This window comes from Tympanuchus pallidicinctus, unplaced genomic scaffold (assembly GCF_026119805.1).
Source record: "Tympanuchus pallidicinctus isolate F22 unplaced genomic scaffold, pur_lepc_1.0 scaffold3, whole genome shotgun sequence".
Classification (NCBI taxonomy): domain Eukaryota; kingdom Metazoa; phylum Chordata; class Aves; order Galliformes; family Phasianidae; genus Tympanuchus; species Tympanuchus pallidicinctus.
In genome coordinates, this window is record NW_026294747.1 from 102,443,419 (window position 1) to 103,020,134 (window position 576,716).

Genomic DNA, 576,716 nt, shown 5'->3' on the forward strand with positions numbered 1-576,716 from the left:
ACTTATCAAACCCTCTTTTCTCTATCTGACTAATCTTTTTTGGTCTCATTCAAAGTCTATATGTTATCCTTGCTATTTTTTCTGGCCCAGATGGTGAGCCAGTATTTGGAACACAACCAATACTTACTACTAAGACAAGCAGCCTTTGGGTAGGAGAGATGACTGCATGACAGCTTTGCACATGAATGCACGTGCAAATGTTCTGTGTCTCTGAATGCAAGAGAATTGTTTATTTTTTTTAGTATTTCATACTTCTTTTACTAGTCAGAGTGGTACTGCAAGAGCAATCCTGGCTCCCCCATCCAAGTCACAATAAGTAGGACACATCTCAGAACTTTGAGGAAGAAACAAAAAAGTCTAATAAGAGAAAAAGGGAGCAATCAAAAGACAACAAGTGAAAGAAATAGGATGCTACAGGGAAACACTAGGGAAAAGTATATAGAATGGTAAAAAAAGAGAGAAGTTATAAAAATGAGAACAATCTTCTACTTTGAAGAAATAGTCAGACTTTGGGCCATCTTGCTGAATTATTACTTCAAGCCATATGAAAGTTTGGCATCACAGACTACGGAAAGCAGGTTCTGACAGCCCTCCATGGATTTACATACCTGCTAAAGTAAATGAGAAATGAAAAGAAAGAAAAAGTAAAAAAAAAAATGGAGAGAGGAGAGCAGAGGAGAGCAGAGGAGAGCAGAGGAGAGCAGAGGAGAGCAGAGGCCTTCAAACATCATTTAGTCGAACTGCCTGACCACCTTACGGATAACCGAAAGTTAAAGCATATTATTGAGGGACAATAATATGCCTCTTGAACAGTGGCAGGCATGGGGCTTCAACCACCTTGCTAGGAGGTGTGTTCCATTTGACTGCTTTCATGGTGAACTGGGTAGAAACCTTGCATACTTGATTTCAGATCTAACAATTTTAAGAGTGCACTCTCAACATTCTTGAATATCTCTGAATTTCAAGTAACTCTGCCCTTCCAAGAGAAATATATGCAGAACAGTATGAGTGTGTGGCATCTAAATGCTTTGAAATACCTGGTCTCCAAATACTTACATGCCCCTTTGCTATGATAGGGCTCATAATTGGATAGATATTGCAATACCTTCAAATAACTAATTATAGATACATAGTTGTCTGAACCCTGTCAAGCCCTGATAGATTCCAGAGCCCTAAAGCAGGCACCACACTTTAAAATAATAGGTAGTCATGTAATGATATTTCCTGTTTGTTTGCTTTGCTTTCTCCTCCTAAATCTCCTGCACTGTTAAGATCTTCATTTCTACCTCCATCTTTGTTTTCTCTTCTCTGTTTTATATTAACTTGTCCACTTTCTTCTTCTTCTGTTGTTCTACTCTTGACTTTACAGTGTAACAAAGAAAACAAAATATAGGTGGAAAAAAGAAACATTGCAATTTGATTTAACTTCTTGTATGTCTCATGCTATTTTGTACATGCAACCTTAGCTTACGACTGACGTTTCACTTGAGAAATATTAGTTTTATTTTGGAAAGAGAAAGTAGTTTTCTAGTACACGTGGTTTTTGGGAAAATATTATCTGAGTGTACCCTGAAGGCTAGGAAACCAAAGGCAAATAAAAAGAACCTCAAATTGATTATTTTTAAGTCAGAAGGCAAATAAAAAGGAAGTCCAAATTGATTATTTTTAAGCTACCCTCATCACGTATGATTTTGGAACACTTAAGGTTGGCAATACTGCAACATGGATCAGGAGCGGTATTTGCCAAAAAATCAGTCTGAGCTTTCTCCCTGTTTGCTTCTTTTCGTACCTGGTAGCAGTGCAGGATTTTTCAGGACAGGCTGTTAAAATACACTGTCTGCAAACTAGCAAAGCAGGAGTGTGCATTCTGAAAACAGGCAAAATAGAGAACAGGGGCATTTCCTGACTGCCATGCTCCCTCTTGTCTTCAATCCTGGATGAGGATGAGCTTTGAGTCTGGCTCCAAAACAGCCTCAATTCTCTGTCTCATTCCTTGGACTGATGTACTAAACCTTAAAGCTTCCTCGTGCATCCTCTTATGATCAGAGGTACCAATTAGTTATACACATCAGTGGCATTTTGACAACACAGGCAGGCTGCAAGTATTATTTGTCCTCAGACTATTAGAGGTGAAAAGGGCAAATGCAAAGCCATAGCATCATCCTCCTATTTTGGGATGGGGGTCAGTTTCCTCTGCTTTGTTTTCCTCTGCTTTTAATAGCCTTAACTATGCCTGAGAAACATCTCAGCTTTAATAAGCAGCTTTCCAAACTTGACCAGAACTTCAATGGTGGCTTGTAAAGGACAATTGTCAACAGCTTCATAGTTTTTTATTTCATTAGGAGAAGGAGCAGAAGTAACAAGACATTATACAAGTGGGATTGTGCTCCCTGTTCTCAGATGTTTCCTTCTATTTGTGTAGCTAAGATGTCTGTAACCCTGGTAAGTACCACACTATTTCCAGTCAGATTAACACAAGTTGTTCTGGAAATTCCATGGCAAGCTCCTCTCTATGCAGCTATTACTTTATTTTTCAATCATTTTTAGGCTTGATGCCATCAATTCCACTCAGATATAAAGCCTGGAAATCAGAATATGTAGAATTCATAAAGGAAATATCATACAAAGAAGAAAAGCAGTTATTTACAACTGTAGCAGTGGGGCTTTTCCAAGAATTTCTAAATCTGCGTATTCCTTTGCCCACGATGTTCAGCTTCTGCGGTGGACAGTTTGACAGATCTGAATTGGAATGACATTCAACACATAAGAAACAGAAACAAGTGCAGAAATCTTGGCAGCACTGCTGCTGGCTCCTTGCTGGTGGCACAGATATTGAGATTAATCAGCATTATAGCTCAGGACACAGTGAGTTAGGACCAATTGCTGACAGGGAGCCATGGAAGGGATTTGGCAATCCCTATGCAAACTGAACTTACCACAGAGGGTTTTGCGGGTGTCTTGCAGAGATGCACACTGCTATGAATGCATATATGAGGAAGCTGAACATTTCCAAACTCCCAGCAACGCTAGGAGAACACAGATCCAAGTTTACCTTTCCATGAGGGCATCACACTTTCTCTGCATTACTACCAGTCTGTTCCTCAGCTATGTGCAGACACAGCTGTCTCCTTCCTGAACCTTCTTGCCATTTGGAAGCTCTTGTGTTGCTGTATAAATAGGGACAAAAGCTTGAAGCTTATTCTAGCACTTGCATGAACCGCACAGGAAGATAAGGTGCTTAAAATCAGTAGTAATATCCTAGGCTGAATGGTGCATTTAGGAGCTGGCAGAACCTGGCTTTCAAAGCAGCATCTTTTTGAGGGTCAGAGGGTCTTATAGATACAGCCAAACTGTTAGAAAAATTCCTGACTATAGCACTCATTTGTCCAGTTCATAAATCTGTCTCTCCGTTCTTCAAAGTGCCAAAAGCTATCTAGCCAGACATCCAGCTTTTACAAGACAGTCTAACAAGCTGTCTGGCTCGATTAGTTGAACTCTGATGGTGCTCCAGATTTTCAGTCAGCAGACCACTTTATAAGTAAAATATCTACTCACAGACCCCGTTCCCTTCCGGTACTGGTAGCTTAATCTACTATGTATTAGCTTTAATATGTGTTTTGGTTTTTTTTTTCAGTGAACCACAAGAAAGAGCCTTGCAGTCCATCCACACACCGCAGTTTCAGATCCTTGATTCTTCAGCCTTTATTGGCCTTCTTTGCTGTAAATGGTGTCAGTGATATTTTCTATGGTCTGGTTATGCATAACATGATGTGAAAAAAAAGCTGCATACTTGGTATGACTGAGAAATTCTGAGTACAAAAGTACTCTTTGGGATTTCTTCAGCCTGAGCTCACCCTGTTCTTGGATAATCCTGTAACAGACTGTTCTCTATGATCACAGATATAAATGGCCCCACAGAAGCTGGAGTACTTGACTATATTACCAAGATACACTGCACACAGTTATAATTAATTGCTGTTTCCATTATAACTTGTATTTTAAAGCTGTTATGGTGCAGTTAAACAGCAGCAGTCCTTGTAAAAGCAATGTTAAGGCTTTTGATCAATAAAGAGTAAACTAACTCTAGAATTCTACTAGAATTACAGATTTGTTGTGATGCCACTTCCTAAAAATGGAAATGCTTAAGAAAGAAACCTTGTTTGAAACCAATTCTTCAAGATCTACTCTTGGCATGTATACAAAGGGATTCTCTTTCTTGGCAGAGTAGCTTTCACCTTCCCATGTTTCTATCACTGCTAAAAGCTTCAGCGATGGTCCCACAAGTGCTCCAGAGAACCTGGCTGCTTTGGTGATGAAGCACAATTCTCACTGGTGATGCAGGCATTAGAAACACAGCCACACAGGCAACGTTTTAAGGAACAAAATCCACCTCAAAAACAAAAACCAAGAGACTGAAAATGAATTATTCTCTATTATTTCACATACTCTTTTCTTCTTCTGAAGGACTATTATCCTTCCTCCTATAGTTCTTCCATAAGTGCACACAGTTCTGTCCATCTCTTAAGCGTGGAGTCCGTTATGTTTGCACTCTCTTATAGCGTTGTCTGTGCAAAGCTCATTCAATTACCTTCTAGCCTGTGACTGAAAACTGATAGAATCCTGAGTCATGAAAAATGAAGAAAAAATGGTAAATACACTATGGGAATGTAATGCTACTAAAGCTCTTGTGTTTTAGAAACTTAATACGTTTTGGCAGGGAAATTCAGTACAACCATAGTGATTCATTTTTCTCTGTTTAGTTTTTGGAATTTGACTAAACTCTAGCAGTACTGCATGAATCCAAATAAGATGCTACTTCTGTTTACAATCTTATTACATGACTAACTAATTCTGCATAAAACTTTGGCTAAATATGTAGAGCACAACATAAAACTCATCCTATATACAGCAACTAACAGAGGAGAAAAACTATTTTAAAACTAGGTGCACCTATTTAACACATTTTAGAGCAGGCCTTATTTTCACGAGCTTTATAACTTAATATGCTGTTTTTATGAGAGATAATCATCAGGATTACATGGAAAGATGTTAGCAGAGTGGCACATATTGTGAAATAATTCTCAAAATACCAATCAGTATTCTCAATTATGCTTTCTATTTGATTGTTAAAAGCCAATTCTGTTGACCCAGCAGTATACACTTGTTTTTGCAGCCACTGTTGCTGCTTAGTAATGTCTTGGGAAATCCTACACCTTTTAAACTTTATGCAAATCATCTAAAAGGAGCCAGCTTTAACACTCAGGTCGAATTAGAAAATAGGAAAATACACAAAGTAAGTAGTTTAAGGACAAAGTTGTCTCTAGCTAAAATGAAGCGTGAAGTCCTAGTGACATTATGAAAACACCAAAATGTACATTAAAATTCCTAAACATCGCTGCTATTCACAACAAGCCAATGAAAACATTTGTTATTTCTGTGTTTAAAAGTGAGTCTATAAGTTAGGAAAATGATGTCAGTGTAAAAGAATTCCAAACTAATTTTATCTGATTGGCAAGTGAATTCAAGTACTGAGATATTAAATAAATATTTGACAGCACCATTCCATAGTATAATTTATTTCACATATGCACTAAATTAAAACAAAACGTTTAAACATTTTTCTAAACTGCTAGCAATTTCCAGGCAAACCACAAAGTGAGATGATGGCGATGGTTGCTATTGTGTAACGGTGGAGAACCTTCTCATTCTTCCAAAGGTCATAAAGAGTTTTGAACAAATAATCAAAACCACAAGGCAAAGAAAAGTATGGCAGTTCGGTTTGAACTTGTTATGACAGAGAATTAAAATTTATTCCACTGAGCACTTCTGCTAGTGGAGGAAGAGGAAACAACGCTAAATGGCTGGTGTTGTATCTGTATCAGGAAAGACTACTGTGATCATTAAAGAGCCCAGTTTTTCTTGGATCTGGGAAAATTCATTCCATGTGACAAGCCTGTTAAGATAGTATTTGAATCTGTGATGTGTCTCAATGACTGGTGATGAAATATGTTCGTTACATAATGACCAATAGGTATCAACAGAGGATGACACACAGGGAGACACTAAGCCATGCTGAGAAGGACTTCGGGGTTCTGGTTAACGGAATACTTAATATGAGCCAGCAGTGTGAGCTTGCAACCCAGAAGGCCAATGGTATCCTGGGTTCCATCAGACAGGGGGCAACCAGCAGGGCAAGGGAGGCGATGGTGTCCCTCTGCTCTGCCCTCATGAGGCCCCAGCTGGAATACTGCATCCAAGACTCAGGCCTCCAACACAGGAAGGATGTGGGGCTTCTGGAGGAGGATCATGAAAATGATCCAGGGGCTGGAGCACCTCTCCTATGAAGACAGACTGAGCAAACTGGGCCTGTTCTGCCTGGAAAAGAGAAGGCTAAGGGGAGACATCATAGCGGACTTCCAATATTTGAAGACAGTTTATAAATGGGAAGGAAATCAACTTTTTATGAGATTAGATAGGATAGTGATAGGGGAAATGGTATTAAACTAAAGGAAGGGAGATTTAGACCAGATGTCAGGGGAAAGTTTTTTTTACTGAGGGAGTGGTGAGGTGCTGTAACAGGGTGCTCAGAGAGGATGGGTGATGTCCCATCCGTAGAGGTGTTTAAGGCCAACCTGGATGGGGCCCTGGGAAATTTGGTCTAATACTCAGTCTAGTGGTTGGTAACCCTGTGTGTGACAGGTGAGTTGGAACTTGATGATCCTTGAGGTTCCTTCCAACCTAATCCACTTTATGATTCTATGAATCTATGATTCTATGACAAGAGGCATATAAGAACTTTTAGATATGTTGCACAAACAGATCTAGAGCTCAAGAAATCCTTTAGAAGGGAACTGGAATTCTGTGTACCATTTTTTACTGCATGCTGCAAAGGGACTGTTTTTGTATTTACATAGTTTTGGAGGAGATAAATCTAATTCAGTGGCTCCTACCAAAGTAGAGCTTCTGTGCTAGAAAACCTGCGCTATTCAAGATTCAAGCAAAGAAGGAAGAGTTTCACACTATCCCAAGGATACAGTGGAACATTTTTCATACTATAATTATGGGAACAGAAAATCGAGCTAGTTTCAACTTGGTTGAAATGCTAGGGTCAAAGAACTGAAATTCCTTCAGATTGAAAGACTATTAATATAGAATTTTGATTAGAATCCCCACAGAGACAATGCATAGCTGCAAAAAAGTTCAGCTAGTTTATATTCCAGAAGATTTATAAAGAGTCAAGTTCATAACTAATGAAGAAAAAAATATAGATAGTACTTATCTCAAACAAAAGCTTTTCCTAGCATACCATATGCCTTTAAAATACTACAATACTCTTAAAAGATTTAGATATCAAATGCAAAACAAAAAGTACACAATAGCAGTTACACTTACAAAACAAGAATCAAAATATCTGTTCTTTTTTTCTCCTCCATTACAGAAAGAGCTGCAGTCATATTTAACAAAGTCCCAAAGAAGCAAAATGGAAATGAAAGCTCAATTTGATTTATGTAGTGAGATCAAATTCGGAATGATATTTTCCAGGTTTTTTTTATAGTACAGTTTATGTTTCCCCCTTCAGATTCTTCCTCAGCTTACAGAAGCCTGGAGCATCTATTGATTATTCTACAAGTCACAGAACCTTAAACAACATGACATTAGAATACTTGAGCTATGGAAAGGAAAAAAAAAATCAAACAGAGAGTTTTGGAGGTTCTACATTAATCTTCACTCTTGAACTAACAATTCATATGTGAATATACACACTCTAATCTTCTTGACGTACTTGCCATTCTGCACACAGGGTTCTTTTCTCTCTAAACAGTGTTAACACAGAAAAATGCATTTGTTGTGAAGCTTCATTCTAAAACAATACAGACTCTGTATAGTACTTTGGCATTGTTAGGGATGAAAAGCATTACATGCACGTAAGCTATGTTATTACAAAAGAAAACAACAAGAACAACAAAAAAAACAATTAGGGAGATTAGAAAGTGTGAAAGAGAAGGAAAATACGGGTTTTGAAAGAGTATGGTGGTGCTGGGAAGTAAACATTTCATCTTCCCAGGCTTACAGTGCCACATAATTGCCACTGTGAAATAGCTGCTCATTTTATTGATCATTGAAAAATAAATTATTTGTGTACATGGATGTTCTGCTGTACTTTGGAATTAGCTGCACTCCGTGGCTATTGAAACACAAGCAATGACATGTTTTCCAACAACATGCAGAAAGGGCCACAAGGTTGACACCAAAATCAGTACTTAATTATCTACCATCTTTCTTTCCAAAGGTCTCAATATCTTCTTTGGAAATTTCTCCTATTTTAAAACTTTATGTTTAACTGTACATGGACAGATGTTACAAACAGAATCTTTTATAGGTAAGCATTGGGCACAGATTGGACACATCTATTGGATTTCTGTTTGTGTAAAGCTATCTGAATGACATGAATTCTGGTAAAAAGTTTAGTAAAAAAGTTTCAACCCTCTATAAGAAAATGTCATGTATTTTTTCAAGCTACAGGAAAATTTTTTCATTTGTATGTCAGTGAATACGAACACATGGCATGGAGCTGTGGCTTCCCCGAATGAGTACAATTGTTTTTTTAATAAAACAACATTGCTCAAGTATGCACCATTAAGCAGCTACTGTGCTGCTAATCTATTATCCCAAATTACGTCAGATTACTTTGGTAAAATTCAACTAGAACATATTAGAGCTACCTTTATTTCTGCTTGTACTTGGTTTGAGTTGAAATGTGACATATCCTGATGTCAGACTAGTTTAAGTACAAGTTCAGAGCTGATGATGTCTAACACTTTTAGTTGAGGCTAAAAAAAAAAAAAAAAAAAAAAAAAAAAAAGAAAAAAGTAGTCACTCTTCCCATATTCTACCAAAATAAATTACCATTTTCAAAATATTATTGAAAAATACACTTCCAGTAGTGTATAATATATATAATATAATATATAATAATATATTATAATTAAAGTATAAATTTATTATATATAATAAATAAAGTATATATCATTATATTATATATATATATAATATATTATCATTATATATTATATTATCATTGTATATATTATAATATTATATATATTATATAATATATAATAATATAATATATATATAATAATATATAATAAAGTGCATAAAATCCAGTAGGATTTTAACATTGGACGTAAATACAATTGAACTTCTTGCCCTGATCTTTAATTACATTAACTTTCTTCCAGCTCTAGTTCCCTCATCACCTCCTGTCATGACCCTAGTGCAGCGTTACGTTGCCCATCAAACTGGACTAAGTTTTTCTTCTGGGCTTGTAGTGAACGTAGGCTTCAATTCTGCTGATCTGTATGGTGCCTGGAGAATTGTTTTGTTTTGAAATGAGGTTGGTTTACCACTTTCTGTTGTAAATGCCATTCTACAGTGCAAACACATACATTGATTTGGCTTATTCATGTCTTTCAGCTCCCTGGTATTACGTTCTAGAAAATTTTACCACAGAACCACTGCAACAAGCATATTCCACGCATCCAAGTCTTAATCCTGTACAAATATCATGCAGACATCTTGCTTCTCAGTATCATTTTCATTAACTTGCCTTTCTGAGAATAAATTCCCTCTGTTTTATCCACCTGCCGGACACTAGGGACCATCAGGCTCCAGAACCATGTAATCAAAAGAGCTAACGTTGAATGAAAGAGCTAAAACAAGAACCAAGAGGCACTAGTAGAATACCATTAATCAAGGATTCCTTAATGCATCTATTTGGAGACCCATTGCTCACAGTTCCTCTCAAGCACACATCAAGAAAGGTGCTGGAAGAATGGCAAAGTGCAAGCTGTCACTTCAGTTCAGTCATGTTGAGAGAGCTGTGGAACTTGAGGGCTTCGGCTCAGTTTCCACATGGGAAAGCTCAGTAAAAACAGTCCTGCTTGAAAGAGCGAGACCTGGCACCTAATGTTCATATTATCCATGGACTGCACTTACATTTCCTTTAGTGACAAATGATGGCTTTTTTAGGAACATCCCAGAGTATTTGTTTGCCTTCTGTGTACCAGTGGTAAACAGACAGCAGCTGTGCAAGTGAACACCTCTCCCCACTCAAAGTATACTTAAACTGCATTAGCACAGAACATAAAGTGTTCACATTCTTCCAAGGAAATTATAAGCCATACCATATCTTGACCCACTGAGCTATGTGGCAACTTCCAATAGACTTGAAATCAGGAAATTGCTCCTAGATAAACTGAAACATTGGTCCCATTCTCTAGCCATGGAAGATTCGCACTACTTAGGGTACACGGTATGTATATTTAATTCTGGGGAGTCTATTCCCATAAAGAAATTCTCCAGAAAATCACAACAGCACCAGAATACCTGTACCAAAGAAGTATGGAATGCAGTGGATAACCTCTAGAAAAGCATACATAGCTATATAATCAATGAACATACAGACATTACGAAATATACCAGAGAATTTGGCTAAGCAGTTATTATACCAAAAGAGAATAGATAAAATGCTTACCTGTATCCTGTAAAACACCAAAGGAGAGGATCTCCAGAAGACATCCTTCCTACCTTCAGTCAGCTCTTAAATGGGTCTAGGAGAGGTGCAGCCAGGCTCCACTCCTTCCATCACACAGCTGAATTGCCTTCTCCTGTGCTCCTGTGGCTGACTCAGTGCTCACCTCAGGTGGTCAATCAGAGGCTCAGGCTGTGATTCAGCAGTTCCCATACAATAGTTCTACAGATAGTCTGTAGAAATCTCTAGGGATTGCTTGGTTGTTTTCTGCATCATTAGAAGAAAAAAAAAATTAGAAGTGAAAGTCACAGTATGAATTCTTGAACTAATTTCACTGATGTCTGTAAAATTACAGTGGAGATTAATTTAGTTCTGTGCCAAGGAAAGACATTCAAAATGAAGTTATGGATTTGTGTTTTTTTGCCTGATTTTGTTTTTCTGGTGATGAAAAGACACAAAAATACATTTTGTGTGGACCTACAAATGGTCTTAATAACATATTCAATCTGAAATAAATAAAATTCACCTTTCATAACTTTTAATGCCTGTCACTAGTATGCTTATTACAACAGATAATTGTAGAGTTGTCATGAGGATTTTGTCACCATTTATTGTAAGCCAAAATAAAATTTATTTTTAAATCTAATGTATTCAACATTTAAAATATATTTCCTTCATAAAAATACAGAGATTATGGAAATTCTTTAGAAATACGGTCTTGGCTTTGTTTTTGCATGTTTTTCTATGTTATTGCACACTTTTCTGGATATGTTACGGTATTTCCAATCAGCCATTAGTAATAGGTTTAGCAGTTGTTTCAACCTCTCTTAAAATGTTGTTGTTCTCATTTTTATTCCATAGAAGGCAATTTAGGCATCCATCTGCAAACACTTGCTATTTGAAGCAATGCCTGCCATCATTAATAGTCCTTGTGAAATCACAGAAGCAAGTACTTTACCTAGTAATGGGAGTCTGGAGGATTGGAGCTTAGGTTGCAAATGTTCATTTAATTTTGGGAGGACATTCAAGCAACCCATGTTTCACACTACAAGTGCATACCACGTTCTGTAACTCCTGGTTTCTATTTCTGTCACTGCCTCTGACCAGCTGTATGTCCTTGAACATGCGCCATGCTCTCACTATGCTTCAATTTACCTAGATTTAGAACAGAAATAAAAACTGTCCCTAGGCATTTGAGAGCATAATGCCTCACTGGGTAATCTGAGAACTAACTGTGCCAATGACAAAAGTACACTGAGGTCTTCAGTAGAAATGCACCCTTCTGAAAAGTCCGTGAACATCAAAATTTTCACAAGGGATTTATTCTCCATTTCCAAGAGGGCATCACATCTGTAACTCCCACTTATCGTTTCTGTAGCATCAATATTTTGAGGTCCCACTCAACAGCCCATGAAACTAAAGGATGTTCTGGTAGCATTAATATTTGTACTTCATTTTGTCCAGATAACTGTGCTTATTTCAGGAATTTCAGGTTCCTCATATGGTCAATAGGGGACAGGTGGATACCTTACTTCTCACAGGGAATCCAAAGGGAATCTGTTCTACTCTAAGCAGATAATTTAAATGCATAAAACTCACTTGGATCCAAAACTGTGCACTGAAACAACTGAATACAAACAATACAAAAGCCTCATGCATCCAGTTCAAAATGGTAATTTGGAAAGATATAATCTCTGAAAGGATCAGTGAGTCTAAACCAATCAGAAAAACACATAAAGTAAGTATCTATGCTATCTCCTCCCTACTGTGTTCTAACTTTTTATTGGCAAGCTAGATAAGAAGGAAAGTCTCTTAAGTCTTATTCAAAGCCCAGTATTTCACAATGTTTGCTTTTTCAAACAATCAAACAGATTTTTTTACATTTAAGAAACCATAAATAAGAAATATACGATAACGGAAATGTCAGAGACATAAACTATCTGTGGTGTTAAAGCAAAAGCATGTATTCCAAATTTAGAGAAGTCAGACATACTGCCAAATCATTTGGTCACAATCATTTTCATTTCCCATTTGAAATTCTAGTATTGACATTCTCTCCTGTCTTTATCCAACCAAACACCATTCAAGTTTCTGCCTGATGAGACAACACAGATGCAATGATTTTTAGCTTACCTGGACAAAAACTAACTACATTAAAAGGGTTTTATTTCAACATTTTCAAACTAACATCGTTAGAGAATTTCAGGATAAAACGTACAGTGCAAAATGGCCTCGTCAATGGGCTGTCAAACAGTTTCAACTTAAACTATGTCTACTAAATTTTAGTAATAATTTCAGTGCACCAATGTGAAAATCTTTGGCGGATACATTTATGCAAATAAATATACACATTCTCCAAAAATGTAAAGTTCAGCTAAAAATCTTTGCAAAATATTTTGAAGAATTCACATTCACATCTGCTAGTGTGGGGCTTCCAAATACCTGTAAATTAAAAAGAAAAAAATAAGAAGCACAGCAGCACAGGCTGTGAGCAAAGGATTTTATCACACTTTGTAAAGGGTATCCTATTCCATCGATCAAATGAAACAAATGAGAAGTAATTTAAAGAAATTTTAAACAGTAGCTTTCTTTGGTGTTTATGACACAGGTTGACTTATTGACTCAGACTAAAACAACACTACAATTGCAAACTTCAGTTTTACTTTTAGTTGCAATCACACAAATTTTACTTCAGCTACTTTTAATTCCTCTAACTGTGACTTCAATTTCTGAATACAGCTCTAAGCCAAAATATACTAGGCTACTGGGGAAGCCAGACCTGGTCAAATAGTTACCAGCAGTCTGTACCACATGAAAAGCTAGTCTGTATCTGTGCAGTGTTGACAGATACATGAAACAGCAGATAAGCTTTTGTTCCATGTCCTTGTCAGGAATCTAAGTCAACTTTCCAAACTTTTGTCAGACTAGTTTTCTCAAACAAATATCTTCTAATGGCAAATGTGATTGACATTTCAACACTTCTTCAAGTATAAATTAAATTAAAAGCACCTACGCAGAGGTTCTTCTGTCAAAACTGTATGGCAAATGAAAATGTGCTCTGAAATTCTTTAAATGTACCAGATTAGAAGAAGCATATATGCAGAAAATTCTGGATTTGCATATGGAGAAATTTCTATACCAGCTCTCAGATTTCATGCTTGCTGAACTACTTTAGTAAATGAAGATAATCAGCCACAGTATGCTCGTATAGGACAGGTGCCATGGCTTATCAAGGTCTCACATACAGATAACAACTATCAAGCAGTATTATCTGAGTGACTGCGGTAAAGTTCGAAGTCTGTCATATCTGGCTGAATCTTTGTTTTTTGTTTGTATAAAGTAATTAACTGCCACTTTAAAAGCAGAGTTTAAAAGCAACTCTCTCAATTTTTCCGAGATAATGGGAACATAAAAGAAGGACCAATGTTGACCTCTCAAAACTGAAGAAAAAAAAGAAAAGATGCTGAGAATGCACTATAAAGAAGTTGCCACACACACTCTCTTTGGCTGAAAATGATGTCTGATGACTCTCAGAAGACAACGCAATGATCATCTACTGCACTCTCCATTTTGTCAACATCTCCCTGACAACCAGGACACAAAACTAGTTACAGCACTTCAAAAGTAGTCTCACAAATGCTGTAGCTGGTACAATCACATCCCTCAACCTCTCTTGTTAATGCAATTTTTGTTGTCACACGCGTTCAGTTCACTATACACTAGAATGCCCATGTGCTCTCCTACAGAGCTGCTTTCTAGCCAGCCAGCCTCCAGCCTTGTAATCATGGATGTTACCACATCCCAGATGTATGACTTTCCATTTGCCTTTGCTAAAAGGCCTGAGATTCCTGTCAGCCCATTTCCACAGCTCGCAGAGTTCCCTCCGAATGGCTGCCCTACTTGACAGCATGTTATCTGCTCCTCACAATCCAGGAATGAAATGGTTGAGGATGCACTATGTCACTATGCCAGGATGCTATGAGAAACTGTGTAGAAGGCTGCACTTAAGAAAATGTCTTGACAATGTTCTTCCCCCCATCCATAGTCATTTCAACCTAAAAGACAGTCACAATGGTCAGAGTTCATCTGCTGAAAGTTTCATGTCACCTTACTGTATCCTCATGTGGCACTTTCCATGAGGACTTCTTCCGTAAGTTTTCCAAGGACTAAGGAGAGTCTGTGGTTCCCTGGACCTTTCTGCCCTTTGAAGTTGAGTGTGACATTTTCCTTTTTCCAGTTTTCAGGGACCCCCGTGACCTTACAAAGATGATAGAGAGGCCTCACAAAGACATGCTCACCTCTTTCAGTTTTTCACCTCTAGTGAACGCTCAGAACGCTCTCTAGTTCTGAGCATTTGTGTATGCACAGTTTACTTAAATAATCACCAGCTCAGCAGTCCCCTACTTTTAATGTTTTGTACACATAAAATGCTGTACACAACCCACCTACTCCTTCAAACAAATTGAACTTAAGTAAAAGCGATCTGCCACTCCTGATAAGATATTCAGGATATCACTGTGAGTAGCTCCCAATTACTTGACAATTCTCTCCCTCATTGACAGCTCCATACAATCTGAGCGCTGCTCAAGTCCCTCTCAGGAAAGAAAAGCATAGAGGTATTAGTTTGATTCTACCTGAGTGGGTAGTCAATCCTACCACCACTACCCAAATGGCAGTCAGTCCTGGTATACTCAACTAAAGATCTGCTTGTTTCCCTCTGATTTCCTAAGTAGAAAAGATCTTGACAGCAGATTTACTACCGTTAACATTTTGCTGAGAGGAGCTAGCATACCAACAAATTGTCTGAGTAGGGCAGGATATTCCCAACCTACTAGTAGCATCAAAGCAACTTCTAAAGAGACAGCAGTACCATGAAGTATAAATCATGGTACAGAGCTGGCATGTGCTGGAGCTTTGCTCAGGGAAGGAAAACAATTTGGGAAGTCTCAGTGTATGAGTCTTGATGCACGTGAAAGGCTATGTCAGACATTAAAACATGACCTTTTTATGCTTCAGTGTGAACATGCACAGCACATCAGAAAAGCATCCCCCATGATGAAACATGATATCCCCCCCAACCATTTTTACTTGTAATGACAATTAGTAGATATGGAGCTTCTTGTTGCAGTCATTTAACTGAAGAAAAGCTGAGCTTCAGATCAAGTTAGTAGTTTCAAAAGTTAACCACTTACTGCCATTTTCCTTCACACTTGTAGTCAAAGACCTTCACAGCTGAGTTGTGTTAACAAGATCCTAAGTGAGCTCTTCAACAGTCTCAGCACAAATACCAGCCTTGGGTGTGCTGTGGAAGCAAGAGTTGTAACAAATAGCCAGGAACTGCTGCATCCGTAATATGTGGTGCCTGGCCTCTAGGACCTACTCTCATTTGACTTGCATAAAAGGAGATAGGAAGAAAAGAAGGAAAAGTGAGACAAGACAAGTAATTACTTTGTTTCAATCCAAGTTCCTACAGCTAGTGAGGCAAATTTCTGGAAAAAAATTCTACACAAATTTATAAGCTTGAGCCCACTGCTAAGAATACCAAGCCAGTTCTAGACTCGAAGGCAATCAAACGACCACTGTAGAGGAAACTACTGCATGGCAAGTTTTCTCCTGCACTCCAAATATTCAGTAACTGCAGCCTGGCAAGGTTGGGAAACAATATGCTTGGGGAAATTTTCAGTGGTTAGGGACTGAAGTTAGGGAAAGAATGAATGAAATGGCTGGAATCCAGAAATAAAACTCAGGCTGCAACACTGGGCTTCTCAGTTGTTGCAGCTAGAATCTGAAAGTCCCTTCTGGGCTGCAGAACCTAACAGCATAGACGCCTCAAAGCTGTTGTTTAGGAAGAGCACGGCCTCCAGAATGAAGCCCCTCTGCTTTAAACACTTACACTCTCTGCAAACTAACCCACCCTCTTATAGTTGACATTTGTTCATTTCCCATGGCAAGTACTTAAATCATTTTTCACTTATTTTAAGTTTGGTTAAAAAAAAAAAAAAAAAAAAAAATTAAGTAAGAAAAGAACTGGGTCAGCATTTAATGAGAGTCCAGAACGATTAGGAGGAACTTAAGGCAGCCAAGTTAAAGTTGAGCTGCTGAATACAGTTTTGTAAGAAAGTAAAATACATCAGTAATAGATAGTTAACCAGTCTTTCTAGAATGACCAGTGTAAGGCATTAGCTAAAAACCTGATCATTTCAGAAAAATGATAAAATGAGAGTTGGATGAAAATTTTCAAATGAAGTTTTTTCCATCAACAGCACTGCAGTGCATCGGTTGAAAACAAGACACTAATTGTGGATATATTCTCTTCACACTTCAAATGGGGATGCTGAGACATTCCACAGATGGCAAATGGAGAAGACAGACCAAGATGTATGCACATTTGTGAAGTCTCCTTCCCAACTAATTGCTTGTCTGTCAGAATTGAAGCCTGACTAAAGGGTTGGGTTTTTTTGGGTAAGCTTTTCTTGGATTGAATTTTCAAGTTATATCACAATGCAATTCAAAAAGAAAAAAATAGTCCAGAAAGTCAGTAGGTGCAGCACTATATCATCATTAGTTGGTCTGGATCCAAAGATAAAAGATTTCAGTCTCTCAAATCCTGAGCACATTCACAGGTGGCAAATACATAACTGCTTTTTCTTTCTTGAGGGAAGAAACAAGGAGTTTTTTCTCCTACAGCCTTTTAATACATAAAATATTGGTTCAAATCTATTCTGTAATGTTCCATTCCTTCCCACAGTTTTTGATCAAATGAGAACTGATGTTGGGCCATGGAAAGCCTGCTCCACATTTGTCTCTCATCTTGCTTCAAAGAGATCCCTATTGGGCCAGTTGTTCAGAACTCCATTGAAACAAATGCAGTCATTATTCTGCAAGGTCTCTTGTTTTTGTAAAAGATGATCTCTTTTTTCTTCAGGTTGTTGCAACTCTAAGTGATTCTGGCTCCTTAAATTGCTTTCGCTTTATGGTAGTGATAAGAAAATCTATCACTATTTTTATGAGAGTCCAGAAATTCACATTGAACTAAAAATCATGCAACAATCATTTTTTATTTTATTTTATTTTTTTTATGTGAAGCAGTACGACTCAGGAACTGCTAGCCTAGGCCTCCTGCAATTCAGCTGAACGTGTCCGAATTGTTTATACATATTTCACATTTCTGAGGCTTTCTTCCCTGCTATACAAACCAGATCAGCTGTACATATGAACCAGGTTATTCTCTGAAATCTGGAGAGCGAGACAGTAGGTCCAGAGAAGTGCCAACAAATGGTATGTGTACACACCAACTATTTCTCTGTGGGTTCTGAGAAAGGGCACTTTCCTAAGAAAACATATTTTGCTGTTAATCAAACCAGAATGTCTCATTTCTTCAAGGAATGAAGGCAGCTCGTTCCAAACAGCAAATCTGTGTTTTTCTACAATGGCCGCTTCTGTCTCCTGCAAGCCTGGAGGTCGCACCAACAGAAAGCAACGCCTGCTGGAATAGGCAAAACTCAGGAGCAGAACCCATCTATCTCCTCGGTGTTGTATGCGGTATTGTGACTGCTGAACAGATGTAACCTGTAAGCGCTACTGACAATACTGTCCTTGCCTTTCAGCGTGGTTTTATGCTGTGTTCACAAGAGCGACTGACAGCGCGCGTTACTTTAAAGAGCTTGGCTTCCTGATAGGAGAGCTGCAAATCCCAATCTGAGGCTGGAGGAGCAGCCCACCGGTGGGACACCATAGCTCGGGAACGGAGGGGGTTGCACTGGAGCCGCGGGAGAGCCCGTGCAAGGACCCGAGACCGGCTGAGGACAGGCCCACCCACAGCCGCCATCTCGCCGTCCCCTGAGGCGGCCACCTGGGGCGGGAAGGAGGAGACGCCAAGCTGGGAATGAGAGGGGGGGGGGTGGGAGGCGGTGCGGCGCGAGGCCCCACCGCGCAGGGGCGGTGCCGGTCACGTGGGTTCGGCGGCGGCCCCGCCCCGGCTCCGGCGGAGGCAGCGGCGGCGGTGCGCGCGCGCAGCCCTTGCACCTGGCGCCGTCCTCGGGGCTCCGCGTCGCCAGGACAACCGGCCTCGCCGCCGCGCCTCTGCCATGGTGAGCCCGCCGCAAGGCCCTCGGCCCCGGGGCGGCGCGCAGTGCCTCAGAGGCTCGGCCCGGACGCTACGGGCCCAGGGCGGGGAGCGGCGGCGCGGCAGGGCGGTGCGGAGCTGCCAGGGCGTGGCGGGCTGTGTGCGTGTGTGTGTATGCGTGCGGGCTGGGCTGGCGGTGCTGTGTGTGTGTGTGTATGCGTGAGGAGCAGCGCTGTGTGGGGGCACTTCCACAGGCGTGCAGCGCTGGGTGTGGCCGCGGCTGTGTGCGCGCTGCACATACGTGTGCGGTCCGCCGTGCGCGCCGAACGGCCGCGGGTCGTGCACATAAACATGCGTGGCGGTGGATCGATGCGTATGCGCAGGTGGATTTATAACCACAACAGAGCTGCGGTGCGTATGCGGTGGGCGTGGGGTCGGGCGCGTTGCCGTGTGGAGGAGGCGGGAGAGCGGCGGAGCGCCTCTGTGCGGGGCTGCGGGGCGAGGGGAGCTGCGTGCAGCAGGTGGCGGGGAGCCGGGAGCGGCCTGCCGGGCTCGGGAACGGTGCCGGCGTTAGCCCCGGCTTCGGGTTCAACTTCGGCGACCGCCGCCCGATCGCTTCGCAGCGGCGGCTGTGTACGGGGAAGGCTGCCAGGCTTTCGCGCATGGGGCGATGCGGTGTTTCAAGGCAGAAGGTTGGTTTGATGTGTATGAGGCAGCTGTGGGTGTCCTGCTTGGGATGGAGTGCCAAGCCCTATGGAGGGAAGCGGGATGCTCCTCTGTGGCAGCGTAAGTTAAATTTCTCTATTGCATTTGCACAAATAATGCTCCTTCTGTCCCTTCCCCATGTATTTTGAACCTGAGCAAAACAACCTTGAGAGGCGAAACGTGAGGAGGAATGATAATATGGGTAGCCAGCACTCGCAGTGCACCTCTCTGTAGTGCTGTGTACTTACAGTAGACAGACTTGATCAGCAGAGGATACAGAAAATATATGTTGCTACAAGGGATAGCAAACACCAGTGAGTGTGGCTGTAGGCGGTGTGGTGTTGGTGACATGGTTGTGATGTGACTTGATGACATCCCGCTCTGCATTGGCTTTCCTTCATGCATGCTATGGGGCTTCTCTGATGTGGAAGATCTGAAAAGCCAGCTTAATAAAAACAGATTTATTCCATGTTGCAGGTATGGAAACAAAAAGAATAAAATATTTGATGAGGTGTTTTACGATATAAGTAAACACTTTACCTCAACTCTGAGGAAGATGAAAAAGGGATTCATTTTGACCAGATAACACGAGACATTTCAATATAGGCAATACTGGTGTTTCTACAAATCAGAAAGACCATTGGCTTATTGCTTGCTTATTTTGACAGTAGACTGCAATAGAACACTGATTTAGCGATCTCTGTTAAAATTAGAGACTGTGTGGGGTTAGCAGATGTGGAAAGTTGAAACTGAAGTCAAATTTTGACTGAAGCATAGCAACTATTTTTAGGTTAATGGAGTAAAGTAGTACTAATCTTGGCACTGTGACAGTATTGATCTGAGCGCCAGCAGAAGGCTATACATTAACAGTACTTCATCTGTTTTGTCAATTAGAAGCTAGAATAACAGCATCAATGTCATTATAAATTACCAACTTGTCTAATGGTTCTGGTAATATTTCTCGTAAATCAGAAACGCACTTGAAAGGGATATGCTAAGTATGACAAAACCATATTAAATTGTGCAATCAAAGAGTTCTCGCTCTGAGTTCAAACAGTAGCCTGGAGCTAAGTTCAGACAGTAATCACAACACTCATTTGCATTCTTTCTAATAACCTTTTCAGGAAGGTAATCGGTATACTCCATACAATTTATTTTTGTTTGGTTTATGTTCTAGCATGCTTAAAAAAAAAAAAAAGATAGAACCTCTGATCCTTCTTGAGCAAGATATATTGAGCAACTTGATTTGGACGTGGCAGGGTTGGAGTCCAGTCTTCTGTCTGAGCTTCTGTAAAACAGCTTTCCCACTGGAACTTCATAGTATGTGGTGGGAAACCTTAATTCCTTGTAAAACTTCAGAGGTGAACACAAACAGTGATTTCTTGAGTTTTTAAGAATGCAGCTCTTAGATTCATCACTTCAAAGTCAGTATGCACTGTTACAATGGAAAAGATTAGATTACTTTTCTAAGGGATAGAACTCAGAGCACTCTCCTATCTCCTCTGTCAAATCCATGTTTATTTTTCAGGATCAAGAAATTACTTGTCTGTTTCTGTTGACATTTAAACTCATTCTTGAGCTTGAACATATTTTTTACTGATGGTTTGTTGAAGATCAAATTTTTCTCAGAATGATTTTTCTAAAAATACACCATGCTATGAATATCTGAAAAATCTGAGTATAATGTTATTGCCCAAGACTGCATGGAACCAAGTGGATTATTTTTGAAGCAAAATTAATTTTGATCACAAAGTCCCTGTGAATGATGCTGTGGTGGAATCTGCTCTAGGATCAGTTTCAGTATTTTTGATTAGAGTTACAAAATTACCTGAATGGTCAAGGAAAAATGGTCTCAGCTATTTTGAACTTACATTGCTACTTTCATTTGAGACTTCAGTGCTTAAGGAGGGATTTGTCAGTTATTATCTAACCTGCTCAAGAAAAGCAAGTCCAGAATCTATAAACTGCATGATTTTCCCATTTCCTTCACTGTCCTGTCAACACTCTTCAGTCTCTTGAGTGATTCCATCTGGGTTGTTACCTTCACCCTGGGGAAGCTATTGTATTTATGGAAGAGGAGGGCTGGAACTGGGAGTGTGCCCCTTCCTGTACTTGCCCATTTATGATTACTTACAACCACAAACTGCTGCTGTGTGGCCTACAAGGAAGGGCATAATGGCAGCAGCAAGATGTCAAGCATCAAAATATGGGCTGTGATTGACAATGTACTTTGTCCTAGTGTCCTTCTGTCCTCTCCTTCAGAGATGAGATACTAAAGTCTGTTTTCATTAGTTTGATTACTTTGAACTGGTTATTGAATATGTTCTCTAAACTGAAATCAATAAGGAGACGAGACATCAAGTCGTTATAAATGTGAAACTCTACCAGCATGTCATGCTCTTCTGTCATCAGAAGTTGAAATTGAGGTCAGAGCTTCACTGAGGAACAGCATTTCCAAATCATGACTTGATGTAGTTATTACCTGGATGTTAACAGCCGTAACATCTGTGAATGTATAGTTCTGAAAATGGTCTCTAATCTACTTCTGAAGCAAAATTATCAAGGTTGTTTATTTCCAAAGAAATTCAAGAGCTGTAAGCTTTGGCACATAGTAGAGACTCAGTGAGTGTCCAGCTTCTCCTCTGAAGTTCAGATGCCTTCCTTCCCTGTAACAGTTTAAAGTGTTTTGGAAATGCTACTCTAATGCTGTTTCCTGTGAAGTCAGTTGTAATCCCACATGTGATCTTGGAGAGGTACATAATTTTGTCTCTTGCCACTGAAAACTGCTATTAATTGCACATTATATATGTGTGCAGTAGCAACACATCTTGTGTCATTTTTATTTTCTGGATCATGCTCTGGGGAGATTGTCTGGTGGAGGTTTGCTCTTCATAATAAAAATTTCACACTCGGTGCTAAGAAAAACATCAATTCTGACATAGTGTTTATGATGCAGATCAAGCACTGCTTTAAAGCAGCTTTGTAGAAGCTTTAGAGTCATTTCTATGATTAATTACATCTTCTAATATAATTTTGAAGAACAGTTATGCTTGTGGAAAAAAAGCAGTATTCAAAATTGCTCTCAAAGGTGTTTAGAGATTCTGCTTCAGCCATACAAACAGGGCTTAAGCCATAATTACATTTACAGTGTGAGCTGGTGTCACTAGAAATATTTGACATATTGGAAAGATTTGGCCTTCCAGACCAAGACCAATGGAGGACTGTATCAATCCAAAGAAGAGTGGTGTAAATTAGAGAAACCAACCTGCAGAAGAATTTCTGGGTTTGTACGCTTGCTCTCCATTGCACTGCAGTCAGTTTAGTGTTAGTTTGTAGGTTAAAATACTGGAGACTAGGAATAAAACTAGTCATATGTATGGCACTAAAAACAACTACGGGCTGACATGATGATTCAGAGCAGGAATTTTGAAAGATGAACTCCTAAGGGCTTTGATGAACCTGTGATTGGATTAAATCTGGATGGCTGAAACAGAAAGGCTGTCTACAGCCAAATACTGTTGTATTTAAGCAAATAGGTAACAGCTTTTCTCACACTATTTTCCAAAAACGTGTCACAGTATGAATGTCTACAATGTTTATTGCAGCATGATTCTATAGAGTGTGTGAAAACAAGAGACTATTTTTGCCACAAGATGAATTTTAGTATGATTGCGCAGTCCCTGTGAATGATGCATTTAATTCCTTTCAGTCTTTCTGCTTAGAGACTCAGAGTTACTTGAATATTCAAATAATCATAGAATTGCTCAGGTTGGAAAAGGTACCTTTCGCCAGTGCTTTGTCCTTGGAACTTGGCAAAGTGCATTTGAATTGGTTTAATGCTGGAGAAGGATTTGTTGCTCTCCTGCTCAAGAAGAAAGCGCTGAAAGATACAGAACCTGAAAGATCATCCAGCTTTGTAATGGGCTACAGTCAATGCAACTGTTTGTCTGTCTACTTACTTTCCTTCACAGATCTGTTGCCCTTGAAACCTGCAAAGCAGACTATCTGGGTTTCCCTACAGTCTGTTGTACAATCAAATCTGAAGACTACATCAGTTGAAGGCTCCATTTTTCAAAGGAATAACCTATGAATGCTTCATTATATACTGTTTGTGCTTGGAAATCTATTATCTTAAAGAGAAGTAATGAAAAAGAAAGCAAAATACAGCCCTTAAAATATTTTATAGAACGGGGAAAAGACCAAACAAACAAAAAACCAACAAACCCAGCACCAGCAACAAAACATACAAACTACCTGAAGAAAATATTTGCTGGGCATAGTTTTATCATCAGCAAATATGCAGACATTACAACTATGAAATAAACAAGAGAGTTTGGCTAAGCAGATTATTATACCAAAAAGAGAATAGATAGAGTACTTACCCTTGTCCTGGGCTCACTGTAAAGCTCCAAAGGAGGAATCTTCAGAAGAGATCCTTCCCACCAGCAGTCAGCTCTTAAATGGGTCTAGGAGAGGTGCAGCCAGGCTCCACCCCTTCCATCACACAGCTGAATCGCCTTCACCTGTGCTCCATGGCTGACTCAGTGCTCGCCTCAGGTGGTCAATCAGAGGCTCAGGCCGTGATTCAGCAGTTCCCATACATACATGTACTTTGTGTTTCTTCTGCCATCTTTGGTAGTGGTTCGAACAAGGCACTTCAGAAGAAAAAGGATGAACTAATGGATCATAATCTGAACAGAGAGTTAATTGTTTCCCGGTGTTGCTCCTGTCTCTAAGTGTCTGAAATTGAAGACTTGTATCATGGGAGAAGCAAAACTTGGAAATATTTTGTTTTTCCAAATAGTAATGCAAAACCTGTTTCTGTTGGTTAGGTATAGGGCTTAATCATGAAGACTACAAAACACCAGTTACACAATAGAGAGTATTGACAAAAAGCTATCTTTCAACTGAATTTTAGACTTGCATTTAGTGAGGTCAATCTGATTCTACCAACCATCAGATTTCCCCTTTGTTATTCTTAACAAATTAGTGTAGGAGCTACCACACTCAAGTTAGCTGAGGACAGCCTGCATCCTCAGAAATATTGGCCATGATACAGGAAAAAATTCTGCATCTTTGAGAGTTCGTTCTGTGCCTCTTTGATTTGTCTCAGAATTTACAATGAAATAACCATTTGAAGAAATGTCACAGCACTTTAAATAACGGTGGTGGTGAGACAGCAGATTGTGCTAGTCTGCTTAGTACGTGGGGCTAATTCAGAGGATTGCTCTCTCTTTGGTGACTTTCCAGGAGAAAAGGCAGGTCTTGCTTAAAGAGATAGTCAGCTCAACTGACAAGTTTGGGTAACCTACTTATTAAGCCTTAATAATTACTGCACACGATCAGATTAAGCCATACTCTTAAAAATGCTTGATAGTTCCAAATGCATTTGGCTGGAAGCAGCTACTATTCTGAAGACTGTGCAGGAAAGGGTGCTGTCAGCTGCTTGGTTAACTGAGAAGAAGCTGGGGAGCACAAGGCAGCAGTCAGGGCGACCTCAGGCACCTCCTGCTCCCTGCAACAAGGCATCTGAGTTGGGGTGGCCGAAGGCTTTGAGGTGGAGTTGTGGCTGCAGAGATGAGCGCTGACCTTCATCTGCTACTCAGTGGGTACAGGGCCTTGCAAGAGCCAGGGTGGTGCTCTCCAGTAAAATGTCAGTGATGTGCTCTGAATGCCAGCGCTGGTGAAATGAGAATGATGGCTTTGCTGGAAGAAAACCAAGCAGTAAAGCGGGTAGTGTGGCTAGCTGCATCTGCCTGATGAGTTTTATTATGTTGGACAGAGCTTGCTTGGGGAAACTTTGAAAGGAGTATGGCCCTTATGGGCAGCCCTGGGACAGTGATAAGCACTGGGTAAGGGCACAGAGATTCCTGGCTGTGCTTTATCTTAATCTGTGAAGATGAGTTGTAATTATTCATAGGATCAACAGAAAAGGCTTTCATATGAGGTGTTGTTTTTCATCAGGACATTTGTCACACTTCTGGAAGAGGAAAGATTCAGTCGGCATCTGGCAGTGAGGAGGAAGCTGAGGGCCTGCAGAAGACAGTGTGCTGTGCTCTGGGGAGAGTGGTTAGCTGCCATGGTAAGCAGCATGGCTGGGGTGTAAAAGTGTGTAGAGTCAAAGCTGGAGGCAAAGCACAGCTGGAGCATGGCAGGAAACAGTATTGAAGTAAAAGGCTGCCGGTCTGACTCTGCTGTAGGTGGCAGTAGTTTGAGATGGCATTGCCTTTTGTGTTGCTCTTTTTTGTGTCCTTGACTGTACAGAAAGCTTTACCATGGGTTCTGTTGTCTTTGGTATCACCTATTTCAGTCCTGATAGCAATGCTTATCCATTCTGCCGTCTAACACTGCTTTGTTGCCTAGATACAATTACATTTTGCTACTTAAGTGGTGTTAAATGATTCTCCTTGTCTGCCTTACTCTAGTGCATTAATTGTACATTTCCTGAGGAAGCACCAAATAGCAGCTATTCTCTGACTATTAGGAAATAGCTTGTAGAGTAACGTGAGATAAACCTAAATTGCTTATCAAGTATAACCGTTTTCACTTCTGTTCCTCCTTCATTTTTCTCATGTAGCTAAATGAAAAAAACTTTTTAGCACACCACTGATGACATTAGAGCTCTCATAAGCTGCTCTGGCTTTCTTTCTGCTATAGCAAAAGGTAGTTTCAGTTTTATGGTGAAGGCAAAATTGTATGGGCAACAAATGGGAACAGTTCCAATGAGGAGGAAAGATGTGCTGCAGGTTGGTGGGATTTGCACTGGGGTGCAAAAATCTGCACATAGGAGGAACTGGGTAAAACCTCAGTTGTCTTTTGCAAGGATTTTCTTTTAAAACATCTTATGGTGTCTCTTACTGCATAAATAGTACTAAAATGCTGTTCTTACAAGTGGAAACCTGAAAGACATGATGCTTTTAACATATGGAAATGTTCACAACTTAACTAGTATGTCTGCTGTGTCAACAGTAGGGGAAGGGAAATTAATGGATTTAATTCTAAACTACTGTGTCCTTTGGTGACAGTGACCCACCCTTGGGTTTTATTACTGGTTTGTTAAATAATTCAATCTTGTTGTCCATCCGTCTTCTCTTTTTACTGATTTTTCTTTGGAGTCTCAGTCATCTTCTCTCCCAAACCTGTGTTTACTCAAAAATGCTTGCTTTAGCATTCTAATGAGCAAAGTTGTTTTTGAGAACCTCCTTTTTAAGAGTTGGCATGTTGAAAATCCTCATTTATTCTGATTTCAGTGGAAATTAAATACATAAATATCTCTGTGGAACTAAGCCATAATGGCTGAGCTGCTAACAAAATGGTTTCATCTGCTAAAGAAATAGTCCTTTATTGAAGAGTCGATTAAATCACAACTGAAAATGCATCCCTTAAAAAACAAAACAAAACAAAAAACTTTCAACAGAATTAATAGCATGACTGTCTTTTGATGTTGAAAATATTAGTCACGTGGAATTTCTGAATTATTTAGATAAACATGATAAACCAGAATGAATATTCCTTTGTTTGTTCATGGAAAAAATTACATTTTTGATCATCACAGAATCACAGAATGGTCAGGGTTGGGAGGGACCTCAAGGATCATGAATCTCCAACCCCCTGCCACATGCAGGGCCACCAATCTCCCCATTTAATATCAGACCAGGTTGCCCAGGGCCCCATCCAACCTGGCCCTGAACACCTCCAGGGACGGGGCATCCACAGCCTCTCTGGTTGTGTTCCAGCACCTCACCACTCTCTTGGTAAAGAACTTCCCCCTGACATCCAACCTAAATCTACCCTCCCTCAACTTAAAAACCATTTCCCCTTGTCCTGCTATTATCCACCGTTTCAAAGAGTTGGCTCCCCTCTTGTTTTAGGCTGCCTTTAGGTACTGAAAGGCTGCAATGAGGTCACCCCACAGCCTTCTTTTCTCCAGGCTGAACAAGCCCAGCTCCGTCAGCCTTTCTTCATAGGGGAGGTGCTCCAGTCCCCTGATCATCTTTGTGGCTCCTCTGGACCCTCTCCAACAGCTCCCTGTCTTTCTTGTACTGGGGGCTCCAGACCTGGACACAGTACTGCAGATGGGGCCTCACAAGAGCAGAGTAGAGGGGACAATCACCTCCCTGTCCCTGCTGGCCACCGCTTTTCTGATGGAGCCCAGGATACTATTTGCCTTCCATGCCCAAGTGCAAAACTCTGCACTTTGCTGTGTTGAACCTCATCAGGTTCACCCGAGCCCACCTTTCAAGCCTGTCGAGGTCCCTCTGAATGGCATCCCTTCCTTCTACCGTGCCAACTGCACCACTCAGCTTGGTGGCGTCAGCAAACTTGCTGAGGGTGCACTCGATTCCATCATCGATGTCCCAAGACAGACCCCTGGGGGACGCCGCTTGTTACCGGCCTCCACCTGGACATGGAGCCACTGATGACCACCCTCTGTCTGCGGCCTTTCAACCAGTTTCTCATCCATCAAGTGGCTCACCCATCAAATCCACACCCCTCCAATTTGGAGATAAGGATGTGGTGAGGGACCATGTCAAAGGCCTTGCCCTAGTCCAGGTAAATGACATCGGTCACCTTTCCCTTGTCCACTGATGCCATCACTCCATCATAGAAGGCCACCAGATTGGTCAAGCATGACCTTCCCCTGGTGAAGCCGTGCTGGCTGTCTTGGGCCACGCACTCATTCCTCATGTGATCAAGCATGTGATCAAGTATGTTATCCAAGAAACAGGTTCCTCATACCACAGTTCCTTGCCAGCGGGGTACAAAATCGTGTGTGTGCAATCCCACCAAAAAGAGATTGCTTCAACTCAATAATTCTGGTGTAAACAGGAGAGCTTTATCACTGTTAGACCACAAGAGAATAACACGTGGATGCTTTTAATGCTAACAAGCTAAGTGTGATGTATGGGGAAGTTATTTTCTGGGACTGGTGGTAATCATTACATTTCATAATGTGGAAGAGGAAACAAAAGATGAGATCATTCTTTCTGGATTTGATCTATTTGCACAATGTGTATATATGCTCTATTTATATGCAGTGAAGCAATAAAAAGAAAAAAAGGAGTTCCAGAAGAAGCCAATGGAGTATCCTCTGAGTGCTGGAGAGGAACCTCCCCAGCTCAGAAGACGTGTCGGTACAACCTTCAAGCTGGATGACAACCTGCTCCCTACTGAGGAGAGGATCCTGCTTTGCAGGAATTGGAGAGCAATTTTATTTTTATTTTTTTTAGCGTAAGCAACTATCAGGTCTTCTTAAGGAAGTACTCATTTTCTAGCGCACTGTAACCAGTCTTTTATGTACAGAGATGCTATAATGGAAGATCAGGATTGTGAGAAACGGTCCAAGATTGTGCAATTAGTTGTCAGAAAGAAGATGAGGTGAAGCACTGTTACAGGGTTCCGTTGTGGGTTTGTGTTGTTTCCCTAACTCCTTTCAGCACATAGACATTTTTTGTATCGCCTGTGCTTACTGGAAATTCAGAGCTGGTTTTAGAGCAGCATTCTGTTGCAGATGTTCAGTGTCACCTCTTGTCTTTCATTCTTCACTGATTCGCCTATTATATTTCAAAGTTTTGTACAGTTAAAAGCACACTTTTCTGGGGTCTTACATACCCTGTTGCTAATGCAGTCAAACTTGCAATCAAGTGCAAAAGCAAGGAAAGAAGAAATAGTCCTTCTACATCCACAATTATTTTGTAATATTACTGCATACAGGTATTTGAAGGGCATGTCATTGTCCATCATAAAATCACAAGGTTGGAAACAACCTGTAAGATCATCCGGTCCAACCATCTCATCACCATTGCCACCACGAGCACTAAACCACATCTCACAGCTCCTCACCTGGACACCTCTTGAACACTGCCAGGGACGGTGACTCCACCACCTCCCTGGGCAGCCATTCCAGTGCCTGACCACTCTGAGAGAAAAAGTTTCAGTGAGAGAAAAAGTTGTCAGTGCTTTCTAACTATAAGGAAAAATAGATTTGTCAAGGTTATTAAATATTTTCACAGCATTTGATGAACACTTCCTTGGCAGGTTTTCTCTATTTTTTTCAAATAGAGAGGTAGCAAAGTCACGGTTTAAAAATTTAGTAGGCAGTATTGTTTACCTCAGAGAGGTGATACATGCACGTATGGTAATTACTTCAGTAGCAAATTCTGTGATAAATGGCAGTTTCAGATCATCAGGAAATCTTCAAAGAAATACATTGTCTCCTCTGCACATTCTCTTTTGATTCCAGTTGCATGCTGTCAAATTCGCGTTACGTAGTTTCGTCTAAAAGACACCAACGTCTTATCCTGTATCTGCTCTTCATTTGGCCAAAATCTAGCACTGAAGAGCCAATAGACGGCACCGTCTTCTGACTTGCAAATGCATTATCATTCTAGAAGCTAATCTGCTTATTTAAATATCTAATTCTATGAAAACAATACTTGATGGTGTGGTAACTGTAGCCAGCGCATACATGAACATGTAGAAGTGTATGAGAGAAAACAGCTTTGAATCTGTTTGTGGCCTCATCTGCAACTTCTGTTAGAGGCACGGTACTTGGTGTTGCTTACTTCCTAAAAGGAGGAGTAAAAGCTGCTGTTTAAAATTTTTTTTCAGTTTAATTTGGATTCCTAAATGCAAACATACAGGTCATACTTAGTTCATTTATTTAACATAGTCTGCCATTCCAACTTTAAATTCTAACTATATCTTATGTAAACAAAGATTATAGGTCTTTTTCCCATAAGAGTTGCCAGGAGTATGGTTCAGTTGTAGGTTTAGATTTTCAGCTTTCCCACAAGAGGAAAATACTAAGCATTCTCAAAAATCTGTGCTATGATTTGTAATGATTTTGCTTTTTAATGCAGAAGTTAAATTCCTGGCCCAGGCATTAGACAAAGTGACCAGAGAAGAAGCGTTACTGAACCTGGTGCTCACCAACCCTCATTAAAGAGATTAAGCTTGGAGGCATTCTGGGCAGCAGTGACTGTGCCCTTGTACAGTCTGTGATCTGGAGGAAGCTGGACCTGGCAAAATGCAGTTAGGACGCTGAATTTCAGGACCGTGAACTTCAGGCTGCTGAAGGAATTGCTGGATGAAGTCCCCTGGGAAGTTGTCTTTAGAGATAAAGGAGCAGAGCTGGCAGCTAATTAAGGATACCTTTTTGAGAGCATAAGAGCTCTGTCCATTTGTATAGGAAAAAAAGCAGAGGAGGCAGGAAACTGGCATGGCTGAGCTGATTGAACTGGGAGTTAAGGACACACACAGACAGTGGAAGCAGGGACATGTGGCCTGGGAAGAATACAGGAATGCCCTCCAGATATGCAGAGATGGGATTGTGAAAGCCAAGGCGCAGATAGAACTGCCCTTGATGGGGGATGGGAAGATTAACAAGGGATTCTACATGTACATTGTTCAGAAGAGACAACCCAAAAGAGTGTACCCCCTCTGATAAATAAGAAGGGAAAACTGGCTACAGCAGGCATGGAGAAGGGAGTGGTGCGGTGAGTTCTTTGCTTCTGTCAGCCAAGCTTCTCATGTCTCTTGTGTCTCTGAACTTCTAGGTGGGGCCTGAGGGGGCAAAATCCCTCCCACTGTAAGAGAAGAGTAAGTCTGAGACTGATTTGTGAGACTGGATGTTTATAAATCTGTGGGGCCTGATGATGTGTATGCCAGGTCTTGAGGGAGCTGGCTGATGTGTTTGCCAAGCTGCTATCCATTATATTTGAAAAGTCTTGGCTATCAGCATAGTCCCTGGTGACTGGAAAAAAGAGAAACTTTGCTTCAATTTTTAAGAAAGGGAGAAAGAAATGAAGAACTACAGACCAGTGAGCCTGGGAAGGTCATGGAACAGATCCTCCTGGAAAGCATGTTAAGGCACGTGGGAGACAAGGAGGTGATCCAAGACAGCCAGCATGGCTTCACCAAGGACAGATTGTGCCTGACCAATCTGATGGCCTTCTGCAATGAGTGACAGCATCGGTGAGCAAAGGAAGGGCAACTGGTGTCATCTACACGAACTTCTGCAAGGCCTTTGACATGGTTCTACACTACATCCTTATCTGTAAATTGGAGAGAGATGGCTTGGAAGGTCAGACTGTTGGGTGAGGAATTAGTTGGAAGGTTGCAGCCAGAGGGTTGTGATCAGTACATAAAAGAAGCTTATGCTGCAAATATCAGCTTGAGCATGCATTGTATCTGTTTTTATTAGATAGTAATTTGCTCATAGCTCATTAACTTAATAACATAGTGAGCATATGTGCTTGTTACTGTATATCTGGCAGTCTCCAGCTTAAAGAGAGGAAGGATAATAATAGATTTTGTTCTGGCAAAAGGATAAACTGCTTGTAAACTAGTAAGAGTCTGCAGAGTAGCTATATTTTGAAACATATTTATGCATATAAATGGAAAGTACAGTTTAGATGCATATCAAAGCTTTTGAGGAAGCATCTACAACTGTAGGGTGATGAAGTTGAAAGAGGATTTGTAGTGGTCTGTGGTACTGAATCTTTGGATACTGGACCAGAATTATGAGATCTAAGTTCACTTGTCTGTTTTACCACAGACCTTGTGTGTGCTCTTGGAGGTAACTTCCTTTTTTGACTTATTTTTTAACTGTAATGCACAAGAATATTACCACCATCACCTTGGTGATTTTGAGCTCTGTGAGGATGGTGTGTATCCATTTTCAAAGTGATGCAACAGTAACTACAACTAAGTCTTTGTTTTGACTGTTTCTCTAAAGAGAAGAAATCCTAGTGTGTACTGTTCTCATGCTATGACCTACAAGCTGTGAGTAACAGGTAATATTAAATGGTGAATGTGCACATAAATCCATAAATTATCAATTTCAGTGCTCGGAAGCAGTCAACTAGTTCTGAGACCAGTGATGTATGTGGTGTATTTCAACATAAAGGGTGAAAATACAGATAGCAGTGGGTATTAGATGTAGGGCAGATCAGTGCAAACCTGTGGTCAGCTGTGTGGAACTGCTAAAGCAAATAGTGTGTCTTCTGAGAAGGAGTTAGGGTTATACTTTTGGAGTACAAACGCACATGATTTGAGATTTGAGTCTATGGTAACTGTATTGTTCCATTTGCACGAAAAGGAAGCTTAATTAAACTTGTTGGTCCTGTTGAAATTTAGCTTTATTATTCTTAGATGTGTGGATAGCCTGTTTGTTGTGCAAAAAGGTGGGTGCAAAAAGTGGCTTTTGTTGTGATATCAGAACTGAGAAACAGTGGTGTACAATTAGATCTGAAATCTTCCTTGCACATACTGGAAGAGAAGGAAGGTTCTTCATGGCAGCTAGAAGGAAATCCCAGCTTTCTCATCTTGTAATCTTGATGGTGGAACTGAATGTTTTCTTGGGAGATGCATCAGTAGTAGGAAATTCTGGGTGAGAGGCACTTTGGTTTATTCTTGTAGCATTTCTTGAAATGTCATATACTCTTGCTGCCATACTACTATGGCAGCAAGTTCTTTAAATCAAGATGTTAGTATAGTTTCTCAATTGTCATGTACTTGTGCCAAAGAGTTTAGAACTGCATGGAACACACAGTATAAAACATGTCCACTTTCTGTAATGGAATGGTCCTAAAACGTGCCAATAGTGCATGTTTATATGTGTCTTTCTATGGCAGAATCCTTTATTGCTACCTATAATACTTCTTTTTGGGATGTGTTTCTTTCTGTTTGATGATTACATAGTGGCTCCATAGGTTTTGTGCAGTTAAATTTTAGCACTAAGAAAGAGCAAGTGTATGTGTGGCTGCATCATGTGTACTGAAATGATTTATAGGGTTACCAAATAATATGTTGAAAACTTGCATTAATGGTAATTAAAAAGAGTTAATCACCTACAGAGAAGGTGAAAAGAGGTGTCTCTAAAGGCAGTTTTTCTTGTTGTTCTTTTTAAATAATTTTTTTCTTTCTGTTTCCAGGTTTTCTCAAATAATGATGAAGCCCTTATTAACAAAAAATTGCCCAAAGAACTTCTGTTAAGGTAATTCAAGATAATATATTACGAAGTAAAAATGTTAGGATAATTTACTGCTTGTGTGGCTTACAAACCACAACATGCTATTCATTCTTGAAATAAATGACAGCATGTCTGTTAGATTTTGGGATTTGTGAACCTGTTTTCTTTTGGTTGCTCTTGAGTTGTTTTAATCTGTTCAAATTACATTATACTATGGATGACGTAATTTAATAGTGATGTTTTTGTTGCATATTAGAAAAAGTGAAATAATGTCCACATCTTTAGTATATATAGCCAACTCTTTTCTGTACTGCATGGTGTTTGTCCGTCTGAACAGTGTATGATCCCTCTCTAATGTAATTCCCTATAATAGTTACTCACTCTTCTTGTTACAAACTTTGTTATAACAAACAAATATAACTTCAAAGCTTTCAAAAATGCACTGCAGTGAAAAGCACTGCCAGTCACCCTTATTGTCAGTCTGTGTTATACGTGGCAGAACCAAGAACAGGATTTTACTTGCTGTAATCATTTGGCCAGCCATTCCTTTGCTACTGTGTGAGTAGATCACGTTAGCGACAACATCAAGATCAGTAAATTTAGCCCATAGTTGAGGTACAGATGGATGTCTTCACATGAAAGCAACCTTGAACAAATTGAGCAAGTGCAAACTGCAAAATATGGAGGTACTGCTTCACTGAATGTGACTACGTGAGAGGTGGAACTGAATCTGCTCAGCAGTGTCTTCTCTACCTGCCTATAGTTTTCATTACAGTCCACTCTTAGTGCAGAAAGAAATGTTTGCATATAATGGTGCAATTACAGTTCTTAGTGATGGTGTTATTAAAACTGAGCTGATTTATTAATACACTAAAGAGGAGCATGTACATTATTGCTTCCTGTCTGATTTGATGTTGGATATCTGTAGCAATGATGTGTTGCATTCTTATTTATTCAGAATGTGTTTCTAGAAGGTTATTCCTTCTTGTAGTGTCTGTACTATCACAATGTTCACTTGGTGATGTTAAAGCAACAGCCTTTTGTTAAAGGAATTGGATTTTTGGAAGATTTCCATTTTGTTCCAAAGTACCAGTTCTGTGTGGTGCTGAAATTGTAAATTAGCCTTGTAGAACTGTTTGGAAAATGTAAGTAAATGAACCAAATAATAACCTAAACACAAATTCTAATAACACTGCTTCTTGCACTCATGCCATATTTCTGAATCTGAAGCAGTTCTTTTCTAGCAGTAGGACTGTTTTCTATGGCAATAACTGTGATTTCCACTGTTACTGGTGTTAAGCATCCTATCAACATAGTTCATCAGAATTTGTTGATGTACTTTAGAAAATGAGATAGCAAACAAGTTTTATTCTGAAACAACGTAGTAATTACATGGTGTGCCTTAGCTTTCTTTGTGGGACTGTCTTAACGTCAGTGTCTAAAGAAAGGCTTATCTGTGGGGAATTTGTTTTATGCTTGAAAACGTAAATGCTTTTGTAAGCCTGAGCTTAAATGTCTTTCAAAACCTAAAACCATTTATGTTGCAACATGTTTTAAAAGTAATGTGACAGAACAGGTTCAGTATTGCTGTGCTGAGTGTAATTAACATCCTAATTTTTGTCATATTAACTATGCAGTCTACCCTTAAATTAAGCAGAGTAAATCAGTTGCAGTGGAAACATTTTGCTTTCAGCACAGGAGATGAATAGTAAATGTGAAGTGTCATCAAATGCATGTAGCTTTTCTCTTGCTTACATCACAGTGAAACTATTGGAAAATTCTTCAGCTTTGTTTTAAATATTAAAAAAAGCACTAAAACTTGACACGTGCAAAAAGGTGGTTAATATCTGGATACAAATGGTAAAGCAGAGTGTTGCAAGGGTTGGTCTTATTCTCGTTTGCATTGAGTATTTAAGTAGTTTGACTGTAAAAAGCTAGCCAATATTTTCATTAATGTTGAGAAACATTTTTGTGTTGGCAGGCTTAAGGGATACTACCACTCTTTAAAACGTACTCATTTATTTCAGTGATCATGTACTCTGAGGTTAAAGTAAGCACCTGTGCTAGCTTTCCATGCTAGAAGATTTGATACAAGAATGGCAGCTTCAGAAGCTGAATTGTAAAACAAGGCAATGATTATATAAGCAATTTTTGTTATTGTGGAAGTATTGAAGGACCTGTAAACGTAAGCTGTGGGGAAAAACAAGTACTATTCATGCATATGTAAAAGCATGTATCTGCTTATCTTGTTTTCTTTAACTTTTACTTTATTTTGAAAAATTGTCCCAGGAGATTATAATGGTTTTGGCTTTTTGTGGGCTTTTTTTATTCCTGTTTGTTATTCCTGCATTTATTCCAGCTACTCAAGAAATGAAAATTGGCTATGTTGTCAGCAGTAGAGATGTTTACTTTTGGTCACTAGAACCATTTCCTTCATGCCAACGAACTTCTGATGTTTGTGAATTGTACCTTAAATGTAGAAGCTATGACTTCTGCTATAAACGGTACTTGAAGGGTTCACGTGCTTGAATAACAGGTCTCAGTCATCAGACTTCAAATTTAAGCATTCAGTCAGATACAAAAGAAGAAAAGTTTTGGGACCCAAGTTAGGAGAGGAACTCAGTAGTTGTCCTCCAGCAGCACCTGTCCTTGTAAATAAGAATAAGGTATTATGCATTTTCATGCTTCTTTTGTTTATATTACTCCATGGTGCTTTTTGTTGGTGTTTTTCTCAATAACACAGCAGTCTTCCTGATTTTGAAACTTCCCACCTAATTTGAGCAAAACTGTAACTTTCAAAACCGTGTTTAGCCATTTTTTCTTCCCCAGCTTTTTTCCCTCATTCATAGCACACATTAAACCACTGGCTGGCACACAGCTCCTAAGAAGATCAATGTGAGATCTTTTCCATATTCCAAAGGGAGTTCATTGACCGCCAGCCAGGCTGTTGATCAAGTCTTGTTTTCTTGGATGTAGCAGAAGCTCTTTTCTGAATTCGAGGTAAATCACTGAAAGATTTTGAAGTCAGTTCACACTTGAGACTAATTGGAAGGTTTTCTAACGAAAGCGGATTAATCTGACAGTTGCAACTTGTATCTTCAGTGTTTACTTGAGATTAGGTGTGCTACCATGAGAATCATGAGGGTACAGAGAAAACGAAATGACTATTTTATTAATGGACAAAGCATGTTAAATAGAATTAACACTGGTGTTGTGATATTATTAATCAATGGCTGATAAGTCCATAAAACTTTTCTAAAATGCTTACTAAGACATAGTCTTAATTATTAAAATTCTATTGTTTTCCAGGCTGAAGATCAAACTATGTAATCACTTCCCTGACAGCTCTATCTTGTCCCATGCCCAGTTCACTCTGATCATTTGTTTGCTTTTCTAATCATGTCTTTGTGGTTAAGGACCACTGGAAATGGGTATGTGACTCCACAGGCTGAGTCTGGATTTAGATGTGCTGTTCCCAGTCTTACTGTTCTTCCTCGCTTACTATCAACTTTAGTCTCCATATTTATGGTTAATAAATATATTGCCCTTATCTTTATATAGTGGAGTTCCCTATATTGGGAAGTTTGTAAGAGGTACTGACCACTCAAAAATGATTGCTCGTATCAAACAAGTTTGGTCATTTGTAACTGGAGGAGGTAGTTGCCAGTTTCTATTTAATGTTTAAGTTAAGTGATTTGGGTTTGTTCATAAACAAGTGCAAGAATAATCTTAAAATTGGATGTTTGGAACAGAATTGTTTGAAATGAAATTTCTTCTTAAAATGCAAGAGGCTGTAAGAACACAAACTGAAAACTGTATGAGTGCCTTTATGTATGGTACTAATGCAGAAGAGGAGATTTGGGAATGGAAAATTCACTTTGCCAAGATAGTGAGTAAAATTCAGGCATTATGAAAAGGAAATACTTTGTTTAAGGTTTGTGCTTGACCAACTGGGACTTCCTTACAAATGTACTGCTTCAGCATTACTTGATTCAGTATGAATAGTATCACTTGGTTACAAACATGCTTGTTGCAATGGATTAGTGATATTGGAACAAATAAAAGCAGTGAGCATTTAAAGCAGGAGTAACAGCTAAAGAGGATGTAATGGTGACATACACAACTCAGGATCATGCTTTACCAGCTGTTTGTTTCATTTTGTTGTTTTTTTTTTAATATGTATACTCTTAAGCCTCTCTTTAGAATCTGCTGTTTAACTTATCAAGATCTAATTCCATTTGGAGCTGTATTTTCCTTGAAGTTGAAGCCTTGTTTAAACTCACTCTTGATTAACGAATTACCAAAGCCAAAAGTTTAGAAGTATCAGTGATACAACAGTCATTTCATTCATATTTAATTTTCTTCATCCCTCCCTGAAATTATTGTTCCTCATTTCTATACTAAAATTACAATCAAAGAACAATTCAGAAGAAAATCCTAACAAAAATACCCACAATATATTATTTTCATGTGTTTTGTTATTCATGCCAAAGTTTGAATACTTGGTATTGTTATTTATACTGTGTTGTTTTGTGTTTGTTGGGTTGGGTTTTTTGTCAGTAACTTTCAAAGTATTTACAGAAGAGATGAACTTTCTCAACCATGCCTTCCTCACACAGACACAAGCGTCAGGATAAGAATTCATTGGAAAAAGTCTTACTCCTGACCAGTAACATAGCTCCAGGTGTGATTAAGGCAAGGCTCATCCTAGTCCAAAGACTAACTTTTCCATAACCATTATAGCTGTAAGGATCAAGGTGTATGAAACATCCCCAGGTTGCATAGCACCAGTGCATCACATATTTGTTTGTTTTCCATGTCTGTCGAGCTTTGAGCCCACAGAGTGGGTGCGTTTAGTTTTGGTTGTTTGGTGCCCAGGCTGTGTAATCCCTTCTCTCCTGGGAAAAGATGCTCAGTAGGATAGTTGGAATGGTCTGCAGGTTGCATTGGAACTGTGGGCTGCTAGGTAAACTACTCTTAAATATTCATTAGGCTATTTTTATTTAGTAATGTGCTATAGTTGCCAAATTTTACTTCATGAAATCACTTTATAAAAATAAAATTCTTATTCATGAAATTGGCTAGCTGAGGTTAGAAGCAAACTCTGGAGATTGCCTAGTCCAACCCACTGCTGAAAACAGGGTCAGCTACACCAGGCATTTCCTGGCATTGCCCATTTGAGTTTTGACTGCCTACAGGTAAAGGGGCTTCATAACCACTCTAGTTTGGTGTTGGGAAACACCTATTTTCCTATTGTTGGGCCCTGCTGGGGAGAATCTATTGTCCTTACTTCCTTCAGATATTTTAACTTGCTGGTGTATCCTCAAAGCCTCCTGCTTGGAGGTGTGTTCAAAATGGTGCTCAACAGGATCCCCATGTCCTTTTGTGCAAAGCTGCTTTGTATGTGATTGGCTCAGCCTGTATGGGTGCCTTATGTGTTCCTCCCTGGGTTGCATCTTTCTGTCTCAAAGAAGTTCTGTTGTCATTATCGTGTCCATTTCATGTCCTGATGGATTCTGTAGATAAAACTTTGATAGAAATTTAATGAAACAGGGCAGTCATGTGAGCTGCAGCATGTGAATTTTAGAAACTGCAGAACGTTGCATCTCATCCACCCCTTCTAAGAAATGATTAAACTGGACATTCCACTAGGCTTTTAAAGGCTAGAAGTCTGGAGCATTCCCCCCTCTGCGAGTATTCCAATTTTAGGAAGGCTCACTTTTTGGAAAACATTACATAAACTGTTTCATGGGTTTAAATTTCCCTGAGTACGTCCTATATGTATTTTATGTTCAAGTCTGCAACTTGACTTCTAAAAGGTCACAAAAACGAGACTTTTAAAGTTGCATTTATGTCTGTAATATCCAAGTGACTGTTCGTCAAAGATACACAAAGTTGCATTCCTGTGATATCTTCTGTATTTCATTTGCAGACCGAAGTTACTGAATGATTTGTATAATGCAGTTTATTAATTTCATCACTGACATAAGTTAAACAGACCTGTCCCTCCTTGATTCGATCAATGCAGACTTTGCTTAGGATACTAAGAGATTGAAGTACCAAGAATACTGCAGTTGTTACATATGATAATGCTTTAAGTAAAATCTTTTTAAATGGAGTGAGTGAAGTGATCCCCTTGGCTTGTAAGTAGTGTATAGACTATAAAAAATTAAATGCTGTCGTATAGCTATAAAATGAATCCAGCAAAGCTGATTATTTGTTGGAAAAGCAGAGTTCAGTTTAAACTGAGAATAGATGTTAGGCATCGTGCAGACAGCCTGTTCTTTGGCAATTGCTGATACTTGTGTAGGTATTGTGTAGCAATAACTGAGCAAAAGCAAAGGTTTGGCATGTGAAGAAGTGCTTTTTGGTGCCAGGTTTGTAAATGAAAGACTTGCTGTTCAGATTAGCTGAGAAAGGCGTTGTAGTCCATGTAGTTTGCAAGTGGTGATTGTGGGGTACAAGTTACTGGAAAATTTCAGTGTGTTTCACAGTTTCTAGCGTAAGTGCTTTACTTCAGGAGATAGCACATCTCTAGTGAAAAAGGATTTATTTTAATAATTGACTTGAAAGTGAAACAGTAGATAATGCAGTTGATTTCTGCTTTGAGTGGAAGTTCATGACATGCTGCTGAAAACAAATCTGATAGAAATAAGCTAAGGTGCTTTAAAAAAAAAAAAAGGCTCCTTAAGTTTTTAATATGTCTCTCCATTTATGTTTCCAATGCATATATATTATGGGCTTTTACTGAATAAGGTATTACTGGAATTTGCAGTGTAGCACGTCCCTACCTAAAAATTTATTAATGCAGGCTTCTACTTGCTGTGAGTATGACCATTCAGTTGATCTGTGTTTTTTTAGCTGCTTTTATTTTACTGCAGCCTTTGTACAGTGCTACTGAACTGCAGTTGTTGGTGAGGTGTCTCATACCATAGGAGGGCATTTGGTAAGATAGGGAAAAGAAGGGTGAAGCTAAATCCTCCACATATAAATATTTATAATGGTGTTTGGTATTTATTGAATATGTCATTTTAGGGAAAGACAAGATGGTATTCTGTGATGGTGGCAAGACTGCAACTGTATGCATTCAAACATGATTAGTAATAAACTCAAAGAACAGCAGATGCTCTGCAAAAGCTTGTTCCCTATTTGATCAGATTGGCTAGGGCCTTAAAGAGATGAGAGAGAAGCAGTTTGACTCTTGGACAGTTTTGTTTCTCATTCTGTAAGTTGTAGTGTTTGGATTTTGAGAAATAGCTGTTTCTGTGGTTCCACAGGAAAGGAAACAATAGAAGTGACATCAGCCATTTCTGCTTTTGGAAAGACACGGTTCTGTTTATAGCACATGGGAGTAATGAAGTATGTATGGAAATATATGGGAGGTGACCAGAAAACACAGCCTCCTTTTCAATATGGAGAGGAAAAACTTGATGTAGACTTGTTTAATAGAAAATAGAAAGAAAGGAATATAATTAACAGTTGTTGTGATTTTGTGGATGAATTGGTTAGACAGTATCACTCTGAGATTAAACAATCAGTTGGCTCTACCAACCCAAATTACAAGCGTCTACAAATGCATTTGAGTTTAACATTTGGCATTTTGATTTTAAAATGAGCCCTGTGCAGTATATCAGTACACATTGAAAGGATTCACATTTGGCTAACATTTGTAGTAACTGGCTGGTAGACCCAAATGCTTTTTTTTTGCTACTCCATGTTTTGGAAATCACTCTTAAAGAAGTCACTGGAGGTTAAGAGTTACAGATGACACAAAAATGAATGTGAGGAAAAGGCACTCCCAAGGAAGTATGAATGACATTGAATAGTGGTACGTTCAAACAAGATTAATTTTACAGTTTAATTTTGCAGGGATATAGAACTAAGGAGTGTCCCATTTCACTCTCACATCGAGTGCTGTGGTCGGGGATGTGTCATCGTAGTAGAGGATGTGAGAGTGAGATGTACAAGATACTGTAAGTTCCTTGTCTGATTCTCTGTCAAAAAGGCTCTGAAAATGGGAGCAGTAAAATAATGCTTTGTGTCTGTGTACAGCTTTGTTGGAACTAATAAACTTTTTAACGCTACATTTGCTTTAGATGTCTGTCTTTGAAGAAACATACTGGAAAAGAACGGGCAGAGAAAATGAGATTTAAAGAACTGAAATAAAAAGAATTGGAGGTGACATGATAAGTGATTTTAAAACTCCATAAGGAGAAAGTACTAACTGCGAAAGCACTCTTTAATTTGGTGAAGAAAAGTAGAGGAAAGCATAAAGCTGAAAGTCAGACATTCACCTTGGAAATAAGGCAAATATTATAACAGCGTGATTAGCCAGTGGAACAAACTATCAGAGAAGGTGGTGATTTTCCATCCCTTGAAGGCTTTCAAATCAAGAATATTCATTTTCTGGAATTCAGGCTTAAGCCAAATACAAGTTTACCTTAATGGAGTTGGGGAACTGGGAGCTTGTGCAAGTCTTTGTGCCTCTGGCATAAATGTCATGCATACTTCAGGTGCTGTTAGCATTGAAAGATCTCCAAGGCCAAGCTTATGAGGCATTTATGTGTCCAGAGTGGTGTATGCCCTGGCAGGAAGAGGCTTGAAGAACTCTGATTATGGGTAAGCAGATTATCTTCCTTGGGTGCAATGCAGGATAACTAAGGAAAAATTAATGACCTTGGGTACGGGAAGTGAGTATGGATTATCCTAAACTTTACTGTGAATCCGTTAACTAGTTACATTTCCAGTTTCCTTAACTAATCTGTGCCAAAGACTTAAGTGGAAATGAATCTGGCTGCTGGCTGCATTAGCTTCCACCTACATAATTATGGTCATAGAGGACAGATGTGCTGTACAACCATCAGCTGGCCTACATGGTAATTTTTTCCACATTTTAAAATCACAAGTGCCTGCTAACATAGCCCTTCACCATAAGTGCCAGACAACATCAGTGTTGCCATCTCTGTCTCAGTTCTGTGGCTGGATTTTAAAGCCTTTAAAATGCTATTGTCTTGTGTCCTGTTGGGTAGTTTTCCTAACTGGTATGGACGTGCTAGGAGTTCTGTGGGGCTGAAAGTTTGCATGTAAGACTATACTATAGAGGGGAAAAAAGGAGAACAGTGTGGAAATTTTGAAACAAGTTGGCAAAACGAGTCTTAGCAATTATAAAATAATTTACTAGTAATTCTTATTTATGCTGTTATTAACTGAATAATAATGATTCTGAATTTGCTGAATCCTAGTGTTGTTTAAATTACCTATTTTGAGGAGGGCAGTTTCAGGCACATTTCAATACTGTTTCTTTTTTAGAACAAAAATAAGTGTAGAAGTGTCTAGAATTTTACACTTACTAAAATAGTTCTCCTTTTAACTTAAATAATCACTTCTATTTTTTTTTTTACTTTGATAAAAAGTCACTTCATAGGGAATGGAGCAAAAATAAATACATCTGTTCCATATTTGGTTTCAGTCTACTTTTTCAACAGAAATCATGCATCAACATTAATCTTGTAACAGTAATAAATAGTCAAACATGAAGACAAGCTGCTAGACAACTCAGTAGATGAGATATATAAAATACCTTTTCTTCAGCATCTTCAATTCCTTCTGTTATTTCTTACTTCCAGCAGAACTTGCATCACTTCCAAAGCATGCTGTGTGCTTTCTTTAGGCAAGAATATGGAGTCACGAGATGGTTTGTCACAGTCCTTCTTGTCTTCATTAGAAACAATTTCAAGATGTCTTTTGTGCTTCAGCTTCTGTAAACTTAAGATAACCATGTCTGTTATACTGCTGATGTTTACTCCTTGGCGTTAATATTTGATATAAGATGGAATTGTTATTATTACTGTTCAGTTCTTTGATGACTGAAAATGTCAAGTGGTAGTTTATATGTGAATTATAGAAACATCTTTCGTTCTCTGCAAAAGAAAAGGATTTTGGAATGGGATCTGTATTTTACGCTTAAGCTAGTGTATTTTATTTCCTGAGAACATCCTTTGAAATGGCTCTGTTGTTGCTTGAAAATGGTATTTTGCAAAAATTTGTTTTGACAATGAAACTTTTATTTTAGAAAACTATTAAAAGTTGCCAGTCGTGAAGAATCAATTCAGTGTTTGAAAGAGTAATGCTAGATTTTGAATTGTAATCTTTCTTGCTTCTTGTAAAGTGAATTAAAATAATACACTGACGATGTAAGAGTTGCTAGGTATTGTGACATAGCCTTTTGGAAATCTGAGTCACCATGCTTTGTGTTAGCACTTAGATTCTTGAACTTACGTTTATCAGTGTGTTATTTCCCTTCTCTATGTTCAGTGCTAGCTGATCTTGAGTCAGCATTGTCCCAGGTGGCCGGGAAGGCCAACGCTGTGCTTGCTTATATCAGAAGTAGCGTGGCTAGTGGGACTATGGAAGTGATTGTTCTACTGTATTTGGCACTGGTGAAGCCACGCTTAGAGTGCTGTGTTCAGTTTTAAGTCCCTCATTACAAGAAGGACATCAAGGCCCTGGAGCGTGTCCAGAGAAGGGCAACAAAGCTGTTGAAGGGTCTGGAGCTCAAGTCTTAAAATGAGTGGCTGAGGGAACTGAGATTGCTTAGTCTGGAGAAGAGGAGGTTCAGGGGAGACCTCAACACTCTCCAAAACTACCTGAAAGGAAGTTGCAGCAAGGTGGGGATTGGTTTCTTCTCCCTGGTAAGTAAGGCACTGACTTCAAGTTGCACTAGGGGAGGTTCAGGTTGGATATTAGGAAACATTTCTTCTGCAGAAGACTGATACAGTATTGGAAAGGCTGCCCAGGGAGATGGCAGAGGCACCATCCCTGGGGGCTTTCAAGAAACATGTAGGTGTGACATTTAAGGACGTGGTTAGTGGGCATAGTGATGATGTGTCGGAAGTTGGAACTTGATGATCTTGAAGGTCATGTCCAATCTTAATGATTATGACAACACCATCCTGCTAATAATAATAGTTTAACCTAATAGTTTTACTCTGTAAATAGCGAGCAGCCCAAGAGCCCTTGAGGATTTAATCCTCTTAATGAGGCCGCGTATGACTTCCCCAGTTCTTTCTAAATATTTGTGAAGTGTGAATGACTATGTCTCAGAATGAAATACGTGGAATAATTATTGGAAGTGATGTGTTGGAATATACCTCCCTTGAGAAAAGCCTTGAAGAAACCTCTGCTGTGGAATGCAGTGAATATGCAAAGTCTGTTTGCATATGTCTGTTCCATGACAGTTCACTAAGCAACACAAGACAAGGAAACATCAGCTTGTTAACAGCACCAGGGAGCTCAGTATGCTGACTCTTAAGAGAGAGAGCACAAAAGTGAAGTGTAAAACTCCACAACCAGGCTGTGTGTCAGAATTGCAGAGATGGGAACTTGGTGGTACTGTGGAACTGGTAAACTGTACAGTAGCCATTCACAGCAGCTTTTCAGTCTTTGTTTGCACCAATTGCAACAAAGCTACATATGATTATAATCACTCAAGTTCCACCCCAAAGAAGGAAAATAGCATTAAAGTGGCCTTAAAGATCAAGTGTTTGGGGAAGATACAATTGCAGACAAAGCAGGAGAATACCTCTGGCTTGTGGGACCTGTTGACAGGCTGAGCTTCTCTTCCTCCCCTAGGAGCATCGAATGGCTGGGATTTACATACTCAGTTATACAAAGTGCTTCCCTCAGGAAACTTAAAAATCTCTATAGAGAGTTATTCTATAATGTAACGCATTTGCAGTCAGCTTATTATTCATATTAATGATACTCACACATGCTCTGCAGACAATGTATTTATCACTGACCTTAAAAGCATCTCTCCTCTGTTACTCCAATAAAGAATACAGTTCACAAAGCTAGTCATAAGAGTTCTCAGTGGATATGAACAAGTTCTTTAAGGTTGGGAGTCCATTCAAGCACAGCTGGACCCACAGCACCAAACTGAGTATTAACTCTTCAGTGCAAAAACCAGACTCTTAAATCCTCACCTATAGTTGCAAATGTTATTTCTTTAACTGTATCACAATTAAAGGTATATAGATCAGTTTCTCTGAATTATAAGCAATAAAGTATTTTGTTATTCATACGTGTTTGGGAAATAAAGCAGGGAAAATTTAAAATAGATTTTGTTGAAATTGATCCTGTTATGTAGATGTTGGCTGTCTCAACATGATGGGTATGGGGTTACTCCTTCACTCTGAATAACTGAAATAGAATGCTTTTGTTTAATTTAAATTTGTTGTTGTCTAACAGGTGATTTCTTCCATAGAAATATGTAAACAGGGAATTCATAAGTTAGTTTGAATTAATAATGAAAATGTTCTTATTGTTTTTCCTTCTAGAATATTTTCTTTCTTGGACATAGTTACTTTGTGTCGATGTGCACAAGTTTCCAAGGTATGTGTTTCTATTGTTGTTGTTGTTCTTTGGGAAGCTCTAAATTGTTTGCAAATCATGGGCTTTCAGATGGTCTTCCTGTTTAAAAAATAAGAATATCAAGTATTTCTCTCAACATCTTAAAACAAAAAAACTGTTGTTCCAGTTTTGTGTTCAGATATGCTAAATTAGTTGCTATGGACTGGATTTCTTTTTAAAGGCTATGGAAAAGATATCCAGTAGTGTGTGCTCTATATCTGGAGAAGGGATTAAACCCATTTTGGCATAGTGGCATTTGCTTTTTATTAAACACGTGGCTGTATAACAGTATTTGTCAGACACATTCTGCTTAAAATTCCATGTAGCTCAGTTAACGTGCACCACGTGTCTTAAGTACATCCATCATTTGCTTGCCAAATACAAAAGGTGTTAAGTAAATGGACTACCAGTAGAGAAGAAATGCACACAGAAGGTAATAGAGAAAGCATGCCAAGTAAGCTTTTATGTTTAGCTAATCTTACTTTTATTTTGAATTAACATGAAAAGCATTCTGCTACTACATGAAATATGTGGTGAAGTGTTTTCTTCTACAACATGAATGAACTTTCCACATCATTCTTCATTCTTGTAACGCAGAAGAAGCCTTTCTTTCTTCCTTTTATTTGTTTTAATCTATAATTGTGTAACTACTAAATTCCCAGACCTGTATTATTCTAGCTTGCAGCTTCAATAAGTTCTGAGCTAACTAACATCAGGATTTGTAAGAACTTTAAGTCAAAGCCTAGAACACATCTGAAGAAAAACAAGGCAAATTAATAAATCCTTGTTTTGTTTTCTCTCAGAACTATGTCAGTTGGATGCAATATTCTTTATTCCTGTTTTTCTGAGTATGTTCTTGTTTTTCTACCTTTTTACTTTGTTTTGCTTTGAGGGACTGCTCTAACAATGAAGAAGCAATTATCAAGTGTGTATGTAAACTCAGCACATGGAAAGGCCTGATCCCAACAGTGGAAAGTCAGCAATGTTCTGAAAGGCTTATTTTCCTCACAGAGTAACTTGTGAGGTTGAGGAACTATGGTTTTCTTGGAAGGAGTCTTATGTGCATTTGCTTTTCTCTCCATATATATCTAGTTAAATCATGCTATGTATGTGTTTTGCATTTCATTTCTTGCTTTTATACATTTTATAGGTATAAGACTCTGAAATGTAATCCACTTAGGAGAGTTGAGGTTAATTTAAACAAGTGTTCTGGTTTTAACTAGTTAATATTTTGTTACTAATATCTGCTATTACATTTGTTTTTTAAAGAGTGCTACCCAAATTTGTATTTGAGAGTTTGTTGTATTGGAATTGCTGAGAGGAAAACAAAAGGGAGCAGGCATTGGAGATGTATAACTCTTATTTGTTTCCTGTAGGCATGGAATGTTTTAGCTCTGGATGGAAGCAATTGGCAAAGAATAGACCTTTTTAACTTTCAGACAGATATAGAGGTTAGTGTCCTTGTTTGTTTCATTCCTCTGGTGATGCTTAAGTACCTCATAGATTCTCTGAGTTCACATTTTAAAGACTAAAGCTCAGGATAATAAAGCAGTAAAGGAGTGAATGGTCAACTCTGTGTTTGGCTTTTTTTTTTTTTTTTTAAAACACTGATGATGTTTTTTTGAGTTTTGCTTGGAAGCAATGTATCAGATACTTGGCATATATTGTATATACGCAGAGTTCAACAAATTCAGAACTGATCATTTCCAGAAAACAAAGGTATGAGCAGTGTCTCTGAACTGAATGAGATGCTCACAGTTACTGATGGCCTTGTAGGAAGATTCTGTTGCTTGTCTCTGGTCTCTGTGAGAGTGCCATCTAGTGCTAGAAGCTCTCTGAGTGCTTGTCTTCAGACATAAACTGAAACAACAAAATGGTAAAAATCTTCCCTTACTTCCCTGACTTGGCCTGGATTTGCTGTGCTGTGGACCTTTGTACATTTCATCAATGCTTCTTTCCTGTGGCTTGAGTGAAAAGAAATTACTGAGATGTAGGTTCATGCAGATTAAAATCCTTTTCAGCAAATGTATAATCAATGAATATAAAGATATTAGAATTATGAAATAAACAAGAGAGTTTGGCTAAGCAGATCATAATAACAAAAGAGAATAGATAGAAAGCTTACCTGTATCCTGGGCTCACTGCAAAACTCTAGAGGAGAGAACTCCAGAAGAGACCCTTCCCCACTGGCAATCAGCCCTTAAATGGGTCTAGGAGAGGTGCAGCCAGGCTCCACTCCTTCCATCACACAGCTGAATCGCCTTCACCTGTGCTCCATGGCTGACTCAGTGCTCGCCTCAGGTGGTCAACCAGAGGCTCAGGCTGTGATTCAGCAGTTCCCATACAACATATAGTGAAGCAATTAGGGCAGTCTTATGTTCCATAAGAAAAAAAAAAACAAACATGTGCATACACGTTATCATAGATGTGCATAAAAAAATAAATTATGATATTGCAAAATGAAGACTAAAACCCATGGGAAATACAGTTCCTTAATATAAATTAAATTCATTCATTATTTGTATTTGGTAATTGAAATGAAGCTTAGAATACAATAATGAATTTGCTTCTGAATTTTTGTGCTAAAGTTTTAACTGCATAAGTAAAATCCAGATGGGGGTCATTTGGTATATTTTGCAAACCCTATTTCAAAGAATTCCTGAAGCTTTACAGTAACAAAGAGTAAAATTCCTCACTGTTTTCTTAAAATTTTATTTCCAGCTCCTCTGCTATACAGATATTAAATATGAGTATCTGGCAGAGGTAGGAGAAAGATTTTTGGAATCTGTAAGTGTTTTAAGATGTTTTGGGGCTCTAATGTCATCTTTTTCACTTGCCTTTAAAAAAAATACAAACTTGTGTTTCTCATTTGCTAAGAAATAAAAAGTGAAGCCCACCAGACTGGTGGCTTTTCTCTTGGCCAGCTTTTTTCTGGAGTCTTTTTGCTATGTTTATGCTGAATTTGTCTTTATTGTACCTAATGGCATTGTCCTTTCAGATGTATTTCTGGCCTGGTATAAAGGAGAGTGAATGAAATTAAGTTATGATCCTATTTTTCTGTAAGCTTTTGAGACATTTGATTACCTCAGTATATTGTATTTAAGTACATTTGTAATACAAATTCTTAAAATTTATTTGTAACTTAAACCAATGATTACTGCATGAATTAGTTTTGAATGAGTTATGCGTTCACTTTCAGTATTAAAGACCTGTTTTAGCATCATAGAATCACAAGGTTAGAAAGGACCTTCAAGATCATCTAGTCCAATCTAGAGCTGTCCTCCTGTCACCATTGCTACCACAGACTACTAAACCATATCTTACAGTGTGTTTTGTTTTGCTTTAAGCTGTTTTAGTAATGTGGGTTTTTTTGTCAGACTCCAGGACAGGTGCATATGGCAGCTTTTTAAAAGCTCCATTAGTTGTTGTACTGTTTGATGATGTTTCACATAACGTCAAGCAGTACTTGATCTGAAACTGTCGGATAATGGAAAGTCATGTTTTGTGGTATATTTTTCCCTTTTTGAAGTCTTGGATGATGTAGAACAAGCCAAGAAAAATGTATTTCTGTACCATAAAGGAATTTTTTTTCCTTCCACAAAGTTGTGTGAAAATCTTCCTAAAGTTAAATGAACCTTAGGATTTGTGGGTCTGTGGTACCAAATACAAGCTGAAGTAGTTTGAAGAACTAGTTTTTGAGTGACACTATCTTATTCAAATACCTGAACACATTTTAATGTACTTGTCCTTTTTAATACACTGTTTTGGTGGGCTTTTAACATGCTTCAATTAATAAATGGATATGAGAAACCGTATGTCATTATTTATTTCAATTTGCTTTGAATAATTAGATTTTGGATCCCCCCCCTCCATTATTGAGCCTCCATTATATGTAACTTGTTGAGAAGACTTTATCCTTAAAGTAAAGGTACATGCCCTCTTGTGAGAAATAGTTCTGAGTGATTGGAGAACTCTAAAAAACCATGTAATTTCATGAAGTGTGTAATGATCTTTGGTTTGTTTTGATGTAAATGTGTTTGAGAGAGGAGGTGACCAGTTACCTACTGACTTAACAAACAAGTGCTGATAAAAATGTTTTCATCGAGAGTTCAGTATTGCAGGAGAATAACAAAATACAAGAAATGTCTTTACTGATGCTGTGAAAATGCCACCACTGCATATAGAGAAGAAATAAAAATAAAAATTCACTGCTCTATAATTTTGTAAGTTTCTATATGTAAAATAAAAGAGAAGAAGATAGAAGGTTCTGTTGGGTATGTAGTGGTCCTGTTTGTTAGATGATCAGTGTTGATTTATTTTTACTTTTATCTTTCTAAACGTAGACACCGTATGATGTCTAGTCAGTTGTTGCAGTGCTTTTTGGTCTGTCATCTTATTCTGACTGTCAAAAAAATTAAAAGAAGGGTGCATATTATGTACCACAATTTAAATAACATATTTTCAATAGTGCTACACTTTGAGCTTAGAATACTAGAAGTACTGTACCATTCTGCTTGCTCCTATTACATAGCAAAATGCTTTCAAGATGTAAATAAATAGAATTTTATAGCAAGTGGGGTCAATTAGGAAGTTTTGTTTGTAAACTGTGCTACACAGTGTGAAAAGTATCATTTCTAAATGGTAGGAACAGACATGCAAATAAATACAACTTTGAAAGCTAGCAGGTAGTCTCTGGCAAATCTTCTGGATGCGGTTGAAGTACTCGAGTACTGTGTCCAGGTCTGGGGCCTCCAGATGTGGAGCTGTTGGAGAGGGTCCAGAGCAGGGCCATGAACATGAGCAGAGGGCTGGAGCACCTTCCCTTCGGGGACAGGCTTAGGGAACTGGGCTTGTTCAGCCTGGAGAAGAGAAAGCTGTCTGGAGATCTCATTGCAGCCTTCTGTTTATAAAGGGGTTTATAAACAGGAGAGGAATCAACTTCTTATGAGGGTAGACAGTGATGGGATAAGGGGGAATTGTTTTAAGCTCAAGGAGAGAAGATTTGGATTGTATGTCAGAGGGAAGTTCTTTAATGTGAAACTGGTGAGGTGCTGGAACAGCTGCCCAGAGAGGCTGTGGATGCCCTCTCCCTGGAGGTGTTCAAGGCCAGGTTGGATGGGACCCTGGGCAACGTGGTCTAGTACCTAAACTGGAGGTTGATGGCCTTGCCTGTGGCAGGAGGATTGAAAGTTCATGATCCTTGAGGTCCCATCCAACCCAAGCCATTCTGTAAAACAAGACTTACGAGAGGCTGTAGCTCAGTGTAGTGTCACGCTATCCTAAACATGTATCTGTGGATAATGTAACCTTGTGTGCTGGAGTAACAACCAGTCCTTGAGGAACAGGATGCCTCCTGTTCTGCTTCTGGGCAGTTCTGCAGACTTCTTGCAAAATTGACAGCAATCTTAATGGGTAAGGTATTGCTGAGGCAAAAAATTGAGCTACATATGGTAGACTCAGAAAGAGAACTAAAGATTGAAGTGAACAGCACTTCTCTCATCAGGTAACTCTTTTTCTTAAAGTAGAAAAGGAATTTCAAAGAGATACGTTTCTGTTGGGATTTTTAAGTTGCTAAGAATGTTATGTCAGAATAAAACTCAACAAAATCTTCCTTTTATTTGGTTTAAGGGTCGTGTTGTGGAAAATATATCGAAAAGGTGCGGTGGGTTCCTGAGACAACTTAGTCTGAGAGGATGTCACGTTGTTGGAGACTCCTCCTTAAAGTAAGTAAAGTCCTAGGCTAAGACATTGCTTTTGTTCCAAATATTAGGAAATAAGTAATTATTGGTAGATCTGTTTGGATTTTATGTACCTTCTGATGGTCAAAATGGGACACTTAAGTAAGTACTAAGTACCGTAGCAGTGACTAAATGAGCCATCAGTTTGAGAATAAAATATAGCTAATTTTTTTTTTTTTTTTCCCTTAGAAATGAATTAAAATTTTTCTTTTCTCTCACTTTTCAAGCATTTTAAATGTTTTCAGGTTTATACTTTGGCAAGCTGCCGATATAATTTCATCAGGATCAGTAGCCAGATTATAATTCATCTTTTTTAGACATGAGAGTGGTCCCAGCAATGGGAGAAAAACTAAAGACTGGTGCCTGCCAAATTGGGAAGGGTATGGGATTCTCTTCTTTCTGTGATGTAAAATAAAGAACAAACAGGCAACACAAGCATCTTAGGGAAGCTGGCCCTTCTTTATGCAGTATATAAATTGAATGGTGCAGCTTGTTCTCACAAGAAACTTTGAATCCCTGTAAGCTTTTTCTATATTCAGACTGATTATCCAGATTCCTCTGTGGGTGTTTCTTTGTTGATTTAACCCACAGATCTTACCTCCAGCTGAAGGGCCCCTGTTTGACAAGTCCTTGAGGACTCAGAATACTGGGAGCCAAGCTCAGGATACAACTTCTTGGCAGCTGTTGCTCTTTCCTCACTGTCGCAGCAGACTGGGCTAGGTGATGTTCAGTCTGACTTAGTGTGGCTGCTTTTTTGTGGAAGATAAAAGCATAAAGATTTGAGTTAAACAGTGGCATTTTTTTAGTGCCTCGTGACCTCTTTCTAAAACTCGTGAGCAAGTCTAATTCATTGAATTTGCTTCAGAGCAAATTCATGAGCATTTCTGGTGCGTAGTCTGAGGCAGAGTGTTTCTCCCTGTAGAAGTTTAAAGGCTTTTTTTTTTCTTAAAAACAAAACAAAAAAAAAACAGAAAGAAAACCAGCCAATGACAAAACCATGTAAAGTATTGGTGACATAACTGAGATAGGAAATACTGAGATTTGGAATGGGACCCTGATTAGCTGTGGGCCATAAATTTGGTTAAAAAACAAAACAAAACAAAACAACTAGAAATGTTATGTTGACCCGTTCTAAACAATCTTTTTTCTGTTTTCTCAGTCTTCCTAGATTTGTCTTACACATTGCTAAAAATCTAGAATCTAATCCAGTATTAAAATTATAGGTGTGTTATTGTATCTGTGGAATTAATTCTTCACATCCATTTTGCTAATACAAGAAAAGGATACTCCTGACAGAGTTGTGGTCCTCTGAATCCAGCTGCTAGTTAAATAATAAATTGCTTTAGTAACCCAGGCAGGCATCCTGACTTCAGACCCAGAGGTTTCCTTGTAGGCCAGGCCCAGGAGTCCTTGCAGGACATCTCCCTAACTGCTCCATGGGGTTTTGCCACCTTCAAACAGTGTTGTCTCCTCAGAGGAAAGTGTGTGTTACCATTTCCTTTCCAGATGACTGGCAACTGCTCTTATAGAAAAAGAAATAGCCTCAACCATAGTTAACTTTCTGCAGCATCCCTGCAAGATTCCGGAGCATACATGTAGATGACCCTTGTGTCCTCAGTAGGGAAAGTCTGGAAATAGAAGAGAAGGGGAAGGCATATTTGGAGAGGGGCTCAAACTGAGGGATAGATAGGAAAGAAATAAGAAAGGTATAAGGAGGAAAGATGACAGTAAGCAGAAAATTTTGCTCTTCACCCACCTTCCCCTTAACTTTAATATTCAGTTTAGGCTCATGAGTACTAATCAGAACTCTAAGGCTAGGGGACTGCAGTGAGTAGAACCAGTACATACATGTTGATTCAGGTACTAATGGTGTCTGAGAAGAGGACTGGGGTTGTGATGTATTTGAATGGCAGTATATTTAGTAAAGACATATTTAGAGTAATTTAGCAGTTGAGCGTGCAGCCTGTGTGCATCAATGGGTCGGTGGGGCTAGTTGTGCCAACAGGAAATTGGGCAGGGTTAGCAGAGACAGCTGCTGGGCTGTTGGCACTATGCACAAGTGCATCTGTAATAACTGGTGTAGGTGGCTGTGTCTGAGGCATTTACAAGCAGGTGGTATTGCAATTAACCACTGAATGGCAAACGTGTGAGCTTTAAAAGTTTCAAAACATTAAGATGAGTCTTATCAGGACCCTTTCAGTATTTCTGGGAGTGATATGAATTATCCATTTTTTCCTTCTTCTGCATCCGTATTTCATTTAAAAACAGGCAGAAATCAAAGTAGGCTTTGGCTGTGCAGGTGCTGAATGTTCGTGGCATCTGTGCACAGACACATCCCTGCTTGAATCTCACAGGCTGTTAATGCAAGTTATTACAGAGCATAGTGTCTTTTCAAGTGATTTGAAGAGTGTCTCGATTGCAAATTTCACTCCAGTATGTGAATTTTGGAATAGCTGTTTTAAGTATTCAAGTGGAAACTATCACCAGTCTAACTGCTGCTGATTCTGTTGTTTTTTTTTCCATTGTTTTCAGTCCACACAGGAGAGCCAGGAAGCTGTTACCAGCTGAGTGTGTAGTCGGATCTGTTAACCACTGCAGGCCTCCAGACAAAAATGTTTTTGTGTGTTTCCTCCACCCCTGCCAATAAAATCCATGCAGTTGGAGGAAACGCGGGCATAAAAACAGTGTTCTGAAATGCAGTGCAGCTGTAAACATTACTCTGAAAAGATGAAAAGAAAGTTGATGCTTTTTTTTTTTTTTTCTGGGTAATTAGTTTAATGATATATACAGGCTTTTAGTGGTGTAATAGCTGTAATCATCTTTAGCGTGCATACCCAGTGGTGCACACAGATGCATTTTAATTTTTAAAATAATAAATAACTAATTTAGAGCCCGCAGGGCTTTCCCTTAGTAGTCCAAGTAGACTAGATCCCACTTCTGTGTTGTGCAAGGCATGTTCTTTCTGTTTGATGTGGGAGTGAGTTCCTTAATGGTACCTACAAAAGCTTCAGTAATGAAATGTGTAACAACTCTTCCCAGCACCTTAACTGTGCTTAGGAAGTATCTGATGTGCCATTTCAACCTTTGTATTCATTCCTTTAATGATTTCAGTTAAGGCATTTGAAGCAAATCAGTTCTGCTTAATGGCAGAAATAAACACCTTTCTCAAGTGGTATTTGAGGGAGGAACAACACTTAGTTTCTGGAGTTACCCAAGACAGAGCCTTGAGTAGCAAAATAAAAAGTCAATCACTGGAACAGATGTTCTACTGTATGGCTTGAAGATGGAGTTTTTTGGCTGAGATGAGGAGTTACAGGACAGAGCGCACTCTAGTGACTGAATCATAACTTCTGGCATTGTAGTAATTCTCCAGCTTTTTGTTGGTTTTAGGACCTTTGCACAGAACTGTAGAAACATCGAACACTTAAATTTGAACGGGTGCACAAAAATCACTGACAGGTAAGTCGAAGGTTTTTTCTGTTTGATGGTGAAATTTGGAAAAAGAAGTAGCTGAAGGTATTTTTAGTGTGTCTGCTGTTTTGCAGCACGTGTTACAGTCTTAGCAGATTCTGTTCCAAGCTGAAACATCTGGATCTGACATCTTGTGTAGCCATCACAAACAGCTCTTTGAAAGGTTTAAGGTAAGAAGATGTAGTGTTTTGTGTTAAAGAAAAGAATTTAAAGAACTGTTCAATATATAATAAAGTTTTAAGACAAAACCACAGTGCTGAACCTTAATACTGTGCATCAGCACTGGCTGTATCTTATATCTAGAACTTCTTGGGTGTAGACAATGATGTTTGTGTGTGGTCTTTTCTCTTGACTTTTCTGTGGAGGCCTGGCACGGTCTGCTGGCTATCATTAATTTCTAACAGTGTGTTTAATTTGGGTTTCCCACTGTTATGACTATTTGAAGGCTGGATTTAACTTTATGTATTTTTCTAATTCTCCCAGTGAGGGTTGCAGAAATCTGGAACATTTGAATCTTTCCTGGTGTGATCAGATTACGAAGGATGGTATTGAAGCACTGGTGAAAGGGTGTAGTGGACTAAAAGCTCTATTTCTTAGAGGTTGCACACAGGTACATAACTGCTTGGGTGATCCTTTAGGAATAAAATTTTTCTTTTGACTTTTTGAAATCCATGAATTTAAAAAGTGTATTGTTTTTGTTGTAGTCTTTTGTTCAGTATTACAAGATATATACATTGCTTCAGTTTGCTTATAATTTCTTGTTTCTTTTCCTTTGTCCAATTTAATTGCTGATACAGTTAGAAGATGAAGCATTGAAACACATTCAAAATCACTGTCATGAGCTTGCAATCCTGAACTTGCAGTCCTGCACAGTAAGTATTTGGTACTTCAAAAGATACATTCTCTAGGAATCTTAGACCATTTCCAAATGCTAATGAATGACACACTTAAATAATTCTAATAGTATATGTCTGCAGTTTAGTTAATTTTGTGTATAATAGATATCTTGTGGAGCATGCTGGCAGTTCCACAGCCAAGTGTGGATTTATAATGGGTTTTCTCATCATTCTGTCTTTTGACTGTAGCAAGCTCCTGAGTAAGAATTAACTGCATGCATTCAACTCTCATGAATTGTGTGTACTAAGACATGCAGTGTCACAGATGTAATTCTTGTTCTCCCATCTGTTAAGGTCAAACGTTTTGATCCATTCATAATGTTAAGATTTCTAATTGAGCAGAAGCCATATTGTGGGCTACATAATGGAGAGTAGAAATCTATTGGCATCATACTGGGAAATGATTCAGAACCATCTAAATAGCAGAAGGACATGCTTTTTTCAACAGCAATGGAAGATGACCTTCATTTCTGACGAAATAAAGGGGAATCATTCATGTTTATTAAATTGTACTTACAGTACATACAATTTAGGTTTGCTGTATTACATCTGCTTTGTTTTATTTCTGATTTAACTTTTTGGGAGCGAGATAGATCTTGTAGGCTTGAAATGTAGTTAAATCACTGCTCAGCTATAAATAATCTTTAGAAAAGTTTGAAATAAATTGAGTATTAGGGCCTTTGTCAAGCACCTTCAAATAATTAAAATGTTAGATTTTTTCCTTTTGGAAAGTTGCTTACAGTTTTATTGCTGGAACATGCCATAAAATCTGCATGAGTTCAAGCACCGAAACGTTTCCTCAGTTTATGCTTCATAGGACTATTTTTTGTTTGCTATATTTGTTGTCACATAGATGACAATCATAGGGATTTGGAAGGACCTCAGGATGTCATCCAGTCCAATCATGCTAAAGCAGATTCCCCATAGGAGGTAACACAGAACAGTGTCCAGTTGGGTTTTGAATGTCTCCAGAGAAGGAGATTTCACAGCCTCCCTGAGCAGCCTGTTCAGTTCTCTGTAACCCTCCCAGTAAGTTTTTCTTCGTGTTCATATGGGAGTTCCCATGTTCCAGTTTGTGCTCGTTGTCCCTTATCCTGTTGCTGGGCACCAACAAAAGGAGCCTGGCCTGTCTTGACACCTACCCTGCAGATATTTATAATCATTATTAAGATGACCCGTCAGCCTTCTCTTCTCCAGGCTGAGCAGCCCCAGGTCTTCCAGCCTTTCCTCTAAAGTAAGTTGCTCCATGCTCTTTGTCATCTTTGTGACCCTCTACTGGACTCTCACTACAAATTCCCCATCTTTTTGGAACTGAGGAGCTCAGACCTGGACACAGTACTCCAGATGTGGCCCCCCCAGGGCAGAGTTGTGAATCACCTCCCTTGACACACTGTTCTTAATGCACCATTGGCCTCCTTGGCACAGGCTCACTGCTGGCTCATGGCCAAGCTGCTGTACACCAGGTCACCCAGATCCTTCTCTGCACAGCTTCTTTTCAGCAGGTCAGCCCCTCGCCTGTACTGATGTGTCTGGTTGTTCCTCCCCAGGTGAGGATCCTACATATTAAAAATACGTATAAATAGACAAGCCTCAAAAATCACAAGTGAAAAAAATTGTCCCTTTGAATTTTTGAGTTGCTAGCATGTATGTCCTACTTATTTGGGTGTGCTTTGAAGCCGATTTCAGCAAGTATGTTCTGCTTGCTGGGCTTGGAAGTGTGCTTCCAGAAGCAGCCAAGCTCTTCGTGATTAAAGGGCTCCCACTGATTTTACATAGTAGGTCTCCCTGTACTTCATATGATCCATACTTCAATTCTAGCAGCTTTGTTTTATAGACCTCTTGAAATGACAGGCAAAGTCCAGTAGCTGCAAAGTGAACTGACACTACCTCTGGAAACTGCATCTATAAGGTCCCATTTCTGGAATGTAGAAGCTGGGGACTTGCAGGCATTTCTGGCCACTTTTCTTTCTTAAGAGGGATTGAAATAACAGTCTCAGTATATTCCTGTATGTAACTTAAAGTTTTTGCTCCATCTCCAGCAGCAGCGTAAGGTTCTGCATGGTCCCTACCTATGAAGTAGATTGTTTACTCAATAATTATGTCATGAATGTATCTCAAAGGAAACAAAAAATACCATATTCTGGGAGAATCAAAGCCAAAAAATAGTTGGTTTATATTGGACTATTAATAATGAGTATTATTAATCAAAACTTATCTTTGTAGCTGATGCAAGTTTTTCTGGACCCACAATGAGAAGAAATCTAATTTTCTGTCTTCATTTGAGAGAAAAGTTTGCAAATTTAAACTACTGATACTGAAATGTTTGGGGGGAGGAACATAAGGTGATAACCTTTTGTGCTCAACTGCAGTTTCCCATCCTGTTTACATCACCTTAAAAGGTGATGTTTGTGGTAGTGATTCGAGCAAATATGCTATAGTAGTGTTAGCATACCTAGGTGGGAGGCCTATGAAAGAAGTGTGTACTTTTAATTTGAAATATGGTAGAGGACCTTGTTACTGTTGCAAGAATAATCTTAGTCCAGGAGATAAGACTTGCCTCAGCATGAAGGATTAGCTGTTCAGCAGAAAAATTAAGTTCTTGGAATAGGAACGAGTGGAGGAAGGAACACTTTTTCCAAAACAGATTACCTGTAAATAAACAAATATTTGCACATGCATCCAAGAATGTAGTTCCTGTTGCTGTTTTATGCACAGCTGTGTTGAGACTACCTGGGATTGCTGCCTTTTTCAGAGTTTGTTGTCTTTATCTTCCAGATTGAGAAAGGCTTCTTATTTTTTTTCAGTCTGCCAACTATGGAAGAGTTTTGAGAAATGGAAAAACTCCATTCTTTGAGTCTTAAGTGTAGATGAATGATTTCTACTGTTGAGTGTAAAATAGATTTTGTAGTTGTGGTTCTCCTGCTGTTGAACAGGAGTGAGATGTTTCACATAATGGCAACTACATTTAGGAAAAAAAAAAAGTGTTATATGAAAACTGTAAAGCAAATGCAAATTAAAAGAGAAACAAGAAGAAAGAAGTCTGCTTCTGTTCTTGAGATGGCATTTGAACAGTAGTCTGTGTTTGGAAAAATGCAGAGAGAAGGAAGAATCATCTATGTTGATTTTATTCTCAACATTGCCAGTAAGTTATCCTAATGGCATTTTTGATTGAAAGTTTACAGGCTGTCCATGGTTATATACAGGGTGACAAAAAGTCCAGAAATATGACTAGATTTTCATTCCTGTCAGACAACTGAATAACAGAGCAATTTCAACTTCTTCTGTGTTGCAGCAAATTTCAGATGAAGGTATTGTAAAAATCTGTAGAGGATGCCATAGACTTCAGTCACTGTGTGTTTCGGGCTGTTGCAACCTTACAGATGCTTCTCTCACAGCACTTGGTCTAAACTGCCCAAGGCTGAAGTGAGTATCTCATGAGCATGTTGTGTGTGTGTCCTGTTGTTACTGACCTGGTCTATCAGCTTCACTTCTTCAGATACCAGCTGATATGCATGAGTTTGGTTTAGCTCTGCATTACCTCTACAGTGAAATTAGTTAGAGGTATCAGCTGAATCTAAACTAAAAGGCTGGTCCTCAGTGCAGCTATAGAAGAAATACAGTCTATCATATACAGGAAAAAAAAGAATAAACATATGACAAATAAACATGTAGATTCTGTAAGTTCAGTTCTTCAGCTGAACATTATGAACCAAGTGAGAAAAAGATAAGGCCTACTACTTTTTTTGTAAGGTGAAAGTGTCTGTAGTTGTGGTATATCTTGTGATATTTTTGGTTTTATGCAATCATTCATATTGCAAAAGATAGGTAAGTTACACCTGAATATTATATGTACAGTGTATAATCAATAAATGTACAGATGCTATAGTTATGAAATATACCAGAGAATTTGGCTATGCAGTTATTATACCAAAACAGAACAGACAGAATGCTTACCTGTATCCTGGACTCGCTATGAAACTCCAAAGGAAGGATCACCAAAGAAGATCCTTCCCCACTGGCAGTCAGCTCTTAAATGGGTCTAGGAGAGGTGCAGCCAGGCTCCAGCCCTTCCATCACACAGCTGAATTGCCTTCACCTGTGCTCCATGGCTGACTCAGTGCTCGCCTCAGGTGGCCATCAGAGGTTCTTCAGGCCGTGATTCAGCAGTTCCCATACAGTACAGATTTTGTTATATATGCATTCTTACCATGCTTTGTAGTGCCTTGTGGCAGTCTTGATCTCTGATGTGGAGTACATTAGTGTCTGAGAGCACTGAGGGATGCATTTTGGGTAATAAAGGAGCAGGAGCTGGTTCTTCTCCAACTTTCTTAGTGCTTTTTATTGCAAGTGTAAGAATCTAACATACTCTGAGAGCAGCGAGTTACAACATGGGTATTGGTTTTATCTCCATCTTTGCACGTTCTTGGATCTTCCAGTGGGATGGCAGAAGCTGGTGTGCAGTGTGCTGGTGTGCAGTGTTCCTATCGCTTGTTGAGTGACAAAAGAGCTTTTGTTACTTCAGAAAACCTTTCCTTGAGACAGCTGAGGCGTGATGATCTCCCTGACGTTACCGTTCATAATTACAAGAGCTTCTCCTTGGGGCCAAGTTATCTTTTGACACACTCAGCTGTGTCCCTTAAGAAAGCCGTGCTGTTATTGAAAGACTTTTCATTTCTCCAGTTCTCTCAAATTCCCAGCTCAATTCCTAGCTCATTTATTTATGGGAAATAAAAGCCTGAAGCACTATTAATTGCACAGATCTTTCCAGGGGAAGCACAAGCGTAGCAAGAATTGTTTTCCTCTAGAAAATAATATCTTCGTAACTAGAAATAGTCACTCCTGTTGGGAAGCCTGCCTTCATTATGAAAGCTGCTGGTCCTCGGCTGTGCCACGAGGGGGAAGGCGGCCACTGTGAAGCAGAACAGCAGAAAGAACATTTCAGCCTTTGCAGTGATACTGCGGAGGAGTGTGTGATGGAAGGACAGGTGGTACAGATGGTTTTACAAATTGGGTTGAAAGGGAAGAGGAAATGTAATTGCAGACTTCTTGGGCTGAGTGCACACCCTCTTTCAGGAAGAGCCTGACAGTCTTCTGCTTTCTTATCCCCTGCTTCTCTAATCTTCAGAACTTTTCAACCAGATGTGCTCCAAGTAGAGTCTTCACTGCTGTGTGAAGATGTCATTATTCTCACCCTTTAATGTTGGAAGTGTAATGTGGTTGAGGTCTCAACTAAATGTGGAAAGGAGGAAGAAGGGTAACAAACACGGCGTGAACCTTTATCTATCTGTTTTGTGATTTTGTGGGTTTGTTGGTTTTCTTTGTTTGCTTTTTCCTTTTGTCTTCCTTTGTCCTAAATGGCATCCTAGGTGATTCTCAGATTAGCTGACAGTGTTATTTTCTCTTAAGTGGTGGTGGTGTAGTTTCTTGGTTTTTGTTCTGGGCTTTGAGGGGTTAAGCTCTTCATCCTCTAGTAGGTTGCTGTACAGTGCTTTGCACACAGGCTCTGATACTGAGTGGTGTCTCAGTTTGGTGGCTTCCCAGCTTTGTGCATTTAAATGACAGGAATTTTAGATAGGATCTTTACCTGTGTTTTCTTAACTCAGGATATATTCTCCCACACGGTTCTTCTGATAACTCTTGAGAAAACTCACTGAAGAGGTTAATATTGCCTGTAATTATGTACACTGTTTTTCACTAAATGTTGAGAAGGTTTGAGGATTGCACTTGATCCTGTTCTCTGTCTATTAGAATCTTCTGATGAGCTGGATCCAGAGTCTGCCCAGTGCTTTTTAATTGCCAATCAGTGTGAAAAATAGGCATGTGCCTTTGCTGTTAAGAGCTTTTGAGTTGCATACAACAGACCTCTATCTCAAATACACTTGCTTTCCCCTGAATTAATGTTTTGCTTTACCATTTCCAACTTTTTCAGGATTTTGGAAGCTGCAAGATGTTCACAGCTCACAGATGCTGGTTTTACCCTTTTAGCACGGGTAAGGGTCATTTCAGAAAGTTAGAGCTCACCTTGTTTTCATTGCTGCTGAGCAGCTGTGAGTTGATGTTGTCCTGCTGGGAAGGAATATGAGAAAGAAAAATCAATTAAAGAGTCCATTGGAGGGCGGGGACAGGATTAAGATTTATTTTATTGCTGGACTCCACTTAGAGTTTAAATCTATTTTGCTAATAGATTCCTTCTTGTTTTGTTTTTTTTTTTTTTCTTCTGTATTTTTAGTATGTTTAAATTGAATTTATTCTGCTTAGCAGAAGTCTAACATTGTTACACATTCCAGCCAACTTTACCTTATAAAGATGCTAAATACCCTTGTCATATGTGCATCCAAAAATACCATCATATAGTAGGTTATTCTGAGCACCCCTGGAAGCTTCAAAATGCTTTCAGCCATATGCTACAAACTATGAGCACTCATGCCATGATTCGTGCTGTGGAAAGGTAAGCATGTTGACTGTACCAAGTGCCTGAAGTTACACTTGTGTGCTTGCTGCTTTAGGAAACCTGAACGCAAACGTAGTGTAAGCAGGATTAATTTACACTACTGGCATTTAGCGTGAATGAAAGTATTTCCAGTCACAGTGGTTAAACAGAGTGATTTTCTAATCATTCACCACTGCAGCCTGGAGCTTTCAGTAGTCTTCAGGCCTGCCTCTGAGAGCTGCAATTAAATGGTACCCTCCTGTGACTGCTGCTAACAAGGGCTGGGCTTGGTCTGAGCAGCGTGGCACTGCGTGTTCTGCTGTGAGGTCACAGGGTGACATCATTTTCTTGAAATTAGTCATGATCAGGTAACAAAAGCACTTAAAATCACAGAATTGCTCAGGTTGGAAAAGACCTTAAAGATCATCAAGTCCAACCACAACCTAACCATACTGCCCACACTCTAACAGCCCTGCACTAAATCACGTCCCTGAGCACCGCATCAGACAGATCTTAAATGTATTCAGGGATGGTGACTCAACTACCTCCCTGGGGAGCCCATTCCAATGCTTAACAACCCTTTCTGTAAAGAAGTTTTTCCTGATACCCAACCTAAACCTCCTCTGGCACATTTCCCCTTGTCCTGTCACCAGTGAGAAGAGAGCAGGGTCACTAAGAATATTGGGAAAATTGCTTCAATTATCACCTAAGAAAAAAGAAGCAATCAATGTGAAGTGCAGCTTTCTCCCAGCCTTAAAGTAGACTCTGTTTTAGTTTTTTCGGATAGCAAAACAAATTGTTTTTAAGGCTTCATGCTAAAACTTCAGTGGTAAAGAGAGATGTTTCAGAGGCAGTGATGTCTTTCGGATTACTTTGATGGAGGTTGATGAATGCAGAAATTGAATTCATCTGCGTGCTGAGGAGGTATCTTGAATACAAAGGCTGTAAATGCCATTGGTACGAATCCTGCCAAGAGGGGAATGCTGAAAGCAGGGGTGGCTGAGTGCTGATGACAAACAAATCTTGCAGGGCAAAGAGGGCGAACATCATCGATTAAGAGAAAAGGCTGAGAATGTGAAGGTTTTGAGAGGGAGATGTATTGCTTTTGGTTTTTTACATTTTTTAACTTTTGTTCTTTGGTGGTGGTCAAATAATTGAAGGGATTTAGCTCAGTTTCTTCTTGAAGGTTGTGCTTTCCCACATTACTGGACTCGTGCATTATCTTACATCTATATATTGTTTTATTTCATCTTAGCTGTTTTTGTATATTTTAGAACTGCCACGAGCTGGAGAAGATGGACTTGGAAGAATGTGTTTTGGTGAGATTTCATTTTCAAAAGTACAGAGCATGCAGTGTGGGAATGCAGTGCCAGTAACAGCATAGAATCACAGAATCGTAGGGCTTGGAAAGGGACCTCTGGGGATCATTGGGTCCCTCCTGCTGAAGGAGGTTCCCTACAGGAGGTTACAGAGGGAGGCATCCAGGCGAGTTCTGCATGTCTCCTGCATGGAGAAAGACACTCCACAACCTCTGTGGTCAGCCCATTCCAGAACCATCAGCACTTTGAATTAAAGTTGCTGCAGTGTTTTGGGTTGGTTTTGACTGGGAAGAGAAGTGGGAGGGTAAGTGCTGTGTTATTGACAGTAAATAAAAGTGGAAAATTCTGTACAAGGAAATACGTTGTGAGTAACAGCTGATTGGGTGTTTGCCAGAGAAGTGTATGGTGGAGGAGAAAAACAGCTTGAATCTGTTAAAGGAAGGGATATCTTCCTTGATTGGTGCCCCCACATGCACACACCTCACCGCTGTTGGCAGCTTACTGTTGTTTGTTGCTTTTTTTTACTTCTAGATAACTGACAGCACCTTGATACAACTTTCTATACACTGTCCTAAACTACAAGCATTGGTAAGTGTAACTTCTGTTTGTGAGCTTCAACACCTGATATATAACAGTTGCAACATCTCTGTGACATAAAGTACAATTGTCCACTCTTCAGCTACAAAAATTTCCTGGAGTAGAAGAGTATTTTGGCAATGCTGTCAAAAAAAAAAAAAAGTTAGTAATAACCAGAAGGTTTACATTTTATGGTTAATGTCCTTCATATGTGATTCCTCAATTGAAATAAAACTTTTTGTGGGAAATTTGCAGTACCTAGATGCTTCATAGTTACCCTTGTGTGTTCAGTAATGGTTTCCTTGGGGTGCGGACACTTGAAGTTGTAGACTGAAGCAAGTCAAATACTGAATAAACAACAGCAAAGAAATCACTATGTGAAGATAAATCCAAATCCTCTTCTGTAATCAGTTTTGCATGCATGCAGCTTTTCCCAAGGACTTAAATTGCAGAAGGTTTTTTTTGACCTTTCCAAAGAGATCGGGGAGGACTGGGGTGCCGTCAGCAGGGCACTGCTCACAGTTCTGCACAGCACTGTTTGTAGGGAGTGGTGGGTTACATCTTCCTGAACATCAGAACAATTTCAGGTGATGGGAGTTTGGCTGTCCTCTGGTCAAAGTACCCCATAATAATTAATTCCTTGAATGCCCTTAGAGCAGGGCTTCTCTGTTCAGGGCCGGTTGTCCATTAAGTGTAGATCTGTTGTGTGTTACTTGGGATGTACCTGTGAGAACATGTGTCTTTATAATCTGCTCTTAGATGGGATTAAAGGAGGGCTTGCTGCTTCATTAAGTGAATTGATTTTTCCAGCTCAGTGTTACTAAGGCAGCAGCGTGGGGAGAGATGGCTTTTAAAGGAGAGCCTTATTCAGTATTTGTTGCTGATGGGTTTGATTTTTCCTTGCTCACTGTCCCACTTCATTTCTGTTCCATTGTTCTTAACATTAAGCCAAATCAAGGTTATCAGGAGATGGGGGTCACTTACATGATCTGTGATTCTGTGATGGATATGTTCTTGTGTTGTAATCCCAGCTATCAGCAGCACTGGCAGGAGATCTTTTGCACCAGTTCTGCCAGCGCTTTACCAGAGAGATCATAGAAATGAGTAACATTCAGGTATTTTTCCTAACCTGCTGCTGTTTGCTAACACCAACTGAGCACCTTCCTCTCTTTGTCAGCCCACAGATGGGACGTGTGGCAGTGGTGTATCCATGCACATAAAGGACAGCTTTATAGGGGAGTCAGAAGAGCTTACTTTTCCTCTGATGTGTGTATCCTGTGTGTAGCAATGATGCGTACTCAAACCTGTGAATGAACAGGGTGGTGATCACAGGGAAAGCAAGCAGATGGCAGATAACCTACATGAAGTAATCCTGATACTTTAGATTTGAAATCATGTATTATCAAGTAAACTGTTGTCTGGCTGTGGTTTAGCATACATCCCGGTGTACTCGCAGTTTAAACAGGTATTTTGAAGTTGAAGACAACTTTGAATTTGTTTCTCGGTGTTCAGAGGCTTAGACCATGGAAATAAGGGAAAGCACTGTTACATTGCAACCAACTGTTACGTCTTCACTAATGTTTTTTTAGTTACTGGACTTGAGAAGTAATTTCCAGTGGATCTGCTTGAAGTTGGTGCACTCAGATTAGTAGACACTGACTGTGAAGCACTCATGGGTAGACTCAGAGAGGAAGACAGTTGAATTCTTTAGCTCTGTTTATCATAATGTTTCTTACTGGCACAGTATATTCATGCCATATTTGATTTATACGCAATCTTTAGAATGTGTTGATTTATTTATTTTTTTTTAATGGCTGTATCTCCTTATTCTAAAGATTTCAAGCAAAAACATGTGGAAATTCCACGTTCCTAACACTTTTTAACAGGTACATGAAGTCAGTTTTGCATATTTGTTTTACAGAGTCTCTGAACTCGGCTGTACATCTTGTATTGCTCTTTCAGCACCAAATATGGTGTCTCAGGAAAGCTGAATTTTATAAGCTGCTTACTTACTGGGATGGAAAACTCTTAATTAGCCATCAGGCTGCTGCTGTGCCAACAGCTCCTGTCCTTCCTCGAAACAGCAGGACTGTTAGAAATGTTCTTTAACCCTGCAGTTGCTGACTGTTTCCAGACTGTGAGCCAGATCAAATGCTCAAGGTTTCCTACATAGAAGTGAATATAGAAGAAACTTAATTACTTAAAGAGCTAATAGACTCACAGAATGTAAGCATGAGAGAAAATGCTTTTTGATAGGGACAAACTTACTATCTCTGTTACTTTTTGGAGACAGCATGCAGCAGTTGTGGCGTTGCTCAGTCACTGCTGGCAGCTCAACTTGGTGAGTGAGTAAAATGGAATCAGCCAGAGGTGAGGGAAAGAGGACAGCTGCAGAGAGCCATCTCTCATCCTCCTTTCTGGCTACTGGCTCACCCTTCCCCTTTGCAGATCTATATAAACTCGGTCCTAGTGGCATATATTGAAACTGTCTCTATTACAGTAGCTGTGAAAGTCACTCCTCATGTGTTCTTGATCATCCTTTAAAGTCTCCTGCTTCTGGCACCCTGGATGTGCTGTTGGGACCTTTTGGTGACCGAGGTATGCAGCAATGGATTGCCACTCATTAGGAGCTGAAGGTGTTGGGGAGTTGGCCAGTGATGCACCTAATTGGGCTCTTAAGCTCTACTACTTACTTGGAAGCCAAGTTAAAAATTAAGTACAGCCCTTCTTCTGTTAACTGAACTGCTTCTTTTGTTACGGTTCTGGGTTTAAACTTCATATTCTTTGCAACTTTAACCACTGGAGTGAGAGACGCTGAAGACAACTGCTGGTGGCTGGAAGATTGACTCATTTAGAATTGTTGATATTGTTTACCTCTCTGTTTCAGAGCTTATCTCACTGTGAATTGATCACTGATGATGGGATTCTTCATCTGAGCAACAGCACGTGTGGTCACGAGCGGCTGCAAGTACTGGAGCTTGATAACTGCCTGCTCATCACTGACGTGACCCTGGAACACCTGGAGAACTGCCACAACCTGGAGAGAATTGAGCTGTATGACTGCCAGCAAGTCACACGGGCTGGAATCAAAAGAATCCGAGTAGGTGCTGTGTGGGCCTGTTCTGGAGGGAGCACCCACCTCACTGATTCCTCTTGTGATTGTGGGAGTAGACCTGTAGGTGTCCCGGGCAAGGGAGGGCAGGGAACCAGCGCCTGAGCTCGTTCTGTTAGGCTCCCATCTGTGTTCCCACAGAACATAGCTTTTCTACGTGAGCTGCAGTACTTGCCTGCTTACAATTCTAGATCCTTTTGGTGTTGGAACTGTGTTTATATCCGTACAGTGCACATATATGATACATTTATGCAGCTGGAATGCAGGAATTACGTGCTGGGAGAAGAGGTTGGGGAGCTTGATGCTTTTTAGCTAGCCAACCCCAACGAGAGCTCATTTTTGGCTGTGTTATGCTCACTTCTTTCCCATTAAAATGCAAACTTCTCATCCACAGGCTCATCGACCTCACGTGAAAGTGCATGCTTACTTTGCTCCAGTAACTCCCCCTCCTTCGGTCGGAGGGAGCGGACAGCGCCTCTGCAGATGCTGTATTATTCTTTGACACAAAGTGCAACCACACAGCATTCTCTGTTTAGTTTTTTTTGTTGTTGTTGAAGAAAAGAACTGGACTGCAAGTCAGTGGAAGGAGTTGGTTTCCCGACTGTTACAATGGTGATGTTTGGTCATCCAGTTTTGTGACGAGAAGAGCATTTTTTTTTTCCAGGTAAAAAGTCTTACTGTACTGTTCAGATGTGGATTAAGTTGGTGATGCTTTGGTTTGTGCTAGTGACTCCTTCCTTCTGTTGGCATGAGAACTGAAGTGCTGTGTACAACGCGGGGGTGTTTCAGCATTATGGTATTTGGTGAACGTTCACTAGTGTGGAAGTGAGTTTGTATCTGTAAGCACTTCTGTAAGTTGTATTCAGCATGAGCTCTGATGTAAGATGGGGCTCAGGTCAGACACGGGATGAAACTGAACCTGCTGTTCTGTAATATACGTGGCAGATTAAATATCAGGTTTAAGGACAAATCAGCTTTAGCAAATGTTGACCAAAAATGCAAGATAGTCATGTGCTCTTCCAGCAAAACAGCTTATACTTCTTCATGATCCAGCACTGCATTTAATGACATTAACAGGACATAATAGGTAATGTCAAAAGGTAAAGACTGTACCTCATGATAACTATATAAATACTTGTCAAATTTTTTAACTTGGCTCAGTTGAACTACGAGTTAGGATAAAGCTTGCCCATCACTGAAGCACGTTTTATGCCCCATGCCATCAGCTGTTAAAAGGGGTTGGAAATCCACTGGGGGGGAGCTTGTGCACTCTGCTGAAAAGGGCTGCCACAGCCATCCACGGTGCTTACTGTAATGCCATTACTGTGTCCTCAGTCACCTCCTGGTTTGTAATGGAAGGACGGAGCAGCTCTGGGAAGAGGGATGCACTGCTCCTGCTTTTCTAAGGTGAGGAACGGAAGCTAGGTTAAGCTGCAGGAACTGTGATGGAGTGGGGAGTTGAGGTCAAGCTGTTTGTCCTTGTGTTGTAGGGATGCAGATCTGTGGGCAGGAATTGAACCAAACCAGTGGTTTTCAAATGCAGAAAGGCAAACTCTTCACATCTGGGTTATTAAAGAAGCTGTCAATGTCTGAATAATAATTTAAAAAAATTCTGAATTTCTGAATAATAATTAAAAAAATTAAATAATTAAGTATTAACTCTTGAGGCCATGCTTTCATCCTTAGTTTTCCAGTGCTAGAGGATTAGATAGATGAACTTTTTTTATATAAAGCAACCTAATTATCTGAGACAGATAAACTACTCAACAGCTCAGAAAGCTTTTCTGCCTAAGACTGGTTGTGTGTGTTCATGTTTTAAGAGTCTGGGGCCTGCGTGTTTACCGAAATCTAACAGAAATACTGGCTTCATTAACAAAGCCATCCGAGAAGCTCCTACCGGGGCATTCCGGCATCTGTCATAAATCTGAACTACTTTTTAAGTGATGAGAACACTAAGACCTCAGCGGCTACCAACAACGTTACTATCCTGCTGTACCATTCAGAGGCGACAGGGATGGTAAATGAAGATCTCCACTTCAAGGATAAATACCTAAAGGATAGTGCAGTTTTCTTTTCTACTGCAGAATAAGCCCATCGATCAGGGCTCATTTTGCACACTGGTAGAGGAGTGTTGTTACAATCAGACTTAGATTTCCAGTAAGGCACTGCTGTAATGAAGAGTTTCAAGATTTTATTCTCCACTGTACCAGGGAAGTCATTGGTACCCCTATGTCAAGAAGTGTTGCCTTTGGTTGGCTCATTTATTTTTTTTAAGAACATAATGAACCTTGTAAGTATGTCCATTGCATTAAAGATGTACAAAAACAAATGGAACCTACTCTGGTATAGGACACTTAAATAAACAATCAGCTGATGTCAATTACTGATTGCTTTGGAGTTTTTTTCCAATATAAACTTCCTTTGAGAAACAAGATCAACTACGGAGCTGCTCTGCCTCAGTTATTTACCTTTACCAGGCACTCTGTGAGGGGAAGTGGTGCAGTCTGCAACTCTCAACAGAAGTATCTCTAATAACTCTTCAAAAAGAAGACAAATAAAAAGAAAAACATGTTTACAAAATTATTGAAAAACATTTATTATACTTAAATTGAAATGTGTACATCTTATTAAAAAACAAAAGCAATTTGCTGGTGCCATAATTTAATTCCAATTTCAAGTGAGCTGGACAAACTACTGTACAACTTTCAATATTCTTTAAAATTAGACGATATTTGGATACTTTCCAATCAATCTTTCATAAAACATTTGGATTTGAATGTGGTTTGAGCTGAAAAGACTGTTGTCAGTTCAAGAAAATAGTAGGATCAAACAATACCCCAAGATGAACAACTTATAGGCAGAAAAGTACAGAAAGTTTCATTTTCAGTGCAGAAGGAATAGGAAAGAAACTCTAGCTTTGATGAATTTTAATTTTCAAAACGCTACAGGTTTAAAAAGCTTTTCTGCGAAGCACTTGAGCCAGCTATGAAAGAGGGAACAAAAAAACAAAGTTGCTTTTTTACATGCTGTAGTAGTTGTTTACAGTGAACACTGCAGCATAAAAAGCAAAGTATTGCCAAGCTTTAAGCCAGAGAACAAGGTGGAAACTTCCAAAGGCACAAAATGACAGATGAGAAACCGTCATTCGATACCTTCTGTAGCATTCCCTTCCGAGTACCTAAAGAGCTGGAACAACGTTAACGCCGGAGATGCCGTGCCACGTCTTTACAAGAAATAGCCAGAATGCTGAGAAAGCGCGCTGCCTGCCTCAGAGCCGAGTGAGAGCGTGGTGAGATGGAGGAGGCACTGTACCAGCTGTACAGTATGGATCTGAGGGCAAACACTCAACAGAAAAGGAACTACGCTCAGCCAGAACAGTGCCTCCAGCAAGGGTTTGCTAGGGAGGCTCCCAGGCTGTGCGTTCAGTGTTCCTTGGGCCGGCTGCTCGGTGGTGATGAAAGCAACAGCAGCCCCTGGTGCCTGCGGGTAACTGCCCTGTAAGTGCGTTAAGTCAGGACGATCCACCTCACTGCCAGCGTGGTGCAACCCCACACCTTACAAGCAAAGAGTTAAACTGCAGCGGCGCTCTGCAGAGAACCTAGGAAACTAAAAAATAAAGGATGCATAGGCAATTCTTTTCCATTAAGTTTGTTAAAGCAAAACACAATTACTCGGTACCCCATAGGATTTGTATTAATCCCTCCAATAAGGTACTATTAATAATGCAGTTTGCTGCATGCATATATTGCATCTGTCTAGGGCTTCTTCCAAGCCCTATTCTGGCATTTACACTTCTTACATACACTCTTATACACAATTTACACAGAAGCTGTTGTGACAGCTTTACTCTCCGAGACCCAACAACCTGATCACTATCAGCTTAACTACTCATCTCCACACAGATTAATATGTGCTCTGCTAACATCAAAAAATAAAACCAGCGTAAGGTACAAGCAAGTCACAGACAAACTGGCACAGAAAGCTAAATGCCCTCAAATAAGTTTACATTCATTTCCAACTGGATACAGGTAACAGAGAAGCAACAGTGTTTCACCTCTAGAACCTGTATCTACTGGCCGTGATTTGCCTTATTTCAATGAAGGGCAAGCACCTGTGCTTACATTGTCGTCCATGCCTGTACGTAAGCTGTCATGGCATTATACCTCTCATGAGGACACGTAGCTATGGCAGTGACAAGAAAGTTCACCTATCAAACAGCTCATTAGAAAGGTCATTTTGTGTTTTCAATATGAAACATCTTATACGGTGAAGCTAGATCCTAAGTTCTTGGATGATCTTCATATTAGGCAGGATTTCGTTCAGCACTGGAGTATCAGTCAAGCAGTCGTGTGGCATCACTTCAGAATTATGTGGAAGCCTTCACCATTTTCAGCTGAAGGAGAAAGCAGCGTCAGTCTTACATAAACAGAACCATACCTCTCCAGCAACACACCAAACACTGAGGAATGGACCTGGGTTCCACATGCAGAAGGGCTTCACTACTGCTCTGAAGCATTACACTTGAAACTGCTTTAAGCAAGATCTGGTGGTGCAACAAACATCCATGCTCTTAACCATTGTTACAAGATACCGTACCTTTTATCGTGGTGAATAAGAAACAACTTTCATCCTGAAAGTTTTGAACCATCTAAAAAACAACAAAAAAACATTTTTGAAACCTTCCTGCGTATGCCCAGCGCAGATAATTAACTGCATCAGATACTAAAAACAGCCTTTTCTTTATGAGCAACTGCACGTGCTCAGCCAGTGTCCAGATGTGACAAGCATATACCCAATTACGTCCCAATACCACTTGTCAACCAGGTGAGAGCCAGGCAGGAGCCTCTTAGTGGTGGCTGTGCAGAGCACCTGGGTAAGCTGTGTTCAGCAGTACTCAGCCAGTCCCTGCCTTCGGCCGTGTTCAAAACAGATACAAAGCAAGTAATGAACGCAGCACCTCACAACTGCACAGAGCAGTGCTCTTTCTCTCCTTAGTCTGCGATTATCTGGATTGAAAATGCTAGGCTGCTTTACCAAACCGACAAAACAGCAACAACGTATTAAAAAAAAAACTTCAATTCTGCAAAAATTCTATTTTTGAATAAAAAAATTCCCATTACCTGATCACTAACAAGAATGTGGATGCCAGTGGGACCCTGTCTGTAAACCTGGTTGATCTGATGCAAAGGAATATTAAATGCCAAAGCAAGCTTGCGTGTGACTTCTGAGGCTGCCATTTCTTCTAAGTAGATTGCATGATAAACTGCCAGGAAAAGAAAGAACATAAATAAGCACCAGGCTGACTGGAAAAGGGAAACTGGATGAAAAAAACCTGACTTAGTTGATATTCCCGGCTCCTAGAAGCTGAAGACACCTTTCCTCTGCTCTCCCTGTACTCTCTACCCAGCACAAGCTGCCGTGCCTTTTCTTTCAAGGTAAGGCAGGAGCACAGCTCTCTGCCGGGGAGGAGGGGGGGGGGGGGGGCTCTGCTTGCTGACACTGAAGGAAACTCCCACATTTTTCCTGTGTCCTGCACAAGACACAGTCAGCATGGGCTTCAACAGCTCTTTGGAGTCACTTGAAGATGACTTTGGAAGTAGTTTTGGAGTGCCTCAAAAGACAATAATGCTTCTGACGCACTGACGCTGCTGCTTGAAACAGTGGGCTGTCATCTTTTTGGTAAAGAAAAACCTTTTTCACCTTTCTGAACAAGTTTTCTTATCAACACTTCAGAGCTGAGAAACGGGGCTAAAATACAGCATGGCAAACAGTAAGACAAAGTAGCTGCTCATCGGTTTGATGCTGTATTTAGAGTCTTCTCTCTTTACTTAATAGTGCCAGACACCCACAGCAGCTCTACGCTTGGACTTGCTTCTTTCCCAAACCACAGACTGGATACCCAGAACAAAGCACATATCTGACAGGCAGGGCTCTACGTACAGATCCTCCTCCACCTCAGTTCTCCCATGGAACAAACACAGCTACCAATACAGCAGCAGCTCAGACAGAGGTTAGGGATTCCAGTTGGTTGGTTGAGGGCACGGATGTCTCTTCAGTAAGAAAAAGGTGATTTCAAGAAGCTCCACTCTCTTAAGATTGATGTGAATTTACAATTAAACATTAGGTTCCCATCTGAGCTATGTCCTAGGAAAACTACATTAAAGCCACAGGAAAGTAACACAGTGGCTGCCTCTCCTTGTCCAGGCTGCTCCAGTTTTAGTTCAGCTGCACAGAAAATGACAGCAAAACGTAACTAAAGGATGGCTGTGAATTCAAGCCTTTAATTTGCAGCTAGCTTTCCACATGCATCTAGTTAGTGCATCTTGGCTGTGCAACACAGCACGGCTAATTTGAAAGTCCTTTAATTAATTATCAGTTTAACTACAGTTAGTTTTATCAGCGAACTGAAAAATCGAGGAGTCAACCCTGAGAGGTTTTAAGGTCATGCACTGTTAACAAACAAGCCGTGTGCTTTTCAACACACCTTCCTGTGGTTTCGCTTGCTGTGTTTCAGGAACAGAATTTCATCTTTTCACCATCCTTTCCCCCCCACACCCATCTTGGTTTACATTTCTCAAACACAACGACAGCAAGTTAAGGGACCCCCGCTCCGTACCATATATTGCACCATTGCTGCTATCACCGTTGCCTGCATCTTGTCTTTCCAGTTGTATGCTCCTTACTGGCTCCTGACAGACGTAGATGGTTAGACGGGGCCTCACAGACCTGCAAGGCAAACAGCCCACGTTTACAGAAACGCCTCCCTGCCCTGGAAGGACGAGAAGTCATCTGCCACAAGTGTGAATTTGTTACGTCAACAGTACACCTGAAATGCTCCTACAAAGGCTCCCAGCAGTGAGTGCCTATTTCAGTCACAACCAAGACCCTTTCTGTGCTGGCAGCCAACACGTGTAACATCCCAAAGCCTCAGGCTGTTCTTAGCTCACCTACATGTGCCACTCTGTGCTGTGGCAACAAATTCACACATACAGGAAGCCAGCAGTGCGCAGCCCCGCCGGTACCAGCCCTACAGGTCACCTGAGCCCACTGCTGCCCACAGCTCATCAGGGCTGCTCTGAGGACCACAGGAACCTCCATCTGACTGCTGCCAGCCCCAGGGCAGTACTCAGGGCCCGTCAGCTGCTGAATTCTCAAATCCTGCATCTCCATGTTCTAGGGAGCAATAGAACAAAGTCTGCTCAGCCATGTGCTCCGTGTTTTACCTGGATTTCAGTGCATTATAGAGCCGAATTCCATCGGCTGGACCACAGATTTGTACCAGATCTTCTCTTGTCAGCTTTAATAAATCAGCACCTGGAGAAACACATGGGGATTTTACTAAGTTTATTCTTGCATATTTATGATTTTTTCTAGAAGAATCTGTACATCCATTTAAACCAAGAATAACAAAGCCCAGTTGCTCCTAGGCACTAGGCAGCACTACAAAGCAATGAGCAGCTTTCCACATCTTCTAACAACTACAAACTCTGCAAGACACAATTGAGACAGATGACTGTTTTATACCCAGACAGTGACTAAGATACACACATGTGAGCCTATTTTAGACACATGCAAACACAGAGAGCAATGGGATGTGATAGTTTCTCACGTGCAGTAATCCTCACCAAACCATCCCTCATCGAATCACCCCCACTAGCACATCACACCCTCTACATTCTCAAGTTACTACACTGCACCCAGATACACCAGATGCTGCTAAAGGCTGCTGTAACTAAAACAGCCAAGTCCAGTCTGTAAGGTGGCAGCCTGCAGACCGAATCCAGGTCGGTGGGATAGTTCTACACAAGAGCAGGTCTTCTCTTTCTTAAAGTGATCCTGGGAGTGAGCTGTGAAACCAACTGCTTCCAGAGCATTTACTTTAGAAAAGGAAGCTTCAGTGAAGGATACTGATCAGTTCTAAACACAAAATGGAAGGATATTTCTTAGAAATGGCACGGGTGTCAACGATGAAAACTGAAGTCTGAAAAATTAGTGGCTGTAATCAGTGAGTGGGAGGACAGAAAAAGTTGGCCTTTATTTATGGAAACAATCCACAGATGATCTAGGAATGCACAGATAAAAGCCAGCAAGAATGATTTGCCATCACTGCCCATAAATACTGCCATAAAAAACAACTGAAGTAGTACAATAAAAGCTACACTACATCTTTTGCTTCAAAGGAAATCTTCAGACAGTATTAGGCTGCTGTGAACATATGAAGACTACCAGGAAAAAGAACTGATTTAAAAGTTTTCCAAGGATCTCTGTCTAAATAAACTCAGCATTTAATAAGCAAATTACACATAATAAGTAAAATATGATAAATATTGGTGCCACATTATTTTTACAGAGTAATTTTCCACACAAAACTTGCTCATTATTGCAATAAAAGAGAAGTCAGCAATACCTGAGAAATTTGAAAAAAGTCTTGTATAGGTAGAGAACCTATGCTTGAGCAACCACTGCTGCGTTTCCTGGATTGTGGCTGAAGGATGAAGCTGCTATAAGAAACAAGGCTGGACGTGAACGTTTGTATGTAAAAAACAGAACAAAACAACAAAACAGCAAGAAAAAAAAAAGTACACCCCAATATATTGAAGCCTCCCTCAGTTAAATGCTTTCCCTCAATTGGTGTTAATGTCAAGGCATAAATAAATCAAAGGCACGTCTTGGTGCAAATGCAGCCACAATCAGTACCAGGAAGCAAACACTCACGTCTCCAGACCCTTGAGAGGTTCCATCTCCTTGATGATTTGGGGAGGAAGAATTGCTACAGGGGAGAACAAAAAAGCATTAAGACAAATTAAAAAATGCATAGGCTGAGACTCAATAAACTTATATCTAAGAGAAAGATCATCACAGCCTGATACACCACCATCCAGTTCCTAACCTCCATATTCCTTGTCAACTGGAGGAGCAGCTTTGCCAGCAGTCATGGGAGGATACATGGGTGTTTGTCTGTCTTAAAGGTTGACTGCAGAAGAGGCAGTAAAATACAGGGCTTACAAACCTATACAGACAATACCACTGTCAATTATTCCTTGATCACCCAAGATTAATTGCAATAGCCTAATTAACGTCTCAGTGGGACATGTTTTTACTAAGACAATTTCTGTTAAAAAGCTCGTGAAGATCTTTTGTGTCTCACAAATTATATGAACTGTGTGAGGGGAAGGCAGAGTGTTCTTACTGAAAAAGGAAGCTAACAGTTTGTGAACACTGATAGGGACTGAATGCAAACCATTACAAGATTAAGTATTTGCTATATGCCAAAGAAGAAAAATTTCCACATTCTTTAGCAAGGAAGAGAATTTTTGAAGCAAAAAGAAATTACATTAGAAACGTGCAGTGCAAGCATACATCAAATAAATACACAGGTTGAAATAAAACTCTCTCATTTCCCAGTGAAATCAGAAAGCAGTAGCAAGCTTCTAGATTAACTCAGAAGGCACTTCTGAATATACCTGATTTACACATGCAACCTTTAGTGAGGCAACAGAAAAGGAAGTTACCTGTCTGGGACACTGTAGGTATTGTGTTGAGCAGAGGTAAAAGTTGGAGCAGGAGTAGGGCTATTGTTTACAAATGTCGTAGGAGTATCAGGCCACGGTGAGCACTGAAGGTGAAGAATTCAAACTCAGTTTCTCTTAACAACACGTTTTTTACTTTCATGCATAATTCTTTTATTCAGATCCAAGGTGGGGCTTTTTACTTTTCTTTTGTTACCCATTCCCTCCATCCCATACACGACATGCAGATACTCCCAGCCAAAGCCAGCGTTTCCCTGTTCTCTGGAAGACTCCTACTTACACCCTCACAGTTAACACAACGAAGGTAGCAGTGGTGGAACTGACAGAGAACCTGTACAGATTACTCTGATTAAAACCAACCAACCCCAGGCCATCTGCTCAGAGAACTTCCTTCATCCTTGCATGAAGGGGCTGCTTAACAGCAGGTATGAAACAGGAGTTCAGCAGCAGTAAGGAAAAATGTGAGGCTAGATTTCACATTGCTGGTCAATCTAATCTAGCCATCCTGGCAGCAATTAAATACAACCTGAGTCCTGTTAAATGAAAACTGTTATTAACTGATTGTAGGACTAAAAATTGTGCTGCATGTACTGCCTTTCCTAAGTTGCTCAGTAAGCTGCAATTGTTATGCAGAAATTTACACCATCACACGTGTATGATGAGCCAGCTAACCAGCTCAGTTAAAGTCTTTTCTGGCTTATTTTGTAAACTATCACGATGAAGGCCTTTCAAAATTATACTAGCTTGTAGTGCTCCACCAGCACCACTGCAAATTCATCATTTAAATAAAAATGATAACCAGACTTGGTATGTTATGAGACAGCATGACACCAACCAGGCAGCCCGAGATAAAGTGATTTCAGACAGTACCTGTTAGAACAACCCAGGTTTCTGATACACACATTGTGCACCAGTAAAGAAATTCCACAGTTTATCAGAGCTTTGCACGGGGAGGGGAGCCAGAAACAAGTACGACTTAATGGCAACTTGTTTCAATGACTTTCCCTTAAAGATCCTTCCACCAGCTGGGGAGAAACCATAAACAGGTGCAATAGTGCCTGTAACCTTCTGTAAAACTGTTAACAGCACTTCTGTGCTGGACTCTTCACTTGTCACAGAAAGACAACAAGCTCTATGGCATGGAGCATACAGCCTCAAACAGTTGCATGCCAACAGCCTGCAAATCAGCAAATCTTTGTTTGAGAATTCCTTCAGATCAGTACTTTTACTACACTGTGTACAGGCTGTCACTGATCACGCAGTCAAAGCCAACCTCTGACCTGTGCCAGCCACACAAAGACCTTCAGGCATCAGCCACTTTTCCTCCCATGCTGTATATAGCCTGCTGTTGTTCCTACTCAAGCCAAGTTTCAAGTTCACCTCGAAGAATGACGTGCCCCGAAGGCATAATTTTAACCAAAAGCTCAACACAGGAACATGAGCTGTTTTGCTAAAACATTGCTGAAGCCAAATATATTTTCCTTAATTTCCCGAGATTCTCCAACTAAAGTTTAATGCAAATTGTTTTTAATCTGAACACACAGTTGCAACCAGTACATCCTCAGCCACTACTCCACTTAAGAATCAGCTCTGCAAGCATTTCCATTCATGGTCAGAAGAATGCACTGGTATCAGAGAACAGGCTTTGAACCGATGCCACTCGTGTTTCTTTCAGTCCACTCAGCTGAAGTTTTCACAACAAAGCTCTGAGTTTAAAGAAAGAAGCAGATTTGAGATATTTCAGGAAAAGAAAAGCCCAACCAAAAGCAAGCAGCCTTTCTTCTCATGAAAACATACTTCAGTCCTATTCAGAGCCAACAAGCGACAGCAGTAGCGGCGCTACATAATATTGATCCTGCAAAGTGGCCAGTGGCTCAGGTCTACTCCCTTCTGTCATGCAGGTCGTGGAGGGAAGGGATGAGCATTTGAGCACTGCGATACCTAACTCTGAATGGTCCAAGATAGAAAAAAAGCCTAGCATGAAAACTAAAAAATGGCTTTGGCACACATTTCCAGTGTCTTCTAGCAATTAATCCAATCTGCTTATGCTTTCAAAATCACACGATTGTGCCACACTGCAGAAAAAAAGGCTTAGACAAAATCCTGGGCATCAAGTCCACAAAGACTCAGCAGGCTGGAGCCTTTCTAACATCCCACGTGACAACTGTGGACCCTGGGAGTGGATCACAGACAGCAAGCAGACCTCCCTGCTGCTGCAGGCCCTCCCCAGACAGCAGTCGGTGCCACTGCACTGCACTTACAGATGTGCAGTGACTCAGCACCGGAGTCTGTGCGTTCTTACAGCCACAAGAGAGCCAACCAAAGGCCGTCCAACCAAAGGCCGTCCAACCAAAGGCCGTCCAACCAAAGGCCGTCCAACCAAAGGCCGTCCAACCAAAGGCCGTCCAACCAAAGGCCGTCCAACCAAAGGCCGTCCAACCAAAGGCCGTCCAACCAAAGGCCGTCCAACCAAAGGCAGATGTTAACACAGAAATCCCTGCACACTGCACATAAACTCTGAAAAATGAAAGATGTTGCTCCATCTCAAGGACGGATCCAAGTGTGTCAAGCGCCACCAGAGAACAGAAGAAACACTGGTGTTCTATCTTCCTATGCAGTGACCAGCAAAAATATACACTGGTTAATTTTTTAGCTCTCAGCACTAACTGCACTCCAGTACCAGCACACCGATGCAATACTTTGGACAAAACTGTACTTCACAAATTATACCTTTATTTCTGAACACTAATTCTTGATAAACAGAAAGTTATTCTGGCTTCCTATCTTTAACGTCCTTGTGTACGGGGTAGGAATGAAGTTGTAAACCTTTGATGAGCAGTTTCACTGAGCTAAAATGGAAGATAGGAAGATCTTTGCACGTGTCAAAGAACTAATCATAGAATGGCCTGGGTTGAAAAGGACCTCAAACATCATCTAGTTTCAACCCCCCTGCTGTGGGAAAGGTTGCCAACCACCAGAACGTATGACTTTTCTGAATAGGATATGCAGCATTCAAATTCAGAATGTTCTTAACTTTGGAAGAATTGAAATGACTGTAGCTATTTCAAGTTGCTGTTGAGTGTCCTTTCCTCTCCTACTTCCCACCTACTCAAGTATGCCCAAATTCATGCTTTGCAAGGCTGTAAAAAACAACAAAAAAAAACTTTGGCATAGAATTCCATACTGTATTCAAATAATAAATTAACACAGAGCAAGAGCATGCTCCAAAACAGTCTCACACGCAGTATCTCCTTTAGACAACAGGGCAGCTATTTCATTATGCAGAGCTTCTTCTGAGAACCTATGAAGGACTCTTGCCCATGCAGCTGCAGACCCTTTCTTGTCTGAAGTGGAAAACTTCTACTCACACGGAGCTGATTACTCTGAATGTGGCAGAAGTTACTCCCCAAACATTACATAGACATGATTATATACCCTACACACACTGCTACTGCTATACAGATGTAAGGAGAAACAGATGTAAGCAATACTGCATGCTTATGTTGCTACACTGCTTTGCTCCAGCTCCACTTTCTGGCCCTTCTAGCCTCTAAGCTTCATATTCTAAATTTAAATCACTTACAGAATATACGTAACTTCTGCAGCAATCTTTCATAACCAGAACACAATGCTCCAATTTATTTTAAGGTCGATACCAGGAAGTTTTCTAACTTCCATCTGTGCCTTATGGTCAACTCCATCCATTAAAAAAAAAAAAAAGGAAAACAAAACAACAAAAAAACCCACAACTGGATTAAGCTTAAACAAGTGGTAGTTTCAGGGCTGTGACACACAAAGCACTATATCCAAATATAACAGTCATCCAAGATACTTTTTGCTTTGCAGGCAGAAAGCATCGGTTGTTTTTTCCTTTCCTCCTAGACAAGACCTAGCTTCTGTGTATTTGAAAGACAAACAGTGTGCATCTTTCATTTGATGGCCCCTGGATGAAAGTCACCTGCCCATAAACGCCTGCTCTGAAGCCCAGGAGGCAGTGTTATGTCTGCAGCCTCTTACAGTACTGTGAGAAATACTGCAGAAACTGTGGTGAGTACACTGCATTCTGAAACACGGGGTCAGGAAAAAAAAGGCACTGATGGAAAGTCGCTTACATGGCATTCTTGGGAAAATGAGGGAGAAAGGAAAGTGAGTTGAAAATAACCCATGTTCTAAGGAAAGAAGAGCAGAGCAGAATCCTAAAGGTGGACCTTAAAGCCCCGCACCCACAAACAGTAGTAAGTAAATTCAGACAGCTCAGTGCTTACAGCTGTTGGGTAGGGAGGGAGGAAGTACCTGAAGAACCCATCTAAATAATGCCTGATCCCTCCCTGTTACAAACAAGAGGCACACACTGTAGTGAACCCTATGCATCATTTTAATAGATCATAAATGCAAAACTAAATGACGTCTGAGGGATAACAGTCAGGCAGCCACTGCCTCAGTGCTGCTGGAAAGGTGATGGCAATATTTCTGTTCAATCACTGTATTCCACAGCTAGACAATAAACAGACATTTCAACTTGGCCAAATGGAAGATGCAGGATGGTTTCTTATCTTAATCATTACTAAAGTCTCACTGCTATTTGCCTTCAGGAAATCTGATGCTAACCCCTGACAGGAAGAACAAGGAACATTTTTAATTCAGTCTGCAGGGCACACATACACACAGCATAAAGCTGTGCTGAACTACATTAAGCCTGCTTGGAGAACGGATGTAGATGGCTAAAGGAAAAATCAGTAAATAACGATCAACCATGTGCAACACTGCATGCCACTTGAAAATACTGATGTACTGGAAATTCATATTGAATGGAAATAAAAATACAGGACAGAACATTTTCACTACGTTTCACTGTTCTTATTTCCACTAAGCACATACATACAGAAAAGCAAAATGCTATTTCATTTCAAGTCGGACAAACTTAAAGCTCTTTACTTGTGAAAGTTACACAGTCCCTTTGCAACAGTTTATCTTAAGTGTTAGATTTAGGAAGTATTCCTTTGCTAAGAACAAAGATGGAGCAATTGATATACGTGAGAGCGGATCAAGTTAAGACACAGCAATCAAAATGGTTTTGCTTTATGTTACGGAAGTTTCTCCTATATCTAACACTGCACAAGGTATCTTGCACAATGAAAAGTAAGCAGAAGTCCCTTACACTGCCTCGCTTTGCCAGAGAATCACCGTAGTCTGCTGGCAAAGTCCGCTTGCTGGACTTTTTCTGCTCATGTTCAACTGCATCTTCAATTATAGGCTCAAGCCTCATCTGGACAAACACCAAAGATTCGGATCAATTTCTTTTCATTATACAGTGAGGAAAGATCTAAAAGCCTTGTAAAACTTCTGAAATTCTTTAGAAAACTGTACAGAACTCACTGACGCTTAAATAAAAGAAAATGCAAAAACCTACTGAGGCTCTGGCCTTAAATTCAATAACGTCCAAAAAAACAAAAAACCAACCAAACCAACCCTACAGTCTGAAGTGAAATCTTAGTAGATAATTAAATTCTAGGTTCCCCCCCTCTGTTTTAATTGTTGGTGAGGTTTTTTCAGCCTTCTCAGCTGCAAGGCTTTTAGATTTGTACCAAAAGGCTTGCTCTTGAGTTCAGCACAGTCAGCTAAACGGCGTTCTACCTCAGTGTGCATTAATAGAAGCATCCATCATCTAAATGAAGCTTATTAAACAGAATCTTTAAGTTTAATGTTGCTGCCCACTGGACAAGTTTGCCAAATAAAAGCCTACCTCTGCGTGGAACTAGTTCTTCCCCAACCCTTTCAAGACTATACCTATGTATTTCTTCCTCAGCAAACAGAAGTAAATCTGTTTTGTTACCTCTGTGAGAATGGTGGTGTCATAGGAAGGCTGATACTTTTCCTTCTCATGTGCAGTTCGCTTTTCCATCTTTTCTCTGTCTGTTTTCTGTTTCCTGTCTGCTCCTTTTGGCTAAAAATGAACAGTTACGTGAAAATAAAGCAGAAAGCAAACAGCTTTATAACTGAAATCTCATTTCAGAAGTCAAGCAGTAATATAAAGATGCCCCCCATCTTTATAAGAGTTTTGATTGACTCATTAAATATCTGCTTTCCACCCTTACCTTAAAAACTTTAATTTGACAGCTGGCTGAATGCAGATGATCTGTATATTCTCCATTTTCAGTCTGCTTGAAAGTGTCAACCTGAATCCTAAAAGGAACTCCTTTTTCTCCTCCATGCTTACGAGGGGTAAATTCAGTGCTGATACAATGGACCTAAAAAACAAATGGAACAAATAACAAACTCTGAAGCACTGTACACATGAATTCCACTAGGTGTTGCCCACACAGGTATATTTTTAAGGACAAGCAACAAATGACCCAGCGTATCTGAGGATCGAGCTGTACAACTAACTTAAATTTTCCTGCTCACATGCAAATGAAGCCAAAGATGCTATACCTGAGCTGACAGGGAGAAAAGGAAACAAGCACACGTGAGACCAAAGTCTCCCTGAAACCCACAACTCATTACAGATTCTAATTAACTGAGAGTTTGCTGTAAACCATCATATTTTAAGAGAAATGTCTGAGCATGGCAACTTTATCATGAACACAGCAAAAACTTTTTCAAGATACCGTTGTTCAATCTACTGTAGCTCGAATAAACTTGAGAGTTACTTGTCCTGAATATCATCAAAGCTATAGAAAGACTGGTTTAGAAGAGCTTCATAATCTCATGTGAAAATGGGGTCTTTTCAAATATGCCCACCTTCTCACAAAAGGCAACAGACTTTCTTGGATAGTACAACTTTATTAGCTAGAAATATCCTCCAAAGGTATCTAATGGAAAAATAAGTTGAAACTGTGAGTTATAATGAATCTTACTGGGCAACACGCTCCGTTTTTCTGCTTGCCTCTGAAAAACAAAGCAAATTCAGCACCAGGGACAATTGCATCCCTTGCGCTGCCAACCGTTAGGTGCAAAACCATCTATTCCCTTCAACCATCGACAAGAGAGAACCACAGACTGTGCACAGAAGTGCAGCCAGTGCAGCTATGCTGTGATCACCAGCCTTTAGAGAGAGTGAGTTATACCTGGATATAAGAATCAGTTCACTTTTCAGTCAGCCATCAGTTCTAAGGAGTGCATGAACAAAAATCTTACTTGGTCTGCTTTACACTTTTTCAAGAATGGCTACATCCCATAAAGGGGTAATTCTTACTAGAACAAAGTGCCTTTGCACCAGATCAAAGTTAATTTACTGACAGTGCTGAAGTTAAGCTGTGGCAGTCTCAGTAAGGAACAAAGCTACCTCAAACTTTGTATTTTTTTCCAGAGTAAAAACAGGACTGAGACAAAAGCAAGCTAGAAATTGTAATGAAAACTGAACATTCTATCTAAATAATGTGCAAAGATAACATGTTCAATTGGCTTAAATATCAAATAAGAAAAAATAAATAATAGAAATCCTGCTACAGAGAAGACAACTGATATATGAAACAAGTTTGAATAGCTGATCTAAAACCTTCATCCAGGATCTCCCAAATAAAATAACGTAATAGTGCCAACTATTTAGAATAAATATATTCAAACACTCCATAGGACTAAATATTTTAACCAGGAACTTTTTTTTTTAAAGAGTTTTTTGAAAAAATCTCTTAAAAGCTGCTTTTATAAGATCAAATTAAGTTGAAAAACCTAATCTAGGAACCTGTATATATCTAACAGTTGCTGTGAACCTGCGCTTCTTAGAAAGCTGATATTTAATGGCCATTTCGCATGTTAGAAACCAAGGAGCTTCCCAGTGCAAATCTACTACTATTTGTGAGCTGAAAGGCATCAAACACAAACATTCAGTCAAGTAAAGTTTCAAACCTGAATAAAAGCAGATGTACATTTTGTTGGATCCCACAAAAATTCAACTGCATTGAGCTGGCTTGGATTTGTCTTGATATCAATGACTCCAACAGACATAGGAATATCTACATTAAAATAAGCAATATGTATTTTTAAATGACCATATTCCAAGAGAACAACAGGAATACATGTTAATATAAGGTTACCACGAGCACATATGGGTACAGCGAGAAAACGTGGGCTGCCATGAGCAGCTTTTTAGAACAGATCTGAACAATCTTAGTAGGCTCAACATGCCAAGTGCTCTGTGCACGAGGGTGTTTTGTGATTTCCCCCCTCCTCCCCACCAGAGACACAGTGCTTATGAAATAATATAATATAAAGCTATGCCAAGTAAAGAAATCACATTGGTGCCACTTCCACAATCTACTAGAGAAAGTTATTTTTATCTGCGTTCTCCTAATTACTATCATATTTAGGAGTCAAAATTACCAAGAGCACTAACTGCATAAAGTTGCCACCTCACTCAGCAGCACTTCAAGGTTTTAAAGGAATGTGAAAGTGCAAGAACATTTTTCTTCAAAACACACTGTGAGTGGCACACAGAACACTGCGCTGCGCTCTTCAGCAGTCAGCAGAAGTGTCAGCATAAATATGACCATCATGGATTTAAATGCATTTAATCTAATATAATGCCAAGATAGAAGCAATTCTACCTAAGTCAAGAAGTCTGTCCCCAGGGCGATTCCACTTCCATCCTTCCAGCTGCTGGTGTTCGGTGTATTGCAACCTTCTGTCATGGAACACAACTCTTATAATACTCTAATAAGAGAACAATAATCTGATGAGCCACAATGTTATCATATGTCTAGAAACAGCCTGAAGACAAAGCACTACAGCATTCCAAAAGAGCCACACAGCTGACAGATATGTGTTTACAGAAAAATTAAAAAAGAAAAACCTTGGCAACCATCAGTACCCCAAAATAATCCAGAATACTGAAATAAAACTCAACAGAAGGAAACAGCTGAAAACGTGGTAAAAATGGAAGAAGAGATTTACAAATTCTTTATTGTAAAGGTCACAATAAATCACGTGCAGCAAAGAGAGCAACACTGGCAGCACAACATCAACACTGCGTAGGCTACACAGACTTGTTTTAGAAAGAAAGCAAAACAATCATTTATTTTGAAAAGCAGGAAATACAGTTTCACCAATTCATTTTTCCTTTGGAGATTTTGTGAATTGCTGTAGAAACCTTTAAGAAATGAGATTAATAATTCCTCCTAGTTCTTGTAAACAGATTTACAATAAAACTGTTACTTTAGTTAATGGTAAGTAGCAACAAATTCTAAACTATTCCAGATATTCTACCTGAAATATTTATTGAAAATACTAGGATTAACTTTATTAATCTGGAAGCAATTATCCAGCAGCACCTTTTCTTGTGAGCAGTTCTGTTGCAGCCATGCTCCAAGCCACAGAATCACAGAATGGCCAGGGTTGGAAGGGACCTCAAGGATCATGAACCTCCAACCCCCTGCCACATGCAGGGCCACCAACCTTCCCATTTAATACCAGACCAGGCTGCCCAGGGCCCCATCCAACCTGGCCTTGAACACCTCCAGGGACGGAGCATCCACAGCCTCTCTGGGCAGCTGTTCCAGCACCTCACCATCTCACAGAAAAGAACTTCCCCCTGACATCCAACCTCGATCTTCCCCCTCCCTCAACTTAAAACTATTTCCCCTTGTCCTACTATATTAAACATATTAAACAAATTTATGTTCTGCTGCATGAATGCACATACGAAGCAATTTGAAATACAGAGAAAATAAATATATGGTATAGTCTATGGCCATTAACTGTGAACAAAAGTGCTAAAAACAAAACAAAACCAAGGACTTCCAAATGCAGCACCTCTTCAAGGTATATAACATTTCCTTTGTTTTACATCAAAAGTAACAGCAAGCATGTGTTCCTGTGCACAGACACCAACACACCATCCCTTTTGTGCTGAGTGGTTGACAAGCATCAAACTTCAAAAGATCCACTAATTCATCAGTGTGGAATATCCTCTTTGTTACTGTTCTAAGATTCTGGTATTTAAGTTTCCAAAGTGGAGATTATGTTGATGCAGCAACGCAATACCTTGCTACAATCAAGTTTAGTTTATAAAACTTCTACATTGCTTTGTCTCATCCTACCTACCTAGCAGTTCATAACTAAGACACGATTCCATAAAACTGCAGCAGAGAGACTCTCCAAAGCTGTAACAAAGTAGCATCTAATGGGGCAAAATAGGCAACGTGCTTATTATAGCAAGTCAAAATGCCTGGCTGTAAAGATTTAATTGCAGAACTCCCAAAGCCAAATGTTATGCTTGTGCTTAATGCTTCTTCAAATTATCTCTGAACAAGCATCCCACAGACAAGTAAGAACAAAGCCCAGGACTATAGAGGCCCAGCCAAATGTCTCAAACGACACAGCCCAAAGCTGACAGGTAAAGATTCAGCCTCCCACGGGCACGCCGTTCTGGTTTAATTTCTCAGTACTGCTGCTGAAGTAACTGCTTCTCCAACACAGAGCATGAGTAAGATTTTCCTGGAAGATCTGATAAAAATTGCAAAGAGAAAAATCCAATCCCCCCCACCACTAGGCCATTCTTTTAATAACATGTCCTATGAATTGGGCACCTTTCATTCTGCCTCATTCTCCTACTTTGTGCACCGTGTTGGATTCAACATACTTTCTGCTAATATTAAAGCATAACAAAACAAATACAGAATTAGAACAGGACTTCAACAGTGGAACAAAGTGCTTGATGAGCTGCAGAATTACAGAGGTCTGCTCTCCTAAGGATTCATAAGATGGCACAGCCCAGAAGACACTGGACATGCATCCACAGACATCTAAGTATCTTAAAGCTTACATGAAAAAAATGTCTTTGCTACACTCTAGCACACTATAGGCAGCATTTTATTGTTTTTAGTATCACTGGTCAACTATTATTCAGCAAGTATCTGGTGGCAGTAGAAAAAAAAAATCTATGAAATGAAAGGTGTCTGGGTTGGATTCATCACACCCAACTTCAGATATGAGAGTTCAATGCACATTTAACAGAGATTCGCCTCATCTTACAACAGATCAGACTGCAAACCTCACAAAGGCTAGATAAAGTGATAAGGTCACCTTCAGTTATCTGCAGTTACATGAAATGAACTCATTCATAAATTGGGAAATGTATACGTGTATATTCCTTTAATTTGTAGTAAATTCAAAACCAGCAAAACAACAGAATGAAGCATTAGGTTCCACTACTACTCTGCTCAGTGGTGAGATGAGCTAGTCCACGTCCCTCCACGACTTACTGTCCAACAAAAGGTTAAAAGCTGCTCTTTTTCACATGCAAACAAACAGCAGAGGTTTGACAGCAACACTATTAGAGAACTGATGCTCACCTTCACCAGTTTGCCATTGATCTCTGGTATGTCTCCAGCTTTCCGATTATCCAGCATCCGTATTTCATAGGACTGACCTGTAAAGAAAGAACAGTCAGACCACAAAGCCATCTCATGCTTAATGTACCTCAATCAGCCTTTGATTCTTAAACAAGAATATCAGTACCTCAAGCTTCTGTTTAAGAGATTTCTGTAACAAGGTTGACTCCACAGTACAGGAATGAGTGCAACCATGAAGTGAATCTCTTTAATTCAGGTAAAACTACAGATACTCCCAAAGCTTGAGTATTATACTTTACATTTAGAGTAACTACTCTTTTCTTCTGATGGTTTGGGTTGTTGTTTTTTTTTGTTTTGAGGGGTTTTTTTTTGATGTTTTGCTTTCTCAAAAGAAAGAAAAAAAAAGCATTTAAACGCTTCACACAAAATACATACCACTCTCCCATGTTTAATTTTGTCCATTTAACTTCTGCCTCTGTACGACCTGCAGAGGTTTTATACAATTTCCAAATATAAGCCTTTTCAATAGCATTACTGTGAAGGGGTTTTACTTTGCTGTGACACCATTCAGCCTATCAGGCTATGCACCACACATGTACAAGCTTTCTTTACTCCAGCAGCATCTGACCACCGCTGACATAAAAAATATACATACCACAATTAAATGCACGTACTGCAGCCGAGCAAACATCACATCATTTCTACTCCTGATTTAGTGGGTGGCTACCCTGCCCACAGCACGAGGGATGGAACTAAGCTCCCTTCCAACTCAAGCCACTCTGTGATTTTGAGATTTAATTCAGCACTACTAATAACATTTTGTAACTTTTTCTCTGTCCATTGCTGTTTTAAAATGGAGGGAAAAAAAAAATGAAAAAGAAGAAATTTTTGAGACAAGGGGATAGACATATTCCAGTCTGAAGTTTTGGATACGTAGCAGCTTTGACAGTATAAGAAGTGGCAGAGCACTGAATATTCCAGTCACATGTCCACTGAGTGCTATACATTTTCCTCAAGAGCAGCCAGAGAAGCAAGCCAATGTAAGGTGCCATCAAATGTAACTGGCCTACGTTTAACACTAAAAACGTAGCAGGAAGAAACATCTGGAGGTCTTCATCCAACCCCCTGCTCAAGCAGAGACATCCAGACCAACTCCCAGCTTTTGAGTTAACTCCATGGCTGGAGACTCCACAACCTCCATGGGCAGTCTCTGCTGGTGCTCTGCTACCCTCTCAGTGCAGAAGGGTTTTCTGGTGTTCAGAGGGAGCCTCCTGTGTTTCAGTTTGTGCCCACTGCATCTTGTCTTAGCACTGGCTACCATTGACAAGAGCCTGGCTCTTTCCTTTTTGCACCCTCCCTTCAGGTATTTGTACATGAGATAACTCCCAGCTCCCTTAGCCCTTCCTCAATGATGTGATGCTCCAGGCTCTTCACCATTTTCATGGCTTTTTGCTGGACACTCTTCCATATGTCCATGTGCCTCTAGTACTGAGGAGCCCAGAACTGGACACAGAGCTTCAGGTCTGACCTCACCAGTTCTGAGTAGAGGGGAAGGATCACCTCCCTTGACCTGCTGACAATACTTTGCCTAATGCTGCAAGGACATACTGCTGGCTCTTGCTCAATCTGGTGTTCACCTGGACTCCCATCTCCTTTTCTGCCTAACTGCTCTCCAGCTGGGTGGCCCCCAGCACGTACTGGTGTATGTGGTTGTCCTTCCATAGGTGCAGGATCCGGCACTTCTTGTTAACCTGAGATTTGTGTCAGTTCACTTTTCCAGGCTGATGAAGTGCCTCGGGATGGCAGCAGGACCTTCTGGTGTAACTGCCAACACTCAGAGGCTGCGCTCTGCCCCAGCTGCAAGAAGATCACAGCCCTACAGCTGCACACAGACCTCTAATTCAGGTTATCTACTCCCCATGCTGCATGTAACAGTGCACACACCTCAGAACAGCAGCCCACCACACCAATTTCCAGAAAGGATTTTGAAATTTTCCTACAATGGTGCTCTGCAAGCACCCACAAACTCCCCCTGTAACAGGGATTTTCTTTCATACCATTTCTGCTATTTGAGCATGTACATCTAGCTGAACAGCCAGCTTAGAACACTGTTCTACAACTGTGACAGGCATTCTCAATGGACATTTAACAGATCTTACAACTAAAAACCTTGCAAATCCCTAACAACTATCATCACTCCACGATCTGAACTTCTAGCATCAGCTCTAGCTGAAAACTGCATCACTTAAAATATTCCATTAGCTACTCTCATTAAAATACTTACTGACAGAGTGAAGTCAGGGCATATTTATGTGTTCCCTTAACAGATACAGTAAACATCCCCTTGTCTTCTGGTAGTCTCAATCCAGTACAGTAAGGTAACTATGAAATTGAAGAGGGCATCAGGTCTTTGTGGCACTCCCTACTTGTGATCCCCTTGAAAATGATTAAGCAGGAGAGCAGTAACAGGGCCGAACTAAAAACCAGGTAACAGAAGTAACCAGGATTAAAATTACTCCTTTTCTAGGAGAGCTTATTCCGACTTATTATATCCTCTAGGAGAACTTATTTCAACTTATTATATCCTCTAGGAGAACTTATTCCAACTTATTATATCCTCTAGGAGAACTTATTCCAACTTATTATATCCTCTAGGAGAACTTATTCCAACTTATTATATCCTCTAGGAGAACTTATTCCAACTTATTATGCAGACATCTGCATCAGTACAACTCCAAAGTATTGTGAACTATAACACGGCACTACAAAAATTAGATCTCCGCTTCAAACTGACTTCTGTGTAAAATATGTCATCTCAAAACTACCCCACGATTAATATGTTAATACGTAGGGCTTGTACTAACAGCTGGAAGATAAATTTATTTTCAATGTCAGCAAGTTACCTGGAACACTGCAAAACTACAAGACAACTCTGCAAGAAATCTTAAATTAGCAGAGTTTCAAGGCCAGATGAAACAATTACAGTTATTTCAGACAGTGGTACTTAAATGGCAAGCTCTCCTCAGAACTCAGAGAGCACTTCTTGTATTTCTGCTTCCTATCTTCTGCTGCTTCCCCAGCATGCTGAGCTGACCTTCAAGCACTGTGTGGGCAGGGAGGCTGGATGCTGTCCCTGAAGAAAAAGTGTATTTCTACAGATACCAGATTTTTCTAAACAGTGCCAACCACGTTGCTGGTCCAGCACACTGATGGAACTGTACTGCTTACTGCTAAAGAGAGCATGCAGGGTACAAAAAGTGATTAAAAAAAGAGTAAGCCTGACTAAGCAAATTGCTGAACTATGCAATCGTGTCTGTAAGAAATGACTAATTGCCTCAAGAACTTCCAATACTCTCACATCAGTAGACAAGTCAAGTGATGTTTAAGGTATATTTAGACAGACTTGCTGCTGCAAGATGAAGCACTTGGCAACTTCATTCACATGGAAAGCTCAAAAGGATTCCTCGTCACCATGTCATTATGAAATTAGATACAATCTGCTCTCACAGATTTAAGGCGCCCAGTGTGCAGTGAAACTTTTTCAGGTACCAGTGAAGATTCAGCAAGGCATATTGTAATGTATGCCCTCTTACCTGCATACTAAGCACATTGCTCAGAGAAGCATCTGAGCTAAAAAGAATAAATGCACCAAAACACAGTAGGACACGGAAAAGAAACTGTGCATTTTTTTGGTTATTTTTCATACATACTGTGCTGAAGAACCATGCCTCCTAATTACAGTGCTGACTATTGAGAGATTTTTAGGTGCTAGTACACAAAGAAAAGAAAAAGCAAACCCACACAAAAGAACAGTGCTACTTCAGTATTAGAGCAGGAGTAAGGAGAGGGAGAGTGGACACAGGTCATCAATAAAGTCCAAAAACTGTAAAAAGATTTTGATTGCAGTTCAAAATACTAGCTGACTGAACTTAGGGCAGCAATGGCATTTCCAGAGATGAGGGAGGTTTTGTCACTCATCATTTTGCTCAGCAGTCAATGCTGCCTGTAGAAAGAAAGCCATACTGTCAGGCAAGTGAGACACAGGCTTTAAAAGAACTAAACAGCCAAAGTCACAGGAGTTATGTATCTACTTAATTTCTGATAAAGGCAGACAAGACAAAAGCAAGACATGTATAACTGGTAACTACAAGGGTAGCTGCACTTGTGTTCACTTCCAAAGTAAGACATACAGCTATCCACATACCACATGGACAACACGAGATGGTAACAAGCTATCCAGACTCATTTGTTCAAAATATGAAGAAACCTTGTTTTGAAATTTACACCATAAGCTGCATTCGTGGCAGTTAAGCCTGCAATACACGCATACCAACCTTGATTCAAGTACGTAAGAGTTTCATCGTATAATTTTACTGCTGGAGATGTCGCAGCACACATAACATACTGGAAGGGTGGATGTTGGGCCTCATTTTCTGGTGGAAGGCTGGAATCTTCCTGTTTGAAAATAGGCAGTGCCAAAACATCACTGCAAAGAAAAAAAGCACAATAACTGTGAGACTGTTGGCCCTGCCTTGTGTGAAATTAAAAAAAAAACAACGCTGAAAATTCTTCTCCCCATTTTACAGCATTTTATTTAACATAAATTCTGCTGACATTGAATATTTTTCAGACTTGTTATTTGGTTTTACCACACCGAATGGAGCAGTAACGATTCACAAGGTATAGACAGCTTATGCCATAATTTACTTCATAAAAAGATTGGCAAAACCTTGCACATCCAGTTTCTGAAGTATGAAGAGCAATCCATGCTGTCCACAGGCAGCACTAAGGAACTAAACTGCACCACAACCAATGACACACTTTCTACTTTCTATGGAATACCCTGTATTAGCAGTACATTAATTTGGTGTCTTTGTATACAGCAATATACAAAGACATATACAGACTTCAAAGAGGTGAGTTCTACTCCAGGATAGTGTTCTTCCACCACTGAATTTCTGTTGGTGATTAAATTTCACCCTGCAGATCCACGAAGCCTTTTGCAAAGAATAATTCCTAAACTGAAGATTTCTCACATCATCTCCACTGTTCAGCTTTTAATCCAATCGTATCTCTTACGTTTCTTCCCCTTCCATTTATTACAAACATTAATTTAATACATGTTGCAAAAGAAATCTAAAGGTCTGATCCAAAATGCACTGCTACTTGAGTTTTTGAAGTAAAATTATGTTTTGTCATTGCTCATTGCTGTTACAGCCTGTTTCACTGGAAGGGAAACCTCAGGGAGGTTTTACAGTCTCTTCCCAGAAGTAACAACTGCAAAAGACATCCATGCAGGTTCCCTGGTTCCTTCCCATTTGGAGGGAACCACAGGAGACACTATGAAAGAAGGCACTAAGTCAGGAAGCTGTTCCAAAAGCCTGCTGGAGCGATGCCAGACCCAAACCTGGAACCCAGAGGAGGCTGTGTCCCTTAAGGAAGATAAGAGTTCCTTTCTACAGACAAAAGCTGTCACATATCCACAGGCAGGAGAGAAAATACCTTAGGTCAGTGGGTTGCTATGTGAGGATGAGTGGGAAGAAAAAGGGAAGTGCTCCACGGCTGAGCAGAGGCAGCCTGGCACAGAAGGGAGCCCAGCCACCAGCCAGGGAGAAGTACTGTCCCAAGATGGGACTCCAGCACTGGGAACCTGTGTTTGTGACACGCTCTGGAATGCTGAACAGTTGTCAGTGCTTTTATGAAGAGGAACTTTAAAACGGAAAGAACATGGCAACGATTAAAGTGTTTAAAATACACGCACGTAAGAGCAGAAGTGCAATAAAAAAAGGCATGCAAAGCATCTCACCAAATGAATAACCCACGGCTCTCAATACCTGCAGTGCTTGCTTTCACTTAACACAAAATTGAAAAGCAAGTCTCTCGTGTATTTACGTAAAGCATCTTTCAAGTCTCTATCTGTAAACCACAGGTAGAAAATGAAAATGCATCTGGCCTACCTTAAGAATACGTGCAGTGGTTAAGGAGCTAGTTAAACTAACAGATGAGGCACTGGAAGCCACCAAACACAAACAGAAGACAAATTTAGCCAGCTTTATCTAATACTTGCAGAGTGGTGATGACTAACTGCTATTGCAGAGGAAAAAAGACATCCTACTCCAACCACACAATTTCGCTGTAAAGAGCACACCAAGTACATCCCTAAAAGCCACCATTCCAAAAAAAAAAATGCTCCAGAAAATGGCACAAAGTAAACAGAAGAACTTGCAGAGATTTTCCCCACACAGAAGCATACATATCTCTGAGAAAGGAAAGTCCTCTGGGCTCCCACACGTTGCAAAGGAAAAGAGAAGCCAGTGCAATTCAAAACTACCTCTGAGAGGCAAAGAAACACCATTTCATTAACATTTAGCTTTGTTCACTACAGGAATGGAATGTCAGCGTTGTCACATTCAAAGATAGAGATAAAAGGGGGATGGTCAATAAGGTATCAATAAACTGCTTCAAATCTAGGTTTTAAAGCGTCAGTGACAAAGAAACGCATCCTGACTGCAACCCAGCCATTAACTTCTCTTCAGAAAGGAGCTGAGAAATCAGCTCTGTCCCACTCTAATGAGGCAGTTCTGGCACTGTGGCACAGCAGCTGAGCACAGCCCATCCCCTTCAATGCTCAACAGCCCATCGTTCAGCAATGCAGGTTTTCCAAGCACAGCTGGCATAAGGAATTCCTGCCACATGGACAGCACTTTCCCTTCCCCCTCCAAAATATTTTGCAGGGCTACTTAGGGATCTCTATCAGCGCATAGCACAGCCTAACACACAGCTAGCTATACAGCTGAGTGTGGTGGAAAATGTTACTATAGAGATACCCCATCCTGCCAAACATAACCCGAGGGCAGGCATGATGAGTTATGCCTGTTCCCCTTCTCACGCTGACTAAAAGAAATAACACAATCACCAAACCTCCGTGTTTACACAGGAAATCATCATAACCAGCATCAGCCTTCTACTTTCATAACCCTTCGTCATGCTTCTACTCGCTCACCTGGTGCAATTTCACCAGTGTTGGCCCAAAGCAGATTAACAGCAGGCACTTCTCTACCAGCTCTGCTCCGGCTGTCTAACACAGCAACAAAGCTGCACTATCCTGCCAGCCTTACCTAGCATCGTTTGAAAAAGCAGACAATCTCGGCTGACCTATCAAGGCTTACTCTCCTGATGGAAGGAACTCCGAGATCAATTTTTGAAGCTATTTGCTCCAGTAAGAGAAGTCCTCACAACTTGTTATTTAAAGCTTTCAAGTGAAAGCACTCTTTCCTTCTACAGGAAGGAGAAATCATTCCTAGAAAAACAGAGTTAACCTTCATCACACACCAAAAGCATGCTGTAAACACCTCTGCAACACCCAGCTGGGACTACCCACGCCAGAGAAGCACATATGTGAAGCTGCACCACACAAGAGTCGTGAGGCACCCAAGAGGAAGCAAGGTGCACATCACAGCACCCAGATGGATCACACGTGATAAGCTGTCCCACTTGAAGTAGCCCATATAAAGGACAGAAAGGCCAAGAAAAACACGACTTTTTTCCCCATGCTTGTGAAACGCCTTTGTTGGCTGCAGAAATCACCTTCTTTCTGAACACAAAATCCTGCCTATTGATTTTTGTTATGATCGTAAAACAAAAGAACCACCTCCTGTCCTTACAAAAACAGGAATTAGTATGTCATCAAAATTGCAAGTGACACTCCATCAATCACTTGCCTTATCTGTCTCTGGACTGTATGCTTTTGGGTGTGAGAGTACTAAAGCATCCAAGAACACACAGCTCTTTTGAAACTTTAAAGCATGATTTACAAGGGCAAATACCTTGAGAAAAATGGTTCTTGAGCACTATTTGAATAGGAGTTAAGCTCTGCTCTGTTAGGGTGTCTGAACGAGCAACAGGAACACGTAAAGAAACAGGCTGACGCTTCCTAATACCTTCCCTGTGTCCAGAAAAGGAAATTCAGTGTAAGAAGAGATCACCAGCAGTAGCTGCTGGGAAACAACTTTCTCTGACATGGCACAAGATGAATGAGAAAACAGGTGCGAATGTACTGCTGCGCTGGGAATCCTGCAAACCTTCACAATGGAAACTCAACTGCTTAAAGGCCTCAGCTTATGGGGAGTCCGACACCCACACCATAATGCTACCACCAAAAGCCCTGCATTGCTAACCTCATGATGGAAGCAAGGAGATGGTGGACCAATGTCTGTGTACAGCCACAAATCCCTGATTCTTCTCCAACACAGGGAGGCCAGGTAGCTGCTCCAATCTGCACCACCTGGTGTAAAGACTGCTGATAACACATCTCTAAGAGACCTGCCCTCAGTCCCTGCCTCTGTTCATCGTGAGGAGTGGACACTGAATACAAGCATGGGAGCTAAAAGGTCTTTCTGTTGACCTTTTATCGTGCATCCAGTTGGGGGGGAAGAGGGGGGAAGAAGGGAGGAGGGGGAAAGAAATGAAAAAGAAAAATCAGTGTCAGTGATGGAGAACGAGATTTATCTTTCAACACAGCCACCAAACCACTTGCGAACAGAAACGTCTTCTGTGGTAACAAAGGCTCAGGTCTGGTCTGTGGATTTTCTTTCTCCCCAAATACCTGTTTCCTGACAAATTACGAACTTGTGTCTGCACACAGAATCAGGCTCCAAAGCTGATCAGTACATAACATTCTATTTTACAGAGTCCCGAGGTCAGTGAAAATTATTTTTTCTGCAGTGAAAGACATAAAAGTAGAAGACACTACTACAACGTGAGACTTCTGACTTGTGATGCTGCAAACACTGCATCTATTTAAAAACAAACACACTTCTGGGGGCACGTTAAGTCAGCCCTTCTCTTAAAAAAGGAGCTTTAACCGATGGCAGAATCTCAAAGCAGTGGGTGCTGTATGGGGTAAGCAGTCATCCTGTCTGTCAGAAAGTAACAGGAGCCACAAGGGCAGCCGGGCCTCAACCACAGAACTCAATTTCTTTCTGTCTGTATAGCGACTATAAAGGTTAGGATTGTAACTGCCATGACCCATCAGAGACCCAGAAACTGTGAGCTAACATCCCCTTTTTCACTTGAGAGCGACACGATGAGCTGTAGGGTAGCAGTTCCCTGACTCTACACAGGAAACCTCATTGGTACTTCATGCTCAGCCCTGGAGGCCAACATTCCCTCAGCATTCATGGCAGCTCCCCACAGCACAGCAAGAAAACCAAACTGCCCGCAGCAGCCTTCCAACTGCCTCCAGCCATGGCTGCTCAGCTCCCCACAGACACCTTGGGCTTGCTGAGGGGACAGGAGAGTCAAATCAACCTCATGCCCCAGAAATGGAGAGACAGCTGGGTATTTTTCTTTTTGTGGTTATTTGTGTCAGAATGATCATACTCAATTTAGTTTAATAAACTTTAGTTTTTAATCCAGCAATACATACTGAAATAGCTACAACTGAAATAATCAAGTTCCCTCAGGACAGGCCTTAGTTACTGCACCAGAAATACCACTGGGGTTGCAAGCACTTAAAGAAATCCATATACTGTGCCTCCAAATTATACATAAAATTGCATCATGGCCACTAAGGTACTTCTTGTATTTGTGCTCATTTAACTTAAACCAATGAGTTAATACATCAAATCGCTCAGATTAAATACAGAATTTTGCTAGAGAAATGGCAAGTTGTTCCTAAAGGTTCACTTTTCAGTCATACAGTCTCCATTTTCTCATAGTTCACACCAGAGATTAGTGGTCCCCAAAATTATCCATTATTGCTACGCTATGAAGATAATGACACAGATAATTATGCCAGGTAAGCGATAGGAAATCACCAGGAGGGTGAGTGCTGCTATGCAACACCATCTCTGCCACTTTAACTTATCAGCAATGCTCAGATCCACTACTGCTAAAGGTACTTTAAGCACTGAAATTCCTGGCTATACACTCATGGCCTGAATTAGTGAGAAAGAAAAAAAAAGCAGAAAACCTGAGTTTCAAGACTGTAAAGAACTTCTGAGCACTGTTTAAAGATAAACTGTCAGAGAAGCTGTGTCCAGCCAGTTTCTCTTACAGAAACCCGCAATTAGTGCTCACAAGCAGCCTTTTTACTAACAACGTCCACAGCAGGGCTCACACCTCAACCCAAGGAAGTATTAGCTACGTTACAAGCAATCCAGAGCAGGTAAAGCAGAGACCACATGCAAGCATTCCTTAAAAAATACAAAGCCATAGAGCTGGAGAAGTTCTCCCAGTGCTCTTTTCCAGAAAACATTTATTTTTCTAATACCCTTTTTTGAAAGGAAGTGACAAGCACACAGCTTCTGCTGGCACACAGAGCCAAGACCGGAACATTTTCACTCTGTTACGCCACTTCCCTTAGCTTTCCCATCTGACATCACCATCAACTGAACAGGCCGCCATTTCCCACAAGTATAACTTGAAAAACGTGTAAGAAAAGCATAAAATGCCCAAATCCCCGAGTCCTGCAAATACTAATTGCAGTTAGGTGATCCCTTTGTGTTCAAAGAATTCAGTTAAAATACCAGTACGTGTTCCCAAAACACTTTTTAAGTGACTCATCAGAATTGCAAAGAGGACAATATTACATTTAAAATTAACGTACAACTCCACTTATCCAGCATTACTTTCTGTGAGGTTTTTTTTGACTGCTAAAACTCTTTCTATGTAATTGAAAGTAAACTAGAAATGCCAATATAACAACAACAACAAAAAAGGATGACATAACATCACTGAGGATCAAAAGTAAAGTTTAAAGGAACCAAGCAGCGTGTGTTATTAGGAGAAGAAATGAACTCTAAACACAGAAAAGGAAATCCTTAAAAAACTCTCTCATTCAAACCTGGGGATTTTCATCCTAAAACACCGAGAAAGAACGGCATCATGGTAAAGAACGAAGCACATCTCTTTAACAGACACGAGTGTTATCAAGTGTTATCAATTACTGTTTGCATGAGAGGAAGATAAAACAGAAAGTGAATGGTGAGAAGCCACCCAGGCAGCTGCCAGACAGCCTCAATGACCTGCACTGTTCTGGGGGACTGGTGACCGCCTGGCACAGACAGAAATGGAACAGAGAAAGAAAAACCATCCAGAAGAGCTGAATATACACTCGTGAGTATCCTCACTGAAGGAGGTGAATCACCTGCTTCCATGAATTGACAAGTTCTCAAAGATAGCTTTAATTTTAACAATAGTAATAAAATCAAATGCATGGTGCATGTGGCACCTGCTGAGCACACAACCCAGATGCCAGCACAACAGCCCTCCTTCCTGCTCAGCTGAAACCCCAATCCCCAACTTCAAACAAAGATATCTCAGTTACAGCACCTCACCTGAGAAATTCAACCCAAAGAGTGTGGGGAGGAAGGGGGGGAAGGGCAAGTTTCAGGTAACCATGGGAGAGAGCACACCTCTCAAACAAGTCTGGCCATCAAAAGTAACAGCGCCAGCATTTTGCACCTCTGCAAGATTCAAAACACTGAGTTACGTGACCGAAGCCTTAGACTGAAAGATTCCCAAAATCAAAGCTCTCAAAATAGTTCCCCTTTCAGCACTAACGAGTTACATAGGGACCGAGCAGCTCTGCCCACAGCTGAGTTCAAACATACTTTATTTCTAACAGGTACCGTTTCATTTTAACTTTGGAAAGCACACCCTGAGACTGCTTAAATACTTCTATTGTAAAACCTGGAAAACGATCAAGAGAAGAAACTGCTGAGCTCCAACAGGAAGAGCTGCACGGCAGTGGAAGAAAAAATGGAGGTCACCAGAGACCCACTCCACACGTAAATATGAAACAATAAACAGAGTGACTCAAGTACAGCCATTTTACTACCCAATTAACAGCCACAGCGTTTGGTCGCTCAGGAAAGAACGCTTCCGAAACGTTAGAAAGAACGCAGCTACGGTTCACTGCAAACTACAACCGCAGAACCAGAACCGAGAACTGTTTTCTGGAATAGGGGCAACGCAAAGCCGAGGGGCAGGAAAACGGCGTTTTCAGGACGGGAACGGCAGGCAGGGCCGCAGCCGGGGAGCTCCAGAGGGCATCCCCTGCCACGTGCCAGCTCTCGGGGTGCGGGAAATGAAACCGAGGGGAGGAGGAGGCACGGTGGGAAGAAGGAAGGAAGCAAGAAAGGAGCGAAGCAGCCGCCTCGCTCCGCGCAGAGCGGCCCCGCGGCCCCCGCCCGTCCCCCGGGCGCACCTCATGCTGTAGGCGCCGGCTCCCAGCTCCTGCCCGATGCCGGAGAGACTGGCGTCGAAGTCGTGCACCAGCCCGGACTCGATCACCTCATCCATCTTCAGCACCCACGCCATCTTCCGCCGCCCCCCGCGCTCCCGCGGCGCCGCGGGAGGAGCCGGACGGGGAGGAGTCGCTCGGCCCCGGAGCCTCCGCCGGGAGGCGGCGTCTCGGCGGGCGGCGCGGGGCGGGAGGAAGCGAGAGGGGCCGGGGGGGCGGCGCGGAGCCGGGGCGGGACGGAGAAACGCGTGCTGGGCGGGGGAGCGGCCGCGCTCAGCCCCGGGGGGGCCCTTCGCCCGCGGCGCGACCGGGGCGCGGGGCCGCCCTCAGCATCCTGCGGCCGCCCGGCCGCCGAGGGGGGCCGGGGACCCGGCGGCCGCCGCCTCCTCCTCCCCCTTCCCCTCTTTCCCTGACCGGACACCCGTCGGGGCCGCCGTCCGAGCACCGACCCGGCCCGGCGGCGCCTCCCGCCGCATCCTTCGCCGGGGCGGCAGCAGCTGCAGCGCGGGCTCCCGCGGCCCGCCGCCGCCTCGCGCCCGCCGCTGAAGGCCGCCCCTGGGGGGCCCCCGCGCGCCGCTCCCGCCTGCAGCCACCCGCGCGCCGCGCCGCCGCTCACGCCAACATGGCGGCCTCCTCCACACACGCCCCCCGCCCCGAGGCGCCGCTGCCGGGGCGCGGCCCGCCCGCTATCGGGGCCGCCGATTGGCTGACCCGCGGCGGAAGGACCAATCGGAGGGGAGCGGGGAGAGAAGAGGGGGCGGCGCGGCCAATCAGGGAGCGATTCCTCGACACCGGAAGACGTCACGGAGGAGCAGCCCCGCCCTCGGGCCGGCGCGCGGTTGCTCCGGCGCGCTTCTTCCTCCACCCTCCCTCGCGCCATGGGAGCGCTGCATGCCGGGAGTGGCCTCCCGGAAGCGGAAAGGGAAATGACCGGAAGTGAGGTCAGGGCCCTGAGAGGCGGTGGGTTTCGACTCGAGGTTGCGCTGTGAGAGAGTGGAAGTCGGCGTCCGGGCGCGTGGCCTTTAGCAGAAAGCCGGCATGAGGAACTGGAAGCCGGGGCCGCATAAACGGGTGGGGCTCGCTGTGGTACTGAGGACTGTAAAACAAAAAGTTCACACAATGCCTACAGCACACAAAACTAGAAACCACGCTATATACGTAACGTGCCATAAATAAGCATTGCGGGAAAAGAAATCCTTAACAGCTCTGCCTCCTGGGTTCAGAGTTGTTACAAAATCACACAGCACCCGCAGGCAGGAAGTTTGTCGTTATGGAATATGGAGTTATTACATAAAATAGCTTGATTTTATGCTGTTTTTCTAATTATCCAAGACGTAGCAAAGCAGTTAATAAATGGTTGTTATATTACAACAGTCTAGCAGTTAGAGAAGGCTGTGGGGACGCAAGGAAGAACTGGTTAATGTCGTTCCCTCTGACCTAAAATATTTGGTCAACTGAGGGGATGGTAATTGAGTAGCCCACGACTCTAGAAAACTCAAATGTTAATCGTTCAGAGGATTATTAAATAATATTTTGAGAAGTCCTATTAGAATGATTCACCTACTGAGCAATCTGTAGTAAAGCACTGAGACTGTAAAGTGTAATCAGATATGTGGGCTGATTTTGGTTGGTCCTGCGTGGAGCCAGGAGTTGGACTCAGTGATCCTTGTAGGTCCTTCCAACTTGGGGTATGTTATGATTCTGTAACACAGTCGTATATCAACCTGCTCTAAGTACAGTTGCATGGGTTTTTCAAAACTCAGTAGGGCCTTAATTGCACTAATAATAAAATAATATCCGTTGTTGATTCAGAAGGTACATATGACATCCTTACAGAGAAGCGCACGGAGCATTACTCTTGATTCCTAAAGGTGAATGGAAATTTAAGACTTGACTGCCTATTTCTGTACACAACAGTAGTGGTATTTTTGCTGCAGTAATTGATTTAAGTGTTCCTTGCCTGCCTGTGGACAGACAAAGCAGCAGCTGACAAAAGAAAGATTTATGAAAAGGGTGTGAGCCCAAGTTTCTTATTAACATGAGCACTAGCTCCCAAGTTACTGCTCTTTATGACGAGAACTGCAAATATTGCTGGCAAAATACCACTTTTAAACCTGAGAAGAAAACAAAACAACAAACAGTTATTCCTCTGCCCCCTTTCTTTTTCATTTCTAAAGATGGATGACAAAAATAGCATTATTAATTTTAGTGAGTTTTATGGGATTTTATAGATTTTAAATTGAGAATTCAAACTTTTTCTAGGCAGACGTTTGTAGATGTAAAGTGAGCCCCATAAGAAAGAGAAATAGCATAAATAACATGGAAGAAAAATACTTTTCTAAGAAGTTATACAAAATTGGTAGCTTGCAGAAAGCTAAGGGTGGTGAACTGTCTACTTCTGACAGTCAGAGATAAATGATTTATGTATAGCAAAACTGGTTTATCTGCTTACTCCACTTGAGTATAGTTACACAGCAGTCACAAGAGCATAAATTGATGATTATTTTTAACCAGGAATTGTTCTCTGCTGATGTAAATTCAAAATAACTGAGGGCATTGTGGGTGGGTACAGTAAGACCCATTTTCTTGCAGCCCAGCCTCTAACAATTGGATAAAATTTGCCTTTGATAAGCAAATGGACTGCTAGTATTCTGAAAATATTATCTTTGGGTATTTTAGGATACAAAGCACCTTCCTCTATTAAATAATAAATACTGTAATCCTTGTCTTTTTTTTTTTCCTATAGCATTATTTCTATCCCTGGGTCATTTGCAACCAGTGTTCAGTGTCGGTTTATGACTGTGTACATGTTTGAGAGGATTCTGTTGCTTGTAAGTACAGACCTCTGATGCATTTGCTTTCTTTGGGGCAGGTTCCTTGGTCTGTTCCTTTCTCACATCATCTGCTGAGGATCAGCAGCGCCTACAAACACCACTTTCCAGCCTGATCTATCAAACCCCAACATGTGAAGCTGTATCAGCTCAGGTACTGAACATAAATCTCTAGCATTTGTAATTACTGTACAGAGTTCTCAGCTTTTGCCAAAAGAGTTTAAAATATCTTTAGGTAGGTAGCATTTTCAACCAGAGACCTCAAGAACAGTTTTGATGTTCATTTCACTGACATTAAAAACAACGATTGAAAAACAACAACAATGACTAAGCCATAATCTTTCTGTCAGTCTCTTCCTAAACATAGGTATTGGCCATATACTCAGGGTGAGTTGAGTTCAAGCAATTTTCAAGTCTAATTTGAAGTTGAAGGCAGATGCTTACTGCAAGCATAACAGTATTCTTTATAAGCAATAATTTAAGTTGTCACATTTTTACTGCTATATAATCCACGCAAAACTACAGTGGATTTAACCACAAAAAAAACCACTGAAAAGCCACATCCAATGCAGATATGGTGCTTTGTGTAAGCCCTTTTCTTAACACAATGCCTGTTCTGCAATATAAGCAATATAAGCTCCATGCAGAGTTCCTCAAGTTAGACAAAAGAGCATTTTTTGAGGATGAGATTGCAGAATTGATGCCCAAATTATAAATATTTGCTCTTCAGTAAGGCTGAGAGCAGAGCTCATGGGACAGAAGATTCTGTAAACTTATAAAATGACGTGGTTTTTTTTCCTCCCCCCAACTTGTCAACATAAAAATCATTCTAAACTTTTCACCTGCCTGGTAAAATAGTGTAAAACAGGACTTAAACATTTTGAGATCTCAAATTGCTTCTTTAATACTCGGAGCAGGTAAAACCCACAACCCTAACCTGTCATAGATGATATTTTTTTTCCTGTGCCTCTACCATTCCATTTCTGCACATTCTTGTCACCATCTTAGGAGGTCTCAGGGCTTCAAAAGCAGTCTCTTGTTTAACACCAGTGGGTTTCCTCAAGCAACTCTTTCTTCTAACTGTGTTCCCAAGACAGGCTCCACCAGAGGTTGTACCCTGAGCCCAGACTCACCAGTTGTAATTGTAAGCTTGAAATACAACACAGGTCAAGTGCACACAGCAGGAGGCTGATTTATCTGCATAGGAGCGTTTTAAGTACAGCTGTAATGGCATGTGGGAGGAGGCAGAGGAGGGAAGAAAAGATCCTGAGACATTCCTTTCTCCATCTGCTCCCCACTTAGTGCTAACATCCTTCCCCTAAGTCAGCTGCTGTTTCTATATAAGCCTTACTGACACACAGATGTGGGACTGACTCGTGGTAAAGGATCTGACAGAACCAGACATCTTTGTGATTATGACCAGGCTGAAGCCTACTATCTGAACTGGTCTGTATCCCTTTTGCTTAAGGTCATCAGCCTCAAGGGCCTACCTCATTAACTTCTATGTACAGATCTTAATTTATGGAAAAACCCCACATATGTGGTATTTCAATATCAAAACACAGGTGGGTGCTGCCACCAAAACCAAAGGCACGTGCTCAAACGTGTGTGGAAAAGTAAATTCAGAGGGGCTTGGGTGGCAGATTTTGAAATAGTGTGGGAACGCCAGAAATAAATATGATGGGAGAAACAAAGACAGATAAGGACACAGTGAAAAAGATCCCAGAGAGAATGTGGTCCTGAGCTCAAGTAAACACCACCCCTGGGCTTAACAGCACTGAAGAATGGATTGAAACCAGAGGTGGCAGTGGATGTCTTCACTGTTACTTGCTATATGGTTCCTCTTGCAGAGCTATGCATGTCGCTTGCAAGCTGCATGAGGAAATTCCAGCACCTATTCATTTCTCACTTATTGCTTGAGTCAGTAGAAACAGCACTGTGTTTGCAATATATCTGTGTCAGCCAATCTGTATTTCACATCACCCTGACCTTTGTGTTGTAATGGAATGATAAACTCCACTATAAATTTCATTAGTTTAACACTTGGAGTTATCAGAACATAAAAATCACTTCATTTCTTTGCATTTTTCAAACCTGCAACTCGGCATGCTTCAGTAAGAACATGCTCCCTCACAATTCTACAAGAAAAGGTGTGATACTGTGATACAATACCAGGATTACCAACAAGGGGTGCCTATAAAAAAGTAGATTAAACACTGTCGTGTTTATACACATGGTATTAAATGAAGAAGTAATAAGCTGAAGTTTAACATAGAGAGCAAGCCGTGTTATAATTTGAAAGTCAAACTCAAGATTACCTGGAATCTATGAACTTTGCTCTTGTTAAAACAAAATCGTTTTTAAGAAGCATTCGAATACAAATAAAGCTGTACACAATTGTTTGTACACAAATAATATTTTAGTACACAAATAGCACTTATTTGTACTCAAACAATACTTCAGTCATGAAGAGGTAAGGTAAGTTCATAGGGATACACTGATGCAATTAGATATATATTGCATCAGATTTCAGTGCAGAGTGTTTAACCACTGTGTCCTCCCTGATGCTGCAAGGGGCTTGTATTCCCAAATGTGCACATCAACTGAACTTCAATAGGTAAAATGCATTTTTGAAACTACATGTGAAGCATGGAGATGCTTCTAAGTCTGTATGGCTTCACATAAACAAGAGTGTTACCTTTGGAGTGCTAATGGAATTTCAAGGAGTGCTAATGGAATTTCAAAAAGGAACAGCCAAAGTTAAGACATCTGTGGATATCATATAAAGCATTTAGACGTTCCAGTGCTGTTGCAAGCACATGTAGGGTGGCACAGTTGTGAAGATCATGAAGCTGTAGTAAAGTAAATCTCCACTACAGTGACTCTACTGCACAAAGGTTTATCAGTGGGTCTACAGTCACCAACTCTACATGAAGCTTGTGAATTAGCAGAGGCTGCACAGACTACATTATTGGGTGCTATCAAGTTATAACTGCTGTTATTTAAAGTTACCCACAGTCATTATTTTCTTACCGCAGGTAGCTGCTGTTAGTGGTGGGATACTGGTGATGGTGATAATGTTCAGGCTGACTGTGCCAGAACAGCATTTTGGGATGAGATGAAGCGTTGTGCTCAACCAAGAGATGGTCACTGCAGTGATGGGAGAGAGGAGAGAGAAGAACATACACATTCAGATTAAATTTGCAGTTATTTCCTCACACCTTTATATTTAGCATCTGCCACCATGTTTACAGGTGTCACTCTCCAGAAGTGACAGACAGCTGAAAGTCTTGGCTGGTCCCCACCTCCTCTTTTGCTCTCCAGTCTTGCCATGTTGTTAGCTGCTGCCCAGCTGCTAGGCTTGACTTCGAGCCAACATGGTGTCAGGTGCAGCCTAGTCATCACCACCATCTCCATTTATCTCCTCTCCCACGCTATCAGTGTCACTGTGCAGAACTGCATGTTATAGAGCTGGGAGCTGAAACCTCATAGCACTGCTGACTCAGGCATACTGTTCTCTCTTCATGCAGTCCACTGAAAGGACTTGAAAAATATGTGTGTAGGCATGACTGAAGAGAAAAATTAAGGGGGAATATACACCGATGTCTTTAAGATGAGCAGAATACCTTCCTTCTATGCAGATATTCAAGACCCATCTGGGCACCTCCCTGTGCAACCTATTGTAGGCAACCTGCTTTAGCAAGGGGTTGGACTCAGTCTCTCGAGGTCCCAGCCAAGCCCTGTCATTCTGTGATTTTCAGTAGTGTTTACACTGCACCCTTTTTGCCTGTTCATTCTATCCCTGTATTCAAGTGGCTGATTTCTACACTGCATAACATTATAGTTATTTTAAGTTATCTTCTTGCCATTGAAAATAAAAAAAAAATAAAAAACCCACTGTCAAATTGCTTGGAAAAGGTTTACAACTCCTCCTCTCCCTCCCTTCCTTGGCCACACACACTCTTCAGAGAAAAAAAAAATCACACTCAGAAGCAAACTAACTGTTTGGCACACCCATGTGCTGTTTGCTTGCCCACGTATGCAGTGAGCAGTGCAATATCCACTTGAAAACAAAGCAGTGCTGATCAGTCCTCAACACCTTGACAAGCAGAACTAAAAGAGGGCACACATCCAAAAATCTCAGTAGAAAGTAAGTTACCTGCAGAGGGCACCCATTCTGCTTGAAACAGAAAGGACTACTGACAAACAGAAATAGTTTGCTATTATTTTTTTAAACAGTCTCCATGCCTCCATTGAAATGTTACTGCAGTATTGTGACAAAACCTGGGCTATGAAAATCAGGATATCAAAGAGCAGGGCTCTGGAGAACAAAATGGAATTATTTCTTATTAGGCAGTAGTCAGAAAACTTCAAACATTGTTCTTTTGGTGCCGTGGAGCATCACAGCAAATGTGCCCCATCAGTCTCTGCTTCATTTCAGTTTTCGGGAATCATGCTTATGCAGGCTAAACATAGTGAAGTCACTGGTTACAGCCAAAGCAGCTGCTGCAATGAGGTTCTTATTAGTAGAGGACAAAATGATGAAGGCTATTGTGATCATATCTGTTGTGTTCAGCTGAGTTTGCAAGTGTCTGCTTCTGACAGGTGAAAGTTCAAGGCCCGTTTTATGGGTACTCCTCACAGTGTGCATGTTTCAGACTTGTGTGTGCTGACAACAGCCACTGCTGTAAGCCATGCTCACTGTGACCACTGCTCCTGATGGTGTAGGAGCAAAGCAAAAGAAAATCCTGTGGACTCCCAGTGCAAAAACACATTGTTAATTTGGTAAGATGACAGCCACATCGATTTGTTTAAGTGGGAATGTTCCAGTATTTTAAAAGCTTTTCAGTTGTACAATGGGGCACATCACAGTTTAGGTGACCGGGTGAAGTTTCTCCTGCTTTGAAGAAGCCATTACCACTCTGCAGAGTGGGAAGCATAAAAGACTTCGCTTCCTCGTTCCTTTGTTGCCCACAAACATTTTCTCAGAGGAGATTGCTTGGGTGGAGGCAGGCATTGCATTTGCCATTGCACATAAGCTTAACTTCCTGAAATTGTGTCTATTTCCTCATGTCTTCTAGACATCTTTTTGAGTCTGTCTACATGAAATTAGTTGCAGGTGTCTGTACCTTGAAAAATAAAATATGTAAATGCTGCTAAAGCAAAAGTATGATGTCACACGTACTACACAGGGCCTCAAGTTCAGAATACTGGGCTTCCAAATCACAGAATGGCCTGGGTTGAAAAGCACCACAATGCTCATCCAGTTCCAACCCCCTGCTGTGCGCAGGGTCACCATCCACCAGACCAGGCTGCCCAGAGCCACATCCAGCCTGGCCTCGAATGCCTGCAGGGATGGGGCATCCACAGCCTCCTTGGGCAACCTGTTCCAGTGCCTCACCACCCTCTGGGTAAAAAACTTCCTTCTAATATCCAACCTAAACCTCCCGTTTCAGTTTAAGACCATTCCCCTTGTCCTATCACTATCCACCCTCGTAAAGAGCCGTTCCCCCTCCTGTTTATACACTCCCTTCAAGTACTAGAAGGCCACAATGAGGTTTCCCCCAGAGCCTTTTCTTCTCCAAGCTAAACAAGCCCAGTTCCATCAATCTTTCCTCATAGGAGAGGTGCTCCAGCCCTCTGATGAACTTAGTGGCCCTGCTCTGGACCCGCTCCAAGAGCTCCATGCCCTTCCTGTGCTGGGGGCCCCCAGCCTGGATGCAGTACATGAGAGTTTGTATCATTGGACTGCCTCCCTCTTCTGCAGAAGACAGTTTGTCACTCTTTCCCTCCACTAGGGGTTAGCAAGAAGCCTGATTCTTCACTCATAAAAGCTTTGAGTTCCTTGTAAGTGAAGTACTAGATCTAACACATAGGATGTGCTATTACTGAAACACTGACAATAAAAAGGAGAAAAGTCCACAGTCAGTATTTCTTCCCTTTCTTCCCTTCCTGGTCTTGTATTTCAACTGATTTTCCTTGCAAGCATTTTTAACATCAGGATAAGCTTCACACACTGTACTTGATTCTGGTACTTTGCTTTGTGAAGTACTGTACATTCCCCATATCCACACCTGCTGCCCTTGACTAACCTCTAGACAGAAAGGTATGTAGTTACCTAGCTGTGCAAGTTTGGGGACAAATAAGGTGAGTTTTCATCCTCGTATTGTTATTGTTAAGGAGCTATTTTTGTTTCTTGGCTTATAATCTGCCTAGTAAGTACTAAACAGGTCTCGGGAAAGAAGCATTGTATACACAAACAACAAGGCACTATTTATTTAAAACATCTCTTGCTTTAAGGCTTGTGTACAGCATGCAAAGTCCAACCTGAAATTTAAGGTGGGGAGGCTCATGTTTTGCTAACAGGTGGATCTGCACTGAATCTAAGTACTTCAGCATGCTGTGGCTGAAAACTTTAATTACTGTAATTATTATTTTTTTTCCATGAGTAGTATCCAATGTGAGGCCTATTAAGCCATGATATTCTTTACCTACTTAAGCTTTTATGAAGATCAAGCAGTCTCTCCCTCAGTCTTTGTGATTGCCCTTCTGAGAACTTCAGCAAATACTGTTAAATATTAAATCTGGTTATGCACACAGAATGTGTTTGCTATTTGTTTCTGGAAAGTAAAAGGATTTTTCAGACATCACCAAATGGGAAAAAGATCAGTCAAGTACATGTAAGACATGGTAAATTCACTTAGGCTATGCATATGTTGTCAGGGGTCTTTAAGGTTTTTGCTGTCAAGTGACGATGCTCAGTTGTGCTTGAAATGCTAGTTCAGTTTAAAAGCAAAAGACAGATCTGCATTAATGCAGAAACAACCCCTATACATTTAAGCCTCAGAAGACTATAAAGGTGTTATTTTGATGTGCCTTATTTGGTTTTTGGATCTTCAGTTACATCAACAGTTGCTGCCAAATGCAGGGTAACTTTGGGGTGGAAACCTGTCAAAAGCTACCATCAACAATTCACCTGCATCACTGATTAGCAATCAGGTATTCGCATTTGAATGATGATCCCTGCTTGGACTGGCTGTGAATCCATCACACATAACACATGAAAGGTGCCAAGTCACATCTTTTTTGTGTGCACTTTTTGAAGTACAACTTGTCTGTCTCTCTCATATATATTGTTAGAGGGACTGCATTCTTTGCCACTTCTATAATGAACTTCAACACTGACAAGTAAGAATTGCTAGCAAGGAAAGTTTCTGCATATGCTCCATCCCCATCCCGAGCTGGGTTCTAATCACACATCTTCTGATCAGGTCAGACCTGGCACATCCTTCTGGTATTGCTGTGTGTGGTCACCTGAAGCTGGCAGAAGCACACAAAGGACTGCAAACAGCCTGAAAACAGCAGCACACTGTGCCACTGCCAAGGAGGGAAGGATAAGCAGTAATGCCTGCATATTTTCCAGGTTCACTTGCCATCTTTATTTGGATCATAGGGTAGTTTTAGACATCCTGCTGCATTTACCAGTCCAGCTGCTGCTTTTCTGATCAGTGCAGGATGTGCTCCTTCCCTCATGGGTTCTATCCCCTCAACAAAAATTCTAACAGCTTCAATTACAGGATGATACTCCTGTAACTTCCTTCTTCAGAGCTGTATTCCTAATACAACCCACTTCTGAATCTAAGAGGGTGTGATTATGGTCCTGAGGCACTAATGAAGAAAAAACAGGCTTACTGACTTCATATCTTGTGATATGAAGGCATAATTGGTAATACATTTGGTTTCTTTTCTTGATCTTAGGACTTTAAGACCTGCAAAGGAAACTGCTGTACAGAGGTCATTTGTAGGCATAAAGACATTTGGACAGTGACATTGCCCAGAGAAATTTCTGCTTAAACCCATCACATCCTGCCTGAATCAAAACTCATAAGGTTTTTATAGCTATGAAATGGAATGGAGTATATCTTTTGTTTTGTAAGAGTTTCAGAAGTCTATCCAGGTGAACAACTTCAAGTGTCTTGTTGTTCTGCTGTCCTGCACTTGTTCTGCACCTATCTGGTAGTCTAAAAATCAGTATTTGGACTTGCAGATTGATGTGGCACTGTCAGCTTCTGGCACGATCTGACACAATGCATTGAAGAGTGCAGTTCCTTCTCCTTCCTAATGGACAGCATCTCTCTTACCTGAGGCTCTAAGCATCTCTAGTACCTTCCTAGGTCAAACGTTTTCAAGCACTGTGCTGTCAGCAATTTAAAGCATGCTATCTGCAACTGAAACAGACACATACAGTTTCCTCACCAACACACATTTCAGGTTTTTTAACCAAGCTAAAAATCAGTGTCTCAGTGTCTCCTTTGTCTTGCCTGGTACTGTAACATCAACTACGTATGCTCAGGTAAGCAGACTGTGTTAGAAAATGGTAGTGTTTTGTTTTCATATAAGCAAACCCCCAAGGCATGGAACACTCACTTTTGCCAACATCTGTGGCAGAAGTCACTGATTGCAGGGTGCTCCTGGAGGACCACTCTCAGGCTGCTCCCTAGTCTGATTTGTGTGGCAGTAAGATGGGAGCTCATATGGGGTGTTCTCATATGGGGCTCTGCCATAATCAAAGCTGAATGGGTGGTGAGGGGACATCTAACCAGAGTGAGTTCTGAGAATGTCCACTGCCTAATGCAAATACATCTTTTTGTTGGTATAAACCTTCCTTGACTATGAAGGGACAACCTTTGAATCTGGCTTGACATGACTGAGCTACTGATTTCAGTATGAGTTTGTGGAGGTACAAAGATTTCCACTGTTAGTCAACAGCCAAGATGTAGGAAAGGAGGAACACCAAGATGAAGGACTTAAGGAACTTTGATGCCTAATACAAACTTCAGTTACCTTTCTACCTTCTGCCAGTGGTAACAAGTCTAGATATCGTATGCAGATATGCTGGCTTTTCCACTGAAGAGGTATTTTCCATGTGTCTGTATCAGCCTTACTTCTGATCTTCTTGAAAATATGCTTCATTAGGATCATTTGTATCTGCCTAAGACACACTGAAGAAGAATTTTTTTAATAGAAATCACACCATTCTCAAAGCTGCTTGCCAAATATCATTTCCAAGTTCCCAAGTGTTACTGTTCAACAGTAATTTATGAACGTAGCTGTGACTGTCTGTGCAGAAATGACTTATTAGGGAACTTCTAAGTAAACATGTTTATTACCCTGAAATCCTGACAGCAAATGAAAGAACTTCTTTAGTTGGAGTAACCCAAGCTGCCCAGCTCAGGAACCCCGAAGTCACAAAATGTACTTAAATATACATGCAAAAACAAGATATATAGAAAAAAAGCAAATTAGGTTTGATTTTTTTTTTCCACTTGGCAGCTATCCTGATTTCCCAAACTTCCCAAATTACCAGGAGTCATCCATGTTCTAACAAAACCAAAATCCACTTAGCAGAACATTCGTGGTGTATGAGGCAAATCCTTACAACGTGTGCTTCTAAAGACATGGAAGACTTAACTACAAAATTCAGAAGGGAAAACAGAAGTTTTCCTTTAGAGGACATAGCATGAATAACTTTTATCTTACATTAGGCTACAACTGCAAAGGTAATCCATTAATTATTTCAGTTGGGAGGAAGCATGAATTTAATTTGTCCAGACAATCCCTCTGCTCCCAAACTGCCCATCTATCCTTGTCTTATTTGTACTGCATTTTGTGTTTGTCAGTGAACTGCCACAACCAACCGAACCATTCTCACTAGCCTGTCGCAGGGATTAACTGTAGCATAACTCACATGAATTCCTCTTTATTTTCTCTTTTACGAGTATTTTCAAATGTCATATTCACTGAATCTGAATTCTTCTGCTGGAAATTCAACTGTGAGCAGCTCAGGCCTTCGTTTCTACAGGCATTCTCCACGATGTGTTTGTGAATTTACTCCAACATTTAAACATTCTTAGAAGCTGTTCATAATATGCAGGTCTGTTTCAGGATACAAGTGTTTGTTCTTTTCACTCTGGGACTCCAACCACAAATAATCAAGACAACTCAATCTGTTCCAGTCTTTATCTTTAAAAACAAGCAACCAAACTCAGGAAAATTTACATGATCAACTCTCCTTTCAATTTACATTTACTATCCCAATTTTAGCTGAACATATGTTACCCAAAATCATTTAAAGCAAAAGACATCCAAGTCTAAGACATCCAAGACATGCGTTTTCTATCCTGATTCTGCATGTAGTTTTCTTTCCTCCTTTTTAAGCCCCAAATCAACCTTCAAGAATGACGTTTCAGTATTCAAACCACTGCAATGTCCTATCTTTACAGGATATTCAGAAAGCCTTTCTGATAAAGAACGACAGCAATTGTCCTGATTTTTCACAGGACTTTATGGTTGTGGGTTTTCTGTTTCTAAGATAAACCACCTGCAGTACAAACATAAGGCATGACTAATCACAGCTCAATTTTAATTGAGCTACTGTCTGTTCGTAACATAGGAAATGAAGGCAAAAAGCAATGCAGCAAATCTGGTAACTGGCTGCAGCGGAGAACATTTGGTTGCAATTTCTTACATTCTGATGGCTTCATTTAATACAAATTCCAAGCACATACACAGGCCCATCTTTGTTGGGAACAGAACTAGTCAGATCATAATTAAAATATTCATTTAAACATATAGCATTTAGACTTTCAGTACATGGGATGTCACGCTTAGAACAATTACAGGTGTCTTTGAAGCACAACTGAGGGACAAACTTGGTGTAAATATCTCCTCTCCTCTCCCCGGAGTAAAACTTTTCAGTCATAGGGGATAAAAACATTTCTTTCTTACCAACTTTTGCTTACAGATAAAAAATTACGTCCATCCAGAATATATACGGCACATTTCAATAAGCTTATTTTTTCAGTATGAAATAACATCTTCACAAAGATGACTGAGCAAAGTCATCTTGAAATGATCATCTGAAAATAACTATTACCTGTAGAAAAAGCAGGAATAATATATGGGATATTAAACTTAGAATTTGTGCCACTTTTTAAAAATGATATTTCACATAATCAAAATGTGAAGCTACAAGATATTAAACTGAAAAATATCTCTGAAACATTCAAAAAATAAAATGCTAGCAGTGCATAATGTACAAATAAATGAAGCAGCAAACAAGAAGCCTGCTGAGATGAAGGAAATTTGGTATTCATAAAGATCCTATTCAATTTCCCAAACTACTTTTGTCTACCCTACCTATATTCACACCATGTTCTCAAATGCTGTCGGATTTACTAGCAGAGTATCTAAAGAAACATCATTTGGACACAAAAACATGAAGGTTATCTTTTTTAACCAATGTTGCTTCGATGACTTCATATCTTTCTTATAACGTGATCAAATAACACAGAAAAACAGAATGTATACATGGCTAATTTTTTTCAAGTCATGTTATGTACATTTTATTGCCAGTATATGCACAATGGTAAGCAGAGAACTATAAATACACAATGTAATTAAATGGTAGAAAACAACAAGAATGTTACACGTAACAAAGGAAAGAAAGAGGAGATACTATTTTCCTGACGTAGCTGTTAAGAAGGGCTAGTGACAGGTTATGACAGCCTTGATTTGAAGTCTTTACATATATTTCTACAACTTTTCCTCCAAATAAATCTCTGTAACGGCATTGCTTCCTTAACAACAACATCTCAGCTTTACTCTGATTCACTTCAAACTAAAGTGAAAACAACCTTTCATGTAACTACAAGCATCTGACAGTTTTCCATTCAGTTTTGGTTTTCAGGGTACTTAGCAAGCAAAGTGTATAAGCGGCTCTTGCAATATTTGGCTGTGTGTTGAAGAACAGTTTTCAGTATGCAGTAAGTGATAATTTGGGAAAAACAAAGACTTTGCAGATAGTTCTTCCACCGGGTGCTACATGCAGCAGCTCAGCCAAAAATTAGTCACCCTGAAGAGGTAGAGAGAATTTTAGCCTAGCGTTGATCATCATCCTTGGCACTACAATTTTCTCTCTTATCAGGATATATTCCTACAACTAGACAACACCACAATCAAAGGGAAAGAAAAGCTAGGGAAGAAGAGTTTCCATCATTTCTGGGAAGGGTGCTGCTTATCCCAGTTCTCAGTTAACTAACTTGTTGCTTATATCAAAGACATAAAAAGAAAAGGAAAAAATAAAAAAGAAGAAAATAAAAAAGAAGAAAAAAATAAAAAAGATGAGAACGTTTAGGGACACATTTAGTTGACCTGTTTTCTCTTTCCATTATCAAGTTCATAAATACAAAGAACCATTATTCACAATAAACTAACTCTTTTTCAAAAATGGAAAAACAAACCCTGGAAACATTTCCACACCTTAATCCAGATGGGTCTTGAGGATGCTATTCAAGAAAACCATGCAAACATTCGGTGCAGCTTTCCCAACTCATCCAAAATATATAATTTTTTAAATTAGAAGGTGGCAAGATCGATAGCATTTGTGACTATTCCCTCCCCCCCAATAAAATTCAATGCAGAAAATCTTGGTGCTTTTAGGAAGATAACGAATAAATAGTTTTCTGCACTGTTGTCATAAAATCCCATGTGAGTTACAATACAAGACTACTGGTTCCAGCAATTAGGTTGAGAGGAAACATTCTAGTGATAAATACATACTGAGCATGCTTGGGCAGAGCACTCCATTCTGAAGCATCCTGCTTGAAGAAGGAAAGGTGGCAAGGATGGTTCACGTCCATCAAGTGACCATTAAGTCTGCTGCTAAAAGCAGACTGCCACTCTGTCACCAGGTCGGCAGGGCTGTCTCCCACACCAAGAGGCACTGGTGGCACCAGTCCTCTGCTGTGCACACAAAATTCTTATTTATGCAACAAACATACAACCAATGAACAATATCACTTGTACAGAACTGGATCGATCCAGCTTTTTATAGGCATACTTCTCAATCTCCAGAATATCCCAAACAAGCTGTAAATAAGATGATGAACCACCAACAGTGACTGAGTCTCACTGCAGTCCAGACTAGTTTGGCCTAGTTTCACATCACTTCTTGTTTCTAGCGAAGGACACAATACTCAAACAAAATAGCAATAAAAACAGTGTTATCTGCAGTTGAAAAAAAGCAACAGAATTTTATATTTTAACTTCTGAAGCTTAAAGCATACCTGTATAATTAGCATTAAAAAAACCCTTTTTTTAATACAATAACACTGGCAAAAGTTAATGGGAAGACACAGAGGATCGTAACAGGATATCTGATGAATTAGATTATTTTTAAATTTTATTCTGCTTTGACCAACTGATGTTAATACTGCTTTTCCTTAGATTTGGAATAATTCTATTGCAACAGTCACATGCAGGCTGAAGACAGCCGTCGGTTAAGGAAAAAAAAAAAAAAGAAAAGAAAAGGAAAAAAGAAAAAGAAACCAGGGTTCCAAAAGTTGTGTGTAAGAATTTTCCTTTCACTTGATGAGGGCTTTGCCCTTGCTTCAGGAGAGCTGGTTAATTCTTGTCAGCTTCATTAGCTTTGTCCAGACATATCTGCTGTCGTATCCCCTGGTCCAGAGCCTGTTTGTGCACGCTTGATGTAAAGGTTCAATAACTTCATCTGCAAAGCCAGGAATTAATTCTGTTCAGTATTTACACACTGTACACTCTACAGAAATGATACATTGAATTCTTCTCTTAATTCTTCTCTGAAAAGAATTCTTCTCTTAAAAGCAAAACTGTATTTTACACCATTAAGTGAAAGGTAACACACTTGCTAATATCTAACACAGCAAATCTAAGGATGTGAAGAAGAAATCAACCTATGGTAGCTACACTAAGACAGATACTTTTCCCCACATTACTGTGCTGCTCTGATTAAGGCAGGTTACTGGTTTTTTGTTTTTTTTTTTAATTTTTATTTTGTCTGTTTCTTTCTCTTAAGTGAATGTTGTGGTTTTAAGCCTCTACTTACAGGCAGATTGATTCCAGCACCTACCAAAGCTTCCAGTGCTGTCTACAGTCATATTCAATGCTATCACTGCCAGACTATTTTTAAGATGTGTTTTATTGAAATGTATACAATATTAATTGTCTTGCTTTAGCCCCATGGACAAATTCATAACATACATCTATTTGAACGTAAAAAAACAGTACATAAGAGGTTTCCTAACCAAAAAAGGAACACAAGGTTCTTCCTCACCAAATCAGAGGTTCTGAAAGGACAGATTAAAGCAAAAAACAAACAAACAAACAAAAAAAAACACACAACAACAAAGGAGACATACATAACATAACATAAACATAAACTATGTTACATAATAACTGCTTTTCAGTCAGCACTGCATGAAATACGAGGCAAGATATGCAGGTAGAAAAAGCCATGCTGAATGTAGCTACTACCACTGTTTCAGAATAAAAAGTCTGACAGTGTACTCAGGTAAAAATTGTTCTGTTTTTTTTTCAGCCACTGACCACATACAATTAAATAAATCTACTGTAAAGCAACAAGAAGCACAACTTCTTATTTTTCAGGTTGCTGAAGTTTCGTGCATGTGCCTGCAGACCTATGGATTTTCAGTTCTGAACCTTTGATATCAAAGTTACATCAACCCTCTGAGTGTTTCAGTATCCCTGGCTATCTCCATTCAGATACATACTTTTATGTATAAACTTCTTGGTAACTGCAACCACAAAACAAACGTATACAAGTAATTATGAACCAAAACTTCTTAAATGTCATTTTTTACTTACTTTACTGCCAGTGAGTTGACTGAGATGTGGTTTTAGTTCATCACCAATTACTGCATGAATGGCTACAAGGCAGAAAACACATGCCTTACGAACACTGCTCTCCGAATTATCATAACCCTAGAAAGCAATAAAATTAACATTAATTGCTTATCAGTTAATGATTAAAAGCCTCAGAAAACTATTCAGTACTACTTATAATAAATACATTAAAATCTACTTTAAGTGAATGCTAAGCATTCCAAGAAAAAAAAACAACACAAAAACAAGTGAATACAGAACATGCACATTTGAAAGGCAGGCTGCTATTAATTACCATTTATAATTATTTTTCAGACTGAAATTAAAACCCATACAATTCCTGTTCGTAATCTATACTGGAAACAGAGCTGCTGTCATGCTCCACATGGAAATACAGCAGGGGAGATCACAGGATAAAGTCTTCTAGATTACAGATATTTATTAAACAGAAGACCATTGCATTCAGAGCTTTCTTACTCCTAAAGAAGCTGTTTCTTAACAGGTAAAACTCTGTTATTAACTCCCATCTTGTTACTGAATCATTTTTGTTTCTCATGCCTGGTTGTCTCACATCCCTTTCTCAGAAGGCTCTGCCTCTTACCTTCTTGCAGATGTGTGATTTGACCTTATGCATTAAAGTCAGAAATCTGCAGAATGAAGCCATCAAATTCTGGGAAGTCTTTATTCAGCACATGCAAGCTGATGTGTTTTGACTCTTTATATAGTGGCAGATTATTCATTTTTAAAGACAGAGAAAGAAACTTTTTATAACCTCCTAGTTTTATTGAACTTTCCCCAATCAACTGCTTCCTTCCTCTTGCTTCCCCCAAGCCCCAGGTGATAAAACCCTGCAACAGTACAAACATTCAACGTGGATGACTTCAGACCAAATGGTCACAACTTGGAAAAGATACTACATATAACTGAAAGAGTCTATTAAACTTAACTACAGCCAATACTTCATATCCTAGCCAGATCCTGAGTCCTAACCACAGTTACAGTTTAGCCAGGTGACAATGAAAGACAGTGTGCTCACTATCTGAATTAGTCTGGGTCAAAGTAGCCATCAATAAAAATCCCTCATGAGAGCCAAGCAATAGTATTTTGAAAAAATCTTTGTAATTCTTCCATACAAAGAAGGTGGGGTTTTTTGCTTTGTTTTTACCTGTATTAAACCTGGCACAATCTCTGGTAAAAGCTGAGTAAGAGTTTCTTTAGATACTCTCTCTATGACTTTTGTCTGCATTTTGATTGCAGCCAGATTAATTGGGTAATCTGCAGTCTGGATAATTGGACAAAGGACTTTGATGCACTGATCTGGGCTAATGGAAGTGGCCAGCATGGAAGCAGCTTCTTCAGCAGATCTCACCACCTATCGAAAGAATGAAAAAGACATGGAAAAATTATTTAGAAGAGTATTAGTGCCAGTACAAGTCTGGAGCATAAAAATTTCTTAACAGCTCCACAGCATTGTAAAAATAGGCAAAGGATTTTTAAATGTGTGCAATTTTGCAACTGCTGGACTACTGTACTAAAAACAAGGCTCTTCCCAACACCGTATGACTGAACTATACGTTCTGCAAGATGTGCATTGGTGTCTTCCAAAACTGCCTGAAAATACCTTCCAAACTTGACAATAGCTGTCAAATCAGATCTGAAATCTCTCTAGTCCGCAATGCTATGCAGAATATAAATACAATATTATACAATTACATATTGAAATCTCTCCACTATTGAAAGCCATAATTTCCTGTGTTGTCATTCATTACTGTCTTTGACCATTAATAAGCTTCCATGTTCATCTCAAAGACTGTTTAATGACAATCACAGATTGCTACTTCTGGAGGCTTCTCCCATCTTTAATTTAAAAAAAAAATTCAGTTAAGAGTTCTTAAGACTCTTAGGGAAGATACAGGAAAACAGTGAGTCAAAAGGTGCAGAAGCTCAGGATACAACACAGACATAAGAGGGAAAATTCATCTCTTCATATTTCTGCATCTGTGGTGTCTGGCAGCTAAAAGACAAGCTGCTAGATTATGTACAAATAACTCAGAAGTCTTTCTCTTCAACCTTGTCTTGTTTACTCTTTCTCACATGCATTAAAAAAAAAAAAAAAAAGGAGAAATAGAACAGTAATATGGAGGGACAAATGGAAAGAAAGAAAAAAATAAACATGGTGCATGAAATTAAGAGGGCGCAGGGAAAACAAAGATGAGTATCAGATGAGTGACAAACATCACTGGTATGGAAAAAACTGCAGTCAAACTTCTGAATTTGGAACTCCACCCCAAGTCCCATATACAGAAAAAGTCCTATCATAGGGAATGTGGGAGCAAGGAAAGCAGGGAGAGATTTATGCATCTCATTAGACATCTTATTTTCATAACATCAGTGACACTGATGTGAAGTGTTTAATGTTTGGGTGGTTTCTGTATTTGTGTTTCTTATATCAAAATACATCATCCTTTGATGTGTATGCACATTATCATAAGCTTTCTGAGCAAGATTACACTTATCCTACTTCTGAATCTCCTCACAGTTCCCAGCCACAACCAACTCTTCCCTGCAGTATCTCCTCTCCTGGAAACACTCAAAGCCATGCTCTCGAATGGTGAAGAAGAAAAGCTTAACTAGAGCTGGTTAAAAATGGGAAGGGATTGTAATTTCCTTGCCATGTTCAATCCTATCTCTCAACTACCAACTTTACAGAAATCCAAAGGGTTGCATTAGATAACTGGGCTAAAAAAAAACATATAACAAAAAACTCCCTTCAGTTATTCTTCATAGAACTGTGCTGGCACATCCCTGGCTGTGGTTTTACGTCCTCTTGGGCAGCACCCAAGGCAACTGTTACTAGGGCTGATATTAAGCATTTCTGAGCTTACAAAACTGTAGTTCTTTGTTTTTCTTTTTTTTGCATGCCTGTGTTAACATCTTCATTATTACACAAACGATTCATCGGTAAGATCTGATCTCTCAAACACTTTCTGGACATAACACAGCTGCTGCATTCTGTGATATTTTGTCACAGTCTCAAACAAAGAAAACTGCTTACTAACCTCCTTATGAGGATCCTTATGCGCTTCTAATGTCTTCATTATTGTGAGCTCTGCGTAATTCTTAAACCTTGCTGGCTGATTCCTTAGGATTTCTCTTAGAACTTTCAATGCCAAAGCTCTAATTGCATGCTAGAGATTAAATATTAAAACAAATGAGTTATGTAACATTGAATAGGCAAATGTTTAAGTGTTTATTCAACAGTTTATAAAGTTTTGACATAGTAAAACATCAGTGCCTTTCTATGCATATATACAATATGAAGCTAATATGGAAATAAATACAGCTAAAAAAAGTCTTTGCTCTTTTTGAAATAATTCAGGTGGTGCATCATAACCATGCTGCTAATTGGAACTATCTATGCTGAGCTGCATATAATTTTACTCTTTGGAGTATTTTAGCATCACACAGTCACACAAATACATTATCCTTGAAAACAGACATTTTATTATTATCAAATCAAAAGCAATTATTAGTGCCAAGTAAACCTGAAGGATACTTGAGAAGATGGCCTTTCACCATTAAGAGATTCAAGAGTTCACATGATGTTCCTGCATTTCCATAACTTCTTGTTTTTCAAGACTAGCTGGAATTTGTGCTTTTCCTACAACCCACACAACTTTAAAAGCCACTGAAAGCAAACCATGTGCATTTTTAACTAGATTAATCTAACTTTACCTCTTTGTCTCCAAGTGTTTCAAGCAGCAAAAGCAGTATTGTTTTGAAGTGCTCATCCCAAACACCAAAAGACTCTTCTTGAGTTAACTTCATGAGCTCATACAGGGCAGCCTTTCTTTCCTCAACTCTCTCGTTATGGTTTGATAACTCTTTTAGTAACTCTGCAACTAGATCAGAATGATCCATGGGAGGCTCTATCAAAAAAGGAATGTATACAAACAGAATTTTGAAACTTGGTAAATATTAGTAAATATTAGTGCCTGATGCAGAACTGAAAAGTATCTTCTAGGGTAGCTAACTGCTTTCTTTTTGTTTTGTTTTGTTTTCCTCCAAGTCTGTTTGCCAGAATTACAGTTTAATTACTTCATTTTCAAAGCAGCCAATATTCCAGACCAAGCTTACAATCACAACAAAACAACGATGATACAGCAAAAAACAAAAGCATCCACAAAATTGAAGAGAATCCAGCAACCTGTAGGCTGGCTTACTGCTAGAGTTTCTTGCTCCTGTAATTCAAAAGTGGCAAGTTCCCTGGATCCTTTTAAATCTGATCTATACAACACAGGGCTGCTTTTCCCATGACCTTTCCATCGAAGAAGAAAAATTCACACTTGCACCTTCAGTATTACTGTACTGGTCAGATTTTTTGTAAGCCACGACTCCACAGCAATGGCTAGGCTTTCAACACAAACAGGAAAACAAAATGCACAAGAGTGGTCCTTGATGTAAAACAGTGGAAATACAAACAAACCAAGGCTTTTAGCCTCAAAGAGATTCCAGGGAATGCCTACTATCCCAGTGGCAGTCATTACAAGATAGCACTGGATTTTAGTTTTGATTACGGAGAATTCCATGATGATGGAGAAAAGTATCAGTAGCAATTCTTATTTGGAAACACTGGACTACAGATGTGGAAATCTGCAAAGTCAAAAATAAAAGCCTTGATTCTGGTCTAATTTAAGTGGAACGTCAAGATACTGCCTTTACTCCATCATCAGGACCCTTGTAGCCTTCAAGAAATAAAAGCAGACAGCTTCTACCTTTGCACTGAGACTTTGGAATAAATTAACTTTTTTTTTTTTTTTAATTCCCCTGGACAGAGGCTGAAAGTTTTCTTTCAGGGGGTAAAGAACAGCATTAAAAACCAAGTTTTCCCAAAACTGCACCTTTCCCAAAATTATTGCACTTTATTAACACGTGAAATACACTTTTCAGAACAAATTTATTAGGTCATATACTGAGAGACTACAATTCTTAAAAACATAAGGACACGATGTGGGGTGTATTCTTTCACAGTTTGTATTTTCCATTCCTGTATATGATTTAGCTGTGGTGTTTAATTCACAAACATTCTCCAGATAAGAAAGGAGAAGTGTAAAAATGTACTTGCAACTTTTTTTTCCCCCTGAAAACAACAACAGAAATGAGTAGGAGCAAATGCAAGTGCTTCATCTGAATGAAATATGTAGCAGATACATGTAAAATATTATATATATACAAATATTTGATAAAGAACAGCTCTTCTCAAACCATCAAATAATGTCATTTTGACAAGATACGCAGTGCTGGCAAAAGGAAAGCATGGCATGTTCTGAACACAACAAAGATTTGCCTACTGTCTGAAACATGCCCAAGCAAGTCAACAGGGCAGGAACAAAGCCTGGATGAAATACTTGTAAAATGACTGGATTCTAAATTGCTTTCTATTACTCTTGGAGGATACCAGTGATGTCCCTGCTCAGGCCTGTGCATGGCCTGGTTCTGTTTGATGCTTTTATTAACGCTTTTCATGGAATATGGAGACTACTTTTAAAATCTACAAACTATTTCATTTTAAAAACAATGAAAGAGAGAAGAAATGGTAATTAACTTGATAAATAAGGAATGATCTGAAAGAAAAAAAGATGAAAACTAATGACAGTAAGTTAAAGGCAAGACAAAGAAGTGAATTCTTAAGCCCATATACAAAGTACTAGTTAAAAAAGCAGACATATGCAAAGCGCAATCTATGGAAACGAGAAGAAAGAAAGGAGCTTCTTTGCAAAGGAACACTGGGTTCCAAACAGAGGCTGTGTACTGCTTCTAAGGAAAAGTGACTTAAAAATCCAAGCTAACTTTGGCAAGAGGAAGAAAAATTCAAGATTTTCAGCAGATAGCAGCAGTTAGTAGCAAATAAACACAAGACAAGCTGAAGAATATAGATTTTGCACACAAATGAGATGAGACTATCAGATCCAAACCACGGGGAAAAAAACAAACAAACCAAAACCATCCCAATGGATGTATTTATGTATGTATGCATGCATGTATGTATGTATCTATCTATCTATCTATTTTGCATCAAACAATATTTTGGTATACACTCCTATTCAAAAAAGACAAGATATGTCTCTTCTGAATAATTGCTACTATACACCAATAGATCCAAAAAGCAGGTAGGTAAAGAAAATGAATATAAAGATTGCTGAATAAAATAATTAATGTGACAACACATTTTGCTGGAAGAACAGAGTGCACGTGATGATGTGTAAGAAATTTTTCCCAGGAAAAAGCCTACAAAACAGCAACCCAAATTCCTAAAGATACATAAAGATAAAAGAGCTAAAAGATTCACTTTCCAGGTAATAGCATTTTTTCCCCTTGCAAAAGCCTGTTTAGTCAATATAAAATACCAACGTCATGTTTCACATACAAATATTTTACTAACAAAATACTTCATCTTTCGCCTAATTCCTGAACTGGTTTAATCCAGCTTTACTTGTTGTAAATGTTTTTCTTTAAATCTCAACCATAGAGTAGTGTGGTAAATAAACTTTATATTGACAGTCCTGCTGTTAAAACAATACCAGAAGAATACAATACCATTCAATAATTACCTCATTTCCCACCCACCCTCAATCTATATAAATGTCAAACAATCCAACAGTGTCAGTCAGAAGGACTGCTGATAAATAAACTAGTTTAAAATACATTATGTAAAACCTCTTAAGGAAATGGATAGTGCTAATGGTTAACTCAGAAACTGAACTAAAAGGTGAAAAATGTCACAGCTTCTAGAACAGAAGGCAAACTGAAGCTTACCATCAGGAAATTGCTCTGCATCATCATCAAACATGGCTTCCTTCAAAGCAGATTTATTAAACGAACTATCAGAATAATTGTATGGGTTATAATCTCGTGAGCGTGGTGAAGAGTGAGGAGGCATTGTGTTGAGTAATGATGTCTTGTTATCAAGAGCTGTTCGGCCTGTCTCACTCACACCACCTCCTGCTCGTAGCTCTGCTATTCCAGAAGCACTGCTGATCTGCAGGAAAAGAAATACCAGATTTATACATAACACACGCTTTTCAAATCACTACTTTACACACACATCTAAGTAGCAGAAACTTATAAAGATTGGAAAGTTTCCTAAGCATTTCTGAGGATACATTAAGCTGGCCTTCAGGTAAGAAGACTTTGCTACAGCACCCTGAACTTTAAAAACAAAAAAAGAAAAGAAAAAAAAAAGGTGTACAGTTCATGTTTAAGCATCCACACTTTGGGCAGGTTCAGCAGATCTGAAAGTCGAAGTTCCACAGAAACAGAAGTTTAAAACAGTGTATTCGCCACTGAAAAACCTCTGGGTTTTGAATGGAATTAAACTTCTGGGAAAAAGAACACTGTACAAATCTCTCAAAAATTAAACTCCTTGTTCTATGAGATGAAATTTTTGAAAGTACTGATGTTTAAAATAAACAAAAAGTTAATGCCACTTAAAATTAGCAATTAAAATGCATTTAGAATGCTGGGAACTGTTATGCTTGTTTCTTTTAAGCTCTGAAGTTAGCATATATGTCCCACCGCAGAAATGGGTACAGACAAACCTACTTAAAAAGATGTTTTATCTTTAATAGTAGGTCAGATATTGGCTTGGTTTGCCAGTACCAAGATGTACCACGTTTACTCACTGAATCAACATCATCTTTTTTTGAATCCCGTTTCACAGGTTCGTTCATATCCTCCTGACTGCGGAAACTGAAGTTCTGAATAGCTTCAGTGACTCCACGAAGAGAACTGTAAATGTCTTCGGAATTCATATTTTCTGTATCATAATCAAATGCACTGTGGGCCATGGAAAAGGACATACAAATTAAGGTGGATTTATTTTCTGATCCTGTATTTTTAAGTAACGTTAACATGGAAGTACAGACACACAGGAAACAGTAATAAAATTAAGCACTGCAAGTGGCTAGCCAAGAAAGCAGCATCTGACTCAAGTACAACTTCTGCTGTTTTACTCTTCTAAGAGAATTTTACACCATTCTCCCTCTGTAAGAAAGATTTCCAGAGTAAGGGGAACTGATCAACATATTGATTGACTGCTAAAAGCAAAGTTACAAAATCCACTTCACTGACAACTCTGATGCCATCAAAGAAGGTAAGAATATTTATGAACAATTCTTATCCCCCCCAAATTAATTCTGGCTGGATGACTTAAGGTGTTTTAACATGTGCTGGGGATGAAGGTTTCTCTTCCATCTCCTACTGTGCCTCTTGCACTCTCAAATGCACAAGTTAGGAAAGCCCTGGCTCCTGTCAGACCATTCAGAGAGGTGGAACACTTCACTATTATGTCATTCTGTAGAGAAAGAGGGATTATTTTTCAGCATTTGTGACTGTGCCAAACGCACTCCATTTCTTCACAGCCTGGTTTACTATTTTGGAGAACATGTTTAATGAAGCCTTAGATGCAGAACTGCAGCAACGTTGGCCAAAATTACCTTGGTGACAAAGTGTTCTGCGATGTATTAGTTGGGGAAGTGAGAGGACTTGACCAGCTTGCTGGGGAGCGTGGAGTAGGTCTTGTCAAAGGACTTCCCATTGAACCCTGGTAGAGGAGAGATGAGAAGAGATACTACAGCAAGTCCATGGCTTCCCCTTTACTTGATTATTCTTTTTATTTTCTAGCACCCATAAACATTTAAAGAAATGCTATTTAATTTCTTGGCTTCTCTAACCAATGACATTAATTTCAAATATTTAACTCTGAAATAATTAACGTAAGAGATAATAAACATTTCTCTTAACAAGTCCATTCAAACTTCGTTAAGTCACTTACTTGGAAGTAACCTACACTGAACAAATATCTCTGCAGGAAAATAAAAAGCATTCCATAAGGAGTGGTATCTGCTAATAAGACTTCATGGGGGGCTTGGATGACCTCCACTAATTTTCTCACTCACACAACTCTAATGAAATGGAGCTGTGTCCAAAACACCAGTAAATTCAGAAATAATAATATAGAAGTTGAGATACCTGACCACTGTTGCCTGTATTTCGGAGATGATTATGAAGAAGCTTTGTGGCTCCATCCTGAAATGTTTTTGGTAAAGCACCCAGCAGCATTGTAAACTCAGGAGTATTAAGTTCAAAAAGGGAAATGAGTACTGACTGTGCAGCCTAGAAGAAAAAGCAGATTAAAATCACTGAGTTGCTACAATGACAGGCAGTCACAAAAGGTGATGTAAGTATTAACTTAAATAAAGATATTAGCAGTTATAAACTAATGCAGTTCATATGCACTGCTAAGATCAAGGTTCAGATATTCATAACTTCAGGCACACAACAGGGAGCTTAAACCTTTCAGAATCATCCTAATAAGCAGTCTTTCAGCTAGATGATCCTGAACCCTCCCTCCCCAGAACTCTGTTTACTAAAAGGAGTGAAGGAAGTATCATAACGGCTTCTACAGGCAAATTGAGCAGATTTTAAAACGGAAAAATTGAACACACCAATTAGGAATAAGTTTGTAATTCCTTCTCCTGAATTCCACAAGTGGTAAGACACAATACCAACAGACTAGCTTTCAAGCACCACGATGATGCAGGCTACTCCAAGAGTAATGGCTCCTATTTATTTCTGTGGAAACTTCAACTAATACAAAGAGAACAGTAACACTACTTAATAGAACAAATTCTCAGCTACCAAATATTTTTTTCAACCCAGTAGCTATGCATTTTTATCAGCTGTGAATAAGAACCTGCATGCCACACTCAAAAAAAAACCTGCACCAGTGGAGATGACCGTTTCACAGCTGCTATGACAGCACTGTTGCCAGAAAACTGTTACCCATACAGTCCATCTTTCATCATTCCAGACACGTGGAAATCAGGAGGCACCAAATCCAGAGTATCCTGTGGGTATGGCAGGACAGTCCAGCCAAGATTGGCAATGTGCTCTACTCTCTTCAAACTGGTATGAGGCCCAGTGTTATTGTGTTGCAAGAGAAAGGTTGTCTTCTCTGGATGGGCTGTGGAAATTCAAGCCTTCAGCTTAACGTCTGATGCAGCAGCCAAAGTTGATGGTTAGTTTGAGTTCCAGGAAATCCAGAGGGATCACCCCTTTCCTATTTCAAAAGACACTGCATTCTCACCTACTGAGGGCTGTGTCATAAACTTTTTCTTTGATGGGAAATGCACATCACCATGCCAAAGACTGCCATTTTGCCTCTGGATTGTAGTGGTGACATGACGTCTCTTCCTCCCCAATGGTGTGATCCAGGAAATTTTCACTTTCAGCCTTGTATCGGTTCAACAGGTCACAACAAGATTGTACGCAGTGTTCTTTCCGTTCCTGTGTGAACATCTGTGGGACCCACCTGGCTCAAACACTATGATATTCCAACGTAGCCACCACTTTCTCCAGCACATTGAAGGCAATATTCAGCTCCATACACAGACCCCTGGTTGTAATCTGCCATTTCACATGGATGAACTGATCAAGATGTTCTTCACTGTGTGGTATGACAGCTGTGTGTGGCCATCCAGAACATGATTTGTCTTTCACATTACTGTTACCACTGCAGAAACGCAGCACCCACTGCCTCACTCTGCTCACATCCACTATTTGGTGTCAAGAAATGTTCAGCAAGTATTGAGGAACGTCAATGGGAGCATTTTTTTTTCTGCATGGAACAATTTAATTCCACACCTTTGCTTCAGATGTGCTTCCATACCAGACGCCATTTGATCAGACTGCCCCTCTGCTGCCATCTGTCGCACAGCAACAAAATGTAACAGGGTGCTGGTGGGAAGGTTCAACCCCTACTGCCATGCCACCAACCTCTGCCCTCTGACACTGTGGGCCAGGAACAGGAGATTTACCTTTGGCACTACCTTCTTATTGCTGTACATTCGAAAGATGAAAACTTACGTACTGGAGTTTGTAGTGTTCTGGATTACACCTTCCACACCCCCAATTTTAGCACTTCATATTTAACAGCATCCTCATCCTACAGCATGTTTTCATACAACGTATTTTATTTATTTACTTCTGCCAAGAGGTAAATAAACAGTGACAAAGCACTACAGTATGTTACAGAATGATGGGATACCACTTGAGTTCCTCTCTGCTAAAGAAATGTTGAATGCATGACTTAGTTTGTTAAATATTCACTGGACAGGCTAACAAAACTGTGAACATTGCAACTAACTTAGCACATGCGATGAAAAGCTAGTGATTATTAAGTTTCTTTATAGTATGAAACTCTGGTTCTGAGATTAACCAACTTTATCTAGTTTCAATAGAAGTGACACACCATCAAGGTCTGCCACGCACTGGAGAGAACCAGTGCCTCATGCTAGCCAGAATGACAGGCAGCTTGGTTCAGCACCAAAAATACTTCAAGCAAGTAGTTTAGAAATTCTTTTAGACATTTATTTCCCTCCTTTGCTTCGAGAGCAATGAACTGTAGCACTTTTTAATTAGAAGTGGAAAGCCAAGCTATGAGAGCACATACCAGCACACATCTTAGTATTAAATCTAATGATGAAAATTCTAGCATGTTAGAACGCCACAAACTGTCTTTGCACACTCGTGATCAGCTGTTTTCCTGTACTTTTATTCCCTCCTCCCTGAACAGTCTTCAAGTGAACAGCCTGAATGCCCTCTACAACCTGTCTTTGGTGCTCTGTTTTTCCCCTCATTATTTCTTTTAGTCAGTCTTTTCACATAAATTGATACATACAAAACCAAAACAAAACCTCCAACTGAACAAAGGTTTGGAAGGTACCACTTTATTTTCTCTGTCCTGTTATCCACATCTTCACTGCCTAACGCTGTGTGTACTTAAGCTGCCAACAATAATAACAAAACATATATATAACAAAATACAGTCTACAGTCATATCAGGAAAGAAACTGATAACCATCAGGTTTGCCTACAAGCTCAACCTGAAGTATCAAAATGGAAATCGACTCACAGAAGGTTTCCTTAAGGAGCCATCTATTTTCCTTCTTCCTTATTAATAAAAAAAGAGAGAGAGAGAGAAAGAAAGAAAGAAAAAGGGGAAAAAAAAGAAAAAAGGCGTTTTAGAGTATTTGGCTTTTTTTCCCCTCTGACTATAAGCTTGCTCTCTTGAGATTGTCACATCCACTCACATTTTAAAAGGAGTAAGAATGAGAAGTATGTTTTGTATTGCTCTAACTTAGAAGAACTCTAAGATTTTCATTCTTCTCAGAAGAGTTTTAATTGTAGAGGAAAGTAGAATTTTACACTCCAGACTGCAGTCCCTAAGTAAACTACATTAACTGTGCCCATCTGAACACTAATATTAAAAAAATAATAATAAAAAAAATTAATCTACTTGGAATGTTTTTTGTTTTGTTTTGTGTTTTAGAGAAAAGCAAAATGGCACAGAAAAACAAGTGGTAAAAAAAATCTTAATTTAAAGAAAGCATGTAAGATGTTAATGTTACTGTCATCTTTAAAAAAAGTTTAGAAAAATTGACATAACCATGCTAACATTTTCAAGTCTGTCAACAGAACGAAACATTTTAAAGGATCAGAATAACTTTTTTTGACTATTTATTGGCAAATTTTTACTTTGAGACTTACTAAAGGCTTTTGGGAGTTAGCAACCCCTAGCAAGTCTGTTATGGAAAGAAAATATAAACTGAGAAAGCTTCATATAATTAAAGTGTTCCAGATGATAAAACTCAAAGGCAATTCTTTCCATGATTCAGTTACTTATTGACATCAAAATGGTTATTAAAGATATGAAGCATAAGATAAGACAGCTCGCCACGTGTCTCAGTACTAAAACTACTGATTTAGAAGATAGTGCTGCTTCAGTTCCTTTTCTAGTTTATGGTCTCATGCATGTCACTAGAACATGGCAAGTAGGCGAGACAAGTCCAAAGGATAGAACCTGTTGCTGCTTTCTCATGCTGAAAGTTATATTGGAAATGGAAGGTTAAAAAAAGCTATCTGCATTATAAATTTTGCTACGGTGAATTATTACAAACAACCAAGATATCAAGAAGTGGCAAAAGTTACTTTCATTTTCTTTTGCAGTATACACTGTGAGAGATAGCTCTCCATCTTTTTCTATCAATTCTCTCCCACAAAGCTTCCCTCCTGAAGGAAGCTTTGATTCTGATTCCAGAAACAAAGTTGCCAAAACTCAAGCTGATCTGAATCTAGCTAAGGAAATCTGAAGAAATAAATTATTTTTATTTCAATTGCAAAAATAAACAGAGAAAAATGAACATAAGAGTTATAGCTCTATGCCAAACATGATTCTGCTTTATGAGCAATAGACAAAGTATTTCTATTTAACATTCAAGAAGTGCTAACATATCGATAAAGGCAGCTAAACAGGATGGATGTTGACAATGAGAAAAACAACAAATAAATCTATTCCATCTATATGCAAAGAGAATTAAAAGAAATTTGCTCTCTAATTTCAAGAATTATCTAGTGTACTTTTCTGAAGGCTGCACTGGTAAATTTCTCATGGTTATTTTTTATCCTTATTCTGAATGCCCACAAATATTTATATGGCTTTACAAGAGTTATGTGGAGAGGGGATTTTTGCACTGGAACTGTAGCATCACAAGAACAATTCTTTGATACAACCTCATTTACAAATACCAAAGGCTAAACACAAGATTGCTTACCAGTCTTTTGTGTTCCACAAAAAACCTAACTGAGGCTGAAGTGAGCTCACGATCACAGTCACCATTCCTATTGTGAACGTGCTATTACTATTATAGATGGTTTTGGAAGTAAGATTGAAACTGTACAGAAAATGTCTACAGAAAATATCTTAATACCAGAGAGTGCTTGAAACAAAAGTTAATCCCTGTCCTATGAAATATGATCTCTATATATTAACAAGTGTGAAATACAACCATGATGTGGAGATTCAAGATATTAAATTTTACTGGAACGTTCCCAAACATGTACTTTCTGGTAGTTTTACTTTGGCAATTTTGGTATTTTAGACACAACTCTTCGTTGTATTTGCTCAGAAGGACACAGAAGTCTATTTTCTCCGGGAAACAATAAAATTGTTTTTAAAGAAAAATAAACTTTTTTTCCTATTTAGGCATGAATTATCAATAACTTGTTTAATCTGCCCAAGACACTTGGAATATACTGTAAGTACACATCAACCAACATACCTTCCTAACATCTGAGCTTTTAGGTTCTGTGGTCCAGGTGATGATTCGAGACACTGCTAACCTAGTTTCACTTGAATTTACAAAATCCCCTGGATCCATCTGTTGTGCAAGAGTCTCTATGTATTTAAGAATTGCAACTTTTACCTGTAAAGAGAAGTAGAGTTAGCTGGATAATAAAAACTGTGCGACAAGAACAAGAGTGCTTACAGAACACAGTGCACATTCTCTAAAATACTTTTTAATTATCCTAAACGTCTTTTCAGCATTGGCATAAAACTTCAAGCAGCAAATTAATTTACAGAGAAGTACATTGTTTCAACAAGTTCTACAGAAATTGTACTGATAGAAATTTCAGATTTCACTGGTAGTGACTAAAAGGTAATGGATCATTTAACAAACAGAAAATGAAAGTACTCAAAACATTTGTGCACATTCAAAACTATTGAGAATTTCTTTCAAATATTAAAACAAAAAAGGACATAATCTGATAAACCGATAATCAGGTTAAGTTAGAATATGATGCAGTTAATACTCAGTACCCTTTTATGAAAACCAGTGCACACAAGTCAGCACTGCCAGAGATAAGCTCTATGAATCTTCTGACTGAAAATTAAAAGCCATGGAATAGAGTTTCCACAAAACTCTACCTTAACACATAAAGAGTTTTCCTTTGAAGATATTAAGGGGATAGACACGAATTTACCAGAAGGACAGAAAAGCTGCCCAGATGTTCTCTGAATGACTGACTCCCCTTATGCAGAATTACAGTTTTAACTGTCTCAACTGCAACCTCTCTTTAATTTCTTCAAAACTGCATCACTGCCCAGCTTTAACAGAGGGGTGCTATGCCTGTAACTCCCTTACACATTCTCTGCTCAGTTCCTGCTGCCCCAGAGATAACTGTCATTCTACCCATCAAAAAAAGTGGTTAACATTCATTTATGCAACCTTTTCAACTTAGGTATTTCTGGCTCAGTGGAATTAAAAGCTGCTATCAGGAGGGAGAAACAAATGCCCCTCATAAGCAGAAAGCAAGCAAGCTCCAGGCATAATTTCAATTATATATGACTTGTAGTGTTCTGAACAGAACTATTTAGCAACTTCCATCGGTCATCAAAACTTCCAGGCTGTTAACACACACGATACAACAATAAATGACATGCACATTACTGATAGCTGATACATTAATAATGAACACTTCATTTTCACAGCAGCTGTTAAAATTGGTTTTTCAAGGTTACACAACAACCAACAGTTAGAGGTTTTCAGCTTAGGCAAATCAATACCAACATACTTGGCATGAAAACACTATTGGCAAGATTCCTTCAGAAAGAGGGAAAACACAAAAATCCCTATAATGAGATGCACATATTACTGATATAAAACACCCTAAATTAAACTCTGAAAGAGCAGCAAATCTACTTATGATGCATTTTAGTCACTACTACAAACAAGTGAGAGTAGAAATAAAAGTTTTAAGATAATACTCTTTAACAATCCAATTTATCTCTGCAAGATCTGAGACAAATGATTTTTAACTATAATGAAAGCAGCTGCAGGAATTCTTAAAATTACTATTTGCTGTTCATCTCAAACCACTGTCTCTGAAGCTGTTTAATATTGCCATGACTTTACTTGCATGCTGTAGGCTGAATTTATTGCATCTAGCTGGACTACAAGCACTGAGACGGTGAGTATTTTTCCTGTACAGAATACAATACAGACAGACACTTAAAGAATAGCTGTAGTAAGTGAGCTGAAATATAAAGTAAGCTTCAGGTAGCACTATTATACACAAAAACTAGATAAATGAAACCAAAGTGTTCCCATAAAAACCTTCCACAGGTAAATTTTGGCACAAAAATATTCTGTGCAACTCATCAGATTCAGGAAATGCTGTAAGGATGCTACACAGTCAGTGTCAGAAGGCAAACTTTTTTCCTGTCCTGTGAAACATTTTAGATGTACTGAGTCTCATTTTGTCCACAAAGATAAGTCACAGAAATGTCCCACCTAATAAGAAAGAGTCAAGAAGAATGCAGAGAATACCTTCCTTAAAATAGACAAATGTCCATCTCTTACAGCACTCTCCTAGGATGCAAGAGAGTGAACTCTGCTTTACTCAGGTGAAATGCCATCACAGTGTTTTCCAGCTTGCCACATCCCTCGTGTCAGTCCTAGCAGCTGGGTTACTCTGATACTGCCTCTATCTTGCTTTAACCAAATGACTACAAAAACCATAACGACTGACTTTTAAAGGGCTCTCATCTCCATGAATGTGCTGTGTTTTTGTCTTTTTATTTTTTTAATGCAGAAAATTTAATATGACTTTAAAGGGAAAAAAAAAAAAAAAAAAACCAAACAACTGTAGCAACAAACTTTTCAAGACATTAATATTTTCAAAGGAAAGAATAATTCAGAAACTTCTAATGAGCTTTGGCCAAAATGCTTATTAACAGTTCTCTCTGTATGTGAACCATCATGTATTCAACCTGAGAAAAATGAAAGTGATGCTTGGAAGTATTTTCCAGGACAACACTTGTCCATAGGAAAACGTATGTTCTGCACCTGCAAAATAACAAGCTTATTACATGTGACTACTATGCATAAACTTGACAAAAACAGATACGTGCACCTGACATCTGTAAGCTGTATTTCAGCAGTTCACCACAGCTGCATGTTTCCTTAATGCCAATGAGTAAGACAGGACACAATACAGCACTGTGTGTATTCTATACCAGTAGAATAACATCATCTCTGTTTGTTCAGCTTTCCTAATCTACCTCCTGGAGTCACTCTAAAAGCTTCAATTTATTTTCCAAGGCTTAGGTGTGTGTAAATGTTAAACGATGACAACGACAGTTTAATCTGAAGGATCACGACTGGCAGTACTGCCACATGAAAACAGGAAAGAAGCATCATATGAAGGAAGGAATCCTTCCATGAAAGCAAGTTTCTGATTTTATCACATCCTGAACCAAAACTATCTCTTTTTTTTTTCAGAGAAAAAACAAAAGCTGAAGATCCCAAGAAATAGAGCAGTACCTAAAGATTTTTCAGTTAATCTCAGATATCTGGGTGCACTGAGGATGGAATTTTGGCAAAACATTCAGAGTGGATATTAGATAAATAAATTTGCAATTTAAGTTCAGTAACTTCACTGCTTTGATCTGAAGTTGTAATTATTTAGCAAAGATGGAAGATGGGGGACAGGCACCACTTCTTTCTGAAAAAACTCACCTTCTCTTTAGCAGTTAGATAATTAGGTGTCCCAAAAAGAATAGCTCAATCACCAAATTCACCTTTCTGGTGAGGAAAACCAAGTAAAATAAAATCCAATTTGTTCCAAGGATTTATTTAAACAACAAACTGATTTTTACTACCTCATTTGCTGTCTTCAATAAATGACAGCAGTCCCTTTTTAACACAGCTCTACGAAGCAACAGTGGTCAACGTATCAACTGTCCTCAAAAGCTTAAAAATGTAAGTTTGACTGTATCGTAGACAAAAAAGGCACATTCAGGTGATTTTAGGTTCAACACGACTTGGAAAAAAACATATTCTTGTGCAGTATCAAATGGCGCAATAACAGTGCGTGCAGGACAGAGCAGAAAATGCCAGCTATATGCTTGTTATTTCCCCATTTATCTCACTGGTAAATCTTCAGATTTGATGCATTTATCCTAAAATCATTTGTAAAATGAAATGTGTTACAGGATTCAGGTTGGTTTCTTTTTTTTCCAACCCCCAATTTTCAAGTTTACAGGCAGAGATTTTTAACACATACAAATGTGTGTACATACAGATCTACACACAGCTTTCAGAAAAGTGAGGGTTCTATAAAGGGAGCTTGTTTTTAAAGCAAAAAGTTTACATTAAAATATCTTAAAGGAATTGAAGACCTAACAGGCTAAGCACAGGAAAACTCATACGTGAACTAGGAAAACAATACTGGGAAATCACAAACATAAAATTAGAAGACTTGATAGAGTGAGTTTGCATAACCAGCTTGATGTTAGGCGGCCACATTTTTCTTGCTCATTTTTACTGTGCTGTGGTTTTATTAGATCTCACTTGCAGCAAACATTTCCATAGTAGTGTAATGTTTAAAGTTGAACATCTGCATGCTTAAAGTTTCTTGCAAAGGTTAGTAGCAGCATATGAATGCATTCAAAAAAAAGTTTTGGAAACACTATAAGAGTTTTGGCAAAGGGTTAAGAATAAAGACAATAATTCAGACAAAAACCTTGGAGCTCCAAAAAGAGCGAAGCTGGTCCTGCAGTGCTGGCTTGACTGTCTGAAATTTTACAAAAACAAAATCCACTAATTGAAAATCTATTTTTTTGTAAAACAGAAGAAAACAAGAATAACAATCCAAAGGTAAGTAAGACAATCAAATGTCTATGAATTATGATTCTGTTTGTCACGTAAGCCTGAAAATTCTTACCTTCAAACTAGGTGTTTGGGTCTGGTCGACAGTAAATCTCATTAAAATACTAAACTGAAGATCATTTGGAAAAGATTCCCTGGAAAATAAATCACATCACGTCTTATTTTATAAACTTTAAACTTTTATATTCTTTATTATATTAAGAAAAAAATGCCTACCAATTTTGTTGACATTGACTTTCAGAAACATTCACCTAGCTCATAGAGGACAACATTTAAGAAGTCACTATTCTGAAGTACTTAAACCTAAAATACATATAATGCAACTAGTAACGAATTATACTGCAGTACTCTGAATCTAAACATGTGCAATTCAAAAAGCCCACAGTTATTATGCACTTCAACTGTTAAAAGCATACACAACACTCCTACAAATTTCTCTGAACAATCCTGTCCATTCTCCCTGCCTTTGCTTCACTATTCCATACTCTGGTTTAACCCCACTGGGCCCCAGAAATGTTCAGCTTGTCCCATTCTTCAGAGAATAGAGGATGAGAAGAAGATTCCAGAACTTTTCCAATTCTACTTAAAAATCTAGCCTTCACCTGGGAACAAAGCTGGCTGGTTGACTGCTCCTAGAACCACATGAAGTTGTGTGGGGAGAGTGAAAGAAGGATATGGCAATAATAGATTTGCTTTCTAACTCCTTAAGAGACGTTCTAACAATACTGCAACGATATTTTGATATCAAAAGGAAGAAAAAAAACCCTAAAAACAATAACATACATGGCTCAAATCCACCTTTTGAAATTTGGCGAGTAGAAACATATTACTTGTTCAGCATTAAGGAATCTAAACTCTTCAAACATTTAGAAAACCAGAACACTTAAGCAGTAAGTTTTTTCATGATCTGTTGTTAGGTCTGTATTTTTCCAAGAATTTCACTGCATGTATTTGCACATACATACAGACAAAACACCCTGGAAATAGCATGAGGTGATGATCTATTATGTTGCTGTGTTTTTTGTGTGTTTTTTCCCCCAAAATTACCTTGTGACATCAAGTGCCTTCTGAACTTTTGCTTGTACAGACCCAAGCAAATCAGCGCCCATTTTCTTCAGTAGCTGGGTCAGCAGTACAAATAGCCAGTCCTGCAAATCTTCTTTATGGACCTGGATGAAGTCCACCAGAGTTTCCAAAAACATACTGAACACCTAAAAGGTATAAGAAGAAGGAAAGAGGGTAGGATGGGGAAAGAGGAAATGACACTGACATATGCTGAACTTACAAACAAAGCAGCAGCAGTAAGGGAATCAGAGGCAGAGATAGGCAGTGTTTTGCAGCCAAGCAGGAAAAAAATAAAAAGAACCTGTCTTGCTTTTTCATTGGATTTTGATACAAGAGTACAGTGGAAGCATTAGCTGATTTCTGCAGAAGTTTGAAAACTAGGTTTTCCATGCAGTATTGTCAAGAAAAGAAATGCTTACTGTGATGGCTGGCGCAATCTCATTTATTTTTAAAGTAAAACTTTTTTTTTCTCCCCCATTTCAAGCTTTATCATTAAGTGGGTTTTACATACTCCTCAATGACTACAAGAACACCTTCTCTCTAAAGCAAAAAAAGCAGCTACAGTGCTCTAGTAGAATCTTCATTGTAAATATCTTCACTACTAAGTACTGCAAGATCACGAAAGCTGGCCAACTCCTTACATAAAACATTTCTGGAACAGAACAAGGTTCTTCTGCTATTGCAGATATCCAAACTCAAAGTCATTCCCCAGAGCAGGAAAAAAAGCCACAATACGTTTCGGATTCACAGCTGTTTAAGTACTTTAGTAATCCAAAACATATTATCCATTGTGTTCTTTTAAACATATAATGCTGAAAACACAGTATTCAGTTTTTAAAAAGTGATGCATACTAATGTATAATAACTTTACCAGGGAGATCAGGAAGGAGGACATCATAAATACACAACTTCATCTGAAAAGTCTTTTTAGCATCTCTCACTGATTTTATGCTTTTCCTACGCTCACAAAGATATCAAGACATGTATGCTATAAATTCAGTGTCATTCATGAGTTTCCCATTTCTCTGATAACAAAAATGAGTATTTGAGCTGAAGATGCTGCCTTCACATCTGACTTGCATTCTTGTTCCAGCAAATAGCTGGGTACAACAAAGTTGTTATGATACGAAGAGGTCTGGACACATACTGCCTCCTGAGTATGTACCTGACACGGCTACAGGGTTGGAAATACCTGCTGCAGAGGATGGGCTCTAACACCACATCCTCCTCCTCCTCCTGCAGCTTATCTGCCTTGTGATGACGCCAAATTCTGCTGCTATAGGAGTGGATGAACCCCAGCAGTAATGACACCTCACAAGGCTGTAAGATACCACACTACAGGAACGGGCTTACATCCACACCGCTGGTCAGGAACGGAGGGGTCAGACCATTAGTGAGGGAAGTACATCTCCTAGCTTTTCATGATGATAAATCAAGCCAGGGTAAGTCAATTCATACAATGAAAAAAAATAAAAGAGATCAATAGAGTTAGGTTAAAAAATGTCTCAACGTTTACAGTAAAAGTAATCAGATTATTTCAGGACCACGTAAAGACCAGAGGATCTATGAAGAGACACCCTGAACACCAAAAAATCTTCATTAGAAACAAAATACAAACTCTACTTAACATAAAGCCAATTAGGATGTAATAGTACAACCTCCCTTTTGGGGTAAATTAGGTTGAAAATGAGAAAAAATATTGCACTTCGATTTTTATGCAAGTCTGACATTTAAAAATTGCCCTCCTCAAAGTGGGAAGTAATTTTCACACCTGTGCTTGTAAATGCCTTCTCTATTTGGCTGAACTGAAACCATATGCCATAAACACAAAGGGTTAATCATGGACACAGTTTGTAAAAGCTAGACAAAACCAGCCAAACAGTACTTTCTCTATTCTAATGTTACTGTCTTTGGATTTTACAGCCCCCTAGAATAAGAAGAAAAAAAATAAGGTACTATAAAGATTACATTGAAGTCTTACAACTATATTTAAAATCTTTCCAATTAAATTATTTAGCACAGCAGAACTTAGAAATTGTACCTGTTTCTTAAAGTTTCTGTATACCAGTACACACAATTCTTCATTAAATTTGCAGGCTGAACAGACTGGTTACAACAAGCTACTGGATGGAGTAATGTAGACTCCTTATGATACTTTCAACAAGTAAAGTGGGTTGAAGTGAAATCAGTATGAAGTGAATAATGAACCACTACGGCCAAAGTACTTCAAAAATTTTGTGCCAACTTTTTAATGTTAAAAATACACACTCACAACTGATGGCTAAGTTTTTTTTTCAGGCTTTGATTTTAGCTCTATCACATAACTGCCAGCAGAAAAGTTGTGTAAGTTTAATCACTTTGTGGTATTTAAAATATAAAAATATCATGGCTTTTTGTCTCAGTCAAAGCGTGAGGATTAAAAAAACAAAAAAAACTGGAAGAGAATTTAAGGTAAAGGATGAATTTGGAATGGAAAATGGAATTCAGCCACCTGCATCCTGAACAATGTATGCAGGTACTACAACTTCTGCAGTCTCCGTTTTTAAGATGCAACTTAAAACTTCTATCAAGCACGTAAAGCTGAAGTTCTGAATAATTTGATAGAGGAAAAAATAAACAGATATGAAAATAATTGTAACTGGTCTACCTTTAAAGTGAATTATTTCAGATGTGCCAACCACCACAATATAAAGCAGGAATGCATAACCAAACAATGTCAGTTAATTAGTAGATAGAGCACATCTCAAAACTTTGCCACACAGTTTACATCATTGTATACAGCATTTTATGATTGCAAAAGGCTTGACACTGCATGAACTTGTTGGGGAAGAAAAATAGAGAAAAAGGGTTAATTGCACATTCATGCAAATAAGGTTAGGCTTCCAACAAATACTGAACCAACTTACTCTCTAAAGAGAGTTCCAACACAGGAGACAGCATGCAAAACAAAACAAAACAAAAAACAAAAACAAAAAAGGGAAAAAGATAAAAACATATAAATTAGTGGCCACCAATACAAAGTTCCTGTATGGAATATAAAATGAAATGAAACAAAAAAGGTATTTCAAAGCTTTTATCACAAATTTAAGGATTTTATTGGGATATCTAAACTATCTAAACTAATTGGGATATCTAAACAGTAAGCACTGGCACATCCTTCAAATCATTCACCCATTTTCTCCTCCAAATGATATTACTGTCCTTCCAAGCAATTCCCTACATCCAGATACCATGTTAAAAGAAACCCTTAAATGGAAGAAAAGACAACACAGAAGTGATGACAGAACAATTCCTACAGGCATTTGAAGACAAGACTCTAAGATTAGATCTGTGCAGCCTATGTATGCATGATTAAAAAAAATCCACAGCTCAAGAACTTCTGATACTTGAGCTGACCCCCCAGTAGCATATTCACAAATTATGATTAGTTTTGCAATATCAAAAAGCAGGCAAGCTTTCAGTGACCGGAACAAGTGCTAATACTTATGCTACTGCATTAATCACATTTCAGAACTCAGAAGTTACATTATTCCATGTCGGAATGCCCAATAAACAACCAAAAAATCGGCTGGGTTGCAGTAATTCATAAAGGCCCAACAGAAATTTAAAATGCTCTTCTGACACAAACAGCTGGATTTCGGAGCGCTTTCATTCTCCTCCACCACCCTAACCTCAACAAAAACCTCCAGCATAGCACAAATAGATGCAGAGCTGCTGTATGAATTAACAGAAGAATGAACCACCAAAATTAAGGTAAGCTGCTATTCACAATTTTATCATACTCCACTTGGAAACCAATCATATTTCAGTATTTAATTTTCTTTGCTCTCTTCTTCTAAACGGAACGTTTTGTTTCTCTTCAGCTTGGTTTTTGTTGTTTCTTCTGGATTACTACAGTATGTAAGCAATGTATGTTTGTGTGTTTCTTCCAAGCAAGACTGTAGCTGTAAACTAAACATGAAGTTACATGTTTTCTATATGTTATTATTTTAACTTTCATCAGGTTCATATTCACTTGCAGTCCTTAGCTAGAGGAAATTATTGCAGTAGATTATATACACATAGATGTGCTGCATATATATGCATCTCTCACAATAAGTGTTAAAAAAAAATAACAGGAGTGGTGACTCACTTTTAATAATTAATATTATTCCATTCACAGTCTTTACTACTGTAAAAATTAATAACTAATCACATTTTCTTTTATACATAACATACTTGGCATCTCAATTATTATCAGTGATATAAAATTATTCAGTCTTATCTGTGAAACTAGAGGAAGATATCAGTAGCAATGGAAATGCAGAATACACAGCCTGGAAAATAAGCAAGCATATATTTGGCATAGTTAAGATTAGTATCTTTCATTATGACTTAAATTATTGCAGCAGGGTGTTTTGTTTGTAATTGAGGGGAAACCACTAGCTTATGCTGAAGTGACCTTTGTAAACACCACGACTTTCTACAGATTTTTGTCAATTTTGAGCACTAACTGGTAAACTAATGTATCTTAACTGAAATAAACCTGCACTTTATTTCAATTATCTTGCAACAAAAGGCGCAGAATTACCTTATTCAAAGCTGCAAATTAAATGGATTCAGACCTAAGACCATTAGCTGTGTATAGAACATATTTTGGCAATTTTTACACGTGCAACTACTGCCAACATTTTACTGAAGCTGGCCTTCTATGAACATGTTTTCAAAATTGTACTGCAGGTAAGGAAACCTAAACGTACCTTACTGTGAGGATCAGCAAACATTCTTGTGAAGATTTCACACAGCCTTTTCAACTCAACACGACTGTCAAAGTGACAAAACACATTGGTCAACTCCAGTGCCAGTACTACTGGTACTGCAATGCACAGCAATCAGTGAAATCAACCCTCAGTGCTAAATCAAATAATCTAGTAAACCACTTCGAAAAAAGCACTTCCTGTAAGACATATATAAAAATGTAATAATTTTGTCTAAAATACGACTCTCAAGCTAGAAATGAATCTTTAATTCACATCTTAAAACAGCAAAAGTCAGTTTAAATTCTCATTCCTAACTATTGTAATAGAGCCAGTCATGAGAAAGACATTCTCAGAGCTAGTCATGAGCAGTTTCTTCTGAATAAAACACCTACGCTAGCATGTCATCAATAGTAGATGCAACTACCTTGAGACTCCTCTCTATTATAAGCATGCTACTGATTTTAAATTCCATTTTTAAACAAAGCATTTTAAGGGACCCTTTGCACTAGTAGCCAGAATGGACAGTAGATTCTTCATTCCTTCCTTCCCCATTCTTATTCTCAGACACACACACTGCTTCCCCTCTCGTCAACTTTCTGTGCTGCTCAGAACATTAGCCTCCTTTCTTACTTTCCCTGCCTTCTTTCAACTCTCAATTAAAAATACTCTTCTACTAACATGTCTTCTTACCTTAAAGTTCTCTGGTTCTTTAATAAATTTTGCAGGCCCAGAAGGCCTTCTTTTCTCTCTGACCAGTTGGAGCTAGCACAGCGATTTAGGACTTCAGCCACATCTTCTGTCTGTCTCATATATGTTGGTATGCTTCCATTCCTAGAGCTGTAGGACCTTTCTGAACAGGCACTTGATGCATCACTGTTGGCATCATCATCTGAGTACATCCCGTAAGACTCGTATCTTCTTCGCACGGGCTTCTTCTGTTGTTCAGAAACACCTCACGTTAACAGCGATTTACAAAGAAATATTATCCATTATCAGCAGAAACAACCTACATTTCCAAGAACTGATGCAAGCCCTACTCCTTGCACTGACAAACGGCTCTAACCGTTCAGCAGTTCAAAGCAAGTTAATAAAAAGCTTTTTAAGATGTATGGCTCGCATAGGATTCCAAATATAAAAGCAAAGCAAATGGAAAGAAGACATACGTTTGATGAGTCGTTCAGCTTAAAGTTTACTTGTAAAAATTCATAAAATTGCGTGATAGGATGACAGATTGCACTGAAAGTTAGTTATTTCACTTAACTTTATACTTGTTAAAGAATATAAGATTCAGGTCTAAAACCATATTCTCTCGTTTTAACTTACTTTGCATCAAACATGTTAATATCAAAATATTAAACTACTGAAGAAGGAAAATAATTTCTATACCTTAGTCCGTATGTCTCCTAAGAGCTGATAGCAGTAAATTATTGAAAAGAAACAGAAATTGAGAACAGCAAGGTAAGGCATAGCAGCACTGTGACTACTAAACTACCTGTCACTGGAAAACACAATCTTTTGCAAATTTGACTCAGTTCTCTCAACCTGATTAGTGTACCATGCATTACCAATAAGAAGCTTGCCAAACTTCCACTTCCAAGGACACATTACATGATGTCACCTTCTGGTTATTCACAGTTACTTGGTCAAAATCTTTCTCTCTTAACGCTATTAAAGTATGGAAGCTTCATTTTAACTTCATTTTTCCACGTGCTTCTCAATCTTGTTCTGATTAGCAGCATTTTAGAAATGAATCTTTAATTCACATCTTAAAACAGCAGTCAAATGTTCTAAATGCAACAATCAGTAGAGAAGTAAATTTGGAAAATGTCCTACTGCAAAATCCCAAATACATTAAAAAACAAAAGCAAGCCAACAAAACAAAACACAACAAAGGCCATAGGAAAAATGCAGTTTATCCTAAAAGGACAAACACAAGCTGCTGCAAAATAACTCTGCCATTCAAACTCTGGAGCTGAACCGAGTAGTTAAAAATCCAGTTTCATTACGCATTCAAATAAGCAGAAGCGATTGTTTTCCCTTTAGTTACCATCGCAGTTTACACAGGGTTTTCATTTTTCTTTGCTGAATAGCTTTAATGGTATTTAAATTGACAAACTAGTCAATACATCATGTAATAAGCAGGCTTACTGTCAACAACACATGCACGCATATGCACGTAAGAGAGTAAAGGAAGAGATAAAATAGCATAAGAGCAAAGTAATCCATAATATTTGATTTTTATATTATGTCTGTCAGGATGTGACTGTTCTACCCTTTAAAAACACAATTCTGACAGGGGGCTTTAGTCTATGATGGAAAAAAAATGTTCATGACCAGATTGATCTGAATGGAGCCAATGGGAGCTGCATGGGAGGCGAGCAGCCTTGCTAATGCTGTAGTACTCTAATTCAGCTCTTCTTGATCCTTCCTGGTGTGTAGAATCTAGCTAAAATATACAAATTAATCTTCCTCCAGCACTTATAGAAACATCATGCTATTCTGCATTCAGGTAATACAAACGAGTTTCTATGAACAAACTTAATTGCTTCAACTAAGCAGAGAACATTCAGGTCTCAAAAACAGTCATCAAAGGGAGAAGCAAGAGTTTCTCCTCAATTTATTACACATATTCCAACTACATTTGTAACCAAGCTGAATTTGAATAAGCTATGAAACTGCTCAAAGTAAAAGACAGACATTACATTGCAGCCACGTGGGTTTTCTCATGATAGACAGAAACTTCTAATGTCCCATGTGCTATTTCTCTCTATTCGACATTATAAAAATCCATGATGCAGACTGAGTTTGAGTTTGCTAACAAGCATTCCAGATTTCTGCCCAAAACTTTCTGCAAGCTTACAGTACCAAAAATGGTAAACACTAATGATCAACGCCACCATGACTTGTTAGGCAGGATGTCACAGATAATGCTATCTCAGTGCCTATGAAAGCAAAACGACTTTCAAATAAATTTATCATGAAAACAGTATTAACCAAGAAGTCAATGAGCTGGCAAGACTATACAAACATGACTGACTTCTTCAGACTCTTTTTCCTTTAAAATTTTGTTTCCCTCTCTGAAACTAAATGATATTTAAGACGCTTTTCAATGCAAATTTATCTATGATTCTAGATATATTTTTTTGTTGTTAGAAAAATAACAAACTCCTTAAAGAATTTTATTAGTTATGTAATAGATATTATATATAAACAATGTTACACAAATTTTCTACAATACATGATAAAAATCTCACAATACCAGTATTTTAAATTACTTGAAGATTTCAGCTTGCTGAGACTGATGGCAGGACAGTGAAACACATGACATATGCTTTCAGTTTGGCTAAGTGGGGCCCAATGGAGAAGCAGCCAAAAGACCCTTTCAGAGTACAGTTTGGTTCAGACCATGAACAGCACGACTAGCTTAAAAATCAGTGTAACATTTTAAAAATAAAAACCAAACTTACTAAACACTGCCTGTCAAACCATCAGTTTATCTCTCCAGCATTAGCCTTACACACTGTCAAAACAACTTCAAGTGTGCCTTAGTCCTTATCTTCCCCAGCTCTGAGAAACCTACCAACCTCAATCTGCCTAGAAGTTTGTGTAGCTGTTGTGGGATACTGCTTCTAAGTGCCTCCTGCTCAAGAGGCTCCTCCAGCTATTCCAACAGAACAGCTCAAGACTATATCCAGCCTGCCATGGAAAATGAATATTTCTCAAAAGTTAAGAACAAAAATTCCCATGCTTTGCAGCTAAAGTAACTCAGCTTCTCTTTTTTCCACACTTACAAGTCAGTCAGACATGGAAGGACAAGTTCTTTTGCATACTTCAATGTACAGACACTAAACATTTTAGCAGTTTACATCCTACACAACACAGGCATGAGAGTCTTACCAAAGCATCTGCTACTGCCTCTTCCACGTCAGAACCCGTGTTCAGAACTCGCATAGCACTAACTGATGAGGACAGTCTACTCGACTGACTAATTCCAAAGCTGGTACCTGTTAAATCATCAACAAAAAAATGAAGAAAAAAAAAACAAAACAGACTTCAGTTGGAACAGTAACACTGAATATTAATAATATACTCACTTTAAAAAAAAAAAGAAAAACCCAAGCAGAAGAAAAGCATTTGTTTAATGGTTCTAATAAATCACATAGGGGCTAAAGTATGGATGTTTTCATCCCAACATCTTTAGTGGTGTGGTGAAAGGTGCAACTGAAATAACAACAGTAAACATGAAGGTTCTATTCCAGTATCACAGAGGAAAAAAAATAACAAATGAATTACTTTAACTAAAAACTCAGTAGTGCCCTTTTTGGTTTTGTTTCTTTTGTTTTGGTTTGGTTTTATTTTTGTTTTGTTTTTTTTTTTTAATGTCTTCATTTTGGGTTTTTGTTTTCATTTCAAAGGAAAGCAAAAAAAAGGGAAGGCCATAGAGACTACTGATGAAAAAACTACATGCATAAAGAATGCACTAGAAATACTGAATAAGTGGAAAACTAAAACATCCTCTGCAAGGAAAAATAAAGTGACTGTTGTTAGGGAAGGAAAGGATTATCATTGGGCATGAGGATGGAGACAAAATCTAGTAACACAAACATATCTATCTGGATTATTAAAACCATAGAACAGAAATTAATATAAATAACGCTTTTTACAACTGAACTATGAGGATAACCAAGTGGGTGGGTGAGAAAAAAAAATCCAGGATGACTGCACAGATGACAGCAAAGTGTACTCATCCTTCACCTGTAGCCCCATAAGCATCAGGAGCGTAGAGGGCACCAGTGGATCTGGAGTGATGTCTGGAAGCTGCAATAACAGGATCATACAAACCCTATCTATTACCATGGAATCAAAGTGCTGCAATAGTTGCTTAGATGAACAAAAGCACATTTATCAAAAAGATACAGCTTTAGCAAAGAAAATGAATACTGCACAGAAGGATAAAGATTCAGACAAGTTCTCTGATTATGTAGAACAGAGAGGTTTACGTACACTGTATATTTCATGCATGATTTTTTAATTTAAAGGATTAAGAGCAGATTAAAAGCAAATATGTTCAAGTTCAAAGAAAAAAAGAAGCCGAGGTACACACACACACACACACACACAGTACTAATTCACTAATACTGCTTTTCCATGGCGGTAGCTGTGATTCTAAAGTTCAAGAAGCAAAGCTCACACACCAAACAGTTTGGAAGACAGTAACTACTGCACAAACTGTGTTAGCAGCTGACAACTGGCATTAGCTTGAGTTCTTGCCCATGTGCAGATAAGCTAGCCTTTACTTAATATCACCACTTCATAGGTGGAAGTCATTCAATTGTAATTAAAAAAATTAAAGAAGTTAGTGTAATTAACATTTCTCGTTTTTATTGCTTTCTTAACAGTGTACGCCGGTTACTACGGCTGCTGAAAATCCTTTGAAGTTATGGAAAGCTGGAACCAAAGATCCTTAAGGACTTCTGAATGAAAAGGAGCACCCTCTTTTTTTCTGACGCTTCTATAAAAAAATGGTCTTTCAGAGATTCTAGAACAGTTGGCCTACACAGTACTGCTAGTATTTTCTTTCTTATATCAAGCAGCATTAATGTTTTTAACAAGTCAGTTTCCTTCTGCTTCTGCTTTCCTTCTGTTCTCTTAATGCAGAATTTTACAATCACGTAACTGAAACTGGCTTTCAAGTCTAACCAAAGTGACCTGCATCCCAGACATAATACCACAATTTAATAAAGAACTGAAAATGCAAATATTTTACACCTGCTAGATACATAAAGCAGTAAAAATAGAAACCAGGAATTAAATGAATGAATCACTGTGTATTCTGATTATCATACACAATCTAAGAGCCTGGTCTGAACTGAGCAATTCCAACACAGATCAAATCACAGCTGAGGAAGAACATATCATTTAACCTCAGTCAACCCCAAAATGATCCTGAGCACTGCAAAGACCCCAGAAACAACACCGTTTTTTCCCCTTTCTCTGCTTTTTACAGAGGTACAGCAAAGTATTTTATACCAAGTGAAATCTGCATGAAAATGTTTAGTTAGGTAGCTGTATTAAGAAAATAATACTTTATGGAATACCTGGTTCTTCAGAACACACATCTCAGTATGGAAAAGGAGACAGAACATGTCAAAACATGTGCATCAAGAGTGATATAACTGCAAGTAGATGCAACAGTGGAGTAAACCTTTTCATTATTTTCCACCAACAAGCCCTGAAAACTAAAGGTAAACTTTAGCCATATAATTCAGGATGATCCTGCCTCCATACACATTTGAATTATGCTGGAAATTTTCTAGGACAGTGAAAGGAGGCACCATTTTCAATCAAATGCATCTCGTTTCAAAAAGTATTTTCAAGAATATTTTTTGTACCCTTTGAACAGCAGAAGTAACGTATTTACTTGTCAATAATTAAAATGAAGAAAGATAAGATTAATCAAAATAAGAACAATTTTGAAAGGACTCAAAATAGCAATGTGTTTCTTGACTACAGTATGAAAATTACACTGGCTTGCTGTTTAGTATCAGCTGCACGTAAGAGAAAAATTGGCCCTTCCATACTAGCTACCAATCTCCTGCTACTCAGTGGCTGTTCTCTCTCCCTTTGTGGTTAAGATGAGGCTACAGAAGCACTTCACACAGAGAAGCAACTATAGAACAAGTGTGCTGGTTTACCTGAATGGTTCAGCACTTCCATTAAGCAAAACCTCCTCTGCTAAAGACCAGATAACACAAACATTTCCTTCCTTCCCCAAGACCATGTGCAACTATTTCTAGTTACAGAGACTGATTTGTCTTCTAATTCTATCCTTGAAAAACATTATTATTTTTTAATAGAAATCAACAACATCTCATAAGACAAAGCTGTTCTAACAAAATACTGAATGACATTTAAAATTCATAAGTAGAAGGATTTCAGGTTTCTTTCAGATATATTTGCTTGTTTGTTTTTAATTCTAACTCCCATACTTGCTACTTTGCATTCCCTGTGCTACCAGTCATTCAACCTATTGTATTTGTACAGGTATTTGTTCTGAAATCTAATACAAAAATTAAACTCCATCTATAGAAATAAAATCTAAAGTAGCATCTGGCCCAATGATCCACTAAATAATATTACTATTGTATTAGTTTAACAAAGTTATATATATATATATTTAATTAACAGCACTGATTAAAAAAATCAAATGTAAATCAGATCTTACAGGCATGCAATTAAATTCAAGGCAGAGGGCAGCAAAAGCAGCACAAAAAGAACTGGAAAAATCTCATTTTTAGGAGAAAAGATGTGTGTATGCTACAATACAGTCCACCTATGTGTTTTAGTAAGAGAGACAGGTTTATTACTGGATTCTGCATCATGTCTACTTTTAATTGAGTTTCCCAATTAAACAGCATCTGTGTAGATCAGTATTAGTTACTGAAACAGCTTTCATTCAATTAATCCACACTTCCTCAATAAAAACCATGGCTGACAGGAAGCACACTGCCTTAATAGACTGTAACAGACTTCCAGTGCTAATTAGGAGTACAGTCAGGTGCTTCATCTGAGAGAGAAACCAGAGATTTTCTATATTCAGGATAGGCTTCATGGCTAAAATCACATCTGCAAACTACAAAATTCACTGGTCAGTCAGTCTTACAGAGTTTTGTACTGCTGAAAAAATAAAAATCCAGCATGTAAGATACTTTCATCAGCATTTGAAACCAAATTTGTAGCAACCTTGATAAGGATACAAGAAGTTTCCCTAATCCATAGCATGTTAAAGTAATTACAAGCAAACTTCCCTATTCCTTATTCACTTCTCAGAAACACAAACCAGCTTGACGTTTACACAAAATCATCTAAGTGTTAGGACAACAAACCAAAATACTCAGTGAAAACAAAACTTACAGCAACTCTAGGAACGAGGATTGAAAGTGGTTACGCTATGTGTGTGAATGTTAAAGTATTCAACTTCTTTCCTACGTAAAAACACAGTTCAATTACTTCTCTGCTCCATAATCACTTTTTCTACTCTGATTAAAAATAAACTACAGAACTGTACTTTGGTTCATGTACTAGGATAAGGACTCTGCTACCTGCCCTGTTCATCCGTAGCAAACTGAAGGCAGCCTACAACACAGTTACTCCTCTGTAGCGGTTCCTCATCTGTACCACTGCATTACTCCTTTTAATGGCACAGGGTACTCTGATGACAGGATAGCTAAGAACAAAATCGGCTTCATTTCACATATTAACAGATTCTAGCTGATGTAGGGAGAGGTGGAGAATGACAGACAAGCTATATGTTAGTTGTTCAAATGGATTAACTGTTTCTAAGCAATGAATACTCTAACAAAGATCAACAAGTAATTTCAAAAACCCTCCAAAAGCTGAATCACCCTTCAAACAACAACAAACAACTAGGTGCAATGAATCACACATCTTTCCAAGCTCCTAAATTTTAAGGTAAGGCTAACACTAGCAGAGTGTTTTTGATGTGTGCAACCCATTCACACGTTGGTCAGTTTTCCATCCAAGTAAATGGTGAGTGAGCCAAGGAAGGGAAAACAACGGTGGCCTGCTACAAGCTACATGGAGGAGGCATGGATTCGTTAGGTGCAAATAATGAAGGGCAAAGACAGCCATGCACAACAAGGGCTCTGAGTACTTACCAAGGGGTGGAAAAGAGCGGACAGGGCTCGTGTCCCTGCTACTTTCACGGCTGGCCTCCCGACTGCACCCCTGACTCACACTAGGCCGAGGAATGCGGCTGCCTCGTGCTAGTATGATTCAGGGTACAGACAAACAGCAGCACAGAAGGGAGAAGACATAAGAAAAGTTGCAGTTTTAATGATATTCTGCTTTGCAGTAAGATCAAAGATGTATTTCTACGAAAAGACACTGATGATTATGTTGTATTTTAAGTTTTAACTGATTCCACACACTTTCTTGATTGTGCTAGAATACACTAAATGTAGTCAGTTCGGTGGAACTACTTTTTTGGACAGCTAACAAAGTTGATTTACCAACTCTTCACAAAATGGTTGAAAAAACTCTTGAAAAAGATGCAGGCTGAACAAGCAATAAAAGAAATATTCATTCAAAATTTGTGATCACACTCTAGGTAATCTACTCAACAGTAACAGAAATGAAAAATTAAGCTTTCACAAGAAGGAAAATATAAAGACCATACTGCTAGGACATAAATCAAAAACACAAAATAAAGAAGATGAAGAACTGCAGCAATACCTATTGAAAAACACTGTTTGATTTCAGTACAATCAAGTGTAATCGGCTTATACTGTGAGGCACAGGAAGCATGACATTCATTTTTGTATCACAGAAATATATATACACACACACATATCCAGAGGACACAGAAGTAATAAAGAAAACCTTCTTACAATGGTAGCACTTTCATTTAATGGATGTGGTAGTTTGGAGGGTGAGAATAAGACAAGAGTGAAAGAGGGAAGGAAGAAATGGAGAAGAAAAGAACAACTACTGCATTTTCAGAGCAAAAAAGCTATCCACTTCGAGTTAGAAAATCTGTCTAGTTTATCAATTCCTAGTGTCAGCATCCAGGTACATTTTAGATTTTTATTTATATGCATTCTAATTTTTACCATCCATCTGTAATGTAAATGCAAGGAATAGTTAGCCAGCACATGACATAAAATCGTCTGTAAAGAAATCAAGAATTCTCTATCAATTCTTACCTACTGACAATCTAGAAGGACTAGCTTCTCTACTGCATCCCTGACTTCTTGGGATTTTGCTTCGTTTCTGTGCAGCTGCAGGGTTCACTAACACTCTCTGAACCCCTGTGTTCATAGTGGAAAGTGTAGTTGTTGTCAAAACTCTTCCAGGAGATCCAGATCTACTGCCAGCTGAAGGCAAAATGAAGGAATGTAAGTAACAGCACATAAACAACCAAGGTTTTAAAAAATGCTTAAAAACAGCAGGAAACTGGTGGTAGATTGAAATGGTCTGGAAAAACATACATGGTAAAAATGTGAAATTCAAAGCACTGGTACAAGTTCTTAAGGAACCACGCAGCAGGCAGATACAGTTATCAGTACAAGGAAGCACTTGGTGTGGCACTGAGCACTAGGTATGCTCAAGAAACCACAAACTGCATTTCCCATTTTCATCATCAGTTTGGACATCCCTGACACGAACACTGGCCTGTTCTTTCAAATTTCACTGTGTCATTAATCATGTTTTCTATAGTTATGTCAATAAAACAATTTTTAAAAGAACAGCTAGGAAGCTGAAGTGAGCAACTATAAACCAGTGATTCTATCATTATCCCAGCTCTTCCAATGCCACCAATGTTATTATAGAACAAAATCATCATTTTCCTAACATACGAACTCTTCTTACATGCTCCTTAAAGCACAGGTTCTTCAAACTTAGAGGAGTTAAATAAAATGCCACTGAAAACAATTCAAATATTCACATTCTTTGCTGAGGAGATTAGTCCACAAATTTAAAAGCTTTAAACAAGGTTAAAAAGAACTGATCAGGACATTCTATTTAAACACCCTGTATCTTTTATTAACAGTTTGCAGTACTATTGTACATTCTGAAGTACACTGGAACTGTTCATTTCAGCACAGCATACCCAATACAAGAAACTTGTCAATGTCCCTGATGTGGATCCATCCTTTGGCATCGCTCTTAGAGCACATGTCAGTTCTATGCCCTAACAAACAATCCACTCTTGTTTTACAACTTTATATATCAACTGGTGGTAAATTTATTTGTATTTCCAGCTGCAGAATTGAACAATTCCGACCAAAGACATGACAAAACACAATTTAAACCAAAGGTTAATTATGTGCAGATAAGAATATTTCATTAATCTTTTAAAAATAACCACGTAACCATATGACTTCACCTATGCTATCAAATCTATGACCTTAACATGCAACAGCTTAACTAAGTTTCATGGGATGCTTCTTATGAGGTATACTTTATATAAAAAAATGAGTTTAATAAAGCTTGACTGTATGGGAAAAGAAACAAAAAACAAAATGTAGGCTAGGTGAAGGGAGAAAACAAAAAATATATACCATGCATATACCTTCAGGTTCATTGTTTGAATTCAAACTTGAAATGGTTATTTAGCAAAATGCCCTTTTCCAAACTATGGACCTATTCAGCAGAAATGATAAATTTTAAACAGCCTAGAAAAAAATAAGCATAGCTTCTATAGTTGGGGGGAGTGTAGGGAAGGAAAAAGAATAGGCAAGTTGATAAAACTGCTGTGGTCTGCAGAAGTTAAGGCTTTGTCAGTTTCTCCATGTTGGGGTAATTCAACTTATGCCTGATGCTACTATTCTGCACTCCCACTTCCCAGTATTTCCAACCCAGATGCTGGAAAAACCTTTCACTGTCCCTGAGATTTTTAGACTATTTTCTACAACACATCAGAAACTGAAGAACTTCACTTCTCCTCATAATACACAGGAGGAATATCACCTCTCATTATTCTAGCTTATTTTTAATATCTTTTTGTCTGACCTGCCGAGCATACCACTACAGCCTAAATAAACCAAACCCATTGTAATATCCTGAAAACGTTATTTTAAGAGCAACACCATTGTCATGCTGCTCTTAACACCACCATCAGCATCAGATCTAAACACCGAAAGCTAGATGATTAATTAAAAGGGGCAATTACTAAAACAGTATTCTAAACTGACAAAACCCTCTCAGTTCTGCTGCCTTCTGAGTAACAGTTGCATCATGGGAGTCAAGTGCAGCATGTGCAAAAAAGCAAGCCAGAATTTCTGCTGAATAGGGGCCTTAAAATGAGGTGTGTAAAACAGGTGATCAAACAATGATGTATACACAAATTCTGTAGACTCTTACCACCAATGGGGTTAGCAGACTGTGATCCTGAACAAGTGTAAAGGCAGGATTGGGGTGGGGGTTTATAGTCCATGAAGAGGGAGGGAGCAGAGCAGATTTAAAAATGCATGGCAAACGGAAATAAGAAAGCTTTAGTCATTTCACACAGGAAAAAAAGCCACAAGGGGGTTATGCTAAAGCAGTGCTTTTAAGTAGCTTCCACGATTGAAGAACTAAGTTCAAATGCCATGTACAAAGCAGATGAAGCAAAGCTGCACAAGCAAATTACAATTCTTCAGCTTTCTAATCAACAACTGGGTAACACTGAAGAATTAATTTCAATTAAACATGAAACTGTAGCTTTCAAATTAGTTTAAAAAAAATACTAGGTTGCCAAAACAACTTCAAAATTTCAACAGCTGAACAAAAATTACACACAAGGCCAAAACATATTTTTGTTCAAGACAGACAGTAAAGGAACTGAGCTGCAAGTGCGGTGGATGACCAAAAAAAAAAGCAAACAACTTTCACAATGGCACATTTGAAAAGACTTGCATATAATTTAGGGTTTTCCTCTTTCTCAATTCATATGAAGTGTAGCAGTAAGAATTTGTTTCCATTCAAAAATTTTATTCTTTCTCCGAATGAAGACTAATTTAATTTTAGCATATTAACTGACAACCAAATAGAAAGGGACAGGAAAAAACTGAGCAACTTTTTCCATGGATAAAGTAATGGAATGCAGGTTGTATAGATATTTACTTTAGGCAGCAACTTAATAATTGAGGTAAGTGGAGGAGTAAAGCCCTTCTAAAACCTTAAAAAGCATCATTTGTAAAAGCATTCAGATCTGCAAGTCTTTCACACAATGAGCTTCGAACAAAAATACTGAATAGCTTTAAACCTAAATTTACAAAAGCATCTCTGTTACAGTCTTTTGTTGTTGTTGTTTAAGAAATATTAAGCTTAAATCTAATATAAATTATTTCCCTGCAACAAGTGAGGAAACTAAACCAGCCCCAGGCAGAGAAACATCAAGAATCTCGCTCCATGCAACGCTGTGAAAATTTTTATTTATATAAAGAAGCATCACCTAAACAGCAGGTATACACTGCTTCACCTTGTATCTGTCCTGTTTACCTTCTTTAAAGTGTATCAGAATTCTTGTTCTCCCCAACTTACAGGTTATAATGAGCTAACTGAAAGCATCAGTTCTGAACAGTTGTAGTGATAAAAGGCACTGAAGATGCATTCTTATATTTAATTTTTACACGTTATCACAAGTAAACACATCTAGTTATTTCAATATCTATTCAGCTCATCTCTTTTTATATTGATACAGTAAAAAAAAAAAAAAGAATTCTCTTGCAAAAAAACTGTCATCATCTGCAAAAATCAAACTGCACATGCTTCAGTTTGTTTCCTTGGATTTGTAGTCACTTATGTGTGACATGATGTTTATCATCAGAAAAGTCGTAAATCACTACTTAGATTTTAAATTCCCCTCCCTCCAGTTTATTTTTAAGAAAGACAGATCAGCTCCTTCCACATATCAGTGGAAAGATACAGATACTGCTCACTGCTCTTACTAAAGTAGTTTTTAGGTCATTTGCTGTCCCTACTTTGCCCTTAAAGTATTAATCCAAAAATTCCCTGCTTATGATAGAGTTTAGTTGACAATGGGAACATAGAACAAGTTTTGCACAACTTCCGTCACAGCCAATAACTAAGCTTAGCTTTCAACCACAAGTAATCATGGGACCAGACAACTATCCATGAAAAGTTTACTTAAGAGCATTTCTGTTATTTATTTCATTATTTTTTATTTATTTGCACAGTGTTGGTTTTTGGGGTTTTTTTTTTTTTTTTTAGAATTTTAATCCACAAAACCTGAAATTATTGGATCAAATTTGATCCAACTATGTCTGATGGAAAATGAATTCTACAGAGTAGAATGGAACTGGAAGTGCTCAATTAGCAAAACAAACAAAAATTTTTCTACTTTTTTAACCTCTAAAATTCTAGTTAGGAGAAATGCAGTCATCACTACAAAGAAAATAAACATTTCTGCCATAAACCATAGAATTAAAGAATTTTACTGAAAGTAGATAAAGTTAGTCAGAAGAATAATTATCACAATGGCCCACTGAAAATCTATGCTACTTATTAGCTTTGTAACATGAAATCTGTCAAACTATAGCCTTGGTTAATTTATTTACATTAATTTTATCATTCATGTCTGTTCCTTTCATTAATTTAATTAAATTCAATTTAATTAGAAGATGTTTAATGCATTTCACTAGATGAGACAAAGCTGAAAACCTGGAAACAATATAGGTATGTTTTTAGAAGAAGCTGGCTGTAGGCATCAGGTAACAAACAAACTGCCATAGGTCTGCCAGTGTCAAAGAAGGCGAGATAGAGTCAGGTCTCTAATTAATGACAGGCAGCTCAACTAGATGAGAAATGCTCCATTTGCTTTTGTTTATGAGCACACAAGAAAATTACTGGGGATCAGCTAGCGTACAGCAAATTTATTCTTTACAACTGCAGGTTTCAGCACAAGCTACAAACAGACTATCTGGTTAGTGTGTAGCGTTTTTTGTTCCAAAGAGATAAGAAAAGGGAAGGTAACGTCTGTAACACAAAAAAGGAGTAAATATTCAGGGACCAACATGATATGAGACTTTTTGAAAAATGAAACACTAATTTTTCAGGTTAACACTGAAGACACCATTCAGCCTACACATTTTTCTCAGTTATTTCTCCATGTATTACATATAATTGACACAGATATTTTACTGGTGTTGTGTGTTAAGGATTTGGGGAGGAGGGGGAGAGAAGAATGTTGAGGGGTTATAGTTGAAGAAAGAATTTAAGGGTAGGGTTTGCTTCTTTTTACATGATCTAATTGAACTGACAAACCAAGACCTAGCCTACTATTTTGCCCAGAGAAAAACAACATGAATTAGAAAAGCATGCAAATACCACTGACCCAAAACACTGAAAAAATACCTTCATTTTTCTCTGGCGATGATGAACCTAAGGCACAGAACAACAACTCAGTATGTAGCTTGTTTTTTTTTCAATTAACTTTGACTGTAGCCATTTGTCAATGAACGTTTGCTAAAGCATTTGGCCTTTTATCAGGTTTATCTGAGAAACAGCAAATACATACGCTGAGACTGAGAGACCACTTTGGTTCTACTCCGTCCTCTGGAATCTGTTTTAGAATTTCCAATGCCAACAGAAGGTGTTGAAAGCTTTGTTCGTATACGACCTATAACAGAAAAGTTGCATGAAGTTAGTTTTTCACAGCAAAGTAGAAAGTAAAGCATTAGTGGCATTTACTAGTATGTTCTTAAATTTCTGTACATAAAAACAAAGCACAATGTAAAAGGTGAAAATTCACTTGGGATAATTAGTAGAAATTTGAACATATTTTAAGGACTTAATAATTGAGGGTTCAGAAGACTTCTCTGATGCTACATGCCTCAGTAAATTATTTGCATGTTACATTTAAACGCCCTGAACTAGTTAGTTCTTGCTTACTACATGAATATGTTGATCACATTACAAAAAGGGAATTTTATTAAATATATAACAGGCAATGCAGCTGCTAATATTGCAGATTTGGTCTGTTCATTGGTACCTCTGTTTATAATTCTAGTTTCACAGTCACAAAACTACAAAACTAGCCGTGTTCAACTTCTGAATAAGGTTCTGAGATTTCTTCCTAAATTCTGTGTTCTTTTAAGAAACCTGAAAACTATCTTCCCTATTACTGTACTGTTTTCCTGACCATGGTAAAATAGACTTCTATACGATTTACAGCAATTAGTATTAATAATATTAAGTAAATTTAAGTCTCAGTGTCAGCATGATATAAAAAAATACTATTCCTCTCAGCAGAAAGAAGAACTGACAATTCCAAAACAACAGAAATCACTTCTTTCTAGAATGCCAGAGGTTGAAGTTTTTTGCACTATTAGCCATGTCCCTCATAAATGTTCAAAGAACAATGAAATTACCAAGGAACACAGAGGGAAAAAAAAACAACACCCAAAACCCTCCCATAAAACTGTGCTAACCATGCTTCTCAGAAGTTTCACAAACAAAACCTAGAAGGTTTGAGCATTGTGGATTTAGCTCAACGAGTAATTCATTTTTTAAAATAGAATAAATTAAATGCTTTCTAGACATGTGCAGTCAATATTAGACCCAGAATAACTAGGCACGCAGACTATTCTTTAGTTCTAGTCTCTTTAAGCTTTCCACACCAGAATTTGGAGACCAACCAAGTTAATATTATTCATCCAAGTAGAGGGAATAGCTATAGATGAGAGTCTATAAGAAGAGAACCAGAATAAAGGAGGTTATTCACTAAACTACCAGAAGAAATACGTTAGCAAGATTGGTTAGATTAAGTACTCCAAACTCTACTAGTTATCCCCATGCAATGGCAGTATTTTCCCAATGAGTGCTGTGAGACTGCAAGGCATGTAGACTGTGTTCAGAATTTGGCCCCAAAACATAGGAATACAGAGTGCCACTATTTCACTGCTGTGTTAAATCACCAATTGGAACCTGGTTCAATTTCATCAAAGTGAAAAATAAAAACAGAACAGCAACAAGCAGTTTGTATTCGTGAGGCAGATAAACTGTTATCTGTCATTAATGACATGTTTAAACTAACAGCACACTGAAAATTGATTCACAAGTCTCAAAAAGATGAATAATAGCAGCACCTGTTTCCCAGAGCATGAGCATATTTGATGAGATTATCTGTGACTTGCTTTAAAAATAAAATAAACACAAAACTATAAAGCTCTTATATTTTCACACTGAAAATGTTAAGCAATGATACTTCTATTGCAGATTGCAGATGAGTACTAGAGAATTAATTTAAAAATACTACACGACAACCAAGTATTAGATGCATAAGCTATCTGGAGTTACGTATCTCCACAACACCCCAAGAAGACCACATTGTACTTTCAAAGCTTAATTTGTATCAATGAAAATATAAAGCTGAAAATATTAGCTTTTCTAACAAAATATTTTCTTACCATCTTCAGAAGCTGTTCCTAAACAGAAAAAATAACAAAATACATGATATTCCAAACAACAGTGTGCGTCTTTAATTCCTTTTCTGAGATAATCTTAGGAATCTTGACAAATTCTACCAGATCAGGAAGAGGTCTAAAACCTGGATTACAATTCCATTATTGAACTGAAGCAGAATTATCAAAAAACTCCCGTGCTACACTTTCATTGATTTACAGGAATGCAACACACAGCACTGCCTTCCAAACTTGTCACAAAAACACAAGGAAAAAAATAGAAAAAATAAGTAAGGCAACTAAATGAGATCCTGACCAAAACAGACTTTATAAATATTCTAGTGCAAACTTTTCTGATGTAAAACATACTAGTATACGTTATCTCAGACAAGAACACACCACAAGAAGTGCGTTTCACACACTGGCCAGTTATAACTCTTCAGAAACTCCACCAAGGAGAGTTTCTTTTTGATGCATGATCACTTTCAAAATCTACATGAGATTAATTTTTGTTCAGAGAAGTGAGCAGATAGAACAGGAGCTTGCTGAAACAAGATCACACTTGAACAATTACGTCAACTTTAACAAGGCTACACTATGACAAAACGAGTGGGACAAATGTGACATCGGTGCATACGAATCAAAGAGAAGCTATCTATACAGTGCTCCATTTCTCCAAGCTCCTCTGAAACAGATCTAATGATAACAGAAAAATTTACATACAGTAACGCTGTTAAAATGTTAAATGGACTAAAAAAAATAAATACTCAAAGGGCAACTCCATTTTTCTTTTCATTCTATACTGTTCCAGCATATCTGACTGTGACTTCTTCATACTGCAATATCCTTAATATAAGTCACTACTGTTAAAACCTGCCTCTAAACTTTAACTCAATGTACATTTCTTCACAAAAATCAGGTACAGAAATACACATGTAGGAGTGCCTCAGTTTTGCCAAATCAAATTTGCTAGTCTGTGTTAAGAAAAAACATACAAACAAAAAAAGAACAGAACACCCAACATTCTTTCAGAGCTTGATCTTGGAACATTTAAGCCAGGCTAACAGCTAGCTCTCATCCCAGGAGGAGTGGTGCTGCTTCTCTTTTATCCACCTTTGTAACACCAACCAACCTGTCTGGACAGCTAAAGGTTCACTATCAGTTTCAAGAGATTAAAAAAAAAAGAATACTTTCATCTCTGTTCTATCTAATTACCTTTCTGGAATTTCTTCACCTACAGAAGTTCATAATGGAGTACTACAAAGCATGAGTGAAAGAAGTCATAGAAACAAGGCCATGATTAGTAGAAAGAAAAAAAAACTTCTTGCAGGAAGCAGTTAGATCAGAGCAGCTGTATAATAAACTACAACTGGAGAGTTAAGATGCGTCCATTCTGTCTCACATCCATCTCTGCAGATTATCCCACCAAAAAAAAAAAAAAATCATTGCTCTCATCAATTGTGGAGCACTTCCCCTTTTAAGCAGATGTATGGGACACCTCCACAAGCTATGACACAAGTCCTTAAGAAAGCTTTTTCCTGGTGACAACGTGCAAAATGCACACAGCAAGTGCTCAGCACAGTCTAAATCCTATTATGTGCAATACAAGGAAACCTGATACGGAAATAAGTAAGATAGATACTAAAATACTGTACCAGAAAATACCAGTATTTTATTGACTTGCCACCTGCAACACCCCAAAATAGCTAAAATTCTTCCCAGAGGATCTCTCTTACGGCTACACGTGCAAGACACTGAGCTCTGCAGACCTACCTTCCCACTATTTTCATTTCTGTGCATATTTTGCCTGTATTTCCCCCAGGAGACTCAGTATATGCTATGACAGGGAAAACATCACCTGCTCTGCTTTCAGTAAACTACTCATTCTTCTAAACGTGCTCTGTTAAAATGCATGTGACAGGAGTTATGAATTAAGTAGCAAACGCAACTGACTTGTAAAGTGTTTCCCAACAAGAAATTACCATTACCAGGCATCGACACGGGAAGCATTACTTGCACACACCTGAAAAAGTCTAACAAGTACTATGAGAAACATGATTCTCAATTGCCCTTCAATTATGATAAAAACATAAGCCAACCCCGTCCATGTGTAGTGAACTAAGAAAACATCAGTGCTAAAGCATAGCTGGGCTACTTGGTAAGCTATCTAAAAAGGTAGGTCTCCTCAACAAACTATTCTTTAATAGAATTGCACAGGATTATGCGACTTACAGGGATGTAAAGTTAAGCACTAGACCAGATTCTGATGGGAGCAATTTCTAAAGAGAAAATTCTAATTTCATTTTAGAAATTCTTAATTATCTGCTTATTCTGTTTTCCAAAGGTTATTTTGCCAAAAACTCCAAAACAACACAAACAAAAAAGCTGACTTCAGAGATAGAACTAAGAAATACAACAAAACTAGACCTTGTCACAAAAAGAAATTTAACTACAGAATTGCTCTGTAACTTTTTTCTTATTTGGAGTAATAGCAAAATTCTGATAAAAGTTTCTGTTGCTGATGCATTCAAAACGTTGACAAATACATATACACAACATATATATTAGGACTTTAAGATTACATAGAAGTTAATGAAAATAGTACATGTTAATCAATAGACAAACACAGTAAACATTAAATATTTTACATAAAAGACACTTTAACATAATTAATAGAATTAGAGGACAGACTAAACAATTTCTTACCATCCATCTTGTCAGAAGTATCCTCTTTGTTGAAAAAGCAGGCAAAGAAACATGGAAAACTTAGTGTGTTAGAATAAAGGTGTTCACAGCAGAGTCATAAAACATTAATTAAGGAAAATACATTAATATTAAATACTGCAGACACATCTATCTAACTTGTGCACATATAAGCTAACTTAAGTAAAACTGGTTTCTCTCAGCCCAAGGAACAATATTACAGAGCAAGGCACAAGTAAGTACCCTGCATGGGGATGCTAAACCTATTATCCAGATTTGATCAAGCCTTTGTAGTAAAACATTTATCTACTGTTTCATGCTTGGCTTTCAGCATCAATATACATTTGTATCATTACTGAATTACAATATCTTATGGAATTTGCTCCTCCAGATGGGCTAAGGGACAGGAAGGGAAGAGACATCACAATAAAAACAGAGGCAAAATGGGACAAAGTTCCACTCAGGTTTAAAAGCATTAAAGATTCACAAGTTCAGCTGGAATTGCTTATTCTGACAGTAACAATCTGAATTAAAATATTTAATGTGCAACAGATATCATTACAGCTCAAGTCTCCTCAACAGGCCATTTCCTATTAAGGATGCCAAAGCTAGTCAACGTTCAGAATAACTAAAGAAGGTCCTCCTGTATCTAGAAGACTCTTAAAGTAAATAACAAATACAAATGATTTAAAACAACAAAAACACACATAGATACACATAATTCTTATAATAATTTGCTAAGAGACAGAGACAAATACTAATTACTATGCTTATGAACTTGTTCTCTTAGGTTCTACATTTTGCAGCTATTTTATCAAAAGGTAGATGTTACTTTTTCAGTAAGGGTGAGAATGAATCAGAATCAAACTGAGAAGTATTCCTTTTGTGTGACTGTTAACAAACCTTGGCCTCCTTCACCATCACTACCTTTGTACAATCCATCTATAACAGCATTTCAGTTTTCTGTCTATCACTACCTGTCACATTATCTTGCCATTTCAATTCAACACTGTACTTTTTCCACAAGTCACTGTATTCACTAGCAAGGCAAAACTTTCCCATTACTCAGAACCCTCAAAAGAATTTGACATGTACTTACAGACCACGTATTCACCACTCCCCATCTACAAACTCCAATGAGAATATGCCATTTCTTTATCTGTTATTTCCCCACATAAAACCACCACTCTTTACTTCCCTAAAACCTCTGTGCCCTTCTTAACTCCTGCTTCCAAATTCTGTGCATGAATCACACACGTGGCTTAAGATGTTCTGAAAGCAAACCAGAATTCCAAACAAGAGCTAAATTTCTGTGAAATCTGTAATGAGGAAGTAAACCCCATGTTTCACAATGAATAAACACCAACAGATTTCTCTTTCTTCTTTCCACTTGACATTTTTCTCCTCCTCCTACTGCTATGTTTATTATCACTTTTATTTTCCTATGAGTCATCTCCACCTTCACCTAAGAACCACAGTTATGTCCTCTTGCCCACCAAAACAGACTAAAAAATACTCTGATCTTGAAGAATATTAACCCCGCTTATCTCAGGCTTTCAGACATTATGCAAGGAGTATCAATTCTCCAACTGAAAGTCTCCCATCCAGCAAGCAAACTGAGCAGCCTAACGCTCGTCTACACCCAACAGCTTCCCCGATCCCCTGTGTGGGCAGTAGAGGGAGCCCACACCCCATGCTAAAGTCCTGCTCCAAGCACTGTTCTTTCTCAGCAGCACTGCAAACACACTGGGTCCACATTCAGTAGTGGTTCCAAACCACTTCAAGTAGGCACGGATGACAAAAGAAGCAGCTCACTTAAACCTAACTAAAAACACAATCAAAACCTTGGATAACATAGCTTACATCCTTATATCCTAACATCTCCCAAGGCACAACACAAACTGAAAAGGTAAAGAAAAGGTTTGGTTTTTGTTTTTTTAAATGCTTAAAAAGGCTAAATAAAAAGTACTTTTTTTTTTTTCTTCTTCTTCTTTTTTTTAAATATGATTTCTCTGCCTCCCTTGTGACCATGACTGGCAATATCACTACTAGAATTTGCCTCCTTGGTAGTCTAGCAGGAACATAGGCTGAGAAGAAAAAACTAGCAGTGAACACTGAATCTCACCCCTACGTTAAGGATACATGCCTAGTATTCCTTTATTCTCCTTATGTGATGGTGAAATTTAAACTTGGAAGTTCTACCATCACTATCAGTTTTTCTGCAAACCTGTAATTTGCAGAGCTTTCTATGTCTAACAGCAAGCATTCCTGACAAGCAAGATTATCACTCAGGTGGAAAAAAAAAATACTTTCACAGAGTTTTATGAATGGACTTTGGAAGCTCTCTCCAAAATCGGCTGTATACATTCGTGCAACAGTTTGTATTCTGTGAAGAAGCCACTACTTAATACAAAGATGTCTCATTAACTGATTATTTCACAGCAGTGCTAAAGAGCTGAGAAAAAAAACATGGAAATCAAGAGTCCTGGTACTGATTTCCTTTTCACTTTTGGATGCAAAAAAAAACACGATCACCATCTGCTGTTAAGTGAAGGTAGCTTCCAATACACAGTGTAATACCAGATTAAGATGTTTAAAGAGCACAGTATGAATATATTCTTTACATCAGTATTCTTCTAGCAGAAGGAAAATAAAACACCTAGCAAAGTTGGTAACTTACGTGAGAAAATGTGCTCTTTTACAACACTCCAGCAAAAATGACAATGAGAGTTTTCCAGAAGTAGGCTTGTCTACCCATAACTCTTTGAAGAAAAGCCTCAGAAATAATTCCCCAGTAAAGATAAAGATGTTTCCCTCACCTAGTGAAGCATAAGATCCTGGAGGCAGACCAGCTGCTGACAAGCGCCCAGCTCCAGCTGTCTGTCCAGAAGCATGGCGAGCCTTTGCCCCCGCAGCAGCATTAACATCAATGTCACTGCGAGACCTTTGCAGAGTTCCTGGGCTTGGAACACTCTTGCTGCTGCCCGAAACTAGTAACAACAACAACAAATTGTTAGTAATGAATAGAATTAATCGTATTTGCAAGGTTAATGTTTTCTACTGCTGCAGCAAACCTGCAGAAAACATGTATGTCACACAAATAAAGTTAATATAAATGCAATATTGTAAGGACATTAAATAACGTTGGACACGTTGGCATGAAACTCAGATAAAGAACAGTTCATGTTACAGTATTATTTATTGCCATTCAATATGAAATGTTACCATTTAATGCTATGTGCTCCCATTCTTCTACAATCTGTATAATTAGGAATGTTTACGGGGTTTATTACCCCACTGAATGCTTCAAAACATAATGAAATTCACAGCACTCTTTGTGATATGAAGAGAAGACAGTATTTCCATGATTCAGCTGAGGTGAAGCTTTGGGCAAGCTGACTGAAAACCTTCATTGGTTTTGGCCTCATCTTCTATAAAATATTTTTTAAATCCATTTCCTCTTACATGCTGAATGTTAACTATTAACTGAAGTTAATTTTCATTGACTCTTCCTTCACAGTTTCAATACCAACCAAACAAGCACCCTTAATTAATTACAAGAGGCTTGTAAAAGGGAGTTCAGTGATTTCTTTGGAAAGACTTACAGAGGCACTACATGGAAGGAGAAAGAAGAGATTCAACTTTGAAAACTGGTGACAATATCAAACTGCTTGACTTCTGCTTTATTTGATTTCTCTCACATACACAGCAGCAGCTACTTTGGAACAGATGAAAGGTACAAGGCATCTTTCACTTGCAAACACCACAAGCCCAATTGTCAGACAGAGACAACAGAACAATGCACTGCTTCTTTGAGAATGACTGTCCCATGACAAAACTCCAAGATAAACAACCAAAGAACAATTCCAATACGTAACAAATCATCTTGTCTTTCGCTCACAACTGAAAATATGTAAAATCCAAGCTGAGTAACTGGAAAACATAGCAGTAGCTGCAGTTTGCAGATATAACATTATTCAATTCCAAAATAGGGTAAATACTTAACACAATAAAATGTTAAGTTCCATTTAAATCTTGTAATTCAAAGAACTTTAAAGAATAAATACCGTGCACAAGATAGCACTAACTTACCTCTGCCTGCAAAGCTGGCTGGGCTGGCTGCAGACCATTTAGAAGATAGAGGGCGGCTGAAAGACAAAATCCAATGAACCCATGAAGTAAGGGCTTTTATAAATAAAACATCCCATGTAACAGATCCAAAAGGCAATTAATACACGGTGAAATGAGAGAACAAAAGGGTTATTCATATTTTTTTTTCCTCACCCCTTCTACTTTCTCTGAATATTTTTGGAGAAAAACATTTAAAACTGACTGACTGAAAACACAATCGTTCTTATTGGAGCATCTTTTATATTTTATGAAATTACATCTTATCACAGAGCATCTCTCCTTTGACAATATAAACTTCAGGTCACAGAAACATTTAAGGCTGCCACTGCAAGATCTTATTTAACCACAGAGCTGATCTTCAAAATCAGCTGTCATGCAAAAAGAGTGGGAGATAAAAATGACTGATACATAACAAATTATGGGTTGCCTGCAGTAACAAGGAAAAATGGATGAAAGAGGGGAAGCCTTTGTATTTTTAATACAAAAAAGGCAAGGCTGAGAGAAGGTGCATAATACTGTGTATTTACCTGAGTTACTTGCTCAGGTGCTCAAGGATAATGCAGCTGTCAGAATTATTAGGTAATTTCTCACAGAGAATTATGTATCTGCAGCTAACCAACAACCACATACAGCGATTTCCTAATATTAATACCTGGCCTTTTGGAAGCATTTTGTTGCAAGCCCGGGGTTAAATTCACCTTAAATTGAGCTCCAAAAAGTCCTAGACAACTGTTATAATTTCATCACTTACACAATCTACTGCAAATGCCATTTCATTTAAGCAGTTTCAAATAGAGCTTGTTTCTTGTTTTGTAGGGACAAGTCATCATATTTTTTTCATCCCACAATCTCCTTTCCCTTTTTTTTTTAATCAATGATCTAGGAGATCTGTAAGTACAGCGAAGTCAAAAATCACGGAGAATTAGACAAAGTAAAACCATGTCCCTGTTTCCTAGGGTAGTAAACACAGGGAGAACTTACTATCTAGTTATCAGTACTAGAAGCTACAAACTCAGTTTTGCGTAACACAGGGAAAATCTATCCAATACAAATCCAATAACATCTATCCAATAAAAAATTACTCAAGACTCAATTAAAAATACACTTCCTGAATAGTAACTACTTCTATTTATTGTTCTACCCCTTCCTTTCTGTGATATTCAAGTTCAAATATCTGCAGTACAAACTTCCTGCAGTACAGGAAGTAACACTTGGTAGTTTAAGAGTACTTTAAAATTTTGATTTCTGTACAGCTTAGTTTTTAACATTACTGGCAGGTCATTAACAACATGTTTTAACACTTTCAATTTTCAGGTAAGCAATACAGACTAATTTGAAGAAGAGTAATTAATTGTATCTGAATAACATTTTTGTAAAAAAATAAAATAATTTTTTAGACTGAGAAGTAGGTAAGTGACCCTTACTTGAGGCTCTCCTGTGAGCTAGAAGATGACCTGTCTGACTGAGGGAGAGATGCTATACTGCCAGAGTTCTTCAAGTATGTCTGGAGGCTTCTTTGATAAGGCGGCTCAAGGGAATTGTACAGAGTCTCTGCTTCACTAGGAAAGTGATTTCTAAGACCCAAATAAGCCCTGTAAAAAAAGAAAACAACCAACTGTAACTGTTCTTTATTTACTTCAAAATATAGTCAGGATGTTAAAGATTACAAGGGATCAGAGCAAAAGGAACTTGAATTGGAATGACAAAGTATAAGAGAAACTCACCAGCTCAGTAAGAAACCAATTAAATTGACCTGAGACATCTTCTTGAAAACAACTGAGTCTCTCTGTCCTCTGAAACTCTCCACTCACTTATTGATTCTAAGGGTAAGGAACAGTAATTCTACTAATTCTACTCTGGCCTAAACTAATGAAAATGCTAAACAAAATTTGATAACTTCATTTGTGAAGAAAAAAAAAAAAAAGAATCATTATACAGCAATATCAAACATTCTTTTTCCTATTTCATAAGAATCTGCAAATACTTTAAGAAGGTAGCAATTGCCTCTATCTTTAGAATATTTTTCTTACAATAGAAATCAGGTGTTAGTTCAAGACTCTGAGAACAGACACGTACCTTTTCAATCTAACTTCTGCCCTTTCCTGTGGCTAACACATTATGTATTGTCACCCTGCAACCCCTCATGTAAAATCTACAAATTTTCAGAGCAAAAAGTAGTACAGACTTACTTCCTTGCCTCCACTCTTGCTTCTGCATCAGCATCATGAATGCCTTTCTTGATTGTTTCAACTAAGACAGCTGCATGCCTAGAAGACAAACATTCCTCATATTATTTTGCTTCTCCAAATTCAATTCTAAAGTAAGTAGTAAAGTTTAAATAGTTAAAATAATAAAGTAATATAATAATAAATAATAAATATAATAATGTATAATATATATATAAAAATATAATAAATATAATAATAAAGTAAAAAAAAAAAAGAAAGCAAAGGGAGAAGTTCTAAGGTATGAAGCAAACAAATGCTTAAGCGTCGTGATGATATAACTGCACTTCTGTAGAGGCTTAAGTAGGCTTCCCAGCTATTTCCTTTTCTGAAGGTAGAAACTATGTTTTCTGAAAAAGTGAAGGCTACAGCAAAGGCAGACAAATGCAGGTTGTTTTTTTTTAAACAAAACAAAACAAACACATGAAAACACACTTCTTGTTTTCTTTAAGCCTTTGAAATGCTGACTATGTGTAAATACAGAGATATTTCAACAGTTCACTTCCTTGAATCAAAAAGTCTCTGGAAGAACCAACGAATATACCATGTGGGAAGGCACCCACAAGAATCACCAAGTCCAACTCCTGGCTCCACACAGAACAACCCAAAACTCTAACCCTATGTCTGAGAGCATTATTCACATGCTTCCTGAACTCTGGCAAGTTCAGTGTCACTGACACTGCCCTGGGCAGCCTGTTCCATGCCCACCGTGCTCTGGTGAAGTGCCTTTTACCAACCCCCAACCCGGCCCTCCCCTGGCACAGCTCCATGCCGTTCCCTGCCCTGTCGCTGTCACACAGAGCTCAGCGCTGCCCTCCGCTCCCTGTGAGGAGCTGCAGCCGCCACCGGGCCTCTCCTCAGTTCCTCTGCTCTGGGCTGAGCAAACCAAGGGACCACAACTGTTCCTCATACAACTTCCCCTCCAGATCCATGCCCATCTTCACAGCCATCCTTTGGAAGCTCTCGAACAATTTTATGTCCTTCTTTATGTCCAGTGCTGGAGGTGAGGCCGCACAGCACAGAGCACAGCAGGACAGCCCCTTCCCTCTCCCAGCTGGCAGTGTGACCACCTCTGATGCACCACCTCTGGGTACTGCTGGCCCTTGGGGCTGTCGTGGCAGAATGCTGTCTCATATTCTTGCCATCAGCCAGAAGCCCCAGATCCCTTTCTTTCTGTGGGGCAGCTCTTCTGCCTCTTGTCCTCAAGTTTGCACCCATGTCCTGGGCTGCCCGACCCCAGATGCAGAACTTAGCACTTGCTTTTGTTCAACTTCACACCTTTGGTGATTGCTCAGCCATCACACGTGTCGAGATGTTCAAGATGTTTAGATGTGGTACTAAGGGACACAGTTTAGTGGGAAAATACTGGAGATAGTTGGACTGTTGGACTAGATGATCCTGGAGGTCTTTTCCAACTTTTGTGATTCTATGATTCTAAGCTCTGTCTGCCTTTAAGGGAGTCAACAACCCCTCCGATTTAGTGGCACCCTCAAACTCAGCATACACTTGAGTCCTGCTTCCAGACACCATCTCCAGACCAAGCCTTTATTTGACAGAAAAAGCACCTGATCCTGTAGAGAGAGGTGTGATTTAAAAGGCCTAAATTACATTACTGATTTTGTTAGCTTGCTCTCTACATTTCTAGAATAACCACTAAAAGCAAAGGAACCAAACAGGGGTTGCATATCTCCTGTTTTTGTCATCAGCAAAATGCACTTAATGTCATTTAGGGCAGACTCTGGGAGATTACTGATAATGAAGAGCATCACCAGACACATAGCTAATGCCTTGTGGAAGCTGCGCTACTAAAATCATAAAGTATTTGCAACATATGGTGACCAACTAGGAAGAGATTGCTACTTTCTTTGCTACTTGACTCCAGTTCAAACATCTCTTGCTGTGTGCAGGACCATCAATAAGTTCTGGTCAGTGACATCTGCTCTGCTGCTGGAGCCAACCAGGCCTTGGGCACGACACAGCAGTATCACAGTGATGACATGGGCATCACAGTGAAGTTTAAGCACCTCCCAGCAGAATTGGCAGGACAAAACTGTCTCACTGCAGAAATGCCTCTACATGAGAGCTCTGGTAAAATTGAGACAAGAAAAATTAAAATAGAAATGCCCGAATCAGAACTGTCTTCTTTTTCTGAGTCAGAGAAGCTGGTTGAGGCCTCAGATTCCCCTCCTCATTCTCCAGGACAGGATGAGAAAGAAAAATTTGGGATGCTGTTGATAGGAAGAAAAGGATTCACTAACTTTTTCAGATGAAGAGCAATTTCTCATATGCAATATAGGAAGAGAAGGAGAAGATAAGGAGAAGAGGCAGCAGGTGGGAGCGTACAGATTTCCTACCCCTTGGTACCTAAAAGAGCCATTTGACCTGCTGTACTAGAAAGGCTGGCAAACATTCAATAACATAATCAATTCAAGGATTCAATTAAAAAACTTCTGTATTAATATTCATTAGTAGTTTATTATTGGGGAAAAAATGTACAGGCCCATACCTTTCCAAAGAATGTGTTTGCCACTCTTGTAATAACAGGTCTAAAAATTCAAAGGAGCGCCTAAGAAGACAGAATAAAACAATTTAATTAATACTCATTTCTCCAGTGTGCTTGTAGAAAAAACAGAAACTTCAGTATTTTCATTCTGAGGGAAGAAATACTTAACATAAAAGCATGTTGAACTGTCAACACAACTTCAAACTTCAGAAATTTAAACATCTTTAGTTCAAATCCTGTTATTACACAATTGGGAGATCGTAAGTTAGGTATGCGTGTCTTTTATTTGCCCCTAAGTACAAGACACATCAGTAATTCAAAATTTGCACAAACTTAATCTTATCTTAATATTAAAAAATAATACATCAATACTTTAAAAAGTCAGCTATTAAGTTACACCACAATGTTTTTCTACATTGTTACACCAGCACTGTTTTTCTGTCCCAACCACTATTCCCATCCTTCCACAAGTCTTTACAAAGTACGTCCCATGAAGGAAAACATGACACCATGACACCATTAATATGGGGACATACACACAGAAAGTACTCCTCAGTCTTTCCTGGCACTGAATATAAAAGTTATTTAACTGTATTTATTATAATTCAGAATACCTGGCAACACAGCAGACACACGTTAGCAAATGCATATTCTGAAGTATGTCTGAAACTAGATCCTGGTGAACAAATCAAACTGGCACAGCTTAGGAAAGTGCTTAGATAACTGAGACTTTGAAAAGGTAGTAGACTCTATGGTATAGAACTCTTATATTTTCTGGATATTTTTCACTTTAGACCTGTTTTACATCATTTTTCTTCTGGCCAAATTATTTGGGCACGTATAAAACGTGGCAAAAAAAAAGCCCTGAAAGGATTAGAAGTTCCTCTCATTATTGTAACTAATTTAGTTGTTTTGTTTTTTTTTTACGAAGGCAGTAAGTCAGTATGAAATACAATTTTGGCTGCCTTCACTGATGTGAAGATCGTGAACTGAAACCATTTTCCTTGACAAAGCTGACGTAAATGGAAATGCTGAAGCCTGCCCAGTGTTTTAAAGTAAAACAGCAAGTTTTACCATGTTAGTACAGTTTGGGTTGAGATAGTAGTTGCTTCGGATGAAAATGCAGCTTAAAAAGAGTAAACAGTGTAGGTGCTCAGTTATTTCTGGTAAATACACAGCTATATTGCACTCATGGTTACTGTAGATCCAGAAACAGCGTAAACTGCTTTTGAGAGATTTTGTGCAAAAAATGACAGACTATCAGAAGCAACTGGAGTCATTAAAAGCCCCATCAAGTATTGAAGTATCATTTTTTGGAAAAAACATGCTAAAGACACACACCAGCACTTAAAAATGGCAACAGATCGATCCACCATGTCATACCTCTACCTCAACCCCACAGCCCAGTGCTGTGGTATGCTTATTAATCTGGCACGGACAGCCTAGTTCCACTTACAAAGTCCTCCATGTGCTGTAGGCAGCAGTACAATGCAGTGTTCCTGCAAGAGCTAACCTCCCTAGGTCTGTCAGGACTAGCCCTAACTGCAGTTAATAATTCAGGCTGGTTCTTAGCAAAGACATGCATACCTAACTTGCAATCTCCCAGTGCCTCTCAGTACCTGGTCTGTTTGTTCTTGTTAGCCTTAGCACCAGAGATTCAACTCAGATCTTTTTTCCTCCTTTTTGATTTTAAAATAAAAGTGGCTTTTTCCTACAAGTGTTAAGAATACTTTAAATTAAATTCTGCAGAAGGACACAGTTCACATCCCTGATTATGTCAGAGAACACTATTCCTCACCAATGTCCAAGTAACTTTGCTTAAATTCATTACTGTTGCTCACTGGAACACACAGTTCCTTGTTCCTTGAGAGCTGACAGCTAAACATTTGTAAAGCTGATTACTTTCAACAAACAGTTATCATATTTAGAAAGCAACAACCTCAATAATTTGCTATTTGAGTATATTGTAACATACCTTCTAACGGCAACCGATTTTGAGGTACAGTTGCTTGTTATTAAAGGTATGAGTCGGGGCACATGGGTATGCTGAAAAAAGTCAACAAAGTAGTTAATGACAAAAGTATTCCTGAATCTGCACAGTAACAATTAACTCAAACAGAATCAGAAACAATACAAATCACAATTGGTCTCTTATTAGTAAGCTACGTATAGGAGACTACTGCTAGCACACGCATTTAGTAAGCTTCTGTTCGTTTTCACAAGATCAAGCAAAATGTGCTTCCAACAAGAGTCAACAACCACACCACGATGTGCAGTGTTTAGCTGTGCAAAGTCATGTCTGAAGGCTCAAATGCAATTTTCTCCTCAGAAGAGTTCTAAACAGATTTTTTTGTTCATTTGTTTTTCCTGAAGGAAAACTAAAGGCACAGCAGTCTTATAATCAGAGTTACGGAGCAAAAAGAAACCTGAATCTATGGGCTCTCTTTTAAGGTTCCATCAATATGGTTAACATTAAAAACATGAAATTATTTTTAATGCAAAATATGTCCATAAAACAATAAAGGTATGACATACAAAATAAACAAACTTATGTATGAAATCTAAATGTAAACACCTAACATTCTCATGGAAAAAGGAAATCCTTGAACTACCACTTGAAGCATTTAAGATAAGCTACATTAAATCCAGATGCAATAATTTAATCCAGAATTAAAAGAGCCTTACTTCAGCTCATTTTATTTTAGACATAAAGCAGTAATATGCTTTATAAAGCACTTTAATTCCAAGTAATATGATTAAACAAATGCACTTTCTGTGAATTTCTTTATTCCTTTCTTGAATAAATACATCAAATGACTTGCGTAACAGGTCCGCTTACATTGCCAGAGTTTAAGTCTATAGAACCTGCTTCAAAGCTACAGTTCTGAAAAACTGTTAGCATCTCATGTATCACTCTTTTCTCCTCAGTTTAATGTTACAGGATATAAACACAGAAATCAAAAGAGCCGACAAAGAATTATCAGCTCTCACAGTGCTGCCAGCTTCAGAATTAGCAGGGAATGAGTCCAAAAACCCACGAAAGCCTAGCAGCTGCAATTGTTCCTACTGTTTTTTGGTGTTTTGTTTATGTTTCCATAGTTTTAAATGGCCTGTAACTGCCACAAGAGAATAACAAGCAATACTCGGGAGAAAAAAATAAAATGGTTTCATGTATGAAACTTCCATGTTCCAAATCTGCGGAGGTATCAACTCCGTACTTTCTGGAGCATGTTCAACAAAGGACTCAAAGGCTCAGGCTTGCTTTTATTCAGCTAAAAAGCACAAAGATGTGAACTAGCAGTCAGTGATTTCTGCTATGAGTTTTTCAGCACACATCAGTCATAATGGCTTAGGATTTAATACTGATCACAAAGTTTTCTTCACCTCACATAATCCAAGGGGGAGAGGTCTGCAGACAGGAGGACTGCATTTCGCTCAACTCTGATATTTATTTCTTCCATTTTAACACTGAGATCTGAATTTTCTGACTGTCAACGCACCCTGCATATGCAATCTATTTATTGAGGATTTCAACAGAATGGGTAGGATGTTCCTGCTGCCATGTTTCTAACCCTGTATGTTAAAGGATAGCTAAAGATAATAGAAGCTTTACAAAATCAGCTGTAGCTGATGCACAGATTCATCTTCAACTGAACCAACAAAACTAATTTAACATAATTTAGTGATTTTTTAATTTCATATTGCTTTCCTAGTGACTGATTTGGCACCACAAGTAAGAAGACAGAGTTATTTTCCTACATATCTGAACTCATCTAATGTGACTGTGAATTATATTCTTCTCCCAGAGAGAACTGTAATCATACTATGTAAGGATGTATTCCTTCCCCCTCTCTCAACTCCATGCCATCAGTCATCTCAGAATGTACTGTAAAACTCTGGGAGGGAAATACTGATACATTTTAGCCCAAGTGCTGATGCAAAGGTGATGCAGAAACTCTCAAGAATACCTTCTTGGAGGCATGGTCAGACAATGAAAACTTCAGATTCCAAAACATAATGAGCACAGCAACAGAATGTGTGAGTGGTCAAAACACTTAAGTTCCTAAAACTTCAGAAAACTACAACTGTGACACTGTTACACTGATGACATCAAACAGAACTAAGCGACTTGCATAAATAACTGAAGAACAGCACAGCATTTAACTGGAAATTAGAAACTACAGGCAACCTCCCTCTCCTATACAAAACATAAATACGGCAGTACAAGTTCCAGAAGTCCAGTTAAGTATGTTGGCTCAGACACAGGTTGTTAGTAGATGCTTAAGGAACAGACAATAAGAAAAAACAAAGCTAGCCTACAATATCCTCCTCTATGTATTACAGCTTTAAGGAATCAAAAGCTTAGAAAGTTCTCAAACTCAAGGATTACAAATCTCTGTGGCACTCTTCTCCAATAAACTTGTGCCTTCTGAACTTATCCATACTTGTCTGAGCTCTTCAACATTCTGTTACGAACTCCATGGAATAAATAAGTAAATATTTTGTATTCATATACATAATACACACATGTAAAGAGATATTTTATATACTGATGTACATCAATGCCACATATCAATATACGCACGTGTTGATACTAAGTGTGTTATAAATGATAACTCTCTCGCGGAAAGGATTTTATCCAGTAATGTGTTATAAGCTTGCTGACTGGTAGCTTACTCTGCCTTTTGCAAAAGGTCAGATAAGTTCTGAAATTGCCTTTTTTTTTTTTTTTCAATTATGATTAACACTGTAAAAATCATGAAAACAGACTTGCTTTTTATACTGATAATATCATTACCGTGATAATGTTGTCTTACACCAACAATAAACAATACTTGTCTTCTCAGAAGAAAAATTATTTATCCAGTGTTAAACAGTCTTTAAAAAGTTACTGGATAATTCTGATATTTCCAACTTGGTCCTGTCTCTACTAAGAGCAGCTATCTATTTCTAGCAAACACAACTGAGTGGAACACCTACCCGAATAATGAATCTAATGGCTGCACACCCAGAAGTTGCCATCACTTTGGCGCTGTTGGGGACCAGATTAAAAAGAGTAGGCACGATAGCTTCAGCGCCATGATCAAACTTGTTTCCCAAAACAGTTGAAAGATGGCTACATAGGAGAAAGAAATGGAGCTGATTAGTCGAAATTAATTTCTTAGTTACGTAGAATGCACAATGAATTTTGTTGTTTTAACATTAAACAGCAGAATTTCTCATTTTCATTATTTCCAAGCATTATTTGGAAGCATAGGATTTGCAGAACATTTTTATTACTTAGCAGACACACTAGAAGATTTAACTATGTAACTTTATTTCGTAACGAAAAACAAATACCACAATATGAAAAGCTAATATTCTCATCAAAATGCTGGCAAAACTGAGTTCATCGTAGTAAGCTATCCATAAAAATGTACTCCATTTTTTCAATGTTGTAATTTCAATCCTAACAAATACGGTAACACATACAGCACAAAGTAACATCATTGTCCAGTGGTGACAACAAATGCTTCCAGGCAGGCAGACTGTACATATAAAAAGAATCTGGAAGTGACAACAAATACATCACTGTTTTAGGGATCATGAAAAATTCCTAACTTTTAGGTCAGGATGAGGACATGACACAGTATGCTTATGCTACTGTCGACTTCACATTAGGAAACAATAATGATGTTCTCAAACCCTGAATTTCCCTGGCAAGGACTGCTGTATGTTCCAGCAGCGTACCACGGTCTGTTCTATCATAAGGCCTAAAGAGCAAGGGTGAATTGGGTGAATTCTGGGACATACACAGCCACTGCATACCAATGAGCAGATTAATGCCTTTACAACGAGGCAAAAAGCCATAGAAAAGATGGAAATAGGAAAAACTGCCCTGCTGTAAACATAGGTCTTCCCCCTCTCCCCCCATCTTATACCCCAAAATAATGAGGGCAGAGTCTTAATTCTGTTTGTCAGGGCTCTTAAGACTGTCATGGAAATTTAAGATTATTGCCTCATCAAAACGTACAAAGTTCTATTTAAGCTTTCACTTGAGTTTTACCTTTTTAATCGCATCTCAGACAATTCAAGTGGAAGGGATCAAAGCGCACTGCAGCTCACTTTTATAGTCACAGTACAGTCCTACGCCAAACACTCAAGTGCTTTTTAAGACTAAGCCCTGATGTTACAGCAGTACCTGCTGCAATTTGTACTAAGCACTTGGTCTAGTGATGGTAACTTCCTCTTCACATACAGTATTTTACAAGGATTATTGACTATATTTATCACCTAAAAGAACAAATTACTTTGAAATGTTTCTTTTACATTATCCCTATAGCGTCAGATCTTGACACGTTATCAGTAATAGTGTACAGCAGCCCAGCAAGACAGTCTTTCCTGCAACACTGGTAAAGCACTTCTAAGTCGAATTCACATAGTCTGGATGAAGAGCTATGAGATATGGTTTAGTGGCTTGTGGTAGCAATGGCAATGAGAGGGCGGTTGGACCAGATGACCTTGCAGGTCCTTTCCAACTCTGTGACTCTATGACACTAAAATCTAGCAACGTACACAAACAAATGTAAAACCATACTTACGCTACAGTAATACAAGCTTCTCTAACCACCTGGGATCTGAGATCCTTGGCTGACAGCTTAAACGCACCGTCCAACAACCGTAAGTGCTGGAAAAATCCATCATACTGTGCAGCTCCAGCAACAAGCAACGACCGAACTTTCTTGAGCTAAAAAATGCAAGGTGTCCAGTTTAGCACACTACTAATACATATTCTCTTTAAAAATAATAATAGTAATTTTTAGAAGTATCAAATTATTGTAAAAATGTACATATGTACATCTCCAGTTTCAAAGTTGAAGGCAGCTCTTGAGACAACTGTGCATGAAAATGTTTAAGTGTATGTGTAGCGTGTCTGTCTCCAGCAAAGTCTAATTCCACAGAAGAGGAACATTATGTTAGTCAACAATAAGGAACCTAAAGCAAATCACATTTTCAAGTATATGGTAGTAACTTAAAAACAGTTAAAAAAATTATTACGTAAATTCTGGAGATAGAAAGTCTTAAATCTCAGTCTACAAATACACACATACACAGCTATGTTCACGTACCCGTTTCTGAATACTTACTAAGATACCCAAACTAGATGAAGAATATAGCTGCCACATACACACAGACATTTTAATTCCAGAAGTAAATGTTACTGCAGCCACACAAGGGATAACAATGCTAGCAGTTTACCTGCAGAGTATGTAATTTTGAAGAAATGAAGAAATAAAAACCCAACAATTATGAGGGCTTTTAGAAAAGCTTCCACTCAAACGTCAACAAAAATATACTTCAGCCCTTTAAAAAACACTTGTCCAAAGCTTATTCTGAAATTATTTGATACATGGAAGCTCGTGGTTTTAAAATGTAAAATAAAATTGCCTTTGAGTATTGTGAGTGCTATCACTAAGAACAGCATTTTCAAATATGCAGTCACCCATATAGTGGAAAATGCAACCACCCACACTTGGAATCAGACAGAAAGTTTACCGCATTGGTTCGTTGATCCCAATCATGTTTGTCATCTGAGAGGATTTCCCTGATTTTGTTCAACGTTTCTTCAAGTTCTCGACTCGAATAGATCTGGAATATTAAAAACACAGAAAAACTCCCAGTTAACATGATGAAGGAAGCTAGTTGAAGACGACTGAAAATTCCATTGTAATTCTGAAAATCTTGCCCTTCCTATACAACACCAGAGAACTATGCCAGTGGTATTAAAAGCAATTTAAAGCAAATACTGAGGATAGTACTAAGCAGCGAATGCTCACTAACAGAAAAAAAGAATCAGTATGTTCCTCAACATTTCACCTTTCATTAGAAATTCATCTTTCATAAGAATTTCATTACCTCATATTTTCTGGCCTTTTTTTTCAGATTACAATTCACTATGATTTTAAATAATCTGTTGCACTTCATTTCATTCTCATATCCACCAATACAAACAGTAATCAGCCAACTGATCATAAGTCCCTCTTGGAACAGGGACTCATGTTCAGAGTGTGCAACTCTACAAAGCTGTAACTGGGCTGCTACTCAACACTGAAATAACAAAGTTGTAAAAAACTATTTTGTGTATGTGTGTATATATATCTCTATATATACACACACAGTGAGGGAGAAAGAAGAGAGAGATTTCATGTTAATACACATAATACATTTTTATTGGATTTAAGTATGAGAATGTAAGTGGAGACAGTTCATATGGCATGTTCTTTTCTGCTTTCACTGAATATGCAAAATTTAAGGATTTTTTTGGTTTTTTCCCCAGCTTCAGAATAATATGAAGGAGATATGAAGTAAATCATTGAAAACTGCTCTGGCCAGAATTCTTTCAACAGCATATTTTAAGCTAAGGACTTCCAGTTTCTTGCACTCAAAGTAGTTTACGTAAACATACTGAACTACATTCAATTGCTCAGACACAGGCATCTGGTAGCACGTGAGACATCTACATGGGGTGCCAGATATTCTGCAGGACTTCCAGAAGACCTGTGCCCTATAAAGTGGAAGTGACCATTAGAACTTATGTAGAAACTCAACACTAGTGACTGATTCTCACTAATTACTTGCTTAAATGCAAGGTATTACTTTTGTATGTTCAAGAGCACAGAGTGTGTAGTGGAAACGAGGACCAGTGGTTAGGAACACCTCACTTTGCACTTTCACTCTGGTCCCTTGCACACACATCTTTCATTTTATTCTGCAGATTTACAAATCTCTCTCTTCTGTTTTACAGTTAAGCCAAATCCACACTTTTCAGAAAATAGTTTATTTTCCTGTGCAACTTCAAACGACCAGCTTTCCAATGTCCTGACTATACTAAACTAATTGAAGTTACAGTAGCTACAGTAGACTAATTTCTACCTTTTCTCCTATGCTCTGGCAACAGAACACAGTAATGAAGGCCTGTGTATTTCATGCTGCAATACTTAGGATGTGGAAAATATCCATGCTTTACAGCACCTGCATATCTGAATAATCTGATAAGCACGGTAGGAATCTTAGCTCCTCTTTACCACCACCACCTTGCTATGTCTTGTTCCTAATTCAGGGCTTTAACATACAGAAAAATATGTCAATTCAGCAGCCAATGCCAACTTATCCCAAAAGCAAAATGCAAGCACAAGGGGAGCATGATCATAGCTTTTGGCAACAGCTAACCTGGACCTCTTTGGTGTACACATTAAACTCAGTCTGAGGTTATGGTAAAGCTGTCTCACTGAGACAGCCCTCAAAAACAGGTCAATTTCTGTTCTCAGCTGATGAGAGATCTCAGTCCATGAGCTGTATTTAATGCCACGGGATTATAATTGCTGGGCAATAGACAAGGGCAGAAGCAACATGTACAATGACTTTAGTTAGCCCTACCTGCATGCCTAGGCAAAGAAGTCAAAATTCTGATTACCCAGCAAAAACAGAAATGGGTCTAAGCAAATTCAAATTGCTATTCAAATTGGCTTTTTAATGAACAACTTAGTAAATGGCATAACTTTAATTATAATGAAGTTAAATTTTTCCACTAAAAAATCCCAAATATATTCTCCATACGTAGTTTCAAAACAAAAGTTATGTTTTTTAATCTTTTTTCCCTGCCTTTGATTAATCACGCTTTATACTTTTGTGAGTTTTGAGTGCAGACAACAATTACACTTTCTTTTTTTTTTCTAGTCTCAATGTCAGACATTTATGCAAACAAATAAATTCGTTTGGAAAAAGAACGTAGCTATTGATGGCTATTATTCCTATCGACATGACAACTGAATTTTTTGCTTCCAGTTGAACAAAAGTGAAAAAAGAGTTGTAAAACTATTCAGTTTGTAACCTAAATATGGAGGCACAGTCCTCACAGTCTATCACAGTGCTGTAAGTAAAGAACTCATTAGCAAAAAGAGCCATTGCACTGTATCTCAAAATAATCTATCTTCTCTATAAGCTGCAATTATCCATTGGAGGGTAACATACACGCTCAGCAGTGATGGTAAATGCCACATTGAAGACAGAAACATTAAGCACTCCAACACAAATTAAAGAAATAACTAATTGGACAGAAGGTATTTCCACATTAGAATTACAAACTAGATAGGAGTAAACAATATGATCTTCCTTAAAGATCAGTGGTGAGCATAGTCATTTGAATAGCTTACTGGAAAAGCAGAATCACCACTGAAGGTTTTTAGGAGCAAGTTAAACACACAGAGAAAATACTCTGAATTTACTTGATTAATCCAGGTGCTAATTAACTTCATTGAGAGTACTTCCGTAATAAATTTCCCTCCCTTGTTTTTACTGAAATCTCTACTAAGACCCACACAAGTGTAATGAAAACAGACATGGAAACAGGTCCAGCAACACAGAAACAACATCCTCTATCCATTCAAACAGATTTTGGCGCATTGCTAATTCTTCCCAGGGTCTATCCGAAAAATTTCTCCCTTCCACAGTAACCAATGTGGTCTCAGATTGCAGGGTGTTTCCTTTTTTTTGAGAGATCAGAGATTGAGATTGGACACCAGAAAGTCATTATTCTTAAAGATAATAAGCATTTACTTTCATTTTTTGACCGCCTAGTAGGTCTTACATTCTCATACATTACAGATTAGGTTATTCTGGGTCAGTTACACATTCCTCTTTGCCTCTCCACTTCACTTAAGGGCTGTTAGTGAGGACCAGGTGGTCCTTCTCCTCCTCCACCATCTGCAGTTAAGCAATGACCTACCTTCCCAAGTCATCCAGCAGAGTCAGAGAAAAAAATCTCCCACCCCACACACATCCAAGTATTCCACTTCTATTCTCCCTCCCAGTGTTATTAAGCAATTTGAGTGATCAGAGAACTCTGCTCAGGACTGTAAATAGTGAAGTATCAAATTATAGGCAGCATGTTTTCAGAGTTGTGGAATATGACTGGTCAACATAACATGGCCAAATAATATGAAATAATATGAAAAGGTCTTGCTCTCCAAAGAATTCTTAACAGCTTGGAGAGGCAAAGAAGAAACAAAACCTTTACAGCAAAAACAAGCTTTTGCTGAACGAGACAGGAACCATGGAGATAACATGTTTGTTCATTAAAGCAGACAGTATTTCAGTCTGTAAAATGACATCTAACAATGAACCACATTACCATCTTCAAATAAATATATATATAAAAATACACAATATATAAATAAATATATATAATATTTAAATAAAAATAGAACAGAAGGATATATCAAGAGAAAGGAGTTGTACAAAATCTTGCTGGTGTTTTAAAACTTTGGCTGAGTTTTTGGTTGCCTTGCACTGCTCAGCTGCTCAAATAAAACATGAGTTAGGTGACTCAGCTCACGTGTGAGTCTCTGGCTTATGGAACTGTTAAAAGAGAAGACCTTAACTTTCAAGAACTCAGCATCCAAAAGGTTCATTAGTATTCAAATAAGTCACTATAAGGTTTCTCTTTTTTTGAAGTATTGCTACAGATGAGTGCGTGTATGTCTGACAAGCATCATTAGAATTCAAAAAGTCAGGGTTGAAACTGTAATTCCTGCTTTTAAAATTATTTGCTTATATTATTATTAGTTGCTTATCCCATGAAACTTCAAATCCTATGCTTCCCTAAGATTATGGAAATGTTTTTCTTATTAAAAATTGAAACATGCAATTATTTTCAGTAACTCCTTGGAAAAGATTAAGCAAAGTAATAATGCATTTCAACTGAAATGACGGGATTATAATTTGTAAAATAGTCTTAAAAGGTGGGTTTTGCTAATTAACAACTGGAAAAAATAATAAGTTTTCACGGAGGATGTAAATTGCAGAGCTCATAAAGACAGAAAGGTAATGGCACCTCAGTTGAAAGACTATAAAATTATAAGACTAAGCTAAGACAGTGTTGTAAATAGCATATTCCTGAAACAAAAGTTAGCATACACAGCTTACCTGTACAGTAGGAACATCTGTAAATGCCTTAATAAAATCATCTTCATCCACAGCTCCAGCTCCTCCTTCTTTAGAGGAACCTACAAAAACATAAAATAAGGTTAAACAGAATCTAATGCACATCCAGGTTTTCAAAGTGAAAGAATTAGCTTTCAACCTGTTTTCAAACAATTAATACAGCTCACAAAAAGCCAGAATATTCAACCTTTGTAAAACTGCAAAACTGATTTCACCTTAAAGTTAAAAAACAAACAACAACCAAAAAAAACCTTTTCATTCTTTAAGAATTCTAAGCATCTTCCAATGACAAAGTTAATGGTTTAATTTTATCATTTTTATTTGTGCTTAACCAGAAACATGTTAAGTACAACATGTAAAGGTGATCAGGATTGCATCCTGATAATGCAAACACTCCCAAGCACAAAATTTCAGATTTTTCAGCTGAAATGGAGGCATCAGCTGGAGCAGAGATGTATTTTACTTACTACAGCACAAACAATCATAGAATCATAGAATGGCCTGGGTTGAAAAGGACCACGATGCTCACCTAGTTTCAACCCCCTGCTATGTGCAGGATCGCCAACCAGCAGCCCAGGCTGCCCAGAGCCACATCCAGCCTGGCCTTGAATGCCTGCAGGGATGGGGCATCCACAGCCTCCTTGGGCAAATAACCATCATTAAACGAAGTTAAGCCTGAGAGGCCATCAAAAACACAAAACGAGGACTTTCTGACAACACAAACACTCAGCGGCTACAGTCTTCACAGATGTTTCATGGCTTACAGACCCAGACCTATTTATAGTGCAGGGCTAAGCACTGCTATGACTGTACTCTCGTGTACTTCAAAGTGTGAGCATCCACTTCAAGTATGGCTCAGATTGAGACTGAACAGACCTGAACACCCCTACGCAGATTAGGTTCTCTCCCGCTCCTTTGAAACTGCAGTTCAAGAACACTTTTGAATGACACCTACCAGAATTTGGACACGTTAGCATTTCTGTATCATACCGAAAGCAACAAGCCTGAGCTCAATAATACTGTATAAGGGAACACAATTTATCTAATGGATAACAATTTCTGATGTTAGAAAAAAGAGGGACAGACTGCTACTACTGAGGGACACAGCTTCAATTAGTTAATTTAAACAGCCCATTTTTTTCTTAATTTACTGATCCTCAAAGTGCTTTTACAGCTTTGCCTTTGTCTATACTGCAGAAGGAAGAAAATATTGCTCATCTTCTTTCCTGATTGCTTGGTAAGTATTCTGATCAACTCACTCAGTAGAATTACTTCTATAGAGAGCAAGAAAAAAAAATTTCAGAGAATGAGATCCATTGTGATTAACTCTGCTGGCAGAATTTAACAGGCACACAATTGAAGATACCCTTCCAAAGAACCTCTCATGCATTTATAAAGCTTGTCTTTCCTCCACAAAAGCAATGCCAGAGCTTTACAAAACTCCTATTTAAGAGATGCTCCCCTCAGACCTATAGCTGACAGATCTGGCAGAGTATGCCACAGTCTGATAAGCTGTATGCCTGTTGTTCTTAGACCCAGCTATGACAGCACATTTTCTAGAAGCATACCTTTTAACTATTAATGCCTTCCACTAAACAACGCATGTTATTAACTTACAGCCACATTACACATCATCTTTTTATCAAAGACGATTTCAACCACTGTATTCCTGACAGTAAGAACACTGTAAGTAATTCCAAGGGCCTGTAAGCCCACTGCATTTAATATCTGCAAGTACACAGCAGATAACTAAAATCCAGAGCCTCATCAAACAGCTCTGTCTTTGAAGAGAGCTATCAGTACCACTGCTGGATCTAGACCCCTATACAGAAAAAAAGAGCAGAAATGAATCTGAAAGAGATGAACAACGCACACAAGACATTTATACACAGATTTCATCCTCTTGTTACTGATCAATTATAACTTTCACCAGTTCTTATCATTCAAGCAGCCTGGTTAGAAAGGCTCACAAAGCCACCTGCAGGCCTTGATTCCACATCAGGAAGCTGGTGAGAACGTACTGAAAATAACAGTCTTGATATGGAAGAAAATTACAGCATATTAAGCATCTCCAACTTTGGTGCTTTCATCTTAGCTTGGATGTGTGTGGGGATGGAGGCAAAGGAAATGTGCCCCTTTTTTCTTGCACTTTACTATGAGAGATGACACCTTCTTAAGTTCAATTCAAGAATTCCTACTGGTTAAAGAGGCCCTGTGACTTGTTTTTTTTCTTTCTGTAAGAAAGTTTCTCCCCAGTCACAAGGTTTTGAGCTGCTTAGTAATGTGAAAAGCTCAATAACCAGAACAAGTCCTGAATGCAAATTAAAAAATTAAGTTTGTTGGATTTTGGTTGCTGGTTTTGTTTATTTGTTTAGTAAAAGCAGTTTTAACAACCAGGCATTAAAGTCCTCTGCAAATTTCTTCCTCTTGCTTTTAAACTATAACACTCGAAATCTTATGATGCCACTGCAATGACTTGGGATCACTGTCTTGCTTTACCATTTTCATGCTCTCTCCACAAGTACCTACAAAGCTCTCCAGGATGGGACAGAAACAGCATAACAAAGAACACAGTAAGGAAGAAGAAATACAGCATTAGAATAGTAGTGGACTGATATTCTTCTGCTGAAGCAAGGAACAGCCTAATCAAAGCAGGATTCTGCTTTCAGTTGCTTTTTTAAAAATAATTACCCACAGAACACAGCTGTGTGTTGATACACTGCACTGGTAAGCTTTAAAAAGCACACTGCTACACAAACTCACTCTATCCCTCTGAATTCTCTAACAGCACACAGGAACAGGATCTTACTCTTGGAGTAAGATTATTAGGATTTTTTTTTTCCTCTGAAATAAACAAAACTGAAATACCAAAAATCCCCAAGGCCATTCAATAACTTCACCACAAACTGAATCTCACTCCTTATTAAAAATATAGATATATTAAAAAATCCATCTGCTACCCTATTGATTTTGTAAAATTCTACTGAGTTGTTAATTAGGAACTGACAGCCGCTTCAGCTCAGCATGGCAAAGTGCACAGGACAAGGTCACAAATTACTCAGCTTTTCATACAATACATTAGTTGGAATTGCCACTGGTTCCTCCTACTGACCCTATCACTGTATCAAAAGCACAACCAAACAGAGAATCAGACCAGGAGAGGCTGGGCTAGGAATACGCTGGAGGAATGCTTACAGTGACAGAAGTTCCCTGGTCTGCCTCAGTGTGGGCAGACACAAACACTGTGCTAAGGTGGAAGAAGAAAAAGAAGTTTAGCAGCGTTGATACAAAATAACCAACATACAAAATAAATGACCGAAATTAGAAGATACTTCCTTTAGATTATAGCAACCAGTTTTTGCTATCACCAACTCATAGAATCCCTTTAAATGATATAAAATCTGACTGCCTGTGAGGAGGACAGAACTTGCAATGTGCCAAGACAATCCTCAATAAGTTTCCACAGTCCCTGAGTGTTGTGCTGTTTGTTAGTCTCTCAAACGGTGAGATTTCCTGAATCTTCTGTAGGTCCTGAGCAGTGTTTCACAAATGTATTTATTTCTCCTTCGGTCAGCTTTTATTACTACTCACGTTTGAAATGGCACCTTTTTGCAGGAAGAAGTTATCTGTGTTTGATGATCTGAATTGTGACCTCTCAGCTGGCAAAGGTGATTTTTAAGAAAATGATTCTGGTGAAGCCCTTAACATAGGCTACATTTCAGTGGCTCAGTAAGGAAGCACTCCATCTTTCCAGACGCCATGCAATTACTGCTACAATTAAAACAACAGTGCAGAACAACATCTTTTCTTATGCAGTTTTCAAACCCCTGCTTCTCAAAAACATGGGACAAATGTCTGGAAGTCGACTAACTCTGAAGAATCCCTTCATGTTTTGAAGTACTAGGTGATGTAGAGCATCTTGAAAGACTGCACAACCTATTTCAATTTCTGTTTTCAATAGAATGTACACCCTGACTCATTAACAGCACTCAGGGAACACTGGTGGTCTTACCTCAGTTCAGCAAGCTCTTATTTCCACGTTTGGATTTTAATCAAAAACTTTCATCAATAGATAAGGAAAGAGCTACTATCCAGTCTCAAGTACCTGGTTAAAGATCAAAGTTATTTTTCCATGGGCTCATTAAGAGTCACTTTGTATTACAGGTATTTTCAAGTTGCCAGCTCAAAAACTATAAAACTATTAGAGCAACAGAGATACAGGACTTGCTCTAACAAAAAGCACTCCAATCAAAGTTACACGAGGTGCAGTTTTGCAAACAAGGGCTGATACATTTGAAGATAGTTACATCAGTTAACAGTTTCCAGCAATATTTAGAGTAACTGTTAAAAGATTTTGTTACTGTAATAAGATGCCCCAAGTTTCACTCACAAAACAAACCGTGCCATTCCGAACGCAAACGTTCCAGGCTCTGCACACAAATTAAGGAACAGGTCACACTGCTAACTACCTCTGCTCTGCCAATAAAACTCAGAAATAAACTTGCAGTGATCTTACTTTTGATGATGAATCAATCAGCTAAATTCCAGCTGCCTCATGTATGTTTTCTGAGATAAAAACCAACTGCATCTGGAGAGAAACAAATAACTCCCCATCCTCAAAAAACCTGATACTATGGAACTTGTCTGCGCTTTCAGAGCTTTTAGGAGTACAAACCCTGCCTACCTGACAGACCTCATGCATAAAACACAGGGCTCCATGAAATGGGCTCTGATAATTAACGCTGGAAAAATATTGGGAGATTACCATACAGGGATGCTCAGCATGTCTGTTTGATGGCAGTTATTTTTGCACAGAGGGGAAAAAGAAGGAGGGAGAAGAACAGCAGAAGAAACATGTATCAGCCCCTCATGTCAGTTAAATTACACTAAAATTGTGGCCTGAAGTGCCTTTCACAGGCACCAGGCAGGCAACCAGGATCAGTAAAACTCTTCAGCTGTCCCAACACAACCAGATTTTTTGGTAATCAATTTCAGAAACAAAAATACATTCTTTAATCATCAGGTACAATGCTAACACTAAATAAACAACTTTCAATGGAAAACTGACTTAGGATACCTTCCCACTGTTTTAAATCAGCTCAGAAGGCAGCACAGTGACTTTGCAGAATAAAAGAGCCCCCTTGAGAAAGCCTGGTTGAAGGAAAATGACAGATGAATTCTGACCAATTCAGCCCCTGACTGACAACTGATAACAGAGATAACCTGTCCACCTCAACTCCTCTGATGCCAAAAGTCCTTGATCCTGAGGCAGCCAGAAACAGTCATTCAAGCTGTAACAGCTGCATAAACTGAACAAAATAGCAAAATACTTTCAAATATATTCAAGTAATTGTTATTTCTTACTTTCTGTTGCTGCTTTTTTCTTCCTCCATTAAAAACTTGATAGTCAAGGTAAAAGACTCGACCTGTGGTGTGCTTGTTTCATCACAACATTGCTCCCACATGCCAAAGCCACTGAGCATGAACAGAAGTTTCCATGCAGTAATGGAGTGCATTCTCTCTCTCTCAGGACTGCAATGCTAAGCAGAACTTTCCATGCAATTACTCATTCCAATAAAGAATAGGGGTAGGAGGGATGAGAAAAAAACAGGAGTGAGCTATGCTTACAGCAAAGGGGGTGACAGGAAGTGCATAATCACTAGATGCTCCCATCTCAGTCGCTGAGATGTGACACATAATCCAAGAGCAATCACAGAGTGAAGTGCACACGTTCCTTGTCCCAGGACTCAGGTAGTAGGAAGAAGCAGGAGCTAATTCTCACTTCAACTGAAGTTGGAATTGAAGAAATTGAAGATTTAGCATTCTTTGTCTAAATTTTTCAGCTGTTCTTGAGTGTGAAGATTCCTTTGGAATTGTGTATTGAGCATATGAACTAAAAAAACCAATATATCCTCTGAGAGACTTAGCAGTATTTGAAGCTTTGTTCCAGTGCTGAATGCACACTTTCAACAGCTCTAGCCTCAATACCCAATTTTCTATGCAGCACAGTTTCACAATTATAGAAGACTAATATTACTAGCTATTTTCACAGGTATGCTATGCAGACCAACTAACAAGCACCTGTGAAGCAGGCAGACATGCTGACAACACAAGAAAGAAAGTAATCATGTCAGCTCAAGGTTTGGACAGCTTAAGTTAGATAAGGCCATGTACTGCATGGGGGGAAAAAGCAGCTCCTCGAGCAACAGGAATACAGATCCCTGACTTCCTCTGGGCTCATCTCACAGTTGATTAATGTTTGTTTCTGCTGAATTATCAGCTCACACAGACATCTTTCAAAGCAAGCACAATGCCCATGCTCACACTGTTATCTTCCAATCGCTCATGCATTTTTTTCTACAACAGCTGATTCTCATAAATACTTAAAAGCCCATTTGTGACCCTGCCTTGCTTGCCAAGCTTCAACAGGTGGGCTTAAAATGTTATGCTAATGTTATGCAAATTTCACTTATTTTCAGCTTTAGTCTAGTCCTCTAATAACCTAGAATTTACATTTTGCTTTAATTTGTTCCTAGTCTTACACCTCAATAGTGTAAAATCCTGCCAATTATTCTACATTACAGGCATTATTACTGAGAACAACCAGGAGCACAAACAACTCATTTGTATCACCTAGAACTTGTTTTACAAAACAGGCTGGGTTGTGGTATTGTAATTATGTGGAGGTTTTGCTGGGATGTCATGTGTTCAGAAAGAGAGGAATTTTTATCACTGTTACTACTTCTCTTCAGCAGCACTTTCTTTACTGACACAATTTAAACTGATACTCTATTAAGAACAAGTGGAACTAACATTGTTTGCTGCTGCAAACTGAAATAAGTTTTAAGGATATGACAATGAACTGTTATCTTTTCATTGCAGAAGTTCACTAGTGCAAGACAGAAGGTCAACTCGTTTGATTTTAACAGATGGATGCTTTACATTTTTAAGAACATCTTAATTATTTGGTGCAAGCAATACTTGTGACTTTGCTAAAATTGCACTATTCACATTCCCACATTATAATAATAATTAGCACTTTACGTTTCTACTTTATTTTAAAGTTATTTTCAACCCTATTTATTTTATTTTCAGTTGTTAGAGTGGCACTGATTTTATTCCTCTTCCTTTTATTTTTAGTCTATATTATTTTGTTTCACTACTCCACTTTTCTACTCTATTTTAAAGTACATACAATTGTCCTAAGAAATGAAACTTCAGACACTTTATTCTCCTTCCAGCCCTACAAAGTGGAATCATACTTTCTACTTTGCAAAGCAGCTTCTCTTCAACAGCAGCAATGTGGGATTGCTCTGCATGTCTGTTTTCACTTACTGTGTAACACAGCCACAGTCCCTAAGGACTCAAAGTGACAGGGTCAGCTGACTCCAGTCGGCCCTCCTCCTCTCTCATTCCTCTCTTTCCTTCCAGATTCAGCCACATGAAAACAAAGAAACTGCCTTCCCCCTTCTCAGTGCTTTAAAAATCAGTATTCCACGTTAGCAAAATAAACAAGGGTTGGCTCTTCTTCCCTATTCTCACCACTGCCTGATACTACCATGATGGCTAGTAGGATGCTTGGGACTATATCATATAGTACAGATGTTAAAAGGTTACAAAACGTTATAAGCTCTCACTTAGAGACTTCTTAATTAGTGCTCACTGTCACCCTCTTCTTATTTTATCCTCCACCTTATTTTATTAAGGAGACTAATAAACAGTAGTTATAAATGTACAGAGAGAGACACACACACATGCTCTATGAATGTATAAATGTGATTTATGTGCATGTGAATTAAGAGTATATGCAGTTAATTTTGGTCTCTGGGGCTGGTTTGCTAATTCATCTGATAAGCTGCAAACAAAAGAATACAACAGGCAAGAAAAGGAACCCCCACGAATTATGGCTAAGGAGAACTGATCACTGATTGTATGAAATGAAACCTTCTCCTGAAGTCCTACACAGGAGATCAAACAACTGGAGGAAAAGATGGAAAGCTGGAATTCCTCCTACTTCCCTGAATTCTGGGTTAGGTTGATGCAGCTGAAGACTGCATCATTGCAAACCAGCAATTTCACGGGCAAGGCTGTGTAGGGAAGGAAAGTAATGTACTTCCACTGTGGGGACAACAAGTATTCTGTAACAATTTCTGGTTCAATGTCAATTCCCACCTATTGATTCTAAAGGGTGGTCAGAAAGACAGGTCTGACTGCAGAAAAAAAACCCTCCCAGCTCTCAGCAACCTGTAAGCCAAGAAGGTAACTGTCACAGAGTGTCAGTGATGCTCTGAATGCCAAGATCTTGGTTTTGTGCCTCACAAAGGGTCGAGATACAACTCTGAAGAAAAGCCTAGTTAGTTTTACGTGACAAATAAAGCACTTGGGAAGTCATTCATGAAAACTAAACAAGTAATAGAGGAAGGATTATCACAATGCTTTAATAGAACTAGTACTCCAGAGCTTGTTTTCCGTAGAACTCAAAAGTATAACATAATTTGAGTATGATTAATGTGAAGCCTTTCTTGTGTGTCAAGTAAACACAGCACTGTCTTCATCAGTTGGAAGATAATCAATACAGCAAGAAAGGCATTTATCCTGCTATATTCAAGTCCATTCACTAACAATTTGTATTTACAGTTCCACAATTATTGAAGTCCTTTTAACAAATACACTTCTTAACTACACCACATAGCTTTAATGAGGCTAACTTAACCTGGCTAAGGTTTCAGAAGGCAAGCATCCATTTTTCTGTACACCTGTTTTAGGCAGAGACTTTTCACCTGTACTGCCTCATACTAACATAACAACTTATAGTACTGAAATCTTTCTCTGCTAAAAAATAGACTCCAAAGGAGTAAATCAGTACCATTGCAACACTTGTCATAGGGTTGCACTGCTATTATTGAGAAGGAGAAAAAAAGAGCATTACAACGCTAATAAAACTCACTACAAACAGAGATATACAACCTAAACTTAAATTTACTGAAGGTGTGAGTAACTTCCTACAGGGAAGAATGTGCTCCTTTAGTTAAGAAGAATGTGTACCACACTATTATAGTTGCTATAATCTTCTTCTTTTTTTTTTTTTTTCTTTTTTTTTTTTTGAGAAAACTGTTCACCTGGTTTTCCTTCCTGTTTTCCAGTTAATGGATTCCTACCTAGAAGAAAGTCTTTTTAATGACTTTTGAGCCACCAAACATTTGGAGGTTGTTAAGAATTAAGATCACCTTAAAACTGAGGGTTATGTCAAGTAGTACTGACATCAAACCTCACACTGCCACACTAGCAGATTTCACTGAGAATCAGAACCTAACAACAGTTTCAATGTTGAAAAAAAAAAAAACCAAGCTTTTTGGATGTGCACAGATTTTTTAACAAAGGTTAAAAAAAAAAAAAAAAAAAGCAAAAAAGCAAAACATTATGTCCTTTGGATTCCACTTGGCATCACAGAATGGCCAGGGTTGGAAGGGACTTCAAGGGTCATGAGGCTCCAACCTCCTGCCACAGGCAGGGCTGCCAACCTCCATATCTAATACTAGACCAGACTGCCCAAAGACCCCATTCAACCTGGCCTTGAACACCTCCAGGGATGGGGCATCCACAGCCTCATCATCAACATGCTTACTCCAAAATCTATTCTAAAACAGCACTCAGAATAGCTCTTATTTTAAACTAATAAGATCACCTTTGCTGGTTTGCTGTTGGATAATTCATCCTAAACTAAGCTTGTTTCCAAGAGTCTAACAATATTATTAGTGCAAAACAGTAAGCAACATCTATTAGTGCTACTAGGCCAATATAACACATAAAAGAAAGCCAACAAACCCCAGACAAAAATACTTGATGCATGATCTTCTCACTGGAGATACTCTAAAAATTATGAAGTTCAAGTTATTGCCTTAAATTACAACAGTAAGAATAATGTTCCAGCCCTACAGAAGTTCTCTTAAGCATACAACTGGAAGTTATTACAAACTTTCACCCTGACATGGTTTAATCTGCAAGCTTTTCTTCCCAGTGTCACTCCAGTCTAATGAAGTGCCAGCATTCCTACACTTCACCGATTTTAGAGACTACTGACCTCAACTGACAATATGGGGAAAGAGGCCAGCCTTCTCGTTGAGGTATGGATGGAGCTTCTCTATTAACATCCACACTACATAAAACTTCTGAATAGTAGAAATCGTGGTAGAAGGAGTTCACATTGGCAAAAGAACCAATCAAAGCCCTCCAAGAGATCTTGAAGAGCACAAGGATATAAAATATAGCTCATCTGGCTAACACTCAACTTAGGTTGTCTTCTGCTAGAAATTATGGTGTCTATTTCAACTCAGAAGCGTCTTGCCAAGCTGCCAAGAGCCCATGAATATCCATTTCTTGAAGTACATAACACACACTGCAAGCATTCTCAAGAAGGTGGCCTTGGAGCAAATGGGTATTAGAGAGGCTGTGCCACTCCACTGAACAGCTGAAAACAAGCGTGCCAGAAGTAATCAGCTGTGCAGGACACTGTATTTGTTGGCAAATCACTACCTTAGGGAAGTGCATCACTCATGGAATAAACACCATGCCAGATGAAGCTCTACCTCATTAAGCTGAAGATCCAACACTTTTTATTCTTCAGAAGAACGGAAGTGTCTGACCACGTCCCAGCAACAAAGTGTGACCAAAAACAGATCACTGGATTTTTCACCCTGCTAATTTTGCCCACTTCTGATACTTTCTTAGCAGCCTATCTTTCTTGCAGACTTAATCACACGTGCCTCTGAAGGCAATGACAAGCTATGTCACCCCTACTGTAGATATGGCCAAAGTATTGTCCACCAGGACTCCTACACGTCCCTCTCTGCAGAGCTACTCTCTGGTGGAGTCACCATCCTGGCAGTGTTCAAGAGGCGCCTGGATGAAGAGCTATGAGATAAGGTTTAGTAGCTTGTGGTAGCAAAGGTGATGGGAGGACTGTTGGACTAGATATCTTCGAGGTCCTTTCCAACCTTGTGATTCCATGATTCTCTAGTAGGCCATCATTCAACCCGTACTGGTGCACAAAGTCATTCCTCCCTAGGTGCAAGACTGAAGTCAATCTTATTAAACCTAACCTGGTTTCTCATTACCCAACTCTCCAGCCTGTCTAGGTCTCACTGAATAGCAGTATAGCCATTCTTCCCAGCTTCATATTACCAGCAAACTTGCTGAGGGTGAACACTATCTCTTCATCAGGGTCACTAATGAAGATGTTAACCAAGACTGGATGCAGCACCAATCCCTGAGAAACACCACCAGATGCAGGCCTTCAGCTGGATTCTGTGCCGCCGATCACAACCTTAATGCACCCCAGCACCACGTCCAACTCCTGGCTCCACACAGGACCATCCAAAACACAAACCTTATGCCTGAGAGCACTGTCCAAACACTTCCTGAAATCCAGCACCTTGGGGCAGTGACCACCATCCTGTGAAACTTCTTTCAGTGTCAATTCACCCCCTGGTGAAGAACTTTCTCCTAAACCTCAGCCTGATGCAGTTCAATGCCATTCCCTCAGGCCCTGTCGCTGTCATCAGAGAGCAGAGGTCAGCTCTGTGAGGCTCCTGTGAGAATAGAATCACTCAGCTCTTCTGCTCTCAGCTGAACAAATCAAGGGACCATAACTGTTCCTTGTATGTCGTCCCCTCCAGACCTTTCATGATCTCCACAGCCCTCCTTTGGATGCTCTCAAGCACTTTCATTTAGTTTTCATTTTCATTTCATTTTGCAATTTAGTGGTGTCCTCAGACTTAGCATACAGTAGAGACCTGCATCCCGAAACATCTCCTGACAAGGAAAGGCTAGGTCTGATGAAGCACCTGATCCTGTAGAATGGGGGTGACTTAAAAGACTTAACGTCAATGCTTTTGTTAGCTTGCTTCCAAAATTTTTTTAAAAAGGAGAAAAAAAAGAATAGGAAACAAAAACGGTTTGTACATCTCCTGTTCACACCACTGATTGCAAACCGGCAGGGCAAACACTGGCTCATCTCAGAAATGCCTCTATGTGAGAACTTCAGCCAAATCAAGAAAAGAAAAATTAAAATAGATACAGTTGAATCAGAAAGCCTTCTGTTTCTGAGCCAGAGAAGGTAGTTGAGATCTCAGGCTCCCCTTCTCCTCATCCTCCAGGACAGGATGAACAAGGAACAACTGCAGATGCTGCTGCAGCATGGATGAAGGAAAAAAATGATTCACTAGTTTTTCAGATGAAGAACAAACCAGATGTTTCCCTCACATTTCTGATCAGGAGAGCAAAGCCAGCATCTCCTCAGCCCTCAGCTTTCCACAGAAATTCTGCAACTGGGTGAAAGTGACCGATTTAGGATGAGCTGGTGGGGTCATGGTGGAAACTGTTGTCATCAATGAAGAAATGTTTAAGCTCCAAGTACTGACAAGGAAAGGACCTGTGAGAGTTTTTCAGACTGAAAATATGGTAAGAGTCCCCATGGGGCCCCCATGACTGAAGCACCCTAAAAAAGCCAAACCAGTGCTGTTCCTGCCCCACCAGACCTGCTGCAGCAGCACACAGGGAAACGTGCCAGCCTCTTGCCCCCTCCCTGCTGCCACCAAGTAGCAGCCTCTGCTGCTCGCTTCTGCTCCTCCATCTGACACGGGACACAGGTTTACAACCATCCCAGCACAGCAGGAGCTTCCCCAGCACCCACAGGCAGCAGAGCGGCAGCTCCTCGGGCCCTCCTCACCTCATCCCTCGCAGCAGCCGTGCAGGGGCAGCCCCGTCCTGCCCCAATGGCACCTGCAGCTCTCACCGGGCACAGGCAGGGGACGGGCCGGCACCCCAGGTGGGACCCACTGCAGGCAGCGGGGATGGCAGCACCAGTTATAGGTTCATGAGTTGGGAGCTCATCAACAGATAGTTCTGGAAAGATGTTTGAACCATATGCCTCCTCTGATCTCAAGTCCTCCCATGTATCTACCTATTTATTTAATGGTTCTGGAAATAAGATGTTCGAGTAATTGTCCTTTTCCATTGTCATGTCCTTTGACTCACTCCTTTTTTCATTCATTTAATGGTGACACCTTTGTTTTCTCTCAAAAGAAGCAGAAGCAGTGGTTCTAACATCAAACCAATGGTTTTCTGTAAGAACCTAGCTCTAGACTGTAGGCTGTAAAGATATAGAAATAAATAACAGCAACAAAATACAAACTGTTAATTTCAAAGACAGTTTCCCTTATAAAGTCTTTTAAGTGGCACTTCCTGATTCATACTGCTATCAATTGTGAGTTGTACGATGGCAGTGCTGATCCCGCCCTATGGGAATCTTTTCAATGTATCAGGAAGTCTGAAGATCACATTAGAGATGCAATGAATTGCCAAAACATGAGCTCTATCTTACTGAGAGGCCAACAGATACTGCAGCTTGTTAGGTATGCATATTTTAGTTCAAATTTTATCTGTGCTGTCGAGTTCAGAAGAACACCCTACCAAAAGAAACAAATAATTATTTATCAAGTACCATACCTAAAGCATGGTATGTTTCCACTTACTTACACATTTTTCTGAATGTGTGCATAAACCATCAAAAAAGGTGTCACCTTTTTTTTTAAATAGCAGTGAACAGTTGCTGGTTAGATTCTGCCCCTCCCAGCTATTATAAAAAAAGAAGAAGAAAAAGCATGTCCACCTTCAATGATTATAATTAGCAAGCATCATCATTATTCTACTTTGAAATCTACCATGCAAAAAATCCTGGCAACAGTTTTGGCTCTCATTTGTATCTTTTACAATTAGTTTCACATTACTCTGGCAGTTTATGGAGTAGTAGAAGTCACTGAGCTGTACCATACAGCTCTGCTGAAGTCTGCAATTGATGACCAGCCCTTTTGAGCCATGCAAAACAGAGCACACCTACAGTAAAAAAATTCACTTACATACATTTAGTACAGAGTTTCACAATATATTTATTGAATATATTGTGATGGACATGTGGATTCCATGAATTCACATGCATACATTCAATCTACCAATACAATCACATTCTCCAGATATTTTTTTTTATTTGTGAGGCCCTCTATAAGCCAATTGCACATCATAAAGCAGGCAGGCTTTATGCACACACCTTTAAAGACAAATAATTACGTAAAAGAGGGTCCCTTACTGTTATCAGTTCTGCAAGAATACTGCAGTCATGAATTAAACATCACCTTTCAAAGTTCTGTTTTGTGCTTGTTCTAGCAAGGTTTCTGGCAACACCCATTAGAGGCTGAACAGCTTTACATTACCTCCAACCTTCGGCCCACCAGCAGAACCCGGCTTCCTTGCACTGTTGGAAGGATTTCCTGGCTTTTTAGGTGCAGGAATCTTGAAGGCTGAAGCAGCTGACGATGGCCTATTTCCATCCACCGACTCTTCATCATCGAAGCTTTTGTCTAGAAAAGGATACATTAAATTGAAATATGTATGAGAATGAATGTATATTTAGTTCTCGATCGTCTGTTCTGCTTCATATTTCACTGACTGAAAAAATGCATAAATAAAAATGTGTATTATCACTTTGTCCTCTGGCTGTGACCTACGAATAAAATGACAATCAGAAATAAACAGCATTTTCTACATAGTAAGTGTTCATAAAATATCATTTTGCCTTCATAATTAATCGCTACAGCACTGCACCTAAAAATGAATCCTTCCCATTCATTCCCACAAAGGGAAAATATCTTTGCACAGATCAAATATTTTTGCCCACTTGCATGTATTTCCCCCCAGGAAATACCATTCTGTATCGCTGCATTCTACCGAAGACAAATGCTTCTCCCTTTTCTTCTTTTACTCGTGCATGCATTTTTCTGCTACACATCCTCCCACAATGTGTCTACCAGCACTCCCTGTCTCTTCCCTTCCACCCAGATTTTTCAACTTACAATCGCAGATCCGCTTGCAGATCAGCCGCCTCATTCCTCTGATAGCTCTTAAATCCCCTGGCCCTAGGAAGGACCCAGCACCTCACATGGCCACACGCAGTCGATTCTAAATGCTAATCCAAGATGCTGTTGGAACCTGCTCGCAACACCCGAGATCCACCACTGAGATTTGTGCCGGCATCTTTCTCTGCCTTCCCTGCACTAGGTGCAGGCGGAGCCAATGAGCTGCGAGGTGACATCATCTGCTGGGAGCCACGGCCAGGGGGAAAGGTGGAAATCCCTCATGCAAAGAAACTCGTTCCCACGCACGGCATTCGCCACAATCCCCATCCTTCACTGGAAGATTAGACAGACTGACCGACAGCGCTCCAGGGTGTGTGCTCCTCTCTGTCACTCCAGCTCTGTACGTGTCCGAGCAAGAAACAGATCGATCTCTCATCACTAGATAGAATAGCCTCAATGAAAATGCTCAGCCTTCAAAATAATCTATGTATATTCCAGCAGGAGAACGTAACGGTTAATCAATCCATTTAGTGGAAGAAAGATTTACCTATAAGCTTCTGTGTGGAAGAAAGTTATCAGCCTATGGCTCCCATATTAAAGAAAATGGGCGAGGCTGAGCCGCAGCTGCACCACAGCAATCAAAGAGCAATGTAGCATATTACCCTCTCTAAAAACTGGCACTCAAAACAAACAAAAACCATTGGATTGCACACCTCTGTTATCTCCGGAGCGCTGCCTTTTTACCCTGGCTTATCCAGAACTCGTTCCCAGCAATATGTCACCTATGTTTAATAACACAGCCTCCCAAAGGGAAGCCGCTTTTATTAAAGCAGTAAAGCAGTTTTTTTCCAATAGCATCTGCAGCAACAGTGAACACGGGAACACCCCACGCTGCACATGTCAGAGATTGCCAGTCCTACAGCTGAATTTTTTTCTTGCACTAGCAAAAATCACTGTGCTGCACAGCCAAGTCTTTGTGATGAAAGAAGAAACAAACAAACCAACAAAAAAAGCAATAAACATCTGGATGCACACCGACACAGCAGTGATTTTCATACAATCGTTCCTTTCTCAAGAGCTGATTTTTAGAGTAACTCCCTCAGTGCAGGCAGGGCTGGATTCATGCACCACAGAGGCTGCACGTTGCCATGGGAGCAGCCCAGCTCAAGGAGGGATACATTTTGATTCCTGCTGCTCTTATTCTTGTAGATTAAAGGTAGCCAGACTTCAGGACTTCTGGGCAGGAAAGCCCAGTTGCCAGATCAAGAAATGAAGGTTATTAGAGACATAAATAAGAATGGTTTCTACCTAGGATGCTGCGACGCTGCAGATCATTTTAAAACGGCATTGGAGCATCATGCAGATACTTGCACATCTGAACAGACCAACATCCATGCATCATCATGCTGTCACAAAGAGTGATTAAACATGAAAAATAGGCTTTTCTAATAAAAATGCTTTTGTTGCTGTATATTCTTTTTTTTTTTTTTCATTTTTAGTACCCGCAATGAGACAGGGTGGACTTCCACGCTAGTATCCAGCAGCACTACACCACAGCACTGATATGCAAAAGTACTGCATAAGACGCCTTGGAAAAAGTGAAGTTATTTACAGTACAAGTTTAAAAATAGCAAGTGAGCATTTGCTCATTTACTCAGAATCTGCTAATCAGAAAGCAGCCACACACCAGCACCCAAACCACCCCAAACAGCGCTGTGCTCTGGGAGCCCACATCTCCAGCTGTGTTCCTCCCAAGCTGCAGATGACCAAGGAGCACTGAAGATGAGAAACTGTGCAAGTTATTGCACGATGCAAGATTGCAGAAACTCTATTTCGGAAAACTGCTACTTACTTGCTTTGTAAACTATGCATTCAACAATTGTCATGACAACACAATCAAATTTCTTTGCCTTGTCAAAGGCTGTATTTGTCCATGCACTGAAGACGTTGTTAGCATTGGATTAAAGACCTAGCCTATGAAATAGTTTCATACAGTTGCTTATTGCAGAGAAAATCACTTCAAAATCCCATTGTTTTCTTCTTTCATGTGCATAAGCATGTCTGAAATATAGAAGTGATTGTAACCCCTGATAGCTGGGCATTCTCATGATTTACATTCAGAATGTTAAAATTGAAAGTACAGTCACCACAAAGTTAAAGCCCGGTACCATAAATACGTAACACTGACTGATGAAACGGCTGGTTTAATTCGAAGTTCCAAGGCTCATGTGCTACCAGCCCATTTTCTTAATAAAGAAAAACAAGAATGCTTTGTGCCACTTTTCCCTGACGTCCATTTTCTCCACCAGTTCAGGCCTTCACAGCTTTACCTCACGCTTCACTAGCATCGCACCAACTGACCTTCAGGGGTATCTCCTTCTCAGGAAGATACTTGACAATGCTTGTGAAGACCTGAGGACTGAAATCTGCACATACAGAAGTTAATGAAACTGAAGCACCGCATTTGCTTTCAGTATTACATCCTTTCCACTGGCACATATTTCCATCTCTTCCAAAAGCACATTCTTAGAGCTGAGCACAGGGAACTCCAGCTTGGGATGAGCTGTAATCCACAGGGCATAATCGAGAGCTCTCACAAAAGATTAAATATAATAAATAATTTCAAATTAAATCTATTTGAAGGATGCAAAATGTTCATTCTAGAACAGCTTGGAGAAAAATAACTAAAAGATATTAAGATAATTTTGAAGACAAAATACTTGAAGAATATCTAATTCCACATCTGCAAATACACATGACAGCTTGAGAGCACTCTCCAATCAGCATTTTCCAATAAAGTTCGCTGCTGAAAAGGGGAATAGAAAGCTGTATGAACTGCTAACGATTGCTAACAACACATTGCTAAAAAACATGGTTAATGTAAAAGACAGGATCTCAGTTTAATTTCCTTTAGACTATTCTTGTACACAGTATCTTCATTTTGCATCTCAAAAAGAGTATTGGAGGCAAGAACACCAACAGAAAAAGATGAGGAAGCCAGTCTTGCCAAAAGCTTTTCAAGAAACCAAGTAAGTACCAAATGCACGTTCTTGCTCTGGTATGAGTTCTGTTCCAGGAAAAAGAAAACAAAACAAAACACCACTAGAAGTTCTCTCCTCCAATAAAAGAAACAGAAACCTGGAGAACTGGCATATGTTGTGAAGGTACTGCATATTAACTCAGTCGGTATCCATGGATGCCCATTATCTGCAAAACATTTCAGAAAAGTCAATAGAATGCTTCTAGTAAAACAAACCAACCTGAAAGACCTGGCCCTAGAGATAGCCACTTTCAGAACACAGCATTTACCACCATTGTTCTTAGATGAAATCCAGGCACAGCTGCTCCTATTGGAACACAAGCCAAAATTTCAAACCATAGCAAAAGTTTATGCTAAAACTCATAAGAAACGTTATGCAACTGGAAGTAAAAATAACTGCAAGATAAGGGCTATCTTTCTGCTTTGTAGCATTACTCTCAGTCTCTGTATTTTAAATACGTAGTATCTGTTTTTAAAAGTATTCAGACATACAAAGGACAACTATTTACAAACTTGATATTCACCACTATTAATGCAAAAAGCTTCTTAACAAACCACATACTCCAATTTGGTGGTAGAACAATCAGGGTAATTACAAATGTCCAAAAACAAAAGAGCATCCAAAACTTCTCATACATACAGAGAAAAAAACATTTTAGGGCTGAAGTAAATTAAAGTCAATTTATTGCTATACAACAGAAGTCTTTTCTTTTGTTAGTCTTAAGAGTCAGAGAATGAATGTGTCATTTAACATCTATTGTGCTGTAAGTCACAATAAAGGATGAAAGAAAGAAATGCACCGTCATCTAGATGGCCGTAGAAATAGACAATCTACTCGTGCCATTCATTAGAAGATAATCAGGAGATAATTAATCCTAAAGCAAGTCCCTAAGTAATAACGCAGGAAAAAAAAATAAAATCCTTGTATTTCTCACAGTAACAGTGAACTAAAGTTGGCTATAAAGGAAAAAAAGGAAAAAAAAATGTAGCAATAACAACATCTTCTAGAGCTGTGCATACCAAACAGCAGTATTTTACAGTATAGAGAGACATCAAACCAGAGGATGCACTCTAACAAAACTGCCTCCAAACACTGATTTCTGTTAAAAGATGCCCTTCTTATACACATCTTACTTTCAAGTACTGCTAGCAGATAGTGAATGCTTTTGGACTCCTCTTAGAACTTCTTTGGCACCACAAACTGTTTGTAAAATGACTGCAAAAACGTGCCTAAGCCAAACAGTTTAAAATCCTTCGGTTCCCCCAGCCCCTCCTACACCCTGTGCCTACCAGAATCCCAACTGCCAGTCCCCACTCAGTGATACACAAACACCGCCTGCATCAGCTGCCTGGAACATCTGGGTTAGCACTGTTAGCTCCAGTGTTGCTGGCTGTACCAGTTCAAATTTCTGTCAAGCATGAAGAGGATGCCACAAGAACTACAGCTGTGACAGGTAAGCTGAACCTTCTATTTAATTCATTCTTCAGGCAAAGGTTGCACGCTATTCAGTGAACACTTCAACCCTGATACATCAAGCATTCCAAGAAATAGGAACACATTTCTCCAACCAAAAAAAGCAGGATACAGCTACCTACGATCAACCATTTACATGGCACAGACATCCTGGGTCTCCAACTGTCTTTCAGCAGATATTCCAGACAGGAACCAATCTCCCCTGGGTAATGCATGGCAGTCTGGGTGCTGCAGGGTATTTCAAAGGGCACCTGACGCCTGAGGCAAGGCAGCAGTATTTGAAATCAGATATAAAAGCAGAATTTCCAGTCATTATTCCCATAAAACTTTAGAACAAGTATGTAAAAGCAGCCCCTACCATCAGACTGATGCATTAGTGTCAGAGACACAAGGTAGGATGTCCCACCAGTTCTATGTTATTGCTGCACTTTTTTTTTATGTTTCTATTAATAAAAAATACTCAGATATGTTACTAAGACAAATTAATTCGATCACATACAAAGGATGCTTCGCCTTCCACCACCCATTCTGCAGTCAAAGAGAGAACAGGCTGAGGACAGCAATCCCTGATCAGCCTTCCATCCCCCAGGTGCAAAACCCCAGCACCAGGCCCCAAGGAGCTCACAGGCCCTCCAACGCACCCCCTGCAGTCCCAGTGCGGCCGCCCAGAGGACGCCAGGCCCTCTCCTCCACACCCCTCTCCTTTGGCATCAGGGCAGAAGAGATGCCACCTTCTCACGCCCCGGGGCCAGAGCTGAGGGATGGCAAAGCACAGCCGATACAAACACAGCAACTCCACTGCTTTTAATGACTGCCTCTCCCTCGGCTGCCTGTGGGGTGTCAGCATGCTTTGCTCCTCCTCCACCCCAGGCAGCTGCAGGGTGCTGGAGAAGCCCCTGCCCCCACTGACCCTCTTGCTACTGCCTCCCAGAAATGGCCGCAGGCCCCAACTGCCAGCCGCCATGTTTGGGCCAGCATGTGGCACTCAGAATCCTGTCGCCATGGGCACCCAACTGCCCTCAACTGCAGTCCCTCAGCTGACACTGCAGGAGACAGCAGCTTGCCAGGCTCTCTCCAAGAGATACCTCGCATTTCTTGTGATTTTCGAGGACGGGATGGAGCAGCCACCTTTAAAGAAGAGGCGGCTGCTGGAAGAGGCTGATGACATGGAGCCCATGGAGGTGGACCCGCCTGGCAGCAAAGAGGAGCCCATGGAGGTGGATCCACCCGTGGCAGAAGAGCTGATGGAAGTGGATCCAACTCCATCGGGGCAGACCGGCCATCTCTCTGCTGCTGCCAGGCCAACCAGGAAGAGGTTGCGCCCCAAATTTCATCGCAGGGGCGCCAGGATCCGTCCACCTCTCGCAAAACGGCCGCCTCGACGCCGGCGCTGATCCTCCCGTCCTGTAAGTTTGCCCTTACCCGCGAGAGCCCCAGCTCACGGCCATCCTGCGGGCTCACGGGGAGCCTCCACTGCCTGGTCCTTCTTCTGTTCACAGCCAAGGCTCCTACGAGCCCTTCCTTCCCGACCCCCTCCCTCGTCCCTTCCCAAGTCCTCTCATCTCTTCTTCACCAAGTCCTGAGCAAGAGGGCAGGGCAGGGACTGCCATCCTCGGAGCTGCTGTGCCGGGGCAGCGGGACGAGTCTGACAGAGGGACCTCAAACACCGCAGGGCTGCAAGGATCCCGTAAGTTCACCCTTAGCCGGGAGGGACAGCACCAAATCAGGGCCATCCCATGGGCTCACACAGAGCCTCCATTTCCTCATCATCCTTCTCTTGACAGAACAAGGCTCCATGAACCCATCCTTCCTGCCCCCCTCCCCCATCTCTGCCCAGCACAGGAGAAAAAGCCAAAGAAGGGACAGAGGCAGCTGCTCCTGGGGAGAACCACACTTCGGTTTGGACACGAAGAAGTGCTGAAACACAGCAAGAAAATCCAATCCAGATGCTTTGCCTGGACTTCTCTTTCAACACCAGACCATCACCATTTTAAAATAACAATTCAAAATAATAAAAAGTAAAAAGCACAAAACAAAATACACACATTTTCATTTTTAAAAAGAAAAGCACTGATTGTGTCTGTGCTTTAGGAACCTTATAGTTTGCACGTAGGTTCCCGCGTCCCCTCCCTGCCTCCCGCACACAGAACGCACCCCGCAGGACACGCTGCCCTCACTGCCAGCCCGAGGAACAGCACCGCACTGCACACACCGCTGGGGCTGCCCCCTGCCCTGCCTCAGCACCCTGTGCTACAGGGCAGAGATATTTCACACACACATCATCAAGAACATGGGAAAGAGGCCCTTCTGACTCTTGAACTACAGAATCCTATATACAAATACCCAAGCTCTGAACACCAGAAGATCCTCAACCATTTCTGAATGTCATTTAGAAACCTACAGACAAAATTTATTTCTAGTTGCATTGCTGGAATATAAAAAATAAAAAGTAAAAATAAAAAATAAAAATCAAGTTCAGTTATCAGTTTAGAATCTATTGCTATCCAGAAAACAGTGATGCCTTTTCCATATGCCTGCAGCTTTGTTAGTAAGAAATGGTCTGACTTACATAGTTCTTCTTTGAAACTCTTTGTTTCCATGTTGAACCTTACTTTGTTCACCCATGCTGCGCAGGAAGTGTTCATTTTCATATAGCCCTTGGCTGTTCTACACATTCCCTCCCTCCCCCATTTACTTGTTTCACTGTCCCACAGATTTTTTTCAGCTATGAGCAATGGTATGTGCACTTTAAAGACAAAACACCACTCACAACCTCTGTTAAACACTGTGACAGTTCCACATGACCTTACAGTGAAAAGAACCTCTTAACTGGTTTGATTCAGAATAGCCATCTAATTCCAACTCACAGTACCTGTCCTTCATCTCAAAGGCACAGGGAGGAAAGGCACTCACTCCCCCAGCACAGCGCCTACCAGCTGCTTGCAATGGAAGAGGAGGAGTAGGGCTCCTCTAGAGGGAAATGAACCAACGCAGGCACAGTTAGCATGTTTACAAAATGTGCTCAAAGGAAAACAGAAAAGGGAAGAAGCCATGCATTTCTACATCCCAACAACTACTGCCTAAAAGACTTTTTTCAGGAAATGGCTCCGGACAGTACAAAGCACCACAGTGAAATCCTGCCCATTTTCTGGGCTTGTATAACAACTGCTTTATTTACTATCATTCCCAGGCCTGAATGGGTTTTAAAAGCCTCCTTCCTTCTACCAGAGGATTGAATAGTCAGAAATTCGTGTCAAAAATGCATAAGGGCAACAGTTTTTATACATTGAAAATTGAGCTATCATCTGAAAACAAACTCTACAGCCTTTTAACTTTCATGTGTCCAATTTTTTACTTACTTATTGTTACTTGTCAAAAATAAGATATTAAAGCTGAGCAGCACCCACATTTTACAGAAAGCACTAATCAGATTAAAGACTTAGGAAGACAGCCTTCCGCCCAGAAGAACATCAGGGAATAGAAGGTGACGGTTCCTGTACTCTAGGACACACATACACTAATGAGGTAATTTCAAAAAAGACAAAACCCATAATTTCATATTTGTATGTGCTACAATTCTTACTGTATCTGGATACAATTACTAGTATAAGCAGCTAAATCAGTTGCATATACTGTATCATTTGGAATACGATGAGCGCTTGAAGTCATCAAACATTGTTAACACCATACAGCAAAACATCCCCTTTTTCACCTTTGCAGTTCAAGACAGAATATTCAACACATACTAGTAAACAGATGAGGGAAGCAAGAATGTTCTCCTATAAAGCTGATCTGACGCTTTTAGATAGCTCTCAAATACCCTGTGTCTGGAACTGCACTTGTTAGTGCATCCAAAGAACACTTAGGTCTAACCTTTCTTCCATGACTCTTCCCACGGCCCCAAGTTTTAAGGCAGATACATTTCTCCTAATTTTAATAAATCTGTTGAACTGAGAACAGGACAGTTCCTCACCTGTAGAACAATGAAGTGGCACGGTACTGACTGACACCAAGGAAAGAAAGAGCTGACTGATGGATGACAAGGCATGAAGAGAATGCACAAGGTGATGTGCCACCCTGCCATTACGTTAGCTGCCTCCTAAACACCCTAATCAGGTTATCAGCGGATAAGGGCAGAAATGCATTAGCCTCTCCAAGAAACAAGAAATCCCAAGCGAGGAATGGTTCCTGACTAGTTTTCTTCAGCAACCTGAGGAACAAACACAGACCTACATTCACACAGGCATGTGAAATGCCTTTAGACCAAGACACTGAATGCTTTCCCACTGGCACACATTCACTGCAGTGGAAGTAACAGTTCAATTGCTCACTAGTCCAGAAACAGAATTATTTTCTTCCTCCGCATGATTCAAACAAAAGACTGGAGAGTTTGAGACAATTAACATGGGTAAACAGAAAACTTAGCTTTTCCCTTTAATCCTCAATTTGGAAATCAGCTTAAGATTCAACATTTAAGCGTTATGTTTTATTTACATTCCTGCTCATGCTCCAGAAACACTGAAAGAATGCCAAACAGTTACAGTAAGCCGCTGTCTTGCATTTCAGACAAAACATTCAAAATACCACCTCCATACAATACTTCCAAACTGTATGTACTTTTACAACATACCCAGGCCGATTAAATGAACAAAGCTAGGAAAAACAAAGGACAAGTTCTGTTCTCTGACGTAGCAGCACAACATCACCCAGAACAATGGCGTACCTTCAGACAGTAAGCTGAACATACTGCCACAGCACAGTGCCAATCTGTCAAGAAAAGGAACTTCTCAAAGCCTACTGAATCACCACCCGTAGAACAGAATGTGGCTGCTGTGTTGCAGGATGTACGGGATGAATGTGAAATGGAAAATCACGACTAAAGCAGCATTTACACTGAGAAAAAAAAATATCAGAAAGTTTTCTTAATGGTTAATAAGGTTTTGTTATCCCTAACAGTCTTATAACACAATGCCAAAGGACTGAATTCTTTGTAAATGCGGTAAGCAATAGTTTCAAGAGAAACCAGCAGCTACATAATCATCCTACACACTCTTAATTGTATCTGGCATTACAGCTCAAAGCTCCCACACAGAACGTCAGCTGACTGCCCCAACAGTACTCTGTTCTTAGTGCCTTTGTTAATGACGTATTTAATTATACAGAGCAAAGCTCCGCAACCACCCTCACTTCATAACCCTCGACCATTAGGGAACCACAAAAATCCTATGGCTTTGTCTAGGGAATACAGTTATTTCTTAACATGCTACAACTCGCATCCTTCATCTGCGCGTCACCGCGACCCATGTTTACACCACACAGAACTGCACTGCTTCATGGGAAACAGGCACTGGGAAAAACAGTCCTAGAGCAAAAATGACAAGAAAGAGCTCAGTGTGCGCTCAGTTCCACAAAGACGGTGACCTCCCCTGCAGTCTGCTCATGACAAATAAAAACAAACATCAGACAGCAGCCTGAGGCCGGATCCCTCTGCTGCGTCCTGCAGCTTCGCACGCCCAAAGCACCCAGTGCCACACATCCATTTCAGGACGCCTCAGAACAGGTCTTTGTCCAGGCTCTCACTACTGCCATCTCAGCGCACTCAGATAAAAGATTCACCTTCATCTCCGTACAGAAGCCTTACAGGGCCAGTTTCCTCAACGTTTTTAGCACTACACACATTGCACTTTGCAAGCGCAAAGCCCTCCTCCTATCTTCCTCATCCTGCTTTAAGCCAAATGACAACTTCTCAACTTCCTCTGAAAACGAAGACGCACGTAGGGGATGCTGTCACACCGGGAGAGCGTTGGGCACGGAGGCAGAACACGAATCCGGTTTTTATCCAAAACGTGACAGCGCGGCCCGCACCGCTTTACTGACCTACTTTCCCCGGTTTGTGTAAGGAAGGAAACGCGGCTCCGCACGCCGTGGCGTCACCCGAGCCGTACGGCAGCGAGCCGCTTCCCTGTCGGCGCCCGCAGCGCCGCCTCTCCCCGCCGAGTAGCGCGGCCGGACGCCTCCCGCTCCCGGGGCGGACCTCTCGCCACGCGCCCCGAGCCGCCCGCAGCGGGACCCCCGCACCGAGCAGAGACTTCGAGCCGCCGCACGCGGGGCTCAGCGCGCTCAATGGGGCGCAGGAAGGGAAGCGGCGCAGAAGCTCGTCCGCCCCTCGCCGCGGGACCCCGCGCCCGCCCCCGGGTCGGCCACTCACCGTCCCCGATCGCCATCATAGCGCGGAGCGGCCGCGGGCGGCGAGTGCCGGGCCGAGCGGCCCCCGCTCCCCGCCGCCACAGCCGCCCGCCGCACCCCGCTTCAAAATAGCAGTCCCGCCGGCGACCGGTCCCGGCCCCGTCCCACCGGGGACTTTTACCGCGCTCCGCCCCGCTCCGCCCCAACGTCACGTGCCCGCGCCCTGCCCTGGCCGGGCTGAAAGGAGCGCCGGAATCGCGAGCGGGGCACCGGCTGCCGCAGAGCGTCCTGCGGCTGTCAGAAAAGCCTGGCGGAACCTCAGCTCCCGCTCGCGGTCGGCCCGAAGCCACCGCGACGGCACCGTGTGCTCTAATAAGTAATAAGCGCTGCCTCCCGCCCCGTTCCCTCTCGTCTGAGAACCGGCGGCGCCGCGCTGAGCCGTTCCGTTCCGTGCCGCGCTGAGCAGCTCGCTTCCAGCGCTGAGCTCTGGTGCCCAGAGACGCGCACGGGGCACCTCGAGGCACGGTGCGGGCGCGGGCCTGCTCGGCACGCTTCCATACGTCCGGGTATAAACCACAAAGGGCAGCGGGTGAAACTGATCGTCATACGAATGCGTTCTGAGCTGCCGGATGAGCGAGCAGCACGCAGACGGACCCCAAACAGCGTAAAATGATTGTAGCACCTATCGGCAGCCTCAGCGTTTGCCACGCTATACATTCACACCATGTCCTGTTGGCACAGGCTGTCGCTGTGTGATCTCACAGAAACCCTCTTCGCAAAAAGAAACCAACAAAGGAAAACTGGAAAGAAAGAAAAAAGCAAAACGTGGCAAAGCAAATAGCCGTTTCTGCCTTCTGCAGGTGTTTACTGTTTGCTATAGGAGAACATACGGCTCGGCTGAGTCTTTGTAATCCGTTCCACCCCCCCCAGGAGTGTGACACTAAAATGAGTGTGACACTGAAACGAGTGCATCCCACCGATCGCATGCTATGTTTGTAAGGTAGTGCTGCGAGGCATGCCTTTAATGGGAAAACTGCATGGGCTGAACAGAGAGGTACAATCAATATTCAGCTTGGATCATTCTACTGAATGAAGCAAAACACAGAGCTCAGTTATTGTTCTCCCTACTTTTGACTCCCTGTCTGAAAATGTACGCTGCTCTCCAGTACGGAGGTCTGTTGAAATTCTCTGAGGGAAAACACTATTTACAAATCTCAGCCGGCAGAAACAAGTGCTTGCTCAGCTTTGAGATTGGCTGCCAGTCCCGTTTCCATAGAAATGCACATTCATGTGCTGAAAAACAGGGAGGTGCTTTAAAGATCCTCCTCCAGTTTGCAGGGATGCAACACATTTCTGCTGAAGCAAAATGGCAAAACAAGCACCGCACACAAGATTTGGCCTAACAAACACATCCAGATACAATTCTAATAACATGCTGCATTACTGTGAATGTAAACAGAACCCAAGGTTCTCAGAACAGCTCATTCATTCACATAATTCGTGGCAAAGAAAAGATGTTTGAATTTACTAACCACAGCTTATTGGAGGGGAGATGCTGCAATCAAGACAGGGGGGAGAGGGAATCAAAGGTCAGCTGGAGAGGCAAAGTATTGGTATGATATTATTTAAGCTTGTAATGACTCATCAAGCAGCAGCGTAAGACTCGAGCCCAGTCCCATCATTAAACACAGGGCCTTCCACGCTTCTCATCTGCTGGCTTTTGAAGCTACATCGTGCCCCAGTTATTCTAGCAGCACTCATTTCAGCGTGCTTTTCACATCTTTCACCCTCCGCTAGAATCCGTCAGTCCCTACAGACCGCATTCCCTGCTCTCTTTGCTGTTCTATCAGGGGTTAGATTCAATGAAGGAGGACTGCTCATGCCAGGTCCATTATCACAGGCAAAGGGATAACAACACATGAAATCCACCAGTGTGCATGAGAACACAGGAGAACCTTTTCCTCTCCTCCCTTGTTTCTCCCACACATGCTGAAGAGCACCAGTACGTTTCTAAAACCTGACACATGTTTAACTGTGTTAGTAGGAGCATATTTTTCTTTTTTGTTTGTTTGTCTGAATTATTAAAAATACTATGGAAAACATTCTTCTATTCAGCTTGCTTCAAGCTCCTATTTTTTTAGGTTATGGTTCTCTTTTTGCATATGCAAAATGAAGTGACAGAACAACTGTCAGAAGTATTGTTGGAAGAAAGGAACCTAAGTGACATCTCTGGATTCTCAGAAAGTAGGTCGACACGACAAAGATTTACCAGCACAGCGGTGCCTTACAACTCCGCTAAAGACTGCACCTCTGACAGTTGTTTTCAGCAAGCGTTTCTCTATCCAGCACACACTTTGAAGAGAACTCCCATCACTTACAGCTGACTTCTTTGAGAAAACAACTCAGCTAAGACAACAAAAAACCATTCCTTTGGGAGGTTAAAAGATATAAAAAAAGGGTCCACTATGGACTGTGCCATTCTAGTTACACCGAAGTCTGTGGAACAGTTTTTGGCCCTTGACTCCTCTCTCTTTGGAAACACAACCCTACCCACAATCTTTGAACCCTATTCCAAAACATCAGCCTTTAAAAGCACTAAAATATCCTCTGTACTGTAACACACGTATTTACATCTGGCCTTTATCCAGAGATGTTTGATAAAGCTCTGAAAAGTTGGTAACAAAGCCACAGGAATTCAACACTAACTTTAAATCTACACATGGAAGCAGTAAATATAAATATCTCTGTCCTTTAGAGAATAAAGAAAGAGAAGGTCGAGATAAACCACTAACAATAGAAGAGTATATTTTCCATAGCGTTAAAAAAATATCCGCTTAGATCGATTCAACAGATAAACAGAGATTCTGAAACAAAGGTACGAGAGGGATTCTGTCTCCAGGACTGAAGAAACAGACTCATGGTAGCTTCTGCACAGAATCTGCCACCTACAAGCCCAAAAGGATTTGTACCACTGCAGATCAGCACTAACACCTGCATTGTACAGATGAGGTAAAATGGCTTCTAACGAATTGCATCTGCTCTTGTAAGATACCAACCAAAAGCTCCTACACACAATGTAAACTAGTCCAGCAATAAATGTGTTGTTTCTTTATTCCCACAATTTAAATTACTTCAATACATCTATATTCTCCTGTAACTTCCTCGTATCTCTCGAGAACTGCCAACAGAAAAAATACAACTAAAATGTACCTCTGAACCACTCAAAACCCATGCAGTTGTATGAACTTCAAATGCAAAAAAATAATGGTTTGTCCTTCCAATAGGAGTCCATCTACAATCAATGTAGATCTACAATGTAAAACATTCTTCTCAAAAATGAACATATTTAGTGTTCATTTTTATATTAATCCTTATTTTCTTATTTCCAAGTGCCCAAGAACAGCACTGTTTTACTTCAAACCAGAATGCAATGTAGAACTTCACTGTCATCTCAAAAAGTTTTAAAATGCACTTCTGCAAACCCACAATCTCTGTTTTCACAGTAATGACAGAGAGGTGAGACTGTTTAAAATGAAATAGTACATTTGCATACATTATCAAATCACACATGCATTCCTCAAAATATTTCTTCAAACTGTTACATTTTAGATCTAGCAAAGCTTCCTTTTCGGTATAATTTCACCAAAAGTATCTGAATATCCTCCACTATAAACCAAAATCTGCCGACTGTTTGCAGAAAACAGACAGACAATGAAGCTTTCAAAACCAATCATATTAAAGCCACTGCCACAACACCTCCCTTGTTGTGCTGTTATGCAACTGCTGTTTGTTTTTCTTTTTTAAAGTATAGTTTTAAGTAAGAAAGAATGATGGTTTTGCTCTTTCATCCCATAAGATACTGTTTCAGGACTGCAGCAGGAAGCAATAGGGATTCATTGCATAACAGGCTTCGTTTTCATGAAAGACACCAGAAAAAGAGCTAAAAGTCAGTACATTAAAGGAGAAATTTAAGATGAAGTCACAACTTCAACACTGAAGTGTCTCTGAATGCTTCAATCCCCTATTTCTTTAATTTAGAACTTACTCTATCATTCAACATTTTAACTGAGAAGAAACCACATAAAACAGCCATTATTCACTAAATTTCTTTTGGAATCGCGGTAAGATAAAAGCCCGTTTGACTTCTTTTTTTCCACGCACGAATGCTCCGCAGCGTTCTCACAGCCTCTACTGCATGCACACAGAACTTGTTAAAGATTCACTGCCAGTTTCCATGTGATTTCAAAACCTTTTCCAGCTGTATTCTGACTGCAGTCCTAAAAACCAGTATCGGTAACGCAGGTCTGTTTCACTATGCAAATGTCTGTTTTTCTCAGTATACTTCCAGATGTTTCTTGTCAACCATCTCACACTGTTCATACTAGCATTCAAATATTTATCTTGCATTAATCTAAAGCCGATGATTAACATATGTTTCATACTCACCACTGATGTTACTTAAAATCATATTTCCAGAATCTCTCACTTCATCAAATTTTGCAAAGATTGTTTGCAACCTGTAAAGAACAAAAATATATATAAGTATACATATATATAAAAGCATATATTTACATATTGGAAATCCTCCAGGTTACCAGTAAAAACATGTTTTAGTTTCTTAGTATATATATAAAGCAGTCAGACAAGAGATTATAAGTTCTAATTTCCAAGGGACTCCCCTTCTTAAGTCAGTTGAGCATCTTCACACAAATGCACATAAAGCAATGTCACCAAGTCAGCAAATAAAACCGAGCATCACTATTAGTAACACAAAAAATAATGACAATTCTGAAGTAGAAGTTTAGTAATATTATATAGTTGCTTCAGAAAGGCAGTGATATTACCCTATTCACACACAACCCTACAAGGCAACAATTTGAATTACAGAATGCTGATGTGAGAAAAACAGGCAGTGATTGATATTTCATTTGCTCTGGGACAATTGCTAATTTCCTGAAAAATCTGGTTTGTTATGAAGATATTTTTAAGTGGTTTGTGCTTCCACTGAAAAGAAGAAATTCTTTTTTCTAAGCTCCAGGAACACGAAACACTTCTGTACCACTGATTCTCACATGGAAAACATGCTGCAGTTGCTTTGCTACATGTTAAACAGGAAGAAAAAAAAAGTACAAAAAAAATTCACATTTCCAGTCTGGTCCCACAAGGTAGAAAATGCTATTTAAGTAAGAAACTTGGCCAAATCTGAACAGCCAGTTCTCATCACTTCTGCAGAAAATGCAATAAAAGCTGTAAAAGCATCTCAGTATGGTATGCATAGCTGTAAGGATATTTTAGGTACAAAACTATCAGGACTGAATAGTGACCTTAAATGCACGTTTACCAACTAGAAGTCACACAACACTTGGCAATTCTCACAGTGGGTATAGATCACTTATGCTACCTCACACTTTCAAATACTTTAGTAGCCTTGAAGTGGTATTTTTCTTTGCCAAATACTTGAAAGCACTTGCTAGACACCATACAGCTAGCTGAGAATTCCACAGGAAGGCCCACCTTCCTTCAAATAAACAAACTCCCTTAAAAGCATGTCCGAAAGGCTGAAGCTGTTATCCTCAGAACAGCTGAATATGAAGACTGCAGTAACAGATTTCCTTTAGAACTGCACCCCGATTCTTAAATGCTGCTGGGCTGATGGTGTGCTTTTGGCACACATGCAAAATTCAAAACAAAAAATTATTTCCTGCTCTTCTGAACTTAGTTATCAAAACATGCTTCACAGAGCACTTTAAGCAAAGAAAGTAGAGAAGAATGAAATATTTCCTTATAAATACATGGCGATGATACACATGTTGCCTCTCACTCTGGGCAGAATATCTGATAAAGTGGTAACTATAAGCATTCACTAATAACCTGTCAGCACTCAGTGCTATGCAGTCACAGTGGTACAGGCTAGAGAGCAACACAGCACTGCCAGCTGCAAAAGCTTAGAAGCCTGTATTTCTGACTTCAGACAGACATATCCTGCAGTGTAGGCACAGTTTAAGGTGTTATACATTTCTCCTTACTTCCTCCTTTGGAAAAAAAGAAGTGCCCACATGTGGACATACAGATGGACCCTGTCCACAGTATGAACCAGACAGACAGAATGCGCAGCCCACATTAAGTGCAGTACTCAGAGATGCATCCCGTAACATACGTAGCATTTCCAGATATGAAGCCGCAGCCTTAGACATGAGAACTCTAAACAAATAAATGTACTTTTTACATTTATGTTACTCAAGTAATGGTGGAAAAAATTGTCAGATAATTTCCTGAGAGATCTTGAAAGGCTGTAAATGCTCAGACCAAGCAAGTGCTAACTTCTAAATCCATATGTATTTCTTCTATTCATGGAAGATCAGCTACATGTTTCATACTCATAAAAATTCCATTCAGTATCCACAAACATATTAACACTAATGCTTACAGGCTCAATAACAAAGACTGTCAAACCTCTTTGGCAGTAACTTTAACTAAAGGGAAAGCACAACAGCCATATCTCCAGCCACTGACTCCATACTGATTTCTGGGAAAAGAAATGCTCTTCAGGCCTAAATGAAGATATTCTTCTGAGATTTGTAACTTGAAGAACATACATGAAAAGAGGAACTCAACGGTTTTATTTGCAAATTCATCTCAGTGACTGAACAAAAAATACACTGTTATCAAGTGGAGTTGAACTACAATAGCACAACTACATCTTCTTTTATTAGCCATCTAGACCCTGCTCAGGACCAATATCCTTCTCTAGACTATTTTCTGCAAGTGCAAATCTACAGATTATAAAACCTATTTAAGCTACCGTTTGTGAATTACGATGTACATTTATATTTATAGAGACATAAAATGTATACACTACTTTCGTATTTAAATAATTGGAGTGATTTCTCTAAATAATGCTTGATGAACTTTCCTGCCTTCCTTCCGGCTGACATGAGCTCTTATTCTCAGCTTTAAGGCACAGTGCAGTCAGGCAGCAACACAGGACCTCTAATGTGCAATTTGTTATGCAAACGAAGCAAGCCTACATTCTCTGAAATCACATGTTTACCAAATATCGAAGTAATGGTGCTGATATTTATGCTTGCAATTGTAATGCACTGTCATACAGTGAAAGAGCTGCAATAGCATTCTTTAAGGCCGAACTGAACAACTGAAAGCAGCTGTGTCTGAACTACAGATTATCCGTAATACTTACTTGAAATCCTTAAAACCTACCCAGACACACAAATATGAACATAAATTTCCCTCAGAACAACGGTAAGATGGTACCGTAAATCAAGCTGTTTCACAGACCATAGCTCCTGCACGTCCATACGAAAAGTTTAATGAATCAAAGCGAAGGGAGAACTTCTGGCAGGCAGTGGGAAAAAAAGCTCTTAAACTGGGTCTGCCAGTGAAGGAGCAACTGTCTGAGACAGAGCTAATCTGTCTTTCCTGAGCTTTATCAACCGCCTTGTTACTGTGTTAAGTAGGAAGAGACAGCAGGAATTCTGCTTCCCATCAATACTAGGGATGGAGACCAGTAGCTTCATGCTCAACTCATGCAAATTGTAACCCATCACCTCCTCCCAACCTGAAGATTGCTGACACTGAACCTCAGTTCATGTATTTTGTGCTAACCTTGACTGTCAGGTGTGAAACTGCTGAGATTCAGTGGCAAGAACCAGCTGGATATGCACCAAGTCCAGCTTTGCTTATTTATGTAAATGAAAATGGCATAATTACGCTTGCTTTCAGATCAAGGGGAATTTGGTGCTCAAGTGATTCTGGCAGTAGGAATCTGCAGTTTGGTCCCTACTGCAAGTTAAGTTAGAAGCTGTTGATTAGCCTGGAGAGACAAAGCTCCTGTGGTGTTTAATCCTATTTGGATCTCAAGATTGACTTAGTTTATATCACTTGGAAATGTGAACAGGATGAGTGCTGAACCCAGACTTATGGTCCGACCCAACATTCATAGCACAGACAAAAGCTGCTGTTATCTGCATTCTTTTGCTTGCATTCTCTGTTCCAAAGAACATCCAAGACTCTGGCTTAATGCAAGAAGGATTTTCTCAGATAAAACTATCTGCTGTGGAACTGAATTTTTGGAACTGCAGTAATAACACATCTTCTGTGGTAACCATGTAATCACTTCATACCCCTGAACTGTAACAATCATTAAACAGATGAGAATGCATACAATTTCCCATTCCTACAGGCAGGATAAGTTTTGGTCCAAAGAGGCTGAGCTCTGCCTAGCATGTGAAACAAGAAATTTAACACCATTCTCCTATGACAGCACTTCAATACCTTATAAACCATTAAAACTAAGGCTAACAATTTTCAGTGTTCTCGTGAGCCACAGAATCCATTCTGATATCCTGACTGAGCCCACATAGCAGACACAACAGCTCTTAAAATAAAGAAACACCATTAGCACTCAGAGTGCAGTGTTATCTCAGTTTGTATCTCAGTGTTACCTCAGTTTCAGGTTAAGACTTTTTTTTTCTAAGTGCAAATGATTTTAATGACAAATTTGAAAAGTCAGGATCTGTCTGGTTTTTGCAACAAAATAAATGCTTAACTCCACAGCAACAAAACAGCACCTACTTTTACTTCATACAAACTAATGTACACAAAACGCAGACCAGCCTTTACAGACTTGAATTACTCAGAAAGCACTTTCAAAATTTCATTTCACCTTTTGCATGAAATATCCAGTGATGGCATGTGTACCAGACCAGCTTACACTCCCTTAGAGCAGTTCTGGGGTTCAGTGAGAAGGAAGTTTAGTTCAGAATTGCCAAGTGGCTGCCTTTCAAAGGAACTATTTCTCATGTAACTGCAGCCCACGAGCAAACCTCCATTGTGGAGAGGGTTCTGCTGATGCAGTTAGCAAAAGCAAGGGAGGACATTTGTCATTGTAACTATCTTCAAGAAAGTAAAGACTCGGGGCAGGATTTGCCATACTTGCATCTCACTTCCACGGATGTGCACATACTTCTCTCACACATGCACAGTGCATGGAAACGATTAAGTTCTTCAGTTGTGACTCTCTACACTCATGTTAAACACAAACTCTAGAGTAAGGAACATTATGAATATTTTCAAGTATTCAAGTGTTTTTCAGCTGTTTCCCTACTGTTTACTGTATTTCTCACTGCTCCCATTATATATATATTTATGCATAATTTTGATTTACTATTATTTTATATATTTTTTAAACTATTCTAGAGCTCTTGCCTTCTCCTAAAATCAGGGAATTTTAACTGCTGAATGTTAGGCTGCTTTTGGTTATAAACTCATATACCTCTTCCAAGCAGAAAAGACTGTAAAATGAAGGTCAGAAGCAGTAAACACCACAACATTCTGGGTCAGCATCACAAAACCAAAACCACTAGCTCACCTTCCAGGAGGAATTCCTCTTTTTGTAAGATCTAGTCGTACTTTCTCCCCCACATGTCTATAAACCTCCACAATGGCTAGTATGGCAGCATCTCTCACCTGTGAAAGCCAAGTTTAAATTATTATTTCATTTCAGGATTTCAGAAAGCAAAACAACATTTTGCTGACAACCCACTAATCTTCCAGACCTGTGCGCCAACTCATTTCACAGAACAGTTCAAACAGTGAGGATGGAAGGGAAAGGAAATACAACTGTTATTTCAAGATGGTATTTGTTCCAAGTTAGAGCATCTCCAGACGGTAAATGAAAAATCCTAGAAATAACAGCTGTGGAGGGAATTTCTGGGAATGGCATAAGAACACTACCTGTGGAAACATGTGCTCTCTTTAGGAGCTTATCACACCAGGCAACACTTCCAAAAGTCAGTCCCTGAACTCACTCCTGACACCTCATCATCTTGCTTTGACCACTTCCTATGTGCAGCAAGGACCTTCTAGAAAACTAGGTATGTGACAGCCAGCAAAGAGTGGGCCAAAGTGATTCCTGAACTTCTTTGTAAGGAATTAACGTGGTTTCACATAAGCACAAGAATGGGAGTAAAAATATCTGGGGTAAAGGGAAAAAATGATTACAGCAAGAGATGAAGTGCCTTTTACAGCAATGTGAAGCATAATCATCACAACCAAAACTGACAATGACACGTCATTATTCTCTACAAAGAATTTCTGGAATACCTGAGTCCTTTGTAGCAGTCTGCACTAAAACTAGAACTGCTTTAGCACGATATAAACTACCTCTTCACTAATGGGCAACAAACAAGACAAATTCTTCACAGATTTTCTCCAGAACAGAGAAATGCTATGGTATGTATAGGAGACAAAGACCAACACGGTAAGCATAAAAACAAGTTTTTATTTGCCCATCTCCTGCCAATGCTGGCTTCTTTTTCACTGTATTCTTAGTATTCCCCATAAGACACAGCTTTAGAAAAGTTGAGACAATTTAACCATTTCCATTTGAAGGCTTTCTGAAGTTCAACAGATGTCATCATTATGAACTACAATTTAATTTTCACTGCAGATGTTTTACCTATGTAAGGTGTTTGTTTTGTTTTTAACTGCAAGTTGAAAAATTAACTACAAAATAATGACCTACTACAAAGCAAACTTAACAATTTCTCTTAAGTGCCTTTATTCATTTTGCCTTCATCCTTCTCTCTAAATATGGCTGTTGAAGCACTAGGAAGTACTGAAACACTTACCTGACTATTGGAGTCACCAAATGCTGCACACAGATGTGGTACTAACTTGCTGAGACTTAATGGTTGGGCACCATAACTGGAGAAAAAGAAGAAGAAAAATTATTTTTCTGGCAGAAAAACAGAAAGTGGATCTTTAGCTTAGCATTGATAAAATACAACCATCAATCAAGTTCCATCTTTCTCTTACTAGTCCCACATTTAGTTCTGGAAAAAAAAATAATTATACCTTCAGTCTTTCTTTTGGAAAGCTTATTGGTCAAGTTGTTCAGATTTTTCCCATTTATTCTTTTAACTGAATCAGACTTCCTGAAGTATTAGTTTCAGAGAAGAAAGGACAATTAAGAAAAAGGATAGAATCCTTATGTCTCCATAGAAACAAAAAGCTTACATGTTTAAGGTTGCAATAAGACACAAACACACTCCTTCTCGGGATCGGTAATTCTTGTGCTTAAAACCAGCAGCAAGGCGTTCCCAAATGTACTATAAAACAGAAACAATTGTCTTTGATTACCAGGAGCACAATACAGTGCAATTCTATCCATTTTCTACATTCATAACACAAAAATAATGCAAGACAGGTCCATTGGAAAAGTAAAGAGACTTTGCAGATAAAATTAAGTTATAAAATACGCAGTAACACACACAGTACAGATCACTCGTAAACTAAAAACAATTTCAAGAAATGCTCTTCAGAAATCTAGCTATGTATTTGTACTGCTCCAGAAACAGCTTTAGAAAATATACAGAATTGTTACAGTTGCTAAACACAAACACTGACATTTCCAACTAGGGACTCCAGCAGAAGTTGTTATATCCCTTCTGCTTCACATTGTTTCCTGGCCAATATTTCCTCTCACCCAGTTTAGCTTGCGCTTATCCACACTCCTGCTGTCCACTTCTCTCCTACTTCTGCTTTAAATTTGCTTCTTAATTTTTTGGTTATTTCTTGCCTATTCGTTCTACTTTCTTAGCTTCCATTTCTGTTCTGCTTTCACTTCTCCTTTTGTGCTGGTGCTGCTTTCCATAGCACAATTCTCTGGCTCGCTAAGCTCTCGGTTACCTTCCTGCCCATTTGCTTCCCTTTGCCTTTCACTGTCCAGCTCATCGTTTTAGCTCTCCATCTCCCTGCCAATCTCCAGCTGCACAGGGTGTAAAAGTGAAAACGCAAAGCTTACGAGACGTGGGATTCCCAGTGGTACCTCAGAGCGGATGCACAGCCCCAGAGTGCAACTCCCCCAGCTGCAGTGCTGCCATTACAGCCGGCACGGCGCGAGCATCCGCGGCAGCGTCGCCTAGCAATGGCCGCACTCTGCCAGCAGCACATCTCGTGTGCAGGCACCACCCTCCCTCCTGCCCCTGGAGGGCTGCAACTGCGATGTACAGGGACTGCATAACATCTCCTAGATACCAATGACTGTGTTTGGCTTCGCAGAAGGAATACAAACAGCTATCGGTCACCAAAACAGGCAGTGAGAGAACAGGGAATCCTGCACCATTTGCGCTGATGAGGAAGCACACTTCACAGCAGATGTTTTAGCTAGAGCCTACTTGATCACTTGGATCCGTCTCGTGGTTTCTAGTTTGTGTGCCTTATACTTCACCACATTTTGAGGAAAAAAAACAAAAACCTTAGGCAATCAGAATATAGCTTGCCAGGACTGCACAGCTTAACGGTAAAGAACAGGATTTTACTGAAGAAAACATCCCTCCAATTAGCCCACTGTACAGGACCAATGTGAAATAAAGGAAATCTCCCCACTAGATGTGCAGAAGCAGCCAGAGAAGAAATTGCACAAAGAAAGAAGGCAGACTGAAAAAAAATTCAATCTTTTGCTATTAAACCTACTGAGAGTACTGAATCCATCTAATCAGAAATTCAAAGGCTTCTAAGAAATTTCAGCTCTGCTGACTTGCTAGCAATCGTTTGTGCTGACCTCTCTTTATCCTATTCATGCATTAATACTGTCTGTACTCCTATTTTGATGATACCCTGCACATAAACAGCCATGTCAAGCTCTTAAAAACAAAACAAAAAACAACACAACACAAAAAACCCAAACAATAAAAATGAGAAAAAGGAACTGACAACAGGACAAATTTAGTACTATTCAAGAACACATCAGAACAAACCAGAGGAGACAATCAGGAAGAAACTTACAAATTTTATCCCCCAAAAAGGTTTCCACCCAGCTCCTCCAAAGGGATGTTTCTCTGCAGCAAAGGGAGCCTAAAACTCTGTAGGAGGCACAGGAAAGACTCCTCTGTTTTGGTCCTTGCTATGATGATGATAGATGCTTTTTTTTTCAAATATTTAATGATACATAAAAGCTATCCTGGGAGCGGACACCTGAACCATGCCTCCTCTCACTTACACATTCTGTTCCTCGCACTCTACAAATCTTGTATTGTTTCTTATACTGTGGGTAAGCTTCAAAGGGGAAGCTTCCTTCTACCATCTCAGTGTACAGCCTAACAACAAATGATCCCTTTGGAGATGCAAAGATGCACCAGTAACCACAACTTGTTCAGCTCGGCCCACACAAAATCAGCACAACCACTCTCTTTATAAGCGACTGTTTAAGGGAAAGTGTCTGCAAGACACAATGCATCTCTCCAAATGCTGTTACTGTAGGGTTGGGTGTAAGAGAGACACTTCAGAGCATCTTGGGCACAGGACCATGTTACTTGTGAGCTACCAAGCAATGAGTAATTAAGCGTCAAGTGCTGTAACATCTCTTGGCAAAGAATATGATCAAAAGTACAACAAGTGAGTGGATAAAGGCTAGGCTTCATGGATGACACTGCGATGCTCTGATACCTAAATCCTACTTGAAATCTAAATTTCTGCAGTTGCTTGCAATATTTTTGTACCAGCACACAAACAACGCAGTCATGAACAGTTTTCTCACTGCAGATCTAAAAAAATCATAATCCCCATGTACAAACATTCAAACTTCTATCTATGAATAAACAAAGCCAAGAATTGCAAGCAGAAAAACTTCATTTTGGTTCACAAGAAATAAGACATTCCCAACTAACTTCTGCCATTTAAACTCAGAAACAGATCTTTTTAAGAAATGAAGGACTCAAAGAACTTTCTCCTGACAACTGGGGTTCTCAGAGTTCCAAATAAAGTCACTTCTCCATCAGTAACGTCCTGTTAAAACATTCACATTTGCCAGACTCACTGAGTAGATATACCAGACTTAGCACTTGGAAGCCATACAGCTCTAACAGCTGTAGAAAGGTTTGCTGAACTCAAACTTCAACATACAATGAGGCAGAAGGAAACATCCCCATCTGAGTTCGTCAAAGGTTCACATGTCTGTCAAACATGTAGAAAGCTAGATGTTCTACATCAGAATGCACCATCTGAACTGTGAGACTACTCCTACTTCTTCAGGCACAAAGTAAATTTTAAATTCTGAGCTAAATAAACTTACTTATTCCCATTATACAAACTCAGACACAGGAGGTTGTTTCCAGCATTTAATTAACAAAGTCCTGCCACATGACATGAAAACATCTAATCAGAATTTAGTTACAATATGCGAAAACTGCAGAATTATGCTGTGCTAGGTTACCTTCAGCTGAACAAAGCATCACTGTTAACCCATTAAGAATATCTTTAACATGCATTCATTAACAGTCACTATAACGTTATGATAAATTCAAAGTCAAGCTAAAGTAATATGCTTAATAGAGACCTACTTTTGAATCTATATAAAGTGAAACCATACCATGGGCGGTGCTGCCTCATCCATCAGCTTCAATATGAGATTCTGTGCTTGCTCTCGAACTTGATCTTTGGCATCTCCCATACGATCTATCAAAGGCAGGAGAACTACAGGAGAGAAAAAAAGAAAAAAAATAAAAGAAACACTTTTCCAGTGAAGATTTTCGAACTCAAAAGGGTATTTTCCCAAACAGATGTAAGGTACACCTCATTCAAAAACAAAAGCTGACTGTAAGTTGGCCAAAGTATTTTCAATTCTGAAATGTATTCCTGAATAGGTTACAAAAACTAACAACAAATGCACTGAACTGCAATTGAAGAACACGATCTGAAAAAAGAAATAAAGCTCCCTGTCTTAAGAACTGTATGAATGGATTCCATTTAACCTTCAGGAAGTATGCCATAAACTTCTGAATGTCTGGCTTTTCTGAAGAACAACGCTAAGACCCAGGGAATGGAGGGGAGGAGACAAAAATAGGATATTGTCAAAATACTGAGATTTTGCTACTTAATTATGAAAACACAACATGTTTCAAATCCTTCTTTTCACACGGTGTATCTTGTGGTAACTGGACTTATTATTTTACAACAAAGCATCCTCAAGTAGTATTTGACTAAAATTACATCAGAGCTGATGGATTTCACATCCCACAAATTAGAACTCGCTAAAAACTGAACATGAGAAACCTCTGATTTGCATGCGCGCGGAGGGAAGTTCATAAAGGCACCTGACAAACAAATTAATGCCATCTGATCATCGGGCGGCTCACAGAAGGAAGGCTTTGATCAGCGCTGTGCAGGATGCCCTGCTGGGCCACCTTCCAGCCCTCTGTGTGGGGCCCACACACACACTCAGATCCTTCCAACCCCCAGCACTCTCAGTTCTGCTTCTTCAAAGCAAGCAGCAACAACACTGAGTGCTCTGCTTTTGCTCAGGCCTTTACAAGCCAGGTGGAATTGGCAGGGATGTCACCTCCCACTTAGCTCCCTGGGGACAGAGCTTTTAGAGGCACTATCAGTACCTGAAACACAACCTGGGAGAAGGAGTGTCACAGGCTAACAGTAACATTTACCTCTTAACAGCTCAACCTCGTGCATTAGCTTTTGTTTCTGATCTGATTCACAGGTTTCTAAAAGCTGGAAGCAGCAGGGAGGTAATCCTAGCTGGAGCTTTTATTCAACACAGATCACGACACCCGGCTTTGTAATTGTCCTCCAACTCAGTATTCCTCTCGAGCAGGGACCAAGTTAGCAATTACTGGGTCATTTATTTCAAACTTTTAACACCAGCTTAATATTTACCACGAGCCTTTTGGAGACTCTCATATTCCAACACCAGCTCACAAAATTACACCTCAAATCTGCCTTTGATGTGTTTGGTGTTGCATTTACAACACCAGAGAGCCCTTTATAGCTGCTGCTTGATCCCTCTCTCAGCCACTGACTGCTGTTCTGCTCACCAAAGATAAAACTCCATCCCCCTACTTTTTGAAAGGAAGATATAGAAGAGTTCTAACAGAGCTTGATAATATTATAACAAAACAGAAGAGCTGCCAGCCAAAGAAAGGGAACGGAATCGTTAACTCTGAATGTCTCCTCAGTCCTCTGCTCCTACACAACAGAATTAAAATCCACAGCTGTCTCCACAGCTTGATGTTATTGGACAAACACATTGCTGAGGTTTGACTTTTTCTCCAACTGTATCCGAAGACTTCCTAATTGTTCTAATCTGAACACTTAATTCACCTGGCCTTGCATACTGCACTGACATCTCTAGCTCTCCTTATGCAGCTTCTGCATTTTTCCTCTATTTTCTCTTCCCCTTTTCCTCTGAATAAGTCAGTACAGCTGCCTTCATTTTACACTTTGAAGCGCCTCCCCCCACACCACGTTGTGTGAACACCAAAGAAACATCCTGAACATCAGAAATCAGTTTTGGGAGTACACAGTAGCTGATCCCTCCTAAACAATCTGCACATTTACTGGCTACCTTTTTCCTTCCAGCAGTCCCCCTCCTGAGTCTCTGCAGCACATCTCAGCTAACTGCAAACTGCACCATCCCTTACTGCTGAGGGCCACAACGCTCACCTGACTACTGCACAGCTCAAGGCAACTCTTACTTGTAAAGAGGGAAACAAAACCAAGCAGTGAGCTGTTCCAAGGGAGGGAAGCAAAGCGAGTGCCAGTCCTGTTGGAGCAGGGCTCTGGTGGTGACTCATCAGCAGGCTGAGTCAGTTCATGGAGCTGCAGATACCAGGCTGAAAGCACTAAGACAAGCACACAGAGCTGCTACTAGGAGAGGCTGAACAGCGATGATGAGATCACTGTGTTAAACTAAGTGATGACACAACCAAAGACTACTAAACATGCCAGCCTTTGTCACCCAGCTGGCTCTGGCAGAGGAACTATCTATTGCATGAGTTGTTCAAGGGCCCACGAGTCTGCAGGCTTCCTGTTTTTTCCCCCTAAGTAAGGGAGAAAGAAAACATAGGAAATGACTTTAAGTTAGTTGCCCATAGGTAAAGTTTCAGAATGCTCACCTAAGAAGGGCAACTCCACCAAACAATTGGAGTTCCTAATGCCTCCATCACTTTTCTTCCATATGTTCTAAATGTTTAGCATGAGCTACTTGTATTACCACTTTTTTCTGCATTAGTGACAAAAAATAGCTGGAAGGTGTTTGCTCTTGTTTCTCCAGGTAAGTGGGAAACACATCTCCCTACCTAAACATTCTTAGACCATTCTCAAGACACTTGGCTCCCTTTCAGCATCCTGGTATGCCCTTCTCTTTTCCCTTCCCTAGGCCTCCTTGCCTAGCTTTCACTCAGTGCCTCCTGGCCTTTTCTTCCATGCAAGTCCTGTCCAGCCAAGACCACAGAGCACAAGAAACTTCGACTTCTTAGCAGAAGCCTCACCTAAGCCCAATTACAGCCCAACTTCAGAGACTACAGCTCAACACAGGCCAATACCCTACATCGGGATAAGCCAGCACAGTAACTATAAAGCAGCAGCTTTGCCTACTCGCTATCCCAGCCCTAGTACCTGTATTTGTCTTTTCATAAGAACTGAGGACTTGCTCACACTCCATGAAGATGCACACACATCAATCAAAAGCAGAAGTTACCAGACATGTTGGAACAAAGAGAACAGGAAGAAATTATGGAAATTTTTCAGCACCTTAGGACGTAAACACTGGGTATTTGTGCACTAAGAGTTTACAAAACAAATTCTCAACTTTTTAATTTAACCTGTCTCTATCCCTAACAGGAACAATTTAAGAAATACTTGTAGTACTGAAGTTCCTCCATTAGAAGGTGAGACGCTGTTAGTTCCCAAACAGATGACCAGAAAGCACATCAGTGAGAACAATGCTTTCATCTCCCAACTTTATTCCAAACACAACTGAACAATCATTTGGGTGACAAAGTTTTATATTTTCTCACACGCTATCAACCTGATGTTCTTCTTTATGCTGCAATGCAAACATATGCATTTGGTAATTTCTGGCCTCGGTCTCCCAACTAAACAGTCTCAAATTGATGCTGGAGTTACAGGAAACTAAAGATGCAGAAGCAGCATCATACATGAAGGCAGTGTTCACTGAGGAACTTGGGAACTTACCACACTGAAGTATACAGTGTCACATACAGTATGGACTCATGTATGCCTACTGCTTTACACTAATCTTGCTGTTCTTACTTCTTGCACTACATAGTGGAACATGGACATGATTTAGCAGCGGGTTGTTAGGGTAGTTTGGTTAGGTTGCAGTTATTTAAATTATTTCAAATGGGTTTGAAAAACTAGTGATGGTGTTACAGCTTTCTTCCTTTTACTCATTTCTGTTGATATGCAGAAAAACACTACACTAAATTTCAGACACACTGATTCCATACGCAGAGTTGCTGATTACTCTTTGCAGAGCCAAGAAGTACTGTGCCCTATTCTCTTTGCCCTCTCACCACATTGTACTGTCTGCCTCCATCACTACCAGCCATCCCAGAGATTTTCCTGCCAAGATTTCTGCGTTGTTAAATCAACATTTTAGAATATTCATTAGTGAAGTAAACCTAAAGGTGTCAGCAATTGTATTCTACAGTACACGTTAATTCTGCCTGACCTATCTCCACCTAACCTGCTATCTACAGCTGAGTTGCTATTTACACATTTACTGAGTGCATGAAGAATTATCTCAGTATTCTATCCCTAACAGCTTGTTATCCAAATCGTTTCTTTTCCTTCGTTTGTCTTCCTCTTCTTGGCTTGGTAAACCTAAATAAAACTTCATTAATACAAATTCACATGATTTTATCACTGCTAGTTGGACAGTATATGTAAGATTTGGGGCCAAAATCAGCCTGGAGAGTCAGAGTACAGCCTTGGGAGATTAAATATTTATTTCCTCTACAGGGACAGGAGATAATAAACAAGTAGATCACAGAAGTCAGTGCCTAGAATGGCACCCAGTTTATTTTAAAAAATTCTGAGCAGCTTAACCGTGTGACCCCCGCAGCAAAGAATGCCACAGGTAGCACAAACAACTTTCTTCTGTTAAACTTTAACAATTGTTCCTTCTGTTATGACACAGCTTTCAGTTTGCATTATGGCTCCCAGCTCCCTCTTTCTTCCTTTTTCTCTTGAGCACTACTCTTTCAGAGCACCCTTTTTATGCAGACCCTCTCCGGCCAACCCACATTTCCATGAACCAACTTCAGATGGTTCTTGTCAGCTCTACCAGAGTTGGAACAACAACAGTGTAAGTAAAAACCCTGTTACAAAAAAGTGCATCTTCTTGTTTCAGATGTTAAAAGAAAGGCCTTGGGGACAGAAACAGATTAAACTCAGGCAGCCGTGTCTACTAGGTTTCTCAGAAACCTTGCCAGTTCAGGAAACAGCACTAAATGGCTGCTGGTATCAGAAAGAAGGGAGGGAAAACAGCCATGCTGGCAATCTGAGCAGACTGCTTTTCTATGGAAGACGTACAGAAGCAAATATCTCAAAGAGGCTCCGACAAGGCCAGCGATACGGCTGGTCTGACAGCACAACTGCTTCTAAACAAAGAATCTTTAACAGGCTTCTGGACTTAAAACATCCACTAAGGCCTTGCTGTTCCCCCTCTGATGCTCCTCAAGATGAAGTATGGTCCAGAGCAAGACAGTTCAGTCAGGAGATATCTCAGACTTGAATGCCTCTCTGCATCTCTCCAGGAGCCAAGACAAGCATTAATGGGATTAATTAGACCTGCTGTTCATCATCAATAAGGGAGAGGAAGAAAAAAAAAGGCACGCATTTCTTTCATGATATAACCATGAATCCATCGGGGTCTCAGCCCCAGGAAACACAAGAAGAGAGCTTCAAGTCCAAAGAGTTTTAAGAGATGCATTAGATGAAAAGAAAACTATGAAAAGGGGAACTAATATTAATTAGAATTGGGTAAGAAAGGGAAAGGGAAGGCTACAGTTTGGCAGCTCTACTTTATTGACACTGTATTTTTAAGGGTCATACAGGGAAGTATCCACAGAAGCAAGCAGATGGTACTCCAACTCACCAGCATTGATCACTTAAATAAAAGTCATCCTGATCACACAGAATTATGGTTATTTAATAAATACAAATTCCAGTGCTAGCTGAACAGAGGGTAAAGAGCATTAAAGATTGAGTTGTGTGGGTGGCTTTCTGGTTTTTGTAATAGCACTAGGGAATCTGTCACCAAGATGGAAGAAGTCACAGACTAGAAGGGCTGTGGCCATTAGCTGTGATCATTTACCATACAGGGAAACGAAGGAGATTTAAGGTTCTTCTGAAATGCTGCAGAAAGTTTATCTTCTCTGAAACTCAAAAATATGAGCCACTTATAACATCTGTTCTAGAGGAAAAAAATACAGATAACTGAGTCTCCCTTTGCAGCCTCCCCTGAAACAAACAAAAAAGAAATATCCAACATTTATTGTTTAAAATAATCCTATGGCACATATCCAACAGAGTTCTTCCTGAGATTACTAAACCAAAGTCAGAACAACTGACACACATTTACATGCAACAGGTATCTCTGAGGCAGGCTTCTCTCACATAAATTGAAAAAGAAAAAAAAAAAAAAGCTTTATCTTTGATGAGCAATTTGATTTAATTTCGAAGTTTAATCTAACTTTTGAGGTCAGTCCCACTTTGAGCAGAGACTTGGGCCAGAGGAACTCGCAGGTCCCTTCCAACCTAAATTATTCCAGGTTTTATATTTAGGCTTATCCAACAGCAGACCCCAACATTAGTTTCAGCATTTCAAATCGATTAATAAAAATCTGAAAAAAAAAGTGAGTCCATAAAACCTGAAAGTATCACGCTTTTCAACATCATACATGCCCATGATATCTCATCCTCATACGCTTCTTGATTTTCATGGTAAGGAGGAAAACATTTTTCCATACACCATTAAATCCACCTACTGAACAGTCACACTGCAATTAAGCTGCATGTTTAAGCCCTTTCTATCCAAAAAATGTCATTCCATCCAAAACCGCTGTTCACTAACTGGGGGAAAAAAGCAAAAATTAAGAATACCAACACTGCTATTACATACACTCAAATACACATCTGTGTGCATTTGTAGAGTATGCATGAATTTGTACTTACACATACATAAACAATGTCTGGTTTTCTAAGTGTCATATTTTTCTTTTAATTCACAGATAACTACAGCACACGTTAAGACCTCTTATAAGATTTATTATGACAGTGAATGGCAACATAATATCACAGAATGTACAGCTCTATACATTAAGAAAGATGTATAACGATGTAATATATTAAAACTGAAACATATTCTAAATATTTTTACTGAACCTTATCTTTTTATCATGCCTTTGTAAATAACAAAAGAATTCTGAATCAAAATCTCATCAAACTACCATCTTTTTTTCTTGTTTTTATCCAGTGCAGTAGGAGACCTCATTTTGTACAATAGCTTACAATACAAAAAGCTACAATTTCCTTTGAAATTCATCTTCTAAATAAAAAAAAATAAATTCTGAGTTACTGATCACTTTTGTGTGTCGTATACTGAACATTCTGATGGTGGAAATCCCTGGTGATGGCATTGGTTTAGAAAAACATGGTATAAACAGTGCTGAAAAGAGTTAGACAGCAGTTTAAAAACAAGTGAGCTGTTGTGATTTTCCTATTTATTTGCTTATTTATTTTTTAAACCAGCAAACTCTCAGAATCCATCGTGGTGGAACACTGAAAGATAGATAGTATCAGCAGGTTTGAATTTCAGAAATTTATGGACAATGAGTTGATAAACAGTTGCCAAAGAGAAAAGGCACAGATGTACAATGAGTGGGGATGTGAAAGCAGTAAGATATAACCGACCACAGATGGAAGCCAGGCCCCACTGAATGAACCACTGCATCTATGTCTGACTCCAGCTGGCATTTCTTACTTCAGGGCAGTCAAAGGACTTAAAACTTTTTCAGGAACTGTATATGGAATAGGAAGAAAAAAAAGAACAAATAACATTTTTTAAGCAACCATTCTCATAAGGATGGGCTGGGAAGCAGAATAAGGAACAACGTTCGCTTCTTTAGAGAACCAAATTACTCGTTATATACAGTATTTTAATAATTGATGCCTTCACCTGGGAAAACAGATCGTGACAAGGTAATTAAGTACTCTTACGTAATCTCTTTTAATCACAGAACGAGCATTAGTACTAAATAGTGAGAGACAGAACACTCAAATATTCCTTAATCTGCTCTATTTTTCCAGAACATAATCCTTGAATCTTATCCACTAACACATATCCTGACTCTCATTGCTTGTAAAGCAATCCACAGCAGCTCTAAGTACTATCAAAAAAATCCAAATTGTTGTGTCCAAGTTCCTAAAACAGCCATGTCAGCAGCAGGGAGTATGTGATGTGGTTCTTCATAAAAGGATGCCACCTTGGAAGAAGCTACGTGCAACACTGGCTTGTTTCCTCTGGAAGTGAATGAAGTCCTGCCTCTTGTCCCCAGGTTTGTACACATGTCCTGGGCTGCCTCATCCCAGGTGCAGATTTTGGCACTAGCTCTTGTTCAGCTTCAGGCACTTGGTGACTGCCCAGCCCTCACATATATCAAGATCTTCCTGCATGGCCTCTCTGCCCTTGAGGGAGTCAACAGCTCCTCCAATTTAGTGGTGTCCTCAGACTTAGCATACACTTGAACCATGCAAACAGACACCATCTGCAGACCAAGCCTTTCCTTCACAGATGAAGCACTTGACCCTGCAGAGAAGAGTGTGACTTTAAAGGCTTAAAGATCATCACTGATAGCTTGCTTTCTAACATCCTAAAATACCCAACGAAAGCACAGGAACCACAGAGGGGTTGCACATCTCCTGTTTATGCCACCTAAAATACGCACTTAGCATCTTGTTCCAGTTAGATTTACAGAGCAGTGTCTGAGAGGCTGCTGACACTGCAGAGCACTACTGAGGAACACAGCTACTGCCTTCCAGAAGCCATGATACTGAAATCATGGAGCATTTGCAAGAAATGGAAACAAACTGGGAAGAGATTGCTATTTTCTTCTGTTAGTGTTGCTTGGGAAACTGATTCCCCCACAGCCCCATCTGGAGAACCAGAGGGACACCAACAGGCCAGAAGGGAGCTACTCAGGGACCACACAGGGAAGGGGAAGCAAGGTCTGGGTGAGGAGTAATTCCCTTTAATAACAACAACCAAAAAATCCACCAAAACTGCAACTTCACTTGAATAACTTCTTCTCCACCGGAGACTGAAGCTGAAGGTGCAGATCATTCCCAATTAAAAAGTAAACCACCCCTGCCGCCCCACTGATTTTGTAAAATAATGTTGAGCTGTCAATGAGGAACTGACAGCAGCTTCAGCAATGATGACTTATGGAAAATGTTAAAAAGAAAACAGGGTGAACTCAGTGAAAATACGAAGGGAAAAGTCACCCAGAAAATAAAACTAGGGAGCATACCGTTATGTGCAATTAAAGAAATCTCTGAACAAGCAGATTAACAGGCCTGGAAAGGTTTCTCCCTGGAAGACAGCAGGAGAAAAATATAGACACAGTTGATTACTGAAGACCAGAAGTCTGCACATCTACAATACAGGATTCCCCATCTCCTCAAATAAATAGTTATGGAAACTTGTAGAAGTTCCTGGCAAAGAAAAATAACTTCTTTTTTTCCTGCCTCCACGCAACTTTCATCATCCAGCTGCAATGCAGAGGCAATCCCATCTAAAACCCTAGCCAAAGTAGTTTCTTCTAGCATCTGTAAAGAACCTTCTATATTTAAAATTAGTACATGCACTATCAGCTCCAGCAGAGAATGGGAGGCAACACCTTCGTGATAGCTTACAAACTTTTGAGAGCCCTCTGAAGTACAGTTCTGCAGAAGGAAACTCAGCTGACAGAATGCAGGTGGGTTTTTACAATATTCTCAAGAAGGGGGCTTACAAGAACGAAGGTATCATAAAAATAGAGCACAATGCACGAGGCAGTAACTGAGAAACATCAGGCTGGGCTGTAAACGCACCATCACTGAAAAAGAAACATGTTGTGAGACAGTTTCATGAATACATTGGGTCAATTTTCAGGAAGCAGTAATGTAAAAAAAAAAAAAAAAAAAAAAAAAAAGATTATCAATAATTATGAAATTAATCTGTGATGTAATGGAAACAAACATAATTATGCCATAATAAAAATAGATTCCCTCTGGGCTGTTTAGAATTCCTCAGTTCAAAAGCTTTACAACTAAAACTACAAATAAAAACTGTGGAACAGTGTACAGGAAACAAACCACAGTGGAGTGAAGGGACAGGGATAGAAGAGAAGGGGCACGGGAGATACATGAGACAAAGACAGGCAGTCAGTTATAAGAAGAACAGAAATTATGGCTTACGTTCTTAATGTATGTGGTGAGCAAGCATGAAGTTATTACATAGCCAGTCCAAAAAATGAGTTTTGTCACACCATGCACAATTAAGCATTACTACAGTACACTTCAGAAGTCAAAGCACACATAGATTCAAAAACCATGAACTGTACAAAAACAGCGACTTTAAAGAAGACACTGAAGGCAACATCTCTGCCTCCAGGGCTGTAGGCAGTTTGCACGTCATGTTGAAGGAGCAATCCCTACAGTATTATCCTGTTCTTACTTTGTTCTCAGGCACCTGGAAATGGGCCACTATCTTTGATCTGAGTTACTGGAGTCACATCTGCAGAGCCAACACACTATGATCTGCGAAACTGGTGGTTCTTTACATTTTGAAGGAAGCAGATTTCTTTTTCAACAGTGTCCTATAATTACTCTCAACTCTCTATTACCCTCAGTCAGCATTTGTCATCGAGTTTTGGTATTTCTGTTTCACTGATATGAGCTGAAAATGACCCAAACCTTTTTACGGGACACGGTGCATTCTCTAACCTTTTTTTTTCCTGTCTGTTAAGCTTATAGAAAAGCTGATCATGCAGAGGTTTGACTTGCATACTGAGCATAATGGATCTTACAGGTCTTCATTTTGGAGATGCTCAGAAGACTCACTCCAGTTGTGGGCACTGCTTCTCAGCTTTTCTAGAAAATACTTTTGGAATACTTGGCTTCAGATGCCCACTGATGCTACACGTTACCTAGTGCCAGTATTTCTCTCCTTTCCGTACAAATGCTACCAAGATTGAATAAATAAATAAATAAACATCTTTATTTGCTCACAGTCTCAGTGTACACAGCTACCAGGAGTGAACAAAAAGCTTTTTCAATGGAAAAGTCTAAGTGTGAACCTAAACAGCTCACTTGAGGCAAAAACAGAAGAAACTAAGAGAAAGCATTACAACCACCAGTAAGATCATTGAAACTTCAAGTTCTACAAGTAACTAAAATATAAGCCAAAACATAGTAAGACTTTGAAGCCCAGCACTGTCTGTAGCTAGCTACAAACTGCACTCATAAATCAATATTCCATGAGCACAATATGAGTCAATTTCCTTTACTGAAGTACAAAACCAACCACCGAAACAAAACCCTCTGCAACAAAATATGTAAGTTCCACAGCACTTTGCTGCAGCAGAAATACTATTCCACAGCATCCTAAGAAATGTGTTCTGTTGATTTAGTTATTAACTTATCACAAATTTATCTTTGTATTCATAACCTGTCAAATGTTGCTGATTTCTTAACAATTAAAGGCAACGGTGGAAACCCAAAGAAGAGCAAGCTTGAAGTTTTGATAGGCAATTTAATGTAACTGGTAGTGCAGGAGGACAAGACACAAGATAATTCACACACATTCTGGGCAAGGACATGAAGCCAGGCACTTCTGTTAAAAACAGCCTGTGATAAAACAACAATGTGAATGCCCTGGAACTGCAATCTCTTCTCAAGGACAGCAGCAAAATGAAATGAGCAGATAAGTGAAATTCACGCATTTGAGTTAGGACTTAACTCCACATGTCTAGCTATCACTGCTAGGGTTAGGAGTGCAGCATTCCTATGATTCTATGATTCCTTCTTCCTTTTGGTCTTAAAATGAGGTCACTTTTCACTTACCAGTTCCTATGTAGGATTTAAAGCGTCCCGATAGTCTGTGGACAAAGGCACCTAAAACATCTAATCCCAGTAACGCCACCTGTTGAAAAGAAAAGCATCAGATATACAAAACTGAAGAGTACAGAATTCTTTAGAGTATATGCTACAGAAATTACTAACTTTGTAAGAAAACATGCTCAACCACCATATCTTAAAGAAAAATGGAACTCCTTATTAGAGTGCTGCCAATTTCTTAAAAGCTTTCATTAATGCAAATTTATCAGCAAATGTTTGGAATGGATCAATTATATCTACATTTAGCACAGCAGTTCAGATTTGTCAATACTTGCCTTAAAATAGGAAGCAAATAAATGTTAAAACTTCAATGTTTCACTATTTGCAACCATAAATGATAAAAATTCAAGTAATTCATTAAAAGGACTCGGGAGTTGGAAGTAGCTGTTCATCTCTCTGGGTTATAATATTAGTACTGTGGTTCTGCTGTTTATTCCTTTAAAAGAAGGCTGCCAGAGATTTAGCTCCACGTGAAGTGGAAACCAAAGCTCCTTAGAAACAGACCAGCAGCAGGACAGGCATATTGCTTAGGGTCTCACCTCCTCTACCAGCTGCTGAAAGAAACATCCAACAGAAAGCCTCAGCAAAAAAATAAAATGAAAGAAAAAAATAACTGAAAGGAGTCTGGAAGTGCAGTTCCCAGACACAGAAAAGGCAAACAGATTAAAACTCAAAATAAATCAAGCTCTCGTGTTTAAGCACTAATACAAGCAAGAAAAAGAAGTATTTCCCAGATGCCGAGACTTGCTTCAGTCTGGTTATGTAGCTCATACAAAGCAATGACAACCTTTTTCTGAACCCCCAGCAGAATTCAGAGAAACTGACAGTCTCTCATCACAGTGCAGACCACACCACTCCTCTGCCTACCTCCTCAGCTACACAAGTTTTCTCTTCACTCGATATTGTTCAAAATTCAGAAAGCAGCACATAGTTCAAAGTGCTACTGGAATTCTGAGGAATTCCCAGCTGTGAGCAGAAACCAGCTTGAGTTCAACAGCCATTTACATCAGAACCAGAACGTGGTCAGAAGCAGCTGGTTAAACCAACCCACTGTGACCAGCTGGGACACGTCTTCTCACCTTTTATTATCATGCACCCAGTTACAATTTTCGTTCCTAATTCCCTCCAGCAGCTCGCTGTGAACACACAACATACATTTTCACATCTTGCAGCTACCTCGGGGTGCTGCCCATGCCCAAGAAAAGCCCTTCTGAAACACCAGCATTTGTAATTTCCCCACGAATACACAAGCAGAATTAATCCCTCCTATCAGCTATTTATTTGCATAGAATTTGAAACCTCATTTTCTTCAGAAAGAATGTTTTCTTAAAATCCTTCGCTGTAACAACTGTCCACCCCAGGCAACAAGCCAAAACCAATCTGAGTGGAGATGAATGGGAGCACAGGCAGCCCACACACACGGCATCACGGGACTCATGCTTCCATAGGAAAACAGGCTGCTAAGCCACCCATAAAATCCAGGACCTGAAAAAACCACATAATGGAACAGATTTTAATGGATTTATTATTTCTACACTAGATTTCCTCCTAAGTGGGAGGCACAAAATTCCAACTTACTTGGAAACTCATTTTACTACACGCTAACAGACAATAGCAAACCTAAGTGGATGCTATCCCATATTAAATTAATATCTTTCCACTAAGTCACTGCAGCTAAGATTTAGGAAGACGAGGAAGTGGAATATTGTAATTGTTAATTTTAAATACAAATCAGTTTTTAGGGTAACATCAAAGCTTCATAAAGACTCCTTTCTTTAATGTTATTTTTATAGCTTTTCATGCTATAAAAGACTTCAGGTTGAGATTTTCTTTGAATTATTTTGGATAAACATTCTGTTTTCTTATGCATCTGTTTCCAGACTACAAATTCCACTTTAGGCCCGTTCTCCAATGGCAAACTGTAAGATAGCTTTCCTTTGTAAGTATTCTGTTCTCTATTAATACACAAAACTGCAGCCCTTCCCTCCGTAAAGGCACTTATAGAATCTCCCTTCTCCATGTTTGATACATTTCTTAAATCTCTCTGAAGTCCTCTATTCTGCAGATGAACAGCTCAGAGACTTACAACAGGTGACACACGTAAGACTGCCTTTTATTACCCATCTGCTTGTTACAGTCCTGAAGAACATTCCTGAGTAAGACAGCAAATACTTGGTGATGAATCCTTCCAGTGCTGTGCCGCTATGGTTTGGGGTTTTGTTTCTTTAAAGTCTCACCTGGGCACGAACAGCATCTGGAAGATCTGAGGCTCCATAAATCTCAGTGAGACGCCTGACAGTTATCAGAGGAAAGTCCTACCCTGAGCATTACCATCACAGAATCTGACCACCTGCATTTTCCTTCCTGTAAGAGTAGTTTGGCCCAGAGCCTGTGTGGTCCATATGTTTGTATCCCTCCTTCTGAGAAGGGTAGTTTAATCAGCTCTTACAACGTAAGTCACATTTACATGGATGGTGCTGGTTCTTTCTAACTTGTCTATCAATGAATTAGCAAATGCAGAGTTCTACTTCACTAACTAGTGCATATAGGCCACCACAGTAAATATTACCAATTTAAACACCACGCTGAGTGTTCAAGCACGCCTTTTTAGGGAGCTGTTATCTGTTGGCATCACAGAATCACAGCAGATCTAAGGAGGGCAGAGACCTCTGGGTCCATCCATCCCAGCCCCTGCTCCAGCAGGTACACCCAGAGCACGGCGCCCAGGTGCTTCTGGAGATCTCTAAGGAGGAGAGCCCACAGCCTCTCCAGGCAGTCCACGCCAGCGCTCTGCCATCTGCAAAGCACCAAAGTGCTGCTGCACGTGTTCAGAGGGAGCCTCCCATGCTCTGGTTTTTGCCCTCTGCCTCTTGTCCTGGCTCTAGGCACCATTGCAAAGAGCCCAGCTCCGTTCTCTGAGTAATCTCTCTTCAGGTGTTTACAAAGACAGCTGACATCTCCTTGAGCCTCCTCACAGGAGAAGTGCTCCAGGTCCTTCACAACTCTCCTGTATGTCCACATCTCAACTGTGCAGGGGAGCCCAGAACTGGAGCCAGTGCTCCAGGTGCAGCCACACAGATGCTGAGCAGAAGGGAAGGACCTCCTCCCTTGACCTGCAGGAAATACTGGGGTACATGCTATGGAGCTGCAGCAGAACTGATCTACAACATAAAGGCTCCAAGTGCTCCAACAGCACTGGGCCACATACTAATGTCATCATCAGCATGGCTCTTTTCCACTATCTTCAACTGGGGGCATATCTCTCATAGTTTTAATAAAATTAACATGGTATTAAGCATGTTGCATGCATGCGTTCACGTGTGCAGTGTGTTGATTCATGCAGCATATTAACATGTACAGCCACGTCAGCCCTGACTGACATAAAAATATATTTGTATGTGATGTGCTAATGCATAAGCAAGACTTGCATGATATATTTTGTGTTGTCACAGCACGTATGATGTGTCAATGTATCTCAAAAGTGCACGTGTGACACACATCAATGCAAGTCAACACAGTTCATCTCGTATGTTGTCACATATCACATCCCTGTATTCTGTCACTGCTGATACTCACTGTCACGTATCAACACCCTGCATGTTGCTGCTTACTCTGTGCCAGTGAGTGCCAGCACATGTTCAGTGTTACCACGTGTAAATCAGTGTTTCATGTGCCCGAGTGTTCAAGAGTTGTAGCATGTCACACATCAACATGTGGAAATGTATAAACGTAGGTCCACATCAATGTGTAAGTGTGCCAAATCATCACACGTTAACACATATCAAAGTGTGCCAAAACATGCAGCATGTCAACATGTGTCAAAGCACGCTGAAGAGGCTAGAGTGATGACATGTATCAAAGCATGTTGCATGCTGAAGCATTTAAGAACACCACTGTGAGATAATAGATGTCGAGGCATACTGCCTGTTGATCTGTCAGCATATGTCACATGTTGATACACCTCAGTCTGCTACATGCCAAAACATTTTTTTTAAACATGTCACACGTTAATGTGTGACAATGGGTGCTGAAGCATGTTGCATGTCGATGTGCAGAAGCATGTCATGCATTGACACGTGATGAGGCATGCCACATATACCAGAGGGTCAGGCTACCTAAGTGCATTGCAAATTGACACATCACACGTTGATATGATATTCTCTCCTATGAGGAAAGGCTGAGTGAACTGGATCTGTTCAGCCTTGAGAAAAGAAGACTGAGAGGGGAACTGATCCAGGTCTATAAATATCTAAGGTGGGGGGGGGCAGAATGTCGAGGCCAGACTGTTTTCAGTGGTGAGTGGAGACAGGACAAGGGGAAACGGCTGGAAACTGCAGCATAGGAAGTTCTGCACAAATGTGCACAAGAACTTCTTTACAGTGAGGTGACGGAGCACTGGAACAGGCTGCCCAGGGAGGTGGTGGAGTCTCCTTCTCTGGAGATGTTCAAGACCTGCCTGGATGCCGACCTGCTGTAGGGAACCTGCTTTGGCAGGGGGTTGGATTCGATGAGCTCTGGAGGTCCCTTCCAACCCCTACAATTCTGTGATTCTGTGATATGTGACTTTCCATGTCAACATAAACCAGCATTATGTGGTCACATCCACACATCCCCTAAAGCAATTCGCATGCCAAAGAAAGCATACCAACATGTTCTTCCCTATGAATGGCACACTAACACACCAAAGAGTGTAGCATGACATACATCATCATCTAAGCATGTAGTGTTGTCGCACAGTGACATGTGACACCTCCTGAAGCTTGTCACCACATGTCAAAGGGCACTGTGTGACATGACAACTCTTGTGTTCACGTGTGTCAACATGTGTCACACTGTTACACTTGTCCAAACGTGAGTTATGTAAATGCTTGTCAATGACTGGCATGTTGACAGATGTCTTTTTCTGCGCTGTGATGTCATGCCATGTATGATGCCACATGTCACATGTTTCTTTTGTTAACACATCAGTCTCTCATCAGTATCTCATATCAACAATCATCAAATGCCACCCCATGCTGACGCTGATCAACAGATGTTGTATTTATGCATGTGAAAGCATGTTTGTTAAAACATGTCATGTGTCCACGTGTGTCATATGTCAAGCTGTGCCACATCAATGCATGTTCATGCGTGGCCCCTGTCAACCATCTCTAAATTGTCAATTGTTTCCTTTTATTAACAGTCATTTCCTCATTGTGCTCCCCACTACTACTTACGTGTATGCACAGAAGTTACAACTGCTGCTACTACCCTAAACTTGTTTCTTGACTCTAAAACTGCAGTGCAGATTTCCCTTCCTTGCTGCATGCTGTGAACTCCTCCTGCTGGTAGCCTTCGGTTGAATCAAAGACACAACACATACTTCCTAAAATGATAACAGATAAATGCAGCAGCCACACTGCTGTTATTTTAGCATCTCCTGCATTTGCTGAGCTGACGAGAAAAGCTTAAGAACCAGCCTGCTTTCCAAGAGGCACAGAGTAACCTCTAACTCCAAGAATTTGCTTGGGAATAACAGACAAACCACTTTACCTGCAAGAGACTGTATGAAATCCAACTCTGTTTGTCATGCAATAGTAATCTGCTGTTCTGACACAGGAACGACATTCATTTACTGCAAAGGTTAGAAATCCAAACATTGCTTCTCTTCTCACATAAGCAATACCTTGACTTCCCATCAGAATTTTGGTACTAATTTTTACTACTTCTAGTCACACATGATTTAGCTGTAGATCAGCAAGTTGGCTTCATTACTCAGTAATTACATTTTGAGAGGACTACTATTTGATTTCATGGGCTCTGAAATGGACCACAGAACACACACAAACTGCTAGCTACCAAAAGCAGACTTGCTCAACTCTGCAGCTGAAGCAGTATTTCTCCAATGTCATCTTACAGCTCTTCAGCAGATGTATCAAAGCAGATTTCCAGATTACTTATCTGACTCAGACACAAAACAGTTTGAGCTACCAGACTGTTTCAACTTAGATAATCCTGTAATTCTTTTCAACTGACTGTCGAGTATGGCAGGTCTTCCAAATCTGTTCGGACTAGGCATCATTCACAGGGAAGAACATGCAGGTTAACACAACGTAGCTTCTAAGTACGTATCAGTAATAGAAGGATAGGATACCCTCAGGAAAGTGGAATGAGTTTAGTGCTTGAAGTTGGCCCACAAGCCTGAACACAAATATTAGCATTGTTCCAGTCTTGTGATTGCCAGGTATTTCTAAGCTTTGGGAAAACAAATACCAGCAAAAAACCACCATCAGTCAACTCTTAATGCTTTGCATCCAACTTATCTCCTCCTTAAAAAGGAAGATTACATAATTCACTTCCCTAAGTTTTTTTTCTCCATTGCTCTTCACAGCCCTGGGAAAGCAGCCATTTAAAAACACAGACACAAAGACCTCTAGGTTGTAGGAAGAAAGCAAGCAGTCCCAACTACCACAAAACAAAACAAACCACAGTGCCAGAACGCTCAGCACACCATTCCCAGTTCAGTGGGCAACACTCTAGTTCTAATTAGGACCAAACTGAAGGCGTTCAAACATGCACATCCTTTGTGCTCTCGCTGGTGTCTCTGGAAGACACTTAATCACTGATTGCATAAGAACTCTGACAGACATGCTAACTCAGCCCGCAAAGCAACCGTTACAGACAGCCTTTAACGAGGACTCATCTCCCTGTTCAGAGTACTTCTAGTGTTCCCCAGCAAACCCTCAGTACAACTCCATCCCATTTCAGCACCCATCCACACATTCTTAATTCCACCTGATTTGTCAGCTACTCAAACTGGTAATCGTGCATTCCTCTTCCATGAGCTAGATGAACTCACAAGTTTTCCCTAATCTGCTTCCAGAGTTCAGAACTACCAGTTTTGTTTTGCTTATTAAAGCCCTGTGAGTAGCTGCCAACGTCAAGAAAGCAAAAGCACTATTTAAGCGGTCAAAATCTTGCACAAGCTGATTCAACCCTGCTGATAACAAGTCTGTACCTGTGTACACCACACCTATTTGTTTTTCCCCATTTGTTACCAAGTCTGACAAATCCACCCTTCTATTTTTATTCCCTCCAGTTCTTACCCCTTCCCAGGATGGCATTTCTCAGCTAAAAGCACAGCTCTGAACCCAGAGCCCCTACGTCTCCCATTGCTGTTTTCAGTGTGGTTAGTAAATCTCTCATTGCTGTTTTCAGCGTGGTTAGTATACCACATCATAAGCAAAAACTGAGATTTCTGTCAGTGGAAAATGACGCAGCATATCCAGAGCGAGTTATGTTAGTTATTCCCTCATTACCCACACCCGTCACCTAGGAGGAAATAGTGCTCCCTCTCCTAACTTCCTTGAATGTTCCCAACTCGCTGCTCCAGCTCATCAGGCTCAACAGTTCTGATGAATAAGCCAGCTGCCAGCCAGTATCGCTGCTCAACTAACCAGCCACATCAAACTGCAAAACCTTCAGCAACACAGAAGATGGAAAACAGAATTTTCTAGTGCTGTTATATCCGCTCCTTCGCAGAGGAAAAGGTATCCAACAAATGAACAAAAATACAGTAATTATAAAAAAAAAACGATTAATCAAATATTTGTCTTGAAGATGTGCAGGAGCCTGCAGCACCTGCCACATTATCATTCAGATCCTGAGGTTATTAACAACACTGTCAGGGGGAAGTTTTTACTATGAGAGTGGTGAGGTGCTGGAACAGGCTGCCCAGAGAGGCTGTGGATGCCCCGTCCCTGGAGATGTTCAAGTCCAGGTTGGATGGGGCCCTGTGCAGCCTGGTCTGGTATTAAATGTGGAGGTTGGTGTCCCTGCATGTGGCAGGGGGATTAGAGATGCATGATTCTTGAGATCCCTTCCAAACCTGGCCATTCTGTGAAAAAAAAAAAAACAAAACAACAGAGGTCTAACATTTCGACATGGCACAGAGCAGTTCAGCTGGGCTCGGTCTCTGCAGATCCGTTCCAACACGTGCTTGCTCAAGACAAAACACGCAGGTCAGACGCAGAGCGCAGCTTCCCAGCATCCCGCTAACTTCCACTGTGAGTGAGGCAGAGATGCCGGCAGCCACCACCGCACAAGGGAGCATAGGAGCTGCTCACAAAGCACCCAACAAATCGCTCTGCTGCAATTATCAGCTCGCGACACAACCCTCCAAAACACAACCGCGCGTACACGGGGCCACCAGCGAGAGACAGACGGAAAGAAACCACAACGCCTCGACGTCGGCTTTTCCACTCTCAGTTTCACCCCTTTACAAGGGAAACAGCTTAAGTCGTCCTGCCGAGACAAGGAACCAACCGGTCCCTCTTCCCAGCACAGCCCAAGAGCCCGCCCCGCTCTCGCTCTCCCCCGCAGCCGACGCCCTCCGTTATAGTAAGGGCTCTCAAGGGAGAAAAGGCAGCGCGGCGTGCCCACACCGCCGCCCGCCGACGGCCCGGGCGCTCGCAGGCAGCACACGGAAATCCCCACCGTGGAACTGCCGATCGCTCCGGGCCGGCTCCCCGCCGGCGGAAACGTTCCCCGACGTGACCGCCGATGGCCGCCCCTCAGCCGACGGCGAACAAACAGCCCAACGTGAGCCACCGCCGGGCCGCTACGGAGCTCCGACGCAACTTCCCACTTACGGCAGAGCCGCCTAAGGTCGACGGGAACGCCGAGCAGCCCCCGGCCGGCCTCACCTTAAAGTTGCTGGAGTTGACCCAAGCCGCCAGCTCGTCGATCACTTTGTCGAGGCGCTGCTGGTCCTGCTCCACGTCGGGGGAGCGGGCGGGGTCGCTCAGGTACTCCAGCAGCTCCTGGCCGACCTGCAGCCTGCGGCCCACGTCCTTCTGTTGCACCTGGGCGCAGAAATAGTCCATCCCTGGGGGCTCCATGGCAGAAGAAGTTCGCTCGGAGGGCGCCGGCGGGCCGGACAGGGCCGGGGGGAGGCGGAGAGGCAGGCGGGCTCACAGCGCTCTTCGGAGAGCCCCGCGCCCCGGCTGCTCGCCCGGAGCCGCCATGCGGAGCCGCCTCCGGCCCCGACACGAAGCTTCGCGTAGGGATCCGGGCTCCTCGGGGGGGCTCCCGGCCGCCTCCGCACGCCGTCCCGGAGGGCTCCTCGCCGCAGGGTGAGGAGGCCGAGGAAAGGCGGGCCGCTGTTACTGCGCGCAGCACACGGAGGCGCCCCCGCGGACGCCGCAACGGCGAGGCCGGGCCGGACCTCCCATGCTCCTTACGCCGCGGCCTCCGGCCCCTCCCGCCTCGGCCCCCGGGCCGCGGGGCGGCTCCCAAACTTCGTCCCGGCGCCTCTCGCCGTGCTTCTCCCTCCCCGCAGCCGGGCCGGGCCGCGCGACCCTTGCGGAACGGAACGGCTCCCGCCCTGCCGTCCCGTAGAAGTTGCGTCCCCCGCCCCGGCCGGCGCCAGCCAGACCGGGCGTGGTCTGCCCGGACCCCGCCCTCTCGGCGCATCCCTCCTCTCCTGCCTCGCTCTGCGGCGTTCCCGCCCCCCTGCGGAAGGACGCGCGTGCGCGGCGCCGCCGCCCCGCGGAGCGATGCTTGAGGGGGCGGCGGCTGCCGGGAGGCGGCGGGGCGGACCGCGTGGGTGGGGAGAGCCGCTGCGACGGGCGGGGAGACCCAGTGCGGAGAGGGAAAGCAGCGTCGTTCTCCTCCTGGCGACGCCCTGACGAGCGCCCCGCAGCCCTTCTCCACGCCCTCTGCCGTGGCGTGAGGTGGAAAAGCCCGGGGAGCCGGCTCGGTAGCTACGGCGCAGCTGAATGTGCCGCGTAACAGACCACCTGCGGGTCGGCTTTATTTAAAACGCGGGGCGCCGTGAGCAGGGGTTGCGACTCGGGGGTCAGATGCATCGGTCTGAACGCCGCCGATGCAGGAAGGGGAAAGGAGATGCCGGCGCTGCCCGAGAGCCGCGCTGTGGCTGCCGGTGCCGCAGGACAGCGGACGGCGGTTCCGCTTCTCACGCAACTGCTGCTCTCGGACGCGGCCGTCCCCTGTGGCAGCTCCGTTAGCCGCCTCAGTGCCTTGGTAGCGGTGAGCGGGCTCGGCTCCCCAGGGCAGAAGCAGAGGACTCGGCGGCTCCTTTCAATAGCACGAGGGGTGGTGTCCGTCTGCCGTCCCTTTGATTCTGGAGGCGTCACGTTACGCTACAGTGCGAGCTGCCCTTGGGACAGGCGATGCCTTCCTTCCCGCGCTGTCACGTACCCGGTCCTTCCCTCTCCTCCACCCCAGCTGGTGCTGTTTTGACCTTGTGCAAACGCTTCAGGGACATCGTTTGGTTTTTTTTCTTCTTTTACGCTGTTAGCCGTCGTGTCATGAAGGCTCCTCTTGGTTTCAGGACGAAGCAGTGCTAGCACTGCGGATGGGTGAGACTGCAGGAGCTCCGGGTGCTCCCTTCATTCGGCTGCGAGACTCAGGCAGGTTTAAACTCAGTTACAGTTCCCTGCACCTCCCAGCAGGGAACCACACCTCGCAGCACTTTAAACCAAGCTAAACTTGGTGCTACAGTGATCTCGCTTGCTTCTCACAAATCCTCTTTCCAAGGAGTTCTGTGCAGTCTTTCCCACGCGCTGATGTCTGCGTGACCTTGCACAATAGGCGGGGGGGAAGGCATGAGCACAAGCAGCCCTTTGTTGATTTTGGTGTGAGCTGACAAATTTGGGACCCCATCCTTGCTTGTCTGTAGGCATTAAAGTAATAAAGGTGATTTAAAAGACTATAGATACCTTTGAAATAGAAATGTATGTATTATATATTAAAGTATATATATTATATACTTTAGAGTTTATTATGATTTTTTTTCCCCAAAAGATAATAAGCTTCTCATCTGGTTTTCACAGCTGGATTTCCCTACACATAAATAGGGCATGTGACTTTGGGCAAAGCTAAATACTTGTCCTGTGTGTGCGATGCCATTTACTAAGAAAGACTGTGGGAAAAGAAAGTGTGTGTAATTATGAATTCATCTTACTGTAAACGACCCAAGAAACTGCTGGAAATGGAAATAAAAGCAGCAGAAAAATAAAATTCTGTAGTGTCATATATACACTTTTTTTTTCAGCACATTAGAATCCAATTCTATGGTAGTGTCAGTTTAAAAACTAAATTTTTTCCTGTGAGTTTGAAAAGTAACTGTGGAGCTAATAGGATTGGCTAAAGAGAAAGTAACTGAGTAGGTCACTCTGGACTCTTGGAATAACAAGGGCTGTAAACAGTTTCAGTTCAGCAGACAAACTTCCAAAAAAAAAAATCCCCTAGGAAATTAAAAATTCACATTTAGTTACAGTCCAAGTTAACCTCAGCCTCTTAAAATGGAAAATCCTAAGTAACTCAATAAATGCGGGGAATCCCTAGCACTAACTTCTCCGAATTTCCCTTGAATCAATGCAAATACACTGATAAGGTAATCATAATGATAAGATAATGAGCTGCGAATGGCACTGAAACTGAGGGGAAGGGTAAGTACGCACTGGAAATGTCGGAAATATTTTGTCAACTCAGAGACAACATCACAAAGCTATGTGAAGTGCAAAAAGCCACACTGGGATATGCAGACATCCCCCTCCCCACCCCACCCCACCCCCACAATTTCTTGTAAGAAGCACTTAGAAAACATAGGAGGAAATATTTTTTACAGCCTGGCTATAAATTCAGGGGACTGAACTACTGTATTTCGTTCTATCATTGCCTGCCAGCACCACTGCCTTTATAGTGGATGGACATTGCTGATGGCCTTTTTGCTGCATTCCAGCGTTGCATCCAGAGCAGCCTCCAGATCAGACAAAGGACACGGTTCTGTCGTTAGAAGTTCTCACAGAGCCCTGGTGGACTTTATTCCCAGGGATGTAGGCTTGGCTCCAAGAAGAAGGCGTTTTCATTCAAGCCAAAGATCTCCTAAAGCCTCTTATGCTCGGTTAAGGAGATTGCTTCCTTTGGAATGCAATCTTCTTTATGATAGGCAAGCATGTGAGGGCAAATCCACTCTGGTGTATTGGTAACAATGAATAGTACTTTGCAGAGCAATTTAGCCCATAATTGAATGCAGAACCAAAATTTCCTTCAGTCCTCTGGGTATGGCTGGCCAGCAGTGCAAGCCATTAAGCAGGAGCTGAAGTGAATGACACTAATCCAATGAGGCGCATTTCCAACCTCAACTTCACATCAAACCTGTTTCCACGCCCCCACTCCATACAACTGAGCGGCCCAATTGTTGCACGGAGTGTCCTGTTCTGAAAAGGGCAGGAATCGTGCTGGGAAACAGGCCGCAGAGGGAGAACGCAGCTCTCTTCGTCCCTTTGGCTGACGAGGAAGTGTTCGGGAGCCCTTCTGCCTTTCCTTTCGCAGCGGTCCCTCCAGCAGGCTGTCCCGCAGGGACTGTCAGTCACTGCAGCGGGCAGGCTGCCTTCCCGCACCGACTTCTGACAAATGCTTCCCGTACAGGAGATGTAATCCCGTGGGTGAAGGAACCGCAAAAATCCCTTACGAACTCCGTGATTTAAAGGTCTCTTTATTACGGGTCAGAAGCATGGGCCTTAATGATAAAAATAGAGTGAATTTAAACATGAATCGTGCAGAAAGTTCCAGTAAATTACAAATGACGCTGCCTCAGCTTGCACTGGAGAAATCCATGAGAAAGTTGTCCTCCCATTCCTGCCACATTCCTCAGCAGTAGTCACAGTGCTCCTGCACCACTGGGCAGCTCCACGCAGCACTGGGATGGGGCCGTGGATGGTGCCTGCAAGCTGCACAGCAGTGTGTGCTGATACAGCCCGTGTGCTTCACGTGTTCATAGGCTGCAGATCAGAGCACCCAGGGTTTTGTTAATGCTGTCAGGAGGTAAAACAGTGTCGTACTGTGCCATCTGAAGAAGAAATGTGTCACTGTTTTCATTGCTGTCCATGTTGTACAGGTATTTATTGAATATCTTTTCTTACCTTAATTGTAAAAGGACGATGTGTATCTGGTATTTATCACTGTTCATAACATCTAAGAATGGTTTGAATTCCCCCCTCAGAGAAGAATATCAGAATAATGTAATACATACATATATATATACACAGAGTAATACATGTATTCCGAATGTAAATGGATGAGGACAGTAAGGGAGATCCTTCTGGTGATGTTCCAATATCTGTAGCAAGTTGGTTAAAATTAAAAAAAAAAGTTAAAGTCCATGTTGTCACAAGGCGTTACAGATATAATTGTCTGTAACTGTCTAAACTGTACTCAGTGCCTTCTAACTTTTGCTACATTTGGGCTTCTGCCACAGATGAAGTTGCACATTTACTAGAGGTCATTTTCATATGCCTGTTTATTAGATGGTTAAAAGGTCAAATTATTAATCCTACAGAGTATGTAATAATTTTTCTGATATATACTAAATGGATTTGATTGCAGAAATGGGCGAGGGTGTGCAGACTCACGTCTGATTGCTGGATTGCTGCAAGGCATTCATTCATTTCTTATGGTCAAATATGTACATCTACAAACATGTAGGTGCTTCAATTACATAATTAATCCCGATACATCTTTTATGAATCATTTGCTAATTTTCTTGATGTGTGTGATACGAAGAAAGAAGAATAAATTCAAAGGTGATGAAAAACAGTAATAACATAGAGCCAGGATACAGTGTCAGAGTTAACCCCAAAGCAGCCACTTCTCTTTTATCATGTTGGTCTGTGACATCCTCTACAATTTTCCAAAGCGCTGCTGCTAAGCTCTGTCCTGTGTGTCATTTTTGTATATGGCAGAGGTATTTATTTGTCTCTATTGGTAGAGATACCTGTCTGTCATTTGTCAGAGGGTGATTGCCTCTCTTGTGCAGCTGGTTACTTTGCTAGCCCTTGACTGATTTAGCTTTTCCATCTGTAAATCTCTGCAACACGCCTGCATTGTGTGCATACAGTTGTGTAATGTTGCTGCACAGCAACCTTTTGGAAAGATCCATGACACAACAGCTCATCATGAGTCCATCAGCAGAAAAGTTTCTACCTTGTTACATGTAAGAAATTGACCAAAAATTATTGAAAATACTTACAAGAGTGTTTTCAATGTAGATGCAATTCCCAGTCAGGTTTTTACAGCAGTTTCTATGGCTGTTTCTACAGCAGCATGAAGGAACTGAAAAAAGATCCAAACTACTTGACTCATCTGACCTGAAAAGTGAAAACCAGGCAGCACACAGTGTACTGCACAGCAGTATCAAGGGACACGTGTAGCTGGGTATATTTTGGCCTTGGACCGCCAAAATCTCTACTCTTGCAAAACAAGTCATGGCACTTTTATCTGTGTGAAACTTACAAGACAGTAAATGTGCCAAACTGTGTGAGAAGTGTTTTTTGCTCATCCTGGTAAATGCCAGCATGCCTGCAGACCGTGCCAGCATCTACACAGAGCAACCACTTCTTGCTGCTTGGAGTTAGGTGAAGGGAAAAGGAAAATGTGTGTTGTCTTTGGTTTGGCTTTTTTTTCCTTCCTGTAGTGCAAGTCCTTGCTATCAGTAGAACCAGATTCAGCCATCAATCATTACTTGAGCAATTCCTGCTTTAACAGGATTGACCAAGAAAGGTTTTCTCACGTAAGTAGAATCTGCAGGATTCTTCCTCACTAAGGTAAAGTTTTCCTTGCATCCATACAATTTAATACTCACCTGCAGTTGCATATGTATAGTTTAATCTGTGGTGGTTTGAGTTCTTTTTCTCACAGGTAGTTGTATGCATTTACATTTTGGAACGAGTTTAAGCTGGCTGAAGTTTTTGGCAGTTGCCTAATTTTCATTTCCTCCGGTCGGTGGAAAAAAGCCTGTCTGGCTGCTGGAGAGCTCCCTCGTGTGGTGCATTTTCCGGAGCCCTGAGCGAGTATTTCTGGTCAGAGGCACGTAGCTGAAACTTTACCTGCCCTATCTGTTACTGATAATGCTGTGCAGAAAAGGAAAGAAGCCAAGACAGCAGTTGCTAGAAATATTTTCTCCTTGGTTGTCCACCCTTCTCACATAGAAACTTACTAGGTTTGCACGGATGCAAATATAAATTGGTATTTGAGGCTGATACCTATAAATAATAAGAATGAAGTACTCATTTGTGTTCTAGAAAAAAAAATGCCAGCTATGGGTAATTTTTTTCTTTTTTTTTTTTAACCTAAGAAGAGTGACTGACTGTCCTTGCCTATAATTGTTTGGAATCCCTTTGTACTTGGGCTGGTGCTGAATGTGCAGTTTAAAGCAGATGCACTTAGCCCAGCCATCAGCAGCTCCGACCAAACGCACCATTATGGATCCATGCCATAGAAGGATGTGCTCTTACTCAATCACTTTACATTTCAGAACTCAGGAGGAGCACGATTGGCTCGGAAAAAGAACATCAGGACATCCTCCCTTCCCCCACATCCCCACCTCCCGCGCTCACCTGGGAATAGATGCAGATCTGCTGTGCCAGGGACTGAAGCAGCAGCCACAGAGCCTGCAAGTTTCATGTGCAATGCAGTGAAGTCACGGAGATTGGATCCTGTGGCTCCTGGGAGGGAGGCTGAGTCATGATTTGTGCCACCTCTGCACCCAGGGAGTGCAGAGGATGCTTCTGAGGATGGAGATGATGCGCTGCTTTCTTGTGGCTGGAGTTCAAGGCATGCTGGTGGTTTGTCCAGAGCTAAAGTGAAATCATACTATTTTAGAGTGAAATGAGGTAGCAGCTGTAATTGCAGCTATGAAAGCAGCAGTGCTATAAATGAGGTAAAATCCACTGGAAATGTAAGGTGGATTACAGGGGGAGATAGTAGGGTTGTTTCTGTGTGTATGTGGGGTCTGAATGGACTACTTAAATTAATTCTAATCAGATCCATAGTGTCTCAATGAGCAACAGAAAGCTTACTTCATCAAGAAAATAAAGCATCTTGTCACATATCAGTATCCAGCCAAGAAACAACACATTTATCACAAAATAAACAATTCCACGCAAGTCAAATGCAGGCACCTTTTGAAAACTGGGGTTGGGTTCAGATCCTATGGACTGACCTGATAAGGAGTTGGGCTTGGTACTTTTATTTTATTTTTTTAAGTTGCAGGAAGAAGTTGACATGCTTATGTGGTTTTTCAATGAAAGTACATGTAAATACCAGTTAATTTAAATAACAGAAACAAGTAAAAGTAGTTATAGAGTCATACCAAGGTTTGGATGGGAAGGGACCTTTAAGATCACCTAGTTCCAGCCCCTGCTATCTGCAGGGATGCCTCCCTCTAGACCAGGTTGCTCAAAGCCCCATCCAGCCTGGCCTTGAATGTCAGAATGTAAATGAGAAATTGCCATATGTACACATATATGAGCAAGTTATCTTAAAAACAATCACTTTCAAAGAACTGTTAAAACAGCTTCTAACTGTTACTTGGCATTCATTGAATCCATGCAGATTTTTTGTACCCAAGTACAGACGCACAGATCCACGATAACAGAAGTGGACTCTTTTGAATCTGCTTTAACTGAGTAACCGTAGTGGCTGTGTCAATGAAAAATCATACATATATTTTTAAAATAATATTGTATGACTCACAGCAGAAACACTGTTACATTCACTGCCAGTATTTGAACACAATAGCCTCCCTATTTAGAATTAAACTCTTATTGAAATAAAAATTTCTGCATATGGGCATTTCTGCCTGCAGATGTATCCTGTATGCTCTGGATTTTCCAGAACACGTGCCCACAGCACAAGTATGTGTGCAAGGGCGTATCAGCTGTCGGCATGCCATCGGATAGGCAGCACTGTCTGTATCAGCACACCACACGTCCACCTTTGCAGCGAATGCCTGAACCTCCCAGTCTATTCCTTCTCACTGATGTCACGCCAGGCACTCTCAGAGAATCAAAGATGGATATAAATGGCAGTGATTAGCCAGCCACCACCTATGAACAGACTTGAAGTTCGTCTAGCTCAGATACATGCTTCTTTTCAACACATTGGCTGATTATAAACTGGTTTACATACCAGTCTACAACCTAATCCTTTGAGAAGAAAGATTGCAAAGCGTAAGCTAAAATAATGTCAATCGAGTGGCCAACAGCTTGTTTTGTGTGATGGAACTGTTCTCCATTTTTAGGTCTTAGTGCTGTAATATTTACGGCATGGGGCAGCTGGGCAGCACACTGCCACACACAGCCTTGTGCTCTGCAGCATCTCTGAGGTTCCTGCTACTGCACGTAGGAGAACTTCTACCCCACTTCTGTTACAGAGCTACGTGGCCAAGGAGGGGTAGGAGCTGTAGAACCAGTCTATCTGAACTACTGATTTGAATTTGAGATGGACCTGAATGACAACATCTAACATTCCAACGCACAGTTTGATTTTCCACCCACAGTTCATTTTTGTTCCTTTCTGCGGTTTTGCTGTGGACCAATGTAAAGGTGAGGAGTGGCTTCGAGACTTGAGCTGTAAACTTGGGCTGAGTGTCAGAAATCCAGAAAATCCTGCTGTGATGAGGTTTAGCATCAGTTCTTACCTAAGTACAACTTCCCTTGATTGCAGTGAGTGTTGCTTACGTATGAATTTCAGAAGTATGCCCAAAAATAGGAATGAAGAACATCTTGGCAATAGCTATAATTCCTCTTATTTACTCAAGCAATCCTAGGGCATGATGACATTCTCAGAACTAGCATCCAGTTATATGTATTTTTGGGAAAGAAAAATCAAGACATTCTTCAAACAGAGGATAAGAATTTATTATTCCCCCAGTCTGACTTGTCTCAAATCAGATGAAAGGAAACAGTTTCCAGATTATCTATTTTATAAAAGCAAACGCTTCAGTAAGTCAGGTCTTGCTAATGGAAAAGACTTTTGGGGAAGCTATGACATTCCTGGCATTTTGTAGCACTCCTTTCTTTTCCCTGAGCTCCTGGCAGGTTCACAAGAACTGTGCTCTCTGCGTTTCCCTGGGACAGACTAGAAGGGAAACATTTTCCCTTTTCAATGCAGTGTCATTGATATCTTGATGCTGCTTTGAGAAATGTTAACTTGAGCCCAGAGAATGAAACAGACACTCTGACTATGCCCACACCATGTTTGAGGTTATTCTATCCATGTTCACAATGCAGGGAGCTTCTAGACTAATATAGAGATGTCCATACATAGGGATACACTAAAGGCATGTCAGAAAAAGAAATGCCCCAGAAATGGGGCATTGAAAGCACTTTTGAGTGTGCATATATTCAACTTTATATGCACTTAAAGATGTGAGTGTGCAAACCAAAAGCTATCTCCAAGGCACCATCTCAGGCACTGCAGTGTTTGTATGGTTTTGTGACCATATTCCTGGCCAGATCCCAAAGCCAATATTATTCAAGACAAAACACTTTTGCTGTCCTTACTATCATAAGCTGTAGCCTAACAGAGGCTGTTGCAGTCAACTCCAGAGAATAATGTTGCCATAATACTGTTCCCTGTTGTTCTTCAGAAGCCACTCAAAACCTAAATTGTGCCTTCCTCCGTACAGTTTTAGAGTATCCTGCAGATTCTTTAAAATGCAACAGCTAACAGACAACTGTGGGTAAAAGCCAAAGCTAAAGTGTAGGTGTAGATGTGGTGGTTGTGCTTGCCTGCCACCAACATGGCCTTTTACTTGTCACTGTAGGCAGAAGACAGATTCTGGATCCAGTGGGTCATCAAGATCTTGGATCTTCCAGCGCTGGCATGTGGTACTGAGGTGCTCCCTTGTGTCTTGCAGATGGTGTGGTGAGCACAGCCAACAAAAGCTAAACATCCCACCTATGTGGCAGAATTTCTGAAGAAGTACATCACAGATGAAGTCACGCACAGATGGTGCAGGCTGCAGCACAGTCCTGTTGGCTGTACGTTGTCCTAGCAGCGATGCTCTTGAGAACAGAGCAGCCCAGGCCCTCCGACCACGTGTGCTGCTGGGCACTGCCAGGAGGATGCACTGCTGGCTTCATGGGGTTGCTCTCCCAGTGCCTTGGCTATGCAGAACAGTGGGCAGTGGAGAGTTGGGGCTTTTGGCAGTGCATGATATGACAGTATGCTGCAGCTGTACCACAAAATAGAGTTGCAGAAAGACTCCCTAACTTCCTTGTCAAGACATGCTCAGTGCAGGAAGATCCAAGAGTACCATTATCATGAAAAGGTTTTTCTGAGCCATAATTGCTTCTGGTAGCCCACATAAACAAATACTGAATCCAAACTATACTTTTCCATGAAGAAGCACCCCCCCACTGAAACACAGCACAGACAGCATTGCACAGAATGGTGGTTATGTAATCTTTGCTTGAATCCAGTCTTGATCGACTTCAAAATGTGTCTGCAATCTCTCTTTACCAGCATACGGCTCTCAGCAGGTGTTTTGCCTGAAGAGTTATGCAGCAGTGAGTTGTCTAAGAGTAATCAAGCCAAAGCTCATCATATGGTTTCAATAGAAATCTGTTCCTGATAGTTTAAATATTTTCCAGCTTTAATTAATTAAGTTGAACTGCCTTTACTCAATAAATACCCCGTTATAATTTAATTGCAGATTTACTTTCTTTCCATAACCACTAAATAGCAGTTGGTTTTATGAGCCTTGCTTTAATCCCACACTGATGGAAGTCCATTACACAATAAAATCTGACTTTGCTTCAGACATCTTCTGGTCACTGCATTTTATTTCACATGTCAGTGGTCATAAAGCAGAGAGCTGATCCTGCAACAAGGAGAAAATCCGATACCAAATTAATACACAAGAGCTTAGTACAAGTGTAAGCTGTTGGCTCCGAGAGATGAATTTTGTCAGCCTGGCATTTGCAGTTGGTAGTAGATTTATAACATACACCACCACTCTCAGGAAATAAATCAAAAGCATGGCATGAATAGTATTGCTTTTAGCTTTATCTTGTGGCTAGAAGAAATGAGATTCCTGTTACTTTTGTTAGTATTCCTATTTAATTAGGCAGTATGGATGGCAAGGGTGGAAATGACATTTACATGCTAATTGTTTTCAAAAGCTTTTCATTCCCTTCTGTAAATGAATTTTTAAGATAGAAGGGGGAAAGTGCATTTTATTCCTGGACAGTAACAGCACTGTGGGCTGTATGCTATGGCATTAAAGCTGCCTGTGTGCTGTCACCATCCACCACTGTGCTGAAATGCAGAGTGAGTTGGCTCCAAGCGGTGCTGGTAGAGGTTTCCAGTTTGGGAACTGGTTCTGGTGGGATTACATCAGAATCTGCCTCAGAACTGTGCCTCAGATAAGTAACTTTGGACCTTTCTGCCTGTCTTCATCTGTCTGCCTTCATCATGCACGTTGTTTCAGACAGAATTTTGTTATTTGCATGCACAGCACTTCAAGCAGCAGCATCACGTCCCCTGACTGAGTGTTCTCTGCAGAACAGGAATAGAAACATCGGAAAATCGAGACAATGTCAGCCAGGGGAGATCCTCTCAGCTGTAAGAAACACGTGGTTACCTCCATTTTGAAGTTGCCTGTTTGGTCCCTGGAAATATTCCAGCTACCCTAAGAGTTGCCCTAACTTGTATCATAACTGTTGTTTCCCATAGGACGTTTCAGCACTAAACGTGAGAGGTACTGAAGAACATCTCAGCCACACCTCAGACTGCTTTCCTGCTGGCTGGCATGCTGAAACATCCTTAGCAAATAACTGAGGAATTGCTTCATTGGTTGGGAAGACCCTGCGTGGTGACTAGAAGTAAAAGGGGAAAGACAGGGATAGCCAAGGGCTAGAATGTGTCAGTGGAATCTACCAAAAGAGAAATCCCTGGTTCTTATCTCGGGCCTGGCATGAGAGTTCCTCCAGCAAATAACTTCTGTCCTGTATTTAAGACAGGTCTGTTCAAACATAATTCCTTCAGTTATTGCCTATCTTTATTACAGAAGGGTTGCTAACTCTTTGCATAGACCCTTGCAAATAGCTACAGTACTTTAACAAGTATTACAGCAAACACAACCACACTCCTGGTGTCCTTCATTGTACAAATTAAAAGCTGGGAAAAATAAAAAAGGACTAGACTTGGTTGGGACACCCCAAATGTGATGCTTTTTCACAACAAGTATTCTGAGTCATCACTTCAGCTTGCAATAATTGCCCACGGTTCTCCATTCTTACAGCCTTTTCCTAAAACAACAACATTCCCATTTCCTCTTTCTCTGCATGTAATCTGGCTAATGTGCTGTTTTCTGACATGATTTATTATTCCGTGTGAGTCCATGAGAAAACAGGAGAGAAAACAAGTTGGAGCAAACTTGTTGTTATCCCGTGATGAGGTACAGCATCAGCATGCTGCTACAAGAGTGCAAATTACTGGGTACATGTGGAGTGTTTTTGAAAATACGTCCTGGCCAGCTAGAAGGTTTCACTTCAGTTTTTATCTTCCTCCTTAACAAATAGTACATCACAAGCCCAGCTCTCACCAGGCTGTTTTTTGGGAACGATGTGTATATACTTAGACTTCATGGGAGTTTTATAAGAACAGATATGGTTAGTGCTGAATCACAGCATACCTCTCTGGGCAATAAAGCAGAATGAAAATCATACTGAATCATCTACATAGTAAAGAAAAAACTTCTTTAGCTGCTTCATCCCAGAAAATAGGTTCCTCATTAATTACTGATAAACTACCGTGCCAAGCAGGTAATACTGGAAAGGCTGAAATGGAAAAAAAAATGATGGTCATGAGATGGAGCGAAACACACCATGGGAGAATGAAATGGCCTGCTCTGATGACTCACATTCAGCTAACCAATCTGAGCAAAACATCTTTGAACACTGCAGAAGGCAGAGGAAGTAGATTCTAGAAATAGGCAGAGAAGTAGAGACAGAATACAGAAAACACAAGAGTGAGAGTAGGCAGAAACATGCATATCCAAAGTTACTGGAGTTGCAGAAAGGCAAAGGATTCTGCCGGTAAATAAGCAGTTGGTCTGTACGTTTTTCTTTGAGAGATTCATTTGACTCCAAGGACAATTTTATGTCAGACATCCCTAGTCACTGTCAAGTTCCTAGCTCCATAGCTCCTAGGTAGTGACGGCTGATAAACCTGTCATGCCTGCATGAAGAATGCAAACTAATTAAACATTATTTAAACAAAATATTTGAAGTACAAGTATACTATCCTGTGTTTCCTGAAATACCTTATTTGTGCATGTCAGCATCTCTCTGTCTGGAAGTAGAAGAAGGCTGTGAGGCTGACCAGTTTGGAAGGAACGCCAGGCTGCAGTTTATTCCAGTCAGTGCAACTAAAAGAAATGTTGCATATGCAAACCAGCTGAATGTCTGATTCCACAGTTACACCATTTTCAGTCTGCCTGCATGTCAGTAGGAACTTCCAGGGCCTGCAGAGGGAATGCCAAGCAGACCAACCTTGGAGTTGGAGAGGTAATCACCAGGGGTAATCTCCTGAGCTTCACAGAGCATGATGTGCATGCTACATTCCTTACAGTGACATTTTAGGTGCTAGCATTAGTCAAGCCACATCCAGATACTTTATGCCAGGATGAATCATATATTCTGAGCAGTGAACTGGAACCTGCCCTAATTTATATAACTTCTGCAAAGGTGTTGTTGCCTGAAGTGCAGTCTCCTAATGCAAGCCAGCTCTCCCAGCGTCTCTCACACAATCCCCTTTAATGTCTGAGTCAGCCTCTGTGATGTCCTATGGCTGTCCTACCGTGATTAAAAAACAACATCAGTCACAATTACCTCCTTTTGTGAGGAAAAAGAACAGAAATAGACACGTACTGTAACAATGCCCTTGATCAAACCATCCTCCTTTTCCTCCTTCTGTGCAATTGGAGTGCACTGCTGATGCTGCATCTCATTGCCTGCTTGTACCACAAATGTCCACATACGGCCAGTAGGAGAATGATGAAATAGATGAAACCACATATTTTGCATCTTGCATTTTGAAGTCTGCACAAGTCTCAGTTCGTGCATCATTTCTCCTTTGAAAATTGCAAAGCAAGCATTTTTAGAAGGAATCCTCTGGCAGCACTGTTGGTAAATTCTGTTGCCATTTCTTTAGCCCTGGATTTTTGTGGTCGGACAAAACTTTGCAAAAAAACTGGCTTTTGTAACATTACATAACAGAGAAACTTTGTTCTGATTCATAACATTTGGGATGTGTAAGATAAAAGCCTGACATTACGGGCAAGTTTAACAGTGAGATATGAGAATCTTTGCTGCTTTCAGAAGTGCATTTCCTGTGTTGTTATTAGTGGTGGCTCCTTGTAACGCTGTCAGTGTGGGTGCTAAGATGTCTTGAACTGGGAAAAGGCACAACCCCCTTTCTGCATGGACCATGGAACAACCATGCTCTCAGAGGCTTCTGTATTTGATTTGGCCCTTCCAGTTGCAAGGTCTCAAGCTGTTTTGGAGTTGTTTTCATCAAATAAGGCCTGCAGTTGTTCTTTCCACGGTGCCTTCCTGGGAGCAGTTCCTTCAAACCCCACATTAAAAGGAGAAATCTGGATTTTTACAGCTCTAAAAACAGATTCTTTCACTCCTCCTTGCATCTTTGCCATCCCCTCAGACGTGAAATTAGGCGTCAGTCCCTGCTGGCACATTTGAATACTGCTCCAGCAGCGTGGGCCTGCTCTGTCTGGCCCATCATGGCAGACACTTCCCTCTCTGAGCTTCTCTCTGCTTAACAGACTTCATCCATGCAGTGCCAAGGGCAATGTGCCCGGGTGGGGATCCAGAGGATAGATCCATAGGAGCATGCTCCAGTACGTCCACTTTTGGACATATCATGTAGGCTCATTACACAAGGCTGCTTTGTGCAGTGATAGAGCTGCAGGTATTTGGGCTATGACTTTCTACAGGCTCTTCTCTACTGCCGAAAATATCATACTTCCTTGTCTGTGGAAAGGATTGCACAGCAGTGTGAACCTTCCTGTTGCCACAAAGAACCACAGAGCTGAATTTCAGCAGGGTTTTTGGGTGAACTTGGCCAAGTGAAGGTATTTCTGTTGGGATCTCATTCATCATCCTGCTTTTTTCCATGTAGCAAGATGTGACCTCTCTATACTAACACACATTATGCTGTCTAATGACCACATCCATTTCAGACCTATTTCAAGCTCTGTGAAATGATTTCTATTTGAATATATCATGTTTCAGGATAACAAATACCCCAAATAGAAAATACTACTAAAATAAATGCTAAGTCAAAGATGACTTGTAAAGAATCTTCCTCAATTAAGGAAATTTAATTTCTTTCATACCTTCACATCCAGTAAAACTCCCAGTCTTCCAACTACACATGGAGCTTTCTAGTCAAACTTTGTAGTTGTAATGTAATAAACAGGAAAAGAACATTTTCTTGCATTAAATATACAGGCAAAAACAATATACAATTTAATTACAGAGCATAAAACACCAACAAAGGAAAATATGAATTTCTACTTCTTTGACGGCTACTCTGTCCTTTGATGCAAACATTTTTTAATGGAATTGATGGCATATTCAGAGCAAGTTCTTTATAAAATGTGAAATTCAGTGCTTTAAATAAAGCAAGCAATGTCTTACAGTGAATAAAACAAAGTTGCTGCTTTATGTATACCCTGTATAACAACGATTAAGAGATTCAGTGTTACCCAACTATCTTTCTTCTGTTTTGTTACTTCCCATCACTGACATGTTTGCACTCTTTGATGTGAAAACACTTTGGCTTTCAGATTTGAAGGGTCAGCTTAATTAGCCAAGCTTGTGAGAGCAATTTGCAAAATTAGAAACTCTTTCCTGTCATGAATAAAGAAAAGCATGCTTAAGTTTTGGTTGTTTCTTACTTTAAATTGCAAACAGTAAAACTACCATATAGTTAGGGGAAGAATGTATTAGAAAAACTTATGTTTCAAGGTTATTAATACTTTATTCTTCTAACTTCTAATCTAATTAAAGATGTGATAACATTAGAATGCTATCCATCTCCTGCTGGGAGCTTCTGAAACCCTATGACAGTTCAAGGGAAGGTTCATAGCAAGAATAAGTGCTGTGTAAGACGAAATTTTGTTCAAAAAGCAGATGTTTGATTTTTCATCTACTTTCTGTGCAGTATGACAGGTATTTTGTTTTCCATTCCTAGGGGTAAGAATTATTTTAAAATACATAATTCATATATGCAAAGCAGAACTAACGATGTATTAAGCAGCAGTTCAACACTGAACAAAGGCAGAACAAGTCTTTTTCTTTCTTTCAACAAACTTTCAGAGAAAAGCTCTGAACATTTTTCAAAACACACATCATAAAGTTTGCACTGAAATGTGTTGGCTGCAAAGTTTTTGTGCCAAAATCAGAGTAAAATATTCACACATGGGTTGTTCAGAAGATTATATATGCAGCATTGGATTCAGTAAAGGGCTGTGTGTGTCTGGGATCAAACAGTGATGATATTCCTCATTATGTTCACCTCTTCTTATGCATAGCTGCCCCGCAAGTAATAGCATTCCATCAGCAAAATTTCCTATAGAAGCACTGCATCATTTTAAGCAGAAAGTACATTTCCAGGGCCAGAATGTGACTGCACCTTAGTATGCAATATAGAAGTCTGTGGGAGTCTAAGGAAACTGAAAGCAGTTTTATTCAATACGTTGTAAGGAGAATTTTAAATGTTCGTATTGATGCACCTTGCCCTAATCCTGACCTTCAGCTTTTGAAAGAGATGTTTTAATCGCTTCTCAATTATTTATTACTGAGTGTTGCTGCTGTCTTCTACAAGCTGTTCTGCTTTGTAAATCTTCTAAAACCACAGAGATATGAATTGCATGAACATTAAAAACAATGTGTTAAAACTCTTGAAAACACTTTTGCACGGAAGAGAATTTTACCACCTTTTTAATGGCCTGGCTGGTTGGAGCAGCCAGAGCAGATGTCACTGACCAGCACTTGCTCTGGTCCTTCACAGAGCCATGGGTGTTTAAACTTGAGCCCAGACGCAAAGAAAATTGTATTTAAAGGGGATTACTCCTCACCTGGACATTGCTTCCCTTTCCTATGTGGTCCTAAATAGCTCTGTTCTGGCCTCTTTGGTGTCCCTCTGGTCTTCCAGATGGTGGGTGAGGAAGAACCAGTTTCCCAAGCAATATTAACAAAATAAAACAGCAATCTCTTACCAGTACATCACCATGTCTTGCAAATGTTTCATGACTTTAATATCAGAATAGCTAGGAGAATTTTATATTTTCTTTTAAACAGGTAGTAGGACTAGACGTGTTATTTAGTTCAGTCAGAGCTGTTTCTGACTTACAATTTGTTTTTTGCATTCCCCAGTTCTGGAAACTGAGGCCATGACTCCTGAAACTCATGTCAAAAGGTAGTGGTGATAAAAGATTTGGAATTACTTCCTGTCCCCAGAAGTTTGTGTCAGGAGTGCCAAAATGGCATTGAATATGAATGATTAAATGAAGTGTTATGCTGGACAACCATCAGATTTAATGAACTGAACAATGAGGTGCCTTATCACTTCTTTGTGCTGATTTTTCACTTTCATAGAGCACCTTGCCTGCCAGTTAGGGCTTTTGCTACAAGGCAACACCTACACTATGGATAAAGGGTCACGATGAAAGTCTAAGAATAAAATCTTGCCTTAGTGAAAGATATGTATACAGATTTTTTTTAACAGAAAGCAAATTCATAATAGAATATCAGTTTTCAGTGAAAACTTTTATGTCCAAAAATACTAGACAAAACATATGAAGCATGCAGAAACACCAATAGCATACTGAAATCAAATCTGCCTTTTAGAAACTCTTTTGCAAAACTGCCATGTTCTATATATACATAATAGCTGTTTAGGAAAGAGAGGAAAACTGGGGACATCTAATCATCTGTCTACACCAAAATTAAATGTATCAGTGACCTTGGTTGTGCTTACAGACAGCCAACTTGTTTATGCTGCATTACCTTAAACATTTCAGGGGAAAGCTGTTTTTAAGCAGTTCCTTTAGATGCTATCATTAATCTGTTGAAGAGGGAAGTATGGTCTGCTGTTTAAAGCACAGGACTCTGAGTCAGAAGATGCAGATTACGCTCCCTGTGCTGCTAACTACTGACTATGAGGCTTCTTCATCTCTAAATTGGGAAATAATATTTAACTGGTCACAAGGTAATAAGGAGACAAGTCAGTACTGCTTATGACAATTGTAATAACCAAAGCAAAGTTATCAGATGAATACTGACTAAAAAATCCACGAGAAAAAAGTAAACCACCTGTATGTTTGAAGTTCCAGCAATTTACTCTGAAACAAAGTGAAATTTCTGAGCTGTGTTGGTGGGCGGTTTAGGAATGCAAAATATCGGTGGTTGCATGTGTAAAGCAGCATCATCTAAAGGTCACCGGGGTTCCAAAGAAAAAGCATGATCTCATGGCTGCAGTCTCTGCCCTTCCCTGTTCACACCCTTTCCGTGTTTATGACTGTTGCGCAGGGAGGTATTCATGGCCTCCCCACCCTTATATAGGCAGCCACGCATCGTGTAACGCCGTGTGGGCTCACTATACCTCACAGAGTCTTGATGCTGGAAACAAAGGGAGGCAACCCCTTGGCAGGCTCTATCTTGAGACTGATCAGGATCTGAGCTTGTGAGGGTGGAGGTTTTCCCCGGGACTGGAAAATGCCGTCAGTATAAGGCTACCTGGCAGCCTCTGTCCGAGAGACGGCGTGCTCACAAGTGGGCGTGGGCAATAAAATCTGGGGAGAGAAAGCAGTAAGGAAGTCACATACCAAGATAGGAGTAAGGTGGGACAGCTTACTCACTATACTCATTGTATGATAAAATTCCCTCCATTTTAAATTTAAAATTCTGTCAACTACATTTTGCTATATTTTGCTACAAGAAACTGAAGGAGGAAGAAAGTTAACTGTGTTGTAGCTGAAACCAGGACAGGTATCTGCTGTGGGCAGCAGGTGTGGGCAGCACCAATACACAGACATACATATATATGTATACCACATACAATAGATACAGAGAGGAATTTTTGTGAGCGTAAGTTTGCAGTAGAAGGAAGGTGGCAGGGCTGTAAGCAGCCTCCTCACCGCACTGCCCCAGCACACAGCAGCAGCAGAACGTATTGCTCCTCCTTCCCCACTGCCCCACAGCTGCAGGAGGACCGCACAGCAGCTCAAGCCTCACAGGCTGCCTTGCCTGCTTGGCTGAGCCATGCTGTCTGAGTCTGCAGAAAGCGAGCTGCGTGCCTGACATATCTGTGCCCACAGAAACCGTGAAACTGCCTTCTGGTGCCAGCAGAGATTTCACAGAATCACAGCAGATCTGAGGCAGGCAGGGCCTCCAGTCAATGTGGCACAGCCCCTGCTCCAGCAGGGACACCCAGAGCATGGTGTCCAAGCTTTTGGAGGTCTCCAAAACTGAAAAATGGCTTTAAGTTGAGGGACTGTATGTCAGGCGGAAGTTCTTTACTACGAGAGTGGTGAGGTGCTGGAACAGGCTGCCCAGAGAGGTTGTGGATGCCCCATCCCTGGAGCTGTTCAAGGCCAGATTGGATGGGCCCTGGGCAGCCCGGTCTAGTGTGAAATGGGGAGGTCAGTGGCCCTGCATGTGGCAGGGGGTTGGAGATTCATGATTCTTGAGGTCCCTTCCAACCCTGGCCATTCTGTGATTCTGTGTGTCTCCAAGGAGACTCTCCAGCCTCTGGGCAGGTTGTGCCAGCGCCCCATCACCCACACAGCACAGAGAGCTACCTGGCACTCAAAGGGAGCTCTGTGCTCTGCCTTGTACCCACGGCCGCTGGTCCTGGTGCTGGGCAGAGCCTGGCTCCGTCCTCTGCATGGCCTCTCTTCAGTGATCCCTGAGCCTGAGTAACCCGGGCTGAGAACGCACTGTTCTTTCAGCTGCTCCTCACAGGAGAGGTGCTCCAGGCCCTCCACCATCTCCACGGCCGTTCAATCCCAGCGCTTGCCACGAAGAACTAACGTTCCAACTTATTTTTAGGTTGGATACTGGGAAAAATCTCTTCTCCCAGCGGTGACGCAGTGGCACAGCCGCCCGGGCAGGCGGTGCAATCGCCGTCTCTGGAAGCGGCTGAGAACCGCGTTGGCGCGGCGCTGAGGGACGCGCTGTGAGACGGGGGTGCAGAGCCGGCGGTCGGACGAGATGATCCGAGAGCTCTTTTCCTGCCTTCGCGATTCCGTGATCCCACACACCAGTTCTTAGGGTGCTCTCGGTACCCTTCGCATCTCCCTGCTCTCCCAAGCTGCTGGGCTCATCGCCACTCCCCCTCCCAGCACTCAGCGCCCCACACGCAGCCGCAGCGGCTGCCGAGCGGTCACAGCGATCGGCGTGGGCTGTGGGTGAGGCGGGGAAAGCGGGCGGGGGTGGCGTGCGTGCGTGCGTACGTGACGTCGCTGCGTCGGGGGCGCGCGACGATCCCGGAAGTGCGCGGCGGTGCAGGAGCGGGCCGGCAGGCCGGGTGCGGGGCTCGGCTGAGGCGCGAAGTGAGCGCGAAGCGGTGTGAGCTGAGCTGAGCTGAGCGCCGCCCGCCGTCCCGCGCTGGCCATGACGAACTTCATCTCGGTGCAGCTGAAGAAGGCCTCGGAGGTGGATCTGGCCAAGCCGCTCTGCAAGTTCATTCAACAGAGCTACCCGAGCGGCGACGCCCAGGCCGAGCACTGCCGCGCCGCCGAGGAGCTCAGCAAGCTGCGCAAGAGCGCCTTGGGCCGCCCGCTCGATAAGCACGAGAGCGCGCTCGAAACCCTCCTTAGGTAGGGCCGGGGCGGCCGCGCCTCTCCTCCCGTGTCGGGACTCGGGGGCGCGGTGCGGGCGGGGCCGTCGGGAAGCGGCCGGGGCCGTCGGGCCGGCTCTGGAGGCCCGCGGGCTGCGCCTGGGACTGGGAGTAATGTGCGGGCCTCGGTTCTCCCAGCTTCCCCTTCCGAGTGTGGGTAGTAGGAGCTGAGTGAACGCCGTTGGCTTTACGGGACGTACCTTCCGTTCCAGCGTTGGTACTGGAACAGCTGCCCAGAGAGGTTGTGGATGCCCCGTCCCTGGAGGTGTTCAAGGCCAGATTGGATGGGGCCCTGGGCAGTCTGGTCTAGTATTAAATGTGGAGATTGGTGGCCCTGCATATAGCAGGGGGGTTGGAGATTCATTATCCTTTTGAGGTCCCTTCCAACCCTGGCCATTCTGTGATTATGTTATATATCGCTGCCTCTGATGGCTTCTCTTCAGCTCCCTCACACTCCCGACCCTGTTCAGTAGCTGTTCAGCAGCTTCTAAGTGTATTTGCAAAGTCACCACCTTATTTCTGTGCTTGACGCTTTCAGTTTGCTAAAAGGAGGTTTTGCTAAGAGGAAGCAAAGGGGTGCCTTGTGCTGGAGCTGCTGTAGGTTGGATAAGTTTCAATCTGAGCATTCTGCCTAGTAAACTGTATAAGCGCTGCTTTGGGACCTGCAGCTCTGTCACCTACAAAAATGCTCACCCTTTTACATCTCCGTAGTGCCGATGCATCACAGCATTGCTGTGCTGTGGTAATCCTGCTGCTCTCCTGCGTGGGAAACATTTCAAGCTCAGCTATTTGTAGCTCTAATCGCTGAAGGCACTGTGATTAACTCAGTGATGAACACTAAGCACAGGCTTCAGTCTTCATAGTTAGAATCGAAGATTCAATGAGTTTTTAGCATTAAGAATTTTAAAGAGAAAATCAAGTAGGGGGATTTCCTAGTGCACAGAGAAATGATAGCCACAAGCTTGATGTGCTTCTGCAGTGTTGTCAAGAGGAAACATATCTTATGTTCCCTGGGTTTTTTTTTAAGCTGTGGAAGGAATGGAAAAGATACATGACACAGAAGATAGTTTACTGTTTTTTGTTGTTTAAGAGCTTATCAAGCCCACACTGGGTGTTTGGGCTATAAAAACTAAGTGTTTTATGGTATCTCTGCAGCTTCCTGTTTTATTCTTGATTATTGCTCTGTGTGCTTTTGAGGGCATTACTGTGCATGCCTTTTGAAGGTCAGGGAAATAAACAAGCATCTATGAACAGAAAGATTGACTCAGCCAAGTTGAAGCGTGTGACGTCCCCTTCTGCTGAACACTGCTATCGAGCTCCCTTTTCTGATTGTGTCAGTCAGGTTTGTGATTAATTTCTTACCTGAAATCCCTGTTTAGCCCAGATCTGTCACATGACCTCACCTTGTCTAACAACTGCTGAATGGAGAAAGTGCTGCCATATCTCCTCAGTTCTGTTCTTTCTCTTCCTCAGTTCTAGAATATAAAAGGCATATGTGGTTCTTTCTCCGGTTTGAAACTTGAAAATGGGCTCAGCACGAGGTCAGATGAACCTCAGAGCTGGAACAAAAGAAGGTAGGAGGAGTATGGCTGAAAGCCAACGGCTGAGGGAAACCTCCCTCTTTCAGAGCCAGGTCATTATGTTAATTGAAGCCATACTATCCAACTACCTCAGGAATTATGAAGAGAAACTGATCGCAATTGCATAATTAGCCAATTTTCAAGTTAGTTCCATATGCAGAGATCTGTTCTCACTGTCCATCAGCAGATGACTTTAATTTGCCCGGGTGCTGTGGCAGCAGTCAGAAGTTGAGCATGGTTTCATGCTGCCGCATTATGTATAAGTCATGTCCTCTTCTCCAGCACTTCTGTCAAAGCCTCCACTCATAAAACACCTGCATTCATGATGCTGCTGCTTGAGAATGTTCCTTATAGTGGGAGTTATGTGAGTTATGATGATCTGAATTATCTGTACGTTCAGAATCTATGACCAAAATCTCTTTGTATTTACTTCAGTCTTAGTCATGGAAACAGAATAGAACAGGCATAAAATATACCTACATGAGAAATAAAACTGTCAAAATTTGTTTCCTGTCTTTAACAATACGTTTTTTTTATCTATGTCTGACTGTTTATATCTATTCCAGTTATTGGAAAATAAGTTCTTATTCTGTAGGAATATTCTGCTATATAGACTCAGTTCCGGAAGGTGCCAGCAGCTGCTGACAAGTTGGAACAGAAGCATCCAGCTGAGCTTTGCTGGAAGGAGCCCAAACTTCTGACTGCCATGACTGCCCTTCCCAGCTCCTGCTATCTGATTCTTACTGTTGGAGCCGCGTGAAGTCTTGTGTTTCAGTTAAAGCTGGATTTTACACTTGCCGTGTTTAAAATGGGTTTGTTGGTAAAGCAAAGTTGGAAGAGCAACCGCAGTGTGCGTTCGCTTCTTTGTGACATTTTAGACCATAGAATCATAGAGTGGTCTGGGTTGAAAAGGACCACAGTGCTCATCCAGTTCCAACCCCCTGCTATGTGCAGGTTGCCAACCAGCAGCCCAGGCTGCCCAGAGCCACATCCAGCCTGGCCTTGAATGCCTCCAGGGATGGGGCATCCACAGCCTCCCTGGGCAACCTGTTCCAGTGCCTCACCACCCTCTGAGTGGAAAAACTTCCTCCTAATATCTAACCTAAACCTCCTGTTTCAGTTTAAAACCGTTCTCCCTTGTCGTATCACTATCAACCCTGGTAAACAGTCGTTAAATCATGTTTCTTAGTAGAGCACTGCAGGCTCCTTGGATGTTAAGAAATGAGGGTATAATCTTCTGCTAACAAGTCTAGAGCTGTCCCCTGTTTTTCAGTCTTTCCCCTTGTTTCGCTGCTTAGTTACTGCACGTTTTTTCTTTTGGAGAAGAAATACACTCGCTTGTGGCTCCATTACCTAGATAAACCCTGAACAAAAGCGTTGAAAGCAGGTGGTAGGCTGTGTTTGTGTGGCTGATGAATGCAAGTGCTTCTTGGAGAAGTACTTGAGGCACCCGGGGAGAAGGGGGGAAAATGTAAGTGGGAAGGACTGCTGCCTGCCTCCAGGCTTTGTGCTCTGTGAGAATCGAGTGCTCGGAAAGTGAGGTCGGTGAGCTTTTGGACACGTGTTTCTCCTTAAATCCTGTCATACCGAATCTGATGTAGTGCTCTTTTCCTTAGCCTAATAATAGCTTCAAGGGGTTCCCCGCTTCCTCTCTTAATTCTAAAGATAACCAGGACTCCCATTTTTGTTCTCTGGAGCGTTGGGGCGGTGGTATGAGCTTAATTGGTTTTGTTTTTCTAACAACCCTTGCAGATTTGTGTTTGCGCGCAGGGCTTCATTTTGAGTGGTCAGATTCTATGGAGGCTGAAGGCTGCAGCTCTGGTTTCCAGCTATGGGTTCAAAACTCCAGCTCTTATCTGGGAGAGTGGGCAGATCTTGGCCTCTTTTAGCTTCTTTTGAAGGAGGTTTTACTTTGTGATTGTCTGAAGGAGAAAGGGGAGTTGAGCTTAATGCATAAATCATATAGTTACATTTCGATTGAATGGTAATTAGACCTCGATTTTCAGCTCATTTGGCTGCTGGTACTCATTTCTGTAAGGATTTGGGAGCCTGTAATGCCCATTTTAGTGCAAGAGCCCTGCACTTCGAGCTAGGTCTGGGTTGCTGACATCTGTTGTACTTTTGTTGCTGTAGCTGGAACTCTGGCACACATTGATAGGTTTGTGTGACTTTCTTTAATCCCTCACCTTAGCACAGCCAAATGTGCAGTGCCCATCTGTGTTGCACAGCAACTTCAGATCTTAGTATCTGGACTAGTTAGAAATTACTGTAACTTTGTTTTAAATGGTTGACACCTTTATGTCAGCCCTTAGCCTTTGCTGTGTTACTGACTCAAGTATCAGATGTTGTGTTTCCTTTAATGGTTTCCGTCTTTGTGCTGTACTGCTTGCTTGCTGTTTTCTAGTTGGTGTCTTCTTACCCTTATCATTATGTTTAGTCACTGCTAAGCAAAAGTGTTGAGTTTTTATTGTGGGGGAGGAAGGTCTGCGGAGTTTTAAAGAGACCTGAGTCTTGAATAGGATTTCAGGTTCTTTAGTAAGAAGAAATGACAGCACCACAGGCTTCAAACAACAAAGTTATTTATTTATTTGTAAAAAAGACAGCCAAACAAAAGCCCTCTGTTGTTGGTATCCATGGATGTTTAGTGGAGCAACTGCGTGTTGGGAGGAGCTCACACCTCTTGATTTCTTTGTGGTTGTCCTTTGGCCATACAAATAAGAGTCTTTGCCAGCAGCCAATGCTTGCAAGCACCTGACTGCATGCACGTGATGGGCAAGGCCATTTAATGAGCTGTGCATCTTGACTCTGTCCTATTGGCGGCTGAGGAGAAAGGTAATGGGGGACTGTGGAAGGGTAACTTGGCACGACAAACTGAATTGGGTGATGTGAGGAGAGTAAAAGGGAAGTCTCATTTTTGATATAATACAAAATGGAACCTGCTGAGACCAGCAGAGGACAACGGAGGAAATATCGAAGTACGTGACTTGAAATTATCTTCAGTGATAGCATTTATTTCACTGATTTCTGAACTGCTTGTGTTAAACCGTGTCAGTTAAACCTCCAAGGAAATGGAGGTGGTGGTGATGATGTGATGATTCAGACCAAACTTAAACTGATGAGAGCATCGCCATGCAAAACTGAACTTCTTGTAACTATGAGAGGGCTGCTGTTCTGCACGCTTTTATGTGATCAGGCCTTGCATTGTGGTCACTAAAAAGAGATTGTGATTGAGGTGTATTTAACCGCTACTTCATTTCAGGGGCTATGTGCTTTCAAACTATGGTTATCTAATGAAAGATGGAAAACAGAACATTAAAAAACACACACACACACACACACACACACACAAACATTTACCAAAAATAAACATTCTTTTAAAAACTGCTGCCTTTCATGTGCTGACTTCCTTAGTGTTGAAAGAAAGTTATCAGTTACCTTGATATTAAAGCCACACAGTTTATCAGCTCTTTGCCACCATTGTAGTTCTTTTGGGAAGGCACCTTGTTCTAGAATATGTCTCTGAGTAGGAGCATATCTCAAATCTGACTCCGTAACAACAGGTCGTCTTATAGCAATCTTATTAGTGAAGCATGATAAGGTAGGATGCTGATCTATGGATCTGTGTGGACAAGAGGAAAATTGTCACAAGCTCTAAAGCTTATATTAAGTGTCTTAAAACCCTTTGGCTTTTACGTACTTGTTGAGTTGTTATAAGTAAGAAATTAATCTTGAGTGAAGCCCTGTCACACAAACAGCTGCAGAAATCTTCTCTCCTTGGGAGCAATCTCTAAACTCAGTGTTATTGGTCAGAGACCTTCTGCAGATTAGCAATTACTGTAGCTTTTGATATGGTTTAGCATATTGTCTTTTGAATTGCAGTGCCTTGGTTGAAGCCATAAACCCATATCATTATGTACATTGGTAGATGTAATTTACTGAAGTCTGTGCTATTCTTACTGTATATTAAAAATGTTTCCTGAATTTTTAAACATACGTTCCTTGCCTGTGGAACATCTGCTTCGTGTCCAGACTGATTAATATTTGATAACATATTCTAAAGAAACAGGGGTGATGTTAGCTGTCAGTCAGATTGAGAAGCTATATTGGGAACATAAATTGCTTAAAAGAAATGGACTAATATAATGTTGGGTGCATATGCCCATATGTCAGTTTGTGCAAGCAGAAGCATAGACACAGTGTTCACATGGGATGTGTTTGCAGTTCCTGGCTGTTCTGCGTGCTGTCTGCCGCTTAATTAGTGCTGCAGGTGTAGTGGTGCAACATGGGAGAACTTTCAGCTGCTGATTGTTGCTTGGAAAGATTGTGTGGGAAACTGTGCTGTTCCTGCCACCTTTCTGACACTTTCCCAAACATCCTCTGCTGAGTAGACAAAATACTGGCACGGAGACTTGGTTTTAGTTCACAGTGACTGTGATAATATACTTCAATGGCAACAGCTTACAATTGAAGAATTTTATCAAGGATTGGGCTTTTCAGCTGATAAACTGTAAAGCAAATTCTGTTTCCAGGATGCTGAATTTGAAACGAGTCAGTTGGAAATGACTGGGGACTGGGTCGTAATGTTCAGAGCAAGAGCCCATTAAGTAACCTGTTTGTATTAAGTTAAATGCTGTACTTTACTTTTGCAGTGTGATTTAATGTCTGAGGTATTCCTGTGTTTTTATGTACGTGGGGACTCCTTTGTGTAACTTTTTTTTAATACATTCTCTTTCAGAATGTGGCATGGACAGCTTAACCTGCACTACTCTTCTGCTTCTAATTAATTCTTTCAATAATAAGAATAAGCCTCCCTTTGAACATGCTCATCTTCTGAAACCAATTCCTTTAGGCAGAATTTGTCCTGCAGTTGTCCTCCATAGCTATGAGTGAGCCCAGTAGTGTATTGGATGGCGGTGAGGAGCCTATGCTACCCTCTTCTTTACTGCACATTTAACAGCTAAGGCTCTTCGTTTGGTTTCTAATACCTTTTTCTTTTTTTTTTTTTGTAGATATTATGATCAGCTGTGTTCAATTGAACCAAAATTTCCATTCTCTGAGAATCAGGTAAGGAGGTATATCAAACCCTTACACAGAAGTAACTAATGGTGGCAACTAGGATGTGACTTCCAAGCCTGTGCATAATCTGCTAAACAGGACTTAGCTTGGACAGGGCATTAAATCTTTGATCCTTATTTTTGTGACCTTTATTTTCAGCCTGTACTCGTGTAGTCCATGCTAAAACTTCATTTCTGATTGTCACGGTTGCCTTTATGTATTAAAGATTTGGGAAAGCTTTAGCGCTGGCTGATGGTTGTGGTTTAAGTTAGAAAGAGTTGTGCTTGGCTGGAAGATTCCTCTTCAACTCTCCTTTTTCCAGGAAATCTGTTTCATACCATGTTATAAAGGCTGTTTAAAAACATGGTTTCTATGGGAAAACCTTAAGTTAGTAACGGATGCAATTTGATCTTTGGGTTTTTTTTGAGGCAGGACAGAGGTTTCGTTTGTAGCAGCAAAAAGACTAAATTCAATGAAGAGCTTACTGCTTATTCTTTCTCTGCATTTATAAATAACATAGTTTCTGAAAGGTGTTGTATTTTTTTTTTCCCTACCAAATTTATTTAATATTTTATGATTCAGATAACAAATTCAGGTTAGATTCTGCGTGCTGAGTGAGATAAAAGATTTCTTTCCTCAGATGGAGACTGGAATATGTTTATAGACTTATTTTGGGAGAAAAAGACCCAGGTTGTTTTTCAGAGGCATTTACCAAAAGGACTGAATTTCAGACTTAAAGATTACAAAGGAGTGGCTTTGATGGAGTTCAAACTGATTTGAGTTTTCTGTGTAGCTGCTTTCACTTGTTAGGAAAGCAAAGCCAAACTATACTTGGTTTTAGCTTGCAGAATTTTCCTTGTGGTGATCTGCAAACCCTGGGATGCAGTGAACTGGAAAACTTTATGAGCAGGAACTACAGATCTGTAAACTATTCTGTTAATAGAGGCAGTCAGTGGAAGCAGGAATGAGGAGTTGGGAACCAGAACTTCCTGAACCAGTGTTTCTGCTAGAAGAAAATGTTATTGAACAGTATTGTGCTCTGTCTCTCAGGGCATTTGAAAATGAAGTATTTTGCTATCTTTTCTGGGCTGATACCTGTGGCCAACAACTGTTTCAATTGACTGAATCAAACTGTGGAACTTCATAACAGGTTCTGTGAAGAATTTGCATTGTCTTTGACATATGTGCTGGAAATGTAATATAAGAAAACACTGTTTTTACCTGCTTTCTCTTCTGAATGCATTTCCTGACAATTGAATTTACTCCTAATATGCATGTCATAAAAACTGTATTACAAAACAGTTCTAAATATGCTGGTGATTGGGAATAGAGGAAAGTGACTGGCTGGGTGGTTTCCTTTAGTGGTGACCATACCTGTCTGTCATGCTGGGTGTGAGAGGAGTAAGCTTGGAAATAAGCACGTCTGTCACTCAGAATAGGAGCAGAGTTGAAGGGTAATTTTTGGATTTGTCTTGCTTGCATGAATTAGAAGTACTTCAGAAAAACTACAGAGGAGGAAAAAATACGGAATAAACACTTTCAAGTAATGTTGATTACTTCCTGAAACTTCCAGAATGTGTGTAACATCACAGGTGAAGTAAATGCTTCATGTCGTTAGAATAAAAAGGGATAAGTAGTAAGTTTGGAATATTTTCTGAAGTCTTATTATTTAATTTTAAAAATAAACATCTTTTTTTGTACCTGTCAGGTCTGTGTAACGTTTACATGGAAAGATGCTTTTGATAAAGGATCGCTTTTTGGAGGCTCTGTCAAACTGGGTATGTAGTTGTACTGAAAATGCCTGCATTGAAAATATTATCAAGATTTTATAGAACTATATAACTGAAAGTTTAGTAGTCTTTATAGTATTTTCAATATAGCTTTCCACGAGTTCACCTGCAGTAATAACAGATTAATCTCTTAACATAACTAATCACTCAGCATCATGCACATGATTTCTATAAAATTGAAGTTGAGATTCAAGATTAGTTTTCCAAAGGTACTAATAGATATTCAGTCTGATAATAGTTATACTAACTTGTACACCCTGAACTGACGTTAGTAAAAATTGTTCAAGTTAACATTAAGTAGTAGATGATTGGTTCATCTAAGGCCAGCTCTTACGCTTTCCATGAATTGGGTCCTCTTGAAATGTGCTTGTGTTGCTGAGTCTTCTCAAGGAGAAGGTTGACTTCAGTGACCTGACTGGGCATCACATTTTGTTCCAGAGAATAAAAGGAAATTCCTTAGAATCATAGAATCATGGAATCACAAGGTTGGAAATGACCTGTAAGATCATCCAGTCCAACCATCTTCTCATTACATTGCTGCCACAAGCACTAAACCACATCTCGCAGCTCCTCATCCAGGCGTCTCTTGAACACTACCAGGGACGGCGACTCCACCACCTCCCTGGGCAGCCATTCCAGTGCCTGACCACTCTCTGAGAGGAAAAAGTTCTTCCTCATATGCAACCTAAGCCTCCTCTGGTACAACTTGAGGCCATTTCCATGGGTCCTGCTCGTTGCCTGGGAGAAGAGGCCAAACCCCTCCTCACCACAGCCTCCCTTCAGGAGGTTGTAGAGTGCACTGATGTCTCCCCTGATCCTCCTCTTCTCCACACTGAACATTCCCAGCTCCCTCAGCATCTCATAAGACTTGTGCTCCAGACCCCTCACCAGTTTCGTTGCCCTTCTCTGGACATGCTCCAGGGCCTCAACATCTTTCCTGGAGCGAGGGGCCCAAAACTGAACACAATACTTGAGGTGCAACCTCACCAGTGCTGAGCAGGGGGGGATGATCACCTAGGCCCTGCTCCTGCTGGCCACACTATTTCTAATGCAGGCCAGGATGCTGTTGGCCCTCCTGGGCACCTGGGCACACTGTCTGCTCGTGTTCAGCTGGGCATCAACCAACACCCTCAGGTCCCTTTCCTCTTCACAATCATCCAACCACTCATCCCCAAGCCTGTAACGCTGCATGGGATTGTTGTGCCTAAAGTGCAGGATCTGATACTTGACCTTTGTTGAACCTCATCCCATTCACCTCAGCCCAGCGATTCAGCTTATCTAGATCCCTCTGAAGGACCTCCCTACCCTCAGGCAGATCGACACCACCTCCCAACTTGGTGTCATCTGCAAACTTACTGAGGGTGCACTCAATCCCCTCATCCAGGTCATCAATAAAGATATTAAACAAGATGGGCCCCAGTACCGACTCCTGGGGGACACCACTTGAAGCGGGTCGCCAGCTGGACTTCACTTCATTCACCACTACCTGTTGGGCATGGCCCTCTAGCCAGTTTCTTACCCAAAGAAACTTCCCATGGGTTGAAATAATTATTCTATTACTTCTTTATAAAATGTCTTCATATCGTATTTAGAAGACAGAGAAATAACGTTGGACTTGAAGGAGTTAGTCTGTTTTGTTTTAGTTGCCTAAGGACAATTCTGCAGTGCAAACTCACAGTCATAAAATGGGTTTGGAACGCTTTCCAATACAGAAACTGAGACTAAATCCTGAATTAAGTGAGAAGCTTTTCAGCTGTGTCATCATTCTCTAGCGTTTCTATTTATACCTCAGTGTTTATCATGACTAGCATTGCAGGATGACCGTTGCAGTTTTGAAGCTCTGGACAAAGCTTGAAAAATGTTAGAATGCCTTTTTTTGTAGTTTTTTTGAAGCTCTCATGTCTTGTTCTGAATACAGCTGCCACAGCTGTGTTTATGTGAACTCTACGTGTAACAACATACCACGTCCTTGTGTTTAAGCAGGTGCTACACATCTTTTCTTGCTCAGTTTTGTGAACTACTCTAGGAAATTTTTGTGGGTAATGAGAGGCTGTCCTGAAGATGCTGTGTCTTTCTTTACAGTTTGCTTGGCTCTGTTTTCTGGGGAGCTCCTGCTTCATGATAAATAACTTTTCTTTCATAATGAAGTTCAGAACATGTAATTATTACTTAAAAAGTCTGTCAGTCTTTTATACTGTCAGAGATGTATAAAAGTTAGTCCTGAGGATTTGAATATCTGCAGTTTTGTGGCAGAAAGCTTGCTTGTCTGCAGGTTAATTATATACTAGCCTAAATAGTGTGAGGCAGATGGCCAGAGATTTATGCAACAGTCCCTCTGCAATATCCAAGACATTCATGATTGAGTTGTGAGTAATGGTTAGTTAACGAGCAGCGGAATGAAAACTGTTTTGAAGTTTAAAACAGACCTTAGTGGGAAGAAGTTAACAAAAGGAGTTTACTGGTCTGTGGTTTTAGTGCTACATTGCAGACTGTCCAGATGCTGCTCTCCAAGTGCAATACAGCGTATGTGTGAGCCTTTCTGGTGAGAATTAGCAGTGGGCTTTGTCAGTATGAGGCCAAGTTTTCCATCATTAGGGAGTAAAATGTGCTTACCTCTAAAGAGGAGGCAATTCTTTCTCCAGATGAAAATTCAACACAAAACTCCTTTCACTTCTGTGGAAGTGAGATCCAGGAGTGTGGCTTGAGAGTTCTGGCTTTCACTGTAGTGACTGCTTTCTTCCTGCCCTTCCTTGTATCCCAGTCTGTATCACAGGGGTACTAGCAGATACTGTGACTGTTGGAAAAGTGACCCAGTTCGTAGCATGACTTGCAGTCTGAAATATGTTGGCTTAAGTTAGTAGGTAGAGCTATAAACAGATGAGTCTGAGAAAAACTATATTGCTTAACAGCTGTTCTCACTGTAGTAAATCACACTTGAGAAACAGGCCAAAGTGTAAAGTAATTCTAGCTACAGAGCACTTCTGCACTTCAGAAACATTAAGACATCTTCTTTACTTCCTTGTGTTTTAATTTTTTGACTTAACCTGTAGCCTGTATAACACGTTATTTAGAAAAATTCTGGAAAGTAAACTTACAGGAGAAATTGTAGATAATAGATGTAGATAAATGACTATCACCTAGATGAAATACAGTGGCTGCTTGTCTTAAAATTTAGTGCAGGTCAGGGAGTAAAAACTTTGGTGAGAAAGAAATACGTAGCTGAATAAGAGGCTGGATGATAGTGATACAAAATGATGTGCCCCATTAGTATTACTTGCATGTTGTAACTCAGCAATTGGACCTGGGTTTGTGAAATGGGGAATGAGTTCATTCAGTTTTTTCTTCTCCACAGAGCACAGAATATCTGCAGCGTTTGGCTGAATGCCTGTGCTGGAAATTCTAATAACCTTTGGAAGGCAATTAGTAGATTCAAAATAGTTGCTGTTCAGGTATTAACTGTTTCTAGATCTGGAGGCTCCATCCTCTGGGGCTTTGAAGTACTGCAGGAATTGAGTCTGAACAGGCCATGCTGCTCTCTAGTGAGCACATGTTTTAAGTAAATCTGTAGCTGTCTCAGTACATCTGTAACCAGAATACATCCATTATGTTTGTTAGTATTTTCAGTGTGAAATGATATTTGTGGGGGGAAAAACTCCCTCCCTCCATTTCAATGTATAATAAGACAGAGCATGTGAATCCATTTGCTCTCAGTGAAAGAAGGGCGATCTGCATTCAAGATACAGTAAAAACATGTAGTTCTTAGGTTGTTGCTGCAGGGTGACTGATACTTAAAAGGTCACACACGTTACTAAAGGAAAATATGAAGTATGTTCTTATACTTTCAGGAGCCAAAAAAAAAAAACCCATTGCATTGTAATTGTAATGACTTTCTAGCTATTTTGTGTATTTATGCTATGGCTCTTCCTCACTTTGAAACATTTAGTGGAAGTATTGAATAGGCTCTGTTCAGCCTTTGGGTCAAAGATATTTTTGACTTTAAAAGTTCATTGTGATTGTTTTATTTTTTTAGTTTGAACCTATCCCTTTGTCTGTAGGATGCTCAAGTACTGGAAGTTACTATTTTCTTAAAAGTGTGGATAACAATTTTTCTTGATTGCAGCTCTGGCAAGTTTGGGGTATGAGAAGACCTGTGTTTTGTTCAACTGTGGAGCACTGGCAAGCCAGATTGCAGCAGAACAGAATCTAGATAATGACGAAGGGCTAAAAGCTGCAGCTAAACACTATCAGGTACAGAGGCTCCCTGCTTATGTTTTGGAATTCAGAATTATTGATTTTAGAACATCAGTTCTGCAGCTGCATGTGTTTTCTTCCTTTAACTACAATGGTGGATTGACTGATCAGATGGCATTGGCTCCTGCTTACTTGCTAGTTTTGGAAGATTTCATTCCATAACAGCTCGCCTCTGCCCCTTCTGGCAACTGCTGGTAACTAACAGTCTTCAACTAGAGACCTAGTAATTTTAGCTGATATGAAGTGTACTCCTAACAAGTTATACAGTAATACTCGCTTAAATTCTTCTTAAAATGCATTACATTTTTCCTGTTCTTACGTGGTTAGCTATCACCAGTATACTTTGGCTTTTATATTTGTCCTTGCAAGAACAAGAAGTTGCAAGTTGGAGTTGGTTTTGACAGTTAAACAATAAATGGGAGACTGTACACCAAAGAATTTATAGTACTTTGAAATTACTGCATGAAATATATTAGAGCAAAAGCCTGTTTTGGAATAAGAAAGATGTTAATTTTCTATTTTGTTCAGTTTGCAAGTGGTGCTTTCCAACACATTAAAGACACCGTCCTGTCAGCTCTGAACAGAGAACCCACAGTGGACATCTCTCCAGACACAGTTGGAACCCTCAGTCTCATTATGCTGGCTCAAGCACAAGAAGTGTTTTTTTTGAAAGCAACAAGAGGTACACGTTAACGTTCAGGTTGTGTGTTCATGTGCTTGCTGTAACTTCCAGAAAAACATGAAATCATTTTAAATTATTAAGAGATGATGGCTGGCCTTTCAGATTTTCAGTTTTGCCCTTACTGATTTCCAGCACTCCTCTGTAAGTACAGGTCATCAAACATAAACTACAGATGTCATTTTAGAATTTAAGGTTCATTTTACAGTGCATTTGTTCCACTTGCCTTTCCTTTCTTTTTGTATTCAAAACAATTAGTCTTTCTTTATGAAGGATTTTGCTGGATTACATACTTGTCTGTCTGGGAAACAAAAGATTTAACTGGTATGTTTCTTCATAGGGGAAAAAATATTGTAGCCTTTTGCCTTTTAGAGAACCGGAAGCTGATGTCCTTTTGCTTACTAATAAGCTGTGTTTATGTTTATTGTCATGCTGGTAGCAAAACTTCTTCTTATTCAGAATATGATAAAGCAAGGCTGATTGAAAGTCCACATGCACCTAGTTAACGAGTGAATTTGGCTATTCCTATGACCACAAGTCCTCCAGTCTTAGAAGCACAGGTTAATAATAATCTGACTGCGGAGGCTGTAGGTTTTTGTCAGATGTAGAGAGATTCTTTTCCCTGCAGGAAAAGAAATGCACTGTGTGAAGTGTTGTAGTTGACAACATGGAAAATCTGTTTTTCAGGCAGAAGTGCTTCACAGCTTGGTCTCAGAACTCAAATTCAGCTTCTTGCTGCTTTGTCTATTTGCATTACTTGCAATTTTTCTGATTTGACTCTCTCATGAGCTGGGTTGTTCAGCAGCCTTATTCAAATGATATCTGGTGAAACTGCACTTATTCATAAATTGAAAGGGGAATTGTTTGACAAAAAAAAAAGGTCAGCTAAATCGAACTTCAGTGCGGAACTGCAAACTAGTTCTTCAATTTCTGAGCCTTTCTTAATGTTGTAAGTGTCTCTAAGTCTACATGTATTTGTTATTCCTTCTGTATGTTTGCATTAGTAGCTGCAGTATTTTTAGGATGTGTGAATGAAAGCTAAAGCTTGTAACAGGGAAATACCTATTCTGAACTATCCGTGCAGACAAATAGTCTCTGACATTTCCATTGTTAATAGAAGTGTGGCTAATGTATCAACGGTTATTTTATGTTAATGCTTAGGCTCTGTGGAGTAAGATTAAATTATAGAACATTCTTCCAGTCCCATCTATTTAGATGTTACTTGTTTCTCTTCAATTAACTAAATATTTAATAAAAACATGTTAACAAAGATTTGTCAGATCACAAAAGCTCCTTTTCCTTCATTTGCCATCTCTAACCTATTCCACGTTGAAAAACATCTGCCTAGGATATCTTAAATGCACTGAAGTCATAGAGCATAAAGTGTAACATCATAGCTCGTATCTGAGTGTTGTAGGTGTGTGTTTTAGAATGAACAGCACATTTTGGATTTGCTTTCAGTGATTTGAGTACTTATGGCTTTCTACTCCCCCTCTCCTGTACTTCCCACTAATGGTTATCAGTCTGGCCATACATAAAAAAATCACCTGAATCAGAGAATACTTGTTTGTAAGAGCAGCTGTTTAGATGCTCAATGTTTGCATTGATTCTTGCTTCATCTAAGAGGGCTGAATTGCTAGTGCAGGCCAGAGATGATTATAAAAAGAGGTAAGAAGAGATATGTGTTCTTTTTAATGGTTCTGGCTTCAGAAACTGGGCGAGGACACAAGACAGGGAATGCTGCTGAGCAGAAGTGTCTCTGATGTGAAATGTATTCCCTTAGTGATTACTGCTGTTTGGGGATGAAATAATTACGCTGCTGACTTGTGTACACTGATGATAATCATAATGTTTTTCTTTGTTCCTTCAGATAAAATGAAAGATGCCATCATAGCTAAACTAGCTAATCAAGCTGCAGATTACTATGGTGATGCTTACAAACAGTGTCAGTACAAAGATACTCTGCCCAAGGTTAGTAACTCTTGGAAATAACATGGGATCTGTTGCTGTTGTGTGCAGTGTACTTAATCAAATGTGCATCATGTGGTATCCTCAAGAAAAGCTGACCATTGTTGTTACATTTATGTTATGTGTGAAGCTGTAATTAGAAAAACTGAAGAATCTAGGAAGAAAAATATATCACTTACTTTAAATAATTATTAAAAAATGTAATTGAAGTATGTTTACTTGCAGCATATTTCATTTGAAGTGAACTTGGAACATTTGATGCCTTCAAGGATACCTTCTTACTTAATATCTTACTAAATCGGGTTTTCAAACTAACATTTCTAATGGGGTTTAATTGGTTTCTAGTCTCGGTGTTTTTGTGTGAAATTTGCTGTCTTGATAACAGTTTATTATGGCGGCATTTATCACCTACCTGTTAATGAAAAGCATGGCTGAAAAAGTGTCTCTTCCTTCTGCCTTCTCCTCTTCCACCTCCAAAGCAGTTTTGATATTTATAAATTATCTCAGTCTAGACTTGACTATTAATTTGAGCGCTCTTAATTTTTGGAAGAAGTGGGAAGATTATTTCTACCACATTCTTTCAATAACAAGTACTTGAAGAAGTTGGGAAGGTTCAAGGTTCTATCAATTATAATTAAATCATAAAACAGTAGGAATTCTTCTGTGCAGTGTGAGAACTTAAATCTTGGATAAGAGGTACTTAATTCTGATATTGTTAGACTCTTAAATTTGTATGTAGTAAAGTTGCAGTTTGTCCTTCGTAGTGATTGTGGTGTGAATATCCACGGGAACATCCCAAACTGCTGATTTCCAATTACTTTTCATTCATAGTTTCTAAAACAATGATCCCAGCTTGCAGTGGGTGGTCATCATCATAAAAGTGAAAAGTCAAATATACCAAATCTACTAAAACCTGCCACCACAGAGGAAAAAAAAAGAAATATTTTTACCATTGATAAAATGGTTGATGTTTGGTCCAATGACTTAATATGCCCTGTAAGCCACATAGGTGTCCTTAATGTCATGGCAGTTATTTCCTCTGGAATAAATCATGTCAGTTTTCTCTGTTTTTTTCCCCTGTTTTTCTAACTTCTCTGCAGTGTGGAATCTTGAATTGTAGGAACCGTGTAAGGGCTACTCTGCTAAAGTAAACCTAGCATGCTTTTTTATTCTTAAGGACTAAATTACACAAATGCCTTTGCTCTAGACAGTGGGTGACTTTTCAATATATGTTTTGGAAAAGAAAGCCTAAGTTCAATGGATGTTTTACTTGGCTGCAACTCTGGATTCCTTTGTGTGCACGTATTTCTTGTTACGTGTGCAGTGGTGTTTTACAGATTGGACCGATTTCTTGCCTAGGTGCTGTGGTTGTAATTGAATTCTGAGGTAATGTGATATAACAGAAGGCCTTGCTTTGTCTTTTGTGATTGTGAATCCTTCTAAACTGTAGATTTGCTCCCTGTTCCAGTTTTACAGTAATCTGTCAACTGGTTATTCAAAATAACATGGTAAGGTTTTCTGGGTCTGTGAGTTAATGTCAGCTCTGAGAACCATTACGTGCTTGGGGGCGTGAAATAAGGTCAACTTGATGTGTCATTCTCCAGTTGCAAGGCTTCCTAATCTGCTGATCTTTCGAGTTGGACTTCTCATCTCTGGGGTGCATCAAGGTTGCACAAATGTGAAGAAGCAGGTTTTTGTACGAGTTCTTTAAAACATCACTCTGCTTTTCCAGTGCTCCTTGGTTTAAGAAATAGAACAGCAAGGCCAAATCCTTGATCAAAGACTGTGCCTAATGCTGTTGCCTGCAGTATAATGTTTTCTTCATGTCTTGGTTGGTGTTCCTGTGAAGATAAGTGCGCTTATATGAAAGTCTAAAATGACTTTTTAATGGCTTTACATCTCAATATTTTTGGTTCTTTTTGTTCTTTGTTTTCACGGTTTTAGAGTTCTTTTCTTGGTAGATGTTATTTTCTTGCTGCTACATATGAAAAAAACAACAACAACAAAAAAGGTTTTCCCCTCCCACTCTTTCCTCCTCCTTTTAAGAATACTGTCTTGTCTTGGGGGCATTTGGGTGTGCTCTTGCAACTATCCTTCCTAAAATATGCATGCATTCCTAATCTCTGGAGTAAATGTTGCGACTCCATGGTTTGAATTTAAACTGTAGTTCATCTGATATGATAGACACCAAGAAACTTACAGCAACAGATTGAAGAGGAAAAAATTGATTCAATCCATGCAAAGTCGTGTGATCTCTGACATTTACCTCTAATATTTTAACCTATCTAAACCATTAATTGGGTGATTCTAATTTCCTTTTCTTCTTCCTTTTTCTTCCTGCATCCCATGTTGTCTGTGGTGGTTTATGTGGTTGGACTTTCCCCTGGTCAGTATTTTTATTTCCAGGAGGTGTTTCCTGTTCTGGCTGCAAAGCACTGCATTATGCAGGCCAATGCAGAATATCATCAATCTATCCTGGCAAAGCAGCAGAAGAAATTTGGTGAAGAAATTGGGAGGTTGCAGGTAGGTAATTTGAATACTTTTTGTCTTATCTGAAAAATATGGGAAAACTTTTAGTCCTGAAATGTTAGGTGAGTGTCTTACAACTGAAATAGGCAGGACTGAAACATTCAAAAATTGCAGAGCATATTTATCACATGAATCAAATAATTAGTAGCTGCATAGGTGAGAAGTATATCTGTAGCTTTTATGATGATGCATTTTCATTTTGGGGCACTTTGGTACCATTGATCCTGCTTGACGTGTTAAATCTGTATCTTTACATTTACACATGCTTCTTTCCTCAGGATAGTTAACAGTTTTGTTAATAAAGGTTCCTAAGTAATTAGGTCATAAAAAGAAATTAAATTCAGCTTTGTACTTAACTCTTTTCGTGCCATCCTGATATAAATCTGATTTTTGAAAAACACGAACAGTTGTATTTTTAGTCTTTTTTTTTTTTTTGTATCTACACCTGATTTACAGAGGGGTTTGTTTATAATATAGTGATGGGTAAGGTCTTCTCACTGGTGCAGTGTAGTATAGAAAAAATACCTTAAATTAACAGTTTTCTTCAAGTCCTCTGGTTCTTGAGAAGGGAAAGTAGGAAGTACCATTTTGTCTGGGGATCCATGTGCTCTATTAATAACAGGAAAGTTACAAGATAGAGTTATCGTGTTGACATTTTAGAAGTTACTGTTACACATTTTTTGGTAATGGATGAAGGTACACCTCTGTATCTTTCTCTTGACTTCCAAATCTACCTAGCAGAGCTCTTTTCTCTAAGATTCCACTGCTAGAGAATCTTAGAGGTTTTTTTTTTTAAATGTTTGCCACTAACAGATCTGTCTAGATCAGATTTACTATTAATTTGTATCGTTAATAAGCTTCTGCCCTTGATTTCACATAGTGTTCTGTTACAGAAAGTATCCCTTCATGCTTGATAGTTGAGATGTTTCTGTGCAGTCTGAAGGGAAGTATGCCATTATTGCTTGTTTCAGTACTGCGCTGTGAATGGTGCACAAAGTCCTGTCTTATTTTGTTAAACTAGGGACTTGCTGTCCTTTCTGTTCATGTTTTTTGAAAATTGCAGATGCTATGAAGTGCTACAATTAGGCTGGGGAGAAAAAGGACATTTGTTATGAACTTTCAAGTTAAAGTATATATGATGCATGCCTGTTTCTTCTGTCATTTCCTGTCTCTGGCACATGCTTGTTAGTCTATAGTAATAGGGAGGAGGGGGATATAACAGAACTGCTGGTGGGTGATTTCTTGCAAAAGTCTTGGCAAACTTCAGTTTTATTTGTAATACAGCTCTTTATATCCCTCCATTATACAATCCTCTGAAGTTTCAGTTCTTGACTTTCTGTGATTTTAAGTAAGCCTTGATTAAAATTGCCTCTTAAACATGTTGGTTTTATGTATTTGCAACACAAATGTGATCAGGATGGAACAAATACCATCTAAGGACAGTGTCTTGTCCTGCGTTTCTCTTGCAGTAAATTGGGTGTAGGAAGGCCGGAGATCTTAGAGCTTTATGTAGCTTTGGCAAACAGAAGTGAAGAGGCAGCAGTATTTGTGTTTTAATTTGCAGTAGGACTCAGCAACACTTCTGTAGCTTCTGAGCTCAAGGTTAGACAGGTATTAGCAGTAGGTGTGGAGACCAGGACTTTGGCTTTGCTTCTTCTATGCCCCTGAGCTAGATTTGAGAAATTTCTGGGATACCTGTGAAAGCAACCTTTGAATTAAAATTGACATGGAAATGACTTGGTGACTTCTTTTGTAAACAGGTTTTTGAAGTGTCACTGCCTTTAACCTGTGATCTTCCTATAGGATTTGGGGGATTCATAGGCTATTGTGCCTAAAGGCTGTGAGGCTTGCTCGCTGATTTTTTTTTTTTTTTTTTTTTTTTAAATAAGCAACTTCTATTAATTTTTAATCTCAATTTTGATACCCAGGAAAAAATTATTCCACTTATTAAAGAAAAGAGTAAAATCAATCATATGCTTTGGTAATTAAGACACATGATTAACTGGGAAGCTAATCTTTTTTAAAAATAAATATATTAGAACAGCACCTTTTCTCTAACTTTAACTCTTTTGATTTCCTAGCATGCAGCAGACTTGGTGAAAACAGTGGCGTCTCGTTATGATGAATATATCAATGTTAAAGATTTGGTGGACAAAATCAACCGTGCGCTTACAGCTGCCAAAAAAGATAACGACTTCATTTATCATGACCGTGTTCCTGACCTGAAAGATTTGGAGCCCATTGGGAAAGCCAGCCTTGTCAAGTCTACTCCAGTTGTTGTGCCCCTCAGTCAGAAATTCACTGGTAAGCAAAGTTTGCCAAGCACAGGGCAATCGCTACCCTGTAAAATGTGCCTAGCCACTAAAGCCTGTTTGTGCCATGAAAAAGTAGGTGTTTACTCTTGAATTATATGAAGTCTGCTCAGTGTCTTTGAAAGTATTACTTTTTCCAATTTGATGTTTTTCATCTTGAGAATAAAATGTGCTGGAAGAAAAAAAATCAGAATATGAATCATTATCTGCAATGTAATCTTAAAGATTTTTCACAGCAGCTGTTTTTTTCCCCATATTAAACCAATCTTTATAACTTTGAAAAAGCAATGATACAGGGGAAAATATCAAATTATACAGTCTTTGCTAACCTACTTGCTGGCCTTTCTTAAAGCTGGTAAATACCCGTTTGGCTGAGCAGGGGGTTCTGAAAAATGGTCTTCTCTCTTTCCTTTTGTTCCCTTTAAAAAAAAAAAAAAGGCTTAAGGAAGGTATGATTTTTAGTCCTACAATTGTTGTCAATGAAATGCCTTTAGATTATTTTAACTCAGTTTCAGTCTTAGATGGAAATCCAATGCATTAAAATAAAGACCTTTAGAAATTTATTTTAACACACCTAAGGGAGTGGAGGAGAAGTATCTTAAAGTACAGCCTGTACTAGAGAGCCGTGAAGGTGTTTGCATCCTCTTACCTCCACAGTACAACTTCAGTAATTTATACTGCTTTCATTGTAGACCTGTTTGAGAAGATGGTTCCCTTGCAAGTTCAGCAATCTGTGAGTGTTTATAACCAGAGGAAGGCAGATCTAGTAAACAGGCTAATAGCCCAGATGAGAGAAGCCACAAATTTGGCAAATGGGTAAGTATGGCTGCTTCTTAACTTCATCAAGAGGAATTATGGAACACCTTCTAAATACTAATTGCCTTGGATCCTGTATGTCTCTGGATTACAGTGAAGTCTTTTGTTATTGCTGTATGGTAGGCCAGCAAACTTCCTAGGGGGGTGTTGAGAACTGCTTGTCTGCAGGTACGAAGGCTAAAAGTATCAGAAGAATGAATGGCATTTCATTGGTTTTTTTTCTGTCTTTTCAGTTTTTAAGAGGCTGGCACTTGCTCTGAAAGAAATCCACTATCATTAATCTAGAGGGATTTTCACATTTCAGTGGTCAGCTTAACTGAACCAACAGTACGCTGCATCATCTCCCCACCTCCAAAGATTTTTTTTTTAAAATAATAATAATAAAAAGCTTACAAAGCTGGAAAATAAAAATGTAACTCAAGGCAATTGGTTATTTATCTACCAGGTAGTTGCTACTGAAAATATGTGCCGTATTTGTTAGAAGCTGGGAGTCTGGGATTTGTTTAGTTTTTAAGAGCTTTGAGAGCTGTTTATTTGTGAGGTATACTCCACGAATAAGTTCAAAGTACTCACTTTGACCTTTTTGTCCAATGGTATGTTAAGTAAGAGTGTTTCCATTCTTTTATTGACTGTGTGAATGTTTATTTGAATAGCAGTGCTATTTATAGGATAAAATTACCTTAACACTGTAGACAGCTATAGAACATGTTGACTCTGAATTTCAGAGTGTTGGCTTCCCTCAATCTTCCGGCTGCCATAGAAGATGTGTCTGGTGATACTGTTCCTCAGTCCATTTTGAACAAATCTAAGGCTGTGATTGAACAGGGAGGAGTTCAGACTATCGATCAGCTGATCAAAGATCTACCTGAACTGCTACAAAGGAACAAAGAAATCTTAGATGAAGTAAGCTCAGCTACTGCTAACACTAAAACATCCTTGAACACAGCAACCTAATTTGTTTTCTGTAAAGGCCCACGTCAGTGTGCACAGTTATCCAAAATGCTTCTAACTTGAATAGCTCCTTAAAATCACAGTGCTTATAGTAGCACTAAAAATTGTGCTCGCGATAGCACTTTAAATTTTTAGCCCATGTATGCAAAAACTGCGCTGTCATGTAAGTGAACACACAAATATTTTGTTTTTATCATCAAGGTGGGGGAAGTGGGGAAACATTCTGTGAAAACCTGGATCATTTATGCCACATATATATTCTTTTCTATTTGCAAATTACATTTATGAAATATAGGTGTGCATTCTTTTTATTTCTTAAACTAGCTGTGTGCTTTGTAGCTATTTCATGTTTACGAGGCATTATAATGCATTTACACTTCTAACTCCTTCAGTCACTACGGTTATTAGACGAGGAAGAAACTACAGACAGTGAACTCCGAACCAAATTCAAAGAACGTTGGCAGCGAACACCATCCAATGATCTCTATAAGCCTTTAAGGGCAGGTAAAGTTCATTCAAGTTTGTGACTTGAATCCAAGGGATGTTCTGAAGTGTCTGTTCTTACAAAAATTAAAATAGTTTTTTACATATTGTGTTGTATTAATTTTGAAGATAAATCTCAATTTAGGAGAGTGTGCTGAAATATCCTTATGGCAAACTGTACTACTGTTTGGAGTTGAGAGTTGATGTCATGGCAGAGAGTTTTTGGATGTTTCATCAGCACATATGTGCTGATGTTCAGAAATAATATGTAGCAAAAAATGGCTGTGCTTCTAAGAACTTGTTTTCAGTTACCACTTAAGTGGGTCTTTTAGTGCTTCTTTGTATATCAGCTTTCAAAAATTATCTCTTAAGGTGTTTTTTCATTGATTTGTGTAGTTAATTTTTAGCAGTTTGTCATAATACTTACAGTCATCACCATAGCAGGCTTTCTGTTCTAGACGTGTGCTGTTGGGAAGGCAGCAAGGGGCAGCCATCAGTGCCTTAATTAAGCAAAGTTTGACAGGCTTTAAAAGGGGAGTGGTTCAAACTGGGTTTAAAATGCTTTCATATGCCTTTCTGGATAATTTGTATAGCTGCCTTGTTTGTGTACTGTTTCTAAATGAAGTTTAAAACTTTGTCTTGAAAGCTTTAAAAGTCATAAAAGTGTTGTCTTGTGTTTGTGTGTATAGCCTGGTGCAGGGCAAGTTTTGAAATACTACCATTTTTTCTTCCCACCACCAGAGGGAGCCAACTTCCGTAATATCTTGAATAAAGCTGTGCAAGCAGATGGACAGGTTAGAGAAGGCTATCAGTCTCACCGGGATACCATTGCACTTCTGTGTAAGCCAGAGGCAGAACTCAATGCAGCCATTCCTTCTGCCAACCCAGCAAAAACATTACAAGGGAGCGAGGTAAAGCATGCAAATAGTCTCTATTTTGTATAGAAGGATTATTCATCTAACCAAATATACTCAAGTGAACTGATGTGTAAGCTGTTCCTTAGCAGCTCTTGTTTAGTTGCAGTTAGCACAGGGGACAGCACTTCAAAAATGCTGTCTGTACTTTTTGTGTAAAATCTACTGAAGTATATTTTGTGCTTACTGTAGGCAAGTTGAGTTGTTAAGTAAAGCAGAAGTGGTTGACAAACTTGTAAGAGGAACAGTACTAGACGTGTACTTCCTTATAGGGTGCTGTAGGGGAGTACACAGGTCTTGGAGCAGTTAGAAATACTGTTGTTTTTTTGTCTAAGCATTAGGCAGTTGTGCCGATCTGCTTTTGAAGGGAGTCGTGGCTCATTAACAATGATAGGATATTTCTTTTCTTCTAGAAGTGTTTTGAAATCAGTGTATTTAGCTCGCCATGTTTAGAATATTGTATACTGTATATTCTAATTATATATATTGTAATACTGTACCTGATCTTTAAATAACTGCAACAAAAAAATCATAGTTACTCAGTGTTCTTAGTGGAAACAAATCTGTAGAAGAGAAGATAGCTTAAGGAATGCTTGAAGTTGCTTGTTTGTGTTTTGTCCTTAATCATGCATCCTTAAAATGTCGTTTTAAACACATAAATAAAAGCTCATACATTAAAGTTGCCGGTGCTAACAGTGAAGAGTGCAATACAGAAAAGAAACAATGCAGTATATACTTTTGCAATAATTCTTCTAAACATATTAATTTCTGACAATTGTATCACCTAGGTCGTTAATGTATTAAAAACTTTGCTGGCTAGCCTGGATGAAGTCAAAAAGGAGAGAGAACAACTGGAAAATGACCTAAAATCTGTAAATTTTGACATGACGAATAAATTCCTGACTGCACTTGCACAGGATGGTGCTATAAATGAGGAGGCTATCTCTGTGACAGAGTTGGACAGAATTTATGGAAGTTACACACAGAAAGTGCAGGAATCCCTGAAAAAGCAGGAAGAACTTCTCAAAAACATTCAGGTGCGATAGCTTGTCTTCCTTATGTCTTATATCTTCCTTACTCTCAACATAAGCAGTAACAATTGTTTAATATTTCCAGTGCTGTAGAAATCTCACTTTGCTTTCTATTCTGTTTTGCTGTGGACTCTTATTGTAGGCCAGCTGATACTCCTTTACTCATCTGATCACTGAGAAACAGCTGGAAAGAAAAACAGATTTTTAGTGAACTCTGCCAGAATTGCAGTGTAAATTCCCTTGGACTGTCTTCAGCCCAGTAATGCAGACTGTTTTGCCCTAGAAGAAATTTATCTGTGTTTAAGAGGTTTTGGGTTGATTTAACTTTCTTTCTCCTCACCCCATCACCCCATCTTGATAGCCATTTGTGAGATAACAGGAGATTGGTCTTTGTTGTCTGCTAAAAGACGTTTTTTCTCTCTGAAGCAAATTTTGGTTTATTTAATCTGCTTGACTTCCAGCATCTGTGAAGCTCACTGTAAAAAAACAATGAGAATTTCTCAAAGCGTGAATTATGATCTTAACCTTAATTTGTCACTAACATTTGAGATGGGTGTGACAGAAGAGGAAGTCCTAGTGCTTAGTCAAGGAAGAACAGTTGTTTGAGTAGTTGTGGAGCCTGTTTGCATGCAAGGGTACTTGCAACTTGTGACTGCAACTGGCACTTGGAAGAAAATAGATAAGAATCTTAACGTAATTACTTCTAAAAATCTTGATGGATATTACTTGGATGCTTGAGTGTCCTGGAATTCAAGTTTGATGGCTGCTTCTGGCAGCTGAAGTTATCTTTGAAGTCTAATTTTTCCCACAGAAATGAGATGGTGATCCTTCAGTCAGTTTTCCACTTCGCTGGCCTTTTAATAGCTTGCCAATGTCAACCAAATTTCAGGTAGAGCTTCTTAAATATAAAAGCACTCAGTATGATTTCATGAGTGTCAGTAGAGTATAGTGCAGCAGAAAGAGCCTAATTAGTATGTCCTCTGGAGGAGTGTCTGCAGTAGGAGCTAAAGAATTATCTGGAGGCCAATGCAAACAAAACAGATAATTAGCTGCTACCTGCTGCCAGTTAGTTAATACATACATAATTCTGAAATAGCCACTGCACTTGGCAGTCAGTGTGTGTCAGGGAGTGTATTGTGTGGCTGGAAGGTGGTCAAGGTGGGTTTTGGGAAAAGAGGGTAAAAGCACTGGATAAAACTAAAACCAGAAGATACAGAGTCTTACATGGAGCCAGGCTGCATCATTTTCCCTGCTCACTTTTTCCCTTTCTCCTTTTAAGAATGCACATCAGGATTTTGCAAAGATGAAACAATCAAACAACGAATCTAATTTGAGAGAAGAAGTTTTGAAGAACTTGGCTGTAGCAAATGACAACTTTGTGGAACTCCTAGCCAATTTAAAAGAAGGCACAAAGGTACAGTAATAATCGAAGAATTGGAAGAATCTTTTCTTTACTCAGTCAGATGTGAATCAAAAGTCATGAACTGTGTAGTCGTGCTAAATGGGAGGTACATTTTGGGGGATTTTACTGCAGAAGTGAGGACAGTGAGTTGCTTGAAAGTTGATTGTTTTTGCAGGTGTTCCTCTCTGAAAAGTGAGCTTTTCTGAGTGTTGGTTTATATTAAAATAGGAAAAGCTATTAATTATAGTGGGCTGCTTCATGCTGAATTACCCACATAAGCTGTTTTATCTGAGGAATTTATTCTCTGAAAATTAATCACCTTATCAAATTTGTGTTTTATATACTGCTAACATATACATGAGAAAAGGTGGGAGGAGGGTTTTATTCAGCCCACTCTCTTGATCTAATCTTCCAGATTGCTTCCTGCTGCTATAATATTAAGTACTTCTGCTAGTTTATTGACTTGATAACCCTCTAGAGGAAAAAAAAAGACAAATCAGATGCATGGAACTAACTGAAGGTGGTAAAATAATAAGTCAAAAATAATAATTTAAAAAAGAAACAACAGAAAACCCCACTTAATAAATAATCAACTAACAAGGATCCAAGTTTTGTTCTGTTTTAAATAGATTTTGTAATTGTTTTGAATTCTTTATGTGTTTGAATATTGATTATGTGCAAGTGGATGGTATTACAGACACAGGCAGCAGCTGAGTAGAATGTGCTTTTGCAAAAAGTGTAAAATGCAGTTGCAGTTTCTGCTGGAATGGTAGGCTGTGATCAGTGTAGTAGCATAATGCCTGTAACAGTCTGCGTGTAGAAAAATGCTCTGTGGAATCTGAAACTCTTGGTTGAGCATGTTTAATTTTTGTTACTAGTTTTACAATGAGCTGACAGAAATCCTTCTGAAGTTCCAAAACAAATGCAGTGACATTGTCTTTGCTCGCAAGACTGAAAGAGATGAACTGCTCAAGTAAGATTTAAGTATTTTACGTGTTGTAGAAATTGTTCAGCATTTATTGGAAAATAATCATTGGGACAAATTTATCATGGTTCTTGATGACATGAGGTGTTCCACACACATCCCTCCTTTTGCTTTACATGTTAACCCTTTTCTTGAGATTCAAAACTACAGAAGTAATAGAATAAATGACTGGTGAATTCTGCTTTGAATTCTGTTCTCCGGTTCCCTTATACAGTTTAGCATGAATCTTTTTCATCTTAGCATGATTTTACTCTACATCCTTTTTTTGCATGTATCTGGTAATCATATTTTTCCTTCAGAGGAAGTTTTGATTTTTGTTCCTTGCCCCTGCTGTGATATTGGTTTGGGAGGTCAGCTAAATGCTTTAGCATCTGATTGTCATTCATGCCCCTCAGTGTAGCGGAGGGAAAGAAATAGGTGTTCCATCTATGATCCAGTTTGTTCCTTTGTTATTGTTTAGGTTGTGCATATTGCTACTTCCTTGCTACTGAAGAAAGACAAGTAGATTTTGTCCTTCATGTGAAGGAAGCAACAGTTTTATGTTGTCAAGGTCCCATGCATGTGACTGGGATGGTACAGTATGCTTGAAATGTAATTTTTAGGCACTTGACTTCAGAGGAAAGGATAATTGAAATTACTTTTTTCAGCTGTCTACAGCAAAGCACGTAGGCTATTGTAAAAAAGGCTAATTAGTCAAGTTTCAGTTAGTGAAAATACAGTTTTTTTGTACCATGCAAGTACCATGTCATGAACGAGATGCTCAGCCCTCAAACTGTATCTTTTCTAACCTCATCCTTTTTAAAACTGCTTTTTATCACTTGGATGTTGTGCTTTTAAATAAATTCCTTCCAACTGTATACAAACCCCTTCCGTCTTTTTTCACCTCTACTTTTTTCCCTCCTTCATACACAAATGAAGTTCAGAAGCTCTAAGCTGCGTAATGAAGGTTTAGTTGTTAATATTTTTACATCTCCTATATGTTAACAATCACTGTTAAAGCTTTACATTTGTAAGCTGTTCACTGACCAACTCTCGTCACCCAGAGACAATCAGATCTGGGATGCCTGTAGTATATGATCCCAAATGCATTTCTCAGTTTGAGTACTAAACTAGCGTGGTGAGCTTTGTGTCCCTCCTGTTCCTCCATTAAAATCAAGTACTGGCTGTGGGCTATGCCTTCACTTACTGAAAATTAATCTGTTGATCTGGTGTCTCACTGAGGTGGTGGTTTAAGCTTTACAGTAGATGTTTGGTCACTGGGTGCCAGAATACACACTTGACTCTGAAGCTTGCCACTTTCCTGTAAGCCAGCAATTTCTGCTGTATAATTTTAAGAAGAAAATTGTGAATTCCTTCCCTGAGTTGCATCTTTTTCTAAGATGTTAAGATTAGTTTTGATACTTTCAGCATAATGATGTTGAAAAGTTATTCCACTGTCTGCTACAAATAGTTTGCCATATACATATGAGTCTTTGCTTTTTTCCCCTACAAATTGAATTTCCAGTTCTGTTTTGCTCTGAAGCTCACCTTTGCATGCTGTGGTTCAGAATGCCAGGTGTGATGTTCTTGCTGCTGCATTCTGTTATGTATCTCATCTGACACTTCTTTGTGCAAAATTTTTTCCAACTTTAAATGCATCCTAATGTGTTTTGGAGAATCTGCCAAATTTCAAGTGCTGTATTTTTTTGCACTGAGACATATACTACATTCATCTGAATATGCAGCTTTGATCTATTGCCTCAGAATTTTCATGATGAACTGACTGTAAAATTTCACTATTTAGTGGAAGCTAACATGATGCCAGTGCTTCCTTTTATCTTATCAAAGTAGTGTCCAGGAGTCATGATCTATACCAAATATTGACTTGGAACATAAAGATATTATTAAAAATAAATATAACACTTAATCAAAGGTTTTGCTGGAAGATTTTCTTTTATTAAAATGATATAGACTCCAAATTGTTGGAGCCAGCTCACTGATTAAGCTCTAAATACTAGGTTTTGTTTGTCTTTTTTTTTAAGTAGTTGTTATATACTTTTTTCTTTTTTTTAATAAAGCTTATATGTATGCTTGTCTGTTTTTAATAGAGATTTGCAACAAAGCATTGCTAGGGAGCCCAGTGCACCCTCCATTCCTCTGCCTTCTTATCAGACCACGCCAGCTGGAGGAAGTAAGCCTGCTGCTCCATCAGCTCCCACTCCAGCACCCAGAACCATGGTGGTAAATATGTTACAGAATGAGCGGGTTGGAAGTAGGTCTGATCTTTGAGCTCTATGCTGATCTGTAACCTTACATATATTGTTCCTTAATGTACTGGAGGAACGTGTATTATATCCTGCTGACGTTAATGATTCATATGTCTGAAACTGAATGTTCATTGCTTTGCGTTATCTACGTGAAGTAAATATAGAATATTTGTTTAAAAGTAAGAAATAAGCCAACCACATAGCCGTAGGTTTTGATACTGTGGCTTCCTGAAAGAAGCTCCAATTTGATTAATCTTCTTTTGTTAGGGTACTAAACCACAGCCACCGGCACGGCCGCCACCACCAGTGATTTCTGCAGCAAGCAGTTCCCCATCTGCATCAGCACCCTCTGGAACAGCTGCAGCACCTCCTTCTGCTCCTGCTCCTGCTGCTCCTACTCCAGCTCCAGGAGCCGGTGCATCAAGCACTGTGCCTTCCCAGGCACAGGGACCTCCTTACCCAACTTATCCAGGTTACCCAGGGTATGTTGTGGGAGTACTTCTGTTGTGGAATGTTAACGCAGTCTAAAAGCACTTGTTTGTGACTTGTGACGTATTTAAATCTGTTATCATTGAAGTTAACAGATTTTACAGCAATGTTTCGTGTTCTTGAGGCATGGTTTTTTTTCAGTTTCAATCATGTAATTCTTGCTAGAATTATTGGCACATAGCATTTGTGGAGGGCTCTCTTTGCTTGAGGGGATTTTTACTTCAACGTTTTCCTGTTTAAAGGGGAAAGGGAGATAGGACTGCAATTCCTTGACTGTGGTTTGTGGACCATTGCAAGTTCTCCCGTAATTAGTCGGTGTTAATCTCCTAAGTGTTGGCATATCATTTTTCAATCCCAGTGTCTTACTGAAGATGACAATATACAGAAGAAATTCTATTTGAGTAGTGTGCTATCTTCTGATGCATTTTTCATCTTTCTGGAGCTGTCACAAGGATTTTGAGGCTGCTGCTGTCTCTTTTAGAAGCAGACTCTTAAAATGTTAAAATATATATAATGATATTAAACACAAAAAATCAATTTGGATCACTTCACGTTCAAGTTACATTCCTCTACCTTCTGTCTGTATTTCAGTTCCATGCGTTAAACCTCGTTTTGTTCTGTCCTTAAAAGTTGCCACGCTTCCTGCTGCACATAAAGAAGCATGAAAAGAAAGCATTTGCAGTGATTGCGTGTCTTTTTGTCTATTAATGAGTTATATGATGTTATTTGCAAATTGACATAAGCAGTGTGTAGCAACTAAGCATGTTTTTTTCTTTCTCTTCACACAGGTATTGCCAAATGCCAATGCCAATAGGCTATAATCCATACATGTATGGCCAGTTTGGGCCGTATACCCCATCACCTGTATTTCAAAATCCTGGACAACCACCATATCCTCAGCAACCTGGATACCCTTTTCCTCAGCAGCCTTATTTCCCACAGCAATAATATATCCGCGACAAAACTCTGCTTGTTAAAAATCTTGGAGAAATTTGCAATAAGCATACTAAAACTTTAGCTTCCGTTAACGTACCATACTGAACTGTATGCAGTCTATAACTCTTGTTTGTTGTTAACTGCTCAAAAATGTCTAGATGGGTTTTTGATTACACTAAACACTGAGATCAGGTATAGGCTGTAGGTATAGGCCAGAATTAGAACCTAGTTCAGTGGTCTGAAAACTCTACACTACATGTTGACTAGCCCAAAATGTTTCTCTGCAAAAATCCTTCAAATAACAAGTGGGATCAGATGAGAAAAATGAAGCAGGGTGTGCACTGGGTGTGATATATTCTATGAAGCTATATAGCCTTTCCTTCTATACTCTACTGTTTTTTTTTTTTTGTTTTGTTTTTTTAGTTTAGTTAAAATATGCTATTTTGTCTAATAATCAAGATCTTGTAAATCATTGGTTAAAAATAAATTACATAAGGATGGTTTAAATATTTACCATTTTCATTACCAGAAAAATGTATTGTGATGTATTGTCTCTTAGATTCTTCCATTTATCCCTTGACTTACACTTGACCATAACACAAAACCAACTTTGAGTGCTTAGCCTTACAATTGAATTTCAACCTCTTCTTGAGCTTTTTTGTTGTTGTTGTTGACAGCCTGAAACTAAGCATTTAGATACACAGCAGGTAAAGCCGTGCGGGTAGAATCCTGTACCTATGAAGTACATTTGATTAAAAAGTGCTGGTTACCACTTTAAAATAATGGTTGCTCTCATCTCAAGAACCCTTTTTAAAAGAAGGGAGTTGAATCAAGGTCCTTGTTAGAGGAGCAGTGGTTGGTTGCTGTAGAACCCATGTTTTTCTGAGAAAAGTTGATCAGAAATGTGTAATGACTTAACATAGGGCAGCTACTGATTGTTGGAATTGTCCAGATTGCTTTTATGTGATTTTTCCTTCGATCCCCTCAAAGTGTAATGCATTCCCTCGTGGAGTTCATAATGAGTGGAGAAACTGGTTTTGGTTTTTTTTTGTTTTGTTTTTTTTTGGTGGATAAAAGAATCATCTGGCAAATGAAAGCACGTATAATATTTACTTTTGGATCCATCTTCTCAAGGGACTAACAACCTTATGTTGCATTTTACATTAGATAGTGAAGAATCTAAGGTTGTGGTTAATGGCTTCTACCAAATACTTGCTAAGCATTTTTCAATCTCTTTTAGACTTGTTTGTGTAGTACGGGACTCTCTTCCTTTTAGCCCTTCACATGTGTTACTTGGTTCTGTGGGGCATTTGGTTTCTTGAGTGCTTCATTCAAGATGTTCTGGCCGTACAGAATAGCTATCACAAAACTATGTTAAGTGTTTCTACTTTTATTTTTCTATTTAAGTGCCTGATTAAAATAGCAAGGTATATTTTAATGTAGAGGTTTAAGGGTGCCAGTTTTTGTAGCATCTGGGTGGAAACCTCACTAGATCCTGAATCCTCTTCCTCTTGAAAGAGAGCAGCATGCAGATCCATATGAGCTCCTTTCTTTGTCTCCAGTTCTTGCTATGAGATCGCTCCAATTGCTTTGTGAAGACTAATGTCAGCTCTAATTGTCTTTTAAGCTCCCTGTCCCCTACAGAAAATGCCAATCAAAAGGTGTAAAGTACTCCTCTTTCAGAACATGAGTGTCTAATTAAAAATAAATTTATTAGTCCTGTAGAAGCTCTGTGACTTGGGGGAAAATGATGGATTAGGGGAATACAGCACCGTGGATACAACAGTGCATGAAAATGAGCGCTTTGCATTTCCCTTTATAAGAGGCTGCATGGGGTGGCATGGGAACTTCTCAAACTTCTTCTTTTGTCATAACGCAGAGGTGGCAAGCAAGGATAATGAGCAAAAGCTAGGAAGGGGACTGATTTGAACCAACTATCAGAACCTGGTTTTACTCAACTGGAAAAAGAAAACCAACACAGTCGTTTTCCACTGATTTCACTGTGTTGATGTGAGCAAGCGCAAGTCTAATGCCACCATTTGAGTTCTGTATTTCTAGTCCACAGTCGCCTGTAGATTATTCCATTTGTACGTCGGATGCTTTTGAGTAACTGTGATAAGTTTGTTTCTAGTGCCTCAACTTACAGAATTTTGATGCTGTATAAAATGTAACCTGTGCAGCAGAAGGGTTCCTAACGCTGAAATTTACGTTTAAATTTCGTAGATCTGAAATCACTGTTAAAACATTTTTCCAACTGTGTTAGTTTACTTTAGTCTGCTGTCAGTTGAATGTGTATAGAAACCTGTGCATTACTTTCAGCTTTCACATGACTGTTTCCTTTTCTTTCAAGAGAACAGAAAAACCCAGAGACATGTCTGTATCTGCTTTTTGAGCATGCAGCTATCATGACTTCAGTTGAAATGTTACCTTGTTCTTCTATAGTTTATTAAAAAAAAAACAATTAGAAAACCTGATTTCATGGCTTCTCTCTTGAGTACCGTGGTTTCAGACAAGTTGTTTCCTGGGAAAGGATGGGAATTAGTTACGAGCCTCAAGTGAGTGTATGCTGTGGTGAATATGCCTCGCGTGTCAGCGGCTGTGTGGCACGGCACTTGTCCATGCAGGTGCTTCACAGTGTCACAGCAGTTCTTAACAATGGCTTAAATCTTGCCGGTTGCACTGACTTCCAAGGCTGATGGAGAGTATTTCCCTTTGATTGTATGAGGAAGAAGTGGTGAGACCTCCTCAGCCTTTCAGAAGCTCTGACTCGGTGTCAGTTTCCACGAACTTGTTACTCTGGTTTGCATATGGCTCACAGCAGTGTGCTTTTGCTGGGCAAGCCTTACAGGTCTTAGCTTGCCCCCGCAGAGCAATGCCCTCCACAAATACTCCGACAATTGTTGTTGTTTTTGTTTTTTAAATAAGCTTGTAACACTATGGTTTTTTGCAGTTGCTATACAGACACAAAAGTTTACAGTCGTGTTCTTTCAGAGGTTGTGAAGTTGAGCATTTAGTTTTGTTTTGTCTTCTGTAAAAGTTTTCGTAGCAACTGAAAAGCAAGTCTTAGGAAGTTCTAACAAAAAAAAAATAAGTGGAATACCAAACAATTGCAGGGGTACCTTCCTGGAAAAAAAAAACCAAAATAATGGTTTTAAGTCACATGAAAATTAAGTCATGAAAAATATCTTTCTTGACCACAAGCTTCTGCATTACCAGCTAATACTTGTTCTTTTGCTGTAATCCTGAATGAGATTAGGAGCTGTAGGAACTGTTCAGAGTGCTTTAGGAGTGATCTGCGGGATTTAGTCTGAATTATGCTGAAAGTAGTCCATTACTATTGCAAAGAACCCTGAGGCAGTATTTGGGCCTGGACATTCAGAAATGACAATTGCTAGATGGCTGGAAATTGCAAGAAAACTCTTTCTCTTGCAAGAAAGCACTTCTTTTTCTTTATTAGCTGATTGGTGCACTTATTTGACATTAAAGCATGTGGTTCTGAAGTGGCTTGCCAGCGTATTCTCTGGCATTTATCAAGAGGTAACACTGGAAAAGACACAACAACGTGAATTTTGATTCCTTCACTATTGAATGAACTTGATTGACTTTTCAGGAGTTTGTTCTCATAGGTTTAAAAAACGTTTGGAAAGTTCCAGCTCCTGAAAAATGAATTCCCAGAACTGCTGATTTGTGCATTTTTAGGAAGAAACATGGGAGGATTTGAGGGTACTTTGTGGTGTAACTTTTTGGCTACTGTTAGGAACCTGGTAGCTTTAGATTTCTTAAACAACTATTTGAAGTTGTATTTAAAATGGTTATTGTTTAATATTTTTAAAATGTTGGCATCGTGTTTGTCATTATAGTTCAGTACTGATAGACCCCATAATTCATGGAGTTTATTTGAATTGTTTTCATCAAACTACTTTGCTGTATGCTTTTTATGCTCTGGCCACTCAAAATAGTATATATTCAGTTAAATTTTTGTTCTGCACTGAAGTTTGAAGCTACACTGTCCTTCAGTGTTGAGCATTTGATTGCTGTAAATTGTACTGATGGCTTCGGCCTTGCATCTAATTTCCCTGTATTGGGTGTCATAATCAGTGGTAGTAGAACTGCATTTCAGCTTTAACTTTTCAAAACGAAGCGGGACGATGCTTCTAAATCTTGGTGGAGTAGCAGGCCGCTGGTTCTATTAACTGTGTGGTAAGGAAAAATATTCTACTATCAAGCATGAAAGAGAAAGCTTCATCGTGAAATCAGTGCCAAGTTGTAACAAATTACCACCAACCAATCACTGCCAGTTCTTCCCGCTCAGTTCAGCTGTCCCATATGGCTGTGCTGAGTGCATGCATGCTTTACTCCAGGTGTTCTGGAATGCTGGAGCACAGCTCTCCCTGTAGCAAGCTGCTGGTGCTTGCTGTAGGGGCCTGGCTGCGTGGCAGCTGCAGGGCTGGGCAGGCCTGCTGGACCTCTGGAGCGCCCTTCCTGCTACAGCAGGTTCCATGCAGTAGGTCGCATAGAAAGGCGTCCGCAGGAAATCTCCAGAGGAGGCTCCTCAACCTCTCTGTTACTCTTGACAATTAAAAAAGTCTTTCTTTTGTTTCTATGGAATTTCCTGTGTTGTTTCTGCTCTTTGCCCCTTGTTCTATTGCTACCTACCACAGAAGAGTCTGCCCTTCCCCTGGGTTTTTGAAGACAGCAGTGGGATTCTCTCTCAGCCTTCTCTAGGATGAAGAGCCTCAGCTCTCTCAGCCTTTCTTCATGAAGGAGATGCTCTGGGACCCTCACCATCTTCATAGCCCTCCTCTGGACTCTCTCCAGAAGTTTCCTGGCTTTATTGAACTGAGGAGCCCAGACGTGGCCTTGGTGCTCACATAGTGCTCCAGGTGAGGCCTCACAGGGGCAGAGTAGAGAAGGAGGGTCACCTTCCTTGACCTCACGTTCTTTTTAACACACCTCATGATCTCATTGTCTTTCTTGGCCACAAGTTACCACTCTAGCACTTAATTTAAATTCTGAAAGTAAAATTAGGCTGATTTGAAGCTCATCAGTTGGATTTGTATGCATTTGGATGAGGTGGAGGAAGAAGAGAGCAGGCTGGGCTCATGAATGATCGAAGAAATGGAGAGCGGCCTCTAGCTGAATGCTTTTGGCCTTCAAATTCAGTTGCCTTTGTTAACCCATAATAATACAGGGAAAGATACCATTTTCTTCTAAGTTTTCTTCAAGTAACCATGTTTGTGCTGGGAGGCAGAGCTTCCAACTGAGACCGCCACTGAAACTGTCCCATATTTTGGCCAGTGCAGTATGTGTGGTTTTTGAGCTCGGCTGTTATCCATTGGCCTGCTTTGCAGTGCATGATGATGCTTAGAGAAAACTGCTGTGCCAAAGTCAGATCCTCGGTCAACTGATAACGTTAGCTTCATCTGTGCAGTGTCTGCAGAACGTCCAAAGCATTCTGTGATTCGTGCTTAGGATTTCTAAGTCCCCTCAGTGCCGCACCTTGCTGAGCCTCCTATTCTGTGTCTGCTCGAATCTTTCCTGAGGCACCCACCCGTGTAGGAGACCCTGAGCCCCTGCTCTGACAGCAGAGCGCGTCGGGAAGCAGCAGAGGGCGGTGTGCCACCACTCATGGCAGCAGTTCCCGCCGCTCGCTCGGCGTGCCTGTGTGCAGTAAGAGATCCCGGACTCACCTTGCTGGAAGGACAGGTGAGTGGCTTTTAATTAAGCGCTGCCGATTTTAAGTGAGTGTAGATATCCCGGCATCTCCGTGATGGATGACCTGCGGCCCGAACTGCAGAGCCTGCAAGGCACGTGGGAAACTACATCTATTGTAACAGACCAAGCGCAAAAGACATCGTGCATTCCTTAGCTCATGCAGTGCAGAGTTGTTTGATCGTGGCCAAACTGATGCTGCAAGGAAGCAGCGTTGGAGCAAAATGGATGTAGACCCAGTGGAGAGCTGGAGCAGAACAAAGCAGCACGTTACCGGCAGGAGGAAGGTGTGTCAGTGGCAGCAGCTGCAATGTCGCTGTGGGGCAGCTCCAACAGGAGCAGCAGATGAGAGAGAAAGGCACTGATGGAGGAAAGATGTCAGTGTGATCAGGCAAGAACCAGGAGCAGGTGGGATGGAAGCTGAGGGGCAGCTGGAGGCTGAGAAACAAGCGTGCTCATCAACCAAGGTGAGAAAGAGGTGGCAGAATGGAAGAATTGAGATATTGATTGAAAGAAGTAATAAAGCTTACCCTGTTGGGTGGTATAAGGAAAACAGAATTGAGATGGAAAGGGCTCCAGAATTAATGGAAACAGAAGAAGATACAGAACAGTTTTAGTAAAAGGAAGGAAAAAAGAGATGGAGATTTAACTATGGTAGAGGGGGACAAGTTCCAGAAAAGGTTTTAATGGAGAAGGAAGCTTTTTTTTTCCTTGTCTGTGGGCAGTGGGAGAAGTGATAGCAAGGAAGGGAGCTCATTTGGAGGGTGATTTCCAGTGGGACAGAAGATACAACTGGAGGGCTGGGTGAGAGCAAAGGGCTGATGATGGGCAGAGTGGGTCTTGGGAAGGGAAAAAGAAAGATGCAACAGATCAGGTAGATCTGACAGTGTTGGCACAGGCTGGCTATAGGCTACAGTCAGGTTTTAGAAATGGGTAGGATCGCCCCTGGAGTGACTGACCTGGGCAGAGGAATCACGATTGGTGTTGATGTGCCCATAGGAAAGGAGACACAGCAGGATGAAACATGAGCACAAGAACTGCTGGTAAGATAGGAGTGACCTTTTGTAATTTAAATGAATGGAATCATTAAGGTTGGGAAAGACCACTAAGGTCAACTAGTCCAACTGTCGACCCGACGCCAGCATGCCCAATAAGCCATGCCCTATTTCAAACTCCAAGCTGCATCTCTTCTCCATTCAGCCTCTTGCTGTCACTAGTTACACTTTATTAGTGATGGAACATTCCACATGCTGGAATTTTCATTACTCTGTATTTTGCTGCAATTTTTAACTTCCATAAGCAGAAAAGGAGTATGAGATCTAGCATGGAAACAGATGTTAATCCAGCAAATACACTGTGTGATGTTCTGATGTTTTCTGATGTTACTGTAGGGCTGTGCTGAATTCTATTTTTTCTTGTCGCATTAAACAAAACTTTGCAGTGTGCTTCCAGTCCAAACATAGCTAAGGAAGGAAGAGTGGCTGGCAGTTTGCTACCGCTGGGTGGCATTGTATAGAAAGACAAGGCGTTATCCCCACGTACTGCACTGCTGTTAAGTCCTTGCGTCTCAATGGCATCATCAGTTTTGCGTGGAAAATTTTGAACAGCGTTGTTAAGGGTCGAGATGAAATGATACAGACTATGGAAGGAAAGTTTTGCTATGCTATAAAAAGATTGTTGTGAAGAGACCAGAGAAAGCTAAACATCACCTGCAAGTCTCCAGAAGATGTTATTTTGGATTTAAAGGGGTTTTTTTCTCCCCTCTATTTGGCTATATGAGGTATTTCACCTGGGGTGGTCAGTGGGGAAAATGAAGACATCTCCACCCTTCATTTTTCCACGCAGGGACACCTTCTGCCCATTATTTTTAGTTAAGGGGCAGTAGGTTGCTTGGCATACTGATAGCAATAACATTTCTGCATAGGATGACATAAAATTTTTATCCCAGTCTCTAAAGGGGATTTAACAAGAGGTGTGTGCCCCTTCCCTGCAGACTGGGGCCACTGCTCAGATAACCGCTCATGTTGGTGGGCATCCAAGCAACGTGTCCTGCAGGTGGTCACACAGCGGGACGAGCACTCATTTCTGCAGGGCTGGAGGGGCCCAAAATGCTGCACAGCCTGTAGCAGACTGCTGTTATGGTGGAGGAAGCTCAAGGGACAAAGGGGCATTAGGGCTCTCTGGGGCCCTAACTGCTCACTTTGTGGTGCCTGCACTCTGTGTGGTCTGAGCGCCACGGGAGGAGCAGGAGGAGAGGAGCTGGATGCTCAGGGTAACAGAAGTAGAAACTTCTTGTGCTTTTGCATGCAATTCCCTGGAGTTGTACTTGCTATATTTTGGGATCATAGGAGGGGAGAATTGGTATCACACCACACAGCAGTGTGCAAAAGTGGGCTGGCAGTAGACATTATGTTGCTGAATGTTACTTAAGGACCTGCTGTAAAAGCTAACTGCGTGCGGCAGAAGGCACAAAGACCCCACTGCAAAGAGAGAATCCTGAAATACTGCTAAACAGCCATACAGATCACTTTGAAAATGGCCACGGGTGCAAATAAAGCTGCTTTCCACTTGCAGCACATTAATTACAGTTACAGAGGCTTTCTACAGCTAACCTTAGGCACGGATGAATTTTTTAAAGCCTATTTGAGGTAAGGCTGATGGGGCTTTGTGACAAAGATCTTACGTGATAAACCACTCTCTGCAGCTTTCAAATAAATGCTAATGCTTCACTGAGCAGGTGTCTCACTCCACCAGCTTCCTCTGCTCCATATGTGCTCCTAGCAGTACCTGCTATAGGAGCACTGCTTTGCACACTGTGCCTCAACAGCACATGTGTGAAGGCCAAGCACAAACAGAAATTTTCTGTTGGGGTGACCTTCAACGAGGACTGACAACTGAGGAGTAAGAGCGAGAGCAAACCCAGGCTCTGTGGGAAAGCATCTGGCGTGTTTCTCTGCTGCCAGCCTGCACTGCAGCGAGCACAGCCGTGGCTGCCAGCTCTCGCAGAGGGTGGATTAGGGATTAGAAAGCACAGGGAAAGAAGACAAAGGCAGGGCTGTGTGCTTGCAAGCCCTCGCTGTCTGCTAGGGTGCAGCCTTGTGTAATTTAAGTCTTGTGATTGGATTAACACCTGCGACAGAGGGGTGTAAAATCTAGGGATAGGAAGGTGTGCTGAAGGATTTGGTAACTTTCTAGAATGAGAAATATGAGGGCAGACAAACAGCATTTCTCTCTAATTTAGATTGATGATCCGACCTGTCCTTTATCTTGCATATAAGGCCATGAGAGGTGGCACAATAGATTTTGCTGAAGAACTGGGCCAAATTTGGTCGGCTGCTCCACCTTTTCTCCCTCAGTTGCACATGGAGCAAAGCAAGAGACTCCAAAAGATGGACAAAGAAGGAAGATAGATATTAGTTATTCTGTTGGTGTGCCATGCCTTCACATGGGATTCTTGCACTTTTCCAGCATCTGAAGGGGAGCCTTGATTCCCAAACATGGGAACAGATTTCCCATGGCCATGTGGCTCATGGCTGGCAGTGTGTCTCAGGGAGGCTGGTGTCCATACGAGGAAGGGGCTTTGCTGCAGAGGCTCCTGGAGATGCAGCAGTGGCCCACCTCTTGTTCCCCTCCTGGCAGGTTCTCTGTCCTCTGATGAGATTTCTTTGGCTGGGGAACTGCAGAATCACTGCTGCCTTACCCAGATGCTCTCTCAAAACTTGTTGCATCTGGCTATCTGTGGATCTTCCAACTTTGCTGGCAAATTCATTCGAAGCTTCAGGAGCTAAGAGGAAATGCACGTATGAACATACACATATGTACATCCGCTCGCTGCCTTGCAGGACAGTACCATCACAAGTGCTGTTTCTATGGAAACGAGACTAAAAATACAGACTAACACAAATTAAAGACTCATCTAACAAGTATTTTCTATCCTGGACAAGGTTATTCTCATTTATATACTGTGTCTGCACATGTTTGCATGGAGACGAGGTTTCATTTTGTTTTATTGGTACTCTCATCTGCTCTTACATGCAGAGCCCCTCAGCACTAGTCCTGCTGCTATTTCTTCCAAAGAAAAATGCTGCATTGCATCACTGTGTGCTGCTGAAGCACCTCGATGAGATCAAGAATTGGCATTAAGGATTCTTTCCCATCTCAGCTGCTCTGCAGCTGTGTCTCCAGGGCACTATAGCAGGTGCCCACAGCAGGTGGCTTTTGCCCTTTGGCTCAGGGCAGCCACCTGCTTTGCTCCAGTGCTGGTGGTGTCAGAAGGGCACTGCAGGCACTGATCTGCCCTCACCTCACAGATCTCCACAACAGGCCTTTGGGACAACAGAGCTCTGAGGCACCAGCAGTGGGCTGTGTGAACCTCCTGCCCTTCCCCATGTGAGCTGCCCAGGCCCAGTAAAGGCTTTAAAAGCCCATAAAAGTGCTCTTGCAATTTGCATATAAGCAAGACTGCACTTCAGAAAATCTTACATTTTACTTTATAAACATAGGCATCTGCTGCTAATTAAAGTAGCAGCATATAATTATACCCTTTCTTATTAGTAGATATAGAGTCTGACAGTTGCTTAGATACAAAATAAGCAACTACGGATTGTCTTCTGCACTTTAACAAGCAGAGAGAGCAGGAACAATAGAAATGTAAACTTATTCTATATTGTCTCCAGTAAATGTGCCTGGGAAAAATGTTTAATCTCATTGGTAGCTTGTAATTTTAGCTGTAAGGTTCTTCAGCAGCCCCTCTGCTTTCCTCAATAAAACACCAACCAGCTAGTTCCTCTGGAGAGAGCAGTGAAGCTCCTTGGGGAAGGCGTCGGGCAGGAGGAGCAATAGCGGAGCCAGCAGCCACCATTTTGCAGAGACCCCATTTTCTGGCTTTTTATTTCTGGGGAAGTAATGTTTTCTTACTGACTAAATAACATAAAAGTAATCCAGGAGCCAGTGCAGTTGTCACCGTAGACAGTGGCAGATAAACAGGAGCACAACAAAGTGTGCACAGAGCATAGATAAGGTTTTTAAAAGGCGGACGTTGCCAAATGCGGTTGCCTTATTTTCTAACGGGTTAAGTTTGCAGCCAAAGCAGCCTGGATGTGACAAGATGTATCTTCAAAGTCCCTATTGCTTCTCGTCAGAATACTCATGGTGCTGTATTGAGAAATCACTTCCCTGCCCCACCGAATGTCAGCTGCATCCTGAGAGGCGCATTTCAGTGCGTGACCTTTTCTTTCCTCTCGTTCTGCTAATAACCCCCAACTTTCTTTGCTCGCAAATCTAAAACTCTGTTGATACACCTACAGTCTAAGTGCTCTTGTTATTAAACTGTAGGGAAGGTAATCAGAGCAGCTAATGCCACGATAATCCCCCTGATCCATACTGTTATCTTTGGAGATATCAGAAATGATGCTGCCCGTAAAAGCAATGATGTATGTTCTGGTTAATTCTGCACTGGGAAACATTTGGAGCTAACCTTCAGAGTGCTACATGCTGGAGACTGCAATGGGATTTCAATTGCCTTTCTTATCGTCTAACAAAAAGTACAATATTTCTCAGCGGAAATGACTGGCTTATTCCTAAAAAGTAAAAAGTAGCAATACTGAGAAAGTTCATTTTGGGAAAGATCCTTCTTCCCTCTGCAACACTGTGGCACGTAGGCAAAGGGCCAAGGCTCTTGGGGATGGGCAGCAGCCTCCCTCTCTTCTCCCTGTGTGGGGCATTAGGGGTTGAGGAAAGACATGAAGCTTCCCCTTCTCTTTGCAATGTCAGCTGGAGCAGATTTTCAGGTATGGCTTCCTGTGCTCTGAAGACAGATTCTGCAGAAGGAACAACAGCCATAGCTCACCCCTTGCAGAGCAGTTTAGGAGATGCTGAGATGCAGCTGGCTCACCAGCACAACCCTTGCTTGCACCAGGTGAGGGGAGAGAGTGATTTTCCAGTTGCCTGTGTGATTTCTAAGGTCTCTGACTGAGGCTGTCAGCCACTCTGAATCAGAGGTGAGACAGCTTTCCGGTAGAGGGACCTTAATTTCTAGCTTTCCTCATCCTTCCCAAGTATATGATGACCAGTTTTTTAAATGTTCAGTCAGCAAGGTGTCACACAGGAGCTTGGATTCAAGAGAGAGGTTGTTTTGTGGTTTGGTGATTGAGGCTCACAAGCAACAGATCTTGTTGGTAACTGAAGTCAGGCTGTGCTGATTGCTTACTTTCATATGTTTGTTAGCATCCCAGATTAAAAAAAGACAAAGAAAAAAGAGTTTTCTGAGCCTGGTGAAGTCACTGGGTGTAAACACAGCGTAAGTCCCCTGTGATGGCTGAGTGTTGGTGGGTTTGGAGCACTGTCACCAGATGGCCTTTTAGTGTCGGTGGGTTGTTGCTGTTCTCTCTCTTCTGAAGCATCACCAGTTTTAGGTTCTGTGTTTCTGTTTTGGCAATTATGTCTGCCAGGAGCTGGCACAAATACCTTGTCAGCCTGCTTGGCGCTTTCCAAGTTGGCCAGATCGACAGCATGGCCATTGCTGGCACACTTTCAGGTTCAAAGTTTTTCTGCTATGACAGCACTGGGATGCCAGTAGAGAAAGGCCAAGGCAACTCTTTCTCTTGCTGTGCCAGTCCCTGGAGACCACCTTCCATCTCCTCCCAGCATGCACTCAAGCCAATTGATTTGCTCCACTTTGAGCCTCCTGGCAGCCCACTGCGAGCTGTCACAAGGCAGGACACACAGATCAAAAGAAACCAGCACACAGACAAGGGGAAAGCATTACAGGAAAGAAAAGTGCTGCAGTGAAGTACTCTTAACATCTTTTTCCATCTCTGTTTTTGTTGCTGGGCTATTTCTTTTTTGTTCCCAGTGTGATATAAATTTTACCATCTCAGTAACATTAATTGCTAGATCCGCCCCTCTCTGAAAGGGGACACGAGGACTCCATGGCGAGCTCCTGAGCTCTCTGCCTCACCATCGAGTTTCTCAAATATTTTAATGTTGTCTCAGAAGTGCCTTTCTTCTGCTGTTTTTGTTTCTCAGCATGAACTTTATGGTCCCCAGAGGTAGATTCAGAGTTTAAAGGTAAGCGAAATGCAGTGTCACTGGGTTTGCTTCAGGCTCTTCCACATGAAACGCAGAAACAACAATCTCTTCACCTCCTTCCAAGCATAACTAAAGCCCTATTTTCAGTAGGACAAACTCATCCAAAAATTCCATGAAGTTCCTAGTAGAGCCAGCTGAGTTTGCTGCTCACCCTTTTGATCCGCGGGCATTTGACAGTTGTGAGATGATGTTATTACAGAGAATATCTGACACAGTGTCTTTTGCCCCCTCCAGAGCACCATGCATATTTTTCAGGAAACCAAATTTCAAAATAAAGCAATCCTAGAGGTTGCCTACTGCAACCACGCATGACATTCTGGCTGCAGGCAAGACATGTGAGCGCCCTGGTGTGCTGTGCCAAAAAGGTATTTCTCCTCCTTCTTGATGTGAAGTCTTGTCTAACTCAAGCACAAGTGATGAGATCACCCAGTGTTAACAACAGTGGGCTTGCTCTGTGCCTGCTGGCAGGAATAGCTTCTGCTGACAAACCATGAGAGGCCCACTTGTGGTAAGAAAAGCAACCTCCAAAGAGCTTGTGTTCCATACTATCCCATTTTTTCATAGACTTCTCATTACAGCTCCTTTCTTTTGTAATTCTCTGATCCCTCATCCTTTCCAGGATTTTTTGAAATAGCTTTTAAAAATACAGCTTTCTTGTAAGATAGGCTCCTCAGGCAGCATGCTTCCCTCGAGACAACAAAGCAGGCATCTCGCACAGAGCTCTGAGAGGCTGTGGATGTCCTGCCCGTCAGTTCACTGTCTACTTTCCCATCGCCCTGCTGAGGGTTTTGCTACTTCAGTGATGCTACAGCAGCAAATAGACTTGGTCTGCCTTAGGGCTTCACAAGGCAAAGGGTGACAGCTCCCAGCTGTCTGCACAGGACTGCAGGAGAAGGCTCTCCATACCAGCAAGTGCTCAAAGGTCAGCTAGTACAGAAACATTGCTTCCACAGGTCCATGAGCTCTCTGTGCTGGCCAGTGACTGCGTAGACTGAGGAAACGAGTCCAGGTGAGGGAGGCTGTAAGGTGGTTCAGTAGCAGAATAGGATGAAAGGTCAGGGAGCATCATTTTGGCTGCACCTGGAAGGCTCCGTGTGGGCTGGCATAGGGCTGATACCACTTCACTGCATGGAGGGGCTAGGCTGAGAGCCCCCACAGCAGGTGTCTCTCATTACATGCACATTACAAGTTGCTGTAGATCCAGGAATGAGTTCCTAATGCAATGTGTACGATCTGGAAAGTAAGGTATCTGAGAGGTGGCAATGTAATCCTCCAGCAAGTGTGGAGGTAAAACACCAATGTGCCAGTGGGGCTTTGTACATCCCCACATGGGCTGAAGCAATATTTAATTTGCGCTCTCACAAATGCACAGAGCTCATCAAAGCTGTAAATGCAATCAGCTTCTGTAAACTGACTCGCAAGAAAGGAGGAAAACTGGGGACCTGGGAACTGCTCTGGAGACTTGGCGTATCATCTCGATAAACTGCCACTACCATCAGTGCAATGGAAAGCCAAGAGCAGGGGCCCGTTGGCAATGCTTCTCTATTGGCGATGGGATGTCTAAGAGGTATAGCTAACTGGGATACCTTGCTCAGTGTACCTCAATGTATCCAGCATCTCCAGCATTAGCAGTGTCTGCTAAAAGGCATCTTGGAACAATTATTTGGCAGAAAATTAAATTCCAAATACATCATTGTTTACCTTTACTCACTTCATGCTTTTCTTTTGTGACTTTATTACCAAGATGTCACTTAGAAACCTTTCCCACTGGTTTCCCAGAATACTTTCTGTTTTTTTTGTTTTTTTTTTTTCTTTGAAACTTGTTGGCCATTCAGCACGAACTTCAGGGAATCTGACAAGTCTGGGATACTTCTGCTTCAGTGGATTAAAACATACCCAAATAAGTGCTGTTGTACAGAAAGCTGTTTTTGTGTCTGCAGTCCAGGCAAAATGGGTAAACATCTATATTGTCACAATGGGGTCACGTTGTTCCCTCTATAAAAAATAGGGTTTTCCAAGTATAAGTTACTAAAATTTGCTAGCCACAGCATATTTGAAAAAGAACCTCCAATTTCCCTGTTAGCTAGTGCTCTTTCTCTGCTGTAAACAGTAATGCTCAATCAAACACCTTGATGCTGTTATAATGAGCTGTACCTAATACCTTAACGAAAACATCTGTGTAGGCTAAAGGGGAAGACAGACTTTCTGGCTGTCAGCAGATTCAAAGCTCTGTATCTTGTGCAATCCAGCTAGATATTTCCTGTTCATATCTTTCGCTGTTGGCTTTCTTCTTTTCCTGCATCTGCTTAGGAAGCACTGGGTGTCCACATCCAGTCACAAGTCACCGACCTACGCAGAGGTTCTGCTTAGGGCTGTGCTGCCCGTGGAAAGGAAATCCAGCAGTGATGGGAGTTAATGGTTTCTTTGCAAGCTCACCCCATGTGCCATGTTGTCCTGTTTTTGGATCCCCTTGAGTTTCTCTGATTCTTTGATGTCTCTGTTGTGCAGGAGCTTTCAGTTTTCTGTTTCTCCAACCTTTCTCTTGCATTGTACCCTCATGCATGAAGGCACCATTCAGCATGTAGTACGTCATTCATAAAATTTCCCAGGCAACTTCTAGACCCAGCTTGCAAGGGCTTTTGTTAACTGAGACAGGATTTCAACCTGTGTGATGCAGTATCTGTGGAGTTGACAGAGCCTGCAGAAAGCTGACAAGAGATGATTTCATTCAACTGTGAAGCCTTGAACCATGAAGATAGCAGCATTGCTCATCCTTTCAGAGCACTGTCATAATTTGATAGATTAATCAGGGTTACTTAGCAGGGATGCTTACCTGGCAAGGCAGTTCCTTAGCTTTGTGCCCCTCGAGTACAAAACTCGAGGCCAATGAGCAGCTGCTTCTGGCTCCAACAGCACTACTAAACTTCAATACCAACAGGGTACTGATGGGTATGTGGGCTCTATGTCTTACAATGGAATTTTTTCTCCCTTGAAGATACCTCTGTATTTTGTCTTTGCTGAGGTGAAGATTTCACTGTAACCCACTTTGTTGCATCTGATAAAATTTATAGAGCCTTCTGTCCTAGCAGCCTTGAAGAAATTTCTATCTGTGATTCATATTTGCTGTGAGCAGATGAGTGCATGTTACCATTGTTGTTTAAAGAATATTTGTACTTCAAGTCCTTCCATGTAGCATCTGTTGCCAGCTTTGGAATCAGACTTTCTGCTCCTTCCCTGTATGTCTTCACGCTTCCTAAAGCCTGCCTGTGGGCACAAGATGAAGCACACATATACCAATGTCCTGAGGCTCAAATGCTTTTTGTCCTCAGGAAAGATCCTGAAAAGCCTTTTCCTACTGAAGCTCTGGCCCTCGTTTCGGTTGGCTGTGAGCTGGCAGAGACAAGATCCTTATTGCTACCTGCATGCATGCTTAGGTTAGATTTTATGGCTTGTGTGCCTTCCTGCAGCCCTCTGTGTGGCAGCCTGACTTTTTGGCTTCTTTCTTCTTCCATCTTAAAGAGAGGTCTAAAGCAAGTTAGCTTTCTGCCTTCTTTCCTATCTGATCTGGTCTTTGGACCATGATCTGAGCTTTTGTCACCTGCGTGGACAGCTTATATTAACACTGATTTTAGTTTCCAGCCTTTGATCTGCTCTCTTCTAGCTATTAATCATCTTAACTCATTCATCAGTAAGACTGCTTTTCCCCTGAGGGGAGATGCACTCTTCCTCTGCCCTGTTTACCTTCACATTACTTCTACAGCGTGTTTGCAGTGCCTGAACTTGGTTCTGCAATGTATTTTCTCTAACTTCTTGCTTACAGATGCAGATTACCAAATGACATACCACCTGCAAATGGACTCTCTTTTAAATTAAGTTTCATAGTATCTGAATATCACCACGCTGCAATCACATCAAGATTGAAGGGAGAAACATGTTTTGCAGAGTGGCAGTGTTGTATTTCAGATTGGAATCAGCCTCTTGTGAAAGCAGACGACACTTCTGCTCCAACTAGAGCCTGCTGATGCCTCTCTTCTGTGACTTGCTTGAGGCTGCAAGTCTAGCTCAGTAACATCTTATTCTTAGTAACAGTGGTCTTTAGAATCCCTCCAGTTTTGGAATGCTTGTATGACATTTTTTCCCCAAGGGAGCTCCAGTGGATCTGGACTGAGCCACATAGGTTGGCTGTGGCTTCTAGACTGCAGACCTCGTGTATGTTCTTATAAACCTAAAGGAAAGAACTAATCTCTTTCCTAGACAACTTAGTACAAGTTGTGCTACGTTACCTGAAAGCCTTTTCCAACTAACATCTGTGTACAATTCTTGAATGGCCACTAGTTTGTGTTTGCTCTATTTTAGTGTAGCACTGTTGAAAGTATCAGTTTATTTATTGAATTACTTTGGCTACAGCAGTGTTGAAAGTACTTGACCTCCCAAATACACTTTTTTCCACTGTCCAGGTAGCTTGTCAATGTGCACATTGTTAATGCTCTTGTTTTTATTTCTTTTCTTTTCTTTCTTTTTTCTGCTGCAGTCAGTCCTAGAAATATCTTGAACCATCAATTTCTTCTCTGTGCTAATTCTTTAAATGCCAAAAAGTTTTTCTGCTTCCATAGGGAGGCTTTTAGACTTTTTCTTATGCAGAAAACAAACATTTTCTGACTGCTGCAGAAGAATTCAGTCTCCTCTGGCATTTCAATACAGACACCACTTGCTAGATAACCACTTAGGGATGAGAGGCAGTTTTAAAAGTACAATTTTATTGAGTATTTCCTTCCTTTCTCATAACAAAATACAAAGCCTTTGGTCTCCAAATACATATGGCTCGTACCTGCCTCACTGCTGCTGAGTTTTAGTACAATGCAGCCTTGTTTTCCTGAGTTACAGAAGGTCTTCTCCACTGCACAGAGGGTTTCCAGGACAGCTTTGAGGCTGGCACTTGCAGTTCCTCTGCAGCTCCTTTGCTTTACTTATAGATCCAGCTTTTATTGGGACTGTGCTTATTGTTTACCTCCAGAGGTGATTTGTTGATGTGAGCAAAGTGCCTTTCACTGAAAAAAGACCCCTGCAGATAGTCACTGCAGATACAGCCCAGCCTTCCTGTGCTGGTTGGTCAGGTCCCTTGGATAGGGCGAGCAATCAGATATGAAGGAAAGGGGACAACTCAGCAGCCCATAATGCTGCCAGATTTCTGCCTGTTCCCACTCCATTCCTGCCTATGATGTGTGGTGCTGCATGTGGGAAGCCCCAGCTTACAGCTGAACTTGCTGCAGAGCTGGGGCCAGCTTTTGAACTGGTAGAGGTGAGCATCAATACCACACGCTTGTGTTGATTCACCCAGGGCTCATACCACTGTGCTGATGTGACCCTTCAGCCTTTGAACCAGCACCTCCTGACAGTGCTGTGCAGTGGAAATGAGGGCTCATTTGGAGCAAGCACAGGTGACCTCTGGGTGCTCACAATGCAATGAAAATACAGTAACCCCAAAAACAGAGCTTGCTGTACCTAACACATTTCCTTTGCAGATCCCTTTGTTCAGTCTCCTGAGCAATCCTCCAGAGCGATATGCTTTATTCTGCATAAAGATGGGTCATGCTGCTCCTGGAAGCACAGGCTGTACAACTTTCTACTCTTCCGACAGCATCATGCCTGACAAGTCTCTCTTCCATCTTGCTAGACCCTCAGTAGCTTCCAGATATTCAGACAAGAATAGATGCCAGGATGTTCTTTCATTCCTCACTGTCAAAAAGGATTGCAAGACCATTTTTTTCTACAGACGGATGTGAACTCGCTCTATCTATCCAAGATAGATCCAAGCCTTTTCCATCTTCATATTAAATTACTTCTGCATATTTCCGCACTGGGCTATGATGAGTACAGCATCTGGGAAAGTTAATAATGAAAAAGCAAAGAAGTTAGAAGTAAATCTGGAGTTTTAAATTCATTCATGCTAAAAAGCCAAGTGCTACTTTAAATTTATTTCCTACATTTTCGCAGTGTTATTTCAAAAATATCTCCATTAAGAAAGCTAAAAATCAAATTTCAATCACAAGAATCTGGTTAAACAAACTTATCTTCCAGGTATATGGCAAGAGATGCTAGCACCTGCGTGTGAATCTTGTTTGCTGGGCAGAACAAAGAGTGGTTAGTGGTTTACAGGATACAAAGATAGTTCTAGTTGGGTGAAACAACAAACTCTGAACCGAGATTGCAAAGTATGTATAACCAAAGGAAAAGGAGGGGGGTACCTACTGGGCTTCTGCATTTCTTTCTGCCTTTCTCTTGCCTGTGACACAGTGGTAGCACTGCTGCACACGGAGAGGCTGCTGTGCTGAAGAGCTGTGAGCACACTGCCAGCTGCAAAAACTGTGAGATTTAAAGAAGAAAAGCAAATTAGTTCTCCTCACCCTCTCTTGAAATTTTGAGGTGCATGTGAGAATATTTTCTAAGGTCTGGAGGGTTGTGTACTGCTCTCTCCTTTTATTTTTTAAAAGGTAGCTAAATTTCCTGTGGAATTGCATGGCTTAAAAAGCTTCAAGAGTGGGAAGTCTGAATCTGTGGGAGCAGTCAATGCCCTGCACAACGCAGGATGTGCAGACAGGCGAATAGGAAGGCTGTTGGTGTACAAAGATTTGTCTTTCGTACTACAACGACCGTTCAAAAGCTGTTCCTTATTTAATGGCACTTAACATATTCGTGGATCCTTCGGTTTAGGGCAATTGCAGAGATTATCATTGATGTGGAGTGATTTAGCAGTTCCTAGGTGCCGTACATTCACTGGGCTGGCAATGCCGGCTCTCCAACAGCCTCCCCAAGGGCAGGCCTGCAGCTGGCAAGGACACACCATGAGGCGGCACATTTTCCAATGACTCACTTTAGAAAGCGGTGAACTCCTCCTTGGTGTGAAGTCCTGCTGTTTGGAGATCACATCCAGCAAAGGAGGCACATCAGAGAGCGAGGGGGGCTGCAAGATTCCTCCCAGTGCCACTCTGGCCCCTCTGCCCCAACGGCTGCGTGAGGCCTCACCTGGGGCTTTTACCCACCCCTGCCCAGGCCTTGTTTCAGCCCTTGCTGCAGGCCGTGCAAGTAGGTGTACGTATGCTGTTTTGGTGGGTACCCAGCTCTGTTTAACCCCAGTCTGGCTGGCAAAAGCTGTCTGGGTGCCTCCTCTCCCCCTCTCCACCATGCAAGACTTGTGCCAGGGATTGCACTATGCAGGCCACGTGGCTGGAGCCGGCCTGCTTGATCTGCTAAAGCTAGCTAAGACTGTTGTGTCAGCTTTGCAAGTCAAGGAGAGCTCCACCTGAGGCTTTCCTTTCCTCTCTCTGGGCCAAGATAACAGCCCTGGAGTGTGGGTGCTGTGCAGGACTTTACCAGAGCTTGCTGATTGCTTTTTCTGATGTTAGCAGGGTGAGCTGAAGAGTTTGAAAAGAGGATAAATTCCTCGGTTGGAAACTAGGGGTGTTGGTAACTCTGGGAGTCCTTTCTAGCCCCTGTATTTCCCATCCCCTTTCCCTATGGGAAACCTAAGGAGCAAAAGTAATCTACTTCCCACTGCTTAGCTGTATTTATTTTCCACTGCCTGCCTCTCTGCCTGCAGCACCACTAATGTTCCCAAAGCACCTGAAGTCATTTATTTTCTACTTCTGCCTATGGCAGTGGTATTGCACCCTAGAAAGTTTTGCTTGAAGCCTTCTGGGCTTTGTTGGGTGTGCTCTAGGCATGTGAGAAAATAAACGGGCACAGAAGCAGTATGTGTTAAATCCACAGCGGGTGTCTAGACTGCCAAGGCTTGTGTATGTTTTCACTTTTAATAAGTGTACCTAGATATATTACTAAGTATCTAGTAGACAAACATACTCTAGATGCTGGAAACTTGCTGCTCCTATGGTCCTCTCAGGAGCAGTTTGAACAGCATCATCTTCCCTTTATAAACACTGTAACATTTCTCTAAGAACTTAGATTACTTTTCATGGTCTCCATTTAATTAGGAAAATCTCTGCTTGTTTTATGAGCTTTTCTGGGTCATCCAAAGCCCTGTGTGAGTTAAGATGCTTGGTTGTTGCTGGGGCTGTGCAGGTCTCACTGCTCTGAACTGAGCTACGCATGCGTAGACCAAGGTTCAGCTTTTTGGGAAAGAGGAAAGGAGCCAGTCAGCTGCTTTTTAAAAGAATGATGAGGTTTGGAGTGATTAAATGGTTACAGGCTTCAAAGGTAACAAGACTTCAATTCTTCTGTGATTATAAATGGTTGAGAGTCAAAATGGGACTATTTATTTCCATGACTGACTGCTTAGGAAGTGCCTGGTTCATGCTGTGAATAACTTGTGTTTTTCCCCTTCTTCATCCCTCAGCTTCTGACAATCTCTTGCAGATGAACTTACACACATTTCTTTTAGCTGTGTCCTCACCCCAGCCGGTGTCACTGCCATCTCCTAGACCTACACCAGCAGATTTTTGGCCTCAGTCATTAAAAAATACATGAATAAAAATGTAAGTCACTAGCTCCAAGGAGGAGGTGGTGAGCTGGGCTGCTTTCCTCGGTATCTAGCCAGTCTGCATCTAATGGTGGGCCTGCAACCAATAAAATCCTGAGGAAGGCACATAGAACATAAAGTCTTTTCTCCTTATATTTCCCTTGGACTATCTTTCCCCTCTTTCCTCACATATTTTGCTAGCAGAAGCACCGGTTGTTTGTCAGACAGCTGGTTAAGACTTAGGCTGGAACAGGCTCATGATATAGTCGAAACTTCTGTAATTCGAGCTCCTATGTAACTTCCCTGCTTACCACAGTGGAGATAAATCCTCTTACCCACCTGTCAGGTAGGCCCTACAGAGCAGCTGGAAATGAGAAAACAAGCTGTGCGTGACCATTCAGTCCCTGCTGATCGTTGCGGGTGTTACTGGGAGCCTGCTTTGCTTTCTCCTGTTTTGGAGATATTGCCTGGAGCTTTACCTCTGGGGTCTTTCTAGACTCTCTGGTGCTGAAAAGTCCACTCTGCTCAGCAAAGTCATCGGAGGTGACAAAAACAGTTTGAGCAATTGATAGAGCTTAAAGTTACAGATGAAAAGAGAACTTCTCATCAAAGGCTTCAACTTTTTCTATAATGTTGCTGCCCCCAGGCTTGCTCTGTTGATGACTCTCTGTTGGCCTGTGCTCCTTGGGGTCATAGGAAAACTGCTTTGTCTGTTGAAGAGAGGGTGGAGGAGGAGAAAATAATAAGTTGGTCTTTTTTTTTTTTTTTTTTTTTTTTTTTTCCCTCCCTGGAATTGAAAAACATGCAGTTGTCAATCTGTTCTTGCTATGGAGAGAGATCAGTGTTGTATACAAATGAAGATGTTAGGAGAAAAATGTAATGCAAAACAATGCCTTGTTCCCATGCAAGCTAGAGTGGCTGCATAATAAATACAAGGCATCCAGTCTGTGTTTAACATACTATGAGAAGCCATTAAAAAACCTTCAGAGAAAGTTTCTTAAAAAGCTATGAAATGAAAAAGTAACAGCTGATTCTTATGACTGTTTCTTCCTAGAGATTTACATATATCTTGGGGTTTTTTTTGTTGGTTTTTTTTTTTGGATTGTTTGACCCTGTGTGGGGGCATATATAAAATAAGAGCAGCTCCACTTTGAAACACTTGGAGTGGCTTCTGAGCTCACTGGTTCTGCTGTGACTAATACTGCAGCACCTCTCCATCTCTCTTAAAACTGAAACACCAAAAATGTTTTCTCCAGTCTCCTCCTCCTGGCCACACTTCATCAAGAAGGCAGAAGTATGGGCATTGCCAAAATGTACCTTGCAGGAGGTGAGGGATGGCAATCCATGAACTTAGCAGCCTCACTGTTGAGGTTGTTCCAGGGCCCGCTGCTCCTCTAGGTCCTGCTGATGGTTAAGGTGTGCATCTCTAGAAAAAAGCTGGCTTCTAAAGCAAGAAGTATAGCATTGAGACCTATCTGAGCTCTGGGTTGTTCACTTCAAGTGTTCACACAAGCTTGCAAAGCAATAAGGCATCCAGTAGGAACACATGCTCAGTCAGGCAGTATTTCAGCACTTGCCAAGGCCGGGCATTTATCTGCTATTAAGTCAGCACCCATCAGGATAACAACTAATTGAAACCAAAGGGACCACTCACAGTGGAAGATATTAGGCAATGTGAGTAATGATAATTTTATTTGGTTCTCTGTTAGTCATCTACAGTTTACTTCAGACCTAGAGAGCTCTGGCTGTATCTGCTGCTGCTGCAGCATGTGGGCACTGTGTGGATTAAATTGTGCGTCCCACAAAAGGTGTGAAGGGGGGTGCCTGCTGCTCATGTCTGCAGGTGTTTGGCCCAATCTTACCCCTCCTTCCATTTAAGAACTGAAAAATCAGTTATTTTTTCTTCCTCCTTTACCACAAAGTATCTGGGGTCTCTCAAGTGTCTCAAATAAATCTTTCTGATTTCTCTTGATGCCTGCTAAATTATGGCATCTTTGCTGCAGGATAACAAGCCTGGCTGCCTCCCAGATGGTTTCTTTGCTGGTTGCCCAGCTGTTAGCGTGACCAGAAAGGTGACATGGACGTCTGTCACAAAATGGGGTTTGCCTTTTCTTTCACGTTACTTATGTTGCTCTAAGTGTATTTGATGAGGTTCAAACACATGAGGTCTGTGGGAATGACAATTCCTTGTTATTGTCCATTAACATCTATGCAGGGGGAGACTGGTACTCAACAGGGCTGTATGGGGATTTTTTTTTCTTACTGCTGGGTTTGTTTCTTTTTTGTAATATATCTTCCTGAAAACTGATTTTGGTTCTCCTGTTGCTGCCCGTGAACTTTAACAAGTAGATAGACTACTGTGGTGGCTGCTGCTGCTGAACAATATTGGATGAGCAGACAGGGTTAGTGCTAAGTTTTAGAACACGCTCAGCATGTGCCCCTTGAAGTCTGGATTCTTTCCTGGGACTTGAGGTCCTTCTGTGGACTGCTGCTGTGGCATTGCCTCTGCTCATTACATTTGATACTGCTGTAAGTATAGAAAGGTGGTTTATTGTTAATAAGCTTCTCTGTTAATCTCAAACACGTACCCTTGCTGTGTAAAAGCTACTCACAAACTTATACTCCAAATCTCTTCTTGGCTGTGCCTCTTTGTTTCTGTTTGTGCCATGCATTGCAGTGAGTAACATTGTTTGCTGAATCCTGCCAGGAAGAGTGTCTGCTATTCTTCGTAGTTTTCTTTTTAAGTTGGCTTCTGTAGTGTTAGTCCTTGTTTGTTTTGGGAAATGAATACTTTGCTGACAATGTTTTTCACTGATACATCATGCTGTACTATTATTGAAAGCCAGTCTCGTCTTCACACTTGGGCAGTTCTCCCTTTGGAAATTATAACAATGTCTAAGAAACCCATGTGGCACCTCTTGTTTTCTGCATAGCTGCTGATGAATCATTGGTAGGAGATGCTCTAAATGAATTTTAATTTTGCATAGCCCCAATTGAAAGTACTTATTTGGGCAATTCCAGTTGATGTTGTGCTCAAGCACAACTGCAGCAATTAACTCAAATGTGATTGTTGCGAGGTCTGTTTTTGATCCCACCAAAGATGTTCTCAAACAGAGCCCTGCACTGTGAGCTACCAGATCTGAGGGTAGCAAAGCACAAGGATGTGTATTTTGGCCACTTCTGAAACAGAAGCATCTGGATTTTGATTCTGTCTGAAGGTCTTACCCTGTAAAAATAACAGCCATCATAGTACCAGATTAGATCTTCACTTAGCTCCAGTATGTTTATCAAACTGGAAGGCTTTGCTTCCCTCAGTCCCCTGCTTCTGCAGTCTAAAGCTGCTGAGGACTTTCATGAGAATATGTAGTTGTAGTTCCTGTAAATGGGTGAAAAAAATGAACTGCCAGCAGTCATATACTTTATCAATTAGAAGACTGGAGGTGGGAAAAAGAATTATGCCCACCTGTCCTCAACAGTTTCCTGTTTACTGGATTTATTGAGCCTATTCATCTTGACTGAAACATACATCTGGATATGCAGGACTTCATGCTGCTGCTTAATATGTGTGAAGCGGAGGATTTAAAAATCAATCATACTGAGGAGCAACTATTTTCAGTCCTTCACTCTTTCACATTTCTGCCTTTTCATTCTGTTCTCCAAGCTGTGAAAGCTTTTAATTTCTCTGTGTTTGATTGACACCCCAGAGGGTGTGACTCATGAGTTAAGGGATGGACAGGAAGTGTTCTGTGGTTTCTCAGTAGGGATACATCTATCCTGAAGCAATTCTCCTTTTTAAGTGGCAGGGGGCTTTAGTGGGAAGAAAGGAGGTTCAGACTAGGAATTATAAAGGGTATTTAGTAGAGGATTCTAAGAAAAATGCTCCCATAAATTCTTTTTAACTCTGTGCTAATAGGGCCTTGTCAGTGAGCATCTAAAGGTAAAGTCTGGTCAAGTTCGATAAGTGGGGAGAGAAGAAAAGGATGTGGCAACTTAGAGTGCCTTCTTTCACCAAGTTTCTCTGGTTAGAAGAGCCACTTCTCTGGTTTTGACAAGAGGTCCAGAAAGAAAAAGGCAGATTTTATCTACACTAGAAATAAAACCATGCAGTGACCTAGGTTCTGAGACAGAGCTCCATAGGCAATTTTCTGTGGGCAGTTTCTTATTCTTTCCTTGGTTCCTTATGCTTGTTCTCATTGTCATGGTGTCAAGATGTCCTGTGGATTTTGCAACTTGAATTAGCTCATGCTGAGTAACTTATCTGAGTATGGTCACTATATGATAACACAGGGGAGGTTTGGGTTGGATATCTGGAAAAGGCTGCAGCCAGGGGGAGGTTGGGAATTGGAACAGGCTCCCCAGGGCAGTGGTCATGGCCCCAGACTACCAGAGTCTTAAAAAGATCTATTGGTCAGTTTAATCCTACAGCCTAAGCTGACTAAAACAAGGTATGTTGCAACTATAATGAGTCCATTTATTTCGATATATCCTGATTTAGTTATCTTCCCATTCCATGGATTCAAAGTCAGCTATAACCCAAATCTATTTTACCCAAGTTTCTATTATTCAGCAGTGCTACCTCTATAATACCTGCAAACAGCCAGAGAAAGAAATGGAGATCAGAACATCAGCTGTCATCATCCTCTCCTCTATTACCAAGGCTTATTTTCTTGAAACCTCCATCCCTCCCATCTGAATCTTGTGAGAGTTGGTTTCTGTGTGGGGCAGCTGATTGCCTTCCTGTGAGGTCTGTCAGGGGAGGGTCAGATTGAGAGTTAGGGAAAGGTTCTTCACCAGAAGGTGATGCACACAGAGCAGCCTCCCTAGGGCAGCGGTCGTGCCACTGAGCCTGCAGGGTTCAAGAAGTGTCTGGACGATGCTCTCAGACATAGAGTTTGAATTTTGGGTGGTCCTTTGTGAAGCCAGGAGTTGCACTCACTTATCCTTCTGAGTCCCTTCCAGCTTGGGGTGTTCTGTGATTCTATGATAACTATTTGCCTTGCTCTGCAGCACAGATCATTGTGATTTATCCCTGTCATTCAACACTACTTGGACCCAAGTCAGATGTTTGTTTCTTTGCAGAGTGCTCTGTCTTGCCCATGAGAAGGTGACAGCTACACTGACATTTTTTTATTTGCTTTGTTTTTCTCTAGTTTTAAATTCTGGTGTGGTTATCCCTGGCTTCAAAGTTTTGGTTCAAACCTCAAGGAAAGAGCAGAAAGTTTTTGCAGACAGAAATCAGTTCAGCTTTCTGACGTGTCATGGAAAGACTTTTCTTGGGTGCTCGTATGTGGAGCCAGTGAAGTGTTTGGAAGTGTCCCTCACCTGCAGACCACTCTTCTGACTGCTTTGTGAGGGAGATGCTGGATGAGTGATCTGTGAAAAGTAAAGCAGCTTGAAGCTTTTCTTGTGATCTTGCCAAGCAGGACAAGTGGCTTCCCTTTCAAACAGGTCAGCCTCTAGGAGGCTTTGGTTTCTTTCCCAATTGGCTGCTGTGTTAGGGCAGTCTGGGAAGACATTCTGTGATGTCTTGGAAAAGTTCAGAAAATGCACATAATGTTTCTCAGTCTTAAATTCTTTCATTACCATTGAAGGAACTTCTGGGATTTTGCTTTTTTATTAAAGAAGACTACAGGTGTGTAGGAATCAAACTTCATAAGCTTATGAACTTGAAGCAAATGAATGCATTTCCTCCAGTTTCCTATGGCTCTAATCTCAATAGGCTTTGATAATATAAGAACAGGGAAAGGACAGCTTGTGGTGATGGACAGTTTAATCTCACCTGCCTGCTGTGAAATACACTGGCCAATCTAGAGAACTGCAAAGTATAAATTGCCTTTTTAATACTGATAAACAGTAAAGGGGTAAACAAAAACTTAAGGAAATATTACATCTTAATTGTAGTTATCTGCTGGGATCAACAAATCTGGTTCATCCCACAACTTCTGTTGTTTATTGAGTCTCTCAGCCCCACAGTAATTATTTCCTTAACCCTTAGTTGGTTTGTGCTGTAATCTGTGGCACAGCAGTAGTTGTATAAAGGCTTGAGGATGAGAAATTCTGTCCATGTTTATTATGAGACCAAAGCAGCTGACTAGCTAAGTATCTGATTTTTTTTTTTTCCAAGGAGTTTGTAAGTAAACTCATAATCTAAATGATGTCCTAATGTAATGTAAAGAAAGAGAGGTAATAGATGATCCTTTCTCCCTCTCTATCCCATTCCTTACAAGAGAATAAGCTGCATTCTATGCTACTTCAGACTGTTTGCACGGAAAAGAGATAATGAGGGAATAGATAGAAAATATGCAACTTGTTTGAAGGCAGAATATAGGGCTGGCAGTGATACTTCAAAACTTCCTCACAGCCAGCCTTTTCTTGTGCCCTGGGAAGAAGCAGGATCCTTTCAGAAGCTCCTAGCTGAGTCTTGCCTCTCTATCACAAGGCGGAGATGGGTCTTACCAGATTTTCAGGCTGATCTGCTGAAAGAGAGATGGAAAAATCCTACAACCTGTCAGTTTACAATCAGACAGCCTCCAGGTGCCACAGCTTGGGAATACAAACACTATGAAGAGCGCAGATTTGTTTGAGAAGATCTAACATAGGAAAAGAGAATGAAATTGAGACTAGGCAGAGTTTCAGAGCAATGTTCCACAGAAGTGAAGACTACAGAATATGACTAAGGAAACAGCAGAAATGATCTTATGAGTGGGGTAATAACAGTGAACCAACTCGTGCACAATGCCCTGTAAAAGAGGGGGAGCTTGCTAACCTACCTGGTGGGGAAATTGTACATCAATTAGTTGATTGCAGTCTAAGGAAACATCCAAGTGTGCTACCCAAAGATGGACATTTTCACTAATTTCTGCCAGAGGAAGCACTCCTACTAGCACTTCAGCTCAGTCTGATTTCTGTGTGTTGCACCTGCATCTTCTTCTAGCGAATCAGTCCGGAGTGGGAACCTTTACTAACATAGGGTGATCAATTGCATTTGCCTGTAAAGCTTTTTTTTTTGATGCCTTCTTTTCCTTCTGCTTCGGGATCCCAAATCCTGAAGCATTTAAAAGAGCATGCTGAGTTACAAGCACTGTAAGAGGCGTGGTGGTGATGTGTGGCTGCTTACACCTGGCATGGACAGATGTCATGGCAGCTCAGCGTTTTGAACAAGAGACAGGCAGAGTTGTGCTGTCATGTCTGAGGAACACGATCCCTGTAAGAGGAACGATATCTGCTGTCCTGTAGGGCATCGTGTGGATGGGTGATGTTAGCCTCTGAACTTCTTTTCGTGACACTTGAGTGGGTCAGTGGAAGTTCCCCAAGGAATTAGCTGCTGTGGTGAGATGGGAAAGGATGGCTGGCCTTGGATAGCTGGCCTCTGTGTCTTAAGCACAGCAGCTGGTGCCTTCCTTCTGCAGTTGTTGTGTGGGAGTGTGGGAGGGCAGGCAGGCACAGAGACACCCTTTTCACAGAGCAGAAAGGGGCTGGTCTGGCTGTGCTTGTATGCTTGAAACGTGGAATGAACTTAAATATCCCCTTTAAAAATCCTATTTGCATGTTACACCATTATTAGCAGAGACAATGGGACAAACACTGGTATCCTGTTAATTATGGGAATGCTAATGATATATATACTTCTGCAGTCAAATAGCACTGTAATTCTATTTCCTGTCTTAATTTTGTGCTTTGCTGTTTGAAATGTTAATGAAGCCAGAATTCTCAAAGGTCATCCTCTGAATGTATCGTCTTCTTTTTGTTGTTGTTGTTGTTGTTTCAGAACAATTAAAATGAGGTTTTGTTCATGTTGCTAACAATGTTAACTTTTCTGTTTAATTAATGAAGGTGTAGGAACATGTCTTGGCCCTGGTCAGTGAGCTAAATGAGAACAGCTCTGTGTTCTCCAAACCATTCCCTGGCATTTTCTGCCCTGATGTGTGTCCTGCTGCCCTGTTTCTCCCAGAAGCTTCTTTCTCTTCACAGATTTTGTGGAAGAATAGTTAAAGGAAAAAAAAGTAAAAAGAAGAAAAAAAAAACACAGAAAAGTGCAAATTTAGCAGAACTGAGCATTGCATTTTCCATGAGGTCATTTATCATGCTCAGAAAGTTTTGGTTCTTCAAAAATAATAAAGGAAAGAACTGGTAATTGCTGTTTTCAGCTAATTGGCAGAACCGTGTCATGCAAAAAGGAGAATTTCTACACTGCCTTTGCTGGTGATACTTGAAGGTTGTTTTAAACTTTCTACTAAATTAAATGATTGTCCCTTGTCCGTGTTTAATGTTAATCCAACAGGTGGGGTTTTCATTTGTTTTTAATACTCTTAGATGACAGGGAAGTGGCAAGTATGAGGTTTGTTTCCATCAGCTCAATTTGTGTGATAATGCTCTCCAGGTTTGTAATATGCACCTTCATGCTGTAAGCTAGGTACTGATTTGGCTTTGCAGTCTTTTTCACTGGAAAGCAAATAGAAGCTCTGGATTATTTGGTGCTTTACTGCATAACCCTACATACAGATCTTTTGGGTGCCTCAAATTCTTCTCCTGCAGCCAAAGTTCTCACTGGTTAGAAAGTGCAGAAGCCCTCTGTATGGCTTTTTTTTTAGTTTGAGTTGCTGTCAGTTTCCAGCTCGAGGAAGCTCTCACCTGGCTCCCAGTGTTTAAGTCTCTGATGCAGTGGGGCTGAAAAGGAACTGGCCAGGGGGAGGATATGGAGTGTTTTGTTCCTAATGAATTAATTGAAACTGGAACAGAAGAGGGTAGTGGAGGTTTTGGCTAGCTCATCTATCAACCATATTTGCATGTACCTATAAATCTGTGCATGAGAGGCAAGCCAAGAACTTCTGCAGTAAACTTGTTATTTTTCACATATTTAGATATCGTGATCATCCTGCATGTGGAGGGCAAACGTGTGAGTGGAATTTTACCTGCTTCTAATATAATCAACAGAGAGTTTACTTACTTCTCTCATACACCGTGAAGGTGACTTTGGTCCACCTCTTACATTTCTCACTTTACAACTGAGATTGTCAGTGTTTTTTAGCTTCACTGCCTAGGGCTGGATAGTTCCTCAAATATTATTTTACTGCACGTGTTTCCACCTACAGCACTGAATTTGCATGTCAGAGCACTTCAAGGGCAACTTCCCAGCCTATAGATCCTGTTGTTCAGGTAGAGGACAGTTAATCAAACCTCTGAATGGAGTTCAGCGAGCTTTGCACAGGTATTCCTGGTGTGTCTCAGTGTCAAAATGGGGTAATATCCACCCTGTGTTGAACAGCCCTGGATGCAGATATAACAGCTGCTTGGGGAGAAGTCTGTGGCATTTGTAGCTCAAGAACACCTACTGGTTTATAACTGGGGCTGTGGCCACATAAACTTCTATCTAACACAACTGCAGAGACTATAAACCTCTTAAACCAGTTTTCCCAGGTTTGACATCAGTTGTCCATCAAGTGTGGTAGCAGAACTGCCTCAAAACTGGGGAGGAACACCGTGCTACTGGTTAATGTCTCCTGCAAAGCTGCTGTTCCAGGAGGGGAGGCAGTTCAGTTATGTGGATGCTTGCTACGCTGACACTGGCCAGCTTTTCTTTTTTCCCTCCACTGTTATAGATCTAATCATAAAGTCCAGCTTGTACTCAAAGCACTAGCACATCCATCAAGATGCATTATGTTCTCAAGGGCTTTTTATTTGTATTTTTTTTTTTAAATAAAGGCTGTATATTTGGCATTATATAAGAAATCAGTTTTGAGAGAAGATTGATGTTTTCAGAAGATTTTGGTATTTTATGATATTTACAAAGCCCAGAGAAGTGCAGAGGGAGAAAAATATGACTAACTTTTCTTGAGTACTCCAAATAGTTAAATTGAAGTAAAACTCTTTGTTATTCCCCAGTAAAACAAAAGCAAAAGTCTCTTTTGTTTTGTGAGGTAATTATGGATTTTCATGAGTACTCCCTGGTAATCAGGTTTAATGACACTAAACCCAAATCACATTATAGTCATTTTCCAAGGCTATGTTGGAGACATGCCACATTAACCCAAAAGAACAAAGCTCACAGATGATGACAAGAAGAGTAAAAAGACAAAGGGAAGCAGGAAAAAGACAAAGCAGAGAAGCAGGATTCTTCTTACCTGCAGCTCTACCCTTTGCACAATGTGACACAGCACTAGAGGAATGAGCACTGATAAAAACGTTGGAGAAATAATGTTGTCCTTGAATATTTTGGGAATTTAAGGGATAAATTTGTGTAAGGATTTACTTTTAATTTTATCTTCTTTATTATCATTTCTATTTGATTAAGCTAATAAAAAACCCATGCTGCAGGTTGCATTATTTTATTTTAATACGCTTTCTCTTCTTGTTTGCCAAGCCTGACCTAGCTCAGTTGTCTAGTGCCAAGGGTTATGGTTTAGACTGTTCTGTGAGCTCGTGAGCTGAAGAAAAAGGTTGGGGCTCGGTGGGTTGGAGGAACTTTCTGTAGGAAACTAATGGGGGAATCTTAGGCCTGCTGTGATGTGTGAGGCGTTAGCAGATGCACATGGAATGATGAAAGTAGATCAATTCTACCACCACACTGAAAATTGGAAATAATGTTGGAAAGCCTGTCTATCCAGGCTGTGCTCCAAACAGAGAGTTGATAGGAATTTCATTGGTGAGGAAGGGATGTGGTCAAGCAGTAGGTAACTTAAAATTTATATGGGGAGCACGCTTTAACATAAATGCATGTTCTGAGTTCTGACAAGGAATGAAATGTGCACACTGGCACACTTGTATCCATACTGCTATTTTGTCACATGCACTTATTAGTGAAAACCTCCTTGTAATTCTTACTACGTGCTGAGTGAGTAAGATAAGTCACAATGTGAATTTTCCTGCACTATAACTTCTGCTTTCTGGCTTCCACAAAGCACCATAAGGACTGCATCTGTAATTAGTGAGTTGTATGCATTGCTGTAAAGTGCTAACCTACTGTAGCTATTGTCTTCTTGGCTGTACACAACTTTCAAAAATAGAGATATGGTCTAGGATGTCATTATTCTTTTCTTTGTGGTTCAGAAAAGGAATTCGTTTTCTTTCATAAAAGACCCATTGATCTTTGTGATCTATAAATCATTCTTTCAAAAGAAGCCCTTTGAAATATCAATTCAAGGTATTCTCGTAGAATATCACTTTATAGCTTTTTCTAGTCATGGAAGATAATCCTTGTGCTTATCAAAAAGGAAAATCCATACTATTTTTCATTGAATTTTGTGATTTTAGTAGAAGCTCTCTAAAGGCCCAACATTACCATCTCTAGTCTTGTGTACCATACGAAATCAAAGCCTTTGTGTCAAAACAGCATTTCCTTACCTCCAGCAGAGCCTGAGATGATTGAATTAAAAACAGGACTGTATAAAACAGCATTCCTTGCAGCATCGCAAAGGCTTAGCACCTTTTATAAGGAACATTTGGGCCATGATTTGATTTTTTTCTGGTTTTTTTTTGATTTGTTTTTTTAAGGAAGTGGTTTCCCATTACTGCAAGCTGCTTTAGGAACCCTGATGAAGCACTCCCCCCATCAGATGCATTTCTTACACACCAGTTTGAAGGTGTCTTATGTCCTGTGGAACTACCTGATCTTGCATAAACCTGTTCTAGACACACCTGCCTCTACCGAGGCTATATGCCAGTGCTTGCTAAGAGTTTCATATTTGGTGAAACAACTGGAGAGGAGGAGGTGTTGTGTGAGCGGTGTCCTCATGCTCCCACACTGTCAGTCTGCAGCTATCAAGATTTTTGGAACAAGTGTGCATTCATGTTTGTCATTATGCAATAAAGGATAGAGACTTGTCTTTGTATAATCTGAAAACTATGGCTGCATCTTTAAGGAAAGCACAGTGTACGATGACAATGCCTGCCACTATTGCTAGTGGAGGCTAGAGAGCAGGCCTGGGGTTGCTGCCTTTCAGTGGTGTAAGTAATGAGCAGTCCTTAAGTGAACAGTTTAGAATTCCTCAGAGGCCTTCAGAAACCTGCTGTACAAACCAAGGAATAAATGCAATGCAGATCTTTTACATAAATAATCCTTTCTGCTTCTAATCTTCTGATTTATTCCCACGGTGGCTTATTGTTTACAGTATTTATCTCAAGGGATTGCTATTGATCTCCATTGTAGTGCTGAGGAAATGCATTTATCTGCATGAACCTGTATTGCTGGAGATGTGCTCTAAGGCTGAGTGTACAGTTTTCCTCTTTGTGGTGATCACATCTTATCTTTATTTCTCTTTTCCCTCCTCAATTTATCTTTTGGGTGACTGGCTCAGGTCAGCTGGATGGTTGGTGTGAAACTGGTGAGACTTGGTTCGTGAAACTGATTAAGAAAGTCAGAAGTGCTTCTAATCCTAATCTTACCTCTTCAGTCTGTATCCTATCTGTGGATACGATGTGATTTGGTTGTTTTTTGTTTTTTTTTATAGCTTCCTCACAGGTATATCTATACTTCAAGCATGTCCAATGAAACTGGGGCACTCAGTAGAAGAGGGGAGAAGGTGGTGGTGGGGAAATACAACTCAAACTGCATCCTTAGTAAAACTAAATAGGGTATTCCCAGAGGGTGAGAAAAGGACCAAGATCTGAAACTAGCTGGAGGTCACCCAGAAAGGGGAGGATTTTGTAGCAAACATGTCTTCCTGCCTGTATTCTCCTTTGAGAGGAGAATGTGAGGACTGAAGGCTTGTTCAAAGAGTAGAACCTTCATCACAAGGTTGTCTCATCTGAAACTGCATAATAGAGTGAGAGGCCTCTTAGATCTGATCCTAGAATGAGGAGATTAAAGAGAAAACCACACTTCTATTTCTGTTCATTTGTCCTTCAACATTAGAAACAGGGCAGGCATTTAGATTTCTGTAAGGAAATTTGTTTTTGTTTTTTTACTTGTCATATTACAGGGTAATGTCAAGGTAACTGACAACTACCAAAGCTCTGGTATCATTCCCATGGGTTTTCTCACCCTTAAAAAAGGCAACTGAACAGTTTTTGTGAGAGCTGACATCCTGAGGTGATCCTGCAGAAGATCCAGAGCAATCAGATGTGTCTTAGCCCCACTGCACGGGCTGTCACAGCAGCTGGTTCCAGGTGCAAAAGAAGAAGAATCTCCTGGTGATTAACCTTAGGCAAAAAAATCTCCTTGGTCTACAACAGGATGCTGTGGAAGGAGTTTGAACTCAGATGAGTTCCTTAAAATCATCCGCAGAATTCTCCTTCACATTTCCGTAAGGAGGTGAGGTGCCAGTTCACTGTCTTACCTGGGATAAGTCAGCCTTCTTGTGGAAATCAGCAAGGCAGTCCATATCTTCTTGCTAGTTGTTCTGCAGAACCAACCTGCTTGTTCTTGTCAGCTGAGTGAATGGGATTTCAGAAAGATGCTTTATGTCTTTGAAGTTTTTTTCTGGTTAAATATTATTAATCATCAGAGCTACTCAGTTCTTAAGGTAATTTGTGGTTGTTTTTTTTTTTTCTTTTTATTATTATTTTCTTCAAATCCATTAAAGGCGTGAAATGGAAAAAATTCTTTGGTTCAAGATTATCCAATGTAATTAGAACAGTGTCAGTCATCTTCTAAAATCCTCTATAAGAGTGGTTTTTTTACTCTCTTGTTGAAACTTAAATCCGTGATATATAGGAAAGATGCAAGTTATTATTTACTCTGTACCTCCAAATATAGTGTATTCCTAGAAGTAGAAGGCATTTGGTTTTAGTTATACAAGTTGAATACAGCTAGTACTGCTATAGGCTGCATCTGTGGGAGGCCTGGAGGTGCTCTCTGCTGGTATCAGATTGACTGGTTGCCTCTGTAATGCATGAAATCTTCATGTAAAGGGTGACTGTGCAAGAAGTGTGGCTGGGATGTGAAATATGGATTTTTTAGACACCACTACGTGGACCACTGTTAAAATGGTTAGTGTATAGCCCATGAGTTGTACTGGAGATGTTGAAGGAGCTGGGTTTGTTTAGCCTTGAGATGGCAAGGGAGAGCTCTGTTCTGCAGCCTTTCCATTTCCTATATGGTGCCTCTGGAGAAGATGGAGCTAAGCTTCTCTCAGAGATGTGAAAGGACAGAAGTAAAAGTAGCTGCAGTGGGATTTCCTTTGGGATGAAGGGGAAAGTCCTTCATAGCGAAGGATCCTCAAGCACTGGGGACAGTGCCTGAAGAAGTTGAACTCTCCAGCTTTTGTGAGTTTCAGTTCTGAATGGGACGAAGCTCCACACAACCCAATCTGACTTTGAGGGTGGCCTGCTCTGAGCAGGAGAAAGGCCTAGATGACTTTCAGATGCCCTTTCCAATCTGTATTTTCTATGATTATTAAACTTTTGTGGTGGCTTTTTTTTTTTTCTTTTTCTTTTTTTCTTTCTTCTTTTCCCCTTGCAGGCTAGCTGCAGTATTATTATCTGCTTGTAGATTGCCTTTAATGCTGGAATACTTGCTGAGAATCCTTCTGGCTATCAACCAGGCGCTGATTATGACTTGATCTCTTGATTCCAGCTTCAGCTGTGACATTCCAGGCTATGAGGAATAAATTGTTCTTACTACCAGTGCTCAGGATGATAAAGAAACTGTGTTTTTTTTCTTCTCTGCTTTTGTCGTTAATTTGATTGCAGAAAACCTTATTTCCCGTTTTCTATTTTATTCCTGCAGATCTGTTGGTTTGGTGGAAAAGAAATCATAGGATGCTCTTTCCTTTTGCTAGCTCATCACTTCAAATTTTGTTCATTCGATTTAGTATTATTTCAAGCACTATTCATTAATTAGGATTTGGATTGCCAAATGTGACATTGTGCCTTGTGTAATCATGTATCAACATATCCAGGAATGACTGTGCTGTTCAGCAAACTCCACTAGCCGTTTTGCATAGACAAAAATTTCTATAGAACTTAAAAGCAGAGTTAAGCAGTTTTATGCCAGCTGCGTATATCTAGGTTTTCCAAGTGTTTCATTCCATTATTCTAGACTCATCTGTTATTATTGAAAGACTTTTTTTCTCTTTCAATGCTTCTCATGACTTTTTGTTTTTAAGTATCGCAATTTGTTCCTCTCTCTGTGTGATGGAGAGACCTCCTCCTAGTTTTCTTCTCAGAAGTTTGACTTGCTCTCCACTTGAATCATAGAAATGAATTTGATTTGCAGCCTGAAGATCCGTAATTGTTCTTTGTCTACATAGCTCACACTCTGTCAGAGGCTGCTGTTTCTTACAAATTGCTGAATACCTGCAGTGTTTTGCCTTCCTTCTCTTTGTAATGATTGTGTAACAGCTTCCACCGTTCCCTAACTGTTGTTGCTGTAGTCTGTTCTCTGTTTGCTGAGCTCAGTCTTTGCACTTCAACAAGCCTTTGATACGTCCAGTTGTCCCATGTGAAGTCTTCGACAGGCTTGATTTTACCTACCAAAGACCCATTTTCCTTGGCTTCATGAGTTACCAGTCATCTGACAGATGGAACACTGTTCCTTAGGTGTACCTGGCTGGATTGCTCACTAGCCAAAGAAGCTTAACAGGAGGTTGTGATTTGGAGACATTTCTCCTGCTGTGCCATAAGGGCAGAGGAAGACAGCTGAGCTTTCTCATGAGCCCATGAGAGCTTGTTAACAGTAGGCAGTCATGCAAAAGTCTGTTTTGGAGGACAGAAATAAGTTCTATGAAATATAGTCCAGTACATTATTATTACTGTGGAGCAAAAGAATTCAGGTTTTATTTTTATGATCTGAAAGCTTTGATTTTTGGTTGGACAGAGTGCCTGGAAGGTACTGGGAGAAGCTAAATACCAGTAATAAACACTCTTCTTCTTTAGTGCTTGTATAATTTTTTGGTGTGTTTGTCAGTTTGATTGTCATAAGTCAAATCTGTTTGTTCTTAGGTGTTTAGGAACTGTTGTAAGCAGCTATGAGTGTAACCCATTTATTTGCTCTCTTGCAGGAGGAAGTGTAAGAATACAAAGTTTCCTGGAAGAGACCTTTCCTGAAGTACTGATTTTGGTTTACACTCTGCGACGTGACAAAACCACATTCCTACAACTTTCAGGTGGTTAGTATGTGAACACATCCATCATCTTTCTTGTTAATCTTGACCTGAAGCAGCATAGCAGTGCTTTTCCAGATGGGTAATGAGCTGATTTAAGCTTTATTTGTAGATTATAATTGAAGGTTTGAAAAACGTGAACTCTAATTATTGCAGCTATGCAACTGAGGTAATGGGCAGCTATACAGAGGGCCTCAGAGTGGAATGGAGGATTAAGGAGTAGGATGTCAGTAATCCATTGAATGACTCCGTGTGGGCTTTGGAAGATCTCTGTGGTTCTGTACATGGAGAGCATAGGGTTGGCATCCTTCCAAGTGTAACATGTACAGGTAACAGCTCATAACATCAGCTGAGTCTGTGGTGCTGCTGTTGAATGCAGCCAAATAGAAAATGTATCATAACTAATAATGCACACTGTACATCAGCATACTGATTACATGCATATGATACAGTCTGTAGCTTGTGATCTCTGGATTCCATGGGTGGGAGCATTGGGCAACACCACAGGTTGTTTAGTCACCAGTATGTAATGTATGCTTGCTGCTTAGCAAATACGATAAATCCAGTATTGAGTTTAATGATATGGGTTGTTGAGGGAATCGGGCTCACTGAAAGAGGAGGGATAGGAAATGGCATCAAAACCAGCTGTATTCTGAAGCGCTTTGGGGTCCTACTGTTGATACTTTCTGAAGTGCACAAGCAGCAGGTTATTTTTGTTTACTCTAAAGTCTTTTGATTGTTTTCTTTCTCTAGTCACTTCCTCTTAAGGGGAAATAATTTGAGTACCAACTTTACCCATTGCATTTGTTTGTGTGTAGCTTCTTTGCCTTGTTCATGTTTTCGCTTGAGGGGAATGTTGTCTTTGGACTGACCAGGAACTCAGATTTTTCTCATATGTCAGACAAAATATTGTATCCTTTACAGGGTAGAGAGTGCTGCCATTTAAGATGATGGCACCACCCTCTTCCAAAACTGTTCTATGTGCATTAGGATCAAGTTAAAGAAGTTTTTTTCTGTTGCTTGGACTGAACTGTTTCAGTAGTTTTGGACCATTTGTAACCTTATCTTTGTGTCTTGTCATTCTGAAGTCAGTTTCGTACTGCAGGAATTTCTGGAGCTTTTACAGATTTTGTTTTGAGGAACTTCCTCAGTCTGGGAAGGTATTTCTTCTACAGTTCAAATTATATTCACAAATAACTTGCCTTTGTGCAAGCCCCTACCAGCTCTGTGCCACAGCATGCACCATGGTTTTACAGATGAATCCATTAAAATGCTTAGGCTTTCACTGCTGACATTTGTTCTGTTTAATTGAAATAATTTCATCACCTTCTAAACTAAACTTTTATGACACATCAAAACTTTGGAACACTCTCTCTTCAATTATTTATAAGCCTTACAAGATATTTCTTAATTTCCAATTTAGTTGTCTCAAATCATGTTTTTATGTGACTGTTTTCTCATAATAGCATGCTCTTCATCTTAAGAATGCTGCCTAACCTCTAGCTTTCTAGAAAATACATCTCCTATGGGCTGCAAGATGAATGCACAACACAAACCACTCCATTAAAATGCACAGACCATAACGACGCTATGCTTTTGAAGCAGGAGTGCTTTCAAATAATGCGTGTTTCTTTGTTCTATAACCTGTCCACTGCTGAAAGTGATGTAGTATCTAGAACTGCCTAAATGAAGATTGTGGTGTAGCTCGACTGTATTACAATGACAGAAAATGAAGGACATGTTTTGTCCTCACTTATGGGTTTTTTTTCCAATTTACTGAAATCATGGAAGTATTTATGGCTGAACCTGAGCCAGGCTGAACCACACAGGTGGTGTGTCTATTCTGAGAGTTTGTAATTGAATAAAGCAGGAAAACAGGGTAAGAGTTTATTGACAGAACAGTGGTTCTGTGTTCACAGACTTCAGCACCGTCTTGTATTATTAACTGAAATGTTGCTTCCCTAGCATACAGCTGTTCTATAGCTGTCTTAATCGTTTTGCTTTGTAACCTCTAACAGGGCCTTCAATGTGCTACTAGCAGCAGGGTCATTCTGTAAATGAATCTGATGAAATGTCTGTTTTTTCCTTTTTTTTTTTCCCCCTTGTTTGAAGGGGTAGAGAAAAGCACTTCTGCAGCATAAGTACATTTACCTGGATGGAACAAACCCCAAGGGGTGTTGAGTTTTGAAATACAGAAGTCTTTTCTTAGATTCCTACACTTATATCTGGGACAATGAGGAAGAACAGTGGTAAAATTTCTCTGGCTATGCAAGTTCCCTGTCTCTGGGAGCTGCAAGGAGTCAAATTTTGGTTTAGGTTGGGAGGAGTTTTTTTTCTTTTTCTTCTTCCTCCTTTTTAAATGTAGTTCAGCCAGCCATTTGGAAGATGAAGATAAGATAGCACTGAGGTTGTCTGCAGACTCAAGTCAGGAGGACTTGTAGGCCTCTCTGCTCCCAACGCAGTGTTGCAGTGTGCACCTCTTGGGATCCATGATGAAGGCATGTATTTGATTCCAGTTTCAGTGCTTTTCTCTTGGTTTCTGAGGCTGTATTCTTGCTAAGGAAGCAGGAAGATGTTTCTGTACTATTAGAATGAGCAATCAGTGTTGCAACTAATACCTTTGCTGTGAGCTGGGCAAGAGCGCTTCAGAAATGGCACGTGGTTGTCGTTAAGTGCAGTGAAAAGCAGCAGTGTCTTCTAAAAAAAATTAACTTCCAGGATTTCCTGTGGAGCTGACTATTTTCTTGATCTTCATGTAAGTGCTCGGTATTAGTGTTCATAAAAAGATTTTAGTGCTAATCCTCCTGTAGGTTCCTTTGAAATACAATGTTAACTTTTTTTCTTTACTCCCATAAAAGTTCTTAATGTGCCTCCCACGCTTCTTTCAGTGAACACACAGTCTCTGATTTATTAATGCATAACGTGTCCTAGAAATCAGTTTAACTGATTCCCATCCATCATTCAGCACCACTTCTATTATTTTGCAGAGCGGATGTCTTTGAAGCCTATTTTGTATATGCAGGATGATAGTTCTGTCTAACTTCTTTGAAATAGAGATAGAACTCACCAGTTTTATTATTTATGATTGAAGGGTGCATTGGTAACAGCAGAGCCAGAAATCTACTTTCCATAAAAACGCTGAATGCTGTTTTTTAGAAGCTGCCTTTCATTTACACTTCTTAAGTTTTAGGAAATAAATTTAATGATCAAGAAAGGACTGGCGGCACCAGTTAAAACAATGTTTAAGGCCAGGTCTGTGTACAAAAGCGAGGTCTATAATCATACATTGTGCTTTACAAATTAATCTAAACTGAAAAGTTATTTCTTGGAGGCCTGGAGCAAAGCTGATACTTATCCCAGGCATCCTTCCGTTCTGCCATGTCATGTCTGTCCAATGCTCCTAGCTGCCTGTCCTGAGGCACTGATCTCTGCTGAATACAAAATGCATTGATTGTCACTTCTGCTCTGTGACATTATTGAAGCCTATGTAGAAGGATGTAGAGCTAGTATTTGTTATGCTATGTCAGCCGTAACATAGTGCCTCTACCAAAACAATCTCATGGTCTCTGATGTTCAAAAGCAAGCAATGTCAGGGGAACAAAGACAAGCCTATTACTTGAGGACTCGTTTCATTTGGAACCTCCCCTAGCTAAATACTCCCTGACCTACATCTGGAATTGACTGCAATTAGGAAATAACTATGTCTGCTATGTTGAGCAAATCAGGAGAGAAGCTCTCAAAACAAGACAGCAGTGGGTTATACCTAAGCTAGAGATACTTAAAGCAGAATTCAGCAGTTCACATTCAAACAAAGAAAGTGAGAGACATGATAACTTTCTGGTGCTTAATCCTACATCCTGCTCAGAAAGCTGACTGAAAACAGTTCCCTTAAAGCAGACCTCTGTGGGTTTGCTGGTGGAGAAGCTGAGTTACCAGACGGATCCATAATCAGCAGTATTATGCACTGAGACAGTTGGGATGGCCATGCTAGAGTCAGGCAGTCTCTCATCGTTAAGTAGGAGTTTGCAAAGCCTCAGATTAGTTACAGTCTGAGTAGGAATTAACTCTGTTTTTCACAGGGATTAAATCTCAGTGAGACTCCACTAGCAGGACTCCTTTTTGCTCTCTCACAGTGAGGTGGTGTCCACAGCTCTGTATCTTTTCCCAGATCTTGTGGTGTTGACGTGTTTATAACAAGCAGCAGCACTGAAGTTAGCTAAGAGGCAGGTAGTGTGTTGGCACTGAGGAAAACTTCAGCAAGCAGGTCGTGGCCATCCCACACAATTGACACATTGCTGCCTTATTCAGTTTGCTCTGTATAAACTGTTAAACAACGAGTTAGGATTGCCAGCAAGCATTGTCAGTTTGGGAGTATGAAAATGTGTGCATCAGCATCTCTAAAATAAGAGAAGTAGAAGCTTTGAGTCTGGAAAAGATTTACAGATAGGCAGCATCCACTTGCTTTAATCGAGACTGCAAGAGAAGAGCTGAAGGTGACCTGTAAGGGTATAAAAGCTGATGTGTGTAATAGCAGAACAGGGATTAAAAGACCTGAGGAAGGGAGCTGACTATCAATGCTTGCTAGTGAGAAGAGGAAGCTGCAGCTTTTGGATGAGTAGAGACCTCTTCACTATTCAGTAAGAAGCCATACTGATTGAATGCAGTTTCCTCCTTTCTGGCTAAACAGAGACAGATGGAATATTACAATGAACTTCAGCCTTTTACTGCTTTAGTCAGTGCAAAATTAGAGGGAACAGGTCAGCCTTGTGAATGCAGAGGAAATAGTTCAGAGGTGCAGCATATGAACAGCATAAGAACAACAGCATCTCCTTTTTCATAAGATATATTATTTCTGTTTAGAAGCAGATTCTGGGCTTCGTGAAGCCCCAGAAGGTGTCTGTTGTGAACTCTGGAACAGGTAGATGAATGGTGGCTGAATTTAACTAATACTTAGCATAAAGAAGCCTTCATTAACTGATGAACTGAAGAAGAACAAAGAGAAATCGAGGTTGAATAACCCCGCTTCTCCTCTGAAAGGGAGAGCAATGACATGGAAATCAAATGACATACTCCTTACATGGGAATAAATTTCTGGCCAATGTGCTGAACAAAGATATCAGTGCTTGATTTGTTTTCCAGGCTGTACCTGTGCTGGCAAACTTCATTTTTGACAAGCTATTGGTAGTTGCTGGTGCTAGGATTCATGGGTGGTTTATGCCAAAGGGTGAGTCCCACTCTTGGCATTTGAGCTCTGTGCTCTGCATGCAATGTAGTTGTCAACATTTGGGCTCATGACCTTATTCTGAGTGACACATCCTATCCTATGCCCTGGAAAACCCATATGTGCACAATCCACTGTTGAACAGAGTTCATAGAGAGGACATACTATTCATATAAAACTTGTTTTGAAATCTTTGGTCTTTGCCCTTTACCTATTTATTTGTAAGTTTATTTACAAGTCTGTACTCTGTGTCCATTTGTGTTTTGTTGATAAGTGACAAAACCAGATCTCAGTGCTCAAACTTGTTTACTTCTAGTAGATGGTGTGATATAGGTGCTAGGAGAGGTGAATCTATTGTAAAACAAAGCAAAAATATATTTCATTCAAAAATGAGCTTAGATAATTCTTCCAGTGATTAAAACTCCTTTGCGTTGCATCCAAATATGAAATCAGGTAATAGTGCAATGTGTCCTAATCAAAGTCAGGGGTCACTTATTAAATGATCTCTTCATTTGACACAAATAGTATGTGGCCAGATAGCAGGGGACAGACAATTGCTACAAATAAAAAAGATACAACCGAAACCAACTTCAATCTAAACCAGCCTTTAAAAGTCAAGTCATTGGAAAGATGAATCCTGATGTACTTAGTCTGAGATTAAAGGCACCAGGCCAGAGTAGATAGAATACGCCGTGACTGATGAACTGCAGCTAGTCAGCTCCAAGTGTAAACAGTCACGTAAGGGACAAGGTGGGAGAACTGCATGCAGAGGATTGGCTGGTACTTCAGGTTGCTATGTAAACTTGAGTGGCAGAGAAGAACTAGGACAGGTTTTACTCTTATGACAGCAATGTGAGTCATGCCGAAAAAACCTTCACAGCACACCTTTGTTTTTCCTGGTAAATAGTTTCAAAGGCTGAATGTGAAATTTGAATGCAAGTGGTTATTATTCCATTAAAAATAAAGATGTACTGCATCTGGCTTCACTGCGTATCCAGGCAATTTTAACATTTTTCCAGATCAAAATTGCACCAAGAAAACTTGTGCGAGAAACTTGCATTTACTCAGGAAAGAAACATTATTTGCCACTAGATGCTGAGCTGAATGTACAGATGCTGCTGCTTTGCCACGTGTGAAGTTCTTCTTCTGTGTTTTATAGTTGTCTGATTTTTTTTTTTCATGTGGATGTACTTTTCTTTTGAATGTATTTTCTCCATTTCTAAAGAAAGATCAACAAGTATGTGGCACACTGACATATCAGCAGTTATACAAAACAATTTTCCATGAGAAGGATGCTAATTAAATTTGAATCAAAATGCATTTGAAATTGTGCTTGCCTTCTGGTGATATGTAACAAAAGTTAATAGCCTATGAAAAGTGAGACACATGTATGAAGTTTAGTCTTTTGTGGTGTGGCTCTCAGGAAAATATTCTTCAAATTCATGTTGTGGAATTTCACAGTGCAGTGGTTAATAAGTTTTTCTCTATTTCATTCCCCAGAGATAGAGTATACCCTTGGAGAAGAAATGTTGAATCACGGTCTGAACCAGTGATTGAACACCTGGTGGGAAGGCAGGGCCAACCCAGGGGAACTCAGGTGCAAGCAATGAACTTTAGTGATTGAGAGGGCTGGAGCCAGGATCCACCCTTTCCAACACCTCAGTTAAGGGTTGGTGGTGGAGGTGAGGGTATCTTGCTGGAGATCCCTGCTTATCTGAGGTCTTTTGAAGGTAAGTAGCTTCTTTTCTTTGTTTTTGTGGCCATTGTGTTTGAGCAAATCCTTGCTTGTTGCAGCCTGGGATCTTGCTGCTCTGCTGTCACATCTGTGCTTTCCATTGTGTTACAGCCCTAAATTGTGCTCTTAGTCCATGGTAGTTCTATGGGCTCCTTCCAGATCTTATTTAAAAACAAATGGAAAATGGGAGAAGTAGATATGGGAGTCAGTAAGCTAAGGTTACAGAACATCCAGCTTCCAGGAGAGGTGTGAAATACAGAGGTGTTGACTGGTTTTCTCACTTGCTTGAGTCTCCTTTATCTTCAGGAGGGATTTGGTTTGTTGTTTATCTATCAAAGGATGATGGCAGGAGGAAATTTCTTAAGTGCCTGAATTTAAGAAACTCCAAGTACACTCACCTTCTAGGGGTTTGCTATTTACTGGTGTGGATACCTTTTCCCTTCTTAGTTTCTTCTTCCAAGGAACTCCCTGGTGTAGCTCCCAGCTGCACTAGAAAACTCAGTGCACAGCTGTAGTTGTGGATTCCAAATTCAGTGACCAAACTTACAAGGTTTTCTTCTTGGGTTAGAGCCACGCTTTTCAAGCATGTGTGTGCAACTTCATCAGATCTGTTTCGTTTTCAGCTGACTATGATTATATTTGTATGTGAAGCCCTATTGCAGGATAAATGCAGAAGTAACACAAAATGAAGTTGTATCAAAGCAAGAGAAAAAGTTTGGACTTCACAGTCAGCAATGTGTATTGCCTCCTTTGTGTTCCTTGATAGGCAACGGAAGTTCAGGGTTTCTGCTTTTGCTGCACTGTTTGTTACAAGGCTATGCTGCCGGAGGAGAACTGTGGCTTCTTTCTCCTGTTTCCATTTCTTCTGTTTGTGGAACTTCTCTTTGTGAAGGTAGTTCATCAGCTGGATGTATATGAAGAGATGCAGCTTTGACAGCTAGAAATATATGGTTCTTCAAGCACAGCTGTTGAGGGGAGAATGCCATTTGTGCTTGACAGCTTATTACTTGGCCTTGGAGTAGCTTTTGATTCGTTTTAGTGTAATGTAGATGTTCTCCAGGTAAGAGGAGGTTCATGTAGAATTGGGATAAATATTCTTAATAGGCTTTTTAATTTGATGAAGCAGTAATAATAAACTTGCGATTATTGTGTATATATTTCTAGACAAATCAATAATTTGCTTCCAAAGCGACTCAGTTATGTTTGGCCACTCATAATGAAAAGCTTTATTCTGATAAATTTACAGCACATGTCTTTTAATCTCTCACTGAAGACTGAAGTATAATGCCTAATGTGGTTCTTCCTTGTTATGTTTTGCTAAAAAAAAGTACTTGTCTTTGTACTTCTGAAATGGATTAAATTAAACTTCACAGTACTGCTGTGAAGAGAGGAGGTAGGAAGTGCCCAGGATCATTGAATCATCACTGGAAAGCAGTTTAGCTCTTCATAAACACTCCAGTAATCTCAGTGTACTAACCTGTGGGCAGGACATAAAGAAAATGATATAAAATCCAATTTAACTTCAGGCTCTTTCATTTCATAAACAAGAAGAATTTGTGGATCTGCATAGATGCAATAGAACAAAACATGTAATGCAAGCCCTTTTTTGTGGATTTAGTTTAACCAATTTCAGCCATGTGCCCAGTCACCTGAGGGGGATGCTCCAAGAACTACTGAAGTCACAAACCTCTTAACTAATTTTGTTGATGCTAATTTAAATTCTTGTAATAAATTTCCACTAGAAAAAGGTCAGAGGGAAATGGGAAATACTGGTACTTAATGCTCAGGAGATAAAAGAACTAGTCTGATTTGCTGGGGAGCTTGTGCCTTTTAAAATTCCACACTTATGAGCAGTCCTATGAACGTTTTGGTCAGTTGCTGCCATTTAATGAAATCTTCTGAATTCATGGCATCCTTAAGAACCCTGCGGAGCATCTAGTTGATGACAGGACTTGGACCAAATGACTCGGTGTCTCTGGGTGATGGACAACTGAGAAGTCTGCTTTATAAAAGCTCTGTGACTTCAAGGCTGTACACACACAACTTAGTTGTCATACCAGCGCTTCTGTATCTGAATGTGCTGGAGCAAGATGCCCTCGGATGGAGATGGAAAGCCACAAGCTTTATATTGAAACATCCTCGTTTGATGGAGGGATTCACTTGGGAATTAGTAATGAAAACCATGCTTGTGACCTACCGTTAACACTAGAAGGAAAGTTTTTGGAAGCCAGGTATGATGAAGGTCTACAGCTTGATTCGCTTGCCTGTATGTCCACAAATGACCTTATTTTAAATGACTTAAGATATCCAATCTGACCTTCAGCTGCTGCTCCAGGTCTGCCGTGTGACTGTCTCTGATACTGTAAGAATCTCAAAGGCTTTTAACTGACCCACGCTCCTTGAAGAGTAAGATGGGAAAGTCTGCTTGTGCACAATGCAAAGATGTTATCATGATTGCTCTTTCTTAAAAGCTTTGCTGTGGAAGAACAGCTTTAGTTAAAAGCTCAGTTTGGTGGGGCTTCTATTTATAGAGGTCACCTGGAAGATAGCAAGTATCAGCAGTACTCAATCCTTGGCTAGACTAGGTGTTCTTCAGTGCTGAGCTAGGATGTTCTAGGTCCTTCATTTATTTATTTATTTCTGACCATTTGTGCTCTCTAGACAACTGTTATATTTGGATAGGTCTCAGGTTGAAGATCACTGCAGTCATTCACTCTTCCTATCATCCTGGACATCAGATTCGTGTGAAAATGAAATTGCCTTGTCATGCTCATTTCTGAATAGAAACATTTTGCATGCCTCTTATGTCTATAACTGGGCTTTGGGTCAGATACTTTGAACGCTCAAGATTTTATTCTTTAGCTGTGGCAGAGTACATCATTGATTTATCTGTCTTGAGTGTTTGAAACTGCAAGGAAGAGCAATTTTCACAATATGAGTGAGAAACCTGAGATTGTGGGTTCCTCAGCACAGCATCTGCAGAATTACGTATGGTGACTACCTAGTTAGAGGTTAAGGTAACTTGGTCTTTTTAATTTAAAAATGTAATGTGAGATAGTAAGTTGAAGGGAACACTGTGTGGTTGTACACGACACTGGAATAGGGGACTTGCACTCAGTGTTGTTACAGGAACTCGCCACAAGCGAATTTTACTGGCTCATTAAAAACTGCCTTATTAAGAGCATGGTGAAAAATGGATATTTAAGATTATTTTTTGAGTACAGAAATAATTTACTTTTAATGAAAACTTTATTTCTTGACCATCTTAAGCTATACATCCTAAACCCTGCTTTACTTGCTCTGTTATTACCAGAAATGCAGTGTAGTAAAACATGAAGTACTCTTTTAAAAAAACAAACAACAACAACAAAAAAAAACAACCAAAACCACAAACTAATGTTGAAGTCTTGAAGTCTAATTGAAGTCTTATATGGGCACTTGATGTTGAAACATCTTTACTAGCAGTTCATAGTCACTTATAATGTCATTGTCCTATAAGGTCAATTGCTTTTGTAACTTCACTAATGGGAGTTACATTGCCTGCCCTGTACTGCATGAAATCTTTGTATACTCATTTAGTCATATGCTTCTTCCATTTTAAATAGTCTTACATATGTTATAGGAACTAGAACTTTTTAAGCAGGCTTTTTAAAATCTGATGTAACTTTTTGTACAGTCAATGAATATACAGATGATACAGTATATCCAGGAGCTTGGCTGAAGTAGTTATTATACTGGAGTAGGAAAGAAGGATGCTCACCCTACCCTGGGCTCACATGGGAAACTCCAGTGGAGAGGATCTCCAGAAGAGATCCTTCCCACCAGCAGTCAGCTCTTAAATGGGTCTAGGAGAGGTGCAGCCAGGCTCCAGCCCTTCCATCACACAGCTGAATTGCCTTCACCTGTGCTCCTGTGGCTGACTCAGTGCTCGCCTCAGGTGATGAATGAGAGTTTCAGGCTATGATTCAGCAGCCCCATACTCTTTTAAATCATATTTGCCTTCCCTTTGTTTATTTCCAGAGCTGTTAGAGAGACATAAATGAAAATGCTTTTGTAATATAATTGATGTCTGCCTATAATGTGGATCTTGTCATACTCAACTTTTACCTCTGTTCTTATATCATTCCACATTTTTAGCAGAGTTGAAAAGGATAGTGTCTACTCTTGATAGCTCGGGTACAAGTAAGGATCTATGGAGAGTCCTAAATGAAATCATTTATCTGCTGTAAAACTATACTGCGAGGACTGTTATGCTTTCAGCAGAGATTTGTAGGGGAGGAGAAGAGATCAGAATGAAAAACTGAAGTGATGAGTCATATGACATACTTGCGTACAAGCATCAATAAATAGACTTTTCAGGGGCATTTGCTGGTATGTACTCCTCCTGAGTGTGAGTACAGAGGTGTGCTGTCTGCCAGTGCCTGTTGGGTGCTTCAACATGCAGCTACACACACTAGCTTAACAGAATGCACAAAATGTAATTTCTGGAGGCATAAATATATGTACTGAGAATATAATTCCTGAGGAGCAAGCAAACTGATTGTTTGACTCAAATTGTTTCTTAATTGAAACACAAAACAGCTCCTCTTTAATCTTCAGACCACTTGAAATCATGTCTAGTAGGGAATATATGAACGTCAATATATGAACAGCATCTTTGAGGAATGATGTCTCTACTTTTTTTTTCCAGTAACGGATGCCGTTTGGATTAACAAATAGGGATTCTTTTCACAGCAGCAATATCTGATGAGGTTATAAAATTCTGTGAAATTAAAGAGAATGTGACAGTGACATCAATCAGATGTTATTGCTGCACATACAAATTCATTTGCTAGCCCAAGTGGTAGTTCATTTTTGCACAGCTGGGAAATTCCTTTCAAGATTTGCTAGTAGCTCAGCAGCATTTGAGTGGATTTGTGTACATAAATGACTTACATGGGTGGTAGTACAAAGCCATACAAATCGGGAACTGTTTGCTCCCGATCTGAGGCTTTCTGTCATTAGAGCTTTGTCTTTTTGGGCTGTGTTAGGCATGAGGTGCATAATATCAAGTTGAAACTTGCCTTGGTAGATTCACAGATCATGGAATCACAAGGTTGGAAATGACCTGTAAGATCAACCGTCTTCTCATTACATTGCTGCCACAAGCACTAAACCACATCTTGCAGCTCCTCATCCAGGCATCTCTTGAACACTGCCAGGGATGACGACTCCACCACCTCCCTGGGCAGCCATTCCAGTGCCTGACCACTCTCTGAGAGAAAAAGTTCTTCCTCATGTCCAACCTAAACCTCCTCCAGTACAACTTGCGGCCATTTCCATGGGTCCTGTTCATTGCCTGGGAGAAGAGGCCAAACCCCTCCTCACCACAGCCTCCCTTCAGGAGGTTGTAGAGTGCAGTGAGGTCTCCCGTGAGCCTCCTCTTCTCCAGACTGAACAATCCCAGCTCCCTCAGCTGCTCCTCATAAGACTTGTGCTCCACATCCCTCACCAGTTTCGTTGCCCTTCTCTGGATGCGCTCCAGGGCCTCAACATCTTTCCTGGAGGAGTGAGGGGCCCAAAACTGAACACAGTGATGTTTCACTGATGTTTTTGTTAAATTCCATGTAGGTCTGCAGTGTCAGATTTCAGTCTTGATTAAACCTACATCAGATTATAGTCTGGAGCTGCAGTTTTCACTTCCATTTTATAATGGAGTAGGTATCAGGTTTAAAACATTGCCTTATGTCCCTAACGGTTAGGGGATGTTCAACACTAGACTTTTGTTGTAACCTTGCCTTTATAGTTTTAAATGGTAATTGCAGTAGTGGCTATTTTATACACTCAAGTGTAAGTGCTCTATATGTGTATAATACCTGGGCTTAACGGTTGTCTTTGTTCAGAGCCGTATCAGGCATAGCAACAGCTCCTGCAAGTCAAAAGCTTTTACCTTGTGAATACCCTCCTTGCCTCTCTTAGTTGACCTTCTCTCAGCAAAGAGGTTCCCAGCAGGACTCAAATATCCTGCATGCGTTTCTCATTTTGTAGTGGAGCATTGCAACTGCAATGTCCTCTCGTGCTTTGAGGCTTTGAAGAGCTCCACTTCCTTATGGCTGCTTTTAGATGAAAAAATAAAATGTGATCGGAACAACAACAACAAAAAGCCGGAAGACTCTCTAGCTTTGCATTAGCACTCCATGTATTGCATTCATTTTCTGGGCTGTGGTTGCACTAATTTCACAGTGCTTTCCAATATTTAGTAGGTCTTAATCAAAAGAATCTTGGTCTTTTCTGTTTCTAGCTGTTCTGGATTTAGAACAGTCTAGAAATTAAATAATGTCCTGATCTTTCCTTAATGGCAAATGAGGGAAGACTACTCATCTGCGTGAGCGTGGCCAAACTGTGGCCCTGATTTTAATCCATGGAGGGAACATCCTTCCATCCATGCTGTTATTGGGCCATGAGAAATCGGTTTATTCTGACCAGATTTTAGGAGAGAAAAAAACAAAAAGGAAATATCTTGACCATTGCTGCATTTAATTTAATTTTATTTTTTTTCCTAAAGCTCCCTGTGAAGAAAAAGCACAAATTCTGTTCGTTTATGGAGTCAGGGGCATCTCAATATGTTTTTGTACTTGTTAATGAAATGGGATGGCTGCTTGGGTATTCAGAAATTGTGGCTGAAAGAAACTCTAAGAAACGTGTGTGTGTGTATGTGCATATAGAATTGATTCATGTCAGTACAAAAGACTGTAAGAAAAATGCTATTCCAATCCCTTTGCAACCTCCATTCAGTGGTACTGGCTTTGAAAGGTACAATCCACCCCTACTTTGCTCACGTGTACACTACTTCTATTTTAAAGTGTGCTGTGAATAAAAGCAACCACTGGGTAGGATTCATCTTCTTAGAACTGAGTTTCCTTTATAGTCATAGAGATCAGATCAGGACAGTCAATAGATTCTGGAGTGCAATTCCTGCTATCTTAAAGCAATGCTTAAACAGGTCAGATTAATTGTGTCTGAAGTTTCTTTCCACTGATTACGGAGGGAAGTAGATGGTTGTGTTACAGTCATCAGCTGTGAAGCTCAGTGATGTGCTTCCCACCTGCGGTGTCAGTGCAGAGTGGTTCCTGCAGCAAGGTCCCTCCCACCTACTGGCCTCCAGGTCTTCATTTCTGGGGTTCTGCTTTCTTGCACACAAGTATGGTTTTTTCCCTTGACACTGGAGTTCATAGATATGAAAACATAGTCTCCAGGTGTTTTAGAGAGTGGCTCTTGTGCTGACAGGCAGAATTAAAACACATGAATTGACATAATCTATAGGAGAAAAGTGGAGGTGCTGCAGGAGGCTGCTGTTAAATGTCTTCGTTATTACAACTAGAGCAAGGTAGTTCTGTTTTGAGTAGGGTTGGATTATGCAATCTCCAAAGGTCTCTTCCAGTCTGGTTAATTCTATGACTCTTCAGCCAAGCAGTCATGATTAGTAGTGGCAGGTTAGAAGTTGGGCAATCTCTCATTAGACAACTCTCCAGGTCATAAAATAACAGTCAGTACTGGGGCTGTACCTTGCTACCTGACCTACTGCTGGGGCTCGGTGAGGAGAGCTGCCTGGCTTTTCTCCATGAAATGAGATGGATCTTCTGTAGATATTCAGCAGAGTATTGCTTGGCTTTTTATTTCTTCTCCTTTCCTTCCTCTATAAAGAATAAATATATAGAATAAAGTGAAAGAGGATATTTTTCTGTTCTGCTAAGGAAATTTTATAAGACTTGGCATGAGTATCCTGGGAGTCTGAGCTAAAGATGGTGAACATATGGGAAAGCCCAGGAGAAAGCACAGAGTTTTAGTTTTCAAACCTTACTCTTGGATTGCTACAGTAATGTAATGAAAGGACATTAAATGAGCTGAGGTTATTAAACCCTAAAGGTTATAGAGTCCTACTGGGGACCACATTCAAGATGTAATTAAACCAAGTCCAGATATTTTAATTTCCAGCTGGAGATTTACACAACATAAGCTGATTTTTTTTTTTTCCAGTTCTGAACTTTATTGAAAATAGGCTTGTTAATTTGCTTATTTCTTTTTAGTAGTAACTGAACAGACATTGTTTAGGCCCACTTGGCTCTAGTAAAACAGTAGGTACCAGTATCAAAGAGTCATGGTTCAAATCAGAGCACGTATCTGGGAAGGCAGATGCTTGCATTCTGCTATTAAAGTCTCACTCCCCCAAAACGATGTAGTCTACAAACGGTTATCCATTCTGATCCTCCAAGGCTCTGCCTGTCTGTTGTTCCAGATGGTCCATTGCTCTCCATTACAGTGCGAGAGACAACAGTGGTCCTAGAACTGTTAATTCTGCTTATTAGAAATACAGGATTAAACTTATTAATGAGATTGTTTCCATCTAAAACATTCCAATTTCTTTATAATGTGAGCTTAAATGATTTTAACTCTTCAAGAACATGTTTGTTTTTTTTTTTTTTTTTTTGTAAGGAAAAAAAGAACAAAAGTTCACTAAACATGAATGCCACTGAAAAAATCCCTGAAGCAAACCAAAATCCAAAACCAAGGATGTGCCTTCATGGATTTGACTTGACCTTCCTAGCGTTGGGTTGGCTCAGCTTTGGAGAAGTCCCTTCTCTCCTTCTGTCTGACTAGCTGCTCTTCTCTGAAGGAGTCGGATTGGCTCTGCCTTTTCTTTTTTCCTCAGGGAAAGCTGGCATGAGAGTTCAGGTGCCTCGTGCTGCAGTTTGCAGGTCTTTGTGAGAAAGCTGACTCTTGAGACGACCTGGGTGAAAAAGAAGACATCACTCCCTCTACCCCACACCAGCTTATTTCTTGGACTAATTCTGTGACCTTTTTGGACATTGTGACTCCCAGGAAGTTTCTGTGTGAAGCATGTTTGGAGTGTGTCCTGTGGCTGCCTCAGAGCTGGGTGTTCCTCCTCCTGGTGAATGATCCCCGTTTACAGAGAGCAGTGGAAAGTAATTTGAGAGGGCAAGAAGCTAGCTGTCTGCCTTGGTGACTTGTGCACACTGACTGGGGTTTGAGTGACCTGGGATGATCAGACACTGTGGCAGGGTACATCTGGGGGTTGTAAAAAGGTGTGGATTAGAATTCCCAAGGTCAGGGGAGACTCAGTCCTAAAGCTTTCACCTTGTTTGCCTTGACTGTTGGAAACAATGAATGCTTGAGTTTTAAATTCAGAAAAAAAACTGCAGCAAGCCAAATCACCTTAGTAGAACTTATTACTTGTTTATAATTCTGTCTGCTACATCAGTGAAGACACAAATTAAGAGCAATTGTAGGGCAAGGAGGAAGGTAAGGAAAACATGGTTTTTAAGACTGTCTTAATATTCAGTCATTGGATAAACAAGGTTGCTATGTTTGTTTCTACAGCTAGAGTAGGGAAAAACTGTGAAGAGTTGCTCTCCTGCTGGAAAGTGTACTTGGAAGTGCAAGCGCTCTGCCCAAGAGACTGCAGGCAGCAGGTTGGAGTAAAAGCTGCTTCAAGAACAGAATCCAGTGAGAATGGTTTGTATGCAGGTGGAGGAGAATGTGAACCTGTGACCCTGCTCTCCCTTTTTTTTTTTTTTTTGTTTGTTTCCCTAATCTGATAGGGCTGCATAGGGCTGGGCTTCTTAGAAGAGTAACTATATTAAAGACAGCAGTTATTGGAAAGGTCAGTTTAGGATACCTTCCTTTTGGTAAACAGGCAAAAAAAATAGATGTGTGAGTTTTGCACTTGCATCTCGACAAGCAGGAGGCATGTGGTAATGTGTGAGAAGAGCCTCAATGTGTGGAGTGGCCCAGAGGGACTGGCTCAGTAGCGGATCTGGATGTGGGAGTCAGCCAACGCTCCCACATTAATTAATGAGGTGAGGAGAGATAGAATTGCATCTTCTCCAAGCTTGTTCTCCTCAGAAGATTTATCTGGAAAAGCTTTACGTTGATTTAATGGAGATGTGCACGCCATAAAGTGTTTGTATAGTTCTGGGGCATTTGGATGCATGTCCCAAAAGCAGAGTAGGGCAAGTGATTATAGGCTTCTCCTCTGCTGATTGATTTATTTGCTCATCTTATTTTTCACTGAGCAAAGGTGCCCTGTGTGTGAGCTGGTTATTTCCCTGTCCTTCTGGGGTACAGTGCCCATCCCTGCCTGTTCCCTGCATGAGCGTTTCCTGAGGGAAAACTGAATGAGGAGCGTGGAGTGAAGAACCTGTTTTGCCCAGGAGAGCAGCTCAGGGATTTGTCTTGGAACAGAACAGTGACTGAATTTATTCCTTATCCGAAATGTTTCATTAATGCTGCCAGCTTGCCCATGCATTTAAAAAAAAAAAAAAAAAAAAAAAAAAAAAGGGGGGGAAGTATGTGTGCAGGGAGGTGGATGGAAAAGGTGATGCAGCAGCCTGTACAACCCATGCAAAAGGGACAAAGTGAATGTGCTGTAGGCAAGGCAAGCTATTCTGGGTGAGGTTGAAATGGAGAGGGGAGCAGGTCACAGGCACAAGCTCAAGAAGGTCAGCTTTGAAAGGCACTCCAATGGATTTTCTCTGGGTTAGGGAGAGGCAGTTGCTAACTATGCCTCTGCTGAAGTTGGATTTTGTGCTACTGCAAGCTGCAGTAAAAAAGATGCAATGTCCTCTGCAAAATGTCAGCTGAGCACAGAACTGGGTTTGCAGGGAGTGCAGGGGTAGATCAGTCTATTGGCCTGTGAGCTAAAATGAGCAGGAAGTGTGTCACAGGGAACAGCTGATGCCTCGTGGCAGCTGATGGCTCTATTCTATGTGATCATGGCTCTCTGCTGCATGGTGAGTATTACTGGCAACACAGGTAGAAGGCAAACAGGACACAGAGTCATTTGCTTCTTTATTAGTGCAAACTTGATATTGCACTGATATAGTGCAAGCTATGCACTTGTTCACTCTTTCACTCACGTGTGCACTTCGTAAGTTGCTGTTATGGCAGGGGAGTAAGGAGTCTCTGTCCCATGTGAGTTGTTGCTAGAGGCCAGCTAAAGATGCTTTCCTGTTGTGGGCTGTGGGAAGCACGGACTTTGTACCCAAAGATGCCGTCTTGTGATCTTCTGAAAGGGGCAAGAAGGGGAAGGGAAACTGTAGAAGAGAACTCTCCTTTATAAAAGATGTTAACCAGCTGCTAGTGTGGGGGCTGCATGCCAATAATAGTTTAGGATGCTGTAATGTCCAGAACTGAGCGGTTAAATGCAGAAGTAGACAAATGCAAAACAGACCCAAATAGTCAAATGCATGAAAAATAAACAATTAAGAAATTTCTGTAGCTTTAGCTTCAATCAGTAGTGTAAGCAATTAAAAAAAAAAAAAAAAGGAAAACCAAACATTCCTAGTTTCACCTAAAATCTTCCAAAGCAGGCAACCCCTTCAGGTCTCAGGTGTTTCTGAAAATTAGTGGAGCCATAAATATTCTTATACAACATTCTTAACGATGTCATTGTTTCCCTTTTTTTACAGGGAAAAAGTTGTATTGTGTGACTTATGATTGCATTTCCATGCATCAAATTTCACTTGGATTTCCTTTCAATTCAAACTTAAATTGAAATTTCTTTTGTTTTATGGTTCTTGTTCAAGGGATTACTATGATATTCCTACTTTTTTTTTTCTTTTTTTTTTTTTTTCTCCCTTGCTATACTGCTGTGATGCCAGATTAATGTGGTTTTGATTGGAGGAGAGCCAGTGCTGGAGTTAGAGGGCAACCAAGACGGTGTGTATTTAAAGAAGCCTCCTGTTTGGTAACGTTGTTTGAATAATGGAGAGAAGGTACTACGATGTTTTCTGACAATTGATAGGGACAATGCTGCATAAACTCAAAATATTGTTCAGTCTTTTTGCCTCCCACTCTTGCATGTAAGTTCAAGTGAAAGCTTCAGGTCTGGAACAGATTTCATAGAGTAAACAAATTTCCTTGTATTAGAATTTATTTCCTCAGTTTTGCAGAACTAAACTGTGCTACAGTTGAGGTCACTTTAAAACTTATCACTTAGGCACTTCAAAATCTTTGACAGACCAGTTATAGTTAATGCAATGTGCCTAAATCATAAAAATATTCTTATCACTTCTATTTGAGTATCTGTTATATATTTAATTTTATTGAAGTTTCTTCATAAATTTTTAGGTTACCTTACTCTTCTGCTTTATAATAATTGTATCTTCTGAGATAATTGTGCCCTTTATTTTTCTGCTGGCTGTTTCTTTTAGGCTTGCCATCTGGGACTGGCATTCCTTAATAGATCCAAGCATTTCATTGAAATTTGAACCGATCTTTTCTTTCCTTTTTCTTTGACTAAACTAGCATGGTCTAAACTAGTTGGTTCAGGGTGCATGGCACACAGTGTGCTTGGCTGAGAATTTCCAGGCAGGGCGAGGATCCTTATTAGGAAGATCCATTCCCTTCAGGGAGAGCTGCCTCCAGACCCTGGGAGCCCTGGAACAACTGCAGCTGTGCCTTGCAGTAATCTGGGAAGCAAGAGAAAGATTAGACTGATTGGGAAATAAACTTAAATGATACAATGTTTGTAATGGACAGCTTTTCTGCTGTCTGCATATATTGAAAATCTGTGTTATTTGATGTTGCCTCTCCTTCTCTCACCAAATGTTTTGTGGCTTGCTCTGAAGCTCTAGCAGAGTCCTGCTGTGGTACCTGACTTTTAATCTGAGGGTCAAAAGGCTGGACTCATTCAACAGCAAACTCTATGGTCACCAAAGTGTCGCTGAAGCCATGTCCCAAGATACATCCCGGTAAGGTTTTCCAGAAGTGAAAAGATGACAGTTCTGACAAAAGCCAATGAAGTGGGAATTATCAAAGCAACATCAAAGGGGATGTGTTCACTGAAGAAAATAGAAGTTTCCTTCTGGGACTGGGGGGAAGGACAGAAATGAAAGGAAGCTTTCTCGTAAATATTATAGAGAAACTCTTTGCAGGCTTGGCTGAAAGATGTTTTCCTAACAGTATAATTAGTCTACGATAATTTTTGATTCTGCATTACTTTTGAGAAATTGTTTTTCTGGGCAATCAGACCTTTGGAATGTTCATTAACAGAACAGAAAAAGTTCTCCTCTAGTCCTCTGGATGCAGAAACATGATGTCACCTAGAAAAAGCAACACAGAAATCACAAACTGAATGTGGATTTGCTGAAGAGGATCGTTATGTGCTCCTTAGCTCAGAATTGCATGATGCCTCCTTACAGGGGAGACTCTGAAGAGGCATTCAAAATGGAGTACTTGATACGCTTAGTGTAAATCTAGTGTCTTAGTGGAAACCGTGCATGGTGTTTTAATATTCATGGTTTTGCTGGGGAGAAGAAAAACTAAGAAAAAATCCAGGTCGCTGTTTCTAAATGAGTTCTAGCAGTGACCCATACAGTCCACCCTCTTCTTTTACACATGCACACAAGGGATCTCTCACAATAAAGAGTGCTAAGTTTGCATGCTTAAATCTAAAATCCTGCTTAAATAGAGTTTAACTAAGACCTTAACTCTCTTGACGTTAGACCTAATAATTATTAAGCAAAGCAAGTACTATCTTTTATTAAACAAATGGGTAGAGCTGGAAGAAAAACAGATGAGCTCGTGGGTGTAAAAGGATTTGTCTGAATTTTTCTCCCCCACCTCTCCTAGTCAGTGAGGGGTGGGGAGAATGAAGTACTTTTTTTTTTTTTTTTTTTTCCATTCAAACCTTTTCTTGCCCATGTCCTTGATTCACCGCAACTCTGTTATACACTATAGTATGAACTATTGCTTGTATTGTGGTGGGGTAATAAAAATGAGAGGCCCTAGTGGGGGAAGCTACAGTCTGGTTTGGACCAGACTCTATGGTAAAGTGCAGTAAGCAAAGAAGCAGCAGCATCAGGAAGAAACCATGAAAAAAGCATGTTTACAAAGGTCAGTTTTCCATATGGTTTTGGTTTTGAAGATCAGGTATGTAATGCAGTAAGCTTCAGAAGCTACAAGCAGCTTCTCCTTGCTGACAATTAAGGAACTGGGGATAAAGTAAGTGATTTTTTGAAGGAACTAATGAAACTTGTGAGGTTATATGTTAATGTCCAGTAGATGTGGGCTCCCAGTCACCAAGCTGGCCTCTGTGTTCTTTCATTTTTTCAGAAGTCTGTGGCAGATGTAGGAAAACATTGGGAATTCTGACCTGGGACCTTGGTTGGGCTCTTTAAAGAAGCAGAGAACACTTAGAAAAATTGGTCTGAACTGGGATTTTGAGCAATTAGGTGATCTAAGAAGTTCAGGTTTGGTATTTTGCCAGATAAAGGTTTGCACTACCGAGCCTCTCTCTCTTACTTGGTGAAGCAAGACTGAAATCTACTTGGATTTGTCCAGTTTAGCAGGATTTTAACTGGCACAAAGCACATATAAACTGTGTCTGCACCATTCTCATTATCCCTGACTCATGCTGGATGCAAACAGCAGCTATATTTACAGCATCCTGTTCTACAGCCATCTCTGGTCTAGCGGGACAATATCTGCTTGAGACTAACAATGGTGCAGGCCTTCCTAGCCAGTTGGAAAGCCTTAGCATGCAGGTCTGGATGTGAAAATAAGTCTCGTCTGCAAGAATAATTCACCTGCATTGTTCTGAGACCTCATTTTCTATAATGAAGTGAAAACACTGCTAATGAATTCCAATTCACATACATCAGATCTGCTTGAATTTGGTCAAATATGGGCAGGTCTAGTATGAGACTCAGTAAGAGGCTATTATAGTTTCTCAGTAGCAGGAGTTATGTCCTCTCTGCTGCCCTGTATTATCCAGCATCTGAACTAAGCGTGGTAGAGCCTGTTGCAAAGGTGGAATGTGCTTCGCTTAAAAACTAGGTCAGGGTCTGAGCAGGCAGTGATTTATATCAGGGTTCAGACCATGTGTAACCCATTTCTGTGAAATATTTATATTCCTGAGAAGGATTTTATCATGGGAGGATTTCCCAGCAGGTTAGGCACATACCAATGTACCTTCATTTTTCATGCTGTGATTTAACTGGGTCTATTCAGGAAATGAGTAATTGCCACACCATTGTGATTTTTTGCTTTCTCTTAGAACTGCAAATTTATCTGTTGCTACAAAGTTCTACTATGAACCTGGTGAACCAGGCACAAATTGCTTGAGGCTGAAATGGTATGGCTGTATTAGCTGTACCTGTGAATGATTTGGACCACATCCGTTGGCTAGTTAACTTTTCCCATTTGTGGTAATAAAAAAAAAAATCCAAACAACAAACAAACCACCACAGCAGAATAAAGTATGTAGTTCTTGCAGTGTTTGTGGCTCTGACACTTGCTTGTAAGAATATTTCCACTGGCATCCATAACAGCAACTAGGAATCATTGGATATTTTCATCTGAGACGTGTATTGAAAAAACTTTTAGAAGAGTATTTTGACCGTGTGATCATTTTCTATCACTTTTATTTTTCTTGGGAGTATTTTCTGCTGATTGTCATCATTCACACAGTCATAAGAAAGCAAAAGAATGAAAACTGAGACACGGGCAAGATCCAAGTACTCTATCTGGTGCTAGTATTGCATCACCATGTGAATTGTCATTCTGACCAGCCACAGAGAACGTTGTAGTTTTGTCTTCTCAAGCTTATCTACTTTCTGCAAACACCTCAAACATGCAAGGCTGAGCTATGCCTCTTGATGAGTCTACTTCATGCAGCTGTTTAAATTACAGTGTCTATTCCCAACAATAGCACAACAAGTCATTTTTCAGCTTCAGAGTGCTTTCAGACTGTCCACTCTTAGTCCACCTAATGCTTGAGAGACAGTGGTTAAGAAAGGGAGGTTATGGGGCTTGCTTCAGGCCACAGAAACAGTTGTTGTCTGGGCTAAAATCAGGTTTCTGTACTTGATTCCCATTCTGGAATTATAAGCCTCCATTTAAAAGCCAGCTAAAGCTTTTGTCTACTTATTTCTTTAATTTTTTTTAAAGGGTGAAGGCTATATTTTGTTGCTCCACTGTAGCAACACTATTGCAAGTTCCAACCTATGGCTGTAAGAAGGTATTTGTTACAGGCGACAGCTTAGAGTTTCTGGTAATGGCAGCTCCACACAAATAACACACACAGTAGTTCTGTGTTAGGGTTGTCTGATGGCAACAAAATTCTCAGATCAAAGGTGTGGAGGTAATTAGGAATCTTGCTAATGATTCTGTGCGTTTTTGTTTTTTCCTTCTCAATGAAATGAGATTCACATAGATTAATTACTACCTGCTATAAATAAACCCTGAGAATGGCAATCTGCATCGCAGAGGCAGAGGGTAGCTGTCATTTAATATATCACAGCTTTCCATGCACCTGTTCACCCGGTGCTGTTGCCATGGCAACTACACTTTATAAGGGAAGCTCTGCATAATTAGCATGGATCGAGGTCTATATCAATCAGAATAATTTGGAAGAGTATGGAGAGCCCAAAGGAGAAGGCAAAACTGCTCGTCTCAGTAGGGAAGGTATCAGACCTCTGCTGTGTGGTACATAGCAAGGCAGTTATTAGAAAATTCAGCTGAATTACAGATCTAAGGAAGCCAAATTATACAAAACAAAACTTTTGCGTACGTGTTATGAAACCATGCTAGAATGAGCTTTGAAAAGTGAACAAAGTCAGAAAACCAAACCAAAACAAAAACCATACTTGCATAATTAACTTGGAGGCTTTGTTGCAACCTAGTACGTTTCATAGAGTGCACAAGTGTTGTCAGCCTGGGAGCCAGGCAGTGATGGCCAGCAGTGCTGGTAATGTCCAGCTATGCCTTTTACCTTCATTGGTCCTTGTTTTTTGTCAAAACCTGCCAGACACATTTCAAACTGATGCAGATGTGTGACCCATGTTGCCTCACAATGCAGCACATCAAGTGTAAAACAGCAGTTCTGACTTCAGTTTTATTTTTTCCTTGACTGCTGGTACCAGAAATGCCTCTTTAAAAAACAGGGCTTAATGGTTTTATAAAATGCCTATGAAAAACTAGTTGATTTTTAATTTTTTTTTTAAAGAAAAAAACAAAACTGGGAGAGCTTTGTGTCTGGGTGCATGAGTATGCATTGAATGATTGTGAGTGAGTCTTCTAACACAGTCTTGGCTTCAAATCTCATCTGGAAGTGACTCAGGTTTAGGGGAGCTGTATCAGTCTCTGCAGCTGTATGTGAAGTGATGACCTTTAATTCACTGGGGACCCAATTTGAATGCATGTGTTGATAGTGTAGAATCATATTTGTGTTGTAATAAAACTTTGTGATGTGAGTCATCAAAGCATCTCAAAAGAAAAAAGGAATGAGAACTTCAAAATGTGTGCTCTTCTGCATTAGTAATGCTAGAAAATAATTTCAAATACAGCAGGTGTTAGAGGTCATACAATGGCAACGTGACAGTGCAGCATGTGTATTGTCTTGGCTTTTGAAGATGCAGTTACTGAAATCTGTCTAGAGTTGCAGAATTTATAGATTTTATGTGACAAACGTTAAAATTTTTGGGTGACCCTGGTTTGTGTTACTTCATTACAATATCAGAAGATCATGGCAACTTGTTGCGCTGGCCAGATGTGAAAAAAAAAATTGAATTAAAATCACAAATAGGCTTAGTTCACTTAGCATAACATAGCATAGCATTTCAGTCCATCCTTACTTATCCCTAGGATTTTATTCAGCTTGCTGTATTTCTGAGTGCTGCATTAGATGACAGACTACAGGAAACTCCTTTGCTACACCTGAGTAAGAAGTCTAGGAGAAAAGGTGTTGTTGTGCCTCTGCTGCTCCTGGGTTGGGTCCTAGGTGGAGAGGCTGTGTGTGATTATTTTTTTTTCCCTATAGGGATGATAGTGGGAGGATACTTGACAAACAGAAGTGAAGCATTGCATGCCACTGTAACAGAATATGAAAAGATACTCCTCTTAGGTTCTGTGGAGGACGGGGCGGGGATTTGAGCCCTTGATGTCTTGAGGACTCCTTCTTGCATGGCATCACAGCTTCAACAGGCAGAGCCTTGAGTGCCCTTCACTTAAGCGGGTGGCTGCAGCACTCATTTGGAAAAATCAGTCTTGAATCTTCCTAAAGAGAGCTGGGGGAGCAGCCTTAGCTGCACTCATTCCAGCCTGGCTTTGCACCAGTACTATTGTGGCCTTCCTGGGCAGGCTCAGAAAAAGAACTTGACATGTGACAATTTCCAGTCAAATAAGCAAGTGAATAAGGAGCTTAATTTCTTCCAGGAAAAGGTTGCAATTGAGTGAAGTTTTCTGACTTGTAACTTTCCAGGGAGATAACTACAATCCACAGAAAATCTTGCTTTTAGGAGCAAATCTAGCTTCAAGTCGCTGTTCCAAGTTAAGGAATTTAGCTTTGATAGTAATGATGCAATCAAGTACTTCCATAAATTCAATTCATTTAAAAAAAATATTTTTTGTGTGTTCCCAAAAGTACCAGATCTCATAGACTCATAAACATTTGAAATTTTTAGATAAATGAGTTTTTTATTGTTTTTCAATAGGAAAACGTTGCCTCAAGACAAGGAACTCTTGGTGCAATTTAGTCAATTTTGGAGACGTGTTCTCATTGGAGTTATTCCTCATTTCTCTTTTGTGTAGAGGAACACCAGAGTTATTCCTCATTTCTCTTTTGTGTAGAGGAACACCAGGTCCTTAGGTCCAGTGGTTCAAATCTTTTTATACTTGTAGAGTAATCATGTTGAAGAAAAGGGGAAAAACTTGTCCAGAAGAACATAAGCAGTATGGGGTCCTACGTTTTGGAAGGTAATCTTTGTACTAAATTAAGATTAAAGGACGGCATAGACAAGTGGTTAAAATTTCCTAACTAATGTCAGATTATTCTGTGATTTACTAAAATAGCAGACTGGACTTTTCTCAGCGTGTCTGCTTTTTTTTTTTTTTTTTTTCTCTTTTTTCCAGTGCTCATTTTTTTAAATTATTATAAAATGTTACATACTTGAAATCTACTAAAAAAAAAAAAAGTGAAAAATGCATTTAAAATCTTCCTTAATTATATAACCATCCATTTATCCATGCATCGTAGATCTATCTGAAGTAAGACAATGAGTAAAATGTCTCCTCATGGAAAGCTTTAAACAACTAGATTGAAGCAAAGATTACTTTTAAACGTGTTTTTTTGGTGTTTGTTAAAGGAACTAGATTGTGACAGCAAGGAAAAGTCCTCCAGATCTGAGTTTATTAGTAAGAAAGAAGTCTACTGCTTTGTCAACTTCTGTGGCCACACCATCAGGGATACTTTAATGACAATTACTGAGTGACTGTCCTTTATGGAGATGAAATAAAAGTTTACTTCCCTCCTCCCCTGCCCCATCCTTCCTCAGTTTAATGATATCAGAATGGACCACTGTCATCCAAAAACTTGAGTGAAACCACTGAATCATTCCACATGTGCCTTCAAAAACCTCTTTAACCATGACAGGCTTTAATTGCTATCTATACAAGAAATTGAGATGAAATGGAAGTCTGGTATGTGTGTTATCAGTTCCCAAAGCCAGCCAATATACTTGGCATAAAAATACATTCACATTTTAGGCTTACTTTCAATGCTTCTTGCTGAAAATGAAGAGACCATACATTCTACCTTTGAGCTTACAGCCGATTTATGTAAGGTAGCAAAATGGGATCAAAGATGTCCTGATGTGTCTTCTAGTTTGTGGTTTTTGTAAATTCACAAAACATTAGTAAATCCAGCAAATTTCATTCTCATACCAAATAGTTTCTTCAATGAACAATGTTTAATAGACTCCAGGTGATGAGACAGGCAGAACTGCAGGAAAGATCTTTTGAAGGTGTGAGGATTAGCATAATGTGTTTGGAGTTTGGGTTTTACTTGTGGTCCAGTTTGTCCCTTGTGGACCTAGAATAACCTAGAATAACTAGTTTCTTCTGGAAGTGTGGCTCTTTGCTTTGTTTTGCTTTGGTTTCCACACTTGAGACTGCACACTGCAGAACAGCTGCTGTCAGTTTGCCTTTACTTCTCTCCTTTTCCCCCCTTTCTTTTTCTGCCTAATTTTTGCTGAATCTTTCTCCTATTGTGGCTTACTTTAACTCATTCAGATCTAGAGATCCGGAATGGGAGTAGGAAAAGCAGTCAGATTTGTAAGCTTTACCTCTTTGGCAAAAGCAAATGGCACTAACCCTAATTCTTCATCACTTTTATTACATCATTATGCTGACTTACTACACTGACTCTTCAATGTAAAATTGGCACAGTGTGGGCTTTTGGAAAGTGGGGTATAATGCAGGTACAAAGCCGTGTAAAGCATGTTCTGGGGTTGCACTCTAGAGGAAAGAGTGAGTAGGAAAAAAAGCAGATCTGTGTAGCACCCAAATACTTCTACTTCAAGCAGTGGATCTGTTTGTTTCTACTGGCATATGGAGGTGCTTTGGAGGGCAAAGGGATCCAGAATTTTCCCATCTGAGACTAGGAGTGAAATGTCACATACCCTTATAGGGCTCAATTAAAACATTCTGAAATGCTTCTATTGAGCATGCGTACAAACACATTCAGAAGAAAGACTCAGTTAACGATGGTGCATCAAAAGTTCGGTGTCCCAAAACCTTCCCTTTTAAACTCAGAGTCTTTAGAGCTGTTGTCGATGGCAAATGCTGTTTATGTTGCTTAACAGCGTCTTCTGCCACTGACAAAGCAGCACTTTGCTTTTGTAGTTAATGCGGCAGATTCTCTCTGTCCCCATTTGGATGCTGATGGAAGTTATTTACAACCTCAGCAGAAAGATCACACAGCGCTGTGATAACTGGCCCCTATCGACACTGCCAGGTTTCCAGGTCTGTAAGACAAATGTTGCTGCTGGCTCGCAGCACCCTGTGTGCCTTGCATTCTGATGCAGATTTTTATTACCTGGCAGGTGGCTCGGAAGCCGTTGTTGGGGAAAAAAGAGCCGAGATCAATAACTGCAAACCATCGAGTCATGTCAGAGAGAGGTCAGCAGGCAGCACTTGTGGAAGCTGCCCCTTGACATGACTCTTGCGGAGGAGGAAAGGGCCTTGATTTCTGAAAAGCACTGTGCTGTGTTAAGAGTGCCTAATTATAGCTGTTGCTATGGCCAGCTAAAATAACAGAAGGCTTTGAACAGGACTGGTGAAGAGCTGCATTTTGCTCTGATTGTTGGCTGTGTTGCTGCTGTCTCTCGCTTGTCTTGGGCACTGCTGGCCTAGGGCACAATGCTGTGGGCCTGGGAGAAGTCCCAGAGGCCTTGGGCAGCCCCACAGCAGCCATTTTGTGCCTGGGATGGGCTTATCCTGCATGCTCTTAAACACCTTCAGTGTCACCTTCCTTTAGCACGCTCCCTTCTGTGTGGAAATTTGAGCTGCTGCTGTTTTGTCCGTAGGCATTTCAAGGTGGAATTAACTCTTTCAGTTCAAAAAGGTAGAGTGTCTACAACTTCCACTCTAAAAAAAAAAGCAAAAAAAAAAAAAAAAAAGCAAAAAAAAAAGCTGCTGTTGTACCTTTATCCTGCTGTGCTTCTGACAGAATCGAGGAAGTCCAACTTTCTGCAGTACGATCTGAAGGAACCATCTGATTTAAACTAGGTACTAAAAACAGAGGAAGGTTTCTAAAACCAAAACCAGCAATTTTTGCTCTGGTTGCACAAGCAGAACTAGGAGAGGCAAGGGCCTCGTCAAAGTTTCAGACAGAACTCCAGCAGATAGAGCAATCTCTTCACTTCATCTTGGTTTGTATCTCCTTGGAATTAGATGAGCAGCAGATTCTGCAGTTTTCTTCCAGCGCAATCCAGGAAGATGTCTGTAAGCAATTTCTGCATTATAGTCCCTATTTATATCCGTAATTAAAGAAGGTAAGTATCGTAGTTATCTTTCTAATTTCATAATTACCTCTTTGAAATAATAGCCCTGTTCCAGGTGTTTTCAAAAATAAAACAGCTAGGGAAATTAATTTCAATTAGAAAGGAAAAAATACAAACTGAAGTGGAGTGTTTTTGTTTTTTTTTAAGATAACAGAAAAACCAACAATAAAACACAAGTGCAAAGAAAAAGAAAAAAGCCCAACGTGCACTTCTTGGAGTGTACTTCATTTAGGTAATTAAATCCATGCGGTGTGAATGAACCATTGGCAGCAGTGCCCTTTGTCGAATGACATTTAGAATGCATTAATCTGCTCAATTCTGAGGCTTCCCAGCAGCTTAAAACACATCTGGAGGCAGAAAAATCAGTGAATTCTTAATGGGAGTGAATAGTCTTTTGGTATGTAATACAGATGCTCTAGGCTTTCTCACTTGGAAGATTCAGTAATGTTGAGAAACTCAAGCTGTATACATGTGAATTCAGAAGCAATCACAAGTTTATGGTGTTTGTGTTGGGGTTCAGAAGGCATTTTTTTCCATTCCAAAGAAAATGAGGGAACCCAGGAAGGAGAACACTCTTATCTCAACTATTTCATTCCTTCCTTTCTCCCTAATCTTTCTTCCAGCACCTTTTGTATTGTCTGTTACCACTACAAATCCTATTTTCTTCCTGTGACAGGGTTGTAGGGGAAACTGTTTGATGTGGGATATGTGGAAAGGAGCTCTTAGAGAGCTGCCAAGGCTGACAGATTTTGGGAGAAAGTCATGCTTGTTAAAGCTCAAAGTCTAAAGTTGAATTCTGTTAGCAGCACCTGTTCTCTTCTCTTCTCTGGCTCTTGGCAACCCTTCAAAGTGGTCACTGGAACAGAGCATATGAAAACAGATAAGGCCTGAAAGCATATTATTGAGGTCACAACTCTTAGAGTCTTTCAAAGTGTTTGTTGCCCTTGTGATGTTGCTCCTGTCAGGATTTACATCAGCAAGGTACAGTAGAACCTACCTTCCTGCTGGTCCCCTTGTGAGCCATTAAATTTGAGATTTTGAAAACTTATTTCGAGGCTTTAATTCATCTGTGCATCTTCAAAGATGTATAGTGGCCATGATGAAGCTTCAGGTTTTGGTAAACATTTGATACAAGAGAAGTTCTCAAAGTCTAGACCTTTGGATTTGTGTGACATTTGAAAGTGGCCTGGTTATCTCTCAAGAGTGTGTTCTCTGATAGGCTCCTGAACTTCTCGGGAAGGAACTAAAATTGTTCTTAACAAGTACGAAGAAGTGCTGTGGCAGATGGTGAAAATGAACAGGAGAGTTCATTTTACCTCTTTAGAGGTAAATTACAGTACTGGGGATACTCAGTGTCTGAAAGTATGTACTTTGAGGTTTAGAGAGAACTTAATGAGATCTGCGTTATGCTGGCTGTGTACTATTACTATTTCAAAGTAAGATCTGGCACATGCCACCCCTTTCCATCACACACATCACCTGAACTAAATAATTGCTTTCAATTGCAATGATTTCTCCAAATTAAATATCACTCCTTTAACTAATGATGTGGGACAACAAACTGGGAGGGAAGGCCCTCACTGGGCACTGAAGAGGGATGGAATGAAAAATGACCAGGATTCATTCATAGGAAAGGTACATTTCAAGGGTGGGACTGCAGAACAAACGAAGAGAAAGATCTTTGAAATTAGAGCTTTAAAAAATATTTAACTTCTGGGGGAAAAAATTTCTTTGAACAATGCAAGATGCAATCGGATGTATTTTTTGTAATTGTTCTTTTTGTTAGTAACTAAGGTTTTTACAGCTTAAAGAGTTGATCTCTTGCAGCCTATCATTTTATCTCTCCTTGATCCTGCAGTGAAATCATACTACCTTTTTTTTTTAAGCAACATTATGATCATTTCCATGGCAACAGACTGATGTCCAAAGTATGGGATCATGACTTCAGTGTGGGATAAGAAAGGGGAGATAAAGTCCTTATTCAAATATGCACTTTGTCAATAAGGAAAGAAACTCATAAAAAATCCATTAATTTTATTATGTTTCCTTCTCTAATTGAACGCAAGTACAAAAAAAAAGTACTTTTTTAAAAGAGGCTGTTTATTTTTACTTGTTAATGCTTATCAATAAAACCTTGGCTTTAAAGAAAACGTGAGCAAAAGAATTCAAGCTATCGTATATCATATACATATATAAAACCTTACTTTAAATCCTGATTATATATACTTTTTAAAACCAAGCAATGTTTTCTCATAATAGCAGACCTACTAAAGATTATGAAAGTAGACCTTCCCCTGAAAAGATTACCTTTGTGCATTTATTATGCCCATTTATTATATCAGGAAGCTCCTGATCACCACAGCTGTAGTTGTATTCCATTAGACTCTCTTTGTCATGATCTCTCTCTTAAGATATTTGTTCTGCCTCCAGTTAGCCACATCAGGGAAAAAGAAACCTTGGCCCCAGTGGCCTGTTCTGCAAAACCTGATATGTGTTTGGCAGAGGTGACTGCCTTCTGACCTACTACTGAATATCCCAGATCCACCAGATGTTTGGGAGGGCATCAAGAAGACCAATGTTAAAAGATGTCCATATGCTATTGGTGGTCCAGAGGCATCAAAACAGCTTTCTGAAATAAAAATGATCAGGATTACATTTGTTATGTGCACTCCCTTTCCTTAGAACTGGGGCTAGCTTGGGGAGGTCGCTGTGTGATCACTTTCTTGATATTTCCAAGTAGGAGCAAGAAAGAAGCAAAGGATGTCCTGTTTTATTATCCTATACTGTAAAATATACAGTGAGCCTCTCATGCAGTGGTTATTAGGAGTGATTTCATACTCAGTCTGAAGCTGTCAGACCTGTTGACTCCCTCCAAGACGTTTCTAACAGTTGTCCCCCAGCGAGGAATTACCAGGCTATCTGTATGTCTGTGATGTGTGGAAGGTGTGGCTGCCAGCCTGAAATGAAGAAAGAGGGATGGTGAGGCAAGGATAGATGAGACTGAACCATGAATCCCAGCCTATTCCATGCTATTGGCTTCTGAGAAGCCACTATGATCAGTCTGTGGTACTCTGATATATTTGTCTTCTGTCACTGGACAAAGATATTGAATTCTCTGCTGTCACCCCATGGACCTGGTTCTCCTCTGACTTACACCGAGGTATGTCAGAAGTATTCCTCCTGAGGCCAATAATTTGGCCTAAATTAGAGGAGAATAAAACCCTCACTACAGCGGATAAAAAACAGACATAGATTTCAGGATCTCTTCTCCCATCGGTGTGTGCCTGATTTATGCACAAAACTCCTATTAGCATTTGTGGGAGAAGAGATAACTTACATTGCTAAACAGGATTTTTTTTTTTTTCCTCAGCTGCCTGAAGCTACTCAGCATAAGCCTGTTGTGAAAGTGATTGGAGATTTAGGAGAAGGAATGCCAGAGAGAAATAAGAGAACCAAAACTAATCCTAAACCAAGCAGCTGTAAGAATTGTGGGCTTTTTTTGTGATTTTTCTTGAAACCTAGAGTTTTTAAGCAACTAAATAACTATTCTTAATGGTTTCAAAGTCTTGGAGTAGCTCTGTGGGTGGGGATTTGCAGAGCCCCTGATGAGGGTAGATGTAAAAGGACAAGGAAAGCTCTTAAGTGAGAAAGCAGGAGTCATTTCTCTGCTCATTTCCCTCATCCCAGTGTTCCCTGTGGCAGCAGAACTCTATAGAAATGCAGCTCTAGCCCTTACTATTTTGCAAATCAGGTTTTGCTTCTTTTTCCTTTTAATAAAACTTCTGCTCTGTTTGCCAGCCTCAGAGCTGTTACATTCAAGATTAGTTTTCCCTCTCTCCTTCCTTCTCTGCAATGTCTTCTGAATTTCTATGACTCCTCTTGAATTTCTGGTATCTATCAGAAGGCTCACTGTCTTGCCCTTATGGATATAGCCACCAACTACTCATGGAAATTTTGGGTAGAATCCAGCCGTTCTGCTATTTTCTAAGTGCAGGCATTGCAGTAAATTCTTTCAGGGAAGAGTTAACCTTTTTAAGCAGAAGCATGCAGGACCCACATAGACTCTATAGTCTCACTATATTCTCACTCTTACCATTTCCTTTATTGATTTGCCTGTCTAAATGAGTACTTCTAAACTCTGTGGGAGTTTTCCAATTAGATAAAAGGCAATTCATGTCACCCTGCTGCACCTCTAACAGCCATAACCAAGAGCGTGCATTGAGGACTCTCAGCAGAACAACCTGGTTTAATCAAGGCAGCCCCCTTCGGTGCTGCCTCATCTGCAGGACATCTCTCAACACGCAAAGCTTTCTTTACTGGAACTTTAGAGGAATGGGCTGCAGCTACACTATCAGCTAGATGGCTAGCAGAGAAGATGCGCGAGCGTCCCTCTCTTCACCTGTTTGGGGGAAGTGGTGCTGCTTTCAGACTGCAGGCGTGATGCACACAGAGCTTGGCAACTTTCACCAGCCAGGGCTGCCTGTAGCATCGCCCTTTCCAAATGAGAACAAAATGTCTCAGAATAGCACTGCTGTTCATGTGAATGGCGAGGCTTCTGTGAGAGCTGAAACTGATAAACTTGCTAACAGAACCAAGCTAGCTTTTGCTGAATGTTATACGTTTGCTGGAGAATAATAGACTCTGCATTTTGTGAGAGAAACACATTTTCTTATATGCCCAGAGAGTGCTTATGTTCCCTGTCCTGATAGGCAACTGATGGACAACCTCTGGGCATGGCTGAAGAAACCACAACAGGAAGGGTGGGTTTCAAACTGAAACTTCACTGAGCTTAATGCTTTGCATCCTATCCTGGCTTTGGCTCACCGAATTTCTCCCTGCGTTTGCCTTTTGCCCTCCTCAGCTGCACGCCCTTCCTAGCTGACCTGTCTACCTTTGGTAGGATCTCTGTGCTTCTTGGTTTATTGTCCTGCACCAGGTTCCTGGCACCTCTCCTTGGTTACTCCAGCAAAACAGCCCATGCAACTATCCATCTTTTTTGAGACTGCAAGCAGTCTCCAGGCTCTGTGTGGCTTTTAAAGGCAAGGAAGTCCCTCACATCACAGGGATAACGCTCCAACAGCCTCCTATTAGCACAATGACCCCCAGCCAATAGTAGATTTAGCTGCTGCTGAGGGGAGGCTGGAAGGAGAAGGCTCAGGAGGGGAAAAAAATGTCCCTCTCATCCAAGAGGGAAAAATCTTGGGAATGGGGGTCTGCAGCAGAACTTAGAATAGTGCAGCCTGGTCCCAGTGGGTGGGAGCCCAGCATTAGGATAAGGGCTTTTTATTATGGTTCTGTTTCTCACCTCCTCCTGGCTGCCTCAGGGAATGGTTTCTTGGCTCTCTGAACACACAAAATGAGGCTTTGCATCATTTTTTTTAATTTCCTGGGTGAATGAAGTGCCTCTGTGGAGTGCTGCTTGGGAGTTTGTTCATCTGTACACCTGTGAAATGCAGAAGTAGGGGAACAGGTAGATCTTCTAGGAAGGGAAAATAAAGTTGATCAACAGAGTAGTGTATGTGAGAATTATAGCTGTGAGCCTGTTTGTTCATTTATACTTAGGACTGCTGGTGTGATCCTCTGGTGGATAGTGAGCAGTTAGTTGACTGTTCCTTATGCATCCTCTATAGCTCTGAGGAGGAGGTGGGCATTCTTGGCCTCAAATGTTTGTTATTAGGAGAGAAATGTGTCTGAGTGTGCAGAATTTCATTTGTTTTGCTTTCTACCTGTAGTCCTCTCGGAAGATACCTTGGCTCAGAATTGCTGAGTGGCACAGAGCTGAAGTAAGGGAGATGGTTTTCTCTTTGTTACTCCTTGGTCTCGTTTACTCTCTGGTGTATGGTGTGGGGTGCCCATAGCGTCCTGCAGCATGGAAAGAGCTTATAGCTTTGACTGTAGGAAACAGATGGAGATGTGGCCTATCTAGATACTGAGCACAACTGAAATTTCTTTACACGTCTAAGATCTCCACAAAATACTTTCCAGGATCAGATGCTCTTTCTCAAGGAACTGGACCATCTAAGAGCTCCTGGAGACTCTAGAGCAGTGCTGCCACGTGTCCCAAACTGTGATCAGAGTCCCGTGGAATATCAGGTAGCTGAGGAGTATTTTTCAGTTGCAACTTCTCACATTGTTACTAAAGTTACAGTGAGTTATGTTAATTATTATCATTATACTTTGCCATTGTCAAAGTTAATGCTGTAATATTATTATTTTTTTCAGTGGGGAGAAGTGGAAATCCTGTTATTCTGTTTTTTATCCAGTCTAATTTGAATGTGGTATTAGTGCTTGTGCATTGCCTGTGCAGAGCAAACAAAGAAAATGTGCTGTGATTCCAGAGTTCTAGATGTGCTTTCGAGCAAGTTATTTTCATTTTCCTGGCTTGAATCAAGGTGACCCATCCTTCTTGCTCCAGAAACTACTAGTGCTTTTTCAGTGACAGCTGAAGAAGTGTCTCAGTTCTTCCTTTGAAGGTGCTGGGATGTATCTCTGTAGGAGGTGGCCTGTACTTTTGCAGTTCAGAGCTCACCTTCTGGTTGGGGCAGTTTGGGCAGAGCTGAGAAGCTTGCCAGTGCTCTATGTAGCTAAGTAGGACCAGCTGTTGGTCTCTCCTGGGTTCAAAATGTCTTGTTGTATCAAATTTACAATGTAAAGAAGTGACTCGCTGCAAATGGTAATGCACTTCTTTTGAGTAATACGGCTCTTTGTTCAGCCTTAGCAGAGTGTACTTGGTGCAGTGGGTCTCCTCCTGTTGCCACAGCTGAATGCTGCAGTAGCTCTGTGATTTGCAGCCCCTTCTTTAAGTGTATCAGCTGTCTGCTCCAATATTCTCATTCTGCTGCCCTTAGTTGCATGGCTACATGAATCTTCCCATTCAGCACGGTGCAGCTTAGCTGGGACCTTTCCATCTCTATCTACTGAAGCATTAGATTTCTCCAAGGGAACAGTATGGAGATATGGCTGGTAAACCTTGCTTATAGGGAGCACTGAAGAACATTGCCAATAGGAAAACGTGATTTGTCCCTCCTGTCCACAGTCTGCAGTAACCTCATGGCTGACCTGCAGCTTTGCATTGTCAGTATGTTAATGCCACTGGCCGCTGTAAAGCAGAATGGGAGACAGCTCTGCTCTGCTTGTCTCTCTCCTGGAGCATTGCTGGCTGTGCTGATTTCTGTCTTCTCTACTCTGCCTACTCATCCACTAAACTTGTAAGAACTCAGTTATGTTAGAAGCTTCCCCAGCCCCTTCCCCCCTTTCAATCTTGGGTAAAGTTAGCTGAAGCCAAGTGATAGGGGAGAACTTGTAAATTTGCATGTTGTCTGGACAGACAGTGTGAATATATCAGCACGCTACTATTAGAAAACTAGCCTAGAAATGAATAGTAAAATTCCTGGAAATTTATGATGCAGTTCTTCATTTCTTCAACATCCTCATATGATACCATACTCTTAAACAAATTATTATAAAAACATTCAGTGGGGAAAGGTAGGAAAAATCCCCAAACAGTCATGGCAAATGCTGTTTTTCAGCTCTCGCTGGAACATGTGCCGAGAAGCAGAAACTCAGCATCCAAAGCTAGGATGACTAACATGCTACTCCTTTCTCACACTGAGAGCAACGTGAAAAGGAATGTTAAGAGTAGAAGTGTAATGGAGGAGACGAAAATTCTTTGATGGTAATTAACATGTTTTTCCTACAAAAGACTAAGAAAGTTCTTTTTTTTTTTTTTTTTTTTAAATATGTTTAGAATGCCCCTAGCTGTAAATCTTACAAGTGTACTGGAGAACTTTATTAATTTTCAGAATTCTTTAACTTTGCTTTACATCATCTGTGAGGCACAGCTTTACTCAGGAGTATGTAATTGCTGAACAAATGCTGCATCAGAGGGCAAGATGAATAGAATTAAGGTTGCCATGGGTACTTGAATTTCTTTCCTTTGGAATTTGAAGTCTAAACATAAAAATCCCAACAATTTTTAGCACTGAATACACATGTAAATTAATGGCTTACTCATGGCTTCAGTGTAGCTATTACTGTCTAATGTATAATTCCCTGTACATAGACAAGCTTCGTTTTCAGTTGTTCTCTAAGTTTTTAATTGCCTACTGTTTTGCTGTCCAATATAAAGTGCAGGTGTTCAGAAACTATGTAGAAATCACAGAATGGCCAGGGTTGGAAGGGACCTCAAGGATCATGAACCTCCAACCTCCTGCCACATGCAGGGCCACCAACCTCCCCATTTAATACCAGCCCAGGCTGCCCAGGGCCCCATCCAACCTGGCCTTGAACACCTCCAGGGATGGGGCATCCACAGCCTCTCTGGGCAGCTGTTCCAGCACCTCACTACTCTCATAGTAAAGAACTTCCCCCTGACATATAACTAAATCTTCCCTCCTTCACCTTAAAACCATTTCCCCTTATCTTGCTGTTATCTGCCTTTTCAAAGAGTTGATTCCCCTCCTGTTTGTAGGCTCTGAAAAGGCTGCAATGAGGTCACCCCGCAGCTTTCTTTTCTCCAGGCTGAACAAGCCCAGCTCCCTCAGCCTGTCTTCATAGGGGAGGTGCTCCAGTCCCCTGATCATCTTTGTGGCTCCTCTGGACCCTCTCCAACAGCTCCCTGTCTTTCTTGTACTGGGGGCTCCAGACCTGGACACAGTACTGCAGATGGGATTGAATGAAGGGAAAAATTAAGAAAAAGAAGAGAACCAGGTTATCTTTTGACTGAGAAATTTACTCTGGCATTTGGAAGAGAGGAAGGGAAGATAAATAATGATCAACATTCAGTTGGGGGTTTTATGGGTACTAGTGCAGGCTATAAAAAAAACAATCACAAGGAGTCTGTGAATAAAGGCATGTAAATGTCATTGGTTGGGCGAATATCAAATTGCAGAGCATTTCTTCTCTTATACGCAAATCTGGGAAAAGGAGCATGTCTCTGAGAGGAAGTTAACTGATTCCAGCCTGAAGGTTTCATCAGAAAGTTGTGTCAGATCCGTCTGATGTTCGTGCTGGCACCTTGGGAGGCTCGTGGATAATGCAGTAGGTTCTGCCTCGAGGTGCGGGGCATAGACGTAATCCCAGGAGGCCCAGACTCACCCCACTGCTGCTGATCTGCCTGGGACCTCATGGGTGTGACTGGGGCTGTGAAGTTCATGTTCTGCAATGTGTTTCTGAAACCTGGCAGAAAGAGCACAGGACCCTTTCAGACCTGGCATACAGGGACAGTGCTCTCATCTGCTACTGAATTAGGCAGAAGAGAGGATCCCAACAAGTTCTGATCCAAGCTACACCTGGTTGAAGGACTCTTAATGAATACTTTCATAGTGTCTATACATGAGCCACTGCTGACTTAATTAATTGCCTTGGTTATTAGTAATGGTGCTCTGCGTGCTTGTGCTGCTGGTTCCCCAGATCTGAGAGATGGGAGGAATCCACTGGATCATCCTGTCCATACTTGGCTGGTGCTGAGTGTTCCCCACAATGTGTTTTCAAAGGCACTGTCTCACTTAATTGATTCAAGATGTGGTCTCTGCTTGTTTCAGGAGATGTATTTCAAAACACAGTGAACTTCCATGTTGGAAAATATTTCCCAACATGCAGTCTTCTCTTTTGCTGGTTTAATTACTACTGCCATTTTGCAATTACCGATACTAATTACCATTGTGTGTTCATTTATAAAACAGTGTAGTGAGTTCTGCACTAAGCTGGCATAGTAGCATTCCCACTGATTCAGAAGAACACAGCTGGATGTATGTTTGTCCTGTGAGAAACTCTAGCAAAAGGCAACATTTTGTTCTAAATCAAAGCAAAGCACTGAAGTGGAAAAAAAAAATTCTTATGAAATTAGGATTTCAAGAAAAGAAGCTCTTAAAATCAAAGTAAATTATTTCACATTTGACATTATTTTAAGTAATTTAGCCTATTTTTAAAATCCATTTTCTGCTTTAGTTCTTTTTCTTTCAGTGTTAACACTTTTTTAGATGACTGCTACTTTTTGAGCAAGGGAAGCATCATCCTTCCTGGCTGATGAATCTCCTGATTCAGATGTGTGATGCTGCTCCCTCCTTTGGTGCACAGAGTTGTCTTCTCACTAACGTGCTAACTTCCTGGGATCTCAGGGCTCCTGAGGAATTCTTTTTCATGCAAGCACACAGACCTGGCTCCTTGACTCCATAGCAATCCTCTGCTGCCCATCCAGAAGTCCAGGGAACCTAGGAAACCCTCAGAGGAAGTCAAGAAGGAATTATTCTGGAATTATTTGCCACTCTTCCACAAACAGCCCACGTTTTAGTACCTTCCTGCTATTTTTCTGGAAAAAGTTGTGTGTGTGTAGGGAGGGAGTTTGAAGAGAGTACTGTGCAAGCAAGGAGAGAAGTGATGGTTACGTAGGAGCATCTGCTGGCAGGACTAAGTTCCTGCTGGTTACCAGAGATGCGTTGATACACAACTCTACCTCTCTGAATTTTGTGAGACATTCTTGGGAATATCTTTTTAATGGTAATAACCACAAGTTATAAGGTGTGCCTTGAGACAGAGGTGGCTTTTATATACTCTTATCTGCATTACAAATTGTGGTACATACTTGTGGTTATGAGCTGGTGTGTGTTAGTCTTGATAGAGTTTAGTCATTATTTCAGCTTCAGTGGTTTTTAATCATGCTTCCCCTGTCAAACAAAGCAAATATTTCCATTCTTCTCTCAGGTAGCTTTTTCTTTTTCCCTGTACCTCTTCAAAATGAAACAAAGCAGAAGGATTATTTCAGTTCATCTGTATGTTTGTGCATCTCTGCTCTTAGCAAAAAGCACACTAAAATCTATGTCCATTGAGGAACTGTTGCTATTGCCCTAGCTGCCTGATACTCCACAATATCTGTAAAGTGAAGTCCGCTGGAGTGTTTAGGACTGGAAGAACACTTAATAGGGGAAAGGAACCCATCTGGTAAATTGTATTTAAGACTAGTTGCTGGGGATTTCCAATTTCTAGCCAAACCAAAGCAATAGTGGATATTTTGAATAGAAGGAGCCCAGATGTCACTAAGATCAACAGTGCTCAGGTTGGGGTCTAGAGGCAGTAACTGCAGAGTTCTCCTCCTGATAGGAGGAGAGTTCTCCTCCTGTCTAGTCTGGGACAACTCATCTACTGAACCTCTAGCTTTGGTTTTCCTGTCTGTAAAATGAAAGTGTCAGTGTTCACAGTGATTAAGATGAACATTATGCAAGTGCTGGGGAAGAAGGGAATAAGATGCTCCTTCTCAACACTGGTCCTTAGAGGAATGTAATTCTGGCATTATCTGAAATCTCTTCCAGCCTTCACCGTTTTACTCTTCTTGCCCTTTTTCCTTTGGGTTAACCTTTTTATTAAGTCTCCAAATTGGCTCAAATTCTTTGTAGACTTTAAATAAAATGTCAGAAGAGGGGTTTGGTTCTTCAATTCCACAGGGGCTGAAACAGAGAGGTAGAGGTTTTAGGAGAGGGCCTGATCTGCAGTGTCAGAAAGGGCTAGAGAAAAAAGAGGAGCTCCAGAGAAAACTGCTGAATCATGTATATGTAAGAATAGAATGTAAGATATTTCATGGAACAATTCTCAACAGAGCAGATGTGGAAAAGCAATCCATCTTGCACCTGATTACCTTGATGTATTCTGTAGCAGGCTGTTGCTGGATGGCTTTCTGGCTGGATGGCTTTTTGGATACTTGTCCTGAGGTGCTCCAATATAGCCATTTCTCTTCATGTCTTCATGTCTTACTGTTATTTTAATGTTTCTTGAGGAATGTTTCTCTCATCTCCTATGAGTAACTAACTACAGGCTATCCTGAACTCTTCTGTTTCTGAAGCGAAGTTTTAATATCTTTATTATTGGAGATTCTTTCCATTACAACTCTGCAATGTTTTTTCTTCCTATTTGTTTTCATACGTGCACTAAATGAAACAACATTCAGCCCTGTTATGTAAAATTTTTTGGGAGCATTAGTCCATATATTGAAATTTATAGTTCCTTATATAGATTGCCCTGAAACTTCAACAATAGATTTGAAGAAATTTCTGTACACAGTTTAACTATTAGTCTGGAAGCTGTTTTACGTATATATATTCTTTGTGCATGGGCTCCCTCTGGAGCTTTCTCTTATTAAAAAAAGAAAAAGAAAACACTCCAAAATCCTTTAAAATACTTTTAGAGAGAGATTTTAATAAAGGTATCAAACAAATGAAATCAAATACTGTTTATGCCATTGCAGGGCTCAGTACAACATTGTTCGATATCTGCTTTAGATACAAGAACAGTTTACTGTGTTATGCCAGCTGAGGAGCAAAGCCCTTAAAATTAACATCTAGTTGGACTTGGAAAGAGCCTTGTGTGAAAACAATGCCACACAGCATAAGAGTAATTAATTACAGTACTCTGAAGATGCAAAATGCCATGTAAATCCCTGGCATTCATCATAGCATTTAGACTCTAATGGCTAATAGCAGATTTGGTTTTGCTTTCAATGAGTCATCATCATCAAAGAAAATTTTGTTTCTCTGAATATTTTCATTATTTTCCATATGTGTTTTATTAGAGTGTGAGCACACACAGAGGAGAAACACTTAATTTACTGAAATCAAACTCTGCCAGTATTGGTGCAGACACTTTCAATGCTTTCCCCTTGGAAATTCTGGGAAATTTTTGGAAAGCATTGTATGTGTGAAACCTATTTGATGATGCTGAAGTGTTTACCAACTTCTAGTGGCTGGCAATCCTGCCTGCAGTAGGACACTGGAAATTGGTGATCCCTTCCAACCCAAGCCATTCAACGATTTTGCCTTTTTATGATTTTCTTTATTAAGGACAAAGTAAGCAGTAAGATCTACATTGGCTTTCTCTGAGGGGAAGATAGTCAAAGTCATATTTCCTTAAATTCTGTTATTGCTGTTTGAAGAGCTTATAGATAGTGTAATTCTGAGGAGCATTTTCTCTTTATTTTAATAAAATAGGATATAATTGTGCTGTGACCAGCTGTGTGTACTTTTTTAAAGATGCAGTCTGATTGACAGCAGTAACCGAGCACAGATTATGTACTTGATTTTTTTATCCTGTTATCTGCTCTCCGAGTGTCTTAACCTGAGCAGGACTGTAGTTTGTCCATCTCCCAATGATAGTGGATGAGGTGCATCAGAAATTGTGTCACCCTTCTGGCCATTACTGTTTTTATCAGAGATTTTTTTAATGCCATATCAGATTTGAAGGAATTTCTGCTGTATAGCAGCACAACTGGATTTCTGTTTCTTTTTTGAAGCTATTTCAGTGTTTTCTTGATTTGTCTTCTTTCTGTTTAACATGAAGGGGCCTTGTACAATTAGCTTACAGACAGCAATGTGATAGAGATATTTCTTGTACTTGTATACCTGTAATGAATTTCTGACTCTCCTTGTGAAGGCATCCTGATAATAAGTGATCTTTTTCCTGCGGAGCTCAGGGAAGGAGGCCAGCATGTTCAGCTCCAGAAACAAAGATTCCCCAGTCTTTTTTTCCCCTTTATTGTGAGCAAACGTTTTTTGTTTGTTAGTATCAGAGGCTCTTTTGCACTCCAGCTTTTAGCAAGAATGACCCAGGGAGTACAAACACTGTTGCTAGGTATGCAGAATCTCTCAGCTTTGGCCGGTGCTCCAGTCCCCTTCACATCTGGTCAGTTTTTCTCTCGAGGCTCATTGGTCTGATTGATTCTCCAAGGTAAGGATATCACGGGTGTCCATTCAGTTCAGTTTCTCCTAAGCGTGGTGGTTTGCTCAAAGTGCATGTTCCCTTATGCTGGTATAAACCTTCCTTGACTGTGCTTTTTATTTTTGCAGCATTCCTTCCTGTAATGGAAGGTTGTTAATGGCTATGCCGCTCTTCCTGTTTTTTCCTATAAAAATAATTATTTATTAACCGATGCGAGCCTAGTAGTGTGGATTTTAAATAATAGAGCCATTATCTTTGAGACTACTATAAGCTAGCTGACTTCTTCAGTTAATATTTCACAATTTTATTCAATTTGCAAGTTAAAAATCACATTTTCACTTTTAACATTTACTGCTTTTTTGGGAAAATTTAATTTCCTATCATCGTCTCTTAATTAAGTTACTGTGTAACTTAAAGGACATTAATAAGTAGGACATTGCACCAACTGTTTCAAATCTCTGCCCTTTAGAATAGACACATTGAACATGAATGTGGTTAAAAAAAAAAAGTGAAGGAAGGCAAAATCCAATGGGATTTTGTTGTTTTACTGAGCCATGTACCTGGTACTGTGACTGTGGTCCTACTGAAAAAATGTTTCTTGATACTGTGGTGAAATATGAATTACCTTTCAGGCTGAAAACTTTTCCTGAAGTTCTGTTGCAGTAGGGTTTGGCACACAGCACACACGTGTGTTTTTGCCCCGTGTTCTGTCTTCTGGATCCAACCACTCTTTTTATGTGGTGAGAAACACCAGCAAGCACTTCAGCCTGGCAGGGACTGTGTGAGAGTCTGGAAGTGGAAAGCAAAGTGCCTTACCAGGTGAGCACAGAGGCACAGCAAATGTGGGACTGCAGAGAGGTGAAAGTACCAGCTATGGGACCAACAACGTTAGTAAATTAATTTTCTGGGCATTTATTCAGATCCCATGGATTGTAAAAGCCTACGTTTTCCCTTGGTGATAAGGCCCGACAGCTTGCTCTCTGAGATTTCCCCCTCTCTTTGCAGAGTGAATCTCAGGTGTTTTATGAGCAAATGAAAACCAAGATTTGCCTTGGTCCTGTGTTGTTAACAAGGTTGATTTTCCTATGTCTGCTAGAGCTGCTGCTGATGCTGCACAAAGCGTAGCTGGTTGTGCAGGAATGGAAATGATATTCTGTGAGTGATATGAAAGGCACAGAAAGGCAAGAAAGAAGGAAAGTAATTGTGTGGGCTCAGCTGTTCACTATTTGCAGTGTATAGGAGACTTTTTGTGGTCTTCTTTAGTAAACCTGGTGAACTGAGAGTGTGATAGCTCAGTTAGCTCAGTCTGTAGTTCCTCAGTTTTCTGTGGTTTGGTAAATAAGGACAGTGATTGCAATTTTTTTCCCATAGAAGACTGCTGAAAACTGTGAGCTTGTGCTGCATTTGTTACTATGCCTTTCTCTTCCTCTCTCCCTCCCAGCTACCTCCTGACCCAATTAATTGATGAAGAGGTAGAATAATAAAAAATAATGAGTTCCCATTAGTTTCTTGAGTGAAGGCAGCTCGTTGAAGAGGATGGGTCCTATGCATGCTCCCACGAAGCAAAAACCCTTGGAAAATGCACAGAGTGCAAAGCTGTGCTTTGGATCAAAACGTTTCAGAAACAATGCTTCTTAATTTTGGCTGCTGCTGGCTCCGTTAGCTGGTAGTTTTAAGTGCATCAAGTTCTCCTTGTGATGGCTGAATGAGGGTTATTGCATTAATTTGGTTTATGTGAGGAAATTTTCCATACAGTTGATGCGTGGATGGGCTTATGGTCCAATTTAAGATGAGTCTGGGGCTCTTCTGGAATGTTCTGCTCAGCCTGGAAGCCTGGCAATTCATAAGGCAGGAGGAGTCTGACACCAGAGACAAACTTACTGATTTATAAGAATATAAAATGTTAAAACATTCTTTTTCCCTTTATAATTGTCAATCTTAAGTCTCTTGTGGGGAAGACCTATTCACATTAAAATAAAACTGAATGCCACCGTTATGCTGAAGACAGGAAGGATTTTTTATTTCCTGTTTGATTAACCACAATATTGTTTTTACTCTTAAACATTGTTTCCTTTTCTGTGTTGTACCAATAATATCCACAGAGTGCTTGTACAAACCTAGAGACTTTATTCCTTAATTTATACTCCAGGGGGTCCATCTCCCAGAATCTTTCTAAGGAAAGGCCAGGGAAATAAAAATTGTAAGAGCTCTTGTAGCCACACCACTGAAGTATTTTAACCTTTTTATTGCTGTGTGGGTACATGCCCACAAATATTACCACTGACCTACGTTTGTTCTGGGTAATAAAAGTGCCTTCTGTTGATAAATGGGACCTGTCTTTCCAGACCAGGAGGCCAAGTATTTTAGGTCTCACATGATTATGATTTCCTCTTATTTCTGCTTGTATGAGCTTAATCCAATACCCAGTTGAGGAGATAAGTCTTCCTGTCGACGCATGCAATCGAAGGAACAGATACAACAAAGTTGTTTGAAAGTTGCTGGCAGTTCATTTTTGTCAAAACAGAAGAGACTTGGTGGTTTCTTTGCAGCTCTTCTCTCTGGCTATAAGTATGCCTGGAGAGGGAGCCCCAGCTCTGGATCAGGAAGCGCAGCCCCAAACCACTTCCCCATTCTGCTGATGAGTGTCTGAAGCGTACATGACCCTTTTGTATTCTCTTTTTGCCACCAAGTATAGGAAAGGCTTTTTATTTTCATTAGTATACAAATTGGCATTAAGTTAGGTCTATTTTCCAAGCAATCCTGCTGATGCGTGTCTTGGACTTTGTCCTTTGGGCTGCTCCTACAGCATCATGCTACTGTGGTGGTACGGTGGTCATCCTAGTTGGCTAAACTTCTCTTTGTGCAAAGGATCATCGCTGAGCCCGGAGGAAATGTGCCTTCCACAGGAATCCTAGTCTGAAAGCGAGCAAGGAGTTAAAGTGGCCTTTAGGGGCGACTTCATGTCAGCCTCTGTATTCATCCTTGTGTTATGCATGCCTTCTGTGCTTTGCCTATCATGGAAAAATCCAGGCTTGATTATTTTCATGGACGTATTGTCCTGTTTTCTCATGCATATTTATCTCTTCTCCTTTCTTCCTTCAGGACTCCAAAATAATAATGTCTTGTGTGATTGCCATTGTGAGCGAATTTTTGGAAGAATATTCTATTTAAACTGTCAGCAACACAGTATCTGTACAATAAGCAAATATGTAGCTGTGGAGATAAGGTGTGGAATAGGGATGCATTCACAATATGTGTGTGTCTGTATACATGTACATGAAAAGCTGTATTTGTATGTATCATATATGTGATGTGTGCACAGGTATAAATATCTATGTATGTGCATGGAAGTAGATTCTTTTACTACAAGTGGGATTGGTGAGCTGAAATCTGTGAAATAGTAATTGCATGTTGAGAACGAAAGTGAGAAACGTGCATGGGAATGCATCAGCAGGTGAGGTAGCTTTGCAGTTGCTGTTCTATGCAAACAGACTGAAGAGCATTTTGGAAAATAGAGACCAGTAGGGTTGGTGCATTTTCAAGGAACTGCTTTAGGGCAAAGAGAAAAAGCTGTCCCATGCATTGAAAAATAGTATAATGCTTTTCCAACTGAGTAAAGAGGCCATATTTCAATCAGGCTCACACTGAGCCAAGCACTATCTTTGTTGAGCCAGCTTGGATGCAAGAGGGCTTTTGTAAGACCAAAAAACATGTAGTTGTTCTTGTTTGTGCCAGACTCTTTTGTTTCACTGAAGAAAAAGAAAATAACTTCATACGTTAAATCTGGAAACATGAGAAATGATGATGATCTTCTGTGTGCAAGAAGCTTTGTTGAAATCATTGGTTTTCCTTTGGATTTACACTGTTGTAAATGAAGGATGGACTAAACTTACAGAGGAAACATGAGGGCACGAAATCAAAAATGTCAAGGCACAGAAACAGCAACAGAAAATAATAGTAAGAAGGGGAAGAAGGGAAGAATCAGTCTTCTACTCCTGGGAATGGGATATCTGAGCAACAGGTGATGTTAAAAAAAAAATAAGTAATACTCTATCTGTTCATGGAAGAGGTCGCCCATAACTTGTGTTTGGAATAGTAGAAGTGACAAATCTTAGCCTTTAACAGGGACAAACAGAATGGAAACTTCATGACTAGTTGGAAAATTTTAAATCAAGCTTGCCTGAGTAACTTCATCCAGGACTTATAGCATTGCTGGAATGCCACAGCAAGCAATAGTCAAATCAAAGGGGCTGTCTCAGACATAGTGTTGTGCAGTATTTTCATGTCACCTAGAAGGCAATGTAGATGATGCTAAGCCAGGATGAACTGCCAAAATATTTAAAAAGGGAGATAGGAGTTCTAAATTCATGAATCGAAGCTCCTATTAAAAAAAAAAAAGAAAAAAGAAAAAAAAGGAGGGTTTGCAGAAGTAACAAGGTGAGATACTATGAGTACATAGAGCTAAATGACCACACAAATTTGGAATAGTGAAGTCCCATGGAAAACGTGTGAAGGGGAAACTTGTAGAGTCACCTCTGCACACAAAACAAACAAAAAAAAGAAGATAATTCTAGGATGCAGAAATGGGAAGTAATTGCTTTGCTGAGTATCTGAGATACTGCCAAACTCTTCACCTGGTGTGGTTTACTCAGTTTTGGGTTTCACACTAAAGAAAGATGAGAACAAACTAGAGAGAGCTCACAGAAGAGAAGAATCAAAGATGCAAAGGCACACCTGAATGAAGCAATTTCTCATCATAGAGGGAAGGTGACAGGATGGGACGTGGTATTGTTTTTCAAATATTTAGGTAGCTATGTGAGGAAAGAAATAATCTATTTTCCATATCCAGGCAGGTGTTTGCTAATATGAATATCCTCATCAGATGCAGAAATTGAACTATACTTTCTTCTTTATTTTATGAATCAATGTATGCGTATTGTGATCTAACACAGATGCATGACCAGCCACCCTTTCTCTGATCACACAACCTAGTACATATAATTTTGTGGGTAAGGTTCAGAAAAAGGGTGGAAGGGAGCTGTCAAGGAATACAGCCAGTATGTTTGTGCCCAAAATATGTACAACTGAGGCATTTCCATTTGAAGTAACAAGTTTGAATAGAGATTAGTTGATATTTCAGGCTTTGAAATGTCTCTTTAAGCTTGACTCCTTTAACTATAAAGTTAGAAAATTAACTTGGCTTCCTGGGTAAACTTCAGTCATCCTGATGAACCATATGCAAAGATGTTTGGATAAGAAAAGAGAGAGCATTACTAAGGTGATGCTTAATTGAGCTAAATCCACATATAATCATTCCTATTATAGTGAAGTGCTGTTCCTCTTAAATGAAGTAAGCCACTTAGAAAATTCTGCAAATGTTTCATTGTGTTGCTGCTGCTTCTCTAACGTACACTAATGGGGATGAGGAAATGCTCTGTTGAAATCTGTGGTGCTAAGCAACTGTTAAACATCATTTGACATGCCAATATTAAGACAGACTTATGTTTTCTTTGATTTTCTTTTAGTAAATTATTCATTATTATTATTATTATAAGTGAATGGGCAAAACTTCAAAAGGAAGGGAAAACAGCTAAGGATTGAAACAGGAGGAGCTCACGTTGAACTGTTAATAGCCACAAGGAAGGTGTTTTGGAACAACAGCAACAAAAAAGACATAGCTGTTGTCCCAAATCATCATTTTTCCTCTTGAGTCATTTATCTAGGGAATATCTGACAGGTTCTGGCTCCACTTAATATCAGTTTTATGTACTCTGCACTCTCATTTTTCTGTGGCTTTAGGAGAACCTGTTGCTATTCAGGTGCCAATTTGGCTAACGTAGGTAAGTTTGTGGGGGAATATCCTGCATTGGTAGCAACCAATACATCTGGGAAGAGAGAGATCAACCCAGTAAGTTCATTCCAATGCTTTAACTGCTCTTGTTTTTTAAAATTATTTTATCAGAAGTTGGTAAAAAATTAAAGTCAGGGGAGGGAATGACACAGTACGTGGTTATTTCATGCTTGTATTTTGAGGCTGTTTTCTGGGCATGATCTGCATTCCTTAGTCTTGCTTCACCCTGTCTAGTGGATGGAGATGGAGGGCTTAGCTCTGGTGTAAAACCAGCTGTTTCTGCTAGGAATCATCATAATATTCACAACTTTTTTCTTTGTGTGCTTTTTAGTTGAAATTAGATGCTCTGGGACTTACTTGAGTTACTGTGAGGGTCCTGGATTAGCAATTTCTTTCCTCCAGTCTTTGAGGCTGGAGAGAGACTGATTGTAGCTGACAGTGCTGTACTTCATAAATTTTCTTTCCAGTTGTTTCTGACAAATGTAAAGAAATCTCTTCTGATATTGCTTTAGAGAAACACCTTGTTCTCTGGTTTCTTGCTGAAAGCTCACTAAGATCTTATTATTCAGAACTCAGCAATTCCTGAGAGGAATAACTGCTGTAATTTGGACTGGGAATTTAAGTAATGTAACAGTATTTACCTGAGTCCATGTACACCGGAAAAGAAGAAGAAAAATGTGAATAAGGGAAGGAGAAATATGTCAAGTATTAGTTCAGGAAAATTTAGCATTCATTAGATTGTTTAGAATTTAGTCCACAACAGCAGTGCTAGTAGTTAGACCCCATTTTGTCTTTAGGATAGCAAGAATTCCTCCTTTTTTTTTTTTTTTTCTTCCCTTTCCTCCAAAATATAAATTTAATATTGTGACTTGTTAGATATGAATCCTTTCAGCTTTCCTAAGGGCTTGTGCATCACTGGAGATATTAAAGATGGAAGAGCCTTATTCAGTCATCAACAAGGCCGTCACAGTTTTTATTCTCTGGACTACGGTTTCTAGTATTGTGCTCTCCCGATCTGATATGCTCTCAACAATAAGGCTGCCTTATCTTTTCTCAGGAGGATGTTCCACTGCCTAATATGAATCACTATCAAGAAATGCTTGAGATATCAAGAGTACTGTTTCTAGGAGATCTGATGCAGCACTATGAAATTGCTCTGTACTGAGCTCGTGCTGATCCATCAATGCAGAGGAGCTCAGCCTGAGCTTTCTGCTGCTGGAGTTCACAGGAAGGTTCTCATCAGAGGAAAAGGTTTCTTACTTCACTGCTGAATATATCCCACCTAAAATTAATTTTGAACAAAACTAATGACAATTCATCCTCACTGGTAAAATATGAGGTCTGCTCCAAAAATACTGCCTCCTATTTTGTTGGCCTACAACATTGGAGGCAGATGGTGATGGTATGGCAGTAGAGGATGAAAATTCCCACCGGGAATCCATCGCATTTTGTTGTGGGACAGGTGGCAGCGGAAGGGCAGTCTGACAAAGTAGTATCTGGCACGGAAGTGCAGATGAAGCAAAGATAGGTTATCCAGTGGTCCCTTCCAACCCCTGTCATTCAGTGATAGCTAATCAGTGCAGTCTGAGTTGGGCTGCCCCAAAAACTTAACACAGGAGCCACAGATTCATACAGACAGTTCCTTCTAGTTTTTCCTCTGGAGCATAGTAAATATGTTCTTTTTTGTTTTGTTTTTGTTATTTCCAAGCTTCTTGCACATTTCCAGGCTGTTGATCTCTCCCTTTCCTCATGCCATGAACAGATTATGGAGACTTGGCTCTTTTAATTCTCCTTTATAAATTAGCTCCTTCACTTCATGTGCCCTATTTGTCTTTAAACTCCGTCCATTTTATTAACATAAAGCAAACTCTGTTATCTTCTAGCTAGGACTTGAGGCTGTTCAGCATGTGGAGTCACTCTAAAGCCACAGAAGCATGAATTTTTACCACCCTGACTGCTAAGCAGCAGCTGTAAGAAAACTGAAATATATGTATCAGTTTTATTATGTCAGTCTTTCAGCCCATCTCTGAAGTCAGTTGTGTCTGTGCCTACAAAATACCAGGAAAGCAGGTTACCTTGTTAGGAGTATTTTATTACCTACTTCATCCCAACCACTAAACTAGTAAAGAAGTTTCTCCTCTGTAGCACCTCCCCAGTATATCTTTGGCTGTGATCTTCATAGATGTTTGCAGAATTCTTACCACCTCAGATGGTTGGACATTTGCTTAGGTGCCCCCTACTGCTGGCTTAAAGAGAAAAGCAACTGAGAGAAGGACCTTTGTTACAGCAAAAGCAGAGTAACCAGTAAAACCCATTTAGAAATCTGCAGTACTTCTTGGCCAAGGGCTCCCCAGGGAGCTCACTGGAAGTAGTTCTGTCCATCTGCTGAAAGTAAGGATACATGCTATTGCTTACCTTTGCAGCCAACTCCTCTCAGCCAGTGTCGAGGTAATATCAGCATTCAGTTTTCACTGCATCACCTGCTGAACAGACTGCAAAATGTGATGTGAGCAATGGGAAGAGTAAGGGGCATTCTGTGTGTTCATGTGCTTAATGTGAAGGTAATGTTATCTGCAGAACCTCCAATTTGCATTGGTCAGAAGCTGTCAAGTTTGCTTTTGTTGTGAGGAACAAGATTAAAAAAAGTCGCAAAGTTTTCTACTGCTTTCATCAGTATGACTGTGAATTCCAGCCACAGAACACAACAGAGATTCTGAATTTATACTAGTGAGTACAGCATCTGCACAGGCTTTTCCACAGTACTACCTTTAAATTTCTGTTGTTCCTAACTGATCTCACAGCTCGCACCACCATACGTGTTGATCTTTTGAGATGTGTCTCTATTGAGAAAGGGCATCAAGGAGTTCCGCTGCGTGCTGCTCATTCTAACCAAAGCCGCTATCCTCAACTTAGTAGGCAGCTCTGCTCACAGTGCTTGGCTTTTCCTTTGAGATGCATTGCTCCTTCCAACGTGTGAGATATTCTCACTCAACAGCATTTTGACTGTCAGGAATTGACAGATGCATCTGTTTTGGCTGTTCCTTGTTCATAGTCTCAACCTGCACCAGCTGTTTTCTCCCAGTCCCGTTCAGGCAGGAGCGCAGACTGAGTGCCACGTATATCCTTTCTCTGTGTGTTTGTGAGTCTGTGTTGTCTGCTCCTTCATAAAATATGTCTGTGATGACAGTCTCATATAATTGAGGGCAACCTCTAGAGACACTATCACTTTTTACAGCCATTGTTTCTCTTCATTGAGATGCACAGTACTATTTTCACGAAGTAGGACAGTTTCCAGGGCTTCCAATTGCATTGTTTTATTTTTTGTTTTTCTCTATCTGTTGCTTTATACATCAGCAAATCTCTAATGTGTTTGACATTGGATTTCAACAGTGTAGGCAGGCATTCTGATTTTCAATTTTCTGTTGAACACAATGTCAGAGGGTGACAACCCACACTTTAATGGTATTGTTCCTTAATTAAATAGTACAGAATACGGATAGGAAACTGATTCCAAGGTCTTTCAAATAAGCACTTTATTTTGATACCACTTACCAATATCTCTTTAAATGAGGATAATGGAGACTAGTGGTTGCTTGTCTCTAGGCTCTCTTTGAATTCATCACCATTAAACTCTAGTCCACTTTCAGACATACCTCTGAGCAGGTAGAACATACAAGAAAAATGGATTTGATATAAGCAGTTGTTAATTTAATTATACTATCTTCTAGTGAGACTGTTTCAAAGGAATGTAGGTAGAAGTCTAAGGGAAGTTTGTTTTAACATGCAGAATGAAAAAAGATTGGAAGTATGCCATTCCAGCCATGCTCTACCCTGTAAATTACTTCTGGTGAGCTAATCCTTGGCAATAGCTGTTACTGGTAACCGTAAGTGCAAACTGACAACTGAAACCTCTTTTGTTCAACTTCAGGTAAAGGCTGCTGAATACATGCCTGTTCATCAAATTGCTATGCACTCCATATGTTTGGAAGTACTTTTATTTTCTCTCTTGGATGATGTGTGATGCCAGAATAAGGAGTTATTAGTTAATGCTGGGTAATTTCTTCCCTAATGAAGGGAGACAGGAGTTTTTTTACGCTTTCTCTATATGAGCTTGTGGCTGTTCAACCTTTGACACAAAAGCAACACTAATCCCCATTGCTGGGATGTGCATCAAGGAGTCCCTTTGTTTAACTATCCCATATCATAGATATGAGTGTTTTAACTCTTTTTGGTTTCCACATCTATTTTTGCTATGGCATCCTCATGTTGTTCATTTGGGCACAAGTCCCTCCACTGCTTTACATCCTTGAGGATCCTCTGTGTCCTCCCTTCTGCTGGGTCATGTGCATTGTGATAGCTCCAGCAACACCACTTCCACTACCAGGGCTTGCCTCAGGTAATCCAAAGAAGTGATCTTAATCTCGAAATAAAGTCATCTTTGCCTCTAAAGGGAGGCAAATAGACAGCCTGAATGGAAAGTCATCTGAACTCTCAGTGCTGCCTTGACTTTTTTTTGGTGGCTGCCTGATAGGGTTCACTGAGGCATATTTGAACAAAAGAGCTCATTGCATAGCCTGAGCTGAGCTCAGTTCATAACATCCGTTGTCTTGAGCGGTGTAGTTCTGCAATCTATCTTTAGTTTAAAGCACCTGTCTTGGATTTTAACTTCTGCGTAACTGAAGAACCAAGTTATAACATTCAGAACAGGGTAATACAATGAAGCACTGACATGTTTTGTAGTTTAAAGAAGCACCAAGTTTATTGTAGTAAAACAGGGAAGAAAAATTTGCATTTGCTTCTGCAACTCTAATCTCATCAGAGTTAAGACAGCCAAGATAAACCTAAGGCAACTTCATACTTAACATATCTTTTTTATGCAGTCATGCTTAACAGTGCTGCTGCTGTATATTCCTAGGATAACTACGGCCTGTTTTTCAGCGTGTGTTGGAGTGTTTCTGTTTTTAATATAAGGATCTGACTTTGAAGAGGAGAAAAACATTCTTTTTCCAAGTTTTTCATGCTGAGAACTACAATTAAAAGTAATTGCTTCTATTTCCAAAGTAAAACATGCCTTTTAAAAGCTGTAATATTCAGCAGTACCAGGAGGACACTTATGTCATGTAGAGACAGTTTCGATATTTCACTTTATAGGTGCTCCCATCTGCCTCTCTTAAAGCAGTTCTTCCTGAGAGATGAATGAAGCAGGTTTCTCAAAAAGGCTATATAAAGGGAGAGGAACACAAAATACCAGAAGCAGAAAAATGAAATAAATACGAACGCTGCATCAATCTGAAGGCATTTGTGCAAATTGCCTCATAAATATGAACAGTGTAGACTGCTGTGATAAGTAGAGACATTTTAAGGTTGAGATGTTTTGTATACAGCTCCGATGCTAATTGTAAACTAAAAAGATTATATTGATAAATGAACCTTGTCCTTTTTTTTTTTTTTTTTTGCTCATAAAATGGAAATACAAATTGCGTGAGTTAAATTTGTTTTACCTATAAACCATTATAAATAAGAGAATCAAGGGAATGTCTAAACTTTGAGGGAAAATGGAGCAATGTAAATGGATTTAGAAACCAGTCCTGACCTGGCAACAAATTGTGCTGAAACAGCTTAACACAGAAGGACCTGATCAGAATATCCCACGTTTGGAAATTGAAGTTTTATGCCTGGAAAGGAGAAGAGAGCGAATTAAAATTAAATACAAGTTCAGATTATGTTGAAAGGGGATACGTGGCTTTCTGCAGAGCTTGTGTCTGCCTGGGAAAATCTGCTGTGATCTGACACATCCAGAACAACTGGACAAGTATTGGTTTTGCTGGCTTCCTTAATGTTGTTCCCTAGGGAGCACACTGTGGATGCAGTGAAAGCCAGATGCTTGCCAAATACAACAGAAAGGAACTACAGAATTAGAATCCTTTGCAGCCTCTTAAAACATTATCAAACTTGTGAGATTGACACACAGCATCACTGTTTTCTGGCTTAATTAATTTGCTAAGTCCATTTTCCACTGCCCTTTGGACCTCCTCTGTAGGTCATCCCCCTGCAGAGATTGGCCAGCTTTTTAGGAGACCCAAGCCTTTAAATATAAAAGCCATATTTTTAAAGGCCATGCTCACATATCCATAGGTGTAGAAAGTACTTTTAGCAGTAAGGATGGGGGGCAGGTTGGAGCATATGTAGGAAGGCCGGGAAACCTGATGCCCTGCCATCCTGCTCTGCATACATTTCCTGCAGGATTTGGGGCAAATTACTTTGCCTCTCTGCCTGGCAGTTACACAGTTGTAAAACGGGGACAGCTGTCCTCCTCTATTTCTCAGAGGACTTGTGAAAATAAAGGCATTAAAGATTGTGAAGCCATCTGTTGCTATGGTGATGAGGCTCATTTAGGCACTGAAGCACCAAGATTAGGAACTAATATGTTTCCTGCACAACTTATTTAGAAATATAGATGGGCGGCATGACGTATAGGGTCTGGCTCTGCCTCCAGTAACAGGGTTGCTTGTAGCAGGCGCTCTTTGCTAAACCCTGGTATGTTAAATGCCTCAAATTGGGTCAGTTGCATAATACCTCATGATTGCTTGTTACACCAGATAAAAGCAACGTGCAGGATTTTAACACCTGTCACAATTGCTAGATGCTTTTGTATTTCTTGTTAGGCATTCGGAGCTCAGGTGAACGCAGTGGGAATGTAAAAATTTTGCTGGGGAGGTACTGGGGAAAAGCAGTAGCAAGGAAAGGGTATAGGGAAAGGTATTTTCTTGCTTCAGCCCTGTCATAAAGAGCATGCTATGAATGAGTCAGAGGCTGGGGAGCAGAATACCTGTGATACTGCTGTTGGTAGGGAAGGATGATGAAACTTCTGTGTCTTGGTTCGGCCTGCAAGTGTAAGTTTGATATCCCGAGGTTGACAGATTTTGCAAATGTTACCTGCCTGTCTTTTCCCAATGCTCTGCATTAGTACTGCTAGTGCCATTTAGCTTTATTGAATAATTCAGGTTAGAAGGGACCTTTGGGTCCTCTGGTCCAATGCCTTGCTCAAAGGACGGCATGCTTCAAAGCTAAACCAGGTTACTGGAATTTTTGTCTAATCAAGTTTTTAAAACCTCCAAGGATAAGAATTCCATTTATGGACTTCGGTTTTGGTTCTGATCCACATTTTTCACTATTACCTAACTAGAATTTTCTTTGATGCTGCTTATTCCTAATAGGTCTTTATTGGACTCTGAGGAAAAATTGCAGTACCTTGAAGCCATGAGACTGCAACAGCAGGACATTTGCTTATTAGCAAATGCTGCATGACCAGAAATCTTCCTGCTTGTAAGGCCTGAGCTACACCCCACGTGGGACAGCCCTGTGCCACACTGCTGCTCATTCTCAGTTTGCCTGGGTCTCTCTTGCATTATGCTGCTCTGTACCATCTGTGTTTGCCCTTGGAAATAAAGAGATTGGAAAACAAAAATCTACTTATGATGGGGAGCTTTAATAAGCACTTGATACAAATAGAGAAAGCATCTGGGGTCGGCTGTAAGATGTTTGCTTTTAAATGGCCTATCAAAGTATGGGATGCTTTCTTTAAATCTGATCTTGAGAGAAATCTGAGTTCTATATCCCATTTCCAGATGGCATAACTTAATATTGTGGTGAATCATTTGGCACACTTTAAACAGATTCTTCTTCTCCTGGCACCTGAGACAGAAGCATCATAAAATTATGTCTGGAAAGTTTGGTGAATTGTTGTTTCTTATACTTAAAAATGTGATATGGCTTTCCAGACTTTTCTGGGACCGGGTCAGTATTCTCTCTTTTTAAACCTAACATGACTTTTCTCCCGTGTATTTGTGTTTGTGAGTTATTCCAGCACACTGTTCCCAACCATCTGTTTTTGTTCAGTGTTTTGAATCTTATTCCTGAATCTTATAGCTGCCCTGTAGCTCAGATGTCTCTGGTGCAGAGGGAGAATAAGAGCCAGTAAAACAGTAGAGCAGCTAAGTGGCTCCTGCACGAACGGTGTGTGTTTGCCCTGTACTTAAATAGTGTGAATATGACCACTAAATGCAAAATGCTCTGAAGGAAGAGAGCGACGCAGGAAAGCTGCTTATTTTCTGTATTTTGCTGAGACATTTTAGTCAGAAGTAACAGGAAAATCGATTATTTTCTCACTTCCAGGTGAGGGCGCACATAGCCTCTATTAACCAAGGACAAATTTAGATTGTATTTATCTGTGCATCGTAGCTACCTTTGTCAGTAATTTTCTGTTGAAGTAGTAAATAATGTTTACTGTGTAGAACAGGAGCGTAAATACTCTTCTTTACCACTGTCTGTTGTTTAGAAAATTAGTTTGAGAGGAAGGATTCATATTTCCTAGCTATTAATATTAATTTGTTTAATCATTCATGGCTTGTTCAGGTGATCAAGTAAGGGCTGAGTTCTGCTTTCCTGTACCGTTGAGTCACTGCAATGAATTCCAGTTTTTATTTGCTTCTGTTGCCTGAAGTATAAGCCAACAATCACATGTAAATGCACTTCAGAAACTCCACAGGTGCTTCATGAACACTGGCTTATAAATTGAGTTGAGACAGAATAGGATGCAGCTGAAACATAAAAGTAAAGGTTGCAGAACTGTATTTCTGCAGCTGAGACCATGCCTTGGGGGACATTTACCCATTCAGATATCTCCTGATTAGGACTTGAAGAAACATAGGAGAGCAGAGTCCAGCTAAGAGATGTCGGAAGCAGGAATAGGGTGTTGCAAAACACACAAGCCAAAATCACACAGCTGAGGAGTCAAAATGTCACGTATGGAGTGGCTGAGCCAGAAAAACAATTGGAAGCCAATTGAAGGATCATGAAACAATCACAAAATGTGGTCAGAAACAGGGATAGAGCAGGAATGAGCAGCGCCGACCCTTGAGCAAGTTCAGGATGAGGTGCGAGAGCCCCATGCAGCACAGTGGTGCTGTTCACATGTCCTCCATACCTGCCTGGATGCTGCCACCATACCTTAGGCTGACTCTGAACACTCTCCAGCACCTCTGCAAGCTGTACTGCTCAATTGCATTTGCAATTTCTTAACCACTTTCTCCTTGGCAGTGCCTCTACAAGGAAAGGAGCAACACTTCTGTCTCTTTCCTTTTCGCTCTGTCAGCCTTGTTCTTTGGCTTGCCAGGGTTATTATCATTAAGGGTTTGCAAAGCTCTCTTCAGCCTGTTAGCAATTAGCAGACAGTGGCCTGGGATTTCTGAGACAGAAGATATGGCCTTGCAAAAGCAGTTACAGCTCAGAGAGGTGTCTTTGCTGTGCTCTTTCAATACATAATTGACTGCTCCAGGGCAGAGAGGGAATGAGCAGACAAGAATCAGGGAAGGAGAAAAGTGTATTGCCTTTTCTTGATCTCATACAAGCACTTGCTTGAATCTGCAGAGAGCAAGGCATGCTTGTAAATGGCCTTTGCTTTGCTTTGTTTTGTTACTGCCCAAACTACTTAGAGCTTTCCAAAGTTTTGGTGTTAAGTCTACAGGAAGGATTTCCATCTGTTATACTCAAAATGGAGTAAAAGGCTCTAGGGGCCAAAAGCCTTTGGACTTTAACTGTGTTTCCATACTGGAAACCTAAGTTAAACACTGCATCACCACTGCAAGCTTTGGCTCTGCCTTAGAAACTGGACTGGTATTTTGTGGACTAACCAGTGAGGCTGTGAAAGCAGACTTGAACTGTGATTCAAACCTGGTAGAAGCAAAGCTCTGCTGACCTGAAAGAAATGGATCTTTGTTCCCATTTCTTCCATTGTTTGGATAGAGAACATTTTATGAAAAATGATCATGTTCCAGTTAGCTTTGTTGCAGCTGATAGCTATAGCACTGCCTGTAGCAGTATCATCTCATTTCAGCTCTGGGTGACAGCAATAAAAGATTCAGTGGGCTTGATGCTGCTCTCACTCAGATATGTTTATGCCAGCAGGCTTCTGTGGCCGTGTTATTGTTTGTTTATAACAGTGTCAGAACAAGAACAGAGCTTCTGGGGACAAATCTAGGTAACTGGAATATTTCTGTGGAATTCGACTCATTCCCTGCTCTCCCTCACCTGTCCAAAAGCAGGCTGTCCTGGCAAGGGACTGAACCAACTTCGCAGGTTGGTCCTGTTCCAAGAAGGTCATCTTGGTACCACTTGCCAATGATTTAAAAATAAATAATAAAACCTGTTTGTCTCATTTCTTCGGCAGAGAAAGAAAGGGCACCAGCCTTAAAAAGAAAGTTTTGAGCTGTGAATTCCAAGCAGATAGAGGCATTAACGCAGCCATGAAGAAATTACTGGAAGAGAATGCAGATTTAAGAAATACCCTATCTTTACTATGTATTTGTTTTCTAAGGATAGAGGAGCGTGGATTTTAGGTGGTCCCTAGGTTCATGAGCTTGAGTACATTACACCCTGTTATCGTGCATTAAATGCACCATCTACTAGGCAGGATCTCTCAGCAAAGGTGAGGTCTCTGAAGTGAGATATAGTAGTGGCTGCCTTCAGTTCTGTCTTTAGCGTGAACATCTTTGTCCAAAGAGGGAACTTATTTAACTCTTTTTCTCTACCAACATTTTGATTTGGTAAAATAAGCAAAAAATCCTATTGTTAGACAGGGAGGAAAAAAAAAAAAAAAAAGAGGGGGACTTTTTGTCCCTCAGTGTGTTCTTTGGAATATTTCAAGGATGTGATGTTTAGAAATCAGTGATGGGATTTAAATATTAAGAGGCAGGAATTTGCCTTCAGATAAAGGATGACATTTGCATAGTAACAAGAATGACTCATGTTTTTAGGTGAATGTCTAACTAAAATTCCTGTGTATTAGGGACTTTTTAACTCGGTACAATGGGAAATATGTTAAGCAGGGAGCCCAGCACTTCATCATGTTCCACCATAGGAAATGATTGGAAGGAACTCACAAATAGCATGTAGTGTAACAAGATGCTGAACTAAGTATTATCACTGCTCAACTAAAACTCCTATTGCTTTTAATAATGTACTAGGTTTTTTTCTTTCTTTTTCCCACAAATACCATCCGGAAGAGGAAATTTCGTCATGTAACAACTACTTTGGAAGCCACAAATTTCACTGCAATTTCATTTCTATAGTTTAAATTATATGAAAATGTGCTGATTTATCTGCTTAACCGTGTCTCTCCTCTGCCTGGCATTACAATTTTCAAAGTATCCAAAGACAGACAGGTGGTGAGATGTCTCTGTTAAGTTATTCTGATTAATGTACCAAAATGAAGGTGATGGGTTTAAACATAATGTTCTTTTTTTCTTACTCTTTGAACCAACTTTCCTGCAAAGAATTTGCTTCAAATGCAGTTCTTCATCCTAAATTTTTTTCTTTAACAATTCAGGCAAGTTAACACCAACTGATTTCATCTAGGTTTCCCATTAGGGATGTAACTCAGCTAGAATAGCAACCCAACCTCTTCAGCTACTCATCTTGTTGCTGTATGTAGTAGTAGGTAGGGTCATCTCTTATTCTGTCATTTCATCTTCTCTACAAACATTACAGTCCCCTCATTTAAGAAAACTATATCCAAGTCCAACTCAATTCTGTAGTAATTTCCTTTTTTCCTCCCTCTTGCTTCCCACCCCCTCCCTCTTCTTTTCTTCTGTATCTGTAAACTACTTGCTCATTGGACACTGAAAATATTCGTTACAGCTGCTTAATGTAGAAGTATTACTTTCATATGGAATGCAAGGTGAAATAGATGATGACTTTTAATTGCTTCTTTATGCAAAACAGAGTGACTGCAGCACTTAAAATATGGAGAAATGGAGTTGTGGTGTCTGCTGGAATTGCACAGAGTGAAAATACAGAAACTTTCCCAGCTATACTGCCAGGGCCCAGCTCTGCTTGTCTGCAGTAATTCTCATTAGTTCTGGATGAGCTCAAATGGGTATTTGTGTGAGTCCACAAAATGTATATTTACTTCAGATTTAAATACACAATCCAGTAATGAGCTGGTGCAAATCGGTTGACTTTAGGAAACCTATGCAGCTGCAAAATTAGACTGGTAAGCAGAGTCCATGAATGTCTGCCTGTGCCCTGAAAGGCAGCACTGCAGTTTCCTTCTGCAGCTGAGGATTTCATACTTTTTATTTTTAATTAAAACAATAAAAATAAGGGGTTGGGTGTCCTCATTACCATCAAGATAAGCAGGGAATTACTCTACTTTATACTGGAAAACAATAGTTTCATGGAAACTTCCTGACTTTCATCTGTTTTTGCAAGTTTTATATCAGCATATAGAGCCTTGCAATGCTTCTGTTTCTTTCCAACAGTTTTTAAACAGGCTAAAGCATAGATAGGAATGGGAGGGTGGTTGGACTAGATGATCTTGCAGGTCATTTCCAACCTTGTGATTCTGTAAAGCAAACCTGTCTTGCTTCTCCCACAAAAGGAATGTGACTGCCTATGGATGTTTAGTATCATGTTTTCAGAAGTTACAGAATAAACAAAACCTGACTGGCTGTTCAGTATTTCTTCAGCATCTTTTCATGGTGTTCAGGGAAATTTCTGCCTAATGTATTTAAGTCAAATTCAGCATGACTTTAATTCACCGCTGTAAATAGGGTTTGAAGATATCTTTCTGTTTGTTTGGTTTGCTTGTAAGTTTAGCTCCCCTAAAGAGACACTGCTGCAACACATTTGTTGGAGTACTTTTAATGCCCAGCACTTGGTTCTGTTTCAGTCTCGATTTTGTTACTTCCTCAGTTGTGTTACTGTAGGAAAGGATCTTGAATTCTGTCTGCCTTGGGTTATTCACTTAAAAATGATTATCTAAATAGCAACCTACTTATATTGTTAAGGATTAATTCATTTATTAACTGAAAGCACTCTGTAAATATAAAATGCTATAGATGTAATTTTTATCATTAACAACACTTCAAAACTGGGAGTGCTGAAACATTCATTAGCAACATCTTCTGGGTACTGACTGAATATTACATCAGCTCAAAATGGGAAAGTAGCTCATCTGGAAACATGTGGAGTCGTATGCAGAGTGCAAAAATCCTGATCCTGTGCTTCCCTCATGCCAGCATTCATTTTCAATGGTGATGAGTTCTAATGTAAGAGTGATGAAAAACATATCAACAGTTGGGACTGATGTGGAGTAGATATAGATCAGTGTTGTATAAAAACATTAAACGTGCTCTTGCTTTTTGGTAATCATTCCCTTACACCTTTCACTGTATTTTTGACTCGTACTCTGTGGGGTGCCTATTTGATGGCATGAAAGGATGAGCAGGAAATACAATTTGTTTCTCAATATTAATTGCTCCAATACATTGTGCTTCCCTGTGCGTCTGTCTTCTTCAAAGTTGGCTCCAGCTCAAAGTGCTTTCTGTTATGTTGTTTTAAAGGGCTTCTAGCAAAGGAACGGCACCGTTCACTGATGGGGAGGACGCTGCGCTTTGATCAGTGGTGTTTGTCCCTGCTGAACTCCCTTGCTCTGATCTCAATGCTGCGTGCATGCCTCTGAATGCTTGATCTGTGTATTTTGTTTCTGTAGTTCTTGTCACAGTATTATGCAAAGCTTGTTAAAATGCTGAAGCTCTCCCCGCCCTCAGTTTATTTTTCCTGTGCTATTTTCATGACCCGTGGCTGAGGCATGGCCTCTGTACGCCTCATATACTAATTTGCTGTTGTGTTGGAAACGGGATGCTCTAACTTGTTATCTACAACTATCTAGGATATAAAAAGATATATTCAGCAAATTCAGATGCTAAATATTGCTTACATTAATTAATATGTATATATTCTATTTCATAGTATCTATCACAATTTGACAGTCCTGAAGTAGACATAAGACACTTTAAATTTACTCTAAGATAAATTTAATGAGATAAGGGGCAGCATGGACCTTGTGTAATTTACCTGCAGTAAAACATAAGTGGCAACTACCTTGAGATCTACGTGGCATGAAAGCAGATGTTTATTATTTGTGGCATATACTTGCAACAGAAGATGCATTTACATGTCAAATGTACTGCCTCAGCAACGAGGCACTTGCTGGTCAGTGGGGTGTCATGGCTTGTCAGTCAAAATGGAATTGCTGCTGTATTCCCCTACAGCCTTCACAGACAGAAGGTCAAGGGACTGGGAGCACTTGCCAGTAGTCAGGTCCTTTGCAGCATCAAAAGCTTTATATTTGCTCTTATCTGCTAAATATACAAGAAGAAAAAATTCTAATTTTCTGGGAATCTCAGTCCAAGTATAAAAGCTGGACTTTTATCTACACCATAGATGTCCTGGGCTGCACTTGCACTGGCTGCGGCTATGGCTCTCTGTGCTGCAAACAGCAGCTCATGCTGCAGAACAGTGAGCCTGGCTCTGCACTCGCACTGCTCTGAGCAAGGGGCACAGGGGAAAAATGCTCTTTCTTTAGAAAGTGCCATCCAGTTCATTAATCTTGTACTTAGTTTTAAATATTGGGTCATTTTAAAAACACTCTCCTTTAAAGTGTTAAAACGAACCCTAACAGTGTACAAGCATAAACAACCAGCAGACAGTTCAAACTTTGAGGTATGAAGACTTCAGCCACGTCTTTAACTTTTGCAGGGTGCGAATAACATGGTCTGAAATGACTTAAACAAGCAAAATTAATTGTGCTTAGGGATGGTCAGTCCAGTCCCTTTATGTACAGTAATACGACTCAGATATGGGAATACTGTAAAAGTGCTCAGTACTAATTTAGGCACTAAATTAGACCGCTCTGAAAAGGTAGCTGAAGAGGCACCCGCTTGCCTTTTCAGTGCTGCAGAGAAGGACTGTGTATCTGTAAAAACACATCTTGTGTAGCAAACAAAATAAAAAATCCGCTGGCTTAAATGGCAGGTTTTATGAAGGGCGAGAAAGAGAACATAGCTAACCCTCTTCCCTCTGCGACTGTCACTGCAATAGGACTCTGGCATTAGTCTTATAATGCTTTTCAGACATATAAGCACCCTTTCCTTTACAACCTCTCAAATTATTCCACAGTTCCATGGGAAGAGATTTCTTGTGCAAAGAGATATTCCCAAATCCCCTAGCCAAGGAACCAGGTGGATTAAAAAACTGAACAATGATAACCCCCCTGCTTTAAGACAGCAAGATACGCAGCCTGCTGCTGCTGCTGCTGCTTTTTCTTCTTCCTTTCCAACCATATCTTCCCTCTTTTTCCCCTCCCCTTCCCCTTTGTAGTATGAAATGCTCAGTGTGACTCAACTTGCATCCTCCAGGTTGCTTGGACACTACTGCCACCTGAGCCTTAAAATTATTCCCTAGACGTGACTGTGAGTTAAATTCTTTTTCCCCCCTCAAAGCAGAATCTGACCCTTTTAAATCTCATCTGTTAATGCTGACTGGCTCTTCTGTCTTAGTGTTTGTAAAAACATTAACTGGGCTGACCACGTGCAGCTAGGTGGGGAGCAGCATAGGCGGCACGCTGTGGGTACAGAGAGACGTGGAAGGCCGGCGGAGATGTAATGTGCTCATTATTTAAGGCTCACTAATAATTGCAGGAGTTCTGTCTGGGTTGCCAGTTTTTAGATTTGTGTGTTGAAACATCTTGAACAAAATGTTAGCGAGAGCATTTCTGCAGCATCCTGCTGACTGAATTCAAGGTGCTGCCGCATTTGCCATCTGCCTGCGAGCTCACAGTGGTAATTATAGCGAGTCTTGCAAGTGCTGGAACGAGAGGTATGTCAAATGCATTTTCCTTCCTTTTGAAGGTAATTTTCATTTTCTCAACTCATTGGAAACTGCATGTGATTATCAGCCACAGGTGTGAGAGCCATGCAAGAGACAGACGTGTACACAGCCACAGAGCGGCATATCAACTCCTAAAGCGTCCACAAGAGCTTGCATACTAAGCTTGGCACTTCTAAATTAAATGCAGTGCTGGAGAAAATTCCCTCATTACTGCTTCTTCTGTCCTTGTGGATAGAATCTTAATGTCTCTCTTATTAGTGTAATAGTATGAAAAGCACTTGATTTGGTTGAGTATCACTGGAATAACGTGTGCTGGAATAATAACATATTATAAAAGCTACTGAAAGTGTATGTCACATCCCACTTGTAGAAACTTCCAAGGGTTTCTAGTTTTAGCTGAGTTGCTGCCATTTTATATGTAACTTATTTCAAAACCTTGCAGGGTTAAAAAGGATTGTGAAGAATAGCAGGGAGAGGTGACTGAAGTAGGTGGTATGAACAGCCTTCTCTGCTGCTGAAGGCATTTCATTCAGTTGCCATTCAGAGCACCTGCTTGTATTCTGTGAGGTTGGTGGAGAAAAGAGGTGTCTAGAGGCTGACCCAGAAGACTTAAGTTAGGTGTGTGTGTTCCCTGCATGGTTGCTGTGGGACGTGATGTGATGTGCAGCGTGGCCTAGAGATCTCTGACCGTCAGTTTGGTACTAACAATGTGTCCCTCATGGGGCAGAAGGGAGAAGGGTGGCTCGTGGACACAGCCATGGTGAGGCTAAGCAAGGTGGAAGGTAAAATCAGCCCTAAGTGATGAACAGTTTCATTTGATGTGTGAATGCCACTGAGAAACCGGGCTAGTAGAGCTGACTTGTTTTGTGATTCAAGATCTGTTGTGTTTGAGTGTTGGCCACCTTGGAGGAGGAGGTTTGGAGCAGGCGTTGCACTTATGTACTGGCTCCAGACCTTCAGCAGTCTGCCCCTTTTCAGACTTGAGGCTGGAATTCTCCTGGAAGAGCAAGAAGGCAAAAGAACAACTGCTTCCATCATCTGACTTCTTTAGTGAGTTGGGAAGATGGCTGGGGAAGAACAGAAGTTGGCTTGCTATTGACAGCGCAGTGAGACTTGTTTGGAGTGACACACTGGATGTGTCATTATCCATCAGAAAAAATGTCTATTTTTGTTGTTTTACTGTTTGCCATATTTCTGGTTCTGGTACTTGGCCAGGAGGCGTGAAGTAGACACTGAGAGGTTCTCCCTTTGCTTTCCCTGGTTTCTCCCTTGAAAGGAGAGGGAAACTTTGTCCAAGTTGCACATTCTCTGAAGTGTGACTGAACGTGCCTGAACTGCTTTTCAGGCTGTTTACCCTCATGAGACTGGAAAGATTGGGGCTCTGCAGGGAAAGAGCAGCTGAACTTGATGGCCTTAATGAGGGCAACTTACAGACCATTGGGGCCATGGATAGATTTTACAGGAAATAGAGAAGGGTCTTCTAAGAGATTTAAGCAGCAGGCCTGTCACAACCTGCTTAAACAGAATATTCTTTAATATGACTTAAAGTTAAACCTCTGTATTTGCACTTGCATGTCAAGGATCAGGCACACTCAGCAGTTTAATATGTCAAAAGCAAGAGAAGACTCGAGGATTTTGATTTTATGCCTTAAATAAAAGCTCTATGTTGAGGTTGTCTTTTCTTTTTAAGATATAAACTAATTCTGAAACAATGGAATATTGTGTAATTTTCAAACAAGCACCTGAGCCACTGAAGTCTAGTTTCCCATGGGTTTGTATTTCCTGGCAACTTATTAGCTCCAAAGGACAACATCACCATGACTGTAGCATGGACCATCTTCATTCCACACCTTATTCCTTGCTGTAGCCCAAAGGTTCTCTGCTGAGCTCATCCAGCAGCCTTTCTTTAGTGAGAGCAGTCACTTGGATACCCAGCTGCCTTGCACAGACTGGAGGACTTTACTTCCCGTGGGCACTTCACCATTCTGTCAGAGGTAGCTGAAGTTAGCCAATCGGTTCAAAAGTTATCAAGGAACCTATATAGAGTGTGATCTCATAAGTCAAGTTTCCATAGGAACTGCCTAAAAATAATCTGCATTAATGCTCAGTTTCTACCATGCTGAACTATTATGTAAGTCGTTTTTTTCCCTCTTTTTTTCTTAGTAAGAACATTGCAGCCGCTTGTTAATAGTTTGTGGTAGAATTTACAGACAAGTTTACGAGTCATCATATGTGCAATCAACTGTGTTTATTATATCATCTGCCTTCTTTCCTGCTGACTAAAATGGGAAATTAACAGAGCATCCTTTCTTATGTCATAAAAATGTCCAGAAGATTAAAAATAGCCTAGGGCTTAAAAACTTCTTCACCTGCTAAGGTAGAGTTCTGTACTAACAGTCAGATAAATGTGAATGTTGTAGCTACATCAGTATACAGGGCTATGTGTGGGGTCTGAAGAGGAAGGTTTGGATGCCTGTACATCACAGAAAGCATGCCATTTTGCAGCATGGCAACTTGTGAATATTTGCTCTTCAGAAATAATGAGTTGCTGCAGACCAGGAAATTGCCACCAAATGTATTATTCAAATTTTGAATCCATTCTTATCCCACAAGAAATGTTCTTAAGATAGCAGCTTTTTTTTTTTTTTTTGTGGCGTGATGCTTTAAGTTCTGTAAGAAGAGACCAAGAAAGCAGCTTAGCAGAGGTGGTGCATGTTATAACATCATAGTGCTCCGTGACGAAGATCAATTTTTGTGCTTGCAACTACTTGTATATGTTTCCAGAAACAGATTAGAAATTATCTGTTGTGTCAGCTGGAGGATGGGAATGGGTGATGCATTCCTAAGGAACCAAATCACTACAGACATCTACTTTGAAATGTGTAGAAGTATCTTCCACTGGACCTCTGAGGATCCTTCTCTATCCCATTTTAACATTTGATCTCCACGGAATTTATGTTCAGGATTTCTGAGGGGCATTTATTCCTCTTCTGGTTTTTAAGTTTCTTTTAGAATCACAGTAGGGCTCAAATTGTAAAGCTTAGTGTTGAGAAAGATTTTTTTAATTCAAATTTTAACAATAAGAAAATAATACATACATATATATACTGTGTACTTAATAGTAAAATTCATGGAGTTTAGGTGATACTGCACTAGGTATAGCATGCCAGAGAAGGAGAAAGAAGGAGTACATGTATTCTGAACCTCATAATAGCATGCCATGGAAAAAATTTGAGTCATGGGTATTAGCAAATGCTGAATAATTTACACACCCAGAATTAATGATCAAAGTTATTATTTAAATTAAAAATGAATTCAAGAATTCAACATGATGTCTGTGGACAATTCATTGATAGAGCAGAAAAAAAGAATGAAATCAATCAAATAAATAATTCATTGTAAGTCACTTGCTTCTAATTATAAAAAGGTGTTAAAAAATGGATCTGCTTTTGAGTTTGAGTGCACATACATATCACCACAAATACAGCTGTCCAAGAAGCTGTCCCTGTTTTAATTGCATCTGGCTCAGGACAATAAGTAGATGCAGATGTGGTAACAAAGGCATTGACTTACCCCATTTATTAAAAGCTTTTTGTTTGCTTGCATGACAAAGTAACCTAAGCTAATGGCTCTGCAATGTCAGAGAGACCAGTTTAGCCTCTCCAAATCTTCAAAATGCAAGTTCACACAGGCTGAGGTTTCCTGTTCTCTCACTGTTTACCAGCTCAGAGCTTTCTATTCCCAGGGAGCTGGTTACTAAATAGGCATAGAACAGACCTTTCCTACTGTCACCATCTCTCCTGAAGGCAGTACTTGTGGATGCTCCTGCGCAGCGCTTGTCTGTGTGCAGGTGGAGCAGTAGTGAGAGGACCACACCGGTGGGCATGGGGACCTTGTCAGGAGCATTTCTCAGCAGCCCTGAGAGCAGAGTTTGTAGATAGAGGGTAGGGAAGAGACGACATGGGAACTAATGTAATGTGTGTAAAGACTTTTATTACAAGGCCTCCAGAGGAATGAATCACCAGGCGCTCCATCTTCAGCATCTTTGGTAGCTGAGAGCCAGGTTTAGTAAGCTGTGCTGGTCCCACTTCTCCATCCCACTGCACTGCCAGCACTTGCTGCTGCAGAGACTGTAACACTGAGTAGGCAGGATCCAGCATTTTTTATTTTATTTCATCTTTTACATCTTTTGCTTATCTTTCTCCTTGCCACCAGAAAAACTGTTTCTTTTTTTTTCTTTTCTTTTTTTTTCATAAGCACAAAGCAAGTCAGGGTTGGATGGGTCTCACTTGCAAGAACTGTGTTACACGGGGAAGAACAAATCCAGTCCTTTGCCCTGCTTTCCTAGTTTAGCTCCCATTACAATAAGGGCTAGCAGCAGTTGTAGTGAGAAGATGATGGCATTTATCATGAAATACCTGTACAGATTTTGAGCAAAATGGCTTTTACTGCCTTTAGAATTGCTAGGGAAGTGCTAGAACAAAAGCCAGCTAGAAATCCCGAGTGCAAAAATAACTGTGCAGTGTGAACTGGAACATCCACTTAAGTACAAATGGTGCTTTTCCTAGCAAGCTAAAAAGTCCCCGTCCTGTCAAAATCAATGTCATGACTGGAAGTCTGAGATGCTCCATGGTAGTGGGTTCAGTATTTTTGGATGTCTGCACTGTCCACTCTTGGCTTTGTCACATCATCAGGTCAGGCAGCAAGTGGCAGCCTGACTCTGTCACTGTGCTGTAACAGCGTCAGTCTCTCAGCCATCAGAAACTGCTGAAGATTCTAGTTTTCTCTGCAGCTGAATAATGCAGAAGTGTAACATATATGCAGCACCTGTGAAATGACTGAAAAGTGGGGTGGAAGAGCAGGAATTAGGTGAGTGCAAAGAGGATTAAATTTGCCTTCGTGTCAGCCATGCCTTACCATATTAGTAAAAATAAAATCATCAGAATAATCTCACAAAGGTCTTTACATCAGCATTTTGTCCTCTGAAAATATATTAGTGGCAGATTTTTCACCACTCTAGCAAAACTTGCAGTGGTGGGAAATTGCTTGCCATTAGTATACAATAAGGCTTCCATTTCTTCCTCTTAAATTTCAAATCCCCAAATAGTTCATAATAGTCCCCAGTATGCCAGTGACTTTGGGATTTTTGTAGTGTTAGTCATTTTGAATACGCAGTGTTTTTGTCTTGGTGACGTGAAAGCAATTGGCACTGTGGAACAAGAAAAAATGAAGGAAAGACCAATACAATGTATTAATCACCTTCAAAACATCATAAAATCCAGATTGCCACATGCTGAATACCAATGTGGTAGAAATGTTCAGAAACTGCAATCAAATAGCTTTGAATGTCAAATGAAATTACTCTGGGAATCTTCTAAGCCCTCTTCTTAAAGCACACTGGAACGTAAATCCCCTACTTTCATTTGATTAGTCCGAAAGGCTATAGGATATATTATTACATCTAGAAAACATGACTGGAGTCTTAGTCATTAGAACTGCTGAACTCACAAATTCTCTCAGGTCATTATTGTTTCTTGCTCTGTATCTTCTGAATGGAACATGGTCAGTGAAAGCTTTAAGTAGGATTCTATCTCAGACTCATTGATTCTTATTATGTATATATTTATATATATGCATTGAAGAAAATCCTTTGGGATGTTTGCATCTGCTCGATTAGCGTGTGATGGCAAAAATGAAAACATAATTAGTGAATATTTAGAATTGTGTATAAAGGTATAGATGTAAAGAATATTTGATTGACAAACTACCATACATGAGTAACAATCAACTTTGGCAACAGGGCTTTGATGTGATTAAATCACAGAAGTGTGCACTCAGACTGCCCTTAATGATTCGTTGCAAAACTACGCACATTTAGCTTTCAGCTGGGAAAATGGCAACAGAAAGTGAAAGCAATTGTGCAAAGGCATTTCTATGAATGGTAATGACATCTTACGTTGGACAGTGGTAGCAGGTGGGTCTGTATAATATGTAAGTGTTGGGAAATGCACAGTCCTACTTTGCTGATAGGTTCTCCCAGCCTCCAGTGGCCTGAGGTCCTCAGCCTGGTATTCTGTCTGCATGTTTATTAGCCTTTGAAGGAGTTTTTTATTTTTATTTTTTTCCTCATCCATGATTATTTCTGGTCTGCTTTTGCAATTGTGAATTAGTAGCGTCCTATCCAAGTTCTACATGTTTGGTAACAGCTTCTATGGCCAGACTACACATTCAGTTCTTTGTTTAGAATGTACATTCTAAGAACTTTGATGCCTACTTGTGTTCTATCACAAGGGCAGAAAACGAACAGTTGTTTCTCTTGTCTCCATGCCTTTCCTTACTTTGTCAACTCCCTCCATCTTTTTTCAGGGTGAGGAGTCACAGTGTGTTAGCTGTTCCTTGCTTGGAAGCTGTGCCAAACCTTTGATCCTCTCTATCGTGTTTCTGTGTCTTTCTTCTAAGTCAGCTTACACTCTTTCTGAAAAGAGGAGAGTAGAATTTAACAGTAACCAAGATATGGGCAAAATGATGGTTTTTGGGTTTGTTCTCTATTTCTTTTTTAATAATTTCTAACATTTCAGTTGCTTTTTGACAACTACTTAGCACCAGCTTGACATGTTCATAATGCTCTCTATTATAACTCCAACATCTCTTGTTGGAGTGATAATTGCTAGTTCAGAGCCCATCACTATGTCTTTGGAGTTAGTAATTGTTTTTTTAACTCATGTGCGTTACTTTTTATTGTTGCTTTCACACCAGACAGAGGATGAGGTATTGACCCTTTTATTTTAGAGTGTTATTTGAGAACTGCTCCATGTGTTTGGTGCACGCATCAAACCAGAGTTTGAGCAGAGCCAAATGTGGACTTCAGTGGAGCTGTGGTCCTTTGCACTTACAGGAGCTGTCTGCTGTGAAGAGTCCCTCTGCGTTCTTGGCTAAACCAAAAGGTTGCATAACATGTGTGCCTTCTTGGCAATTGAATAAAAAACTGAAAAACTGGTGATCTGCATGGTGGGCAAAATAGGGAAGGTATTTGGGCATATCTCAATTTCCCTTAGCATTCACACCAGGTTAGAGATGTTGACACTTTCGATTACAGCAATACCCGTTTGTTGTCCCTGACTGCTGCCTTTGTGTGTACAAGGGGTACAACTCCAGACCAGCCATACTGTGAAAAGAGGAAGCTTGAACATTAGCTTCATTAGTGAAGTCCTGCAGTCCTTGGTCATTTGTGGGTGAACGAGTGCATCTTCCTAAGCAAACCTCCAGGGTATGCAGTTTCTTGACATTTAAGTCTCTCATAAAGATCTGTGTGAGGATGCCTTAAAGAAGTCAGCTTAGGGGCCCAGTTTCTATAGTTGTACACATGCATTTTTTACTAAAAAATCTTATCTCTGGCCAAACCAATGTTATTTACATCTGTGTTTATCTTGAGACTGACAGTAATAATGAAAACAATCAATAATACTGTGGTTTCTACGGGGCATTTAAATAGATGCCATTGGTGGATTCATTCCACAGTTGTTTTTTTTTCCAAGAAAAATAGCCTGTAAATTTGATTTTTTTAAGAAGTGAGACGTTGTTTAGTCTTAGTAAAAGATACTGTTATTATTGCTAGCTGCAATACAAACGTGACAATTTATACAACACTCTCCTCACTTTTACAAATAACAGTATTAGGATGAAAAGGAAAAATAATGACATTCAGGATGGGCCTGGATCTATCTAAAAATGCTACTGATACTTTTATTTCAGTTTATTTGTACTCAGAAGTCAAGTTCTGCTTATGGAAAAAGAAAAATGAAATCAGCACTTTTCCTCCAACTAAGATTTGAGGATGTTGCAATTAGGGCAACATTAGGGCAGATTATGCCTCCAATTTCAGAGAATTTTCTGTTTAAAGTTGCATGTACGTATGCGCTTCTCCAATATCTGACATCTGCTTGAATATGCAGATATTTGTTTTGACACAGTGACAGTTGCAGAAAATGTTTTTTGTTAAATTTTTGAAACATGTCAGTGTGATAATTAGACCTTGTTTCCCATTTGCCAGTGACACAGGGTTTGAAGTCAAGCATTTTCTCATTTATTTGTAGGCTGTTTTCTCTAGTCCACCACTTGTGAAACCTGTGCTATTTCTGTCAGGTGTAGACTTCACTCAATAAGTATTTGGCTTCCCTCTGGCCCCAAAAGTAATTTCTATTTGTTATTAAAAAACCAAGTATTTTTAATGAAGAGGATCATCCAGGTTCTGGATTACTTATGCAGAGATCAAGGCCCACCTTCTGGCTCAACAGAAGCCTTTTGTGCAGTGAGTTGAAGGTTAGATTGCAGTAGGTATTGAAGCTAGTCACAGCCTAGACTTCATTGTGCCCTACTCTTTATTAACTGATTAGTTAAAAATAAACTGTCTTGAGAAGTCTTATGGTTCAAAAGTTGAGGTAACCTTTGTCTTAATGGCTGATGCTATGTAAGCCGTAAAGCCCTTAAGTCCCCGCTCCTTTCCAAGCATACTAGATGTGTTTCTATGCTATACAGCTTATCACATATTAAGTCCATCCATAGGCCAAATGATTTTTCGGTGCTTACATCAATTCCTGCCCTGAGGGGTACACATAATGGCATGCAAAGCCACAAAATAGGACAGGATTTTCCACGGCAAAGTGACTGCAACAGCTGATTCCCCTCCCTCCCCACACTTCACTGTGACTGAAAAACACAGGAAAGCCTATAGCTGTTCTGTGCACAGGGTGGTCAGGTTCATGTTGAACCTCTTGTGTAGCAGTTTTTGAGTTGTGGCCTGAGGGTATTCCCTGCAATTTGCTATGAATTGCTTTGTTATTGTTACCCTGTCCCCAGGCTCCGGGCACTGTTTACTTCACCTGATTTTTCTTAGCATTTTCGGGAAATGCATCATAGATCGGTTGGTTCTTTATGCTTGTGGTGAAAAAGTGATCTTTTTTGTTTCTTTCTCCATAACCTTCAGCATTTTGCACTGCTTCTGTAGGCGAAAACATCTTATGTGCAGGTCATTCTCACAGATTCGACTTATTTTTCAAAAAACATCTTCTATTATTAGAATGTCTTAAATGGCAAGGAAGAGCTGCAAAGAGCCACATGAAAAGCTAAAGGCAAGCAGAGAAATGTTAGAGATAAGTAAAGCTCTGGAAAATTTTTGGAAGCACAGTTGGTTGTTAGGGATCACTTGTGAATTATCTTTTCTTACCCGTGAGGTTTGGCACTGGGTGTTTTAGCATTATAATACAATCAGAACTGGGTTTTTTGTTTGTTTGTTTGTTTGTTTGTTTCCCTAGAATTTGAGTCTTATGTTCTTTACCTCCTCTGTAGTGTTCTGCAGTACCTTGATGCTCCAGAGTCTTAAAGGAGGCTCAGTGAGGTAGAGATCTTTGTATCTGGACACTGGAGTCATTCACGTACTTTGGAAATGTTGAGTCTTTGTGAACCATTTGGATGAAAACAGTTGATTTCTCCAACCTGCAAAGCTCTACTTTGTATTTGTTCTGCATATTTGGATTGCAAGTTCTTTGAGGCCAGTGTGTATGTATGTTTGTCTAACATATAGTGCAGTAGCCACAGTATCAGTTGGGTTCCTGTTTCTACAAAACATAATTAAGCTGGCTGCTTCTTTAGAAGAATAACAAATACACAAAAACAAATATCTACTTAAATTGCACTACGAATTGATGTCTTAAAATGAAAATGTGAATATCCTAATTAACTTCTTCAAGGTGCATATGCTGTTGTGGTTGTAAGGACAGTATATCTGCTCATTTCTGCTCTCTTGGGACTGGCTTAAAACAAAGTTGCACAGATCCGGGGATTGTTTTCAAACTGTTGTGCTCACTGACTCCTACAGAGGAAAGCAGAAAGTGTTTTTAAGAAGACATATTACAAATAGTTGCTACTTACTACATCCACAATTCCTCTGTCTGCAGCCTCTGCACCTGATGGGTTCTTCCTCCAAAGGCTGTGGAACACCATCATGGTCACGGGTCTTGTCCTGTAAACATCAAAGAATCATAGAATGATTTGGGCTGGAAGGTACCTTTAAGATCATCTAGTTCCAACCCCATAGCCGTAGGAAAGAACACTTTCCTCTAGACCAGGTTGCTCAGAGCCCCATCCAGCCTGGCCTTGAATGCCTCCAGAGAGGGAGCATCCAGAACCGTTCTCAAGCCATTTTCCTCCCAGTCTGTATTTGTTCTTAGGATTGCCCCTTCCCAGGTGCAGAACCTTGCACGTGGCCTTGTTGAACTTCATGATGTTGGCACGGGCTCACTTCTCAAGCCTGTCCAGGTCCCTCTGGTCAGTATCTCTTCCCTCTTGCATATCGACTGCATCGCTCAGCTCGGTGTCATCTGCAAACTTGCTGAAGATGCACTTGATCCCACTGTCCATGCCACCTACAAAGATGTTAAATAACACTGATCCATGAGAAACGCTGTTCATCACTGGTCTTCTCCACTTGAGAGCTGAGCCATTGATTGCAACTCTCTGGGTGCTGCTATCCAGCCAATTTCTTATCCAGTGAGTGATCCATCCATCAAATTCATTTTTTCTCCAAGTAGGTGACCAGTTTTTCATGTGGGCCATTGTCAAACGCTTTGCACAAGTCCAGGTAGCTGATGTCAGCTGCTCTTCCTTTATCCACCTACATTGTAACTCCATCATAAAAGGACACCAAGTTTGTCAGGTATAATTTGCCATGGGTGAAGCTATGTTGGTTTCCACCAATCACCTTATCTTTATTCTCTGTGTGCCTTAGTGGGGCCTTCAGGAAGATTTGCTTCATGATCCTGCCAGGCACAGAGGTGAGACTGAGTGGTCTGTAGTTCCCTGATCTTCTTTTCTTTCCCTTCTTGAAAATGGGGGATTATGTTTCCCCTTTTGCAGTCAGTGGGAACTTCACCAGACTGCCATAACCTTTCAAATACGACGGATACTGGTTTTGCAACTTCATCTGCCAGTTCCCTCAGAACCCATGGATGGATATTATGAGGTCCCATGAACTTATGCACCATCAGATGCTTAAGATGGTCTTGAACCTGATCTTCACTTACAGCAGGTGGATCTTCATCCAGTTCATTCCTGGCTTTGTGCAACGTGGGCAGTGTGGCTAGAGCCCTTGATGGTGGAGACTGAGGCAAAGAATTCATTGAATATCTCAGCTTTCTCTATATCCTTCAAGATCAGGTCTCCAGTTTTCTTCTGGAGAGAGAAGTGTGCATAGGAACTAGGACAGAGAGTCTTAGTAATTCTATGCACCAAGGCACCCTTAGATAATGAAACAGAGAATATGGAAGAATAACATTCTTGCTTAAACGTACTTAATGACAATTTGACAAATGTAAATTTTTCCACCTTTACTCAGCACTGGAGTATTATGGTCATCTCTGTATGGTCCCAGTACAGAAGAGACATGCAGATACTGGGCAGTCCAGCATAGGCTCGCAGGGATTACTATGGGGCAGTGATTACAAAGAGAGTTGCAAGAAATTCCATCCAACCCTAAATTTTTCTCTGTGAGCCCTTGTGCAGGTTTCCCAGACAGTTGTTGGGTGCCCTCCTTGGAGATCTTCAAAACCCAGCCTGCCCTGGGTGGTTCTGCTTGAGCAGGGCTTGGAGCAGATGTATCCAGAGGTCACTTCCAACTTCAAGCATTCTAATTCTGTAGTTTATGTAGACTTTTTAGGTTGTCCTTAAATGGCTCATTAGATGAGATCAAATTTGTGTAAAGACAAAGCTGGAGTCTGTATTAGTTCCATTCTATAATACACTATCAAGTAAATGATTCTGTCTTCTGCAGGTGCTTTTTTGGTCTCTTTTGTATATTTTGTCTTTTTTCTGATGATTTTTTTTCTTTCTTTAGTTACTATTATAACTACATGTTTTACAAGTAAGAGAAGACTGAGTAGGAACAGAAAATTATTTATCTTCTCTGTGGGAAGAATCCTAGGTCCAAATATTCACAAATTTTGTCTGATGATAGCCAGATTCACTTCTAGGACCATTAAGAAATTAATTCAAATAGTAGTATTGTTCAATCATAGAATGCAACTTGCTGTTATGTGTGTTCCCAATAATTTATTCCAGATTCATGAAAAGGGAAAGTCTTGTCATAGGTGCCTCAAAATCTAACTCTTCCCTTGTTCAGTTAGAAGCATTTACAAAAACAGCCACAAAACAAAGTATTTAGCTTTTCAACATTTTATAGTGATCCAGTGATTAAGCCTCCATCTTCCTGTGATGGAGATGAGTTGGTATATATTGTAAATTAATAGCTAAGAAAGTTATTAACTCAGTCACAAGGGTATTTTATTTAAGCTTTAGTCATTTGACTTCTAATTACATGCTGTAACAACTACACTATGCTTCCCTGGAAGGGAAAGTCCTTTAATGAAGAGCTTCATTCCAGGAAATATTTTGTTCCCCTCTTGCTGATCAGGAGAGCTCTGTCGGATGGCTTTCCAAATCAGTGCGACAAAAACTACAGATTTTACTCTGAGAAAAACTTTGCAAGGCAAACTTGAGTTTTGATTGGCAGAAGCAAAGGATCTGGGCAGACTTGGCACTAAATGAGGGCAGCAGTTGGTTAAAGTGCCTGAAGCACTGTCAGTCACTTGCTAAAGATATGCTCATGAAACAAGAAAATATGCTGGTAGCAGCACCTAGGTAATCTTCCCCCTCACTCCCCCCTACATTCGCTATCTGACTTAATCAGCAGCCTTGCAGCTCTGTCCTCTGGAGGAGATAACCTGCACCTGTGGTTTTCTTTCTATACGAGGAGGGATTTGAGTTGTAGAAAAGAAAATCCTGACAGTGGGTCTGAGAGGGTCAAGAGTGGTCTGCTGTGGAAAGTAAAGCCAGCTGGTTCAGCTTGTGAAATAATTCAAAGCAGCTTTAGGAGTATTCTGATATTTTCCAGATCGGCACTGGCCCCATGCAGCTGTTCCAGCAGCTGGAGAATTGCCATCGTGAGCTGCTGCTGACATTTGCCTACATCACCTCCAGAGGGAGGGAAGAATGATGTGGAGTTGCATGTTCTGGCTTTGCAGTGTGTGAAGGGAATCCAGCTTGTCAGCCAGTGTGGCTTTATGGCTCTTCCATGCTCCTATGGTGGTGTAAATTAGAGCCAAGTTCCGTACTGAAATAAAGCAGGAGATGGCTGCTGCTACATGTAAGGGCACAGCTAATTCTTTCTACTTCTTCCCATCCTTTCTTGAACTCGAGAAGGCTGTCAAATTAGTTCTGCATTTTAGCACACTCTGTAGATACATGTGACTGAGAAACTTCAAGTTTCCTTCCAAGAAGCTTGGAGCACCTATGAACAGTGTATAGGTGTGCTTTAACAGATTAGGATTTGCATCAGTGATCCTTGCAAAAGGTGTTGGCCCCATGAGGGCTTATATAGATGCTTTTGTTGGTTGGTGATGGCATGGCAGCACCTGGGACAGAAAGACAGAGCTGTGTAACCACCTGGATGCTTGAACTCACGCTTTTTTTCCAATGTCAAGTATTTAAGGCACTAAATAAAAATCTGAATACTTCATGCCTATTTTTCTCTCAGAATGCTGACAGAGCACTTACTGATGTCAGTGTCACTGCAACTCTTATGATGCAAATTGTCACTCTGCTACCCTGAAATATCTCTCAGGGGACCTATTTCACGTTAAAAGACTGACCTCTGCTCTCAGTAACCCCAGTATAAATCTAGAATAAATTTTATATTGTCAACAGCAATTATACATGCCACTCAGGGTGTAAGTGATAGATGCAGGTCCTGCCCGAAAGTTGATTCAAAGCTCTGATGATAATCTTACTGCCCAGTGCAGACATTTGCCATCTTCTTAACTTTGGTTGTGCACCCATTCCTTTCCTTTGGATTCAAATTCTCTTTTTGGAGGGGAAAGCCAAACTTATCTACAAATGCAAAATACAACCTGGCTGTACTCATTTCCATGCATTATGTTGGATTTCAGCAGGCTGCCTGTCAATAATGCTGACCTTATGCATTTTATTTTCTCACCTGGCTACTTAACATTGCTTTGGACTGCTCTGATTTTACCTACAGACTGAGGAAAAAAGTCACCTTGCCTCTCTTTCAGTGTTTGCTCTTTTTTTCAGTTGAAAAATTAAAAACTAGAATAACTACCAGAAAAAAAGCTGCGAAGAAACTTAAGGTAAAACAAGAGTCTACAAAATAAGTATAATGAAAAATGGAATAGGTGCAAAATAACCTGAAGCAGAGCTTCAGGTGTGCAGAGGTCCTTCCTGTCAGCCAAGGTTACTACCAAACTATTAAAAGTTCACTGAATAAACCACTGGACATTGTGAATGTTCCCATTATATCATAATTACAGAAATAGTCACTGAGTAAATTTATGCTGATCCACTGGGAACATTTTTAGAAAGTTTAATAGCCCTTAAAATTTCTCATTTCTACCTGACGTGGGCTTGCCTCGTGGCTGCTCATTTTGCTGTATTATAAAAGGAGGCAGAAAATCAGATTTCTGGCTTAAAATCTCACCAAAACCTCCTTGCTGTTTAAGACAGCAGTAGCCACACATGCATTTCTTTCTGCCTACCAGAGGAACATAGCAACACGTTGCGTGGCCTGAAGTACTTCTGGTCTAATTAGAAGAGCTTGCAAAAATCTGTGCAAAGAGAATATATGAGAAGGTCACTGGAAAGTATGAGTAGCACAGGTCTAATTTCTGCTACTGAGTATCTCACAAACGAGATACCTGCTTGACAGGCTAGGCTTAAGACAAGTTTGTTAAGCCAAACTTCTGTGGGGAGATGTAGAAATTATGCTTTACCTCTAGTCCTAGGACGAAGCTGGAGTTCTGGATGAACCTGGGAATTTGTCTTCCTGCATTTAAGTGGGAGTTTCAATCCGATAAAAACACAAAGCAAATGCACAGTTTGAATTGTTAGATGAGAATTTTTACATCCCATAGGGGCAGACACTGAAGGAAGGATTTCACAAGGCCTCTTAAACATTGTCCTCTCGCTCCTTGCTCACACAATTTCAGTTTCTTGTTTGTATCTTTCTAGGGGGCAAGTAGAACACATCTTTTTGGCCTTGAAGTTCTTTATATCTGGTTCCTGATAACAGTTCAGTTATTGACTCTGGTGACTTCTGTAGAAAAAAAAAACAAACCCAAGTGGACATAATCATAATGAATCATGATTAAAAATTCATCCAGACTTAAAACAAAGAGGAATTGAAACTTGCTAAGATAGATGGAGCTATGGTGATGGGATGTAATCAGCAGTACGGAACACTGAGTGTTTAATCTAGGCATCTTAGGTCTGGGGAAAGGCTTATGAAATATAGATTATATATTAAAAAAAAAAAAAAGCAGCTTTCAAAGCTGTGTAAAAACATAATAAAATATGAAAATAATGATGATGATAGCATATAGCAAAATATTAACCCAAATGATTGCAATTTTTCAGAGCAAAATGAAAGGAATAAGGCAAGGAAAGTATAGTATAGCAAGTATAAGGAAACAGCAAGAACAACAAGAAAGATGTATAGTCTGCTGAACACAGCACCTGGGAATCCATTTTGTTATTATTGTGTATGAGAACTAGTGAGTAACTCATAATACAAGGGCTGCTCTGAAAGTAATGCCTTCTGTTTTATTGTGTTGGCTCATGATGTCAGAGATGTGTGTTGGTGGTACGGCAGTAGAGAAGATTTTTGACTGCAGCATGCAGGCTCTTGTTCATTGCTGGTGAAAATGCATAGCTAATGGTGGTGACTGTTGAAAAATACTGTTCTGCAGCCAAGAATTTGCTCTATCAAATAGTGTTATTGTGCTCTTTGTTATGTGTTGTGGTTTCCATGTAAATAAATAGGAAGCATTACTTTCAGAGCAGCCCACCTATGCCTTTCAGGGCATGCCAGACTGAAAAAGAAAGCCTTATGCAGTATTGCTGGAACAGGAAGGCTATTAGTCACTACAAAAATTAATATTAAGTTGAATTCCTCTATCTCAAAGGTTTTCTAAATCAAAACCCTCTTGAGTTCTTAAACACCAACCGATTTCAGAAATCTGCTCTTACTGGAATTAGGACATCAAATAGGGGGCAAAGGAAAAGATCTTTTCCCTTTCCCCTTCCCTTTTCCTGTCAAGTCCAGTATTTTGGAAGCTTTTTTTCCTATTTAGTTTCTTGTTACCATTTTCATAGAAGACAGTTCTTTGACCTCTCTCCTGTTCTGATCTCCATCTAAATATCTGATCATGACAAATTAATGCTTTTTTTGTGTGTCTATGTTATCATTTAGCATAAATCGTCATTTTTCCCTCATAGGCATTTATTCTCTGCTATTTGTGGACGGCATTCATATCTCTTTGAATCCTTTGTTTCACATCTTTTGGAAGTAAGCTGTTAATTTCCTTAATTATCCTAATGTCCTGATCTAGTTTCAAATTATCTTCCCTTTATCTACCTTTGAATATGAATGCCTAGAACCATCCTGCAGATGGATGCCTATGGCATCTATGATGCGCATGCTGTCACTGATACTTTCCTATTTCTACCAGAAGCACGGTACCTGATAACAACTGAAGAGTGCACACATTCTTTCACTAACTCCAACCTTCTGTCCTCTGTGAATAGCCCAGGCCTTTTTCCTTTCCATCATCTCCAACTAATGAGTTCTCAGCTTAGGAAAGGGCTTCTTGTTAGTGAACTGTAAGCGCAAGATGATTCCACTTTTGTACTATGCTACCTGATTCAGTATCTGCTATTCCTGCTCTTGAATTCTCATATTCTCATCACAATATTCTGATACTCATCTTTACAGATGACATCTCTCAGCAAGCATCATAGATCACTGTTGTTTTTAACTGAAGTTTTTATTTGAAAATATGAGTCATGAGTGGTTCCCACTGATTCTTAAGGTACAGCAGCAGTCAGCCCTGTTTCACTCAAGAACTTCCTTTTTAAGCTCAGACCACTTCGTTCCTTGCACTAATCCCTATCTTCACCTGCTTTATAAACATCACATGGTGTTTCATCAAATGCTTTTCTCATGTCAAGCTTGATGAAGACACTGTGTTTCTTTCATCTAGAAAATCATGTATCAAATAAAGCCAGTATTAACATAGAGCAAATTCACTCTGAATTCTATTTCAATATCTATCCCGAAGATTCTTTCTATTAAACTGCCTTCTTGTGAGCTGATTTAGGAATTCAAAGTGGAGGTACTTGAAAAACTTCTGGAAAGATGTTCAAGGGTATTAAGATGATGGAAAGTTTTCTGAAGGGCCTCTAGTCCATTACTGTTTTATCTCTGTTATGCCCTGCTTATTTCGTGTTGTCACCTAACCATGCCCTCAATCGCTAACACTTCCAAGGGCTTTCTTTTCTTTGTTTGCTTTTGCTATTGGTACTGTGCACAGGCCTAAATGTCTCCTCACAAAAAAAGCTCAATCATTCACTTCAAAAATTTCTCATTCATTTTTGAAATACTGATGGTGTTATTTCATCTTTCCTCTTCTAGTCTGACAAAGCTTTGCTGTCAAATCTAGGTTGCAGAAAAGCTGGAAGTCATGATTCCTCAGAATGGTACTAATGATTTATGAAATAAGAGCCCAATTCTCTCATTCTTCACAGTTTACAACTTATTTAGATTTTCAGATGAAGTATGCTTTATTGTTTTCTATCATTACCACATGGACATTTGTCTGCGTCAAAGGCTACAGACAACTAGAAGAATATTAGTTGATTACCTACTTAGAAGACACTTGGTTGTGAAATACTGAAGTGATGGGCTTTTTTGTTTGTTTTTTTTCCCTTTTTTGTTTGTCTTCGGTTATGCTTTAAAGTGAAACATGGACATAAATAAGTCTAAAACAGCATCTGCCCGGGCTGTGCTTTACTTTATCTCGGGCTCTATGCTCCTGCTTTACTGATCTCCTAAATTCATTCTTTATTGCAAAAGCACGAATGTTAACTCTACCTTCCATTTCAGTCATTCTATTTCAGCAGATTTACCTTTCTGAATCACTAACTGAACTCAACAAAAGGTTTTTATCTGCTGATAAATTTCCATCTGAGAGATTTAAAGTGCCGGATGACATTAGCTTCAGCTCAATGATGTTATTAAATTCTCACCTTAAATCTCACCTACAGAAAGCTCTTGTCAAGTCACATGAACAAGATGATCACATTAGTCATACTACACAAGCAATGCACTTATTTCAGTAAGTTCACCTATATTCAAACTGAAGTTTGATCTGTGACAGGATTCTTCATACCTAACACAATGTCGTCCTTTGCTTCAGTGTTTTTACTAGTTATATTCTTCCCATTGCAATTTATACTCTCTTTGTTCTGGAGTATGCATTTCTCAAGATCCTTGCTGCTTTTGTGAAACTGAGATCAGCTACAGTTATAAAAAAAACATGCTTAGTTTATGTATTACAAAAAATTTCTTCTGCTCATAGTTCAGTTTGAAACTAACTTTACTCTTCTGAAGTACAATTTTCATAGCCTGGCCTCTGAACTATAAAATGGAATTGACATGGCTGACATTTTGCATGTGAGAATTTATGTAAAGATTGACTTACGGAAAGTTTAAATACACTGCCTGAAACACTGGTGAATTATGAATGATTAAAATTGTGTTTATGATTTTTATTTCATTTCTCCCATTTTCTGGCTTCTCTTAACCCAGTAATATCCAGATAGTTTGGGACAGATAAATGTTTTTATGTGTGAGTGTTGATCATGAAGGAAACCAGTGCCATTGACTAGATTTGGGGATTAAAATGCTTTTATCTGTGGATTAAGAACTCTGTGAGCCAGTTTTAGAGGATGTTATGAAACAGGAATTGGCTAGCTACAGAACTCCTAATACACTTACGTATTTTTATAGCCTAAATCATCTTAGTATCAGAGCTCTTCAGCAACTTGAATGTACCTACAACACTCATGCGAATTAAAAGGGTTATCTCATGATTCTTTAATGGGATAACTGAGGTGCAAAAAAAAGATTAAATGGCGAATTCAAAGCCAGTAAGAAATCTGTAGCAGAGTTGGAGCTAAAACTGAATTCTTTGGGTTGCAGGCCATTGCCTTGAACACAGCGCTGCTTCCTCCACCTTACCTAACAGTGTTACTGAAGCTGGCAGCACACCTCCAGAGTGCCCTGAGAAAGGCAGAGGAGCTCATTAGGCAGTGGGCAGCCAGATGCCAGTCCTATGTATTTTCATGTTGCTAACTTCCTCTTTATAGCATCAGAGGGAGCTTTACCATCCTGTATGTCTTATGCCTTCTGTTAATTAAAGAGTTTTGTAGGTACAATTATCTACATCTTAGAGTTGGGGAAAAGGGGAAGTGACGTGTGTGTGTAGTGCTGTAACATGGATCTGTGTCAGAGCAAGAAATGGATGTTTTCAGAAATGGACTTTGTTTTTTTCCTGAGATCATGCCATGCCCCATCCAGTGGCCCCAACCCCATCTCTGAAGGAGATCCCACCTCACTCATGTGGAAAACAGCAGCAGTGTCCAGCAGCACAGCAGAGGGCTTGCAGTTAATTAAGATTTGCAGAAGGTCTAAGAGAGGAGCTGTTTGAGTAACGAGGGCTATTGTTGCCTCAGAGAACAGTGACAGCCCTGCTCTCCCATATCAACAAATCTGGCTGCCCAGTCTCCTATTAGCATTGGCATGTGTTCCACACCAGTGACATTACAGTGCAATTTCGCATGACTCAGTAGCACAGAAGTCATATACCCATGTCTTGTCTGTGCACTGACAATATCAGTTGCATTCTGTTCTGCTGAACAAAACAAGATGTATGCATTTATGTACGTATGTATTTATCTATTTATTTATTTATTTAAAATGTTATCAATTCTGAGAAACGCAGAAGGGAATGTCCTGAGATCCCCTGAGCATTAGGAGATGAGCCTTTGTGATGCCCGTACAAGGTGTGTGCTCAGAAGACTGTTTTCTCCTTTGTCCTTTTTCAACATCATTAACTGTCCTCTTGTAAGTAAAATATTTATCCATTGCTTCTCTTTTTCCAGTTACTTTCTGGTATATTTTTCCAGAACTTAAAATGTAATAATGCTGTAAATCATTTTGACACGCACCACTGGCTCACTGGGTATCATTTCCACTGGCCTTGGGCCTCTTTGATAAAAGGTGCGCTTCTTACAGATCTTCACTTTGTCCTTTCTATCATCCACTGGCCCAGTGGTCCCAGCCCAACTTAAATATTTGGGACTTGTCACTCTTTCCTACCTTTCTGTGTCTCTTTTTGATTATTATTTTTAAATTCTAATCCCCTCTTCTTTTTTTAACTCTCTATCTTCTTTCATCCAGATCCACCTCTCTTCTTTTTCCTTTTTTTCAGTCCTAATTATTTATTTAATAATATACGTATGTATTCATTTTCGGCTCCTTTTTTACAGCTGTTTTCCTACTGTGTCTGGCCTGTGCTTTGGGTTTGGTGAGTCAGCAACCTGATTGTTGTGACAGACACAAGCCTCTGCCCAATGGTGCTGTGTGGAGTGACACATGGCTTGACATACCACCGGTCTCGTTTGTGTAAACTTTGCCTTTCCACTCTTTTGTGTATTGCTAGTTGTTGCCGCTGACATTCTCTAAAGCTTTTTTGACTTAATGTACTAACGTTTATTTACAACCCCATCTTGGCCAAGTTTTATTTTACTCTTTTGCATGTAAAATACATTGCTCATGAAAGCAGAGGCTAATAGCAGATGAGAACGAAACCCAGTAAAAGCAGGTGTTATGTAATTTGTCACCACATGACTCTGCTAATGCATCTTTCGTCCAGAACTGCAGTACCCCTGCCATGTTTTAAAGTGCAGGAAGATAAAGCGTGCGTTGTACCCTGGAGTGCCTTCGTCTATAAATGTAATTCAGAAATATGGGAAACAGTGCTCTGAATCTGATGGCCTTTTTCAACACAATTACAGAAACAGCGTGAGATTAGGAACATTGCAGCTAGAGTGCACAGAACAAACAGGAAGTTGGATGTGCAGGATATTAATTCAAGCCCAGATAAGATTCTGACTAAGAGGGTTTTGTTTTTAATCCTAATATGATGCTTGCATGATAGCAGTTTTCCTGAGAAGGCCTACTGGATGCCAGTGCTCATCTGTAGAGCCCCATTTAATGACAAAGACACCTCAGGCTTTTGAATGGGCCTCTACAGACTTCAAAGATATGGATCTAAAAAAATGTTGAATATTTAAATGATTTGACTGCAGGTGAAGACATTTTACTCTGGAAAGACTGCATGCAATTTGAAATATAATGAAAGGGACAACATGAAAAATAGTACTTTCTCTCAAGAGGGAGATAGAAAAAGCATTCAATCCACCAGTCCCACATTTTTGTCTGTCTTTGTCCTTCCAGTATAACCTCCTGGAAGGTGCCAGGAGCCTCTCTTGCACATTCAGTGTCCTCAGAATCCTGTTGGTATGGATAGGAACTGAAAACTTCTGATACTGGAGAGGAGAGGTTTAACTCTGAGGGGCTGCAGAATAGAAAATGCATTCCTGTTCCAGAACCTCCAGGTGCACATAAGGTAAAAAAAGGTTGGACTGGCTGCTAGGAATTTTTTCAGCTGCTGAATAACAAATCGTTGCTCTAGTTAACCCCTTGAGACCTCACTGAATAATCAGAGCCTGTGATATAGCCTGGAAATCAATAATCCCTGGTTTTATGTGTCTGGAAATTGGAAAGAGAAAGTTGGGCAAAGCACGTGTCAGCATGCACACCTTTTCACAGCAAGTAGGTAATCTCCAGCATTTCACCTGTGTAGAATCAGATGGAGCTTTTTTCTCATTGCATTCAACAGGTGGGTGCTGCTGCATGTGAGAAGCTTGTCTCCTATTTGGCCTTCTGTTTCTTCTGGTTATAGAAGCAGTTTTTGTGGATAGGCAGATGGAGAAATCTCAGTTTTTCTCCAACTTGATGCCCTTTGATCTCACCTGTTGGAAATATGACAATGAGTTACAACACCAACTCAGGAAAAGGTTTTGTGGCAGGCAGACATTGCAAAAATTGCCAAGTGCAGAGAGAGTCCTTTGATCTACATATGTGTGCAAATGAGTGTTCGTGCAGCTGGATGGCAGCTCTTTGAAATAGTATCAGCTCAGAAACTTTGCTCGTTGTATATTTATGAGATGCTGTGAAATAGTCATTCACCTTTATATTAATGCTGTGCGAATTTTTCACTCCCACCATTTTGTATTCAGCAAATAGTATGAGAAATAAGATACTTTTTTTGCAGTCTCATGGAGTAAGTTTCTCAGGACTGGTAACCTTTCAAGTGTTTATCAGTAGCAGATGCTGGACCTGGTATTAATTAGCATTAATGCTCTTTTTCTAAAAGTACCGACCAGACACTTTTTCTACAAAGAGCTGACACTGTGTTCCCCAGGGGAATCTTATCATCAGCCCCAAGGGAGGCTCTGCAATTTACTTTGGTGTAAGGTTTGTGGTCCTCTCATCTGCTAAGCTAAGCATGGCGAGTCTCCCTTTTCTCTCACACATGTCAGTATCACAAAGTCTTCCTTAGGAATGCTGGTCCCTCACAGACAGTGAGGTCTGTTGCACATAACGTGATTGCAGACGTGTACTAGTAGCAGAAGCACCACATGACCCTCAGCCCCTAGGATACATGTTCAGAGCCAGTTCAAAAACACTGACACAGAGAGATCCTGTCTGTCTTGTACTTTGGAAGGATTTTGTCGCATGTTTTGGATGACACTTTAAAAGGATTTATGCAGAAGAAGCTGAGCCTGCTGACTTTGTCCCTTCCTCAGCTACTTGGTAGTGCCATCCAGATGCAGGGGCTCATTCTGTCATTTGTTCTGGCTGTGACTATTTCTGACCACAGAGAATGTCTTTAGCCTGCTCTAGTGAGACAGCTGGAATGGAGAAAGGGCTGGAGCTAAGCCTTCTCTCAGACTCACTCGTTGCAAAGAGAAGGATGCTCCGAACTCCTAAAAGTTCCTCCATACATTTCTGCCTCAATCAGTTCTTCACATTTCCCCACAATGACTATTTGTCTTCTTTTGCTGTGCCAGATAATCCCTGTGTTTAGCAGTGAGGCATGCTTTTTCAGGCTATTCTTAATTAATGTCTTATAATCTGTCAATAATTAGTGTGCGAATCAGAAAGAATAATGTTGTTGAGGCTGAGATCTGCTACCTGGCAACAGTGGATGTACATATTGATTATATCACAAAATTAGAAGCTGGAGAAAGGACTGATCTGTATGACATTTTGTAAGATGATATAAATGGGCACACTCAACAAACACTAGATTTATGTGAGGATATGAATGATACATGTCTGAGGAAATATATTATCTCTCTTATGAGAGTGCAGTTAATACCACATATCAATTAAGTATAGTTCATTAAAGCCTCTGGGTAATCTTATTTTTGGACTAGATCAGAGGAGCTCCCTTTAAGGATTGACAGAGGGGTTATCTCCGTAATGATATCTACTTTTTCATGTAACATCTCTCATAGGATGGTCTAAGTGAAGTAGCATCTAGACTGTAACAAAAATAACCTTTTCAGCCTGAAAGTAATAGTATTTTATTATGTTTGAAGTGGTTGCATCAGATAGGTATATTGAGACATGCCAGTCATGATGGTAGCGCTGATATGATAATAGTTGGATTATGCACTTACTACCAGTCCTCAGAGGAGAAATTTTCCTTTTTTCATGTTCACTGAATGTTGTTTTTATCTAAAGCACTTCAGCTGTATAGATGGAGTGGCTTAGAGAAAAGGAGGTGGCGTTTTTTTGCTTCTTCCTGCTCTGGCTAAAATATTCATATCTTTAGAGGTACAGTTTTCTAGAACTTGCTAATTGTCTCCACCTTTCGAATCTCACATGCTTGAACTAGTAACCAGCACTTACTATTATCAATGCTAGCTCTTCAGCTTATAGACAATGTCTGCAGGAGAAAAAGTAAAAGGGGATTTGCTGCTTTGGAATCTCCCCATCTTCCTTCTCCTCAGAATTCTCTCTAGGTGAGAGATCATTGAGAAAATGATGGTGAGAAAACACGCTTACTAAGTGGTGCCATCCATGCAGGCCAAGTGAGGTCCTGTAGGAATCAGTGCTGACAGCTACCTCTGTTGAAATGCTTGGCACTGTTACCCACCTCTTCCTTACTTACCTTCTCTTTCTACCTCCCTTCTGCCCGCTGTATGGAGCCTTGCTCACTGTGTGGGTATTGCAACGGCTACAGAACTCCAGAGCTTCATGCTACCTAAAGTATGTTGGGTTTCTGGTAATGCAGTTCATCTAATCCTTGTTCCTATCCGGGGTTTTCTGTTTCAGAGGCACTCAGGATAGGAAGCCATGCCAAATACAGTATAAAGAGAGAAAACTGGCAATGCAGCCTTACTGAAGGTTTATTTCCCACAGGCCGTTCATACCATCATGCATGGTGCTTGAGTTTTCTGCTTCCCACAACTCTCCCCGAAGCCTTCTGGGATCCTCAGATATCTTTTTCTAGTAATTATTCCACTTTAAGGATTTGGGTCTGTTATTTTCCACCTACCTTTGTTAATTGGACGAGGAATCAAACTCCACATCCAAAGGCAAAGGATAATTTGTGGAAGTTTTGAGACTTGAGGGAGAGATTCAGAATGGCATAAAAGCAAATCCAGTGTATACAACACGAGTCAAAGTAGAGCCATTTCCAAAACCCAGCTCTAAACATCCCTATTAGCAAAGCTTCTGCATTCTACTTAAAGGGTTGGCAGCCATGTAGCTGGCTTCACAAGTATAAAATGTGATTGTATTACCTGCCTTGCACTGTAACTAGCATGGCTCCTTGTGGGGCCTCAGTGCACAGCAGCTGTCAGCTCCAATGGCAGAGATGATGAGAGAAAAGTGAATGTCATAGGGCCAGACTCCGGACAGTGCCCAGCTTGCTCTCATTTTGAGGGTAGCTCTGACTCAGGCTTCTGCTGTGGGGCTTTGAAGTAGCCCTTCCAAGGCACAAGGAAACTGGCAGCTACCTGAAGATAAAGGAGGTTGATTTCTTTTTTTGCGCTTTCCTGGCAGCTCTTCTGCTGGTCACACCTGATGGTTTGTTTTCAGGTTTATTTGCTGCTGTCTCCATATGAGAAGCGGATGTTTTCCTTGCTGAAGTGCTGCCCCTCACTTTAGAGGAGAGTAAACTAACAGGCTATTGAGCTCCACTGAGACAGGCAGACTCTTCCTGCAGCTCTTCCTGAGATTCCAGCCCCAGCTGCTGCTGATAGTTGTCACCACCTGAGGTCTCACTGAAACCTGAGTTCTTTATCCCTCACACATACAATTAAATTAAGCCAGCATGGTTCCCCAGAGAATGCATGGACCAGGAGGGGGCAAATAAGACAGGAAAGAGGAGAAAGTGAACTAGTTCTCTCTTCCATTTATACTTTTAACAAGATGAAGTAAGAAAGGCACATTTAATAGAATATCTCACTACAGCTTTTCAGCTTTTGCTGAAATACCTTTCTGTGAGGCTGGGAGAGACTTCTAAGGCTGCTGTTCTGATTAAGCAGCATGCTACTGAAAGGCAGCTAATTAGCAAAGCCACAGCACTTGGGCTGTTAAGGTACGTTCAGTTGTTTCATATTGGGAAATTGTAGGAGCTGTGAGCATTGCTCAGTCTGTTTTTCAAAATGCTTCCTTTTCTTCAGGCTGGCCAATTAACTTCATTTCATGGTTCATTCCAGTTCACATCCATATCCTAAATTTTCACAGAATGCATATAATAATTTGCAGGACCAGCACAGTTTGTGTAAATGTTTCATCTCTTACCACCTTTTGTGCATATGTCACCTTTTTTTCCCCTGCTTGCATTAACTGGACATCTACCAATGCTCTGTGACCAAAGGCAAGAAAGCATCTTTTGAAGTCTTGCCTCTATTGGAGGCAGGAACTTTCAATGACATAAAATCATTATTGTGCTCTGTTCAAGTGATTTACAGTTTTCCAGATTAGTTTTTCAAATTTATATATTTGAGCCAATACAAAAATAATGCAACTAAAAAGCCATAAAATAAATGAGCATGCAGTTATGATACATTCATTAAGAGACGCCCAGATCTTACGCCATGCAGTTATGCTGAGTATGGTAAATTCTTACTCTAATCTCCTTACTGTGCCTTTCTCTGTTTCTTCTTATTGTACTTTCTTTTCATCATATATGTCTTAAGAGCAGAGGGACTGCTATTCATCCAGTTTGGCACACATGTAACATCAGAATCAGATGACTACCTGGTAGACAGTCTGTGTTATTCTGTGATCTTCCTCCATGTCTCATCTTGTCCTTTACTGTTTATTTTAGGGGTCTTTAGTAGCCTTGAAATAAAAGTAGAAGAGTATAAACAGTAAAACCCTTTGCTACTGAAAACATAAAACAGAAAAAAACTTTCCAAGAAGGATCTGTGTTCCTATTTTATAGATAGGGTCATTGAGACATGACAAAATGATCCAACCTCAGTCACCCAGCAGGCAAACAGCCAAGAAAAGGAGAAGACACAGGTATCCTTAGCTCTGATATAATTCACTTCCCGCTAAAATACAGTGCTTTTGAGTCTCTGCAATCTGCAGAATGTTGGTGTTTTTTTTCCTTACTTAGTAAGGAGCAGAAGCCACATAGAAATCTGTGAGAGCAATCCTGCTGAAGGCATTGAAAAAGCCTAGAGACACAGGGAAAGGCTTACTCTTTTCTTCCTGCAGTGGTAAAAGCGAATAAAACTATAAAATCCCCCCTTTCAAAATAGTTAATATACGGAAGTGTGAAAGGATACTGCCTTATGCAAAAAGGCAGAGATACATGAAAAATGGGGAACGAATGACATGTGGATGCTATGTATTAAACTCAGAGTACTGTAGACTTGAGGATCAAGACAGTTTTGTCCTAGATACATGTGCTGATTCACTGAGAAAATGTGCAGTGTTAAATCACTGTGTCATATTTCTTACCCATGCTGGGGTTAGACTGGAGGTTGCAAACTGGGCTGTCAAAACAGCACATGTGGGATCCCAGAACTGTGAAATCTGGCTGTTTTAAACACCCATTCAAAATCTATCTTCACTTTAAAAAAAAAACCAACAACTGGGAGGGAAGTGGGAGTATATAGCAGAGTAAAGATCCCCCTGCTGCTCGTTGTGTTTTACATCTCTGTTTCCCTAATCATCCCCTTCAGATAACCATCTGAGACCAGGTCCCAGATGAAGTCCCAGACTTTTGGAGTCACCCCAAAGAGCCATCCATGTACTTTTATTTAATATTTCAAGAACCCTAAAAAAGATACGCAGGAAGTATCCACCACACTGCAGCCTGTAACAGGCACACTGCTATGTTTAACATTCCCACTGCATTGCTGTAGATGTTACAGTGGACAATGCCAGCAATATGCAGTACACAATTTCCTTTGATACCTTTTGGGGGTAGAATTAAGTAGAAGGATTTTCTGCTACTGTCACAACCCACACACACAGTTCTTATGGTTTTCAGTGTCATTTTGGTCTCAAGAGGAAGCAAGATGACTGAAGCGAATAACGCTGTCATGATGTTTTCAACCTTAGTTATTTATTTTTTAAGACTGTTTGGATATATCAAGGTTTAAATGAATACCAGTAGCTGAACAAACTTGTCTGGCACAAAGAGGAGCTGCATTTTAACTGCAGAACTGAGGATTTGTTGAACTTGGACCTCCAATTTCAATAGTTGTTTTTTTTTCCTCAAAGAAATCAATCGGCCATAAGTATGAATAATAATAGGTCACAAATACAAGTCTTTCTTAAGGCATTACATCAATACAATGTGAGTGAAGACTGCTGACTTATTTTGGCAACAGGATCAGTTTTAGTGGAACAAGTCTGCTACAAGACATCTCACCTCTAAGGCATCGATTAGCCTGTTGCCCACGTAAGCAAAAATAGCAATTTAATGTGCATTGAAAGGTGAGCGAGTAATCTCATTGAATTTTCAAAATCTTCAGTTTCCCAAAGCATTACAAAAGGTGCTTCTACTCTTGTGTCTTATTGCTGTTGCTAACAAAATTGGATTTGATGTGCAGCGAGGCTGTTCTCTTCAAGCCAGCGGTGGTGTCGGTGAGACGGATGTGGTGCAGTTTGCATTATACTCCTTGTCCAGCCTTGGATGGGCAGCTTGCATGGGCACTGGGTGCCTGTAGCATTGCTGTAGAAGCTGTTATGTTTGACATTTCTGTAACCTCTTGCTGTCTGTTTCACAAATTGCACAGTGGGATGTTGTTGCTGGTCTTGCAGACTCTAATAGGAGATGTAATTTTAGTTTTTTAAATTACATTTTAACTTATACTTCATATCTTACTCCTCCTCACAAGCAAATGCATAGTAATATTATATGTTTTGCAAATGATGTTGCAGCTGAAACCTCAACATGCAGCATGAAACAACTATTTCTGCTAGATGAATGGATGATTATTACCTCTTTGTTTTCTTTTTCATTATCCTTTTGAATTAAAACCTCCTTGCAAAACCATTATCCTTGTTTTAAACAGCTCTCTATATTAAACATCACTGCCTCTTCTAGTGTTTTTTCCTTTGTTTAGATTCAGTTCTAATTTCCTTTTATTCCAAACTCTTTTTTCGCTTATTGTTTCATATTTGTGCATCTTCTTCATAAATTCAGTATGTGCATACTCCATTTTGTTTCTCAAGTACAGATAGGCCAAAAAGTAGCAGGAACCTTCTCTAAAAGCTGTATTTACAGCTCTAGTGGCAAGCACTCTCCTCCTACACTGAAAAGCTGTGAAAAACTGTCAAGATGTGACTATGCATAACAATGCTTCTGACTGCTGGAGCTGATTTATTTTTTAACCATGGCTTCATTTTGTCAGCTAGACCAAATACAGTGAGAAAGAGTTACAGAATCATAGAATCACAGAGCATCCTGAGTTGGAAACAACTCACAAGGATTATTGTGTCCAACTCCCCACTCCCAGCAGGACCATCTAAAATAGGAACCACATTTCTGAGATCTTTGCCCAAACTCTGTTGAACTCAGGCAGACTTGGTTCAGTGACCAGTTGAAATCTACTAATAAATCCCAGCAAAACAGTCTTCCAAACTACTTCAAATTGCAGCATCTCATACTCACCTCATTCTCTGCAGTGCTGTAAAGAGTGGATATAAAAGTACCAAGGAAGGTCAGTGATGTCTAGGTCTAATTCCTTGCTTTTCCAGTTTAGAAATGGTCAGGAAAGATCCCCCTACATGTGGTAGTAGTTGGTAACCTCCAAAATGCACCACAATGTCACTTGAGATCAGAAACCATGACGTGCCATAGGGAGGAAAGAAGAAAGGGAATGAATGTCATCAGTATCATGGATCTCTGCAGTAGACTGGTTTAGTCTTTTGTTCATGTAAGAACTTATGCTGAATAAACATATGCTGATTTGTAATATAATAGTGCCTCACCACCCTCTGAGTGAAGAATTTCGTCCTAGTCTAAGCTAAACCTCCTTCCTTAACAATTCTTTAAACAGCCAGAAGTTTGCTCTCTTGAAATTCAGATCCAGGCTCTACCAGGCACACGTTTCTTGAGATCATGAACTCAAACAGGGCATAGTTGCTGCAGCCCAGGCTGCCTCTGATCTTAATCTCTTTAACAGTCTCTTTCATGTTGGTGAGCACCAGTTCCAGCAACGCTTCACCACCAGTGGGTCTGTCCAATACCTGACCCAGAAAGTTGTTGTCAGAGGGCTCCAGGAGGCACCTGGACTACTTTCTCTGAATCTGAGATTTTTCCCTAAAGCAAGCGTTCCCTGACTCTTCTCTGTACTTCAGCAGTGCATCCTCTTCCCCCATAAAATCCAGTTTACAGCACTAGCAGCAGGTTGAGATAAGATGCAGCAGGTTGAGGAAATGATGGAGAGAATAACGTTCTGGTGTCTGGAAATCTGGGAAATAGAAAGTAATGTCAGAACAATATAGAGGGTGGGGTAGTTAAGAGGAAATCATGCAAGGGTTTGAAAAGTTGAAGGGCACCAGGTGAAGAAGGTGAAAATAAGAAGCAAAGAAGGGATATGAGAGGGATTGAGCTTTTTGGGAGACAGCCAGTTTTTCCTACATAGCTAAGAGAGAAGTTGTTCTGAAAAAGCTTTTGCTGGGGAGAGGAAGAGGAAAGGGAACACAAGATGAGAGTAGGAGAAAACAGATTTTCCACGGTCATCTTCTGTACACCAGACAAATAAAATACCTTTTGCTTATCTGGAGATAAATGGTACTTAACTACAATTTGTGTAGTGGTAGAATTGCTATGTTAGGTTGGCATATCTGCTTAAAAGTCTGCTTTGGGGCCATTTATTCAACATGGTTTATCACCCCCTGTCCCTTACGGTTCGAGTGGGTTACATGTTCAGCAAGGGCACCTTGTTTCTTAACTGCAGATCTTGATGGAGTGTTTTAGGACTGACTTCAGAACTGCGAATGAACATCATGTGAGATTGGTGTTCTCCTGGGCCTGGCACTGTTCTCCAAGCACTTTTATGTGGTCTGTTGTAGGATCTATCACTTGTTATGAGGAAAGACTCAGATGTCAGAAAAAATACAGGGCAAAGCCAGTTGGATATTGACCCATCAGATTGATGGGCTGGTAGGAAAGCACACAAAGATCGTATTGATATTATCAGGATAAGGTCTCACTGAATAACTCGAAATAAGAAAAATAATGCTTCAAAGGTAGCTGAGACTTGCTGCAGATGGAGACTTAAGGTCATCTTAGGGTGTGCAGAGATAGATACCTGTGTGAAAAGTGCAAAGGTTTTCACAGTCTATTAAGGATGAGCCCCTCTGTAGAAACTTTCTGAATCCTATCAGCACCTCATTCGCATCCTGGAGCATAAAGTCTTGTGTTTGTTTAAACATTGCTCAGCTTAGCTAGTGTAATAAGAGATTAATATCCTGGTGTCACACTGAATAATAGTTGATTGTTTCCTCCCATTTCCAGTCATTATTCTTGCATAAATGAGAAAATCATTCTTGCTTTGTATACAGCCATATGTAGTGTGTGGCCCTGTTCATCCTGGTCTGCTAGTCCATTAAAGGAGTGAAGCAACACTGAAGGTAGGATGCCTGCGTGATTAACAGTGATCTCCCATTCATTGCTTTTTAGCAATAAATAACACTGTCAAGAAATGAGCAAAATAACTACAGAGATACCTGCTTTTTTTCTTTAAAGATAATAGGAGATACTTTTGTTCTTTCTTCTGCTTACAACCTTCATTTTGCTGCACACCTTGAAATGTTAATGTTTCAAGGTGGGAAGGACTGATTTTCTGAGCTTGATAGAGGATTTTATGAAACCTGCTTTGGGGCACGGGCATTGTATCAGGGAAATCAAGCTAAACTCAGGCCTCAAATCTGTCTTAGCTCACAAATGAAAAAGATCAGCAGACCTAAGTCCCCAACAGCAGACATTTATTTGCCTTATGAAACTGCTGAGCAGTTGATAGACCTGAGAAATTGGTATGCCACAGAGAGGAAAGGACCAATATATTTCCTAGATGGAAGCTTTGCTGTAAGTATGGGGTATACTTTATAAAATCTCATGCATTTTAGGTAATATATACCACCTTCAGCTGTGTTTCTATGAATGAAGGGGAAGAATAATAACTCTAAAGCCTTTCTAGCTTGTAATGGACCTGTTAGCAGAATCTGGAGGCAACTATCTCCTTTACTCCTCAACTACTAGGTTTACTGTAAGTCGAACAGCTAACTCCCCATGTCTTACCAAGCGCTCTGAGCTCCAGTGAGGAAATTTTACAGATCTTGTGCCTGAAACTCACCTTGCACAACACCTTCTAACACGTTACAGCATCAAGTAACAACTGATGTGTGATACACATAAGTCTCATTGCTTCTTGGCTATCAGTGCAAGCAGAAAATTAAAACCACTGTACCAAACACTTGGGCTTCTAATACTTAATAATAGATGAACGTGGTTAATGCTCGCTAATTTTGTGCGTATGAATAAAAATGCTCAGTGACAACTAGTGAAAAATCTTTTCCTCTTAGACAATGACAATTGTCCAAGCAACATAGAATCTGCTTTTACGGGAAGGGAGGACCTCAGAGAGAGGTGCTTGGTGATGATGAGCTGGAATGTGGAGAGGCATTCAGACCTCCCTTGAAGAATAGTTTTAAGAAGTCCTTTCAGGAGATCCATGTTCTGTTATAAAGAGATCTGTGTACTTAACCATCACTATCAACAGGCATAAAGTCTTTAGGACCCCAGTGTAAGCTGCACATACTCAGGCCAAGCTATTAAAGACAGCCTCAGTTTGTGTAGCATTTAGTATCTCCCTGCTGGTCGCTACTGTTCAGTGCAGAGCTACACAAATGCATTCATTTTCTATCCTCACCTCTTTGTGCCTGCCTGCCTCTTTGTCTCAGGTGGCAGAAAATTTAGGGAAATCTCACCATCTGCCTTGTTGGAACCAAGTTGGGGTCCTTGCAATGCTTCTTAAAAAAACCCTTCAGAATATATTTCTCACAGGAAGATCACAAACAGGGTTTCTACTTGTGAGACAGCAATAACAATTTCTTCTTTTGTCTATGTCATATAGCAAGGAGCTGAGTTCTCCTCCCCTCTTTTTGGATGCTTTACCCTCTGCTGATGTTTGTCCTGTTTTTCAGATCTTACTGTGCCAAGAAGAAGAGTTCACTTCTGACAGTGAAATAGCATTTACAGGGATTCACAAAAGAAAACATTTGTCCTTATCTAATTCCAGAAGATGCCAGCTGCACAAAAATGTGTCAACCTCTAGCACAGGTTTTTCATTTGTCCTGTCTTACTGTGTGGATGGACTCTCACTGCTTTTCCTCCTATCCTTTTCCTCCTACCCTTTTCCTCCTGCCCTTGGAATGAGACAGGCAGAAAGAGGTTAGAAAGATGTACTATCTGCGCTCCTTATTTACAGCCCAGAGGGAAATAAAGGGATAACTGAACAAATTACAAAAGCAGATTTTCTGTAACATAACACAGCCAACATGCTTGAAACCAAAAGACACAGCATTTCGGCAAAGGAGTGGAATCAGATTAGGAAATGAAAACATTTGGGTCTTAAGCTTAACTAAGATTCTGTTAGAGAAGAGAATTAACGTAGGTTTCTCCTATGCAGACTGCAGCCAGCTGTGCTGGAAAATCAAGAGAATTGTGCAGTGGAAGCAGATATTCCAGATGTCAAAGAAAGGAGCACTGCATCAACATAAGCCAGCACTAAAGCTGCCCTGGAATGGCAAACAGTATGAGAGGTTATTCAGACCTGAAAGAGAAGCATGATCTCTATTTGGTGACGGAGCTATTTCTGTAGACCAGACAAAAGAGAGCCATGATTGAATTGAAGGAATGCTATTTTCTGAAACATTGCCTTTGGCGGTGTCCAAGATCTCAAGGCAGTGGCAGAGATGAGCAACTTATTTTGCTCTCTTTCAAACTCAATCTGAAGATTGCATTGCATTTGGGAATATGTATGGGAAAAACAACATACTGGCATAAACCCTGGATCTAAATCCATGTCATTTGTGATGAGTGGTGCATTTTCCTGCAGGATTCAAAGTCTTTATTTCCCCACTCTCCCAGTTCTTTCCTTTCTTGTTTGAAGAAACCTTTCTGCAGAATCTAGCTTGTAAATGGTATTAATAAGAAACGTTATCTGTAATAATGAATTGGCAGAACATCCCAGCACCTTCACAAGATCCTGTAATTTGATGTGGAGTTGGGTGTATATGTACACTGTGCAAATTTCCACTGCAAGGAGATGGAACACATGAACCATTTGTCCATACTGCTCCTCTAGCATTGTCACTTAAACAAACCTTTTCTTGTAAGAGATTGTTACATTAAGAGTAGAAAGAAAGTTAAAAAAGAGACATTTCACCTGATTTCATCTGAAAGATTCTTCTAATAAAGTAAAATAAGAGGTGGTCAAACATGGCTTTCTCTAAAGCAAAACAAGTATTTACAAACTTATCTACCGGAATGCTTGCAGGAAGAAGTCTAGCATTTAGTATCCTGGGCAGCTAATCCTAGTCCTTTGAGAGAGATGAATAAATCAATATTACTACAACCACCTTACAGGTGGCTAAACTAAAGCAAAGCTGTCACTCCTTTGAGACCACAGATAGAGTCAGTGCTGTAAACATGCAGTCTTCAATCATGATGCGATGCTTGTGTTGATCTTGAGGAAAGCTAGAGCATTTCTGATGTAAATGCAGAAGAGTTTGATGCAAGAAAACTTGTACAGCATGCTTCATCCTGCTAAGGGCTGATTAAGAATTAGAGAAAGGGTTTTATTTTTTGAGCATGAGTCATTTTGTTTAAACATTAAAATGCAAAATCAATCTTCTGACTATTTAGTCATTATTTCAGAGGAATGGAGATTTATTTACTGTCTCACTCATTAAGTTCCTCTGCTGCCTTTACCAAAAATTATGACATTTTTCAGAAGGTCACAAGGACTTTCTGCACAAACTAGTGTTTCTTCTGAAACACACGCAGAAGACATTTGCTTGCATGATCTATGGACAGGGCCACGGGCCTGTGTGAATCAGAGGGCCCATTTTTTCTCCTGGTGTTGTCTTAGATTCACTTAAGAGTCTTGGAAAAATCATGTTCCTAAAAATTTTTATATGTATATGGCTTTTGTGAGTGGTTAGATCTGTGGAAGGAATAGGCTTTTAGCCAATAAGGCTTTTTGTTTTCCAAAATGCTTATTATGTTAGCAGGAGGAACTTCCTCCTCATTTAAGAACTTTACAGGTTGTTGCAGAGATTCCTTAAACATGATCTAGTTGCACTAAATGAGATCTATGCTATTTTCTTGTTAGAAGCCTGAAACAAATCATGTTTCAGGGAAGGTTCTTGGTAAGCTGTGAACAGAAGACTATCACCCCGACTGATGATCAGAATACAGAAAATATGTCCTTGCTGTCCAGAATCCTCCCCCAGCATCATTTTTATCCTAGTTTCTAAGTACAGTGAAGGTCTGGACCAGGACAAGCGCTCCCGCTGCGCTGCTTCTGCCGGGCGGTTCAAAATGGAGCCTCTTTCTCCTGCCAAGCTGAGATCTTTGCTTCTGCAGAGCATGTGGGACAAATCTGTTTTAGTCACTGCAGGGCAAATTTGTGTGCGTTTCTCATTGGTTTGTATGTGTACAACTGACTGCAAAGCTGAGATGTATTTCCCACAAGCACAGCATGTTTTCTACAAGTAAGGTGGGAGATTGGGTGTTGACTGCCCTTTCTGTTGATTGCAAGCATGCAAATCTGAATTGGAGAATGTATTTGGAATGTTTGTCCTATGGAATTTTGCTTGAATTTTAACACCCAAATGTGACAAAAGGGAAGCATGCACAGAGGAAATTGTCTGTGAGGGATATGCTGTGCGTGTGTCTGTTTGCATGTGTTCTATGGTGCTGCCACATATAAATTTTATATATTAGCTAAACGTGGATAAGGCTGTTTGTCTGAAAGGTATAATTTCCTGTGTTTTGAGAGACCGAGAATGGATCAGTGTACAAAGAGAATGTACAGTAACAGCCAATCAATTGACAGTTGAGAACCCCACCTACAATTTCTAGCGCATTGGAAAAGCATTATGTATCTCATTATGGGCAGACTATAGGAATAGAGCAATGAAAAAATGGCTAATTACAGATGCTCAAACAGAGCATTTTGTGCAGATAGGATAGGATAATGAAATTAATCAAGCATACGTGTTGAATTAGCCCTCGGAGGTCAAGGAAAAATAAGGAGGACATGTGTGAAACTCTAATCTTCCCAGAAAAACAAGCACACTGTACAAATTAATGTCTGCATCAGGACACTTCGTTAGCCGTTGACAAGACTTTCACACATGCTCATGTCTGCCTAGGTGTATTAAATCTCCTTTTTTTTCACAAAAAAATTATGGAGTGGGGAACGAAGCATCTGATCCCTTAAAAAGTACATTTGGAAGTCAACCAAAGAGACCTTGTTATCAGTCTTTTTGATAAAATGCTTAATCCTCCCCCTGCTGCCCTGTCTATTAAGAAAAAAACAACGTGACAGTGAACTTGGCAGAACAGTGAATCTGGATGTGTGTGAGACTGTAACACCCCTAACAGCTAAACTAGTTGTTTTTGAGAAGATAGCAGAAGTCTCTCCTCCACTTGTATCTGTGCAGAGCTTAACAAAGTTTTAGGCTGATGTGCTGTGTTGCTTTTGTCACTGACTCAGGTAGTATCTTCTGGTTTAATTTGATTAGAAAGACAAAGATTTTTTTGTAAGTTCTCAAATTATATATTCTGCACATATAATTTTATATCTTTTCACAAAAGATCCTCTGCTAATGCAGAAGACCGCTGTTTTGTCACAAAGACCTTTACAAAAGACAAGTTACTATAACAACCAAGTATACCATTTCAACCTAGGAACTATGTTTTATGCTAGTCTTCCAATTTCTTTTTCTTCTTTTTTTTTTCTTTCTCATTTTTTTTTCCAAACTGGGTAACGGAGAGATACTCTAGCAAATATGGGGGTATATAGACATAAAAGGTTCACAGTTTGGACATGTATTTGAGACACATCCAACATTACTAGCACACATATGTGCCTTCATCTATTACTAATCTAGGAACAAAGATGGAACAGAAAGAGATGTCTCGTTTCTGTACCAAAATATCTACTTTGTTCTCAATCTGATCTTTCCTGAAATCCAGCAGACAATATTAACTAAGATCATCCTTAGATGAACAGCATTATTCACCTGCTTTTGTGGCTGGGACTCCATCTCTCCTATCCCATTCATTGCCATGGCTTCTTGGTGCTGTTGGCAGCTGATGGAAGAGGAGCATTCCTCCATCAACATCATAGGAACTAGAGGACTAACTGAGGCACTTTTCAAGCCAGAGGCACAGGCAAATATGTGTAAATAATTTTCTCCCTGATTTCCTTGCAAGTTGCTCTCTCTGAAGTCGTCAAATGTAACTGCCAGTCTGACCCTATAACTCAAATTAGAAACACTCTAGTTTATAACTGATCTGTTTGCTAAACACTGTGTTACCTTTATAACTGTGTTTTCCTACCTTAAAGAATACCAACAGCCCTAACATTAATAAAATATCTCTATTTTAGTTTCAATGCTAAAGCAGGGAAAAAATAACTTCATTTAGGCCACTCAGATTTTAAAAACTGGAGTCGGTCTTCCCTGGTGTCTATTAAATGAACAGAACCCCAACCTTACTGTAGAAATCTGTCAGAACTCTAGATGAAAGGCTTTTTGATGTATGCCATGATGATTGGTGTGGAAGTTGTTGAAAGCAACAGGCGTGAAAACGCTGGGAAAAATTTTGGCCTCCAGGGCTGTAGTGCACTGGGCAGAGTCTGCTGCAAACTGGTTATGTTAAAGGAACTTTTCCTGGTCTCTTGAAGTGCAGGTTGAGGCTTGAAAAGCTAAAGTGCCTTTATCCATGCATCTGAACATTTTGGGTGAGTTGTTCCATGTTGAGGTGTCAGCCAGGACTGTGGTCTTCCTTTGTAGCTTGAACAATGCATTTGGAGGGGAGATCACAGATGAAAGAACAATGAGTTAGGAAAGAGTACCTGAGAGTTGATCTTTTTGCACTGGGCCATTGTAAGAGGTGTAGAAGAGAGGCACAGTACCCACGGTCAGGCTGGAGAGAGCACGTTTGTCAGATTAGCAAAACAAAAGCAATATTAAAGTTGTTAAGTCTATGAAGATGCCACATTATCTGACAATTGTACAGAAATAGTGCAAGTGAGGACCAAGTCCACCTAATGAGTTGACAAGGGAGGTGAAAGTGAAAAAAGAGGAAACTGGAGCTGTTTTCATGTTATTGCTGGGAAAAAGGTAAAAACCAAGTGGAGACTTTTGCCAGCAGTATGGGTGAGAAATATTGATATAGATGGGCTGACTGGACTCAGTCAATACTAAAGAACCCAGAGGAAACAAGACCATAACAAGCTACATACTAGAAACTAAGTAGAAAAATTTCTTAACCAAGGATAATGAGGGTCCATGTTTCACTACAGAATGGCAATGAAACACTGGTGATCCTGCCTTGACAAAGGCACTGTAAGTCTGCATTGCTTTGAGATTTCCTGTAAATAAGGCCAAGTGTTAATGCTACTCTGCAGGGGACGTCTGTGCGCTCTTCTGATCAGCCACGCTCAAGAGTGATAAATTCAAGTTGGAAAAGAAAGACTATTAGGGTAGCTGGGAGAAAAGAGAACTTTATCTTATAGAGTTTAAAGGGACATGCTCTCTTTAGAGTAGCGATATTAAGGCTGAACAGGGACAATTGTTGTCCATGTGTATATCAGGAGAGTAAACACTACAGAAAGACAAAAAGCACATCAAGACAAAGAACAGTGGTGGAAAATGACCGAAAGTTCTAAACTGGCAAAAGATAAATTAAAGCAAGGTTGCCAACCATAGTAGTTGAACCCATTTTCCCAAGGTTTTAAGAAGAAGTTTGCTAGATTTATGAAAGGAATTATTTGACATGGCTAACGTTTGAATACTGTCTCCAATGGACCAGGCTTGTCTGAGCTTATTCCATATTTCCCGAGCGAATACATGTGTATGTCACCAAGCCAAGATCTCTGCTCTTACCTACCTCTGGAAATATAATAGATTGACTAATCAGAACCAAGGGAAATCATTTCTGAGACCACTTGTCCTAGTTTTGGTTGAGACAGAGTTAACTTTTTCATAGTGGCTGGTATGGTGCTGTGTTTTGGATTTAGGAGAAAAGTAATGTTGCTAATGTGACAATGTTCTGTTACACAGAACCAAAGACTTTTGACTTCTCATGCTGCCCTGCCAGCAAGGAGGCTGGGCAGAGATAGAATCAGGACAGATGAAACAAACAGGCCAAAGTGATGACCCCTTCCATGTGCAGTCATGCTCAGCAATAGAACTGGGGTCTGCTTCTTATTGAGGTCTGGCTGAGCATCCATCAGTAGGTGGTGAGCAATTGTGTTGTGCATCACTTGCTTTGCATGTATGTATATATATGTATCTAATATAATAACAATTATTATTATTGCTATTATTACCCTCCATATCTTGTCCTATTAATCAGTCTTTAGCTCAACCTATGAGTTTTACTTTTTTCTAATTCTCTCCTTCATCCCACAGAGCAAATGATGGTGTGCTGCTTAGCTGCCAGCTGGGTTAAACCACAACACCACTGACATGATTTTACAGGAAAGATTGTTGAAAACCAGATTTAGCCTTAGAGAAAGGCAGGCAAATAATGAGAGGAGCTGAACTGTCCAGGAAAAAAAAAAAAAAAAAAGGATCAAACATCAGCAAGTAGTGGAAAATGAGTACAAGGCCTTAAGATAAAAGTATAATGGTAGAAAGACAGAGGCAGACAGTCTGGAGATGTCTTGATCTAAAGTGAGGGTGAGAGGTAGAATGAGTCAGGCTTGGCCACTACCCAAGAGTCCATAAGTGGGAAACAGGACAGCTTTGTGAACTGCTGCTACTACTGTCCCAGGAGGGAAAGCGCAGCAGAGTATAGGAAGGATTGGTGATACTGTAGTCTGAATGTGGTCCTAAACCTGTGCTCCAGTTCAAACTTCTCTCATATAAGAGTTATTTAGATGCAAATTTGTTCTTGGGCAAAAATGTTGAATTAATTTCAGAGTGTGATTGAAAAAATGTTGGACTGTGTTATTTCTTGATATAGGCTGAAGCATATGACCTGCTGCACGTAGCTTTTCTAACTCAAACTCACTTCAGCAGTAGTTTATCTACCTTTCCAGTGCCAGCAGTTGACTAGCATTGAGATGTTGAGCATAAAACTCTCCCTAGAAGGTCTCCTAGTTTGTATTTGCAAGCGAAGACAGTACTAGTAGGCAACCACAGAATAACACTGACAAGCTGTCAGAGCTACAGGTATCACAGCTCTCTGGTGTGCCCTCCTTTGCCACAGTGACATCCATGGAAGACATCCTCGATATGTTTAGAGAACTTTACACCTATGTCTGCAGCGTAGTCCTGGCAATGCTGATAAGCAGCAGGGCTAGATCAGAGAAAGGAGAGTAGATACTGCTGCTGTAGAAGGAAACTATTTGAAGGCTAGTACTTTATGCAAGCTGTTAGCAAGATCAGCAGCTGAGCATCTTGCCCAGATAACCTACTACCGTAGAAGATCTGTAGCTGAACATGATCAAGAACCTAAAGTTTGTGCTGCCAAGACCTCAGTATTTTGAAGCAGAGATAAAGTGATACTTGGAAAACATGTTTTTGGTGGCAGGTACCCACAGCTAAGATTAACTTTCTACGGTAGTGGAAAGATAGCATGCTGGTATTATCCTCTGCATTTTTATGAGGACAGTGCCAATGATCCATAGAAACACTGAGTAGGTTGTGATATGGGAGGCAGTTGGAAGATTGGTGCTCCAGGTGTGAACAGATCTCAAGAGAATCTCGATAGGAGAATGTGGTGTAGGTTAGGTTGAGGGTGCAAGACAGGATTCAGTTTAAAAGGATGAACAGGAATTTCAGTGGCATTAGGAATTAACTTCATTAGGTGATTGGAGTTTACCACTCTTAGAACTTCCTTTTAAAAATTCAGTGTGATTCAAGCTTCTTTCTTTGAACAGGTGTTGGGTTGGTGACTGAACTGAAAAAAATCTGTTTCAGATGCAAGTTGGATCTGGGAGAACACTTTGGCAAAGACAGTGATCAGCAGCTAAAAAAATATAGAGAGGTATCAGAAATAAGACAGCTTGAGAGCCCTTATCTGGGAGAGTTCTGAACGCTGCTGTGCAGTGAGATGGAGCCTAAATAACTGAGATGAAACTTGTTTAGATATTGTATGTTACAGTTAGTCGTAACTGAATTCTTTATTGGTTCACTCAAAATCATATTTAGTATATTTGGAGGGTCCAATATAAAAAGCTCTTTCTTGAAGGGATGAAATGGAAAAGAATAGGACTTTTTAGAGTTGATTGACATTCTTGTGGTAACTCTTCTGCTGGCTCAGTATTTTGGTCTCTGTGTGATAGCAGATGTGTTCTTAATATCTGGCTTTAAATATATTCTTCAAAGGCAGTGGGGTAATAGCTCATTCTGTAAACAAAGTAAATTTGTGCAGTGTTTAATCTATTGCTGCTTAAAGACTTCTATGAATCTCAGAAGCTCCAGAATATGCATCCACTTTGACAGGAGCAATCTGTGCTGTCTCAGACCTGGCTTGGAACCCTTGGAAAGCACTTGGATGGGTGACGTGGTCACTGTCCAGTGCCCAGGAGCCTTCCTGGGCACACCTTAATGTGCTGGCAGGGCTGTAGCCATACAGGATGATATCTGAAGTGCTTGCGTGGTTTTGGATGAGTTTTTGCACTTAAATGCCTTGAATTACAACAAAAAAATTTTGCAAGCAAAATGAAAATTTCAGGATTATAGTCCTGTGTACAGCTAAAGGAGGAAGAAAACCCAGCAAACTCTGATAAGTACATTATTAGGTGGTTAATTGCTCAATTTAGTGCTTGGCTGATAACGAAATCAAACACATATGCAATAAGACTGATTTTACTATTACAAGACACTTTGGGACATTTCGAATAGGCAGGGTGCAACGGTATATTAAACCAAATAGTAATTCTGCATTTGACAATTTGGCTTTGTTAACATAATACCATTTTTATTTTATTGTAGCAGTGAAGAGGGAAACATTTTGATAATAATTTTCTTTCATTATCCATTTATATTACTTCTTCCCACTCGATATTTTATTTTTATTTTTTAAACCAAACAGAAAGCTTTTATAACCAAAAGGGATGAATGAAAAAAAGAAACCCCAGTCTGACTAGTTCTGTTTTCAGTATTTAGCAAGGAGGCTGTCGGCACAAGAGAACAACTCTAATATCCATCAGCTCTCCAAATATTCCTGGTATTTTTACAGGAAAAAAAAAAAAGAAATTGACATGATATTATAAAACCTGCATGATAGCAAGGAGTTATTGTGCTTGTGCTTCTGATTCGATGTGGGAGAGAGATGGTTTGGAGGGAATTATAATATCTTTTATTAGGTCAACTGATATAATTGGAAAAAATGGAGAAGAAGAATGTATAAGATCTTGCTGCTTTTTTCCCTGGCTGTTTCAGTCTGATGTAATAAAAGTCACTGTTATTTTTTTTTTTCTCTTCAAATCTTTCTTCTTTTAAATCAGAGACTCTTGCTGCCTGTGCAGGTTTTCCTGTGATTCAGGCTTTCTCGTTCTGTCCAGCTGTGCCTAGATCTGCCCATTTTCTTTCAGAGACCTACTCCTGTCCCTATGGCTGGATTTTGGCTGATTTTGGCTATCTGCTTGGGTAGCCCCAGGAAGCTCCACCGCCCCAGCTGCTGCTGCTGCCCCATCTCTGCTCTGCCTTGTATTTCCCAGTGTTGGCTTTCTCTTCCCTTTCCCAAATGGCAGACAGAAAAAAAAAAAACAAACAAACCAAAAACAAAGCCCAAACCCACATTTTCTGCATGTCCAATAGCTTCTCTGTAATCTCTGTTTCTAACCTGTAGGAAGGAGATGTGCCAGGAGCACACTGAAATGTCCTTTGGGTTATCCAGACTTGCAGATTGAATTTGCTGGGGCCCATCCCTTACACAACTACTGCTGGTCCACTGTCATCTGTAGGGATAACCGTAGGCTAAAGCTATAGCTTGAATGTACCTGTGCCTGATGGTGGGCCCTGCATGCCCACAAGAAAGGAAGCATTGCAAATGGAACTTAAAACCACAGCTGTGTTTCTCCTAAGGCAGAGAATAGCTGCATTTCAACATCCTATCTTACCACTTCAAGTTGCTCTTTTTTCAATGCAGGCATAGTTAGTTCTACCTCTTAGCTATGGTCAGTCATTAAATAAGATGATGTTATTAAGCTAATTAAAAAAGTCTAGCAGGAGAATGGAGTGCAGACTTCTGCGGGATGTACAATTAACCTTAAGTGAGTGAGGAGGGGAAACAGCAAATTAACAAACCGGCTGCCGTTAGCCAGATACCGTGCCCAGCTTTTCACTTGCTGTTAATCAGGCAGATTGTTACATGCTTTGGGAAGTTTCGCTGACTTGCCAGATCAGCACAAAACAGAAGCTCGCCAAAGAGATCACACAGTGTTTCCAAAAGCATCTGAAGGAATTTATAGCTCGTGAATTACAAAAGCAACTCTTAATTAGTCCCCAGAGGCAGTTGCGTGAGTAAAACTGAGAACACTGCCTCGTCATATTTGCTGCCTTCTCACCATTTTCATACGGGAGCCTGATAATGAATGTTCTCTAACAATTGGAGCTCAGGGACCTGTGGCTAATAACATTCCTGAGCAAACAGCATCCTGTGTCTGCTGTGCTGCAAAGATCAGTTGGATGCCACTGTGCGTCAGTACTGCCACAGCCATAAGCTGTGGTTAAGCTGAAAGGTTCGGTAGCAACCAGGAACATCTTTGATGGAAAAGGAGTGCCTTGGTAGCCTAGCAGTAGCCAGAACGTTCTGTGGTATGTTTGTGTTTTCTGAGATGTAGACTTTATTCATAAGCTGGAAGTATGAATTCTCAGTGCTTTCCTATGGTATGGGTGAAATTGATTTTGGATTGCCAGGAGCACAGACATGGGTGAATGCAAGCCTCCATCCTTATGTACTTTCTATATCTTACCATACTCCTGGAACATTTTCAGATTTTGTTCTCCTTGGAGTCTGACAATCAAAACAACGCAAACCAGCTGCAATAGTCTGGGGAGCCTGAGTTTAAACATTTATTTTTAATGTGGGATCAGTTGAATAGGGATTAGGGATTCCAGGATCAGATCCACTGACAACACTGCATTCTGAAAACTCTCTGAACTGAAAAACGTTGAGAGTTTGGATACAGCAATAATTTCCTTGCTATCTGCTACCAAAGCAAATGGGAAATCATGCAGTGGCTGTCTCTGACTTTGCAAACCTGCAAACCTTCATTGATCAGTCATTAGAAACAATTTTTTACCAGTTGCATTAAGTCCCTGCAGTGACACTGTGTATCAGTATGTATGATGTTACCTGAGGTAGACTTATTTTCTTAATCCCATCCATTTAAAGCTGTCAACCCAAACCTCAATTTTGATATTTTCCTTCTCTTACACTGGGACAGAAGTTTCTCATAGAAGTGTTCTCAAAGTGAATGTTTTAAAAAGGGGAACATCTAGAGCGAGGAATTGTGTAAGTGCTCAGTTTTTCAACAGCAGTGGAGGAAAAAAGTGACCGGAAAATCAATGGGGAGTTGCTGGAAGTTCTGTATTTTTTAAAATTGGGTTATTTATTTGGTTACTTATACATAGATTTACATGCTTGTCATTAAGTATGAAATATTTGACCTCAAGTAGTTTGTGAATTCTCCCCTATTAGTCCTGATTAGTGCACATTTGTTGCAAATTTTTTACAGGAGAATGAGGAATATCTTCATCCTTCGTGCTGCTGCAATTTGAGTGAACAGCTTTATGATTAAAGAGTCTTATCAGTTTTGGAGGTGAAACGGGACCTCAGCGATTCAAGGGGAGAAAAGTAGGAAAGTCATAAAAAGGTACGCAGGGGAGATAAGGAAGGGTAAAAGACAAAAGCTAAGTTGATATATCAGTGACATAAAATGAGATTAACATGACTATTTTTCATTTAAGTTGAGTGTTTGATCACAAATTAAAGACATAAGAGCTGTCTCGGCTTTGGAATCAAAGGAATTTGCCCTTTTTTTTCTTACTTTTTTTTTTTTTTTTAACTGAGAAAGTCAGCTATTTAACTAGTGGCAGGGTTCCTGGCCAGAAATGTTATCCCAGATAGCATTTAAGAAGTTGAATCAGTCATTCTGGCAAGATATTTGCAGAACTAAAATACTTTTTCTCATCTTTGTTATGCTCAAGGGGTCTCTGACTGAAGGAGACACAGACCAGGTCAGCTTCTAAGATCCAATACCTTCGAGTGCTCACTGACTTCTTGAATCAGCACCTCATACCGTATAGCTCTGGTAATCGGAAACCAGCAGGTGAGTAATGGGTCATTGAAAAACTTGCACTCTACTGCTCCAATGGATTTATTAGGCAGGCTGATTGTCTATGCTGCGCATTTGATAAAATACAAATAACAGGGCATTATCACAGCACCTTTGCTCTTACTGTAATAGCAGATAAGTGCCTCTCTTTTGCAATGGCATTTGTCCATAAGTGTTCCAGAAAGGTGATCTATAATGCCAGTGCGCCAAGCCATGACAGCAATATAGCCCTCAGACATTAATTCTGCAGTCTTTTATGCTAATAAGTATAATTTCTAGGCTACTAGAAAAATGTACATTAAACATAGCTAATTCAAAGCCATTCAGCCCTACATTCCATTGGCAGTGAGATGCCATCCTGAGATCCCTCTGCCAGACTAAAACACAGGTGTAACCACTTGTGGGCCTCCATGTGCTGAGAGAATCGCAGTGACCTGAAACAAGAGAGAAAGAAATTCAGTAGGGTCTTGATCTTTGGCTGATCCCCAAAACAATGTTGGCACATAGATCAGGTCTGCAATATGTGCAGGTCTTGTTGAGGAGGAGAGTGTCAGTTATTAGGAAGGGGACAGAGAGAAGTGAGCTGTTAACAGCTGCTTCTGCAAAGCCCAGGTCCCTCCTCAGTAGCACTGCAAATGAGGTAACAACTGGGGTCAGTGTCTGAGCATCTCCATCACATTCCGCTGCCTGGGCTCTTGATTATTGAGAAGATACCTCTGTGATCCTTGTTTTTGTGGCTACTTTCTTGAATTTGGAAGTCAAAGTTTCTTTTCTCAGTGCTTAAGTTTGGGCTGCTGTTGACCCTATAGATAGACCCTATGATTTTGGCTGGATTGCTTCTGCCAACAAGCTTAATAATTTGCAGTTGAAAAACTGCAACAAAAAGCCATGCTGGTAGAAAAAGTAGCGAAGAGGGAAAAAAAAGGCAAAAGAAAAAAAGCAGTGCTCAGATGACATTTTGAAATGCCCTGAGTGCTCCACAGAAAGACTTAGAGGACCCTCTGGTCTTGCCAGCATGTTAAAAAGCAAGTTTAATGGACAGCAGGCTGAGACTCACTCAAATGATGAATTGAGACAATGGTTATCTCCAAACAACTCATTTGCTGTACCTTTTATCTTTGAGGCAGTGATGCTTTTGAGAGGATCTGCGGATGGCTGCCATTTATCGAGACAGATGAACTCATTTGCAGGAAAAGGAAAGGCAGAGATACAAAGATTGACATTTCTACTGTGTGGTTTGAAGCTATAATGTAAAGCTCGGGGTCCCTCCTGTCCATGGAATGCTCATCTGCTGTGGTGAGTGAAACACTGAATGCATTTGGAGAAAAAGAGCAGCAAAAGGCTGATGGGGATTAGTTCTCATGAATCCATTTCTTTGCAGAGGCTAAAAGAGTGAATGCCAGAGGACTGCTGACATGCTGTGCCATGATAGTCACTCTTGATAGTCAGATTTATCGGCATCAGACGTACTTTGAAGGGTCCTTCCTGGCTGAGGCTTGGATTAGATGTGTGTGGTGACAGGCTGCAGGTGTGTGTAGGCAGCTCTCAGCTTCATATGGATGCTGTGGGGCATCGCTAAGTTTGCAGAACAGGACCATCCCAGATGAAGATAGGGAAGGAGAGTCAGGAGGATGGAGTGAGGTGGGAAACCTCAAGAGAGGGTTGGGAAAGGATGGAGGGAGAACTGCAGAAGAAAGATGAAAACTAGGTGGCAAGAAACAGTTGGCAGGAGGGGAAGGAAAAGGAAAAGAGCAAGAGAAATTCAGGAGTCATTGTTTTGGGCTGGATAGGAAGGTGGGAACAGGGCTAGTTTAGCACATAGGCAAGAAAGGCTGCTGCCAGCAGCTATGCCAGTGATAGCCAGCCAAGAGAGTCACAGTCATTTAACTGAGGGGATGAAGGTGGGCCTGGGGGCTGACATTTACCAAATTAAACTAAGCAGAGTGAAGGAAGGAGAAGGAAGGAGTGTTTATGTATAAGAACACAAGAAAAAAAACAGTTGTAATGACTTATCTGAATCATTAGCAATGTTCCTCCAGGTCATTCCTGTGCTGTTCAAAACTTGGAGTCCTTTACTTGTTTCTCTATTCCATATTTTCCTTGTCATTTCATAGCAATTTATGTCCTGCTCATGCAATTTTGATTCAGGTAAACTTTCCTTTCAGTCTCAAATTAGTGGAAGTTTTGCCTGAGCAATGGGTGAATTATTTAGTTTTTAGAGCTATTATTTCAAGAATTACAAAGCCATTATTTATAGTAGTCAGTTTGTGCGTATACCTGACTTTGTGTCTCATTGGAATTAAAAAAGGGCACTCTGTAAGGGACTGTAAACCAAAGCCTACAGAGCAGGAGGCACATCTGCTCTTACAGGGCTTTGAGAACTACCAAAGAGCAGTGCTTTTTAAGAAATAAGTTCTGCTGGTAAAGATAATTATTTTAAAATGAATTTCTAGTGGTTGTAAAAATACTGACATTTCTATGATCAACAGAATTGTGGTTGACTGTTCTTAACCGAGTGAAATGGCGTTTGGTTTAGATATTTTTAGTTGTTTCCTAGTTGACACTGAAAAGGCAGTACTTCATATTGTGAACACGTACATTCCAACTTTTTCTGTGATGAAAGACATAAACGCTGAAGACTTCTGAAGTGACTTCTGGTGGGGTTGAAAAAAACTGGAACACTTTTTGAACTGCTTTATCATTGTGATGCGAAAGAGGTTTTGCTTTGCTTTGCTTTGCTTTCCTCTTGGATGTCTGCAATTCAACTGCCCTTAGTGTGTGAAGTGCTCCTTGTGACTGTGTCCTTTGCTGAACTTTTCAACTGTGCCACTGACATTGAAATATATTTCAGATTTTCCTCTGACTGTCTGCCAGCAAATTTCCTTCTATGTTCACCTGATATTGCGGGGTTGAATATCTCTCCATGAGTTGCATAGTTCATCTCACTGTTTCTCTAATTTAGAGTACCTTGTTACTTTTAACTTGTTTTGAAGACTTTGGCATTTTCCCTCATTATTCCATCTTCTTTTCATAGCTATGTTCATTTGCCTTAAACCTGAATTGTGTCCTGTACGTGTTACAGACATTAAAAAAGCCCTCTGATGTTACATCTGTTGCCTTGTCCTTGCCAACCTGTGATTTGGAAAATAACTGATAACCTTTTTTTCCTGACAGTTTAGGGTTTTATATATCAGCAGAAGTGAGTCTCTTTTCTGGCTCAGAATCTCACTGCTAAGAGCAGAGACTTTATGTTTACTTATTTCTTTATTTTCATTGTTTGGTGCCATCTGGATATGACTTATTTCATGTAAAAAGAAAAGAAGCAATCTTTGCAATGAAAGAAGACCTCTAGATGGACCGTGATTACTATCCAGAATATTTTGAGAGCTAATAAAAGCAGCCAAGGTGCCATTTCTTGATAATACTCTTCCTCTCCACACATGCTTCTGAGCTAATCCAGTGCTCTGAGGAGAGTGCTTGTACGTGAAAAACAGGAGTTCTTCCTTGTCACAAGCCTTAGCAAACTGCTCTGCTACTCGTGCCTGTGAAATGCATTTCATGCCTCACTCATCTGTTACCTAAATGAGACGTGAAAGCAGTTCCCACCTCATTTACATTTGCGCTGTTTTATGGAGCAGCGTAGATGCAGTTCCCCTGGAAATAACAAAATGAGGTCAACCCCAGCCTCTCCCTGGGCTGAATCCATGCAGCCTGAGCCTTTCAATTCACTAAACTGGAAATGAAGTCTGTTTCTCTGAGCAAGTTACTGTGAAACACCAGCATTCTCCAGCATGCAGCAGTCACCTGTAGTTTCTGTACTTTACCAGGCTGTAAGCTGTCCATGCTGGAAAGAAAAATAGAAGCTGTGCATTTGCATGAGATATCTGAGCCAAAGGGGATTCCTCCTGCATTGAGCAGAATGTCCTCAAGGTGAATAGGCAGGAAAACGGTCTAAACTGATATGAAAATGAGATGAAAACAGGGGAAAACAAAACAAAACAAAACAAAAAAAAACAACCCAAAAATCAGTGCTTCTGTGCTACCCCTCCCTTAGCTGAGTTTGCAGCAAATGGTCTGCAGGAGCATGGCCAAGAGGCAGAGGGCTGCCGAGGGACCAGCAGCTGCACAGCTCTGGGAACCCTGGATGCTGCATCCAAACCACTTCTTTTCAGTTTTTGAACATTATAAATGTGTAAATAGCTGCTTAAGACAGGACACTGAAGGCCCTAGAGTATAGTTGAACAAATTCAACCAATTCAACCACTTCTGTTCTTTCATCAACTGAGTCTTTGAGTTGCAAATAGAGTGGCAATGTAAAGCTTGCAAGATGTCAGCTGTATTTGGCATCACGCTAATGCCTCAGAATACACAGACTGAAAACACTAGCTTTCCTCACGTGATACCTTCCTTTTTTTCCTCCTAGCGCTCTCTGCTGGTTATGGGATCAAGATGCCTTGGCTGGCTTTCACCTCACATAACTCTGAGAGCAGAAAATAATCGTGTCCACTTGACCAATCACCCCCATGAATGAAAAGAGCTGTGTTTCAGTAGTGTGGCTATTTTAAACAAATTCTTTCAGGAGATGCAGCATGATATACAGGTGCCTCTTTCCTCCTGTTGACTACAAAAGAAATTAACCTGCAGTTACGTATCCTGAGGGTGGGTGAAATGAATCTTCCTCCTTTTTCTGCTGAAGGAATGAATACGTTGGGATAAAGGAAAAACTGCTCAGGTTTCTATGGCAAATGCACTGCAGGCTGGGGTCACATCTTCTCACAGTCCTGTACCACAGATGCTAATGGATCCCAGCTCATTTAATAACTGCAAGAAAGGCAGATCAGGGATGCCAGCTCATAAAAAAGGAAGCAAACAAAGCAGGCTGTCTTGGCTCCCACCATGTGACAGCAGAAACACTATTGGCCAAGTGGAAAAAGACAAAATCTGTTGAGGAAGAAATGCTATTTTCAAGCTTTATAAGAGGAACCGCAAACATTAAGAATAAACAAACTGGAAAGCAGAAAATATTGGGTTTGTTCCCCATTTAGTGTTTGCAAGAATGACAAGATGGAACATGCTGGTCTTGCTGGAGATGTGTGAGACTACAGTGTGCTGAAATACTTGTCTTACAAAACTTGTGGGTTAAATCACTATATAAGCAAGATAGCTTTGAGTAGATTTCTTCTAATGGCTGGCTTTTTGGCTTTGTTCTGTGTGGTGCTGCATGCCCTCTGACAGTGCTGAAGGTACCTGGAGCATCCTTCACAGCATCCTTCTTTGTGCTCAATTTTTATGTGGTGGAGGGAACTGTTTCATTTCTTACATCATTGGAATGCATATCAAATAACAGTATTTATGCATTTTTCTCTCTCTGCAATTATATTTTTACATTTTCCTGTTATTATGTTCCTGCAGTTTCTATAGCTCACAGTCTGTGAGGCATCTGATTTGTGCCACAGAAACGTTGCGTACAGGGATTAACACTGTTCAGAGCAGATGTAGGGGAGCTTTCAGTTATGTGGGCAGCTGTTTGGGTTTCTTCACTGGAGAGAAGTACCAGACTGACTGCATTTCTGACAAAATACACACCCTCCGCCTACTTTGCACCTTACTGCAATCTTGTCAGGATTGGAAAAATCTCAGCCTAAGATTTTTTTCTAGCCCCTGCCATGCAAAATGCATCAGTTTTGTACTTAGCTTCACATTTCTGATATATTTTGCTTCACTTTCACTTTATTGAGTATATAAGCTGAAGGATTTAAGCTGTCCCCACCTATGCTTCTTTCTGCAGCCTTAATCTTTGTAGGAAAAGCCCTGGGAACAAACCAGCCCTTCTGTGTGTAACTGGAAACTTGGGGTAAGCAGCAGGGTATTCACTGATGAGAAAAATTTCTCCAAGGCCATATTAGTGTGTGTGGATGAACTGGGAATAGTCACAGTGAATCCTGAACCTGAGAAGTAAGTGGAGTTTCTAATTGTACAGTGAGAAATCTGACTCTCTTTAAAAGTACTAATAAGAATACTTTGTGGACTGAAAAGATGTCCAAGAGCCCAGCTGTTCTTTATCTAATTAATAGAGACTAGATTTATTAACTTCTGGGGTCTTGATATTTGTACTGCAGGCTGGTAGGCTGACATTTCTGTAAGTGTTTTTGATCATCTGTGCAAAGGGCTGAACGCCTTGTTGATGGCTGGTGCACTAAGTCCTTTGCAGTCATTTCTAACCTGATTGCATGTGCAAAGCAGTGCTTGGTAATAAACCAGGAGAGCTATTGGAAGTGGCAAGGAAATGGTCCCTCTGGTGCCAAACATGGCATAGGGTCATCTTTGTGAATGTTGGGCAGAGCATCTGGAAATAAATGGAACTCATGATGAAGACTTGTTGATTTCTTTTAAGGATTTACTTTTTTCTAATGTTCATAATAATTTAAATCTCATCTTAGCGGTGAGGCAAACCGTGCGCAGTGAGATCTTTTGTTTTCCTTCCATTATGTCAGTCTATTCACAAGCTTCTTGCACATTCTGTCTTCACAGTTGTTTCAGGTCAATGTAATTCAGGCAAGCAGTTAAGTAACAATTTCCTTGGTTTGATAGCAAAGTTGTCTAAATGTTAAAGCTTAACACTATGAAAGAACTTCACTCAGTGTACTCTTCAGGTTAGTGTGAAGGTCAAGAGTTGGTATCATGGAAGAGTTCATGTTGGTCTGTGGCAAAAAGTTTATTGAATTTTTCTTTAGTTCCCATTGCTGCTCTCAAGTCTGCCACTGGATTCTTGGAGCAGAGTGAGGTATGGTTTGCACAGACTCTGTCCAAACTGAAAGCTCCTGAGCTCTAAACTAATCAGACTTGAGATCCAAACACATGTGCTGAGAAAAGTGTGTGAAGACCTCTTAGAACAGTCTTGGAGTGCTACACCTTTACAATAGGCTAAGCTGACAGCCCCACACTTGCTGACCCAGCAACTTACGTACAGCAGAACAGAGTGGAGAAAAAAACAATAATGCAAAAAAATATGGGAGAGAGCTTCTCCTAAGTGGGTAAGAGGACAAATGAAGATGCATTGGAGGCATAAGAACATTGGAAAAAGATAAAGGGAAAGCCTGTGTTTCTTAGTTAACATCAGATAATTCTGATTTTGCCTGGGCAGAGAAATGCTCTCCTAGAATAATGATTTTTTTGCATGGATATTTGCATTGGAAAGATGTATTGTTTCTTGAACTTCTGAAACTGCTGTAAGATTCTCTTATAGAATCCCATAAAGATCTTTGTATCTGATCTGAGGCAGAAGCCTTTGACCTGTGTATCTCCTGCCATTATTCAGGTTTTCATAAGTTTGCCAGTTCAAAGAAGCTACCATGTACTTGACTTGTGAATGTCCTCTTGTTCTATAACAGTGAAGACATACAGCAATGCTGGCAGTCTATCCCTCTTGGATTCCCTTTGTACTCTACCCTAGAGGCAAAAGTTGTGCTGCCTGTGAGGCATAATGGAAAAGGAGAAAGCTGTAAAGTACACACAGATTTACAAGATTGGCATTCTTATTTTAACCTATCTGGAACTTCATGATCTCACTTTAAAGGTTATGGAGGTGCTCCGGAGCTATGGAGAGTCAAAGACCTGAAGAACTGATTTGTTGTTTCCATCTGTTCTCCTTTTCTCAGTGCCTGCGACTCAAGTAGGCAGATCCCCAGCTAAACTGTGAAATGTCATACTCATTATCACAAGACTTACTGTTTAGATGACCATCTTAAGCTACCAGAATATTGAACAGTAGACCTATTAGCAAAAACATATCATGCTGCATCAAGAACTTGGCTGTTCTTGTATGTGTCAAATGTTTTTCAGAAAGATATTGCTTTATTTTTGGCTATGTTTGGAGGAACAAGGAAGTGTTAACAATTTATTCACAGTGTGAGACAGATATTAATAGAATTTTAATGAACTCCTCTCAACAGGATTTGAAGATTTTTTTTAAATCAAGTATTGTATGCAGTTCTGTTAATGCTATGGCAGTCAAAAATGCATGCATCGTAAGAGTATGGAAACAACTGAACCACAATACCAGAGACAACAAGAAAGAGAAAGTAAGGAGACAGTTTCAGCTGGATAGCCCCAGATGATCTGTCACTACCAAAGTCAAAGCAGTTGTTACCAGATTCACATACAGATCCCGTGTCATGGTGTGAACAGGTTGTGAAACACACGTTCATATATTGCTCCAGTGGAAGGGCTTCTGAATTTGGACTTCACCTTCTGTCTCTTTAAATAATTGATTATCAGTTCTGCATTTTTTAGAAATAAAATTAAATAATCTGCTTCCTGTTGATGCTCTTTTTAAGTACACAAAGAGGCACAGTTTCAGGCCTCCAGATTCCCATCCTTATACCTCAGTGACCTTAATAATGCCTCTGCCTAGTGAAGTGATAAAGAGAGGATGTACTTCTGTTGGCCCCTGCTCTCTGAAGTGAAATATTGAGACTTTCATTTTGTTAGTGAGAAAATCCTTGCTTTGCACTCTCTCATCTCTGACCCCATATTTTGTTACTGTACTGTAATCCTTTATTGGGCCACTGCTAGCTCTAATGCCAGCTTTTTGCAGGAGGAGCATGACATATGTATTTGAGGCAGGTTCTGAAAGGCTGAATGCCTTTCCCTGATAAAAGCATCCCTTTGTTAGTGGACAAGAACATAAAGGTCAACCATCACCAAATGCAGTACAAATGTACTTACCACCTGAATACAATAAAGATGCTGGTGACTTCTACTCTATTAGCCCATGGAGTAGGTTTTTAATTAAAAATTTTCATTTCAATGCTGCACAATGTGGAAGGACAAAGCTTCAGGTGCAGGTCCTTCCCAAAAGAACACTGATGATTCCGGGTCTTCTAAATCTTGGCTCCATTGTACAGTCCAAAATATTACCTGCTTTTACTGTAGAATATGGCTCAGTCGTATTTTCTTTGCCCCTTAGTGAAGTCAATTCTGTGGATTTCACCCAATCCTTTCCTTGAAAAATGAGCACATGGAATGTGCCATGAGATGTTTGAGAAGAGGGAGATGGGCACTCAGGCTCCTAAGGAAAAAAGATAAAATTGGTAATAGCGCATTGGTGCTATTGGTGTAAAACATAACATTGGTAATAGATTTGGTGGGATATATTGGGATATACTGGACTAACATATGTGAGGACTAATTAACTCAAATCTTAGTGTGTAACAAAACAAAGGGCAGTACCTGGGGTCAAATATTTCCTCACGTGGGCAGTTTTCTCACATGTGCTGCTGTCACCTGCTTTTGCTCTGTTAGACTCAGGTTTTCAGTATTGGCAGTTAAGGGCAAACTGAAGTATAACAACCTTGCCCCTGTGTAAGGCTTTTAAAGGATCTTACTTTCAACTAAGCACTAATAATACTGAACACGATTTACTAACCTCTTCAGGAAAACTTGTAGCTCTTAGATGTTATTCAGAAGAGGACTCTGCTGAAGGCAATGGAAAAAACAGAATCCTTCAGGGTGTGAAGCCATCATTGCAAAATAGTGTAACGATGTCCTAAAGGGAAACAATAAACACCGCAGCTCTGGTTTAGTTTGCTCCAACAGCTTGTGTTCTTAGGAGCATTTTCCATTTCAGTTTTTTAAGCTGTTATATTGGAGGGCAAGGCAAGTTCACTGTTCACATCTAGCAGGAACTGCTGCCAAAAGGACAGTTCAGTTTGATTCCTGACATTGCATGCTAGCAAAAGAAAAAAGGAGAGAAAGTTTTGATGGTTGTGAGGGAGCCTGTGTTTGTAGAAACCATTCCCTCTCCTTCTCCAATTTTTTTTGCTTTCATTGCACAATGGTGTTATGTTTTACAAAGTCACAAGCAGCCTGTGGGATAGCTGACTTCTTTTATGGTCTTTATGCACATTTGCCTGCCTCAGGACAACAGAAGTTACAACATATTACAGCTGCACTTTGGGAGAAATGCATTATAGCCAGAAGAGACACCAGACAGCCCCCTTTTCCCCATTAGATTTGAAGAATCTCCCCTGCACCTGCTCCTGCTATGGACATCTGTGGTCCCACCAGCAGCACGTGAGATGCAGCCCTTCTGTCTTATTCCTCATTTGTCATGCAAGCCTCACTGATAATTATCCAGTCTATCCAGGCACCTGTGTGCATGCTTTTGCCCCTAAGATTTAAATCTGAAGTGACATTAAGAAAAAAAAAAATCAATCTATTTTCTCTTCCTTCTCTTCCCCTCACCTATTTCTTTTTTTCATTTTATTTTTTTGTTTGTCAGTCTCATGTGCTGAATATTAAACAGGAAAACAAGCACATATATCATCTGGGGCTGAGAAGGAGCACAGGTGCACATACCAGGCAGCGAGCAAAACCAAACAATTTATTTAAAAGATTTTTATTCACTATTGTGCTCTCATACTTTATTTGACAGCCCAATATGACACCTCAAGTCCGCCTACGTGTGCACGCTGCTTGGAGCTGAGATGTTTTCTTGGCTCTTACACGATGTGAATTTTTACCACGGTTTTGCTCAGAGTTGCCTGGTGCAGAAACACTTCCTTTCCTCCTCCTGTTTTCGCAGCCTTTCTCTCAGCATCTCTCTTGGTTTTGCATTTGGGGCAGAAGTCGCACAGGCTCTTTAAGTAAAGGGATGATTACAGCCTGCTTACTCTCTCCAAGAAGTGAATACAACAGGAAATACAATGAACTCTGGCACCAACTTTTCCCTTGCAGTCTGTCTCTCCTGTTTATTCCCAGTGGAAAAAAAAATTCTCAAATGTTCATACATTTATTTATTTCTCAAATTTCTATTTTCACTGCTATTGGTAAAATTTCCATACACTGTGCTCCTTTTCAACCCAGGCCGTTCTATGATTCTGTGATTCTATAATATATCTTGTTCATATAGATAACTATTCCACGTTTGCTATGATTTTATGATTCTATGATTCCATTTCCAAAACAAAATCTAGAATAGGTGAGCTGCATTTCTGTCCAGACAGACACTAAAAAGCAGTAATGAAAAATTTCCAAAGAATGCCTTTTCTTCTTTGAAGAAATAAAACCACATCTCTTTGCAGATCTAAAATACAAAAGCTTGCCATTCTGTAGTACTTTTCAAGCACCTGCACAGGAGGAAGAGAAAAGAGTAAATATATAGTTTAGTACAATCTAACACCTTGTGGAAAGTGATAGCTCCAGGCACTTGTCCAGCTGTGTTTACCTGGTAGTGATTAACCAGCTTGGTAACTATTGCTAAATCTGAGTCAAACACGTCTATCTGTGTAGCTCCATTTTTCTGTGTGCAACAACCTTGACTGAATTGCATTTCCAAGATGGTTGCTGAAATCAAATTGGATGCCATTTCATTTGTACATCTGCTACTACTGCTTTTATTTACTTGAGCTGATGAATTGTTGTGCAGCTTACGTTACAGACAGTGTTTTTATTGGAGGCTTGCAGAATAAAGTTCACATATATGAAGATAAGCAAAGAAGAAGAACGAGCCAGTGGACAGTATTTCAAATGAGAAATGGAAGTGTGAATGTTTCTCACAACTGGAGAAGATCCATGCGCCATTACAGTGTCTGTGGAGCATAAATTTACAGAATGCCCTCCTAAAACCTGCTCAAAGCCATTATCGCCTTCTAGTTTTGGAAGCTGTCCACTTGGAAGAGAAACACTGAAATATATCTATAATGCTTGTGATGACACATGCCAGGTACGTTTCTGTGGACTGCTTTGCAATGACAGATATTCACAAATCCTTGAAGTCTTTGGATGTAATTCTCTCATTGAAAAGAATGGTTACCTGGAAAATTGTGTTGATGGAGCCTGTCAGAATTCTGAATTTCTGACAGAGGTGTAGTCCACATTATGATGAGATTATTTTGAACATTTAAGCAGGGGTTTGGAACAGAAACCTATTCTGTTTCCTTTTTTCAGGTGGCAAATGAAAATTCCAAACCATAAGGAGATAATATATTTACTAAAAAGCTTCCCAAATGTTCACATCTATCATAAGAACAGTAGACACTGTGTTCAAAGGGCAATACTCTTGGTAAAAGAAGACCTCAGTTAACTGATGAGAGGCCAGATAAAAATATCCACATTCAAAGAGCTACAAAGGTGTTTACTCTTAAACTGGGGTTGTCAGTATGTGCTATTTAGCTGCTGAGCACTGTAGCACCGTATCATTTGCATGTATCTGCATCAGCATTCATGCTAAAATGAGTATTTTCTAACTCCAGAAGATCTGTAGCTCTCTAGGATTCAGAAATACCAACCAAGTTTTGAAATTTCATTGGAACTGCTTGAGAACATTTGGATAGACCTAACAAGACTTGGAAAGACATAAGCCACCTGTCTGTCTGCTGGCCAGCAAATGCTGCGAGATGTTGATGACTTACTGACAGCAACAAAAATAAAGAAGCAAGTGCATGGTGATTTTGAGAAGAATAGAACGATGCTTCTGAAAGTGATCCTCCTTGGCAGAAATGTGAGTAAGTGGACACTGAATTTACAGAAATAGATGATGTAGATCTTGGGAAAGAAACTTCTACTCTACAAATTACAGTTTATTTTTGTAATTGTATTAACTGTTGTCTAAAGCTGGCCATGAAAAAAGTACTTGTATGTTCCACAGGATCCTTTGGGTACCAGCATGGTTCAGTTGAGTCTGTATGAAATAAACACAAGGCAACAGAGGCATAGTACAGAACTGCAAGGGCTGCTGAATGTATCCTCCTGCCATATGGTCTTGATGAGCCTGCTCCAGAGAATAAATGGCAGTACAGAGCATTTGCAGAGCTTATTGAACATGCCTGTCAGCACTGTGTGAAGGTGAAGAAATTCTTGTAGAATTGATGTAGCACTTGAAGTTTACTAAGACATGTCAATAAAAACTGCTGAGAGATGCAAAGTAGATCCATTGCAAACCGTCTTTTCAAGAACACAGCAGCAGGTCGCACACCAAAGAATACTTTTTTATTCAGCAGGTCAGCAAAGTTAGGGCCAAACAAATCCTTGAACAAAGAATAAGAGAAGAATAAGCACAATGCAGAGAAAATTTGTGTATGCTGTATGGGAGTTCCTATGCAACATGCTGACCAGAGATCACTGTGTGGAAATCAAACCAAATCATCTCAGGAGGAAACAGATTCATGTATTGCTTTGCATATGTTTAGCAGCTTGGATGATAGCTGCAAATCAGTCATAACCCAAATAGATACTCTTGAGCTTGTCCTGCATTAAGCAGGACCATGTCTCGTTCAATGTAGCAGAAAGCAGTAGTGTTAAGACGCTGATGAAGTAATGTAATGAACTCAATAAAGTAGCATGTTGTCTTGGAAATGCTGTACCTGAAGTCCTTAGAGGCAAATAACCCCAGGACTTAGAGAAAGCGTACTCACCTTACATTTTTCATGTGTACCAAAGCACTGGATCTTTACCCAAAGTTTCTGTTTTTGTTTTGCTTTGTTTCTCTAAAGTTTCCTGAATTCACGTACATTTTATCTTTCATTAAGATTGCAAACACTGATTTCAGCAAGTGTTCTCATACCAGTGCTCCTAGGCCAAGAGGAGTGAAATAGCCCTGCCAAGCTTGTGCAGCTGAAGTGCCACCAATTCTGTTACACACCGTGTGCAAACTACAAAAAAGGAACTTGGTAGTAAACCATGCCGTGTGAGTTCCTCCTCTTGTTATTGCTCCATGAAATCATCCTCAGGGCTGAATAACTGATGCCAAGAGGATTTGGGGTAGTTGCTACATGTCCATGCTGCCATCACCCAGAGCTGTCCCAGCATCTGGAATTCTGCTGTTCTCATTCCCACAGATCAGTGACTGCATGTGCATGAGGAATGGACTCAAGAGACCACTGACAAGCAAACTGCAAATCTGAACCAACTGACAATTGATTATATGGAGGAAAATGATGTGCAGTGTTGCTTCAGCAAAGATTTTGAAGAGGAGAGTTATAGAGAGTTATTAACATTAGAAATGTTAGAAACAGTAGTTTCTTAAAAGAGGCTTACAGCAAACTTAACACACTTTCATTAAGAAAGAGCATGTATTTACTTTCCTAACAATTGAAAAAATGATTTTTTCCTTCTAGTTCATTAATAGTAGCAAGCATCTTTGTTTCATAATACATAGGAAACCTGTCATAACACAAAATATAATTGTCAGGATTTAGGAAGTTACTGCTATTAAGAATTTTTAGAATCCCAGGCATTTATACAAACTGAGAGGGACAATCCTGAGAATAGCCCTGCAGAGAAGGACCTGGTGGATGAAATATTTAACATGAGCCAGCAGTGTGCTCTTGCATCTTGGAAAGCAAATGGCATCCTGGACTTTATCAGAAGAGGGGTGGCCAGCAGGGACAGGAGGCAATTATCCCTCTATACTCTTGTGAGGCTCCATCTGGAGTACTGCATCCCCCAGTACAAGAAAGACAGAACTGCTGGAGAGGGTCCAGAGGAGGGCCACGAAGATGATCAGGGGGCTGGAGCACCTCCCCTGTGAAGACAGGCTGAGGGAGCTGGGCTTGTTCAGCCTGGAGAAAAGAAGGCTGTGGGGTGACCTCAGTGCAGCCTTTCAGTACCTAAAGGCAGCCTACAAACAAGAGGGGAGCCAACTCTTTGAAACGATGGATAATAGCAGGACAAGGGGAAATGGTTTTAAGGTGAAGGAGGGAAGATTTAGTTGGATGTCAGGGGGAAGTTCTTTACTATGAAAGTAGTGAGGCGCTGGACCAGCTGCCCAGAGAGGCTGTGGATGCCCCGTCCCTGGAGGTGTTCAAGGCCAGGTTGGATGGGGCCCTGGGCAGCCTGGTCTGGTATTAAATGTGGAGGTTGGTGGCCCTGCATGTGGCAGGGGTTTGGAGATTCATGATCCTTGAGGTCCCTTCCAACCCTGGCCATTCTATGATTCTATGACCCCTTCTATGGAAACCTCTCCTTTCCTCAGTGTCTAGGAGGAGGAGCATTCCCCTGTACCCCTGTGCTCTGGTTTCTGGTAGCTTCTCACTGTGCAGATCTTCTGGCTAATCTCCTGTCTCTCCTCTTGTGTTCACACACTTAATTTCTGTGTGGGGCTGAATCCTTCTGTGGTGTAAATCCTGACAGTATCATTAGCCATGCTGATTTCAGCAATGCTGTGCTTATTTATGGTAGCTGAAGGGCCAGGGCCCTATTTGAAAGCAGTTTTCTCAACTCTGAATTCTTGGACATTTTTTTAAACCTATTGCTTAGAAACGGATATAACAGAAATATATAAATAAATGCAGAAAGTCAAAAGTATTATAGGATGCAGCTCTGTTTCCATGGAAACCTGATCTTCTTCTTATCCACTTCTTTTTTTCCCTGTTAGCCAATTTAACCTCTCTATCCTTCTATTAAAAATCTTCCTCATTAAAAGCATGGTTGCAGGGGTTTTGCTAGAGAAATGTGGGCAAAGAAATATCAGCTTTCGTATCTGTTTGGTGAATTATATATTTTAAAAAAAGCTGCTGAGCCGTAGGGAAGAATGTGGAGGAGGGAGAAGGTAGAGGGAAATATAACTGTATTATAAATAAAAATATGATTCAGTTTGGATAACCACCAGGTAAAATGGTAGCAGCCATGCAATCCATAATCAGTGTCTTTTCCTCCTCTGTTCCACTTGCCATTACATTAAGAGATGTTCTGTCGCTTAGGTGTACGACAGGGTGCAGTTTAGAGTACAACACAATGTTAGTTACACAATAGTGAGAGACCAAGAAGAGCTGAATTTGCCAGCTGACTGGCTTGATGGGTTGGTGTTGGAGGGAGGCTGGGTACTGTGGCAGTTCTCTGTCTCTTCCTCATTTTCATTTCTGAGTCACTTTCCCAGCCTCAGTGACAAGGCTTTCACATTGAGAGCTGCCAATAAAGGATCCTCATGCTAATTAATTCATTCTCTGAAATGCACCTGAATGACAAGGGAGGTTTCTGAGCTATTCCTGAGTGCTTTTGAGTGGGACAATTTATCACATTTGGTCGCAGCTTTTGCCCTGTCTCCACTCCTGATAATGTGGTGGTGATTTTTTAAGTGGTGACCTGACCCAGCCTTAGAAGCAGTAACATTGTTTTTCTCTCTCCTTGTTTTTGTGATTGCTAAATAATGTAGTGTCCCTTGGTGGCAAGGTGCTGAACTTCCACTGGTGATAGGAATGCAAGTTCCCATGTCAAGAGATGCTACAGAAAATCACATAAATATTCCTGCTTTTTTATTTTTTCACCTGTGGAAACAAGTATTTTTGTGTGAGGATCTCATTGCAGTAAGCTTCAGTCTGGTCCTAATCTCATGTGGCCTTGCAGGTCTTCTGAAGCTGTGATTTTTTTCTGCATATAGAAGCTTGACCATGGGAAAGATCGGAGGACTTGGAAGCTCCATAGGAATGGAAATGAGTTTTTTGTTTTTCTGAAGAAGCACTAATCAGGCTTATCAAGTGTATGTAAATATTATTTATTGTGAATTTTATGGCACTAGTTGAGCATCTGAGAGACAGACACACGTTCAAGCATGTCAAACAAAGTCCTTGTTTCCCCCTCCTTTCCTGTTCACAACAACAAATTCTCCTTTATGTGGCCTGGTTTTGGAACATGGCTTCCACAGAGTGCATTTGGGAGCAGGGCTAATCCAATATGCTTCTTTTCAGAGTTTTGTGCTTGCACTGCTTTCCCTGACATCAGGAACTGAAGCCACCTCTCTTTTTTTTCTGCTCTCCTACTTCAGCAAAACCTCTCTCTCAGTGTGCTGTGAACTGGGTAGACAGAAGAGAGCCTCGGCTCAGCAGAAGTATGGCTTCCAACTTGCTCTTGAAGCATTAGTCATGTGCTGTGTGTGATTCAACACTGCTTGTAACAACAAGCATGCGGCCAGATGTACCCATTTTGTGATAAGATCTGTCAGTGACATAATGGTAAGGCAGAGGTTTGAGCCCTTTGTGATAAGGTAGAAGGCCAAAGTTGCCTGGGAGTCAAGGAGTTGGATGAAGGGCAAAGGGTGGCATGAGCTGCCCATCCAAACAGTTCAGTTTTGGTGTCTGAGAGCAATCCCAAACTCTCTTGTGAAAGCAACTTCTGATGCTAGTCTGGGATACATAAAAATTTTTATTTCCCATTGCCAGAAACCATTTCTTGAGCCATTCAGTTCCCATAGATTTCATTGAATATTTCCTGTAATTATTTCTTGGATAAACTTGATAGGAGTAGGAAATGGGGAGGGAGGATTACCATGGGAACTATCTTGGTTTCTTGTCTTTTTCAAGGAAAGTGAATCCTGTGGTAATCCAAAGATGCTTTTGCTTTTCACTGGACTTCCTTGCACAGCATTCATCTCAAGGAGAGATCTTGAGATTTTTCAGGAAGAAGTCTTGTGTTGTTCCACCAGCAAAATGCCCCACAGCAGATTCACAGATCTAAAGGTCAAAAGGAACTGCTTCTCTTGCCTGATCTCCTAAATAATGCAGGGCAGGATTTCACCCACTGATTTCTACATACCCTGAGATAGTCACATCGTATCTGATGACAGCATGGTGGAGCTGAGGTTAGGAAGCAGCTCCATGGGGGTCAGGGAAGAGATGGAGCTTTTCTGGCATTGATGCTGTAGCCCAGGGACTGGATGGAAGCTCCAGTGCAAAGCTGGGAATACAGAGGTTGCTGCTGCAGTAAGCCAAGACTGGGAGCCAAAGCTGTCAAAGGTGTGGAAATCCTCCCAGTCTTGTTCAGCAGGAACTGATTGAGCTGTCAGATGTATGCCATCTAAGCTCTGATTGCCCACCAGATCATTACAGACTTTGAGGGAATTTATGAGGATAGCTCTGAGATTTGATTCTCGTGTTCTGTTTGCTGTCATTCTACCTCTCACAAGTGAAGATTTTTAATTAAATGTTTACCACATTTAAATTTCAAGTATGTATTCAGATGCATATTGCAGTAGAGCAATTCTGAATACTGAACTGATAATTCTACTGAAATGCATCGATGGGAGCTCACACAAATGATAGAAAACAACAGGTAGATTTAACTTAGTGGTCGGCTGCGCAAACTAATAAGGAAAATGCACTTCTTTAAACTGGTCACTAACAACACCTAACCAAGATCCAGTTTTATTTCTGTCTTTATTCTATATCAACCTTTTATCTTTGGATGTCCTGGTTCAGCCTTGGTGTTAGCCAAAATGGTGATTGCCATCTTTCCTGGAAAGCTGGAGGGAACGTGGGGCCCTTTGTTGTTGATTGCTGTCTGTTTTCTTTGAGTGATGCCAGTCTGTATCTGAGATGAGAGTCTACCCAGGGGGAAATGAGAAGAGAGATTAACTGCTACAAATGCAGGGGGGGAAAAAAAGAGTGAATTTTAGTTTTGATAAGCAAATACTGCTGCCTGTTATTTAAGATTTTTTTCTATCTGATCACAAATCAGAGATGTGACGATAAAAGGAAATGTAAGAATAAATCAGTGCTTTTCAGGCCAGTTAGTGAGGACTAGGTAGAACGTGCAGATTAGAAACATTTACTCTCTTATATTCTTGCTGATAATTAAAAAATTAACACTGCCTATAGAAGAGCCCTGTGTGCTTGTGTTACTCTTTTTTCCACCAACTCCAGTTCTCCCGAGTCCACTTCTTGCCGACCTTTTGAAATCCAGGGAATACTCAACACAAATGGATCTGCACTGGCACCACATTTATGTTTGCAGATCATGGCACTTGCCAGGTGCCTCTTCTTGAGCAGCTGTTGTTGCAGGGCTGCCAGCTTGCATAGCGCATGGGGGTTGGTATCACTAAGGTCTATTTTTCAAAAATGCCTCATCCTGGCATCAGTTTGGGGAAGAGGGATTTATTTTTTGTAGAAATGACCTTTTCTATTCTAAAGGTGTGAAGGAAATTTGAAAATATAAGCCTTAAATATGAAAAAAAACTATTAAAGAAATCCCTAATAATATTGCATGAGATCTGAAGATGCGATCTCTGGGTTCTGAATACACTGTATGTACTGTGACACTGAACTATTAACATTTCTTAGGTCGTCTTTTACTGCATTTCTCTCTTTTTTTTCCTGGCAATCTTCCATGTTGCCATTTGCCTTTCTTTTACCTTCAAGCATAGAAAACACTTAAAAAATACATTGTTAGTCAATGCCAGGAGAGAAAAAAGAAAAGCTCTAATATGTGTCATCTGCTGGAATATGCTATTGAATTAAAAAAATTAGCACCACAATACCTACATTATGTCGTGAACTTCAGGATTCTGTGTTGTGTTGACTCCATTATAATTACTCCAGGCAGAGGTAATTACATTAGGTGTGCCAAAGACCTAGTGATTTCAAATGACTGAGAAAACCTTACATTGACAAATGGAGATGAATGTTCTCTGTCCCTCAAAATTCCTCATTTAAAAGAGAAACTTCTGCCACTCATCTTTGAAATCTTTGCAATAGTTGGTAGCATGACACTGAATTACTTGATTGTGCTGGCACGTACAAAACCTGTTTCTCCATAGCAACAAGAGATTATCATGGTAATAAATGCAGCTAAACCATATATGCACAATTTATTCTGCTGTTCCCTATCTGCTTTACCTTAAGTGACTTTTCCTTTCATAGTCAGTATAAAGCTATCACACAGAATTTAGGGATATTTACTTGGACTTCAGCAAGGCACTTTACACTGTTTCCCAATGCTTTCTCCTGGAAAAACTGACTGCTCATGGCTTGGACAGATGGACTCTCACTGGGTAAAAACTGGCTGGATGGCCAGGCCCAGAGGGTCACCATCAATTGAATTAAATCTTGCTAGTGGCTGGGCACCAGGGGTGTTCTCAAGGGGCTGGTTTTGTTTAATGTTTTTATCACTGATCCTGACAAGGGAATTGAGTACAGCCTCAGTAAGTTTGCAGGGACCAAGCTGGGAGCAGTGTTGATCTGGTTGGGCCACAAAGGTTCTGCATAGGACCCTCGATGCGCTCTATTGAAGGGCTACATCCACTTGTATGACATTCAACCAGGCTAAATGCCAGGTGTTGCACTTGGTGCACAACAACCCCATGTAGCGATACAGGTTTTGGGAAGAGAGGCTGGAAAGCTGTCCGGCAAAAAGGTCCCAGGGGTGCTGGTCACCAGGCGGCTGAATGTGAGCCAGCAGGGTGCCCAGATGGCCAACAAGGCCCATGGCTGCCTGGCCTGCACCAGATGCAGTGTGGCCAACAGGACCAGGGGAGTGATTTTCTCTCTGCACTCAGAGTGAGTCTGCATCTTGAGTGCCCCTCACTACAAGAAGGGCTTGAGCTGCTGGAACACATTCAGAGAAGAGCAAGGAAGCTGGTGAAGGGACTGGAAAACAAGAGCAGCTGAGGGAACCAAGGCTTTTCAGTCTGGAAAAGAGAAGGCTGAGAACTGTACACTTGACAAGCAGACTGCAGTGAGGCAGGTACCAACTTCTTTCTTCAGGTGACAAGCGATAAGACATCAGGAAATGGCCTCAAGTTGCTCCAGGGGAGGTTTGGAAATGGATATCAGGGAGAATTTCTTCGTGGAGGGAGCAGTCAGGTGTTGGAACAGGCTACCCAGGGAGGTGGGTACTAATTCACAGGCAATTGCCACCTGTCTGCCATTTTAACAGGAAGAGATGGTTATGGACCTCTAAGTAGAAGACAAAGATACAAGAAGATGAATGCAGGCAGAAAAGGGAAGGGCAGCATTCTAGTGATAGGTGCACCTTACTTTGGTTAGTAAGGCACAAATCTCTGACTTGTAAAAGTGTTAAAATATGGCATGTTGACGATATGTTGGAAAAAGGTATTTTAATAGGGGCAGCATCCCTCAACACGTTTCTTAAAACAATGTTAGCTCCCTGTACAGCATCCTCTCCTCCTTCATACCAGAAACTTTGCAACCACAGCTTTAAATTTGCAATAGGCAAACCTCAAAAGCAACTTCACCATCACAGCTGCCAAGAGACCTTACTATTTTCATGGAGATCATTATACCCTACACAACTGTGTAACCCACCTAATTTTTCCTTAATAATTGCTTTCTAACATAAAGAAACAGCCTTCCCAAATTGACTCATTCTGCAGCTGAAAATGATTGTATGGAGGCTGAGAGTGATGGGGAAGCATCCGACCTCCTGTTGTATTCTCATCTCTGCTCGAGAGAGTCAGAAAAGGTCAGAAGGAGCACTGGGTTAATAATGAGTGGCTTGAGGAAACTGGCCATGCAGCTGAGTCACCAAGTGCCTTTTTTCCCAGCTTGCAGTACTTTACGCTCAAAATGTCCTGAACTGGCATTTATGAGCTCTTTCCAGTGAATTAAGTTGGCTCAGACATATGAAAAAAAAAAAAAAACACAACCTAGATATTTATTGGCAGACTTGCAAAATAGAGGTGTTTTTTTTTCCCTCCTGGTTTCTTTCAATGTATCTGCAGCTTCATTAGATCCAGAGTAAGACACAGTAACATACTGCGTGCAGCTGAATTATGATTAAGCTCATAATAATAACAGTGACATCTGTCAGTGCTGAACAACAGGTATGCCGTATCCTCTTGCTTTTTCTCCTAAAGGAGAATTGTATCGGTGGGTGAAGTGAAGGACAATGAGGTAATAACTGTCTCTAACCATCAACAAGAAAGCCAAGCATTAATCCTGTAGATTCATATCCAGAGAACAGTCAGGAGTATTTCTGTGATTTCATATTTATGTATTTCAGTTGCATGAAAATAAAACATTTTCCATTCTGTTAGCAGTGTGTTTTTATGTGCAACAGCGATGCCTGGTTGTACATAAAACTAAGAAGCCAGTGTACACAGTGCTGTCATTGTAGAGAATGAAATTACTCAGACATTTAAAATTAGCCTTGAATACTGCTGTGGATCAGGACCTAAAACTGTAATAGAAGAGAAAAGACCTGTTTTCAATCCAACTCTGCAGTTAAGAAGCTGAGCTATTGCTGAGGACTGTATCCCTATTGAGAGGGCAAGAACTTTGAGTGTTCGTTGCAGGAAATACTCAATTAATGAGAAAGTATTTAGCAAGATAAGGAGTAATTGTGTTAAATTTTTATTTGGAGCTCAGTTTTACCTGTTCTTAAATTACTCTGTGGTATAGATGTAAAAGAAACCAATATTTTCCTCTGCAGAAGTAATTACACTTAAGCTGTAAAATAATTAGAAACATTGAACAGTTACAGCAGCAGTCATTCAGAAATAGTATCTCCAAACTAAATGCTTACTTGGGCAAATACACCCAAGCTGGGATGCCTTTACATCTTGACCATGTTACAGAGTTCTTGGTCAGACAGCGCTGAAGTGTTTATCTGGTCCATCATTGCTCTCAGACTGCTGCAGAAAGCACCATTTATTTATTTACTTATTTATTTATCAACATCTGGATAAACGTTATTGTGCTAAATTTCTGCATTAAAAAAAAACTATTAAAAATATTCCCTGTATACCGAGCTCTGTGCATTCAGTCACGTATCAAACCTTAGTGCTGATGGACAGCTTGAGGATTTTCTTTCAAGCTATTTCATTATCTGAAGTTCATGCTGGTATTTGAGACTTACAGTCCTAAAATACCAGAAATATTAAGTAAATGTGGCTGAGGCAATTCTTTTAAAAATAACTGGGAGAAGGGAAAGAAAACAGAAAAGTAAAGCGTGTATAGCAATAGATTCTTTAAAAAAAAACTTTAAAAATCAAATGCCATGAGAAATAATTAAGGAGTTTCTCCTTTCACTTACAGCAAAGAAGAATAAAGAAGCTGCCACACCACAGAGAGAAAGAGAGGGGGGAAAATGGCACTGCTTCATGCACATGTGCCCTAGATTTTATGCCCAGATCTCATAGATACCTCATAAAAGGCAAGAGTGCATCAGCAGCTCCAGAGCAACTTTAATGTCAAAACATGAGCATAGGCAGCAGGGAGAGGCATTTCTAGAAAGGCAAGTCCAGAATTATTCTGCTCATTGTTCCTGTGCTGTGGTTTTTGAACCCTCTCCTGAAACCCCTATGATATGTAGGAAAACTGAAGACAGCATGTTATTTGTCCTTGCAGGACTATAGCTTGAGGCACATTTGTGGGGGATAGAAACCCAAAATGACTTATTAGCAAGCTATTAAAGGTACCAAGTCTTCACATCTTGTTATTGCAGAGCTGGTAGGGCTGATATTAGCGCTATTCCTTGAAGAGAGATTGAACAGCCTGCACAAGCCTCATCATTTCACACAGGATGATGTGCTAGGGCAGGGTCAAGCTTTATGGATGCCAGGATCCTGGCACAAATAATTTCCTGTATTGGCTCACCCGCTCAGAGTCCAGCTCCCTGGCTGGTAATTCTGTTATCCTGACTTTAAGCAGGGCTCTCTGCAGATAAGGTGGGCTGCTCTCTAAGGGCCATTTGCAGGATTGGGCCGTAGGGTATAATGTTCTTAGCTTTTAATTTCTCTTAGAGGTACTACAAATGAAGCTCTTTATTCTTTCAAAGGCTTATCCAAAGGTGAAAGGGAAACAAAAAATAAAATAAAGGCTACCTGTGAGTCCTCTTCCTCTGAGCTGAAATCATTGCTATGTAGAGTATGGGTGGAACCATGAGACTTCTGCTTGTCACGAGTCATGCACCTGCTGCTCAGTAAGAAAGGAAGCTTTTCTGACACAGCATTACTCTAGATCTAGATACATGAATTTAGGAGACAAACATAGGTTCTGATGAGTGGATAATCTGACTCAAGGTTCACCTGCTGTCTGATTTTTAGTTGCACTCCTGACTCATTTCATCCTTTCTTTTCTGTGTGTGCATATGCAGCCTTGCTGTCATTAAATACAGATTTCCTGCATGTTTATGCAGGAGATATGTGCATTTTTATCAAGCCAATTGCATTTGAATGGAGCATGCCAAATTCCCAAAGCAAATACAAGCTGCCTGCTCCGTCTCTACCAGAACTTAATGTGGGAGCCAAATCTCAACTCAGTCTTTTTCTTGGGAAGGATTAATGCTCACTCTTCTGAATCCAACCTTGAAGAGATCATGTTAAAACTTTCCTTCCCAGTTATGATTAAAACACAGCACTATACGATGTTTCTATATAAGGAATATGCTAATGTGTTTTGTCACCCAACACATGGTAGAACTGTTTCAGTTATCAGGGGAAATGGTCTGTGTGAAGGGAGGAAGTTACAGCCATACTGCATATGTCCAACTGCATATATTCTGTTGCGGCATGCTTTACTTTTACTGAAAGTGAAATTCTGCCTTTACAACTATTTCTGGTAGGCAAATACGAAGAAAAGGAACAGAAAGATGACCTTTTAAATATTATAATCAGTGCTCACGTTTTCTTCCTGAAGAAGAAAAGGAAGTGGAAATCTGGTTAAAGGAATGAACTGTCCTCCTTATGCTTTGACATAGCCCCTGTAGGATGACATCCAGAGGAAAATGTGCAGCACTACTGCCATGGGCTTGATGGAGCTGGGTATCTGAGAGAAGCCAACCCAAGCAGACTATGTCTACCTGGCATTTAGACAGCACGGACAAATGCATGGTGATAATAAGTGGAACGTTTCAGCGAAATCCCCCTATGTGTGTCCCTCCTGCTCCCTCCAAGCGCTTCCAGACTCTCTTACCAACACTTCATGTTTAAGTAAGAGGTGTGTTTGGATGTGTCTGGACTTCAGTTTTGGACAGAGAGCCTTTTCTGTCTGTATACTCATAGTACTCACTGTGATTGGGAAACACCTTGCCCTCTAAAATACCCAGAGTTGTCAGGAGGCTATTCAAAATAGACTGTGCTTGTGGATCTGTGACAGAACCATTTTATGACTCTGCTATGTAGATGTTTGCAGAGGACACCAAGCTGAGTGGTACAGATGACGTGACAGAAAGTAGGGATACGGTGCAAAAGGACCCTAACAAACTTGAAAGGTGGGCCCACATGAACCTAATGAGGTTCAACAAGACCAAGTGCAAGGCATTGCACTTGGGTTGGGGCACTCCCAGTTACATGTACAGACTGAAAGAACTCATTGGGAGCAGCCCAAAGAAGACTTGGAAGTCTTGATGGTCAAAAAACTGAAGATGAGCCAGCAGGGTGCACTTGCAGTCTGGAAGACCAATAGTATCCTGGGCTGCATCAAAAGAGGGGTGGACAGCAAGGTGAGGGAGGTGCTGCATCCTGGCCTGAGCTTCCAGCACAAGAAATACATGGAGCTCTTGGGCTGGATCCAAAGGAGGGTCACAAAGATGATCAGATGGCTGGAGCACCTCTTCTATGAAGGAAGGCTGAGGGACTTGTTCAGTCTACAGAAGGGAAGGCTACAGGGAGACCACGTTGCGTATTTCCAGTACATAAAGGGAGCTTATAAACAGAGACCAACTTTTTACACAGTCTGATAGTGATAGGACAAAGGGAAAAAATTTTAACTAGAAACGGGAAGATTTAGACTGGATGTTAGGAGGAAATTTTTTACTGAGAGGGCGGTGAAGCACTGGCACGGGCTGCTCAGAGAAGCTTTGTTGCTCCATCCCTGGAGGTACTCAAGGCCAGGTTGGATGGGGCCCTGAGCAGCCTGGTCTGGTGGATTCAACCCTGCCCATGGCAGAGGGTTGGAGCTGGATGGTCTCTAAGATCCCTTTCAACCCAAGCTGTTCTGTGCTTCTTTGATTCTATGTGGATCTGTGTGCCTTAGTCAGTTTATTCGTTGCTGTTTATCTCTTTGGTTTTTTCTCTCTGCAGAATCTCAGTGCAACAGGGAAGAAAATGTGATTGTAAAACAAAGCCAGAGAGTAACAGAAAGGTTTTAGAAAAGTGCATTTGCTTGGTGGGGAGAAGAGGGAGAAGAAAGGGACAGAGATGAACCTGTGACTGAGCTGTTATGTAGCCAATGCTCCCATGGCAGGTGATCAAGGCCAACAACCTAGCAATGGCCTGAGCCAGCCTGGGCTCCGTTATTTGCCTACAGCCTCTCTGAAATGAGGACTTAACTCTTAACAGGGAGCTGAGATGAGTGGTGACCATCTTTTTTTGGTCAGCTGGGTGAACATACCAGTCAGGTTGCGGCTCTGTCTCAGCAGCATCCTGATTGGGCAGAGAGCATCACATCTGCTCCAGCTTTCTTTCTCAGATCCTAAAAACTAAATTTATCAGTGTCTCTCTGACACCTCTTACTTAACACATCTCTGCATCACCTGCTGCCTTTCTCACAGGACCACTCGTGCCAGGGAAGGAGTTCCTGCTCAGAGAATCACTGCTTTTTCTGAAAAGATGCCATTCCCCATTGTCCTCTGCTTGGCTCCAGATGGATCGTTCACCTCCAGATGAGATAAGCAGATGCAAATCTCCCTTTTTATTCCATAGGTCTCCTTTTCTTTCAACCCTGGGGAAGAATTTAACCTGTTCACCTTTGTGACACACAAAATGCTGGCTGAAAATGAATGTATTTAAAGCACTCTGGCATTCATCATACCTAAGAAAATATAGTTTCAAATCTGCCCTGCTATTTAATTGTTCTAGTCGTGATGCTTCTCTTCTTTGTAGCAAACATTGCCCTGCTGGGATCATGCCTTACTGCTGCCCTTTAAATCCAGCATCTTTTCCAGGATTTTCCATCTGTTGCTTTTCTTTCATACCTCTCCCTGCCTGCCTGCCTGCAGTCACCTCAATTTCTAGTCCTTTCCCCATAGTGATCCCTTTCATCAGTGCCTTTGCACAACTCTTCGCACCTCTTCTCATTCCCTGTTAGCCCTCTCAGGACACTGCTTGGCCATGTTCCTTCCATACCTCCTCCACATTGCCACACCAATACTGCAGGTCATGAGGGTACAGGAGAAGTGTAACCCAATGGGAGAAGTGGCCCTGATGTCAGAAGGGAAGCACTACACAACCTGAGCCACTCGCTCAGAATTTTGGTCTGGGAGGTGATTAGAAGGAAAAAAACTCAGATGAAAGCAGCGCCTTTTGGTTTTGCACTACATTTGTATGTGAGTTGAGAAGAGTTGGAAAGGGCTGAAATCAATTTGTGGAATTTCAGTTTGGAGCCCAAATCATCTTTTTGGGGATGGATATGTGATTTTCACTCACCGGTGTCTTACACCGGTTTGGGTTTTGTCATGTTCAAAACTAAGCATGGTTTGAAATATCCACATTGCTGTGCATAATGAAAATTCTGTAATCAGAGTACTTTTGCTTCTAGAAGAACCCTTTTTGGTTGAAGGATTGCCCGGTGTGCTTCTGCATACCTTACTTGTGGTTCCTTTCTTCTCACTGTGTCAATGTTGCAACCAGTAGTTTCCCCATTTTCAGTCCGTTCCCAGTTTACTATTCCAGGACAATAGCTAGAGTGGCACAACTCATGTCTTTGAAAGTTAATTTTATGTAAAGCAACCAGAAATGAAATTAAAAGTTTTTCCATTTTGCTACAGAGTAGGCAATACAAAGAAAGCATCTTTGTGCTTTGTAAGCCTTCACCCAAGTCTCACAGCATTCAGACAATGTAAAAACTGTCCTTCTCCTCAAAAATGCTTTCATTCAGACACTCCACCAAAATAAAGGACTAGATGGAGCCATTGCTGCAACTGAAAAAAAATGAAACACTTTCGAATTCCCTATAATTTCAAAACTTGCTTTGATTTCTACCAAACTTCTTATTTGAAGGAGGGGATAAAACATAACAGAAAACAGCCTAATACAATATCCTTTCTGTGTGGGTAGCTAAGGGACTGGAAATCACATCAGAGTTTGATTTATGATAGCAAAGGTGATGAGTCTAAGCAAATTATCTGGATAGGGAATCATTAGAGGACATTCAGAGCTACCAGTGGGATCTTCCTTCACCTGTGTTTTCCGATAACATTTCAAAAATGCTCAAGAGACACCAGCAGCTCAAGTGTTGCATCTATTAAAGGATCCAAGAGACTCTAGCCAAATTATTATTTATTATTTGTATTACACTATTGCCTAAATGTCAAGTGATTCGCAGCTGTTCCTAAAAAGGTACAGTCTTTTTACTTGCAGCATCTTTCTCACAGTGTGGGAATTCATAGCAGATATTCTGCAGTCTGGGTTATTGCTAAGGCGAAATCCCTGCCCTACACACAGTTGCTGTCGCACCAAGTCGCAGCCCATCGTGTTGCGTGCTGTGCCCATGTCGCATCACCATTTGCCACCCGATGTTGTTGAGAACCTACTTGCACCTTCTCTCTCCCACTTGGTGATGCTTTCCCTGGGGAGCACCGTTGGCAGCAACAACCGTGCGATTTAAGGCCTCCGAGCGCTTGGTGGTCCCTGAAGGATTTGCTGAGCAGCTTGCTGGTGGGCGTTGCTGTCGCTTGGCCCCTCTTTCAGTGCCATGGTCTGCCAAAGAGCAGAAAGAAGGTCACAGCCATGACTTCGATCCCAGCTTTAAGCCACAGGGACTGCACTTCCAGTTTCTACCCTAACTTTATTCTTCATCACCTATCATGTGGCTCTTGTATGAAAAAGAATAAAAGTAGATTATACACTTTGTAGAAGAAGCAAGTATATTTAGCTGCTGCTGATCTTGTAACTTTTGTTACTTTGTATGTGGCTAGCCATCCATTCTTGCCAATTACCAATGCGGTGCTTTGACAATAGTGGAATGAAATTCACAGCTACACAGTCACAGCTTGAAACTTTGCAAATGAACATTCATGGCATGCTTCTCAGCTTCCTTTTTATAGAAAAGCTGGCACTTACAATTATATACTTTTTAACAAATATTCTTTCTGCATCTCCAGCTTCCAAGTTTGCTTTGTGATCCTTATCATCCTTGCACTGCTGAACTTCCCAAAATAAAATGAGAGGGAAATTATGTTCTCATATAAGCAGGAGTAGCTAAAAGAGGTTATTAAATGAAGATATCAGTCATCTGATTCTTTCTTTAAAAAATATTGTTAATCTGAAAGTTTTATTATTATTATTATTGTTTATTTTTTTTTTGCATTGCTGACAGCATCTAATCCAAGAGAAAAGGTCTTCTAGCTAAAAGTTTTTCTCTTTGGGGAGAAAATGGATATGAAACATTAACACAGAAAAAGCCTTATGGCAAGGAGAAGCAGCTTGCTGTCCTTAAATCCACATAATTTTTGCTGAGGAGGAGGTGACACACAACCAATGCTAATGGCCCAGGTAGACTTCCAGTGCTGCTGGTCACAGGAGGCTGCACCTGGCGTCTCTATCAGGGCACTTAAATTGAATGTCTCATTCATGTTGTCTGCAAATCTTATGGTAGGCTACTGCATACTTACCTGAAGTTTTAGACAGGTTCCAAATGAATAGAGATATCTGTTAAACGAGCTGGGGAACAGAACAAAATGGAAAAGAAAGCAGAAATCATCCTATCCCTGCCTTTTAGGTGAGCTACCAGGGCTATGTTGCTGCAGGGTGGGCTGATCCTGACTCAGTATTTTTGTTTTCTTGTTTCTGCCTTTCTTTTCTGTTCCCACAGATCAGTTTCTTTTCCTTCCACATCCTCCCAGCATCAGACTGAAGTCCAGTGAGTGTCACCCAGTGCCAGTCAGAGCCTCAGTGCTGGGGGCTCCTTCTCTCTGGAAGCAAACTGTCTTTGTCACTGGTGACTAGAGAGACTTCTTAGCTAACCAACAATGCCTTAATCATAGCAGAGCTTCACTAAAGAAAAAGGGGCTGTAAGTGAGAGTAAGTCTTCACATACATCCTTATTTGAGATCATTCACTCTGTAGGAGGAGTCACAGGAAAAGTCTGCGTTCTTCTGACCCTTCAGAGAGGCCTTCTTCCTCCATCCCCATCATTTCCTCTGTTAATCCAGCACAGATACTCTCATTTTTATACAAATAACTTTATAAAGCAAATTTTATCCAAACAAGTTTTGTTTTTATCCATTGACTTTTAGCTTCTCAAGTGGGGCTGGCTGTCCATGATAAATGCAGTGAGATCCTCAGGACAATCTCTGAGACAGAGTTTTCCATTGCATGTTCAGAAAGTCTTGTTTTCTAACACTCTGCTATTATATTTAGCCAATACAGTCATGCAGTCAATAGTTTGATTGCACAACTTTCATAAATTTTTACAGTTAAGACTTATTTCCATCACACTGTTGTGTCATTGATGTTACCAGAAATAAGGTGGTAATGTATGGTATGGGACAATATATATCAGAAGCTATAATCAGGGAGAGAAATAGAAGTCGCTCTACACAGTGGTGAGTCACAGCTTGTAAAAGGAGCTGGAGTAAAAGGCAAATAACAGGGTGCTTGAGCATGGCTTTATCTAAGCTTGTTTACAAAGAACAGCAATCAACGGCACTGTATTGACTGCAGTGTTTTTCTGAAAAAAAATGAGATTACAATATATTGTTCAGGGCATTTTTGTATTAATCCCCTCTCTGTTTTTTTTTTCCTGTCACTGAGTCTGATAATATGAATATTATTGAAGATTTTTTACTTTTAATCTCTTTTCTTCCCTAAGTGTTCATTATTTTTTTAGCAACAAGACTCAGCTTTTTAAAGCTTAAATTCTTGGTTGAGTTTTTAAGATTTCTTTTTCTCCTTTTGCTCCTCTGTCTTTTCAGTCAGACTGAACTCTCTGATGGTTCGGAAGACGGGGAAAGGATCTGGAAAAAATCAGTCCTGTTCAGTCAAGTGCTTATGGCTGCAAAAGATGAAAGTAGAACGAAAAGTCTGGAAACCCACTGAAACCACAGTGCTTGTTTAATTTTATATAAGCTATCCCATTCAAAAAAGAAGCTAAATCGCATTTCTTCGCCAAATCTTGTTCTTGACAGAAGAAGAGATTGTTCATTTTTTATAGGAAAATTTTCCAGATGACAATTTTCAGGCAGCAACGGTTGCTAGCTCTAGGAATGACAGAACAATTGGAGCAGTGAAGCTTTAAACTATTGTTCTTTTCCTCTGGGTAGCCTTGAAAGAGTATATTCACCCACTTACCAGGGGTGAGCAGCTTTTTAGCAGATGACTAAAATATCATTTCTTTCCCATTGACATCATTCATCATGATAAATATCTCCATTCTCGACTTTCCTGTAGTCAATTGCAAGTAAGGAGGTTAAGCAGAAAATAATAGCGGGCAATAGAAATGGTTGCAAAATTCAGCTCACCAACAACTGGCACATCTTTTTGCTGATGTTAGCTAACTACTGGTTTGTGTCCCCCAGCAGTGCAAGGGATAAGAAAGTGGACAAACGAGGCAGCAGTGCTGTCATTGTGTTGATGCTATTCAGTAAGGGGCTGCAGAGAATCTGTTGTGTTTCAAAATCATGCATTGCCACGTATCCATATCAGTATCTGCACAATGCGGTTTCTTGGGTAGTGCTGTACTGTCTAAATAGGGAAAGGAAAGCAGACGTTGCTGGTAAACAGTCGGTGGGCATGACAGTCAGATTGGATTAAATAATTAATCTGCAATAATGGTATCTAAATAGGAAGGCACAGTCAATTTGGCGACTGAGGGGATGAAATCTATTTGCTAATGCTGGGGAAATGTTTTCACCATGATAGGAAAGCTAACCTTGAGCTGAAAGCTCTGAGGTGTCAGCTTGTGGGGACAGACTTTGGCTCAGCACGGAGCAGCTGAATCCAGAGCAGCCTGCAGTGCCATGGTCACGATTGAGTTTCCAGCACGAAGCTTGGGAATTCAAAGGCCAAGAAGTGGAAGTGTCCATTTGGGCACCCTGCACTCTATGCTCAGACACCTCAGTGATGTGTGCTGTGGGTGTCCACGGTAAGCCAAGCTGCCCTGGATTCAAGAAGCTGCACATCGATAGTGCAGCTTCTGCCAGCATGTTGCACAGAAAGCTGCGAGCTCGGCTGTGACCCAGCCAGGGCTGGATTTCCCATGGGATGCACTCCTGCTCCTCCTGTGTCAGCACAGCCTGCTCAGGGTGGGTCACTGCCATTCTGCGATCTGCTTTTCTCCTTCCTTGCATGTGTCTGACTGTACCTCTTGATACTAAATTCCTTTTTAAAAAAAGGTCTGTTTGGTCCCACCCTGTTACCCTATGCCAAATCCCACATCATTCAGCAGTGCTGGGAAGAGTGCTGCAGCTGGCCGGGCAGCTCAGTGGGCAGCATGTTCACAGGGAGACCCAGTCCAGGAATGGGACCGAGCTGTTACAGCTGGATTGAAGAGAGAAGGAGACATCCCAGGGCTAGGCTTTAGGATCTCTGTGGTTGTATACAACGTATAAGTGAAGGGAAGAAAGGAGAAAAGTGTGCTCATTTTTTAACAATTCCCACCTCCCTTTGCCTTCTTACATTCTGTTAGTTCTAAACTCTCAGGCCTTGTCCCCTCTGTTCAGCTGCTGAAGCACTGCTTGAGTACCAGATTTTCAGTATTTGGATTTCCCAGAACTATTAAAATAGGTGCTAGCAGAAATATCAGTACCAAAAGTCGAAGGAAGTCAGCAACAATTTGTGTTTAAAGCAGGCAGACTGCAAAGCATTGACTCTGTGCAGATTCACTCTGTAGATTATGCTTTCTACATACTGATGTCAAAGTAACACACATGCTTGCTGTTGCTGTAGGCTCTTGTTGGGATGAGGAGCAGTATTTAAAGCAGCTATTTATGTGAGTAAAGACAGATTTGTCATTAGGGAGATTTCTTCTGGAAGTGCAAAGCTGGTTACTTAAGCCTCTAATTCATAACTGAAGTAGGCTCTTCTCTTCAAATTGCTTGAAGTTAAGAAGCCTTATAGCTGGCTGGAAGTCCAAGGCATTTCTTCTTCCAGGCCATACCATAAACAGTCTGCCCTGAAAAAGCTGATTAGAAACGCCTGTGCATGTGCAGACTGAGGTGGCTGAAACCACCGAGAACAGAGACATCTAACAGTCTAATAGTGTGCCCATCTGTATTTTTTTTTTAGGAATACATGCATGTAAAATTGTCCCCAAGCTACTCAGACATGATAGTGCTGCCAGTACTGAAATCTCTTTGGGCAACTGAGGGAGATGTGGAGATGTGGCTGACCTGCGCTGCTCCCAGAGAAGCCTATATCTCTGTCCTCCACTGGGAAATGAGGAAGACCAATGTCTCCAGGCTGAAACTGATCTCAAATACCTCTCTGAGATTCTTATGGCCTTTTAGTCCCTGTGTATTTTGATTATCTGATCCCAACACCTATGTTGGTGCCTGCATACCTTTGGGGATATATGTAGTGGAGGATCTGGCTTGTATCCAAGAATTTCAGCTGAATATTAAAGCCACTAATGGAGGAAAATGTTTGTTAATAGTAAATGAAAAACTTTTCAAGGTGTCTTTATGAAACTACAGGGTGCACAAATACTTTCCTCTGTCCTTAGTGGATTACGTTTAAGAGTACTAATTGAAGTATGTTAGACTCTGTGGGCTCTAAGAACTTGTGATGGAATGTACTGGCAGTAATATTTAGGTTAAAAGCAGTAGTTTTACCCAGAGTTGATCCTTTGAAAAAGTGCTTTTTAAGAACTGTGATGTGCATAATTATGCCTGAGAATTGCTATCATCATGACTTCCTTCAGCCCATGTTTGCTTTGATACAAACCCACATGCACTGCTAGTGCTGACTGCATGGCAAAGACAGCAGCATCCTGCAGTTGGTGGTGGTTGGCATGCCTGGGTTGTAACAGCCTCTAGAATGTGCTTTTATCGTTAGGAATATTGACTTAATGTTTACTGTCTTGGCTTCAAATACACATCATGGATTTTTCTGTTTTCTACACAGCAGCAAGCAGCATAGCAAACCTTGAGACTGCCACAGACGAAGCTGCAAACTGACCAAAACCACTGCAGTTTTTGTCTGTAATTTTATTATTGGGCCCTGGAGTTTTTCTTTTTCCTTGGAATGAAACAAACAATACCTGAATTGGCTCTTCCCATCCATATCAGGAAGCTAGAAAGAGGGTGACAGGGCAAATGTTTGCAGAAAGACTCAGGCTATATCTGACTTGAGATGCATGGGAATAGATTTTTTTTCTGGAGTCTGGAGATGCTCTTTGACCAGGGATGTGCCTGTGCTAGCAAGTGCTGGTGTGTAAATGGAGAAGGTTTGCAGAGCAGAGCAACTGGTACGAAGGGAACAATGTCTTTGTGGTGTTTTGTTTGTAGAGCTGTAACAAAGTGGCTCCTGCTCAGTCCTGTAGATGCAGTGCCAATTAGTGGCTCTTTGCATGTGCTCATGGACCGTATACAACCGTTCATGTGCATTTTGGTCTAAACAAGACCAACACAGCCATGTGGAATCACCCATGTTCTGACTTCAGGCACAAAATGTCTCACTGCTTCATTGCCAAGGAAGGAAGGGAGCCAGCCATGGGGATGGGAAAGGAGCTGTGTCATGCAACAGCTGGGGTGTCAGGAAGGGCAGTCTTGGTGCTCACACCAGGATCAAAGACATCTCCCATCTGGACCTAACCTGATAGGAGTTCTCTTCTCTCTTCTCCAAGCAAAAAGCTTCTAACTTTCACTGGTGGGACTGCAAATGCAATTAGGAGGATGGGCAGAATCAGAAGCTAGGCATCAGATGGGGAGTAGTACTATTGATCTCAATAAGATGATGCTAGTATGAAAAATCTGCTAAAAAAGAAGCAGCAAGACGAGAGACCAGATCTTTACTTTTTCCATGAGTCATACTTAACCAAGTACTTTATGCCAGATTTCTCTGTTAAATCATGAAACGACTTCAGAAGTGGTGCCCTGGCAGGGCCTTTGCTGAACTGATTTTCATAGACGCCATATTTTTTTTATTGTGAACAATAAAAGAAAGGAGCGCGGATAAAACATCACAGCTAGCCAATAAAAAGGGAACCACTCTACAGAAACATTACGATGCATAAAAAATTAACTCTGTGCTCATGTATGCAAAACTTAATTACGTAGGCTTCAAATCTCATCAGAGTCATTGTTTAACTGCTTTTCCCAGAAACTAGGCTAACTCTCTTGAAACAGTTCATATATATCATTAATTTAAAAAGCATTTTAAATGCAGTAGATGTTTAAACTTCAAAGAAAATTCAGTTTCTTTGTCCCGAGCTAAGTCTGCTACGATGAATTCATTGTTTTGCTATTTAGACAGATGTTCTACAAATACAAATATGAATGAAATAAGACTCTTGAGCCCACATATACAATTGCTGGAAACTGGCATTGCTTTATTAAAGCTCATGAGGGCAGATTCGCCTCAGAAGAAGAGTTTACTCTTGACTCTTTCTGAAAATATTTTAGCCATGGCAAACACTCTAATTAGCAAACCAGGGGGTTTGGTTCTGGGTAGCCTTGAGTAGCTGCAAAAGAAGAAAATGATCAGCCATTTTGTGCTCCCTTCTGGGCAACAGGGAGTAAGTAAACTCTATATTGCTAAATTTCACTCGTGTTTATGTCCAGCTCAAACTGAACTAAAGACAAGTCTGGAATCAAACCTGTCTGTGGTTCAGTTGTCAATTGCTAATGGGCACTGTTGCTGCAGGATCAGATTAGGTTTATGGTAGTTTTGCAGCACAGAGAGCTCCACAACCTCTGCTTTTGATGGTTTAGTTAGTAAAAGCTTTAAAATAAGGATTATTTTAAAGGTAAAGAGAGGAGGACCCTAGGCTAGTTCTCTGACATTATTGAAGTGCTACATAAGGAGTTTGGCTGTCTATGACCCATTAAAGTATATGGAAACTGCGTGGTCATATACCCAAGTACTGTTGTGTCCATAGTGGACTATAGGAGTTAGAAAATTCTGTTCAGTTTTCTTCTTCTGGTGAGGCACTGGAACAGGTTGCCTCAGGGAGGCTGTGGATGCTCCATCCTTGGAGGCAGTATGGATGTGGTTCAGGGCAGCCTGGTCTGGTGGTTGGTGACCCTGCACACAGCAGGAGGTTGGAACTGGATGGTCATTGTGGTCCTTTTCAACCCAGGCCATTCTATGATGGTTTTTTTGTTGTTTGTTTGTTTGTTTTTGTTTTTTCATTTAATGTATGAAAAATTTTGTATATATGGGGTGTATGGGAACTGTTAAGTCACAGCCTGAACCACTGATTGCTCACCTGAGGCGAGCACTGAGTCAGCCATGGAGCACAGGTGAAGGAGATTCAGCTGTGTGATGAAGGGTGGAGCCTGGCTGCACCTCTCCTAGATCCATTTAAGAGCTGACTGCCACAAGGGAAGGGTCTCTTGCTGGGGATCCCTCTTCTGTGGAATCTTTCTTGTAAACTGAGGTCTTTGGATATAGGTGAGCATTTCTTTCCTGTTTGTTGTTGTTTTTTTTTTCCCCCTTTTTTACCATGGTAATTTTTGCAGAGTTTTTGTAACATCAGCTGTAACAAGGGGTCGTGCTAGATTGTGGGTCACATTCTGAGTCCTACTGCTTTAGCTCTCCTGCTAGTGTGTAAACAAGTCTTCTAGAGATGTTCTTCTAACAGCATGCCGCTTGGGGCATTGTAAATGCATTGCTTGGTTCTAAGTGTTACCTAAATAAATGCGTTCTTCTATGTTCTCCTTGAGGAGCAGAGACAGGTAAATATCAACAGACAAACCTTTGTATGCTGGAATGTAAAAACCTCTCAATTTCCCTTTGGCTTCTCTGGCCACAGATATGTTATATAAATGTTTGCTTTCAGAATTACTAACCGACTTTTGCGTGGACTACTGTGAGGGACAAGGAGAAGAGCCCTTTAGACCAGGTTGTGACAGGTGCTATGCTTAATTACTCTGATGTTGCATAAAAAGAGCTCCCAGGGAAAATGAGTAAGCTGGGTTTTAATCTGCAGGAACACTCTGTGAATACTTCTGGCAGGTTTGCAGAGCTAGGAGGACCTGCAACACCTGCGTGGAGGAACCTCTGAGCAGCCCTCATGTGGATGCCTCTGGCTGGTGTTGTGGTATCTGAAATGCCTGGCTTGGGGGTGAACAGGTGGTGGTGGCAGCAGTGTCTTGCAAAGTGCATGCACACATACTTGGGCGACCAGAGCTTCTCTCTGGTTCCTCTTATCCTGTTTTACTTCTGGTGTTGTATGAGATAACAGCAAAAGCTTTAAATAAAATAAAGACAAGAAGATACATTCAGAGAGAATGACTGGCTCATACTTCATCTGGCCCACTTTTTCTAATTGCTGCTTATTCCCTGACTTTGCTCATGTAGGCTCCATGGCAATTAGCTTTGGGATGTATTTGCAGCTGATAATGGGAGAGGTTCTTCCATCCAGACAGAAGTGTTTAAATTGCACTTGAATGTTCTAAAGCAACTCCAGAGCTGCATCTGACATAGCTGCTACTGCTTTTCATGCTGGAGTCTCAAGTGGTTTTTGCTGCTTCCTTCATCACTCAGGTAGCCACTCTTGTGCAACATTGTATGTGAGCTAGGACAAAAATTAGGTAGCCCTGTCTGCTTGTAATCACATAGCAGATATCCTTTTTCTCTATATTTGAGAATTACAGAAGCAAAAATATCTTTGTTCTTCAAAATTAATATTGGAACCCTATTTTACTATTAACCTGAACTTGTAGCTGCCTTCACCAGTAAATCTCTGTGTGTGTGCCTATATTTACATAAAAATGTTGACGAGGGATTATTGGGGCTGCATGTTTGGGTATGGCCATTGCATACTTGATTTTCCAGTTGAAAGGAGGGTCTGCCTGACATTGGAGTGATAGTGATCAGAGAGAAACAAAAAGGAGAGCAAAACTGTTTCTTGGAAACCCCTGGGTTCCTCTGAACCTCCCCAGACAAGAATGTTTGCCTCACCTGGTGTGCAAGGACCAAAAGCAAGTCAAGGTACCACTTCAACCCCTGTCAATGTGAACCATCCTGTATTTTTGTTCTATCTGGATGCTGCGTGGATTTCTGTCCCTCTATTCTCCCTGTCTGCCTTCTCCCTCGCAGTCACCATGCCAACCCAGCTGAATTCCTGCCTGACACAGCTGAGGCCCAGCTGAAGCAGCAGGTCCTCCAAAATGCCCCTGATGATGGACAGATTCCCCAATTCTCTCAGCATCTGTGCTAACCTTGAAATCCTACCTGGTAGGCACAGCACTATCAAAATCTAATCAGTGAAACCAAGCTGGGATTTGATCTTGGGAGCTAACAGGAGGGGAAAAAAAAAAAGATGACTGTGCAAATATGTATGGCTTTCTAGAGGGGAGAGGCACAAAGCTGTCGTTAATCATCAGCATCTCAACAGAGTAGCAATGGGAGGACCTGGCAAAGCCTGTCAGCATCTGCGGTAATCCAGTTAATTAGTGGGAAAGGACAAACTCCTCTGGAAGTACCTCAGTGACGGCAAGCTCTCTTCCTATTTCATTAGGATGATTGCTTTAAAGGCTGCAGGCAGACCCGTGGCTCCGGAGCTCTCCCTGGCTGCACAGGCTGATGCTGGCCTTGCTGGAGGGTGTGGGGAGGGGGATGCAGTGTGTGGGAGGAGGGGGTTTGAGCTCCAAAGCACAGTTTGCATGCATTGTCTTCTTCCTCTCCTGCCTTGCTCTTTCAGCAAGTTAAAAGAAAGAAAGAAAAAAGAAGGAAAAGGCGGCAATGTGTCACAAAGGAACAGACTGGCAGACATCTGCCTCTTGCCTTATTTATTTATTTTAAAAAAAAAGGGAAGAAAGAGGAAAGAGTACAGAGCCAACTCTTCACTCCAGAGCCCCCGTTCCCTTAGCAAACCAAATGGTGGCTGTTGGCAGGGTATTGACAGCTTGTTAATGAAGGAATTCTTGACAAAATGACAACCTGTGTGGGATGCTGTGTGAAGCAGAATCCGCCCACAAGCCAGTACTAAGTAATTAGGAGGTGGTGAAAATAGCAACTAACTACTTCTGAGGAGAAGAGGAAGGGGCTAAGGAAAAAAAAAAAAGCCCTCCTAAATTAATTATAAAAGCATTTCTGATTTGAAAAGTATCCCTCTTCCCTTTCCCTACGAGGCACAACACTTTTTCCTGAACTATTTTCTCCTTCGCATTTCTCTTTGTGGGGCAGAAGGTGCATTTCAAAGGACTGCACCTGGTGGCTGAGAATGCAGTGACTTTCTCTCGTTCAGAGAGACACAAATGGAAATCAAACAACAAGCTGGGCTCTGGCGCAGCCCGTTCTGCTCCTCAAAGGTTTGCCTTGCTGTGCTTTTCCCTGGATTTTTTTTTTGTCTGATTGCTTCAGGCAGGAGAGGCTCAACTCTGGATGAGTGTGCTGGGCAGAAAGGAGGCGGGGTGGCGAAGCAGTCGGGGCTCGTCAGTCACAGAGTGGGTCTCATGGAAAGGCACAGCTTTGAGCAACAGACTGGCATGTGTGAGTTGTAGCAGCACCATCATTCACTAACACGGCATTGGCATCAGGATCAGGTGCTAGAGCAATGGATAGCAGCAGAGGTAGCAAAATCCATTGCTTCTGTTGCGATTACTTTCAGGTCATCCTTCCATAGGCTCAGAAACAAGATGATGTTCTTTACCCTGTCTAAAATGTGATAATTTAACTAAATGGTTTGGAGAAAGATAGCCAAAATGGTTTGAGCAGTAAAAGTGAGGGATTGTTTTAAAATGTTGATTTTTCCCTAGAGACTGGAAACTTTTAAACAACTCTATTGTGTAGCAAACCATTGGAATACAAGGGATGGAAGAAAAAAAACCCCAAACATTCTGAGAGAATATAGTGGGGTTTTTGATTTCTTAATTTTTTTTTTTTTTAAATGAAAGCTGGAATTTTGAGAAACTCAGGTAACTCGTTCTGTAGTTTTAATCCGTGTGGCCTTTCGGCATCTCTTACAGCTTCTGGGATTGACATTTACTTTCTATGAGCATAGTTCTGGATAAGCAATATGAACAGAAATGAACATTTTATTCCTTCTGTTTTGAAAATAATGAGAAGAAATGTAGAACTCGCAGACTTTGAACAGCCCTCAAACAGTCAATATGCATTTTCAATTCTTCATGAGGTTGTTTTTTGTTTAGAATGAGCAAAGTAACCTCTCTAGCTTTGTGTCTCATCTGTTACTCAGTTAAATTGTTCCCATTTGTGGCTTTTGTACTCAAGCTCTCCTAAATTATTACAGAAGCTACAAACGAACAACTGCCTGAGGAATTAATCACTTTTTTTTGTAGTGGATGGACAATAACAGTTCTATTTAATTCTATGCAATATTTTTGAAGGGGAAAAAGATTGACTTAGTTTCGGTTTACTGTGTGAGGTCAAGAGTAGACATAAGAAAGAACACTTTAAAGGTTAAAGGCTGCACTTTACAGGGAGCTGTCAAAGCATGCCATGTTTCAGTGGTCTGCTGCACCAGGCAGAGGCAAAGGCCAGGTCAGGGGTATTTTGTGCTTTCCAAGTATACTAAGAGAACTAAGAAATAACTGATCAGTCAGAAAGTAGATGTTATTTTGTTCGAGTGCCTTAAATCCCTGATTTACTTTATTTTTGGTGACTTCTATCCCCACACAGTTCTCAAAGAAAGCAAAACGGTGTTTGATGTTGGGTAATTACATTGCTCAGAAGGACCAGTAAATTAATGATAGGACATAAATGAATGTTTTATCATTTGGGTGGTCACCATTGGTTTTCTTTGTGATGTGAAGCATAGCTGTACTGATGTTGAGAGTTTGACCCAAGTATGGGTGTACATTAGCATGGGCTTATAAGAATTTTGCTTTATACAGATTACAGAATCAGGACTAAAAACCAGCCCTTTTGCTTTCATTTCTGGCAGACAAATTAAAGCTTTAGGGCATGATCTTAGGACAACAGGATTGAGAAATGAGTCCAGAAAGCCAACCAACGTGCAGGACATAAGGTGAATTAATGCACTAGATTTATTCAGTACAAAGATTCCAAGCTCCTTTCTTTTTAGAAAGATTACTTGTTGTTGTGGCCCTCATTGTAGGGCTGTGGGATGCTACCAACCAAGGGAAAATATATCTAAATACAAAGGAAACAAGGTATGTTATTTGATGGTTATATCAAAAGGTACATCACCAAAAAAAAAAGTCAAAGCACTTAATCAAAACAGGGCTATACTCAGAAAATAATGCATCTTTTTTTGCATGTGTGCAGGTGCTGTAATCATCTTTACCACAGGTGGGGAAGAAAACGTATACAACCTCTTTTTGTGCTTGTGCAAGCACTGTAGGGAGGCTTGGTGATACTGAGGTAGGGAAAAGCTCTTTACTGTGAGTAGAAGTGCTTGTGTGATCATGCTCCTGGGGCTGGTTTCGTCACCTGTAGACTGAGAGACAAATATTAAGGCAGGTACTGATGTGAAGCTCTTACCCCTCAGAGGAATGTTGCTGCTTGTACTGTTTATAGGTTCCAGCCTCACACTACTGGTGCCTGTGCACGAAGTGAAGCCTGCTTTGGAGTAGTGGAAAATGCTCTCTTCAAAGCAGGTAGGAGCTACTGTCCCCCCTACAGAAAGGGTCTGTGCATGGGGCCTGCTCTTGTGACGTTCAGAGTAAAATACATTTTTATGTCTAGTGCTTTGCAGGCTCAGAGCTCTCAATCTTTTTGTTGTATCAAACTGTCAGTGAGGAATGATGTACCAGTGAATCTCTTCTTGCTCCAGGGTCTTATTTGTCCAAAAGCAATCTGAAATGCAAGTAAATTCCAAGTGACCGCATGGGCGAAGCAGCTGAAATGCTGTCAGTGGAGACAGACATGTGCAAGCAGTGCGGGCTGTGCTCAATTCAGTTACATGGGATTTCAATTCAGTTGCATGGGATTTTTTCAGCTGCTAAGAACTGAAGAAAGTGATGGGATGAGATCTCATTCACTCCTCCACGTATTTTAATAAATCTGTACATCTCTTATACTAACTAACACTATAAAAGAAGTCTTTCTGAAACCTGACAGTTATCTGTTAGTGCCCTGTGATGTGTGAGCACTTGTGATGCTCAGCTGCTCAGAAAGGCATGCAAGGTGCAGCAGAGTAGTGAAATTCTTCAAAGAGCTTTCTCTTGTTTTATGGATGAGAAATTGTATTCTGCTTTGCATTTAAAAGTCATGCTGTTGGTTATCATATGGAGTTGCACTAAACAGCTGAAATAGAAGAGCCTTAAAACATACTTGCTTTCGTGACATTGCAAAGTCGTGATGAACATTAGCTAACCGGTTATCTAAAGCTACATTTTGTATAATTCACAATAAATATCACATTTCTTTTAGAGCTACTGAATACTCATATTTCTTCTATTGTTCATGGAATCAGTTGGAGATACTGAGTACTCGATGCTATTGAAATTGCTCAAATAGGGGATGAAGTAAGGCCAAGCTCTGTTTTAGGCTCTGATGTTGAAAATCTGTATCTGAGATCTGCCCTGAGGGAATCAAGTAAACCTTGGTATGAGGTGAAACTTGTTTGTGTAGCTACCTGTGGGCACCAGATCTCAGCTTGTCCAAAGTTTTTATTTGTTACAGCTTCCCAGAGAGCAAGTTCTCTTCATGAGGGCTGTCAACAAAGCGTCTGCATTAGAGCCTATTCAGATCCAATCATCTGTGTACAGTAGGTAATGAAAGGAGGGCTGGTCAATAGCAGCCTGCATTCTGTCATCACCCCTAAGTAGTAGGCTAGTTGTGGATTTTGGAGCTGAGCTTCACTTTTCCCTGTTTTCATCTTATGAGTTGGGGAAGCTCCTGATAATGTCAAGCTGCCTTGTCCCTCACCAGCCAGCACCAGCTTTCATGTTTGTATAGGTGTAAGGTGCTGGCACTTAGAACACATATTGCTTTCTCAAAAAATAACTGTGTTCTCACCAGTGCTTACCAGCAGGTGATGGCTGAGCTAAGTTGTAACCTGAGATCTCTGCTGCAGGTGGATTTTAGTGCAGTGCAGATGCATGGTGAGGGAAGATACTGATGAAGGAGGTTGTATATGTGTACACATGCAAATATTGTATATATGTGGAAATGCTTCACAAAATTTCCAAGAGAAAAGCCACCATGTTATACCTTCAAAATATTTATGTGTATGTTCTTTGGTGAAAACAAACAAAAAAAAACCCCACCAAAAACAACAACCTAAGTAAATAAAAATGAGGAACTGAAAAGCAGGGCTGAGGGAGGTAAAGGAAATTGTCTAAGGAGACTGCAATTAAACCATGGGAATTTCTGATTCTAAGGCACCAGTTCAGCTCAGTTCATCAGACCCAGCTGTCTGATTATTATTTAGAGTGAAATGTCTGTTGGCTTGTTCACTTTATTTATTCACTTTAATCATCTTGCAGCTCCTTCCAAACTCCAGGGCATCGCTGGTGGACAGGAGATTTATAATTTGGAGATATCCTCTGCCTGAAAATGGGTGAATTGCTACAGTTGTAGCACAGGTGTCATTTCATAGCAGTAGATCCTCTGATTTAAACCAGTGGATGTTATCGGCTAACACAAGCAGAGCTCGTTCAGCAGGCAGTAATACATAATTGGGAAACTATATGGTGCTGCATCGTTATTAGGACAAAATCTAGGGGTAGGAGGTGTTTGCTCTATCTAGACAGCAGGCTATCAATATTCTCAGCAGCATTATTAGCATTTATTGAAAATCTTTTTGTGAAGCACTGCAAGTTTACACAGAGGTAATTTACATCATGTAATTAGGATGCCTAAAACCATATAGGGAAGGATAGATCCTAGCAGTGCCATGTACTTGATTGTATTGCATTGCAGTGCTGTTCTATGGGGATTAGAGCATTTTCTGTCAGTGTTGATTGCATGGCAACAAAACCAGTAGTTTGTTGCACATCCTCCTGGGTCTGACTGATGACGAATTCTAGACTGTGCCTTACCTGCACTATCTGGGTGCTGCTATCCAGCAAAATAGGGTGCAAGTGATGTGCCACAAAATGGTGTCTCCCATCTTCCACAAACCACATTGTGCCTACACACGTGTAAAGTACCAATGTGTAAACTACCAGCTCTGCTTTTACACGTATGATATTTTGAAAGTCAATATTGCCAAAAGCAGGAGTTCTGAATTAACACATGTTTAAGAGGTCACTTCTTATTGTAAGATTATTTTCCCTTTGTAGAAAAAGAATAATGGTATGTCATCACCCCATCAGGGTTCAGGACTTCTGCTTGAATTTCCCATTCAGCTACCTTTGAAAAGACCTGAACATTACTGCTTTTTTTTTTTCTTTCTTGTCTACACAGCCAGGATTTCAGTTCTGTGGTGTGAAGTTGCTGTTTGTCTAGTAGGAGGGTGCAGTTCTGTATGTTGCATTCAATTTTGGAATATGCTGAAGTTTGGACTGGATTTTGAGGTACCAAGCAGCTCCAGTTGGTGTCACTCAGCCCTCAAGTTCAATCAGAACCATAATCAATCTTGTGAGTGTGATACAAACCCCACAGAATTCAGTGTCAGGTTTTGATCCAAAGGAACAATCAGTAGTGTTCCATTTGCTCCTTTTCCGGAGTGTACCAAGAAATGGCACCTAGACAAATGGTGCATCTGTGTATCAAAATGTGCATCTGCAGCCAGTCCCTGACCTTGCAGAGATGCTAAGGAGCGGCAAGGCTGGACTGGAGTCCCTGCACAGGGAATGTGGCGAGTGAATTTCTTCCCATGTGGAAGCTGTTAAAGTTTGTGAAAGCCAGCATGACCCCTCCTTGTGCTCCTTCCTTAAGCACCCACCTGGGGGCCAAGCAAAATGTAGTGGTGACAGGAAGATTTTGCTAGGTTAGGCATGAGAAGGGTGCTCTCCAAGGCTAAGGTTTTATGAAAAGCAGAGACACAGAGGTCCAGGAGCACTTGTAAATGGACCAATCAATACCAAATCCATTTTTCAACATTCATTCACAGGAAGAATAGCTGTGTCTGTTTATTTTCTGTAAGGAATGATTAAGTTAGACACATTGTCAGCCCGTGAGAAGAATCATTCAGTAATGCCAAGATAATGTTTCTAAACAACTGACTGGATCAAAGGTGAAATCTAATTGATTATGTGTTAAATATTCTCTCCGTCTGACATAACACTTTCTCTCACACAGACAGTGAAAATACACACAGTAGGCCAAACAATTTCTTTCTTGTTGCCATAGAAATTTCAGGAGATTATCCAGTAGCTTAGCTGGATTGCTTCTAGAGGCATAAAGTTTGATCCTTTTTCACTTAAACGATGTAAATCAGAAATGGCTTTGCCTAACTCTGTGAATGGTAGAGCTGGTGTAAATGAGAAACTGCCATACTGTTAGAGGTGTTTTTTTTTTTATATCATAAAACTATGATATGATATGATATTCAATGCATGATTGAATTATGCATGTGATCTGCTGCATGTCTTCTGTGGTAAAGTTCAAAATCCTGGGTGGACTGTTAGAGATTTTTTGGGAATTTTGTTAATTGCCTCTTAAGTCTTTGGTGTAGGACTTGAGTACTGTTAAAACTTACAGTACATCTATGTCCTTCACAGTGGGATTTTTGTCTACATATGGGACTTAAAAAAGAAAAAAGGAGGAACTAAGTGCATTTGAGCAAAATGACTTGACTGGAATCGCAGGCAAATCAGAGGCAGGGTAGGAGCAGATCTCCTGTCTCTTCTGCTCCCATTTTACTAGACAGTGTCAGTGAGTAAAAGGGCAGTGCTGCAGGTAACCAGAAGGCAGTGCTCCAGTACCTGTTTTGATTTTACCAATACGCATGTGTCAGAGCTGGTTTGTAGGCTGAGATCCAACTGAGCATCCCCATAAACACCATATGACTATGACATCCAGCTGTGGTCTGTTGCTGTTGTGTTGAATTAATCAGTTTGGCTCTCTGTATTCCTTGTGGGAAGGCAAAGCCAAGGGAGTGGAAAAAATGAGACTGAGCATCTTCTATGCCAGGCATACAGACTGGTAAGAGGGCAATTGACCCTTGCCCAGGACACCCACAGCTCTACAAGTCTCTGCTCATCTCCTGCCACAGTGCTTGCCCAGGAGGGAACTCTGGTCAGCTGAGGAAGATGTTGTGATGGAGATGACCAGGAACTGACTCTCTTTGGGCCCAGCCTTGTTACCAGAGTGGTGAGCTGGCCCAATACACTGCTCCAGGCACAGTGAGGGGGTGAGCTGGTGCAAATGCGGACTCCAGGCCTAGCCTTGGGCCCCATCAACATGACTTACATCCTGCAGCTTCACCATTGCCTGCAAAAGCTTGTACCCTTGAATCTACCAGAGTGCCTGAGAACAGCTGTGCTTGGGATTTGCAGTTTCCAAGGCTGGACTTGTTTGTGCATGCAATTATCCAAGCATCTTTTTTCAAGTATGTTTACTTGGGCTCAGTCCCAGCACCCTGCATGTGGAACACAGAATGCAGATGTATATTCCCTAGGATACAGTGTTGGTTGAGCATTGGTGGTGTTCACCTCCAGGGGAGGTGGGGTGTATGTCATGCAGCAGGATTGGAGTTGTTTCTCTGAACATCGACAGTTTCCCATCTGTAAACTGATCAGGTGCTAGGGCCAATGGGATGGCAGTATTACAGAGATGAACCATCACTGTAAGAACCTTAATTGCATCACAGACAAGTAGAAATCATTCTCTGTAACCTATACAAATCTGGGTCTACAAAAAGAGGTTTTTGAACAAAAGGTCCCTTACCACATAGCTGTCTCTCAGGGGTTCTTCCCCTCCCTTCCAGTTATTTAATTTGGTAAAGATGTGCTATGTTGTTATATCTCTTATTTTGTGCTGTAATATGGGAATTTCTAACTGTGAGGCAGGAGTGGTCTTGGTACCTTCCTTGGGCAACCCTGTTATTATTTGCTCAGGTCTGTCCTCACCTCGTAATATTTTCACAGAATCAATGGATGAATACCTGCCATTGATGGAGGAATATGGTATTAATGCACCTTTGACGAGTTAAGAGGCTGCCATCCCAGAAAGAGCTGTATGTTCTGTATTAACTTCAGGGGGAATGCTGTGCACTTTCACATTTGGGCCATCTGTAGAAACAGCAGCTCTATGACTCATGATTTTATTTTTTTTTCTATTTGAAGTCAAGGAAAAATTAATCTGGCCCATCTGCAGTCAGCCTTGTTTAGAAAATCTGATTGCCTCCCAGACACCAGCCATCCATGCTCCAGGGATGACAGTCTTTCCACATGCTAATTAACTGAGGACAGAAGAAATCGTCCCCAAACATTCCCGTCTTTGTGCCTGCAGCTGTAAATTCCAAATTCAAGTAATTTGGGAAGAAGTAATGTTGTGAAGTGTCATAGAAGATTTGCAGATGCCAGTATTTTTAAAGGAGCTGTGCTTAGAAGCATGTACTGAATACTGCACTGAAATTTGACATTCACTGGTTTAATGCCTTGTTCTGCCAAACCAGCCCAGTAGGAAGACGCTCTAGAAAGCACCCACGTAATTCAGGTTAGTAGTTTAAGCAGGGGATTACAAAGATGGGTCTAAAATTACTGAAGGTACAGATCTTTGGTATCTTCTATGTTCCTTGCAAAGCTAAGCCACTGACAGACTGAGAGTCATTAGGACTCTTTTCAAAAATAAAATGCGTCAGGAGAAATGGCGGAGGCATGAGGCTCGGCTGCTAAATAAAGAAATTTAAATGAGCAGTATCTTGAACTCCATAGGTTTATGTTATATCAGCTGCCTGAAAGAGGCAAATGTTATTCAGGAGGCATCACATGCAGTGAGGTCTTGTCTTACATGTTAAGAATAGTATGATATTGGTTATTGCTGCATGGAAGTGGAAAAGGTGAAGGTCGTCCATAAGGATTCCTCTGATGACTACATTTTGTCAGCTCTTACCTTTTACCATCAATCTAATGATATGTGCTATTTTTCAGTAATTCTTGCTTGGAACCTTGGATTGCATAGGAAAGAATGAAGAATGGTGGGGGGAGGGGGGAAAGCCTATGATTAAAAACATTCCCTAACCAGAAGATGAATGAAAACAGCCTCACATTTTATCTTTACCTCCAGATTTGTTCCACAGTAAAACTGGAAATCACTCCTTAGCTGCAGGACCTCACTCATCACAGTGGCTCTGAGTGGTCTGTGTACTCTCACTTACACCCACACTGATTTCCCAACAGAAATCTGTGTATAGATGAGAACAGCATTCAGGGCTGTTCCAAACTCCATCAGTCAGTCGGAGTCTTTCAATTGCTTATGGTGGTCTTTGGATCAGTCCTGTGACCATTAATAATAAATCAAAAATGGCAACTCCAGTGCTCTGGTTACTGTAAAAGTAACTTTTTGTGCTGCAGCAAACCTTGCTAGTGACTGCTCTATTTTATCTCTACCACTGACCCTAACAGGTCTGCGTAAGGAGTGTGCGGAAAAAAGGAAAACACCTTCTGCTTTTTGATTCTCAAGTATCATCTTTATGTAAGTATGCCTGCATTGCTGTCTGTCAAGTTCTAGATGCCCTGGCAATGAATTAGAATTCAGCACCCACTGAGTATTGTGCTGAACGCTTTAGGAAATAATCATTTTAAAAGAATGACAGACTGAGTGCAGGTGCAGTCCCAGAAGTTTTGCATTCACTTCATGTGACTCAAATCCAGAGTGTCTAGCTGGTTCAGACAGAGCTTGCAATGACTTTCATTCTTGTAGCTCCTGGTTGCTTGGCAATGTACAGTTAAACAACCTGCTGTTGCATGGTTACACCAGTAAATGTGTGTGCCATCCTGTGCCTGTGCAGGCAGCATGAGTAGAAAAGCTCAGGTGGGCTCTGAAATATTATTGTTTATTAATACAGTGGATAGGAGCACTCTACAGATAGCAAGAGAGTCAGCAACCCACAAAAGATGACAGAAAGCAGACAAATGTTTAAGGCAAATCATCAAGATGAGTAAAATGCTGGGCACTAAGCCCACATCTGTAGGCAGGCTACCTGTAAGAGGCAATGCTGAGTGGCTTTTTTAAGGGGGAGGACTTGGTAGTTCATGTGAACTTTTGGATCCCCAGCCTTGTGCTGTTACGAGACAGTATTTGTAAACAATCTGCCATAAATCAGCTGATGAGCAGTACTTTGCCTACTTCTGGCTGGGTTTCTACTGAGAAACCTGAGGAAGTAAACATAATGTAGTCACCCTGCTATGGTAAGCAGTATTAAAAATCTAGTTAAAGATCAGCATCTTTGACCATTCACACCTATTTTTATTTCTAGTGATGTGATCCTGGAAATTTTAATGAAATCATGCTGTGCAAAACAGCTCCTCTATAACTGTTTCAGGACCTGAGATACTACAACTGTATCTTGAGTAGCTTCTACTAAATGAAGTAAAGGATTTGTAAAGAGGATGAAAGTCTGTGCCCAGTGGAGTTGTGTGGCGCTTCAATGTGTATATAAATGGTGAAAGAGTATGATTATCAGAGTCTGGCTGTACAAGCTGCATCAAATGATTATCTCCCTGTTTATGAATCACTAGAAGTTCAAGGGGCAAACTGGACTTGTATGAAGCCATATGCCCAGCTTCCTTCCCATGGAAACTAGGCATGAAACAGAGACAGGAGTTCATCTTAGTCTATAGTCTGCACGTGGTAGACATCTGGACCTGTGATCTAGACTTGGTTCCACACTGTAGATAACACTACTTATTGCAGCTACTGATTATGCAGATTATAAAGGTGCGTGTGTAGGGCAGTTACTATTTTAGCTGACACAAAAAATGTATGGCTTGGTTTGCTTTGTGTCAATTCACTTGTGTGTTGGCACTGCAAAAGCCATTTAGTAGTAGATTAGAGCATCTTTCTATGTGACTTCGGTTTGCTACATATTCCTCATTGAAATTTCTACAAGGAAAGGAGATCTGATAGAGTATCAGATTTAAATCTGTCTGCTTGTGATGATTGAAATTTCACACTTCTGTACTGTTATTCTTTCTCAATAGAAGTATGCTAGTGTTTATTTGACTATAGCTTAATTACTTGAGCATAGTTTAAGCAATTTGAAGGGAAAATGTAGACTATATAAAATGTGTGTAGAAGATGAGAAATGCCCGTGCGTGGAAGGCACATGGTTCATTAGCAAGATGTCTCTTTACGGTGCAGTAGAAAGAGGAGGATGTGGGCAGAGGGTACCAAGCTCTCTGTCCCACGGGGATCATCCTGGAATTAGAGACGAGAATGTTGTTGCTCCTGTGAACTGGCATGTTTCCAATTATGTCACTTTTTCAGCAAAAACATGTTTCCACAGTTAGCCCAAATCCAATTTTAGGCTGGTTTTGAAATGTGGCCTGCCCTAAGCTCAATAAATGGTGCTTTCCATAATCATTGGTGGAATTTGCTTCAGATAAGTGGCCATACCTCATAGATACTATGGACTGACTTATCCTGGGACTTACAAGGGAGATTTATGAAGGCCTAAAGAAGAAGCAGGTAGCTTGTTCCTGTCATCAAATGAAGCTATTAATTTAACTAGCTTTTGTTCTCTTGTACATCCGTGTTTCATTTGCGCTTATACGGCTTATCCTTTGTGTTGGTGTGGTGGTGCCACTCAATCAAGCACTGAGTTAATTAAGAACATGTCTTTTACCTTGCTATATACAAAGCTCTCTTTGGCATTCTCGTGATGCTCAGGAAGGTTTTCAATTAGGTATGCCACCTCCACATTTGAGCTGTGGCAGTCTTAATCTGTTTGATCAAAAGAAGGAGCAAAGTCTGCCTGAGGTGACCGATGCTTGGAGTGGTTCCCCCCTGATTTGTTTGTGTTTTGAACTTGGTGGTTCATAATGTGCGGAGCAGGGAATTATGCATGCAACAGACACTTTATACCTCTGCCCTGAGGAGTGGTTGGTTTAAACTGTGCCAACCACATGATGTAGCCAAGAGGATGTTAATGGGGTTGAAGTCAAGATGAGTGCCAAAACAAATAAATAAAATGAAACAATGTGAAAATACTGTTTAAAGCAGCATAATGGCTTAATAGAATGAACCTTGATTGAAAAATCTCTGTTGCATCTGGGCAGGCCCTGCAGACTGCACGGACGCCAGGCTATGTGGTGTCCAGGTCAGAAAATTCCTTCTGCACAACTTACCCAAGTTCTGCTTTCATATGCTGGCCACGGGTAGGCGCCCTCATTTCTCATCATTGAAAGCGAGCTTGGCCAGCACATCTAGCACTGGTCATCGCTGTGGGATGCCAAGAGAGTTTTCTTAACACAGTTTATGCAGGCAGGTTCTTTTTGATCTGGAATTATGAACTGCATTTTCCCCCATATCTCTTTGAAAGCCAAAGGGGGATGCTTAATACAAGATTGAGTTAGATTTGTATTTATGTACGTGTGCAATCAATGTGGGTTTGGTATGCTATTGGTAAGGGCCTGGGAGTTTTGTCTCCAGTACTAAGTAAAAATAAAAAAACACAGTCACATTAACATGCAGTGTGTGTAGGTGAGAAAGAGATCTGATTTCCTTTCTCCTCTATTTCTGGATGGAAATGCAGATATAATGGAAATAAAATGACTTGCTAATGACTTTGGTTATGCAGTATCTCTTAGAAGGGTATTTAGACAGGAGAATGGTAGTTGAGAAACAACTCGAATCGTAGCTTTTGGCACTTAACTGTTCCATTGTAGCCACTAGCTTCCTCTTCTGAAGTAACAGATTGCCAGAGCAATAGTTTAACTCACAGTGAATGCCAGGGCTGAGATTCAGGAGACTTTGTCAAAGCTCCCATTGGCTTCAGCAGGGCGTACTTTAATTTTCAGCATAGAGTTCCTGGGATCCCTGAATGGTCCAAAATATGTTTTTAAACTTTCAAGTGCAAAATGAGGTGTAATTAAGACTAGACTGAGGACTGACTCTGAAAATGTGTGTTCGCACTGGGCGTGTGAATGACTGAGTAGGTAGCAGTGCAGATATAACATCTGTAAGGACAAAATTGCTAGTTGTGTTTTTATGCTGGTTTTCTATGTGATACTTAGATTGTAAGAACAGGTCTAGCATCTGTTAGCTTTCTTTTAAACCTTTCAGACACACAAGTATGTATTTCTCACACTTAGTGAATCTATCAATCTGCTTTCAGCTCAGCAATATCATTGCCAAAATGCTTTTGTGACTCCAAAGGTTTGAGTGCCTGGAGCAAGTGAGACGTGTATTAGATTTGTCTGAGGTCTTTTTAAGAGTCTAGAGAGAAACAGCAGCTGCAGAAGGTAGTGCTGTTTTCTGCTAAGGCTGAAATTAAGGAAGGCCTTATGTAAGATGACAAAAGTTTCGATTTTAAGCCCAGGTTTATGTTACGGATTCCCAACGCCTCTGGGGATTTCTGTCATGAAATTGTTAATGAGAAGCCCCTTCATGAAAGATCAGTAGTTTAGATTCTCTTCTGTATTAGCACAAAACTTTAACACCTTTAGTGCGTGGAATCACTTTTTAAAAGGAAGTTCATCAGCTCTCACTGATGATAGTTGCCTTTCTCCATGCTGTTGTCTGGCCTGCCTATTCCTTCAGTAGTGGGAAAATATTTTCATACGTACTATGAAGGACATACGCAGGCCATTATTTTTGCAAGTATGCTACTCACAGCATGAATGTTTTCCATTAAATGAGGCAGGAAAGTTGTCAGCAGAAGTCAGGGTGAACAGACAAACAGATTGAAAATCAGGGAGAGAAGGGGCATGCTTTCAGTCATGTATGTGGTCCTGAATGTCTGTGGAAAGGATGGGATGAGAAGTCCTTTCTTTATACTAATGGGCTCTACATGTGCAGGCAAAAGGAACAACAGCAGCTATCCTACAGTATAAAATGCCCCCTGATAGACCTGGAAGACCCATTCCATGCAGGAATATGTGCTAGCCCATTCTCATTGCCTAATGTTAGCCTATTCTTATATAATCATATATATAATGCATATATTTACAATTGTAACACTACCTTAAGCCCCATACAATCCTGATATTAGCTCATGGTTATGCTCTAGTATCAGAAGAAAAAGTCTCATGCTTTGTTGTAGATGCAGTCTTTGGGCCATGTGTTAAAGATAAGTACTAAAACATTGCACTTCTGTAACTGTGTGCCTGATTCCAACAGGTGCATCTGCGAAAACAAGGGAAAAAGTGTGCAGAGCAGGGCAGCATCTACTCAGTCTGGGGAAAAAAAAGCAGAGTTAAGCCCAACCAGGTCTTTTGCAGAAGTCAGTGAGAGGCTTAGGTGTATTAAGAGCTTCTCCATCATTATCTTCTCCAAAGTTCTTTGTGACTTCAGCTCTGGGGTCTCTCTTTCAGCTATATTGTATTGTCTGTATTAGTATGGGTTTTTAACACTACAGTGAGCACCCTGGAGAGTGAAATTAAATGTAGATGATGATGGGGTGCTGAAACTCAGCAAAATTACAGTTTCAATTACCCAACTACAAATATGGATCAGAGACATGTTCCTAAACCCATCATTCTGTCTGGGTCTCAAGTGTATTTGAACTCACAGTTTCCTTGTTCAGTTGAAACCTGTCTTATTTCTGCTTATGATCCATTTATTTTCCTGGGACAGCCATTGAAGATGTTTAGTCTGGGAGGCACTAAAAATTGCTTTAGAAACGAGCTAATATCACTATTGGGAAATGATCTTCTTCCATCTCACACTCTGTGTCTCAGAATGACGTCTAGTGCAAGTCCAGAGGCTGAAATTAGAAGGTATGCTGAAGCTGCTTAAATAACCCAGATTCACTGTGGGTGGTTTCTGCAGGAGTATAAAACTGTCTCTCAGTATTTGGGTGATAAGTCAGCATCTTCTGAGACCTCTAGGCACTGCTAGATCGTAATCTTATAATAATAGATATGCAGTATAATAAGAATTGTTATTATAAATATTGACCTAACAGTATAAGTGAATATATCAATTCTGGCAAGTATATCCAAATCTGAGATAACTTATTCTGCTCTGTATGCTGTTCAAGGTGCCAAGCAGCTAGGCTGAAATGGATGCATATTACAGAGTTTGGTCCATGCCAGAAAGTAAATAAGTAGTAAGACAAAGAATATACTTAAATAGATTTGTGGAAGCTAAGCATACAAAAACTTCAAGTTTTAGTGACATAAAAAGTTCTGTAAAGCAAAGACTTTAGAGCAATTTTCCAGTGAAAAGCGTCAGCCCAACAATTACATATGAAATTTCCCAGCAGGTTGTGCAAATTTTTTTAGAGTAGATTGAAAGTCAAAGATAATGTCAGGTGTTGGCTACTGCCGTTAAGCAAGTGCTGCATTAAAAGTAGCAGAAGAGATCAAGCTCTTAGGCCTTAACATAAACTGAGGATGTCCTGAATTGATTTTATTATTTCACGTTGCTAAGAATTTTAGGGAGTATGTAGTTGAATGGAGTTTCAACTTTTTCTGTTATGCTGCTCGTTAAAGAAGTGTGGATTAACAGCAAAAGAATGTATCAAGCTAGTTAGAAATTACTGAAAGGGTTATGAATGGTGGGCCAGAACTTCAGTGGACACAAATTGGCATAGCTCAGTTCAACTCGGTGAACTATTTTAAATCCACTGAGATTCCAGCTCATTATATAGAAACCTGCATCCATTTATAGATAATAACCAGAAAAGGTTAAAATTTAAGATCACAGAAATAAAGCATTAGTAGAGAATTCTACCTTTTCCCTTTTTTATCAACTAACAAAGTCAAAATGACCTTTGGAGATGGCACGGTGTTTGGGGTGCTAGAAATTTATATATCGTTAAAGAAATCCAATATATTATTAGGAAGATAACACAGCTGTATTTCTTTTTATTACAATTTTATTTTTAACTACTCTTGTAAAAGAGACATAAAAGTTTAATGTGTCTGAAAGTAAATTAAAAAAAAAAAAACACAAGAAGAATCCAACTGCAATCTTTTGGACATATATTCATAACTGATTTTGCCATCTCCAGGCACAGTCCAGATTTTTACTCCAGCATTTCTCTTTTTATACATCTTAAACCAAACTGCTCAAACGGAAATTAAAATTCTACACTGGAAGCTATAAAAAAGTACATCAACCCTTCTCCTTTCTGCAAAGAAGATTGCTGTGCTGGAGGTTTGCTGGTACCCAACAGCAAGGACAGAGTTGTTGCAGCAGTTTTGTATTAAACGCATCCTTTAAAACTGGCTGGCAGAAAGATGAGCTGACTTTTACCTAGAAGGCTTTGTGGTGAAGGGTCACCCCACTAGCATGCTGGTCAGAGTAGCTGAGGGAGATGTGAAAAACAGCAGGCAAAAGTTTCTGCTGCTTGCTCTCGCTGCTGTGCTTGCATCAGGGCAGCCTTGGACTTCATCTGTAGAGTAATTGAACAGCACTGGTTGGAAAGGACCTTGAAAGATCATCAGGCTCAAGCTTTTGTGGGAAGAGGGAGTCTGGATGAAATTATCTAGCACCTTGTCCAACTGCATCTTGAAATCTTCTGATGATGGGAACACTACTACAGAGACTGACATTACTGTCAAAAATTTCTTTCCAATATCAATATGAAACCTCTCCTGATGCAGTCTGTACCTGTTGCCTTGTCTTCTCCGCGTGGCTCCTTGTGTAGAGAGGGTTTCCATGCTTTTTGTACTTACTCATTGAGTACTGAAACACTGTGAGGAGCCCCTTGCGTGTCTTCTCCAGGATCAAAAGAGCTCACTTCTTCAGTCTATCCTCATGGGGCAGGTTCTCCAGCACCCTGATCACCTTCGTGGCCCTACTTTTGACCCTCTCCAATCTGTCCTTTTTTGAACATGGGGACCAGAACTGGACACAATACTCCAGGTGCAGCCTGACGATGCGCCCCAAACTGGGGTACCATGCACCACTGAGCGGATCAGGGAAGAGTCAAGTTTTGGAGAATAAAAGGAGAGTATTGTTTAAGCCATAAACTATTCTGTGAGTTTATGCAGCACTCTGGTATTTGAAAAATAAAGCTGACAGGCTGCTATGGTCCTGACATTTTCAATGTATTTTCTGATAGACTGCAATCATAAAGAGGCCCAGACTCACATGGGTGCATTCATTTTCCCTTGAACTGGAATAAGTCAGGAGCAATGGAATTACATCCAAGTAAGCCCTAGTAGCATGGGTAGCATTGAAACAAGGCTCATTTAGCAGCAAGATGTTATGAAAGATGTTATTAACCCTTCCCACAGAAACTAATCTGTACCCTTCTGCAATGCAACAGGAGAAGCTGACTGTGATACACAGCTAAAGAGCTAATTCAGACTCCGTTATCTGCTGCTTATGATTCAGGCTGAAATTGTCCGTGCCCGATCTGGGTCCGGCTAACTCTTCTTCTGAGGAAAGCTGCAGGTGGGGGCGAGTCAGCCATTTCTCAGAGGGCAACGCGGATGGAATGCATTGTTTTGTGAGGGTTAGAAAACAAAAGATCCTCCACCAGCTCTCCGATTGAAAAATTGGAAGTCATTGGGGTCACAAATGAGCCTTAACGATGCTCCCCGGGGTGGGAGGTGGAGAGGTTGCCCGATCTGCTTCAGCTCTGCCACCTCGTTTTTCTCCCGCGCTCCCTGGAGGCTTGTCCAGCTGGCAGGAGGTCGGCTGCACGCAGCTGCCTCTCGGGCTGTGTCCTCAGGGTCTGCCTCGTCCCTCAACGCGCCTGGGGGGGCCGAGGGAGCCCCTCAGCCCTGTGGTGCTGCTCAGGTATGGTGGGGCTTGTGGGCTGTGGTGGAGGGCACCGTGTCGTCTTATCCTCCTCTGATGCCCCAGGGAGGAATGCTGCTCGGGAGGTTTTATTCAGTAGCAAAGTAAGCCCAGGTTAAATGAAGGTGAGGCTGTGAAGTAAGCTTGGAAATACCGAGGAGCTTTCTAGGCTAATGATGTGCTCAGCTTTCATGAGTGTTGGTGGTTCAGTGAGTAATCCTCGTCCACAGAGCTTGTTGGATTGCTCTCAGCATTTCCTTTGGTCGGTGTGCAGCAGGCAGGCGTTTTTTCAGTGCATCTCGTCTACAAGTTGCCCTGCGTGCCTAAATGGCCTCTTCCCACCCCCTTCCCCCTTGGGATTCATGAGGGTTTTCGGGGCAGTACCTGAGTGCTTCTGTGTTCTGGAGGGCCTGGAGAGGTGAGGTAATGCCTGCCTACCGCTTAGCTCTGGGTAGTGAGTCTGCAGTATTTTAAAAGAAGACAGTATTGTGTCATGGCTTTTTAAGGGCCTGCTAATCCGTGATACCAAGCCTGAGAAGCCTGAGTTTCTGCTTGGCATGCACTGTAGAAATGCGCCCAGTTCTTTGTTTCTTATTCTGTCAGTCCTAAATGAACTAAATGCTGTGCATCCTGAAGGGAATACCTAGCACACAGCGATCCATGTACCGGGATTATTTGCTAGCTGTGTGAGGAACACGCTCAGCACTGCATGGCACTGGCTTGGCACACGGACAGCAGGTCTGAGTGTTGTCCAGTGAACTGAGCTGTCGCTGGTTTCATTGCATACCTGTTGAGACTTGATCTATTAAGTACCTCCAACTGTCAGGCATACGTTTCCTCTTGAGGGTCTAATGTGTGAAATTAGTGTCCTCTTATATATTTAATTAGAGCCTCTTAATTGTGGAGCAGTTCTTCTCTTGTTGATTGGTAAGGATGTTGCTTGCAAGCCTGTTCTTTTTGCAGCTGTATACAAACAACTTCTATATGAACGTAGAAATGTGCTGGTTTTGTTTGTTCACATTAGTCTTCCATATATAAGCATTCTGAATGGCATAAAAAAAGGCCTTGTTTTGGTGGACTGGTTGGCGACCCTGCATACAGCAGAGGGGTTGAAACTAGATGATCATTGTGGTCCTTTTCAACCCAGGCCATTCTATGTCTCTACGATTTGCTTTTTGTGGTGAAGTTCTGTGAATGAATGATCTTTTGTTCTTGACTGCAATTGGATTCCTGTGCTTATGTACAATGGAAAGCATATTACATATTTTGAGTGTAATGTAGCTTTTGGACTCAAATATTCATTGTTATTCGCTTTATAAGTTTGTTTTTTTTTTAATATTGTTTTCTATTGCTTGGTGAAATACTATATATGTATTTTTTTAACGGCAAATTCTAAGATAACTTATTGCATTGGCTGGTTGAACAAGCAACAGGACCTTAATTAAAAAATGAGTTTTATAGAATGAAATTTGTACAAGAATTATATTTCTTTTGAACACTGAAACATTTCAGTATTTGAGCTGCAATAAACCCTGTATTTTTCACTTGAATGCTATGTCCTATTACAGTTAGATATAAACAGTGGTAACTCTTGTTTCTTCACAGTATGTTTTCACAAGTGAGGAAATTTATTACTGAAAATATTCTAAGTAGGAAATTTATTGAATTGTCAGTACAATAAACATACTGAGTCTCAGGCTTTGGCAATTATGTGTGAGATAAATGTAGCAGAACTCAGTGCAGGACCTTACTGAGGATTGTGGTGATAGATGTCTTAAATACTGTTGATGGCAGTCACTCTCTCATGGATTTCTCCCACATGCTCATTAGCACCATATCCAGGTACGTGGCTAATCTGGGACAGATGCATATTTCAAGACATACGTGTGCAGGTATTCATGTTATAATATTTCCAGCACCAGAAAGTTACTGCTGACCATGGGTATTACAGCATGTCTGGATCCCCAGGTTATTCCTGATCCTGGCCAGCTGCCCAGGATAAAACCAGTCCCTTATCTGATGTGATGATCTCAGCAGGATGCTGAGGGGAAGGATAACAGGTACAAAAAATGGAAAACTGAAGTATGCAGAGAGGCGTGAACTACTCCTAAATGCTGCTACAGTTCTACTACTAAAGCAGGTCTTTCAGTGGCTTCAGGCAGTGTTTATATATTCCACACTGCTCCTGAGGAAATCAAATGAACAAGCAAGTAGGACAGCTGTCCCCAGCACATTTGCAAGCCAACCTTTATTCTAGGTTAGACTCTTAAAAAAGCTAATGTTTGCATAGTGCTGTAATCCACTTGTGTCACATGTGGATGCATTGTAGACCAAAGAATATTAATATTATTGTTTTGAAGTAAGAAAATACCATTTCCCATTCCTGCTCTTTCAAGTGGCATTCCTGAGGGACTAGATGGCAAGGCCCTTATCAAACTGGCAGAGTGCATTTTGATATAAGAAGGCACGTGTTTGTTTCTAGTATTTGTATTAAAAGAAAAACAACACAAACAAATCTTGAAGAAGTCCTTGGAGATGCAGGAGAAAAGGGGAGGTCACCAGTATTGCTGCAGATGGGTCATTCATACCAAATGAAATAAAAAAAGAGTGCAAATCATCATTGCACTGACACAAGTTTTCTGTAGAAGAAAATGATGTGGCTTGACATAGTGTAACCAGACATAATGTGATGTGATGTTGGAAATGAGAGGTACCATAGATAGTTGTAGTGTATATTTTTTGACACGCTACCTTTGCTATGTGTGAGCTGGCAGACAGTGTTCTGTGGTTCACTGAGCGCCGAGTTGCTTTCAAATGGGCAAGCTTACCATATAATGATACACAAAAATAAAGCAGCCCCTTCGGTTGTTCAGTCATAGACCAAATAACTGAATGTGCACCAACACACTTTTTTGAGTTTGGGGCTGGTGTGTAAGCACAGGTGCTGAGCTAAGAAATCGTAATTACAAACTGGTAAGTGAGAAAGATCCCTGCTGCTGTTAGAGACAGAAATAGAGCAGTGAGACTTTTGTCATGCTCTTGAAGAGCATCAGGCTGGCTGAACCTTCTAACACTGCCCAGCCAGCTGGGATGTGATGAAATGCAAAGGTTAATTTTGAGTCAGTGAGTCCAAATCCTTGTGCTATGATGGTTCCAGTGGTCTCCAGTTCAGCAGCAGTAACAGACGGTTGTTGAAAGTTCATGAATTTGCTGGTAAATACTGCCTTTGACCAGGAGAAGGAAGGGAGCAGTCAGTTGTTGCCTGGTATGGGCTTTTACTGCCTGGATCAGTATTGCAGACGATGTGTGTAATTCTCTTCTGTGAAGTCCTTTGTTCTTCTGACAAAAGGAGAGCTCAGGTAGATGTCCAATAGTCTCTTCAGCATAGGAAGAATGTTTTATATCTGAAAACAGAAAATATTTTAAGGATCGAGCCAACCCGTCACCAAATGAGTTAATGCTCGCATCAAAAGCGGAGTGATACTGATGCTGTATGAACAAAATTGTTTCCACTGTGTAACAGGAAACACTGTGTGATTGTAAGAATGGGAAAATGTTCAAATATGTGTTGTTATAGGAAAGTATGACATGAGCATGACATGTAAGGTGTGTGAGGGAGTTCTTCCAGCGCTCAGCATTCGTGGCACTCCAGACTGAGTCCCGCTGTGGGGCTAATGATCACTTGGCTGGTTTGCATTAATGTATGGATTTGAGATTTGAGTAGGCAGACAGCACCCCATTAGCTGGAATAGCAGTGGGCTGGGATGGGCGAAGTGGTAGAAAAAGCTGAGATAACACCATTATGCTGGCATTCTCTGTGTACTTATTTAGACCAACTCTCTAGTCCATTAGGGCTTATTAGCTATGATTCAGGGCTGGCCCAGGTAATTTCACTCCATCTCTGTCTGCTGCTCCCTGATGCACTGGGTTTTAGGTATAGTGCTGGAGGAAAAGAAAAAATTATTTGCCATCTGTTACATCAAATGGGCCCTGAAGGAACCTGGATGGAGGTGCAAAGGTGTTTGTTCTGGGGGAGGTGGTTTGGGATGTAGATGTTGCTGCAACTTGGCTGACTGCAAGTGATTCTTCAGTTGTTCTACCACAGCACTGTAAAAGTTAGAAGTACCATTTCTGGAAGGACTTTGGGAGATGCTTGTGATTTCTGCCCTGTCATTCAATACTTGCTTGTGATCAGAGTCTAGACTTTCAAGTAGTCCTGCTGTAAAGAGCTCCTGCTGTGCTGTTCTCTGTCTCCCTCTAAAAGAAGGTGCATGCCAGTACTTTCAACTTGTGTAGCAAGTGTGTGGTGTCTGCCATGGTTGTGGTCCCCTCGGGAGGATGGTGGATGACACACTTGATTTCTCCACGTACCTGGATTTATTTCCCAATGATAGCCATGAGAACTTCTTGATTTTTGTCTTGCTGTGGAATCAGAACAAGGCAGGGCATTCCCACCAGTCCCATGTTGTATTTGTGTCATAGAGAGATTTCTGAGATGGCCAGAACCTCTGCAGAATTAAACCTTTCTGTAGCTCCTCTTAGACCACAAAGATCTCCAATTAATTTGTTGTTACAGTTTCAGTGCAGGGTTTCTGTGCTGAATTACACAAGAGCTAATTATTATTGTTACACAAAGTACGTGATTTTTTTTCCTTTTTGTTTGCTGCTTCTGTGCAAAGCATGTTTAAAAACCCACAAATATCTCCCTCTGCTTTCCTTTTCAGAAACATGTCTGGCTATTCTATAAATGTAGCTTGATTCACACACACATTTTTCTGATTCACTGCAGGATAACCGCATTGTTTTAAAAGTTGTAATTATAAAGCCTCACTCTTAATTAAAACAATAATTATTTCAATACAAATATTTTCAAAACCAACATGCATGACTGAAATTAAAATATTCTGTCCCCGTCCTGTCCAGTGCTGGATTCCTGCCCATCCTGCAGTGCTGTGCATTCATCTGGCATACCGTAGCAGAGGCTTTTCTGCAGGCAGAGATATGGCAAACCAGCAGCAATCTGTGACCAAATTTGTGATGGGTGCAAATGGTCACAGTCCTGTGGTTTTAGTGGCCAATTTAAATGTTCTCTTTTTTTTTTATTTTTTAGCGCAGAGCTCATGAAAGTGATTCTGTCTGATGAGGCAGATCTTCAATATTCTCCTCCCTCTCATCCCAGTCGGTATGTTTTTTTTTTTTTTTTAATCTGCAGAGAGGGTAGGGATGTGATGTATTTCATTTCTGACACAAATGGCTGGAGTTCTGTTTTCTAACTTGCTTATTGTTTAAGCTACACTTGGCATAGTACCTTCCATTACTTCCACTTTGATCTGCTTGTGCCTCTGCTAACCTTTGGCAAAACCAAATGGAGTTGGATCTGGTGTGCTGGCCCAGCTGGCTGCTATGCCGTAGAGCAGCTGCTGTGCAGGAGGGGCCACACGTACAGAGCTGGCTCCTGCAGAGCTGAGCACAGGAGCAGAAGAGAAGCTTTTGTCTCAGGAGAGAACGGCTATTTGTGTGCCAGGTGGATTCCATTAGCTCCTATGCAAGAGGAAAAGGAGATATTTAAAAGAGAAGGAAAAAAAAGAAAGCAAAAACAGCAAAAGCCAAAACACACAAACAGATAAAAGCATCATAAAATAACATGGACAAAAAATGGATCTTTGCCCCTGAGGAGCGCTCAGCCACATGGGCTGTGTGCACCCTTTGGCTTTTGTGTGACACATGGTCAGTGTGCAAGGTGCTGGAGTGAGAGCTGATCTTGTGGAACCAGGACAGAACTTATAAGTGGCTTTGATGAGGAAAAATTACATACATACAAGGATGATTAAAACGAATCATTTTGGAAAGTGGAATTGTTATTTTTGTTCTTGGAATGCTTTTGACCTCTTTGTTTCAATACAGCTTGTGGCTTTTTTATTAATTTTGACCTAGGTAAAATGTAGAGAACAGCAATGAGCAAAATGGTTACATTACCTCTCAATCAAACAAACCTTTCACATACATACTAACTTTGCTTTGCCAACAGATGCTTTCCATTTCACTGAGCATCCTCTCATCTACCTTACTGTAAATCCTTCTACAAATCATATATATTAAAACCAAAACAATATCTTCTTTCTGCACACTTTCTATTTGGCCTTAGAGCTGCAGAATCGGTTCTTATTCAGCAGCGCTCTGATGCCTGCAGTGCTGCTGCTCCATGGAGGATGCAGCGGTTGCTACAGGCACAGGTAGAGCCACCTTCTGTCACTTCTGCTTTGCTGGGCACATGAACTGGGCGCAGCTTCTTCTCTGCAGGGAAACTCTAAGCTCCAGCATTCAGTCCCTCCGACTCTTTCAGTGGCTCTTATGTAAGGGTAAATGTGAAAGAGCTGAGCTCTGAGGAGTCTTGGAGAGAGGGTATTGGTTTTATTCCTATGATTACTGGGGGGAGGAGAACTTAGTTTTTGAACACAGACTTAAAACTGTCCATACTAAGATTAAATGTTTGAGGGAAAAGTGGGGAAGCTGCTTAGAAAACAAAGCAACAAATCCAAAACACAATTAAAAAACTCGCTTGCCTCATTTTGATTTTTGGCTCTTTTGGATTATGTGTGACTTTGACAGGAGGTAATCTGATTTTCAGAGATGCTATACAACTGCAGTGTCTGAGTTCAGGTAGATTTCCCCTTGTGTGACGTGATGAGAGATCGACAACTATTTATCTGGAAGTAGTCCTCTGGAATTGAATGAAGCCTCATGGGAAGGCTGGCCTCTGAGCTGTATGCCATCAGCTCTGCTGATGTACAGAACCAGTGCAGGGCTTGCGTTGTGTTCCACGGCACTGAGCACGTTCTTAACTCTTGCAGCATAGTATTTGAGGAGGAGGGGTGTGAGTGGACACGGAGTTATCCAGATCTGTGAAGAAGGCAGTAATCACTACTCTTCCCGTTTTATTTCATGTTTTCTGGTAGGAAGTAGAAAGCAAGTGAAAATGTTCATGATGTGATTTTTTGGTATGCTCGTGTGGTGCCAGGATATCAGCAACAGGTCTTGTTAACAATGAGTTATTGAAACTTTAAAGCTAGAAGGTTAAGCAACATCAGGCGTTTCTCATTCTGTCCTTGATATATTACAGCAGGGAGAGAAGTCATACTGTGTCTTGTAGTTATGAAAGAAATTGGAAATACTGGCAAAAATATCAGAGTAATTAAAGCAGTTAGCCTCTTTAAAAGTTCAGACTGATAGAATCTGTTCATACTTGTACGTTCTGCCAGAGAAGCAAAAGATGTTGAGGGCTGCTGCTTTGTCTTGCTGCTATCTGTAATGCTTCTTTGTGCCAGGTGATGCTGCTGTGTATTTTTATGGTGGTCCTGCAAAATACTGCACTAAAAGATGCCCTCTGCTGAAGATACCCTTTTATATTTGCATTATTCACATAGTGCATCATTTTTTCCGTCAGTAACGTGCTGAAATCGAGAATGGGATTCAGCTTCCCCTGAAACGCGTAGTCAGGGTTGGTGCTGAGCACACACCATTGGCAGCCTGACAGGGAATCGTCTGTGGGAGAGGCGTGCCTGCAGAGGTTCAGCTTCCCATTTGATGAGCAGAGAATGGTCGTATCCGCAGGGGTCAGCAGCAGCGTGAGGGAAAGGATTCTGCTGTGCTGTAGAAACTGCCTCTCCTTCAAATGTGGGCATAAGGGGCAAAGGAGAGAGAGAATTTGCAGCTACTCAGCTTTTTTCTGTTAGAAAGTTCACAGCAAGGGATTGTTTACTCAAGTCCAAGTGCTTCTGGAAAGTAAATAAAAATGTAAAAATTTAAAATATCCCCTAATGGCATGAGAGCACACTGAAAAAATCTTGTGTTAATGGATAAGAACGTTGGGGTTTCTTTTGTCCCAGTGGAAATTAGTATGAGTAAAAATACGAATCCTTGTTTAATGGTGTAAAAAGAAGCTGTCTTTGTTACTGTGTTCTTATGAACACTGGCATTGCAGGGAAAAAAAAAAAAAAGGAAAAGTGCTTGCTTGGTAGTGTGTTGTATTTTGTATCTGATCAAAGAGCATAATCACATGAGAACTTCAGAAACAGCTGTAGTGATTGATGCCTCTGCTGTTGTCCCTGAAGCAGTGCTGCTGCAACGTAGGCGCTGCAGATCCACTTCAGTGTAAAGCCCTCCTGCTTGGTCTAAAACGTTGCTGGTTGGTATATGAGGAATAGCCGTGTGGTTAATTACTGAGGTGCAGCTGAAATAGATAGAAGTAGCCAACTGGTGAATAGGTACATCAGCCACATCAGCTGTTTGCAGAGTTCACACGTGGCTGTGCCCTGTTCATGCCAGTGACATCAAGCTGAACATCAAACGGATATATGTACGTAGGATTTCTACCCGAGGCTCTCTGAAAGCATCGTGAAGTTGGATGTTGATGGGTTCTTTTTTTTGTTTGTCTGTTTTTCCCCACTTCAGGAGTTTAAAGGCAGCTATAGAAAGGTTAAGCAACTTGTATGAGGTTATTTAAGTCCAAAAGCCAGGAAGAGAACCTAATTATTTCACAAGATAACTCTCATCTACCAAAACCGATCTTTGCATAAAACATGAGCTAAGAAAGGCATTATTATTTTTGTCTCAAAGTAATGTATTCATGCTTATATTTAAGAGAGGTGGGAGGAAGTATCAAGATCTCTCTCTTCCAACTATTTGATTGACAAGCTTCTGCTGTGCTTTTAAAAAGTTTTATAACATTGATGTTTGATAAGCTAATGTGGATGTGTGTGTGTACATGGGCTTTTTTTTACATGCAGACTTTTTGCACAGGGATATTTGCTGAGATTGAGCAGTGCAAATCCTGAAATAGTGACACTGGGGTAATGCTGAGTGGCCTCTGCCACTAGTCAAGGGAAAATGTGATAGAATAGAAAAGTGTTACAGTAGTTATGGAGTATGGTAAGAGCTCTTTCTTGCACTTACCGTTGTCAAAATAGTCAGACCTACACTGCATTGGTAGAAGTTTCCTTAGGATTTTATGCTGGCTGGCTTCAAGTTGGCAAGGGGAGTCCAAGACCAGGGCTGTAAGTTAACTACAAATCCCAAAACCACCCCAATCAGGAAACACAAAGAAGATGGAGGCCATTATTATCCTGGGTCTCTTAGTAGCACAGCTGTATTTTCCTCAAAACCCTAAGTCCTAGACATGTGACATTGTGACAGCCTTGGCTTTAACAGCGATGGCCAGAATTGTACGCTTAAAAGTACAGAAACTTCAGTTTTGCAAATGGGTTAAATTATCAGGATATTAATTGATAGAAATCTTACTTTTGTGAGGTCATATAATGTTATTTTAATACCAACACTGGGATCAGCGCTGGGACCACTGTGCAGTACTTTGTGTTCTGGTGCGGTGTAAAAAGCAGATGCTTTCCCAGAGGTTGTGGCAGAAGAGCAACATCTCACCTGGGTAGGAGATAACAGCAGCAAAAGTAAAGGTTCTGGGAGAAATGCACTGTGGATGTCAGTAGGTGACACTTGGTATCTAAAAACTGCAAATGAGGAGTCTTCCCTGCGTTGTCAGAATAGTTCACTAGTACTATGGCAAAATATCGTCAGCTGGAATGTGTATTGCAATCTGCTGTTGTCTAAAGATTTCAAGTAATTTGTTTCACCATTTTATTTTGCAGAAAAAGTAGCTGTTGTAGTTTTTGAATCATTATTTTCAGCTTTACTTTTTAATTGGTGATGTGAATATGCACAAAAAATCTCCAAGCCCCAGGGTCGGGGTTGAAGATGAATGACCAGAGCTTGATCTTTCCTTTAACTTCAAGTCAATGCTTAGGTCTTAAAATAAAGGAAACAGGATGGGGAGAGCACTGTCTCTCCTGAGACCCATGACCTGGCCAGGTGTGAGAGAGGCAACCATCAGCCTTGTGCAGTCTTTTTCTTTCTACCATACAGCTTGAAACAACGCACATTTGTTTTGCAAGGTCTTTCCAGAGCGGTGAGCCTATCTTGCTTGCTGCCTGCTGGTTGATGATTGCCACACCTACACTTCTTAAGTTAGTCACAGGTTGGCTGGCTGTGGTCTAATGGTACCCAAATGACAAGATACAGCTTAGGGACTCATTCTTTGTCCCAGGAATAAACTGGGATTATTGAGCTATTATTTTCCCCTCCTCCTGAGGTGATCGCTTTCTTTCTGGCATCAGGAGAAAAGATAAAACAAGGTAAACTAGATCAAGGGATTTCCACTTATTCCCAGGTCTTATTTTCATTTGTTCTTGTTGTTTTCCCCCCTGTGGTGCTGTGGAATTGCAGCTATGCTTTACCTTGCAGTTGACCTTTCAGAGAAATACAGGAATGTGGGAGCTTCCTCCTGCTTGGAAGGGACTGGAAATAAAAGGTTAGAAAAAGCGGAGTGAAATTAGGATGTTAAGGGTTATTGCTTAGAGAGGAGTTGGCACAAAGTATGCAACAAATCAGTGATGTCTATACTGACTCATTTTGAAGTGTGTCAGAAGGGGACCTGAGTTAGTCATCTCCCATACAAAAGTGATGTGCTGGGTGAAGAGCTGCTTTAGAGCAAGAAATGAAGAAGCACTTCTCTGCTTTTTTTTTTTCTTTAAACATGATAAATGTGGGGTAGATGCTGGCCACTGCTGCCTATGCTTAAAATTTGACTATTTTGTGTGGTGTTTCCATTTGGTTTTGTTCCTTGTCTGAGAAAGCTGAAAGCTGCACGTGCTTCTGAGAATGGTGCTCTCCAGTTCCTTTTAGCTCTTTTTTGTAGGGAGGTGCTTGAAATGAGAAGACCCATGCAGTCAAATAGAACAGAGGGAGGAGGCACCACTGTTTGATCGCAGTACTGCTTTGTTAAAATGCAAGCCTGTTATCTTATACTATAGTGTAGTCAAGGAAGAGGCCCTTTTTTTATCCAGAGCTGTCAAGCCTGTTATATCATACTATAGTGTAGTCGAGGCACCCTTTGTTTATCCAGAGGTGCAGTTTTGATGGAATGTATCTGTTTTCCACCTAAATCTTGCTTTAGGTCCATAAATCCTATTCTAAGCTTGGCTGCAGATATTCTTTCTAGTCTAGAATAGGCGCATTTGAAAAGAAACTTGCATACATGTGTAGCTTCCTACAAAAAAGTAACAAGCTGGATTTTCAGTGTTTGGAATCAGAGGGGAACTTCTTTCCCGTTTCCAGAGGATGTGGAAAAGTAATTTGGGATATTGAGATCTAAATAGCATTTGCTGCACATAGCTGAGCGCTGCTTGCTGATGGCAAAAGATGGACCATTGGTTATCCTGCTGCTAAAAAATGAAACACAAATCACTAAAAGCTGCCTGCGGTCATTGCCTGAGGAAAAAAAAAGCAGCCACATAAATGGGTGCTATGGCGTGGTCCCCAGAGCAACTCTAAATATCCAGTTCAAAGCTAAGCCAGCACTACTGGGTCTGCAGTCCCTGTGCCACGGGCTTGGCTGATGCTGCACTCATCTGAAAGCTGAATGTTGGCACTCTGAAAAGCACAGGGTGACTTGTGTTCCTCAATCATTCCTGCACCGTGGGAAACCTTGTCCTTGAAATCTAGTTCAGTCCTTGTCAGGCACTTACATGAGTTTGTGCTTTATGAAAGAAGCACAACGTATGAATTTTACTCCTTTTCTCACTTGCAATGCCTTGAAAGTCAGTTCTGGCCAATTTACACTGTGATCTGTATTCTGTAATAAAGCATGCAAGAAACGTGGCACGTTAATTCTTGGATGTGGTCAGATTCTCCCCAGTTTGAGCAATTTCCAGCAGAGCGTGAGAGGTGTCATATCGTTCTGCAGGGCAGGGTTAGGCCCAACTCCAGCTGCTCTGCAGGCTTCAATCTCCCAAGGGTGTTGGGGAGCCAGGACTGAGTAAAGAATGTTAAAGATGAATCTGTTCTCTTTAATGTATAGTATTCAAGAACACGATTCTGAATGTGCGTGGCAGAGTGGGGTGGGCTAATTGGTTTCCCACAGTGGAAATACACAGCAAAATGGTGGGAACTGCACAGACTTCAGTGTTTCAAAGCGTACTGTTTTTGATGTACCTTCCTACCCCCATTAGATGCAGCCTTAAAAAGTGGGCCCTGAAACTGTTCAGACGTTTAATTGTGTAGTTTTTTTTTTTTTTTAAGTAGAATTTTGAAGCCGCTGCTTTAAACATCCGTTAATTGTCTGTCATCTCTGACAAAGGTGACCGTTTGATGTGTGGATGCAGAGCAGCCTGAAGGCTTCTGGAAGGTGTGTGTGAGCCTCCCGAAAGGAAGGATTTCAGTTTCTGTGCATCTTCCCCTTTGTATTTAACCCCCGGCCTGCTGCGTTGCCCAGCACGTGCTACCCAGCTGCAGTGCAGGTTCCCAGCTTATTCTGTAACCTCAGCAGCACAGATGGGGGCTGGTGAGGCTTTGGGGCACTGGTAGCACTCGTTGCTTTCATCAACAGCCCTGTACCTCTGGCTGCTGACCTGGTAGTTATTCTTTACAGCAGCCGCTCAAAGGGAAAAGAGACCGCGTGAGTCACCAGCGCTGCTTTCTTTCTGAACTGCAATGAAATCCACGTGCTCCCCGCTGCTTTTGTTCAGGCTGGCTCCTTTGTGGTGTTGGCTTTTGTAATCTGAAGAGCATTTGGGCTGTCAAACCTGTTTGTATCGGAATGCTGCAGAGAGAGAGCCTTCCTTCCGAGGTTCTCTAACAGGCTTCTCTAAGCCCAGTGGCTCCTTCTACCCCAGCCTTTTTTCCCCTAATTTAACAGCCTCAGCCTTGGTGCTACCAGGTGCTGTCTCACTTCGTGTCTCTCTGCTCACACACTGACACCCACTGACTCGATGAGAACACCGCTGCTGTTCTAATTCGCTGTTAAAGTGTCCAGAGCAAGCTGGCTGTGCTGTGTGCCCTCAGAGATCTCAGTGCACTGGGGTAGGGAGAGCGAGTGGAATAGTTTCTCCTGATGGCGACAACAGCATTAACTTCAGGTATAAAAATGAACAAAGGAAATGCTTAGAGCTGTAAGACTCCTGATGGCAGTGCCATCAAAACAGTTTTCATTTGTTTTCTCCTCTGGATTTTTGACACACCTGATGTGAGCTGCTCTGAATCCAGGCTCATTTCTTTCACCAAATAACGTTACTGGGGGGAAAAACAGCAATAAGCTGTTTGTGCTGATGCACAAAAAAGCCTTAATTGTAAACATGTTCCAAGTTACCTGCTTGTTGCTCTTTATTGTTTGACTTCTGTTTCTTCTGAGATTTCTGTTGCTATTTCCAGTTTTGCTGCAGTGTGGACTCTGCCTTTGATCTTGTTTTGTTTTGTTTGTTCTTGATGTTTTTGCAATCCAAGCAGTAGCAAATGATGTTTGCAAAGCATCAGTTTGAACCTTTCGGCGATTGCTCATTGCTACTTGAAATTCAGAGCATCTTTCTTTCTGTTAATTTTTATGTTGAATGTTGCTGATTCTTGCTCAATTTATGACTTTTCTTTTTAAAAGAATTTATCATAGAAGAATATTCAATTAATTGAAAGAATTACTAAATGAAGCAGCTTCAGCCACTGCTGTTGTTTGATGAGTGCACATGTTCTGTTTTTAATTCCAGGACCCTACAATGAGATCACTAAATGCAGACCTGCACCTGAGTTTATTTGATGTTACACCAGTGCAGCACTGAAGTCTGTTATTTGAGCTGCAGTGCAAAGCATTTAAATAGGTTCCTAAATGTGAACGCAGAAATCCTTATTTGGAGGAACCTATTTTTTTTAATGTCTTGGCCATTAGTATTTATCTCTAAATTTATCTCTATAAATTAGCTTGTAAACAAAACTCGTGTGGGTTCCCATTGCAATATTTTCTTACCTGTAAAAGTTGTTGAAAATCTTCCCTTGCATTTGAATGTAGTTCAGGGGGTGTGATTTGTTGCTGTTCAGTAACTGTACATTACAGTCTTAGAGCTCTGTGCACATCCAGGCCGTTTCCATACCAAAGTTCTACCTACGTAGTGTCAACATATGTTATATTTTTGTATTGTTAATATATACTGCAACATATATTTATGTAAATATAGTATTCCATGTGATGAAAAGGCTGCCACTGCAACAGCCGTATTCTGGAGAGATCTGGAATGAAACTCTCCTAGTTTAGAAAGCAACAACCATACTCTTTGTTTTCCAGTAAAAGGACTCATCCCCTTTGGCAGCTGCATGTACTTTGGAGATGTAAAATATCAAAACCTGAAAAAAGGAAAGCTTTTCAGCCATTCCCCTCAATGATGAAGCTTTGGTCTTCTTTTTTTTTCTTGAACCGTCAGTGACAAGAACTGTTCGTGGTGCCTTGTTTGTCTTGCAGCAGACTGAAGGAAGATGATAGCTCCGTGCTTTTCCTTCCGGGAGCAGTCAGTGTGCCAGGCGTGAAATAGTAGGCAGAAGTAGTGCGGAGTGAAATGGGCTTAAAAGTCATTCTCCCTTTAACCACCTGATGTTGTGTTTGTCGAACCCTGTTAGACATTAGTGTATATGTGTGTCAGCGGTTTATGGGCTGCTTCGGCACGGTTCTGTGACTAGCAGGGCAGAGGGATCTGCGGATCCGCGCCTCCAGAAAGGGGAAACGGGACCCCAGAATAATGGAAAACAGCAGCAGCGATCTGAGGTGGAGCAAACTAATTTACTAAACATAGTATCAGCAAAATATAATGAGAGTGTGTCTGAAAGGTGGATAAGCCTCACCACAACGCTTAGGTGAGAAGTGCAGTCCTGTTGAGCTGATGTAGAGAAGCAGACGGAGAAGCGCAGGTGAAGAAGAGCTGGTGAAGAAGAAGAGCATTAGGTGGCCTTGCCAGGAGTTACATCTCCTCACTGACCACAAAGCCTCCTGGGGAAATGTAGTTCTTCTCCTCTGGACAGGCACCCATAGTCAAACCTCCAGTGCATTACATGATGTTATGATGTGGAATACTGATAACCAAAAATCATAAAACCATGACAGCGTGGTACTATTGGCTACCAAGAAAGTAATGCCTCCTATTTCACTGTGTGGGCCGATGACTTCATATTATTAGTTAGGTCTACATTATTTTTATAGCAAGTTTGATAATGTAAAGTAGTATGTCATGAACTTGAACTGCTTTCCTTTACTGATGTGTTTGTCCTGATGAGTGCTCATTCTTGGTTTCAGTTCAAGCACCTGCACTCACTAACCAGTTAACTGGTGAGAGGAAATGAAATGCTGTTTTCTGATTGTGTCGAATTACCTTTTCTACAGTCAGAAGTTTTCTGCATCTTCATGTTCCTGAAGATGTGTGTGTGAAATATCCCTGCAAAGTAGCAGAGGGTGCTGAGGCAGGGCAGGGGGCAGCCCCAGCGGTGTGTGCAGTGCGGTGCTGTTCCTCGGGCTGGCAATGAGGGCAGCGTGTCCTGCTGCAGGGTGCGTTCTGTGTGCGGGAGGCAGGGAGGGGACGCGGGAACCTACGTGCAACCTCTAAGGTTCCTAAAGCACAGACACAATCAGTGCTTTTCTTTTTAAAATGGAAAATTATTTATTCTGTTCTCTGGCTTTGACTTTTTTATTATTTTTAATTGTTATTTTAAAATGGTGATGGTTGGGTGTTGAAAGAGAAGTCCAGGCAGAGCATCTGGATTGGATCTTCTTGCTGTGTTTCTGCGCTTCTTTGTGTCTGAACCGAAGTGTGGTTCTCCCCAGGAGCAGCTGCCTCTGTCCCTTCTTTGGTTTCTTCTCCTGCCCTGGGCAGAGATGAGGGAGGGGGGCAGGAAGGATGGGCTCATGGAGCCTTGTTCTGTCAAGAGAAGGATGATGAGGAAATGGAGGCTCTGTGTGAGCCCATGGGATGGCCCTGAGTTGGTGTTGTCCCTCCCGGCTAAGGGTGAACTTACGGGATCCTCGCAGCCCTGCGGTGTTTGAGGTCCCTCTGTCAGACTCGTCCCGCTGCCCCGGCACAGCAGCTCCGAGGATGGCAGTCCCTGCCCTGCCCTCTTGCTCAGGACTTGGTGAAGAAGAGATGAGAGGACTTGGGAAGGGACGAGGGAGGGGGTCGGGAAGGAAGGGCTCGTAGGAGCCTTGGCTGTGAACAGAAGAAGGACCAGGCAATGGAGGCTCCCCGTGAGCCCGCAGGCTGGCCGTGAGCTGGGGCTCTCGCGGGTAAGGGCAAACTTACAGGACGGGAGGATCAGCGCCGGCGTCGAGGCGGCCGTTTCGTGGGAGGTGGACGGATCCTGGCACCCCTGCGATGAAATTTGGGGCGCGGCCTCTTCCTGGTTGGCCTGGCAGCAGCAGAGAGATGGCCGGTCTGCCCCGATGGAGGCGGATCCACTTCCATCAGCTCTTCTGCCACGGGCGGGTCCACCTCCATGGGCTCGATGTCATCAGCCTCTTCCAGCAGCCGCCTCTTCTTTAAAGGTGGCTGCTCCATCCCGTCCTCGAAAATCACAAGAAATGCGAGGTATCTCTTGGAGAGAGCCTGGCAAGCTGCTGTCTCCTGCAGTGTCAGCTGAGGGACTGCGGTTGAGGGCAGTTGGGTGCCCATGGCGACAGGATTCTGAGTGCCACATGCTGGCCCAAACATGGCGGCTGGCAGTTATTTAAAGCAGTGGAGTTGCTGTGTTTGTATCAGCTGTGCTTTGCCATCCCTCAGCTCTGGCCCCGGAGTGTGAGAAGGTGGCATCTCTTCTGCCCTGATGCCAAAGGAGAGGGGTGTGGAGGAGAGGGCCTGGCATCCTCTGGGCGGCCGCACTGGGACTGCAGGGGGTGCGTTGGAGGGCCTGTGAGCTCCTTGGGGCCTGGTGCTGGGGTTTTGCACCTGGAGGATGGAAGGCTGATTAGGGATTGCTGTCCTCAGCCTGTTCTCTCCTTGAGAGAACCACAGAATGAGTGGTTGGAGGTGAAGCCAAGCCTTCCATGGCAGTGCACAACGAACAGGTGGCTGTTATCTGTGCCTGTAGAGATGTAGTTTGAACAGATTCGATCTCTTCTACTTTTACTGCCGTACTGGTTCAAACTTACGAGGAATCTTATTGGCGGCATCAGGGAGACAGCGTGATAAAATGGCCTCTGATATAGAGTTGTGTTATAGGAACTGTGTTGAATGGACTACTTCCATGTGGAAGAAATTTCTGCAGTTGATATTCTATTTAATTTGGCATAGTTTATGTCTCAAAGTCTTTTTAGTGAGAAAATTTGGAATGTTGTGTATGGTGGAGGGAAAGAAGCCCAAGCATCTTTTAATAAGGTTTGTAAGAAGGGTTATAACTAGAGGTGCTAAAGTGCTTTGTTGTTCATTTGTAATGATTCTTTTGAAAACACAAGAATAATTCTGGAAACTGCATTTGCTCCCTTGCAGAGATACTTTATCAAAATATGTATTTTTTGTAGAGGAAAGAATGTGGAAGGGTGGAACTTCTTAGCTTCTTTGCAGTAGCTAAGCCTACTTTGCAGGCCTGCTGTCACCCAAACATTTATGTTTTTCTTTTCAGTTCATTTATGAGAAAAACAAAGACTGTGCTGTGTTTGTTGACAGTGCTAGCAGAGATTCCTTGTTAAAATAAATGGAAATCACATTGTCACCACAGTGGGCAGTGGTAATGGCTGGCCTTTGCCAGGCCATTGTGGCAGAGGGCTCTCAAATGGGCTCGGATATGAATTGGAGCCTTGCTGGCAGCAGCGTTGTGGCATCACCACCAAGTCCTGCAGAGGCAAGATGTGCAACTCCTAATGCACGATCCTGAAAACTCATGGACCTCCCTGTAGATAACTTACATGTGATGTTTTTAATACTCAGTTGTCTCAATCTGACACTTCCCGTAGCTGAAACCTGACTGCCTAGGAAAGTCAGGCCGTGTATTTTGTTACACACTTCAGTTTTGATAGCGGGCAGTTTGGAGGAATGGGGAAAATCATCCCTGTGGGTTTGTTGGATTTGTGGGGAAGTGTACAGAGTGAGGGCTAGAGACAGGAGTCACTTGAGGTTATGCTGTAGAGGAGTCACAGCAGGTGAGATGGAGTAGCTTTCAGTCTGCGATTAACTCTGTTGAGGTAGCGGTTTGTTCCAAGTAGGTGGAACAAATGTTGGTATCTTAGTCAACACAGGCCTTTGACCTGACATCTGAGCTTTTGTTTAGCACCATTCATAGCAGCTTTGCCTTGGTCATGTCTGTTTTGGCTGTGGGATGAATAGTCCAACTAGTCTTTTTTGTTGCATTCTTTTCCCAAGAGCCTCTCTTGGGCTAAGGCCCAGTGTGCAAGTGAGCAGGCCAATGTACAGTGCTCGTTCAGTGCTTAAGAACACACTTAGATAAACCTGTGTTTCATGAAAGATGTAGAAGATGCTATTCATACATGTAGGCATACACAGGCATAGCTATGGTAAATAGCTAAAAAGAGATAAAATTATCTCTTACCATAGTATATTCTTTCAGTCATGCAAAGGCCTGAAGTTTATAAAAATGAAGGAAGCTTTCTTCTCTAAAATACTTGGATTATTAAATTACTCTATTTTGAGGTCTTCTTGACTATACCATCTGCTTTTACTGGAAAATCAGTCCACAGCAGGGCTGTATAAGGTTAAATGCTGCACACAAGAGTGTTCTATTGCCACAGAGTGAGTACCTTGTGCAGAGAGCAGGTAGCTTTGTAATGAGTTTCAGCTGGGTCCCTGTGGCTCATCCAGTGCAGGGGGCTGGTCTGTTTGAGAGACAGTTCTTGAACTTCACCAGGTGGGATCTAACCACTGTTCCAGTGAGAAGCCTTTTCACCACAGGAAGGCTTTTTCTTTGGCTGAAATGTTTGTTGGTGAAACCCTGAATGTAGATCTGAATGTGTAGCTCATGGCTAGTTCCCCATTCCTTGTAGGAAATGCCAGAAATGGAAGCATCCAAATAGGAGTGATTCAGGTGGTTCTGGTAGAGCTGCTGTGAGTATAAAAATTTGGTTTCAACAAGTTTTCATCCCAAACTCTAAAGTGGGCTAAAAATTGCCCCCTCTCCCTCTGAATGTATGATTAAAATCATGCAGTATTTAGCTGAAGAAACTCTCCAGGATTCCTGCCGGCTGCTGCGTGAAGCTGAAGGGGTCTGGCAGTTTTGCTGCTGTTGATCAGTGAGGATGCTAATGAAACTAATTGGATTAGATCATCTTCCTGTGGCAGCTTTGTGGGCTCCTGGTGCTCCTTGGCGAGCTAGACTCTGTCCTGGGAGAGGCAGGCTGGAGCTCAGGTGGCAGGAAACCAGCACATCCTCACTTCTAGCTCCCTGCTGCTGAGTAACCAGGTGAATTGCTGCAAAATGGGCAGATATCCAGCCCTGCCTCTGCATTCTGTCAAAAGATCAGTGTTTCTGTTAAATGTTAGAATTGCAAATTTTGTCATATCTTGATTTTGATCTTGCTTACTCCTGACTTGGAAACAAGCTTCTGTTCTTTGGATGAACAAGCAAAAGCTACAAGTTCATCGTTGCCTCAGAGGTGAGCCAATGCCTTTTGCTCATTAGGGTTTATTAGTCTGAGTTGCATGCTGTATCAAGCACAGACAGCTCCTAGCTGTCTTGGAAAGCAGACAAATCTCTGCTCATGCTGTGGTGAGATCCCTGGCCTGTGTAGTCAGGGAAGATGTGCTGTCACATCTGGACTTTCCTGCAGTCCCCTGTGCCTGTACAGCAGTGTGGGTGGTATGTTCATGCACGCAGTTGTAACTTGTTGCGTGTATGAGTGGACATAACCTTGATGTTCTTCTTTCACAGGCAGTAAGCATTGTGATTTGATTTTTAGTACAGTATAGTATAGTATTCAATGCCATCTTTGCATTTCTTCTTTAAAGGGGATGATTTGAAATGAAATGCCTTTGTCTCTTGAAAACCTTGATAAACTCAATCTACATGCCTGAGTTCCATTTGAACACTTCTTAAAATTCTTTGAGTGATATTGTCCAATGCATTCAGCTTGTCTGCAGTGAACGATCTAGAAAGACAATGAAATTCATTGTAGCTTTCTTCATAGCAAACTCTTGCTGTTAGTTTCACTTTATTTTAGGGAGGAAGAATATCTCCTTCTCCATCATCAGTTTGTTTTTTTTTTAATGTAATGTTTGAATATATGGAATTGTTTGAAGATAGCTTACCTTTTGGTAATGGCTGTTGTATTACTGTGAAAGATCTGCTTTTCAAATACAAGCTATTGAACTGAAGAGTGTTCTGTTTTGTGCTAGTAGTAGTGTACTATGGCATAGCTTTCATAGCCCCCAGGTCTCCTGGGTACCTTTTGTAGTATGAAGGCAGTTTGTGTTAACCTGAGTGGTGCTGGGCTTTGCTTCTTAGTCTTGATGCTATGTTTGCAATAATTGCTGCAGATGCCTACTGAAAGGGGGATGTGAAAACGAACACATACTCCAAGATCTAAAGCGGTGCATTCTCGTTACTTCTTCCCCCAAGTGAGTCTGTGTAAGACATGCTAATTTGATGACTATTTTTAATGGTGATCTTTTTAAATCAGTATTTGAATGTTCATCTGCCATCTCTTGAATGTCTCGAGGAAGGCTGGGAGTGATCTCTCAGCAGATGACCAACACATTGGTATCTTTGTTCTGTGGCCCATAAAATCTATTCTTACGTAGATTGGTCCTCTCTGCAGAATTGTCAAATATCTACAGCGTGTTGTGTTTGTCAGCAAAGCAGATAGGTGTTATTTTTCTGTGAAAGTCGAGAGTCCTCTGACACCAATACAAACGTGTCATCCTCCAGATGGATTAGAATGAGAATGTGTTCTGGGCAGGAGGGGAAGGAGACAGGTAAAAAAAAACTACCACATCATGGCCTGAAATGTGTTTTTCTTGAAGACATTTTAGTAACTATTCAAATCACCAGCTGGTTCAATTTCACATTGTAAAGCAAGGGGATGAAACAATGGAGTACATATTTTCAAAAATGAGGTAAGATAGGTGGTGGGTTTTTTTTAATGTGAAAACCTGTGTCTTGTCTTCATTCCTGTGACAACTGGAAAAGGGAAATTTTGCTTCCTATAGCTGCATTCGGTGTTTCATTATTGTGTTCTTAAAGACTCACCTTTCATTTGGAGGAAGGAGACGTTTCACAGCTGTGAGAAAACAGGAGCAGAGACAAAGCTTGGTGGAGTGGAAACAGACTAATTATCATGGAACGTGATTTTATATGAGCCATTTGGGTGCAAGTTTATCAGATCTTGGCTTTTGAGCCTGGTTTGCAGCAATTTTCTGATTCTGTTTTGTGGAACAAGTTGGGTAGTCCAGATGTTAAGACCAGATATGGCTTTTAATTGTCACCTGATTATATTGAGCATTACTGCACTACTACTACTATTGCTAAACTGTGAGTAGGAATTTAAAGTATTTGCTTCTCAGGCAGTATTTTTGCTATTTTAACATCAAAGGTGATATGAGAAACATCTTTCCAGAAGGTTCTAAACGAGAAGGAAGATGTTGAAATGTACTAGTATTAGTAAGGTTTCTCTCTGTAATAGAAGTGCTGAGGCATGGCTGAACCTGTGATGGAGCACCTGGTGGGAAGGCAGGACCGACTCAGGGCAGCTCAGGTGCTTGCAATGTACCTGAGTAACCAGAAGGGGTGAAGCAAGGATCCATCCCTTCCCAGACCTCATTTATGGGTTGGCAGTGGAGGCTGGAGATCCCTGCCTACCTGAGGCCTTCCAAAGGTTAGCAGCTCTTTTCCTTCATTTCTGTGTCCCCTGCATTTGGGCTCGTTCTCATTTGCTGTAGCTGAAGGCTTTGCCACCCTGCTATTACTGTGGTGCTTCCCGTCCTATTATAGCATTACACCCTCTGTTCCACAACAGACTGTAGAGTTCAGAATGGGTTTAATTTTTCAGAGCAACTTCATTCTGTAAAACTGAGACTGATTATGAGGGAGAAATAGTCTTACCTATAACCTTACTCGAGGTTATCATTTCTCTGGGTATTCTGTCTTATTCTAAATGGGAACGGGGGGTTATCAAATCTGAACGGTATGGATAGCTGTGTTGGATTTCCATACATGCGAAACATCTGTATTTGCATCTGCAGAATTTCTGTTCTGTCTAATACATCCTACAGAGTGTGTTGTTATCTGCTGCATGTGTAGTTCTTTCTTTTCAGGAAATCCTATTCAGAAATCTCCCCCGGTTTTATCTTGAGCATGGCTGGACAGTACAGCTTTGATTTTTGGAACTGTCATCTTCATCTCACCCTCATAACCCGATAGATCTATGCTGGCAATCTCACACAAGATAAATTGGGCAACGTGTGAAGTACGTATTGTAGGAGAAAAAAGAAAAGCTTGTTGCTGTTTTTTTATTATTATTTTTATCCCTTAAACTGCAAAATGCAGGCTATAGTAGGTGTTGGCTATCCCCTGGTCTAGGAGGAGAGGTGTTGGCTAAGAAACATGAAATTTTGCATTTGGATCTAGCAGATCTGGCAAATCTTCTAAACTAGACCAAATTACTTTTCTCCTATTTCCATGTTTCCCAGCCCTAGGTAGCACTGTGACATGGTGCTCAGCAAGGTGGTAGTTGATGCTGGGCTCCATAGTATGCACAGAGATCTCTGGACACATCTGCACTGTTAGCGTTCTTAAGACAGATTTAAGACAGTGTTAAAATGTTGTATACACAAGCAGTTTATAGCAGTTGCAGGGGAAAAAAAGCTTATTTAATGAAGCTTTGTGAATATGCCATCTAACTGAATGAAGCATTACTCCATTAATAAGAAGTACATTGAGGAGTTTCCAGGAGACTCAACTAGAATTCTGGCTTCACAACTTGTAGCTGTGACAGCTTGTGGAAATGCAGCCCTTTGACCCAGAAAGAAGTGGAAATGTATCGAACTCTTTGCAGGTAGCAATTTCATTGTGTCAGTTACCCATTGTTCATGTCCTAGGGGAAAAAAACAAATACATCACATACCTGGCACAGAAGGATTGTATCAACCGTTTGCTTTGAGCACGCTCCAGTCAGGCCCCTGTTCAGCACACAATGCTGTTGCAGACCGTACTGAAGTTCATAGTGACGTATTTTTGTTCCTGTGGCAGGGGAATGCTTTTTTTTTTTTTTGAATTAAAAAACAAAAAAACAACCAAAAAACCCTGAATTAATTGGGCTATTTATTGATCTTAATAAGGCCTTTAATCTTGTGAGTCATAAAACTCTTGTAAAGTGATTTCTCTTGAGAGGCCTGTGGAGTTCCTGCTGTTTGTGCAGGAGTGCAGGCTGCTAGTGACAGATGGGTTACTAGTGAACAAAATCGGTTTTGAAGTCTTCAGGTTGTTTGCTACTTGGTGAGCTCACAGTTCAACTGATGATGAAACTGAGGAAATGGCTCAAATATAGTCTTATTACCTTACCTTCTAACGTAAAAAGATAAAGCATGCAAAAACATATTGATACCATTTTCAACAGTGCTTTTGTTGTTGTGCTGAAAGTAAATGAGATGGCATGAATCATTTCAGGAAAGCAAGAGGATACAGTTACGAATGTTGGAGATGGACTTTGATATATGAGATCTGTTTTAGAAATATTTCTTCCTATTTTATTATGTTGCTCATTATGTTTTATTATATTATTGAGCCTCAGAAATGACCTCAGGTTTTAACATCTGGCAAAAATAGGAGGTGTTATTTTTGGAGTGACCTATGTATTACATCAAAACAATTATTCTTCAGTATTTTGTTGTCAGTACTCAGCTTTTTGCCTAAGTAAAATGCCATTAACTTAAACAGAAGCATTTTGCTTTAGTTATGTGTTTGTCTTGGCAGGTGTTCCTCAAGCAGCATGAAAGTGTTCAGCCCCTACCATCAGGTGCAGAGGAAAGGGAGGTGTTTGTTTCCTGTGCAGTGATTAAATTGCCAATGGTGTGCCAAGAGTATGTGCAGACCATTGTTGAATTAAGACCAGAGCCAGTTGTATTCACCTGTCAGGTGATGGCTTGCTGTGCCTGTGCTAACATGGAACCAGGTGATCTCAGTGTGCCCCTACCTCCTGGATATTTGCAGTGTTTTGCTTTCACACCTTGTCTAGATGGCAGAGGCAGCAGCAACTACGAAGCTGTCCTGTAGACTAACAGGGACAGGTGTCCCCTCTCAGCCAGTTCTTAGATATTTCTCCTTTTGTCTCATCCTTTTTTGTGAAGGCCTCTGATGCAGGTGGTGCCTGTAGAGGTTTGATTTGTCGTTGATGCAGTGGGCTTGATTCATCTTAGCTCAGTTCAGTTGGGATTACTTGGGGAGGATGGAGACTTGCAGCCTCTCTGAGTGTTGATTCCACGTTTGACCACCCTTGTGCCTGTCTGGCAGTTGTCCATGCTCCAGTGTGAGCCTGGTGCCTCTGCTCCTTCCAGCACTGAGTACCTGGGAGCACTGTCATGCTCTGTGTTCACATGCTCCCAGTAGGCAGCTGTAGTCAACGCTCAGATCCTCCCTGAGCCTTCTGAAAGCAAAGCAGAGGCCTCTCCCTCACCTGCCCTGGAATGCCCTGTGCCCTTCCCAGCCCTCATTCCCTGGGATAGGCCCATAGACTGATGGATGAAATGTGAAAATGATGAACCCTGCTGCTCACTTCAGCTTTGCCTGTCCAGGTCAGAGGAAACCTCAGAAATGACCTCAGGTTTTATGTGTATTGCTGTGCCCCAGTACGAGCTGCTACTCTGTTTCTGAGCTTGTGTTGAGCTACTGGTCCAGTGTTCTTTTACAGCTGGGCCCTTGTTCAAGCAATCCTATGCATTTCCAGGTGTATCTCAGGAGTTTTTCAGTCCTTTAGCACAACCTGAGGATATTTTTAGAGTCTTTGTTAGCTTGATGCATCGCTTATCACGTGCTTCTTCCAGCACAGGGGCGTGGATGTTAGGAATGTTTTCTGAATAGCTGCGCAGTCCTCATCAGTAATACAATGCCTGCTCCAAAAACAATGCCTGCTATGTTATTATGCTGGCCCACAACATCAGAGGCAGATGTTGGTGTTATGACATCAGAGGTGGAACCTTCCTACTAAGGAACTGTTCAGTTCTGTTTCCTTGCCTTGTGATGGGTGGCAGCAGAGGAGCAGTGTGACAAAAGCCTCTGACTTAAGTAGCAGGCATTACTTTTGGAGCAACTTCGTATTACATCAAAACAATTGTTATTTGGTACGTTGCAGGCAGAGATATGAGTACCCCAGAAGTAATATGTCACTAATTTAAACAAAGATGTTTTGCTGTATTGGGGTGTTTGTCCTGATGAGTGCTCATTCTTGGTTTAATTCAAGCATCTCTATTCATTACCAGTCACTTGTTGAGAGGAAATGAAATGCTGTGAGTTTTGGGATTGTGTAGAACTGATTTTCTACACTCAGAAGGGGCTCTATCCTATGTTTTGAAAAATGTTGTGTGAAAAATCCCTGCAATGTAGCAGGAGCTGAGGCAGGGCAGGGGGCAGCCCCAGCGGTGTGTGCAGTGCGGTGCTGTTCCTCGGGCTGGCAATGAGGGCAGCGTGTCCTGCTGCGGGGTGCGTTCTGTGTGCGGGAGGCAGGGAGGGGATGCGGGAACCTACGTGCAACCTCTAAGGTTCCTAAAGCACAGACACAATCAGTGCGTTCCTTTTAAAAATGGAAAATTATTTATTCTGTTCTCTGGCTTTGACTTTTTTATTATTTTGAATTGTTATTTTAAAATGGTGATGGTCGGGTGTTGAAAGAGAAGTCCAGGCAAAGCATCTGGATTGGATCTTCTTGCTGTGTTTCTGCGCTTCTTTGTGTCTGAACCGAAGTGTGGTTCTCCCCAGGAGCAGCTGCCTTTGTCCCTTCTTTGGTTTCTTCTCCTGCCCTGGGCAGAGATGAGGGAGGGGGGCAGGAAGGATGGGCTCATGGAGCCTTGTTCTGTCAAGAGAAGGATGATGAGGAAATGGAGGCTCTGTGTGAGCCCATGGGATGGCCCTGAGTTGGTGCTGTCCCTCCCGGCTAAGGGTGAACTTACGGGATCCTCACAGCCCTGCGATGTTTGAGGTCCCTCTGTCAGACTCGTCCCGCTGCCCCGGCACAGCAGCTCCGAGGATGGCAGTCCCTGCCCTGCCCTCTTGCTCAGGACTTGGTGAAGAAGAGATGAGAGGACTTGGGAAGGGACGAGGGAGGGGGTCGGGAAGGAAGGGCTCGTAGGAGCCTTGGCTGTGAACAGAAGAAGGCAATGGAGGCTCCCCGTGAGCCCGCAGGATGGCCGTGAGCTGGGGCTCTCGCGGGTAAGGGCAAACTTACAGGACGGGAGGATCAGCGCCGGCGTCGAGGCGGCCGTTTTGCGAGAGGTGGACGGATCCTGGCGCCCCTGCGATGAAATTTGGGGCGTGACCTCTTCCTGGTTGGCCTGGCAGCAGCAGAGAGATGGCCGGTCTGCCCCGATGGAGGCGGATCCACTTCCATCAGCTCTTCTGCCACGGGTGGATCCACCTCCATGGGCTCCTCTTTGCTGCCAGGCGGGTCCACCTCCATGGGCTCGATGTCATCAGCCTCTTCCAGCAGCCACCTCTTCTTTAAAGGTGGCTGCTCCATCCCGTCCTCAGAAATAACAAGAAATGCGAGGTATCTCTTGGAGAGAGCCTGGCAAGCTGCTGTCTCCTGCAGTGTCAGCTGAGGGACTGCAGTTGAGGGCAGTTGGGTGCCCATGGTGATAGGATTCTGAGTGCCACATGCTGGCCCAAACATGGCGGCTGGCAGTTATTTAAAGCAGTGGAGTTACTGTGTTTGTATCAGCTGTGCTTTGCCATCCCTCAGCTCTGGCCCCGGAGCGTGAGAAGGTGGCATCTCTTCTGCCCTGATGCCAAAGGAGAGGGGTGTGGAGGAGAGGGCCTGGCATCCTCTGGGCGGCCGCACTGGGACTGCAGGGGGTGCGTTGGAGGGCCTGTGAGCTCCTTGGGGCCTGGTGCTGGGGTTTTGCACCTGGGGGATGGAAGGCTGATTAGGGATTGCTGTCCTCAGCCTGTTCTCTCCTTGAGAGAACCACAGAATGAGTGGTTGGAGGTGAAGCCACGCCATCCATGGCAGTGCACAAAGAACAGCTGGCTATCAGTTGTGCCTCGTGAGAGATGTTGTTTGGACAGATTCGATCTCTGCAGTCTCTGGTATAGCAGTCTTGGGAAGATCTTAGGGGCACAGGTGTGTCAGTGGCTCTTCCCCATCTGTTGACCCCAATACATGTCAGGCAGCATGAAAGTGTTTAGCCGCTACCATCAGGTGAAGAGAAAAGGGAGGTGTTTGTTTCCTGTGTGGTGACGAAATTGCCAATGGTGTGCCAAGCAGACTGTACAGACTGTTGTTGAAGTGAGGCCAAAGCCAGCTGTATTCACGTGTCAGGTGATGGCTTGCTGTGCCTATGCTAACGTGGTACCAGGTGATCCCAGTGTGCCCCTTTCCCCTGGATGTTTCCAGTTTTCCTTTCACTCCTTTCTAGATGACAAGAGGCAGCAGCAACTGTTGAGCTGCCCAGTGGACTAATGGGGGCAATGTCCCCTCTCAGCCAATTTGTCGCTTTTCTCCCTTTGTTCTTATCCTATTTTTTGTGAAGGTCTCTGGTGCAGACTCTGGTATAACTCTGTTGAGAGGATGGGGCAGGGTCAGAGGTGGCTGTTCTTCGTCAGTTGAGCCCAGTGTACCTCAAGCAACGTGGAAGAGTTCAGCCTCTACCATCAGGTGATGGGGAAAGGGAGGTGTTTGTTTCCTGTGCGGTGACTAAATTGCCAGTGGTTTGCCAAGACCATGTGCACTGTTGCTGAGCTAAGACCAACACCAGTTGCGTTCATGTGTCAGATGATGGCTAGCTGTGCCTTTGCTAGCATGGGTCTAGTTGATGCCTTGTTTTTTCCTGGATGTTTGCAGTGTTTTGCTTTCATGCATAGCATCAAGATGGTAGAGGACAGCAGCAACTATTAAGCTGCCATGTTGGCTAACAGGGACAGGTGTCCCTCTCAGCCAGGTCTTATGTTTTTTTCTCCTTTTGTCTTATCCTTATTTTTGTGAAGGCCTGTGGTGCAGATAGCACCTCTGGAGGTTTGATTGGTTATTGGTACCATAGGTTTGATTCAGCCTACCTCAATTAAGTTCTGGGGAGGTCAGAGACTTCAGCCTCACAGGGACCTTGGTTTTTGGAGTTTTATTTGTGAAGCAGCACAGTGAACATCAGTAATAGAAGGTTGTGTCTGAAAGTAATGCCTACAGTTTTTTGTTTTTTTTTTTATGGTGGCCTGACACATCAGAGGTGGGTGCTGTCATTGTGGATGTGGCAGCTGAACCTTCCAAAAAATATTGCATGTAATCGATGGCAACAGAGGTGCAATGTGACAAAATAGCATCTGGTATGAGATACGTGTGAAGTAGGAAAGGCGTGGAAGAGCATTCCTCCATGTGAGTAACACCTGTTAACCTTTGTAGGCACTTGCTGAGTGTTTATGGGGACTGAACTGTGATGTATTGGGTGGTGCAGTTCATTAGTGGTCACTGTGACAGCGTTTTGCCTTGCACTGGCACGGATTGTTATGAGCTTGGTTGGTGAAAATGTTTAGCTAATACTGGTGGCTGTGTTGAGAAATGGTGTTTTATAACTGAGAATTTCTTGTCTAATACTGTTATTGTGCCCTTTGTTGTTTTAATGGAAATAAATATGAAGCGTTACTTTTGGAGCAATCTTTCTATTATGTCAAAATAACTTATTCTTCAGTATTTTTTAGGTAAAAAGATGAGTAATCCTTTCACTGATGAGTTTTGTTTTTATTTAGTAATATAAATAGGTTTTCTTTATATTTAATAAATTAGTTTTCTCCACCTGTTCAGATGCACATCAAGGGAACGGAGATGGGGAGTGGTCTGCGTGGATTTATAAAGCAGAAACTGTGCCTGATGAACCTGGTAGCTTTTATGGTGGAATGGTTGCCTTGAGAGACAAGGATGAGGTGGTGACTGCAGGTTTACCTTGACTTGAACAGAACTTTAAACACTCTCCAATAAGCAGACAGTGAGTTGCCTTGAAATCTGGCTGAACTGCTGGTTTGTGGTTAGCAGCTTGAATTCCAGCTGGAGGCTGGTCTGTAGTGGTACACCTTAGGGGTTGTTATTGTGGCCCATACAACTTTATATCTGCTTTAATGACCTGGGTGATGGGATGTAGTGTACTCTCAGATGTTGTGAGCTTGGTGGACCGACTGATAGACCACGTGGTTGTGCTGCTTTTCAGAGGGACTTTGGCAGTCTGCAGAACTGAGCAGGGAAGAATTTATTGAAGTTTCACAACAGGAAGTCCTGTATCTGGGGAAGAACAACCCCATGCATGTGAACACCAAGTGAACACAGTGGTAGATGACGCTATGCAACAATAGAGCCTGCAGTGTTTGTAGCAGAGGCAGCCAACAGCATCCTTGGCTGCAGTAGAAGGCTGAGGACAGAGGATCACAGGCGTTTATTTCTCCCTTTAGCTCTGCTCTGGCAAGGCTGCATCTGGAGGTCTGTTTCCTAGACTTGTTCCAGAAAGATGAGTAAGGCATTGAAGCACCTGTCATACGAGGAGAGACTGGAAGAGCTGGGACTATTTATTCTGTAAAACATGGGACACGAGGAGATGGGGAGGAGAACTGATCAGTACATGTAAGTCTCTGATGGGAAACGATTGTCCAAGTGCTGCCCAGTGAAAGGACAAAACGTAGTGGGCAAGAACTGAAATACAAGAAATTCCATATAAATATTAAAAAAAAAAATAAAATATTTCAGTGTGAATTTGGTCATACCCTGGAACAGATTGCCCAGGGAAGCTGAGACGTTTCCAACCTTGAGATTTCTTAAAATCCAGCCACAGTCCTGAGCAGCCTGCTCTTACTGACCCTTGTGAGCTGGTGGAGTTGGGCTACATCTCCAATGGTCCCTTACCAGCCGAATACTTGTGTGACTGTGTTTTATATAGAGAAATAGTTGAAGGAATTGATGTGCTCATAACCATTTCAGGCGCATAATGATCATAACTCAGTGAAGAGTGTTAATTATAGTTTAATTTGTTCACTTTGGAATTGAATATGCTGAATTAGACTTCTCTTGAGTCATGCGTTATTCCGGTTAGAAAACTGATAAACTTGCTCTTCTGTACAGACCCAGAAAAGTTTCCCAATTATTATCCCAGACTTAATTTGACTTCTGTCACTATTTTTAACAGCTTCTGTACTTTATTTCTGACCTCAAGAGTTGCAGTCTTCTATAATAGCCACACTAACAATCTACAGATTTGTTTCTTGAAATAATTCTGAAAACCTGCTGTAGCAGAAAGGCTTAATAATTGGAGTTCCACATCTCAATGTGTGTTTTTTTCCTACAGATCTAAAAATGAATGCTTTCTGTATGTGCAAAGCAGTGAATACTCACACCACTTTTCATTTCCAAAGTGCTCCAAATTTGTTGGCTAATTAATATCCAGAATGTGTTTTGGAGGTTGGTGTATTTAATTATCCTTTTTTTTATACACTTTGGGAATTTGGAACACATGGGACGCAACACAACAAGCCTTTGCTTTTTTGCATTGCTGCCCCAGACCAAATAATAGTTTTCCTGCAAGTTGTATCAAAGTATACAAGCAGAAAGAGAAATGAATCAAGATCTCCTGCTCCAGTGTCCAGCCTGTTCCCAAACAGGGAAATCATTTTTCATTCATGAACTTCCTTTTATTCCGTGACACCACCAGCACTTAAATTTGTCTTGGAGATGGGACAAACAGAACTTCATTAGTCCATTTCTCTTGAAAGTTGTTGCAAACTGTTCGGCTTTGTTTTCATAAGCTTTGCTCAGCACATCAGCTGGGAATGTGCTGTAGGGAGTGACGATGACATAGAACACAATAAAATTTGTAATAACATTTTGAAACAAGTTAGAACCTGATATTTTGGTGAGATTTCTTTTCTGTGCCTCTTTCCAGAGGGGAAAAGGCAAGGTAAGTACTCTTCTTTTGTATTTTTGGAAGGTTGATCAGTCGCACTAGAAAGATGGGGAGAGGAAATAATGTTATTTTTCCAAATATGCCATAGAGAGTAAAAGGAGTTGAACTACTTGGCTTCTCCACAGTAGTTTACTTAATTCTCTCATAAGCATCTTTATTAACAAACAGCAGGGCTTCATATAGTGATCCTTGACGATTCTTTCAACCTTCTAATGCAGGAAAAGAAGTATTTTACAAGAGTACATGTAAAAATGTATGGGAGTATTTGAACTGACTTGGTCACTTTTAGGTATTAAAGTGAGTCCCCTAGTCTGCATATTTAAAGAAAATAAAAGTATTCAAATTCGTCTTGCTTTGTCTGTTCATGAAATCTCCTCATTTGTCTTTGGAAAAGATAACTGATTGTTTTGTTAAGAGAAAGCAAGTAAGCCTTACTTTATCGAGAACTGTTGCTTATTCATGTTGAACAACCTAATGCTTGCTGTTTTTGGTCTAGTAAGTTTTGTGAAACATAACCAGCAGTTCCCCTAGTTCTCTACGGCACTGTTGCTTTGGTGCTTCCAAAGAAGGGAGCCACTAGAAAGCCTCTTGCATGGTAACTCAGATGCCACGTCTGCTTATGTTCATTTGTTCTGTGGCGAATATATATAGTCCAGATAATTACATTTTGTTTCTTGAGGAAAAAATTAATCTATAAAGGAAAGTCTGCTATGTGAGAAATAGCTCCAGAAGTAATCATATCTCGCTTCCTGACAAGTTTCTTGAATAAGTCTGACCTGTCAGTGCTGCTTTACTTTAGGTTTGCAAGTCTGAAATAGCTACTGATGGGCTTTCTCTTGTGTTTGATTGTTTTGTTTTATTCAAAGATTCAGGTTGAAAGCAGAACCATTGCTCATCTTAGTCACATGCTGACTAAATAGTGTCATCAGTAATGTCTGTGTGATTTCTTCAAGAAATGGGACAGGTACAGTGCAGGTACTTGCTACTGTTAAGCGATAGACAGCCGAGATTTAAATGGCAATTTTACTAATGCTGTAGCTTTTTATTTTCCAGATTTGGTTGGTAATAGGTGTATGAACTGTTTCCATTAGAAACTGGTGCCTTTCATGGTATTCCGATGCTAATGAAATTTTCTTTGTGATGTTTTTTCAGCCGAAGGGACAGAGGCAGAGTAATTGATACCAGTTACTTCGTGAGCTCTCCTATTCTTGTGCACCAGTGTGTGGTGTTACCATCCACAACAGAACTGAGAGCTCTGTTGCATGATCACTTGTGTGTTTGCTTTTTTATTCAATGTAAATAACCAAGTATTGCCTGAAACTGAATTACTTGATTGGTAGTTAGGATGGTTCCTCGAGCACTGAGCTGATGCTAAGTCAGGTAAAGCAGGGATTTTGGCTTGGCTGGCATCCTGGGCAAATGCATTGACCAGTGAGCTGATCAGATTGACTCTTCTGAAAGGAGAAGTGGGCAATTCATTTTAACGTAAAACTTGCTATGGTTTTTTTCTTTTGATAACTTGATTTCATGCAAGTTCAGAGGATCAAGAATGTCTGCAGGATGTTCCAAGGTCTGTTTCGCTTCTATTCAAGCAGGGAGGACTTGAAGTTGGTGTGGGAATATTCTTTGTCAAGTGCTGCCTGTTTCCATTATAGGCTTATGGTAGCCATACCGTGTGTTAGTGCAGATACTGATGTGTAGAAGGGGATATACTGACAGGCTAAACCTGTAAATGATTTTATCAATTTATTTTTGAATGACTGAATCGAGGCTGAATTCTATTAAATGAAATAATTTCAGAGGATGAATTAGAGATACGAGAGAGAACCACCTTCCCAAGAACATAGTGGGAAAATTCTGAGTGCTGCACCTGTTTGAAGAACCAGCTGGTTTAAACTCACTTAGAGTAGTTATGAGATATTTTAATTTTAAATAAAATAGACTCATGGAAATGACAATATAGCAAACTCTGACATTCCAAAATATCCTCTCATGCTGCAGTTAACCCTCGTCCCCTTCTCCTTCCTCTTTCCTATCTGCAGTAAATCACCAAATGAGCCTCTTATTCTCCTGACCTGCATTGGAGGTGAAGTTAGCACTGAGGAGCTCTGGAAAGAATCAGTGCAAGTAGTGGAAGAAACTGGGCTAGGGAGCTTTCTGCTTTTAGCTGGGACAACAGCCACACTATGTGTCCTACCAATGAAACTGTTCAACATAAAATGCTTTTTGATTCCCTCCTGCCAGCTATAACTCTATTCCATAATGCTGTTCCCTTCATGATGTAGCTCTCCTTTTAGCCAGAATGCTTAGTTAGTTAGACTTGGGGTGGTTCTCGTTGTTCTTTTACTTAAATAGTTGTCTTTTTCCCCAACTTTTAGCACTTGCTGTTCATTGTGGTAAGCTATAAAAACAAGCTCTTCCATTGGCTGTCATGTGTGGATTTTTAATTGCATTCATTTATGGAGTTAGTTTTTTTTCTCCACTTCTGGCTAACTGAAAAAGCTGTACGTAACCTTTCAGATAAGGTCCCACCAGGGTCAGGTATGATGGCTTTTAATTTTCTCCCTGCCAACACCTCTTGTGATGTGCTCTCTGTCCCTCTCATAGCCATGTCGCTTGCTTTCAGAGCAAAGGAAAGATTTTACTGGACCCAACCTCAGCAGCATCTGGTGCTATGTAGGGAAGTGCTAGCTGAGCTGCAGGAGAGGGTGCTTAGTACCAGTGTCATGTTGGGAGTGACTTGAGGAGATGAGAAACTGTGTTGAAGGAAACTGTAAGACGTGAGGGAGGTTATTAGTGAAGGTTCTCGAGGACTGGTTTTGACATTGATCTTATTTTTTATTTTCACTGCTTACCAGAAAGTAGGACAAAGCTACGAACGTACTGATCAAGTTTGCTAACGGGTTAAATTAGGACTGCATAAGAAGACTGTCTGTCATACAGGATTGACCTTGAGTAGGAAAGAATTGGAGATGGAAAAGAATTAGCATGTAGCTTCACATCATTTAAATACTTTGAGGAACAGTGAGTATTCCTCAGATCTCCTTCACTGGGGCAACAAAACCTTCGAGGAAGGCCAAGCTGTACTCTTTAGTCACGCAACAGCTGTCTGTGAACCTTGTTTAATATACAGGGAGGTCTGATTCTTCCTCCACTGGAGGGAGACAAGGGCTAATGAACAAATGCAGACAAATGTCAGATGTGCAAATTCACCTGTAACAGCTGGAAAGGAGTCTGACTCTTGTGATGTGGAGAACATTGCCATAGATACATATGTCTTCAGTTGCATTCTATGAAGTTGAGCAGTGCACACGACAGTGAATGTCACAGGGGATGCATGAGGTGTGTGCTTGTATGCTTTCTTTAATTATTAGCTTTTATTTGTTATGATTCAGAGCACACGTGTTTTTGAGATGATTTGTAACTCATCAGAAGAACTCAGCTGGCTGAAATCAAAGCAGTCCCAAGGATGGTGATGGGAGCACATCTCAAAAAGCTACTAATATCCCATCCTGTGCTCCCTGGAAAACTGCAGACAATTTGAACTAAAAACGTTTATTATCTAATTTTACTGTGTCAAGTTATTTAATTGCGTCAAGTTGTTATGAATTCTGTGCTGTTGCAGTTCAGTTAGTGAGACTACTTTTTTTTCTTTTTCATTTGAAGAAACTACAGGCAAGAAGACTCCAGTAAAGACAAGGCACATAGTCATGAATAAAGGAAGACTTCAACAGTAACAGCAAAATTAAAGGTGTGAAGATATTTGTAGAGAAGAATCACTTAATTCTCTGCTCTGACGTTGACAGAAATGCAGTACTGAAATTTTTCTGTTCAGGAGCCAGGATGCAGTGCAGTAGTGAGACCAACAGACAGAAGCTGCATTGATTGCTTTGTAAATGGGGATGGGGGAAGCAGTTGAAGGAACCTGAACAGATCAGGTGTATCCTAATGTGCTGCTCTTTCCCACACTGTTATTCTGCATGCCGTGTCTGTACTGTGGAAAATGCCATACAATCAATGCTGCTTTTCCAGTTAGCATCCAACATTCATAGAGATCTATTGTGCAGGGATTTCGTAGTCTATTTTAAAAGGTAGTAATTGGAGGAAACTGCAGCAAATCAAGAAATTTGTGTACACTTTGCAAAACAGCTGTTTTGAATTTGTCAGAACATTACTGTCTGACTGGAAACTCTTTCTTTTTTCTTGTTTCTTCTTCAGTTATGTGCCCTCATGGTGGCTGCTTTCAGGCTGGTGTCCTCACTAAGAAATCAGATTTCTCTTGACTCTAAAGCTCCTGGGGACTCGCATGAACACTTGGCTGTTTTGGTAAGTCTTGGTGATGCTACAGCAATCACACTCACAGGGTTTAGCACCTTTTGATGCAATTTAGTTCTGGTGATACTTAGGCTAGTGTTTCACCTGAAGTCTGCAGTTATTCTACTCCTTCATGAATATGTTAATTATTTCACACTTCTTTTAAAAAAATCTTTGCAGTCACAGAGCTAACTTTGCATCTTGGGGTGGTATTTAAATAACTTCATGGAAAATGTATAAGTCTAGGTTTAAAAAAAGGATAGTGAATAAATTCAGTGTGGCACAAATCTGACATCTGCATGCAAAAAATATTCAGTGCAAGTAAATTATGCATCTTTTTTGTTACAACGGTTCGGAAACTGTACTTGAAAATATTACTTTAATTACTGTCTTTATTGTACTGTTTCTAAAGAAGTTTTCTACTTAGCAGCTGAATACCTGATATCTGATACACTAAATATTTCTTCATTTCCTGATGTGAGATGCATCTTTCATGATCACTGCCATATTCTGGTTTTCCTCTGTTGATCAAATAGGTACTTCACATGTTGTTTTCATTATGCCTACAAGAACACAGCATAACAATACTACTTTCTCCAGTTTTATATTTTTTCACTTAGTTTTCTTTGTGTATGAACTTTCTTGTAGCAAAAACTTTGTCACCCATTTTGCTTGACATTTCGTTGTTATTTTAGATGACTCCTGGACATGCTATCAGACTAAGTATTATACTAAGCTACAGTTCATTAAATCATTATCTCACGGAATAAAACTTATGAGCACTGAAGACATGAAGAATTACAAATATTTCTGGTATTTGTAGTTTTTGCTATTTTTCATAAACTATTAGAAATCTCATAAAAAGCTTGACAATAAGAGCCATACAACCTGCTTCTCAGATCAGAGTAGTTCAAAGAAATCTAAATGTGCTGATACTGCTTGGTTCACAGCTTACTTTTCCAAAGCCTATTCCAGTCAAGTGGTGTTTTTTTAGTTGTCATCCGTGAGTCTGAGCAAGGATTTTTAACTATTCCAGTAGTTTTTTGGGATGTTTTAGGAATGATTTGACCTCAGCAGATTTATGCTGCTCTTACGACCATTGAATTTCCAAGTTGTATTTTCTGCCAGTCCGAGAAGGGAAAGAGCTGTTTTTTTTCCATGGATATTAGGGGAGCTGGTAGCTGAGGAACAGTGGCCTTGAGGAGTACTGTAACTTAGCTAGGAATGATTAGGAGGTTGCTTCCAGAACTGGTCTACTGCATTTTAAGCTGACGTTCTGATTAATGTGTTTACTCTGCACCTGAAATAAATTCTTATTGTCTCCCTGAGAGCACCTGGATAATTTGAGTTCTTGCGTCTTTTCATTGGGGCATTGCTGGTTTTGTGGCTGGTTTTGAGTATTTAGATTCACAGGGAAATGCAGGATGAGGAAACTTCCTTTCATGTTTCGAGTTACAACTTCAGTGAGTCTGCAGGTAATAGAAGTGAAAATACTGTAATGGAGTCAGATGGGGAGAGCTGAAACTTTAAATTGAATTATTCAACTGCCAGGAGGAAATACTTCTCTGTCTTCTGAAAATCAAGTTTGCTTAAAAAACAACAGTCAGAACACTTTGTCTTTTTGTTCATGGACACAGTGGCTTTTAACTTGTAGCTGTAAAGTGGATGATATACTCAAACATCAGCTGCTCCTCTCTGTATGGGTGCAAAGGTACTCAAAGGTTTGAAAGCATCAGAATAATTTATACAGTTATTTTCCATTGCAGTTGATTATGCTCGAGTCTTTAGAAGCCATTACTCTTAAGACCTGTACTTGAGATGTTGTGGCCAGTGCTTGAATTTGAGGCTTAGGGAAAAGACTTCAGCACCAGAGTTGTGTGTTGACTTGTGTCAGTCCTCAGAAGTCATTCAGGCAGATGTGAATTGAGTCTGGGATTGTAGCTTAATTGAAGGGTTGTAACTGAGCCCTCCAGGGAATTGAAAATGTTTTCTTTCGGTTATAAATGTAATGTGGTAATGTTCCTGGGTGAATCATTTGTGGTTTAATCTCTTGCTAACGAGAAGCAGGGAGAAAATTGGCACAGTGGCTTCATGATGTGATTCCCTCATGTCTCGTGTTATGAATAGGCTTCTCCTGAGCTCTGTCTTGGGGTACTGCAGACATAGAACGGAAGGATAAAATATTGATGAGAATTGCTCTGTGAGATTTCTCTTGTCCTGTGTTAGGAGGGAATGCTCTTCTCCCTTCAAGATAGGCGTTGTTTTGAAACCAAACCAAAAGCACACTAACAAGTGTATTTGGCTTAATTGCAATCAGTGGGTGTATTCTAAAGCGTAACTGACTCCTCTGCGTAGATACTAAGTGGTTCTGTCCTTCATTCCTTAGCATAGCCTTGAAGGGGGTACTGACCCAAGCCAACAGTCCTTGGCTACCTGTGGATTGAGGGTATGTTTTGAGGTACTGTAAACAAATTTTAGCTGAAGTTGTGCTTGATTGTAGATTCCGGAAATGATATAATCAGTTGAAAACTTCAGTTGTCAAGTAATGTTAAGAACTCTAGTGTTAAACTTGTATGAATAATTTTATATTTGGATACCTGAGACACAGTGTACAGGACTTGCTGTTGTGGATGTCTTGCCTCAGTAACACACCACTTTGCTTTCATTCTTTTGTTGTGGAGTTGAAATTCTCCACAGTGGAATAGTCGAGAGGGATCTGGACACTTTGAGTCTCTGTGCTTTACTAAGATGCAGCCGTGTGGGCAGATGAGAACCCAGCCCAGGCACATACTGAAACAAAGCAGTGAGGGCAACTGTGGTGGGAATTTGCTGTGTTTGCAAGGGAATAAAATGCGGATTGACTTTGGCTAACTCTGCATTCCAAGGACACGTGGGGGGACTATCTGTGAGCAATTTCATATTCAGCTTTTCTTTGTAATTCTTTTTCTGAACAGTAGTCACAATTAGAGCACTTACATAATTTATTTTGTCTTCTGTAAACCAGCTGGTTATGGACAAAAGGTGTCTTACTGGGCTAGATGGAAACAGTTTTATGTGAGAGATTACAAGATAAATTGGCACAGCCCAACCTAAAGGGGTGGTGACTATTTGTACAGTGACAAAAGTCTTAGTTCATTTTGAGAGCTTCACAGTTCAGGAATCAATTGGATTTGCATATCCCAAAAGTTTAGGGATTGATTTCCTAAATGATGATATTCAAGGCATAATGCTCATGTCTGCCTGTTATTATATGATCAAATATATTCCATGGAGGGTGAATTATTTAATCTCTGTGGAAACATGGGATTTTCATGATGCATTAGGATTGTAATGGGCACTTTTTTTTTTTTTTTCCAAAGGAATGAAATTGTTCCGTCTTCTAAACAAATGATCTGTGATGCCTCGAAGGCTGCTTGGAGAGGTAGATAATTAGCTACCCCACTGCCTAGAGAAATAGCTTGGAGAATTTTACAAGTCTCATGCAAATGGTTTGGGATATTATACAAAATTAGTTTCAGTTAGGCTCAAATTTATCTAATTTAATTTAATTATTGGGAAAAGTAAATCTTTGACTGAGGGGGAAGAAAGGAAACCTGACAGGAAGAGAAGTCAGGGCAAAAAAAGACACTGCGATATAGACTGCAACAATTAGATACTGATGGATTTACTGCTGCCATTTACTTTGTAGGCGTTCACCTCTAAGGCATCAGTAATGACTTCGTTCTCTAAGACTTCATCTATCAGAATTAATACCCTAGGCCACAGGTGGAATAATTACCAAACTGAATTAAACCCTGTTGCTCATTATGTCTGTATTCTATTTTAGCAGACTATGTACTTAGCTGACAAATCTCCATCCTTCTGGGATTTTGAAGTTCTAGGACGTCCTGCTTGTTCCATTTAAAGTTGCAAGGGGTCTTTGGCAGGGATTGGGTGGTTCTGTGAGGTGGAAACTTGATGGCTGTACCAGGGCTTGAGAGCCTGATTACTTGCTTGTGGGAACTGTGGTGGCTCTTTCATGTTCCTGTGATGTCTCCAGCCATCATTTCATTCCAGACCGGGTTGAGGGTGCATCAAATTTCTTCTTAATCTGAGGAAGATAGTTGAGAGATTAGAGGAGCAGGTGGTGCACAGCTGATTGTTGGTGGCTGTAAGCTGCCTCTTCAGCATGCAGAGCTCAGGCAGAGAGCAAAAAGGAAAACGAAATATATTGTAAGTGGCTCAGGCTTTTACAGCTTGGCCTGTGGATTAGTGGCTGAAATGAGACCAGAGAAGCTGGGACATGGCAGTTGTGTTGCCTGAGGTAGGTAGGCAGACTACTAAGATAAGCAGGAGAGGCTCACACCAGCCTGAGGGATGTAAGTTAATGCTGTTAAATGGAGGATGAAAAGAGGTACGTAGTATGTCAGGGTAGAATGGATGGGTCAGTGGTGTCAATAAAGAAAGAGGGAAGGGTAGATTCGTGCTGAGATGGTGGTCAGGGGGTATAACAGATGAATCTCTGCTGAGACCAGTAGAGCTGGGGAGTTTTACACGCTCTTCATTAGTTGAACTGTAGCAACTTCAGTGAACTTCTGTTTTGTTTCATCACGCATGATGGTTCTGTAGGGTATTTTAACATCAAATGTGATGTGACCACTGGAAGAGCAAATTCACTGAGCAGTCTAAATACATGTTTCTGTTAAAGCTTCCTCAGCAAGTGTTTGCTTTACTTGCTGCTTTTGGAACATGTCCTGAAATTTTCATCTAGCATGTTGTCTTGTGAGCTCTTTTGTTCCTAAGCAGTATTTTAGTGCCAACTTGAATAATATGAAGAGTTTAATTGCAATAAAAGCATTTTATTTTATGGCAAGTGACTATTTTAACTGACACTTTCTCCATATGCTTATCAGTAGAGGAACTGGATTACTTCACAGGATAAACACAGTTTCAAAGAGACTCAAATGAAAACCTTGCTGAAATTACTCATGCAGCCACCGATGGTTTAGGAACATATATATATGTTGTTATTCTAAGATAGTCTGAGGTTATTGGTTCAAGAGACAGGCAAAACTAGTGAGCTTTAGTTGCAAATCGGTGAAAGCAAGGTTCTGTTGACCTGTAGTTCAATTGCTTTTGATATTGTCATGGTTTTATGATTATTTTTTTTTTGGTTGCTCTATGGGCTGGCCCAGCTAACTCAGTTGGTAGAGCATGAGACTCTTAATGCTCAAAATGGAACTGGGCTGAACCAGCCTGTAAACTGTTGACAGATATGTAAAGTTTGTTTGATGTCCTGAAAGTCCTCTTTAGCCCTTTGGGAAATTAGATGTGTTGTAAAGCTTGGAGTGTGGTGTTGTTTCAGGCATAGCAGCCTACACTCAAACATTATTAAAAGGAATATACCCGAATTGCTTAATTGTGTACAACGTTATTTTGGTGTTTAATAGCTTTATTTAACCTGTGAAGAGTCAAGTCATCCAATATATGTATAGTAGGTGCTTGATGAAAGTGCTCTTGTTTTCAGTTCTGTCACTTTCCCAGTGACAGGGCTTCCTTTTTCCAGGTCAAACCGGTCAGTTGAAGAGAAGAACCAGGGAAAAACAGCACCTGGCTTGGATCTGTTCTCATTTAAAAAGAAGAAAAAAGTAAACAAAAACTAAGCCAACGACAAGCCAACAATTGACCCAAAAAGATTGCCATTCTATTCTAGAGGAGCAGAGGTGCCCCTATCAATATCAGCAGTACAGGAAGAGTGCTTACATATAACCTATACATACCTAAATTGTTTGCTTCTATGGTAGCTGTCCTGAAAGTAATGCAAAAATTATTTCAAAAGGAAGCCTTAAACTTTTTTGCAGTTAAATTCTTCCTACTTTGAAAAATACCTTTATTTTATTACTTGCTTTTATTATTTTTAGATAGATATCTATTGCTTTTTTACTTACAATAATCTGTTGAAGCTTGATGCTATAACCTTATCTTTACTTGAAATGCGTCTGTCCAGTTTTCAGCATTTTATTATTATTGTAACATTATAAGAAAAGGCTCAAGAATTGTTTCTAGGACCCACTGTTCTTACCCTGTAGTGAGTGATGTTCCTGGCAAAGATCAAAACAAAATTTGGCAGAAGCCCAAAGATAGGTCAGATGTTAATGATTTCCATTTGAACTGTTAGGATTTCATTTTTAGGTAACCCTTAGTTTTCGTAAGTGTGATTAACAAAGATAAAGACAGATAAGTATCTTTTTTTCTTCTAATTCTATATTGATGACAGATCACCTAGAAATCTTTTAGTATCCCCTATTTAACTAGCTGCCTTGTTTTTAGTCACCTCAAATATGTATGAGAGTCCTTAATGCAGAGGATGTTATCAAATACACAAATGTTGGTGAATGCTGCTTTCTGGTGTTTGTTTGTAGTGTGGTGTTCATGCAAGTTTTGCCCTTGTTTAGCAGTTAAGCCTGTACTTGTGGATCTGTTTTTGGCCATCACTGACAATTCCCCTGTTCTAACTTAACAAAAGGTAGCTTTTAACCATGAAGGAAGAAGAAAACTCTTTCAAAGCAAAAACATGACACATGACATTTCTGGTAACTTAGGCCCAAATGTGAGTTTAATGCATGAAGATCATGGCTGTAGGAAATGGAGAGGAGTATGGCTTATTTTTTTTTTTTCCAGAAAATCATCATTTTTATTATTTATTATTGCTGAAGTTAGAAAAATAAGTAATCTTTTTTTTTTTTTTCAACAAAGAGCAACAATATCATTCTTGCCTGTAGAGGTGTGCCCAAATGGTTTGTTAGTTATGGATGAACATTAACATTTGCTTAAAAACTAAGAATTCCTCAGCATTTGTGATGGTAACTGTGCCAGCAAAAATACAGACATGAGAACACATGCTGTTTGGCTTGGAGGCAAGAAGGAGCTAATGTTCTGTAAGCATCTAGAGGGAGAATATTATTATTTTTCTTCCCCAAACATAGAAAACATTGGTTAAAGGCAAATGAGCTGCTAGATAACAATGGATGGTCCTTTGTAAGGCAGCACTGTCCTTGCCACACAAAAAGTGTATAAAGATCTCTAGATAACTTGCTCAACTTGAATAAATATCAGGTGTTCTCTTCCTTCAAGCACATATTGACTTGCAAACCTTTCTCTAATCTTTCTTAATCTTTGTCAATATTTACCTCTTCATGCAATAAATACCGAGAAGTCAACACAACCCAGCTTCATCTTGATTTTTGCACCTGGTGTTATTTCTTTGCCAATTTCAGTGAAATTCATGTGTAGCTTGAGAACGATAAATTAGACTGGCAACATAAATCTGGTTATACAGTTTGTAGTAATAATTTCAATGAACAGCTCAGACCTCTGGCTGTAAGCAGAACTCCCCCAGACCTCTTCTAAAGTGTTGGAGATACTCAATATTTTTGACCTTTGATATGCGTGTTTCTTCCTATGTTGAATATAGCCTTGCTGTGTTAGTAACCAGTTGAATTCTCTATTTAGTTAAAAAGTATTGCATTGCTTCTTGTAAGATTCTTTGGATAACTGGTGCACCAGACGATCGTGAAGCATCCTGTGTAGGCATGCACTTCTCTAAAAACTAAGTGGTACAAGCATATTCTTTAGAAGAAATGGTATGGTGGTGGTGTTTCTGGTTGTTGCTTTTTTTTTTTCTTCGTAGTATGTTAAGATCATTGACTTTATCATGCAACCTGCTGTGCTCACTTGTTTCGCACTTGAGCAAAAACTTCAAACAGCGGAAGAAGCCTGAGAAACTATTGCTTCTGCTTGTTGTTAACTACAAGATCTGGTCTGGCTGCTGGTGGAGGTGGCAGAAAGGGATACTCATGGGGTCAGAGCTCAGCTCCAGCCCCTTGGTCACAGTGTGGGTGCTGCATCAAGTCTGAGCTGTAGCTGGGTGCCAAGGACAGCCTTCTGCATCTCTATCATCATTACCTCCTTAAGCTTTCCTAACTAAATTTCCAAAGGTCTAGTGAAAACAGTGAAGGTGAGATATGTTAGTGATATTGCTTGAAGTGAAACATTCGCTCCTTGGAAACTGCTTGCTTAATAGCAAACTAATTGCCTTAGAGGTAATAATGTATACTGTATTATGAGGTAATAATGATGCTGTATTAGCATAAGGCTTGTCTGTACCTCTTATCTTTTGCTTGTCTGATTGTCTGCAAGAGTGCTTCATGTGACAAACATATCAAGAGAAGGGTAATTCAGTTCTCAGAAGTCTAGTAGATACTACATAGTGTATACTCAGGTGTAGCATGTATATGGAAGGAGAAGCCCAGTTCAAACACGGAAATGAAAGTAGTGGTGGAACCTCAGTGCTAGCCTTGGAAAGTAAAATATGGGAAGGAGAGGAAGGAGTAAAATTGTGTGCATGAGCAAGTCCTGAGAAGAAATTGTGGCTTGGATTGCTGTCTCATTTCCAAATTGTCAAGCCCTGTCCTAAATCTCTGAGGCACATGTGGGTGTCTGATGTCATGCTGCTGAGGTGATTGTCACCGCTGGGTCGTAAGGAATGTGGGTCTCTAATGCTGACTAGCCACATGCCACAGACAGAAATTAACGAAACTGCAATTGTTTTCATTGTATCTAGTAGACTAGCTGTGTATTTTCTAGCTAAGTATTTTCTTCTCAGAAAATCAAAACATTTTCTGGGGTCTACTTACTTCCTTGAAAAAATTTGGCAGAAGATCATTGGAATACTTTGCTGGCCTTTGCTTGACTTCATGACATTAAACTCAATAAGATTAGCACTGAGCCAAGGGGGACTTCAAACAGTAGGAATCCTATGTGATCAGGGAATCATGGGGAAAAGTGCAAAAGCAGGGACGTCACTTGTTTAAGACTTGATGAATGTTTTGTGAGAGAACTGAGTTGAGATCTATGATTCAGATCAGCTGTTTAAGTAGCCCTGTTAATTAGCGTTAAATCCTGACATAGCTGTGTTACTTGGTGCGCATTAGTAGGAAATTGTAAAATAAGTTATTAAACCCAAAGGGCATTAAATGTTTCCGATCGTAACTACTGAAAACAGTACAGCAATAGGAATAAGGGAAGGCCATTCATGTTACTGCTTTCTCTTCCTCTGGAATTTCATGTCTTATTAAAAAGCTTCCCAGAAGGATTATTGGTCTGAAATTATACATTAAAAATGAAAACACAGTAGTTATTCACTTGCCTACAAAAACAAATGGTTACCATTAAAGTATATTGTTTAGAGAAGTCAATTATGCCTTAAAGAGGGAAGAAGAAAAATTTTTAGCAATATTTCGGAGAATAAGCCTCTGAAATGCATTGGATAAAAGAGCAGTGATGTAGCTGGGGATGCGTAAGTATTTTGGTGCCTGCCTTTGTGAAGATTTGGGACTGGTTGAATCAGCTCCCTTGTGAGGGTGGCAGTCCCATTATGTTTTTTCCAGGTTGGCTGGTGTAATTGTTTTTTCTGAGGTTATCAGCATGTTCAATCAAAAAGCTAATATGTGCATTATTGCTTTGCTAGTTTTTAAGCCCTTTTCTCATTATAGGTATTGATCTTGATTAAAAGCTGTTCTCCAAATGTTTGGATCCATTGACATGAAGTGATTCTTGCCTCTCCGCCTGCTACCAGAGGGAAGGTAGCCTCATTCAGGTTAATTGCCAGTGCTTGATGCTAAATGCAAATGCCAGAGCACTGCTTGAGGTGAAAATTCAAAATAAAAAAGAGCAGCTGTTAAAATGTCCTTTCCTTCTGTATTTACCAGAACAGCATGCTTTCCATTGGCATCGGAATATGCCAGAGAAAATGTCATGAATAGCGTTTTCAAGACAGATAATTTTCAGTTCTTTGTCAGTGAATGTATTGTCTCAGTCCTTCACCAGGATCTGGGGGAAGGGACAATAGCAGCAGACAGCAGTGGGTATTGAAACAAACAACGATCAAAACACGGTGAGCCAGTGCCAGCAGGAGGACTGATGTACAGGCATGCTGAGCACAGACAAAACCAGGAGCACTGCCATTGTAATCTGAAATGTGTGTGTGGGCTCTCGTGTCCGTGGTGGTGATGATTTGCACAGGTGTACATCTCCAGTCAGGATTTGCAGGCACATTGCAGCCTTTCACAACAGATAACCAGTTCAAGAATACATGGAGACGGGCCTTTATAAATGTTTTCTCTGCAATGCTCTATCTAGTTAGGGCCTTACAGTGGTGCTCTTTTATTGTAACTTTACTAAGAGTGATGGAAAAAAAACTTGCACCAGGTTCAAGATATTCTGATGTTTAACTGTATGCTACAACCTTCAGTTTTACAGGCAAAAGTAAAGAGAAGAGCAATTGAAACTGGTTCCCTGTGTAGAATTCCTGTAAAGCCTGGGAATTTGATGCTGGATGGATTATGGGGGCGCTTTAAAGCTAGCAGTGAAGTGTGGTTATAAATTCCCAGAATTATTTGGTTTAAGATTGTTTGTAAGCCATAGTAAACTGCCCTAGTGGCAAATGTGCTTTACTTAGCATTTGGGCTTTATTCCTTGTATAAATGGTTTTGTTTCTGTTTCTGGCTCTCAGATCTTCCTAAATACTTGTCTGTCAGGCAGAGATCCTTCCACTACAGACTTTTGTTTTGTCCCATGTTTAGTCAGACACTATCCTTAAGTTACTCTTCTCTGTTGAATGGACTGACTCTTGGTAGAAGATGAAATTTCAACTTTTAATCATTTTCCTAACTCTCTTCTGATTTATTTTTTCCCCTGCAGCATATTTTAGGTCCAAATTGTCTTTTGTGACAAAATAAATTCTGTTATGAACTCGGTCTCAAAACAACCCTAAATGAAATGTTTTGGTTTGGCTGTCTGTCTGGAAGATTTCTCTTGTCAATATTTTCTCTCAGCAGGTAAAAACAAAGGAAAATGAAACTTAATCTTGGAGGCTAAATGCCTTGGTGCTCTGTGCTCTGTTGGTGTTAATGTGTGTTTGCCCTGAAGCCAAGTGTAGTCACACAGCTACCTGCCTGGAAGGCTCCTTCCAAATTGAATTTGGCAACAACTTCCCCAACATGTGGACAGGAGCCTCACTGCTTAGTTTTCCTGATGGGTGTTTCTTTTATTAGATTGGATATGTAATGATAAATCGATTACTTTCTGTTTGAGAAGTGGGAGAGGAGTGGAGAAAATTACTCCAGGAACTGGGGATCCCTAAAGGAGTTGTTTTGTTTAGTGTATCTTCCTTTCTACAGACTGAATTTCTTCCTGCAGCATGAGAACATGAGTTTAGGCCTAATTAGCACAGCACTAGAGAAAGCTCGACTCCTAGAGATTGTTGTGAGGGAATTTCTCTCCTCTCTCATCAAAGATTTTAGCTTTGATGCTCCCGCTCAAACTGAACATACGTCGTCCCAGAAGATCTCTGTCCCTCTGGGGGGATTGTTCAAAGTCTGTGTATTGCCAATGTGAATGAAGAATGTCAGGTCTTTTAGATGCAATTTTACAAAAACATTTCAGGTCCATCCAAAGGAAGCAAGAACTGTTGCTTTGTTGATCACTGTGTCTCAGGATCTCAAAGGTTCTTGAAGTAAGGGATATTTCTTGCAGTGCCAGACCTCCACCTATTTAGTTGGCTCTCATGTTATCTGGAATAGACAACTCAATACAGAAAACTAAAAGAATACTCTTAAAAAAACCAAAGAACATATAGAGGCCTCGTTTCAATGTAGTTTATAATTATTTCTTAAAATGCAATGATCAAAAGATTCACCAATCTGCCACTGTTTGTTCCTTTTTTCTGACAGGTGGGCAGAGCATACCTCAAAAATGCTTAAACTATTTACCTTCACTTAAAAAAAGTAAAAGCTAAAAATGAGGTAAATTTAGTGCTGTCTTTTTTTTCCTATTTGTTGTGATATTCTAAACTAAGCTGCTATCTTCATTTTGCTTTGTTCAACTGTAAATAGAGCTGCATCCATAGTAATAAGGTGGGAAGATAATCAAGTCACTCTTTTGTTTAGGAATTTTTTTTCCTTTTAGAAAGTCTCATGTAAAAATGGAGCAGATGCTCACTATTGAGCTGAGGCAATCTCCTTTTAAAAGCCAAGACAATTTATATTTGGTTGAATTACATGAATAGTCTTGTTTAAGTAAGTAAATGAAGGAACCGAGGTATGCTTGAACACAAATATTGATACGTAAGTGCACTTAAAATCTCATACTTTGGAAAATCAAGATATTTCCACCATTCTGAATTTTATTAAAGGGAAAATTTAATGATAGAGGATAGATTTTAAAGGACACATCAGCTCCTTGAATCTCATTTGTTTATCTTCTCATTTGAAGTGCTACATGATAAATTAACTGGTGGTGATACAGTATTTTATGCTGTGCACTTCTATTTCTATGCCTTTAATAAAAATAGAGATTTTGCTAGGAGATATTTTTCCTTTAATGACTTTCTTAATGTGTTTGGATTTCAAATAATCTGTTTTCGTTTTCCCTAGTTCTGTGGCATTATCCTGGTTCTTCTGAATGACATAATTAATAATGAATATAATTCTGTTCAAATAAATAATTTTCAAGGAAGTTTTTTCAAAACAGAATCCAAAAAAGTAAGAATAAAGGAGACTGGCTTTCCTGTATCTCACTTCCTCAGTGGAGCATCTGAGGAATAAGGAAGTCACCAGTTGTCAGTCAACACCAGTGAAACGTTCTCATTTGCTTCAGCTTTAGATTAATTGAAACAGGCAATATTACTTGTTGCCCCTGAAAAGAATAGGAAGTTCTTTTATATGGCTGAAGTCAAATGGAATGAATGAAGTCAAATGGAAGATGAGTCTGACTTACGCAGGCATGCTCATTGTGTTTGATATTTGTTCTTGAAAGAAAATGTCCTATTTGCATTTGGAAGGAGATGCTCACTTCAAAGTCGAATGTGCTGTGCATGATCTAATGTATGGCAGTTCACTGAGGCTTTATAATCCTCTGGTGGTTATTGGATGCCATCTTGAAATATCACATTTCAGGGATATCAGTTTCTTCTTAATTCAGACATTTATTTGTTGCCTACAGAAAACCAGCTCTTTCTACCTCTGCCAGTATTAATCACCTCCTACTCTGTCACTTGTTGTCTGCCAAAAAATGTCAGGGTCAGAAATAATCAAAAACTTGTTTCTGGATCTTGCTTGATAGGCGGGACAAAAAAGCCCACAGCATTAGTGCAGGTCAGTAAATTGCTCTTGAAAGCCTAGGAGCTTTACTCAACAATATTTTTTATTCAGTTTGGCTCAGTGAATAGTTCTTCCATTCCTGGATCAAGCCTGGATCTTGTGTAAGGTATCCAGACAGCTCCCTCAGTCAGGTCCAACTTAAGATGCTTTTCAGTAATTGTAGTTAGCATTTGAGTCTAAATGAATTAAGAAGGTAAGCCTGAATAGGATTTTTAGTCTTCCTTGGAATAAGATGAAAGTAAACATAGACACCTCAGGAACCTCAGCCATTCTGACCAACAACTCTACCTGCAAAGTTGATCTGTGTTAGGGAAATTAAAGTGGGAAGATTTTCTTCGACCTGCTACAAGCCTCTCTGGAGAAGTAACGTCCCATAGCAGGGCAGTAGAGCTTTGTGCTCAGGTGCTGGAGAAGAGATGCTGTAAACCTGTGTCACGATGCCACCTGGTGACTCCCACAGGAACAGGAGGTTGAGGCAACTACATCAGACTCGTGTGTGCTATCAGTCAGCTAATTCATTCCACCAATTTGCCCCCAAATTCTTCCTCTGGTTCCTGCAGCGATGAAGGAGTGGGAGGAATGACTCAATCCCCCAGAAGGAACTTCTGATAAGATATTTCCTGTTTAACTCTGGATGTTGCGATCCACAAACACGCTTAAAGTTATCTAAAGGAATGCGCAGTTCTGTTCGAAAGCACAGCCAGAAGCATTACAATGTCCATGCAGCAGCTTTTGTGCCAAATGGATAACAAATATGAATTATTTATAGTTCATATTGTAGCTGCTCTGCACTGTCAGTCTGTGCAGGAAAATGATGTCCTGAAAACTCAGAACAACCTTTTGGATGTATGCAGAGGGATCCTGAGGGTTTGCCAGTTGTCCCCTTAGAAGGAAGAAGTTTGTATTTCTAATAACGTTCTTCTTATGCTTGCTAGATATATTTCCACTTTGATGGTGATCAGATTTGCATCATGTTTATCTTCATGGTGGAATATTTTAGGAGTTGGCACAATTGGTTTTAAAGCGTCTCTTTGAATGTCAAGTGATATTTGACACTGTATAGCTGGCATAGACAGCGACATAACCTTCCATTGGAGACTGGAGCTGAAGAAGGCAGCATAAGAGCTTGGAATCTGCTGATTCCCTGGGATGTAGATAGGTCACTAGTTTTCTGCAGCTGCCTGCAAGCCTAGCATGACAACATCACTTAAGTTTAAAAGGATACTTTTTGAAAATACATGTTGTTTTTTTTTTTTTTTTTTTTTAAGACAGGGATAAACAGTGAAAAACACAAGGAGGCAGAGTCTGTGGTCTAATTGTCATATAAATTTTCACTCTGTTTCAAGTAGATGATTATTGTATGTAACTTCATTTTTTGTTTTACATCCAGGTTGAATAATAAAAAAAACTCATTGGTTGTCAACCAAATGACAGTCCTGTCCTCCTTAACGCATCCTGGTGTAGGTCAAGTCAGAATACATTCCCTTCTGCTGACTGCCCAGGCAGGAGGGCGACCTTTCCCCATGGTGATACCCAATGTTGCTCTATCCTCAACTGCCATAGACGAGTGCGTATTGAGGATCCAAACATCTTTCATATCTTAAAAGCTCCACCTGTCTTGAGAGCATACTTTGATTGAGTGTAGAGTGGGTCAAGGTCTTTGACATCTCTTCTGACACAACAGCATTGAAGTCACGACAGCGTTCTTGGGCGCTTGTACAACACTGAAATGAAAGCTTGTATTAATGCAGAATAGGCGTTTCATAGCTAACTGCTCAGAAGTCAGGAGAGAAAGTTGATGATCTCAGTGTAACATTCACCTACGTAAGATTTGTCTAGGCTGCTGAGAAAACAGTTTACAAAGGAAAGCCCAGGATGTGCCAAACCGTTAATGTCAAACCTTAATGAGTTAATGATATCTTAATGCTTTTTATTTTCCTATTGTGTCCCTGAACCTTCTTACCTTTCAAGGTGACTTACAGGTTGTTTTCTTCTTTTTGTTGTTGTTGTTTCTGCTTTGTACAGATTACCAAAGAATCTGCCTTATGTCTGCTGATATGTGGATGCTTCCTGCTTTGAAAATCTTTTTGGAATGAGATGATGTTTGTATTTAGCTGGTATCCAAGGGCAGCAAACATTATTAAAAACACAAAAATCAGGCTTTTCATTTAAGGAAAGGAAAAAAAAAAAAAACCCAAAAAATCTAGTTTCCCAAACAGTGTCAATCCTCTTCCTGCTTTCCAAAGCATTTTTCATCACTAATATCTGTTATTATTCCTTTAGTGTTAGCAAGCTGTCAGATAATAGGAGACTTCTCTCCCCTTCCCCTCTCCAGTGTGTTTGGAAATATGTTCACGATAGGAAGGACTGCAAATAGTCCCACTGTAGAAAGCAGACAAACAGCGTTCTGCTTTACTGTTTGAAGCTGCTTATTATTGTCTTTTCTAGAGAAAACTACATCATGGCACCTGTGAAGGACTGTTTTGCTTCAAACCCCTCTCCTTGCTTTTGAGATAGTGTCGATTAAGTGACTCATGTCACAGCTCTTGATTGAGAGAGATCTGCGTTGGTGATTACATGTTAGGAGTCTGCTCCTAATCCATTTAAATCACTTGTAAATTACTTGCCCTCATTTTCTCATTGCTTCCACTATTGTGTGGCACCTTCTTATTTGCATGTCAGGGTGAGCTATTTCCTCATTCCTGCAGAACTGCCTCGCATAATACCACAAAGCATAAGGAAAACACACAGTGAAGTTTTCAGCTGTTAGTTAAGTTACAGTGATAAGTTTGTATTCCACTGAACAGCTCATCTACCAAGCCTGCAAAAATTCCTAGATTATCCTCACCTGGATTATCATGCAGTTGTATTTGATCCTGAGGACAGCTATTTTCAGGAATTAGAAGGCTGTTTTGATCTTCAGCATCTCTAATCAGATATTTTGTGGTCCCTACACAGTGTCTGGATTTGTTGTTGGACTGCACAATTATTTTTAGTGCTCCCTAGACATTAAACTTTTTGGAGATGGAACCATCCTGCTCCATCCTTGCAGAGCCTGGAGTTGCAGGAGTGGTTAGGCAGTGTGGCAGAGATGATGCTGTGGGAGGGGACTACTACAGAGAAGGCAGCAGAGCACTTCCTCCTTTTCCATTCATCTTGTGGTGGGCTTGCATACTTCTTGCATCAGCTTTTGAGCTTTTCTGACCCCACAGTAAACTAACTGAGCTCACTGGCAAAGAAGAATGCCAGTCATTGCATTTATGGCATTAATTTCCTGCTGGATTAATGAGGTGAATACTTCTATTTTACAGTTAGAAAAACATAAGAACTGTGAATTATTGGACAATAGAAAAAGTAGCAGAGGAATGCTCCTGTTCTCCTGTGAACTTAATCACTATTAGAGATAACACTCTTTCCACATTTCTTCCATTTCCAAGCTTGTAAGTAATGCAGCTAATGGCTTCTCTTCTATGGGTAACATAAAGGTACTTAGCATTTTTTATAGTGAAGCTCTATTTCTTGGCATCTGTAAAATAATATTTTTGCAGCCTGTTACTATCTAATCGTAGGCAAGGTTTTACTTTCTCCTTTATGAGCTACATTCTTTACCTTGGATAATTGCTCGCTCCTGTTATTAGCTGACTAATAGATGACCATAACATTGATTTTAATAGCTCATTTTGCTCACAGTGGGCCATGGGAGACAAGAAAGACTAAAATCTTTGAGCACAGAAGAGGAAAATATAAGTCAATTTAATTTTATTGGATGAAAACCACGAAGTATAGAACAAAATCAATTTCGGCATCATCAGAAAGTTGCTGTTTTCTTTATGCAGTTAAGTTTCCTTCATAAACTTTTCTGCACTAAGGTTAGAATTTTGTTTTGATCCTTTTGATACCTTTGTTCTGGTTCTTATACTAAGGCAAAAGATCTAGTTACCCAGAGGGGAATTTAAACCCACCTAACTGCATCTGAGTCAGCAGAAGCTTTTGGATGGATTCCTGCGTGCTTTTTTCTTCTCAGATGTTGTTGTAATGGAATTGATTCAAAAGCAAGCAATTCTGAAACTGTTAGAACAATTTACTGTATTAGTATATTGTCACTGCTGATTCTGGTGGTCATCTGACCTCTGTGACAGGAATATTTTCCCTAGTTGTAGTGTCATTCAGGGCAACTGTAGGTGCTCGAGAATTATCAGGACTTGGCTTACCTCAGTTAGAAAGCATCTCGGAGCTGGTAAGCAGGAATCTGACTATTAATGCAAGAGTGCTCATGAACAGATGCAGCCTCTGCAGGAATGGGCAGGCTGGCCAGCCCTAATCACATCAGCTGGCCTGGGAATGGGCTGGCTGTCTGTCATGCCTCCGTCCCTCACTAAGTACTGGCCAGCAGCATCCCTGGGGCATGTGGATAAGCCTGCACTTGTTTAGTAGTATTGTTGATTCTATCCAAATTTGGGAATGGTTGTAGCGTAGAAATACTTGAGGTCTCTTTTCCAGTCTTATTCAGGCAGATTCTGACTTTGTTAATTGGTGAAAAAATACGGCTTTTTTCATTTTTGAATTGTTTTGGTATTAAAAAGAAAATCATGTCTTGATGCTACCTTGATTTCTATTGATGAGTGCACTTGTTAATGTTATAGATTTTAAAGAAACTTCCATACTTAAAGGCTAAAAGGTTAACAACTGAACCCAGATTGTCTCCAGTGAATCAAGCTCAATTTTCTTGAGCTTATTGAAAGCAATCTGCTCCAAAGAAACTAATTAGAGTGAATACAGAATGCCTAGGCTGCACTGCCTATGCACTCTCAGAGACTTTATTCATTTATTTCCTGTAATTTTGTAAAATCAGGTAGTTGTCTGTCATGCTTTCTCTTCTGGTAGTGGTGATGTGAAAAGCAAAATATACTCCTCTGAAATACCAAGTTGGACCTGGTGTGCTACAAGAAGGATGCTCTGATACTGCTGGCTGGAAATCTATGCTATTAGAAATGATACTGTCAGATTCATCAGCCGTCTGTAGTTGAACTGATGGCTGCTGGCTGGCTCGGATGATTCAGAGGATGCAAAAACCACAGTTAACTAAGGATTCTTAATTGAGGCTTGTAATGTTAAGTAATTAAGGATGCTTTCTGTTCTATTATTATTATTTTTACGTATTCACATGCCTTACTCTGGTGTGTTGCTTGTTTTGAATTTGAGAGTGGTAATCAAGCTGCTCTTGTGTTGTGCTTCATGGAGAGGGGGAAGTGTTACTTCGTTCCATAGAGGGTGACAGCGTCGCTTCACATCTGGATGTAGATGGCCTTGGAGTTGTTAACAGTTGAATCAAAAGGTCTGATTTTTATACTCCTGTGATATGTGGCATGTGGATTTGGAGGATTAAGTTCTGAAAGCAGTGTTTGAACAATTATTTGCTTAAATCCCAAAAGTCCTATTTTGTGGAAATAACAATAGAGCATGTAACAATTTTGAACTTGCTTGATATCCCTTAGGCAGTAGATCTATTTGTCTATGCAAAGATCTTCTCTTCCTCGAACTCTAGGCATCCTGAAAATTCACTGAATTACTGTCTTTTTTGAAGGTAGGACCTTTTATATCTAATTTAAATAACTTGGTGGATCTCCGATAGCCTTTGCAGGGCATGGTAGCTTCTAGTGCAGTTTAGAATAGGTCTTTATACGTTAAGCAGCTGTGTATTAACCATCAGAACAAATGGAAAGGTACGGAGCATTTTGTAGTGAAGGGTCTGGTGGTGGATCAGAGCTGATACGGAGCTTATTTGAATCTGATCCCTTTGAAGAAACATCAGAAGCCCTTTTACTTCTGAAAAGGTGTTGCTTTCCTGCAGGGTATCTAGTGATCACTCCTTATGCTGTTTGTTGGCCTGATACCTGAAAAGTCCCTAGTTCCATAAAGATGTGTAGGAAAGCTGGCAATGCTTGTCTTTATTGGGTGGAAAATGCGTGGATGTTCTGATGATGGGCTGGTGGCACATTCCCCATACATAAGGAAGTGACTGTTGAACTTGTTAACTGTTCTAGAAGCTTTTCTAAATTCTTCTTTTCTACTTTCAGAACTATGTTTTAAGAGAATCCAATTCTGCTTGTGTGTTCCAAAGCGTTACAGCTAAAAATAGATGCTGAGAAACAGGGTTTTATTATTTGTTTGTTTCCTTAAAAAAAAAAAAAAAAGGAGAAAAGGGCAGCATAAAATAATCAGGGAGGTGGAGAGAGAGATACTTCCAACAGCTTGATTTGCCTTTTCTTTGTGTAAGATGGGTGAATGTGAAAATCAGAGTAATTAATCAATGTGAACTTTCCAGATTTATCATTGTTAAAGTGCACCTGTGCCAAGCAACATTGTGCTGATTCTGGAAGAAAAAAAAATTGCAGCATGTTCATTAACCACCTCTGGGTTTTGTGCCTCATTTGCAGAGAATGGGCCAGGGAGAGGCAGGGTTTTGGTTCATGCTGAGGTAGTGCAGCACAAAGCAAGCAGAAGATATTCAGCTGAAGGTATTAACTCTCTCTTTTTGTTGTTTTTTTTTTTCCTTTCTTCTCTTTGCTCCTTACTTTTTTAATGAAAAGTGCTTTTAGTGGAAGGTGGCTGCAGGGAGGAGAGATCCTGAAATGCGTGGGCAAGTGTGGAGCCGGTTGTGTTTGCAGAGTCCCTCCTGCAAATTGGGGACCAGTGCCTGCTGATAAGGCTCACTTGTGTGCTCTGTGCCTGTGTCCTGGCTTTGCTTGCTCGCTGGCTCATGAATACAGCTGTCAGAGCTATTTAGGTATTAAATTTGCTAAAGCATGTGTGGACATCAAGAGTTGGAACTTATTTTTAACACCCAGTTTTATCCCTTTTGATAGGGAGGAAAAAAAAATATCTGAAACTTCTCAAGGAAAAACTAGTGGACTGATAAATAATTTTTTAAAAGGTGTATTTCAGTTTAAATATTTCACGTCTGCTGCTATGAGTATAGGAACATTTTATTTTATTTTACATGCTCTTTTGTCAAACCGTTTAATAGAAAAAAATTGAGTACTAATCAGAAATTGCCCTGGAGGACTTTGAAAATAATGGATTATCCATATACTGGCTTCAATAGAAGTAATATATCATTATACAGTACTACTTATTTGTCATGAAATAATGAAGATCTCTACAAAAGGCAGAAGAAATAATTGGAGGTTGTGATGTAGTACTTCTGGAAGTTCAGCGCAGTTTTCTGATCAGAACTGCAATTTCATGTATTCCCAGGGGTGAAAACTGTTGGGGTCTGTTGTTTTTAATTCAGAATTTTGATCAGTTTTCATATTCCAATAGTTGATACAGCTTTCTCTAAAACAGGAAATCTGTAATGCGAGTGCTCTAATGCTTGAGTTATCAGAGTTCTTGCTAGATAATGTAAACAAGGACATAAAGAAGCTCCTACTCCATCTGTATATGTGACTGCCAAGCAGCAGCAACATTCTCAAACTGTATGGTAGCTTATTCATTCATCTTTTTTTTTTTTTGTCTTCTGAGTATAGGCTAAGATATTTTTCACAACTGTGTTTAATAATAGGAGAGAGACACTGGGATTGTGACTGCCTAAGGGAGTCTAGGTATGGATTGGAGTATGAAAAATAAGATAAAGATAAGGACTTATTAAATCCTGAAGACAATCAAGTCAAACTACAATCTGTCTCTCTTACAGACTCCATAGCTCTTCAGCAGTCCCCCTTCTACACTGTTTTAGAGAACGGTTGTATCCAATTCACCTGGCTTGTATTTTGTGGATGGCTTTTAATTACAAGCCCCTACAACACCAGCCTTCCTGTAAATTTAACTAAGTCAAATGTCTTGAATGCTCAACATGTGTGTGCGTGGCTGACTCTCACTAGTCAGCTGCAGTGACACACTATCAAAGGAAAGGAAGGTTCATTGAGCTTAGAAGTATCCCACTCTCCATGTCCAAGTGGCTCCACACCAATCTTTAGCCCAAACTGTCAAGAAACAGAGGAGAATTGGGATCATTTTGCATATAAATTGGTGACATGTAACTTATCTCAAATGCTGATAATGTTGAATGGCATCTTACATTCTGTGATTCTGTGTGAGAGCTGGCTGTTTTGTAAAGTACTGTAACAACCATAGGGTGATAGATAACCACGTCACCACGAACTGTGTAAGTCCATGAGGCATGCAGCAAAACAAGCTGTTAAATGATGTTTGTGTTTCAGCCTTTGTTTTTTTTGAGGTCTTCGTTGCTCCTTGGAGGCTTCTTTCACTTAAAGAAAAGGAGATGGCAACCTCTGTGCTTGTAGATAGAACTAATTCAGTTGTATCAGAAGACACCACTGAGTTGGTGCTTGGAATGGATGGGTTTTACAAGCTCGTGCTGTGCTTGGTTTGTTCTTGCTCTAGACTGCAGCAATCACAAATGGACAGAACTGGTGCAAATATTGTAGCTTTGGATGCTGAATGTGGAAACTGATGGAAACAAGGCTTTGCCAAGTGGTGAAACATCCTCCCAGGCCAATACCAGTCTCCTGTGACTGTGTTGTACCTCAGGTACAGGTAGGATTTCTTCCTCTTTCCAGCTCTAAAGAATCTTCAGGCTCGGATACCACTGCTTGGAAAGTTGATAACACCTGAATCAAGTGCAAGTAGCACCTCCTGAATCCTTGAACTGATAGAATAATGAGATATGCCCACAGTTAATAGCCTCACTATGTACTCTTGCTACACACGGGCTTTCTGGGCTGGAGAAGCTTGGTTTCCAGAAGGAAGAGCTGGTGCTGAGAGATGAGTTCCAGAGAGAAAAGGACTCCCAAAGAGAACATGAAGATCCTGACTGAAGGATGTATCTGGGAAGTGAGGCAGATGCGTGGAGACCAAGGAGATGCCCAGCACCAAATAATTGTGCCTGGGACCAGAAACTGCAAGCAGCATCATAGCAGAATCCAGCAGGAATTTCTGCCCAACCTGCTCTAGCCAACGTACCTGCCTGCAGGGAAGCCAAGACCTTGGGAACGTCATGGGGAAGTTGTAACAGCCATGGAGAATAAGCACAGAAAAAAACCAAACCCTGCTGAAGTTTTTGCAGAGGTGGTATTCTTTGTTTTCCCAAGGATTCTGGGTGAAACTTAAAGCGAGCTATGAGATGGAGAAGGAAGCAGGGAGGGGGAAGTGCTGCTGTTAATTTGGCATTCATTTTAAGGAGCTGAACGGCAGCCAGAAGCAGTGCAGATGGCATCTCAATTCCCTCTTCTTTTGAAGAAAATGTATTTTTAATACAGTTACTTTTTGTTTCCATTAAGACATTTTTAGCTGTGGAATAAGGACAGTTAAAGGCAGCAGTTAAACCCCCAGCTTTTAGATGACATTTCTGAAAGCAGTTTATTTCCCAGAGCGATAGATGTATGAAACATATGGTTTCTTCAGAGCCACAACCAAGGAGCTGGGTGGTACGGATGCAGGGGCTAGTTGGCAGACGCCCCAGGAAGGAAGCGAAAGGACACAAAACTGGTGATATTGTTGCTTTTGCATATGGGTGTGGTGGTGACAGGAGAATTTGTCTGTATTAAATTGTGTCTTCTACCCTTCTGGCAAATCAGAACTCTAAGCTTTTCTAGATCAACTGCGTTCCAGACACCTGCTCTGTTTTCTGACACTTGATCAGATGCCTGACTGCTGTTAGGACTGCAAATCTGCACCAGGTGAAAGCATACCATGCTTTAGGAGTGGTATTTTATAAATAATTGATTCTTTCAGTGAGGGATTTTTCTGAGAGTAATTCTTTCATGAACCTATTTGTGAAACATTCTCTTAGGTAAACTTCAAGTTCAAAGATAAAATTTGAACTAAAATACACATACCAAACAGGCTGCTGTGTGCATTTGCCTGTCAATAAGATAGAGCTCCTATTTTGGCAATTTATTGCATCTCTGATGTGAACTTCAGACTTACTAAAATATTGAAAACATTCCGATAGGGCGTGATCAGCACTGCCATGGTACAGCTCATGATTGATAGCAGTATGAATCAGGAAGTGCCACTTAAAAGACTTTATAAGAGAAGCTATCTCTTATTATTATTTGTGTATCTCCACAAGTAAAAAATTTAAAGCTTGATTTTTACAGAAAACCATTCAACTGATATTAGAGCCATTGCTTCTACTTCCTTTTGAGAGACAAAATTCTGAGATTTTACCATTAAATAAGTGAAAGAGAGACTAAAAGGACGTGACAGCTGGAAAGATTAGTTATTCAAACATTTTATTCCCAGAACTATTAAATAAATAATTAGATAAATAAATGAAAGTATCTGATAATGCAGAAGGTTTATTACTCTAAACATCTTTCCAGAACTGTCTATGACCTCTTAACTTACAAACTCATTACTGGTGATGCTGCCTGCAGTGGGTGCCACCTGGGGTGCCGGCCCGTCCCCTGCCTGTGCCCGGTGAGAGCTGCAGGTGCCATTGGGGCAGGACGGGGCTGCCCCTGCACGGCTGCTGCGAGGGATGAGGTGAGGAGGGCCTGAGGAGCTGCCGCTCTGCTGCCTGTGGGTGCCGGGGAAGCTCCTGCTGTGCTGGGATGGTTGTAAACCTGTGTCCTGTGTCAGATGGAGGAGCAGAAGCGAGCAGCAGAGGCTGCTACTTGGTGGCAGCAGGGAGGGGGCCAGAGGCTGGCACGTTTCCCTGTGTGCTGCTGCAGCAGGTCTGGCGGGGCTGGAGCAGCACTGGTTTGGGTGGTGGCTTTCTTAGGGCGCTTGAGTGGTGGGGCCCTATGGGTGCTGCTGTCTCTGTGCCTTCTTCCTTTGGTGCTGCCAGCAGGCTCCTGTCTCACCCAGCAGCTGCTCCCTGCATGGGCTGGGCACCTGGTCTGCTCCTCACGTGGCTCTCCTTCAGGTCTCCCTGCAGGGCAGAGGCAGCCACCTCTGTCTCCTCAGAGCAACTCTTTGCTGTCAGTGTTCAGGCAGTTAGGATCATCGCTCTGGAAGTGTGGGTGAGAGTAGAAGAATGACTGAAAATGCAGAGAAGAGTTAGTTGCTGTCTGGGGCTGAAAGATGGTGATATACAGGAAGTAAGGCTGAAGGCAAAGATGGGTAGTAAAAAGGTCTTTCGGTCAGATTAATCTCAGAGATTAGGTTAAGTCAAAGAAGATATGTTGCAAATATATTGAAATAAATAGGCTCATCATATCCTGATTTTTCTTTTCTGTCTGTTCAAACTGGGATATAACTCAAATCTATTTTATCTATATTTCTGCTGTTCAGCAATGCAACGTCTAAAATACCCAGAAACAGGAAAAGATATAAAGATCAGAACATTGACTGACACAGACTTCTCTTCTGTTGCTAAAGCTTGTTGTCTTGAAACCTTCTTCCCACCCACCAGAATCTTGTGAGAGTTGGTTTATGTGTGGAGCAGCTGAGGTACCTTTCTGTGAGCAGCAAATGCTTCTTCCTCTGCCAGAGACTCAGGAATGGAACAAGATCTTGTGCAGTCATGGTGTATTTTGGTGAATCTTCACAGATTAATTCTGTGTATGAAGATTTTCATGTTTTCAGTCTGAAGAACTCTCACAGGTCCTTTCCTTCCCAATGCCTGGGGCTTAAACGTTTCTTCATCAATAACAACACAATTTCCACCATGATTCCACCAAATCATCTTAAATTGGTCACTTTCAATTGATAGCCAGAGTTTTTGTGGAAAGCTGAGGAGATTCTGGCTTTGCTCTCCTCAGAAGAAATGTGAGGGAAACATTTGGTTTCCTCTTCATCGGAAGAAGTTGGTGGATCTTTTTCTTTCTTTATCCATGCTAGAGCAGCATCCCATGTGTTCCTTGTTCATCCTGTCCTGGAGGATGAGGAGAAGGAGAGTCTGAGGACTCAGGCAGCTTCTTCAGATTCAGGTGGCTCAATTTTAATTTTTCTTATCTCAGTTTGACCAAAGTTTTCATGTAGAGGCATTTCTGCGGTAAGCCAGACTTTACCCTGCCGTCAGCACGTGAAGTCTAAGAGAACGTCAGGGGATTCCACTGGAAGATTGTCTGACATCACTGTAACACCCACGTGTCATCACAATGACATCACTGTGTGGCACCCAGAGCCTGGCTGGCTGGCACAGCCAGAGCAGATCTCACTGACCAGTACTTGTTGGTCCAGGGCCACCGGTGTTTAATCGTGAGAAGCAAAGAGAGCTGTATTTAAAGGGGTTCATTTGTCACCTTTCCTGTGTGGTCCCTGAATAGCCTTCTGGCCTTCTTGGTGTTCTTCTGGTTCTCCAGATGGGGCTGAGGGAGAATCAGTTTCCCAAGTAACACTAACAAAAGAAAATAGCAATCTCTTGACAGTTTGTAACCGTTCTTGGAAATGCTCCATGGGTTCAATAGCATGGCTTCTGCAAGGCAGTAGCTGTGTGCTCAGGTAGTGCTCTGCAATGTCAGCAGTCTCCCAGAGGCTGCTCTGTAGGTCCAACTGGGAGAAGGCAGTAAGTACATTTTGCTGATAGTATGAACTACCACTCTTTGGTTCCTATGCTTTTATTTGGTATTTTATATATTTGATATTTAGAAAGCAAGCTAATGAAACCTGTGATGTTATTTAAGCCTTTCAAATCACACTCCTCTCTACAGGAGCAAGGGCTTCATCTGTCAAGGAAAGGCTTGGTCTGCAGATGGTGTCTGTTTGCAGGCCTTGAGTGCATGCCAAGTCGGAGGACACCACTAAATTGGAGGAGCTGTTGACTCCCTCAAGGGCAGAGAGGCCTTGCAGAGCCATCTTGACATACATGATGGCTGGGCAGTCACCAAGTGGATGAAGTTGAACAAGAGCTAGTGCCAAAATCTGCCCCAGAGTGGGGCAGCCCAGGATGTATGCACAAACTAGGGGGCAAGAGGCAGGAGAGCTGCCCCACAGAAAGGGATCTGGGGGTTCTGAGTGATGGCAAGTTGAATCTGAGTCAGCATTGTGCCTTGACAGCCCAAAGGGCCACCTGTACCTGGAGGTGGTGCGTCAGGCCCACACTGGCAGCCAAGGGGAAGGGTTGTCCTGCTGTGCTCTGTGCTGTGTGGCCTCACCTCCAGCACTGGGTGCTGGTTTGGGCACCACAGTCTAAGAAGGACATAAAAATGTTCGTGCCAAAGGATGACTGTGAAGATGTGATTACTCTTGCTCAGGTAGTCTGACTCTGTTTTGAAGAGAAAATTTATTTATAACGTGTTTGTTTTAGGAAGCTAGTTTTCAACATAGTGTTTTCCAAGCTATAGGTTGCAAGGCTAACACAAGGAACAGTGTTCATATGAGTGTATAACATACAAACCTGACTAGCTGAGATTTGAGCTTCTGTCCTCTTTTGCAATGATAGCAGTAGCTAATACTCTTCTGAATGCCTTAGAATCTCTCATTCCTTTTGAATTAAAAGTCATAATGTGTTTTTTTGCTAATTAATTTGGAGATAGGGTTGGGAAAATATTTTCGTGTGGCTGGGGAGAGCTACTGGTGTCTGCCACTGCTAAGGTCGGAGGCTTTTTCTTTCATTCTTTTTAGGAATAGGCTTAAGGCAGTTCAAAAGGGAGAGTGAAGCTCTGAATTCTCTGATGGAGACTTGTTTTGCAGCCAGATTGCTATGACAGAAAATGCTTTGCTCCAGCTCTCATGGAGCTTTGTCTGGGCTTTGTGATCAGCATCATCCCAAAGAAGCAAAACTGTTCAGGAAATTTATAGATAGCAATTTGGTCTCCAGTGTAGCAAAGGCTCATCTGTTAATTGCTTTGAAGATTAAAGTCAAGACCTTGAACTGGCATCTGAAACTGACTTTAGAGATAAGCCCTAGCCGTGAACTTCTGTCATCTCCTTTGCAAAGCCTTTGGTATTTAGAGGATAATAGATAAGCAGGATATCCAGGACAGCATCCAACTGATGTAAAGGATTTGTTTTATGGGAACCTAAATTGTTTCAGGGCTAAAACCAGTTCTCTCTAGGTCTGTTATCCAGAGATCTTTCCAGAGAAGATGTAAACTAAGAAAGAGTGAAAGTAAGGCCAAGTAGACACATAGAAGTGACAGCAAGTCAAATATTGATAATATCTGCCATGTAAATAATAGGCACTTTAGGTTGCTAATTGAATTGACAAATTGACATGTAGTTTTAATTTAAGATGAATAAAAAGAAACGCTTTCCTAGATACGGTGTTGTGTTTTTTGTTGGTTTTTTTTTTTTTTGGATGGGAGAATTCTTTTTTTGGTCTTTTGATCCTCCGGTACCTTTCTTTCACTTCTTCCTCGCCACACAAACCCAATTTGGATTAAATTGCCATTTTTTGCTCAATGACGTGAAACATCCAATTCTGAGGTTGTTTAAACATTTTGTCATTACTTTTTTTTTTTTTCAAGGCAGTTTTCACTGAGGGATGTTTCTCTTTTTCTGTGTTAAGAATGTTGTAGGAAAATGCTTATGGCAAGTCAAAGAATTTGTTTGAGATACTTCGGAATAACTGAATTCCCTGGTAGTTTTGGTTCCGCCACTCAATGTCATTTTTCATCAAAAGGATCTCCATTAGTCAAGTATGATACAAGCAGAGATGTTTTCTCAGAGATCCTCTACTGTGCTGGGAGTAGAGTCTGATTTGAGGACAACGTTTGAGAGCTCTCTGTTGATGGCATTTGTTGTGGTGGTGTTTGGGAGCAGTGCCAAAGAGGTGTTGCATGTGGCCAACTGCAAGGACGAAACCACAGACACTCCACACAATGCAGAACTTACAGCACACTGTTAAACGAGGAAAAACCTGTGATGTACAACCAGTATGGTAACAGCAGTACTGCTGCTGTTAAATTTTCTTCTTCTCAGGGAGATTAAAAATAACAGATTTAATTAGGAGAGGATAAACATCAGAGGGAAAAGAACATATGCCATTGAACTTGAAGGACGAGGAGCGGGGAATTTATGAGTAATTGGTGAAATCTGAAATGGGAATGAATTGAAGGTGCTGCATGGCAGGTAACAGGAGGCAGTCTGAACAAACCACTGTCAGTGAGAAGTCTGAAAATAGAAAGAGCTCTTGTATGTTGTTAAACCAAAGAAAAGACCTGCTCTACTTTGGTTTCTTCTGTTTCTATCTGTTTTCTCCCCATATTTTCCGACCTCAGGTTGTCCTTGAAGTTATTCTTTCCCGTTAACACTCTTGAGGTTGTTCAGTGATATAGTTTACCTGTTCTTATGGGCTCAGATAATACAGGTTGTTCTCTCACGCTGCCTGGCCTGGAACATCAAGCAGCGGTGTTAGCCTTCTTGGTGGGTGACTAATGTATCCAGCAGCATTTCTGAGCTTGAGAAAGCAGAAAAACACTTCAGGCAGCTACAGGTCTTTCTAAGCTGCAGCAGAGAGAGGAGAATTGGAAAATAGTAATAGGGCCTCTGAGTTCTGTTCCAGGAGATGGGAGGTGAGGGCTCATTTCTCCCCCTCCTTTTTTTATAAAAGGGAAAGAAGGGACAAGTAAGAAAAAGGACTTGCATTCCAGTGCTCAGCTACAGTGGAGCTTGCAAAACATGATGTTGGGATAGATGAGTGTGCCCCTTTTGCTCAGTGAGCAAAACCCTTTCTTCTTTATCCCTCCCTGCCCCCCTCATCTCCACAGTTTATTGTGATACGTAAAGTGGATGTTGTTCTCTACCTCATCCCAGCCTTGCAGCTGGTGCCCTGTTTTGAGAAGGAAGATGACGAAAAGAGGATACTGTGATTTGGTTTGAATTGCAGCCACTCTTACCAGCTCAGCTGTGGCTCTCCAACACAGGCATGGTGCTTTCCTTCTCAGTTTTTTATTAGAAGTAAATATACTACTCGTGTAGGTAACGGTTATCCTGTGATGTGCGAGCCAAGCACAAAAGGGATTCTGGTACAACCTCGGGGAGCTGCAGATAACTTAATTTTACTGTTTGTTGTCTTTGTAGCAGTGGCTGGCTACCAAGCACTTGGGTAAATTGTTTATTTGAAGAGAAATACAGGACAAGTCTGTAGAGCATAGTAATGTGTCTTTGCTCAGTTTTTTTTTTATAAGAAGAGAATCTTAAAAGTTAAGCTGTAGTAATTACTGCTTGCAGGTAGCAGAGATTTATCGTTGCTCTTATGCAGAGATCTGCTGCCTATGTTAAAATGTTTCCTTCTGCAAAAGCAATCTGAAATCCCTGCTTTATTGACAAAAGCAATTTTCCTTAGCTTTAGAGGAAGATGGAGAAGGGTAACTGCTGATTTATGTTCTGAACAAATATCCCAAAGCGGTGCATACACGCACATGGATTTCTTGGTTACTGTGCTATTAATATTTACCTTAATATTTATCCTAAAAATGTTTTTTTTTTTAACGTAAGAAGCTTCCTCTGCATGATCTTTTTTTCCTACCTGATCCCACATCCCAAAAAGGCACCACAAAAATCATAGTTTATCTGTGCCTCTGTGTAGAATTGAGACACTTATGATCATGAGTTTTACAGCTCAAATGGTACCTTTCGTACTGTCACAATAACCTCCTCATACTCCTTGTAGAAGCAAGGCATCCCAGGGCAATTACACATAAAATGATAACATTGCTAAGTTTCAAATGTACAACAGGAATAAGCAGAATCTTTGCTGATGCTGTGACAAGCGTTCTGCAAATATGTCAGATGCAAATGGAGATCTTCAGCAAATTTTGTGGTATAAATTGTAGCTGATAAAGAAGAAATTGAAATGTTTTGAGACAATGGCATCTTTGAAGTAGAATAAACAGTATAATCTTCTGTGTGTGGGAATGATGGAGATGTGTGTATGAACTAGATCTGTACTATATCAGTTCACAGATGGTCCCAATTCAGTTGAGACATCAAAAATCAGTCTTGAAAGTTGCAGCTTTAACCTCAGTGCATTTGTCTGACTTAATTCACGCAGAAGGACCTGCAGGAGTGGAATAATCCTAAATTTTCATAAAGGGAAAACTTTGTGACTTGAATTTTTTTTGAAGTTATAACGAGTACTGTTATATTTAAGAATTAAATTGAAAACATCATCAGTTTCATAGAATCCTTGAATATCCTGAGTTGGAAGGGACCACCCAAAATCAAACCATTTTTCTGAAAGCATTGTCCAGACACTTGAGATGTGCTGAAATGCTCAAAGAAACCATCATGCCATTAAGAGACATGCACAAGCTAAAAGGAAGTATTTGCAAAAGAAAATACCCACCTTGCCAAAATAAAAGAGGAAAAAAAAAACAGAGGAGATTCTACCTCTACCAAAGCTCTTCTTTGAATATATATTAGTATGGAGAGTAGTTTATTGGATGAGGAGTACATGGGTCCTCTGTAGAGAGAAATGAAGTAATGTATGTCCTGTGTCCACAGGGATAGCATTCAAAAGCTAAGAGAAAAAGCCTCAAATAATATTGGTAACGGTGGGCTTGGAGTGCCCTAGATTGTATTTAGGCCCATAGCTGGTGGCACACAAGACCTGTTTTTAAAGGGTTGATTGGAGTAGGGCTTTTTATTATTGATCATCCATGGCTTTGAGATGTACAAATCAGCAACTTGATTCTAGTTTGAGCAAAACTGTGATGCTAGGTGGACTTTTTCTGCGATAGACTGTTGTCTTGTATTGACACGCTGAAGACTATTTATTGGACAAGGTCTTGAGATGGTCTTTGCACCTGCAGCTCATATTGGTTTAGGAGAGATCAGTAGGTAATTCAGTAGCTTGTGGTATCAGCCTGTTGGAACTGAGCAGAGTTCAGTGAATACCCTTTAAAATCCTGTTTGAAGGCAGCTGCTATTTAGAAGGCTTAAAATACTTGTTATAGATAGCTTGTGACATTCCCATCCATCTAGTCACAGATGAAGATAAATTAAGAAGTGTAAACAAAGCAGGAGCATTCAAAAAATTCAATACCTTACTGATTTCTCTTTTCTCTTCCATTTATGTCTTCAGGCTGTAAGACTCATTAAAAATGAGCAAATCTTTAAAAATTAAATAATTTTTAAACAGAAGAGAAATATTTTTGATTTAAGAATAACTATTGCAGTATATTGGAGGAGGGGGGGACGACAACAATTTTATTCTGCCCTGAACTTCACGCTTAACCCAGCTATAGACACTCTAAAGAATTATTATGACTCTTCACTTCGCACAATATTGGACCAGTTTCTGCCAATATAAATTTATATAGATTTTTATCAAGTGATGGCAAGTAGTGAAAACAAGCATTAAAATGAGAAGGTACAAAAGGGAGCATCAAAGGCGAGGGAAGAGTTTTGATGCTCTCAGATGTCAGAAATGCTGTCTCAGGGTAAGGCTTTAAATGAAATCTTGTTTGAGAAAGTGGATTAGATTTATCCAAGGGTCACTTCATGACATTTTGAGTTGGTTATATTAGGTTGTTTCAGAGGAATTGATGAGAAAATTGAACGGTATCAATTACTACAAGAAAAGATCTTGAACAATGATCTAATTCACCAACTACCACCAGATGTTTGAAGTTCTATGTATTACCTGTTTTGATTTTCTGTAATGAAGATATTTCAGTATTTCAGGCTAATTCTTTAAGCAGTCATTGATGATAGCTTCTTGATTTTAAGCATCGCTTTCTTTTGAAATTTTGCTCATCCATAACTGATTTCAGCTGAAACTGTGTTCTCTCTCCCCCTTTCTTGATGTTGGCCTTAGAATGCTTCACTGTGTGATCAGATTCATGGGGGATGATCGTTGCATCTTACTGAGTATTTTGATGGGTATTTAAGACTGACTTTGTGCTAATTGTGTATGGGAAACAGTAGTGGCTATATGTTTCTCTGTCAAACCATTAATGGTTTCAAATTAGTTACTGAGAATGATTTTTAAATATAATTTGTGACCTCTCACGAGAGCAAGAAAGAGGCTGAAACTGAACATACACAGATCAAGTAATGGAGCATTTTGAATATCTAGAAGGGAGCCTGAGATTACAATTCTGCAGAGGAGTCCTCAGGAGGTTAACAGTACTAGGAGTGTAGTACTTCAAGTTATGTCACATTTTGTACGTGTGAGTATGATGGCAGAACAGAAAGACTTCCTCTTTTCTAAAGTTTAGATGTCTTGATTTCCCATCTCTTTGTTAAGTGCTTTGGTTTGGTTGGTAAGCAGGGATTCTGCTGAATTTCCTTCCCTTTAAAGTGGAGAAAATGCCTTCTAAAGATCCCAAGGCAGACTGACTGCGTGTCTGAGAGAAAAGGAGGAGTTTTCAGCCAGTGTTTGGAGATACCAGCTGCACTCAGGGGAATAAGACAGGTGAGCAGAGGAGAAAGCAGTGATGGCATCGGTGCACTTCCTTGCTGTGTGAATTGACGTAGTTAATTATGCATCTGCTATATTTTTTCTTAATGATCCAGTAGACCTCAAGTTCAGCTAATCTGTGGTTCTTGCTGATTATTTCACTCAGCTCTTGATTAGAGACTCTTGCCATTCAACTCTGATTGTCATATGCCCCCTGTTTGTAGCTGGTGATGCTTGCTTTTGTTTGCCTTGATGGATATTGGTATTAATTCCTTGAATAACAAATTTGTTTCATAAATGGAGAGACAACAACAACAAGAAGTTGTCACAGTATATCAGACTTATTTGAATTTTATAAATGCATTAGTAAAGATGAAAAAGACCAAGTATAAATATAAAACTGAGGTGGCTATTCTTTTTCTATCAGTATGAATAATGAAAAAAAAATAAGAAATTTATTATTCAGGAAGCTTCAGTTGCCCTTTCTTGGGGAAAATGGTCAACCTAACCCCACAGTAATGAATTATGAAATAAATTCAGATAGTGGGTGGGGGAGATGGGGAAGGGAAGGTTGCGGAATTGATAATTGTTTTCAAGCTTTTTGCACACAGCATTCAGAAATAGCCAAGCTTTCTCTGCCTACTTTTACAGCATATTTCATTTTCCCTATCATGAGGAAAAAAAAATAAGAGCACATTTCCATGAAGCTGTATAGCTGAGTGGGAGCGTTCCCAACATACACCATGAGGCGTGTTTGTGTGCTTCAGGAGTCATACCTGCATAGGCCATGATTCAGGAATGATAATCATAGAGATACCTGTTCAAAGTAATATTTATTTCATTGTACTTCAAGGCATCATCCCACCTATATAATATTTTTGAATTTTGTGGTGTAATTAAGCAGCAGTCATGTAAATGCAAGTAAAAACGAGAATGCAAAGTGCTTGAGGTTTGCCTGTTACTTCTGTCCTTCAACGTTGATGTGCTCCCTAACCTTTCCATAATTACCTCCAGAAGATGCATACTCTTGTTATCACCCAGTGGCCAGCAGAGTGAGCCTGTAGTGGGGACTTGAGCATTGGTCTGTTTCAAGTTGCTTGGTCTTCCCAGTGTCCTTTGGAGGCACCGTATCAGCTCAGTAAAACTCAAATGATTCTTGCTCCTCACTTTTTGCTCATCTTCTATCTTTACTACATATTCTAATTCTTTTCCCCTGGCCTAGAATCCCAACTTATATTTTCCAAGAGAAGGAACGTTTGTATTATTTCCCTTTAGATGTCCAATGTGACATGCTTTAAATGTTGGCTTTTTGCTATCCTTGTTCTTCAAATAGTGTACACAGCCTATTCTTCCTTAGGCACTTTAATTGCCTTTGAAAATGTAAGCTGATGTGGACAGTGCTTTCTCTTGCCTTTTCTACATCTATTATTTTTGGTGACGTTTCCCAACATCACCTGTCCTTCCATATGAAGATTTCCTGTTATTGCTCGAGGTCTGGGAATAATTCAGCTTGCCTTTTTTTCCCCCAACTTCCAGCACCACTGATTGAATTATGATTCCTCAGGAGAATGTGTACGTGTTTTCTGTTTTGGTTCTAAGAGAGATGAATGAAGATGCAATTAGAATGTCTAAGCTGTTTTTTTCTCAAACAGCGTATCTGAAATTCATCTTAAGACATTTTCCAGAATGTTTGTAAGTATTAAACCTCTATGAAGTGAATCATAATTTAAATGACAAAGCAGTACCCTACACTTATCAAAATTTGATTTCTATCTTTTTATTCTGTTTGATTTGTGCTGTGGTTTAACCTGGCAAGCATGTAAACACCACACAGCCTTTTGCTCACTTCCCCTCCTCCCAGTAAGATAGGAGAGAGAATTAAATAACAGTAGTGATAATAATAATAATAATATGTATATATAAAACGAGGGGTGCACAGAGCATTCTGATTACTCATGATGTACATCATATACGTCTGTGATTTTTAAATAAAAGTGTATTCCTGTAGAGCATTTTCTTTTCTTATACTTCTAAATAACCTTATCATAATATTATATAATTTTATATATCTTATAATAATAGTCTTATATTTAGTATCTATCCATATTTGACCTGGACGAACTCTTCTAACCTTCATCTTGAGTTTGTCTCAAGTGCGAATGTATTCCTGCACGTATGAAATTAGAAATTAGGAAGAGAGTTCTTGGATAGTCACAGCTAGGAGCACAAATTGTGAAGCAAAGGAATGAGCAGAATTGCTTGTTCTGTAACTATTCTGTGGGAGAAGTCGTGCAGTATTTGCCCAAAATGTCAGCCATACATTGAATAATCTGTCAGCACCTAAGCAGTGAGGCATGCAAACATGGGAGGATGAAGTAGGGCTCTTTCCTTCTGTCTTCCGTGCCACTTCCTCCCATTCCAAAATCCTGAAAGCTAGAGTCTAGATCTTCTATAGAGAGGAATGGCCACACTGAAGAACTCTGTGCCATGAAACTTCTCTAGAGCCTCCTCTAGTTTTGTTTCCTTACCAAAGTTTCCAACAACCTTGTAGCTGTTACGATTGCAACTGAAGGGCCTTGAGATTTGCCTGCATGTGCAGTATCACAGAATGCTAGATAAGAAAGTGAGAAAATACTGTATCCAGAATGCTGCCCATATTGGAGCTACAGTCACTGATAACCTGTCATGTAGACCTGTTACTTATTCTCATATATTAAAAAATATATATATATCCTAAAACCAATGGAGCATGACAACCTCTGTGTAAGATGCTTATTTAATCTTTGGACTCCAATATTACAGCTGTTTCCTGAAGTCTCTTTTGTCTTTTATTACTCTTTTTTTTTTTAATACTGGTTTCTGATTCTCAAATTGACTTATGGTTGAATTGGGGAAACTTTTGAATACCGATGTAAACAGGCTGAAAAAAAAAATTGGGTATTTCTCTGAGAAGTGAAAAGCAGAGATAGTTGATAAGTTATGAAACAGAAAAATATCAAAATATCTCACCTTCTCTCCCCTAGAAAGTCTTTAATCAAGCTGGAATTATATGTATGGTTTTTTTTTCCTTGTTCTTCTTAATGAGGAATGAAGTTTTAACTGAAAATGCATAAATGATAGCAGCGCTTCCTTGGCTTACAAAACTGCAAACAAAATACTTGCTCTGATACAAGGTTGAATTCTTTATTTAAAAATGCTTCTTGTATGACAAGAGATTTTGCTTGTTTAAGGGTGGGAGATTATTTCTAGATTTGACATTTTCCTGTGGAAAATCGCATTTGGACAAAATGAACATTGGCAGGCAGACTGGCAGCCCTAGGTACATCTCGTAAGTGACTATGAAAGTGATTTTAAATATAGGAATAGTAAACAGCTTGAAAGTCAGCTGAAGTTTGCTGTTTCTGGTATGACTGCGAAAGGACTTCATCCAGTGTATAACGCTTCTGAAATGGAATCCATCTTTCCTCTCTGTGTGTCTGTGCTGTTCACCATCAGGACCTGAGGTCTGCATCAGGAATGCAGGACACACAGCAGCTATGAGCAAACCACTTCATCATACTGGGGCCAGTCACACCCAAGTCGTGCTCGCTGTTCTCTGAAGCATAATTCTCTTGTAGCTGTTGTTTTTGCCCTGTTGTAGGAATATGCAGCCTTAGGATTCAGTAGATGCTGTGAGGAGGGAGACGGCTTGGCTTTAGCAGTAAATTATGGCAAAAAGGGAGAAGCAGCTATGTAGCAGTGGCTGTGTGATGTGCAGATAAAGCATATGTTTTTTCATTGCAATCCCGCTGTCTCTTACACGCTGCTCTCATTAAGTGTAATGAAGCTTATCTAAAAGCCTTAATAATCTTCCGATATATTATTAAGCCCCAGTTATTTATGAACAATGCCAGTGTATGTGTTTGAGGTCAGCATTGCATGTGAGTGCTTTAATTAGTACATCATGTCCAGTTGTATTCACTTACTGTTTTAATTAGAATGGTAATTGAGAACTGAGTATGTATGTCTTGTCCTGCATTTGTGAGTGCCTAAACCTATTAGTTGTTGTAATTACTCCTTGCCCTACATCTTCTACCACCCCTTGTTTGTTTGCTATTAAATTAAGAAAATGCAAAGAGAAGAAACAGTTACTGTATAAAGGCTTATTTTGCTTTGGTCTGTGTAGATTGTAGAACAATGTAATTTAATGATCATTGGAAATGACTGTGAGATGGAGTCTTGCTTGTAATTCCTAGACTCTGCTATACTGGATTTTTGGTCCTTATTAACCCTTGCAAAGCCAGCAGAAAAGCAGGGAGACACACCTTTTGCATCGTTCAGTTGCTTTGCATGCTTTTTTTTGGACTCATATCATCATGTACTCCAAATAGCAGCTATGAACTTAATGGTGTTAACTGTAGTATCTTGGAGAGTTTTACCATTGCCAGCTCAACCGGGACGTTCTGAGAAGTGGAACAGAAAACAGAAATGTAGTTTTCACTGAAGTCGGATTTGTAAATAGATGCAACTCAACCCATAGTTTGCATTTAACATTTGAACACTTAAGAGCTTAAAATAATTTTTGTTGCAGTGGAACATCTGTTAAATAATCAGAGCTTGAATTAATAGGGATCTGAAAACAGTTACCTGAAGGTTACAAACTAATTAGTATAATAATAATATTAAAGTAGTGCTTCCATAACCTAAATTGCAGTCAGTTTTCATGGTAAAAATACATTATTTTAAAGGACCTCAAAATCTTTGTTTGGAGAAATAAAAGGAGTCAAGGGAAAATGTTTTTGTAAAGTTTGAGAAATTACACTGAACTGACCACGGATTAACCAATAATTTATATCTATCTATCTGTGTTTTAAATAGCCTTCCATTTGGGCTTTTAGCTTTTTTGTCTCACATCAGGTCAAAAAGTGGTGTTTTCACTCTTCATATCCGTACAGTGAAATCTCCTTGGAAACAAACGCAGCAGTTTAATTGAAGAAGGTTCATTATAACTGAAGTAAGTTGTTAATGTTGTAGATGATATTGAGACCAGCTTGCTTCCTTTGACTTCACTGCCTGCTATGCACACGTTTGTGCCTTCATTAAGGTAAAAGAATATTTTGGCTAGGTTGTGGGGATTTTGTTTGTTTGCGGGTTGGTTTTTTGTTGTTGTTAGTTTGCTGTGGGGGAATATCATGTGGCTACTGATCTGGAAAGGGACCAGTTTTTCACGGATTAGCATGTAGATGCTGGTTGTGAATCCAGAAGCCCTGAGAGTTGAGGCTGTCTTGTGGGTGGGTGGAAATGTGGGCATGCTGACAGCCTCCTTCACAGTTTGAGACACTTGCTTTCTGGTAGGGCTCTACTACCTGGAAACAAACTGTTCTTTGAGGAACTGAATGAACAAATTTGACTTTGTGTCAAATTTCATACAGATTTCTCCTTAAGGCTGCGATTGAAGTTTCTGTAATCTAGCAGAAATTGGACTTGTGGCTTTCCCACAGCTGGGCCGCCTTCAATCTTTCTTGTGTGAATTCTGGAGCGGCAAATAAGTTGAGCTCACTCTTCAGTCTTTCCTCTGGCAAGGGCAGTGATAATGTCTCATTCATCTGCTGGCTTGTTTTCATAAAGCAAGTAGAAATTCAGTATCTTAGAGAGAATTACAGCTTTATTAAAAATCAGGTAGAGCAGAAAAATTGGTGATGACAGGAGGAAAGGCTGCTTATATGTATGTGTTACATGATTAATGAGCTCTGTTTTCTTAAGGGCTGGACTAGAAGTCCAGTTCCATTGGCAGAAAGAAGTAATACAGCTCTTTCTTGAACTGCTCCATTAACGTCCATGTTTGATTTGTCACTCTTGAGATCCAAAGTAGTGTAGTTTAGTAAGAGAGGAGCTAATCCTTTCATAATACGGGTTGCAAGCTCCTACTAGAAGTCTCCTTTTGGTTTTGGGCATTTGAAATACATGGTTGTGTTTATTTTACTTTGTTTAATGAGTAAACCATTAAGTAGCGACTCACAGCATTTTTGGAATGAAAGTACCCAGCTACTCAGGGAAACATTATGGCAGCTTTTGTGTTTTTTACCAAAAAGACTTTTAAGAAGTACTTGAACGTGGACAGCCATACTTCACATGCTCCCTTTTTACTGTTTTGTCATCAAATTTAATTCCTTCACCTGTTGTTCTCCCAAACCTGCAGCCATGTGTGGCAAGTTAGTGTTGTGCAAGTCTCTGGTCACTGCAAGCTCTGCTATGATGAGTTACTTCACATGGGCCACTGAACCCATGGGTTTGTTGGGTCATCCAACTTTTGAATTATCTGCTAAGTCTCCATTGAGAACTTCTGACGAATGTAATGAGCTTGTTTGGGAAAAAAAGAAAACAAAAAGAAAAACAAAAAAAACCCACAAACACAACAGTTTTGGCACCTTTTTTGAAAGTGCTGTGTTTATTAATAGTCTTCCTCTTGAGCTTTTTTGTGTCTGTATTTTTCATGGACGGATGCCTTGGGCACATCTGTGCAGCAGTTACTCCTGCATTAGTTTGATCAATGTAAAACACCATCCGTCATTTGGGATGTCACCTGCCAGGAACTTCACATCTCTTCAGCAAGGATCTCTTCCTTTTTAAGTAGAGGTAGCTAGTCCTTCATTGTAAGTGGAAGTGGTTCAAAACCAAGGCTGCTGCACCTGGCACTGTTTCTGCTTTGGTGACACCTCTCCTGCTAGCAGGCAGCCCACCCTGAGCATGGACCGATGCTGGCCCATGGAGCATCCTCTCAGCTGGAGCTGCCCTCCTTCCTCCCCTCAGAGACAGAGCTGCTTGCTGTCCAGAGCTGTCAATCTCCATTTGTCATGCACACGCAAGTTGAAAACAACCTTTAAAGCAGGAGAAAATGATTTTAATTTCAAAGAGCACATGCATGCATGCACAGAGCTCTGCATTTCTCACTGCCCTAGACCTAGACCCCCCCATATGTGTTTACTGCCTGTCTCGCTGACACCCCTGTGTGAGTCAGCAGCCTGGGAAGGAAGGACATGGCAACCGTTTTTCATGCTCCTGTTCAGAAAAGAAGCCTGCTTCCGTGACACTGAGAATAAAGCTGCTTTCCCCAGCCCTTTCTGAAACATACGCGTTGCTCTCAGTGTGATATTTGCTTCTTATTGGCACCATTCAGTGTTTTGTTCCAGTGCCCTTCCAATTATTACTGTATATTAATTTTGATTAGACAGGAGGCTGCTTTGTGAGTCTTGACTTCCTGCCAGTACAATCAAGTGCGAGCCATGGGAATGAAAAGCAAATGTTACTTTCAAAACCTTGTGAAGAATATATTACTTATAATTCATAGTCAATATATATAATTTTAAAAAGAATAAACATGTCTTTGGTAGAACAGAAATTGAGATAATGAATCCACGCTGCCCTAAAAGAGGCAATAAAAACAGAGGAAATATCTGTGTAAACCATCTTGTTTGTGTATTTTCACCATTCAACCTTTGTATTCTTTTAATTTTTAATCAGCTGTTCCTTTAATAGATCAACAGCTGCTATATGAATTACAAGAGTAGAACCAATGATAGATAGAACAAATAGGAATGGCTTAAGTTCCTATTCCATGGCTAAACAGGAATTTGAGGAGGAATTTTTTCAGAGAAGTCCTACAGCCTGTGCTGCTGAGAATGGGTGACCCGCTGGTGTCATCTACCATTTTGTGAGCAATTCAGGTTTAACTCTCAGAACTCACAAGAGGGAATTACAGTACTTGCACACAGTTTTAGGGGTTGGAGTTTGCATTTTTCTTCTTTCTCTTTCTTTTTTTTTTCTTTATTTCCGCTGAATTTTCCTTTTCATGCTTTGTTTTTCTGACTGAAGCCCTTGTCCTTCCTCATCCCTTTGTTCACCTCACCCTCCTCTTTGGCTGGTGACTACCGACTTGTCATCCTACATTACTTCCTGTTGAGAGGGTAACTCCTATGTCCCTGCTGCATGGAGTTCAGTCAGCAGCAGGTGCTGGAAAAGCCAAGCATGTCAATATTTCATGCATTTAAAATCAAACAAATTGAGTCACATATGGTTGCTCCAAGGAGCACTGTACGTAAGTCTGCTTTCTTTAAGTAGGTGTGCTAAACTGCTCTTGCTAGTGTACCACCAGACTGACTAGATTAATGTGCAAGTAAGCAGTATGATAAAGAAGTATTATCTACATTATGAAATGAAGTATTTGAACATGAGGAAATGCCAGAGCTATGGTCTTGGGCTGAACCTGATCTTTGCACATAGCCCTGTGGTGGGAGAATCACCGGTTATCGTGTGGGTCATAAGGGGTGTGCACAAAGAGGGAAAGGTTTGGTAAGGGCACTTCCTACTGATTGATTCCTGTTTTTGCTGCTACAGTATTATTTTAACATAGCCTTTTGTTTATTATTTAGAAGTTTACTTGTGTTAGAACATCAGACAGTTGCTCTTTCACTGATTAATCATAGCTGTCTCCTTGGGGTCTTCCTCTAGAAGAGGGGCTTGAGCTCTGAATTTTTAGCATTGCAGTACTGATCTCCTGGAGTGAAGCTACAGAGGTAACTCCAGCTGGGTAGGACAAGATGACTACAGCTCAGAGATGGGGGATGCTGGGTTATCAGCTGTTTGATCAAGGAGGAGTAGCTGGGATAGCTAGCTGATTCTTCCTTGTATTGCACACATAAGTGCGGTCTCTTCTCTCGAGGTCTCCCAGCACAGACCGTGGTCTAACAGCTTTGTGTACCATCATTATTCTTTGACTTGCTACCAGAAAGAGGACCCTTAGAATTAAAACGGAAAGAATAATTTTTCATTGTCTTATCTGTCTGCCAAACTGTAGAGGGGGACAAGGACTGCTTGTCTCTGGCTAACTGACTTCCGGAAATCCAAGTCCACTACCCTGGAACTTACATCAGCAATGGCAGGAGAAAAACTCTGAAGAGACCTTAGCACTTTTAGCACTTTATGTTTGTGGAATATTTACAGCATCTCAAAAAAAAGAATATGTGTAGATTAAAATGCTGGGAAAAAAAAATCGAAACTAAAAACAAGCAAAAAAAACCCCACCAGGACTTTGAGATTTAGAAGCGAGTTTTAATTTTGTTGCTATGGGTCTGAGATGGTTACTGAAGAAGTATGTGAAAATTTAGCAGCCCTGGGGAGAGATGAAGGCATAGCACTTTGACTTTTTTGTCCTCAAACTATTCTAGCTGATTCTTTGTGCTTTTGATGGGCATGTAGTTAAGGCTTAACTACCTACTGAGTGCAGAGAAGATGGAAACTAGTGGAAATGTACTGTAGGAAAATCTTTCCTCTAGGAAAATAGTCGGTAAGATTTCATTGTATTGTCTGGAATTTCATCTCTACCTTGGCTTTGTAACTACTAACATAAGATAGCATTGGTGTTTGTTTTTATACTGATAGAAAAGAGTTAAACTTGATGTCTTATTTAATGGACAGCGTATGTGATTGTATCTTTAGAGAAATAAGACTGCTTTTAGGTTGCATTTAGTAATATTTCTTACATGACAATTAGAATAGATTCTTCATTGCAATTTCCACACCAGCCACTGCAGAAAATGCAGGAACTTCATAACAGCCTTGCTTAGAAAAGGATTCTGCCAGTTTATGCAGCAGTTGTGAAATAAGAGGGTAAAAGATAGAGCAAGTCTGCTTTTTGTTTTTTAAAGAAAATTTTCTTAATTTTGAGCAAAATAACCTCCAACTTATTCCTCCCTTCTTACTCTGTCTTTTGATCTGCATGGCTTCAGGAGGTTTGGGAGTCTGAATAATGATCCTTAGAGACTCTTACGGCAACACAGATCATGTTGATGCTGATGAAACAACTTCTCTGCTTTGACTGTATTGCAAAACTACAGAAGATGAAAACAGAAACCAGGTAATCCTTGGTGCCATGGACTACGAACAGGTTGCAAAGGCTTGATCCTGTGAATTATTGTAATAAGGAGAAAACAGACATGAATGAATAAAGCAATAGAGACTTTAGAGGAATGCTTGGCTTTTGGAAAGATTTTAAAGGCATTTTTAAAGGAAGTAGTTTATCTCAGCGCTTCTCTGTTCCCTGAACAATGGGTGTCAGTGTTATCTCTGCCCAGATACGTTGTCACATGAGAGCTCCCATTTGTAGTTCCCACCCAATTTCAAAACCTACAAATTTAATCTTTCAAAATCCTTTCTCCGTACCAGGCAGCTTCAGCTCCTTGTCATCAGCCTGCTCTTGACTTCTGAAAGAGGTTTGTTTTACCTCTGTGGACAGTAGCGGTGTCTGATGTTAGACATTCACAGGTATATTGAACCGACCAATTGAACACAGCAATCCTAGTGTGTAGGATTTTCTTGTAATTTGCTTTAAGCAATAAATGTCCGTGTAAAAGGAATAAGTAATGAAATGCCTGACATTGTTGTTAATCCTTTGCCTTATTAGCAGTTGTCTGGCAGTACCTAGGGATTCCCTCCCGCAGACACCCTCCATGCCTTGTTCTGTCTTGCTGAATGGTGATCTTGAATTTTATAAAGGTTTGCAAAAAAATGCACAAACAGCTGGCAAAAGTGCATATCATGCAACTATGCATACTTTTACATACATGGAGAGACCCAGCAACTGTAGGCGTATTTCTGGATATGTGACTCTATTAATCACAGCACATCCAGAGTTATATATGCAGTTTGAGAGGCAGGAATGAATCTCTGGAAAAATGCAAATAAACACTTATTTTCCTGGAGATTATTTACATCTCTCTATATATATTCATATGTTTGTGTACATATCATGAATGTGAACCTTTTAAAGGGTCTGATGTGGAGTAGAGACAAATCTCATTTCTGCATTGGCTCAGGCTTTAGTTGACAATGAAAGTGTGTAATGAGCCTGACCTGTATTGTCCTCATTAATAACCACACCTTGGTTTTGTCTTCCTTGGGGAAAAAGCTCATTCTTTTTTGACAGTGATTGTCTTCTATGGAAGACCAAGCCCAGTAAAGCCCAAGGTGTTTGATACAAAATTTGTGCATGGTAAGACATAGGCGTTCTCACTCCAAAGCTCACTGTAGATTTGGGATCAACCTCATGAAACCATTCCTTTCTTGGGATAAACTAGCAAGCAACTAACAATGTTTCTGTCTGCATTTTAATGGAAAATTTCATTCATGCTTAACTAACCTAGCTGAGGCATGCTTATTAGTTCAGCTGGGTTCCTGTAAGCTGAATGGGATCCAAAGCTGTAAGACACCTCAGTACTGAAACTACATACTGGTTTTCTCAGCTGTCTGCTGTCTTGGAGGCACCCTCACCATGTTCCCAATAGCTTACACTTAGATTTAGAAAATCTGAAAAAGGCAAAGCTTCTAGGGCTTCCTTTTCAATAGCATTTCATAGTAACTGCTTTAACTGGCTTTCTGTGAGCAAGCTCTGTATCCATACCCTTCAGAACAAAATGCAATTTCATCTAGGGGTCCTGAGCTGCTTCAAAACAACGTAGGTCAAACTCTGTAAGCGGACAGTAAACAAAAAATTAGTG

At 40.6% G+C, this 576,716-nt stretch overlaps 4 protein-coding genes and 2 long non-coding RNA genes across 54 annotated transcripts; 4 read left to right on the plus strand and 2 right to left on the minus strand.

Annotated features, from left to right (window-relative positions):
• Positions 1 to 18,884: 18,884 nt before the first annotated feature.
• FBXL2 (F-box and leucine rich repeat protein 2) lies at positions 18,885 to 67,847 on the plus strand. The gene is made up of 15 exons (XM_052694310.1): positions 18,885 to 19,010; positions 33,242 to 33,303; positions 45,618 to 45,672; positions 47,067 to 47,141; positions 51,319 to 51,413; positions 54,819 to 54,887; positions 54,974 to 55,069; positions 55,383 to 55,509; positions 55,697 to 55,771; positions 59,088 to 59,218; positions 61,725 to 61,785; positions 63,500 to 63,544; positions 64,076 to 64,132; positions 67,008 to 67,220; positions 67,627 to 67,847. Exons 1-15 carry the CDS (start codon positions 18,951 to 18,953, stop codon positions 67,732 to 67,734), a joined length of 1,329 nt encoding a protein of 442 aa, XP_052550270.1. The 5' UTR covers positions 18,885 to 18,950; the 3' UTR covers positions 67,735 to 67,847.
• Positions 67,848 to 69,803: 1,956 nt separating this feature from the next.
• On the minus strand, positions 69,804 to 100,525 carry UBP1 (upstream binding protein 1). Of its 3 annotated transcripts, none has more exons than XM_052694307.1 (16): positions 100,265 to 100,525; positions 92,388 to 92,539; positions 88,054 to 88,130; positions 85,309 to 85,414; positions 84,611 to 84,717; positions 82,858 to 83,010; positions 82,596 to 82,706; positions 81,921 to 82,028; positions 76,745 to 76,848; positions 75,948 to 76,002; positions 75,640 to 75,730; positions 74,456 to 74,546; positions 73,849 to 73,958; positions 72,353 to 72,495; positions 71,829 to 71,880; positions 69,804 to 71,625 (listed from the first exon to the last, which is right to left on the minus strand). In XM_052694307.1, exons 1-16 carry the CDS (start codon positions 100,375 to 100,377, stop codon positions 71,588 to 71,590), a joined length of 1,611 nt encoding a protein of 536 aa, XP_052550267.1. In that variant the 5' UTR covers positions 100,378 to 100,525; the 3' UTR covers positions 69,804 to 71,587. The 3 variants fall into 3 exon arrangements, with proteins under 3 accessions (XP_052550267.1, XP_052550266.1, XP_052550269.1); XM_052694306.1 differs by having other exon boundaries at positions 75,640 to 75,733; positions 100,265 to 100,523; XM_052694309.1 differs by lacking the exon at positions 81,921 to 82,028 and having other exon boundaries at positions 75,640 to 75,733; positions 100,265 to 100,520.
• Positions 100,526 to 101,022: 497 nt separating this feature from the next.
• On the plus strand, positions 101,023 to 118,100 carry LOC128086096 (uncharacterized). Its single transcript, XR_008209232.1, has 3 exons — positions 101,023 to 101,371; positions 103,173 to 103,285; positions 117,616 to 118,100. It is a non-coding gene; the product is annotated as an uncharacterized LOC128086096 (long non-coding RNA).
• On the minus strand, positions 114,507 to 243,294 carry CLASP2 (cytoplasmic linker associated protein 2). Of its 41 annotated transcripts, none has more exons than XM_052694234.1 (43): positions 242,989 to 243,294; positions 234,251 to 234,329; positions 222,699 to 222,802; positions 219,347 to 219,438; positions 218,959 to 219,034; positions 217,698 to 217,795; positions 212,756 to 212,826; positions 196,968 to 197,114; positions 182,683 to 182,762; positions 178,255 to 178,347; positions 177,300 to 177,445; positions 175,699 to 175,834; positions 172,694 to 172,764; positions 170,722 to 170,781; positions 168,180 to 168,257; positions 167,415 to 167,582; positions 165,952 to 166,007; positions 164,679 to 164,849; positions 161,863 to 161,886; positions 159,163 to 159,180; positions 157,272 to 157,373; positions 157,109 to 157,135; positions 154,115 to 154,141; positions 151,954 to 152,124; positions 150,907 to 151,014; positions 146,984 to 147,046; positions 146,126 to 146,232; positions 143,615 to 143,638; positions 142,919 to 143,163; positions 142,229 to 142,292; positions 137,472 to 137,635; positions 136,480 to 136,558; positions 136,279 to 136,329; positions 132,033 to 132,176; positions 126,883 to 127,026; positions 126,348 to 126,454; positions 125,535 to 125,688; positions 124,669 to 124,891; positions 121,588 to 121,754; positions 120,912 to 121,040; positions 119,018 to 119,224; positions 117,835 to 117,951; positions 114,507 to 116,701 (listed from the first exon to the last, which is right to left on the minus strand). In XM_052694234.1, exons 1-43 carry the CDS (start codon positions 243,181 to 243,183, stop codon positions 116,615 to 116,617), a joined length of 4,674 nt encoding a protein of 1,557 aa, XP_052550194.1. In that variant the 5' UTR covers positions 243,184 to 243,294; the 3' UTR covers positions 114,507 to 116,614. The 41 variants fall into 41 exon arrangements, with proteins under 41 accessions (XP_052550194.1, XP_052550190.1, XP_052550193.1 ...); XM_052694230.1 differs by having other exon boundaries at positions 121,588 to 121,781; XM_052694233.1 differs by lacking the exon at positions 161,863 to 161,886 and having other exon boundaries at positions 121,588 to 121,781.
• Positions 243,295 to 263,664: 20,370 nt separating this feature from the next.
• PDCD6IP (programmed cell death 6 interacting protein) lies at positions 263,665 to 296,913 on the plus strand. 3 transcript variants are annotated; one of them, XM_052694293.1, is made up of 18 exons: positions 263,665 to 264,002; positions 270,612 to 270,666; positions 272,366 to 272,435; positions 276,568 to 276,695; positions 277,227 to 277,380; positions 279,248 to 279,348; positions 281,737 to 281,868; positions 283,956 to 284,178; positions 284,879 to 285,002; positions 285,728 to 285,905; positions 286,346 to 286,457; positions 287,178 to 287,347; positions 288,139 to 288,387; positions 289,661 to 289,795; positions 290,662 to 290,756; positions 292,856 to 292,985; positions 293,282 to 293,496; positions 294,292 to 296,913. In XM_052694293.1, the coding sequence occupies exons 1-18, from the start codon at positions 263,797 to 263,799 to the stop codon at positions 294,449 to 294,451; spliced, it is 2,637 nt and encodes an 878-aa protein (XP_052550253.1). In that variant the 5' UTR covers positions 263,665 to 263,796; the 3' UTR covers positions 294,452 to 296,913. The 3 variants fall into 3 exon arrangements, with proteins under 3 accessions (XP_052550253.1, XP_052550252.1, XP_052550254.1); XM_052694292.1 differs by having other exon boundaries at positions 263,666 to 264,002; positions 292,856 to 292,988; XM_052694294.1 differs by having other exon boundaries at positions 263,666 to 264,002; positions 281,752 to 281,868; positions 292,856 to 292,988.
• Positions 296,914 to 532,055: 235,142 nt separating this feature from the next.
• Positions 532,056 to 558,069, plus strand: LOC128085447 (uncharacterized). Of its 5 annotated transcripts, none has more exons than XR_008208976.1 (3): positions 532,056 to 532,162; positions 532,630 to 532,741; positions 554,338 to 558,069. It is a non-coding gene; the product is annotated as an uncharacterized LOC128085447 (long non-coding RNA). The 5 variants fall into 5 exon arrangements; XR_008208975.1 differs by having other exon boundaries at positions 532,630 to 532,737; positions 554,331 to 558,069; XR_008208978.1 differs by lacking the exon at positions 554,338 to 558,069 and adding an exon at positions 547,315 to 547,572 and having other exon boundaries at positions 532,630 to 532,737.
• Positions 558,070 to 576,716: the final 18,647 nt, after the last annotated feature.

Bases quoted from the DNA above. Each gene is read 5' to 3' on its own strand.
- PDCD6IP (XM_052694292.1), top strand. From the start codon at position 263,797: ATGACGAACTTCATCTCGGTGCAGCTGAAGAAGGCCTCGGAGGTGGAT. The intron at 272,436-276,567 runs GTATGTAGTTGT...TCTTGATTGCAG, and splicing joins TGGAGGCTCTGTCAAACTGG to CTCTGGCAAGTTTGGGGTAT. The intron at 290,757-292,855 runs GTAAGATTTAAG...TGTTTTTAATAG, and splicing joins GAAAGAGATGAACTGCTCAA to AGATTTGCAACAAAGCATTG.
- FBXL2 (XM_052694310.1), top strand. From the start codon at position 18,951: ATGCGTGGCGGTGGATCGATGCGTATGCGCAGGTGGATTTATAACCAC. The intron at 55,772-59,087 runs GTAAGTATTTGG...TCTGTGTTGCAG, and splicing joins TGAACTTGCAGTCCTGCACA to CAAATTTCAGATGAAGGTAT. The intron at 59,219-61,724 runs GTGAGTATCTCA...CAACTTTTTCAG, and splicing joins CTAAACTGCCCAAGGCTGAA to GATTTTGGAAGCTGCAAGAT.
- UBP1 (XM_052694306.1), bottom strand. From the start codon at position 100,377: ATGGCGTGGGTGCTGAAGATGGATGAGGTGATCGAGTCCGGGCTGGTG. The intron at 85,415-88,053 runs GTGAGCATCAGT...TTCTCTTATTAG, and splicing joins TCAATGGCAAACTGGTGAAG to AGTATTATAAGAGTTGTGTT. The intron at 76,849-81,920 runs GTAAGGGACTTC...CTTCACCTTCAG, and splicing joins CTCTGGCAAAGCGAGGCAGT to TGCTCACCGTGGCCTGATAC.
- CLASP2 (XM_052694230.1), bottom strand. From the start codon at position 243,183: ATGGAGCCCCCAGGGATGGACTATTTCTGCGCCCAGGTGCAACAGAAG. The intron at 222,803-234,250 runs GTAAGTGAAAAG...TCTCTCCTGTAG, and splicing joins TAAATCCTACATAGGAACTG to TTCTCCTGCCTTTGATAGAT. The intron at 166,008-167,414 runs GTAAGGGTCACT...TTTGTCTTTCAG, and splicing joins AGCTCACAGGAGAGCCTCAA to CCGCCCTCTATCTTCTAAAT.